This window comes from Bos javanicus, chromosome 12 (genome assembly GCF_032452875.1).
Source record: "Bos javanicus breed banteng chromosome 12, ARS-OSU_banteng_1.0, whole genome shotgun sequence".
Lineage (NCBI taxonomy): Eukaryota > Metazoa > Chordata > Mammalia > Artiodactyla > Bovidae > Bos > Bos javanicus.
Window position 1 is genome coordinate 50121550 of NC_083879.1, and position 574478 is coordinate 50696027.

General features: G+C 39.6%; 3 protein-coding genes, 2 long non-coding RNA genes, 4 other non-coding genes and 2 pseudogenes across 15 annotated transcripts; 7 read left to right on the forward strand and 4 right to left on the reverse strand.

Annotated features, from left to right (window-relative positions):
* Nucleotides 1-6744: 6744 nt before the first annotated feature.
* On the reverse strand, nt 6745-6816 carry TRNAW-CCA (transfer RNA tryptophan (anticodon CCA)). Its single transcript has one exon. It is a non-coding gene; the product is annotated as a tRNA-Trp (tRNA).
* Nucleotides 6817-60557: 53741 nt separating this feature from the next.
* LOC133258471 (tubulin beta chain-like) lies at nt 60558-62232 on the forward strand (annotated as a pseudogene).
* Nucleotides 62233-86271: 24039 nt separating this feature from the next.
* Nucleotides 86272-86343, forward strand: TRNAY-AUA (transfer RNA tyrosine (anticodon AUA)). The gene has a single exon. It is a non-coding gene; the product is annotated as a tRNA-Tyr (tRNA).
* A 42582-nt stretch (nt 86344-128925) lies between these two features.
* TRNAG-CCC (transfer RNA glycine (anticodon CCC)) lies at nt 128926-128997 on the forward strand. Its single transcript has one exon. It is a non-coding gene; the product is annotated as a tRNA-Gly (tRNA).
* Nucleotides 128998-227987: 98990 nt separating this feature from the next.
* TBC1D4 (TBC1 domain family member 4) lies at nt 227988-438107 on the reverse strand. 6 transcript variants are annotated; one of them, XM_061435092.1, is made up of 20 exons: nt 436727-438107; nt 311838-312425; nt 309421-309510; nt 305894-305998; nt 295474-295606; nt 289795-289886; nt 289418-289528; nt 285186-285305; nt 274843-274917; nt 271922-272148; nt 269998-270162; nt 260938-261095; nt 258473-258682; nt 254826-254984; nt 250443-250601; nt 247430-247674; nt 241643-241802; nt 238833-239002; nt 233995-234171; nt 227988-230454 (listed from the first exon to the last, which is right to left on the reverse strand). In XM_061435092.1, the coding sequence occupies exons 1-20, from the start codon at nt 437222-437224 to the stop codon at nt 230221-230223; spliced, it is 3876 nt and encodes a 1291-aa protein (XP_061291076.1). In that variant the 5' UTR covers nt 437225-438107; the 3' UTR covers nt 227988-230220. The 6 variants fall into 6 exon arrangements, with proteins under 6 accessions (XP_061291076.1, XP_061291079.1, XP_061291081.1 ...); XM_061435095.1 differs by lacking the exon at nt 436727-438107 and adding an exon at nt 436345-436663; XM_061435097.1 differs by lacking the exon at nt 436727-438107 and adding an exon at nt 387425-387559.
* On the forward strand, nt 362812-371639 carry LOC133258477 (uncharacterized). Its single transcript, XR_009740038.1, has 2 exons — nt 362812-363116; nt 363158-371639. It is a non-coding gene; the product is annotated as an uncharacterized LOC133258477 (long non-coding RNA).
* Nucleotides 421170-421242, forward strand: TRNAG-UCC (transfer RNA glycine (anticodon UCC)). Its single transcript has one exon. It is a non-coding gene; the product is annotated as a tRNA-Gly (tRNA).
* A 22341-nt stretch (nt 438108-460448) lies between the features above and the next one.
* LOC133258476 (uncharacterized) lies at nt 460449-469869 on the forward strand. The gene is made up of 2 exons (XR_009740037.1): nt 460449-464978; nt 465097-469869. It is a non-coding gene; the product is annotated as an uncharacterized LOC133258476 (long non-coding RNA).
* A 1651-nt stretch (nt 469870-471520) lies between these two features.
* Nucleotides 471521-491602, reverse strand: COMMD6 (COMM domain containing 6). Its single transcript, XM_061435100.1, has 3 exons — nt 491403-491602; nt 478162-478314; nt 471521-471723 (listed from the first exon to the last, which is right to left on the reverse strand). Exons 2-3 carry the CDS (start codon nt 478285-478287, stop codon nt 471673-471675), a joined length of 177 nt encoding a protein of 58 aa, XP_061291084.1. The 5' UTR covers nt 478288-478314; nt 491403-491602; the 3' UTR covers nt 471521-471672.
* A 14236-nt stretch (nt 491603-505838) lies between these two features.
* On the forward strand, nt 505839-546931 carry UCHL3 (ubiquitin C-terminal hydrolase L3). Of its 2 annotated transcripts, XM_061435098.1 has the most exons (9): nt 505839-505935; nt 509612-509740; nt 512233-512389; nt 512741-512826; nt 514631-514678; nt 535700-535891; nt 540969-541044; nt 546055-546113; nt 546721-546931. In XM_061435098.1, the coding sequence occupies exons 2-9, from the start codon at nt 509666-509668 to the stop codon at nt 546802-546804; spliced, it is 777 nt and encodes a 258-aa protein (XP_061291082.1). In that variant the 5' UTR covers nt 505839-505935; nt 509612-509665; the 3' UTR covers nt 546805-546931. The 2 variants fall into 2 exon arrangements, with proteins under 2 accessions (XP_061291082.1, XP_061291083.1); XM_061435099.1 differs by lacking the exons at nt 505839-505935; nt 535700-535891.
* A 7949-nt stretch (nt 546932-554880) lies between these two features.
* Nucleotides 554881-555623, reverse strand: LOC133258029 (large ribosomal subunit protein uL11-like; annotated as a pseudogene).
* Nucleotides 555624-574478: the final 18855 nt, after the last annotated feature.

The window sequence follows — 574478 nt, forward strand, 5'->3', positions numbered from 1 at the left end:
GAAGAATGAATTTTATCTATTAAAATTTTTCCAGATTTAGCCCTGACATATGTGATATAATGTCGTGTCAGAAAAATTCTGTCAATGTGTTTTATATAAAAGTGAACACATGGAAGTTGGAATCTTGGCTCATAAATACTACTGAATACCTAATAGTATAATTTTAAACAATGCATGCACACATGTAGGGGCAACTCAAGAAAAAAGAAACTGCCTAGTAACACAAAAATGTCTTTTGAAATTGTACAGTAAAAAAAAAAAAAAAAAAGCAAGTACTGAACCAGATGTAAGTTTGAGATTTGGGGCCAAACCTGTCTTCCCTAGTTCTATTAATCTTCCAGTCAAGAAAACTCAGAAGGAGCAAAGATAGTACAAATATTCCTATTCATCCACCCTTCATATATTCACTGAGTATATATACTCAGTAGATTCACTGAGTCTGTGCCTCAACTTCTCTCTGTCTCAAATGTCCCCTCTTTCCATTTCCACTTATCCAGTTCAGAGTCTCAGTACTTCTCACCTAGATTATTTCAATAACCACTTAATTCTTCATAGATCTAGTCAAGGACATCTTATACCTAATGCCATATAATTTTTTCTTATCACATCAAGCCTCTATCCATAAGGCAATCATTTGCCTTAAGTATAAACCTGGCCTGGCAATCAAACTTTCATGACTTAGACCCAACCCCATTTTCCAGTGTTTCACTGAACTTGATATTTTTACATTCCTCTCACCCTAGCCATATTGAACAATGACTTCTAGCAAATTTTGTGCTCTCATTCTTCTGTGTTGTAGCCCGCATTATATCTCTTTAAATAATAAAAAAAATAGTGTTTTATTATTTATAAAACAATATCACAAGGATAATCTCAATTTATCCCCCAAACATTAGAGCTGTAAAGTAGACATTTTCCTTTCCATGTAACAGAAGAGTAAATATAGAATTAGAGAGATTATATATTGATAGAAACAGCCCAGGAGAGCTACCATTACAATAATTCTAAAACAAAATCAAACCACACATACATACACACTTGGGGATCATTCCAGACTTGGACAATCTCATCTTGCAGATCATAATAAAGAAAGAAGTTGCAAGATCTATACATCAAAAGGATTCATCTGAGAATGTGTCTTGATAGAATGATAGAATGTGAATCAATTCAATGATAATTACATTTAAGGCAGGCTGATGTAGAATGAATCCCAATTGCCTGAAAATATGGATCTTCTATGGAGCAACCATGTAGTCTTATTGACAAGACCATAACTAGTGGATATGTATTCATTTCAAACTTAGGGAGTTTTGCACCCCCAGAAAACAGAATCTTCTCTCTTCTTCCTCTCCTAGGTTTCTACTCTTTGCCTTCTATATCTTCTTACCCCTCAAAAAAGGAATTGGAAAGTCTGTGATAATGCTAGCCATCTTCTTGCTGTTTCATGTTGTTGTCAATAAAAAGTAAATTTATTTTATCACAAGGGAATAGGTATATAGGAGTTTTCAACCTATACACTCTAAAAAAATACAGGATTTGACTGCAGAACCAAAATTATGCCAAAATTATCTAGATCCTTGTTGAAAATGCAGATATAAATCAGACTCTTGAGAAACGGGGCCCAGAACTATGTTTTTCAAACACTTCAAAAGATTCTCATGCTCACTAATCTTTAAGAAATAAGGTATCTTCTACTTATATCAACAATGGAATAGCTTGTATGAAATCAAACTTTCTGCATGGACAACCATAAAAGATGCATAAGACACAAAACATTAGACAGCTGTACAAAGGCATATGTACAGCAAAAGCAAAAGCGACCAAACAATGTTGGCTTAAAGAATTAACATCCAGGAGAGAAGAGAGGGACGTTGAGGTAAACCCCACATTCACTACCCTTTTTAGTTTTGGTAAATAAACCAAACAAAAAACTACAGCTTCAAGTTTATGGCAGTCACACTGGGCTTGCAGATGAATTCTCAAGGCAACCTGGACTTGGGAAGTCAAAATCCAGGAGAAAGGAGAACTATAGAGAAGTAAACCAATGTTCGGCTTGACTTTTGACCTTTTAGATATTGGCAGAAGAGAGAGCAACAGGTAGAAAAAGCCAGCATAAAGCTGCTAAGATCTTTAAAAACTAAGTGGAATTCCACATCCTCACAGAGCTTGGAAGCCAAATTATGAATTTAGAGACCTCCGAAGTACCAGGGTTATGGTAAATTTCCCAGGCTTTCAGGTAAGATCTCAGAAAGATAACACATTAGTAGTAGGAACAAATCAGAAAGAGACCTGTCTGAAAATCACCCCCCAGTTCATCTCATCATTGATGGGATGTAGATGATTGGCCTTTACTTTAACTGCCTTCTGGAAAAAAAATAAATTATCTCAGAAAATATTATTTTATTTTATACTTTACATAATAGTATTAATATCTTCAATTTAGATGCATAGTATCAAGCATGTAATCCAAAACTTCCAAATATGACTGGAAGTAGGGTCAAATGAGACAAAGAAAAAACAGATAATTATAACAGACCCACAGTGATACAGGTATTAGAGTGACCATGAGAAGACATTAGAATGACCGATTTGTACATTAAAGAAAAAGTATAAAATATAGAAAACTTCAACAAGAACTGAATCTATAAAAATAGTTATCTAGAACTAAAATTAAGAAGTTAAGAAATGAGTTTAATAACTAATTAGACACAGTATAGGGGAAGTTCAGCTCAGCGGTAAAGGATCTCCTGCAATGCAGAAGACACAGAAGATGTGGGTTTGATCCCTGGGTCAGGAAGATTCCATGAAAGAGAAAATGGTGACCCACTCTAATATTCTTGCCCGAAAAATCCCATGGACAGAGGAGCCTGGTGGCCTACAGTCCAATAGGTCCGCAAAGAGTTGGACCCGAATGAGCAACTGAGCATGCAAGGGGATATTAATGAACTGGAAGACAGATCAGTATAAAATATCAAAACTAAATCACAGCTGGATTCTAAAAAGAAAAGAAGTGTGTAAAGAACATATGGGACTAGGTAAAATTACCTGTGCTGTGCTTAGTCACTCAGTCGTGTCTAGCTCTTGGTGACCCCATGGACTATACACACCAGGCTCTTCTGTCCATGGGGATTCTCCAAGCAAGAATACTTGAGTGGGTTGCCATGCCCTCCTCCAGGGGAGCTTCCCAACTCAGGTATCAAAGCCAGGTCTCCTGCATTGCAGGCAGATTCTTTACCATCTGAGCCACCAGAGAAGCAAGAGAAGAGAAAAAATGTGACATAAGAAGTATTCAAAGAGGTAATGACCTGAAGAAAAACAGATCCAGCAGGGAAAAAAAATTTAAAAAAGAAGATGCATTCCCTTCAGAGGAGCAGCAATAAGGTCTAAAGCTAACCTGTCAACAGAAATGACAGAAGGCAGGAGACAAGGGAAAGAAATATGTAAAGTGTTGAAAGAAAATAACTATAAATCAAGAATTCTTTATCCAGTGAAATACCCTTAAATAGTAAAGACTAAGTAAATAGAAATACTTTAGACAAAGAGAAAAATTATTACCAGCAGGTGTGCCCCAAAATAAATCCTAAAAGAAGTTCTTCAGGCAAAAGATAGCAGTTAGAAACATGGTAATAAAAACAACAAAAATCTTTGGAAAAAATTAAAATGTTGGTAAATATAAATGAATACTTAGTATGTAAAAAGCAATGATAATTTTTTCTGGGGTTGAAAAACACATGTTGGTTAAAATAAATGACAACAATTGCACAAAGTTTATGAAGAACAAAAGTACCTATTACATACTGGGTCAAGTGTACAAGTTGCAGTTTCTAGGGTAACAAGAAATTGGATCGTAAATGAATATACACCTAACAGGCTATGGGTCAAATAGGAAAAATAATAAATATGTGGGTTTAAGTGCACTGATTATATTAATTGTAAATGAACTAAATGCCACAATTTAAAAACTTATTAGACCAGATAAAATAAAATATATGCTGCTTATTAGAGATATTTTAAATATAAAGATACTGAAAAGTTAAAAATAAAATGATGGAAAAACATCTTCCATACAAACACTAACCAAACAAAATAAAACTGATATTACTATAATAATATTAGACAAAATAGTCTTTAAGATAACAGGTGAACCAGTGGTACATTTCATACCAATAAAATTATTGATTCTACAGGGAAAAATGATAATCTTCAGTGTGTAAATGTCTATCAGCACATTCTCAACATATATAAAGCAAAAATTGCTGGACATAAAGGAGAAATTGACATACCTACAATCACAGTTGGAGAATTTCATTCAGCAACTGGAGAAAAGCCAATAAAAATTAGTAGCAATAATTAAGATAAATGACACGCTGAGGGACTAAGCACACAGCACAATATGATTAACAAATTTGACTTAATTGGCATACACAGAATATTATACCTAACAGCTGAGGAATGCACATTCTTTTCAAACACAGATCAATTACCAAAACTGACCATGTGCTGTGCTGTGCTTAGTCATGTCCAACTCTTTACCACCCCATGGACAGTAGCCTGCCAGGCTCCTCTGTCCATGGGGATTCTCCAGGCAAGAATACTGAGTGGGTTGCCATGCCTTCCTCAGGGGATCCAGCTAACCCAGGGATTGAACCCAAGTCTCCTGCATTGTGGGTGGATTCTTTACCAGCTGAACTACCAGGGAAGCCTGACCACGTATGGGCCATAAACTAATACTTAAAAAATTTAAAGGCTTGAATTCAAATAGAGCACGTTTTCTTTTTTTTTTTTTTTAATTAAATTTATTCATTTTAATTGGAGGCTAATTACTTTACAATATTGTATTGGTTTTGCCATACATCAACATAAATCTGCCACGGGTATACACATGCTCCCCATCCTGAACCCTCCTCCCACCTCCCTCCCTGTACCATCCCTCTGGGTCATCCCAGTGCACCAGCCCCAAGCAACCTGTATTCTGCATCGAACCTGGACTGGCAATTTGTTTCTTGTATGATATTATACATATTTCAATGCCATTCTCCCAAATCATCCCACCCTCTCCCTCTCCCACAGAGTCCAAAAGACTGTTCTATACATCTATGTCTCTTTTGCTGTCTCACATACAGGGTTATCGTTACCATCTTTCTAAATTCATATATATGCGTTAGTATACTGTACTGGTGTTTTTCGTTCTGGCTTACTTCACTCTGTATAATAGGCTCCAGTTTCATCCACCTCATTAGAACTGATTCAAATGTATTCTTTTTAATGGCTGAGTAATACTCCATTGTGTATATGTACCACTGCTTTCTTATCCATTCATCTGCTGATGGACATCTAGGTTGCTTCCATGTCCTGGCTATTATACACAGTGCTGCGATGAACATTGGGGTACACATGTCTCTTTCAATTCTGGTTTCCTCGGTGTGTACGCCCAGCAGTGGGATTGCTGGGTCATAAGGCAGTTCTATTTCCAGTTTTTTAAGGAATCTCAGCACGAAGACAGAAATATAAATCAATGGAACAAAATAGAAAGCCCAGAGATAAATCCACACACCTATGGACACCTTATCTTTGACAAAGGAGGCAAGAATATACAATGGAGAAAAGACAATCTGTTTAACAAGTGGTGCTGGGAAAATTGGCCAACCACTTGTAAAAGAATGAAACTAGAACACTTTCTAACACCATACACAAAAATAAAGTCAAAATGAATTAAAGATCTAAACGTTAAGACCAGAAACTATAAAACTCCTAGAGGAGAACATAGAGAAAACAGTCTCCGACATACATCACAGCAGGATCCTCTATGACCCACTTCCCAGAATACTGGAAATAAAAGCAAAAATAAACAAATGGGACCTAATTAAAATTAAAAGCTTCTGCACAACAAAGGAAACTATAAGCAAGGTGAAAAGACAGCCTTCAGAATGGGAGAAAATAATAGCAAATGAAGCAACTGACAAAGAACTAATCTCAAAAATATACAAGCAACTCCTGCAGCTCAATTCCAGAAAAATAAATGACCCAATCAAAAAATGGGCCAAAGAACTAAATAGACATTTCTCCGAAGAAGACATACAGATGGCTAACAAACACATGAAAAGATGCTCAACATCACCCATTATCAGAGAAATGCAAATCAAAACCACAATGAGGTACCATTTCACGCCAGTCAGAATGACTGCGATCCAAAAGTCTACAAGCAATAAATGCTGGAGAGGGTGTGGAGAAAAGGGAACCTTCTTACACTGTTGGTGGGAATGCAAACTAGTACAGCCACTATGGAGAACAGTGTGGAGATTCCTTAGAGAACGTTTTCTAAACACAGTGGAATTAAGCTAGAAATCAATATTTTTAAAAAGACAGAAGATCTAGAGATATCTAGAAAATAAGCAATAGACTTCTAATTAACCCATGAGTAAAAAAAGAAATCATGATGAAAGTTATTAAGTCCTTTGAACTAAATGAAATTGAAGATATGATATAACAAGAATTACAGGATATAGCTAAACTCATAGTTAGAGGGGAATATATAGACTTAAATGACTATATTACAAAGGAAAAAAATGCTTAAAACTAATGATTTAAGTATTCATCAATAGATGCTAAAAGAAAGTGAAAGTGAAATCGCTCTGTTGTGTCCAACTCTTTGAGACCCCATAGACTGCAGCCTACCAGTTTCCTCCATGGAATTTTCCAGTCAAGAGTACTGGAGTGGGGTGCCATATCCTTCTCCAGGGGATCTTCCCGACCCAGGGATTGAACCTGGGTCTCCCGCATTGGAGGCAGATGCTTTACCATCTGAGCCACCAGGGAAGCCCCAGGGAAGCACCCAGGGAAGCTAGAAAAGAACAGTATATTAAATCTGGGGAAAGTTGGGAGGAAATAATAAAGATCAGAATTTAATGAAATAAAAATCAAATGTACAATAGGGAGAATTTTTAAAGTTTCTTTAAAAAGATTAATAAAATTAATAAATGACTAATTACCAAGCCTGATAGAGAAGGAGGGATGGAGAAAGCAGGGAAGGAGGGGAAAAAAACAAATTACCATTATCAAGTGTTTTAAAAAAAAGGATTCTTACTCTAAGAATATCAAAACAATATAGTGGATAAACAACTTTAAGACAATAAATCTGAAAATTTAGTTGAAATGATCATAAAATACAACCTAAACTGAAAGAGCAAAAAGAAAATCTGAATAACTCTTTGTTTAAGAAATAAATCTGTAATTAACATTTTCACAAGGAAAATATTAGGGTGACATAACAGCAATCTTAGGAAATCTAATCAGTGAAATTACCACATTAACAGAATAAAGAAAAAAAAATGTTATATGGTCATCTTAACAGATGCAAAAAAAAAAAAAAAGCTTTAATTAAAATCCACTCTACTTCATGACAAAAATCCTTCAAAAACTAGGCATAGAAATGATCTTCCTTAATGTATAAAAAGTATTTACAAAAAAATATAGAAAAGACACACTTATGTTAACATATTAGAAGATTTCCCCTTGCAATCAAGAATGAAACAAAGGTGTTCCTCTGCATTATTCCTTTTGTCATTATATAGAAGTCCTTGCTAATGAAATAGATCAAAAAATATTAAAATTACAAGGACTGGAAAGCAAGAAATAAAAGTATCATTATTCACAGACAAGATGAAGAAAATTCTAAACTATCTACAGAAAAAGTATGAGAATTAGGTAATGAATTTAACAATGTGAGATGCACAATCAATATATAGCAAGAGCAGTATATTTCTAAGAATATCAAAAACAAAATATATAAGAATAAATGTAATTACACTTCTCAAGTTTTTACACACACACACAACTTTGAGAGAAATTAAAGACAAAAAATAGAAGTGATATGTATCATACTCATAAATCGGAAAACACAATATATAAACGTAACTCTCCAGCAATATGACTGATTGATGCAAAGCAATCCCAATAAAAATCCTAGCAGTATTAAAGCATCTATTTTCTAGACCAACTGCCATTACCAATAGTTGTCAGTAAGGATTCCTGGAAAATAGAAACTTAGATTCTTAAAGATTTGCATGCAGTAAACTTTTGGGCAGTGCTCTCAGGAACAACTCTGAGGAATAAATGCCACAATATGGGGCACAGGAATGGGTTCAAATGCAATGCAATAGCACCAGACTCCGTCAATCTTGTGATTGTGGTTTCAGTCTGTTTGCCCTCTGATGCCCTCTCTCGGTGCCCATGGTCTTACTGGGGCTTCTCTTACCTTGGATGTGGGGTATCTCTTCACCACTGCTCTAGCAAAGCGCAGCTGCTGCTCCTTACCTTGGACATGGGGTATCTCCTCTCTGCTGCTCGCCGCTCCAGCGCCTTCACGCTGGTTTTAGAAAAGGCAGAGGAACCAGAGATCAAATTCCCAACATCCGATGGATCATGAAAAAAGGAAGAGAGTACCAGAAAAACATCTATGTCTGCTTTATTGACCATGCCAGAGCCTTTGACTGTGTGGATCACAAAAAACTGTGGAAAATTCTGAACAAGATGGGAATACCATGCCACCTGACCTGCTTCTTGAGAAATCTGTATGCAATTCAGGAAGCAACACTTAGAATTGGACATGAAACAACAGACTGGTTCCAAATAGGAAAAGGAGTCTGTCAAGGCGGTATATTGTCACCCTGCTTATTTAACTTGTATCCAGAGTACATCATGAGAAACGCTAGGGTGGATGAAGCACAAGCTGGAATCAAGATTGCTGGGAAAAATATCAATAACCTCAGATATGCAGATGACACCACCCTTATGCCAGAAAGTGAAGAACTAAAGAGCCTCTTGATGAAAGTGAAAGAGGAGAGTGAAAAAGTTGGCTTAAAGCTCAACATTCAGGAAACCAAGATCACGGCATCTGGTCCCTCAAGTCATGGCAAATAGATGGGGAAACAGTGGCTGGCTATTTTGGGGGGCTCCAAAATCACTGCAGATGGCAACAGCAGCCATGAAATTAAAAGATGATTACTCCTTGGAAGGAAAGTTATGACCAGTCTAGATAGCATATCAAAAAGCAGAGACATTACTTTGCCAACAAAGGTCCATCTAGTCAAAGCTATGATTTTTTCAGTAGTCAGTATGGATGTGAGAGTTGGACTGTGAAGAAGGCTGAGCACCAAAGAATTGATGCTTTTGAACTGTGGTGTTGGAGAAGACTCTTGAGAGTCCCTTGGACTACAAGGAGATCCAATCAGTCCATCCTAAAGGAAATTAGTCCTGAGTCTTCATTGGAAGGACTGATGTTGAAGCTGAAACTCCAATACTTTGGACACCTGATTTGAAAAGACCCTGATGCTGGGAAAGATTGAAGGCAGGAGAAGAAGGGGACAACAGAGGATGAGATGGTTGGATGGCATCACTGACTCAATGGAGTTGAGTTTGAGTAAACTCTGGGAGTTGGTGATGGACAGGGTGGCCTGGCGTGCTGCAGTCCATGGGGTCGCGAAGAGTCAGACACGACTGAGGGATTGAACTGAACTGAACTCAGTCAACCCTAAAGGGAGTTCTGGAGCTGGGATGCCCACTCATAATCCCTCCAACTGTGGCAGGATGGCTAGATCTTTTACTCCTGCTAGGACCCGTCACTAGATACAAGCTGCCCCTAAGGAAGGGGGTGTATTCTTGGGTTAGACAGCTTTCTTCATTCCAGAGAAATTCTTGAGATCTTCAGCTGTAAGCCCTCAGCAGCCAACATTCCAGGCATGTGGGGGAATAAGTGCCTCAGTCCTGAAAGAGGAACACGCAGGGACATACCACAGCATCCAATACAGTACATTACACGCACAATTTCATGTATTTCTTACAACAACTCTACAAGAAAAGCAGTTTTATTTTCAAATGGCCAGTGCAGAAAATAAACAGCAGTTAAACAACTTATCCAGAATTGTACCTGTACAATAAAATAAAACCTGTACTATTTACCCCTCATTATGACTAAGGTAAAATTGATGAATGCATACATCCTGTTAATCATACTTCAGTTCAGTCGCTCAGTCGTGTCCCACTCTTTGCGACCCCATGGACTGCAGCACGCCAGGCCACCCTGTCCTTCACCAACTCTGGAGTTTACCCAAACTCATCTCCATTGAGTTGGTGATGCCATCCAACCATCTCATCCTCTGTCGTCTCCTTCTCCTCCTGCCCTCAAAATTTCCCAGCATCAGGGTCTGAATGAGTCAGTTCTTCGCATCAGGTGGCCAAAGTATTGGAGTTTCAGCTTCAACATCAGTCCTTCCAATGAATATTCAGCACTGATTCCCTTTGGAATTGACTGGTTTGATCTCCTTGCTGTCCAAGGGACTCTCAGGAGTCTTCTCCAACACCACAATTCAAAAGCATCAATTCTTCAGTGCTCAGCTTTCTTTATAGTCCAACTCTCAGATCCATACATGAGTACTGGAAAAACCATAGCTTTGACTAGACAGAACTTACTAAAGAAAAAAATTGTCCTCACATCTGGAGAGTTAAATTTATCAAGAAGAAACTGCTATTTATCTGAAGTCTAAAAATACTTAGATAGTCTGTTACTTTGAATGTCTTCTACCTAATGCTTTTAAATTATTCTATACCCATAGAAGGGTTTTCTCCATCAACAGATATTTTAATAAGCAACTGAGAGTACATTGTTCAGGCCTTTTAATTATACATTAAGTCAAGGCATTTATTAAACATCCGCTATCATCATGGCCTTATTGTTCTAAGCACTGAGGGTATGGAGGCTGGGCAGGGGAATTAAAAGCTAAAACCGCACAAAATTGAGGGAAATGATTCTTGCCTCTTAGTTTTGTTTATTCTCCTCAGCCAAGCAAGCAATAAAACTAAAATTGCAGTAGTTCTCATAGCATGAGGCCTCCTGACATACGAGATTATTTGTGAAAAACAGCATTTAAAGTCCATTTAAATTTCGTTATTACAGGGATTCTAATGAATGTTAGTTACCCTAAAACAATATAGGAAATTGGATTACTTGCTTTTCTTTGAATGATAACCAGTCATCACATTTTACAGTTTTCAGGCATCACAGCCTTTTCTGTATATTGTTTTATTAGTGCTATTGAGATATAATTTATATTCAGTAAGCTACACGCATTTGAAGTGTACAATTTGATAAGTTTTCACATATATGTACACCTGTGAAACCATCCTAAAAATAAAGACAATGAAAAAATAATCACCCATAAAATTTTCCTCTTGTTGCTTCATAGTCTCTCTTCCCAAGTTCATAGCCTACACTCCACGCCAACATGAGATTTATCCATGTTGGGGGACTATCATTCCTTCTGTCACTGAGTGGTATTCTATTGATATTTTCAAAATATATCACAATTTGTTTATCCATTCACATGTTGACAGACATTTGGGTTGTTGTCAGTTTGGGACTGACAGAAGCCAAGCTGTCCAAATCTTTATTTGGACATAGACTTTCCGTTGTTTGGGATAATTATTATTATTTGGGAGGGGAATGACAGCATCATATGGTAGGTATATGTTTAACTACTTAAGAAATTGACAAACGTTTCCCAAAGTGATTGTACCATTCTATATTCTCTCTAACAATAAGGGAGAGAGTTTACTCTTTCCATCCAATTGAGAGAGGCAGGCAACAGTACAGATATTCACCGTGGAAAGATTCTTCTTCCTTCACGAAGATTTCTGACCCCTGACCAGACTGCTTCAAGCCAGTATGGTTTGTCTGTATGATTTCCCACTCAGCCCTGCCTCCTCCACAGAGAAATACTTCATGTTCCAAGCCTCATGCCCACAGGTTCTGTACTTACTTTTCTGCAAACAGGGAAAGGTCCTCTCACCTTGAAAAAGTGTGCTTTACTGGTCTGTTTAGAATCAAATACATATCTATAAAATATTTTCAGTAGTTCTAGAAATAAATGCCTTGGATTTTGACATCCTTCTCCAAACCGATAGATATGTGTCCTTGCTTATGTGACAAAATATTTAGTAAGACATGATCCCTAAAACTACACATAGCTCTTCAGTAGACTCTGGTCCACACCCAACTGAGTAGGATCACAACTCCACTAGCCTTAAACACTTCACATTGTTAAAGTAGCCTAAAAAACCACTAGCATTCTTGATAACCACGTCATATCACTGGTCAGCTGTAAACACTTTAGGCAGTTGCTCTGAGAATTTTCCACACAAATAACTGCCAGGCAAAGTCCCTCTGTGTACTTCCAGAGTGCTTTTTCAACTTTAGGCCCAACTTGATATTTATTCTACTAAATTTAATCCTTTTTCTCATTACTCATCCATCAAAATACCATTTGAATCCCTATTGTCAAAAATGTTAGCTATTCCTATCAGTTCTTATTGCTCATGACTTGCCTTCTATCTCATCAGCACTGCTGACAACATTTTTGAACAAAGCATATTCACAGATGGGACCCAACAACGCACTATTAGAGACTTCAGTCCAGGTTGACCCTAACCAGTTATTTAACACCATAATCCAGGGATCAGCGAACCACAGCCTATCGGCCAAATTGGACTGGCAATCTTTCCATAGAGAAAGATTTATTGGAACCTCTGCCACTCATGTGTGTCTACCTATGGCTGATTTCATGCTACAATGGCAGAGTGGAGCAGTTGCAACTGTGACCATGGACTACAAAACCAAAAATAGTCTCTGGCTCTTACTTGCTGTATAGCAGAAACAAACTCAACACTGTAAAGCAACTATACTCCAAATTTTAAAAAATGATGAACTTAATATGAAAATATGACAAAAATTGCCAGGATGGAAATTATAGCAATGGCTTAATAAATATCTAAATGGTTTAATGGTTTAATTAGATAGTTTAATAGATATCTAAATAATAAACTTTTAAGTGGTTTAATAAATGTTTTTTTATTAAACATTTATAAAAGTTAAGCTTACCCTACTTCTCTGGAAAGTCTACCATTCTCCATGGTAATATACAGGGGTTCCACAATCAGATAGGAAAGTCATTGCATTTAGCTATTGTAATACTAGAGCAAAATAGCTACTGTGCTATTTCTACATTTAATACCAAAGTACTGATAACAATATCAGTGTTTTACCTTTCAAAATTATTTAATGTTATGAAATTTAACCAATCAACTGAATTGTGCATTTATAAAATATAAAATTTTTTTAATGTTATGAAACAAGAAGACATAAATATATAAATGTGTATATTACACAAACGTTATTCTTTTAACATAAATTATTATCTCCTGGCTCTGATGCCTCTCTATCCTTACCCCCCTCTAAGAGGGGGCTCTTGGGTTGTCATAATTCATGTAGGTCTGAATGGGTTTCAAAAGCTTTGAGCTGAGCTGACTCCCTCACAGAGGTCTGAGGACTGCTACCTTCCAGCAGAATTCTGCTCTGCAAAACGGGGACTTGTTGATGTAATTATTATTCATCTACCCATCAGCCTATGAGTTCTATTATTGGTTTAGTCTACATTTTCCCCCAAAAGAAACATCTACCCATATTAGAGGATTTCTTCCACCAGTTCCATGCTTACTCTTCCCCATATTTTTAAAATGTTTTTATTGGAGTATAGTTGCTTTACAATGTTCTGTTAGTTTCTACTGTACAGCAAAGTGAATCAGCTATATGTATACATATATATCCCCTCTTTTGTATTTTCTTCACACAGAGCATTGAGTTGAGTTCCATGTGCTATACAATAGATTCTCCTTAGTTGCCTATTTTATAGGTGTGTTAATCACTCAGTCATGTCCAACTCTTTGTGACCCCCAAGGACTGTAGCCCACCAGGCTCCTCTGTCCATGGAATTCTCTAGTCAAGAATACCAGAGTGGGTTGCCATTCCCTTCTCCAGGGGGTCTTCCCAACCCAGGAATTGAACCTGAGCCTCCCACATTGCAGGCAGATTCTTTACCATTGAGTGATTACAAAGACTCCTCATTTTATAAACAGTAGTGTCTATATGTTAATCCCAAACTCCCAAATCATCCCACCCCCACCATTCCCTCTTGGTATTCATATATCTGTTTTCTATGTCTGTGTCTCTATTTCTGCTTTATAATAAGATTGTCTATATCAATTTTTTTCAGATTCCACATATATGCATTAATATATGATATTTGTGGTACATATATACAATGGAATATGACTCCACCCCATAACAAGGAATGGAATTGGGTCATTCATAGAAACACGGATGGACCTAGAGACTATCATACAGAATGAAGTAAGTTAGAAAGAGAAAAACAAATATATTCCTCCTATTTTTGAGTCAGGGATTGGGCTGGGGAAAGGTGAGGGCCTGGAGTTGTTGCCAGAGCTGAGGGAGAGAAAGAATATGAATTTGTGACAAGAAAGGGAGAGGAGAGGATGACTCAAAAAAAGAAATCAAAGAGTGGAGGAAACTGCTGACCAGTGGTTGGAAAAATGGTATCACACCAAGCAAATTCTTTCATTTGGGTCCTTAAAAACAGTAAGTTAAAAGTATATGGAGACTTTTACTTAGGTACTTTAAAATAGCAAGCCATACTGGAACTTTAAAAAACAATCATGAGAGGCTTCCCTGGTGCTCCAGTAGCTAAGACTCTGCAGTCCCAATGCAGGGGGCCAGGGTTCAATTCCCGGTCAGGGAACTAGATCCCACGTGCCACAACTAAGAGTTCACGGGCTGAAACTAAAGAACATCCAGGCCACAACTTAAAAAAGATTCCACATGCTGCAACTAAGGCCTGGTGCAGCTAAATAAATAAATAAAATTTTAAAACAATCATGAAATAGTTGAAGACCGAACTATTCTGGGCCTCCTCCATTCTGCTACCTTACTTCATGCCTTCATCTCTCACCTACACTAACACAGTGACCTCTGAAGCACGTGTTTCTGCCATACTACCCTAGGAAGCTCTTTCTCGGTGCTTCAGATCCTCTCCAGGTTCCTCACCACCCACAAGTACAATCCCAAACATTCTAAGTGATAATCTATCACTTCTCCCCACAGGCCCAACACTCCAATCATAACACACCATATCTCCTTGAGCAGAGGCTGTCCCTGTGTCTTTTACTTACTTCTTTCCAGAATGACCCTCACCCACTTTTCAATCAGAATCACTGCTACTGATCCTCCAAGAAGATGATCATTTAATTTTTTAAGCAGTCCTTCATTGTTTTTCAAGGCTACATGAAGTGTTTCTATTCTGTATCCCAAGGCTTTTTAGTGGGACTTTTAGTGTCATATTATAGTCACTCATTTATACATGTTTCCTCGAACTCCTTGAGGAAAAAAGCCTTTCTTTCTTCAGTTTTGTGTCTCTAACTGCTATCACAGTGCCTCCCACATGGCCAGTGCTGAGCAGTACTTAATGAATGAGGAAATGGATGGATAAGTTCATTCAAAACAGCCTGGTCCTTTCTCATAACCTCTCTATCCATGTTAAACTCCAATTATGCTTTAATCATATTTATTTGATCCTTTCCATAGTTGGATGTGGTCAGATCATCTGCAATTTCTATACCTTCAATTTGAAGCTTCTTTAATTTCATAATTTGAAATCCATTTTAAATAGATCTCTTCTCCTAGTTTACCTCAAGTCAAATAAATGGTAAATTAAGCCACAAGATGGCTCTGCTCACTTTCACACCCATCAACACCTCCCTTCCCACTGGGGCTGGTTCCGCTTCATGGCCATTCCCCTGCACATGTGACTGCATCCTCCCGAGGGGCCCTTCTTGATCAGCCATGTACCCATCATTACAAGTGTGCCTGTCATTGCTGACTGCTCCCACTCTCTCCCCTTTGCTCTTCCTCCTCTGCCTGTTTTTTTTGTCTGCCCCACAAGGCCCTTCTCTCTGTATCACATGGCAACATGAAGAGGAGGTGGGAATCAGAAAACCTAGATTACAGACCCAGGCCCACAGTAACCAACAGAATGTGTGCTTAGCCCCATCCAACACTTTGCAACCCCATGGACTACAGCCTTCCAGGCTCCTCTGTCTATGAGGATACTACAGGCAAGAATACTAGAGAGGGATGCCATGCCCTCTTCGAGGGGATCTTCTCAACCCAGGGATTGAACCCAGGTCTGCCGCATTGCCGGCAGATTCTTTGCCATCTGAGACACCAGGGAAGCCCATGAATACTGGAGTGAGTAGCCTATCCCTTCTCCAGGGGATCTTCCCCACCCAGGTATCAAACCAGAGTCTCCTGCATTGCAGGCAGATTCTTTACCAGCTAAGCTACCAGGGAAACCCAACCAACAGAATAACTTGGAGTAACAAGAGGACCCATCACTGATGTTGAAACAGCTAACGTCATCGTATTAGCTGTTTCCCTTGTGTTCTGATTTAATGGTCAAAACACCCTGCAAGGTACGTATGAATATATCCATTTTAAAGATAAGGAGGAATTTCCCTGATGATCCAGTGGTTAATAATCTGCCTTGTAATGCAGGGAATGCAGGTTTGATCCTGGTCAGGGAACTAAGATCCCACACGCTGCAACTACTGAGCCTATGCAACATAACTAAAGCATCCCCTGCATTGAAAAGAAAGATCCAATGATGCAATGAGGATCCTGCATGCCACAATTAATTCCCAATGCAGCCAAATAAACAACTAAATATTTTTTAAAAGATAAGAGACTGAAACTGAATGTCCCATGCTTACCTGGCATGGAAGCTGTGAACTCTGATAGGGTAGCATGGAGAAAGCCAGGCAGACAGGGGTTCAACTCCTGACTCTGTCATCTATTAGCTGGCCCATTGCTAGCCAATTCCTCATTATAAATAGCAGTTTAGTACTTATTAAAATGTGGATAATACTACCAGCCTTGCAGCACTGTGTATGATTGATAGGTGAGAATTTATGTTAACAGCATGGTAACTGGCTCAGAGTACATGCTCAATAAATGGTAACTCAAGATGACATGATGACACCAGGATTCAAGCCTGCTTATAAAGTCTGTGTCCCCATGATGTCCTGCCTCTTGGGTGGTTAATTTCTCCATTTAGGAAGGAACTAAAGAAGATGGCTGTAAGAATTACAAAGGCCTTAGCCACTTGCTAAGACAGGCTTGTCATTTAACCTTTGAATTTCAGTTTCTTCATCTATAAAATAAGAAGTTTGGAGGATCTTCCTTTACAAATTCCTCGGGGTTTCTGAAGGTATGATTACATAAAGCAGAATATTTTCGAAAGGCTCACATATAAAGGAATCTCTCCATGGGGATTAACTGGTAAGGACTTCCTCATACCACTACCTCAGAAATGTTTAGTTTAATAGAATAAATAAGAAACGAAAACTAGAAAGAAAAAAGTATAAATTTCAGACCCTAGATATCAACACGTAGTGTAAGAAGACAGCCAAATGGAGGTGAAGCCCTCAGATAATCCCATGTCAGTATATCTGTTTCCCAATTCATGTAACCAGACCTAAGAGTGCATCTGTTCCTATGGTCTGGAAACTAGTGGGTTCCTTTTCTTGCCTAAAGAGTAGATCTCAATTAACTAGAGGAAAATGGTTCCCTACCAAAATATAAAAAATTATAAATGAACTGCAGTATGCTGGAAATAGGGCCCAACATAAATTATGTGCTGCTAACACTGACTACATTGACCGCTGAAGAAGGCGTTCTTATCTCTTCTTGCTATTCTTTGGAACTCTGCAATGGGAAAGACTAGGGATCTCTTCAAGAAAATTAGAGATACAAAAGGAACATTTCATGCAAAGATGAGCTCGATAAAGGACAGAAATGGTATGGACCTAACAGAAGAAAAAGATATTAAGAACAGATGGCAAGAATACACAGAAGAACTGTACAAAAAGATCTTCACAACCCAGATAATCACAATGGTGTGATCACTGCCCTAGAGCCAGACATCCTGGAATGTGAAGTCAAGTGGGCCTTAGAAAGCATCACTAAGAACAAAGCTAGTGGAGGTGATGGAATTCCAGTTGAACTATTCCAAATCCTGAAACATGATGCTGTGAAAGTGCTGTGCTCAATATGCCAGGAAATTTGGAAAACTCAGCAGTGGCCACAGGACTGGAAAAGGTCAGTTTTCATTCCTATCCCAAAGAAAGGCAATGCCAAAGAATGCTCAAACTACCGCACAATTGCACTCATCTCACACGCTAGTAAAGGAATGCTCAAAATTCTCCAAGCCAGGCTTCAGCAATATGTGAACCGTGAGCTTCCAGATGTTCAAGCTGGTTTTAGAAAAGGCAGAGGAACCAGAGATCAAATTGCCAACATCCGCTGGATCATAGAAAAAGCAAGAGAGTTCCAGAAAAACATCTATTTCTGCTTTATTGACTATGCCAAAGCCTTTGACTGTGTGGATCACAGTAAACTGTGGAAAATTCTGAAAGAGATGGGAATACCAGACCACCTGATCTGCCTCTTGAGAAATTTGTATGCAGGTCAGGAAGCAATAGTTAGAACTGGACATAGAACAACAGACTGGTTCCAAATAGGAAAAGGAGTACGTCAAGGCTGTATATTGTCACCCTGTTTATTTAACTTATATGTAGAGTACATCATGAGAAACGCTGGACTGGAAGAAACACAAACTGAAATCAAGATTGCCGGGAGAAATATCAATAACTCAGATATGCAGATGACACCACCCTTATGGCAGAAAGTGAAGAGGAACTAAAAAGCCTCTTGATGAAAGTGAAAGTGGAGAGTGAAAAAGTTGGCTTAAAGCTCAACATTCAGAAAACGAAGATCATGGCATCCGGTCCCATCACTTCATGGGAAATAGATGGGGAAACAGTGGAAACAGTGTCAGACTTTATTTTTCTGGGCTCCAAAATCACTGCAGATGGTGACTGCAGCTATGAAATTAAAAGATGCTTACTCCTTGGAAGGAAAGTTATGACCAACCTAGATAGCATATTCAAAAGCAGAGACATTAGTTTGCCAACAAAGCTTCGTCTAGTCAAGGCTATGGTTTTTCCAGTGGTCATGTATGGATGTGAGAGTTGGACTGTGAAGAAGGCCAAGCGCTGAAGAATTGATGTTTTTGAACTGTGGTGTTGGAGAAGACTCTTGGAGAGTCCCTTGGACTGCAAGGAGATCCAACTAGTCCATTCTGAAGATCAGCCCTGGGATTTCTTTGGAAGGAATGATGCTAAAGCTGAAACTCCAGTACTTTGGCCACCTCGTGCAAAGAGTTGACTCATTGGAAAAGACTTTGATGCTGGGAGGGATTGGGGTCAGGAGGAGAAGGGGACGACAGAGGATGAGATGGCTGGATGGCATTGCTGACTTGATGGACGTGAGTCTCCAGTGAACTCCAGGAGTTGGTGATGGACAGGGAGGCCTGGCATGCTGCGATTCATAGGGTCACAAAGAGTTGGACACGACTGAGCGACTGATCTGATCTGATCTGATCTGAACACTGACTTCAGTGTGACTATGCTTAGGTAGAATTCTGTGCTCCTAAGAAATCTTATACTCCAGAAAGAGTGTGGAATAATTGCTTAAACAGCTTATTATGATTGGTGTTATGATGATAGGATTCACTGAGGAAGATTTGCCTGAGGATGGGTGAGAAGGTGGGGTTGCGATGTACGTAAGGCCCTGCATCATCTCTGTTTCATTCTCTGCTCTCTTGCTCATGCTGGATTAAGATACAAATAAAGCTGACCTGTAGAAACAGGTCATGTTTTTACATTACTCTGAAATGTTCCTAAGTTCAGAAAAGCCACAGCTATTTTATAAAGTAGTCCTGGAACTACTGATTGTGGCCAAATACTGGGAACGAGCTCAGGACCTACAGGTGCATGGTGGCATGATCCCAGTGATCCAGTGATCAGGTCTGACTTATTTACCTCTACCAAAATAGGGATGCATGTATGGTACCAAACAGTAGACAAAACTTCAATGCAGTGTCAGATCAACATGGAAGCCCTCCCTCCACTTCTGCCTAGCAGTGGGCTCCCTCCCTCCCAAGGCCCCCTAGTTTTTGGAGCTCATCCCCTCCCACCAGCTTTCCTGCATCAGGGATGTTTTATCTCCAGTAGACCAATCCTGCTGTCTTTATTATTCCTCTCCATTTGTCTATAAGAAGATTCTCGGGTCCTGTTGACCCCTCCAGTTAGTCCCCCATTTGCTTCCTTCAAGGCCCATTAATCCTCAAGAGCAGCTAGTTCTCTGCAGCTTCTACCTTCTCATCAACATTCACTGATGCCTCCTCTAATATCATTTCTATTTCCATTATTCTACTGAAAATGCTGTCCCCAAATGCAAACCATGATCACTAAAATGTTAGCTCCTACTCCCTCTTCTCAGCCATAAGACTATTGAAATTTGGTCCTTTGCCACAGCCACCTTCTTGGAACATTTCTCCTCTGCTTTGGGATATGATTTCTGCTGATTCTCAACTTACTTGTGACCATTTATATTTTATTATTCTCTGTCTCTGCCTAGCCTTTAGTGTCAGTATTTACCAGCATTCTATCCTCAGCCTTCTTCGAATTATTTACCTTGACTATAATTATGAACATAGTCACAATAGTTGCAGCAATCAAGATAATTGCCCAATACCTGGCATGTGTGCATGTGCTCAGTTGCTCAGATCAGATCAGAGCAGATCAGATCAGATCAGTCGCTCAGTCGTGTCTGACTCTTTGCGACCCCATGAATCACAGCACACCAGGCCTCCCTGTCCCTCACCAACTCCCTGAGTTTACTCAGACTCACGTCCATCGAGTCAGTGATGCCATCCAGCCATCTCATCCTCTGTCGACCCCTTCTCCTCTTGCTCCCAATCCCTCCCAGCATCAGAGTCTTTTCCAATGAGTCAACTCTTCACACGAGGTGGCCAAAGTACTGGAGTTTCAGCTTTAGCTCATTCCTTCCAAAGAACACCCAGGACTGATCTCCTTCAGAATGGACTGGTTGGATCTCCTTGCAGTCCAAGGGACTCTCAAGAGTCTTCTCCAACACCACAGTTCAAAAGCATCAATTCTTCGGCACTCAGCCTTCTTCACAGTCCAACTCTCATATCCATACATGACCACAGGAAAAACCATAGCCTTGACTAGACAAACCTCTGTTGGCAAAGTAATGTCTCTGCTTTTGAATATGCTATCTAGGTTGGTCATAACTTTCCTTCCAAGGAGTAAGTGTCTTTTAATTTCATGGCTGCAGTCACCATCTGCAGTGATTTTGGAGCCCCCCAAAATAAAGTCTCTCACTGTTTCCCCATCTATTTCCCATGAAATGATGGGACCAAATGCCATGATCTTCGTTTTCTGAATGTTGAGCTTTTAGCCAACTTTTTCACTCTCCATTTTCACTTTCATCAAGAGGCTTTTAGTTCCTCTTCAATTTCTGCCATAAGGGTGGTATCATCTGCATATCGGAGGTTATTGATATTTCTCCCAGCAATCTTGATTCCAGCTTGTGTTTCTTCCACTACAGCGTTTCTCATGATGTACTCTGCATATAAGTTAAATAAACAGGGTGACAATATACAGCCTTGACGTACTCCTTTTCCTATTTGGAACCAGTCTGTTGTTCCATGTCCAGTTCTAACTGTTGCTTCCTGACCTACATACAAATTTCTCAAGAGGCAGATCAGGTAGTCTGGTATTCCCTTCTCTTTCAGAAATTTCCACAGTTTATTGTGATCCACACAGTCAAAGGCTTTGGCATAGTCAATAAAGCAGAAATAGATGTTTTTCTGGAACTCTCTTGCTTTTTCTATGATCCAGCGGATGTTGGCAATTTGATCTCTGGTTCCTCTGCCTTTTCTAAAACCAGCTTGAACATCTGGAAGCTCACGGTTCACATATTGCTGAAGCCTGGCTTGGAGAATTTTGAGCATTACTTTACTAGCGTGTGAGATGAGTGCAACTGTGCGGTAGTTTGAGCATTCTTTGGCATTGCCTTTCTTTGGGATTGGAATGAAAACTGACCTTTTCCAGTGTCCAACTCTTTGTAACCCCATAGACTGCAGCCCGTAAGGCTCCTCTGTCCATGGGATTCTCCAGACAAGAATACTGGAGTGGGTTGCCTTTTCTTCTCCAGGGCATCTTCCAGACCCAGGAATCAAACCGCAATGGGTCCTGACAATCCTGCATTGGCAGGCAAATTCTTTACCACTGAGCCACCTGGGAAGCCCACGATATCTGACACTAAGCATTCAATAAACGGCATTCGTCTTAACAAATCTCTCCCACTTAGGTTCCTGCTGTACTTGGTCATAAAATCTATCTTCCAATACACAGATTTTATACTTTCCAACAAAAAAACCTGGTGTTTCCTAAGACATTATTTTCCTCATGATATGTCTTGCCTCCTCACACAAGGACTTCTTACAGCCTTCAAAAATCTGCTTAAATATTACCCTCTTCTTTCTGAATATCCCAATAAAAGTTTACTTTGGACCCATAGAGCATGTTGTTACCTCCATTAACTAATTGCTGTATATCTCTACCTGTTAAATAGCCAGAGTTCCATGTGAAGTACATTCAAAGGGTAATCCAACAAAAAAAATATTTAAAATATAATCCTAATTTGTATTTTCATTTCTCCATTTGTACTTGCTATCCAATTTATAACCCACAATAAATCTTCTCAAGTTCTTTTGCCACTTCTAAGTTCTTTCCCATTATCTCCCAACTTCTCTGCTGCTGCTGCTAAGTCGCTTCAGTCGTGTCTGACTCTGTGCGACCCCATAGACGGCAGCCCACCAGGCTCCTCCATCCATGGGATTTTCTAGGCAAGAGTACTGGAGTGGCTTGCCACTGCCTTCTCCACCCAACTTCTCTAGAACAATTCAAATGCTAAACCTTCCAAAATTCTCCCATTCAACCTGTGAGTTTCCCATAGAATTTCTTGCTTTATCTTCTAAATTAGCCTCTTATTTATTTGTGAGTTTTTTTGTGTGTGCCAGTCTTCAGATACTCCTGAGAATATATATCCCAAAGCTTGGAAATTCCCTGGAAAAGGTAGATGTGGATGATACAAATGTAGGACAAAGAGAAAACTGATAACACCCACATATGAAGAAATTACAACATCCCAATTTTAATTCTAAGTTTTATTCTCCTTAATTTAAAACAACACTTAAAGGTTTTGCATTCTTGTAACACCAAAGCACCCAAAATTTATGCATTTATTTGTAGAACACATAGTATATGTCATACAGTGATAGAAACTGAGATATCAGAAGTAGACAAAGGAGAAGGAGGAGGAGGTGGGGAGAAAAAGTGGAGATAGAAAGAACAGGATCAAGAAGGATATTGCTCCTGCAGAGCTTATGATAAGTTATCAAGATCAATATACTCAGCACATTAGAGATGCTCAATAGTTATTTGCTGAATTGATTGCGCTCCCCCAGCTACTCATTTACATATAGAAACTATTCTTTATTTTGTACCAAATTGGCATATAAAATTCCACAAGTAACTTATTGAAGATGTCCTCAACCCAAATAACATAATTGGTTATGAGAGTTCTGAAAAGTAATTTATAATAATAACAGTCAAATGTTCAAGGATTTTTAAGATAAATTAAATACATTATTTTCATAACAAGATCACTTTTACCTGTTTGCTTATAATATACCTTCTTTGTGAAAGAGAAAGGAGCAGAATTAAAATTAGTGTGTTGGAAATTTCTCATAAACCTGGGAACATCCATGAGAGTGTGCCTTGCATATGACCACCATTCCCACAAGGGTTCACAGTGAAAAAAAAAAAAATAAGAAGAAGAACTAATAGTCAAATAAAGATCCCATATTTTCAACTCCTCATAACAAACCAGCAAAAAAAGCAATCTCAAAACGACTAAGAGACTCTCTGGCATTCTCATCCTTCCTATTCATGTTTTCCCTCATCCTTTCCTCTCCCTCCAATATCATTTTAAACCTTTCACAAACTCCATTTCTTTCCAAATTTCCCTTTCCATTTGAACTCTTTTGTGTGTGTTTGTGTGTGTTCCTCTTCCACCCTTTTATAGCTTCCTTTTCTTTCCCATGTTTTTTGTGCTTCCTGCTCACCCCACTCTCCAACCCCCACTAGGGAGTGGAGGCAGCAGAAAGTAGCAGTTGTGGCTGAGAGGCTGGGCAGGAAGGGGCAGAATGAAACAAAGCTGATGAGCTGTATGAATATGTCATTCAAGAGAGCTTGTTAGCTTGAGCTTACAACACAGGCAGTGTTGGGGGAGACGACATGAAGAAATTTAATCCAAGAAGAGATTAAGCACACACTGGCTAACTGGTCAAGGCCCATCTTGATCTTATTTCTCTTGGAAAGACATTTGGATGTTGAGAATTAAAACTCATGCTTCTAGGATGGTGGTGGTGCAATGGCTAATACTCCATGCTCCCAATGCAGGGGACCTGGGTTCAATCCCCAGTCAGGAAACTAGATCTCACAGGCTGCAATTAAAGATCCTACCTGCCATAGGATTGAAAGATTCGAAAGATTGAAGACCAACATGCCACAACTAAGACCTGGCGCAGTCAAGCAAATAAATAAATATTCAGAAAAAATATGATTCTCTTCATCCAATCTCAGCCAGTTTTTCCTATACAATTATTGGAGTACTCTCTTCACTCCACCATCTCAAAACTTCTTCCTTTGTCATCCTTCAAACTTTCCTGAAATCTGCACATTTTCTTAAGAAAGTCTGCCTCAACTTTGAAGCAATAGAGGTCATATGTCCTGATATTCAACTTTCAATACATTATTCCCCATTCTTAATATGTTTATACCTTTTCCTTATAGGTAATACAATTACTCAAATAAAAACCAAACATACTTACAACAAATCTCAAATGGACTGGGCAAGCAAGTTGTTTCATTGACTAAAAGTTTACATCTCAACTTTTTTTTTTACTAGCAAGCTTCTAAAATCTTTTATCTAAAATTTTTCTTCAAGCTCGTGGATATGAGAAATGAAATATTTCCTGCCATATCAGTAAACAAAGGATGTCACAGTCCATCAGCAACCACAGCCACCATGGATGGTGAGCTGGGGAGTCCTGAGGGATCTCAGGAAAGAATACCTGCCATCCCGCAGCCATCAGACAGCAACCACTCCCCACTGTGAGCCCTGAGGAAACTCAGCATATGAAAATTCAGGATACTCATCATAAAGAGGTGATGTCAAAAGAAATTATTTCAGTGAAACCAGACTCTTGCATCTTCCCATACATAGAGGAGCACTAAATTCTTTAACTTGAGATATCTAGTTTTCCTTTAATTCACAATAATCTTTTGGCTTTCAGACTATCTGCCCTTTATTGCAAAAATTCTATATAACCTGGCTCCCCCTCTAGCCTCCTCAGAGCATTCGCTCAGGGTTACTTGAGATGCTATCTCTTGGGCTGGAAGTCTCAAAAATTCCCACCAAATAAAACGTAACATTCAACTTTTAGGTTGTGAATATTTTTAAGTCCACAGATACTATGAGCCTCTTGAACATTTCATTTTCTAGATGTCATCCCCTTGCCCCTCCAGGCATAGCCAATTGGGTTTAACTCTTTCTAATACCTACTATGGGGTCCTTTCATCTGAATCAATTCTAAACTCCTCAACCCTCATCTGAGCTAATCATCCCTCTTCTTCACTCCCCTATAGTGCTACTGTTCTGTTCAGGATGGGAGATCACCTGATGGTAACGGTGGGATATCACTGGGCTCTTCAGCACCACTTGTTAACTTGATACATGTCAATACTAACTTCTAAACCCTCAAGATGCTATTCCAAACCTTCACCTTTCTCCTCAAGAATCATTCAACACATTTCATAGATGATGACCCTGTCTCATTCTCAGCTTAGAGGTTGATCAGAAAGAAGGAAAATCCTCATCCTCTCATCTCTCTTCATAAAAACCTACTTACATTCCCATTCTTATAGCCCTCCTTCCAGGCTCAGAGAATGAACCATCTTTTCAGAGCACTCAGGCTTTATTCCCTCAAATTTTCTTATCATTTTTTGTTCTCTCAGCTTACATACACTAAAGTTTTTCTAAAAATAAATATTGGGTAAATGACTTGGTCCAATCACTAATCCAACATTGCTCCTACCCTCTATTTTTCTTCTCCCTTCTCAGTCAACTTCCTTGAAAATTTCCTAGAAAATGTGTTATACTGATTTCAGTTGAGTTCAGTTCAGTCACTCAGTCGTGTCTGACTCTTTGTGACCCCATGAACTGCAGCTCGCCAGGCCTCTCTGTCCATCACCAACTCCTGGAGTTCACCCAAATTCACGTCCATTGAGTCAGTGATGCCATCCAGCCATCTCATCCTCTGTCGTCCCCTTCTCCTCCTGCCCCCAATCCCTCCCAGCATCAGAGTCTTTTCCAATGAGTCAACCCTTCACATGAGGTGGCCAAAGTACTGGAGTTTCAGCTTCAGCATCATTCCTTCCAAAGAACACTCAGGACCAATCTCCTTTAGAATGGACTGGTTGGATCTCCTTGCAGTCCAAGGGACTCTCAAGAGTCTTCTCCAGCACAGCAGTTCAAAACCATCAATTCTTCGGCACTCAGCTTTCTTCACAGTCCAACTTTCACATCCATACACGACTACTGGAAAAACCATAGCCTTGATTAGATGGATCTTTGTTGGCAAAGTAATGTCTCTGCTTTTTGAATATGCCATCTAGGTTGGTCATAACTTTCCTTCCAAGGAGTAAGCGTCTTTTAATTTCATGGCTGCAATCACCATCTGCAGTGATTTTGGAGCCCAGAAAAATAAAGTCTGACACTGTTTCCACTGTTTCCCCATCTATTTCCCATGAAGTGACTGGACCAGATGCCATGATCTTTGTTTTCTGAATGTTGAGCTTTAAGCCAACTTTTTCACTCTCCATTTCACTTTCATCAAGAGGCTTTTTAGTTCCTCTTCACTTTCTGCCATAAGGGTGGTGTCATCTGCATATTTGAGGTTATTGATATTTCTCCTGGCAATCTTGACTCCAGCTTGTGCTTCTTCCAGCTCAGCATTTCTCATGATATACTCTGCATAGAAGTTAAATAAGCAGGGTGACAATATACAGCCTTGACAGACTCCTTTTCCTATTTGGAACCAGTCTGTTGTTCCATGTCCAGTTCTAACTGTTGCTTCCTGACCTGCATATAGGTTTCTCAAGAGGCAGGTCAGGTGGTCTGGTATTCCCATCTCTTTCAGAATTTTCCACAGTTTATTGTGATCCACACAGTCAAACGCTTTGGCATAGTCAATAAAGCAGAAATAAATGTTATACTGACTTACACTTCTTCAATTTCCAGCCTCATATTTAAAACACTTCTTTAAAACTAGGCTTAAAGTTGTTAATGTTTACCTTCATCTAGTATAAACAGGGGAGAAGGCAATGGCACCCCACTCCAGTACTCTTGCCTGGAAAATCCAATGGACAGAGGAGCCTGGTAGGCTGCAGTCCGTGGGGTTGCTAAGAGTTTGACATGACTGAGCAACTTCACTTTCACTTTTCACTTTCATGCACTGGAAAAGGAAGTGGCAACCCACTTCAGTGTTCTTGCCTGGAGAATCCCAGGGACGGGGAAGCCTGGTGGGCTGCCATCTGTATGGGGTTGCACAGAGTCGGACACGACTGAAGCGACTTAGCAGCAGCAGCAGCAGTATAAACAGGTATAGTTGAAAACACAAACAGCATTATAACACACACATGCCATCTGTCTTCTTTATCTTCCAAAGGGCAACTATCTTCAAATTTTACTTTTGGAATTTTAGTTCAAAAGTCCTAAATAATAGGCCCATGGTGTCATCGCTTTATCAGACAGTATTTGTTAAATTGTTATTAAGAGAATTTACACTCTTCACCTTATCTTGTTACACAGTTATAACACAAATTTTGGTTATTTTCATTTCAGCATTTATATTTCTACAGCTCTACCAGCTGTTATTTCATACTGAGCCATGTAACAAACTAAAACTAGATCTCTTTTCTTGAACAACTTTTGTTTTGTTTTGTTTTTACTTCAATTTTAAAAATCCCAATGTTTTCATTTGCTCATTTTCTCTGAATTTTGGATAACATCTCAACGTTACTATTGCTGTAAGAAGCCTCTTCTAACAGACTTTCTCATCGTAAAACTTTACATTTTTTCATAAGTTCTTATTTCTTCTGAGAAATTCCTCTTAGAGCACTCAGTCCTTGTCCTCCAACCTGGACTAGTTATTCCACAATAGATTAGTTCATTATATAGCAGTTGATCTGCAACTTCTCATAGAATTGTCTCTTTCCAGCATTTCATGTCAGTCTTTTTCTTGGTTTGTTCTCTCATTTTCACAAAGTATATATTCCAATATATGAGAATATACTTGAGAAAGGTTACTTAGGATGTAAATTTTAAGATGTTACATATCTGAAATGTCTTTATAATTTGATTTTGTGCAAAATTCTTAGTGCTCAGTATTTCGAAGACATTGCTTCTTACTTGTTTTAATCAAATGATATATTGAAAAAACCAGTGACATTTCAAGTCCTCACCCAATCCAAAGGAATTTTTTTTTTCTTATGGAAACTGGGAATGAAGGATTAAAGACTTCTAAAAACACATTCTTCCATAAGGGCAATGAAAACACTGGCAAAATTGTCGAAACCAACTTTCCAGCAGTCTGAAAACTAACCAAAGGCTAGTAACAATATGAGTGTTCAAGAAAAATGATTGAATCTCAGTAATAACAATGATCTTTATAGCATTTTAATGTATTCTAATCTTATCCCCCCTTCCCAGCTCTATGATATCCTTCAAAATCAACCACTCCACAATCATAGTAAAGCAAGCAGCAGTCACTTGTGAGTAGAATAGGTTTAGAGACCGTCCAAATACCATATTTAGAGAACTGCCATTATTTGACATGTCTGTCATTTAAGGGAAAAACCCATTCTCAGAATTTGTTTTTATTTGACCTGACTCATATCTCATTCAGTGCCTGCAGCATTTTCTATGGAGCATTTGTCAAAAATAATCAGCAGCAGTTGTTTAACATCACAGCTGCCTGAGGCAGCATTACCAGTTGGGGTAAATAAGAGACTTAAAGGAAAAATTTAGGGAATGAGATGTTCAAACTTTGAACATTTTATTACTGGAAATCTAGAAAGCCATGGGTATGCGTAGGACTAGACATGGTCACAGAGTCATGCATATATCCAGGGAAGAACTTGAGAAGGTCCTAAATTGATCTTGACACACTGCAAAAGCAATGAAAACAGAAATGTAGACTGCCTAACTGAGCATTGAATGAATGTTCCAGAACACAATCAGAGCCTGTTGCAAAGGTTGTGTGTCTTATTGAACTAAGACATTTAAGAAAATCTTTATTCAATCATTAGTTTACTACAGAATTAGCTGAGGAGGATTACTAAATAAAGAAATAGCAACAATAAATCTTCGTAGAGAGGAAGAATTTGATTTCCCAAGCTGTTAAATTATATTATTTTAAAAGTCTAATTTTCAACAAAAAATGATGAGACACACAAAAATACAAAAAAATATGCCCCATACACAGAAGAAGTAGCAATAGAAACTACCCTTAAGGATCTGCAGATGATTATAGTAGACAAAGACATTAAATCAACTATTTTAAACATATTCAAAGAATTAAAAGAAACCATATCTTTTTTAAAAATAAAAGCTAAAGGAAAATAAATAAAATTTGAACCTAGTTCAAAATTTAGAAAAGAGTATGTCAAGGCTGTATACTGTCACCCTGCTTATTTAACTTACATGCAGAATACATATGCAAAATGCCAGGCTGGATGAAGCACAATCTAGAATCAAAATTGTCAGGAGAAAAATCAATAACCTCAGATATGCAAATGACACCACCCTTATGGCAGAAAGCAAAGAGGAACTAAAGAGCCTCTTGATGAAGTTGAAACAGGAGAGTGAAAAAGCTGGTTTAAAACTCAACATTCAAAAAACGAAGGTCATGGCATCCAGTCCCATCACTTCATAGCAAATAGATGGGGAAACAATGGAAACAGTCATCGGCTTTATTTTCTTGGTCTCCAAAATCACTTTGGGTGGTGACTGCAGCCATGAAATTAAGACACTTGCTCCTTTGAAGAAAAGCTATGAGAAGCCTAGATAGCATGTTAAAAATTCCAAAATATACAAGCAGCTCATACAACTCAATGCCAGAAAAACAAACAGCTCAATCAAAAAGTGGATAGAAGACCTAAACAGACATTTCTCCAAAGAAGACATACAAATGGCTAACAAACACATGAAAAGATGTTCAACATCACTCATTATTAGGGAAATGCAAATCAAAACTACAATGAGATATTACCTCACACAAGCAGAGTGGCCATCAAAAAGTCTACAAACAATAAATTTTGGAGAGGGTGTGGAGAAAAGGGAACCCTCTTGCACTGTTGGTGAGAATGTAAACTGATACAGCCACTATGGAAGACAGTATGGAGACTTTAAAAAACTAGGAATAAAACCGCCATATGATCCAGTAATCCCACTCCTACACATATACCCTGAGGTAACCAAAATTGAAAAAGATACACGTACCCCAGGGTTCATTGCAGCACTATTCATAATAGCTAGAACATGGAAGCAACCTAGATGTCCATCAACAGGTGAATCAATAAAGAAGTTGTGGTACATATACACAAAGGAACATTCAGTTCAGTTCACTTCAGTTCAGTGGCTCCGTCGTGTCAGACTCTTTGCAACCCCATGAATCACAGCATGCCAGGCCTCCCTGTCCATCACCAACTCCTGGAGTTCACTCAAACTCATGTCCATCGAGTCGGTGATGCCATCCAGCCATCTCATCCTGTGTCATCCCCTTCTCCTCCTGCCCCCAATCCCTCCCAGCATCAGGATCTTTTCCAATGAGTCAACTCTTCGCATGAGGTGGCCAAAGTATTGGAGTTTCAGCTTTAGCATCATTACTCAGCCATAAAAAAGGAACACATTTGAATTAGTTCTAATGAGGTGAATGAACCTAGAGATTATTATACAGAGTAAAGTAAGTTGGAAAGAGAAAGATAAATATCATAAACTAACACATATGTATGGAATCTAGAAAGATGGTACCAAGGAATTTATCTGCAGGGCAGCAATGGAGAAACAGACACAGAGAACAGACTTATGGGCACAGGGAGAGGGGAGGAAAGGATGAGACGTATGGAGAGAGTTACATGGAAACTTATATTACCATATGTAAAATAGATAGCCAATGGGAATTTCCTGTATGTCTCAGGTAACTCAAACAGGGGCTCTATATCAACCTAGAGGGGTGGGATGGGAAAGGAGATGGGAGGAAGTTTCAAGAGGGAGGGGACATATGTATACCTATGGCTGATTCATGTTGAGGTTTGACAGAAAACAATAAAATTCTGTAAAGCAATTATCCTTCAAATAAAAAAAAAAAAAGCAGAGACATTGCTTTTTTTTGCCAACAAAAAAGCAGAGACATTGCCTTTGCCAATAAACGTCCATTTAGTCAAAGCTATGGCTTTTCCAGAAGTCATATATGGATGTGAGAATTGAACCACAAAGAAGACTGAGCACCAAAGAATTGATGCTTTTGACCTGTAGTATTGGAGAAGACTCTTGAGAGTCCCTGGGGCTGCAAGGAGTTCAAACCAGCCAATCCTAAAGGAAATCAATCCTGAATATTCATTGGAGGGACTGATGCTGAGGCTAAAGTTCCAATACTTTGGCCACCTGATGTGAAGAGCCAACTCATTGGAAAAGACCCTGATGCTGGGAAAGATTGAAGGCAGGAGGAGAAGGGGATGACAGAGGATGAGATGGTTGGATGTTATCATTGATTCAATGGACATGAGGTTGAGCAAGCTCCGGGAGATGATGAAGGACAGGGAAGCCTGGCCTGCTGCAGTCCATGAGTTCACAAAGACTTGGACAAAACTGAGCAACTGAACAACAGCAACAAAAGGAAAATAAAGTATGAGAACAATATCTTAGCAAATATAGAATGCTAATAAAGAGATAGAAATTATTAAAAGAACCAAACAGAAATTCTGAAATACAAAATAGGATAAATTCACTAGAGGTACCCAATACCATATTTGAGCCAGCAGAAGGAAGAATTAGCAAACTTGGATTGGGATTGTCTAGCCTTAGGAACAGGAAAAAAATAAGAGTGAAAAAAAAATGAACAAATCTTCAGAAACATGTGGAATACTATTCTAGCATACCAGCATATGCATAATGGGATACCCAGGGGACAGGAGAAAAAAGGCAGAAAGAATATTTAAGAAAATAAGGGTCAAAAACTTCCCAAATTTGATAAAGGACCTTTACCTACACATTCTAGAAGCTCAATACAATTCAAATTGGATACATTCCAAGAGAGTCACAGTTTAAAACAGCATAATCATAGTAACACAAAGAATGGGAAAGGGAACCAAGCTAAACAGAGAATAAAATTATACACTATTGAAATTAAGTTGAGCATAATCAACTTCATTTAAATGGCAGTTTCGCAATCTCTGTTTAACAGAACGTCCTGATTTGCCTCAAGCCCTCCAGTGCATCCACCTCATTGCTCTTGGTGTGAACTAGCAACACAACTATCTCCCTCTCCCACTCAAAATTCCTGAAAAGGCCACAAGGTATAATGTGTTACTTTGTGTGCTGTATGAAGTTTATCAAGATGTGGTCTCTACCAAGTTCCTCTTCTCCTTTAGCACAAATCCCATCTTATTTATACTCCAGTCAGATTAATACACATACAGTCAGAGAACTGCAAATACCTGCACAACTTTTATGCTTTTGCACATGCACATTCTCTGTAAAATATCCTTCCTCTTTGTGCCCTCCTGGAAAACAGCCACTTAACCTTCAAAATTCATTTTAAATCAGATGTCCAGTCTGATGTGATGGGACACGCATATACACACCCTTCTCCTCTGCTGTCTATTCCTGGTATCTGAGGTCATCACATGCCACAGTAATTATTTCCTTATGTAAAATTCTCACTCCTTTAAAAGTCTATGTCATGTGTTCATCAGAAAGTCTTTCAACTCATTTATTCTTTCAAACATTTACCAAGCAACAGTTCTGTTTTAGGTATGAAGTACTAAACAACAAAATACCCCATGCCTTTAAGAAAAAACAAGACCACATATTTTTAATTTTAGATTTTATGCCATATATCTCTAAGTATACTCTATACCTTGGATGCAAGAACCATGTCATACACATTATTCTAGAATTGTCAGCACTTAACAGAGAATCTTACATGTTGTGGTCATTTGATTTTGCCATAGTCTATGAACTGGTCTTCTGTCTTCAGTTTTGCTCTGATTCCCACCCCAAGCTGTTCTTCATTAGAAACTCAAAATAATATTTCTAAACTATAGGGCTATATAAGTCATGCCCTGGTTTAAAATATTTAATTATTCCCCTTTGCTTTTAGAACAAAATTTGTCTCCCTCATTTGACTATAAACTCATTAACAAAGCTTCATCTTCCTTTTGTAACCTCAGTAAAGAGCTTGGGACCCACATATTTGATAAAGACATATTGGTTGGATTTGTTTAAATATTGGTTGAAATTAATGGATGAATCTTAGGATTTGACTGTATGTTTTATTCAAAGATGTTATAATTTCCTTGGATTTGGAGCAATTAGAACATGACTTGTATAACATCTGTCTTCTTCATTTTTATGTCACCAGTATCCTGGGCGCATCAGTCTCACCTGACCTAGTGGAAAGGAACCAGGACTTATCTACAGTGTGTCAGATCAAGCACAGTCACGTGTTCAAATACATAGCAACTGATCACAGTTTTGTTACACTTAGGTTAACTGCCTGGTGTTTGAAAAGTAGACAATAACAAAAAATAGATTTTCTAATGCCACATTTTTTGCTTAAGAATCTTTGCAGTTTTACAGTTCCCTGGATTCTGATAAATATCTTACAAATAAGGACACACATCTTTCTCTAAAGAACTTAAAAGTAACTGTCATTCTTCTTCATCAAAGGAGGATATTGAGACAGAGAGGGTGAGCTATATAACCAAGGGCACAAATATAATCATGAGAGCAGTTGGTAATGACATAAACAGAGTCAGATAACGATTCACAGAACACAGCGAGGAAGGCCAGGAATACTAAGCAGGGGAAATGATGGGGCTGTTAGACAGATAATTCTACAAACCAACACACCTCATCCTAAACAATAAAACCCCTGACCACACAAGCAGAGACACCAAATCAGGAATAAGAGAAGTCAAATCTGAAACCACATCTGAAGTCACTGTCTTCTCACCGAGGTTATAAAATAAGAAGAATCCTATGGACAAAAATCAAAGATGCTGTTCCTAACAGATTCTTCCCCACAGACCATGCTCATCAGGAATCGATATCTATATTTTCTTAGACAACCAATATAACCTAGTCCATTTAGCACTTTCTAATATGCAAACTCTTCTCATTTTTCATTCTGAAGCTATGGCCTGGTAGCCAATCTCATGGTTGATGAACAAAGTTTCAGATTTAAAATTCTTTTTAAAAGGGCACAACCTCACCCCACTTTGGGAGCCAATCTGTATTCCTTTATTTTCCTCCAATGGTTTTGGTTTCCCAAGTCTCTTTATCCTCTGCTCTTCAAGGTCCTAATCAGCTGTATGACTCTTGTGGTTGAAGTCACAGCCTTGACAATTCTGACCTGGGGAGAAGCTACACTTTCTTATAGGCTCTGAAACTTCAAGGAAATCTACATTGTATTAGGGCTTATGTTGAATTTATGAGAAAAATCAAGCAGAGTTAAAGATCACTGACCTTTGAAAAATGTTTCTCTCTGACCTGGTAACTAAGAAAATCATCCTTTACATAGAACAAGTATAAAGAAACAACCCCTACAGATAGAGTTCAAGTCAGGAAAAAGGAAGAGGGGGAGGGTAAATTCTGTTCAGCTATACTGACTCTTCTTACTAAAAGATGATATGTGAGAAGAAGCTCTGGACTCCCTCTTTCCTGCTAACTCACTCTATTGGCTATATCAGTGGTCAATATGCAAGTCCCTGGAAATATGTGAACCTCTAAGTGCCACTTGAGAGTTGAGTCTTCAAGAAGGGAGAATAGCCTGTTTCATACTGTGACTAACAATGATTCTAGCAACAATACTCATGATACTACAAGAGATCCCATTCTGTGTACATTTCAGGACTTAAGCTAAGTACTCTTAAGTACTCTCACTTTCAGCACCTCTTATCTTCAGAAGATAATCCCTACCATAGTGTGTGTGTGTGTGTGTGTGTGTGTGTGTGTGTAGGCTCACAATGGAATGTTACTCAATCATAAAGAAAAATGAAATAATGCTATTTACAGAAACATGGATGGACCTAGAGATTGTCATACTAAGAGAGGTCAGAAAGAGAAACACAGACACCATATGATATCACTTACATGTGGAATCTAAAATACAACACAAATATAATATAAATGAACATATCTATGAAACAGAAACAGACTCACAGGTACAGAGAACGAACGTGTGGTTTCCATGAGGGAGGGGGAGTAGGCGAGTGAAGGATTGGGAGTTTGGGATTAGCAGATGCAAACTATTTATATAGAGAATGGATAAACAGCAAAGTCCTACTATATAGCACAAGGAACTATATTCAATACCCTGTGATAAACCATAACGGAAAAGAAAGTGAAAAAGAATATATGCTGCTGCTGCTGCTAAGTCACTTCAGTTGTGTCTGACTCTGTGTGACCCCATAGACGGCAGCCCACTAGGCTCCTCTGTCCCTGGGATTCTCCAGACAAGAATACTGGAGTGGGTTGCCATTTCCTTCTCCAATGCATGAAAGTGAAAAGTGAAAGTGAAGTCGCTCCGTCGTGTCCGACTCTCAGCGACCCCATGGACTTCGGCCCACCAGGCTCCTACTTCCATGGGATTTTCCAGGCAAGAGTACTGGAGTGGGGTGCCAGTGCCTTCTCCGAAAAAGAATATATATGTAGAACTAAATCACTTTGCTGTACAGCAGAAATTGACACATTATAAATCAACTATGTTGGTTGGTTGTTCAGTCGCTAAGTCAAGTCTGACTCTTTTGTAACCCCAAGGACTGTAGTTCGCCAGGCTCTTCCGATCATTGGATTTCCCAGGTAAGAATACTCGAGTGGGTTGCCATTTCAACACTTCTTCTGAAACTCTCTATTAACCATTTGAGTTTTTCTCTTTCATCACATCTATGCATCTCAACCAGCAAAGCATGATTATAATTGTTGAATCGAATGCAGAGTACAACGCTCTGTGTACTCTAACAAACTATAAACTCTACCAAGTGTGCCTCTAAGGTGGGAACAGTCAGCCTTTGACACTGTCAAGCCAGCATATCTTTACACCCTCTTGTTCCCACTTTGGAGCAGGAAGTGTTTCTGCTTGCAAGAGGGCCTTCAGATTGAGAGCAGTGTACAAATATGCTGGAGGTCAGTCCTCTCTAGCAGAAAAGACTATGGCTAATACAATTTGGTTTGAAAAGGCTTACCAAAAATGTCTCTCCTACTCTACCTAACATCCTTTCACATTGTCACACAGCTTGAGAGTCTGCAAACTAGATTTGTTTGGGTTACTAGCACTTGCTTTCAAGATGCCAACACTCCCAGGAGGCTCATTCAATTGCTTTATTCCTAAACTCAAGCTGAGATCAACCTTCACACATAAAACATGAATATGGATGCAGGAAGAAAAGAACAGATTTTGCAGTAAACAAGACCACATCATAGAATGTTAAAAATAAATAAATACATAAAAATAAGGAATTTAGACAATCAGTGGTCAACAACAGGGCAATAGGAACAGGCGTGGGAGGGGAGCAAGAGAAAGACTGAGCATATTATGTGCCAGAATTAGCTCATCTTGTCCCCAGTCAACACTACAATGTGTTATATTCCTATAAACCTTTTTTTTCACAAATGGAAAAATGGAGCTCAGAAAAGTTGTGGCCTGTCCAAAATCTCCTAGTGACAGATCTCCACCCAGGACGAGGATTTAGGTGTGTCTGACTCCAGAATCCATGCTCTTAACTAGAGTGAGTATTACCTGGAACTGACTAGTGGAAAGAGGCAGCAGGGCTCCTGAGTGAGAATGGGAGTAAGGACCACCAAGACCAGGCTGTCTCTCATGTGTTCCCCAGTTGCCTTAGATAGCTCAATTCTAACTCAGCAACATTGTCTTTAATTGCTTCCTAGGGGTTCAGTGGTAAAGAATCCTCTGCCAATGCAGGAGACACAGGTTTGATCCCTGCGTTGGGAAGATGCCCTGGAGAAAGAAATGGCAACCCACTTCAGGACGCTTGCTTGGGAAATCTCATGGACAGAGGAGTCTGGCAGGCTACAGTACATGGGGTCACAAAAAAGTCAGACACGATTTAGCGACCAAACAAGGATCAACAGGTCAGTGAACTTAGGGAAATGACAATTTTTCCTTCTATGATCTTACTCTGATAGAGTATATCAATTTAGCATAAGCAGAATAACAGCATTTTTGAAGATTCTGGGTTCTACTTCTTTTTTCTGGTCCCTCAGGCATCCACTACCCAAGGGTTAAGAGCATGGACCATAGAATCAGAAGAGTTCTAATCCCTGCTCCATCATTTACCAGTTCCTTCCCTCATGGCTCAGACGGTAAAGAATCCACCTGCAATGTGGGAGACCCAGGTTCAAGCTACCCATTCCAGTATGCTTGCTGGAAAATTCCATGGACAGAGGAGACTAGGGAGCCACAATCTATGGCATGAGCTTGCAAAGAGTCAGACACGACTGAGTGACTAACACTTTTCAGCTTCTCTAGGCCTCAGCTTCCCTATTTGAAAAATGGGGTCAATGAAAATGTCTGTCTCTTAGGATGAAGGTGATGATTCAGTGAGATGGTACACTGGACATCTTGGGCACACTGGGCAGACAGCCCTTGATAAATAAATGTCAGTTATAGATTGCTTTACTTGAAAACCATTTTTAGTTCTGGATGCATAAACATGTGCCTACTCAGTTGCTCAGTTGTGTCTGACCCTTTGCAACCCCATGGACTCCCCACCAGGCTCCTCTGTCCAGGGGATTTTTCAGGCAAGAATACTGGAGTGGGTTGCCATTTCCTTCTCCAGGGGATCTTCCCAACCCAGGGACTGAACCCATGTCTCTTGAGTCTCCTGCATTGGCAGGTGGATTCTTTACCATTGGGCCACCTGGGAAGCCCTGTTTTTATTTCTTGTGGTATTTTTAGATTCCAAAAATTTAGAATTATTTCTATATGGATACAAGACATATTTTTTCAATTTTGCAAAACTATTTTAACTGTTCATTTAACATAACAATATATAAGCCAGAATTTTAGAGACAAAGGGAAATTATGTCTTTTAACAAAGTTTTTTTTTTTTTTCCTTCCTCAATGGATTGAAAATTAAGCAGTGAAAGCTGTAGCTATTTTCTCAAATTTAGAAATATTCTTAGGATTATGGGGACCTGTGGTATAAGAGACTAAGTATTGCAGTTTGGCTTATACTGTTCAAGTTCAGTAAAATCTAGACATCATAAATAATGCTATATAAATTAATCTTGATTGACCTACAAAAGTATTTCTGCAACTTACGTCTTCTCAAATTCAGTTCCATTCTTTAACACCATTCCATTAAGCTTTAACGTGTAGTTTAATGCTTTTTTCTCCCAAGTGTAAAATATAAGCTAAGAAATAACATGCTTAAAGCAGCATTTTTGATCTGGCAGTCTTCAATTTTGCAGTCAGGAATGTGTTCAACAGGCCAGAGATGTACAATTCCCTAAGCAGGTGAAAAAAACGTGATTGTGAGATGACAGTTTTCATACCATTTTCAATGCACATTTTGTGCATCATTTTTATGCATGGGAGTTTGTTTTTATATATTTTTTGGAGAAATTTAAATAAGCATTTCTATGTTTAGCTTCCAGTTATTGTAAGATATATGAAATAAAATATGGAAATTAAAGGCCAAGGAGATACTTATCTAAGTGAAAAGCATTAAGATTTCAAGGCTGATTATGACCTTCACGAACTTTTGTCAGTCTTATGAGTGTCTGTCTAGTGATGAACTCACTCTCCACAATGGGTCCTGAATAGGACTTTGTGTTTATGTGTAAAGTGAATAAGTTCATTCATCAACAGCTTGTTGCTCATATTGTTTACAAATATTTTCTTCCATTCCATAGGCTGTCTTTTGTTGATGGAGAGAAATGTAAAAACCTTAGGAGGATGATGTGAGTGTTAAATGACAGAATACATTACTAACGTACTTTCAACAATTTTAGACACCCAGCCATCGCTAAAAACACACAAGTGACCGTTCCAGTTTTTCTTGTTTACAGAGGACAATGCAATGAGTAGGGAATCAGTCATCTAGCCAGGTTTGAAACCCAGGATCCCATTTCACAGTAATTTTCAATCACAGGATGCTGAGATATCAGGTACCCCTAAAAGTGTAATACATGTGATTCATGTAATATCAACACATCCATACAGCATAGACCTAGTACCTAAGCCCTCAGATTACATTTAGATGTGGCTCTAAGCATTCAGTTCCACAAAGTAAAGAGTAACTATTGTATTTGCTCCTAAGATGATGGTCTAAGGGGCTTCCCTGTGGCTCAGTGGTAAAGAATGAGAATTCACCATGGGATTCTGGAGAACCCATGGACAGTGGAGCCTGGTGGGCTACAGTCCATAGGGTTGCATAGAGTTGGGCACAACTGAAGCGACTTGGCATGCACGCACACATGATGGTCTAAAACACAAAAAGAGCTAGAGATTTATTTTAAATAGACTAGATACATCCTTGGTATTCTGAATGCACAGATCTGGTACACAGTTTCCTCTGTATTGAGACCTCAAATGAATTTGCAAACATCTGTCTATAAACTTTAACAATTGGTAACCAAAAAACTGCAATTATTTTGCAAACCCGAAGTCAGACTTTCAGCCAATGTCCATGTACAACCATGGATGGTCACCGCACCATCCCCACAGCCTGAGTGCAAGCCATAAACTGAAATGCCAGGCACTATCCTGGGACCAGCAGTGATGTCATCAGGAGCCCTGGCCCTGGGTAGATTTTTAGCCTTAATATTCTAAGTTTGTTGCAAAAACAACAGAAAGAAATTTGTCACTGGGATGTTCTAGGTCAGGCTCTGCTAAAAGGGTGATGATTAATGTAAATACGTCAGTCAAAGGAGACAAGTGTTTTCTTCTGGCATTGTTTCTGAAATACCTGGTGAGAGACTCCACAGAAATATGGAGAGAAAACATGGAAACTAAAAGAACTTTTAATTTCTTCCTGGAAGAGGGGCCAAAGGATGTTGCTTATCAGATATCAAACCAGAGAAACTTTCACCTTGATAAAGTCAGTCACCATCTGGCTACCTTGGGCCCACAGCTCAGCCAAGCCTCAAGACAATGCCATGATCTACCAAACTTGGCCATAATCCTGACAAACCTCAGTAACTAAGGACACGTGTTCTCCTTAACACCACAGAAGTCAAAGCCTAGGGCTTAGGAACAATTTAATCAGCCACAGTCATCAAGACTGTATGATACTGGCACAAAGACAGAAATATAGATCAATGGAACAAAATAGAAAGCCCAGAGATAAATCCACGCACCTATGGACACCTTATCTTTGACAACGGAGGCAAGAATATACAATGGAGAAAAGACAATCTCTTTAACAAGTAGTGCTGGGAAAACTGGTCAACCACTTGTAAAAGAATGAAATTAGAACACTTTCTAACACCATACACAAAAATAAACTCAAAATGGATTAAAGATCTAAATGTAAGACCAGAAACTATAAAACTCCTAGAGGAGAACATAGGCAAAACACTCTCTGACATAAATCACAGCAGGATACTCTATGACCCACCTCCCAGAATATTGGAAATAAAAGCAAAAATAAACAAATGGGACCTAATTAAACTTAAAAGCTTCTGCACAACAAAGGAAACTATAAGCAAGGTGAAAAGACAGCCTTCACAATGGGAGAAAATAATAGCAAATGAAGCAACTGACAAAGAACTAATCTCAAAAATATACAAGCAACTCCTGCAGCTCAATTCCAGAAAAATAAACAGCCCAATCAAAAAATGGGCCAAAGATCTAAATAGACATTTCTCCAAAGAAGACATACAGATGGCTAACAAACACATGAAAAGATGCTCAACATCACTCATTATCAGAGAAATGCAAATCAAAACCACAATGAGGTACCATTTCACGCCAGTCAGAATGGCTGCGATCCAAAAGTCTACAAGCAATAAATGCTGGAGAGGGTGTGGAGAAAAGGGAACCCTCTTACACTGTTGGTGGGAATGCAAAGTAGTACAGCCACTATTGAGAACAGTGTGGAGATTCCTTAAAAAACTGGAAATAGGACTGCCTTATGACCCAGCAATCCCACTGCTGGGCATACACACCGAGGAAACCAGAATTGAAAGAGACATGTGTACCCCAATGTTCATTGCAGCACTGTTTATAATAGCCAGGACATGGAAGCAACCTAGATGTCCATCAGCAGACGAATGAATAAGTAAGCTGTGGTACATATACATGATGGACTATTACTCAGCCGTTAAAAATAATACATTTGAATCAGTTCTAATGAGGTGGATGAAACTGGAGCCTATTACACAGAGTGAAGTAAGCCAGAAAGAAAAACACCAATACAGTATACTAATGCATATATATTGAATTCAGAAAGATGGTAATGATAACCCTGTATGCGAAACAGAAGAGAGACACAGATGTATAGAACAGTCTTTTGGACTCTGTGGAAGAGGGAGAGGGGGGGATGATTTGGGAGAATGGCACTGAAACATGTATAATACCATATAAGAAACGAATCGCCAGTCCAGGTTCGATGCAGAATACAGGATGCTTGGGGCTGGTGCACTGGGATGACCCAGAGGGATGGTACGGGGAGGGAGGAGGAAGGGGGTTTCGGGATGGGGAGCACATGTACACACGTAGCAGATTCATGTTGATGTATGGCAAAACCAATACAATATTGTAAAGTAATTAGCCTCCAATTAAAACAAATTTAAATTTAAAAAAAGAAATAATTTAATCAGTGTCTTCTGTGCTATCTATAACAAGTGGCACCAAGATGATAGGGACAAAGTAGGTGATTAAATAGTTAATCCCACCAGGGTATTATAAGTAGAAAAAATATGGCAGACCCCTGTAAATTCATGATTACTCAAAAAAGCAGGTGGAGAAGGCAATGGCACCCCACTCCAGTACACTTGCCTGGAGAATCCCATGGATGGAGGAGCCTGGTAGGCTGCAGTCCATGGGGTCGAGAAGAGCTGGACACGACTGAGCGACTTCACTTTCACTTTTCACTTTCATGCATTGGAGAAGAATATGGCAACCCACTCCAGTATTCTTGCCTAGAAAATCCCAGGGATGGGGGATACTGGTGGGCTGCCATCTCTGGGGTCGCACAGAATCGGACACGACTGAAGCGACTTAGCAGCAGCAGCAGCAAAAAAGCAGGTTCGCTTAACCACAAAAGCAAGCAGGCTTGCTTAGCAACAAAAGCACGTAACTCTAGAAGTATGAGACATGCCCCAAAACAGTAAAACAATGGTGGCGTGAGACTCACATACTGCCCAGTGAGCTCAGAAAGTTAATGATCCCTTAGACATGGTCTCTGCACACATAAAATGCAATAATTTGTGGACCTAGCTTGGCACACAAGGACAAGAAAACTCCCCTGGTCAACCTGGAAGAGGAGCTGATGATGGAAACATGACATTTACTCAAGAGAGATAAAGAAGGTCTTCTCCACCTCGCCGGTTATCCTTTGATTATAAACCTGTAGCCCAGTAAGTTCTCATGGCACAGCATTTCTCACGTGCCTGCTTGTAAGCCTATACCAATAAATCATTTCTTAGCTACCACTTTGCTCTCCCTAAATTTTTCTCTGCACTGAGACATAAAGGGTTACATACCAGAGATCTTTGGAGCCCCTACATGACACCAAATGGTTTCAGAGATGGACTTTGAGCATTATCCAATTATAGCAAAAGAGGACAAAACCAACTCTGACTTCTCTGGAGTAATCAATCGATTTTGGAAATAATTCAACATAGATCAATATTAAATGATGACATGATCATCATTTAATGATACCATGGTATATTTTATTCAGTATTTTATTATTCTCTTCTATGGTTTTATTATTCTATTTAGTAAACACTTATGTCTAAACAGTTACTTTGCCAGGCATACTTCTAAGCATTTTACAAATATTATTTCATTTCCTCCTCATAATAACCTCATGAAATAGACGCAATTGTCATCTTCATTTTGCAGCTTGTGAATGCTGGCAGTTACGTGCCTTGAGTTTCTAAAAGAGTTTAAAATGTGTGAAATAAAGATATTCAAAAAGACTCTAGATTTCTCTAAAAGTGACATTTTAAAACACAAATAAGTAAACAGTAGTCCTATCAGCATAAAACAGGCTCAGGAATCTGGAGACAAAAGTATAAAATAGCCCCCCCAAAAATTCTCTAAAAGGCCAATCCCTAATTATTTTAATGTTACAGACTGCAACTAAAATATAGGTGTGTATGCATGCGTGTTAAGTCACTTCAGTCATGTCCGACTCTTTGAGACCCTGTGGACTGTAGCCCACCAGGCTCCTCTGTCCATGAGATTCTCCAGGCAAGAATACTGGAGTGGGTTGCCACGCCCTTGTCCAGGGGAATCTTCCTGACCCAGGGAGTTAGATTCAAATGCCAGTGGCTTTCAGGCTCACATTCCAGTTCTCGCCACCTTCTGGAGTTCTTACTCTCTCACTCTCTCCTTGTCTTTGTTATCTCCTTCTCTGTCTCACTTCTCTCTGACTCCCTCAAAGAAGTAATTACCAGAGGACTCTCCTCCCTCTGATAAACTGCAGGGGCTAATGATGAGATTGCAGGATAGGGGTGCCCACTCCGCAAGGATTTACTTCAAAGGCACAGCACATCAAAGGGACTTGCCAGGAAGCCCTGAGATCTTGCTGAGCTGGGCTGGCCCCTTCTCCTCTCACCTCCTTGCTCAAACTTCCACTTAGGGACTACAGTGGAAGGTATTTCATAGCTAGCTCCAGACGGCTGCCTTGCTCTGCACCATCCGGGGAGAGTGAGAGATTCATACCACGTGTCCCATTTTTTGTTTTGATTAGGTAAATGCTCTCAAAAGATATCACTGAATAATATTTATTAGCACCTAATTCTCCTGGAGTTTCTTTGTCCTTGGGGTATTAGACAGTAGATTTTAAATTAGGTAGCGTAAATGCAATGAGGATTAGTGCCAGGGTGGCCTGATGCACTGAGTGATAGAAGACACCAGGGTGCTGCCTCTATGACATCATCAAAAGTATATTACAGGAGCAGCTGCAACACATGTTACAGGGAAAGAAACAAAAGAACTTGAAAGCATCTATCACACTACAAAACCAAATGAAGACTTTCTCTTTCAAACTGGGCCCTGTTGACAATACAACAAATATCCAGATGGAAACTGAAAGGTTCTGATTGTCACGCTGATTATTTCAAACGTATGGGTTGATGTTGTCACATCAATGAAGCATTTGGAGGCTTTTCTTTGTCACTTTCATCCACATCTTGGCTGTGCTTTAGTTTCAACCTCAGAGTTGTTTATGAGTCTCTCTTCCTCGTCAATATCAAAGCCCACTGCACAGTTCCCTCCACATTCTTTCCACTTCCCAGCCCAAGCCCCGCCCGGAAGGACCAGTGAATGTTGCCTGAATGAACGATGATGAATAACACAGAATGTAAATGAAGTCCTTTCTATGCAACTTTTTCAAGACCTGAAGTTGATCTGGAAGATACTTTCTCTAGCATGCATTGCCTAATTCCAGCACAAATGGACCCCAAAAGTCCATTTTATGTCAGGCTGTGGAGAATTTTTGCTAACCATTTGTTTTATGTCTTATTGTCTTATCTTCCTAAGAATGTGAACTTGGATTATAAACAGTTGACAATAAAAATCTAGATTACTTTCTACACAGCCTACCCATTATGTGATTCTACAGTACAAACAGGGTAATAGAAAAGACCTTGGATACAAAATACCTTTTTCTTTTCTCTAAAGATTGAAACATATGATTGACTCATGCCCAATGTCATGTTTAAGGGAGTTAGAAAAATTCAACATTAGACTTATAGTGCTGTCATCATTGTTACACATGCTGCTAAAACCCATCTTTTTCTAAACCTCCTACAGCTTTGGATTTGCAGGGCTATCTACAATAGAGATTTACTTTCTAACGTGTTCAGACTGCAATTGCAATAAACCACTGTTATTTCCAGCTGAAACACACAGAACCCAATGCAGACTCTGATTCTTTTCCTTTCCCTCTGAAGACAAAAAAAAAAAAAAAAAAAACTAATCAAATTATATGGTCATGTTATTTGATGTAGAAAAAGCATTGGACAAAATCCAAGACCATTCATGATAGAAACTCTCAACAAGTTGGGAACAGAGAGGTATTAGCCTCCACTTTCGAAGAAGGCACTAGTGACCCACTCCAGTACTCTTGCCTGGAAACTCCCTGGTGGGCTGCAGGGAGGAGCCTGGTGGGCAGCAGTCCATGGGGTCGCTAAGAGTCGGACACAACTGAGCGACTTCACTTTCACTTTCCACTTTCATGCATTGGAGAAGGAAATGGCAACCCACTCCAGTGTTCTTGCCTGGAGAATCCCAGGGACAGAGGAGCCTGGTGGGCTGCCGTCTCTGGGGTCGCACAGGGTTGGACCCGACTGACGTGACTTAGCAGCAGCAGCAGCAGCCTCCACTTCAGGCTTCCCAGATGGCTCAGTGGTAAAGAATCCACCTGCCAATTCAGGAGATGTGAGTTTGATCCCTGGGTCAGGAAGATCCCCTGGAGAAGGAAATGGCAACCACTCCAGCATTCTTGCCTGGAAAATACCATGGTGAGCTACTGTCCATGGGGTGGCAAAAAGTAAGACATGACTTAGTGACTAAACAACAACAGCAGCAAAGCCTCCACTTGATAAAAAGCATCTACAAAAAGCCTATACCTAACATTATACTTCACAGTGAAAGACTGAATAACATCAGAAACGAGGCAAGGAGGTCTGACGTCTACTTTTACCACTCTTACTCAGTGCACTACTGGAAATTCTGGTCACTGGTATAAGGTCAAATAAATAAATAAAAGGCACAAAACTGGAAAGGAAGAAATAAAACTGTCTGTCTTTACATATGACATGATTATCTACATAGAGTGCCCCAAATATTAATAGTTTATGGAAGTCATCCTAGAACAAGTAAGTTCAGCAAGATCAAAGAACAACAAATCAACACAAAATCAATCACATTTCCACATACCAAGAATAAACATGCAGAACCACAATTAAAGTCACAAATGCCATTTACAATTTCCCCCCAAAGTAAATAATATACTTAGGTATATTCAAGCCATTGTAAGTGCAGAAATGATATGCTTAAAATTACAAAACACCGATGAAAGAAAACAGTGCCACGAAGAAATACAAATCAAATACTACAACATCAGAGTCTAAAAGAGTTCAAAGCTAAGAGGAAAAAGATTTAAGGCAAAGAACAAAATGTAGACTTGTAATCTCAATTTCCCAGTAATCATCTCAGTAAACTGACCTTTAACGCAAGCAAATATTTGAGCAAAAAGAACACTAGTGTTAGAGTTTAATAATATTTGGATATTAATCTTGGCCCTGGGAATGCCAGTTAAATGCTTGGTGATTCTGGACAGGAGTTATACACATTCAGCTTCCTCCTCTGTAAGTACGAAATAACTGCACCTCCCTCACAAGTATATTGGAAGATTGAATTACGAAGTAAACAGAAGAGCAGCTGGCCCAGAGCCACTTAGGAAGAATGTAGTAGGTTCAGTCCCCTGGTAGATATCGTTTTATTGGTGCTAATTGAGGCACCAAGCTGTGGTCAATCTCCAAGTGATGGGGGAACATCTTATTTTCACTACCAGAAGGTATGAGGAGTGAAGATGGTCATTTACTGAACACCTACTACTGGGTTTCCCTGGTGGCTCAGATGGTAAAGAATCCACCTGTAATGTAGGAGACCTGGGTTCAATCCCTGGGTTTGGAAGATCCCCTGGAGGAGGGCATGGCAACCTACTCTGGTATTCTTGCCTGGAGAATCCCATGGACAGAGGAGCCTATGGCTACAGTCCATGGGGTTGTAAAGAGTCAGACATGACTGAGCAACTGAGCACAAGCATCGTCCAGTACCAGGGCTTCCTAGGTGGCTAGTTAGTGGTAAATAACCCACCTGTCAATACAGATAGACTTAAGAGACTTGGGTTCGATCCCTGGGTTGAGAAGATCCCCTGGAGAAGGAAATGGCAAGCCACTCCAGTATTCTTGCCTGGAGAATGCCATGGACAGAGGAGCCTGGCGGGCTGCAGTCCATAGCGTTGCCCAGAGTCAGACACAAGTGAAGCAACTTAGCACACACGCACGCACACACGTCCAGTACCAACAGTTTTACGGTATTCAAACATTCCATCCCCAGGCAATACAGAGAGGAAGGCACAATTAACTGCATTTTACAGACAAGAAAACTGCAGTCATACAGGGTGAGGGCCTATCTCTGAGGGCTCCCTTATCCACATGCCTTTACCCCAGTCCGCCCAAAGCAAGAACAACTGCCCACACCCCTTCTCCCTGGTTTAACGATTTAACCTAAAAGCTGGCCTGCAATCTCTCCCTCCAACTCCTCTTTTAGTTGCAGGGGCCTGTAGAGTACACAGCCCATTTTCAGAGAACTGAAAGTTGGTGCCTTTGAGCTCTAATGAATTTTTAATGCTTCCTTGAGCAAATTCCTTCTTTTATTTTGTAAAATTTGAATTAGCTTCTGGGTTAGCAGAAGTGACTAAAAAGTTCTGAGTTTTATGATATGGAAACCTTTGTGGTTTGTGTATATATTGTAAGAATAATACATTAAAAAGGTGACTGCCATGGGATTAACCTTAAATCTTGTCACTAAAACTCAGTAAAGACTGTTGAACTCCAGTGGGCATTTCACAGATGAAGGGAATAGAGAAATAGAGAAAAGCAGAGGAACAGGTCAGAAAAGATGAAAGGAAAATTTTGCAGGATTCCAAACTGAAACCGGGCCTGCCAATGATAATTCATTTTTTAATATTTATTTTTCTGGCTCTGTCGGGCCTTAGTTGCAGCATAGGGGATGTTTCGTTGTGGCACACGGGCTCTCTAGTTGGGGTGCACAGGTTTAGTTGCCCCACAGCATGTGGGATCTTAGTTCCCCGACAAGGGATTACACCCTCATGCCCTGCATTGGAAGGTGGATTCTCAACCACTGGACCACCAGGGAAGTCCCAACCAATGATAATTCTTGTTCCATGTGATACATCATGTTTACCATCATCCCACTACTCAGAGCTCTCCTCTATGTTCTCACCTGTTGTACATCAGCCATTATAAATGCATACAAGGTTTAAATTGTCCACACTTCCTTTATATTTGCAATTTTTAAACTTTTTCTGAGATGGTTGGAGGATAGATAACAGATCATACTGATGAAGGGTGTAGGCTCTGAGTCTCTATCCCAGTTACGTTTCTTATTAAATAGATAACTTTGTGGGGAGTTATTTAACCTCTCTGAGCTTCCAGTTCCTCAACTATAAAAGGGATTCTAATAATAGCATCTACTTCATTAGACTGTTACAAGGGTCAAATGAGATAATGAAACACCTCCAAAGGACAGAGCCCAGGATTCTGGGCACTCCTGGTACCTAACATGCATCATCAACATTGGCATCAGCATCAAATTGCGAGTTCAAAATTGTGATGATGCAATTACACTTTATACAGAACAGAATTTTATGTGATGTTTGCTGGTATTAATGATACAAGATGATAACACTCCAAGAACCAAGCAGATGGAGAAAATGTCTCAAGAGAAATTGTTTAAATTGTAATTGGAAGACAATTCTCAATAGCCCACTGTATATAATGGGAGTTAAGAGCAAAGCCTTGCCCTTACACTTTCTATTTTTGTATATTGTACCTTTTCTATTTTCTTTTTTTTTAATTGTCTCAATTGATAAAATATTCCATCTTATTAAATAGCCAGCATTCCCCAGTTACCCCATGAGAAATAAGAATACTAGAGGAAGAAATAAGACAAGGTGACAGTAACACATTCTTTCATATTTTTACTTCATTTGGTATCTTATTTTTCCCCCAAATGTGATATAATTATATGTCTGAAAAGATGTATTCTTCATGATTTCAGACAAGAGCATGAAAAAAACTTTCCCATTAATTTATGGCAGTTTATTTTACATACATATGAGAAAGTTCATTTGGCTTGAGCTTTTTTTCAGACCCCAAGGAGGCTGCTATTGATTTAGTACTCTACTAGAATACAATCCTGCAAAACACATAACATGGGAAAACCTAATTATGGTAATAAGAATCAAGCATGCATAATTCCATTAAAAACAGTCACTGCTCCTCATACATCATGATATTCTTTTTACCACTCTTACGTTCATTAGGAGAAAATTATCTGTTAGTGTTAAGTGGACTATAAATGCACTGTTTACATTGAAAGTGGAAAAAAGCTAATGTCACGTTTCATGTCAAAACAATTACTGCTATTGCTGTTTCCTTACTGTATTATTTCAAAAAAATGTGTAATGAAAGGCAAACTTTGCCCACGCTGAGTCATTATCTGAGTTTCCACTGAGGAAGAATCTTCCCCTCGCTATTCTTTGTGGGTAGATATTTGAGTTCAGGCTTACATAAGTTATCAAAAGTTACTGGTCCTTACTATCTATAATGGGTGGCTGTCTTCTACCTGTAATCAACTATGAAGACAATTTTTTTTTTAAATTTCTGCAGAGAACATACAAGAACCATAATACGAAATGCTTTAAACAAAAGTTCAAAGGGATCCCACAGTTTCAGAGGCAGAACAGATAACTGAGTTCTATTCCAAACTTCCAGCAACCAAAAGAATCTCCAAAGAGAGGTGTTTCCAATAAGGAGCCCACTGCCTCAAAAGATAACCTATTCTACTTACGAATAATTTTTTGAGAAAGTTCTTTGCTGGTTTGAACAGCTTTGTCACTCTTATCTGTTGGACAAGTTCTTCTATGTAAACATAGATTAGGACCAGGTAGACACAGATGAACGACGTGAGAGAGATGGAAAAGTTAAACAAATTGAACAAATACTATGAGTAGGAAATATTTATGTACCATAAAATATGAAAAATTGTCTCCCTTTCTATTATCGAAGAGACATAAATGGATACAATAAATTGCAATTTTTATCTATCAAGCTGATAGATATTTCTGAAACATAACACATGTTGGAGAGTTGGATGAAGAATAAGGAGTGGGGAATAGGATCATTTATACAATAACAGTGGAGTGTAAACTGTTATAAGTTTTCATATGTGCATTTTTGCAATGTGTCAAGAGCTGCAAACATATGTTTACCTTTGACCTTAAAGTCCCATTCCTATTAATGGACTCTCAGGAAAAAAGTACATGATAATGTTCATTATAGCATTATTTCAATATAAAATTAGAAATTATATAAATATTAGTGATATTTTTGTGACCCTGTCTAATGCAAAAGAGTTCAAGGGGTTCTCAGGATCAAGGCAGGTTTATACTGGATGCCTAAAACTCTCCTGTCAGCTTGTTTAAAAGTCACTTTTATGGAATTAGTCAAAGCAGGTCCAGAAACACACAAAAAAAAGGAAGAAGTTTTGAATTGTCATCCTGCATTACCTTCCTTCACACTGTGATCTTCATGAAATTCCCAGTCTTTGCTAACCTGATGTCCCCTTACTCACAAGAACCATCATCATTTGAGCCTTTTCATGAAGAGTTTCAAAATTAGTTTCCAATAAAATAATTAAGAAATCTTACATGTCATTATTACCTAAGCAGCTGAGATTCCCTTTTAACATTTTAATGTGGACTGCACTACAATTTCAATAGGGGCATTCTACTAAAGGTAATTATGTTGCCATTACTTTAAATTACATTAATGTTCTTGAATACTATATATTTTGCTTTTTCTTTATTCAGAACTTAACTTTTCCAAAAATGATTTAAGGAAAAAAGTGTGACATTAACTGTGATTTCATTTGAATACATTAACCAAGAAGTAAATGTCCACTGAATTGAATGTAGGTCCCAGACATGTGGGAATAAAGTTTATATGGTTGAATGTAGGTTACCTTAATTGACAGTCCATAAATCCTCTTTATTTTACTTTGCTCATGGTAAATGATAGTAATCATGGTAGAAGTCATACAATAATAAAATTTCTTATAGGAAGCACCTACTACTTAAATCACAGCACTACTTAATTAAAACTAGGGCTCTCAAATGAGAAAAATTACTTGCTGAGTACAAAGAGCACACTGTTCCTTCATCAAGTCACCTGTATGAATGAAAATTCCCACATATTACATTAGAAGCAATGTAAATAAAATTGAGCTAAAAATCAATACAGGCAAAACTGAAGGGACTAGAAAATTGTGCTTCTGTAATAGTGACAAGATTTGTAATAACCTGGGGGAGGAAAAAATAGGCATTTCTTTATAGGAGGCAAGGGAGAAATATGACATGAAAGCCAGAGGCTATGCTGAGCCAGTGAAACTGTCCATTATTTAAACTGCATGTGGTGACACTCACATAAACTGGTGTAGCAAGACGCATCTAAAAGGAAATGGTGTGAGGGATTTAGCGTGAAATACACTGTGGGATCCTGCGCTTGATGGGAGGCACAGATGTGTTCTGCCTTAGGAGAATGTGGCGCTGGAAATGCAAACCTTGAAAGAAGGCAAATCAAAGGCTGAGTGCACTGGATCTATAATTCCAACCCTGTTTAAGACTATTAACAACTAGAAGAAAATGTGGGACTAAAGATTCTTATAGTAGAAAGAGAAAGCAGGGCAAAGGAAAAGAAAAAAAGGAGACAAGAAGATGAGAGGAAAGCAGTCCAGCGTAAAGGGACGACAAAAAATGAAAAAGCAGAGGAAAACAATGAAGACTATGGCAAGGAGACATATCTAGGAGACAGGTAAAATAAACCAGGTCCAGCACGTCCAAAATGTTGAAACTGTATTAAGCAAACTGGAGTGGGAATTGGCAACCCACTCCAGTATTCTTGCCTGGAAAATCCCATGGACAGAGGAGCCTAGAGGGTTACAGTCCATGGGATCACGAAAGAGTCAGACACAACTTAGTGACTAAACAACGACAATATTAAACAAAATCTCCAAAAAAGTTTTCCTGCTTCCAGACAAAATTGTAAAATCAATGATGATGGTCTTCATCATGCCTACTCTAAGCCTGTATTTCATGGATCACAAGTATTTTCTTAAAGGGACTGAAAATAAATGCTCTTGGCTTTAGGAACTACTCAACTCTATCCTTCTGGCATAAAATCAGACATCGACAGTGTGTAAACAAATAGGTATGGCTGTGTTCCAATAAAACTTTATTTACAAAAACAGGCAGGAGGACAGATTTGTCTAATCAGCCCATAGTGTTCCAATCTTACTATATTGTATTGCTCCCTTTAACACTTCCGGCTAAGCTTTGCCCCATCACTCAATGCCCCACTGACCACAATTTTTACAATTTTGCTCCCTGTCTTCAAAACCTATCTTCAAATTTCTCCTTGCATTATAGTAAGTCTTTCTGTATCTTTCAGTTTGCAACTAACCACCATGATAAAAATTTCCTGCTTAGAAACTCAGGCAAGGAAGAGCATCACAGCCTAGCAGGCACCACAAGATCCATCTATCACTAGATAGACATATCCCAGTTGAACTGTGCTTGGCTCCTGTCCAATATCTATACTGTTATTTGTTCAGTTATTCAAGAATTGGTACCTGTTATGCACTTTAACTGGAGAAGGCAATGGCACCCCACTCCAGTACTCTTGCCTGGAAAATCCCATGGATGGAGGAGCCTGGTGGGCTGCAGTCCATGGGGTCACGAAGAGTCAGACACGACTGAGCGACTTCACTTTCACTTTTCACTTTCATGCATTGGAGAAGGAAATGGCAACCCACTGCAGTGTTCTTGCCTGGAGAATCCTAGGGACGGGAGAGCCTGGTGGGCTGCCATCTATGGGGTCGCACAGAGTCGGACATGACTGAAGTGACTTAGCATAGCATGCACTTTAACCTATACACATGGTTAATTATAAAAAAGAATTCTTGACTTTAGGTGATTCAACCTAAAGTTGGGTAGAGATTACTTCCATGCCCATTACCTTCCTATCTTTTCTCACCCATCAAGTCATTAGGTAGCCATGAGTAACCTCAATAGTGAGAAAATCAATCTGAAATAGGGGAGGGGGGTGCGGTGCAAAAACTGGGAAAGACTAAGAGAGAAGTTATTTGAGGGCCAAAGACTTGGTAACTGAGCAGTTACTTCTCCTCACTGGAGTTTCATTTCTGGTGGTCCTTCACTTCTAGGCCATGTTGGGTAGTAGGCACCAAGGAGCTCTGCCCCAGTAAGAGAGAGTTCTGCCCCAGTAAAACCAATTTATCAGAAGAAAGACTGTCTTTACTCTTTCTTCTTTAAATTTATGTCATTTTGCAAAGAACTTCTAAACAGAAATGGTTCATGACTGCCAACCCTTGTTACCAAACTATAGTAAAATTTTTGTTAAAACAAGTAAGATTCAAGAGTCTGCTTAAGGCTATGAAACATCAGAGTACAGCAAGTTAATCTTCCTATCAGGAAGCTATATAAGGATAAAATAGAAGAACATCTGCTTGAAGGCAACAAATGGCTCCCATGGCAACAAGGACAGCCATGGTGTAGGCACTCCAATCTGCCTTCAAGAGAGAAAAGAAACAACCTAAATGTCCATCAACAAATGAATGGTAAAGAAGATATGGAACACTGAAATATTATTCAGCCATAAAAAAAGAATAAAATAATGCTATTTGCGGCAACATGGATGGACCTAGAGATTATCATACTGGGAGAAGTAAGTCAGAAAGAGTAAGACAAAAACACGTGATATTACTTATATGTGGGATCTAAACTACGAAACAAATGAACATACCTATGAAACAAAATCAGACTCACAGATTTAAAGAAAAGACCTATGGTTGCCAAGGGAGAGGTGGGTGGGGAGGAGAAGAATTGGGAATTTGGGATCAGCAGATACAGAATATTATAGATAGACAGGATAGACATCAAGGTTCTACTTTATGGCACAGAGAACTATATTCATTATCCTGTGGTACACCATAATAGAAAAGAATATGAAAATTTCTCCGATTCTTTTGCTATCCCATGGACCATATGTAGCCTGCCAGACTCCTCTGTCCATGGGATTTCAAGAATACTGGAGTGGGTTGCCATTTCCTTCTCCAGGGAGTCTTCCCAACCCAGAGATCAAACCCGTATCTCCTGCATCTCCTGCATTAGCTGGTGGATTCTTTACCACTGAGTCACCAAAACAGCCCACTTTGAGTCACGTTGCATACAGCAGAAAGTACACACAATGTTGTAAATCAGCTATCGTTTGCACGTGTGTGTGCATGCTCAGTTGTGTCTGACCCTTGGCAATCCCATGGACTGCAGTCTACCAGGCTCCTCTCTCCATGGAATTTTCCAGACAAATACTGGTGTATTCTCTACTCCAGTAGAGAATTTCTGGAGTAAAGGGCAACTCTTCAAGATCCTACTCTACAAGATCTCCCCAATCCTGGCATCAAACTGGCCTCTCCTCGGTCTCCTGCATTGGCAGTGGGATTCTTTACCACTGAGCCACCTGTGAAGCCTGTAAATCAGCTATACTTCAATATAACTTTTTTTTAATGAAAATAAAATCTACTGGGGAAAAAGAGAACAAGGTGCAAAAATTTCAGTTAGCCAACAGCCACCACATCACAATGTGGAATCTAGTAAAGCACTCATGCCCGGGCCATATCCTCTCCTGGCTACTCTTGTCCAACATGGAAATCTCCTAGTGAGCATGCTCCATACCCTGAAGCTCCTTAGCAGCCTAGTTGAGCCTATCTGGAAGCTGTTCTTGTCTGAGACACTTCCTACCTAATCTTTCCTTCCTCCTCTGCTCTCATAGGCATCAGACCCGCCTCATGGTCTGTCCATCTACTCCTGCTCTCTCCACCATATGATGCACATTTACCAACCTCACAAATGATGACACTTCCACAGTAGTGCAGCCACATTCCACAGGAGCCTAAGAAATAGTTTTTTATCAAATACTTCACTATGCCTGTCACCAACAACTTGTATAAGATGGAGAACTGCTTCCCACCATGTGAACCTTTGGTGTGTTTTGCCAGCAAAATGGCTGCAGTTTTCTATTAGTGGACATGTTTTTCCTGAATGGAAATGCATAATTTAGGTTTAATAAGACTTTTCAACATAAGCTGTACATACAAATGTGTATTTTCTCCTTTCCTTGTGTTTACAGCATGAGATAAGCTGTAGACCAATTTTATGTAGCTATTTTATATGCAAATAGGAAGTTATTTTTGCATGTTTTTGGTTTTATAGGAGACAGGCAAGAGAATTTCAAGTAATGCAGTTTTCCACTCTAGTCAGAGAATTGACTTTTCTATTTTCTGCTTTCTGCAGGCAGCTTTATCTCTTGACAGCTGATGAAAAATATTTAAACATTAAAGTCTTGAGAAATCAATACAATTTGGTAAATGATTTCATTATTTCAAAGTGAAATGAGCTCATTTTGGCATTTTGAGCATGAGCTGAGATGGTCAGTTGATCTCTTCCTCTATTCTAAGACAAGAGGCTGGATAATTCCTAGGGTCCCCACATGGACAGATGGGAAGACGCTCTATGGTAATGGTAACTCAGGTCAATGATGGCACCTGCCTCTGTCCTCATAGAGTGGGAATGGGGATATCATTTATTGGCTGGCATTAATGACCATGAAAAGAGTTGAGAAGTGGATTCTGACATGAACAGACTACAAATTCAAGGCTGGAGCTTTGTTTTTGGCAAAAGGAACAGATTTGGAAGAACCCACAGGCCTAACAGAGCTAATAGAGAAAGCATGCTGTTGATCCAATGATTCTCCGGCAGGAACCAAATCTGCCTTGGCCAGTGGCACATTGAAGGAGCCAACACACCATTAGGCAGAGGCTCAAGTAAGCAGGTGGTTTCTGTCAATGGATGGCCTACAAGTGGACAAAACAGAGTGCAGGGGGAGGAAAAGAAGATGATAGGGGCACAAAAGGTAGAGGTTTAAGGCAGTCTCTATGGATGTCTTACGGCAAAAGGAGGCAGAAATTGGGAGTTCGGCAATTCTCCCGTCCTAAGACAACTGAATGAAGGCAGTATTCCAACTGAGAGGAAAAGAAGTTCTAAGCTCAATCACCAAGACTAAGCAAAATCTACTTACAGAATGCAATAAAGGGCCATAGCAAAACACCAGCAATTCTTAAAGACCACTTACTCGGGATTCTTCAAATCCCTGCTGAAGAGTAGTACCTGGTCCTTTGTGGGTGAGTGGTTAAGAAGGTTGCTGGAATTTAGCCCCGTGAATTCTAGGGGATTCTGTAACAGAAAAGCAGACAGAAGGTGTAGGTGAAGGGACTGTGCGGGATTGGGAAAGAATGGGTCCTGATGAACCTCATTGCCATCATCTGAAAATTAGGATATAATATCAACTCCCAGAATTGTTAAAATGACTGAATGCAAAATGGTTAGCTCGGAGTTAGAGCTCCAAGGATATGGGTAAACCAGCCCTATCAGCTACTGATAGAATTATACTATGACCAAAACCATTCTCTAAATTTGGGAGCTTTCAAAATGTTGTGAACATTGTGACAATAGCTGACATTCACTGTGTACTTATCATGGGCCAATGACTGTCTTGGTTCTTTACAAGCATTATCCCGTTTCATCCTCTCAACCCTAGGAGGTGCATAGTAGTACCAACTCTATTTTGCTGCTGCTTAGTCACTCAGTCATGTCCAACTCTTTGCAACCCCATGGACTGTAGTCGGTCAGGTTCCACTGTCCATGGGATTCTCCAGGCAAATGTGCTGGAGTGGGTTTCCATGCCCTCCTCCAGGGAATCTTCCCAATCCAGTGATCAAACCCAGGTCTCCCACATTGCAGGTGGATTCTTTACCAGTTGAGACACCAGGGAAAAATAGGGAAGTTAACTGACTTACCCAAGATCATACGTTAGTGAGTAGCACAGTGGGATTTTAATATAGGTTCAGGAGCTCTGCTAATAGTTTAGCTACTCGTAACAGCATACTTCCACCATGGGGGGTGGGGGGGTGGCGGGCACGGAATAGAGAAAACTATACAAGAGCAAGAACTGGTCCATTCAATCTCTATTTGGAATACTGGTGGTAAACCACAATGAGACACCAGTGAAAGTAGTCAAACCACGGCAGCTCATTTTCACATAAGTTTTTCCAGTAATCGTTTTCCTGGCTCTGCTCCTCATGGCGCTCTTTCAGCACAGCCATGGCAGGAGCAGGGAGTTCATGGCCAGGGACTTTTTATTACCCAGCATGAACAATGACAGTGTTTGGCCAGCATCATTTCTGGGTGGTGGTCCTCTGTGGTACACACATACAAGCAGCAGCTGCATCATTTTTCCCCTGATCTGTAAATTCCACATATTAGATCATCATATAACCTGTCAACAGACACTTTAAATATCAGCTTATGCCCCTCCCCAAGCATCTGAAAGATTTCATAAGATTTCCAAAGGAATCCACTTAAAAGGACTTTTGATGGTATTCACTAAAATAAAATAAAAATGAAAGAATATTTTAAGCAGCAGCGTGACACTCTTTATATATCTGGGATGTATTTTATACACTTTGATGTAATTCTTTGTACTTCTACATGAGTAATTCATGCTCATTTTAGACAAATTAGATCATCTAAAATCAGCTAAAATATTACCAACCAGAGTTGATTATTATACTTTATGTTTTTGCTTTCTAAAGTTTTGTCCTAATCATTTAACATTTAGTAAAAATAGAAATATATTTATCATATTTCTTTTGTGTAACTAACTGCCTCTCTTATTTAACTATATTCTGAATATCTTCCCATGTTCTATATGAAATTATATTTTTATGACTACATATTTTTATTTTGCTTTATGGATGCCCATAACCTATTTCATCAGTCCCCGTGGTTGGGTACTTAGGTTTCCAATTTCCCTTATTTCTTTCTAAAAATACATCATACATTTAGCAAATTAACATTTAATTGTTATGCAAAAATGTTTTTCCAGTTTCTAGTTTGCCTTTTAACTTTATTGTGGGCTTTCATTCAGAAGTTTGTTTTTAATTTTGATTTAGTTGCAATGCATGAACATTTCAATTGTGAATTCTGCCTTTTTGCACCATGCTGAGAAAACCTTTCAAAAACAACACTCCTCCTTACCCTCGATTATATAAACATACATGGCTGTTTTCCTCCAACATCTTCATGACTTCAATTTTTTCAGTTAATATATTTCTGAAGGAGTAGATACTATTGATAATATAACTGTGGAAAATCACATATTAAAAACTGCTAGATTGCTTTCTTTCTAAGAAAAATACAAAGATGAATCTGCCTTGTGGGAGAAAAGGGCCCTTTTATATTATGAAACTCAAAGTAGAAGACATTGGAGCTTCTTCTGCAAAACGAAGAATTTAGACTACATTGCCATAAAAGTTGATAAAACTGTGGGAATCCTTTATCATGTTATCCTAGAGACATGGACTATTATGTCCAGTATAGATGTGTCTGGATCACCCGTGATTAACAGGTATACCCATTCCCTTCATCAGTTGGAAAAACTGGCTTGAAGTCATCCCTTCTCTTCTCCACATCTAAGGTGTCTCTGTGGATGCTTTGCCTTCCCACTGCTGCTGCTGCTGCAGCTAGGTAGCTTCAGTCCTGTCCAACTCTGTGCGACCCCATAGACGACAGCCCACCAGGCTCCCCCGTCCCTGGGATTCTCCAGGCAAGAATACTGGAGTGGGTTGCCATTTCCTTCTCCAATGCATGAAAGTGAAAAGTGAAAGTGAAGTCTCTCAGTTGTGTCCAGCTCTTAGCAACCCCACAGACTCCAGCCTACCAGGCTCCTCCACCTATGGTATTTTCCAGGCAAGAGTACTGGAGTGGGTTGCCATTGCCTTCTCCGTTGCCTTCCCACTAGCTTATTATAATTCAGAGTTGACTACCTCCACAGCTTCATCTATTTCTTTAGAGGATGGGAAAGATATTTTTAATCAGAGGGTACACTGGTCAAAAGAGAAAATAAGTGCCGTGGTACTAATAATAGCACTATATTTCCAAAACATGTAATTTGACTACAGAGATTTTTTTAAGTAGCAGCTAAGAAACCAACATGTAATGTGCAAATTACAAAGCCTTGACAAGATATTACATGCTTTTTCTTTCACTTATTTCATTTCTAAAGCAAATTTTTTGAGGTCCTACAATGCCTCTACAGTAAAACTTGAATAAGTTTAAAATCTATTCATTATTCCATGGCCACCTTTACGCCATCAGTCAGGGATATCACCAACTTCCCCAGGTAAGAGGTTTTCCCCCTTGGAAGAATCTGTTCATTACAGTAGTTAACAACTAGTCAGTTAGCAGGGAGCCCTAACACAAGGCATGAGACAAGTTAATGGTGTAACGAATCAGTCGTTAAGCTAAATGGTCAGTTTGTACAGTATAGTATTATTGCTTTATTGAATCCAACTTGAAGATTTACAGCAGTTACATTTTATTTCAGGTACAAGATGTACAAATGGAACACAGAGGGGTGAAGTTTTGTTTTATGCTGCTTTCATTAACAACACAATTGCATGGTGAAATCAGTTAGTATAGATCTTGTTCCATGGGACAGCCAATTTTCCACTGAGATTGGAAACTCTTGGAGCTGTTTAATCCTAAATCTTACTCTGGGAGCACAAGGTGTGGGAGTTACAGCACGTTTTGAAATTGTTTAAAGTAAAGCATCGGTGGTAACAGGTATGAATCCCTTCCTCCTGAGCAATGGACCATCTCTTGATGGATGGCACATAGTCTTGAATCTACATCTACTTTGATAATCAAATCTGTCTGGGTTTTTTGGCCCCAAATGCTAAGGTATTTTTTTCTTCCAGTGAATATCTTTTCAGAGAAAATACGTAGCATTATAAACATAGCTGTCACCAAATAACCTGTGACACAATCAACTTTACCACCTAAAGGCCCAAAGCTAAAGACATCATGATTTATGTCATAAATTTTTTTTCCATCCATATTGTATGTCAAATACTTTCCAAGATCTAAGAATAAAGCTGGTACCAGTCTTCATGGAGTTTATATTCTTATGGAGAAGAAAGATTTTTAAAAAGATAAATATATTAAGATAATTTTACATGTAATAAGGATTATAAAGAAAATAAAATTTACTTAGAAGGAGTTCTGGGTGAAAGATAATTACCAGTGTTAACAGTGTAAACTAGTTCTCAGAACCTTCCTGCTGCCACGTTCGGACCTCACTGCTTCAGCCTCCGGGTCCCGTTCTATCTTTCCACCCTGCGACCAGCAGCAGAGAAAAACTAATTCCATATTATGTTTTTGCCCCATACACACTTTGAGGTGAGCAAAAGGATTAGAATAAATTTTAACAATGAGGGAAATCGTGCACATCCAGGCCGGTCAGTGTGGCAATCAGATCAGTGCCAAGTTCTGGGAGGTGATCAGTGATGAACATGGCATCGACCCCACCGGCACCTATCATGGGGACAGCAACCTGCAGCCGGACTGCATCTCCGTGTAATACAATGAAGCCACAGGTGGCAAATATGTCCCTTGTGCTATCTTGGTGATCTAGAACCCGGAACCATGGACTCTGTTCGCTCAGGTCCTTTTGGTCAGATCTTCAGACCAGACACTTTGTTTTTGGTCAGTCCGGGGCAGGCAACAACTGGGCCAAGGGCCACTATACAGAGGGAGCCAAGCTGGTTGACTCGGTCCTGGATGTGGTTCGGAAGGAGGCCAAGAGCTGTGACTGCCTGCAGGGCTTCCAGCTGACCCACTCGCTGGGTGGGGGCACTGGCTCTGGAATGGGCACCTTGCTCATCAGCAAGATCCGTGAAGAGTCATGATCCTGACTGCATCATGAACACCTTCAGCGTGGTGCCCTCACCCAAAGTGTCCAACACTGTGGTTGAGCCCTACAACGCCACCTTCTCTGTCCATCAGCTGGTGGAGAACACTGATGAAACCTACTGCATTGAGAACGAGGCCCTTTACAACATATGTTTCCACACCCTCAGGCTGACCGTGCCAACCTACGGAGACCTGAACCACCTCGTCTTGGCCACCATGAGTGGAGTCACCACTTGCCTCCGCTTCCGTGGCCAGCTCAATGCTAACCTCCGCAAGCTGGCCTTCAACATGGTGCCCTTCCCACGCCTCCACTTCTTCGTGCCTGGCTTTGCCCCTCTAACCAGCCATGGCAGCCAGCAGTATCGGGCCCTCACTGTCCCTGAGCTCACCCAGCAGGTCTTCGATGCCAAGAACATGATGGCTGCCTGTGACCCCCACCATGGCCGGTACCTCAGCGTGGCTGCTGTGTTCTGTGAGCAGATGTCCATGAAGGAGGTGGATGAGCAAATGCTCAACGTGCAGAACAAGAACAGGAGCTACTTTATGGAATGGATCCCCAACGGCGCCAAGACAGCTGTTTGCGACATCCCACCCCGTGGTCTCAAGATGGCAGTCACCTTCATTGGCAACAGCATGGCCATTCAGGAGCTGTTCAAGTGTATTTCAGAGCAGTTCACGGCCATTTTCTGCTGGAAGGCCTTCCTCCACGGGTACACAGGTGAGGGCATGGACGAGATGGAGTTCACCGAGGCTGAGAGCAACATGAACGACCTCGTCTCCAAGTACCAGCAGTACCAGGATGCCACCGCAGAAGAGGAAGAGGATTTCAGTGAGGAGGCCGAAGAGAAGGCCTAAGGCCAAGTCCCTGTCACCTTAGGCTTCTTAATCCCCTCAGCCTTCTTCCTCAACGACCCCTTTCCTCTCCCTCAGAATTTGCATTTTCTGCCTCTATCTTGTTTTTCTTTGGGGGGAGAGGATTCTAGAACAGTGCCTGGCACATAATAGGCGCTCAATAAATATTTGTTGTTTGTTGAATGTCTCTTCTCTCTTTACACTCTTGGGGAGCCTAGATTTCTGCCATTCTGGGTAACCCTGTCATTTTCCTTCTGGTGCCCACTCCTCCCATCTGTCCAGTTAACATTTCCCTCTCTGTTTTCGAGATAGCTCTCCAAGAGGCTGGGTTTCCTCAAATCTCATTTAGAACCGGGTGCTGAAAACCTGCATCAGTGACTGCCATCCTAGGCCAGTGTGCTGGCCCAGGGGAAGGAAACTGAGCAGTGGGTAGAAGTCCCTACCAGAAAGGGTTCGGTTTGGAGAGGGGCATCCAGGGTACCGAAGTCCTAGGTGCCAAGTATCTCCCCGCTCCTCTCAGCTTCTGCAGAGGTGTTGACAGTATTATCTTCATTTTCAGACTCCTTCCAAGCTCTGTCCTGAGCTATTACCTTTGCAAGTTTCTGGCCCCCACCCTGTCAAGTGGGAATCCCTTCCTCTTCCACTTTATCTCCTTCATAATAACATTGGATTCCCTCCTTTCCCCTGTTTGAGAAAGGGGATCAAGAGAAGCAAGAGATAGCCTTGGTCTCTAAGCCTCCAGAAAACCCCTTCCCACCCCATCTTTTCTTACCAAAAAAAAAAAAAAAAAATATATATATATATATATATATATACAGCCCCTTCTGTACCTATATGGAAAGGTATGTGCTGCCACCTAAACGTCATTCCCCAGACAGGGGACAGAACACCTTCCATCTTTTGGCAAACATCTCATCTCTTCTGCTACTGCTTCCCCCTCTCTTGATTTTGTCCTATTCTACACTTCAGATTCTATTGTGATGAATTTGCTGCTTTTTTTCATATTGAAAAGATGACATTGCCCCAAGAGCCAAAAATAAATGGGAACTGAAAAGAAAAGAAAAAAAAAAAAAAGAGTGTAAACTTTATTATTTGGAGAACTGGAAGAAATTAATCAATCAAGAGTCCCATAAGTAAAAAGAAAGATAAATAAGTATTTCACTGAAGACTTAGAAAACATCCTTTTATATATCTTCAAAGTCCTGCCTGCTGCTTTTAGTTTCTCTGAGCAAACCTTTCTCTTCAGAACAGAAAAGCTACGGCAAAAGATTAAAGCTTAAGAATTTAGGGGTAGTGTGTGCTTAAGATTCCTGGTCAGTACCTGGTACTATGTACAAAATGATTTTTATAGTAGGAAAAACAATTATAAGAAAGGTCAGAATAGCTGGGGTTTGGGAATAATTGCTTGGTTGAGATCTATAAAAAGCTATTAAATCAATGCACTAGAGGATGACACATTTTTGTTATTCTATATGAGCATGAGCATAATAGTTCAACTCTGGGAGATAGTGAAAGACATGGAAGCTTGGCATGCCACAGTCCATGGGGTCGCAGAGTCGGACATGACAGAGCAACTGAACAGTAAGTATGCAGACTGATTCTGGGCTTCAGCATATTATCACTTAATATATTTCTGTTCTAGAGTTGCAAATCCACTAACTAAATTTTAATGTATTTGTTGTTGAGTTGCCAAATTGTGTCCAGTTCTTCGTGACTGCAGCACACTGAGCTTCCCTGTCCTTCACTATCTCCATACAATAAACTACTAGAGTATGTGTGTGAAATAATATTAAAAATCCTTACTTTCAAGGCTGGGTACTCATGAACCAGCAATGAAAAAGAAAAGATTTTTTAAAAGCCTGTGTTCAAAAAGCACACCTGCTACTTGAAACATTTTAAGAATTAATTCTTCCAGTATGGGTTATTTCATTCTCATATTGTGATCAGCAAGGTAAAACTTGGCTTTGATAATATACAAACAATTTACATAAGACACGTATAGCTCAGACCCTATGATATGTTTGCATAAATGTAAATATCATTTTAAGATCCCTTCTTCCTTGCTTCACTGATAATTTTCCCGAAGACAGACCAACAATGTTCCTACATTAATTAATCCATTTATAAAAACAGACGGAGCAAAACAAAGCCCATTGTCCTTGCCCTCATGGAACTCATTGAAAATTAAATAAGAATATCCTGCCATAGTTCTCCTGCCCTTAGCAGAGGAAGAGAGGTGTATCAATCAGGGACCCAGTAGGAAACAATTGACAAGTTCTAAAAGGTGGTTGAACAGAGTGTGAAGAAGGAAACACCTTGCAAAGATTAGAGGCAGTTAACGGAGACCGCTGAGGAGTGATGAAGAAATCTGAAGGCCAGGAATCAACTTATCTGTGTCGGGGACTGAATTAATGTCATTTCTAGGCTAAAATCTCTGCAGAGAATTTAATCCATGCTCCCAAAAGTTTTGAATTTCAGGAGAACTTGCCTTGGCTCTTGGTATTTCACTGATCACAATATTTAGACCCCAAATAACCTTTTGAGCAAAGCCCAAGGAGCAAACATATTACAATAAAAATGTATGTCATAAGTGAATTAATACTTACAGAAGAATAATAATCATTGCATTTCATTGTGGGTAGTAGGAATTCTAAAGACTACCTTACCTCATTCCCATTTAAAAGTTAATGAAAAAAAATTTTTTTGAATAAATGAGCAGAGAAATGTAATGTAAATAAAGCTCCCCCAAAAGAAGATGGTTGTGACCAAATGTTTTGGTCTATAGGCACAAAAGTTAAGCTATTTAATCAGGAGAGTTTCAAATGACCTTGATTTCTTTTCTTTCCAAATTGATTATAGAGTAACTCTTACACAGAGAACCATAACCACAGAGGGACCCTTTTAACCCAAAGCCTACATGAAGAAAATTGCTGCTATGGCTGCCAGAGGCCCAAGAATCATGGGCAGGAATAGGATGCTCAGCTGACTGCACAGTAAGACTCTTCTCTCACCTTCTTCTGCCAGACCTGATGGTCTTGTTTGCTTCCCTCTTGCATGGAGAGGGGTCTGGAAACTCATGACCAGTGGCTGAAGATCTGAGAATGGATGAAGAACAAGGGAAAGATTCAATAATGAAAATGAAGAAACTGAAGTCTCACCAAGGGCAGAGACATCTATCTGAATTATAAAGAAGATAATAAAAAGGCACTGTGACATTCGTGATAGACACAAAGAAATTTTGCTGTTAACAAGATGCCTCATTTCAATATCCTCAGGAGCATTAGTTTTATACCCAGAATATCACAACTTTTCATATCTATACTGAAAGGCCACTCCAGGCATAGGCAAACTGTGGTTTCCCTTTCATCCCTCTTTTTGAGCTCATGGGTGGGTGTCCTTGTGATCTAGTCATGAGTCTAAATTCAGTGATTTGAATGGCAATGCACTGTATTTTAAGATGCTATTTTCAAACAGTTACAAGGATGGGTTAGATGAAGACATGATCTTTACAGGTGTTTATTGCTGATTTTGTTACCCCTTATCAACTACTACTGGTTGCTGTACTTTATCAATTTGTAAAAACTAGAAATGAAAAGAGATCCATATAGAAAATAGAAATGTATGCCTCACACCAGAGGGACGCTAATGTGGACTCATTCATCACAAAATTTTCAATCAGGCTGATAAAGATTCAAGCAGAAGTTTTCCCAGAAAACAGGCACAGCAGAGATCAAGGGGATCTGATGTAAAAACTCCTATGGGCAACAACTCAGTCTTTACTTACCTGTCCCAGTATTTTTCATTTTGAAGGGAATTAAGCCTCTGACTGTGTGGATCACAATAAACTATGGAAAATTCTGAAAGAGATGGGAATACCAGACCACCTGACCTGCCTCTTGAGAAACCTATATGCAGGTCAGGAAGCAACAGTTAGAACTGGACATGGAACAACAGACTGGTTCCAAATAGGAAAAGGAGTATGTCAAGACAGTATATTGTCACCCTGCTTATTTAACCTATATGCAGAGTACATCATGAGAAACGCTGGACTGGAAGAAGCACAAGCTTTAATTAAGATTGCTGGGAAAAATATCAATAACCTCAGATAAGCAGATGACACCACCCTTATGGCAGAAAGTGAAGAGGAACTAAAAAGCCTCTTGATGAAAGTGAAAGTGGAGAGTGAAAAAGTTGGCTTAAAGCTCAACATTCAGAAAACGAAGATCATGGCATCTGGTCCCATCACTTCATGAGAAATAGATGAGGAAACAGTGGAAACAGTGTCAGACTTTATTTTGGGGGCTCCAAAATGACTGCAGATGGTGACTGCAGCCATGAAATTAAAAGACGCTTACTCCTTGGAAGAAAAGTTATGACCAACCTAGATAGCATATTGAAAAACAGAGACATTCCTTTGCCAACAAAGGTCCATCTAGTCAAGGCTATGGTTTTTCCACTGGTCATGTATGGATGTGAAATTTGGACTGTGAAGAAAGCTGAGCACCGAAGAATTGATGCTTTTGAACTGTGGTGTTGGAGAAGACTCTTGAGAGTCCCTTGGACTGCAAGGAGATCCAACCAGTCCATTCTAAAGATCAGCCATGGGTGTACTTTAGAAGGAATGATGCTAAAGCTGAAACTCCAATATTTTGGCCACCTCATGCGAAGAGTTGACTCATTGGAAAAGACTCTGATGCTGGGAGGGATTGGGGGCAAGAGGAAAAGGGGATGAGATGGCTGGATGGCATCACCGACTCGATCAGTGTGAATTTGAGTGAACTCCGGGAGTTGGTGATGGACAGGGAGGCCTGGCATGCTGCGATTCATGGGGTCGCAAAGAGTTGGACACGACTGAGCGACTGAACTGAATGCAGAGAAGCACCATTGCCATAGAAGGCAACTGCAACAGACATGAGGACTGAGCAATCAAAATCAGTGAAAATAACACCCAAAATATATCACATTCATTTCTGTAAAGTCACAAATTTGCTTCTTCTAAAACCACTAGAATCAGTATGTGTGTGTAAGCTGTGTGTAAACAATTGGTTTCATCAGTATCAAACTACCTGAAGAATGCCTTCAAATACTAAATATCTTGAGTGCCTGTGTCTCTTCTGATTGACAATTTCTGATAGTTCTTTCCCAAAACACAATGTATATATTTTCCCAACATGACAGCAGATTTCACACCTAGAACTGCATGACAGAAAACTCTCTGTGTCTTCATCCAAATAGTTCCAAGTTCACAGGGAGAACAGAGATTAACCTGCTGTCATTTTCTTTTATAAATAGTATTCTAAAGACACAAGGTAGAGTAGCTATTTTTTAGCTATAAGAAATGCTTCTTGTTTTTTCTTGCTCCTTAATCTGCATGTTGAGAAATCTTCCCAAGGGTTCAAAAAAATTGGGGGACCCTTCCCACAGCAAAACTGTGAAGCATGAAAACTTTGGCTGACTTTGCCATATGAACCTCATCTTTATTTTTTAATTTTATTTTATTTTTAAACTTTACATAATTGTATTAGTTTTGCCAAATATCAAAATGAATCTGCCACAGGTATACATGTGTTCCCCATCCTGAACCCTCCTCCATCCTCCCTCCCCATACCATCCCTCTGGGTCGTCCCAGTGCACTAGCCCCAAGCATCCAGTATCGTGCATCGAACCTGGACTGGCATCTCGTTTCATACATGATATTTTACATGTTTCAATGCCATTCTCCCATATCTTCCCATCCTCTCCCTCTCCCATAGAGTCCATAAGACTGTTCTATACATCAATGTCTCTTTTGCTGTCTCGTACACAGGGTTATTGTTACCATCTTTCTAAATTCCATAAATATGCATTATTATACTGTATTGATGCTTTTCCTTCTGGCTTACTTCACTCTGTATAATAGGCTCCAGTTTCATCCACCTCATTAGAACTGATTCACATGTTTTCTTTTTAATGGCTGAGTAATACTCCATTGTGTATATGTACCACAGCTTTCTTATCCATTCATCTGCTGATGGACATCTAGGTTGCTTCCATGTCCTGGCTATTGTAAACAGTGCTGCGATGAACATTGGGGTACACGTGTCTCTTTCCCTTCTGGTTTCCTCAGTGTGTATGCCCAGCAGTGGGATTGCTGGATCATAAGGCAGTTCTATTTCCAGTTTGTTAAGGAATCTCCACACTGTTCTCCATAGTGGCTGTACTAGTTTGCATTCCCACCAACAGTGTAAGAGGGTTCCCTTTTCTCCACACCCTCTCCAGCATTTATTATTTGTAGACTCTTGGATCACAGCCATTCTGACTGGCGTGAAATGGTACCTTATTGTGATTTTGATTTGCATTTCTCTGATAATGAGTGATGTTGAGCATCTTTTCATGTGTTTGTTAACCATCTGTATGTCTTCTTTGGAGAAATGTCTATTTAGTTCTTTGGCCCATTTTTTGATTGGGCTGTTTATTTTTCTGGAATTGAGCTGCAGGAGTTGCTTGTATATTTTTGAGATTAGTTCTTTGTCAGTTGCTTCATTTGCTATTATTTTCTCCCATTCTGAAGGCTGCCTTTTCACCTTGCTAATAGTTTCCTTTGATGTGCAGAAGCTTTTAAGGTTAATTAGGTCCCATTTGTTTATTTTCACTTTTATTTCCAATATTCTGGGAGGTGGGTCATAGAGGATCCTGCTGTGATGTATGTCAGAGAGTGTTTTGCCTATGTTCTCCTCTAGGAGTTTTATAGTTTCTGGTCTTACGTTTAGATCTTTAATCCTTTTTGAGTTTATTTTTGTGTATGGTGTTAGAAAGTGTTCTAGTTTCATTCTTTTACAGGTGGTTGACCAGATTTCCCAGCACCACTTGTTAAAGAGATTGTCTTTTCTCCATTGTATATTCTTGCCTCCTTTGTCAAAGATAAGGTGTCCATATGTGCGTGGATTTATCTCTGGGCTTTCTATTTTGTTCCATTGATCTATATTTCTGTCTTTGTGCCAGTACCATACTGTCTTGATAACTGTGGCTTTGTAGTAGAGCCTGAAGTCAGGTAAGTTGATTCCTCCAGTTCCATTCTTCTTTCTCAAGATCGCTTTGGCTATTCGAGGTTTTTTGTATTTCCATACAAATTGTGAAATTATTTGTTCTAGCTCTGTGAAGAATACTGTTGGTATCTTGATAGGGATTGCATTGAATCTATAAATTGCTTTGGGTAGTACACTCATTTTCACTATATTGATTCTTCCAATCCATGAACATGGTATATTTCTCCATCTATTAGTGTCCTCTTTGATTTCTTTCACCAGAGTTTTATAGTTTTCTATATATAGGTCTTTAGTTTCTTTAGGTAGATATATTCCTAAGTATTTTATTCTTTCCGTTGCAATGGTGAATGGAATTGTTTCCTTAATTTCTCTTTCTGTTTTCTCATTAGTAGTGTATAGGAATGCAAGGGATTTCTGTGTGTTGATTTTATATCCTGCAACTTTACTATAGTCATTGATTAGTTCTAGTAATTTTCCGGTGGAGTCTTTAGGGTTTTCTATGTAGAGGATTATGTCATCTGCAAATAGTGAGAGTTTTACTTCTTCTTTTCCAATTTGGATTCCTTTTATTTCTTTTTCTGCTCTGATTGCTGTGGCCAAAACTTCCAAAACTATGTTGAATAGTAATGGTGAAAGTGGGCACCCTTGTCTTGTTCCTGACTTTAGAGGAAATGCTTTCAATTTTTCACCATTGAAGATAATGTTTGCTGTGGGTTTGTCATATATAGCTTTTATTATGTTGAGGTATGTTCCTTCTATTCCTGCTTTCTGGAGAGTTTTTATCATAAATGTGTGTTGAATTTTGTCAAAGGCTTTCTCTGAATCTATTGAGATAATCATATGGTTTTTATTTTTCAATTTGTTAATGTGGTGTATTATATTGATTGATTTGAGGATATTGAAGAATCCTCGCATCCCTGGGATAAAGCCCACTTGGTCATGGTGTATGATCTTTTTAATGTGTTGTTGGATTCTGATTGCTAGAATTTTGTTAAGGATGTTTGCATCTATGTTCATCAGTGATATTGGCCTGTAGTTTTCTTTTTTTGTGTGATCTTTGTCAGGTTTTGGTATTAGGGTGATGGTGGCCTCATAGAATGACTTTGGAAGTTTACCTTCCTCTGCAATTTTCTGGAAGAGTTTGAGCAGGATAAGTGTTAGCTCTTCTCTAAATTTTTGGTAGAATTCAGCTGTGAAGCCGTCTGGACCGGGGCTTTTGTTTGCTGGAAGATTTTTGATTACAGTTTCAATTTCCATGCTTGTGATGGGTCATCTTTATTTTTTAACAAGAGAATAGTACCAAACATACACACACACACACACACACACACACACACACACACACTCTTGATTAAGTTGAAAACATTGACTTAGGTAAGACTAATTTATAAAAGGCTTATGATTAAACCAACATTGACTAGTAAACATTTGTTACAAAAAGTACTCACTACTTTTTGTAAATTCTCAAATATATAATAAATTATATGTTATAGTATCTAGTGTAAAAGCTAAACTGATAATTAGGTAACTTCACGGAAAAAAAAAAAGACTCAGGGACATATATTAAAATTAAAATCTACCCTTTCCCTCTCCAAATGTTCCCCCAAGTACAATTACATGCATCTTATTGTGCAGACAGAAGGAACCAAGTGTGTCCATGAAAAGTCATCTTAAAGACATTTGGTTCAAGATAGCCATCTGAATTCACATCTCTAATTCCACTTTCTCTACAGATTCCCATTCAAATATCTAAAGAAATATAATCAGCAACCACTGCTGGAAATTAGGTAGGAGCGCAATCCACTTACTAGAAAGTTTCAACGGCTTTCCAAAAGAACAAGATTGAGGCATAGGCCTACCAAACTAAAATTGCTAGAAGTGATGAAAAAAGCTGTGTAGGGAGTAGTTGAGAGAATCCCATCATAACTTAATTAACCCCTTCTTCACCCCTCCCCAGTAGCTCAGCTAGTAAACTATCTGCCTGCAATGCAGGAGACCCCAGTTCAGTTCGTGGGTCAGGAAGACCTGCTAGAGAAGGGATAGGCTACCCACTCCAGTATTGTTGAGCTTTTCTTGTGGCTTAGCTAGTAAAGAATCTGCCTGCAATGCTGAAGACTTGGATTTGATCCCTGGGTTGGGAAGATGCCCTGGAGAAGGGAATGGCTACCCACTCCAGTATTCTGGCCTGGGGAATTCCAAGGACTGTATACGCCATGGGGTGGCAAAGAGTCAGACACGATTTAGAGACTTTCACTTTCACCCTTCAAAACAGAAGTGGAAGAGGATTATTAGCCCCTAGAAGGCAGTGATAATCTAATCAATCAGACAAAATGTCAGGAAGTGGCCAGACTCCAGAACCCTCATAGATCCACTTAAGCATCTCTGGCTTCTACCTGGCACTGAGCAAAATGGTAAGTTGAGCAGTTGGGGACATTACTGTTCCCAATATGGGTCCATTTCCCTGTTGGGGCAGTTACCTTCAGGAGACTGTGGAAGTATCCTCAGCCAATGAAAGAAGGGGAGAATTTTGCCCTTCTGATTCCACCTTCATAGGTGATATGACTATTCTGCTTAAATACTAATGTGTTTCATATTTATCTTTATTAATAAAGATTAAAAGCTGAACAAAATTAGAAAATAGAAAGTCAATAAAATCAACTAATCAAAGAGCTATTATTTTGAAGCAAACAAACAATACAGTGAATAAAGCCTTGATAAGGCTAACTGATCAAAAGGAAGAAAAACAGAAATATAACCAGAATTATCTTATTTCTGAAATATAATTATTTAAAATTTATCTCAATATATTTAAAAATAAAGGATCTTCCAGGAAAATATGATATAGCAAAACTATGGTTTTGACTTGACTAATATAGTTTGATATGACTAATAGATAGTAATTAATATTGGTCCAATAATCACAGATTTTAAGTTGCCAAAGAAATACCACCTTCCTCACCTCTGTTCATCTAACCTAGATATTATAGAACAGTCTTATGGACTCTGTGGGAGAGGGAGAGGGTGGGAAGATTTGGGAGAATGACATTGAAACATGTAAAATATCATGTAGGAAACGAGTTGCCAGTCCAGGTTCGATGCACGATACTGGATGCTTGGGGCTGGTGCACTGGGACAACCCAGAGGGATGGTATGGGGAGGGAGGAGGGAGGAGGGTTCAGGATGGGGAACACATGTATACTTGTGGCGGATTCATTTTGATATTTGGCAAAACTAATACAATTATGTAAAGTTTAAAAATAAAATAAAATAAAATAAAAATCTGATCATTTCTGTAGTATTACTGTTCTGGAGCACAGAAAAACAAAACAGAGATAATTACAATTGTTTTTATTTAGTTAACTGGCTGAGCCTACTACCAAAAACCAAAATAAATAAATAAATAAAACTACAGAGCAACTTCATTTGTGGATACATATTAAATATTTCCAAACTATTATCAATGGTGTCTAGCAGCGAAGTAGGTATAGATTGATAGGTAGGTAGATTGATAAGTAGTTTTACTGTTAGTAAAAAAAGATATACATTCTCCTTATAGAAACCAAACAACTCAAAAAAAACAAAACAAAACAAAAATCACTTGAATTTCCATTATCAAGGTACAACCACTGCTAACATTTGGATAAACATTCTTCCCTTTTCTCTCTATATATACATATATATAGTTGAGTGTAAACAATTTTGTGTGAAGGGAATCATTATATATGTACATAATATATGAAAACTGATAATTTTACTCAACAATATGTCATGGACATTCATCCATGTCAATAAATATAGATCTACACCATTTGTAATGGTCACCTATTATTCAATTGTTTTTATGCACCATAATTTATTTAACCATTTTAATGGATATATGGGTTGTTTCCAATTTGGTGCCACTATGAATAGCTCTATGATACACTCCTTGGGCATAAATCTCTGCTCATTTTGTGATTACTCTTTAAAAATAAGGTTGCTGCAGGGAATTCTACTCAATACTCTGTAATGAGCTATATGGGAAAAGAATCAGTTATATATATTTAACTGATTCACTTTGCTGTACACCTAAGTTTAACACATTGTAAATCAACTATATGCCAATAAAATTAATTAAAAATAAAATTAAATTTAAAAGTAAAAGGTTGCTGAATCATATAGCATATATGTCTAATACTTTTCTACGACTAGATTGCCTTCTGGAAAAGCTAGGAAAGTGAAAGTGTTAGTTGCTCAGTCTTGTCTGACTCTTTGCAACCCCATGGACTGTAACCTGCCAGGCTCCTCTGTCTATGGCATTCTCCAGGCCAGAATACTGGAGTGGGTCGCCATTCCCTTCTCTAGGGGATCTTGCTGTCCCAGGGATCAAACCCAGGTCTCCTGCATTGAAGCTCGATTCTTTCCATCTGAGCCACCAGGGTTTATACCTATTTATAGTTCTATCAACTGTGCTTGAGAAAACAATCGCCTCACACCCTCACCAGCCCACGGTATTTTCAATTGTCTGGTAGCAGACAATGACTTGAGAAAGGTTAAGACCAACTGTGTAGTAACTTAACTCATCATTTCTAACATTTATTTATTCAAGAAATAATATATTAAATGCCCATAGGTACCAGAAGTTGGGCCAGGCCTAACCAGTGCTTATTGTCAATAATCAACGAGAGAGGTGTGGTCACTGGCCTCAAAAAAAAACATTTCCTGAGAGGGGTGTGAAGACACTAAATTAACAAATGAATAACAAGAAAATAATCTCAAGTTGAGATTAGTGGTTGGCAGGAAACTAAGGTATTCTAAGAACAACAGGAGAAGGACCTACTTTGGACAGGAGAATTGGAAATTGCATTTCTGAAGAAGTGATGCTTCACCAGAAATAAGAAATATGGAGCAAAATAGGCCCTAAAGCAGAGGGAACCACCCAAAATGGATCTAAGGCCAGAAAAGATTCTAAGGCAAGAAAGAAAGTATATTCAAGGAAAGTAGGGAGGTCAGCATAGCTAGAGAATAGCAGAATAAAGAGAGATTTGAGGGGGAGGCAGGAACCAGGCCAGGCACAGCCTTGAAGACCATAGTGAAGACGCTGAGCTATCTTCTAAGTACTGTGGGAAGATGCTGAAGGACTTTAAGTATGATAGAATTAGATGTACCTTGTACAAAGTCTCATTATCAACTCTCTGAAGATTAGTTGAGTGGTTCTTGGCTTAGAGAGGTGAATAAAGAGTGATACTACTCACTGAAATGGGGAGGCTCGGGTGAGAATAGGTGTGAGGGTAGATAAATGGCCATTTTACATGTGTGCAGGCAGCTTCCCCCGTGGCACGAGTGGTAACGCACCCACCTGCCAATGCAAGAGACCCAAGAGAAATGGGTTCGATCCCTGGTTTGGGAAGATCCCCTGGAGGAGGACACAGCAACCCACTTCAGTATCCTTGCCTGGAGAATCCTATGGACAGAGGAGCCTGGCAGGCTACAGTTAATAGGGTTGCAAAGAGTCGGTCAAGACTGAAGTGACTTGGCATGCACGCATGGACGTATGAAGGTAGAAATGTTCGTGAATCATCCAAGTGAAGACGCAACATGTATAGCACTGGCATGCATAAGTTTAGGGCTCAGATTTTTAAAAAGCTGATATCTATTTGGGAGTTTTCACCATAGGGTTGGTATTTAAACCATGTAATTGGATAGGTTTATCTAGGGAAAGAGTAAACATTGAGAAGAGATTAGGGGGAAAAAAATAATTAAAAATAAGAGGCACACCAGAGTGTAAAATTACGGTCAAAGAGAAAAGACTAGAAGGAGATAGGAGTAATGTCAATAATAATGTCAGAGATGTCAGTAATTGACAACTTTTTAACTAAAAAAATATTTTAAGCTGTATAAACCAGGAATACAAGGATTTTAGGACTCAGAAAATACCCATGCCATTTTTCACACTAGAAAAATAAGGACAAATCATGTGGTCAGTTTTTTGACCTTTTAGATTTCACTACTTCAGACTTTGTGCAAAATAGTGTTGAGTCCTCTGAGGTCACCTTGGACCAAGGAGAAGATGAGAAAGCTGTCCACTCCCTGATGTAAGTGGCTGAGAGCTCCTCAGTGCGGGGCAGAGAGGAGATAGAAAGAAGCTGGAATGTGCCAGGGATGGGAGACTGGCTCCCATCTCCTCCCACCAAGAAAAGCATGCAAATGTTCTCCATAACCATGATCTCCAGTACCAGTGGTATGAGAAGAATCCATGCTTCCTACTGGGGATCAAAGAATCTTTCCTTCCTTGGGAAAAACATAAAGCACTGGGCATCTTACCACAGGATCTGGCCTATTCACTCCTGTAAGTTTCTGATAGAAAATACCAGCCTCTGGCAAACAATAGTCTTCACACATGTAGCCTCTGGTAAGTCAGGAAAATTTCCGTTATTGGTTTTCTTGTTCTTCAACATATAACTGGGAAAAGAGAACTCCAGGGGGATTCCTGATCAGAAGCATGAGTCTTTATGATAAAAAGATGCAATCACAGAGGATGGTACCTGTACAAGCAACACTTTAGACATTGTAATACAGCAAATTACAACGTTCTAGCCAAAACAACATTTAGATAATGATCAATTCCTATTACACTGGGTCAAATACAAGCCCCAAAGAATGGGAGACACATTTATCTTTCAGTGGCCTGTGCAAATCCCTTGGTGGAGGGTGGGGAGGGGATGCGAAAGATCACTTTTAAAAAATCAATATCTTTATTGATTAATCAAGCTACTGTGATTTATCGGGCACTCATTCATTTGTTTGTTACAGTCATCTCATGCATTGCCTCTGACTGTGATAAATGGTCTGGACTCTACTTTCGGAAAGAGAGAAGATTTTTAGCTGCTGTTCTTGCAGCGTGGGCCTTTTAGATGCCTGCATATCTGGTTCCACGGCAAGTTCAAACTTGCAGACTGCTGTGGAGTGTGGCCTTGAAAATATCAGACTCTCCCAATGTAAAGAGATCAAAAAGCAGCACACGCGGACATCACCTCTGGATTCTTCCAAAAGGAAAACAGGAAGCTGAACCAGAAGTATGCTTGATAGCCAGGACATATGATACTAACCTGGTGAGGAGTTACCATCACAGAACAAGCCTGGCTTTTGGGGGGTTATTTTCTGTGTGTTCTCATTATGTTGTGTGTGCTCAGTCATGTTCAACTCTTTGTCGCCCCATGGATTGTAGCCCTCCAGTCTCCTCTGTCTGTGGAATTTTCCAGGCAAGAATATTGGAGTGGTTGCCTTCTCCTCCAGGGCATCTTCCTGAGCCAGGAATCAAACACAAGTTTCTTGCATTCGCAGACAGATTCTTTACCACTGTACCACCTGGGAAGCCCCTCTCCTTTTGTTACCAATAGACTGATTTCTATAACTGCATTGTTTTACAAATGTTACATATCTTTATTTTTGTCTCCAAGGTCCCTTTTAACTGCATTCAGTAAATATGATCCTTCTTTGCCTCTGGATGAAAAGTCTATTGTAAGGTATTATTATTGCTTATTCTCTTTTCTTTAGTTGCTTATTCTTGGGTAATCGGTTCACTCTGATCATTTTAAGACAATGCAGTGGCACATGCAGTCATAAGAATGTCCAGTTCAAGATATCCAAATTCCAGACTTGGAAGTTCCCTGCTGGTCTAGTGGTTGGGATTCGGCACTTTCACTGCCATGGCCCAGGTTCAATCCGTGGTGGTTGGGAAACTGAGATCCCATGGTGCAACCAAAAATACTCCAGACCTGCCTTAGTGTTCTAGCTGCTCTCTTTTATGTAAGGGAAGGGAGCAAGGTACTTTCTGTAATCTCATCCCACAAGCTTCTGCCCCTACTTAACTCCCAGGTGCTGGGTCACAAGTTGAAGCAGGAGGGGTGAGAGTGGACCAGTTCTTCCCCAGGTAGGAGGCTTCGCACGCTCTGGTCCAGCCACATGGTGAAATCTGCATCCCCAAGACGCTGATGCTGGGAAAGATTGAGGGCAGGAGGAAAAGAGGGTGACAGAGGATAAGATGGTTGGATGGCGTCACCAACTCAATCAACATGAGTTTGAGCAAACTCCAGAAGATGGTGAAGGACAGGGAAGCCTAGCATGCTGCAGTCCATGGGGCTGCAAAGAGTCAGACAAGACTGAGCGACTGAACACGTGGTATTCAGCAGACAAATAGAGGTGACATCTTCTCTCCAGGGATACTTGCACTGGCTCCTCAGAAATTCCCTGCTAGACTTGCTGGCCTATAGGTACTCTGTCCCTGGCCACGTAAATATCCATTCCAAGAGGCCTCTTGGAATCCTTTTCAGGCCTCGGCTATGCTTCAGAAGGGTTTCTGCTCACATTCCCCCTCCTCTTCCTGCTGGCCTACTGGACCCTCAGTGAGCTTCTGGCTGATCTCTGTTCCTGATGGCCCACATCTAGACCTCCCTTCCCTTACAATCAGGAATTACAGATTAATTTCAATGGGACATCAAAGATGACCCAGCATCCTAGATTGCCCAAGTCAAGCCTGTTTTTACTACTGAAAGTACCATGAATCAGGAAACCTCGCAGTCCTGGGCAAACTGAGACCCTAGCATCAGGTTTTCCTGGCTGCACCTCTACTTCTCACCCTCTGATGGCTTCCAACAGTCAAACCCACACAAGGCCGTCATGTACTTGAGCTTTCTTGGTCCTAAGCCTGGTACTAGTTCTGTGTGTCTCCTAACCACAAAGCCTGGCTTTGAAAACTCAAGGAAATCCTCTTGAAGACCTTCTTGTTTGAGAATAGAAGGTAGCACCCCTCTCTGCTAAATCAAAGGGCACATCTCACACACCCACAACAAAAAGCTACCAGGGTTCCAGGGAGGCTCTAGGTTTCTAAGATTACCCTCACTGGTGAACTGATGTGTTGAAAGCATCTTCTTGAGAATTTATTTCCAATTAAGTTCAATTAAGTGGAAAGCTTACATCTTGTTTAAGTTATATGACACAGATTCACTCTTTCAAATGCAGGAAGCTGTAAGCAATATACCCATTCCAGTGGGCTTCCCTACTGGCTCAGATGGTAAAGAATTCACCTGCAGCACAAGAGACTCAGGTTCGATCCCTGGGTGGGGAAGATCCCCTGGAGAAGTGCATGGTTACCCACTCCAATATTCTTGACTGGAGAATCCCATAAACAGAGCAGCCTGGTGCGCTACAGTCCATGAGATCACAAGAGTCAGACACGACTGAGCAACTAATACTGCTACTGCTACTATAAGCAACATACACCTCTGGGCCTCACCCACGATCCCTTCCTGAAAAAACGTTGCCTACTCTCCAAAGCTGTATGTCTCCTTTCCAGCTATATATCAGTGAAAATGACAATGCTTGAGGACCTAGGTGGATCACGAAGTGCCCATCCAAAGTGCCTCCTTGGGTGGCACAGAACAACTCAACAGACCCCAGCAAGTCAACTTGGCACCAGGCTCACTATGGCAAGTGACTGGACTTGGTGCTGGAGATGAAACATAGTGCAAGAACATAACAGAAACTCTATTTGTATGGATAACAGTTCAGTGCCAGCATCTAGAGTTTCACAAATAATTTTTTCTCCACAGACTAAGGATTCCCAGGTCTTTCCATTTCATATCATTACTAAGCTTAGCTGAAGTGGGGAAAAAAAAATATGCCTCATTCAGCTACTTTTTTTGTCATGCAGCTAGTAAAATAGCTCTGCTAGAACTGTAGTTGACACTTGGGTCTCTGGGACTAACTTGCAAATTTCCTTAAAATTCCACTATCAGTCAAAGGCTGCACTATTTCTCACTGCCATTTTCATTCTAAAAACTTGAGGCCTTTTGCTACCCGGGCCCAGATTCACACTAGAGATTCCAAGCGCCCAAACTGCAGTGTTCCCTGGACACTCCTCATGAAGTTCTTCTACCTCTCTTATCCTGGGCTCCTAGCCAAATTCCCACATCTCATGACTTTGTCCCTTCAACCCTGCACATCTGTTCCTGCTTTACGATTTTTTTTCCTAGTAGGCTGATTGCTCAGATCCTGCCAACCAGAAACAACTCTTCCTGATTCTTCCCAAGTTCTGTTTGTTTCTGCATGCAGAGAAAAACCTTCATGTGTTCCAGTTACCTACCTCAGCATCATTCTCATTATCAATGGTTCCCACTGACCTCTCCAAAATGATCATACCCCGGCTCAGGATGCCAGTACTCCAGGAGTTGTATTTGAGCATGCAGGTCTGCCTAGGCAGTACTAACATAAAACCACAAAATATCAGTAATCAAAAAAAACTTCGGTTCATTGGGTTGCAGCCAGATGAAGATAATCTCAATTTCACACAAGACTTTATGAAGGCTGTAATATGCAAAAGAGCTGATGCCAGAGCTCACATGCATAGCGGGCAGTATAATGATGCCTTTTCTTCAATCATCCTTAATACAAGCTGATGCCATAGTGACCCAACCTCCTCCTCTATGAGGACAGAAAGAGAACAAGAATATCAAGGTCATGGCGCAACATATACAAATGTGAAATCACTACATTGTACACAGGAAGCTAATATAATATTGCATGTCAAATATACTTCAATAAATTGTTTTAAAATAAAAACCAGCAAAATAAAATTTTAAAAAAAGAATCTCAAGGTGTCTGTCTGATGAGTGCCACACATTCCAATATGTGTAATAATAAGGAAAATGAACTCTGGTACAAAGACTCTAAGTTAAAGAATGGGAGGTTATAGAAGTTTGGTCCACAGGTAGTTCACTGACGACCTCTGAGGAGAAATGCCTCCAGTGCCATTTTTCAGGAAGTATACAGACCCCAGGGTTGGGGTGGAAATTAAGACAGACGTGGCCTCAATGCTCACAGGCCATACCAGAGTAGGTAAACTAGTATTAAACAAGCAGTTATTATAACGCACAATCACTCCCGTAATAAGACGAGTAGGGTTTTATAGGAACATATAAGAAGAAATACGTAAGGAATGAAACAGGGATGGTGGCTGGTCAAGGAACCCCTCTCTAGGGAAATAATAGCCTGGACTAAATAGACTGGCAGGCACAAGTGCCATACTATTGGATGGAGGGACGGATGGATGAATGAATGAATGAAACTACAAATGAGCTAAATACCATCACAGATGCTCAGGGTGCTTGAACTAAATTTTTGCTTCACTATGATCATTTGATTTTGAGACTATGTAAGTAAATAATATGTCACTGAATTGATATAAGCATCCCTCATACACTGATCCTTCAAAATTACCCATCCCATTAGGGGAAATAAGTATAACATGCTTATTTAATTATTGTGATGAATATATCTTAACACTTATGAATACCTTAAAAATATTCATTTTGCTCTATATTAACTTAGTAGTTTGTAGGTGAATTTAGATGGAGATTGTTCTCTTTCACCTGAAATTTCCACTTACTTAACTTTAAAAATACATTCCATTAGAACCATAAGACTCAGTTGCAATGACTCAGTATATCCTTCACGAGAGCTGATTCTCCAACATTTTATTACATCTCTGGAAATTTTCAACTAGTAAGGCTTTGTTTCAAAAAGTTTAGAAAAGCAAAAACGAATACTGGCAGCCCCATGAAAATGGAAAGAGGAGAGTCCTCCAACAAAAGTACAAAATCCTTTTAGATTCACAACGTGTCACAGTCCCTGGCTACGTGCCTCCAGTGTGCGGGGTAGCTGGAAACACGGCCCATGCTCACTGCCAGCGTCACTCCACCTACCAACAGGACAAAAATGTTCCCGGAGACCGAACACGTTTCAGAACGGGTAAGCATTCTTCATCAGTAGTTTCTAGTGTCTTTTTCCACCTAACCTCTCTCCCTAGTCTTTCAGGGGAGCAGAGGAAAATAGGTCTCTGAGGCATTTGCGTGTTTGTTCCTTCCAGATACTGTCAAAGTGACAGGAGCAGCCAGCAATCATTTGAACTGTTCTCGTGAAAACGTATCTCCTCCCTGCTTTTGGCTTAGCACGGCACTATTTTCCTTTAGTGGATGATGATGTGTTAAATAACCTATAGCAGATGGTGTAAAAATATTAGCCTCACTAGAATTCTGGACGTGTTGAAAAAGTCACCCTAAAGGCATTTGCTCTCAAGTTTCCTCTCCATTTACTCCAGCCAAGGGCTCATAGGGTCTTCTTAGGGCTCTGAAGTCAGTGGCGACTAACATTGCTCAGACAGCCTAAACATCACCCATGGTTGGAATGAACACTGTATTTAAAGATATAAAACATGAAGTTCACCTTCCAGAAGAAAGATGTTACTGACAGTTGTTTCTGCATTTAATTCTCCCCTCAGGTCTAAGAGTGCTCTCAAAATGTTCTTCCCATGACTCTTGTCAGTGCCCAAAGGAATGGCCTAAAGAACCATCCAGTCTTCATCTGAAGGAACTTCCAATATGTGGCAGGGAAGTGATGAAAAATTTGCATCAGAGACATGGCTTAAGGACATGAATCAATGAGTATGTATGGGGGCTTCCCTGCTGGCTCAGTGGTAAAGAAGCTTCCTGACAATGCAGGAGACATGTATTCGATCCCTGGTCTGGGAAGATCCCACATGCTGTGAAGCAACTAAGCCTGTGCACCACAATTATTGAGCCTGTGCTGTATAGTCTGTCCTCCATGACAAGAGAAGCCACTGCTAAAAGGAGCCTTCACACCACAACTAGAGTGCAACCCCCACCCCACCGCAACAAGAGATAAAGGCTGAGCAGCGACAATGACCCAGCACAACCAAAAAGCAAAAAATAAATATTTTCAAAAATTGAGTACGTATGACTTGGAGAATTGTACCTACAAATACACCCCCTTGGGATGGCAGAATTCATTTTCATTATTAACTGTAATAATTATCTCTAGTCAAAGCTTCATGAAATTAGTAAAAGTTAAGTTGTATTTAGTGGATATCTTATGATTTAGTAATTTTTTTACTAAAAAAAACTTTTTTAACTTTTATTAATTTAATTTGCATTCATTATTCAGAGAGCCACAAAGCAGCCAGCTTGTACCAAAATCATTAGGTCAGCAGAATGGACTTTCATCTCAATCTCAATCTAATGGGAAATGATACCGTGTGTAATGTGCCAATGTGATGTCCAGTGGGAGTCTGTGCACTGAATGTAACCCATGTGCCTGACAGCCTCCAGTTTCTCCATGATCATGACGGACACTCTGAACCCTGGGAAACTCTCATGGTCAACACTCACAGCCTGGCCACAATTAAGACACCTGGACACCATGAACTGACCATAGGATCATCACATGATATCAGTTTCAGAATCCCAGGCCATCCCTCCTTCACAAGACCCTCATCACTAGATGGATCTTTCCTGCACTGTCTTCTCCTCAAAGTTCCCACATCTTTTCCCTGTCCTCATTCTCTGCAATCACCTGGCTTCCAACTTCACTGTTAGTTGAAACAATTTGAAGAGAACTCCATAGCTCCCATAATCACATCCAAACACCTTCCTGTATTGGGGTCCAGATCCTCTGTTCTTGTTTCTGTCTTCTGTGCTCTTTCCGTACCCCTAAAGTTGTGGCTCAGTTGGTAAATAATCTGCCTGCAATGTGGGAGACCTGTGTTTGATCCCTGGGTTGGGAAGATCCCTTGGAGAAGATATAGGCTACCCACCCCAGTATTCTGGCCTGGAGAATTCCATGGACTGTATAGTTCATGGGGTCTCAAGGAATCGGACACAACTAAGCGACTTTAATTTTCAAAGTCAGACAGCCAACATATATGCTGAACGGCATTCTCATTTATCCAACATTATCACTCTAGCATTTCTCTTTCTCTTGCATCATCAATTCATCACTCTCACTGATTTTTCCCATTAGCCTGGGGAATACTCTTATTTCTCCCATTGTAAACTAAAAACAACCCTCTCACAATCCCATTTCACCCTTCAGCCACTACCCATGTCTTTCCTCCTCCCTTTGCAGCAGAATTCCTTCAATTAGTTGCCGACCTCATGACCTGCAATTCTTCTGTTTGCTCTTAGCCTATGTCATCAACCTTTTGCTCCCACAACTGCACACCAAAAAATGTACTTACTATTGTCACCTTTATGTTCTACTACACTTTTCACTTTCCTGCACTGGAGAAGGAAATGGCAACCCACTCCAGTGTTCTTGCCTGGAGAATCTCAGGGATGGGGGAGCCTGGTGGGCTGCTGTCTATGGGGTCGCACAGAGTTGGACACAACTGAAGTGACTTAGCAGCAGCAGCAAATTGCCCAAATCTTTGGGGATCATCCTTATCAATACATAAGCCAGCTCTGGGAATTGAGAAACAATGAAAGAATCCATCATCCGTCTTGATAAATTGAAGATTAGGTCTCTGGGTCCTCTGCTCAGCCTATGATGCAAGATCTTTTTTCAACTGCAATTTCCTGAACAAACATATTACACAAATTAGCAGGTATATAGGTCAATGAATACCACCCTGAATAACACAAAATTGAATTTACTCCATTCCCTGCCTCTTGTGTACATACACAGTGAAGGGATTGGTGGGGCATGTCAGTTGGCATCTAAACCTCTTCCTGCCATATGGGGCAGTCGTCAAAAAGGCAACATTAATTTATTTGAACAGATTTGTGTCATTGTCTCTCTTAGGAAAAAGGGTCAGAAGAAAACTACTGCTTTTGTTCAAAAATATTCCCCTCCACTAGCCAGGCCTATAACTGACTACATTTGTTAAGTATTCATCTTTAAGGGTTAAAACATTGCTGTCCAATAAATTTATCAGTTACCTAGCCATCACATTAACAGATTTTTTAGGTACTTAATAAGTGACTGACATTCATTAATACATATCAGAGAGTAGGGCCCTGAGGAGGGAAAAGAGTTTGGGAGAGAGGAAAAACCCTAGTGGCATGAGGTCCTGGAGAGGAGTGAGGGGGAAACTGTCGCTTGGAGAGAGGGTTCCCTGGCCATGGCATCTAAGGAGCCAACACCAAAGGATGTGAAGACAAGACATAGAAAGAAGGGGCAGAAGAATATGGACACGCTCAGCTTTCTAAACACTTTTGCCCAAGAGTAATCCTGCCTTTAAGATGCTTGACCTTCATTCTTGCCTCTCAAGGCTACTGTCTTATTTTTAAGCTTGTAAGAGATTACATTCTGATAGAAATGATAACCCCCAGAACCTTATAATACCTATTTTGAGTAAAGGAACAATAAAGTAGGTTATATTTGTTGACTTGAATTGGCTTTGCATCATCTTTTTCCCATTTAAATGTATATTCCTTACATTTTATTTTATTTATTTATTTTTTATTCCTTACATTTTAAATGCATCCTTCCTCCCCTTTTTTGGTCTTTGTGTCTAGTATCCATTTTTTTGCTCAAATGTTGCCTTTCTGTACAGGATGATGAAAGTTCCCCACCTTCCAACTTATTATTCTCTAGTTCAACATTTTCCATTCATATGTATATTATTTTCCCCAAATTACCTGATTATCTGTACTGCTTAAGCAAATATGGCTGTTTTGTTTGCTTGGGGTTTTCTTTACTTTTTTTTTTTTTTTTGGCCTCACCAGTAAGCATGTGGATTTTAGTTCCCTGACCTTCAATCGAACCCACACCTCCTACATTGGAAGGATGGAATCTTAACCACTGGATCAGCAAGGACATTCCATGCAAATGGTTCTAATAAAGCCAATGTATTCTTAATTTCTGGTATATCAATTACCCTCATCTCAACTGGTAATAGAAATAATTCCTTAAAAAATCAGGTGGAGGGATTGAGGCCAACCTTGGAACAGGACAGAAATTAATCTTCTCAGGACTGCAGTTCCCAACCTTAAGCTCAATAGAAGGGTTAGAGCTGGGATCTTAGGATGTTAAAATCAGAGTGAAATTTAGAAAGGACTGTCACACACCAACACTTCAGCATGCTGATAACAAGATGGATGGGCAGAAAAGTTGGAGAGATTTTTGTCCACAGTTTTAAAGCTGCTACTGCTAAGTCGCTTCAGTCATGTCCAACTCTGTGCAACCCCATAGACAGTAGCCCACCAGGCTCCCCTGTCCCTGGGATTCTCCAGGCAAGAACACTGGAGTGGGTTGCCATTTCCTTCTCCAATGCATGCAACTGAAAAGTGAAAGTGAAGTCACTCAGTCGTGTCTGACTCTTCGTGACCCCATGGACTGCAGCCCACCAGGCTCCTCCATCCATGGGATTTTCCAGGCAAGAGTACTGGAGTGGGGTGCCATTGCCTTCTCTGAGCTTTAAAGCTAAACTCTCACGAAAGTTTTTACTAGGTAATATTTTTTGGTCAGAGACCCCAAAGATTCTGGGAAAAGGATTTATACGCAAACAATAAAGTAATGTGAAGCGGTGAGGTCAGTAACTAAGGTCTGGCTGGTGAGGGGGTAGGGAGTATTGAAATCTCCCAGGGCATCTGACTCTCTCCGCGAGTGTGGGCAAAGCAGTCCAGAAGCCCACAGACAACAGGCTGAAAGCAACCAGCAGGAACAGTCCATTATGAGCAAAAGCTCATCTGTACCATTTTTCATAGAGAATTGACTCATGGACACAGCAGGGGAAGAGGAGAGTGGGACAAAATGTGAGAGTAGCATCGACATATATACACGACCATGTGTAAAACAGATAGCTAGTGGGAAGCTGTTGTATAGCACAGGGAGCTCAGCTAGGTTCCCTGGAGGGGTGGAATGGGGGTGGGTTGGGAAGGAGGCTCAAGAGGGAGGCGTTATACGTATACTTAACGCTGATTTGTGTTGTTGCACAGTTGTACAACGGAAACTCCCTGGAGGAGGGCATGGCAATCCACTCCAGTATTCTTGTCTGGAGAATCCCCATGGACAGAGGAGCCTGGGGTTACAGTCCATGGGGTCACAAAGAGACATACCCAGCAGAGTGACAAAGCAAAGCACAGCAGAAACTAACACAACATCGTTAAGCATTTATACTCCAATAATATTTTTTTTTTAATTTCAAAAGACAAAGAAGCAAAAGCTCATAGGAGCTGAGGTTGCTGCACTCAGAAGGAAAAGAGATCCCAAGCAAAGCATCAACAGTGTCTGCTCCAGGCATTGTCTCCAGCTCCACAAGTGTCACTTCATCCTATCACAGCAGGATGGGAGAAGGATATTTTCCCCTTTGGTCCCCTCCTAGGGCTTGTGCAATTAACTTCTAGTATTCTACACCAGGGCTTCCCTGGTGGCTCAGGGGTTAAAGCGTCTGCCTATAATGCAGGAGACCCGGGTTCGATCCCTGGGTCGGGAAGATCCCCTGGAGAAGGAAATGGTAACCCACTCCAGTATTCTTGCCTGGAGAATCCCATGGACAGAGAAGCCTGGTAGGCTACAGTCCAGGGGGTCCCAAAGAGTCGGACACAACTGAGCGACTTCACTTTCACTTTCACTATTCTACATTTAAAATATCATATTCAGATTTCACCTTAATCATGTTACTTGCCTGCTGTGGCTCCCTGTGGTTTAGAGGTTCAAGTCCAAACACTTCAGCTTGACAGTCAAGGTTTTCAAAGACATCATCCTAAACTCTACTTAGAGGCTAGGTTCCAAAAATGAGGAAAGATGTTGTGTTTGAAGCAAAGTGTTAGCTGTTTCTCTTACATCTGACACCTTTCTACCTCCATCCTTTACTGAAGCCAACCAACCTCCCAGCACTGCCTAATCAGCAAATCTCCATCCAAGTCAACCTTGCAAAATCTCACTCTCAGTGTGTTATTTGGTACAATCCTTTCTGATCACATTTACTTAAAAGAATACCTTGTCCTCTGAGATACCATTACTAGTTTTATCTCAACTATGCATTTGGCAATATTTATCCTGTGAAATCTTTCCTTTGAAGTTCTTTACTGATTTTAATTAACAGACTTCATTTTTTTTAGGCTAGTTTTTAAGTTTATAGAAAAACAGAGCAGAAAAGTAGGAAGCTCCCATATACTCCCTGTCTCCTCTGCCTTTAATTTCCATTATAATCATCTTGTATTTGTGTGGTACCCTTGTCACAACTGTGGAACCAATACTGAGCCAAACTAATCTATTAGTTCACATTAGATTTCACTCTCTGTGTTGTCCAGTTCTCTTAATTTTGACAACTGCACAAGGTCATGTGTCCCCCATTATATTCTCATACAGAAGAGTTTCACTGCCTAAAAATTCCCCTGTGCTTCACCTGTTTACCCCTCCCGACTCTCCATCTGAACCCTTGACAACCACTGATATTTTTACTGTTTCCATAGTTTTGCCTTTCCAGGAATGCCTTATTCAGCTATTTTTAAATCTCACTACTGTTCAAAAGTTCATGCACTTGTTTCCTACTTCCTCAAACAGATGGAAAACTTCTCATTACATATTAGCATTTGCTAGAGAAAGAGCCATGTGCCTGTAGACTTTAGTAAATATGCACTGATTTTATTTGAATGAACTTGGAATCATCTTTCTTTTCTCTCTAGGAAAATTACTAAAATACCTATATTTTGAAGTGGAGAATTGCCTTTCCAGTATGAGACAGATAAAGGTTCTTAAAGATAAAGAAAAGAAATCTTACCAAACAAAATGAACAACAAAAAAAATGTCGACAGATGAAGATAAAATACACTAAAACCAATAGGTGACAGAAACAAATTGATTAAAAATACAGCAGGGAAACCTGTGAATAATATTAACAAGAAATTTCAATATCTTAAGAAAATTGGAACTGATAATTTATGGGGAGACATGAGAAAAAGGGACTTCCTTTGTGACTCAGCTGGTAAAGAATCTGCCTGCAATGAGGGAGACTTGGTTTGGATCCCTGGGTTGGGAAGATCCCCTGGAGAAGAGATAGGCTACCCACTCCAGTATTCTGGCCTGGAGAATTCCATGAACTGTATAGTTCATGGGGTCACAAAGAGTCGGTCACAACTGAATGACTTTCACTTTCATGTATGGATGTGAGAGCTGGACCATAAAGAAGGCTCAGTGCGAAGAATTGATGCTTTGGGCTTCCCTGATAGCTCAGTTGGTAAAGAATCTGCCTGCAATGCAGGAGACCCTGGTTCAATTCCTGGGTCAGGAAGATCCCCTAGAGAAGGGAAAGGCTACCCACTCCAGTATTCTGGCATGGAGAATTCCATGGACTGTATAGTCCACGGGGTCACAAAGAGTTGGACACAACTGAGTGCTTTCACGTTCTTTCTTTTCTAATGAAAAACAGATTTGAATAATGATGAGTAAGCCATATTAATGGATGGAAAGATTCAGCAATATAAAAAGTCAATAATTCAAAAACTAGGCTATGGCTTATTTTTAAGTACTCGACAACATATTTCTCATGCTCATCTGAAGAAAATAAATGATATGAATACCCAAAAGAGACTGTTAAAGAAAAACAAGGAGGAGCTTCCCTAACAGATATGAAAACATACTAATGATAAAGGTAAAAAGTTTAGATTCTAAAATGACTATGATCTTTGTTTTCTAAAACATGTCAAAAGCCAAAATAAGTTTCATAATTTTTAAATATAAGGGCAATTAAGACAGAGCTTAAAGAGAAGAAATAGGATCTATAAAATAGAAATTTTTAAAAATCATAAAGTGAATAAAGGATTGTTGTTGTTGCTGTACGGTTGCTAAGTTGTGTCCAACCCTGCGACCTCATGGACTGCAGCACACCAGGCTCCTCTGTCCTCCACTATCTACCAGAGTTTGCTCAAAGTCATGTCCATTGAACATCATCTCATCCTCTGCCACCCTCTTCTCCTTTTGCCTTCAATTTTTCCCAGCATTAGGGTCTATTCCAATGAGTTGGATCTTCACATCTGGTGCCCAAAGTATTGGAGCTTCAGCTTCAGCATCAGTCCTTCCAATGAATATTCAGGGTTGATGCCCTGATTTACTTTTTTTGATCTCCTTGCTGACCAAGGAACTCTCAAGAGTCTTCTCTAACACCACAATTCAAAAGCATTAATTCTATGGTCCTCAGCCTTCTTTATGGACCAACTCTTACATCTGTAATTGCCCTCAATAGCATATTGGACACCTTTCAACCTGAGGGTGCTCATCTTCTGGAGTCATATCTTTTTGCATTTTCTTGCCATCCATGGGGCAAGAATACTGGGGTGGGTTGCCATTTCCTTCTCCAGTGGACCATGTTTTCCCAGAACTCTTCACTATGACCCAACTGTCTTGGGTAGCCCTGCACAGTATGGCTCATAGCTTCACTGAGTTACGCAAGCCCCTTCCACACTACAAGACTGTGATCCTTGTGTGTGCCCTCAGTCTGACTCTTTGTGACCCCATGGAAGGGGAAAATAAAGGATACTAATAGATATATCAATACTAAGACTAGGGTATATTAACTAAAAACTCTCTATGAAGAGGGCTATTAAATACTTTTCATTTTTTGCATTGCTATGCAAAAAATGTCACTAAAAGTCCTCAGTAAAATGTGTACATAGACCCATACAATAATGCCACAAGGAAAGAATCCTGAAGACTTGAGGAATAGATGATGTATCAGCCATGCTTCCATACAGTAAACAGTACCCACTTTGTATCTTTCTAAAAGAAGGGAATTTAAGAGAGAATATTATATACCTTCAAAATCTTTGGAATGGCTGAAGAAAAGGAAATCAGAGAGCCACAATAAGGCTTTCTCCTTGAAGATCATACATACTAGTGCGGCCAGGACCCAAATTCTGCTCTGCTGAGACCTTCGCTGCTAACATCATAAGCACCCTGCATCCATGAAACTGGTGACTAGACCGTGAAATGTGCATGAGTGCGTACTCAGTCATGTGCAACTCTTTGCAACCCCATTGGCTGTAGCCTGCCAGGCTCTTCTGACTATGGCATGTGGAATCCGGACATTCCCAACACCCACATGCTGGAGGTCACTTTCCACCGGCCACCACAGAAACGCTGCATCGACTCTCATTTTCACCTTTAAAAACTCATTCTTGTTTATCTAACTGGCACAACCCACTCCACATTTAGGAACAAGGGGCACAATGGATTTTACCTTCCCAACCACTCTGAACAGAATGAGGATAAAATGCAGCCTTTGGAAGCATGCAAGACTTTTAAGCTAGAGAAGAAATATGAATGGTACATTTTTATGGAAAAAGGAAGTTCCATTTTGCTTCTCATTAAAGAAATAGAAATTAAACCAAAATAAGTATGATTTTTCTTCTAACATTTTAATGATAAATCCTGAGACAAGTACAGTGAGATGAAAATTCACTTGCACTACAAATGAAGAGGAAGTAGATACAATCTATCTGCATAGCAATTTGGCAATAGGAATCTAGATCCTTGGCCTTCCCAGATGGCACTAGTGGGACCTGTCTGCCAATGCAGGAGATATGGGTCCGATCCCTTGGTTGGGAAGATTCCCTGGAGGAAGGCATGGCCACCCATTACAGTATTCTTGCCTGGAGAATCCAGTCCCATGGAGAGAGGACCCTGGTGGGCTAAAGTCCATAGGATGGCAAACAGTTGGACACGACTGAAGCAACTTAGCACAGCACAGCATATATCCAGATCCTTGAACATGATTCCACCCTTTCGCACAGTAATCTACTTTCAGGAATCTATCAGGAAATAATATGGTCTCCAATTTATAATCAGGAATATTGGCAATCAAAGAAAATAGGAAGCTATATTTATAAATGTGAAATATTAAAATTAACTAGTGCCCAACAGAAAGGAAAATACTTAGATAAGTTGTATTACCTCTATGCAATGGATTTTTACAATGCTTTGTAATGATGTTGGAAAGTCCTCATATGAAGTAAAATCAAGTAGGGCACAAAAATATTTAGACGATATGGAGCTAACTTTTCTAACTATTCACAAACTTGATGTAACAGAGATAAGAGCCTATGGGAAAGCACATAAATATGCTAACACTCTATCTCTGATGGAGGAAGGATGGTGATGACTAAACTTAATTTTCATCTTGTCAGTGCTATGCATTTTCCAAATACTCTCGAGTAAAACTACACTTTCTATAGCACTACTAAAAACCAAAAATTATCATTAAAAAATAAACTTTTGAGAAATTAACTCTTCTCTTCCTTTCTCTCTAGTTTGAAAATGTTTAAGTATATTTTAGTAACTAAGGATCTCATCACAATTTACAATTAAGTTATAACATGCCCTTAACTGGGGGGGAAAGGAGAAGAAGGCGGAAGAGGATGAGATGGTTGGATGGCATCACTGATTCAATGGACATGAACTTGGGCAAACTTCAGGAGATGGTGAGAGACAGGAAGGCCTGGCATGCCGGAGTCCATAGAGTCTCAAAGAGCTGGACGTGACTTAGCAACTGAACAACAATTTGGGGAAGCTGTATTTTTAAAAGTCATGGAGGGGAAGATAGGGCAAGATTGGACTGAAAGTGGGCAAAGATACTGCGTCAAGTTCACAGACTTCTTAGCCTCCTCACCTATGACTAACCAGCAAACGCATCGGACACGTTTGTTTTCACATCTATTTCACCAGTTTAAATTCTGCAGAGCATTGAGAATCTCAGAAGAAAGACAAACTAATGAGATCTCTCCTTTTGTAAGATAATATTTGCTTCTTGGGCTTTCCTGGTAGCTCAGATAGTAAAGAATCTGCTTGCAATCTAGGAGATCTGGGTTCAATCACTGGGTGGGGAAGACCCCCTGGAGAAGGGAACAGCCACTCCAGTATTCTTGCCTGGAGGATTTCATGGACAGAGGAGCCTGGCGGGCTACAGTTCATGTGGTTGCAAGGAGAGGGACACATTTGCCTCTTACAGCGAAACTTCCGGAGAAGGCAACGGCACCCCACTCCAGTACTCTTGCCTGGAAAATCCCATGGACGGAGGAGCCTGGTGGGCTGCCCTCTATGGGGTCGCACAGAGTCGGACACGACTGAAGCGACTTAGCAGCAGCGAAACTTCATGAACATATAAATCTCTCAGATGTCAAGATTTTGTGTTACCTCCTTAAGAAACAAGTTTTAGAAAACAGTAAATACTAATCCTTTCATCTTCAGAGACAATTTCATGAGAACTGAGTGGATCCAGGGTGGTCAAATGAGAACCGTGAACAAAAGTGAATCAAGAGCATTGCTTTATGCAAGAAGATCTCAACACTAGAGGCCTTGAAGCCGACCCCGCCCCTCCATGGGTATCCAGGGCCACTTCCTTCTTCCCTTCCCCCTAGCCCTCTCCCCTCTTCACGTGTCCACAGCGCCCTCTGCTGTTCTGGACCTCCCCTGCACCGCACCAACGAGTTCAGTTCAGTTCAGTCGCTCAGGTGTGTAGGACTCTTTGCGACCCCATGAATCGCAGCACGCCAGGCCTCCCTGTCCATCACCAACTCCCAGAGTTCATCCAAACTCATGTCCATCGAGTCGGTGATGCCATCCAGCCATCTCATCCTCTGTCGTCCCCTTCTCCTCCTGCTCCCAATCCCTCCCAGCATCAGAGTCTTTTCCAATGAGTCAACTCTTCGCATGAGGTGGCCAAAATATTGGAGTTTCAGCTTCAGCATCAGTCCTTCCAAAGAACACCCAGGACTGATCTTCTTTAGAAAGGACTGGTTGGATCTCCTTGCAGTCCAAGGGACTCTCAAGAGTCTTCTCCAACACCACAGTTCAAAAGCATCAGTTCTTCAGCGCTCACCTTTCTTCACAGTCCAACTCTCACATCCATACATGATCACTGGAAAAACCATAGCCTTGACTAGATGGACCTTTGTTGGCAAAGTAATGTCTCTGCTTTTGAATATGCTATCTAGGTTGGTCATAACTTTCCTTCCAAGGAGTAAGTGTCTTTTAATTTCATGGCTGCAGTCACCATCTGCAGTGATTTTGGAGCCCAGAAAATAACCCCACAGAAAGGAAAGTGAAAATGTTGAGTCAGTGTCCAACTCTGCAACCCATGGACTGTAGCCTGCCAGGCTCTTCTGTCTGTGGAATTTTCCAGGCAAGAATACTGGAGTGGGTTGTCATTCCCTTCTCCAGGGTATCTTCCCGACCTGAACTCAACCATATCTTTGTCTAAACCAAGGTCTTGATTGCCTTTTCCAGACTATTTCTAGGTCTCTGGCCTCCTTTTGTTACTTACATGGCAATTAATTCGCATAACCAAAAGCTATATCCTATTAGTCTCGTTTATTGCCATTATGTTAAGCTTATTTTAAGAACAGCCTGTGTTACATATTCCAGAGAATCCTGGCTTTGGCTGAGGCAAAGTTCCAACAAACACACAGACTAGACTTTGTTACCAACCTGGGAACAAGATGTTTGAGCGTTTGCGCTAATGTTGACCCCTTTGTAGAGGTTCTGCTGTGAGGCTGAGGAATGAGTGTAGTCTGGCTGATGGTTTTGTCTCTCATAAAAAACTGAGATGATTATTTCCATGTATAGTCCTACAACTATAAAGACAAAATGCCATTTTCCAAAACTCCATTTTTCTCATTTTCTAACATACTCTTAAATTAAACCATCATAGTTTATCGATCAAAATCACTCTCCCTGCTTATGTACAATTGTAACTATATATTGCTACACTAATGGAACCTAAAACCATGGTGTAGTCTTATTGGAATAAAAGAATCTTCGTTGTGTGAATTTTACCTCAATAATAAGCCTCTGTGCACCAAATTGATTAGATTTCTTATAAAAGACTAGCTGCCGTTGCAAATCCAAAATATTAGATGGTTGACATGTGACACTAATAGTAGCCAATAAAACAGCTTCAGGAAAATTTTCCCAAATGCTTTGTAAATTGATTATCTATAATACCCTATGATAAATTGCCCCATAATGTCATCTGATGGCTATTTATTTAGGCAGAAATTCAGTCTAGGGAATTTGAGAAACAAAATCCCAGCTCTGCAATGATGATGGTAATACAATTTACAGTCTTCTGGAATAGCCAATATTTAGTGTAGCTTACTAATCTTTGTCTTTGCCCATTTGCCTGAAAACAAGACTCCTACTAATATAAGTTTGGTCAGGAGATAGTTATTCTAAGTAGTAATTTGATAGACTCTCTAGCAGAGCCTCAAAAAAAATCAACTTTTTGATTGCCCTATTTCACTAACAGGACTAGCCATTAGCCTGGGCTTCCAGGGTCAGAATGTGTTATCTTCGAGTTGTCCTTTTCAAGTAACAGACACTTCAGTTCTCACTAAGAGAACTGTTCCTTCCTTTCAATGTCTCTCTCACACAGCCCATCCTTTGACACCTCACAACCCAAAGACAATTTGTCATCCCTCATTCTCATTCTTGCAGCTGCTCCTTCACTTGGCCTCTCTGCCTGTAGATTACTCCTCCATTCTGCTTTATGAATTCCCACATGAATCTTTCGTGAGGGGTTACTCCTCTATTCATAATGCTCCAGTGAGCCTTATTTACCCAAAACAGCAATTTTGCCATTGCTTTTTCACATGACATACATATGTGCCATACAAGCTAGAATGTAAGATAAGTAGTCTGGCTCCAGCAGTCAAGTCTTTACGCCCCATCTTCATTCTGTGCCTCCAGCCAGAATTAGTTCCTCACCCTTGTGCATTCCTATTTTTCTTTATTCCCTTGAAATGCATCATTCGTTGCTCTGTATCAAACATATTTATATATGTATCATATATAGAAGGCAGATTTAGAAAGTGACCTCCAATGATTCCCATTTTTCGATATTCATGATCTTGTTTAATTCCCTTTCCTTGAGTGTGGGCTAGACATAGCGACTTGCTTCTAGCAACAGAATATGAGGTAACAAGCGATGTGGTATCATTTCTTGGTTATACAAGAGTGAGACCACAGTTTTGCTGGCAGGCTCTCTCGATTGCCTTCTCAGACTGCACACTATGATCAAGTGGGATGTCCCATTGATAAGGACCACGTGGCAGGCATTGTGGGTAGCCTAAGGCTAAACTCCAACTAGGAACTGAAGCCTTCAATCCAAAAGCTTTGAAAGAACCGAATTCTGCTGGCAACCATGTGAGTAAGCCTGGACATGGAACTTTCTTCCCAATCAAACTTTCAGATGCCACCAAGCTTTGGCTGATGCCTGATTTCAGCCTTGTGAGGGACCCTGAAACTTAGGACCCAGCTAAACCATGCCTGGGTTCCTGACCCACAAAAACAGAGATAAGCATTTTAAGCTGCTAAATTTTAGGTAAATTGTTGCACAGAAATAAATAAAATACACGCATCTTACTTCATCTGCTTAACTGTAGCCTTCCCTAGGCAGAAACTGAATGGTAAAGCTAGGCGTGAGCAGAGTACCCAAAGTAAATGTTTATGCAGAGTAAATGCTAATGTGTGTTAAATGCTAATTAACAAGATGACTGAACAAAGGACTTTTTCAAAACAAGCCCAATTTTCCCAATTGTAGAAAGTAAATATCATTTAACTCTCTCTAAACATGTGGATTACATTTAAAGTTTATACTATCCTTTAATGTCAGACTCTCTATTTTGATTTTTGCCTATTTCTCTACTCCCTCCGATTTTCCTTTTTAGCAGAGATGTGTTCAGGTCATCTTACCATCTACTTAACCAAGGGAATGCATAGTTCATAGAATGATAAACACTAGCAAACTTAAATTTATTTTTGAAAGATTATACCAAGCAAATATAAGTTTCTCTAATAAAATAAATCCCTTCAATGATAAAAGGAATAGAGATGTCCTCAATACCAGTTAGGAGGCTTTGAGCTGCAAATAACAACAAAAAAAAAGGAAAGATTCACAGCCGGAATGTATTTATTTCATACATTATAACTCTGTTGACTTTCAAGATTGAAAATTTAGTAGGACATCAAGGACCCAATATTTTCCCGTCTTTCTACCCAGCTCTTCTCAGAATAGCTCACTTATGGTTGCAAAGAGGCTGCAACTATTCCAGTAATCACATCCAGACACAAGAGTATCCAGTGAAGGAAAAGCATCTCTTCTTATGTGTCTCTCTTTTAACAGCAAAGAAACCATCCCCAGAAGCCTCGGACTACTTCCCTCTGCATCTCAGTGATCAAAATTGGTCATAAAACATGTCCTAAATTAAACTCTGATGAGGAAACTAAGATGATGCTAGGGAAGGGATGGACACCTGAAGAAAACTGGGATTTCAATCAGCAATCAAAAGGGAGGTGTCTGTTTACACCCACAGGAGATGACACAAAGTAATGTATAATTTGTCACAAAAATGTGCTTATATGAATTCAGCAAAAGAAACAACTATTATCACCTTGAGTGGTTTGGTATTATGATAAAAGACTTACAAATTAGGATTAAAGTCATTACCCATCCATAAAAGTTGTCTACCTTTTAATAACTGTATTAAACTTTGCGACTACAGTAATGGTACCATCAGTTGTCTTTTTAGTCATTTAGTTCTTATTTATGAACAATATTATGGTCTTAATTTTTTTTCCAATCGCTATACTAATGGATTTATAAAAATTCATAAGGCTGTAATCAATTTTGAAACTTTTCTTTTCCTAGTAACCCTGGGTGACAGATAAATTACTTTCCCATTGATTTCATATGCTCTTAATTACCTAGGTTTATACCTGGTTCAAACAAAAGAACAGAGGGGCTTCCAGAAACCAATAGTGCAGCTAAAAGACTTCTAGAAGAGGAAATACACTCTGGAATCAGATAAGTAGTCAAGTTCATTGACTTGTCTAGTTGCTACTTGAGAGACAGTACGTCATTGTTGTTAAGAACGCAGAATTTGGAATCAGATCTAGATTTAAATCTCTACCCCATATTGTATTAAAGATACATGTTTCTAACCTCTGTAAGCCCAAATTTCTCCATCTTAAAAAGGATCATCAAACCAACCTCATAGGGTTGCTATGAAAGTTAAATTAAATGATATCTGTAAAACACTTAACAGTAAACAGTAAATGTTAGCTATCATTATTACTTAAGCTGTTTTAATAAATATTTCCCAACCACAGCCCATAAACTAGTCTCCTCCCACTATCTTCCAGAACTGGGCTGTAGGAGAAGATTGGGAGCTAAACTCCCTAGGCATGGGAAGGATGCAGAGGCGCTTTTCATACTGGGTTCCAACAGGTCACATCTCTCTCCTGCTGGCTGAGAACAGAGGCAGAAAGAAACATGAAAAAAAAAAAAAAAGTGAAAGTGTTATTCACTCAGTTGTGTCAGACTCTTTGCAACCCCATGGACTATAGCCGGCCAGGCTCCTCTGCCCATGGGATTCTCCAGGCAAGAATATTGGAATGGGTAGCCATGCCCTCCTCCAGGGATCTTCTCAGTCCCAGGGATGGAACCTGCACTGCAAGCAGATTCTTTACCATCTTAGCCATCAGGGAAGCAACCTAGATGGCCTCAAACACTTGTCGTCATGAGACATTGCTCATGTATTTGCTTCTTCACCCCTCGCCAAAAGGCTCAGATCTCCTCTTGGACTTCCCTGACTGACCTTCTGAATGTTGGGGTTTGCTCTTCCAACCTAGGTTCCTTATCTTCTCAAGTGGTTCACTGGCCTTGGACATGAGAAATGTAATGTGCATATGCCTTCTCCTACCTTCTGGAGCGGGCAAATCTAAAAGCATCTTTAAACCTCCGTAGGTATTTAATTCTATGATGTCTTAACCAGAGTCACTAACACCCTCAGGGAACACTGAATAGGGCCAAGAGACAAAGGATTTGAAAAGACGCTTCTTTCTTTAGTTTTTATTCGGATTGACAATTGAGTTTTTGTAAGTGAATCGCTTCTTTCTTTAGTTTTTATTCGGATTGACAATTGAGTTTTTGTAAGTGAATCACGTTTACTCCACTTTAAAGGAATCTGAATCCATTCGAGGTCACTTAATTTCAAATTCAAGCAGTTAAATTGATTTTACCCACCACAATCATGGAGTTCTGCTCTTAGATCTTATTTCATAGGCTGTAAAGAGCACTCAATTCTGCTCTGGTTATTTGTGTTATTTATAGCCCCCAGACTGGTTGTACAAGGTGACAACATTCCCTGATATGCTCTTGCTATTTATGTTCTAGTCTATTTTTTTTTCGCTCCAACAGCTTTTTCCCAAATATCTTATATTAAAGCAACATTAGCATATTTGGGTATGAAAGAATCATCACTACCCATTTTCTAAATTATAAGAAATTTCAACTGTCAATACAAAAGTTGAAGTCAGCATCTTGGGATGCTATTACTTCAATAATTATCTTCTTTGCCCTGTCATATCAGATCAAAAGACAATCTTTTTTAGGCATCACCCCCTGAATTAGAAGAGTATCCCATTTTAAAAGAATCAGAAACATTAACATACAAAAGTTCTTTAAGAACTTTTTGATAAAGAGCATAATAAAAAATTGAAAGTGTTACATTAACTCAGTAAAATATACAAACATATGCTGATATTTCAGTCTTAACTAGATGGATGAGTTGTACACCAAGAATTTTTTTGGAAAACTTGGTGACTAAATTACAACCTGGATAATGTAGATGGATAATGTTATCCCACACATGGTATCATTCCAATATGAATGAAACATATTTTGTAAAAATGTGTTGATGTAGACTTTGAAAAATTATGTTGCTGGAAGACAAATCAACTTTTTAAGGGTGAAAACAGGATCTTCTCTAGGGAAAAGAAGCCTACTGCCAGTCTTCCTGGGAAGAGGTCTATCTGGACAGAATGAAAAGTCAGTGGAATGTGATTAGATTAATGGAATTCCATGCCCCTTTATCTGGATGTGGAAGTCAGTAAGGCTGGAATTCCAAGTTATGAAGACACCTGGCATACTTCTGGTAGAAGGAAAGGTCACAGAAATGGAGTGCAGTGCTGGCCTCTACTACATAGATCCAGGCAGGCAGCAGCCAGATGGTGTCTAAAGCTGTGTAATTGTGATAAGTTATTCTCTGTCTAGATTTTCTCTTTCCAGGTCCCTGCAACTTTGGGGGTTGGGTAAAGTTACAGCCTGACCTCTACTGCCCACTAGAGGATAAAGAAGAGCTCAGCTGATGCCAAGAACTGACTCGATGGAAAAGACCCTGATGCTAGCAAAGATGGAAGGCAGGAGGAGAAGGGGACGACAGAGGATAAAATAGTTGGATGGCATCCCCAACTCAATGGACATGAGTCTGAGCAAGCTCCAGGATTTGGTGATGACAGGAAGCCTGGTGTGCTGCAGTCCATGGGGTCACAAAGAGTTGGACACCACAAAGCAACTGAACTGACTGACCCACTGAACTGACTGACTTTACACTTTGGGCGCAGCTTTCTTACAGAAGGGCAAGCACACGCGCGCGCGTGCACACACGCACACACACACAGAGCCAGAGTGATCGCAGCCGCACTGGTCCTCCTCAGAGGAGAAGCAGCTGCAGTAAGCAAGCAAGCTATGTGGGTTGAAGTCAAGGAACCCCAGGTATCCACTGGTGAACTCGTAAGAAATTAAACAACTTAACTGCTGTTTTAACCAATTTTTCCAGATGACTCAATTTAGTCAAGCTACAGTTTAGTCTTTCTTTTCCTATCGAGCTGGCCTGTTGTTTGTTTAAACTTTTTGTATTAACTGGTTCTCTTACAGTTTGCAGATTTAGCCTATCAGAATGAAGAAGTGTAAGGGGAGAAACCTTTTAGGCTTCTTAATGTTCCTCAGACTTTTTCAAGTTCCTCACACTCCAGGGCAAGATATTTTTCCCCTGAGCTCTTAAGTCTTTCTGCTGCCACACTTCTCCCTGTATTAATTGAGATAAATTTAAAGAAAATTGTTGAAATGGTTATCCTTGAGTTCCCAACAAGTCAGTGACAAAGACAGAGGTCTGAACTTGTTCTAAGGAAACTGTTCTAGTTAAGGTCAAGTGAAACGTTAGTATTTCACTCAGTGTTTTCACCTTTATTACTCCATTGGGCTTCCCTGGAGGCTCAGATGGTAAAGAATCTGCCTGCAGTATGGGAGACCGGGTTCGATCCCTGGGTTGGGAAGATTCCCTGGAGAAGGGAAGGGCTACCAACTCCAGTATTCTGTCCCAGAGAATTCCACGGACTGTATAGTCCATGAGGTCACAAAGAGTCAGCCACGACTGAGCCACTAACGCTTTACTTCTCAACATAAAATGCATTTAAAGACAACAAAATAAATATATTCAACTTATGTCCTTATTTTATCACCTCAAGAAACCTATTTTGGGAACACAAGTGCTTCCTTAAGCATAGTTTATTTTCATAAAATAAGACATGTATTTCAGCTTGCTTGTGAACCTAATTTGGATTAGTAAAAGCTTATAACCAACACAAGAGTGATAGAAGTTGAGTTAAATATCTCACCTGGAGTGTTTCCACATACTGGTTTAATATATTGCATGTATGTTTTATTCTATTTTTTAACCTCTTTGCTGAAAAAAAGCTTTAAAATGCATAGGCAAAACTGGATATAATGTAAACCAAAGATTTTGATGACACACCTTATTAATTCTATGTATATATATATAGCTTAGTCTTCAAAACATAATTCTTTTAAATATATATAACAAAATAAAACAAGTGATAGCAAAATAAAACAAGTGCACCACAGAAATCTTGATGAGATTAGAAGAAGGGACAAGCTGATTCTGTACATCAACAACTAAATAGAGTCAACTGTTTACCTGTTTGGGACGAATAGGAGAAATGCCAACGAACAAGTTGTGCACCTTTAAATTGTTTTCTTCCTTTAGGTGCTGTATGTTTCCACCTTAATTGTTTTGTATTTTCTGTCTAGAAGGAACAGCCATCAAACAGAGACAAGCCTCTGTTAATGTTTTCAGTAGGATCAACTGCATTCCCTGCATTCAAGAAAAAAATAAAATAAAAGGAATAATTGGCCAGGGAATGGCACCTGTGGGCTAGAACTCTTCCTTGTATAGTATAAAGCTTGCTGCAGAATTTAAATCATCTTAAATCTTAGTGTGGCAGTATCTCTGATCTTAAGAAAAGTTTCATTTTCTTAAATCTTAACTTTAGAAATTAATTCCTTCTTGTTGTCCCAGATAACAGCCAAAGCAGGAGAAATTGTGTAGCACACAAATTGAGCATAATGCTTGACGTTTCAGAAAATGCAGAATCCCTAAGGGGTAACTCAAGTCTTCACTGCTTGCATGTTGTATGTCAGTAACCAGGTTAAATCTCAAACAGGAACCTTGTTTTGGTGTAAATGATCGCCTCGGTATCTGTTACATTTGTGGCAAAGCTACTTTTCATTTTGTTTTTGAGACAATCTGAAATTTCTGTATTGGCTTCCATCATTGAACAAATAATTTAGAGAGCCTAGAATGTGACAAGCAATATTGTAGGAGCAGAAGAAACACGCCAGAGAAGGCCCTTGTTCTTACACAGATCATATCCTACCGAGAGGAAGACAGACAGTAAACAAGCAAATAAATTAGGAAGCCAATTTCCGGAGACGGTAAAAGTGCCATGCAGAGAACAAAACAGCACAGTGACAGAAGGGAGCTTTTGGTTGGGCTGCAGATTTAAGACTTTGATGATAAAGGAGCTGGCCCCTCAAAGAACAAGAGGAGGAGTGTCTCATGGAATTGGGAGGGCCCAAGGTAGGAATGGGGTGTCTGCTGGAGGAAAGATGGAAGAAAGCCAGTGTGCCTAAAGCATGGTGTGAAAGCTAGGGAAAGAGATGGGAAAGGTCCTCAAGTTTCATTATCTTCAATCCCCAGCTCCACTGAAATCAGAGTTCCAACAGCATTTTTTTGTACTGCTGTGGTAGCACTCACTGAATGCAGTTGGTGACTACTATAGATTGAGTTGTGCCCCTGCAAAATTCACATATTGAAGTCCTAATCCCCAGAATGAGTATTTGGGAGATAGGGCCTCTAAAGTTAAATGAGGTCCTAATTCAACAGGACTGGTATCCTTTTAAAAAGAGGAAGAGGGACTTCCCTGGTGGTCCAGGGGTTAAGAATCCGCTTTGCAATGCAGATGAGGTGGGTTCAATCCCTGGTCCAGAACTGAGATCCCACATGCCGAGGAGCAACTAAGCCCATGCGCTACAACTACTGAAGCCCTAAGCACTCTGGAGCTTATGCACGGCAACTAAAGAGTCCGTGTGCTGAGCCAAAGATCCAGCATAGTGCAACAAAGCTCCTGTGTGCCGCTACTAAGACTCGACGCAGCCAAATAAATGAATAAATTTTTTTTAAATAAATAAAAACAAAAAGAGGGAGAGACAACAAAGAGCTCTCTCACTCACTCTTGCTGTCTGCAAGCATATAGAGAAAAGACCATGTGAGGAGATAGAAAAGAAGCACCTGTCTGCAAGCCAGAAGGATACACCTCATCAAAACCTACCCTGCTGGCACCTTGGTCTTGAACATCCAGCCTCCGAACTGTGAAAATATAAATTTGTGTTGTATAAGCCGTACAGTCTGTGGTATTTTGTTGTGGCAGCTCAAGAAGACTAACACAGTTACCCTACTTGAAACACATTTTACAAAAGGGAAAAGAAAGTGTTGGTCGCTCAGTCATGCCCGACTTTTTGCGACCCCATGGACTGCAGCATGCCAGGCTTCCCTGTCCCTCACTATCTCCCGGAGCTTGCTCAAACTCATGCCCACTAAATCTTTCTTCAACGTACAGAAAATATAAATGTATAGAAAGTAGAAAAATTTCAAACATTATAGGAGGAAAAAATATTACAGATATTCAAATACAAAAAGAAAAAACATACATATGACAAGATATTTCTCCAAAATGAAGAAATTAAAATTAAAACAAATTCAAGAAATTACTTATGCTGATAACAATAGTAACAATTTTAGAACATGCTGATGTGATTTTGGTTAATTGATACAATGAATCAATGCTAGTGAAATGAATCAAAACAGTCCCTTTGTGGAAAACAAAATTACAACATGTAGCAGGAGCCCTAATGATGCTTAATCACCTGAGTTAGATTATTATTCCTTAGAATTTCAATAGAAGCAAAATGATAAAAGCATACAACTCATCACAGAACTATCTGTTTAATTAAACAGAAAGAAACTTACCTACATCCTTAATATTATAGAAATAGTTTAAGGAAATTATATATCAGGATGATAAAATATTATATGTTGTTCATGCTCAGACACTTCCAACTCTTTTTAATCCATGGATTGTAGCCCACCAGGCTCCTCAGTCCATGAGATTCTACAGGCAAGATTCCAGGCAAGAATACTGGAGTGAGTTGCCCTTTCCTCCTCCAGGGGATCTTCCTGTCCCATGGATCAAACATGTGTCTCTTGCATCTCTATCACCACTTGGGAAGCCATTATATGGTCACAAAAGGTTATAACTTTAAAGATTATTGAGAGACTTGGAAACAGTATAGCACAATGGTTGAAAACACAAGTGTTGAAATTAGATGAACTCCAGCAAGAATTGAATACTATCTTTGAGACACACAAATATGTGAACTAAATTTACTCAACTGTAAAATGGAAAAAAGAGGGGCACAGTGCACAGTATTGAACACATGGTGTGCCAAGTAATGTTCTAAATGGATCACAGTAGACCTTCATTATGCATGAGATTTTATATTTATAATCTTCCTACTCCACAACATTCGTGACCCCCCAAATTAATATTCCTGGTGCTTTCAAGATTATTGGCAGACATGGGCAGAGCAAAGCAAATGTCCCTGAAAATTGCTGCTTAGCCTTCCTATTCGGCTCTAATAGGAGGCAAGCAGAGGGTAGAGATAGTAAGGGGGCAGTGCAGGCTGGGCAAGGAGCTTGAGATCTGAGGCCAGTGGGAGGGGATTTGAGTCTCACTTGTAGCAGCTGTTAATGGGGTGGCCTGGGGTAAGTCCAGGCAAGTCATATGAATCTGTAATATTTTCTCTCTTGAAAACTTAAAAAAATTGCATCTTCCATGATGAGCTGTTTTTAGGATTTAAGATTACAATCTTTGTGAGAGAAGTGTGGCATATGTGTGGGTGTGTATGTGTTTCCCCCAGGGATGATGGTTCAGTATTCATCCACGTAGTGTTCCAGGAACTTTACAGGATCTAATTACCACAGATGACAGGAGTCGGATGTTTGTGTATTGACTCTTGTAATCCTCAAACAAATCCTCTGAAACAATACAGAGATAAAAACGGGGGGAAACAGCTACCTCCCCCAAGGCCGTGGGAAGGGAAAGGAAGGGATGCGTGACTGCAGGGGCCACCTAGGAACTGGAGGAGAGCTCCTAGTGGCAGAAGGAGCTGCCACCCAGGCACACTGCCTCTCCTCACCTAAGGCAGGTATGAGGTGAAAGAAATGTTAGTTGGTCGGTCATGGCCGATTCCTTGTGACCCCACGGATTGTAGTCTGCCAGGCTCCTCTGTCCATGCAATTCTCCAGACAAGAATACTGGAGTAGGTAGCCATTCCCTTCTTGAGGAAATCTTCCCGATTCAGGGATCAAACCCAGGTCTCCAGCATTGCAGGCAGATTCTTCACCACCTGAGCCACCAGGGAAGCCCAAGTAGGTATAGGAGATGGCAATAGGTGGAGGCTGGGGTCTTTAACCACTGCTGGAATTAACTGTCCCTGCTGTGGCTATACTGTCAACCATAACAACAAAAATAAGAAGAAAGCCCTTCTTCCTGCTTCTTCTTTTTCTGTTGCAACTGCCCTCCTATTTTCCTATGGGCAGAACCTATAAACAAACTGGCAAAGGAATCTGGGAAATGCAACCTGCAGAGTCCCTGCTCCAGGATCTCAGAGGAGAGTAAAAAGGTAGATGTAGAGCTGAAAGATCTGTGAGAACATTTATTAGCACAGGTTCCTCAGAAACCAGAGCCTAAAGCAAAATCTTATGTGCTGCTATGTTCTTACAACATTCAGTCCTAGGAAAACACAGGGGATAAAGCACAGGATAAGGCAGGACAAAAGAGAGAGGAAACAGCAGCGTGTCTGCAGGTTGCCCACCACTTGGGATCACATCCAACAGGTCACTTCATCTCCTGGAACTATCTTCCAAGAAGCCTATGAGCTGTTGGGTCTCAGGAGGAGAAAAGGAGTAAAGTTTATCTGCTTTCTCCTCTCTTGCATTGGTCAAGTCTTGGCCACATGAGCATAAACTCCCCACATGATGCCACATTGCCCAAGCACAGGGGCAGAGTGGGTTTTGCAGAATCTCTTGCCTCAAGGGTGCTAAAAAGTTAATAAACAGAAATCGAAATTAAACAGAATTGGGGGACTTCCCTGGTGGTCCAGTGGAAAAGACTACGCGTTCCCAAGGCAGGAGGGCCTAGGTTCCATACCTGGTCTGGGAACTAGATTCCACATGCTAGTGTGGAAGACCCAGAGCAGCCAGAAATAAAGAAAAAGATTCGGGAGGCCAGAAGGGGGCGCTCTCGTGCCTTGTGAATGTAGCCCAGCAAAGGAAGAAAAGAGATTCCTCTTACCTCCTGGCAACAATGCAGCCAATGGAAAGCCATGGACTCTTTGTTGACTAGAGCCCTCCCAACTTTCTTCCCCTTGTTATAAAAGGATGTTTCTTCCCTTGCCATGAGGGATTTGTACATTGCTCACTATGGCTGCAAACCCTAAATGGCAATTCTCTACTGATCCCAAATAAACCCATTTTTTTGCTGGATAAACAACCTGCAATTTATTTGTTTTCAATCAACAAGGGCAACAGAGGAAAACAAGGCTGGAGGTGACATGTTGAAAAGGCAGGCAAGAGACAGGCACCACTGGGTTGTACTCAAGCAAAATCTTCTGCTTCAGATGTGGTTATGAAGAGATACACACTTGGCCTTAACTGTAGCTGCTGTAAACCAAGCGGCCAGAGGCTCCAAGACAGCTGGAGAACCAAGGTGGTGCAGAAGCATCTAATGTAGTCAGTGGTGAGCAGAGGCATTCACCCAGGTGTATGTGCTTCAGTATTTGGGTATATCCAACATCAGGCAGGGGGAGAGGAACACATACAATTCACAGGCCAAACCAGACATTGAGCTAAGCTGGCCAGGGCTCTGGGATAAATGCTATAATCCGTGGCTGCTCCAGACACACTGGACAGTCTGATTTCTTTAGGTATAGCTAGCATGACTGAGCGACTTCACTTTCACTTTTCACTTTCATGCATTGGAGAAGGAAATGGCAACCCACTCCAGTATTCTTGCCTAGAGAATCCCAGGGATGGGGGAGCCTGGTGGGCTGCCGTCTATGGGGTCACACAGAGTCAGACATAACTGAAGTGACTTAGCAGCAGCAGCAGAATGTAAAAACTGAATTTTTGTTTAGATGAGGCAGAGCAAAGGTTTTTAAATAGGTTATATATATATATATATTTTTTTACTTTAACATTAATTTTGTAAAATTGTCATTATGCAGATAAAATTATGGAGATGATAGGCCATATTTATACTATTCTGTATTTATTGACATCCTTGGCCCTTATATTAGGAACAATACAGATGTTTTCTGACTATGAATATAATTCACCTCTCACCTTCTCATGATCCTGCCTCCTAATTCTTAGGGCTTCCCTGGTAGCTCAGCTGGTAAAGAATCCACATACAATGCAGGAGACCCCGCTTTGATCCCTGGGTCGGGAAGATCCCTTGGAGAAGGGAACAACTACCCACTCCAGTATTCTGGCCTGGAGAATCCCATGGACAGAGGAACCTGGCAGGCTACAGTCCACAGGGGTCAAAGAGAGTTGGACACGACTCAGGAACTTTCGCTAAAGACTAGCTGTTTCTGAATCATCCAAAGAGAAGACTAGCACCTCTGTGGTTACCTTCTAAAAACATTCTTTTTTTTTTTTTTTTAAACTTTTGCTAATTACCACCCTGGTGGCTCAGTTGTAAAGAATCCGCTGCCAAGGCAGGAGGTTCAGGTTCAATCCCTGGGTCAGGAAGATTCCCCTGGAGAAGGAAATGGCAACCCACTTCAGTATTCTTGCCTTGGAAATCCATGGACAGAGGAGCCTGGTGGGGCTCCAGTCCATGAGGTCACAAAAGAATCGGACACAACTTAGTAACTAAGCAGCAACTAAGCACAAATGATCCCAAGCAGAGAGCCCACAGTAGAAAAGGCATGTTTAATGTTAAAGGACAAAAAGCATTCTGACACCTGTTAAGATGGTCAGGAAGCCTTTCTCAGGACTACTGCAATGGGGTTACCGCCATGGAAGAGACAGATGGGGCTCAACACCAACTACGACAAGGACAAGTGGAGATTCATAGCCAAGGAGCAGAGTGAAGGGGTCGGTGGATGGAAAATTACAAAGAAAAGACATCAAAAGTAGGGAGAGTTTTGCTAAATCTACTTAACAGGGTCCTTGCTGAGAGCAGACCAGCGTGACCAGATATCAAAGGTGATCAGAAAGCAAGAGTAGGGATATTTTCTCCAAACTGACTCGGCAGGGTTCCTGCTAAGACTGGTCTTGGAAAGGACAAGATGTAGAAACCTGAGATGAAGATCCAGTCAAGAACACTTGCATGCATGTGTGTGTGCTAAGTCACTTCAGTCGTGTCTGACTCTTTGCCACCCTATAGACCATAGCCCCGGAGAAGGCAATGGCAACCCACTCCAGTACTCTTGCCTGGAAAATCCCAGGGACGGCAGAGCCTGGTGGGCCGCCGTCTATGGGGTCTCACAGAGTCGGATACAACTAAAACAACTTAGCAGCAGCAGCAGCAGACCATAGCCCACCAGGCTTCTGTCTGTGGAATTCTCCAGGCAAGAATACTAGAATGGGTTGTCATGCCCTCTTCCAGGGGATCTTTCTGCCCCAGAGATCAAAGGCATGTCCCTTACAACTCCTGCATTGGCAAGTGGGTTCTCTACCACTAGCACCACCTGGGAAGCCCTGAAGAAAGCTTAAAGGAGCCTAACTAAAGTTTTGGAGAAGGCAATGGCACCCCACTCCAGTACTCTTGCCTGGAAAATCCCATGGATGGAGGAGCCTGGTAGGCTGCAGTCCATGGGGTCGCTAAGAGTCGGACACGACTGAGCGACTTCACTTTCACTTTTCACTTTCCTGCATTGGAGAAGGAAATGGCAACCCACTCCAGTGTTCTTGCCTGGAGAATCCCAGGGAGAGAGGAGCCTAGTGGGCTGCCATCTATGGGGTCACACAGAGTCGAACACGACTGAAGTGACTTAGCAGCAGCAGCAGCAACTAAAGTTTCATCAAGGAGAGATATGTTTTGGTCAGAAGGTAATTAATGGAGAGAAACAACATGGAAAACCCCCCTTTCCAAATACTACATACTAATATACTGATACTGGCTCCTACTACCAGCTTTCATTACATAGGTGACCCCATCTTTATCGACAGTATTCCATCCTTATATTAGTCATTTTAAAGGCTACAATTTGCCTTGCACATATTCATGGGCAGGTATTTCTGATATGATTTCAAGGAGAACAAGTCCCTTTTTAAGGAAAGAAGAATAGGCTGTGCTGGGGCACTAATGGATTGCAGTGGGAAGCCCACTGCTGAGCATTCTGTCTGCAGGGTGCTCAGCTGGGCAGTGCTCAGGAGCCCAGATGCAAGCTTCAGACAGTCGTCTACAGGCAGCACCATCTGCTTCCGTGGGAATCTCCCCAGGCACTGGGTTGGCAGCTTCAGGGTGGTGGTGAGATTGGCCCTGTGGGGAGCATGTTGCTGGGAGGCTGTCGAAACTTTTCTCAACACTTGAGAGCTCATTTCCTATCATCTACCAGAGTCAGCATTTGACTAGACTTCTTTCAGGACAATAGCAGACTGTTGAGTTCTCCTTAGCAGGAACTTAGCAGAAAGTAAAACTGAGCTCAGTTATCTCTCCTTACTATTGGGAGAATCATGTTTCTCCCTTTGGGGCTTCCCTAGTGGCTCAGGCAGTAAAGAATCTGTCTGCAGTGTGAGACACCAGGGTTTGATGCCTGGGTCAGGAAGATACCCTGGAGAAGGGAATGGCAACCCACTCCAGTATTCTTGCCTGGGAAATCCCATGGACAGAGGTGCCTGGTGGGCTACAGTCCATGAGGTCACAAAGAGTCAGACATGACTGAGCAACTACTTAGACTTCAATTTGACTCCTGGAAGATTCATATTTCTTCCTTAGGAAAGTCAAATGCAATGTGCCTCTAAGGATGTTCCACAGACCTCAAGTTTTCGCAAAATGCTCCAAGAAAAAAAAGGGTCCAAAAGCCTAATAAGCTTGAAAATGCTGCCTATCACATCTCCTTCTTAGAGATTCACCATGCATGTTCAGTAGTAATGCCCCTACAGTTAAAAACAATCCCTTTAGGGACTTCGGTGTCCCAGTGGTTAGGAATCTGCCTCCCAATGCAGGGGATAGGAGTTCGATCCCCGGTTCAGGAGGATCCCACATGCTGTGAGGCAACTAGACCCACATTCCTCAACTAAAGAAAAACCTGCATGCCATATTGAAGAGCCTGTGCTCCACTCAGAAGTATCCCGTGAGCTGCAACTTAGACTCAACACAGCCAAAAAATCAAATACATATTTTTTAAATGTCTTTAACGTGGTTTAATCCAATTTTTCCCAAATTTAGAAGGACACAGAATTTCAACTTAATTAAGCTACATGGCAACATGTAAAGAGTGTAGCTTGCTCCCAGAAAAACGATTATCAGAATACAGCCAGGCACAATCAATCATCAAAAGGCCTTGGTAGCCTTGGGGCAGCCAGTGAGAGTCGCACAAAAAAGGACAAATGTCTTCCGTTTCTTTTATTTTTTGTGGTTGTCAGAATATGGTGTGTATTTTATGAGATGGGGAGAATTCATTTACTCTTCTTTTCTTCATTTCAAGAAATACTCACCATGGCCCTGCTGACCCCACCACGGGGCCAGGTACAAGCCATCCAAGTCACATGGCCATAGATTTTACTCAAACCAGAAAGACACACATGAAAGAGGTATTTATAATGAAATGCAATGAGGGTTACCCTGGAGTCAGCATTTGCCTGTGGGTGTTGTCTTTAGAAGTCTTCCTGATTAGTGAGAGCTCACCTCGTCTGGAGACCGGGTAAGGCCTCTCACCAGGAAGACTTCTTCCAGCACAATGAGGCAGCGACAGCAAATACATCCATTGGATGTTGGCTCAGAACAAGGGGAAAGGCACTGCAAGCAAAGATAAAAAATGAAGAACCGATCGTGAGTGCTTCTGTGGACTCGAAACACAAAAGGCATGACAGCCCACCACTGCGTTTAGCAACTCAACAAAACTCTGCAAAAGGAGCGTAGACAATCTTAAAGACAGAGACCATTTCAAATAATTTGGTATTCTCTTCATCACTTAACTATGCCAGGCATATCATAGACACATTATGAATTTTAAACAAAACATAAAACTGTAATTCACAGAGGTACTAGTAATAAAGCTATCACACAATAGGCATTCAATAACTATTTTTAGGAATGCACAAAACTCCATTTGTTTAATTTTACAGATTATTACCAAGCCAGATAGCTATAGGAGCAATGGCTCTGCTATATCCAAGACACTCCCCAGCACCCAGCTACAGTAAAATCCTTGATATATAAAATTCAAAGTCATTTCCTGTGTCATTTAGAATCTTTCACTTCATAAAAGAAACATTTCATTTCCATACATCAGGATCATTTGCAGCTTTACAATTTTAAAAAGTTATTTTTAAAAGATCAGATCAGATCAGTCGCTCAGTCGTATCCGACTCTTTGTGACCCCATGAATCGCAGCACGCCAGGCCTCCCTGTCCATCACCAACTCCCAGAGTTCACTCAAACTCACATCCATCGAGTCGGTGATGCCATCCAGCCATCTCATCCTCTGTCGTCCCCTTCTCCTCCTGCCCCCAATCCCTCCCAGCATCAGAGTCTTTTCCAATGAGTCAACTCTTCACATGAGGTGGCCAAAGTACTGGAGTTTCAGCTTTAGCATCATTCCTTCCAAAGAAATCCCAAGGCTGATCTCCTTCAGAATGGGCTGGTTGGATCTCCTTGCAGTCCAAGGGACTCTCAAGAGTCTTCTCCAACACCACAGTTCAAAAGCATCAATTCTTCGGCGCTCAGCTTTCTTCACAGTCCAACTCTCACATCCATACATGACCACTGGAAAAATCATAGCCTTGACTAGACGGACCTTTGTTGGCAAAGTAATGTCTCTGCTTTTCAATATGCTATCTAGGTTGGTCATAACTTTCCTTCCAAGGAGTAAGCATCTTTTAATTTCATAGCTGCAGTCACAGTCTGTAGTGATTTAGGAGCCCAGAAAAATAAAGTCTGACACTGTTTCCCCATCTATTTCCCATGAAGTGGTGGGACCGGATGCCATGATCTTCGTTTTCTGAATGTTGAGCTTCAAGCCAACTTTTTCACTCTCCACTTTCACTTTCATCAAGAGGCTTTTGAGTTCCTCTTCACTTTCTGCCATAAGGGTGGTGTCATCTGCTTATCTGAGGTTATTGATATTTCTCCCGGCAATCTTGATTCCAGCTTGTGTTTCTTCCAGTCCAGCGTTTCTCATGATGTATTCTGCATATAAGTTAAATAAACAGGGTGACAATATACAGCCTTGACGAACTCCTTTTCCTATTTGGAACCAGTCTGTTGTTCCATGTCCAGTTCTAACTGTTGCTTCCTGACCTGCATACAAATTTCTCAAGAGGCAGATCAGGTGGTCTGGTATTCCCATCTCTTTCAGAATTTTCCACAGTTTATTGTGATCCACACAGTCAAAGGCTTTGGCATAGTCAATAAGGCAGAAATAGATGTTTTTCTGGAGCTCTCTTGCTTTTTCTATGATCCAGCGGATGTTGGCAATTTGATCTCTGGTTCCTCTGCCTTTTCTAAACCAGCTTGAACATCAGGAAGTTCACGATTCACATATAGCTGAAGCCTGGCTTGGAGAATTTTGAGCATTACTTTACTAGCGTGTGAGATGAGTGCAATTGTGCGGTAATTTGAGCATTCTTTGGCATTGCCCTTCTTTGGGACTGGAATGAAAATTGACCTTTTCCTGTCCTGTGGCCACTGCTGAGATAGCTCAGATTATAAAAATTGAGAACGTAACAGAAAATCGTATTTGTTGAGCCTCTTACACGCCAAGCAATTTGCTCAGATCTATACGTTTAATCTGTGCATCCCTTGAGGGTGATGGTAAAGTTTACTCAAATTGCTTCCTGTAACCCTAGTACCTGGTGCTATGCTGGTCCTAGTAGGGGCAGGGTAAAAATTTGTAGAATGGAGGAAAAGGAGAATAAATGAATTTTTCCCATTTCACAACACAATGCTCAAGATAAACCTGTGAATGAGATACCACACTCTCAGACACTTTCAGGAAGATATTGTCTTGAATCCGTCTCAAGATTGCCCAGTGTTGGAGCTAGAGGTGTTCCGTGAAACTTCTTAATTGCCTCCTGGGTAATGGTTTACTTCATACTGCTATTCTACATGAAAGAAGCATTAATAAGCATATCTACTTCACCTTGTCAATTGTAGTTTCAAATTTCTAGGTAACTATGTATTTAAGCTCTTGGTAAAGATTTGTAGCAGTCATGGTTCAATACATGCAGGATATTATCCTCCATAACCATAAAAATGTATCTCCTCCTACTCCACACCTTAACTACTATCTCTCCTTTTCTTACCTTGCATTGGGTCAGCTGCTCTGACTCTCCTTATACACATAAATGCACACATGTGCACACACACTGCTTCCCAGTGCTTTATCTAAGGCAAGTTCCCTGGATACTTTGATTCTAAATCTTAAATTTGACTATGGGGAATTATAAAGCTCAGAAACAAACAAACAAACAAAAAAACAGCAATTGAGCAGGGTAGGTCTCCTGCCATACTGCTAGTTAACTTTCCCAGTTTTACTTAAATCTTCTCCTTATTTTACTAATTAAAATTAAAGGCCTCCTCACCTTATTTATGCAACAGGATACCTCCTTCCTAGTACCTCAGATACGAGGTTACTTATCCTGCATAGCCAATGGGATCGTCCCTTGACTATCACATCCTTTGTTTTGAGAGATGCCTGACACGGCAATCACTGCAGCCATTAGAAGGTTTAACCCTTTAGCCAAGAAAGGTGGACTTTTCTTCCTAGAAACTGAAGTTTTGCATCGCAAGCTTCAGGGTTTTTTGAATGCCTCCATTAGGGATGGATTATTTAGCAGGTACATTAGAATTCTTCTAATAATGTACACCAATGAATTCTGTTGAGTACTGAATAAAAGAAAACCCGATTTGACTTTCTTAAAATTCTATTCAAACAACCATAGGTGAGAAATTAAATGAACATCTCATATCTGTGCATATATCAACTCTCTCAAAACACAGAGTCGAATTGCCTGGATCGAGTACAATCTATTTTCTCTCTTCTGTATGAAAGAGAAGTGTTAATGAGTACAGAAATGTCTCTCAAAGTCAGGCAGCCAAAAGGAGGAGGGAAAAATTAAGATGAGGAAAATTCTCATCAAGACTTTTGCTCCCTGAAAAATTAAGGAGTGACATTCAGCATGAAAGGCAGGCTTTGCAAAGAATGGATTTCTTTGCCCACACATCTTTACATGACTGCTCAAGACTGAGATGTGGTCTTTCCTCCCCTCAGAGGGACAAACGAACAGGTGAGTGGGAGTCTCCCAGACTCCCCCTTCGGGAATGGGCAGTAATTCCCCTCTTTGAAAGAGATTTAGTTCTGGGAAATCTATACATCAAGGAAGACAAGGCAAAAATCCCAGTTGTTTCCTGCAAACTCAGAGCGTTCTGTGCCCTTTGTTAAAAGATACTGATGGAGTAGAGGCTGCAGTCATCTGTGGCCACCTCCTGTCGGGTGATTGATGTCACGGCGGCGTGTGTGGCCTGGTGGGCTGGCAGGCTGGGGAGGAGCCCGTGGCTCCCGCCCTGCAGCGCCTTGGAACAGGATGGATGTGTGGGTAGAAAAAATCGACAGCTATAGAAAACAGACTGATGGTGGAAATAAATCGATAATGATTTTAAGAAAATTAAACCTGGGTTGAAAAGGGGTGAAAAGCACCTTTGAAAGCCCTAAGGCTCTAAGTAGCAGAGAAGGGGGCTAAATTTAGGACCCCTTGGTGTTTTGAGTTTTTTTTTCCCAGTAACCAGCGCTTTGATTCCATGTGGACTTTCTCTAACTCCTTATCTGCTCATTATCTCAGATGACAGGGTTCTGGGCCTTCACCATAGAAACAATTGCTCAGAGAAGAGAAGTAAATGGAGGTGGACCTGGGTTATCTTTTATTTGTATCTGTGGGCTTTAAAGAATTACTAAATGAAAGTCGTAGGGTTCTGTCAGGGACACACACACACACAGAGCAGCCCAGAGACATTTTTACAAAAGAAGGAAGGACACAAACACTGTAATCATTGAAGATTTCCTCTTCCATGTCTGTGGCCACCCAGTCATCACGTGTTACCCTACTGGCCCCCCAAATAACTATTTTCAAGACATGCATGTAAGTGAATGAAGAACAAATTCTGAGGAACACTCAACATTGAAATCCCTCCCCAAATGACACAGAAAAGCCCCTTAATAACATTTTAACTAGATTTACATGCTTTGTAAACCCAGCCCCACAAATTAAGGCCTTTATTTTTATTAGCACATTGATGATCCTCAGAGATATAAATATCTTTTGGCTGGAAAAATCTCTCCAGTGTTCCATACAATTCCTCAGAACAGGAAATGATGTGACTCCCAAAGGCAGTCCTGCCTGCTCACAGAAACCCACAGAAAGGTTCAAATTTGTCCTAGCCCCTGTTCACAGCTCTGCCTGCTCCATCTGGCGGTGAGTGCGGGGGGCCTGGGGTCTGGCACCATGAGGAGAGCTCTTTAAAAGACAGTGTGTTGGCCTCGCTGTGTCTGGTCTGCCCCAGACACATGCCCAGGTGCCATGCATGCATACTAAGTCTCTTCAGTCGTGTCAGACTCTTTGCAAACCTATGGACTGTATCAGTTCAGTTCAGTTCAGTTTAGTCGCTCAGTCGTGTCCAACTCTTTGTGACCCCATGAATCGCAGCACGCCAGGCCTCCCTGTCCATCACCAACTCCCGGAGTTCACTCAGACTCACGCCCATCGAGTCAGTGATGCCATCCAGCCATCTCATCCTCTGTCGTCCCCTTCTCCTCCTGCCCCCAATCCCTCCCAGCATCAGAGTCTTTTCCAATGAGTCAACTCTTCACACGAGGTGGCCAAAGTACTGAAGTTTCAGCTTTAGCATCATTCCTTCCAAAGAAATCCCAGGGCTTATCTCCTTCAGAATGGAATGATTGGATCTCCTTGCAGTCCAAGGGACTCTCAAGAGTCTTCTCCAACACCACAGTTCAAAAGCATCAATTCTTCGGCTCTCAGCTTTCTTCACAGTCCAACTCTCACATCCATACATGACCACTGGAAAAACCATAGCCTTGACTAGACGGACCTTTGTTGGCAAAGTAATGTCTCTGCTTTTCAATATGCTATCTAGGTTGGTCATAACTTTTCTTCCAAGGTGGTAAACCCCTCAAACAGCATGTGCTGATTACCAATGGCATCTCTGGTTTGGCTCCAGGCATCTTACAAAGCTTGTCTTTTCCTACTATCCAACTAATGAACAAAGCAATCCTACAAGGTAGGCAGGGCAGGTATATTTGCTGACCACATAATTTACATACTCCTTAAAATGCTAAGTGATTTCCCTAAGGCACCACAGCTGAGGCAGAGTTTGTATGAGAACTCAGGCTCTGATTCTTGGTCCAGTGTTGTTTTGGCTACAGGCTTGCCCTGATAGCTCAGTTGGTAAAGAATCTGCCTGCAGTGCAGGAGACTCCGATTTGATTCCTGGGTGGGGAAAATTCAATGGAGAAGGGATAGGCTACCACCTCCAGGATTCTTGGGCTTCCCTGGTAGCTCAGCTGGTAAAGAATCCACTTGCAATGTGGGAGACTTGGGTTCGATCTCTGGGTTGGGAAGATTCCCTGGAGAAGGGAAAGGCTACCCACTCCAGTCTTCTGGCCTAGAGAATTCCATGGACTAGTCCATGGGGTCCCAAAGAGTTGAACACAAGTGAATGACCTTATTTTCACTTTTGCTTCCCACACTCTACAAGAGGAGGCTTGAACTATTCTCAGGACACAGAAAGAACAAGCTCTCCCCTAGGACAGCGAGGCAGATAGACTGAATTTTGTCTCTCTTCCTGATAAAGCTCAGTGGCCATAACAAAAAAGAGTGAAAGTATTAGTTGTTCAGTTGTGTCCAGCTCTGTGCATCCTGTGAACTGTAGCCTGCCAGACTCCTCTGTCCATGAGATTTTCTAGGCAAGAATACTGGAGTGGGTTGCCATTTCCTCCTCCAGGGGATCTTCCTGACCCAGGGATAGAATTCCGGTCTCTTGCATCTCCTGCATTGGCAGGCAGAATCTTTACTGCGCCACCCAGGAAGCCCCATGTTAATGAATACTGGAAAGTACTCACAAGGGTCCTTTAAGAGAGAAGCACAAAGATCAGAGGAGGCCATGTAACCAAGGAAGCAGACCCTGGAAAGATATGAGAGAAAAAGAGACTGGAAGATGCTAGCTCTGAAGACGGAGGAAGGAAGGGGGCCATGAGCCAAGAAACCCAGGCAGCCTCAAGATGACAGAAAAGGCAAGAAAATGGATTTTCCTCCACAGCCTCCAGAACAAATGTACCCCCACCAACATGTTGACTTTAGTCCATCAATATCTCTGTCAAACTTGTGATCTGCAGAACTGTAATATCATAAATTGGTGGTGGTGGTTTAGTCACTACGTCATGTCCGACTCTTATGACCCCAGGGACTGTAGCCTGCCAGCCTCCTCTGTCCATGGGGATTCTCTAGGCAAGAATACTGGAGTGGGTTGCCAGTTCCTTCTCCAGGGGATCTTCCCCACCCATGAATTGAACTCAGGTCTCCTGCATTGCAGGCAGACTCTTTACCAACTGAGCTACGAGGGAAGCCCCTAATATCATAAATTCAGATCAGATCAGTCGCTCAGTCGTGTCCAACTACTTAGTATTGTACTAATTCATGAAATTTGAGGTAATTTGTGGCCAAAGCAACAGGAAACTGATATACACCATGTGCCAGTGTTCCCTCTCAGTATAAACAAAATGTGTTTCCATGAGCGAAGTGAAAGTCACTCAGTCATGTACAACTCTTTGCAACCCCATGAACTATACAGTCCATGGAATTCTCTAGGCTAGAATACTGGAGCTGGTAGTGTTAGGTAGTTAGAATAGGAAAAAGGAGTCCAGAATGGCAGTGGCTAAAAGACAAGGAAGGGAAAAGCCCTAGAAAATAGAATAAAGGAAGGTCCGAGGACCAGAGTGAGGACCTTGGGTAAAACAAACAGCCTTCCTGGCTAGCCCAATTTACATAGGGTAGGCTCAGGGGGAGGAGAAAAAACATATAAAAAGAGGAGGCAAAATTGGGTGGGAGGCCTCTCTTCTCTTTGCGTCTTTTGGGTTGGCATGCCCTCACACCACGAGGATGTAATTTCCTTTACTTTCAAAATAAAATGGAGCTGTAACATGGAGTTGTACCACTGGTCCATCCAAGGGCTGTAACACTGGTCTGTCGCCTCAAATTTTTGTTGCAATGAGACAGAACCGAGGAAATTACAAACTTCCCATACAGTGCCTTCTCCAGGGGATCTTCCCAACCCAGGCATCAAACCCAGGTCTCCCACATTGCAGGTGGATTCTTTTACCAACTAAGCCACAAGGGAAGCCCTTCTGTTTCTGTGAAACTGGAACTAAGCCCACCACTTGCCATCTTGACCCACTGACATTTGAAAACAACTGCAAAAGGTAATGATTTTTACTTACAAGAAATAACAGGGAATATTTACTGCTTCAGTTCAGTTGATCAGTGGTGTCCAACTCTTTGAGACCCAATGGACTGCAGTATGCCAGGCTTCCCTGTCCATCACCAACTCCCAGAGCTTACTCAAACTCATGTACAGCAAGTTGGTGATGCCATCCAATCATCTCATCCTCTGTTGTCCCCTTCTCCTCCAATTTCAGTCATTCCCAGCATCAGGGTCTTTTCCAATGAGTCAGTTCTTCACATCAGGTGGCCAAAGTATTGGAGTTTCAGCTTCAGCATCAGTCCTCCCAATGAATATTCAAGACTGATTTCCTTTAGGATGGACTGGTTGGATTTATTGCTTAGTATGAACCATATGGTCCATCTAGTCAAAGCTATGGCTTTTCCAGTAGTCACGTATGGATGTGAGAGCTGGAGCATAAAGACTGAGTGCCAAAAAGTTGATGGTTTTGAACTGTGGTGTTGGAGAAGACTCTTTGAGAGTCCCTTGGACTTCAAGGAGAGTCCCTTGGACTGCAAGGATCCAGTCCATCCTAAAGGAAATCAGTTCTGAATGTTCATTGGAAGGACTGATGCTGAAGCAGAAACTCCAATACTTTGGCCACCTGATGCAAAGAACTGACTCACTGGAAAAGACCATGATGCTGAGAAAGATCGAAGGTGGGAGGAGAAGGGGATAAAAGAGGATGAGATGGTTGGATGGCATCACTGATGCGATGGACATGAGTTTCAGTAGGCTCCAGGAGTTGGTGATGGACAGGGAAGCCTGGCGTGCTGCAGTCCATGGGGTCACAAAGAGTTGGACACGACTGAGTGGCTGAACTGAACTGATGGGCCATTTTATGTTCTAGAATCTGTGTGTGTGCGTCATCTCACTGAATCCTCACCATAAACCAAGTTACTGTGCCTCACGTCCCCCCGATATAAAATAGGTACAACAAAAGCACCTTTTCATATTGTCTGTCATGGTGATCAGCCTCCCAACCCGGCCCCCAGAGATCACAGTGATACTTTGATTCATAATATGAAATACATATTTGATCTTTGACCCCTTCCCTGGCACAGAGCTCCCAAAACACTCAGAATTTCCTAATTGATTGGAGCAATAAGGTAATCTTTTTTTGCATAATACTTGGGTTTGTCCTCGGTTCCTTTAATAACTTGAGGGTGAAAAAAAAAAGACTTTTGTTCATCATAGCAAGCCCCTCACAATCACATCTGAGTTTATGTTAATGGGGTGACTTTTGGAAAGCCTTTAAGGATGGGAGGTGGTTGCCAGGGAAACCGTATGGATTAGAGGGTTGAAAATTTCACACCTTCTCGAATTCCTTCCCACCTGCAGAGAGGATGCTTGAAGTGGAAGAGATCATCCATGACCAATGATTTTATCACTGTGCCTATATAATAAAGCCTCCAGAAATATCCAAAAGGGCAGGGTTCAGACAGCTTCCAGATCAGTGAGCATGTGGCAGTGTTGGGGAGGGTGATGCCCAGAGAGGGCCTAGGAGCTCTGCACCCTTTGCCACATTCCTTGCTCTATGCATCTCCTCCAGCTGACTGCTCCTGAGTTTCAGCCCTTTATTCAATCACTAAATCTAGTAAGAAACTGCTTTCCTGAGTTCTAGCAAATGAATGGAACTGGAGAAGGGGATGGTGGAAACCTCCAATTTTTAGCCAATCAGAAGCACAGGTAACCACATGAACCTAAAAATAGTATGGTCAGAACTGAGGCCTCCAGCCAACAACCAGCACTAACTCATCCAGTGTGTGAATGAACCACCTTGGAAGTTGATCCTTCAGCCCTGGTTAGGCCCTTGGATGACTGTCGCCCCAGGCAAGATCTTGACTATCACCTCATGAGAGAACTCGAGACCAGAACCACCAGGCTAAGTTCTCCCAAAGTCCTGACCCTCAGAAACTGGGAAAGACAGTCAGTATCTGTGATAACTTTAAGCTGACAGTCATTAATTACACAGCAACAGATAACTAACACACTTGTTATGGAATAAAATTAGTTAATATTTTAACCAATATAAAGGGTACTTAAAGTAGTACATGCATATGGTAGGCATTATTTAAGGGTTCGTTAAAAACTATGGATGCTATGAGCTGGCTTTCTAGGTGGCATGGTGATAAACAATCCACCTGCCAATGCAGGGAAGATCCCCTGGACAAGGAAATGACAACCCACTCCAGTATTCTTGCCTGGAGAATCCCATGGACAGAGGAACCTGGTGGACTACAGTCCATGGGGCTGCCAAGAGTCAGACATGACTGAGCATGCATGTCACATCACATCATGAACTGGATCCTCATAGGTGACGAGATTACAAAGATGACAAACACATAATCCCTGCCCACAAGTAGCTCACATTGAGGGGGCAGGGGAAATTAACATATGCACAACTGATGTGTTTTGCACAGCACAGCTGCAAATGAATTTGAGAAACAGTCAAATGTATGGAAGATTTAATAAGCCATTAAAATGTACATATTTCAGTAAATTTATATCAGCATAAAATGTTTCAACAATTAAAATGAATGTGCCAAGTAGTTTAATTTTCCTGTAATTGTTTTTCTCTCACTTCTACTCACTTGTCCCCTTAAATTATACACCAAATAAATTAAGACTAGGTCATATCTCCATGTATTAATAACTTGCAATTGGTATTTTCAAGGAGCTTTGAATATTAAAATTGCCATTGTTAATTTAGACTATTAATTTCTGCACTCTCTATCTTTAAGCCACGTGTTGAAGTCTTTTAAAAAACATTCAAAGCACTCAAAAGGTAAAATGAGGAATACTTTTAAAGGAAGCTTATTGTGTTCTTTATTTTCTCCATCTCATGAGTCATTTGAAAATTACTCTACCATACCAGGCTTTACCAAAGTGATATTGTAAAACAGGACTATTTTTTTGTGAAACATAAATCAAAATTATCCAGATGAGTCAATGAGAAACACCACATCCATATATAACTCTGATATTTTTGAGCCAAGGTATCCAGCAATTAAGAACACTGATCAGTACAATAAGTTTCTGCAGGTTTTTTTTTTTTTTTTTTAGCACCTACCACTGAGGTTCTCACTACTTTTTTGCAAAGTCTGTCACTGACAGAGACAAAGTCAAAATATTCTTTTCGCTGCTAAAGAGTATATACTGAACATTTATTTTAGCATGTAGAAATGCTCCAAGAAAAGGGAGGGTAAAAAAAGAACACCTGTGACTCTACAAGGACAATCTCCAGTTTCATGGAACACTGACATTGTCGGAGCTGTCGCCTCTTATAATACCTGCCTGCAGTTAATTTGATTTCTCCATTCAAGTTAAAATGAATTGCATAACTGAACAGCGGAATACTTTCCATCTTATTAAGCCAATGAGTACGTTATCCACTGTGCCCTTCCAGTCATCCTAACTGAGCTCTCCACTCACGGCCCAGAGGTTTTAATTGCACAACCAGCTGTTATTGTCACTTGAGGCCCTGTGTGGAGTAATTAGTAAGAAGACACTAAGTCAACCCAAGAGAACTCTGGTAGAATTACATTCTGCCCACAGATGTGCAAATCATTGGTGTGTGTGTGTGTGTGTTTGTGTGTGTATACATGGAGATAGAGACAATTTTAGCCTTCAAAACTGGCTATATTCCTTCACAGCTGTGTTTTGGAATGGGGACAATAAATTCCTGGCCAGAAAAAGTTGACCCACTCAAGTGAATGCTCCAAGTGATGGAGCAGTTCACATGTGTGTGTAGACACGAGGACGAGAGAATTGTGGAAAGATCAGAGGTATGTGAGAACAGCAGGAAATGGAGTCTGGTTAGAGGGAGGCAGGAACTGAATCTAGAGTGGTTCCAGTAGGACTGTGATGAGCTTATATGTGAAGTCAAGGAGGCTGGATTCCAACTTGAATATCACAGCATGAATGTGTGTGTGTTATATGTGTGGTGTGCTTTGGTGTGGGGTTGGGGGGGGAGGTGTATGTGTGTTGGTGAGCAGATCAGATTTGTCTCTTAGAAAGATAACACTGGCAATGAGAAGAGATGAGGATGTACCATGAGAAGTAACGAGCCAAATAAATAATTGGAAATGTTAAGTAGACAAAAAGACTTTACTTAAACCCATTTTTGAGTAATGAAAACATTTCTCATTAAACTAAATAATCTGGAACAATTGGGAATAATTAGGAAGGGTGGGAGGGAGGAAAGACAATAGGGGAAGGAAGAGGAAGGAAAGGAAGAGTATTAATGGGGAAAAGGAACAGAATGGGGAGATTTCTGAAATTTAAAATCAAATATATCTGGTAGTCAACTTTTTTGAGAATGAGTGAAAAGATAGAAAAATGATATCTTGATAATTAGTCTAAGAGAATGGTGAAGGTATCTTAAGGAGATGTAGTTGGATATATGTAATCTGCAATTGAAAATGCAATTCTGGGGCTTAGGGGAGGTCAGGGTTAAAGAGGAAAGATTTAGTCATCATCAGAAAACAGAAAGCTCCTTGTAGTAAGCATTTATTGGGAGGAAAAGATTTTCTCTACCTTTCTAGGTTCTTCCGGCTGCTCTAATAACTAAATTGACACAAGACAAATTAACAGGAAAAATCAAATTTTAATTTTGGCCATAGGGGAATTGCAGCACTTGGAGGATCAGAGAAGTGACCAAAGCAGGCAACTTCTATACCTTTCAGACAAAGAAACAACACATTTGTGAAGAACCATCAAGACAAAGAAGTTTCCACCTGGGAGTAGAAAATTAGGGACCAAGTAATATGAATGTTCGTGCAGACTTCTCAGCCCTAATCTCTCTAACTTCTGTGATAAGGGTGCCTTCTATCCCAGCACAGAGGGTACCTTCACATGAGAAATTTATTTCCTGATTTCGGTAGGACAGAGAGGGAACAGAGTGTCCCTCTTGAACCAGCTGTTTCTTAAGTAACTTTAATTCAAAATAATCACTATACTACTTTGGCATATTTGGGGAACACCTGCCCTCAGTCTTAATACACTCATCCCCTTCTAGGACCTCTGCTATCTTCTTTCTATACATGGTCTCTTTTAATTAAAAAAAAAAACAAAACTTATTAATGAAAAATTACCTTTCACAAATGAACGACCAAGATTCAGGAAGATAAGTAACTTTCTCAAAATCATTAGGTTAGCAAGTGATTACGCTAGAATACCAAATCAGTGGATATTCAGCTTAATTTCTGCTGAATCCATCTTAATTTCTGCTGAGTTAATTTTTCTAAGTATGTTAGAAGACCTCATTCTTTCAGGAGGACTAGCTTCTAGTTAAATCAGAATTGTTTTTTTAAATGTTGCTGTATGATGCAAGGAGCTCAAATCCAGTGCTCTATGACAACCTAGAGGGGTAAAATGGGGTGGGAGGGAGGGTCAAGAGGAAGGGGACATATGTATACTTATGACTCATTCGTGTTGCTATATGGCAGAAATCAATAAAATATTGTAAAACAATTATCCTCCAATTAAAAATAAAATTTTAAAAATAAATAATGTATGGTAAAAAAAATGTTTCACATAAACCTTAAACAGTTCATTTTAACTTGAAGTATTTATGTATATACAGACTTCATACTTTATATCTGTATATATAAAGGTAATTTTATACATATATGCTCTTCATACATATATGAAAAGAAGGGAAAGTGTTAGTCACTCAGTTCAGTTCAGTTGTTCAGTCATGTCTGACTCTTTACAACCCAATGGACTGTAGCACCCCAGGCTTCCCTGTCCATCACCAACTCCCAGAGCCTACTCAAACTCATGTGCTTCATGCCTTCAATTTTTCCAGCATCAGCATCTTTTCCAATGAGTCAGTTTTTCACATCAGGTGGCCAAACTTTTGGAGTTTCAACTTCAGCATCAGGCTTTCCAATGAATATTCAGGACTGATTTCCTTTAGAATGGACTGGTTGGATCTCCTTGCAGTCCAAGGGACTCTCAAGAGTCTTCTCCAACACCGCAGTTCAAAAGCATCAATTCTTCGGCGTTCAGCTTTCTTTATAGTCCAACTCTCATATCCATACATGACTACTGGAAAAACCATAGCTTTGACTAGATAGACCTTTGTTGGCAAAGTAATGTCTCTGCTTTTTAATATGCTGTCTAGGTTGGTCATAACTTTCCTCCCAAGGAGCAAGCATCTTTTAATTTCATGGCTGCAGTCACCATCTGAAGCGATTTTGGAGCCCCCCAAAAATAAAATCTGTCACTATTTCCATTGTTTCCCCATCTATTTGCCATAAAGTGATGGGACCAGATGCCATGATCTTAGTTTTCTGAATGTTGAGCTTTAAGCCAACTTTTTCACTCTCCTCTTTCACTTTCATCAAGAGGCTCTTTAGTTCTTCACTTTCTGGCATAAGGGTGGTGTCATTTGCATATCTGAGGTTATTGATATTTCTCCCAGCAATCTTGATTCCAGCTTGTGCTTCAACCAGCCCAGCATTTCTCATGATGTACTCTGCATATAAGTTAAATAAGCAGGGTGACAATATACAGTCTTGACGTACTCCTCGCTTGTAGCTCAGCTGGTAAATACTCCTCCTGCAATGTGAGAGACCTGGTTTCAATCCCTGGGTTGGGAAAATCCCCTGGAGAAGGGAAAGGCTACCCACTCTAGTATTCTGGCCTGGAGAATCCCATGGACTGTAGCCCAACAGGCTCCACTGTCTATGGGATTCCCCAGGCCAGAATACTGAAATGGGTTGCCATGCCTTCCTCCAGGGGATCTTCCCTCCTCCAAGGGATTTAACTCATGTCTCCCACATTGCAGGCAGATTCTTTACCATCTGAACCACCAGGAAAGCCCGATGAAGAAACACACCTCCATAAATCATACCCATTAATCACATCCATCCTCATTGTCTGTGATTTCCAGTTTGTATTTCTTAAAGAAGAAAGAGAATCTAAAGACATTTGTGAAGCAAAATGAGTACAGATGGTTTTCCCAATATACTTCTGTTACATTTCCCACACCTATTTTGACAGCAGTTTTTAGGAACTCAGGTTTATCAAATCTTTCCAAACATTCAACTTAATTTTCATAAGAAAATAAGAACTTTTCATAAGAAAATTTTCAGAACTTTTCTGTACTCAAAGTTTAACAGTTTATTCAGTATTTAAATAAATATGTCACATAGCAAGTACAATACAATCAGAATTAACTGGTCTGGAAATAAACACAATTTGCAAGTAAGAAGACAAATCAACTATTAGAAGCATATATGTGTTGACATGCATGAAAATTGTGGCCTGCAGTGTACAAGGGGTGCCCAATATTACCTGCACAGCAGGACTTATATACCATAAGAGAATGAGAGCACAGTCAAGCTGGTGAGGCAGTTCAGCAAAAATCTGCTAAGAGTGCTCCTACTCTAGCCTTATGGCATAAGAATTAATATTTGGAATGATAATCCTAAATTATAAACATTTTCAGTACATAAATGACTGTATGCTAAAAAAGAAAAAAAACCAAGAATACCCCATGGGGAATTTAAAATCTAGTCCTTGGCCTAAAAGACCCTTAATCATAAAAGTACGCAAACTAATATCTATTGAATATCCCAGGCACTATTCTAAGTGTTGTTGTTATTGTTTAGCTCTAAGTCATGGCCTACTCTTTGTGACCCCATGGACTGTAGCCCACCAGGCTTCTCTGTCCATGGGATTTCTCCAGGCAAGAATATTGGAGTGGGTTGTCATTTCCTAGTCCAGGGTCTCCTCCGGACCCAAGGATCAAACATATCTCCTGCCTTGGCAGGTGGATTCTTTACCACTGAGCCACCAGGGAAGCCTATTCTAAGTGTTACGCATCTATTATTTCATAAGTACTAGTAAGATCTTCACTTGTCATGCAAAAAAAAAAAAAAATGAAGCACAGAGAGGTAAAACAATTTCCAGAAGGTGACCCATTGAGTAAGTGATGGATAAAACTCAAATCCAGGCTGTACCAGGCTATTAACTCAAGCTATTAGCCACCATCATATATCAACAACTTATCATGTGCTAGGAACTGGACTGTGCCATTCATATAGTGTATCTAATTTTGATCCTCAGATAATACTTAAATATATATATATATATATATATATTAATAGCCTCATTTTACACTGTATGTCATGTCACAGAGATATGAAGTGGAAATTCAAATACAGATTATTTAACTTAAGTTTTCATGTTTTTATGCATCACTATCTCACAGTATTATCTATAAATTAGCATGTACTAATCTGTATGGAAAATCCCTGAAATCAGCAGAGAAGCTAATAATACATATTATATTGCAAACATATACATATTTAAATATATATATATATAAAACTCAAAAATCAGTTGGTATGCTTCAAAGAATCACAGGGTACCATAACACTCAGATTAACTACCCCTGTTCTAAATAATAGAAAACTACTTTCCTCACAAAGAAAATAATTAAGATAAATTTAGACAATTTTATATGATTATAGAAAAATTCAAAATTTATGAAAGTGAAATGAAAATAGGAAAAATTATATCTGTTAGTAGATACAATCTCTGCTAACATTCTTATATAATATCTTCCAAATTTTGAGTGTGTGCATAGAAGAATTTCTCCTACAGATAATGTTTTTAATGTGAATTGGCAATAATGTAATCAAATAATTAGGGTACTTCATGATATTATGAGGAGGAGTGTTTTTGTGACTTTGTGCTTTGTTTATCATCCTTATGGGTGACTAATGTGATGAGAATTTGAAATAAATTCTTACAGAGATGGGAAACATATCTTGGCTTTGTTCCTATCTCTCTCTGGCTGCTGCCTCTGATTTTCTTTGGCACATTCCTCCTCCTCTAACAATTAAATGCTGGTTTGCCTCAGGGCTCTGCATTGAGCACTCAACTCTTTTTACTCTGTATTTTCTCCAAGGTGACCTGATTCACTCATGCAGTTTCCATATTACCTATGATCTGATATTTCCCTCATTTGTATTTCTAGTCCATTCCTCTCCTCTGAGCTCAAGCTCTGATATCTGCAAACATCTCCTTGACATCTCTAGCTGGCGATGTAAAGTCCATCTCAAAGCCAGCTCTTACAGTGCCCCTTACCTCCATTCTCCTTCTTGTCTTTCCTCACTCATGCAGTTCATTAAGCCTGAGCTTTAAGACTCATTTGTGGCATGGCCCTTTCATTCCTATTCCATAGCCAAGCATTCCTACGGTCTATACCTAATTCCTTCAAAATCTGTCTTGAATCTGTCTACATCTCTCCAGGTCTATCTTTGATCAAGTAACCATCTTATCTCAGTCTAGGAGGCAACAGCTTTTAAAAAATTATTCAATTATTAGTTTGGCTGTGCCAGGCCTTAGTTGCGGCATGCAGAATCTTTAGTTGTGGGATCTAGTTCCCTGACCAGTGATCGAACCCTTGGGAGCACTGAGTCTTAGCTACTGGACCACCAGGGAAGTCGCTAGAAAGCAATAGCTTTATGTCATATATTTTTCCAAATAGAAACTGAAAGAATCTTTCTAAAATGAAAATAGATCAAGTCATTCCATTGCTTAAAACCTTACCATAGTTTCCCATTGCACCCAGACTAAACTCCAAACCCCTTAACACAATCCATGTTGTCTTATATGATGAGCTCCTCCTACTTCTCCAACCTCAACCTCATTTCACTCCATATTCAGTTTGCTCCTCTTAAGATACCTTCTTCCAGTTCCTCAGACACAGTGGACCCTCTCCAAAAAAAGAAAAACAATTCTCTATTATCAAAAATTGAACAGTGGCTTCCAGTCTGGACAAGAAGGCACAAACCTGTTTCTCTCTCTTCCTTCCCAAGAGACAATATAAACCTCGAAATAAGGCTGAGAGAACTCTGAACGGTGGTAAGAAGAAAATCTTGTTTGGAACCCCAAGACTGGAAGAACAACACAGAGGCATGATGCCGTGTGCCTCTCCCTGAACAGCACAATTTGTAAGTCACCCAGACCCAGGATGTTTTGACCTTCCATTGTTGTTGTTGTTCAGCCGCTCAGTCGTGTCTGACGCTTTGCAACCCCATGAACTATAGCATGCCAGACCTCCCTATCTCTCACCATCTCCTGCGGTTTGCCCAAGTTCATGCTCATTGCATTAGGGATGCCATCCAGCCATCTCATCCTCTGACACCCTCTTCTCCTTCTGCCCTCAATCATTCCCAGCATCAGGCACTTTTCCAATGAGTTGTCTGTTCATACTAGATGAGCAAAATACTAGAACTTCAACTTCAGAGCATCAGTCCTTCCAGTGAGTAGTCAGGGTTGATCTCTCTTAAGATTGACTGGTCTGACCTCCTTGCTGACCAAGGGACTTTCAGGAGTCTTCTCCAGCACAACAGTTCGAAGGCATCAATTTTTGGCATTCTGCCTTCTTTACAGTCCAGTTCTCACAACCATATATGACCACTGGGAAGACCATAGCCTTGACTATACAGACATTTGTAGGCAGAGTAATGTCTCTGCTTTACAACACACTGTCCACATTTGTCATCACCTTCCTGCCAAGAAGCAATCATCTTCTGATTTAAAGGCTACAGTCACCATCCACGGTGATTTTGAAGCCCACAAGGAGGAAATCTGTCACTACTTCCACCTTTTCCCCTTCTATTTGCCATGCAGTAATGGGGTCAGATGCCATGATCTTAGTTTTTTTAATATTTAGTCTTAAGCCAGCTCTTTCACCTCATGAGAAATGCCAGGCTGGATGACTTACAAGCTGGAATCAAGATAGGCAGGAGAAATATCAACAACCTCAGATATGCAGATGAAACCACTCTAATGGCAGAAAGCCAAGAGGAACTAAAGAGTCTCTTGATGAGGATGAAGGAGGAGAGCGAAAGAGGCAACTTTGACCTCTTATCCAGCACCAAAAGCCAGGTAGTCTCCTTCCTCCCCCTGAAGCAAAGGGAGTCCCTCTGACAATATCAAGCAAAACCAGAAGAATAGGCAAGAGAGATCCATCAGGAGCTCAAGTAACAATAAATGGCCTGAGAAGCCATTCTCCTTTTCCACTGAGCCTAAACCTCACCTTTTTGGGACTTCCCTGGTGGTCCAGTGGATAAGACTCCATACTCCCAATGCAGAGGCCCAGGTTCAATCCCTGGTCAGGGAACTAGACCCCACAAGCCACAAGTAAGTGTTCACATGCCACAACTAAAGAACCTGCATGCCACAACAAAGATCAAAGATTCTGCATGCTGCAACTAAGACCCAGCACTGCCAAATAAATACATAAATAATTTAAAAATAATAACATAATAAAAATAAAACTCCCCTTCCCCACTGAAAGATACCAGCTACCTAGGGGTACTGAAAGATACCCAGGGGTGCTGAAGATGCCAGACACCGAGGGGTGCTGAAAGAGGAAGCCAGGCACAGTAGGTGGCATGGTCCAGGATGCCCCCTTGACCCCAGAGGCCTGAGACCCCTCCCCCAGCTAGAATATACCTGGCATCCCAGCCTGGGGAACCCTCTCCATCCCCTCAGCAAGCACCAGCAGGTACCAGCCCCTGCAGCAAAAGATAAGTCAAGCTGATCGAAATAACAGTGCAACAACTCTGAAAATTAAGCTCTGATTATAACAACAGCTCCCCTAAAAGCAGGCTGGGATCTGCATGCTAAACAGCAGGACAGTCTGCCACTAAAGAAAAAATTTCCAAGGTACAACTGCATTCCTTGGCTCATGGAAGATGGCTTCTTCCATCTTTAAAGAAAGCAGCATTGCGTCTTCAAAACTCTCTGACTCTCCAGCTGCTTCTGTTATCACATCTCTTTATATAATTCTCTGCCTCCTTCAGTAAGAACTTTTGTTTTTATATTGGACCCACTGGTTAATGCATGATGTTCTTGCCATCTCAAGAGCCTTAACCTAATCACATCTTCAAAATCCCTTACTTACTCACAGGTCTCAAGGATTTGAACATGGATATCTCTGGAGGGTGGGGTGTGAGGAACATTCTGCTTTCCATACCAACAGATTGTGATAAACCATTCTGTATATCATAATACTCAAAGCAACCACTATAAAAACCCTATAAAGAAATACATTGAGAACCACAATAAACAGACATAAAAAGATATACTTGGAAACACTATAAGTAACCAAGATGCTATCATAAAAAATAGTCAAGTAATCTACAAGAAAACAAAACAGAGAAACAGAATAAAAACAAGAAGGAAAGAAATGGAAAAAAAAAAACATTAAAAAAGCAGACAAACACTAACATATCAATATTACCTTATATATAAATAGCCTAAATGCACCAATTGAAAGACAGCAATTGGCAGAGTAGATTTTTCAAAATGACCCAACAAGTGCTGTTTCAAAGAAACTTACTTCAAATTCAATGACAGGTATACTGAAAGTAAAGGGATGAAGAAAGTTACGTAAAAGATACAGAATCATATAAACATTACATTTAAAAGGAGTGGCTATATTAACATTTGATAAAGTAGATTTTAGAGCAAAAAAAAAAAAAAAAATGACCTAGAGACAGAGAAGGACATAATGATACAAGTATCAATACACCAGAAAGACACAGTAATCCTAACTGTATACTCAGCAAATAGTAGAGTCTCAAAATACTTGAACCAAAATCTGACAGACTCACTAGACAGATAATTGGCAAAGATATAGGAAATCTGAACACAGTCAACCAACTAAACCTAATCAACGTACATGGAAAGGAAGTGGCAACTCACTCCAGTATCCTTGCCTGGGAAATCCCATGGACAGAGGAGGCTGGTGGGCTATAATCCATGGGGTTGCAAAAGAGTCAGACAGAACTTAGCGACTAAACAACAACTACTCAAAAACAGCAGAATATATATATATATATATATATATATATATATATATATATATATATTTTCATCTAAACCATATCCTAGGTAAGAAAACAAACTTAAGCAAAAATTTAATTAAACAACATACTTCTAAATAAGCTATGAATAAGAGAGGAAGTCTCAAAATTTTAAATACATATAGAATTTAATGAAAACAAAAATGCAACATATAGTTTCTAAAGTGATGCTAAGGAGATTTATGGTATTAAATGCTTATATTAGAAATGAAGAGAGGTCTTAAATTAGTAATCTAACTTCCTACCTAAAAGAAACAAACACAAAGAGCAAAAAACCTAAAACAAGTAGAAGGAAGGAAATAACAGAGAAAGATATTAATAAAATTAGAAACAGAAAAACAACAAATAAAACCAATGAAATAGCAAGCTAGTTCCCAAAATATCAATAAAATTGGTAATACACTAGGAGGACAAAAATAAAAAGAGAAATTACATAAATCACTAAATATCAGAATATTATTACAGATTCTGCAGTCAGTAGAAAGATAATAAGGGAATATTGTGAATAACTTAATGCACATAACTTCAATAACTTCAAATAAAGGGACCAATTTCTTAAAAAAAAAAAAAAACTATCAAACTTCAACCAAGATAAAATAGATAACAAAAACAAAGACAGAAAGAATAAAGAAAATGTAGGCCAATAGATCTCATAAACATAGATACAGAAATCCTTAAAAAACAACAGTCTGAATCCAACTATGTATAAAATTGTACACCATGTCCAAATGGAATTTGTTCTAGATATGCTAGGCTGGTTCAACTTTTGAAAATCAGTCAATGTCATCTACATCAACAACCTAATGAAACAAAATCATAAGGTCATATCAATCAATACTGGAAAAGCATTTGACAAAATCTAATACCTTTCAATGATAAAATATTCAGCAACTAACGAATACAGTGCTAATATTTCAACTATCTACAAAAAAAGTAAAGGTGGAAAATTCTGAAAGAGATGGGAATGCCAGACCACCTGACCTGCCTCTTGAGAAACCTATATGCAGGTCAGGAAGCAACAGTTAGAACTGGACATGGAACAACAGACAGGTTCCAAATAGGAAAAGGAGTACGTCAAGGCTGTATATTGTCACCCTGCTTATTTAACTTATATGCAGAGTACATCATGAGAAACGCTGGGCTGGAAGAGGCACAAGCTGGAATCAAGATTTCTGGGAGAAATATCAATAACCTCAGATATGCAGATGACACAACCCTTATGGCAGAAAGTGAAGAGGAACTAAAAACCCTCTTGATGAAAGTGAAAGTGGAGAGTGAAAAAGTTGGCTTAAAGCTCAACATTCAGAAGACGAAGATCATGGCATCTGGTCCCATCACTTCATGGGAAATAGATGGGGAAACAGTGGAAACAGTGTCAGACTTTATTTTTTGGGGCTCCAAAATGACTGCAGATGGTGACTGCAGCCATGAAATTAAAAGATGCTTACTCCTTGGAAGGAAAGTTATGACCAACCTAGAGAGCATATTCAAAAGCAGAGACATTACTTTGCCAACAAAGATCCGTTTGGTCAAGGCTTGGTTTTTCCTGTGGTCATGTATGGATGTGAGAGTTGGACTGTAAAGAAGGCTGAGCGCCGAAGAATTGATGCTTTTGAACTGTGGTGTTGGAGAAGATTCTTGAGAGTCCCTTGGACTGCAAGGAGATCCAACCAGTCCATTCTCAAGATCAGCCCTGTGTTTTTTGGAAGGAATGATGCTAAAGCTGAAACTCCAGTACTTTGGCCACCTCATGCGAAGAGTTGACTCATTGGAAAAGACTCTGATGCTGGGAGGGATTGGGGGCAGGAGGAGAGGGGGACAACAGAGGATGAGATGGCTGGATGGCATCACTGACTCGATGGACGTGAGTCTGAGTGAACTCCAGGAGTTGGTGATGGACAGGGAGGCCTGGGGTGCTGCGATTCATGTGGTCACAAAGAGTCGGACACAACTGAGCGACTGAACTGAACTGAACTGAATAGCATACTTATTAGTGAAGGACTGAATGCTTTCCCAACAGATTTGGGAGCAAAGCAAGAATGTTTACTCCCACTACTCTTATTCTATGTAATACTGAAAGTTCCAGTCATTGCAATAAAACAAGGGAAAGAAATAAAAGGCATGCAGATGAGAAAGGAAGAAATAGGACTGATTCCATTTGCAGATGATATGACTGTTTATGTAGAAAACTCCAAAAATACTACATAAAAGAAAAATTCAAAAAAAGAAAAATTCCCAGAACTAATAAATGATTACAGCAGGTTCATGGTAAACAAGACCAACACACAGTGAGTCGCTGTGTGAACTATCCCTGAACATGTAGAAATAAAATTAAAACACAATACCATTTACTATCTTTCTAAAGATTATGAAATACTTAGATATACACTTAACTGTACAGACTGAAAGTAGCTCAGTCATGTTTGACTCTTTGGGACCCCATGGACTATACAGTCCATGGAATTCTCCAGGCCACAGTACTGGAGTGGGTAGCCTTTTGCTTCTCTAGAGGATCTTCCCAACCCAGGGATTGAACCTAGGTCTCCTGCATTGCAGGCGGATTCTTTATCAGCTTAGCCACCAGGGAAACCCAGCTGTACAGCTTAACATATTACAAAATGGGAATGAAAGAAATTTTAAAAGATCTAAGTAAATGGAGAGATATACCAAGTTCATGGGTTGGAAAACTTAGCAAAGTTGTCAATTCTTCCAAAATAGATCTATAGGCTTAATATAATGCTTACCACAATTCCTACAAGGCTTTTTGTAGTCATAGATGAGCTTATTCTAAAATTGATATGAAAAGCCACAAGCCCCAGACAAGCTCAACAATCTACAGTCATGATAGAGAAGTATCAAGTAGGAGGACTTACTCTACCTAATTTTACTGGGCAGATTATTAGCTCCCAAACTACTGAATATCTGTCCATGTCCCTGAAGATACTATATGGAGAAACAGCAATTATTTTACATTTCAGAAGATGTGATGAAGTTAGAAATCTTGAAAGAAAGAGCTCAACTTGGAGCATATGCATGCATTTGTGCATACTCAGCCGTTTCCAATTCTGTAACCCCACAGACTGTAGCCTGCCAGGTTCCTCTGTCCATGGAATTTTTCAGGCAAAGAATACTGGAGTGGGTTGCCATATCCTCCTCCAAGGGATATTCCCAACCCAGGGATCGAATCCTGGCAGGCAAATTCTTTACCCCTGAGCCACCAGGGAAGCCCTGGTTTATATGAATGGGCTCTAATTACAATTACACATATCCTTATAAGAGAGAAGAAGGGGAATTTGGGGATAGACGCAGAGAGGAGAAGACATATTCAGAGGAAACGTGATGTGAAGACAGATTGAAGTGATGCAGCTATGGTACAAGGAAGCCAAGAACTGCCAATAACCACCAGAAGCTGAAAGAGGCTAGGAATAATTCTTGCCTAGAACCTGCAGAAGGAGCAGACACTACCGACCTACACTATGATTTCAGACTCTGGCCTCCAGGACTGTGAAAGAACACTTTCCTATTGTTTTAAGCCACTAAGTGTGGCCCCAGGAAACTAATACATGACATGAAGACTTATTAATATGGCTACAGTAATCAAAAAAGTGTGATGTAGACAGAAGGACAGAACTATAGACCAGTGGAATATAGAGAATCCATGAATAGATTTATACAAATATGCTCAACCGATTTTGGACAAAGGTGCAAAAACAATTTAATGGAGCAAGAAGAGCCTTTTTAAGAAATGCTGCCAAAGTAACTGGACATTTAGAGACAAAACAGGAACCTTGGCTTAAACTTCACATCATAGACAAAAATTAACTCACAATGGATTATGGGATTAAATGTAAACTATAAAACTTTTAGACAAATGAGTAAGAGAAAATCTTTGGGATTTAGAGCTAAGTAACAAATTTTTTTCGTACTGTTCATGGGGTTCTCAAGGCAAGAATACTGGTTTTCCATTGCCTTCTCCAGTGGACCACGTTTTGTCAGGCTCTGACTAGCAGGGATATACCTTTCAACTGTTCCATGTAGCCAGAGGACACACCTGGCACCCTGGCTGTCCCACTGGTGGCCCTCTTGAGTGTGTAAACCTTCACCAGCGCTGGGTGTTGGTCAATGTGCCGACCAATGTCCAGACCAGGGCCTGGGCAAAGACCCTGCTGTAGTCGTTGGCTGGAACCGAGTGATGTTGGAGGACACCCAGGAGAGAAGGGCTCCCCGGCCCCTCTGCTGCTGCTGGCCACCCTGGGGCTGGTCCGCCACCCAGGAGTCATGTGGAAGAGAGAGGTCTCCACCCTGACCATTGCCACTGGCTGCCCTGGGGAGATAGTGAAGGACAGGAGAGCCTGGTGTGCTGTGGTCCATGGGGTCACAAAGAGTTGAACATGACTGAGTGATTGAACAACAGTAACAAGTTTTTAGACATGATATCAAAAACACTATCCATAAAAGAGTATTTTCTAATCATGCGTGTGTGTTAGTCACTCAGTCATGTCCAACTCTTTGTGACCCCATGGACTGTAGCCTGTCAGGCTCCTTTGTCCATGGGATTCTCCAGGCAAGAACACTGGAGTGGGTACCCATTCCCTTCTCCAGGGGATCTTCCTGACCCAAGGATCGAACCCAGTTCTCCTGCATTGCAGGCTGATTCTTTACTGTCTGAGCCACCAGGAAAGCCCCTTTCTAATCATAAAATTGATAAATTGAATCTTATTAAAATTAAAAACTTTTTATCTACAAATACCCATGTAAAGAGAATGAAAAAATAAGCTACAGGTTCACAGAATATATGTGTAAACCACATATTCAACAAAAAACTAGTATCTAGAAAAGAAAGGATTCTAAAAGTTCAATCATTCTTAAAAACCCAATTAGAAAATGGGTCAAAGTCACAGGCATTAAACCAAAGAGAACGTATAGATGACAAATAAGCACATGAAAGTATTTCAATATCATTAGCAAATGGGGAAATACAAATTAAGAGAGACCGCTACACATCTATCAGAAAGGCTAAAATAAAGAATAGTGTTAGTACCACATGCTTTTGAGGATGAGGAGAATCTAGATCATTCATACATTGCAAGTAGAAGTGTAAAATGATACAGTTGCTCTAGAAAACAGTCAGCGAGCGGTTTCTTACCAATCTAAACATGCGATTACCATATGGCCCAGCAACTGGACCCCTCGACTTTTATTCATAAAAAATGAAAATCTGTACTGCACCAAAAGCAACACATGAATGTTTGTAGAAGCTTTCTTCATAACAGCCAAAATCTGGAAATAACCCAGATGTCCTTCAAAGGATGAATGTTTAAACCGTGGTACATGGTTTCCAAGGTGTAGTCCTCAGCAGGAAAAAAAAAAAAAAAAAGAACTATTGATTTATGCAACAATCTTGATGACTCTCCAGGGGTTAGGCTGCAGTGAAAAAAGCCAATTCCAGAAAGTTACATACTGTGTGGTTCTATTGATATAACACTTTAAAACGATCATATTTTAGAAGTGGAGAACAGACTAATGACTGCCAAGGCTTAAGGTAGGAGAGAGGGTGACCCCCAGGGGACAGGAGGGAGGGAGATACGGTGATAAAAATGCAACACTTGGAACTTCCAAATAAAAATACTTTACAATAAATAGAAATTGTTTAAAAAAGAAGCAACCTGGATAATGTAACTCTGGTGAGTATTCTGAAGTGATTCATGAATCTACACAGATAAATTTTATTAGACTGTGAGAGTCACCCATCATTTTGCTTTGTAAAGAGTGAATTTACATCAATTAAACTCCTTCTAATAGATGTCTGCTGTCAAATAAAATAAATCTTTTGAAGGATTTTTTGAAACACTCATAGCACTTACTATTTGAATATTAATACTATACATGCACTCTGCTACATGATTTTTTTTTTAATTTTTATTTAGAATCAAATCTAAGAAAATGTCTTTCATTTTTGCTCCTCCAACCTACGCAGTTGTCTGTCTTGCAGATCTGAGAACACTTTTAACTGTTGGGAACCTATTTCTTCTCACACTTGACATAGGGAATACTTGTTCACACATCCCCTTATGTGTTTTTAAAATTGCTAAATGAACATCAATTATGTCTATCTCTTGAGTTATATCAATCTGAACAAAAATGCACTGCTTTTATTGACATCATTACTGCAGAGTTGTTAATTAATCTGCCACTACTGTCACAACTTCATATATAGATGAGTGCCAGTTGAGAAATCAGTTATTTAACCATGCATTCCCCTAAAATGGTAGAATGTTAAGTCTTTTACTAAATGAAATTTTTGCTTTCAAGTACAAAAGCAGTAAATTCTCATTACAGGAAACACAAGTAAAAAATTAAAGTGCAAAGAAATCCAGAAATTTTTCTACCCATAGAAAGTTACCACTGGTGCATTGGTCTCTATAATTCAAGATTATTTGTATGCCTGTGTGTACATGTATCCATCATTATTTTAAAAACAATTTAATAATGTCTTGTATACCATTTGATAATTTGTTTCAAGTAGCAATACATTATAAAACATACTTCCATGCAAAGAGAAGTATTTATGTACCATCTCAACTATTTATATAGTATTCTGTTAGATAATACATCTTTAATTTAACCAATTCCCAATGATTGGACATTTAGGCTTTTTCATTAGTCTGCTATGATCAACAGAACTAGAGCTAAATATTTTACACATTATTATTTATTTCCTTAGGATAAATTGCTAAAAATGGAATTACTTTATAACTTTGTGACAAAATAACTAGCAGAAAGAGTACAGCAATTTGTAATAACACCAGTGACTTTTCAAAAGGCCAGAGATGGAGAATAATTCTGTCCTTACCTTCACTGGTAAGGACACTGGTAAGGAGATAGTATCCTTACATATATATATTTATGTATATTTATGGCTGCCAATATAAAGGCTAGAAATACCATATTGTTTTTATTTTCTTTAATTATTAATAAAGTTGAACATTATGTTCCCTTGTGCACTGGACTTTTCAATACTTTTTTGACTGTATTCTTAAACAACATCTTAAAGATTTTAAGTGTTTCATATAATGAAGACATTAATACTTTGTCATATGTTATGCATAGTTAACATTTCATTTTTATTTCTACCATTTGGATATTTATTGGATATACAGATGTTTTTCTGTTTTGTGCTATCAAGTCTATCATATTTCTCTTTGGATTTCTTCTTCAGATGAGGCAAGTTCTTCCTTGTTTCTAGATTATATAAATGCTCTCCTATAGAAAATCAGGAATTGGAAGCCGCACTGAGACGCTTTATAGTTCAACCCCATCATTTTACAGTTAAGGAAAATATAATCCTTTCATGAATGTCCTAAGGCAATGTCTTTAATTTCTGCTACTGTCAGGACTAGAATCCAAGTCTTTGTCCCTCTGATTGTTGGAGAACAAAGCAGATGAATGGTCTACTTCCTTCTGAAAGAGCTAGAGTGAGATGCTTTGGCTGTTGACAACAGGGTGGGGTCAAGTTGGGAGGCAGTCTCCTTGCTCACCTCCCACACTCTCTACCCCAACTCAGGCTCTGCTTTCAAATCCTCTGAAAGGTGATTGATTCAGAGACCCAAGAAGACCATGAAACAGTTCATGGGTAAAGAAAGATACAGTCTTCTAACGGCCACTGAATGGTGCAGAATGCTGAGAGATGTGAACAATGTGGAGTTTTGCAGATGTCCACTGCAGCTTCCTCAATTAAAAAAAAAAAAAGATGATTTTTTTTTTTTTGAGATGATCACAGGGTATTTACTTTAACATCTGTTAGACGTGGTCCATGTCTTCTAGATTGGGCAATAGGAAGAGGGCGATTTACAATAACAAATTGCAGTGATTCTTGGTGACTGGAAGAACTCTGATGTGTTTCCTTGGCCAACACATGCCCATTTGGGTCTGGCAAGCTACTTCTTCCCTGGTGGCTCACACAGTAAAGAATCTGCCTGCAATGTGGGAGACCGGGATTTGATCCCTAGGTCAGGAAGAATCCCTGGAGGAGGGAATGGCAACCCACTCCAGTATTCTTGCCTGGAGAATCCCATGGACAGAGGAACCTGGCAAGCTACAGTCCATGGTGTCACAGAGTCAGACATGACTGAGCAACTAACACATACACACAAGCTACTTCTCTCAGACCCAAAACCTCTGAATTTCCTTAAGTTTGGCCTATAAAGAAATGTTTCCAAGTCTTCATGCTTTCCATCAGGCTGATAATACTAAAACTGCAGTTCTTTCCTTAGGATTTGGGGATTAGCAGAGGCCAACCATCCTCTGTTGCCCTTGCCAACCAGCTACAGGGTGCGTGCCGAGTGAAGATTATGTGGTATTTTAGAAGTAAGACACACATTAAATGCCAAGAACAGCCCTATTTTTCAACCAACACCTGTCTACCTCATCAGACAGCAGTGGTGATTAAGATTGATTTAATCTGCATTGGAGCAACTCTTTCAGTGAAGGCGGAGGGTGTCTGCAGATAAACCTGGCACCAACAGTAACTGCCGCATCCTCTGCTCACTGAAATCTTCTAATGAGGACTGCATCGCTATCTCCACGCTGTGCTGAGAAGAAAGCTCGGGAGGTCAGGGCAGTCACCACCTGCTTATCAGGATTAGCGACCACTGTCCAAGAACTTGACTTTAAAGTGCTCCATTATCCAGCCGGAGCAAGAAATTCTCCAAGAGATTATGGAGAGGGAAAGTGGTTTTGCTGTGACCCGGTTAAAAACTGAGGCAGAATGAAAAGCAGACATGGGGAGGAGAGAAAGGGCTGATCCTGCCATGAGTTACTGGAAAGAAAGGAGGAGCCAGACACCAACTGATATTTTCAGATGAAACAGGATAAACCTGAAACTTTCATATTCATTCACCTGATTTGCTATGGGTATGAGGTCTTTTGAAACAACTCCATCTCTGAACCAAACTAAAATTATTTTCCCTCTTCCCCTCCCCGTAAAAAAAAAAAAAAAATGATCTTGGGAAAAAAAATCCTTCTCTGAACCATTCTTGCACATCTAATTATGGCACACACCACTTAGTGCTGTGATCGGAACCATTTTAAGGAGATGAAGATTCTTTTTGCTCAGTAGGGGAGGGATGGAAAGGTCTGGCTTTTCAGGAAAATATAGATGGCCAAATGAATGTGACTTGAAATAAAATCAGCTTTGGCTCTGCTGGAAACTGACCCTCTGACCCTTTGCTTCCCAGTCCTCCACCACCACACCCACAGGCCTCCATTTCATGTTTCACCCTGGCGGGTCCCCAGGATACCCGGCTACAGATCTCCCTCCCATTAGCTGCAGGAATCCAGAATATCCATGGCAACCGGTCTCTAACCCCAGGGAGAAGGCAACAGAATTGAAAGGCTCCATTCTGTTTCTACATCTACAGCTCAGCGAATTGACAGCTTGGTGGTTCCCTCAGTTCCATTAGACTAGGAGACCCTTTTCTCCCTTCCTTTGTGTCATCTTTTTACCTGGGTAGGTCTTGGCCAAGGTTAAGGGATTTTTCATATGGGTATCTGCCCCCGCTTCCAGCTACTTTTGCCCCTACCCTGAAGCCAGCTCCTTAAACCATCCTGGCTTGGCAGCATTTTTCTAAATAAAACACAGCATCATCCTGCTATGGGTCTTTTTTACCTTCCTACAAAAACGTCCCTCATTTGATGCGCACATTGTGCAAATGACAACAGATATCTGATTTTGAGCAAACCAAGTCCTTTGTGAAACAAGATCTTATAAAAACCAGCAGAGATAATAATTTTGTCATGAAATTAAGTTGTAGCATCAAATAACTATAATCATGTCTATGTGATTGTTTGTGCCACAGACACTTAGATGGGGTAGCAGATTGTGTAGTACTCTCGTTGTTTGCCAATGGAGCCTGAATAACTAATGTGCACTCCATGCCCTGTGGAATGGCAGCTGAGTCCCCACTGGATATGGGGAGACTTGACAGAAGCAAACCACTAGGTCTGCAGAATCAAAATGAGACAGTAATACTACGTACAGGACACAATCTAGAGTCTCATGTTGCATCCATAGTTGCCCAGGAGGATTATAAAATGAAGGCAATCTGCCAGTCAGCATTTCTCAACCCTTTGGAGTAAAGGAGACACCTTATGAGACCAATAATAGCTATAGAGTCTCCTCCCAGGAGGACGTGTATACGTGTGAAATGGGAAGTGGCATTTCCTGTTGTTCAGCGTTTGGGCAGAAACCTCAAAGGATGAGTATACAGTTCGCATCAAGAACTTGGCATGTGGATGTGAGAGCGATCTGGTTGGGACATCTGTCACCCCATTGATCGCCAGGGTTGATTCAGCTGATCTGGCTGGCTAGGCAGGTGTCCCTTTCCTCCCTCACCGCTCCATGTGCATCCCTCCCGAAGCTGCACGCTCAGTCGAAGAGGACGACCATCCCCGATAGAGGAGGACCGGTCTTCGGTCAAGGGTATACGGGTAGCTGCGCTCCCCTGCTAGAACCTCCAAACAAGCTCTCAAAAACTTGGCATGTTCTCTGTGATGACCTAGAGAGGTAGGATGGCAGAGCAGGGAGGTTCAAGAGAGAGGGGATATATGTATACTTATAGCTGATTCGCTTTTTGTACAGCAGAAACTAACACAACATTGTAAAGCAATTATACTCCAATAAAAAAATAAAAAAATAGAACGTTCTTTCAGTTTAGATAAATTATGTATACATTCTAACTATAAATAGATAAACAATAGTATGTTTCCCAAATTATAAAGTATATGTTGTGTGTGTGTGTGTGTATGTGAGGCTTGATAGACTGGATAGAGAATATTCTTTCCTGTTAATACTAAAATAGAAATTATTGCATTTATTTTGAATATATACTTAATAATATGCTCTTTACTCTTTCATACTTGCTAAATAAAAAGGAAAAAAAGAACTTAGCACATCCTAAATAGGGAAATCATTCCCTAAAATAGTAACTCCTAAAGTACAGGAACACACAGAAGTACACCAAAACTTCTAAAGAAACACACGGCCACAGGTGGCTTTAGGAAATTAAGTTCTAGATTTTATATAGAGAGATATATTTTCTTTCCACACTATCCCTTCACTACTGTTTCATGAGAAAGGTAAATGTCTCGCCCATCTCTAGCTCAACTTTGGTGTTCTGTCTGGGCTGTGAGCAACTCCAAGATCCCAAAGAGACAATATATATATATTTATATCTGTTAAGCTGCCCTTCACTATGCCCCAGGTTTGGATCTCAGCAGCATATTTTACATGATTTTAAGAATGAAAAAGTGGAAAATTACAAGTTTACTGCTAATAGATGAATATTATATTTTTGCATTAAAAGAATTGAGAGTATTGTGTTTTCTTGAACATGTATTCAGATTGCTGATATTTTTAACTGTGCCAAATATCTGTTCAATTTTTTATTGCTTTCTGTCATTCTGTCTCTTCTCAATTACTCACTACTACCCTGTACTTTTTTCTGGATTTACTTAATGGGAAGGCATTGTCCATTTCAGTGCAATAATGCAATTAAGAGTTGAAATGAATCTTGTGTAACCCCACACTTACTTAGGGTCCCATACTTTCTTTTATTGTTGTTGCTGATTTCCACTAAATCCTTGTTCATCCTCAAAAAAGACAGAAGAAAGTGGAGAAGGTGGTGGAGGAAGAGGAGAAGAAAAAGAAGAAAGGCCTCATCTTTTTTTAGAAAGCACATGTTTGATAAAAGTTTATTGTTATGGTTAGGATGCATTTATAAGAATGTGTAATATTTTTATGCTTTTATCAAGTGAGTACTAATAATTGTTGTGATAACACATTTTAGAAGAAATCTTCTAAAAATATCTTATGATTACAGGAATTTAAAATTTTAAACTTAAATATGCATTTGTATTGAAGAAAATGATGAGAATAATGGACTGGAAAGCTTCAAAACATATTACAAAAGGAAAATTCTTCAGGTGAAGTGAAATTGAAAAAAAAAAGACTTCCAGGGGGAAAATAGAACAATGTAAAATCTCTATTCAAAAAACAAAGAGTTATCCATTTTATTTGTGGGAGGTATTTTATTTATTGAGATGGGAATGGGTCATTGTGAGTTATCTAAAAGATGGCAGAGGGCATCAAATTACTATGTATCCACTAGTTACTTTAAAAAAACAATGTAGTGGCCTTATTATAAAATATTCATATTCATAATAAGTAAAAAATTACATCCTTTGATATGATTTAAATTTATGACTAAAAAGTTTAGATAGCAACATAAAAGAAGGAGCACACAGTTGAATTTTCAAAATAAGTTTCAGTGGTCTGTCAGTCAAAGAGCTGGCAGATCAGTGACCTAAGATGGGAGAACAGTGGTACCAAGTCCACCCATGAACACCCACCAGGCTACTGAGAGGAAGTGAAGAGACTGAGGTTTCCTTGGAGAGATTTCAGTGTGATGGGCTTCATTCTCACCCTTGCAGGGGAGAGTAGAGGACTTTCCTCACCTGAGCAAGAAAGAACTTGTGGCTCCAACTACAGTGAAGAGAAGATGAAGGGCAGTGTTGGAACAGCCACGCTTCCAGAATTTGACATGGCAAATGCTGTATGATTTCTCAAACGGGCCAAATACCTCATGTGAGAGCTGAGCTGGATCATGTTGAGAGAAATTCTCCCAAGAAACTGTTGGAAGAACAACACAGAGGGGCCAGTCTCAGGAACCAGGGGACCTGGGGAAATAGAGGGTAACAGTGATGATCAGATGTGGCCACCAGAGCAGGCAAGCTTGAAGACAAGCAAAATGCAACTTGGCAACCAGCCATGGGGAGGTCTCTAAAAACACACAAAAGGGCCCCATGAGAAAAGGGCCAGCTTCTGATCTCTATCACAGCTGGAGGACATCAACACCAAATAAAAAATGAATCCAAGGTAAAATCTCTTTTCTTTTTCTTACCTCTTTCCTTCCCTGAAGACCCTTTAGAAACAGCTGGCCAATAATGAAAAAAATAAAGAAGTAACCAATCCTTCCTCCCACTGGAAGACCTAAATGTAAGACCAGAAACTATAAAACTCCTAGAGGAAAACATAGGCAGAACACTCTCCAACATAAATCACAGCAAGATCTTCCATAACCCACCTCCCAGAGTAATGGAAATAAAAGCAAAAATAAACAAATGGGACCTAATTAAACTTAAGAGCTTTTGCACAACAAAGAAAAGTACAAGCAAGGTGATAAGAAAGCCCTCAGAATGTGAGAAAATAACAGCAAATGAAACTGACAAAGAATTAATCTCCAAAATATATAAGCAGCTCATGCAGCTCAATACCAGAAAAATGAACAACACAATCAAAAAGTGAGCAGAAGATCTAAACAGAACTTTCTCCAAAGAACACACACAGATGGCTAATAAATACATGAAAAGATGCTCAACATCACTTACTATTAAAGAGATGCAAATCAAAACCACAATGAGGTACCATCTCACACCGGTCAGAATGACCATCATCAAAAAGTCTACAAACAAATGTTTGAGAGGGCGTGGAGAAAAGGGAACCTTCTTACACTGTTGATGGGAATGCAAACTGGTACAGCCAATATGGAGAACAGTGTGAAGATTCCTTTTAAAACTGGGAACAGAACTGCCATACAACCAGCAATCCCACTACTAGGCATACACCCCAAGGAAAACAGAATTGAAAGAAACACATGTACCCCAATGTTCATTTCAGCATTACTTACAACAGAGAGGACATGGAAGCAACCTAGATGTATGTCCATTGGCAGAGAAATGGATAAGGAAGTTGTGGTATATATACACCATGGAATATTACTCAACTATAAAAACGAATGCATTTGAGTCAGTTCTAATGAGATGCTTGAAACTGGAGCTGATTAAACAGAGTGAAGTAAGTCAGAAAGAGAAAGACAAATGCTGTATATTAACACATACATATGGAATTTAGAAATAAGGTACCGATGATCCTACATGCAGGGCAGCAAAGGAGACACAGACATAAAAAACAGACTTTTGGACTCAGTGGGAGACGGTGAGGGTGGGATGATTTGAGAGAATAGCAATGAAATACGTACATTACCATGTGTAAAATAGATGACTGGTGCAAGTTCGATGCATGAAGCAGGGCACCCAAAGCCAGTGCTCTGGGACAACCCAGTGGGAAAGTGGGGGAGTGGAGGTGGGAGGAGTGTTCAGGATGGGGGGACACATGTATACCTGTGGCCAATTCATGCTGATGTATGGCAAAAAACATCACAATATTGTAATTATCCTCCAATTAAATAAATTAATTTTAAAAAAGAAAAAGAAAAAATTCAATAAAAAGATTTGAAAAGGTTCCAGCTCTTATTCTCATTTTACCTTCCTTATTATATTTAATCGGAGAAGGCGATGGCACCCCACTCCAGTACTCTTGCCTGGAAAATCCCATGGACGGAGGGGCCTGGTGGGCTGCAGTCCATGGGATCACAAAGAGTCAGACACGACTGAGCGACTTCACTTTCACTTTCTACTTTCATTAATATGCAAAAATACATATTAAAATTTATTTTTTATGTCTTGCGATCATAAGGTACTTTGTATTTAGAAAATTTCTTCTGAAGTGTGTTATAATTCTCAAGAATCACTGATCAAAGCATAACCACTAGGAGTGGAGAGAAACAAATTGGATTGGAGTTTGGTGTTAATATGATTAAAAAACTAGACTGGACATTTTATTATCTAAGCATGACCAGAAAACACCTTGAGTCCTTACCAAATTTCTTTCAGTGAATAGAGAATAATTAGAAGAAACAGTCCAAATGAATAAGGCAGTGATGAGAAAGTTTCCTCTTCTACCCTATTGTATCTAATATATCCTTGTTCAATACATTGTTATATGCTTCCATCAGCAGGAAAAGACTTACAGTCACCCACTACATCTGGACTCACTCATGAGGCAAGCAGTGAAGAGGAGGGAAGGCTCTTTGCAAGGGAAAAGCCAGTATTAAAAGGAAACTGAGCTTAAAAAAAAAACGGGAAGTGACTTGACTTATTTATCTGAAAGAGACATCAGAACTGGAAGAGAATGAGTTCACTGAATGAGCTAGTTTAATTTTCTAGCTAGGAGGATCGGCAGAAAGAAGATGGAGAACAATTGTATCACTAGAAATAAGGAAAGCTACACTTTTGTACATTGAGGTTGCACCCCTAAGTTACTACAAGCATGTGGAGCATGACTGGAGAATTGAAAGTGATGAGGTCATTGAGGAAGGTGTATTTACACCTTCTCCATTTGGAGAAAGGGATGAACAGGAGACACAACAGCACTAACATCTAAGGGGCTGCCCCCCAGAAAGAGCCCACTTGGAAGAGTGAGATTAAGCAGCTATCAGATAGGAGAAAAAGTAAAGGCATGGATGCCAAGAAAAGAATTTCTCAATGAGAGTGGTCCTCATCCTCAAATGCTGGCCAAAGTCCAAGCACTGTATGAACTGAAAAATGTCCTCTCAGTTTAGCAATAGAAACTAGAGTCAGTGGCTTTGGCAAGAACAATTTGACTAGTGTGGCCCAGGCAGAAACTCTATCTAAGGGACTGATTTTTAAAAATGTTTAGCAGTAGAGATACTTAAGAGTAGACCACTTTTTCAAAAAGTCTGGCAATAAAGAGGATGTGGTAGATTGTATTTGGAATTATTCACTTCCCTTATTAGAGGATGACTGTGCATCCCTACCGATTAACTTGTAACTTACAGTGTTTCCCTATAGGAGGCGGGTATCTCTCCATCCTATCGATCCTGTGCCCAGTCAAATAGTTGGCTTTGGGAAACCGAGTGTGAGTACAGCAGGAGGGAATAGTTAGAATAGGAAATTTTCCCACAAAGACTTTTCTTTTTCCTATGATGGGAAAGTGTAAGGCATGTTTAAATGCAAATAGAAAGGGACTTCCCTGGTTGTCCAGTGGTTACATGGTTACCTTCCAACACAGGGGACGTGAGTTCCATCCCTGGTCCAGGGACTAAGATACGACATAGTGAAAGTTGTTCAGTTGTGTCCGACTCTTTGCAACCCCATAGACTCTACAGTCCATGGAATTCTCCTGGCCAGAATACTGGAGTGGGTAGCCGCCGTTCCCTTCTCTGGGGAATCTTCCCAACCCCGGGATCAAACCCAGGTCTCCTGCATTGCAGGTGGATTCTCTACCAGTTGAGCCACCAGGGGAAGCCCCCATGTCATGGGGCAACTAAGCCCGTGCACCACAACTACTGAGCCCTCGCGCCCTGGAGCCCTCACGCCACAACTGGACAGCCTGCACATCACGACTAAAGAGAAGCCCTCCGGCCACAAGGAAAGATCCCACATGCTGCATCTAAGACCTAACACAGACAAATAAATGCGTGAGTGCCTTCCACGTCATTTCAGTCATGTCCGACTCTGTGATTCTACAGACTGTAGCTCATCAGGCTCCTCTGTCCATGGGATTCTCCAGGCAAGGATGGTGGAGTGGGTTGCCATGCTCTCCTCCAGGGGATCTTCTCAACCCAGGTATCGAACCCACATTTCCCACATTACAGGCGGATTCTTTACCATCTGAGCCACCAGGGACGCCCCAGCCAAATAAATAAATATTTTTTAAAATGCATGCCTAAAGATACAGAAGAGATGGGATCATCAATGTAGCAAGAATCTTGAGAAGACAGAAAGAGATTGACCTCCAGTAAGAATGAAGATGACTTGCCCATTGGAGGAAACTCAGCTCTCCCATTCACAAGAAATAAGGAGGAAAGGATGGGTGTGAAACAAGGTAAGTCTGCAGATTAAGAGCTGGCACAGAGTCAAAATGATATCTAATGTCTCCTCAAATTCATTTGATGAGGCATAGGGTAAAGACAGATCAGGATGGGAAAAGGGAAGTGGTATTTGGGGAGAATGGTGGACAAATGTATTTTGCTATTTTTGCTATTTTTTTTCTTTTAAAGACACCCTAGAAAACCAGAATGGTGGACAAATGTTTTTTTGCTATTTTTTTTTAAGATACCCTAGAAAACCAGAAAAACAGATAACTTTAGTCTTAAACTGAGGGGTGTTATCGAGACAGAAGGAAGAAAGGAAAAAGAAAGGAGAAATAACAGTGCTGTGGTGGGAAAAAATCTACTGAACTTGGAATCATACAACAAGGGAAATTGAGGTTGGTGATCATAACATTTTGTGGCTACAATATTTACTGTCTGGTGATTTTTCCCAGCTCCACTCAGCACAGAGACATAGGAATGGTCGAGGCAAAGATTAGGCTCCATGAGGCACATCGGATGGAGGTTAACTGGAGAGGGACTGAGGATATTGGTAAGGAAGTACTGAACCAGCTAGCAGCTAAGTTGCTGCAGTCGTGTCCGACTCTGTGCGACCCCGTAGACGGCAGCCCACCAGGCTCCTGTGTTCATGGGATTCTCCAGGCAAGAGTACTGGAGTGGGTTGCCATTGCCTTCTCCATATGAGGATATTGGTAAGGAAGTACTGAATCAGGTTATCACAAATGTCAGATTTTTACACTAGCCCTTCAATTTTCCTATTATATCAGCTGTCTTAGTGTACATTATACACTGAATCCTTTATTCTTTGCAACAACCTTGGGATTATTACTTTATTATACTTCACATAGATAAGGAAATGGATACTCAGAGATACTGCACAATTTGGCTAAGATTACCCAGCAAGCCACAGCATTGGAATTTAAACCCATGTTGTATGATTCCAAGTTCGGCAGACACTTTTTCCCACCACAGCATTGTCATTTCTCCTTTCTTTCTCCTTCCTTCCTTCCAAGTCTCTGTAACATCCCTCAGTTTAACACTAAAGTTACCTGTAATAAAGACTTTTGTAAGAGATCCAAGTTGCTGATGAAAAATGTGAAGCTTTCAGCTATGATTTCTAATTTCTCCCCTAAACTGTACGAAGCTAATCTATAAAGACCTCTAGCCATGTAGACTCAAAACAGAAGCCTAGTTGTCGTTCTATTCCCTAGAATGAATTCATTCCTCTCATTCCTCTTTTTCACTCTTGTAAGTTCCCTTGCTGAAGAAACAGGATACAATGAACTAAACCCTTAGAAGCTCAAGAATAGCGCCAGATCACAGTGTTAGAAACCCCAGGTGACAGCAGGCAGGGCTGTTGTGTGTTGGTTTCAAGAGCATCACTCATAGGTATATTCTACATGAATGGTGTTCCCTGGAAGGATGGAGCATGCAACCGCCCTACCAACCTCCCTTGCTGTGAACTTGTCACATGGCCAATGCTCAATTGTCGACATAATAGATGGGAGATTTTCCAGATGAGTCAAATTTGAAAATATTCTAACCCACAAATCCTGAAATCCCTGTGTCTTTTTTTTTTTTTTCCTTCTCACTGTACAAATTTCTCTTTCACAACATTCATGGGACACAAAGTCTGGTACCTCTCTCCTGCTTTGCTAGCAATGAAGCTTTGGACATAACCATAATTAAGTTATTCCAAGAGGGGAATAGAGACTGCTTGTTGCCTTCCAATATTTAGTCCTTTCTTTCTCAATAATAAGGTTGGATTCCACCCTATTAATTATAGAATGCCAATATTTTAGCTGAGCACAATGCCTCCAAGGACAAAATATCATATTCCTCAGGGTTTCTTTTGCAGATACAACATGTGGTCACATAACTAAATTCTGGCCAATGAGATAAAAGTAGAAGTACTGTGGGTAACTTTCAAGAAGTATACTTAAAGGAAGTGCTTCAGAATATCCTCATTTTCCCTCCTGCCTGGAATGTGAAGAGGATACTTACATCTCCAGCAGCCACCTCAGACCCTGAGGTAAACTCAAGGATGGAAGCCATTTTCTCAATACGGTGGTGCCCAAAAGAGTCTGAGTCCTTGGATATTTCATGAAACTGCCTACAAAGAATTCCTGCAAAAGAAAAAACTCCTTGAGTGTTGAGCCTATTGTATTTTTAAATCTCTATAACTTGCAGTCGAACACAATTTCTAAGTGGTACAGAAGACAGATGAATTTAAAGGTAGATTCTCATTTTTAACTAAACAGAACTTTTTTCTACAGTTATTTTATAAATGACTCAATTTTTTAAATACAGAACAACAACAACAACAAGAGCATATCCAAAGGGGAAAGCATTTTCAGGTCATCTTATCCAGTAACATGCTCTCCACACAAATACCCTGACATTTCTTGGGTTGTTTCATCCTTCCTCTGACTCCACCCAGTCTTACATTTTACATTTCAATTTGACCATTGTTTCATTTATCGGAATTTTCCATGGACAATTCAATGTCCAAAATAAACTGAGATGGAAAATATTTCTCTACACAGTTTGGCCATCCTTTCCGTTCATTCTGGACATTTTATTTTTCTTTGTCTCTGAGAAAGGCACTCAACCCACTTGCTTATCTCCTTAACCATGTATAAAGAAAATATGTTTTCCAAGTTACAGAGTGGGTTTGTCATGGACATCAGCGATAAAAATAATAAACAAAGTAAATAGTCCCAGTATTAAATGATGAATTTCCCAAAGCATATTTATGTCAGGGCTCTCATAGACATAATGTCCAGGAAACAAATGAGCAAAACATAACAAATGCATATAACATTTCCATGATCTGACCCCAAGCCACACCAGCCTCCCATTTTTCCTGCAAGCCTAGGATGGTACAGGGTCCTCTTCTTCAGATCCCTCTACTCTTCCCTCTCCAGCCAAAAACATTCACTGGAGCCCATATAATTGCTGAAAAGTCCTCAGAGAACATTTGAAAGTCCTCCCCTTCCCCAAGAAACACACCAGATGTTCTGCTCTAGAACAGCAGAGGCTCTCATGATGAGCATCACACTGCCCGCCAACCCCAGCTTTCCTTCCTAAGAGCTCACACATCACGTCAACCAGTGACCACTTCCCCTCTCATTGTCAATATTCCAGGCCTCAAGGTTTCTGCCTCGCCATCTGATTACCAAAATACCGTGTTCAGAAGTCATTTTTCTAGGTGTAAACTTAAAAAGGATTCCTGTGGTCTACCTCCAAACACTTTAATCTGCCATTAAAAATTCTTCATGGTTTGATACCCACGTCTCCAAACTTACCTCCTCCATTCTGTGAGATACAGTGAGGCTTTGGTCAAATTGACCTCTTTCCTCCAAACTATTTTGTCACAGTCCTCTGTGACTGAAGTCATGATTTTCCCTTGATCTTTCATTTTATTTACTTACTTTGTTGACAACATTTCCTACACTGAGGAAGCTACATAAATAAAAGAAAGGTTTTACTTTGTTTTGTTTGGGATATATTGTAGTCTAGCAGGAAAAGCATGAACCTTCCCAACCTACCACATCGGAGATCACAAGCTCTCCTTAGTTGCTTGTTTTATTGCACGGCTGCTCAATGAGGCTACAGTTGCCAGTCTAGTTGAGGGCATGGATTCTGACTACCTATGTATTGTTGAATTCCTACCACCTGACAGGGTGTTTGACAGAGCAGGTGAATGAATAAATGCTGCATGTCTGTAACTGCCAAGGAAGTTGTAGGAGCACAATTCAACCTAAATCTTGGACATAGTTTCCTTGGGTCTGTTTTTTTCTCTGTAGAATAGGAAACTCTTCATGCAACAAATAAAACTTCTCCACCCAACCTGTACGTTCTCCCTAAGATTTCCTAATATAATAAAGTATCTTTGTTCTCCAGATAAATGAGGGTGATGCAGAATAAAATACTGAGGTTATAAAATGTTTAATGCAGTCCCTGGTGTACACTCAGCACTAAATAATATTGGGGGAATGAATGAAGGTAAGGAAGAAACAAGTAAAAATAGGAAGATGAGATCAATTAAGGCAGAAAGGAAGATGTAACAAAGACAACTCATTGTTCCCAATACTTATTCTTCCCTTAATCTGCAAGAATAAAATTTTTAGCTGAGTAAACATGGCTGGCTAGAGTAAAGACTTATTTTCTGACTTCTTGCAGTTGGATATAACCATGCATTTACATAGTGGCTGATATGTAAAAACAAGTTTTTGTGGACCATCTTCCTGGATTATTTTCCAAAAAACAACAGCAACAAAAAAACTGCTAGACCATATCCTTTTCTAAACCTCTATGGCTTCCCAAGTGAATCAGTAGTAAAGAATCTACCTGCCAATGCAGGAGACATGGGAAGGTGCCCTGGAGAAGGAAATGGCAACCCATTCCAGTGTTTTTGCCTGGGAAATCCCATAGACAGAGGAGCCTGGCAGGCTACTGTCCACAGGGTCATAGAGTCAGACTTGAATTGGTGACTAAACAACAACAATCCTTCCATACCTCGGCCCTCATCCTCCCTAGGGACTTTGTGAAGCAAAGCCGCTGTAGCAGACCTAGATAACTTACCATTGGCTTCTTGCATGAAAGGAAAAGTAACTTCGACCTTGTTTGAGAGTAACAGTTAAACCTTCATTCTAACTAATAGACTCAACAAGATAGGGAGAAGGGCAGAAACAAGAGAAGGAAAATAGGCCCCGAGACAAATTACGATCCTACCTTCAAGAAACGTATGCTCTGGAGGCATAAATACTTGAGACAAGTCTTTTGGTTACATTCTGGGTCAAAGAGACAAAGTAGCTACCAACATACTGCTTGCTTCCTGTCTCAAAATTAATCCTAGCAAAAGTCTTAGAGAGGAAGGGAATTATTCAACTACCAAGATCAAAAACCGTGACAAGTAAGGAAGAAGCTGAAAACTGAATTGGAGGAGGAGGGCTGGGTGACTAGAGGGTAAGCTCTTAAATTCTGCTTTTATCTCTCCCAAGCCTTGCTCAGGGACAGTCTTTGCCTGATACTTTACTGCAGAAATTGGTCCCAGCACAGGCCTCCTGGTAACATCACCTTAAAGCAAACACCGCGTATGCCTGGAATGTTAATGAAGGTACCTGGGAGCCGATCAGTTGATCTGGAGCTTTTCTCACTCCTGAGTCCTCTCATCTAAGGCAATGCCTATCTGCCTCCTACCATGGCTGCTCCTCTGAGGGTTTAAAGATGAAAACTTAATCCAAGACTTAGGTAAAATGCCATCATTGGTGACTGGGTGGAATCAAGGGCTGCGACATGAGCTCATAAGGCACAATAACTAGACATCTGAGGAGCACAATTACTATACAGACAACAGAAGGAACAATATCTGATGCAGAATGTGGGAGTGACAAAGAATTTAAAAATAAGCATGGCTTTCAATATCTTTGAGAAGATAAGAGAAGACATTGGTAATCTGAAACATCAACAGGAAGTCATAAGAAAAGGAATCCATTGGAAATACTAGGTATGAATAAAATGTAAGAGTTGGATTTTTAAACAGAGCAACAGGCTAAACAATAGGATGGAACGTGCTGAAGTACAAATTTGTGATTAAACCGAGACACTCCCAGGAGGCAACAAGGTAAGAAAATATGTACCCAAAGAAAGTTGGCTCACCATCTTCATTATCTAACACAACATTTATCAATTTGGTCCACCAGGTCTATTCTCTGAACCTCTGTCTACGTTATAAGCTCCTTTGCATAAGACTTCCAAAAGCAGGTAAACAGAAGAAGAATAAACATAGCTCTTCCATGTGCCTTGTTTCTTCTGAACTTTCAGGCAAAAATCTCAGTGTATTGTCAGACATCAGGATAGCTCAGTAGAAGCAGGTTGGTAACACGAACTCCCAGTAATTTCAGGATCCTACTGCCTAAACAGACTTCCCAGGTGGCACATTGGAAAACAATCAGCCTGCTAATGCAGGAAACTCAAGAGATGCAGGTTTAACTCCTAGGTCTGTAAGAACCCCTGGAGTAGGAAACAGTAATCACCCCAGTATTCTTGCCTGAGAAATCCTATGGATAGAGGAGCCTGGTGGGCTAAAGTCTATGGGGTTGTAAAGGACTTGGATACAACTTAGTGACTAAGCACTCATACACTGCCTAAACATCCGTTTTGGCAATATCTCAAAAAATACCATTAGGCAATGTCGTCTTAGCTATCTGTCTGATGAAAATAAGGAGGATGAGTGAGGGAGTGTCTTTCTTTCCTCTCCAGTTATTGTGCATACAGATCCGCCCTTCCAGAGGGATGCTATACATGATGATATGCAAGACTAGACAGTGAGCTATCCAAGGTTATGGACAAAGCCTGTCTCCAAGAAAGCAGTCAATACTGAGAGTTAAATTCAGCTACAGGGCACACAGAGAAGTCATTATGTCTCCAAGCACTGTTGGGATGTGAAATATACCATATGTCTCAATAAAAATCAAGTATAAAAGAGAAATTGACTCAAATATTAAAAAAAAAAGCACTGTTGCAGTTAATGTGATAGAAATATACTTGATACGTTACTGTGAACACAGAGGATATAATTTGATTCAAGTATAGTTGTAGCCTACTACATGGTTTTCATGACAAGCACTTTTTTTTTCAAATTGAACCAAAAATTCAACTTTAGTTATAAATCAACAAGCATTTTGGAACTTCAACTTTCAAATATACTGTAATTTTCAGACCTCATAAACATGAGAAAATATTTTTGCTCACTTTTCAAAAACTGGTCAAATAGTAACTAAGGAAAATCTACTTTTAAAAAATCACCACTTAAAATTTCCAATATACACACAGGTTTCAACAGCTGGGCATCTGTTTTCAAAAACATCAACCGTTTGACTAACATCTTTCAAATGTACCTGCCACTTGGGCACGACTGACGGAAACATTTGTATGATGGGTTTGGGGACCTTTTCCTACACTAGCAATAATAATCTGTGTTTTCCTCTGCTGTCATCAAAGCAATTTGGGTCTGAAAAAGAGCTTCTCCTGCATAGAACCTGGTTTCTTCTTCTGCTGAATCCTGCAATGAAGTCATCCCACTCTTGTGTTTACAACGCCACAGTCTGTTACCATGAAAATGATTGCAATGTCATAAATTCAGCATTTCAACTTTTCAGCAGGATCAAGGAGGAAAAGATGATGAGGTTGTTTGAAAGGAATGGTACAAGTGCTTCTGGTAATTAGCTGGAGGGACATGGGAAAAGCACATTTTACAGGGAGAATGAAAGCTTTCATATTGGTCCAAGTCCTTTAATTTAAGCCAGAAAACTGCCTAGCATGCTACCCATGAAGGTTCTAACCTATGACCTGTGGCTTCTTTTACCAGTAATCACTGTGTGACCATGACAAAACCAGTGGACTTCCATGCCCTTCATGAGCGAAAATTTCTGTTCTTTCAAGTCAACATGAATACCTTGGACCAGAGTTTGAATTTTCAAGTTATGGTCTCCAAACTTTTGAGAAGAGAATGGCTTGAAGTGTTGCCTTTGGAGTTTTTTCCTACCTAATTGTTTTTAATCTCATTTTTAGTAGAAATTCAATATTACTTTTTTTTTTTTTTTGCCATACCACACAACCTGTGGAATGTTAGTTCCCCTACCAGGGATTGAACCCGGGGCCTTGGCAGTAAAAGCATGGAGTCTTAACCACTGGACCGCCAAGGAATTCCCTTTATATCACTTTTGGGCAGGAATTTTATATTACTTTGGAAAAATGGAAAATAATTGGTGATTGAATTCAAAAATACAATTTTGAAGATAAAAAGAAAAACATTACTCTCAGATTCATGAATCCTCAGAAGTAATCTTTCTGTATTTTGCTGTTTCTGGTGCACGGCACCAAGTCCCCCTTGTGTGGCATAATCATTTTGATTCTTATCTATTTGTATAAAACATGCTTCACAGGGACTGTGGCAGAGACAAGAGTTAACCTAAGACCCTGGCACATAATACAAGGACAGGAACCATAAGTACCTTCCTGACTCCTGACCTTCAATCTAATCCTCCTTAAGCCACAACACGGTCTAGTGTCTGAAGTGCTCTGTAATGGCTTCATTGTTTATTCTGGTTTGGCCTTCACCCTAAGGTCAGTAACCTCTTGAACTTTCACTACCACACTTTCCTAGTTCTTCTCCATGTCTTCTTTTTTCAGATTCATCATTCCTGACTTGATCATTAAACACTGGAGTTCCCCAAGCCTCTTCAGTGTTCATCAAAGCCCTCATCTCTTCTCTGTACAATTCCTCCCCCCGAATCTCATCCAAAGCCACAGCTTCAAGTACCAGCTCTATATTGTAACTCATATCTGTATTCCTAGCCCTGACTTCTCCTGGTGGGCTATATAGTCACAAAGAGTTGGACACGACTGGGTGACTGAGCACAAATGCACCATGAACACGACCACAGCTCATGCCGGCATCACCGCAAGGGTCTCAGAACTGCCTTCCACATCCATTCTAATCTCCAATAATCTTTTGTCTATGCTGCAGCCAGGGTAGTCTTTCCAAAATCCAAATCGGAATATATTATCTTCCTGCTTAAAACACTTCCACATTCTCTTGTAATAAGTCTAGTTGTGATGTATAATATAGGTAACTAATGAGAACTTACTTTATAGCACTGGTAATTATACTCAATGCTCTATATGGGTGACCTAAATGGGAAGGAAATGCAAAAAGAAGAGGAGACGTACAGCTGATTCGCTTTGATGTACAGCAGAAATGAACACATCGTAAAGCAACTATACTCTAATAAAAATTAATAAAAATAACTTGAAGCTTGTGAGGACTCCGCCACTGACTAGTAAATTTCATTCCTGTTGCATAAAATAAGGAGTCATTAGTTTTGACCCCAAGTGGTTTATCATCAATTTTGAAGAATTATATTCTGATGCCTTTGTTTTTCTGAAATCTGTAGCTGCAGGTACAGTTTCCTTATCTGTTTGGTCTTCACTGCATTTGCGGCCCTTTTTAATACACTGAGAATAATAAATTTGTTTTAGCTTCATTAAAGATGAAATCTATGGAATTGAGCTGTAGGAGTTGCTTGTATATTTTTGAGATTAGTTGTTTGTCAGTTTCTTCATTTGTTATTATTTTCTCCCATTCTGAAGGCTGTCTTTTCACCTTGCTTACAGTTTCCTTTGTTGTGCAGAAGCTTTTAAGTTTAATTAGGTCCCATTTGTTTATTTTTGCTTTTATTTCCAATATTCTGGGAGGTGTGTCATAGAAGATCCTGCTGTCATGTATGTCGGAGAGTGTTTTGTCTATGTTCTCCTCTAGGAGTTTTATAGTTTCTGGTCTTACGTTTAGATCTTTAATCCTTTTTGAGTTTATTTTTGTATATGGTGTTAGAAAGTGCTCTAGTTTCATTCTTTTACAAGTGGTTGACCAGTTTTCCCAGCACCACTTGTTAAAGAGATTGTCTTTAATCCATTGTATATTCTTTCCTCCTTTGTCAAAGATAAGGTGCCCATATGTGCATGGATTTATCTCTGGGTTTTCTATTTTGTTCCATTGATCTATATTTCTGTCTTTGTGCCAGTACCATACTGTCTTGATGACTGTGGCTTTGTAGTAAAGCCTGAAGTCAGGTAGGTTGATTCCTCCAGTTCCATTCTTCTTTCTCAAGATAGCTTTGGCTATTCGAGGTTTTTTGTATTTCCATACAAATTGTGAAATTATTTGTTCTAGCTCTGTGAAGAATACCATTGGTAGCTTGATAGGGATTGCATTGAATCTATAAATTGCTTTGGGTAGTATACTCATTTTCACTATATTGATTCTTCCAATCCATGAACATGGTATATTTCTCCATCTATTAGTGTCCTCTTTGATTTCTTTCACCAGTGTTTTATAGTTTTCTATATATAGGTCTTTAGTTTCTTTAGGTAGATATATTCCTAAGTATTTTATTCTTTCCATTGCAATGGTGAATGGAATTGTTTCCTTAATTTCTCTTTCTGTTTTCTCATTAGTAGTGTATAGGAATGCAAGGGATTTCTGTGTTGATTTTATATCCTGCAACTTTACTATAATCATTGATTAGTTCTAGTAATTTTCTGGTGAAGTCGTTAGGGTTTTCTATGTAGAGGATTATGTCATCTGCAAACAGTGAGAGTTTTACTTCTTCTTTTCCATTTGGATTCCTTTTATTTCTTTTTCTGCTCTGATTGCTGTGGCCAAAACTTCCAAAACTATGTTGAATAGTAATGGTGAAAGTGGGCACCCTTGTCTTGTTCCTGACTTTAGAGGAAATACTTTCAATTTTTCACTATTGAGGATAATGTTTGCTGTGGGTTTGTCATATATAGCTTTTATTATGTTGAGGTATGTTCCTTCTATTCCTGCTTTCTGGAGAGTTTTTATCATAAATGGATGTTGAATTTTGTCAAAGGCTTTCTCTGCATCTATTGAGATAATCATATGGCTTTTATTTTTCAATTTGTTAATGTAGGGTATTACATTGATTGATTTGCAGATATTGAAGAATCCTTGCATCCCTGGGAGAAAGCCCACTTGGTCATGGTGTATGATCTTTTTAATGTGTTGTTGGATTCTGATTGCTAAAATTTTGTTAAGGATTTTTGCATCTATGGTCATCAGTGATATTGGCCTGTAGTTTTCTTTTTTTGTGGGATCTTTGTCAGGTTTTGGTATTAGGGTGATGGTGGCCTCATAGAATGAGTTTGGAAGTTTACCTCCCTCTGCAATTTTCTGGAAGAGTTTGAGTAGGGTAGGTGTTAGCTCTTCTCTAAATTTTTGGTAGAACTCAGCTGTAAAGCCGTCTGAACCTGGGCTTTTGTTTGCTGGAAGATTTTTGATTAGAGTTTCCCTTTCCGTGCTTGTGAAGGGTCTGTTAAGATTTTCTATTTCTTCCTTGCCCAGTTTTGGAAAGTTGTACTTTTCTAAGAATTTGTCCATTTCTTCCACGTTGTCCATTTTATTGGCATATAATTGCTGATAGTAGTCTCTTATGATCCTTTGTATTTCTGTGTTGTCTGTTGTGATCTCTCCATTTTTATTTCTAATTTTATTGATTTGATTTTTCTCCCTTTGTTTCTTGATGAGTCTGGCTAATGGTTTGTCAATTTTATTTATCCTTTCAAAGAACCAGCTTTTGGCTTTGTTGATTTTTGCTATGGTCTCTTTTGTTTCTTTTGCATTTATTTCTGCCCTAATTTTTTAAAAAATTTTAAAAATAAATGACCCAATCAAAAAACGGGCCAAAGAACTAAAAGACATTTCTCCAAAGAAGACATACAGATGGCTAACAAACACATGAAAAGATGCTCAACATCACTTATTATCAGAGAAATGCAAATCAAAACCACTATGAGGTACCATTTCATGCCAGTCAGAATGGCTGTGATCCAAAAGTCTACAAGCAATAAATGCTGGAGAGGGTGTGGGGAAAAGGGAACCCTCTTACACGGTTGGTGGGAATGCAAACTAGTGCAGCCACTATGGAGAACAGTGTGGAGATTCCTTAAAAAACTGGAAATAGATCTGCCTTATGATCCAGCAATCCCACTGCTGGGCATACACACTGAGGAAACCAGAATTGAAAGAGACACATGTACCCCAATGTTCATCGCAGCACTGTTTATAATAGCCAGGACATGGAAGCAACCTAGATGTCCATCAGCAGATGAATGGATAAGAAAGCTGTGGTACATATATACACAATGGAGTATTACTCAGCCATTAAAAAGAATATATTTGAATCAGTTCTAATGAGGTGGATGAAACTGGAGCCTATTACACAGAGTGAAGTAAGCCAGAAAGAAAAACACCAATACAGTATACTAACGCATATATATGGAATTTAGAAAGATGGTAACAATAACCGTGTATACGAGACAGCAAAAGAGACACTGATGTATAGAACAGTCTTTTGGACTCTGTGGGAGAGGGAGAGGGTGGGATGATTTGGGAGAATGCCATTGAAATACATATAATATCATATATGGAATGAGTCGCCAGTCCAGGTTCAATGCACGATACTGGATGCTTGGGGCTGGTGCACTGGGACGACCCAGAGGGATGGTATGGGGAGGGAGGAGGGTGGAGGGTTCAGGATGGGAAACACATGTATACCTGTGGCAGATTCATTTTGGTATTTGGCAAAACCAATACAATATTGTAAAATTTAAAAATAAAATAAAATTAAAAAAAAAACACATGTACACCTGTGGCAGATTCATTTCGATATTTGGCAAAACCAATACAATATTGTAAAGTTTAAAAATAAAATAAAATTTTAAAAAAAAAGATGAAATCTCAATTTAAAAAAAAAATTTTTTTTTTTAAACTCCCCAGACTTTGCCTCTATCTCGTATTCCAGCCACTCAGACTTTTTTGGGTTTCCACCTGTTTCCTTTCACCTCAGGGACTTTTCCTATGCTGTTCCCACTTTCTGAAACATTCTTCCACCCTCTGTACCCTCCACCCTTTTCCTAGTTTATATCCTCATTCATCCTCAGGTGTCACTTCCCCTGGGAAGCCTTCCCTGACTCCAGGTTTAGAAGCCAGCTAATTACCCTATTACAATCCTTCACAGAATCACATTCCTTCCCTTCAAAGCACGTATGTCAAAGTACAAGTATACAATTATTATAATAGCCATGTAACTAAGTATAGTTATTGACATAACTCTGAGCTACATGGAAACATACAAGATATCTACTTTTGTTTCCAGTATCTCCTGAGCTCTTGGCACAGCACCCAGCACAGACTATGTGCTCAAGACAGTTTTTTAATTTATGATTGACATTCTAATCACAAATCATTGAAATGTAATCACAAGTGGCATTGCAAAAACTATTTTTACTTTTTAAAAATGGTAAACATACACCTACCAGCCAGGCTTCCCTGGTGGCTCAGTGGTAAAGAATCTGCCTGCTAATGCAGATGTGGATTCAATCCCTAGGTTGAAAAGACACCTGCTGGAGAAGGAAATGGCTACCAACTTCAGTATTCTTCCCTGGGAAACCCCATGGACAGAGGAACCTGGTGGGCTACAGTTCACGGGATCACAAAAATGTCAGACACAGCTTAGTAACTAACCAACAATAACAACATCTACCACCATTCCACACCATCTCACCCTCCCACTGCTAGGCAATTTTTCATAGCAGCTTTATTCCCAATAGCCAAAGAAAAAAGAAAAAAGAACTAGGAACAATCCATTGCATAACAGTAGAATAAACAAAATGTGAATTATATAATAAAATACTAATTCCACAACAATATACACTTGAAGATATCGTTTATGCTCAAAAGAGGTCTTTTTAAGAAAAATGAACTACTGATACACATAAGAGCATAATGAATCTCAAAATCTTTATGCTGACTTAAAGAAGACAGGCACAAAAAGTATGTGTATTCTGTATGATTCCATTTTTACAAAGTTCTAGAAAATACAAACTAAACTATAAGGACAAAAATATAGGTAATGGTTGCCGGGGGACAGTGGGGAGGGAAGGACGGTTACAAAGCAACAGGAGAGGATGTTGGGGGACTTTGGTGGATTAAACAAAATGTTTGGTATCTCGATTGTGGTGGCCCTTTCATGTATGTACACATATGTCAAAAACCATCAGTAGTACACTGGTCAGACTTCAATCTTAATATAAGACTTCAATCTTACATAAAAGATTTACATAAACTTATAAGGATATAAATTTATAATAGCAAAGGAAAGATGTGGGGATAAAAAAGGTATCTAAATTCCAGGAGTTTACTATTACTTCATTATTTAATTATTCAACAAATATGTAAGATTTCTAACAGGAATCAAGAAAATAAAACTATGAAATCCTAGAATATATAACTAGAAAGCAACTCTAAAAATATTATGTCCTCCCATAAGCTTTGGGTAAATTCAGGATAGGGCTTCCCTAGTGGCTCAGACGGTAAAGGGTCTGCCCATAATGCAGGTAGACCTGGGTTCGATCCCTGGGTTGAGAAGCTCCTCTGGAGAAGGAAATGGCAACCCACTCCAGTACCCTTGCCTGGAGAAGCCGATGGACAGAGGAGCCTGGTAGACTACAGTCCATGGGGTTGCAAAGAGTCGGATATGGCTGAGCGACTTCACTTCACTTCAAATTCAGGACGGCAAACAAAATATTTCTACTTAGATATTTATTTGCTGGGAGTTATTGGAGAATATCATGACTTTAGTCCCAGAATCTTTGAGAATATATTATACATAATGACTTTGAAAGCTGCCATGACCAGAAATTAAAATAAATCAGAAGAAGCATAATTGCTTTAAAGGCAGTTAGTTCTAACAATAACATTAGTAAACAACTCTCCCACTCTTTAACTTCCTTTCTGTGTAGTTTTCACTGGAGTTTAGCAATCTGTGTGTAGGTAAAGGCTCTAAATATTTTTGCTATAGTCAAAATTTTATATCCTCTTAGTTCTGCAATATGGAGGAGTCAGCCATTTCAAATTTTTGCAGACTTAATAGAATATTAATGGCCCTAATGATTTTTAAATACTAGTTGCAAGGTTGTTTAAAATGACTGTGTCATAGAAGCGATCAATAAGATAATGAATGTGAAACTACTCTGTACATAGCAAAGGGCTACCTGAGCATAAGGGAAGAGATAAAAATATTTCAAAGCTATCTGTCATTTGAAAGAATAGAATGGATGGTAAACAATCATCACTTACTCAAATACAGGAAGCATTAAAAATCAAAATTAGATTGGCCTAGGTCATTTAAGAAAAGGGAAGGCCAGAGTCTTAAAATAGGGTGAGATGATTTCCCAAGTAGGAAAATAAATCTTTCTGAAAGTATTTCATTTTTTTAAAGGGCCAGAACAAAATGTTCCCTCAGTATCTTCAATGCAAGACTCTAATATCTAGAACAAAATGTTTTCATAGACGATTCACAGGAACAAATAGTATCTGTGTCAAGTAAGTCTCGGTCACTCTGAGTTAAATTTAAAAGGCTATTCCAGTGATTTTTATAAACTCTAATATGATAACAATATGAAAGAGAGGATAATAGGAACAGAGAAAAAATATGTAGTGTTTTCAAACTTACTTGACAATAATTATTTTTGTCTCAAGGCCTGTTCTGGGTCTGTAAAAGCATTTTAATCTCAAGTGGATAAGGTGAGGGATAAGAAATGGAGAATTGTAGGCACGTGGCCTCAAGAAAAGGAAATGAAGGCTGAGTGAATGCGCGATTTACAAAAGATGGGAACATCTTCCCACCAATGAGCAGCCGCCAAGAATCTCTCTCCACCTTGGAGCCAATGAACTCACTGGGTGGACCGCAAGGGGGCGTTTCTTTTTTCTGCACTCCAGTAGGGTAAAAACCCCCTGCCCCAGTGCCTCATGGGACTCCAAGCCACTTGTTGAAGTCTGCCTGTTTCCAATTAATTGGGATTCCTCTGCTATCCTCAAATAACGCATATTTCTGGTTTACCTCAAGCTTGATTCCACTAACATGGTCAGTCCTTACTAGAAACAGCATGAATGAACCGATACAGGTGATTTAGGAATTCAGGAACCCTGATGAACATCATAGTATATCAGTCTGGCAAAAACACAGCAGTAACTTTGACCATGTTGGTGTGAGTGACTAAGATTACTGATTACCAATGCATTGCATAACGAGCACTGCAGAAAGAGAGTCTGGTTACAGAGAAACAAAGGAGAAGCGTGTGTCTAAATGGCAGAGCAAATTGTGGGAGTAAGAACTGCTATTAAGTTGGCCAAATAACATCTTTTTCGTGAAATCCACCTTTTGAACTGTGGTGTTGGACAAGACTCTTGAGAGTTCCTTGGACTGCAAGGAGATCCAACCAGTCCATCCTAAATCAGTCCTGAATATTCATAGGAAGGACTGATGCTGAAGCTGAAACTCCAATACTTTGGCCACCTGATGTGAAGAGCTGACTCATTTGAAAAGACCCTGATGCTGGGAAAGATTGAGGGCAGGAGGAGGAGGGGATGACAGAGGATGAGATGGTTGGATGGCATCACCGACTCAATGGACATGGGTTTGGGTGGACTCCAGGAGTTAGTGATGGACAGGGAGGCCTGGCGTGCTGTGATTCATGGGGTCACAAAGAGTCGGACACAACTGAGCGACTGAACTGAAACTGAAACCTTGTGTGAAAATGGAGAGTTGCAATGAAAGCAAATTTCAAAGGGGAGGAAATTATGAGAATTCAAGAACCCAGTGAGAGCTACAGGTAAGTGCTCCTCAAACACATATTCCTGGAGCCCTGACCACCTACATGAGTTCTCTGTGAAAGCTGTCTTGCCCAGTCCCTGGGTGCCTGTTCAGAGTGGCAGGTTCCTATACTGTTCCACCACATCCCTGAGCATGCCTCACCTTCTTCAGTGGCCTAAGAAATCAAAGTCACTTTCTAAATACCGTGCTGGAATGTGGAGACCCTGGGAAGTAATTCCTGGGCACAGGGCTTCTGTGTACAGCTGAGCAATGGGACCCAAAATCCAGTCTGTGTTATGCTCACCAAACCATGGGTCCTGGCACTGTGCTGTCTGTCTGGATGAAAACAGTCTTTGACTTCAGCAAAACAAACAAAAATGGTCTTTTGACTTTTACTGGTGGACTGGCCAAGTCTGTTTCTCCTTCTTTCCCTCCATGCACGGAAGACGTCTTTCTCTACTTCTCACACAGCCACCCTGTCAGATTCTCCTACCCTGCTCAGGATCATCAGCCTGGACACCTTGCCCAGTTTCTTCCACTCGACTTGCCAGAAAGGGCTTTGTGGATCTGCTGACATAAAGAAAGGGCTTCTCTTCAGCATACTTGAGCCTGAACCTGTTAGCCTGGAGAGGCTAGCAAGGCTTTTCCTCTCTCCTCCTCTTTCCTTGGCATAAAGTAGCAGAAGGGTTTCAGAAAAGGAAACAGGACTGCTGAAAAGTGGAAACATAGCCAGGTATATTTCAAAAATAAAATTCCTGTTACAGAATAGATTGGCATAATCCAGTCTCTGGGTAGAACATTCTTGGGCCAAAAGTCATTCTTTTTGATCGCTCAACACAGCCAGGGAGAGGAGGGTGGGGTTACAGGATGCACAAGGGGCTGACCGCTGGCTGTGGGCAGAGGAGGTTATCTGTTCTTAAAGGAAGAGAACTCGGTCTGGGTAGACCCACCCTGAGAAATCTGCTATGGCTCTCTAGTCTTGAGGATAATAATTTTTACGTGATTTAAAGAAACCCTCCCTCTTTAACTGTTCACATTGGATTTTATATCCCAACTCTTTGGACTACAATAATTTCATCTGTACCTTGTTTGAGTTTAAAGTCTCCTTTTAGGTGTGAAACTGAGAGGCTTTATAAGCATTTTGGTAAAGACACAGTGAGGGAAATGACAGTGACTTGGCGTGGTCTGCCTGTTTTCAGCTCCTAATAGCAAGCACAACTTTTAGGATGTTGCCACACTGATAGCCATGTGGCCTCCCCCTCATAGGAATCCATAAAGGAAAAACTAAGTAAATCTATCAAAAGGAGGCTAGCTTGACAGAGAAGTGATTCCTTCCCCCACTTCCTTCCCCAATTTCTCTACCAGTCATTATGCTCACCTATACCAGGAAATGATCTGGTCAAACCTGTGACTCTCACAATAATATTCAGGAAGGGAAAAACAAAAACAAAAGATTTAGTTAGATACTGACAAAGTAATCAGCTTTTTCCCAGGAGAATTAAAGGTCTACGGTGCTATATGTCCCTTTTTTATGATGCTTATATCCTTAGTGTGCATGGTGGTAGTAGCTTTCAGACAGAAAGCTTTGACTGAGAGTAAGGACTTCCCTGGTGGTCCAGTCATTAAGATTTCACCTTCCAGGGCAGGGAGTGTGGGTTCAATCCTGGTCAGCCAGCTAAGATCCCACATGTCTGGTGGCTAAAAAAAAAAAACAAAAAACATAAGACCGAAGCAGTACTGTGACAAATTCAATAAAGTCTTTTTTAAAAATGGTTCATATCAAAAAATTTTTTTAATTTAAAAAAGAAGGCTTTGACTGAAGGATGGTGAGAGATTGGAATGGCTAGAAAAAGTGAGAGATAAAACATCTTCTGCCCTCATCAAGAACCCCATACACCAAGGCCAGCAGTGAACTCCCCCAGCCTTCTGAAAAAAATGTGATTTGGGAACAAACACCGAAGAAAAGTGAGACTTTACAAGGTGTGATGGCGAAGCTCAGACAACACAAATTAAATCAGACTGGCTCCTTTGGAATTTCACTTCCCGTTCGTTCCAAGAGAATTCCCAATGCTGATTTCTTCCATGTTAGGATGTATTTAGCCCTAATTTCTAAGGTCTACTCTGCCTGCCAGGACAATTTTCATTCATCTCCGGGTCATCCGGCTATTCAGTGGTTTCATTCTAGGAAAAGAAAGCACACACAGTAACCTGTGTAGGAGCAGGGCACTGCTGACCTCCTCCTGGAATTCTCAGTAGATTTCTTCCCAGCTCTCTGTATAAACTGTTTGCAGCTGGGTATTTTCCTTCTTGTGAAACAAGACTGTCTTCCCAGCAGAACAAGACCTATTTGATGAATGGTGGCAGAGGGCTAAGGTGGAAGCAGGTTTTGATTGCCTTGATTGCAAGAATCCGGGCATTTAAAAATGACCTAGAAGGCTTAACCCCTTCTTATCTGTGCTACAGTAAATGATAGAACAACAAAAATAATATGTTTATACTCTGACACAGGGTAAAAGACAAAAATAGGTGTTTTTCTCAGTGTGTTTGAAGCACTGTTACCATATTTAGAATCTTTCTTTAAAAACAATTTTATTACAGAAATAAATCATTGATATATCAGAGCAAAAAAGATTCAAGCAATGCAGAAGCGTAGAGTACAAGATACAAGTCCATTTTTCACCCCTCACCCACTCCTGTTTTCTCCTCAAAGGTAACCAGATTTACAGTTTGCTGTAGATGCTTCTGCTTAAATAACACGTTTTTCCTGAACAGTCTTTCCCGCCTGTTGCTTTTTTCACAGAACAGTATATCTTTTAGGCCCTTCCATGTGAGTGTCTACAGGTCTGCCTCATGGTCTTTAATGGCTGCAGAGTTGTGGTAGTTTGATACAGAAGAAAAGTCTAATTGTGTCTCCATGGCTAAAAAGAATTTTGAAAAACAAGTGTTTGATTTGCCTGGATTTACAGTAACTTTTTGAAAAATTAAGTGGGAACTTGCAGAGGTATGCTCAAATTGCTCGTCACTGAAAAAACATTCAGCAAAATGAACCACAGAACTCACTGCCCTGGGAAGGCAGCCTGGCATGGACCCTGCCCTGCATCTTCTTGGGTCTGGAAGGAGGGAGCTCTTTGGCAGCACTTCTCTGCTATTCCTTCTCCAAACATATTGAGTTCAAGTAACTTCCAATCTTGACACTGCTTTCCATAGAACCTGTATTATCCTGTAACCCTGTGAGTCCTTAACCCAAAGAGAAGGTTGTTGGTGGGAAAAATCAAAGTGAGAAATGGAAGAAGAGCAATGGTGATGTGTTACATTGATTCTTCTCACAGTGCTTACTTGCTTTCCATAAATCTTGGAATGACTGGACAATCTTTCTAGGGATTGGACCCAGGCCCTCAGCAGTGAACACACAGAGTCCTAACCACCGGACCACCGGGGAATTCCCAAATCAGGTGTTCTCAATTGAGTAACTCATCTCCTGATAACACTGGTCTCTCTTTTCCCCATGAATGATTACTCTCCTGCTCTGAGCAAGTGAAAGATTCCTTAACCTTTTTGGTAACCAAGTTTCAGTTCTGGCAGCAGACTTGTACCTTCAGGAGTTTTCTAGCGAAAAGTTCCTTTTTCAGAAAAGCAACATGAGGACTGAAGTTTAAGGGAAAAGAGAGAAAAAAAAAAAACAACTAATTGCATCCTGTAACACACTAGGATCCTACACTTTTAAGAGCAAGTGTATTTTAGCTTCTCCCCGGGAGCTAAGAACACGGTCATTTCATGACAGCTTGTAATGAATTAGCACAATCCTTTGATCAATGGCATCAAAGGCCTTTGATAGCACCAATAATATAGACGTTAGAAAATTTTGCATTGATTTAATGCCTGAAATCAATCAAACTTTCACCATTCTGTTTCCCTTCCGTTGCTCTTGCAGCCTTGGAGAACTTTTAGCTCCCCAATCTCCAGGACGGGAGTGGGACCCACTGGAGAGTCTAGTTTTCTATAGCTACTGGATTTGAAGTCACTGAAAGTTACAAGGGATAAACTTTACAGTAAAAAAAAAAAATCTTTCTGCAAGAAAATGTCAAAATTCAAGTGCTCATTGCCTTTGAAATGGACATATTTACAGAACTTTTCAGCTTCGTCTCTCTTGCAAACTGCTTTGGTTACTCCAGGCTAATGGCCGAGGTTGGCAGCCAGGTCTCCCAGCCAAGACTGAGTCCGAATGCAACTCAGGCTCCCTCCACATTCCTTTTGTTCAAGTAACTTTTCCAGGGCTATGCAGTCAGGCCAATTATCTTAGAAACAGGCAATTATAACCAGATTCACAGCTCCCTAAAAGGGTAAGTGCATTCCAGTAACAATTTCTCATGAAAGAAAACAGTAATTGAAGGATTGGCAAGGCTATTGCAACAGACCAAGACCTCTGGAAAGACATTTAATAGCACACACACACACACGCCTACACACACACACACAGTCTACTTGCTTTCCCACTGGAGGAATTTTTCCTTTCCATCCAGATCTACTAACTATTTTCTGGGAGAAAAATACAGGCACTAGAAAGCAAAATAAATGATGATATGGCTGGTCTTCCAGGTTCTGGTCATGCATTGTTCCTTATGTCTGTATCTGTTCTTCTCTTGCTCACATATTGTTGAACATAAGTCACAACATACAATACTTGCCAAGTACTACTCCTGAAATAATACATGGGTGAAAGTACTTTAGAAAAGGTAAGTTGTTCTATGTACTGAAGTAAACATAGACTCTTTTGGAGCCCAAGTCACATCTTCATCAATAGAACTTGAGTACCTGCTCACCCTAGGCATGAGGCAATCAAATCTACTTATCTAGATATTTTGCTCTAAGTCAGTAATAACCCTAGACCTCAATCTTGACGGAATACAACACATGCTTGAACATGCACACACAGCTTGTGTGCACATATTCAAATCCATACACACAATACTTTGGCTTCCTTGTCCAAAGGCTTTTTCACCCAGGTTGTTGTTTAGTTGCTAAGTTGTTTCTGACTCTTTTGCAACCCCCTGGACTGCAGCCTTCCAAGCTCCTCTGTCCATGGAATTTTCCAGGCAAAAATACTGGTGTGAGTTGCCATTTCCTTCTCCAGGGGATCTTCCCGACACAGAGATTAAACTCGCATATCCTGCATTGGCAGGCGGATTCTTTACCACTGAGCCGCCAGGGAAGCCCTTTTTTCCAGAACTAGATGATAAATTGTTTGAGCATAAACAACTTGCTCGTCTAAGTATTCCCAACAACACAGACTATACAACTTTGCACATCACTGCCGTCAGTACCTGGTTGTGGAAGTGATTAACCATCAGATACTCATGATAGTTTTTCAGATATTGGACCTCTGAAGCACGTTATAAGCATATGCTTTGAGAAGAGTGGTAAATACATCGCCCACAAACATTTGTTTCTGCCGGAAGGAAAAAATTTATATAATTTTCTGCATGTATGTATTTCTTCCTTTTGGGCAAAAGTAAACGTTTGTGGAATATATTCACCTAGAGTCACTCACATAGCCTGTGTCTGTGTGTCTGTCCTTTGGGTCTTCTTCCCAAGGATATCTGGAGAAAGAGAGCTAGGGAAGGAATGGAAAGGGTGTGCACTTTTTCCTGTGGGTGGTAGGGCCACTCACGCCATTTGGTTCTGGAAAATAAGAAAGACAAACCATTCTGGGTGAGAAATGGGGATGTCTGACCTTGCTGCTTTGTCCCCCACCCCCACCCCCGCATTCAACCGGAGTATTAGGACAGCAGGGAGACAAAAGGTAATTGAGCTGGGATTCTGGGGGAAGCATTTTGTAAGTGAATAAAAGGCCACAGTGATGAGCTCAGTGGCAGAGGGGGTTTCCAAACACATCTCCAGAGAATATGGAGTGAACCCAAACAGAAAGGCTTTCTTTCTCAACATGCATAAAATACTGGGTTTAATATCTGCTTCCTGCCTGCACGGGTTAACACTGGCTTTAGTCTTGGACGCAGAGCCCCACGCGGTGCCGCGGCTCCTGGGCGGCTGAGAAGGGACCGAGCGCCACCTAATGGCGGCAGGTGCAAGGCACGCCCCGCATCCTTTTGTCAAGAGGACTTTTGGAACCCGCTGCTCCAAAGTTAGGAGCCAAAGAGAAAGGAGGAAGTGCACCCTCTTTCCATCCCTTCCCTAGCTCTCCTTCTCCAGATATCCTTGGGAAGAAGCAAAGGAAAGAAACAGACACGTTTCCTTGGAGAAGCAAGGCAGGGCGGGCTTTAGTTTCTCTTGGGGAGAGGATAAAAGAGGGCGGATTCCTGTCTCTGTAAAAGAGGCTTAAATCTCCACCCCAGGATGGAGGAGCCTGGTGGGCTGCAGTTCATGGGGTCGCTGAGGGTTGGACATGACTGAGTGACTTCCCTTTCACTTTTCCCTTTCATGCATTGGAGAAGGAAATGGCAACCCACTCCAGTATTCTTGCCTGGAGAATCCCAGGGACATGGGAGCCTGGTAGGCTGCCGTCTATGGGGTCGCACAGAGTCGGACACGACTGAAGTGACTTAGCAGCAGCAGCCAGTCTCATCTCAGAGAGCTAGTGAGGTTGCTGGTTAACTGAGAGAGGGCTCAGGGGTGACCTGGAGCAAAGAGACAGTGGGACAGGGCTGCAGGCAGATGGACAGGGGGGCTGCATCATGAGCCTTGTCAAACCCTGGACCAGAGGAGTTTTCACTCCCAAGCGGAACAAAAGCCCCACCTTCCTGAGTGTTCGAGATTTCTGCTGGATCAAAGGACAACTTCAGTGTCTCCCCTAGACTACCAGGAGCTCACCTGACCCCCAAAGCGTGTATCTCCACAGAGGGACCTATTTTCAGACCTTAAAATAGTTTGACCTTCAGAGCATTCCTTGATTCCTTTTCTAATTTTTTTCCAGTATTTATTTATTTACTTATTTTTGGCTGTGCCAGGTCTTCCTTGCTGCCTGTGGCCTTTCTCTAGCTGCAGTGATGGGCTACTCTCTAGTTGCATTGCACAGGCTTCTCATTGCAGTGGCTTCTCTTGTTTCAGAGGACGGGGCTCTAGAGCAAGCGGGCTCAGAAGTTGCAGCCCACAGGCTTAGTTGCCCTGTAGCTCGTGGAATCTTCCCCACCCAGGGGTTGAATCCATATCTCCTGCGCTGGCAGGTAGATTCCTAACCACTGGACCACTGGGGAAGTCCCAGCTCCAGGAGTGGCTGCTCCACCACAAGCAGCCACCTCCCCACCCCACCCCACCCACCCCCGTCCTCTGCTCACCCACCAGCCAGCACAGGAGAAATGGATTCAGTCCTTAGTTGGGGAAGATTCCACGAGCTACAGGGCAATATTTAAGACCCTTTTTTAGGAAACAACTACGCTACTTGTAGTAGTGTTGTTGTTCAGTCGCTCAACTGCGGTATGCCAGGCTTTCCTGTCCTTCACTGTCTCCTGGAGTTTGCTCAAACTTATGTCCATTGAGTCAATGATGCAAGCAGGTTCCCTTAGTGAAGCAACATGCCACTCCCCCACCCCACCCCCACCCACCAGCTATGACTTGCTCCCATCAGCCCAGCCTATTCACTTCTAAGCAAGTCCATACTTCAGGGGAAGGCATGAAAACCACCCTGCTGGCTCACGGAGGCACTTAAGTGACCATCTCAGGCTCAGAATCAGGTGGCTCATGGCAAGAACAACTGCATTCTTTTAGCTCCTCTTTAGGACCTGGATCGTCAAGCAGTTCTTTCCTGTGGCCCCAGTGCCCCTCTACCACCGCCACCTCCCCACGGTGACCATCGATGCATTCCTGCTCTGGGTCTTCTCCTACGTTCTGACTGGTAACTGCAGCCTGAATCTCTATCACTCCTGAGCATGGAGTTTCATCTTGCACTCCAGGATCACTGAGCTCCATTCTTGAATGCTGATCAGCCATCTGCGTACCTGGACCGCTAAACACTAAATGCCCTTCTCTCTCTGATTGGGACCCCTGGCCACTTTCATCTCATCTTGATCTCCATGTGTGTAAATGACTTGTTGGTTTTAACTGATAATGCTATGGTTCTTTATACAGTGTGCCCAAGTGCCTGGCACACACAAGAGATACATGTACAGGAAATATGGAAAAACAAATGTACAAATTAATAAATAGATGATAGTGGTATGACCCAACTGACATCACCCCATGGGCAGCTCTCCAGAACCAATTCATTCCAATAGGTTCATAGTGTGCCCGGACCTGGGGTCCCCAGCCCCTGCCTTCCTCGTGTAGATATTGAATTGAATCTAAGTCAGTGTTCTAGGTCTTCCTCCCCAGAGCCTGTGGCAGATGGTGATCCAAGTTCTGGGTCTTTCAGAAACATCATTCAGTTACAAGAAGGCGGCCATATCCCTGGTGAGTTCCCAACTTGTGGCAAATGTGGTGAGAGACAGGTTCAGACCCTGCATCCCTAAAGACCACCATTGTATTTAGCTACCATAGAGAACTTACTCCTTTGTGCAAGTGAATGGTGAAAGTGTTAGTCACTCAGTCGTGTCCGACTCTTTGCAACCCCATGGACTGTAGCCTGCCAGGCTCCTCTGTCCATGGAGTTCTCCAGACAAGAATACTGGAATGGATAGACATGCCCTCCTCCAGGGGATCTTCCCAATCCAGGGATCAAACCCAAGTCTCCCGCATTGCAGGCACATTCTTTATGGTTTAAGCCACCTAGGAAGTCTCCTTTGTGCAAGACCTTCATTGAATCCTAATAATAAGACTATGGTTATCATCTCATTTGACCCAGGTGAAAACTGAGACACATCGATATGATTACCTGTCCAAGGCCACACAGTGTCAAGGTTAGGCACTGAACTTTTGCAGACTGACTCCAGAGCCCATGTTTTTATTTTCTGTGCTACCCTGGCTCTCCATTCTGTGACCACCCTATGGCTATTCTAGAAGCCCTGTCAAGAAGACAAGGATAATCTGACACAAGCCTAATTACAAGAAAACTCAAACCAAGCAACAAGCTGGTCTTTTCATCTATTCTCTGCCCCAACAAAGTACTCTTTAACTCAGAAATGGGTCTAGGCCATGACCATCTTTTTGCTGAGAGATAAGTCTAAGGTAGCGACTAAGTAGGTTAGTATAGGGACTCAGAAGAAGAGCAGATGTCCTTCAAGAAATAAAATTTTAAGGATATGATGATTTGCTTGGGGAAGGAGTTAAGAGAGAGAAAGCAAAGCCTAGAATGTCTCCAACATTCCTAGTACTGTGGACTGTGTACATGATAGCACTTTTAATAAAGATTAGGAATACAGTGAAAAGAGTGGGTTTTGACAGAGCAGGAGTGGAAGTAATGACTTACTTTTATATATTCTGAGAAACACATAGAGAATTAAGACATGCTTTTCCCCAAAATCACAAAGACTGTAAAAATAGAGGCTTTACAGAACTGCAAAACAATCTGAAAACACCTCAGACCCACAGAAATGTCCATTTACCTAAAATTTCATTATGTTCTGCTCACAGTCTCAACCCAATTTATCTCTGAACGCACTCATTTGCACACAGTTTCACATGTGACTTCACAATTTCAAACTTCCACATGGACCTGATTACCCCTCCAAAGTCAAGGCCATGCTTCTGGCCAGGGTGGCCCAGGGGGCACGGTCCCATCTGCCCTCCAGATTCTGCTCTTCTCCCCAGGAGGCCTCTGGGAAACAGGCTGTGGCTGGGGAATGCCTGGCAGGCAGGCCCCAGGTGTGGAAAGTAAGCACAGATGCTGTCTGAACCTCGCCCAGGACGGGGAGGGCCAGCTGGGCCCTGATCACAGCGACTCAGGAGATCAAAAAATTGATTTAAAGTATGAGGAAAGAATTTGGAGTAAAGGCATCACAAGGTCTAATATTAGATGCCTGTGAATCTCCCCTAAGACTTCAGTTGGTAGTCAGCGAAAGCGACAAATGGTACAGAAGCACTCTGTGCAACCCCATGGGCTGCAAGCCTCCAGGCTCCTCTGTCCGTGGAATTCTCCAGGCAAGAATACTGTAGTGGATTGCCATTCCCTTCTCTAGGAGAATCTTCCAGACTCAAGGATCAAACCCCCATCTGCTGCATTGCAGGCAGATTCTTTACTGTCTGAGCCACCAGGGAAACCCAGAAAAATATTAGGATGGAACAACTCAGAAATCCCCTTCTTGAAGAGAGATTTCATTGTAGAGTAGATGATACACAACAGACTTACTTCCATGGTTGGTATCATGCAATCACATTTAGCCAGTTTTCCATAGACTCACACTCAACTCTCTGCTGTTCATGGCCCCCCATCCCTTGCTTTCCAACTCCAGCGTCACTGGAAGCTCACGTGAAGTCTAGACCCACACTTCCTGTTACCGACAACCTGCGGCCATTCCAGTGTGCTATCAGCAGGAGCTACACTGAGTTTACTCTAATTTCAGTGCAGCCAATCAAAGGTATTTCCATAATAAGTACATAGGAGGACAGGGTTGCCAAAAATAAAAATACAGGGAGCCCAGTTAAATCTGAATTTCAAATAAACCGTGAATTCTTTTTAGTCTAAAAAGATCTTCTGCAATCATTGGATATATGTATACTGAGAAATTATTTGTTGTTCATCTTAAATTCAAACTAATTGGACATTCTATTTTTATCTGGGAACCCAGTGGATCTCCAAATAGTGTGGATTTTGACAGCTTTAGGGCTGGGGAAAAAAATCCCCTACAATGTATAAGAGTCCACAGGAAAAGCAAAAAATAAAATAATAATAAGCTACTGCTAAATATAATTTTATAAAGGACTGGGAATCATCTCCTCTCAAACTCTGCCAGAATCTCCTCCTCTTTCTGTTTTCCTCATCTTAATGAAAGGCACTATCAATCACCCAGTCTGAAATTCTGGGAGCCATCCTAGACTCGGCCCTTGCTGTTAACTCTGACTCTCACTAGACTAAAAATCCACCTCCTAACTAGCTTTTGAATTCACCCCTTCCTTCTGTTGCACTGTTCAAGTCTCTTAGACAAAATATTGCCACTTCTAAGTGGATCTCCACCTCCATGTGACCCTATTAAAGTGAGCCTGGAGACAGATTCATCTAAAATCCAAATCTAATTGAGTCGCTTTGCTTAAAGATCTTTGACGACTCCTTGCTCCAACGATGTGCCTCAGCACTCTGCAGGAGCCAGCTCACATGGCTCTGTTTGTCTCAACTCTGCCTTCTGTGACATCAGTTGGTAGCTTGTAACTGATCCAGGTGGGAATATTCACACCACAGGAAGCTGACCAGCACTACAAATCGAGGGCTTTTTCTTTTTTTTTTAACTTGGAGAGCCAGTTGTTAAATATTTACATCCCAGTCCTGCCTAGGTCAGTTAGGATATACTTGGCTACAAGAAATAGAAAACATGACCGATGACAGATAAACCACCAGTACATCTCAAAACACGGTCCCAGACTAGAAGCATGAACAGCATCTGGGAACGTGTTAAAAGTAAAAATTCTCAGGACTTACCTTAGTTAGACCCTTTGAATCTGAAGTGGAAAAGCAGGGGTTGGGCCCAGCATGAATACACGAATACATGTTCATGCATTGGGTTGGCCAAAAAGATCATTTGGATTTTTCTACACCATCTTGTGGAAACCCAAATGAACTTTTTGGCTAACCCAGTGCGTTAATGGGAGAGCTTATGGAAGTGCAGAGTCTGATTCATTAGGTCCAGAATGAAGCCGGAGATTCCACATTTTTAACAAGCTGCCTGGCGATGCCAGTACTGCTGGTTCGCCAACCACATTTTTAAGTAGCAAGGGCTTAACCACAAAAACATTAGTCATTTATCTAACGAGCAGACTAGAAGCAGGCCATGCAGGACTGGGTCAGTGGCTCAGAGATACCACCGTGCCCCCTTCCTCTCAATTCATTCAAGTGGTAGGCTGATAAATGTTAGCAACTAGCTGGGCTGGGGGCACCTGCTGATTTGCAGCATTTTGATTGTAGTATTAGCCACTTTCCACAGTATAAATACTTCCATATTAGTTCATTTCAATCTACTCAATGTGATGTTAACTAGTTTGTAAAGTTGTTGAAAATTTAACAATCAGATCTCATAAGCCAGTGTGAGCTGGCTCTGGTACACCACTGGATGTAGAGCTGTGACCCAGAGTAAACGGATGGGCACTGCTCAACTCATGGGGATAAAAGTGCTCTGAGCATGGTGGGTCCATGGCTTTCCAGATACATGGCAAGTCAGCAATATTTTATCAAAGGCCTGTGGATGAACAGCAAGCCTTATTACTGGTTGAACTCATCCTATACAGATGAGGGGGCTTCCCAGTTGTCACTGGTGGTAAATCACCTGCCAATGCAGGAGACAAGGGTTTGATTGCTAGGTCAGGAAGATCCCCTGGAGAAGGGCATGGCAACCCACTCCAGTATTCTTGCCTGGAGAATCCCATGGACAGAGGAGCTTGGCAGGCTACAGTCCATGGGGTCACCAAGAGTTAGACATGCCTGAAGCGACTGAGCACACACAGAGACAGATGAGGACTGTCTGACACAGTAAGTCCCCCACATACGAAACTTCAAGTAGCAAACTTTCAAAGACATAAATGAGTGTTTACATGTCAAATCACGTACATTAGCTCACATGTCTGGCATACACTGTCACATGGGCGCATCCTATACAAGTGGGTGTCCTTTCATGGACTTTACTATAGAGTACTATAGATAGTACTGTCGTGCAGTATCTTCATTTCAAGCTCAGGATGTATGCAGACATCACTGGATCATTTTTCAAGAGGGTGGGTAGAATTGAATGCAGCAAGGAACCAGAACCTGTGCCATCAGTATCAGGCATCAGTGAAATTTCAGCTTGCCCTCCATCTCCTATTGCTGATGATCCTTCAGCTACACCATCTCCCACCCCTTCTCCCTCCTCCAGACAGTAACTCTTCTTTCCTGTCCACTCGATGCCAGCCCCTGTATGCCAGCTCTTGTACTGTCCTATTGTACTTTTCAAGGTACTATCCTGTAAGATTCAAACGTTTTCCTTATTATGTGTGTTTATTTTTTATGTATTATTTGTGTGAAAAGTATTATAAACCTATTACAGTACAGTACTATATAGCCAATTGTGTTGGTTGGGTACCTTGGCCAACTTTGTTGCATTTACAAACAAATTGAACTCATGAACGTGCTCTAGGAACAGAACTCGTTTGTCTGTAAGGGAGTTTGTATTTAGAAATACTGGATTAATACATGAAGAGTGAGGTATAGAAAACCTATAGAAGGTGAATATTGTTGACGGGGCTTGGGGCCGGCCACCCCTCAAAATGTGTACACAGACAGACAGACACACACACACATGTATCTCATAGCTTTTTAGCTGATCTTCATATATTATGGTGAAAGGCTGAACACTTTCCCCCTAAGTTCTGGAAAAGACAAAGATGTTCACTCTCTCCATTTAATTCTTCTACTCAACATTTTTACTGAAAGTTCCAGTCAGGGTAATTAGGCAAAATGGGGGGGAAAAAAGCATCCAGATTGTAAAGGAAGAAGTAAAACTATCTCTATTCACAAATGACATGATCTTATACATAAAAATTCCTAAGGAGTCCATGAAATGCTATTAGAGCCAATAAACAATTTCAGCAAGGCTATAGGATACAAAAATCAATTATCTTTTAAACACTGGCAATTAATTATCCAAAAATGAAGTTAAGAAAAATATTCTATTCACAATAGCATAAAACAGAATAAAATACTTAGATCAGATCAGATCAGTCACTCAGTCGTGTCCAACTCTTTGCGACCCCATCAATCGCAGCACGCCAGGCCTCCCTGTCCATCACCAACACCCGGAGTTCACTCAGACTCACATCCATCGAGTCAGTGATGCCATCCAGCCATCTCATCCTCTGTCGTCCCCTTCTCCTCCTGCCCCCAATCCCTCCCAGCATCAGAGTCTTTTCCAGTGAGTCAACTCTTCCCATGAGGTGGCCAAAGTACTGGAGTTTCAGCTTTAGCATCATTCCTTCCAAAGAAATCCCAGGGCTGATCTCCTTCAGAATGGACTGGTTGGATCTCCTTGCAGTCCAAGGGACTCTCAAAAATCTTCTCCAACACCACAGTTCAAAAGCATCAATTCTTTGGCCCTCAGCCTTCTTCACAGTCCAACTCTCACATCCATACATGACCACTGGAAAAACCATAGCCTTGACTAGACGAACCTCTGTCGGCAAAGTAATGTCTCTGCTTTTGAATATGCTATCTAGGTTGGTCATAACTTTCCTTCCAAGGAGTAAGCGTCTTTTAATTTCATGGCTGCAGTCACCATCTGTACTGATTTTGGAGCCCAGAAAAATAAAGTCTGACACTGTTTCCACTGTTTCCCCATCCATTTCCCATGAAGTGGTGGGACCGGATGCCATGATCTTCGCTTTCTGAATGTTGAGCTTTAAGCCAACTTTTTCACTCTCATCAAGAGCCTTTTGAGTTCCTCTTCACTTTCTGCCATAAGGGTGGTGTCATCTGCATATCTGAGGTTATTGATATTTCTCCCGGCAATCTTGATTCCAGTTTGTGTTTCTTCCAGTCCAGCGTTTCTCATGATGTACTCTGCATGTAAGTTAAATAAACAGGGTGACAATATACAATTCAAAAAAGAAATGCCAGACTTGCACACTGAAAACCAAAACAGGGGGATGGGGAATGACTGTTAATAGGTAAGGAGTTTCTTTTGGAGCTTATGAAAATGTTCTGCAATTTGATACTCTGATAATTGCACAACTTTGTGAATGTACTATAAAAACAACCAAAGTGTATACTTAAAAGCTTTAATTTATGGGATGTGAATTATATCTCAATAAAGTGTAATTTTTTTAATGGGGAAAAGAAAGCAATAAGACCTATACTCATTCTACATACATTAAGAGCACCTGTTAGATGACAAGGGTGTTCTACATAAGAATATCCCAAGTGTCTGGTAAACATGTAAAGTCCAAAGAAAACAGATACAAAGAGAGACTAGAATCTACATTTTTAATAGACATGCAAATTTTACATACACTGCTATTAGAGAACAATTCATATATTAAAAATCTATAAAATGTAAAAGACACTGTCCTTACCCTCAGGGAGGTTATCAAATGATATTGGAGAATCTGTCCCCAGTCCTGAGATTCTCTGTCATTAGTCATGGCCTTTGGAGTCACCAGGGGTAATTTAAGCAAAGATCAAGCTGAGAGTATAGACATTTAATTATACTCAAGATGCTTCACAAGAAAAGAAAGCCTAGCTCATAGAGTACATTACTGACCAAAATGTACTTAGGTCATAAGGAACCCTATCCCCCAGCAGAATATTTCACACTTGTCTACCAGTTTCTGGCCTCTCTGCATAATTATAATTATTGGAAGAATAGGTTATTATCAGAAAAGCTGGAGGATTCAAAAACTTCACAAGTTCAAAAACAATTGTCTTCTGCAGTCCTTGACTATCTTCTCTCTATAAGTGTTTGGAATCTCATGACCTTTAGTATAAAACACTGAACATCTTAGCTCCAAAGTCATGAACACAAGCTCCTTCTTAAGTTACAGGATCAGTGTGCAAGCAGAAATTTAACTTTCTAGCATCTACATATATACAAGTGTAAGGAATGTAGGAGTTTCCCTGGTGGCCCAGTGGTCCACCTGCAATGCAGGAGATGTGAGTTTGATCTCTGGGTTGGGAAGATCCCCTGAAGAAGGAAATGGCAACCAACTCCAGTATTCTTGCCTGGGAAATCACATGGACAGAGGAGCCTGGCGAGCTAGAGTCCATGTAGTCACAAGAGAGTCAGACATGACTTAGTGACTGAACAACAGTAAGGAATGTAGTTTTTTTTTTAATTGGAGCATAATTGCTTTACAATGCTGTGTTGGTTTCTGCTGTACAACAAAGTGAATCAGCTATATGTATACATATATCCCCTCCCTCTTGAACCTCCCTCTCACCCATCCCCATCACACCCCTCTAGGATATCACAGAGCACCAAGCTGAGCTCCCTGTAGATCTTTATCTCACATAAAACTACAGTAAAGGCATACATTCTATGAAAACGGCTGCCTCTGAATGACACAGTTTAACAGAAACAGAGAATTATAACATTGCTTAATGTAAAGTCACAAGAAACTTACTGAATGCCTAATTTTTGAAGCTAAAGAAAGGGAACTTTTCCTCCAACATCTCTTAAGTGGAAAGTCTGTTATATTTCCCCATTTCAAGAAGATATTTCCTCTGTTCCCTTCTCCCCCACAGATACAGCTCAAGCATAAATTAACGAACAAATAACAGTGCCACCAGAATGCAGAAGTGAAAGTGACTCACTCAGTTGTGTCCGACTCTGTGCAACTTCTTGGGTGATTCAGTCCATGGAATTCTCCCACCAGAATACTGGAGTGGGCAGCCGTTCCCTTCTCCAGGGGATCTTCCCCACCCAGGGATCAAACCCAGGTCTCCCACATTGCAGGCAGATTCTTTACAAGCTGAGCCACCAGAGAAGCCCCAGAATGCAAAGTCCCTGTCTATCTGCAGGAGCCAAGTCTGTGAGGGAGAATTTGGCTTGTGGTTACAGGAGAGATGGGCCAAGCCATGCGGATTGTGAAGTCCTGAACTGGAATTCTAAGTATTATGGTTTGCTGGGTATTTAATGATCATGTAAAAAGTGCAAAATTCCCCTAAGGGCCCTGAGCTCCATTTCCTTACCTGTGAAATGGAGCTCCTCTATGGGTTCTTCTGAGGATCAGAGGACTGAGCGGATGCTGAGGTGCACTGCCCCTATCTGCCCCCTTTCCCTCAAGATGAAAGCACTTAATAGTTTCCTCAGGTGCTAAGAGTGTAGGACTGACTTCTCACCCAGAGACTGTCCTGGGATGAAGACAGCTGCTCTGGGACACACCTGGGGTGGGGAGGCAGGGGGATTGAGGCCGAGGGACTAAGCAACGTGTATCCGTTAAGAAGAGACTGTGCATATGTATGTGTGTGTGTATGTGTGCTGAGTGCTAAGGTGCTTCAGTCATGCCCGGCTCTTTGCAACCCTATGGACTGTAGCCCACCAGGCTTTGCTGTCCATAGCATTCTCCAGGCAAGAATACTGGAGGGATCTTCCCCACCTAGGGATCGAACCCACATCTCTTACATCTCTTGCATGGGCAGTGGCGTTATTTACCACTGAGCCACCTGGGAAATATTCAAGTCCAAATTCCTGCCCCAACTTCCTGCAGCTCTGCAGAACCATCCCAGCACCAGAGCTGGGTGGGGAGCGAGGTACCAGGTCCTAACTGCACTGCTGCCAGGCTCCTCTTGGCTCCAGCTTCCTTCCTCACTCTCTGAATTCCCTGCCTGCCTGCCAACCTCAGAGTCTACTTCCAGAAATGCTGCAAAAAAGGAGAAACAGTAAGTCCTCTACAAACAACTTGCATTGTGAGATCACGTTTGTTAAGCCAATTTGTTCATAAGTCTAACAAAGTTAGCCTAGCTACCCAACCAACACAATCTGGCTACATAGTACTGTAATATAATAGGTTTGTAATACTTTTCATGCAAAAAATCAAACACAAAGAGGGGCCGGGGGTGTGGGAGGAAGGTTCAACAGGGAGAGGACATATATAAATATGTATGGTTGGTTCATTTTGATATATGGCAGAAACCAACACAATATTGTAAAGCAATTAACTTCCAAATAAAAATAAATTTTAAAAATAAAGACAACATTTTTAATCTTACAGTAGAGTACCCTGAAGGGTACATTAGTAAAGCATGCCAGCTTGAATACTGGGGCTGGCATGGAGTGAACAGGCAAGAAGCAGTACTGACTGCAGGAAAGAGAGGAGGGGGGAGATGGTAGAGCTGAAAGATCGTCAGCAATAGGAGACAGAGGGCAAGATGCAATTTCACCCATGCGTGACACTGATGAAATGCATATTCGCATCTTTGAAAGTTTGCAACTTGAAGCAGATTTACTATAAAGTAAATGAGTTATATTTTGCAAACCAGAGGTTACTACTTAAATGTTTGACATGGTAACCCCACCCTCTGGGTGCATTACAGTAAATCAGTCCCAAAATGGCTGCCCTGCACCCCCAAGAGCTAAGAGGATCCAATGCCCACTCTTCACCATCCGGGGCTGCTGCTGCGACTGCTGCCTTTTCATTTACCGACACTTGGAAAACCCCCGCCTGGCTCTGCAATCTGGTCCCACCATTTCTGCAGGAAAAGACTTGAGATCTGCCTATAGACCAATAGCTAGGGCTTCCCTGGTGGCTCAGTGGTAAAAAAAAATCTGCCTGCAATGCAGGAGGCTTTAGATTCAATCCCTGGGTCAGGAAGATCCCCTGGAGGAGGAAATGGCAACGCATTCCAGTACTTTTGCCTGGAGAATCCCACAAACAGAGGAGCTTGGCATGCTATAGTCCATGAGGTTGCAAAAGAGTCGAACATGACTGGGTGACTAAACATCACCATCGGAGTAGCTAGCCTGCTCTCCTCCCACAACCATGAAGTTGATTTTCAGCTCCTTCGTTCCCCTGGGCGCTTGGCAAAGGACTCTCCCAGAAAGCCAAGGTGCCTGGGTCTTGGGTATGAACCTGGGCATTGCATGCACAGGGCTTTTTTTCTTTTCTCCATTCCCAGGCTCAACAGTAACCTTTTTTCTAATCTCCCTCATCTTTGACAAGGAAGGGGGCTTCCAAGTTATTCATGATACCAGCCTCTGTGCATTCCACAAAGCTGCTTTCCCATTCCTCTCTTAGTCAGCCATATCCCCATAGAACAGCAAGAACAAGATCAACTCTTTCTTTTTTTTTTCCAACTCTTTCTTTTCTTTCCTTTTGGGTTTGTGTAGTTCCCTTTAATGATGAGCAGACTCAAGAAGGTGAGGCAGAATGGGTGCTCTGGAAAAAAAGAAATCCTGAAAAGATATGGAGACAGAAAGTGCATAATTTTTTTCATTACAGGAATGTAATCTAGTGCAGAGGAGGCTTTCCAGGTGGCGCTAGTGATAAAGAACCCGCCTACCAATGTAGGAGACATAAGAGACAGGTTCAATCCCTGGGTCCGGAAGATCCCCTGGAGGAGGGCATGGCCACCCACTCGAGTATTCCTGCCTGGAGAATCCCATGGACAGAAGAGCCTGGCTGGGCTACAGTCCATGGGGTTGCAAAGAGTCAGACACGACTGAAGTGACTTAGTATGCACACACGCAATCTAGTGCACAGGATATACTCTAATGGGCTGGGTTGTTCTCTGATGGGCAGATCCTAATCTAGCAGGTCAGATGTAGTCTAGAGTACAAATTTGGTTGCTTGGGAGACAGGCAATGTATCCCACAGATGGAAGGACACTCATGAAGGAGTATAGAGAGGAAAGGCTGGAAAAGGACATGGTGGTTGGATTGTTGAGGGACTTAAAGGCCAGTCCAAGGGGTTAGATTTACACCACAGGCCAGTTGCTCTCAAACTGATACCCCACAGAACTTATCCCGTGAGACCACTGGGGAGAGAAACCTCTAGAGGTGCGGCAGGAGTGTCCTATGGCCAAATAAAGTATGGGAAACAGAACCAGCAAAACCAACATCTCCTTGAGCATGTTTGAGGCTCACAGAAACTACCAACCCCAAAACTAACCTGTTTGACTTGTTTTCCCCACATCTTGCTTTCACATCTGTGAAACCTTTATATTAGTTAAAGGCTATTACCACATTCTGTGGGAGCATGCTTTGGGAAATGTTGGCCTACGTTAGGCATTAGTAACCGAAGAAGACTGAGAGAGGAAACTGACATAACTAATCCAACTGGGAAATTAATTTGAAGTTCAAGAGAAGAGAAGGGAGAGAGAGATCCTTAAAGAGGTTTAGGCAAAAGTCACGATCAAGGGGTACAGATCCAGGCCAAGGGGGCTCTAGTAAGAATGGAAAAGAGTAAAAATTAATAGAAACTATTGGCTGGAGTTAGCAGAAATTTTTTACTGACTGAATTTATGAATATGCCAAGGGAAAAGGTAGGAGGTATGGTTTAGTGCCTGGTTTCTGGTGAAAAGTTTCATGGCTGAGAGAAACAGGCAGAGCAGAGACAGAAAGGTAACGGATTGGATATCAGATATGCTGCTGCTGCTGCTGCTAAGTCGCCTCAGTCGTGTCTGACTCTGTGCGACCCCATAGACGGCAGCCCACTAGGCTCCCTCGTCCCTGGGATTCTCCAGGCAAGAACACTGGAGTGGGTTGCCATTTCCTTCTCCAATGCATGAAAGTGAAAAGTGAAAGTGAAGTCGCTCAGTGGTATCCGACCCTCAGTGACCCCATGGACTGCAGCCCTCCAGGCTCCTCCATCCATGGGATTTAGCAGGCAAGAGTACTGGAGTGGGGTGCCATTGCCTTTTCCGATATCAGATATGGATTCCATGTTCGCTGGAAACTTGTTTCTCTTCTTTTATTCTGTATTCCCCAAGCCTGAGCCATGATAAGCTCTCAATTAATATGACTGAGTGAGAAGGACTGCAACAGGGAATATTAGTAAAATATGTAAGGAAAAAAAAAAACAAAACATGGGACTTCTGTGCCCAAGAATAGTACTGAGTCAGTGAAAAAAGGCTGCAGATAAAACAAAACTGAGTCATCTTAGTCATGCACGTCATTTAACTCTAAATCCACATGTAAAATAGGAAATGAGGGATCCTGAGAGCCATAAAAAGCAATGATGGAGAATAGAGTGTATCTTTTCAAGCACTAAATGAGTTATATTTTAAAGAAGACAAATGGGAAAATAGATACATCAAAGAGGATAAAAACAATCATCAGTAGGGTGTAGGAAGGAATAGAAAAAGCTAAGATAGTGACTGAAATTATGTCCAAGAAAAAAGAAAAGAAGTGATTACAGCAAAACCCCTAAATGTAGATTGGATTTTAAAATATATTTGATATGTTTATATGCTTAAAGCTTATTATTTTGTGTGTGAAAAATACTAACTTCAAGAAAGAGGAGGAGAAAAGGGGAGCTTTAAAAATTGCATGCTTCAGGCTCGTGGAAATCTATTGTCTGCCAGCATCAGACATGGTATTTACTTCAAGCCATACTCGGCCATGTACAGTATTTCAAAAGTGCCACCTAGTAATTTAAAATGACAAGAAAAATAATATAATGGATGCATGCCTGATTTCTCCTTCTCCCGTCCCACAATAAGGGTGAGGGGTCTGAAGGCTCTTGATTATTCCCTCAACAGAAGCCGCAAAGACTCTGAAAAGAGCAAAGTTGGATTTGATTTCTACTTGGATATTTCCTTTGATGACCTGGAACTCACTGGTTCATTCCTCGAGAAGGGAAGGAACAGGTTCTGAGGGCATGAATATGGGGCAGGCCAATGGCCTGGTGGGGCTTCTGTTTTACACTCTGTGTGGAGTCCTTTCGTTTCAGGAATGTCATAGGAACTTGCAGAATACTGTAATCAAATCCAACCTAGTCACTTATTGAAAGAGGAAGCCTAGGAGAAAGTGAGCCCAAGAATATCTTTTTTAAACTCAGGGCTCATCTTTTATTTTTTTAAAAAATCAATCTAGGTAATGATATGCATCTGTGCTCAGCTGTATCTGACTCTTTGTGACGCCATGGACTATAGCCCACTGGGTTCCTTTGACCATGGAATTTTTTCACGCAAGAATACTGGAGTGGATTGCTCTGTCCATGGAATTTTTCCAGGCAAGAGCACTGGAATGGGTTGCCAGTTCCTCCTTCAAGGGATCCTCCCAACCCAGGGATTGAACCCACATCTCCCGCATTGGCAGGCAGATTCCTTATCACTAACACTCCGTGGGAAGCCCCTAGGAAGTGATAACCAATGACTAACAGTATCACAAAAACTGAGTCAACCAGATTTTGGTAGAAGTACCCAGCACCACCTTCATAAGGATTCTTGCCAAAAAATTTCAACCCTTGTCTGATCAATCCCTTAGATCGAAAGCCTATGTTATAGGAAACACAGCCAACAACAGCATGAGGATGTAATCAACAAAAGTCAAGTTATGGGAGAGTCTACAAAACGAAGGATCACATTTTGTCAACAATGTAATAACGAAGAAATTAAGAGACATGGTGGGAATGTTTTAGATTAAAAGAGACCTAAAAGACATCTAAACCAATTGCAATGTATGGACTTGATTTGGAAATTCAAACAAACTGTTTAAAGATATGTAAAACATCAGGAATCTGTGAATATTGGATATTTGTTGATATTAAGCAATTGTTATTCATTTTTAAGGGGTGAGTATTGGCGTTATGAGTTTCCTTGTTGGTTCAGCAGTAAAGAATCCACTTGCCAATGCAGTAGACTGGAGTTTGATCCGGGTACAGAAGATCCCCTAGAGAAGGAAATGGCAATCCACTTCAATATTCTTGCCTGGAAAATCCCATGGACAGAGGAGACTGGAATGCTACAGGCCATCAGGTCACAAAGAGTTGGACGACTTAGCAACTAAACAACAACACATGTTGTTATGGCTATGTTTAAAAAAAGGATGCTTAGGGTCTCATTTGACTCCTCATTCCACTAAACTCATGCCATCCCAACAGTGAGGCCCCACAGCTTACGGATATCAATGTAGAACCCAAGAAAAAAGCAATAAGTTCTTGACTTCTAAAATCAAAAGGCACAATCCTAGTGTAAGATAGCAAATATTTGAAAGTGGATACAAAAACGCTGTTAAAGGACCGTTCTCAAAATTATTTAAAATATGACACAAATCAACATGTGTCAAATATTTTATTCAACTAATTCATTAGTGAGGGAAACACAAAGATGTTAAAACCAGTTCTAAACAGAATCTGAAGAACAATTATATGTCTGCTGCTGCTGCTGCTAAGTCGCTTCAGTCGTGTCCGACTCTGTGCGACCCCAGAGACGGCAGTCCACCAGGCTCCCCGTCCCTGGGATTCTCCAGGCAAGAACACTGGAGTGGGTTGCCATTTCCTTCTCCAATGCATGAAAGTGAAAAGTGAAAGTGAAGTCGCCCAGTCATGTCTGACTCTTAGCAACCCCATGGACTGCAGCCTACCAGGCTCCTCCATCCATGGGATTTTCCAGGCAAGAGTACTGGAGCGGGGTGCCATTGCCTTCTCCAAATATATGTATATTTATACATATATGTGGGCTTCCCCACCGCCTGATAGGCAGGAGACACAGAAAATGATGGTTTGATCCCTGGGTTGTGAAGATCCCCTGGAGAAGGAAATGGCAACCCGCTCCAGTATCCTTGCCTGGGAAATCCATGGACAGAAGAGCCTGGCAGGCTACAGTTGGTGGGGTCGCAAAAGAGTTGAACACGACTGAGCAACTAAACAACAAGAGTACATATATGTATATGTACACAAACACAATCAGGAATGCTAAAATCAATTTGCTCACAGATACAAAACTATTATCTTATAGAGCCATAAAATACATTTGGGGTCATATTTCCATAAGCGAAGACTAGCAGCTGCTCTAGGTTTGTCTAGTGATACAAATCCATTTGTATTGCCTTGGACAACAATAATTTGCATTACTAATAGCTTTCTAACAAGTTAACTTCTTCCCTACAGTGACGTAAAAGAGATAAATCAATAGAAAGGCAATCAAGAATCACACCCTTATACATCATGCAGTCCCCATAGGGTCCACCAGACCACAATTTCTCAAACTTGGCGCCATGAATACTTTGGCCCAGGCAACTCTTTGTTGTGAGAATCTGTCCTGTGCCTTGTATGATGTTTGGCAGGCTGCCTGGCCTCTACCACTGGATGCCAGTAGCACATGCCATGCCCAGCTGTGACCATCAAAAATGTCTCCAGGGACAGTATGCGCATTCTTAAAGAACTAGGCACAAATTACCATATGATGCAGCAATACCACTACTGGGCACATACCCTGAAGAAACGTAGCAGCACTATTTGCAGTAGCTAGGATACGGAAGTAACCTAGATGTCCATTGACAGATGAATGGATAAAGAAGTTGTGGTACATACATACAGTGAAACATTATTCAGCCATAAAAATGGAAGGAATTTGAGGTAGATAAATCTAGAGCCTGTTATACAGAGTGAAGCAAGTTTGAAAGAGAAAAGCAAATATCATATAGTAACACAAATACATATGGCATCTAGGAAAATTTATCTAGGATACTGATGAATCTCTCTGCAGGGCAGGAATAGCGACTGAGACATAGAGAACAGACTGTGGACACAGCAGGGGCAGGAGAGGGTGGGACAAATTGAGAAAGTAGCATTGAAATATATATATTACCATATATAAAACAGATTAATGGAAAGTTGCTATATAACACAAGGAGCTCAACATGGTGCTCTGCGACAACCTAGAGGGGTGGGATGACGTAGGAAGTGGCAGGGAGATTCAAGAGGGAGAGAATATGTGTATACCTATGGCTGATTCACCTTGATGTATGGCAGAGACCAACACAACATTGTAAAGCAATCATCCTCCAATTAAAAATAAATAAATTTTTAAAAATGTCTCCAGGTAGATCCTAAGAGTTCTCATCACAAAGAAAAATGCTTTTTTCTTTCTTTTTTTCTGTGTGTGTGTTTGTGTGTGTGTGTAAGACAGTGGATGTTAAAACTTATTGTGGTAATCATTTCACTATACATACAAAAAGTAAGTCCTTATTCTGCACACATTGAACTTAATGCTGTATGTCAATTATATCTCAGTAAAACTGAGGGGGAAAATATCTCCAGACATCACCAAATGAGAACCCTTCTTTTAGACAATGCTCCATACTCCATGTAAAATACATGTAGTAGTCTCTTTTGCCAATTCCAAGTCCTAGACAATGTTTCCTGACAAGTCAAAACCAAATTTTCCCCTGTCTTTTGTACTCACTATCTACCCTAGAAGCTACTTTCTAAAGTAGAGAGAGTCCTCAAAGAAAGCCAGAAATATTCTGAATTCCCACTCTCTTGTGTTAAGAACCAAGACTGGAACAAGGGAAAGTGCAATGACCTTTAAGTAAAAGGACTCAGTGCTATATTTAAGTCTTTAATCCATTTTGAGTTTATTTTTGTATATGATATTAAAGAATGTTCTAGTTTCAACAGTTTCAAAACTATCTCCAGTTTTCCCACAGCACCGTTTATTGAATAGACTGTCTTTTCTCCATTGCATGTTCTTGCCTCCTTTGCTGGAAATTAATTGACCATAGATGCATGGGTTCGTTTCTGGGCTTCCTACCCTATTCCACTGACCTTTATGTCTGTTTCTGTGGCAGTACCACATTGTTCTGATGACAGTAACTTTATAGTATAGTCTGAAGTCAGGGACCCTATTCACTCCAGCTCCATTTTTCTTTCTCAAGATTTCTTTGGCTATTCAGGGTCCTTTGTGTCTCCATACAAATTTTAAGATTTTTTGTTCTAATCCTGTGAAAAAAATGCCATAAAGACCTAAATGTAAGACCGGATACTATAAAGCTCTAAGAAGAAAACACAAGCAGAACACCCTTTGGCATAAATAGCAGCAATATCTTTTTCTATCCTTCTCCCGGAGTAATGGAAATAAAAACAAAAATAAACAAATGGACCTAATTAAACTCAAAAGCTTTTGCATAGAAAGGAAACAGTTTTAAAAAATGAAAAGATAACCCACAGAGTGGGAGAAAAATATTTGTAAACAATGTGACCAACAAGGGAATTATCTCCAAAACTTACAAACAGTTCATGCAGCTCAATATCAAAAAAATAAAAGTAAAACACTATCAAAAAATGTGCAGAAGACCCAAACAGACATCTCTCCAAAGAAGACATACAGATGGACTAGATGCACATGAAAAGATGTTCAGCATCACTAATTATTGAAAGTGAAGTGAAAGTGAAGTCGCTCAGTTGTGTCCGACTCTTTGCGACCCCATGGACTGTAGCCTATCAGGCTCCTCCATCCATGGGGTTTTCCAGGCAAGAGTGTGCTGGAGTGGATTGCCATTTCCTTCTCCAGGGGATCTTCCCGACCCAGGGATCGAACCCGGGTCTCCCGCATTGCAGGCAGACGCTTTACCATCTGAGCCATCACTAATTATTAGAGAAATGCAAATCAAAACTATGAGATACCACCTCACACCAGTCAGATTAGTCATCAAAAATTTTACAAACAATTAAAGCTGGAGAGGGTGCACAAAAAAGGGAACCCTCCTACACTGTTGGTGGGAATGTAAATCAGCTACTATGAAGAACAGTGTTGACAGTCCTGAAAAAACTAAAACTAGAGTTACCATATGGTCCAGCAATCCCTCTCTGGAGCTTATGGAGAAAAACATGGCTTGAAAGAATACATGCACCCCATGTTCACCGCAGCACTGTCCACAATAGTCAAGACATGAAAGCAATTTAAATGTCCATTGGCAGATGAATGGATAAAGAAGATGTGGAACATAGATGCAACAGAATATTACTCAGCCATTAAAAAGAACGAAATGCCATTTACAGCAACATGGACGGACCGGGAGATTATCATACTAAGTAAAGTAAGTCAGACAGAGAAAGACAAATATCATATGATATGACTTATATGTGAAATCTAAAAAAAATGATGCAAATGAATGTATTTATAAAACACAAACAGACTCACAGATTTAGAGAATGAACTTACAGTTACCAGTAGGGGAAGGGTATTTGGGATTGACATGCACACACTTCTACATTTAAAACAGATAACCAATAGGACCTACTGTATAGCACAGAGAACTCTGCTCAGTACTCTGTAATAATCTAAATGGGAAAAGAATTTGAAAAAGAATAGATGCATGTCTATGTATAACTGAATCATTTTGCTGTACACTTGAACACAGCATTATTAGTTAATTATACTCCAAAATAAAAATTTCAAAAAAATTTAAAGGATTTTGGAGGAGAAAGAACCTGAAGGTTTTCTCACAGGTATAGTTCAGGGAAAGAGCCCACCTCTGAGAAAAGTTTCCTACCTGTGCCATGAAGAGTAGAAATACCAGAGGATTCACCTAGGCAAGGGAGAATTGGAGACAACCCCTTGAGTCTGATAAGATCTAAGAGTTCAAACACAATTTGGGACCTAGCTTTGGTTGACAGAGACTGAGTCAGAAAGCATAAGTTGAAGTGTTTACCATAGAGTGTAGCCTGAAGTTCATGGGGAAAGAGAAACAATCCCCAAAATGCCCTGAGTCTGGGTCAAGTCTGAACAGACTGAAAAATCACTAAATGTGACTGAAATTCCCAGGGGAATCTGGATTGAGTTCCACTCCACATTCAGACTGGGAGTTCAGGGCACCAAAATAAAATTTTATAGACAACAACATTTTATTTTTGCACACTCAGGTTGGTGACTATAAAATCTGTACCAGTACAGGCACAGGAAAGCTAGTCCCTGGACTGATGAGAAACCTGAGGTTTTTCCTCAGATAGACGTGAAACTTGCTCAGGTAAGACTGAACAATAACCAGCAGAAAAATCTGGCCCCTCTGGGAACTGAACCATCCCCTGAAACTGTAGGAGCCATTGGCTAATGCTCATTGCATGGTTGTGAACTCTCACAAAATGCCGGCAGCATAGAATGTAAATAACAGCTGGTTATTTTTCTAGATTATTTCTTCCTCATCCTTCTTGGTCACCATATCACAAACAAATGAGTTATTTTCGGAAAATAGGAACATCCAGAAAACAGAAATTCCAAGAGTCCAATCTGCTGATGGAGTTCCAATAAGAACTGTAAATCATACATAGAGAAGCACTAACATATACACACTACCATGTGTAAGACAGATAGCGAACAGGAAGCTGCTGACTAGCCCACGAAGCTCAGTTCTGTGCCATGTGATGACCCAGAGGGGTGGGATGGGGGCAGGGCAGGATAGGAGGTGGGGTAGGAGGGAGACTCAAGAAGGAGGGCATTTATGTATACTTAGAGCTGATTCCCACTGTTGTATAGCAGAACCTAATGCAACACTGTTGGAGAAGGCAATGGCACCCCACTCCAGTACTCTTGCCTGGAAACTCCCATGGATGGAAGAGCCTGGTAGGCTGCAGTCCATGGGGTCGCTATAAGTCGGACACGACTAAGCGACTTCACTTTCACTTTTCACTTTCATGCATTGGCGAAGGAAATGGCAACCCACTCCAGTGTTCTTGCCTGGAGAATCCCAGGGACGGGGGAGCCTGGTAGGCTGCTGTCTCTGGGGTCGCACAGAGTCAGACACTACTGAAGCGACTTAGCAGCAGCAGCAGCAGCAACGCAACACTGTGACGCAATTATACTTCAAATAATAAATAAATAAATCATACGTGAACTCAATGACTGTTCACTGAGCATTTCATGTGCTAGATGCTGATCTAGGCACCAGAGACAGAGAAGTGACAAGTGGGTTAATATCTTGCTTTCCTGATGTTTATGGTCTAGAAAGAGAGACAGACATAACTCCCCCCAAAATAAATGAATATGTAATATGATAGGTACTAAAGAAAGATAGAGAAGGTAAAGGGACATAGAGTAACATATGTTAGGTGAGAATTCTGGGAAAAATTTGAACAGAGTCATGAATAAAACAAAGCAACAATTTACTGGCTATCAGGGAAAGAGTGTGCTAGATGGAGGGAAGAATGAGTTGGAAAACCCAAAATGCTCTTGGTCTATTTGAAGAGCAGAAAGGAAGCCACTGGGAGAGGAACAAATGAGCAAGAGCAGAGTGTGAAAGGAGTTGAGGACAGAGAGGTAGATGGCAGCAAGTTTAGGCAGGTCATGGTAAAGACTTTTGGACTTTACTCTGTGTGTTTTAGTCGCTCCGTCCTGTCCAACTTTTGGCGAGCCCATAGATTATACTCTTTGCCAGCCCATAGATTATAACCCTCCAGGCTATGGAGTTCTCCATGCAAGAGAACTTCCATGGAGTTCTCCAGGCAAGAATACTGGAGTGGGTTGCCATTGCCTTCTCCAGGGTAACTTCCTGACCCAGGGATCAAACCTGGGCCTCCTGCACTGCAATTCTAATGAGATGGAATCTTGTTGGAGAGAAGCACAGAATGATATGACTTACGGCTGATTGAAAACAAACCACAAAAGTCACAAATGGAAGCAAAGACACTGCTGAGGAGTTTTTGCAGGTGATCATATGAAATTAGTGTGGTAACAAGTGGAGTTGGAGAGAAATGGTCATATTTAGGATATATCCAAAAGGTAGAGCTGACGAAATTTGCTGATGGATTGAACATAGGGTGTGATGAAAACAGAGAAGTCAAAGTAACTCCCAAATTTTTGGCCTGGAGTTGTCGTTTATTAAAGATTAAGAAAAATGTAGTTTTGGAGGAGAGTCAAGAATTTGGAAATGTTAGATAGACATTGGATATTTGAGTCTAGAATTTAGGAAAGAGGTTAGAGCTGAACATATTATATTTGTGAAAGTCATCACCATATGAATGGTATTTAAAATCATATTCTTTGATGAGTTCCCCAAGAATACTTTTGTCTTGAAGGATTTCCAAATGTATGAAGAAAACATCATCAATTTGCAGACTAAAATTCAAATTCATAGAATACTTTTTAATCTTTAACATCTGCTAAAGAAGAATCTCAACTAGATATGAAAAAAAAAAAGTTTTTATCATGACAGATGGTGCTCCAGTTAGTTTAGGTCAAAAATCTGTATTTATTAAAATTTTAAAATAATAGACTAACATTTCTCATTTTATTACTTTGTTCCATTGTATGATACATATTGAAAATAATTGTGCTGGGTTTTCTGAAGCAGACTGTACAAGGTGCCACAAATACAGTTGTTAAAAATCATTCAGTAAATACATGCAGATTATTAATCATTGTTAGTGAATAGAATTGTTAAAATAAACAGCAGGCAAAAGAGTAAATGATCTTGTGTTCTTGGCCAACACTCTTTGAATCATGAAAGCACTTCACAAAAATTACTGTATTCTTAACTCCTATTCAAGATTTTCCTGTTCAAGGAAACACTTGTCAAATATTCAGTAATCAAAAACAAAGAGATAATGTGACTTATGGCTACTCATAGATATCACACTGCATATGAATGAGCTAAATTTGAGGCACCAAGGAAAGGTAAATCTTGTTTGTAACCTAATCTAGCTATACAAGTGCCAAATTTTATGGTAAAGTTGAAATGTTTCATACTATATATAAGTAATAATTCTACATATTTTAACATGAATCAATATGCAGAAGGTTTTAATTGTGATTAGCAGTGTTATGTAAATTTGCTGTGAAAAATACAAGGAAAATTTAGAGAACAGTTTGTTGATATTGATAAATTTAGAGTTGCTTATCAATTTATATAATTTCCTCTTTGAATTCAATGTTAATAATATTACACTGATACAAGAGTTAATGAATTTATGTAACCTGCACAGATGTTACTTCAAAACTCCTATTTGACTTCAAAGTTAAATTGACGCTTCTCTGAACTGGGAACCACATGAATGATGTAGGCTCGAGTAAACAGTGGTTGCTGAGACCATCTGCATGGTGATGGTGCTGGAGACAACCCCGTTAAGGCCTCAAATGCAACTCTGAAGATACTGTGAATGCTAGTAGAGATCTTTGCCTTGTGGCTGCCTAGGACAAGCCTGGCACGTATGTTCCCTTGCTTATTAAACATGCCACCTACTAACCAGAAGTGGGTTTTCTGCCTCTGTTTCCATCTCTCCTTGCCCTCTGTACAGAATACAGTTTCAAATTTCACCCAGAACTCCTGAGGTGGTTGTTATTGTTCACTCACTAAGGCATGTCTGACTCTTCGCAACCCCATGGACTGCAGAATGCCAGGCTTCCCTGTCCTTCACTATCTCCTGGAGTTTGCTCAAACTCATGTCCATTGAGTCAGTGATGCCATCTCATCCTCTGTCGTCCCCCTCTCCTCCTGCCTTCAATCTTTCCCATCACCAGGGTCTTTTCCAACGAGTTGGTTCTTCACATCAGGTGGCCAAAGTATTAGAACTTTAGATTCAGCATCAGTCCTTCCAATGAATATTCAGGACTGATTTCCTTTAGGATGGATTGGCTGGATCTCCTTGCAGTCCAAAGGATTCTCAAGAGTCTTCTCCAACACCACAGTTCAAAAGCATCAATTCTTCAGTGGTCAGCTTTCTTTATGGTCCAATTCTCACATCCATACATGACTACTGGAAAAGCATAGCTTGTAAATGGACTATCCTCAATAGATTTTAAAGGAAAAAGGGCCTGAGAATCAGGTACGAGCCATCTATCATGGATGGATGTTATTTGACCTCTCTTTCTTTCTTTTCTTTTCTCATATTATGAAAGCAATGGTTCTCCGCCTGAGGATCCTGTCAGAATCCCCTAAGAAATTTTGCTAAATGCACATTCCCATCTTTGGGGGATTCTTGCCCTCCATGGCCGGGGAGAGACTGAGGGTGATGAGGAAGAGGTACTGTGTGGTTCACAAGTGTCACAAAAAATGATTTTGAGAAGCACTTCCTGGCTGAGTCCCATAGGCTCCACCACTTAAGTGCCCCACCCCTCACCATACTCCCCAGCCAACTAAAACAATTCCTGATTCCATGGCTTATTGAATCATAAAAGAATCTAACAGATATGGCATAATACAAAGCACCTCTTGCCCACTGAACTCAGTGACATATGACTGCAGGTAACCTGTGGAGGTCAGTGAAGTCCCTGTGACCACACACTCCCACTACCCCCCTCCCTTAAAATATCCTTAACACCCTCCCCTTAACTTATTCAAATGAGTTTCACATGCAAACCAGAGCCAAATTAGAAAATTAAACCTAGCAGACAGAAATGTGCTAAACATTTGCAGAATAAGCACATAGGAAAGTACAAAAATCAGTTTTTATTATGAAATTTGTAAAAGCAGCTTGCTTCCAATTTGGACTCTTCTTGCTAATGAAATCATTTTTCTCATCCTCCCAGCTGTGCGGGAGAGTGAGTTGTCACAGTCCCCGCTGTCAAGCTCCAGTCCCACTGAACCCAGAGCAGTCACTGAGGCCTCTCCCCCCCATATTGAATTCAGGGGGTCTGGAATTTTCATCAGCCAGAGCACATTCTGCATGTGTTGTCTGTCTCAAATGTTTGGACACCAGTCAGAATATATGACAGGGTGACTGACAAATGGCAGTTCAACCAATAAAGGGTTTAAAGTGTTCCTCTCTTCCACTTAGCATTTATAGAGTCAAGTGTTGCTCCAGGATTATTTTGTTTTGAGGATACATTCTGAGATTACATCTCCAGCTAAAAATTGCATTTCTAAATAATAATGTGTGAAAGAGATTGCCTGAAAGATTTTGCCAGCCTTTCTGAAAAGATGCCAGTGGATGAGCCATCTATCTCAGAAAATTTTAGATTGACAGTAAAATGATATGTACACACAAATGGTGACACTTTTGTTCACTTTCTGCAATAGAAGTTTTGAAATCGCTTTTTCATGTATATGCTTTATAAAACAAATAAACTCCAAAATGGAGGACAAAATATAATTAAAATTTATATTCAGAGTACCATAACAAAAACAATATATAATCCAGTGGCACTAAATTGAATGCATGGCTTGTCACCAGCACCTGCATTTCAGAAAGTAAGCAAGTACTGCAGTTGACTAGAGCATGCACACTCAGTCGTGTCTGCTCTTTGCGACCCCGTGGACTGTAGCCCTCCATGCTCCTCTGTACATGGAATTTTTGCAGGCAAGAATACTGGAGTGGGTTGCCATTTCCTTCTCCAGGGGATCTTCCCAACCCAGGGATCAAACCTGCATCTCTGGTGTCTCCTGCAATGGCAGGTGGATTCTTTGCACTGAACCACCTGAATAGATCTTTCTGTAAAGTTACCTGTTATTGAGTTTGAAGTGAAACAGAGGATAAAAGACAAAAAGAGGATATAGACAAGTCACACTGTTTTTTCAAACATGTTCTAGTTCTGGCATACCTGGTTTATATTTTTTTTCTAAAGTTATAGATTTATCTTCTTTATACATTTTTATATTTCTAGTTTAATATTTTATTGGGTTTCCTTGATGGCTCAGTGGTAAAGAATCCGCCTGCAATGCAGGGGGCATGCGTCCAATCCCTAGTCTGGAACGAAGATCCTGTGGGGGAGTGGGGTGCTGGGGCTCAGGGCGGGAGGCAGGGGTGTAGGCTTCCCTGGCGGCTCAACTGTAACTAATTCATCTGTCAATGCAAGAGATGTGGGTTCAATCCAAATGTGAGTTCAATCTCCAGATCCCCTGGAGAAGGAAATGGCAACCCACTCCAGTATTCTTGCCTGGGAAATCCCATGGACAGAGGAGTCTGGCGGGCCACAGTCCATGGGGTCGCAAAGAGTTGGACACGACTTAGCAACTAAAAAACAACAATGAATTACATGTATTTTTTGAGGAAAATAAAAAAAAAATAAAGTCATGCTTTGAAATCTTATTATCTAGAGAGAGTTCTTGGTAACACTCTCTAAAGTGGACTTTAAGAGTATGGACATGTGGACACACATGTATGTGTGTTGAGAAGAAATTTTAAAACAGTATTTATTCCAAAAATTCTTGCATCTATAGATGAGCATAACAAAGTATCTTGGAGTAAATTTTCCTTTTTCAGGAAAGAGTCACTAGACTGACTTCTCATAACTACTCAAAAGTAAAGGGTAGCAATCACCTACTGCCTGATGGAGAGATATAGCAGAACCTTCTGGAATCTGACAGTCTTGCCCTCCCCATATCCTTTGATGTGCAGGGTCATCATCTATGCAGAAGGTAGACAAATCTGCATACAAGTCTAGGAGCCTTCTGGGAGGGAAAGAATGTGAGCATGGTATTTTCCTGTTTGAAGTTCAAACGTTAGAATATTTGGGATGATCCTGACAATGGCCTGATGATAGGAAAAGACCACAGGGTTCCAAATGGAGTTCTCCAGGCTGGTAGGAAAATTGTGGGGCAACCCATTCTCTCCAAATGAGAGCCTGAGGTCCAGGGGAAAAGCTTTACTTTCCGGGGGAAAAGCTTGTCCTTGGCATGGCGTGTGGTTGAACTTAGAAGAGCCAGGAGACTCAACAAGATTCTGAGCTTAGAACCCCATGTGACCTATGGAGATATCTGAAGCTACAAACACATGTTGCCTCCCAGGGGACAGAGGCATACAGGAGAGTACAGAGATGTGTGACCTAGAGATGGAACTCAAGAAAGGATCAGGGAGGAAGGCAGGCACATGGACCCAGTCAACCAAACCAATGACTGCTAAGATGAAACCCAACACGGAACCAATCAGACTGTGCACAGACTGTTTTAGACCAAATAAGCCACTGAGGTTCTTGAACAATTTCAGGTGAAATAATCCTCAAGTAACTATGAAACTTCTATCGTATCTCTGGACTCCCAAACTGTCTTAGAAATGAGAAGGATGTGACTCCATCTGTAACCCAAGCTGACAAAGTGACCATACCAGTAACGTGAATGCATTTGTGTGTGTGTGTGTGTGTGTTTTGAAATAGAGCATCACATGAAACATAAATCCTTATAAATTACTGATTTTCTGTTAGGCTTATTGTACATTGACTCAAATATCCATTCAACAAGCATTTATAAAACATTTATGATATACCAGGCACTGCGTATATTGTGTTGAATAAGGCACTGTCTAGTCAGAGTTTCATAGTCAAGAAAATAAATTATAGCACAATTTGATAAGTGTGCTTTCATTGAGAAATAAACAAAGCATCGTGGAAGGCCAGATTAATAGTATATACAAGTGATTTATATTCCTTTTTCTCTGACTACTGCCTAATCTCCCTTCTTTTCTGATTTGCCCATAAGCAGGGAAGCCAAAGAAGGAATGAAAGCTGAGTAGCATAATTTGCATGTCAAATGGTCAAGTCAGATGAAGACTGATGACTTGATGATATCAATGGATTTGGTACTTAGAAGGTCAAAAAAACCCTTTTTTTGAATACTGCAATCTTTGCATCTCAGTGAGTTAGGACCTAGAATAAAGGTGTCTTTTGGTAGAATTTTATAAAGAAATGTTGCTAATTCTAGCGGAGAAGGCAATGGCATCCCACTCCAGTACTCTTGCCTGGAAACTCCCATGGATGGAAGAGCCTGGTAGGCTGCAGTCCATGGGGTCCCTAAGAGTCGGACACGACTGAGCGACTTCACTTTCACTTTTCACGTTCATGCATTGGAGAAGGAAATGGCAACCCACTCCAGTATTCTTGCCTGGAGAATCCCAGGGACGGGGGAGCCTGGTGGACTGCCATCTATGGGATCTCACAGAGTCAGACACGACTGAAGCGACTTAGCAGCAGCAGCAGCAGCTAATTCTAGGGATTTACACAAATAGTAGTTTTTATTAGTCTACTTCTATATCTCTTCCACCTTCCCTCTCCATCAGAGCAAAGGTAATCATCTACTTTCTCCTTTTGGAAGGGCTTCCCTGGTGGCTCAGACAGTAAAGAATCTGCCTGCAATGCAGGAAGACCTGGGTTCGATCCCTGGGTTGAGAAGATGCCCTGGAGAAGGGAATGGTAACCTACCCCAGTATTCTGGCCCAGAGAATCCCATGGACAAAGGAAGCCTAGTAGGCTGACAAAGAGTTGGACAGAACTGAGCAACTAACACTTTCACTTTATTCACTGCTTTTGGAAACCTCCTTTGTCTCCCAGGGCAAAGGAAGGGATGGTCTTGCCTCACTCAGAGGACCTCACTCCCCTCTTTCTGGGCAGCCACGGCCCCTCCTCTCTAGTTGATATAGTTTGCATATGTGAAGAAGGTTTTGTCTAAGGAGTTTAAGGGGTTAGAGTTCAGCCTTGAAAAAAACAAAGGGAATTTTTTCTTTTTTCAGTCAGTAATCATTACTCCTTTCTGTCAATCAACCCCTCTAGACTGTGTTCCTCTAACTTTCCAGATTCAATATGGTACCTGTGTACTGAGGACGAGGAAGAGAGAAAAGGATTTACAGTTCTCCCAACTCCACCCTTAGAATTATTCCTTCAGCTTCCCTTAGTGATTTTCCACCTCTTCGAAGGATACATTATACAAATTTTAAAATGGGAAACTGGCTTCAGGAACTTGGAGCTCTACAAGCTGTTGATATTTCTTTTTTTTTTTTAATTGGAGGCTAATTACAATATTGTTGTGGTTTTTGCCATACATTGACATGAATCAGCCATGGATGTACATGTCCCCCCACCCCACCGCCCCCCCTGCCGTCCTGAGCCCTCCTCCCACCTCCCTCCCCATCCCATCCCTCTGGGTTGTCCCAGTGCATCGGTTTTGAGTACCCTGTTTCATGCATCAAACTTGGACTGGTCATCTCTTTCACATATGGTAATATACATGTTTCGATGTCATTCTCTCAAATCATCTCACCCTCTTCTCCCACAGAGGAGAAGGAGGATATTTCTTTTAAAAAATTACTTGATGGATATGTTCATTTATTTAACTCTACCTGGTTGAAATGGCAGCTGCCCACTCAATTTCTCTTTAAAAATCCACAAATATGTGTGGCAATAATTGTAGGTCCACTGGAAGCTGATCTGTTTTTACAAAGTGAAGGAGTCGCCATCTAAAACCTATGAACTGTCACAGCCTGTCATCATTGCAGTTGCGGTCATTATTTAAATTAGACTGTGAATGACTTTTTTTTTCCTCTGTGATGGCCTTTCAGATGGTGATGCACCATAAGCCAGTCACAATAAACTGGCACTAAGCCTTCTCAATCCATTAGTCCTGCCCATAACTTGATGCTTTCAGGAAAGCCTATAGATGATATAAAAAAGATTCCATCCCTGTTTATGCCTGTTAGGGAAAAAAATCCAAGAAAATATTCTTGACATAACTACCTGAATATGAGCTAGACATTAGGGCTGCTGCAGGTGGGAAAAAAAAATCAAAACCCTCACTTATTACCAGCTGTGATACATCCTTGGTGAGAAATCTCTCTTTGAATAGGGCAAAAGTTATCTGTCACTTTTGTTTAGTATTCAACAGTTCATAAAGCCTTAAAGAGAAATAATGTCATTTAATTTTTATAATATTATGATGCCTTGGTAGACCACGTAGTCACATCCTTATTTTCATTTTACATATGAGAAAAGGGAGATTAGGACATGTTTGGTGACTTACCCAAAGTTACAAGAGTTGGTAAATAACAGAACAACCTAACCCCAGCTTGTATCTTCAAAGCTCCTCTCTACTAAAGACTGCTCTTGAGTCTTCTCTTGCCTTAACATCTTTTGCATAATAAATTCATTTGGTTCAAAAAGATGAGTAGTCAAGTTCAAGAGGCAGAATCTCAGTGCAGCGCTTCACACACTTCTCAAGCTGCATATTAGAATTACCTGGGGAGCTTCTGACAATCCCGATTCCCAAGCCACATCCTATCTCAAATACATCAGAATATCTGGGGGTGGAACCAGATGTCAGTACTCTTTTAAACTCCCAAGAGATTACAATGGGCAGCCAATTACACTATTTCCAAAAATCACTGAGCTCTGGAAATCTCCCGAGAAGTGTTTCAAGCAATAGATAGCCCATCCTAGCCCAGAAGATGTGACTTCATTAGATAGAGGTAGAACTCAACTCAAAATTTAAAACTTGAAATTTTTAAAAAGCTCTTCCAGGGATCCTGACACATGCAAAGTTTAAGAACAACTGCTTTAGTGCTTAGGAAGGTCAGCTTTGGAGTTAGAACACATGTTTTGACAATTCTTGTGCTCAGTTGCTCAGTGGGGCCCAGTTCTTTTCAACCACATGGACTGTAGCCCATCAGGCTCCTCTGTCTGCGAAATTTTTCAGGCAAGAATACTAGAGCAGGTTGCCATTTCCTCCTCCAGGGGATCTTCCCTACCCAGGGATCAAACATATGTCTCTTATACCTCTTGCATTGGAGGTAGAATTCTTTATTACTGTGCCACCTGGTACAGTATACACAAGTTAGTGAATCTACAACTACAGATACATTAGTGAATCTCTCAAAGCTTCAGTTCCCTCATCTATATCCCCTGGAGGAGGGCATGACAACCCACACCAGTATTCTTACCTGGAAAATTCCATGGACAGAGGGGCCTGGTGGGCTACAGTCCATGGGGTGACAAAGAATAGGACATAACTGAGCACAAAAAGGATGTGATAGCACCACTTTTCTTTTATAGTCTTCTTGATGATTAAATGAAATAATGCAGCAATTGTCCAAGTGTGGTGCCTGGACTAGCAACATCAGCATAATTGAGGATGTTGTCAGAAACACAAAAGTCATCATTACACCCACACCTATTGAATCAGAAACTCTGAGAGTAAGGTTTTATCAGCCTTTAACAAGAACCACTCCCCTCCTACCCAGGTGACTATTATGCATGCTAAAGTCTGCTCATTGACATAATGTTTATAATGTGACTAGCCCAGTGTCCTGTACACAGGATGTGCTAATACTAGACATTATGTTGTTATTGTCAACATCATGGATGTCATCGTGATGTGTAAAAGGCTTCCAAACCATGGTAAAATAACTTCCAAAATAACGGCTGGAAATGAAATTACAACCAGCCAGAAAGAGCAAGTTCAATGTCAAGATTACTACTACAATTATCAGGACAAATGGTCTTTGTCCTCATGAACCATTCAACATTCCAAATAAATTGCAACCACCTGACTGTATCATTTCTCTTTTTAAAAACATATCAATTGTTTTAATTACCCATAGTACAGAGTTTGAAATCAGGCTTTTCCTTTCTCACCAAACTGTTATGTACAGCCTTCTCCCTCCCCATCTATGTCCCTGTTTTCTTGTCCAAGTGTTGAATAAGCCATGTTTCTGTCTACCTGCTGCCCTTCTAAGAGTGATTGTATCTTTGGAAAAAAAAGAATGCAAAATAAGTCAGAAATCAGTCTACTAATCAAAATAGGCCTGTTGAGCTCCTATCACGTGCCTACCGTGTCCCCAGGAAATGGCTGGGGCTTGTGGGTTAAAAAAAAAAGACCTTACCTTAACTAATAAGAGGTAGAAAAAAAGTAAAGACCCCAAACAAATGGTCGCAAATAATTAGATTATTATGTGGGTGCAAAATTCTACAAGAGAGAAGTGCAAGGTGCTAAGGAGATGAATCTGGGATCCACCACACGGTCGGCAGGAGCAGCAGATGCTGGCAGGGACAGAGCAAGACTGCTGAGAAATGATGTTTAACTTGAGATTGAAGATGTGACGAGAGCATGGGGTGGGGATGTCGCAGTCATCTCACGTAGAGGGAATAACAAGGTCCAAAAGTGGAAAGGACTGCGGTGGATTCGCAGATAGTCTGGCCAGGATGAATCAAAGACGGAGACCCAAGACCACTAGTCTCTATCAGCAACAGAATGAAATAGGGTGACGTAGGTGGCACTGGTGGTAAAGAGCCCACCTGCCAGTGCAGGAGACCTAAGAGACACGGGCTCGCTCCCTGGGTAGGGAAGTCCCCTGGAGGAGGAAATGGCAACCCATTTCAGTATTCTTGACTGGAGAATTCCACGGACAGAGGAGCCCGGCAGGCCACAGTCCACTGGGTCGCAAAGAGTTGGACATGACTAAAGCAACTTAGCACTTAAACTAAAATTAGCTTATTCTCTAAGAACCCAAGGAAATATTTTTAGCTCATACTGCTGAAGCTTTGGGAAGCTAACAAGTGATTCAGCCATGAACACAAGTGCAAAGCCCTTGGAGTATTTTGGATCCCATTCGGATTCCAAATCTCATCAAAAATTTAGGTAGAACAAATGACAAAGAAATGCAATAAAAATTTTTAAAAAATTATTTTTGCCTTAAGGAAAGAAAGATGAAAGCCAATATTTTTTTCTCCCGCAATGTTTGTGGGATCTTAGTTCCCCAACCAGGGATTGAACCCACGCCCTGGCAGTGAAAGCAGAATCTTAACCATTGGATGACTAGGCAATTCCTCAAAACCAATGTTATATTGGTCTTCTATATTTGAAAGGCTTTTGTATATATGAAGGTAATCTGTTTTTCTTCATCTCCATTGAGAACAGAGAAAGAAGAAATGTATTTAAAGAGCAATCTTCAAAACACAGGTCTGGGGTCTTTCCTGATGACCTAGTAGCTAATACTCTGTGCTCCCAATGCAGGGAGCATCCTGCATTGGGAGCACAGTTCCATCCCCAGGTTCCATCCCTGATCAGGGAACCAGATCCCACATGCCACAAGTAAGAGTTCAAATGTCACAACTAAAGAACCCTCATGCTGCAGCTAAGGCCGGGTACTGCCAAATAAATAAATATTTTTAAAAATTCAAAAAATATATAGGTCTAATAGAAAAGAAAACTAGGTTCTTTAGCTTTCTTTAGGGAGACTTAAGTGGTGTCCCTGAAGACATTTCTAAATAAGCTAGATTTCCCTATACTGAAGATATTTTACCTGGAAGCAGAAACTACATAAGCAGCTTGCCATAAAGTTCATTCCAAAGGAAGTTAAGATCAATGCAAGTAAAATTGAAACAACAGTGTCATCTAGCGGAAAGCTCAGTAATAGCACTCAATATATTCAATACCAATCTATGATAGAAAAATTCCCTATATACTCTAAACTTTCAAACTAATTAATTTTTTAAACCTAGATGCAAATCTGTTTCAAGATCATATTTTCCAATTCATGCCTCAGCCACATATGCTTAAGGGGAAAACAAGCCCCAGATCCTCAGGCCAATGGATGTGTAAACCCTCCAGAGGGGCTCACAGACAGTAACATAAGTAGTTTGAGAGTTACAGTTTAAAGGCTAAACCCAACACAAAAAGGAATGTTTTAATTAAATTCTTAATAGCTACACTCCTCATGTATGTCTTGGGTTTTCCAGATTTCAAGACAAGTACAAATCTCTGTTGCTGAGATAAAGGGTGACTGCTGATGAGAAGGATCAGAGGCCAAAATGACTGACAAGACCTTTTGGAGGCCCTTGTCTTTTCCAATGAGTCAACTCTTCGCATGAGGTGGCCAAAGTATTGGAGTTTTAGCTTTAGCATCAGTCCTTCCAGTGAATACCCAGGACTGATCTCCTTTAGGATGGACTGGTTGGATCACTTTGCAGTCCAAGGGACTCTTAAGAGTCTTCTCCAACACCACAGTTCAAAAAAAGCATCAATTCTTCAGTGCTCAGCTTTCTTCACAGTCCAACTCTCACATCCATACATGACCACTGGAAAAGCCATAGCCTTGACTAGATGGACCTTTGTTGGCAAAGTAATGTCTCTGCTTTTCAATATGCTATCTAGGTTGGTCATAACTTTCCTTCCAAGGAGTAAGAGTCTTTTAATTTCATGGCTGCAATCACCATCTGCAGTGATTTTGGAGCCCCCAAAAATAAAATCTGACACTGTTTCCACTGTTTCCCCATCTATTTCCCATGAAGTGATGGGACCAGATGCCATGATCTTCATTTTCTGAATGTTGAGCTTTAAGCCAACTTTTTCACTCTCCACTTTCACTTTCATCAAGAGGCTTTTTAGTTCCCCTTCACTTTCTGTCATAAGGGTGGTGTCCTCTGCATATAAGGGGACGACAGAGGATGAGATGGCTGAATGGCATCACCAACTTGATGGACATGAGTTTGGGTGAACTCCGGGAGATGGTGATGGACAGGGAGGCCTGGCGTGCTGCAATTCATGGGGTCACAAAAAGTCGGACAGGACTGAGTGACCAACTGAACTGTTAGTCTCTTCCATGTGCCTCTCTCAGTAAACCTTCTGGGAAATGCCGCATTGTTTTTGGTGGTTTTCCTCACCCCTGCTTTGTTGTCAGTCAGAAAGCTTAGGTTCACAAGATACTACAGATTGAATGTGTGCTGCCAAAATTCCAAGATTGCAACCTAATCCCTAATGTGATGGTATTTGGACATGGAGCCCTGGGGATGTGATGAGATCATAGGCGCAGCTCTCAGAAATAAGACTGTCATTGCTGTTCACTCGCTGAGTCGTGTCTTGACTCTTTGCCACCCCACAGACTGTAGCACACCAAGCTTCCCTGTCGTTCACCAACTCCGGAAGTTTTCTCAGATTCATGTCCACTGAGTCAGTAATGCTATCTAAACCATCTCATCCTCTGCCGCCCTCTTCTTCTTTTCCCTTCAATCTTACCCAGCATCAGGGTCTTTTCCAATGAGTTGGCTCTTTGCATCAAATGGCCAAAGTATTGGAGCTTCCGCCTTATGCCTTCCAGTGAATATTCAGGATTGATTTCCTTTAAGGTTGACTAGAAATAAGATCACTACCTTATAAAAGAGACCCCAGGGAATTCCCTGATGGTCCAGTGGTTAGAACTCTGGGCTTTCACTGCTGAAGTATCAGTTCAATCCCTGATCAGGGAACTAAGATTCCACACGTTGAGCCAAATTAACTAAAATGATTAATTTGAAAAATTTTTTTAAAAGAAGAGACCACAGAGCTCCTTTCCCCTCCTGCCATTGAGGACATAGTACAGCTCATCTCTGAACCTGGAGGTGGGTTCTCACCAGACACTGAATCTGCCAACGCTTTGATCTTGGGCTTCCCAGCCTCCAGAACTGTGAGAAGTAAATGCTGTTTATATTCCACTCTGTCTGTGATATTTCTGTTACAGCAGCCCAGACTAAGACACAAGCAGTGCCTCATGCCAGTAAAACATATGTGGGACATACAATATCTTGTTGAAAGTGAACGAGTTCAGGTATATTAAGTCGCTCAATCACATCTGACTCTCTGTGATCCTATGTAGTCTTCCAGGCTCCACTGTCCATGGGATTTCCCAGGCAAGAATACTGGAGTGGGATGCCATCCCCTTCTCCAGGGGATCTTCTCAACTTAGGGATCGAACCCAGGTCTCCTGCATGGCAGGCAGATTCTTTACCTTCTGAGCCACCAGGAAAGCCCTGAGCCACCTTGTTAACACAGGCAGAAAGGTGCCAGTTGTCAGTGGATTGCTTTTGAGATTTAAATGTACTCTGTATTTGCTTTGCAATAATCAAACTGGACCTTATACTCTACCTTTGCAGCTTGCATGATGATAAAATTTTAACTTTGTCACAGAGGGTGCTGGGAGGACACTAGGGTAGGAAGGGGTTCTTCCTCCTGGTTGCAGGTACCCCTCTGGGTCTGCTCCTGCAGCAGACGAAGTTTTCACAGGCCCCCCTTCTGCAGCACTAGCTGGCCACCAGTACATGGTGCCTTCCAAGCATGGTCTTCCCCCCACTCCCTAGGAGCGCTTCTCTGTGGATGGCCACTGGCTTGGCACTTTCCCATAAGAGTCTTCCCTGGAACCCCCTTGGGGAGCTTTGCAGAGAGCTCGCCCAGGAAGCCTCAGCTATGCCTTCTCCAACGAAGTTGGATTTCAGTTCTGAGATGAGGAGGTAATGGCTGCAACAGCTTTTCCTGATTTGTTCCTTCCCTGGTGCTCTCCCTTAGCCTTCAGTGGGTGCCCCCTATATCTGCCCTTCTTTTATTCTCAACAGTTCTTTTTACCCTTTACTAGTCAATTCCCATTACTCTAATTCCCTGTTCCAGTTAATAAATGTCTATATTGCAAGCATGCATGCTCAGTCCCTTCAGTCATGTCTGACTCTTTTTGATCCCATGGACCATAGCCCGCCAGGTTCCTCTGTCCTTGGGATTCTCCAGGCAAGAATACTGGAGTGGTTTGCCATGCCCTCCTCCAGGGTATCTTCTGGACCCGGGGATCGAACTGATGTCTGCCTGTGTCTCCTGCGTGGCAGGAAGATTCTTTACTCACTGAGTCACCTGGGAAGCCCCAAATGTTTGTATTACATGGTCCCTATTCAAATTACTTGTGGTTTGTGTCTCCTGACTGGACCCTGATGGATACACTATTCAATAAATGGTAGCTAGGGACTTATCAGTTTTGTGTGATCTGGAGTTTCTATAACATGGGATTCCCCTTCAAAAGAAATAATATGAAATCACTAATACAAAATTAAGTGTCTGACAAAATAAGTGTCCGATTCTGTGCAACCCCAGAGACGGCAGCCCACCAGGCTCCCACATCCCTGGGATTCTCCAGGCAAGAACACTGAGTGGGTTGCCATTTCTTTCTCCAATGCATGAAAGTGAAAAGTGAAAGGGAAGTCGCTCAGTTATGTCCAACTCTTAGCGACCCCACGGACTGCAGCTTACCGGGCTCCTCCGTTCGTGGGATTTTCCAGGCAAAAGTACTGGAGTTGGGTGCCATTGCCTTCTCCACAATATGGGGGCGATCTCATGCAAATAAGGAACTCTGAAACACGGGCTTCACAGTAAGGACTGTAGCCCACCAGTCTCCTCTGTCCATGGGGATTCTCCAGGCAAGAATACTGGAGTGGGTTGCCGTTCCCTTCTCCAGGGGATCTTCCTGACCCAAGGATCAAACCGGGGTCTCCTGCATTGCAGGCAGATTCTTTACCATCTGAGCCACCAGGGAAGTCCCGGTAAGTCCACCACTGAGCGGCGATTGTCTTCTTAAAGGAAACGTGTGGGATACATGTGTCTCAAGTTACCTTCTTCCTCAGCATCACAATGTTGAAGAAGCAGAATTAGTTACCTCTACACTTCACGTGTAGAGTCAGCCCCCTGGTGGCTCAGATAGTAAAGCGTCTGCTTGCAAGGCAGGAGCCCCAGGTTCGATCCCTGGGTCAGGAAGATCCCCTGGAGAAGGAAATGGCAACCCACTCCAGTATTCTTGTCGGGAAAATTCCATGGATGGAGGAGCCTGGTGGGCTACAGTCCATGGGGTTGAAAAGAGTTGGGCACGACTGAGCGACTTCACATGTAGTGTGTTTTGAGGAATTGCTCATCAAGAAATACCAAGGCCTGCCCAACAGTCTGTCTTCATGCTTTCACATGTCTTCCCCCCACCACCCCAAACTGTCTCTGTTGCTCCTTTTCTGACTCTTCAAGGTTTTTCCATTCAACTGCTTTTCTGCCTGCCCTCCCAGGCTCAAGTAATTCTTTCCTCACTTTTGCACAAATAAATCTTAAAACATATCTTATTGTGGAACTCACCAAAATGAAATGTAAGTATTTTCTCTGTCTCTCTCTCCAAGTAGTGCACACATTAGATATTCCCTAAATGCAAGCTGAATTAAATGATGCCAATTTCAGATGTTAAAAAAAACACCTGAGATTAGTCATCGCTCTTTAAATCAAACCTTGTGGGTGACGATTCCTCCTATTCAAAGTTCTAACAATGAGATTATTAATATGAAGTGAGGTACTGTTTTCCAATTTCAATTTTATAGACATTAATTCTACATTGCACAATGCATGTATTAATCTAACAAAATAAATTCCCCCAAAGATGATTTGAAGACAAACTGGGTATCAAAGAATCAAACACATCAACACAGTGTTTTGAAATGACTTTCATTTAATGATATTAACACAGAAGTTACAGCCACAGTCAGTCATTTTCCATCTTGTATTCTCCTAATAAAAAGGAAGCCAATTTTGTAGAAAGTTTAGATCATTCTGTTGAGGGAAAATGACCCAATATTTTCTTTTCTTTTCCCCAGCATTTCCTAATAATACTGCTTAATTACCTAATCAAACACCAGTGAGGCAAAACATTGCCATTTCTTCCATCCACTCAACAAGTCATCTAGCCAGTCAGCTAACAGCACAATGCCAAGCACAGGTCTAATCTCAGAAATCCCACATCTGATCTAATTGGCCCCTTCTTTTTCCACATTGTTTCTTGAAGTAAAGCAAAATTTATTTACTACCTCACACATCCATGTCCCTAGAAATCCCTAAATAGATTCAGATTCGATCAAGTCAGACAAGTTTCTTTTCAGTCATACACATAAAATCTGGAATAACGACAGATAAATTTGATTTATGGCCCATCTTGAGTCTATGTATTCAGAATGTTTCCACAGTTTCATTTCCCATCCATAAGCTCATTAGAACAAAACACTGGAACTCTGATTCCTTCCTACAATGACCATCTTTTCAAGTCAGAGTCAGAGGGCAAAACTAGAGAAAGAGATGAGGAGCAGAGCTAGAGAACATGAAGATAGTTCCTCTTCTTGTCCTTCCCCCCAAATCCCCAAAGTGGACCACCATATGGGCTTTTGAGTGGGGATGGCACTTGGGGGATACAGATTCCTACCCAGGGATTTTCTTAACATTTAAGAGAAATCCATTAGAACGGAGGTGGATATTTCTTTAATTAACTGTGTAGCTACAAGGAAAAAACAATCCCTAAGGGTTGTAAGCTAATTCAGATATAGGAATCCTGTAAGAAGTCAAGAGGAGTTCACAGTCCCTCTCTGGCTTTCTTTAAGGTCCTCTTCACATAACTTTTGAACACTAAGGTCAGAGACCAGAAAAATTAATTATCTCTCCCTTCTTTCCTATTCACCCCCCACAACTTGACCCCACCCTCAACCTTTAAATATCCTTTGTTTTAAAGGCACCACGTGGGTTCATCCCTGCCTTGCGGGCATGAGTGCTAAGTCTTTCAGTTATCCTGTCCATCTCTTTGAGACACTGTGGACTACAGCCCGCCAGGCTCCTTTGTCCATGGGATTCTCCAGGCAAGAATACTGGAGTGGGTTGCTATGCCCTTTTCCAGGGATCTTCTCAACCCAAGGATCAAACCCACATTTCTTATGTCTCCTGCATTAACAGATGGGTACTTTACCCCTAACGCCACCTGGGAAGCCCGTCTTTATTCTATGGCTCATTCCTAAATTGATTACCTCAGTAAACCAATATAAGAAGCATTCTCGACTTGAACAAGAAACCCCGCACTGCAAGATTTTCTGAGACTTGAAGATAATGTAATATAAATAAACCTGCAAAGACTGCTAGCTGACCCACGGAGGTCTACAGTAGATTGCCAAAAAATTGACAGGAAAAATTCTGCAATCAGGACATGTAGCATTTGAGCCCCAACTCCATCACTTACTAGATGTGTAATTTTATGTTTTTTCTTCTGTAAAATAAAGATAAAATTATACTTTACTTCATAGAAATATCACAAAAATTAAATGAGATAATGTATATGAAGTGCATTGATATGGTTACTTATCAACAGTGACAGTTAATCTTGCTAATGTGCTTGTTGTTCTGTCAGAAGCTTTTTATTCCAGGGAGATGCTCCAAGGTGAGTTTAACTATGATTTTTTTCTTATTTTCACATGGTACTTTTTCACAGTATAATTGTTCACGGATCAGAGCATCCTTCAGTGTTCTCTCACAGCTGTTCAATGGTCATCTGCTACAAGGGCCAACTGTTTCAGCAGTGGCAGAGACATCCCTTTGTAGAGACAGGATGAACTAGAAACATCACATATTTCACAACTGCATTTAATAAAGCTGCTTCCATTGTGGCTCAGCTGGTAAAGAATCCGCCTGAAATGAGGGAGACCTGGGTTCAATCCCTGGGTTGGGAAGACCCCCTGGAGAAGGGAAAGGCTACCCCCTCCAGTAGAGTCCGACAGGACTGAGCAACTTTCACTTTCACTCTTTAATAAAGCTGCATTTACAGATCATGAATCTCTTCTCTTTCTGTGGTCTACGTTACAAAAAGACTATATTTACAGATTTTACTTTTGGTGCCTATGAATATTAATTATTTAAGACAGCACAGTGGGTGGTGAGGGAGTTGGTGATTAGGGAAGCCGGGGTCCCAAGTAGAAAACACAGCTTCCTAATTTGCAGGTGACATGGCTCCTTAGATACAACAACAAACACCTTCATGATTCCTAACTTTTATGCCTTCGGAGTGGCAAGCAACAGCTGCTTGGCGTTGGAGCTGCTGAGAGGAGATACCCCATGTTCAAGGTCAGGAGCAGCGGCTGTGAGGAGATACCCCACATCCAAGGTCAGGAGCAGAGGCTGCATTTCACTGGATCAGCCATGAGGAGATACCCCACATCCACGGTCAGAGAAACCCCAGTAAGACGGTAGGTGCTGGAGCAACTGTGAGGAGATACCCTGCGTCCAAGGGCAAAGGAGAAGCCCTAGCAAGATGGCGGGAGCGGCAAGTTTGCACTTAGAATCAAACCCCATTCCCGCCAGACATGCTAAGAGGGCTTATGCACACCAGGACCCGGGGACTCCACAGAGACTGAGAGAGAAACGTGTTTGAGCGCCTCCTGTGGAGGTACGGGTCAGCAGTGGACTGCCACAGGGACCGGGGCTCTGGGTACAGCAGACGTGGATATGGCATAAGCCCTCTTGGAGGAGGTCGCCATTAACCCCATCATAGAGCTGCCAGAACTTAGAACTGGGGAAAAGACTCCTGGAGGGCACAAACAGAAACTTGTGCACCAGGACCCAGGGGAAGGAAGCAGTGACCCCACAGGAGACTGATCCAGACTTGCCTGTGAGTATCCAGGAGTCTCCAGCAGAGGTGTGGGTTGGTGGTGGCCTGATGCAGGGTTGGGGGCAGTGAGTGTAGCAGTACAGGCATGGGATCCTTTGAAGGAGGTCGCCATTATCTTCATTACCTCCACCACAGTTTAAAGAGAAAAGTGAAAGTGAAGTCGCTCAGTCGTGTCCGATTCTTTGCGGCCCCATGTACTGTAGCCTACCAGGCTCCTCAGTCTATGGAATTTTCCAGGCAAGAGTACTGGAGTGGGTTGCTATTTCCTTCTCCAGGGGATCTTCCCAACCCAGGTCTCCCACACTGCAGACAGACGCTTTACCATCTGAGCCACCAGGGAAGCCCATAGTTTGGCCCCAGGTAAATAGCAGGGAGTGAACACAGCTCCACCCATCAACAGAAAATTGGATTAAAGATTTACTGAGCATGGCCCCGCCCATCAGAACAAAACCCAGTTTCCCCCTCAGTCATTCTTTCCCAACAGGAAGCTTCCATAAGCCTCTTATCCTTCTCCATCAGAGGGCAGACAGACTGAAAACCACAATCACAGGAAACTAACCAATCTAATCACATGGACCACAGCCTTGTCTAACTCAATGAAACTATGAGCCATGCCGTGTAGGGCCACCCAAGATGGACAGTTCATGGTGGAGAGTTCTGACAAAATGTGGTCCACTGGAGAAGGAAATGGCAAACCACTTCAGTATTCTTGCCTTGAGAACCCCATGAATAGTATGAAAAGGCAAAAAGATAGGACACTGAAAGATGAACTCCCCAGGTTGGTAGGTGCCCAAAATGCTACTGGAGATCAATGGAGAAATAACGCCAAAAAGAATGAAGAGATGGAGTCAAAGCAAAAACAACACCCCGTCATGGATGTAAGGTCCAATGCTGTAAAGAGCAATACTGCATAGCAACCTGGAATGTTAGGTCCATGAATCAAGGCAAATTGGAAGTGGTCAAACAGGAGATGGCAAGAGTGAACATCAACATTTTAGGAATCAGCAAACTGAAATTAACTGGAATGGGCGAATTTAACTCAGATGACCATTATATCTACTACTGTGGGCAACGATCCCTTAGAAGAAATGGAGTAGCCATCATAGTCAACAAAAGAATCTGAAATGCAGTACTTGGATGCAGTCTCAAAAATGAAAGAATGATCTCTGTTCATTTCCAAGGCAAACCATTCAATATCACAGTAATCCAAGTCTATGCCCCAACCAGTAACACTGAAGAAGCTGAAGTTGAACGGTTCTATGAAGACCTACAAGACCTTCTAGAATTAACTCCCCCAAAAGATGTCCTTTTCATTATAGGGGACTGGAAAGCAAAAGTAGGAAGTCAAGAAACACCTGGAGTAACAGGCAAATTTGGCCTTGGGGTACAGAATGAAGCAGAACAAAGGCTAATAGAGTTTTGCCAAGAGAACACACTGGTCATAGCAAACACCCACTTCCAGCAACACGAGAGAAGACTCTACACATGGACATCACCAGATGGTCAACACCAAAATCAGATTGATTATATTCTTTGCAGCCAAAGATGGAGAAGCTCTATACAGTCAGCAAAAATAAGACCAGGAGCTGACTATGGCTCAGATCACGAACTCCTTATTGCCAAATTCAGACTTAAATTGAAGAAAGTGGGGAAAACCACTAGACCATTCAGGTATGACCTAAATCAAATCCCTTACAATTATACAGTGTAAGTGAGAAATAGGTTTAAGGGACTAGATATGATAGACAGAGTGCCTGATGAACTATGGATGGAGGTTTGTGACATTGTACAGGAGATGGGGATCAAGACCATCCCCAAGAAAAAGAAATGCAAAAAATAAAAATGACTGTCTGAGGAGACCTTACAAATAGCTGTGAAAAGAAGAGAAGCAAAAAGCAAAGGAGAAAAGAAAAGATATACCCATTTGAATGTAGAGTTCCAAAGAATAGCAAGGAGAGATGAGAAACCCTCAGTGATCAGTGCAAAGAAAGAGAAGAAAACAATACAATGGGAAAGACTAGAGATCTTTTCAAGAAAATTAGAGATACCAAGGGAACATTTCATGCAAAGATGGGCTCAATAAAGGACAGAAATGGTAGGGACCTAACAGAAGCAGAAGATTTTAAGAGGTGCCAAGAATACACAGAAGAACTGTACAAAAAAACATCTTCATGACCCAGATAATCATGATGGTGTGATCACTCACCTAGAGCCAGACATCCTGAAATGTGAAGTCAAGTGGGCCTTAGAAAGCATCACTATGAACAAAGCTAGTGGAGGTGATGGAATTCCAGTTGAGCTATTTCAAATCCTAAAATATGATGCTACCAAAGTGTTGCACTCAAGATGCCAGCAAATTTGGAAAACTCAGCAGTGGCCACAGGACTGGAAAAAGTCAGTTTTCATTCCAATCCCAAAGAAAGGCAATGCCAAAGAATGGTCAAACTACCGCACAATTGCACTCACCTCACACACTAGTTAAGTAATGCTCAAAATTCTCCATGCCAGGCTTCAACAATACATGAACCATGAAATTCCAGATGTTCAAGCTGGTTATAGAAAAGGCAGAGGAACCAGAGATCAAATTGCCAACACTTGCTGGATCATCGAAAAAGCAAGCGAGTTCCAGAAAAACATCTACATCTGCTTTATTGACTATGCCAAAGCCTTTGACTTGTGGATCACAATAAACTGTGGAAAATTCTGAAAGAGATAGAATACCAGACCACCTGATCTGCCCCTTGAGAAATCTGTATGCAGGTCAGGAAGCAACAGTTAGAACTGAACATGGAACAACAGACTGGTTCCAAATAAGAAAAGGAGTATGCATCATGAGAAATGCTGGGCTGGATGAAGCACAAGCTGGAATCAAGATTGCCGGGAGAAATATCAATAACCTCAGATATGCAGATGACACCACCCTTATGGCAGAAAATGAAGAGGAACTAAAGAGCCTCTTGATGAAAGTGAAAGAGGAGAACGAAAATGTTGGTTTAAAGCTCAACATTCAGAAAACTAAGATCATGTCATCCAGTCCCATCAATTCATGGCAAATAGATGGTGAAACAGTAGAAACAGTGGCAGACTTTATTTTCGGGGGTTCCAAAATCACTGCAGATGGTGATTGCAGCCATGGAATTAAAAGACGCTTACTCCTTGGCAGGAAAGTTATGACCAGCCTAGACAGCATATTAAAAAGCAGAGACATTACTTTGCCAACAAAGGTCTGTCTAGTTAAGGCTATGGTTTTTCCAGTAGTCATGTATGGGTGTGAGAGTTGGACTATAAGAAAGCTGAGGGCTGAAGAATTGATGCTTTTGAAATGTGGTGTTGGAGAAGACTGTTGTGAGTCCCTAGGACTGCAAGGAGACCAAACCAGTCAATTCTAAAGGAAATCAGTCCTGAATATTCATTGGAAGAACTGATGCTGAAGCTAAAACTCCAAAACTTTGGCCACCTGATGGGAAGAGCTGATTCATTTGAAAAGACCCTGATGCTGGGAAAGACTGAAGGCAGGAGGAGAAGGGGACGACAGAGGATGAGATGGTTGAATGGCATCACTGACTCAAAGAACATGAGTCTGTGTAAACTCTGGGAGTTAGTTACGGACAGGGAGGCCTGTCATGCTGCAGTCCATGGGGTCTCAAAGAGTCAGACAGGACTGAGCGACTGAACTGAACTGAATGCGTTATGGTTAGCATATAGACTTAATTTTTACCAAATCTGTATAATCCTTTATATTAACACATCTTTTCTGTCCTTGGGGACTGAAGCGACTTAGAATAGCATAGCATAGCATCTGTCTTTTGACTGGAACAACTAAACTAGTTGACTGTCAACTGAATGAGAGGCAGAGTTAAGAATAGGTTCAAACTTCTTGAGAACATCAGGCATGCTGACCCTTGGCCCTTTGAATGATGTCCTATTACATTCGTTAATCTGAATGAAAGTAAAGGGAAAGGGAAGTCGCTCAGTCGTGTCTGACTCTGTGCGACCCCATGGACTGCCGCCTACCAGGCTCCTCCGTCCATGGGATTTTCCATGCAAGAGTACTGGAGTGGGGTGCCATCGCCTTCTCCTTTCACTTTGAATGAAGTAAGGTTCTCTCCAATTATCCATGAGTCACCAGCCACATAACAGACACACACACAGACACACAACTACATAACAGAACCAACCATACTCAAATATCCTTCTCTTCCTTCTCCTTGGGCTTCTGGAGGGAAAGATTCTTGCTTACTGGATGAAGATAGGGAAAAACTGAAAGAAGTAGAGAGGCCGGAGTGATCTCTAAAATAGAAAACTGGAAAGCTCAGGATGAGTGTTGGGGAGAGTTTGGGTAGACAGCTGAGAGTGAACAATTCCAGCTGTGGGAGAGTCAAGAGAATTTAAGAAGTAGAGCTGTGGTTTATAAACTGGGTCTTTTTTTTTCCCCCAAGAAATTTATTTCAGTGTGAAATTTGAAAGCTACAGCAAGGTAAGAATGGATTACACAGGGCTCTGGCAAAAATTTAGGTTATACTGCCCAAAATGGAAAATGATTACAGTTTCAATAGAAGTATGACCTTGTATATATTCAGCAAATTTTATTATTTTACCCATGGTACATAAATTCTCTAGTCTTTTCAGGGAGACACTGAACTAGATTAAAAATTATTTTCCAGATGTTGTCTTATGATCTAGTGGCCAAACTGCATCTAAAATGCATGGAACACTGAAATTCTGTTTAAAAAAAAAATGATTTAATTTACATTGCTCTACCTAGATAACCGATGTGTGTGCATGCCAAGTCACTTCAGTCTGACTCTTCGAGATCCTCTGGACTCTAGTCCGCCAGGCTCCTCTGTCCCTGGGATTCTCCAGGCAAGAACGCTGGAGAGGATTGCCATGCCCTCCTCCAGGGGATCTTCCCAACCCAGGGATCAAACCCATGTCTCTTGCGTCTCCTGCATTGGCAGGTGTGTTCTTTACCACTAGTGCCACCTGGAAAGCCTGAGATAACCTACAGATAAGCTTAATTTACTGTATACTACTAGGAGGTGCAGTCTAAGCATTGTTTTACTTAATAATGAAGGAAATCCCAAATACAATATAATCTCTAAGGCACAGATTTTAGGAAATAGGAAACAGTTGGTTATTTTTAATTCATTGTAGGTAGCTGAAAGACTAAAATCACATGATTCTATCTGAAGAATGTATGAAACTATGTAAGTATGGAAAATGTTAGTAAAATTTGGTTAATTTTAGTAGCCATTTAAATATTAAACTTATAGATTTTAGAGATTTCTAAAGACATGTGTACATTATAATATTAACAATACCAGGTATAGAATTGTGTTTATGACTATATGTTATAATGCACAGAAATGATGACAAAAGAAATATTAATATATCAATGTACTAATAGTTATTTGTAGTCGTGAAGTAAGTTTTCTTAAAATTTTCAGGGTTTTGCAATTCCCTATACCAACTAAGGTCTTCCCTGGTGGTTCAGACAGTAAAAAATCTGCCTGCAATGCAGGAGGCCTGGGTTTGATCCCAGTTGGCAGCTGAGTCAGGAAGATCCCCTGGAAAAGGAAATGACAACCCACTCCAGTATTCTTGCCTGGGAAATCCCATGGACAGAGGAGTCTAGCAGGCTGCAGTTCATGGTATCTCCCAGTACAGGTGACAGAGTGGAACCTGCCATTGTTGTGTTAAATGGGTAGAGACTTACAGGACTGAAGCCTTAGCCTGGAGAATCAAATACTAACTCCAAGTAAATTGTGTCCGAATGGAATTAAATCATAGGATTCTCAGCTGGTGTCACAGAATTGATTACTGAATTTGTAGAAAACCCACAAATCTGGCATTAGAAGTGTTAGGAGTTTGGAAATGTTGTGGGTAAAGGAGAAACACAGGAATGCTTTCCTTATACAAATGGGCCTTTCTCTATCTGCCAAGCTTATTCATTCACAGAATGATCATCATCCACAAGACAGAAGCTGAGTATAGATTCATGAGGGCAACAGTTAAGAGGTAAGCATTTGTAGAAATACACTTGAAGATACAGCATTTATCTGTTCAGATTATAGACTTTTAAAAAATAAACGAGAATTTTCAAATGAAATTTATTTTCTTGGTTAAACTAGAAGAAAATATGTAGCATTCTTCTACTTCCACCATTCCAATGAAAAAAGGCAAGACTATAAAGAAAATGAAGTCCCTATATGCCAATACCAAGAATAAAGAGGGGAAAATAACTTATTCATCTTTTTTAAAAAACAAAGCTAACCATACAGTTTCAACTACTTCACTTGTAATATTAATCAAAACAAAATTTTACTAGGGGCATTAGTTTTGCAGTATTTTTTTAGAAAGCCATCTACAAGATGAAGATGGATTATGACAGACTAAATAGCAAAACTGGAATTCACTTTCCATGTGCCTTAATTTAGCTGGAGTTTTGGAAAATCGATTACCAAAGAAATCACACAATTGAGCAGACCATTAAGCTCTAGTTTGTTGCCGTCTTGTTGCTAAGTCGTGTCCAACTCTTTGTGACCCCATGGACTGTAGCACGCCAGGCTCCTCTGTCAATGGGATTTTCCTGGCAAGAATATGGAGTGGGTTGCTATTCCCTTCTCTAGGGGATCTTCCTGACCTAGGGATAGAACCCACAACTCTTACCACATCTGCACTGCGGGCAGATTCTGTACTGCTGAGCCACTGTGGAAGCCGATTAAGCTCCAGTTGAAATCCATCCTTCTACAAATGAGAAAACTCAGCTCTAGTGAGTTTGCTCACTGGCCTCAGGTCAACAAATACTCAGTGGAGGAGCCAGAACTCAGCCAGGCTTACATGTTGACAAATCCATACTCCTGACATTGGGTAATTCATCGTTTTTGTTTAGTCCACACTCCTCCTGAACAGTCAAGGCAGGTTTAAGATTCTGAGAAGCCCTGTGGTAGAGAATTCTGGTAATGCTGCTCAATTTCTTGTCTCCCAAACTTACTTGGCCATAGAACCTGTTTAGCTTTTAGCAGCTATAAATGTTCTCCGGGAATAAATTTCAGGGAATCCTGAGATAGCCCAAGGATCCCAGCTACGGAACCACAGGGGCTAGATCTCACAGATGCTCCAGCAGTTCATGTTTTTACTGATCCCAAAATGCACCGGGGGAACCATTTCTTCTATGTGACTTGCCATGGACACGTGTACATTTGGACTGGTGACAACTCAGCTCAATAAAATACCTATGAAAGCATAACGTGGACTGGGGCTACCAGACTGTGCCAGACACAAGAAAAGGCACCCCGCACAATGAAATGGTGCACAGCTGTCATGCCTTCCAACAATCCTTCTGAGCATTGGTGCCCTCTCTCAGGAAGTGGTGTTTTGCTTGTGACAAAGACTTTCTAAGCAGAGGACTCTGCTCTTAATAAGTCTTGCCCACTTCCTCCAGGTTTAGGAAGAGCAGAGGAACAGAAAAATACAACTGTAAGCAAGTATATTTTCCAAATTTGTGCTTGTCTTCTGGTCTGCAATCCTTTTATAGAAACAGCATACACAGTGTATTAATTTGTTTTTTTTCATATCTAGGACAGTTTATTCGGAGGCATACATGCTTGATAATAAACTTAGCTTCAGAAGAAATGGGAAGAAAAACCAAGCATATTAACTGATTCATGTCACTGGTACATCCCTTCCTGCCTTGCCCTGTGACTTTAAAATAAGTGCTATTAAAGTACTAATGAATGCCCTAATTACATAGTTTTAATAGACTTATTAAACAGTAAATGGTGATTTCTTCTCATAAGTACCCAATTTACTACAGAAAAACTAATTAATTTGAGGCCAAAGAGGACTCAGACGGAGTGATTATTGGCCAGACAAAATAGAATATAAATGTGTAAGGAAAACTGAATATGCCCAAGTAATTCCCACATTTCATTTTGTAAAGTCCCTGAGATGTTCCTGAGCTTAGACTGTAAGATGTGTATTTAAGTGAAATGGTTATTTCTAAATAATATCATGTGGTATTGAAAATAACATTTGTGAATGTACAAATTAACTCAGATTGAGAAGGGAAACAATATAAGACTACATAAAAATTTTACTTTGCAAAAGACAACTTGAATGTTAACAATATTTCGGTATCTCTTAGAAAAAATAATCTTTCCTTGTGTTTTATAAAGCAATAGAATTTTTAAGAAAACCAATCTGCTCAACATCCAAGCTACACATTCTAGGTTCTTTTTGTATAATGAAAACAATCATCTAAAACAGGTGGGAAGGGGAGGGTGGGATGAACTGGGAGATTAGGATTGGCAGTCAGTTCAGTCACTCAGTCATGTCCGACTCTTTGGGACCCCATGGACTACAGCACACCAGGCCTCCCTGTCCATCACCAACTCCTGGAGTTTACTCAAACTCATGTCCATTGAGTTGGTGATACCATCCAACCTCTCATCCTCTGTTGTCCCCTACTGATCTTTCCCAGCCTCAGGGTCTTTTCCAAGGAGTCGCTTCTTCACATTAGGTGGCCAAAGTATTGGAGTTTCAGCTTCAACATCAGTCCTTCCAATGAATATTCAGGACTGATTACCTTTAGAATGGACTGGTTGAATCTCCTTGCAGTCCACGGGACTCTCAAGGGTCTTCTCCAACACCACATTCAAAAGCATCAATTCACTGGTGCTCAGCTTTCTTTATAGTCCAACTCTCACATCCATACATGACTACTGGAAAAACCATAGCTTTGACTAGACAGACCTTTATTGGTAATGTCTCTGCTTTTTAATATGCTGTCTAGGTTGGTTATAGCTTTTCTTTCAAGGAGCAAGCATCTTTTAATTTCATGGCTGCAGTCACCATCTACAGTGATTTTGGAGCCCAAGAAAATAAAGTGAACTGTTTCCATTGTTTCCCCATCTACTTGCCAGGAAGTGATGGGACCGGATGCCATGATCTTAGTTTTTAGATATATACACTTCATTTGTAGATATATACACTACCATGTGTAAAACTAATAGCTAGTATGAACCTGCTGTATACCACAGGGAGCTTAGCTTGGTGTTCTCTGATGACCTAGATGGGTGGGATGGAGGTGGGGTGGAATGGGGGGTTGGGAGGACTGTCCAAGAGGGACGAGATACATGTATACATATAGCTGATTCACTTCATTGTACAGCAGTAACTAACAACATTGTAAAACAATAATACTCCAATATAAAAAAAAATTTAATGGTTAAAATATATCACTTACCTTAATGAGTTCAGGGCCCTGAAGGTTCAGCAATTGATTTCTTTAGTACACAAACCACAGATTCACCTCTCATGGATGGACTTCCAAATACTCAGTCCTGAGACTGATGCTTAAAATCAGAAACCTGAAGAGAGATTTATACACCCATGTTCCTAGGACCATTTCTCACAATAGCCAAAGGTAGAAGCAACTCAGATTGCAATCCAACGACAGGTAAATGGGTAAACAAAATGTAGTGCACGCATACAATGCAATATTAGCCTTAGAAAGGAAGGCGATTCTGATGTATACTACATATGAAAGATCCTTGGAGACTTGCTGACTAAAATTAGCCAGTAACGAACAAGCAAGAAAAATACATTGAATCCACTGAAATGAGGTACTAGAGTAGTTGAAATCATACAGTCTGAAAGCACAATGGTTGCCCAGTGGCTGGGAGGAGGGATGTGAAATTACCATTTCAAAGGTACAGAGTTTCAGATTTGCAAGATGAAAAGATGGATGGATGGATGGTGGTGATGGTGGCAGGAAGTGAATACTTCATGCCACTGAACTATACACTTAAAAATTATTGATGCTAAGTTTTATGTTATGTGTCTTTTATAATTTTAAAAATTCCTGTTTTTAACTTACATGAAAAATACAGACTCTGGCAGGGGCTCCAGTATCTGTGTTTGTGTAACTAGCCTGGCTTCTATAACACAGTGAATCTCTAAATCATAAATGAAAGACTGCTCTCAGGACATATATTCAACCAAGGGGAGTACAATGAACTGTACGTTTGGGGCCTCTGTCCAACACAGACACATCATTCTCTCGTTGGGAACAGACTTGTGAGAGCCGGCCAGAACACTAGGATTCTGGAGGTCGGGACTTGCTGCGTCCATTTTAACAACAAGGACTTGGCTTTGCCAGGGGTCTTGGCTAAGGTTCTCTCCTCTGGACTGCCTAAACCTGCCTGGTTTTCTTTCTTCTGTCTTTCCAAGACTAATTAGTCCTCTTCTGATTAACCCTATCATTCCTTAGCTCTAAGTGTGTGTGTGCTTAGTCAGTCAGTCACATCCAACTCTTTGCAACCCCAAAGACTGTAGCCCTCCAGGCTTCTCTGTCCATGGGGATTCTTCAGACAAGAATACTGGTGTGGGTTGCCATGCCCTCCTCCAGGGGATCTTCCCAACCCAGGGATCGAACTCAGGTCTCCCACATTGCAGGTGGATTCTTTACTGTTTGAACCACCAGGAAAGCCCTCTTTAGCTCTATAAATTATATTCAATTAGATCATAGTTGAAGTTTTCAGACTCAAGTGCTATTCAGTCTAAAGTAACCTTACAGGTGAGAGCAAAAACTGTTGATTTCACTTTAAAAGATCTCATGTTTCCTTACATGAGGTTTCAGGGGATATTTCCTTGGAATGCCCAGGTATTGACATTTATCTATTTTACCCATGGTAGTAAACGAAATGTTTAGTTCAAAGCAAACTTTTTCCTCTGTTTTATACTATTGGTACTGAAGGTCAACACTGAAGTTCTGTTCTCAGGAGCCACCAATTATGGTATGAAATGTTGGTGGGAATTACCAGGAAATCTGAGACAAAACACAGCTTAGGGAAAGGGGGACCAGCATAAGAAAACAGAAATGAAGCATGATATACAACACAAAAGGATAGAGAGAAAATAAAAGTGTGTGTGTTATGGAGTATGTGTGTATAGAACAGATAATATCACCAAATCTCACCAGCACAACCTGTAGATAAATAGAGCTGAGCTTATTATCACAGTAAGGGAGAACACCAACTCTATAGAGCTTGGTTTGTATCTCAGAAGCCAAGTTTAGTTTCAGGTAAGTATTTCAATGTAGAACTTGATTAAGACTGATAAAGATCAGGATATAATAGTTTAAGACTGGTGAAAGAGCAAGGTGAGAATTTTGAAGCGAGGAATTCAAAGTGTTTCGGGGTATAAATTTTCTATTGAAATGCTGAAGGGTCTTTTGGGAAGTTCCTGTAATGAAAAATAAATTAATTTGCCTGAATAAGAGTCTCCCAGAATAGTAAAAGTATGCCAGTGAAAACAATGCAATAGTAAAATCATGTTCTTGTAGCCCATTAGCTTTGCAGGGTATATGATCTCAGTTCTCAGTATAATACATTCATGTGTAAATATTTAATATGTAATATACTTTATCAACTGCTATATTACATAGCTCCAGGGACCACTGTCCATATCACAGTCTGGTAAATAATATTCCTGAATTAGGCAACGTGAGAGCCCTATTATAGCTGTAGCATGTATTAAAATAAGTTTAAGGTAGAGTCTAATACACTGCATATGACATAAATTATTTATAGCACATACCATTTAGTACATATTTATGATAAACGTAAAGCACCAGAGTCCCCTTACAACTTAATGAAATATCACTCCATATATTCTGATTTTTTTTTTCCCATAGGACCTGTGAATTTGTCAGGTAAGAAATTACTCAAAGAAGACACTTTTGAGGTTCCAACATCTACCAAAGTACGTGACCCATACTACGCTATCAAGGAACACAAACGCTAAATAATATTAAGCCTACCTCTCAATTGACCTAAAATCCATTAACATATTGAAATGGCAACCCACTCCAGTATTCTTGTCTGGAGAATCCCAGGGACGGGGGAGCCTGGTGGGCTGCCATCTATGGGGTCGCACAGAGTCGGACACGACTGAAGCGACTTAGCAGCAGCAATAGCAATGACGATGTTAACTTTTTAAATATATATATACATAATCCCTTCTGGGGGCACTGAGTCCTGTGTGAAGGTCAGCAGGACCCTCGGGGTAACCAATGACCTTACACCCTGGGCTATAGCGGGGGAGTTCAGTTCCTCCCACAATACAGTACAGACGGAAACATGTCCTGAAGGAGTGAGCCGGACAGAGTACAGGGAGAAAGGAGCCCTTCGGGACCGCCCAGGACAAGAAGTGGCCAGTGCAAAGCTAAAGGGCGGCTGGTTCAGGAAATGAGATGGAGCTTAACCATTTGACTAGGGCAGAGGACAAGCTAGACAGGTGACAGGGACACACTCATGGAAGGGCAAGCGTGTCACCTCAAAGACTGGATGATCCTGGGAAGAAGGAGGAGCCTTGGAAGGGTTTTAAACTGAGGATAAACTTGAGTCACGTTTTAGGAAGGTCCCTCTGCCCAAGGTGAGCGCAGTTTGGGTACGTGGTAACAACCCGTATCTGGACAGACTCCCTTTGCCATGCCCTCCACGTAGGATTTGTGGCAAATCTGGTTCCTCATGGATCAAACAAACACCAAGTAGCTCAATATCTGTGACTTTGGAGCCCCTCGAAATGGGTGCTGGTCTCAGTTTAAACTCTAGCAAGGATATGAATAAGGCACCTACCTGCAAGAGCGATGGGGTTGTCAAGGAACCACGTTCCTGGATGCACAGCGAGCCAAATGCTGAAACGCCGAGGTTTGCACCAGAGAAAGGGCTTGCCCCTGAGACAGCCAAAAGAGGAGATGGCAGAATAGACCTCAAACGTGCCTCACAGGTGAGGGGCTCGCAATGAAGCTGAGACACGGGGAGCGTGGAAAGCCAAATGGAGAGAAGGAAAACGTGCGGTAATTATCATTCTGCGCAGGTGCAGCTAAGCTGCACGCTTCTTAACAGGGGACCAGTGCTCTGTGGGTGGAGGTTTTGGCCCTCTGAAACGTCACCCATCTGATACTGCTGGTGGTGCTGCTGCTAAGTTGCTTCAGTCGTGTCCGACTCTGTGCGACCCCAGAGACGGCAGCCCACCAGGCTCCCCCATTCCTGGGATTCTCCAGGCAAGAACACTGGAGTGGGTTGACATTTCCTTCTCCAATGCACGAAAGTGAAAAGTGAAAGTGAAGTTGCTCGGTCCTGTCGGACTCTTTGCAACCCCATGGACTGCAGCCTACCAGGCTCCTCCATCCATGGGATTTGCCAGGCAAGAGTACTGGAGTGGTCTGCCATTGCCTTCTCCCTATCTGATACTAGCACATGCCCAGTTGGAGGAGCACTGATCCAAGCAAGTCCTAAGCAGCTGGAGCTCTAACTGGACACAGCTGATTTGAAGTTCCTGAAAACGAGTTTGCACAAATGTCATTTTGTTTAGGCTACCTGATGCTTGGAGGACATGCAAGTTTTTCTAAAAACAATTAAATTTACCTTGATTAGTGTAGGCAGGTTAAATTTGTTATAAAGTAAGTTGTTTAACCAATCAGGCTTCCCAGATGGCGCTAGTGGTAAAGAACCCACCTACCAAAGCAGGAGACGTAAGAGATACGGTGGATCCCTGGGTGGGGAATATCCCCTGGAGGAGGGCATGGCAACCCACTCCAGTATTCTTGCCTGGAGAATCCCATGGACAAAGGAGCCTGGTGGGCTACAGTCCTTGGGGTCACAAAGAGTCAGACACCACTGAAGCAACTCAGCAGACAGTCACAGTGTAACAGATCTGTCTGGTGACTACCCTTGGTTTCAGGGATTTCAGGGGGAAATGGACGAATATTTAGCGGACAAAGCTAGCAGATTTCAGCGACCAACTATATCAAAGAGGGAGAGAAGTCTAGGCTGACTTTCTTTCCCAAAGTCACTGCCACAGACCAGGCTTTTACTCTTTTTTGGCCTAGATTTTGAATGCATTCACTTAACTGCAGTTTCCCAGTCCCCAGCTTCTGTCCAAACATACTAGGTGGATTGGAGCAAATCAAAGCATGTCACTTGCCAGGTTACTGGCCTTAATGGCTCCCATTTCTCAATAGGTGAAGTTCAAACTCTTTTAAATATCTATTAGCTATCTAATAGCTACAACCTTCATGATGAGAGACTTGTCTCCCACCACCACCCTGCCCCACCTCCATGGGAACACTACCTGTACTTTGGGATTAAGGAATGAGTTGTGATCTCAGAAATATGCCATCCTTTCTCATTCATCTATTGTTCAACAGAGGCCACTCCACTTCTACTGGCTCTTCCAGGCTCAGGGAAGGCATCACCTCCTTTGAGGACTTGCCACCCACTCCAAAGCACTATGAGCCCCTCCTGGTAGCTTGCGTGTATCGAGTCTGGTGTGGATTGCCCAGCATACCTGTTATAGTGTAAATTCTCTTGTTTTCTAATTAACTCCTTGCAACTACACCACAAGCTCATGGAGGTCAAGGACTGTATCTTCTCCACCTCTGAATACTCAGCATCTAGCTTGGCTTACAAAAACTATTTGTTGAATGAAAAAATAAAAGGGGTAGAGCCAAGACTCAATCCCCACCTTAAATCTAGTGCTTTTCTCAACATATCACAGCAAATAAGAGTGATACATCATGGTAGAGTACTAAATAATTCAGATGGCAGATTTCCTTTCTATAATCTAGCAGAGTAAAATGGTGACATGGTAATAAAATGGGTAAATTAATCTGGATATTAAGAGACCATTCTATTAATACTTAGGCCTACACTGAGTCCTCAAAATGCTTAATTACATGTAGTACAAAATATTTCAAAGTTTTAGTCCTAAAGTTAGGAAGAAGATACAGTATCCATTTATTGAATTACAAATACACTTGAAAATATTCTGATGATACCTATTTTATGTAAACACATTTATATCATATCTATCAACAAATGCCCTTAATCTTTTTATTGAGGAGTTAACTCAATTTTAGTTTTGTATTTTCTTATCCTCTTTCTCTCACTTACTATCTATGTGGGTAAACAGAAAACAAAAGGGGTAAATGCAGATCTGTCCATATGGTTATCTTTTGCCTTTTTATACCTATCAGCAAAAGGTTCCATTGGGAAAGCAGCTGAAAATTAGTAACAGACAATGTACTTTCATTGCAGCCATGAAATTAAAAGACGCTTGCTCATTGGAAGAAAAGCTATAACCAACTAGACAGCATTGGTAAAGACATTACTTTACCAACAAAGGTCTGTCTAGTCAAAGCTATGGTTTTTCCAATAGTCATGTATGGATGTGAGAGTTGGACTATAAAGAAAGATGAGCACCAAAGAATTGATGCTTTTGAACTGTGGTGTTGGAGAAGACTCTTGATAGTCCCTTGGACTGCAAGGAGATCAAACCAGTCAATTCTAAAAAAAATCAGTGCTGAATATTCATTGGAAGGACTAATGTTGAAGCTGAAACTCCAATACTTTGGCCACCTGATGTGAAGAACTGACTCATTGGAAAAGACCCTGATGCTGAGAAAGATTGAAGGTAGGAGGAGAAGGGGACAACAGAGGATGAGATGGCTGGATGGTGTTACCTACTCGATGGACATGAGTTTGAGTAAACTCCAGGAGTTGGTGATGGACAGGGAGGCCTGGTGTGCCGCAGTCCATGGGGTCCGAAAGAGTCGGACACAACTGAGCGACTGAACTGAACTGAATGTACTTTCATAAATGTTTCTAAAAATTATCTTTTGTTGTCTCATTCAAAGAATTATCAGTGAACAAATTTTAAGTAGCAACAATCCAACCCATGCAGATTTTGTAAAGGACTCTAACCAAGGTCTTCTCTCTTATTAAAAAGGCAAAACCAATAAGCCAAGGAAACAGGCAGCAATGTATTTATTGGAAATGAACTAGACATTACATTAACCAAATGAAGATGTAACAATGCATGAAGCATAATTGATGCAACATTTAAAAGATCACAAAATAAAAAGAAAATTCATTTTCAAAAGAAACATTGTATCCAAGGCAAGCCCTGAACACCAGAATACAACTGATAACATTGACTGTGAAGATCCAGAATAAAATTTAAACCAAACAACTGAAAGAAAAAGTTTCTTTTCCCAACTTGAAGGCTCCCTGGCTACCACCTGTGTTTCATACACACCAGATAATTTTCATCACCAGACAGTAATCAGATGATATTTATCATATTCCTTGTAAGAAAATACCTCTCCTACAAATAGAGAAATCTGAGGGAAATCCAAGCAACAAAATGGTCGGTGGCCCCAACTGATTAGGTCAGCATTTTCTAGAATCTAGAAATTACATTAACTTTACTAGTAAGACTTCATTTTCTTCTGAGAAACTGCCTGGATGAGAGGGCGTGCTGATTGTAACATTACATTTACTACACGGCACTGAGTCACTACATTCCACTGAGTAACTGGGTGGTCGGGGGGTGGGAGGGGGTGTTCAGATGCTTATCCATTCATCAAATGTTTCTGAAACCTTTAGAGCTTTACTTTTCTACTCTGTAGCTTGTGTATAACAAACTCCCTTTGAAGAAAATTATCCCAGATAATCCATCTGTGATAATACAAGTACTGCAAAAAGCAGTGATGAAAAATATTGTTTGGAAAGGCAAAATTGCCACATCCACTTTCCGAGGCACTGTCATAGAATCATCTCTGAAATGGAGAAATTCCATGTGTAAGTTAAAAATTGCTTTCCTTCCATTCACCCAGCATGCATGAATGTCTTGTTATAATCTCTCTGTAGACTGAGAAAGTCAGGAGTCCAAATGCAGAACTGTAGGTTTTAGAAAGGCTTTCTCCTTCCCTTCCCATAGATTTCAAGTTTGTTTTAAACACTCCACAGTTCTCATAAACACTCATGTGAAAAGGGGAGGATGATTACAATCTTATCAGACCTGTCAATTGACAAAAAAAATATCTCAACATAGTATCTCATTTTTAGAAAACCAATCATAATTGCATTTCCTTACCCTCCATTTAAGGTAGAGAGAACTAAGACAAGAGTTCCCACATTTTAGTGGGAAATGGCAAATCCTTGTCACTAACTATGGCACCAAGTAGTTCATTCAGGAGAAATTTCAATAAAAAGGTAGAAAGGTAATCGAGACAATTTATGTATGCTCAGTCGCTCAGCCATGTCCAACTCTTTGTGACCCCATGGACTGAGGTCGGCCAGGCTCCTCAGTCCATGAGATTTTGCAGGCAAGAATACTGGAGTGGGTTGCCATTTCCTTCTCCAGGGCTAGATAATTTAGGTCCTAAATTAATTTTTAAGGACTGATATGTTTAGTTTAACAAAACGCTGGTCTAATTTACTAGAAAATTAGTAATGTTCTCTTTCACCTTGAGCTGGATGGGCAGACTCAGCCACTGTCTTGTTTCCTCCTTACACACAACTAAAGTAATGCCTGACCAGACTCAAAATGCATGTAGATGCGACATGCTCATTGGCACAAAGCAGGCAGCAGGGGAAGGCCCCTACTTTCCTGAAAAACTCAGAGGAGCTTTACTGGCAATCAGTCATTTTCCTCATATATATATAATGTCAGTAGATTTTAAGACAGATGCACATAAAGTTACACAAATGTTTCCACCTCTCCACCACTGAGTGAAACATGCCATTCTTTGGAGAAAAAAATACATTCATTTTTTTCAAGTATATTTCAATATACAAAGATGTTCTAGCTTTGTTTCACTGCAAAGACAAACTGATGTCACACGTGTCCAAGGGGAACTTCACTTTAACTTCCCTTTGGTGTGGATTTCATGAAGTTTTGATTTCTTTTTTTAAAAAATTGCTCTAAATATGCATCTACTTTTATCTGAAAGCATCAACTCTTTATGTCCATTTTATATATATGTACATAGTCAACAAGGACAGCAAAAAACAGTCTACATATGTACAATGGTTTAGAAGTGGCACGCTCTGAGGAGAGCAAGGGCCACTGGCTCCGACGGGCTCACAACCAATTCAGTGATTGTCAGCTCTGGTGTCCAGCACTGGGCCAGCAGCATGCAGACTCCTCCAGACTGTAGCATCCTTGAATGGTCACGTCCTGCTGAGGTGGCAGGTCTTCACGGCTTGTTTCCTGTCTTGGCTTTGTTGTTAGGGTTGCAGTTTAAGTCTCTCAGCAGTGGTTCGCAGTTGGCTAGAATATCTGCAGGCAGCAGCTTCCAGATCTGCTCCACTGCCTTCTGATAAGCCGTCTTCTCCTGTTCCAGGGTCCGGATCAAAGACTTCATTTTGGTCTCTCTGGTTAAAAGATTTTCCAGGTTGGACTCCAAGGTCTGAATTTTAGCATGAGCTATCTGTTTGGAGCAAAAACAAAAACACACAAAATCCGCCAAATCAACAATCTGAAGGTTTTGGTTCATCATCACAGCAGCAGTCAGAACTTACATATATTAGCTAATCATATCATATTACTTAGTACAATAGTATAGGAAGCAAATACTCTGAAACCGTCCACGACATGGCGATTTTTTATGGTTCTCAAAAATATAACTAGAGTTCTAACAAAATACATCTCATTTCACTGAATACACCAAAAATGCAATATTAAATCATCATCCCTCAGTAGTGAGGGTACTCACTCCACACACAGGCCTTCTCCAAGAGTGACTGGGATCTGACAGGGAAAAACAGGAGATTCCTGACACTGCCCTAAGGTGTTAAAAGAGGTTTTTTTGCCCTCTGAAAGGAAATACAGGGTTTGCTCAACACATACATGGGATCTTATCAGTTTTTACAGGCGTTGGATGTGCCCATATAACTTGGGAACCCAGAGGTGATGACAGCATTGAACTGTGAATGAAAAAATTTGTAACCATTAATAAAAATCATTATAACATAAAGTAGGTGCAAACCCACTTTCCCTAAATAAAGAAATGTTCAACTAATCATCACTGAAACATCCTAGTAATAAAGGACAATAGCCTGTTTATTTTTCTTTCTGAAAACAGACACTGTTGTCTCTTTTTAAAAAATTTTTATTGGAGTATAGTTGCTTTACAATGTTATGTAAGTTTCTGCTGTAAAGTGAATCAGTTACACATATACATATATCCCCTCTTTTTTAGATTTCCTTCCCATTTAGGTCACCACAGAGCACTGAGTAGAGTTCCCTGTGCTATACAGTAGGTTCTCATTACTTATCTATTTTGTACACAGTACCCATAATGTATACATGTCAATCCCAATCTCCCAGTTCATCCCCCTCCTCCTCCTCCACCTTGGCATCCATCACACACACACATAACACACACACACACACACACAAAATCTACAAACAATAAGTGCTGGAGGGCTTCCCTGGCAGCTAAGCTGGTAAAGAATCCGCCTGCAATGCAGGAGACTCTGGTTCAATTCCTGGGTCTGGAAGATCCCCTGGAGAAGGGACAGGTTACCCACTGCAGTATTCTTGCCTAGGGAATTCTATGGACAGAGGAGCCTGTCAGGCTACAGTCCATGGGGTCGCAGAGTCAGACACAACTGAGCAACTTTCACTTTCATATAATTAACACCTCAAACAAAGACATAATTTGCTAAATAAATGCTGGAGAGGATGTGGAGAAAATGGAACCCTCCCACACTGTTGATGGGAATGTAAATTGGCACAGGCATTATGGAAAACAGTATACAGGTTCCTTAAAACACTGAAAAATAGAGCCTCCATATGATCCATCAATCCGACTCCTGGGCATATATCCAGCGAAAACCATAATTCAAAGATACATACAGCCCAATGTTCATTGCAGCACTATTCGGAATAGCCAGAACACGGAAGCAACCCAGATGTCCATCAGCAGAGGAATGGGTAAAGATGTGGCACCTGTACACAGGGCCATGAAAAGTAACTAAATAGTACCATTTGCAGAGATGTGGATGGACCTCGAGACTGTCATACAGAGTGAAGTCAGTTCGAAAGAGAAAACACAAGTATCACATAATATCGCTTATACGTGGAATGTAGAAAAATGGTATGGATGAATTTGCAGATCTTGTTTAAAAAAATGATCTTTAGCAATGCACTAACACAACATTTTGGCATTGTTTTGAATAGAAAAAGGCATAAAATGTTGTATGGGCCAGAGCTAATATAGATGAAATGAAGGAGGCCAGTGTTTCTTCTTGGGGAGCAATTACTCTAGGAACCCCTCATATCTAAGCTATTACTCTCCCAGCTATCCTTCAGAGGAGTTACCACACATCAAAGCAGGGTTTTAGTGTTCCCTAGTTTGGAGACGTGTGTTGACGAAGTGATAGGTAAGCAGAAACCAAGGAGCCATTGGGTACTTAAGTTCTAACTCAGAATCCCTCTCCCCACACTCCCTACCCCCAAGCCCTCGGCTCCCTGGAAGCTTTACTTTCTCCCCTCCCCCTCCTCTGATCACGGAAACCCCATTCCTTGAGGCTTGGATACACAGCACACTTAATATAGGTTACAGATGTGCAATATTACTTTACACTAAATCACTTATGGCATTTGTAAGAGTGCACTGATAAATAAATACATAATTTGTATTATGAAATAACTATGAGAGAGCCCATCCTTAGGTAGGTTGATAAGGAATCCAGGGCCCTTGAGGAAGAAGGGGTCCAAGGCCTTAGGGAAGGAGAAAGGGGTCTGAGGTTCTCAAGAGGAGAAAAGCAGAGACCTTTTTTTTCTACATTGCTTTGTCTTAGTCAATATAACAATGTATCTTGCTCAAAGACATGTTTCTCCTTAACAAGAGCCTTCTGACTAATCTTGTTATTTTAAGATGTATATTATGGGAGTGGGTCTGGTAAGACCTTTCTTTCTATTGTTAGCTCCAATCCTGTTATCTTAAAATGTAAATTGTGGGAGTGGGTCTGGTAAGACCTTTAGAACCTTGAGACATTCTTTTGATTTACTATAATAATCAATTGAAAAAGTATATAACTCTTGCTGAGACTAATAAGGGGGGCATTCTCAGTCCCCCTTCTGATGTCCATGTCAGAAGCTTTCTCTGTCCCTTTTTCACTTTAATAAAACTCTGCTACACAAAAGCTCTTGAGCAATCAAGCCTGGGCCCTGGCTAAATCTTCTTTGGAGATCACCACATTAAAGCTATAAGCTGCAAATTCCTTCATGGCAAGGATTACATGTTACCTGTTTTCATTCAATTTTCTCCTTTCCATTTCTGTGAGTTTTAGTCTAGACAGGTCTCATCTTCCCCAATCAGATTTCTACAAATAATTGCTAGCTGGTCTCCCTACCTTCTCTCCCCATTCTAATCTGTCCTCGTCAAGGTTTTTCCAGATTGATCTCCCTAAAGTATGGTTCAAAATTTTTGAGATTTCTCTCTCAACGTGATTAAAGCTGTGTTCTTCTTCTTAACCTTGAAAGTTATTTATAAATCTGCCTCCATCATGTTTACCCCACTTCTCCCCAATGTAAATCTTAAATGGATATGTTTCCTCTAAGTTCTGCCATATCATCCAGCTTTCAACACTCCTCTCTTATTCCCACCAAGCCTCTAGAGTCCAGCTCAAGCCGCAAGACACCCAGAGCTTTCCCAGTTTCCTCTAGTCAATCCCTCCCAACCTGAACTTAAACCAAACACGTGCAATACCCAGTAAGTTTTGAATCAGATTCTGCTCTGAACTGCCATTTAATTATTTTGTGAGAGGAGATTTTCTCTCCCAACTGACACTTACATCAGCATGTGCATTTGCAGCCCCCAGGGCACTTGGACACAATCTGATACACAGGTCAACAGTCAGCAATGGCTCAATCTATACCACAGCTCTATCCTTCCTGGGATGGTTCTATGAAGGAGAGGAGGCACTCAACAGCTTTTATGGTCAAATCACTATCTCTTTACCTGTAATTTTTCTAGAAGGTCCATGTTTTGTCTTTTCAGTTGGCTGTTGGCCCTCTCCAGCTTCTCTATGGGCTCACTGTCCTCGCAAGCATAGGAAGATTCTTGGAGTTCATCCTGTAGCACGTGATACTCCACCTCATAGGCATGTAACTGTTTAGAAATATCCATCTCAAAAACCTGCAGTGAAAACAGGGGTCAGTCTGACTTTCAGGATGTACACAAAGATACATCTGTGTATCTAAGGTGCATTTCCCAATACTTCTTAATGAGGAACAGCGTGACATACCAAACAAAGGGAATTGTAACAAATGTGACTATCAAATAAAGACAAACAGATCATTTCTATACAATTGACACATTCTCAGGAGGAGGCCAAGACACTAGAGAAAGTTAATGTCCAAAGATATTTTGCAACCAAAATATACATAATCTAGGAATGGTCTCCCAAAGTGTAGCCTACCAGATAAACATGAGTAACTGAGTAACTCTTATACAAGTTGGAGATCATCTCTGCTGGTTAATAAGCAAAACTGCATACTGCTGCTGCTGCTAAGGTGCTTCAGTCGTGTCCGACTCTGTGCGACCCCATAGACGGCAGCCCACCAGGCTCCACCATCCCTGGGATTCTCCAGGCAAGAACACTGGAATGGGTTGCCATTTCCTTCTCCAATGCATAAAAGTGAAAAGTGAAAGTGAAGTCGCTCAGTTGTGTCCGACTCTCAGCGACCCCATGGACTGCAGCCTACCAGGCTCCTCCATCCATGGGATTTTCCAGGCAAGAGTACTGGAGTGGGTTGCCATTGCCTTCTCCAAAAACTGCATAGGGTATTTCTATAATAATAAGATCAAAAGCCCTTCTAATTATTTGTCAAGGAGGTAGAAAGGGCTTGTACTAAATATTTTCATCCATTTTCTAATCCATGCAAGTCTCTTAGAATTCACTAACATATCCTACCAGAGAGAGAATCTTTAAAATTGCACACCCTGGAACCTGTACATACGTATTCAATCTCTCAGTCATGTCCAACTCTGTGACACTATGAACTGTAGCCTGCCAGGTTCCTCTGTCCATGGGATTTTCCAGGCAGCAGTACTGGAGCGGGTTGCCATTTCCTTCTCCAGGGGATGTTCCTGACCCAGGGATCAAACCCACGTCTCCTGCATTGGCAGGTGGATTCTGTAGCACCGAGCCACTTGGGAACTGGGCACTATATAGAGCTGTTTAATTGCAGCTGCCTCTGCTCTCCCGTATTGTCACCCATTAGGAAGACAGTTTGCTTCAAAGTTAGAGAACAAGTAACTCCTCCTTAGTCTAAACTTGCAAGAGAAGGTGAGCTGCCATTTAAGCATTGGTATCCACACTAACACTCTTGGGAGAGAAGAAACCACAAAAAATCTCACTGACTTACTTGCACTACTACTATTAGAGATACTCAAATCTTAGAATTGAAATGGTATTTTGTGACAATATGGTTATTCTTTTTAAATAAGCATCTTTTTTCCCCCTACCCAGTGAGTATGAACACACTGGACTACTATACAACCATTAAAAATGAGAGCATGAATATATTTATTGGCATGCAAAAATGTCTGATACTCTACAACTATTTTAATAAAAAATCATTATACAACAGCATGTACAGTATAATTAGAGATTTTAAGAGGATGTTTAAGATGTTTTAAATCTCAAGCTATTGAGATTTGTAACTTCACTTTCTTCTTTGTGCTGTTCTACATTATTTGCATTTTTACAGTAAATAAAACTCATCAAAGTCTCCTTTAATATTAACAGTTCATTTTTGTTCAATTGCTAAGTTGTGTCCTACTCTTTGAAACCTACTCTTTGCAGTATGCTAGGTGCCCCTGTCCTTTACTATCTCCCAGATTTTGCTCAAATTCATGTCCATTGAGTTGGTGATGCTATTTAACTATCTCATCCTCTGCTGCCCCTTCCTCCTTTGGCCTTCAATCTTTCCCAGCATCAGGGTCTTTTCCAATGAATCAGCTCTTCACATCAGCTGGCCAAACTATTATTCCATAGTTAATCAATTCTACTGGCTAGAAAGTTATCTTTAATATCAAGTCCAAATCTACCAGCCTATAACTTCTATCAAATAACCACAGTAATAATCTCCAAAGCTAGGCAATCCCCGCATTAATCTTAGAAAAGAAAGGTGATCTAATTTCAAATCAAACTTCATCTCTCTCCAAAACCACAATCTCTGACTACTTGCCAGTCCCAAAAGATATTTCTGAAGAAATGGGGAATAAGTGAATATGTAAATAAAATTTATATTTTTCTATTTCCAGAGCATCTTAACAAACAAAAAATATTCACAGGTATTTACAGAATAATCTGCTTGTTTCAATTCCACACATGTGGTAGAAAGAAAGTTTTACATGCTATAAAATGAGTTCTTGTGATAGACTTGTATAGAATGATACAAAATTCTTCAACTGAGTTGGTTATGTTTACCCCTAAAAACAATGTTATTTCCATTCTGTAGAGAAGGAAGCTGGGACTCAGAGAGGTTGCCCTCACTTGCCCGAAGTCACACAGCTAGTAGATAGCTGAACACTAGCACAAGATCTCAGACTCCCTTTCTCTTGCTCTAAACTCTGTCTTTTATCTGCTATCCCAAGGGCCTCTTGGAAAGTGGTAAATTTTATCAGTACTCATAAGGCATGATTGCTTTATTTACAAATCTGGTCTTAAGTATATTCATGTCATCTGAACAACAGAATATAACTACCACTTACCTGGTCCCTATGAAGAATCAGGGACTAGGTACACGATATACTGATTACCCTCCGTTTGCTTCCATTCTCTGCCCTCATCCATTCTCGGTACCCTAGGAGGCAGACCCCTCTGACCTGCATTCCCCACACTTTTCTTCCTGCTGATTTCTGGTTCAGTTCAGTGCAGTTCAGTTGCTCAGTTATGTCTGACTTTTTGTGACCCCATGGACTGCAGCACACCAGGCCTCCCTGTCCATCAGCAACTCCCGGAGCTTACTCAAACTCATGTCCATTGAGTTGGTGATGCCATCCAACCATTGAATCCTCTGTCGTCCCCTTCTCCTCCTGCCTTCAATCCGTCTCAGCATCAGGGTCTTTCCAGTGAGTCAGTCCTTCACATCAGTTGGCCAAAGTTTTGGAGTTTCAGCTTCAGCATCAGTCCTTCCAATGAATATTCAGGACTGATTTCCTTTATGATGGACTGGTTGGATCTCCTTGCAGTCAACGGGACTCTCAAGAGTCTTCTCCAAACCACAGTTCAAAAGCATCAATTCATTGGCACTCAGCTTTCTTTATAGTCCAACTCTCACATCCATACATGACTATTGGAAAAACCATGGCTTTGACTATATGGACCTTTGTTGGCAAAGGAATGTCTCTGCTTTTTAATATGCTGTCTAGGTTGGTCATAAGTTTTCTTCCAAGGAGCAAGCGTCTTTTAATTTCATGGCTGCAGTCACCATCTACAGTGATTTTGGAGCCTCCCAAAATAAAGTCTGTCACTGTTTCCACTGTTTCCCCATCTATCTTCCATGAAGTGATGGGACCAGATGCCATGATCTTAGTTTTCTGAATGTTGAGCTTTAAGCCAATTTTTTCACTCTCCTCTTTCATCCTCATCAAGAGGCCCTTTAGTTCCTCTTTACTTTCTGTCATAAGGGTTGTGTCATCTGCATATCTGAGGTTATTGATATTTCTCCCAGTAATCTTGATTCCAGCTTGTGCTTCATCCAGCCCAGCATTTCTCATGACTTCTGGTTGGGTACAGCCAATGGCAAAGGTCATCAGGAGATCAAAAGGGGCAGAAGAAATAGGTTGGTAACTTCTTCCCTGCTCCTTCCCTGTCTTGCTCACCAAGAGCACAGCAACCTCCAGAGAGCCTGCCTCCAGACTTCGGCACTCACTGGGCCTGGCAGCACTGTCATATCCTCCTTCTCCAGATGCAGCACCAGGGATATGAACAGTTCCCTCTGTCACTGGTTCCTAAGCACCTGGACATCGTATCTTGTTCCCTTAACCTTGCCCGCACTCCTGTAAATCATACCCTCCCTTGAGCTGCTGGAGGTAGATTGTGTTTCCTGCAAGGGACCCTGACTAATAAAGCAAGTCTCATTTAAGCCTCACAAAACCTCTTGGGTCAGAACTGTCCCATTTTGCAGGGGAGAACATTAGAGTGATGTGTACAAGACAGACAACTAATAAAAGATCTGGAAGCTGATGGGGAATCCAAAACTGTCTGATTCCAGTCTTCATTCCTGTCATGTGTACTCCTCATATATTTTAAAACAGAATTGGTGGTTCAGACGGCAAAGGATCTGCCTGCCAATGAAGGAGACTCAGGTTCGATCCCTGTGTGGGGAAGATCCCCTGGAGAAGGGAATGGCAACTCACTCCAGTACTCTTACCTGGGAAACCCCACGGATAGAGAAGCCTAGTGGGCTGCAGTCCATGGAGTCATAAAGAGTCAGACACAACTAAGTGACCAATACACACAACGATATTACAAAGCTAAGTGCGTCTCAGCTTATTCATTTATCAGGTCTTCCTAACTCTCTTAGTTCTATCTTCAGTCTTATCACCGATCTAAATGGAAAAACTCATGAATCATCACAGGCAAGGACTGAACACCTTGCCTGGGCACAGCCACACAATGTCACAAGGAGAAATTAAACAATAGTTTCATTTCTAGATAAAATGTATCTGATCAAATTTAAAAATGGTCAAGCAAAACACAGGTTTATGCTAAAACATTTAATAATATAATTAGTAGAGAAACTGCTATATAATCTTATACCTTATTATTACCAATTAAATCATACCTGGGTGATTATTTTTTCCATTTCAGATGAATTCATATCGGGGAGAGTGATTTTAAGGAATTCAACAATATTTTCAAAGTTTTCACATTCCATTATGAGTGTCTCTTGGTTGCTCAACAGGCTTAGGGCAACCTTAAATATAACTTCAGTTCCCTGAAGAAAAATAATATCTGAAAAAAAAAAGATATATAATTTTCATGATCAAAATTATGCCTCTACTATTGTAAAACGTGACCTCTGTGTGTTAATGGGGTTTTTTGCATGGTTTTGTGTGTGTGTGTGTGTGTATGTGTGTGTGTATGGTGGTTGTTTTAATTACTGCAACAGAACCACAGAATATTTTGCAAAATAAAACTGGTCAAAATAACCTAGATTTGAAATAAATAATAATATGACCAAAACAAATAAACAGTTGTTTAACTATTCTTTTTACTTATTTAGGAACCTCAGATAAGGTCAGGGTAAAAAGAAAAAGATAAATTATATATTTGTTTGTCCACATATTTATAATTTTTAGTGCAGCAGCAGCAGTTGCAAATTTAATGGAGACTTACATTTAGATTTTCTTCATGAGGAGAATACAAAAACAAATCAACATAATCAATAGCTTAGGATTAAACTCTCATTACCATAATAAAAAACTACAAGAACCAGTTAATATGTAATGAAACCTGTACTAGAGAAAAAACTTTAAGGAAAAAAAAAACTTTAAAAGAAAAATCAAAATCAGGGTATAACCTAAATCAGAAGAGAAAAAGAAAGGCTACCCTAACTCTGAAAGTGAAAGTGAAGGTGCTCTGTCCTGTCCAACTCTTTGCGATCCCATGGACCGTAGCCTACCAGGCTCCTCTGTCCTTGGGATTTTCCCAGGCAAGAGTACTGGAGTGGGTTGCCACGACCTTCTCCAGGGGATCTGCCTAACCCAGGGATCAAACCGGGGTCTCCTGCATTGCAGGCAAACGCTTTACGTTTGAGCCACCAGAGTTTCACCCTGACTCTGAACTTTGCTCCAAACAAATGTAAACCAATAGTTTTGAAAAGTACTAAATACTTTTGTATGAGCATTCCTCTTAATCCATGCCATTCTGTAGTCAGTAATAAACAAGAGGGGGTTGTTAAAAATGAGGGAACCATAAAACAATCACTTCAAACATGGTCATTCTTCTTGTTCACACATCTTTCCCTTTGCTGACAGTTTCTGTTCTTCACTCAATTCTAAGAATGGTGTGGCTATTGTAGAGCTGACAGCATCATTCATATTCTCTTAGCAAAAAACAGATGACTGGGGAAATATGTTTCCTGAATTCAGATATCAAGCTTCCTAGGGTAAGTCAGAGAGAGATACCCTAAATATCATTTTAGATTTGATAAGCTATTTCCTGATAAGAAAATATATAAATGAAAGGATTTATAGAAGACCTATAAATAGAAACCCAAGCTCCAAAGAAAACTTCCCTGGAGAAAAAGCAATCGTGTATGCTCAATATAAAAATGGATATTTGGTAAATATTTGATTCTGGGCATCCTTGTTTTACTCTTTTGCTGCACTTAGCCTACAAATTGTATCAGCACTAATGCAGTGTCTAATTTTTAAAACCACAGCCCCTAGTAAGAAGGACACAGTACACTGTAATCTGGTGATATATATATACATATTACATGTATTAATATATCTTTGGGCTTCCCTGGTGGCTCAGATGGTAAAGAATCTGGCCACAATTCAGGAGACCTGGGTTCAATCCTTGAGTTGGGAAAATCCCCTGGAGGAGGATATATCTTCAAATTTGAAGTTTCTCCAAATAACATTTTTTTCCCTGTAACTGATGTATTCTCTTTATTCTATTTTAGTTCATGTTTTTCAATCCTGGTAATGACCTACAATCAGGCCAATACTTCCAATTTGACCAAAAGCTCAAATTTAGCAAAAGCATAGATATAAATACTGTCTATTTGCACTACAGGTGCCAGATAGATGAGTGGAACATAAAAACTGGAAGCCTCTTCTGAGGTCATCAAGCTCTTAACATTAGAATAAACCTCTGCTAAAGAGTCGTTTTTTAAAAAGATGGTTTGCTTTTTAAATAACAGATTTAGACAAAGCTAACTAAAGAGGTATGATAGATGTAAAAGCCTCATAAGGTAACATAAGCTGTGTCACACTCTCTTTTTGCTACACTGTGGAGCAAAACAGCATCTCAACAACTTGCCCTGGGTCCAACCAGCTGTGCACCCAGTGTTAGAGATGGGCATCACCTCTGTACTGGCATGACAGGAGGGCACTTAAAGCAATAAAACAGGAATTCCAATTACCTTGTTAACAATAAAAAGTCACATTAACAAGTGCCATTAAAAACAACATTGAAAGAGGTGCTTCCATTAACCCAGTCAGAGAACATGTTGTTTCTCTGTGTTTTGAATCCAGGTTGAAGAGGACAATGGGGAAGGAAAAACAAAAGAGATAGGAAAGATGTGTATAAAAATATGAAAAAAATTATACAGTAGAAATCCTTAGTTCATATTTTTTAAAAATTATACTGTGACTTTTTTAGGTATAAATGAAAATAAGAATTCCATTATAGTTTACTCAAATACAGGAGCTCAGCACTTCTTCTTTCCCTTTGCGTTTCAATTTAAGACGAAGATGGTTTCAAATTACTCTCAGAATGGAGCCAGGCATATTTATTAAATTCCATTAGCAATTTGTGATTCTGTGATACAATGCTAGATAAAACAATTGAAGCACCTTATGGCTAGAAGTATACCCCTTGGAAGAGATAACACTGTTCCAACTGATCATTGGTATCTCTTACCAAACACTCTGGCTACAAATCCTAATGGAAATTGAGAGGCAAACAACGTGAGGAACCAGGGGGCAGCATAAAGACTGGGGCTGATTTCATTTTCTTCAAGATGATTGTAGAGATCTCTGTGATAATCATGAAGGAGCCTGGACAGCTGGTACATTTGAATCTAAAGTTAATTTGGAAAAGAAAAATAACATATTATGCACTTATCTGAGTACACATAAAACAAATACTGTTTAATGTCATTACTCTAATATTTAAGAACTAATTCATGTATATTAGAGAAACAAAAGCAATATTGTTTTATTATTATGTTAAAGTTGACAGATCCAAGTTCATTTAACTGAGATCATACAGCAAGTCACTGTAAGTCCATCTATGACTAGAGAGCACATTTCTCTATCACGTGTGTTTTGGTATAGCCATGTATACATGGAAATGGTAATTATTCTTCCTGTAGGAAGGTATGGCTTTTGGAATTTAGTCAGAACCGTCCTGGCTCAGGACTCTCATGGAAGGGCCATTCTAATTTCAGACCAGTTCCAGAAAAGCTTCCATTCAAAAGAATCGACCACATCTGGTTCAAAAGCAAGACCCTGTCTGTCTTTGCTGGGGCCAGCATTGGATTTACGACAGAACCCACCAGGCAATCTGCGCGCTAGGACACTGTCAGGCTTAGAAGGTAAAGGAGCCAGAAACCTGAACTGTGATTTCTAATATCTAAGATATTCCAGCAGCATATTTTCTCTTGACAAAGGAGATTCAAGCAAAAAGTGCAGTCTGAATGTTTATAGTACTGAAAGAAATTATTTCATTTAGCTACTGAGCTGATTACTCATATTTAAAAAAATATTATAAAGACAGCTTATAGTAACTTTTAAAGTCTTACATGTGGGTAGTTAAAAGTAAAGCAGTAGCAAATAATAAACAAATCCATGATTTGTGCTTTAATTTAAATTTTTATCTACACAGTAACAGATTGAGTCATGAGTCCTTGATCAGTTATATCAGCTTAACTTCTTGGTGTGAAATACATTCAACATTTTCCTAAATCTAGCAGAACTTCCTTCTCTAGATAGCATCAAAATATCATTCTTAAGTAGTATAAAAATGGCTAAAAATAACCAACTATATTATGAATTCAACTGTTTTTCAGAGCACAAAACTAAAAAATCAAAGTACTATACATAAATATAGCAAATGTTTGATCTCTATCTGTGGAAACTAAGGATCCACACAAGCTGTAAAAGGAAAGAATTAAAGAGCCACTGGCAGTCATAAATATAAAATAAGACGTTTAGCAGCAGTCAAGCAAAGAGGTTTTAAAAAATGAGATTATAATCTCATTAAGTCATGTTGAAAAAACATCATATATTTATTTCCATTAGGCCACTTACAGTTTAGAAACTAGACATACTGGGCTCTAAGTATTGCTGTTGTTGGTAGTACAAAAATCAAAGACATCTAATTAGCAGAATAAAAAGAAAGCCTATCATCAAAAACATTCTGTCCTTGTTCATCCACTGTCTTAACACAGAAGCAATATATATATATATATATATATATATATATATATTTTTTTTTTTTTGGTAGAACCTTATTTTTTCCCTACATTCTAAACTGGGGGTTAAGAACATTTCTTCCATGAAGGTATATTTACATTAAATTTCTTTTGACAAATAAAATATAACTCAGTCTTCCTTCCAAGGAAACTTTCATAACAAGATGCCATTTGCTAATAATACATAATTTTTCAATTCTACCTTAGAGATAACATGAAAATCTTCCAATGGAAGAGACAGAACTGGAGGAAGGGAGATGCAGAGAGTGGGGGAGAAAAAGCAGAGACCAAAGACTTCAAATAAAAAGATGCTTTACACTTAACATAGAAAACAGCAGACACAAATATGATGGGCTGTCCATAGTTAAAAGAGCCCTGAACCTCCTTGTTTTACAGATAAAATGAGTGCCTGCTGGAGAGAAGGAAAGATATATGCATTTGAATGCAGAGTTTCAAAGAATAGCAAGGAGAGATAAGAAAGACTTCCTCAGTGATAAACGCAAAGAAATAGAAGAAAACAATACAATGGGAAAGACCAGAGATCTCAAGAAAATTAGAGATACCAAGGGAACACTTCATGCAAAGATGGGCTCAATAAAGGACAGAAATGGTATGACAGAAGCAGAAGACATTAAGAAGAGGTGACAAGAATACGCAGAAGAAATATACAAAAAAGATCTTCATGACCCAGATAATCACAATGGTGTGATCACTCACCTAGAGCCAGACATCCTGGAATGAGAGGTCAAGTGGGCCTTAGGAAGCAACACTATGAACAAAGTTACTGGAGGTGATGGAATTCCAATTGAGCTATTTCAAATCCTAAAAGATGATACTGTGAAAGTGCTGCCCTTAATATGCCAGCAAATTTGGAAAACGCAGCAGTGGCCACAGGACTGGAAAAGGTCAGTTTTCATTCCAATCCCAAAGAAAGGCAATGCCAAAGAATGCTCAAACTACCACACAATTGCACTCATCTCACATGCGAGCAAAATAATTCTCAAAATTCTCCATGCCAGGCTTCAACAGTATGTGAACCATGAACTTCCAGATGTTCAAGCTGGATTTAGAAAAGGCAGGAACCAGAGATCAAACTGCCAACATCCGTTGGATCACTGAAAAAACTAGAGTTCCAGAAAAACCTCTCCTTCTGCTTTATTGACTATGCCAAAGCCTTTGACTATGTGGATCACAACAAACTGGAAAATTCTTCAAGAGATGGGACTACCAGACCACCTGACCTGCCTCCTGAGAAATCTGTATGCAGGTCAAGAAGCAACAGTTAGAACTGGACATTGAACAACAGACTGGTTCCAAATCGGGAAAGGAGTACATCCAGGCTGTATATTGTCACTCTGCTTATTTAACTTATATGCAGAGTACATCATGAGAAATGCTGGACTGAATGAAGCACAAGCTGGAATCAAGACTGCCAGGAGAAATATCAATAACCTCAGATATGCAGATGACACCAATCTTATGGCAGAAAGTGAAGAACTAAAGAGCCTCTTTATGAAAGTGAAAGAGAGTGAAAAAGTTGGCTTAAAACTCAACATTCAGAAAACTAAGATCATGGTATCTGGTCCCATCATTTCATGGAAAATAGATGGGGAAACAATGGAACCAGTGAGAGACTTTATTTTGGGGGACTCTAAAATCACTGCAGATGGTGATTGCAGCCATGAAATTAAAAGACGCTTGCTCCTTGGAAGAAAAGTTATGACCAACCTAGACAGCATATTAAAAAGCAGAGACATTCCTTTGCCAACAAAGGTCTGTCTAGTCAAAGCTTTGGTTTTTCCAGTAGTCATGTATGGACGTGAGAGTTGGACTATAAAGAAAGCTGAACAGCGAAGAATTGATGCTTTTGAACTGTGGTGTTGGAGAACATTCTTGAGAGTCCCTTGGACTGCAAGGAGATCCAACCAGTCCATCATAAAGGAAATCAGTCCTGAATATTCATTGGAAGGATTGGTGCTGAAGCTGAAACTCCAAAACCTTGGCCACCTGAATGTGAAGAACTGACTCATTGGAAAAGACCCTGATGTTGGGAATGATTGAAGGCAGGAAGAAAAGGGGACAACAGAGGATGAGATGGTTGGATAGTATCACCGACTCAGTGGACATGAGTTTGAGTAAGCTCCGGGAGTTGGTGATGGACAGGGAAGCCTGGCGTACTGCAGTCCATGGGGTTGCAAAGAGTCAGACATGACTGAGTGACTGAACTGAACTGAACTGCAGTGCCCAAGCTCACACCATGCAGGTAATCAGAAATCCTATCAAGTGATCCTAAGCCTGTTGCCACTTCCAGTTCTGAATATCATGTTGATTGAAAAAGAAACACTTTCTGTTCTAGAAAGTAGAAAAGTGTTGCATCTCACTTTACAGATCAAAAGGCTCTATTTTCCAGTTAAGATTCCCAGTCTCATGGCCTCTAAGAACACTGTCCCCACAGATTCTTAAACATCTTCATTTTCATAACTATGGACAGGAAATATTTCTTGGTAATTGTGGGTCATATTAAATCAACATATAAATCCAGTGTATATGAATTTTTATAATGCCAAATTGATGAGGAATTTCTTCAAATTGGAAAAAGGTTGCATTTTTAAAGTGATATCTGTATCTACCCTTTTAATTTATGAATCAAGACCATGTGACACCTTTCTTTGAAATTTTAATGGCAGATTCCAAACTGTTACTTCTGAAAATACAAGGGTACCAAATGCTTCCTATATATGGCACAATAAACTGTTTAGAAATAAAGTAAAAAATAAAACCTTCCATATTTATTACTATTTCACTTGCAGAATGTTTATAGACCTACGAATAGTCATCAACTAGGAATCAACTGTCAGATGATAAAGAGTCCACCTGCAATGTGGGAAACCTGGGTTCGATCCCTGGGTTGGGAAGGTCCCCTGGAAAAGGGAAAGGCTACCAACTCCAGTATCCTGGCCTGGAGAATTCCATGGACTGTGTAAGTCCATGGGGTCGCAGAGTTGGACACAACTGAGAGACATTCACTTTCATGAATCACTGTATTTGATTTCTCTACCCTGAAATCAGGATTTCTGTACACCCTTCATAAGAACTCACAGCTGAAACCCAACATTGAGAGCAAAGCCTTATCTCCCCGCCAAAAATTCCATCTTGAAGAAGTATTAATAATAAAAAATGGAGCACTCCCTCTCCACTCATCCTCTCAAGAAAACGCCACTTACCATAACATTCATAGAGTGAAAATAAAGTATCATTTTGCACAAGGATTGGTAAGATTGAAATACTACATGCAAATACTGATCACTGGGAACCAGTACAAAGTATATTTAAAAGTATATTTTTGTAATTATAAAAATATTTTATATTTTAAAATATTTTAGTTCTTATCTAAAGCATAATATTATGACGAACTCGGCATCATGTCTACCTCATTTCACGGGAGGAGAACCCTGACACATTTTTCTCTTTAAAGCCTTCCCTTATATTTTTATGTCTGAAAGCTTTAAATTGCAAGGTAGTGGTTGTTTAAGATATCGTATCTACAGTGAAAATTTGAACTTTTTGTTAGAAAACAGCATGTTAAGGAAAGTGAAGTTTAAACTAGAGAGGAGAAATGTATAAACAGAAAGTTTGAAATATAATAATGGCAGTGAATACAGTACTTAACTGAAAAATCTTAATGTTCTTCTTCAGAACATAAGAAAAGCAGACTGAAAAAGCGCCACCGACGCTGAACACGTTTTCCTCTATAAAGGCCTGTCTACTATTAAGATAAGGCGGGGTGGGGGGGAGATAGAAAGTTTGAGAAGAAACACAATATAGATATTTGCCAATGATGCACTCAAAGTAAAAGAATAAGGCATTATAATTTTAGATTTTAAATAAAATATCTATGATTCTTTTCAACTGATAAGATGAGGGAAAGTGAGCAAAGATGATACTTTCTCCAGGCAACTGGTAGACTTAAGAAATAGGGACTTGAGGACACACTCGAATGGCTTATTTATCTGCTTCAGAAACTATGGAAAAGTTACTCTGCATATGGGTGTCATACACTTACCGGTTTAGCAAAATCGCAAATCCCACAGTAAAACCATGAACTAAAACATGCCTCTGCATTTATCCAAGTTCCAAGACAATGGGCCCAAATTTCTTTAAATTTTCACTATAAATCAGAAGAGGGCTCCACTAAGATTTTTACCCGTTTCTTGTGAAGACCCACCACTCACCTGCAGCGACATCATGTCAGGTCGGTACTGCTTGCGGAAGCCCAGGTCATACATGAGGAATTTCAGCATTTCAAAGGCTTGCTCTTCACTCATGTGCAGAAGCAAGACTCCAGCCACAAAGCTGATCCCCTGACAGTAACCCACTTCTTTGTCCAGTAATGAGTAGGCTTTCAAGAGATTAAAGAGCGACAGCTGCCCTGCCCCAAGCTGTGCTGAAAAGTAAGGATGAGTAGGAAACGTTCTCCCTGCAGGAGAAAAAAGAAAAATATTTTTGAGATGTCCTGATGCTTTGGAGTCCAGAGTGAAACTGCAATTCAGCAATTTCGAGGAATAAATCAACGCTCTTTTCCAGTACTGAATATCACCTGGAGTACCTACCCCTCTAACTGAGTCTTTCTCCCTCTAGAGAGTCTCAAGTCCTACCTGCCAGACCATCACCCCATCTCCATGTATGTGATAGAGGAGCAAATAACTAATGCTAATAAGCACTTATTTTTAGGGGGAAAAAAGTTCATAAACAAATCAAAGACATATTCAGAAAAGATCTAGGGAATAGAATGTAAAACTTATTCTGATTGTAAATCAAGGCTAATTCTAAGTTCACATAGAAACCACCCACTAACTGAAATCAAACCAGTCAATCCTAAAGGAAATCAATCCTGAATATTCAGTGGAAGGACTGAGGTTGAAGCTCCAGTACTTTAGCCAGCTGATGCAAAGAGCTGACTCATTGGAAAAGACCCTGATGCTGGGAAAGATTGAAGACAAAAGGAGAAGGGGAAGACGGAGGATGAGATGATTTGATAGCATCCCCGACTTAATGGACATGAATTTGAGCAAACTCCGGGAGATACTGGAAGACAGAGGAGTCTGGTGTGTCACAGTCCACGGGGTCACAAAAAACAGAACACAACTTAGCGACTGAACAACAACTGAAATCAGAATTCTACAGATGGTATCATGTAATTTAAGAAGAAATCTTAGTAGTCCATAGCAGATTCCTTTCTGCTTTTCTTACATTATGACAGTAGAGGGACTTTTGGGGGTTGTTTTCTTTTATAGTCAGTCTATCATTCAGGAAATACCCCAGTTTTTGTTTGTTTGTTTGTTTTCAAGTATTCTTGGCCTCCTGTTTCTTAAACTACCTCCATCCATGAGTCGGACACGACTGAGTGACTGAACTGAACTGAACTGATCTATGAGCCATGCAGACCTCTTTTATTTTCAGTATAATCCAAGAAGGTCAAGGATAATGAAGGGCCAAGCTGATTTAAAATAAATTCCCCTCTAAAATTCACTTCTGTGTACAAAAATACCACAGAGACACTTCAGCAAGCAAGTTAGTCCTGGATCACTAAAAAGTTGGTACTGAACACTGAAACAAACCCATCTTCACCCTAAAGCTGTATACAGTGGTTTGGGACTTTCCTTGCATCATGAAAATGAAGGGAGTGTTAGCTTCCTTGTGCAATGATTACTCATGAGGGTTAGAACTTATAAGAAGGCCAGATTTTTTAATGTTTTCCACCAGATTTGCTTAAAAGTGATTCGCCCACACACACACCCAGGAACTGATAAGATTATTTCTGCAGAGCAAATAAAGGGAAAGATATGAGAAATTAACAAGAACGTGCTGAGGAAACACAGATGACTATGAGCAAAGTCAAATAAGCAATTTTTAAAATTATCATTTTACTTTTTCACTTAAAATGCTTGCTACAGAAAACTATAAATATACTGTCCATTCAAGACATTAATTCTGGTTCCACTTTTTTCTGACCAGGCTTTTTTTTCCCCCTGTAATGTGATCTCATCATCTCCTTATCTTTTAGGGTATCTTGACTAGCTCTAAATTCGACATCCCAATTTCTAGACTCATTATCCATTTCCGGTCACAGAACCACACATCTGCGGGGATTCACAGTGATTGACTGGCTCATTGTCCTCATTTAAGAGAGAGGATTGAAACTCAGAAGCAAAGTAATTTCCCTAAAACTACTGTTCAGTGGTAGCATCAGGACAAAAACCGAAGTTTTCAGTTTCTCAGTAAAATTCTCCTTTTCAATTCTACTGGGCTCAAAAAATATTAACTTAATTGGCCTTTTCCCAACAGAAGTTGTTTGTCATCCAAAGGAGCAGAGGTCAGTGTTGCCCTGTGATTTTTATACAGCCTGAAATGAAGTGACCTCTCAATGTAAAGCAATCCCTTGTTTTCCCATATGGGCTGAAATAACATATCTGGCCACCTTAAATAAATCAACTTTTAGGGATATATATAAGATAATTCAAATGTCATTGTCAATTTAATTCAGTAAGTTACATATTTTTAAATAACAATATAACATTAATTTAGAGAAAAATTAGAGACAACATTATTTTTTAAATTATTACACCATTTTGCTTTCCATAAGTTATTTGAAACTCAGCTTTTAAAAGGGTGACTTTATAATGCTGCCATAAATGCTGGAAATTCACATAGCAGTAGGACAGTTAATTCTTATTTCATCCTCCAAAGATGTATTCATGATTTTCCACAACCTAACCACATACTGTATTGCTTTTTAAAGGCTTATTCAAAAGCTTGTTTTCAGCAATATGTCCAGAATATTTAGTAGACCTTGTTAAATTTTCTGGTGCCCCTTTAAACCTGCTCTAGCCTATTTCAAGACCAGTGCTGACTAAAATAATAATTGTCTATCCCCCAAAAAAGTCAGTTGTTCAAAAAACAAGAACTGAGAGCACCCAAGAACATGACCTTTATAACGATTCAAATACAAGATGACTCTTTTCAGAGTACAAGTCTGAGGATAAAGACTTCACTCCACATGCAGGCATTAAGGGTATTTTCAACCAGACATAAGGCTGATATGCCCACAGGAAAGAACAAAGTCAGCAACTCTGCAGACCAACAGATCATCTTTATCAACACCAAAAACCAAATTAAAAAAAAAAAAACTCAACAAAAGGACCTATTGTTTACTTTTGTAAATTAGAATCAATACGGCAGACATACCTAAATCCACGAGGATAGCATGCTGCTGAGCCGTGAGCTGTTTTAAAAGCTCTTTATAGGATATGTCGGGAGGTTGTTGTTTATTAGGCAATCTGTGTCTCAGACGATATTGCAAAGCTAGGAACTGCCAGATTTCTCCTCGTCGACTTTTGGGAACACCTGCAATCAAAGAGATAAGAAAGCAAGGCCTTGAAGACTGGAATGATGTTGCTAAATCACAACTGATTAACTATAATGCAGCCATACTACCACATACACACAGCCATACATACACGTGTCCTGTGTGCCAGGCTACAACCACACAGTGTGCAAGCATATTTTGCCAAGTTTAATCCTCTAGCTGCTGCCTTACAAAAGAAAACCCTCAAATAATGAGGAAATAATGGCAATATTAACAAGAATACCAGCCACTACTGATTGAGAACCTAATACAACATGTATTGAGGAGGTGTAGCTTTTGAGTCTGAGAAGGCAATGGCACCCCACTCCAGTACTCTTGCCTGGAAAATCCCATGGATGGAGGAGCCTGGAGGGCTGCAGTCCATGGGGTCTCTAAGAGTCAGACACGACTGAGAGACTTCACTTTCACTTTTCACTTTCATGCATTGGAGAAGGAAATGGCAACCCACTCCAGTGTTCTTGCCTGGAGAATCCCAGGGACGGGGGAGCCTGGTGGGCTGCCGTCTATGGGGTCACAGAGTCGGACACGACTGAAGCCACTTAGCAGCAGCAGCAGCTTTTGAGCATTGCAATTACAGAAACTGCACCTCAACTATTCACAGGTGCTCAGAAAATAACTTAAGGAGACAGGTAATTACTACTATCTATACTTTACAGGTGGCAAAGCTGAGGCGGAAAGAGGCTACGTCACTTCCCAGGTCTTCATAGCTAGTGCAGTTGAGAATCCAAACTCTAGTTTCAGAGGCCAAATTGTAAAATACTGAAATGTATGACTGCTTATTTTCACCTTTTATTTGGTTTAAAGCTAGTAACAAATGCTAATATTCATACTCTGATTTCTAAATATCTGTCATTAAAAAGTAACTTTGTAAAAGAGAATTAAATAGCATTTTTACGGTCCACAAAAAAATGAAATAAAAATGGTAAATACAATACAAAGGGAGTGCTCCAGAATGTCACTCAGCCTTTGAGAAGAAAGGAGCTAGGCTATATAATGCTTCATTCATGTATAATGAAATAGTAACTCCAGTGTGCTTGAAAACCAAAACAAGCAATTCACAGTATGTTAAAACTATGTTTTTTATGCTAAGGGACATGAAGTAAAGCACTGGGAAGGACATAATTCAATTCTCTGCAGGAAAGGTAATTTTATTTCACTGCTTTCAGTCCAAAAAGACTAGATATGGGATAGGTTCCTGAGATCTAGCTGGGTAGAGGAAGGTTTAATGGCACTAATCTTTTTGGAATGCAATGTCACAGTCTGCAGAAGCTGAAAGTATTCTTGTCCAAAAACTACACCACAGGCTCCTGAACATGAATTATAAGGTCCTCCACAGGGTATGCCTTGAAACTACTATTTTTAGTTCCATTACCTCCCACTCCCTGCCATATTAAGTATACACTAAGTATTCACATACTCAAGAAGCTTATGGTTATTTCCAGACCTCCAGTTTCTTGTTTCTACTGTTACCTTTATGGAATTCCAAGCTTCTCCAGTTGATCGCCTACTATATCTCCATTTGTCTTTAAGGAATGAGCCTGTATGTCATTCTTCTGCAGAAACTCTCCCTAACATCTCTAGGAGTAAGACTCCCTTCTCACATACTATGTGACTCGGACTGTAACATTAGCATATTGGATTAGAGTTAGTGCTATACTGTATGTCTGTCTAGTTTCCTCACTTAGATGGTGAACTCCCTGAGAATAATCAGCATATTTTCATCTCTGAATGATGAAATCCAAGAATATACCTTGCTACTTAGATATTTGTTGAATGAATGAATGATCTTACATAAAAAGTCATTTTTAGAGGGTAACTTTCATTAGCCCATTAAATGGATCACTGTTAAGGAGAGGGCTGTTATGTTAACCATCCAATAACAATTTCAAAAAGGAAATTCACCTTATTTATTTTTGGCTGTGTCGGCTCTTCACTGCTGCATGCAGGCTTTCTCTAGCTGCAGCGAGAAAACAGTTGTTTTCTCTTTGTTGCACTGTGTCCACTTCTCACTGTGGCAGCTACTCTTGCTGCAGAGCACTGGCTCTAAAGCGTGGGCTCAGTAGTTGTGGTGCCTGGGCTTAGTCGCCCCACAGAATGTAAAATCTTCCCAGACTAGGGAACACATCTGTGCTCCTGCACTGGCAGGCAGATTCTTAACCACCGGACCACCAGAGAAGTCTGGTAATTCACCTTAGTTAAATATGTATTGAGCATCTAACATATAGCAGAGAATAGAGCATAGCATTGAAGAAACCTCATCATTGCGAGTTGAATAAATCCATTCTCAGGAAAATTAGTCTCACTCATTCATTTAGTAAATAACATGTAAGATGCTGTCTTGGGTGCTAGGAGTGTAGGGGGGCAGTGAGAAAACGTTTAACAGATAAACACGTAGATACAAAATTATAAACTATGGTAAGCACAATTAAAGGGAAAAAATCATGAGAAAGAATAACAAAGCAAAACTATTTTATTTGGGGTTGGGGGGTGGGACATTCTGAGGAAATGGTATTTAAACTGACTGCTGAGGGAGAACAGGATTCTCCAGGCTGGGAGTGTAGGCAGCAATCACTCTGGCAAGAAGAATGTATGGAGGCCCTGAGAGGGGCAGAGAAAGGGGGCACAGAGGAGGAGTGAGAAGAAGATGTGATGGAAAGAAGGGGAGCCGGGAAATGGGGAGAAGGTAGAGAGGACAGAAGAGGGAGGGAAGGGAGCATCTAATCAAGAAAGAGCTGGGGAGATCTCCCTGGTGGTCCAGTGTTAAGAATCCGCCTGCCAATGCAGGAGACGTGGGTTGGATCCCTGGTCCGGGAAGACCCCACATGCTGAGAGGTAACCAAGTCCGTGTGCCACAACTACTGATGCCCAGGACCCTGGAGCCCATGCTCTCCAACGGGAAGCCGTAGCAATGAGAAACCCACGCACTGCAATTAAAGAACAGTCCCTGCTCACCACAACTAGAGAAAGCCCGTGCACAGCAATGAAGACCCCAGTGCAACCAAAACTAAATAAAGAAAAATTATTTTTTGAAAAGACTAAGGGTTAATATGAAAAGCAAAAACTTAAAGCTTTAAAAAATATAGAATATCTTTATTTTAAAAAAAAGGAAGAAATAAAGAAATGGCCTGTGTCATACCAGGATGCAGATTAGTTAGCATCTTCAAAGCACAGGCTACAAGGTAGGGAAAGGTAGAAAGTGAGGTGAGAAATGAAAGGAGAGATCAAGGAGAGCTGTGGGCACAGTGCTAAGAAGCTTCAACTCTGTTTTATACGAAATGGGAAGATGAGCACCTCTAAAACATCTCTGCAAGTCATACCGAAGAACAGTGTGATCTACATCTCACACACATTTGATTAGCCACTATTTTGTCTCCCAAACAGTGCATTCAGTAGAAATCTTTGGGATGTCCATATCTTCAAGGAAAAAGAACATGTACCAGGTTTGCAAACACAGCATCTTACAAAATTAACCTTAATTTTAACTTAATTATGTAACAGTTTCACATTATCATAGGCTTTTAAGATTCATGATCAAGTTAACTTGGGATCTTTATTTTATGCCCAGCAGGTCATAGAGATTCTCATTTTAATATATTGAATCTAAGTCACAGAAACCACAAGTAAGCAATTCACACATTAGTTTTAACTTTAAATTTAAGAAGTTTAAATGTCAGTCATTTTATATGACAAAGCGGCAGTGTAATATAAGGCTGAATAAAAGCAATGTTTCAAAAATAAATAAAAGAAAAAATAGATGGTAGGACAACTGATTGCTAGCTAATAATATAGATTTGTTTAAACACATACATGTAGGTGAACATATATATATATATATAAATACTTCTGAGCAAATAATGGGAACGAGTCAAGTTTATAAGTTCGAGATATTTTTATGGATACGATTAAAGATTTGTACTAACGCACATGCTCTTTCCTTAGTAAGTGATAACTCTTCAGTTGAAAACAGCTGACTGAAGAGGCAGGAAACTGTAGAAAACGTGCCTGCTATCTCCTCAGGGATAGGACTTCCGTTAGCACCATGTTCCTACCAACATAGTCACTAACTACAGGAGGAAACAAACTACTTTCCTTTTTTTATAGGAAACGACAAAGAGAAAATTATGCTTAAGCTGGATGAGTCAAAACAATCTCTGAAACTTTTCAAAAAAAAAAAAAAAGATGATTAAGATGATCCAGAATACCTTCTTTAAGAGAAGTATGAATATCTTCCATATCGCATCTGATTTTAGCTCTGCAGTTTAACAACTTCTTATCCCAGATTGTTAAGACCTCCTTCTGACATGCACCAACTTCTTCATAATCCAATTTAACTTTTCTGGACTGCAGTTCATCTCTGCTTGCTAAGAAAGAAAGAGTTTCCGTTAAGACTATTACGTTTTAAAACACAGAATTTGTAATGTTTTATTGCCTTTGTAAAACCTCAGCATATGACTTTTAGGAATCAACCACTAACATTTTCTCAAAATGAAAATTTTTGTAAAAAATGAAAGATACATGAAAAGTTCTCAAATTTTGAGTCATTTCATGTATTAAAAAAAAAAGACACAGGAATAACTTCTAAGGAGGTCATCTTACAGATGACAAATTTCCTAGACATAAAAAACAAACCATGTTTTCCAGGCTAGAAATTTCAAATATTTGACAAATGTGATAGGTAACTACAAAAGTGACAGTTTGTTAATACCATTAAAATGTTAATATTTTATATCCTATATCTATGAGAAAATAATGCCTCAGGCTAACCCTGATTTGATAAATATTTGATCATGATAGCCTGATACATTTTTATAATTATTTCCAGAGTTACCCACACTGTCTTCAGCCACGCAGACACTAGGTTACATATTCCTGTGTCCATTTTTAATCATCTTTAAGAGGAAAGTCCATTTCACTGAAGTTAACATTTTCATTTTTCAAAATAATACAAAATTTTCTCTGACTTGATTGTCTAAAATCTAAGCCCAGAGTTCATTAAAAGAAATGTTTATAAAAGCAACCAGTATCTACACCTCAGCTTTATCTTGAAGAATTGATTCCAAAAGGGGAGAAGGGTGAAAAGACATGGAAGCATATTTCTTCTCTCTCATTAGGACCACATGGAACAGAAGCTCTAAGTGTAATCTGTAATCACTGAAGCTCCAGGGCTCAGCCAGCTTACCTCCTGCAACACAAATCTCTGTCAGGCATCCAAAGTCCTCGACAGCACAAAAATAGCAGAATGAGTATTACTCTTTACTTAGTGTTGAAGCCATTTCAAAATAATTAAACCATCTTATAATAGACTACTATTCTGGCAGGGCAGTAAAAATTCCTGCTTAAAAGTCCACACATAATCAAAAGATAAATCAAACTATCAAAAATTCCTCCTAGATACCACTAGATGGCTTTCTAGCATAGTTTAGTTTTGCTTTTCAGTATCTGCCAAAAAACTGATGCTTTTGAACTCTGATACTGAAGAAGACTTTTGAGAGTCCCTTGGATAGCAAGGAGATCAAACCAGTCAATCCTAAAGGAAATCAACCCTGAATATTCATTGGAAGGACTGATGCTGAAGCTGAAGCTCCAATACTTTGGCCACCTGATGCAAACAGCTGACTCATTGGAAAAGACATTGATGCTAGGAAAGACTGAAGGCAGAAGGAGAAGAGGGCAACAGAGGATGAGATGGTTAGATGGCACCACCGATTCAATGAACATGAACTTGGGCAAATTCTGGGAGATAGTGAGGGACAGGGAAGCCTGGGGTGCTGCAAAGAGTTAGACATGACTTGGCAACTGAACTGCAACAATTTGTTTTATATTTCTCTAGGATTATCACAGAGAAAGCTAATAATTAACATAATCCTATATATAACTTTACTAATTATATTTTTCATAATGGATGAAGCATATTTCCTCAGATTTTTTTTCTCCAACCTTCTCTGGATCATTATTCATTTAAAATAATAATAACCATCATCTACACCCTGTGTAAGAATAGTAAGTAGGAATAGCTAAGTAAGACTAGTTAATATCTGCCCTGGTTAACGAGGTAAGAACAAAAGAACTATGAAAAAATGCTTATCCATTGGCTAACATTTATAATACGTTAAGCTGCTTTTTTTCGTCTTTGTTACTTAAGTACAGAAATAAAAACAGAACTGACAAAGGTTTCTGATCATATATTCTAAATGTCACCTCTTCTTTTATTCTGTCAACTTATACAGCCATATATAATACACAGAATATGCAGTCATTTATAGTAAAACATTCCATTTCTTTATATTAACTATATATTTGAGAAATACAATATGGTGTACTGGGAAAAAGCCTAAAAACTGTGGTAAATAAACTGGAATTTTCATACTTGTTTGCCAGTATAACACTGTTTGACCTTAGGTTAATTTTCTTAGCATCCCCAAGCCAGTCACTAACTCAGCTGCAGAATGAAAAATGGAACTAAGTAATCTCTAAGGCCATTTCCAGTTCAAACAGTCTATGATTCTAAAATTATCCATTAATATTTAATATAATACTCTACTGCACATACTCCTGTTAATGAAATCCAATTTCATGCTTTAAATGTTTTAAGAAAATGATAACCATCTTTTTTCAACCTCTTCTTCTGTTTATGAGTTAGTTCAAGATATAATCAACTACAAAAAACATAAATTCCTTTCAAAATCTATGGAAGCTTGAGTGGGCATATCATTTATCACATCAAACTTTTAAAAGCTATGTTAATAACAATTAATTGCTTTTTTAATTTGAAAGAAAAGATTTGTTTCCTAAAGATATTTAAAAGTCTTATAAACTTTTCATTCTGCTAAGAATATAGTGTTAAGCAAAAATAAATTGTGCCCTAGCAAAGTAAAAAGTAAAAAATTTAGTTGAACAATAGATATAGTAAGAGGAATCTTTAGATGGTGAACACAGAAATGTGAATACCTGCCTATACTAAAAGAAGCTTCATTGACAGACAACATAATAAAAGCAAGTCAGAGAAAAACCTAGATTATAATTTTCCAATAATCTTAAAAGTCAAAGGCCTACATAAGCTAAGCCATTCATTTTATAAATGTGAAAAAAGGCCCTTTATATTAAGTGATTTGCCCAAGATAAGGGCTTTAATACATGTTTCAGATTTTGGTACTGTCTACACATCTCCCTGTGTGTGATTCTATCAGCACTGGGGTAAATGACATCATTATTTCAGAGTCTGGAAAACACATTCTAATGCATTTGGTATTCATAAATTTAATAGTCAAGCACTATGAATAGTACAATAGCTGCTATAAACTGTCCAATTAAAATTTTAATGACTTCAATATGGTTTTTAAATAGAAAATTCATAAAATAGTAACAAAACATAGCACTTTTGATTTGTTAATAGATAATTAGTTGTACTGGATACAATATACTTTATTTGAAATAGGAATGTTTCTCATATTATGAATACAATTGATCTGAAGTTTGAAAATCATATTTGAAGAGAATTTACTTTTTCATGTTTAAGTCTTTTTTAAATTACACACAAAGATGTTAAACTTCCAGTCATATTAAAGCCACTGACTTCATATTATATACATTCTATTACCTTCTATCACACAAATATACTCAAAAGGCATCTGATGTTTTAAATCTATCAAACAGAAATACAGATTTCTTAGGCTAACCTTTCCCCTGTCATGACCACCTCAAGAACTAGAAAGTAACAATTTTCATCAGTAGCTATTCTAGTAAAAGTGTGTATACAGATGGAGAATGAGTGTGGGGTGGAGTATTAACAAACTACACCTTTAAATTACAGTATCATATCATGCCCTTTGGCCCCGTTTGAATAGCTAACCTTCAAGTTTCTGGTTTTCTTTTTCCATTCGAAGCAACAGGATCTGCTGGTGTATAGCTTTTCTCCACAAACACCTCAGTTCCTCCGACTTGTTTCTCTCTTCACCCTTTTCTGGGTCATCTTCATCAGACATGAATATCATCAGAGGTTCCTCCTCCATGGTTGGAGCGAGAGGGGACAGCGGCAGCAGCTCACTCCTGTCCAGGCCATCTGCAGAGAAGAAAACAGTGAGAGGCATTCCAAAGTCAGAAGCCAGGCCACACGAGTCCTCTCTGGACTTGACGCTCTCTCCTCCTGTGTTGCGCCTTTAAAGCCGTACACAAAGCTGCCCTCCCAGTAAACTGTCAGTTTCTGGAACTAATGATGTGAGTCAATTCACTAGACTGAATTCCCCTTTCAGATTTCCCTCTCTGCTGAAATGAAAGCATGGATGATGTCACTACTTCTTCTTTCTGCACAAAATGACCTATAAGATAGGTGCTCCAAAATGACCTGGCCTTTCCCCAGGGTTCAACACTTCTGCAATTGACATCTATGTATATTCTCTGAGTGTGCAAAACAAAACAAAACAAAACAAAAAACAACTGAGTGACTCTGGGCACAGCCTGGCTCAGAACTCTCTGCTCACTCCTGAAACAAGGGACTCAGTCGTGTCCGACTCTTTGCAACTTCATGGACTGTAGCCCTCCAGGCTCCTCTGTCCATGAGATTTTCCAGGCAAGAATACTGGAGTGGGTTGCTATTCCCTTCTCCAGGGGATCTTCCTGACCCAGGGACTGAACCCATGTCTCCTGAGTTGGCAGGTGGATTCTTTATCCCTGAGCCACCCAGGAAGCCCCTGTAACACTATTCCCCAATTTTCAGAGTTCATTCTCACCCTCCATTCCAGGCCATCATTTGCACTGTTGGCCAATTTATTTTCCTATTAACAAACATGATTCTGTGTCTTAAAACATTTCAGTGGTTGCATATATCCCAAAGTCCAAACTCCCGGGAATAGCACATTGATCGCTTTAGACTTTAGCCTCAATCTTTCCAACCTCTTGTCTCCATCCTCCATCCTCTGCCCTCACGATGCTGATTTTCTCATGACTCCCTGACCCACAAAGTCCTCTGCAATGACTCTAGTGCTTTTCTGGTCCCTTTTCTCAAAAGATGTTTCTCCCAGCAATGAGTTTAAATTAAATACTTAACTTTTTGTGAAAAACATTCTCTGACCACCCCAGCAGAGTTAATTTTGCCTCTAGAAACGTTGTTTTCTTTATTAATTGACCTCTTCCCTAAATGGCAGCCCACTCCAGTACTCTTGCCTGGAAAATCCAATGACAGAGGAGCCTGGTAGGCTATAGCCCGTGGGGTCGCAAAGAGTCGGACACAACTGAGCAACATCACTTCACTACTTTTATTATTTACTTCCTTAATAATTTTTAAAAAATCTTACTGTATGAATTTAAAACTTTTTGCTTTCTTGGTTTTAGAACTGCCCTCTAAATACCACTCAATTTTGACACAGAGGGATCCAATCATATTTTCTTCCTTCTTGTTTCTAGGAAAACAGTTTTCCGTTTCTAAACACATGAAATTTTTTAGTTATCCTCTAATTCTTCCTCTTCCTTTCCTCCTTTCCTTCCTTTCTTCCTTCTGCAGTGTGATCAGAGGATATAGTATGAATAATCAAGATTATCTAGAATTCATTTAAAAATCTTTACAGCCAATTACATAAATAATTTTTACAACTATTCCATGTGTGCTGAAAATAAATAAATTTTCTCTATAGGTGACAAGGTTCTATACAAATATCAGATCAAGCTTGTTCAATTGTGTTTCTCAAATATTATCTATGTTTAATTTCTTTAGATTTAATTTTCAGAGAGGAGTATGTTAAAATCTCCCATGAAAGTTATTTATTCCTTTCTCTCTCAAATTCTCTTTAGTGTTATTTTAGTATTCTCATCATTGTTAAATCTTTCTGTTCCTTGTTACACTTACTTCGCCCCCTTGTATATTTTGCTTTAATTTCTTATAGGTCTAATATGGAAAGAGAGCTGCAGGAGCTCTCTGCTGGCTGATGTCTACGGAGCGTACCTACATCCACTTCTTTATCGTTCAGTGTTTCTATGTGACTTTATGTGTGACTCGTAAAAAATGCTGCTTTTCCAAAAATAAAAAGATCTCTGACTTCTTTTCTATCACTACTCTAGTTCCCTCTGCATGATGAAGTAAGCCCCCAAACAGGTTTTGGAAATTCATTCATTCCTTCCTTCCTTCCTTCCTTCATTCAACAGCATTCACTGTGTGTCTAACAGGTTCTAATGATACGTGACTATCTCGATATCCACTAGCTCGGATGTAAAATAGAGACGTTACTTCTCTACCGTAATCACTTAATTCTCTTTGTACAAAAAGCACCCCTTCCATTTCTGAGTCTACGATAGTAGTGAGGGGTAAGTGACTGGCGAACGAACCCTGCTGCATCGCTGAGGGAGATTTCCTCATGGGCGAAGCAACCCTGAGGAAGATGCGCTGCCGCCAGGAAACTCGGCGAGGAGTGACGGGGGTTCCTCCAGCGTTTAGGGATTCATTGCTGCAGGTGGACGAGGTCCTTTTTCTCCCCTCTCCATCACTGTGGAAAGCACAGAAATAGATAACTTGTAAAGGAAACCGCATAACGTGATCTTTCATAACAAAATGGTAGCACAAGCCATTCACAAGTTCTACCAGGGGCAAGCACAAGCCACAGGCAACATGGAGCGATGCATCGCGAGGCACACGGATCACCCAGGCCACGACATCCCGGGACAGGTGCAGTCCAGGCACAGCCCACCTATCAGAAGCTCACCTGTTTCTACTCTTTCCATAGGAGCCAACCATTCCAAGTTCTATCCTGAGCAATAGGAGCGCTTATACAGAGGAGCAAAGGCTGCTTAACTAATGACCTCATCATTTGCTGAAAGAATTTTAATAAGTAGTATATTCTAAACATTGTAAATACTTTATTAAAAGATCATAAAGAGCTTTTCTTATAGCTTTTATAGAACGGACTGATAAAATAGCTTCTAGTTGCCTGTAACTATTACAATTCATCTCTAAGTATTAACCACCAATAGTTGGATCATGATAGAAAGTAACCTGAAGACAGACAGGACAGTCAAACTTGGGATTACTGCTAAGTGATACTAAAGAAAAAAGTGTGGCCAAATCAACTGGATAGGTTGCATTTTAAAATACTAAACAGATTTCTTTAGAGCAGGACTTCTTAGAGACCATAATATGCAGGCATGCACTGTGACTCACCAAAGGCAAACAGTATACAGAAATTCCCTAACTTGCTTTAATTATTTGACCCCAGAATCACCTTCCTTAACTTTCTTAGGGGAGCAGGGGTGAGGTAGGCAGTTGGGGATGTCACATCTTTCTACCTTAATGCTTGGTAATATGAACATACAGTAATGCTGGTCTGCTCTAAGAATTTCATTTTCTAGAAAAGAGTACTCTAAATTCTGCTGGGGCTATCTGCAGGAAAAGGTCATTTTTTTTTTTAGAAGGTCATTATGACTCAAACTTAACTTTTGAGACCAATTATGTTAGCAGCTGAAACACCATGCAATAACTGTTGCCACTCATGGTGGTGGGAATATTTTGCTGTTTTACATTTTAAAGTCTCTGAGCTTCCTAAGAGAATGATGAACAATATTTGCATGTGGTGATTCCAACAAGTGAAGGTGCGATATTTCTGATGGAACCAAGCAGTGTTACTGCAGAAATGAAACTCAGCTAGAAAAGCCACCACCTCACTAACATACTCAGAGGAACTCCCTAAGGCTGAGACAATCAGAATTCAGAAAACCCAGTCAGCCCTTGTCTGTAGTATTTGTATTTACTTTGCATATCCATACTCACAGTTATCGGGTCATTCAGTTGTTTCTAATCTTGATCTATCTTTCTAGATTAGGTAAATTAAGGTTAGGAAAAAGACATACTTTTGAGCTACTTCACAGACAGCAAGTGACATGCAAGTGACATGATACTTCAGAAAGTAGCTGACGCACATCCCAGTAGAGTCAAGCCCATTTTGTTATGTATCCTGGATAATGTTATAACCTTAATTTGTGTCCACAGTTCACCACTCTCTGTAATACCGACTGGATATGACCACCTTTACTTCCCCTTTGGAAAGCCTTAATTCAATATTTTCCTTTTGGGAACTATAATTCATTCTTTATAATAGCTATATCCTAAAAAACATTCTTAACCGACCCTGTATCTTCATTTGTATAACACTATTTGTATAACTGTTTGGCAGTTATGTGTTAAATGCCCAACTCAAGGATGTATTTCTAGCTCCTAGTATAGCAACTGGTAATTAATGGTAAGCACTCAACCAAAGGGGTTTCCCTGGTGGCTCAGTGGTAAAGAACCCACCTGCCAATCAAGAGACACGGGTTCAATGTCTGGGGCAGGAAGACCCCGTGGAGAAGGAAATGGCAAACCACTCCTGTATTCTTGCCTGGTAATTTTATGGACAGAGGAGCTTGGCGTGCCATGGTCCACAAGGTCACAAAGAATTGGACACGACTTAGCAACTGAACAACAAACTCAACAAATATCTGTGGAATACATTGATATTGCTGTTGTTGTTCAGTTACTCGGTAGTCTCCAGCTCTTTGTGACCCCATGGACTGGTCTTCACTATCTCCCGGAGTTTAATCAAACTCATGTTGGCTTGGCTTGTCAGGAATAAATTCCTTGACAGGTCAGGAATAAATAAAAGATCTACCTTCTTAAAATCTTTTGTTGATAGTCATGATTTTCAAGTTTTTCTGGCAAAAAGTTCTAATAGGTACTAACAATGACAATACATAATAAAAAACATAAGGCATTTTTTTTCCAGATAGTAACACATTGACCTAAGAGTATCCAATTTATAAGTTAATCCTAGGAAGCTAAGTGACTTATGTAAAAGCAACAATTTCAATGCCTCACGGGATAAGTGTTCAATAAATAGTAATTTCTTTTAATGCTTAGTATATATAATAACAAAATTAGAATAAACCAAAGCAAAGGGATTCTGAAACTTTTGTATTTTAATGCTGGAATTAAAAAGATCTTTTCAAATTCAGTGTTAATAACATAGCAAGTGTCTGGGTAGTACTAAAAGTACAATTGAGAAGAACTCATGTCATTTTCATTATTGACTGTAAAATATACAATTTTGGGGGAATAGGTTATAAAACTGGTGCATAATGTACCCTTATATCAGCTCACTTATTTGAAAATTTCATAATATCTAAAACTTAAAATCCTAAAAACTTAAAATGTGTCAGGCACTCTTCAAGGCATTTCATAAGTATGAACTCATTTCAACCTCACAGCAACTTTATGGGGTAGATGGTATTACAATTCCTGTTTTTAGTGAGAAAACTGAGGCAGAAAGAAGCTAAGTCATTTGCCCACAGTCTCAGGGATATAGTGGGGGAGTCAGGATTCAAACCCGGGCAATCCAGAATCCAGGCACTTAGGCTTTGTAGTTTACTATGTCAAGGTAAACACCCTTTGCATTAGTTCAGACAAAGCCGTATTGGTTCATAAAGATAAAGCTGTCGGGACTCCCAGGTTCCCCTGTATTTCTAGGGTAAAAAATCAGTTTGTAATTAGCATTAAGTCTTCAGGTCAGTACTTCTCTTTCCTTTTTTTTTTAATGGAATAATGTCATTTTACATTATTACAGAGTATTATTATATTATGTGTTCATTTATGTAAAATGTCTCACTTCGTTTTCTTTTGAAACCACTGGATTTCAAAATGTAAACACTTTTTTATTTTAAAATAGGAGGATCAAATAGAAAACACATTAATATATATACCAACATATATTCGAGAAGGAAATGGCAACCTACTCCAGTATTCTTGCCTGAGAAATCCCATAGACAGAGGATCCCGGTAGGTCATGGGGTCGCAAAAGAGTTGGACACAACTAATCCACTAAACAATAACAACAAAAAGAAAACCACTTAACAGAAATCTGAAAAGGCTTTCTCTTTGTAAATGCCTCAAGAAAGGCTGCATGGAATAACACAGTGTTGCAATTTGAGAGTTTTTCCCACAAGGCTCATAGTACAATTTAATTCATAATTACTTTAGGTGGACTAATAGCTTATGTAAGCCCTGGTTTCAACTGGGTACCCATCTATTATCCTATGGAATATCTTTACTAATTAAATAAAACTAAGAATAAGCTAATCAAGTGGAAATCAATTAAGCTGAATCAAATGAGATAGATTCATCAATGTGTAAAACAAAAAAAGAACAAGAACAAAGAATTTTATTTCCTAAACTCTATACTAAATGAAAAAAATTTTTTAATTATGTTCTTTGCACTGGAATTTAAAATATCTCTAGGGAGCTCATTTGCTTACTCACATTCTTATAACTTAATGTTATATAAATTATATCAAGCAAGATAGTAAACATTTCTGGGGTTCAGTCTAACCATATATAAAATAATAGGCCAGATGACCACTAAGGTAAAACACAGACCTAGTTCCATGCCTATAGTAGAACCTTCTAGAAGGACACAGAAAATCTTAACATTTCTGTTAGGCTTTTGGAAGTAGATAAGAAATATTACTGAAATGGTCTTACATGCAACCATTAAAAAATGTAGGTCAATTACAAGTCTCAGTCACTTTTTATCTTATCAATGTGGCCCCAAATAATTTTTTTTCTTTGAACATCTCATGCTAGCCCAATCTTTTATACTGGATTTTAACTCCCATTAGGAAGAAATCTAAATGTCAGTGACCCCAACAGGAAGATAGGAACATCTGTTTTCCACTGGGCTTGTGACATGAGCAAAGCATAGAAACTAGGAAAGAATAATCATTTTCAGTGAAGCTGTTCAGCAGTGATTCTGGACATTTACCACAAAAAGCGTGTGTGTCAGGAGGAAGAAATGTCATCACAGATGTGGTCAGACTTCCATAAAAAGGAAGTAGGTGTTTTCCTGTGTCCAGCCCAGGGGGAGGTCTGGAAGGCCACAGCAGTGTCTCAAAGTAACCCATGTGTCAGCAATTAAGACGAACAGAAACAGACTAAGAATATTTTTCAGTGAAAATCAGATTTGATTTCTTTTAGGATTCTTATTTCTGCATCTACTTGGGATTTGAAATAGACTCCTTAAATGTACATATGTACCTCCAAACTAGCAAATTCATTTACTTCCATTAGTTTCAAATTTGAATTAATCTCTACTGAGGGCCACAGCAGAGTCCTAAGGAAATGTCAATGTGGAATAGAGTAGAAACAGGATTTGTTTACAATCAATCTTTTATATGATCATTCATAATCTTTGATTACACCAGGAGTCATTTTTCCCCTACTATATACCCTTCACATCACTGGAAGGATGCCATGCATGGAGAAGACAGCCAAAACTGATTGTTTAAGTGAATGGTAATAATCAGTTGGAAGAATTAATAAATTAGTAAATGAAAATATTTAGACCTCTAATCACCTTGATTCTGAAGCAGTGTCTTGTCTAGTACCACAGGAAAACAAGGAACGGAATTAGCACAGGAAAAGAGTGATGTCCAAAACCAGGATTTAGAATAAAAAGGCATTCCCATAAGACATCAATAAAGTACAAATAATTTCAATATTGTACCATGAGTAATTACACTATTTTCTTATCAGATAATATGAGAAAACTATAGAACCAAACTACACCACAAAGTACTTGTCAGCAAAAACCTATTTTGTCGCTGAAAAGTTTTAGAAGCAGATGTAATGACTATCATTTGACCAGTGAATTTCAATACAAATTTTTCAAATATAGGCACAAAAGCTGAGAAGCAACAATAAGAGGAAACAGATGTTTGTTTATAAAAGGATATATTATATTTGCTAAATGGATGTTATGTAAATGTACCATCAGATTATGCATAATTATATGTCAGCTACTACACAATGAAATAACATCGAATTTTTAAGAATTAACTTGAAGTAAGGTAAAACGAAACATATATGTACTCCCTTTCCTTTAGCATTTCACTGTTATACAAATGAACCTACTACTAAGTAAACCATGATATTAAAAGCATCTTGGTTTCTTTTTCTCAGCCTGCTTAACAATAATCTACATGTTTTTAATAATTCAAAATAGTGGTCCTGGAGAAGGATGCCTATCTGAATTTCAAATTTCAAATGATCATGCTCTTTAACTAGTATTTGCTAACTAACCTACTCTATACTTTACTTAAATATGAATATTTACAGATCCACACTATGCCTCTAATAATACCCAAATGAAAATTATATTACATAGTTTTATGGACCTCTTTCTTTCTATTTTGAATAGTTGCAGATATCATGGTAATTGTGAGCATATGATGTTTTCTCTGAAACCAGTGATAATGAGAGATGTAGAGTTCAGAAATTCCTGGCTTAAAGCCACACTCTTGAATATCTTCATTCTTAGCAAACACACACTGAAGGATTCAGAGTAAAGGGACATGTTATCTGCAATCTACTCACAAATGGCTTAGAATAACAAAATATATATGCATATACATATGCATGTATACATGGAAACAGACAGAATGATAAAGCAAATGTGGCAAATGTTAAAAATGGATGAATCTGGATAAAGGTTTAACAGTTCTCCCTAATAGTTTTGCATTTTCCTATAAATCTAAGCTATTTTATAATACTAATTAAAAAAAATCTCTCTCCAAGGCTGTAGTAAATTTATGTCAAAGTGACTGACTAATTGAAATAAACCTATTAAGAGTGAATTCTGTCCAACAATTTTGCTACTGTGTAGATAGCTACTAACAATGCACAAGTATGTACCAATGTAGACATGGATAATATCCAGGGAGTGTGCATGCATGCTCAGTCACTCAGTGGTGTCCAACACTCTGTGATCCCATGGATGGTAGCCCACCGGGATCCCGTGTCCGTGAAATTCTCCAGGCACAAATACTGGAATGGGTTGCCATTTCCTCCTCCAGGATATCTTTTTGACCCAGGGACAGAATCCATGTCTCCTGCATCTCCTGCATTTGCAGGCGGATTTTTTACCACTGAGTCACCTGGGAAACCCCTATCCAGGGAGAGTACTCTATAAAAAACAAAAAACTAGAAATAACCTCCATGTCCACCGGAAAAGGAATGAATTGTATTCAGCAATACAAATGAATAAACTGAAGTACACATAAAAGAATACAGCTCATAAACCATTATTCAGTGGAAAAAGCCAGATATAAAAGAATTTATGCTGTATCATTCCATTTATAGAAAGTTCAAAACCAGGCAAAACTAAACTATAGTATCTGAGGTCAGGATGAGGGGTAGAGATTGAGTGGGAAAATGGGAGGAGCTGCCAGGGTGCTGGCAGCATTCCATGTGTTGACTGAGTGGGGGTGATGTGGGATGTTCATTGTGATAATCCATGGAGCCAGATGCTTACAACTGGCATCATCTTTCATGAAATTTTAAGTGTCTTTTTGGTCTATTGATTCTAAGCTGTCAAATTACAAAACACTGTACAAAAAGGAAACAAAAACATACCAGAAAGTGCTCTCTGATTTTTTAGAATTCCTCAGAACAAAGAAAACACTACATATTTCAGAAGATAGGATGTTTTTAATGATCCCATAAACTTAAAAGTTCTCCACATGTCTAAATATAGCATTTAAAAGAAGATCACCACAAAGAGGTACATTTTTTTCAATGCAAAATTAAATATTTGCCCTCTGACTTCAATACGCTCCTATTAGAATGAGGTGTAGTGGGCTAAGGGAAGTTTGGCACAAGAATAATACATATACCTCAGCCGAAATTAACAACTATGATAATCTTTTATAGTCACTGCTTTTGTACTCTATAACCTATTCACAGCTAATCCTTGACCTTCTTGGTGGCTGTCCCTAACTGTCACCTTCAGACATGGTTCTGTTTCTGGAAGAAAACAGGAATTCTCTAGATGTTCTCTTTAATATAACAGCAGGAACCTGAAAACGGGTGTCACTGAAAGTGCTGTATTCTTATCAATAGGTAGAACTATACAGCTGAGGTAGACTGAAATTTTTAATGTTAACATGTGTAAAATGTTTTATTGGTTCTCAATTATCTAAACTATCAGTTCTCTAAATTCATTGCATATTCCATATACATAATGCAATTTTTATGGTTTTATTCTTCTCACATAAGGTTGAGCCTGTAAAAACCTTTTGAAATCAATTCTTTGTCAACTTTCTTCAATAGAAATTCAATATTTTGGCATAATTTTGTACTAACTCAAAGGACAGTTCAGATTCAAAATTTTATTAATCCAATATTAATTGCCTGCCTTGGGGTGAAAAGAGCTTAACATACATGGACAAAAGACATTCAGAGATAATTCAAAGGTTATTATAGTTTAACAAGTTAATGCACATTGCCTAATTATACTAACTTTTTGAATTCCCTATGTCTAAAAGAAAGGAGGCCAAAAGAACACCCAAGAAGATTTTAGTGGCACGCCGGCTGGTTGACAGCATGTATCCCTCTCCTTGACTGCAAGAATTATCAATTATCAAAAAATAGAAACAACCCAAATATCCATTAGCAAGAGAATGGATAAATTGTGATGTATTAAATGGAATATTATACAGTAATTAAAAAAGGATGGCTTAAGCTACACGTAAAAATAAAAATGAATCTCAGAAAATTCTAAGCCAACAACAACCCCTTGAGAATTTCCAGCTTAATCCACTGCTTTCCAAAGGTTAAAATATCCTATTGAGAATCTGCAAGATCAGTAAGAATTCAGAATTTCAAAAATTATCTAATGGTAATTCTCAAAAAATCACCACACTTAATTTTGTGTAGTTATAACAGTAAGGAACAAGATTTAATAGGTTACGCATTTTCAATACTGGGGACAAAAACAAAACTGAACATCTACATAATTCAAGAGATCCCTCATGCTGCCAGAAGGAGTTGTTATCAATATGATCCTGTAGCCATTATGTGACTTATGCTCAGATTCAGAAAAGTCTATGTCATTGAAAAACCAGTGAAACACCTAGGAAATATTCTATATATTTAATAATAAAAATATATAATATCCATTACTTTAGTACAGCTGTTTAAATAAGTGGCTTTATATGTCCAGAGAAGCTAAAAATGAAAAAAAGAGAGAAACATGATCGGGGAGGTTTGCTTAGTATATATTTGCATAGGTCTTACCCCAAACAAAATAAAGCTCAGACTGTGGGGCCCAAGGCAAAGAAACACACAAACAGTACAAAAATATAGTCCCCAAAGTAAGATAATCATGTCATCAAAAAGCTTTGAAACACTTGTTTGTAAAGGTTTTCTTCAAATTAATTGGAACTGGAGCCAATATATTAGAAACTGGTTAGAACAGGCACAACACACAGATGCATTCATGTCACTCAAATCAATTAGCCACTTTTTAGTAACATATCAGTATATCACTGCAGAAAGGTTGCTTTGCAAACAGAGGACACTGATCTCACCTGATTTCATTCTCATACTGTGGGGATAGTCTACCTGAATTCTGGTAAAAGCTTTTCAAGAAAGGGGGGGCAGTGAAGGAAGGGGCAGAGAAGGAAGTGTGAAGACTTGGAAGACTGGAGGAAGAATTACACTCCTTGTGCATGCGCCGAGCTGGTGGAAGGATGCTGAGTACAGAAAATACAGCAAATTCGTCTTAAGTTATATTCTGGAACAATCTTCATTCACTATGAAATAGCATATACACAGGTTCTTGCTATTAATGTAATCAAAGTTGAATTTATATGGAAAAAATTTATATGCATGCAGTTCTCTATTAGATGATGATGACCCGGTTCATTGTTTCACAAACTGAATTCCTCATCTATGCAGTGTTTCTCAGCAAATGTGTTTGTCTCTAAAATGCTCTTAACAATTTTAGGACAGAAAGTGTTTATTTTGACTTGCAAAAGATACTTCAAGGGGAAAAAGTAGGAAAGCACAAATAATTACAGGAAACAAGCTCCAGAAGGAAAAACTGGTTATCAGTAGTTCAAAGACTTAATTATTTTAAAGATATAAACGCTTCTAAAAATTTAAGAACAACATGTTTGGTTGTTGGGAGTCATCATAATACCTTTGGCTTAATGAATGTTAATGTCCATGTTCTTTCTTGCAGCCTGTAGAATTGTGCAGCCATGGTTTTATCTGAATCCTTAAGTCGCCTACAAAGATTTTTTTCCAGAAGATTCTTTTCATAGCAAATTTTTACCATGATATAAATAGCATCTTCTCATATTGACAGAAATTCTTTGAGTATATACATTACAAAATGTGGAAAACATAAGAAAATATAGACATCATTTATCCTTTAATATTTTAAATTATTGAAAATAACTTTTCCTGGAAAAAGATACTTAATGCCTTGGGTAAATATAAATGATCATAAAAAATGCTTGCTATATACATGAATACTTAGTTCTTTTTCATAAAAGAAAAATCTGAGGATAATTAGTTCTACTATTTTTATATATCTTAAATATCTTATTTATAATATGAAATTATTTTAAAAAATTAGGATTCAATTATATTTTTAAAAGATATGCTGGTAAATTTAATAGCAATTAATTTAAAAATCAATCTTCTTTTTTACTTAAGAGTTCTGATTTTATTTTTTCCCCTCTGACTGGAATCCCCATCAAACTATTTCCTAAACCAAACTCACAGGTAAAGAAGAGAAACAAAATTAGTCCTAGGATATAAATTCTGACTTGTACTACACAGTAAGAAGTATAATCATTCTATAATTGCAAATTTTATTATCTGTTATCAAATGCTAAATTATTTTGTTAAAGTATTTCCTAAACATCATGTGAGATAATTTCTAATAGATGCTCATGTCAATTACAGTATATGCATTTTTCTCTATAAACATCATTTTATTCTAGATACAATTTTAACACTGTTCACATTTGGTGATAATTTTTTATGAAATTAAATAACAGCCAAATTTGACCTCATGTAGAAAGGTAATGAGTGCTTCTTTTCAACCCTTGTGTTTTTCATTGTAAGCTTACAGGAAGCTCAGCTATGTTATTTTCGAATTTGCTGCTTCATGAACACCTTCATCAAGGAGACACTGAGGAACATGTATTGTCAGCAGGTTTTTCAGATAAAACAATGGCATGATATCTTGTTTTCTCCATTTTTTCTAGGAAAAAAAATACTTGCATCCAAAATGTCTGAACCCTGCTCTTTTGGAGATGCCTTAAAGCTTGCCTGCTTCCCTTGGTGATGAAGGTTTTGATAATTTAATTTATTTTTCTGGTCTCCCTGAAAACTAAATACTGGCTAGAGCAGGAAGTCACAAAAGCTCTCGACTCCACAGTGGTCAGAACAGGGACAGGAGAATTTGGTTCCAGTTTCTGGAGAGAGGTTTGGACTTACCTGCACTGCTCACTGGAGCTCTGCCTCAGAAGAGGGGAGCGAACCCCATGGGCCTTCCCATCCTGCAAATTCAGCTTCCTCTTCGTGCTTGAAGGTGGGTGGCTGAATGTGTGGGCCCGTCTTCGAAACTGCGGGGAGTCGGAATCCTCCTCAGGGAACGTCTGCCAAGCTGAGGACAGGGGGGAAGCTGGCGGGGTCCCTGGCGGAGAGTCTCCTGGCGAGTAGTCCTGAAACGCAAGAAGTCAGGCCTTTCTTTCCTACATGGATCATGGCAGACCTGTTCAGACACAGCTCAAAAGGGACAGAGTGTCTCTTCTGCCTCCTGAGTCATGAGAAACTGTTGTGTTTTTTTTTTTTTTTTACTCAATCCATGCTGAAGCCTAATCACTATCACCACAGCCCATTTCTTCTGATAAGCAGCTGTAAGACAGCATCCGTAAAGATAGGCCAAAAAGTGAAAGGGATGATAAGAAAAGGTATTCTTCCCTCTCACCCCTTATGGTAAAATGCTACAAAGCTACTATACTCTTCTTGTTACCAGAAAGATGAAAAGAGATCCTGACCAAAAGAGGGTGGAGTCTGTATTCATATATCTACTGATTTCCGTGACATCTCAGTTGCACGCTTCCTGTACTGTCAAACAATATAACAACGCTTAAGGGTCCAAGTCTCATGGCAAAGACGTCAGGAAAATAAAATAAAGCCTGTTAAGTATCCTCCCTCACAGTGGATGTTTCTATCTAACTACGTGGTCCCTGAGGTAAAAAAATTTTTAAAGACATGAAAAACAGGAAATGAATGAAAAGTGAGCTATGCCGGAATGCCTCTCATACTGCATGGGTGGACAACATAAATCTTTCAATTTAGACAAGTATGCTGTTTATACTCTCCAGAACGGGCTCTGCTGTAGAAATCTGTAGCTTGATAAACATGGGTTAGGGCTCATGGACTCATAACTGTCCTCAATTCTACCCACAAAAAGTTTAGTGAAAATATTTTAGTATTTTTCCATTAAAAACAAATAGGTTGCATCTGCCTCAGGTTACATGTTACAGGAAACAGGAAACCAAACCTAGTGAGAATTGCCTATGAGATAAAGAAGAGCCTAATGTTGCAGAGGGTTAAACATAGGGGAGGGGGAAGTAATATGAGGAGAGAACAAAAGATCGCTCTATAAGTACAGTAATTATAGGGTTCCTTTTTCTATGGCTTTGGATCAATAGTTGTTCAAATACTGTTCCCCAAAATATACTATCTCCAAACAGTCAAAAGCCTGAGAAAACAGAGTTAGTCAGCCAAAACTGTGTTCTGTCCCACCAAGAGAAAGCTTCAGTTGAACAGATAGAAATGTCGACTAAAAAAATATGTACAACTTGAGAGTTGTGAATTAAGTTTTATTTGGGGCAAAATGAGGACTGCAGCCCAGGAGGCAGCATCTCAGATGTATGACCTTAAATTCATGGTTAATACCAGGCTATGGTCATTTAAGTTTAAAGGCTCCTCTATGTTGGGAATGGTTAAATCATACTAAAAATGATCAATCTAGTAATTATGAGACAAGGCTGGGTACTTTATGAACTATGCCTGTTATTACCCTTAGAGAGAGTGATTGGTACGGAACTCAGTGGATTTGTGGTACTAATTTATGGCCTTGACATCTACTGGGATGGATATGAAGGTGTAACCAGGGATTCCCATGAATTTAAGGTCATACATGTTAACAAATTAGAGGTAACCCCAACCAACCTATCACTGGTATGACCCCAGTGGGTCAAAGATCTGTATTCTACTAGTATGACCATTTAGCAGCTTTTGTGTGTGTGTGTGTGCGTGCATGTGCCTTCAATGGGGTTGGAGGATGTAATTGACCATATCTAAGCCTTAACATCACTGCAGATAGTGACTGCAGCCATGAAACTAAAGGATGCTTACTCCTTGGAAGGAAAGTTATGACCAACCTAGATAGCATATTCAAAAGCAGAGATATTACTTTGCCAACAAAGGTCCATCTGGTCAAGGCCATGGTTTTTCCTGTGGTCATGTATGGATGTGAGAGTTGGACTGTGAAGAAAGCTGAGCACTGAAGAATTGATACTTTTGAACTGTGGTGTAGGAGAAGACTCTTTAGAGTCCCTTGTACTGCAAGGAGATCCAACCAGTCCATTCTAAAGGAGATTAGTACTAGGTGTTCATTGGAAGGACTGATGCTAAAGCTGAAACTCCAGTATTTTGGCCACCTCATGCGAAGAGTTGACTCATTGGAAAAGACCCTGATGCTTGGGAGGGATTGGGGGCAGGAGGAGAAGGGGACAACAGAGGGAGATTGAACCCCATGCTGCTACAGCTGTTGACCTTCAACAGCCCCTGAGGGAGTCCATAGTGGAGTGAGGCACTCTGTGCTCCAGGGAATCTGGTGGGACAGGTCTTTAGATAACTGGATGTTTTTAGGAACAGATTTTATTATCTCAATCCTTGCATCTCTTCATATCTAGAGGAGGACTAAACTCCTTCATGGTGACATCAGATGCTCCTGACTAACAAAAACCCTTTTGTAAAACCCTTTTGTGGCTCAGTGCTTATGGTATTGAACTCCCCCTTCACCAAAACCTTATATTGTCTTTCCCCCACTGCTGCTTTGGAGCAGTCTCTCACAGCTATCTGAGATGCTGCCTCCCAGGCTGCAATTCTCATTTTGCCCCAAATAAAACTTAACTCACAACTCTCAAGTTGTAGATCCTTTTTTAGTTGACAGAAAGGAGCTAATATACAGAATCTTCTTTGAAATAACAAAGGCTCATGAGTTATTTTTTAGAAGTCATGAAGGACTCATAACAAAATAACTAACCAGGCAAAATACTATATTAGTGTTTGTTTTTGCCAAGTTGAAACAGCAGAAAAAAAGGAGAACTCCACGTGCATACCTTCTCTGAAGCAACACTGTTGGATCGTTCAAAGCTGTCCACACTTCCAAGACGACCTCTCATTCTGTTAGCTCCCTGTGTGAAGAGTAAAATTAAATCATTCACACGGTTTGAATTTTTACTTTGAAATTATAAAAGGCAGCTGTCTGTTTGTGTTAGTATGAAATTCATCTTTTGGGGTTCACTCAAATTTGTTGGCAGCACTGGTCATAGCAAACACCCTCTTCCAACAACACAGGAGAAGACTCTACACATGGACATCACCAGATGGTCAATACTGAAATCAGATTAATTATATGCTTTGCAGCCAAAGATGGAGAGGCTCTATACAGTTAGCAGAAACAAAACTGGGAGCTGACTGTGGCTCAGATCATGAACTCCTTATTGCCAAATTTAGACTGAAATTGAAGAAAGTAAGGAAAACCACTAGACCATTCAGGTATGATCTGAATCAAATCCCTTACGATTATACAGTGGAAGTGACAGATAGATTCAAGGGATTAGATCTGATAGAGTGCTGAAGAACTACGGACTGAGGTTCCTGACACTGTACAGGAGGCAGGGATCAAGACCATCCCCAAGAAAAAGAAATGCCAAAAGGCAAAATGGTTGTCTAAGGAAGCCTTACAAATAGCTGAGAAAAGAAGAGAAGTGAAAGGCAAAGGAGAAAAGGAAAAATATACCCATTTGAATTCAGAGTTCCAAAGAATAGCAAGGAGAGAGAGATAAGAAAGCCTTCCTCAGTAATTAATGCAAAGAAATAGAGGAAAACAATAGAATGGAAAAAACCAGAGATCTCTTCAAGAAAATTAGAGATACCAGGGAAACATTTCATGCAAAAATGGGCACAATAAAGGACAGAAATGATATGGATCTAACAGAAGCAGAAAATATTAAGAAGAGGTGACAAGAATACACAAAAGAACTATATAGAAAAAATCTTCATGACCCAGATAATCATGATGGTGTGATCACTCACCTAGAGCCAGACATTCTGGAATGAGAGGTCAAGTGGGCCTTAGAAAGCATCACTATCAACAAAGCTAGTGGAGGTGATGGAATTCCAGTTGAGCTATTTCAAATTCTAAAAGATGATGCTGTGAAAGTGCTGCACTCAATATGCCAGCAAATTTGGAAATGCAGTAGTGGCCACAGGACTGGAAAAGGTCAGTTTTTGTTTCAATCCCAAAGGCAATGCCAAAGAATGCTCAAACTACTGACAATTTCACTCATCTCACACGCTAGCAAAGTAATGCTCAAAATTCTCCAAGCCAGGCTTCAACAGTATGTGAACCATGAACTTCCAGATGTTCAAGCTGGATTTAGAAAAGGCAGAGGAACCAGCGATCAAATTGCCAATATCCGCTGGATCATTGGAAAAGCAAGAGAGTTACAGAAAAACATCTACTTCTTCCTTATTGACTATGCCAAAGCCTTTGACTGTGTGGATCACAACAAACTGTAGAAAATTCTTAAAAGAGATGGGAATACCAGACCACCTGACCTGCCTCCTGAGAAATCTGTATAGCAAGTTAAGAAGCAACAGTTAGAACGGGACATGGAACAACAGACTGGTTCCAAATTGGGAAAGGAGTTCGACAAGGCTGTATACTGTCACCCTTCTTATTTAACTTACATACAGAGTACATCATGAGAAATGCCAGACTGGATGAAGCACAAGCTGGAATCAAGACTGCTGGGAGAAATATCAATAACCTCAGATATGCAGATGACACCACCCTTATGGCAGAAAGCAAGGAAGAACTAAAGAGCCTCTTGATGAAAGTGAAAAGAGGAGAGTGAAAAAGTTGGCTTAAAGCTCAACATTCAGAAAACTAAGATCATGGCATCTGGTCCCATCACTTCATGGAAAATAGATGGGGAAACAATGGAAACAGTGAGAGACTTTATTTTGGGGGGCTCCAAAATCACTGCAGATGGTGACTGCAGCCAGGAAATTAAAAGGCGCTTGCTCCTTGGAAGAAAAGTTATGACCAACCTAGACACCATATTAAAAAGCAGAGACATTCCTTTGCCAACAAAGGTCCGTCTAGTCAAAGCTTTGGTTTTTCCAGTAGTCATATGGATGTGAGAGTTGGACTATAAAGAACGCTGAGTGCTGAAGAACTGATGCTTTTGAACTGTGGTGTTGGAGAAGACTCTTGAGAGTCCCGTTGACTGCAAGGAGATCCAACCAGTCAATCCTAAAGGGAGATCAGTCCTGGGTGTTCAATGGAAGAACTGATGCTGAAGCTGAAACTCCAATATTTTGGCCACCTGATGCAAAGCACTGACTCATTGGCAAAGATCCTGATGCTGGGAAAGTATGAAGGTGGGAGAAGAAGGGGACAACAGAGGATGAGACGGTTGGATGGCATCACTGACTCAGACATGAGTTTGAATAAGCTCTGGGAGCTGGTGATAGACAGGAAAGACGGGTATGCTGCAGTCCATGGGGTCGCAAAAGAGTTGGACATGACTGACAACTGAGCTGAACTGAACTGAACTGATTAACAGCCATTCCAGCATGGTAAACAGAACTGTTCACCATCTATTTCCATTATTTATAAATCAGCCATCAGATAACCAAATACTCAGACCAAGCTACTGAAGTGGCTTTGGTTACAGGGTTAAACTTATTCACATATAAGATGAGAGAGTTCCATGAACGTGATGTCACAAAGAGGTAAACACACGTGGAAAGTAAAACACAGCAAACCACAACAGTTATAAAGAAAATGGCTTATTACATACAGCTCCCCATAAGCTAGATCATAACTTACATTATAGGATGATAATAAGCACAGGTTAAAAAAAAATGCATCCTAAAATGTATGAATTTATCTTCATTCATTATTCCATAAAACAAAACTACTTCAGGAAAGCACTTCTCTCCAGAAGACCAGATAAAAGTCTGCTTCGGTATTGGTGGATTGGTTCTTTACTTTCTTTTTACACAGTCCCTTCATATGGATTTCACAGATGATCTAAGAAAAGAACCAAAGAGATCATCTCATCTATTTCCCTCACTTTACATAGGAAGAAACTGAAGCCAAGTATTGAAGGAAAGAAGACGGAAAGGCTGGTTGGGAACCACATCACATAGAAGGTCTTAGGAGACAAAATAGCAGACTAAGAAGTTCTACATAACTCTAAAATACATGGGAAAGTTCTGAAAAGAGTAACTAGAAATACATCAAGTCGGTGTGACAGTGACTCTGCACAATGAAAAAACACCCAATATTTTTATAGTGCTCTACAACATTAAAGACTGTCTCCAAACATTCTTGGGTTTCATTTGGTGGGGAGGGAAAAGGCATTAAGCTTCACTTTAATTTTTAATCAAAGTAATACCTACACAAAGCTTCAGAAGTCAAACTAGGGACTTCCCTGGTGGTTTAGTGGTTAAGAATTCACCTTCCAATGCCAGGGACACAAGTTTGATACCCAGTTGGGGAACCAAGATCCACAATGCCAAGGGGCATCTAAACCCACGTGCCACAATTGTAGAAGCCTCCATGTGCTTCAGCGAAGACCCGGCACAACCAAAAAAAAAGTCAAACTGTACTACAAAACTTATAACGATAAATGACAATCACCAGATCCGTCTCTCATACACTGAATCCCATTCTTCAAAAGTAAGCACTTGAAATTAAATTTATGTTAATGCTTCTGTTGTTCATTTTAATACTTTTGTTGTTCAGTCGTCAAGTTGTGTCCAACTCTTTGCAACCCCATGGACTTGCAACCCCCAAGCACACCAGGCTTCTCTATCCCTCACCATTGAGTTGGTGGTACCTTCCAACAATCTCATCCTCTGTTGTCCCCTTCTCCTCCTGTCTTCAATCTTTCCCAGCATCAGGGTTTTTTCCGGTGAGTCAGCTGTTCGCATCAGGTGGCCAAAGTATTGGAGCTTCAGGCACTATCTATTGACCTCCTACTCTGGAAGATGAGACTTTAGTTCTAACTTCATTCAGTCAGTCAGTTCAGTTGCTCAGTCACGTCCAACTCTTTGCAACTGCATGAACCGCAGCATGCCAGGCCTCCCTGTCCATCGCCAACTCCCGGAGCTTACCCAAACTCATGTCCATTGAGTCAGTGATGCCATCTAACCATCTCATCCTCTGTAGTCCCCTTCTCCTCCTGCCTTCAATCTTTCCCAGCATCAGGGTTTTTTCAAATGAGTCAGCTCGTCACATCAGGTGGCCAAAATACTGGAGTTTCAGCTTCAACATCACTCCTTCATTACCCATCACCATACACAATTCTCTCTTCCCTTCTTTTCCCAGTAAACTTAGATCACAAGTTTCAGTTAAACTAACACTTGGTTCTTAGATTTTTAGACCTTGTAAATATTGTCTGCACCTGAGCTACATACATATTTCACTATTAATACAACTAACATCTTGTACAATTTGTTTTTCAGGGAATCACCTGAAAGGAGTGAAAGTGTTAGTCATTCAGTCGTGTCCGACTCTTTGCAATGCCATTGACTGTAGTCCACCAGGCTCCTCTGTCCATGGAATTCTCCAGGCAAGAATACTGGAGTGCGTAGCCATTCCCTTCTCCAGGGGATCTTCCCGACCCAGGGACTGAACCCAGGTCTCCTGCATCACAGGCAGATTCTTTACCATCTGAGCCACCAGGTAAGTCCCATAACTACCTGAGTAATCACTAACTTATTACTACTAATTTATTTGTTTATCATTTATTTATCACCATCAGGGCTTCCCAGGTGGTGCTGGTCGTAAGTAACTCGGCTGCCAGTGTAGGAGATGCAAAGGACATGGGTTCAATCCCTGGGTCGGAAAGATCCCCTGGAGGAGGGAATGGCTACCACTCTAGTATTCTTGCCTGGAGAATCCACGGACAGAGGAGCCTGGAGAGCTACCGTCCATAAGGTCGCAGGGAGCCGGACACAACTGAGGCAGCAGCACCAACAAACCACATTATGGGCGTCCATCACATAATGCGTCAATCACATTTTTTCTTTTTCTTTGAGCAAGCCATTTTTGAGACTTCTGTCTTCCTGTCCCAGTCTGGACTGGTAGAAATTCAGGTTTGCCAAATAGATGTTTCCAGTATTCTCCTTCACTATCAACCTAGAAATTTCCTTTGATGCTATCCTATGTTGAAAATTCTGTTTCCCTGGGCCATGTCTTCCTCTTTTTCAGCTTACTTCTTCATTTTAGCAGAACATAGATTCCAGGTGCTTTCTGAGAAAGGGAGACTGGGAAGTATTTTTTTAAATGTATCAATATATGTCTGTAAATGCCTTTGTTCTTTATTTATACTACACTAATAGTTGTGCTGAATATACAGTTCTGCTTGGAAACATTCCTTCAGGCTATGTCAGCAGTGCTCAAGTGTCTTCTGGTACAGAGGTCTAATGTCATTGTGACCTGACCCGTACGACCCTGTTATTTCTCTATGGAGCAGAATCTAAGCTTACCCTTGGGCATTATGAAATTTCACAATGAGTTGCCTTGGCATGGCTTTGTTCAGTCTTTCCATTGTGTATTTCCTGAGTCCATTAAAGTTTGAAACATGTCCATTAGCTCTGAGAAATTTTTTCAATGATTTCTATGAAAATTTCTGCATGTATTTTCTTTCTGGAACTCCTACCCCTTGGCTTTTGAACCTCCAGACAGATTCTTTAACTGTTTACATTGTTCTCTTATTTTCCATTTCTTTCTCATTTTGCTTTACTTTCTGGAAGATTTTTTTCAACTTAGTTTCATTGTCTTCTATTGAATTTCTCTTTTTATGTTCACTATCAGAAAGTTATAAAAGTTCTATCCTGTTCTTAACTGACTCTTTGTATTTATGGTAGCCCATCTTGTTTCACAGAAGCAATACTTATTCTCATATGTATATATATCACATATATACGTGTGTGTATATATCAATTATAGTTTTCTATCTCTGGTGGCTCTGTCAATACCAGCTATATCAATCATAAAACTAATAGCTGCATCTAATATTACCAAATGCTTACCATGTGCCAGGTATTATGTAAAGTATTCTATCAGGCATTACCTCATTAATCCCCACAACAGTTCTAATGAGGTAGATACTTAATTTGGCTCAACTTTATAGATAAGGAGACTGAAGTTCTGGTAGCTGAAGTAGCCAACATTTACACAGTTTAAAGACTGAGGAGCAATTTGAATTCAGGGAGGACAACTTTAAAGTGAGGCTCTTGAGCTCAATACTATTTCCTAAAGATAGAGCTTTGTGGAAAGTAAAATTACAAATAAAACCAATTAGCCTACATTAGCTGTGTGATTTTATAAATGTCCTAGAATTTGATCAAGGCTCTTTCAGTTCTTCGGTTCTATACTATAACATGATAAACTATACATGTGGCTGATAAATCATGGGGTTTGAGTTTGTGGGCAAGGAAAATGGGCCATGTCGCTTTCTGCTATTTTTTTAGCTGCTACTTATATGTCAACTGGCCTGGTTATTTTAGGCTATTTGCTCACGATAGAGAAAGCATTCAGATGGACATCAAACCATTTCCGTTGTTAAAAAAACACTGTCACACATATTACTTGTAGGAGTGTTTCATCCACAAATTTTTCTTAAACACAAAGAAAAATAAACTTACTTTACAATTTACCACAATTGTTAACTCACACATTTTAACAAATAAGGACAATGGCTATTACTCTGAAGAAAACATAAAATAAGGACTTTTTCCCAACTCACACTTTATATTAATAGCTCTCTTTTAGAATAATAATATACTAGTAAATATTCCTCTTTTGAAAAACTTCAATTTGAGAAAAAGCAACAGACAAACAACAAGAATACAAGACTCCATCATCTCATTTTTGAACAGATAGCTTTTTCAGTTTTACTACATTATGATTTAGTAACGCATGTGTCAAGCCTTTTCCTTTGGACTCACTTTTTAATTGTTTATGAACTGAGCTTTAAAGCATTTTGAAAATGTATCCTATTTCATAAACAGCTATCGTTCATTAAATGAGATATTCCAGCATTTAAAAATAGCAGCAATTATGAGCCGAACTATGACTGGAGGGTCAACTTTCTACTGTATCACTCAGAGAGAAAAAAAGTAAACTGACAAGTTTTAGAAGTAGGCAAAACCCATTTTCTATGTAACCTCTGAAACAACATGGTTAGCTGCCAGCCTTTCCAAGAAGTCCATTCTTCTGCATATGTTGCAAGTAAGACCTTGTTAGGTCACATAATTTATGGCATTTGGCAGCACTTTGGGACACAAAAGCTACAGTATCCACCTTGACCAGAATAGACTGGCAGTGCCCTTGCTGGAAATTCATTACAGCTGATCAAGGCTATGGAGCGGCACTTCAAAGTCCGTCACGTAAGTACTGTGCGGAATGCCAAGGTACTCGGTAGGATAATACCCTTGTGTCATTTGCCAATGACAGGTTCCAGGGCTGCCCACTGCTGTATGTACCACCTCATATCCACAGTGTGACATTTTCCCAACATTCTGACATTTCATCCTCACGGCAATGGGCTCAATCAGAATGGATGGGAAATGTTTTCCCATTTCACAAGTGGAGAAAAAACTGTTTAGAAAGGTAAATAATTTGTCCAAGGTCATAAATATAAAACGTGCTTGGGCAAGATCTTGAATTCAGATCCCTGACCACCCCATAAATGATCAGTCTACTAAAATTCTCACTAAACACATGGGAGAGAGGGAGAAGAGAGAGGGAAGGACTGAGAGAGAAAGAAAGAACCTAACTGATTTATAAATGTTGAAGACAAGGAGATAAGGAAGTTTTATGAGAAGTTACATTAACACACTTCTGATAAATCTTCTAGAGGCTTTTTCCTAGGTTCTGTTTTCTGCTCATAAAATAACAGCATTGTCAGATGACCATGATTGCTGTAGGACTTTTGTTAAAATTAGAAGACTCTCCATCATTAATAGAAATACCCATAAAGGATTTTGAGTTCTAGCAGAGAAATAAAAATAAGAATACCAGACATCAGAAGTCACTGTCCAATGTACTACTGCGTTGACTTTCCTGCCCTTAACACTTTGGAAGATAACAGGTAGTTATTTTGTAGACTGTATCTCAAAGTGGGTTTGTTGATGTTTCCTTATGATTAGATTCAAGCATTGCCCCTCTGGCAGGAATACCACAGAAGTGCTTCTGTATTCTTTGTAGCACAGGATTTTAATTTTGTCCATTGTTGATGACGTTCCATTTGTCAAGGTGCCTGTCAGCCTTTTTCATCATAAAGTCACTATTTTCCCCTTTGTAATTACTAAGTATTCATTCTATCCAGTAAATATCCTGATAACGATCAAGTTGTCAATTTATTTTTCACATCCGAATAGACTCAGTTTCCTTTCATACAGGAAATGGATACCCACTCTAGCATTCTTGCCTGAAGAATTCCATGGACAGAGGGGCCTGGCAGGCTGCAGGCCATGCAGTCACTGAGAGTCGGACACAAGTGGGCGACTAAGCGCCTTAGTACCTTCCTGTTATACAACAGGCTACTGTCTGTCGCCGTCAACTATTCTGACGCTTAAATTGTCTCAGATGTCACCACTGGAATCCTTCAAGGTGTTTATGTCTTTGTGACATCCTGCCATCTCTCTTTGACAACTTCTTTATTATCTAGAATGCCAAGGTGCTCTGGACTTATCTCGTAATTTCCATATAGTCCTGGAACTAGCCATTTCTGCCAGGATCCTGGTTCCCTCTTTGTTTCTGTACAGAAACCGAAATCCGAGTCCTAAATCAAAAATCTGGTCACCCAAACAGACTTTAACCTGGTCACCCAACCAGGCTTAATGTATTATCTGACATATATAGAAAAGCTGTCCCCAGTGCCTATCAGTGGACCATATATACACATTTATACACATACACATATATTAATACACATATTACATACATATTATATGTATATGTATAATATATGTATATATTATTCTATTGCTCAAAACAGAAAAACCAAGATTCCATACCGCTACCTCTGAGTTGAATTCAACAGCAGCAGAATTCATTCTAATTCCCTCTCCCCTTTTAACTTTGTAATTCCCTTCTCCCAGAATCCCACTATCCTTCAACATTTACATATTTGGTCAGTTCCCTGTATGTAACCAATCTGCACAATTGGCACCTCACCCTCTCCTCACCCCACCCAGCTCCAGCAGCCCCACACAAGGCACCATCCTTGTACTGGGCACCTGGAATGCTTTCTCCCCTCCACTCTGCCTCTGACACCCTGCACTGAGCCATCCTGCTTCGGGGCACCCTCTTCACCTGCTCATGCTCCACTTGTAGAAACCAGACTGCCCCCACAGGCTGACAGCCTCCTCACCACACTCTGGTTTCTGCACGCTGCATTGGGACACCCACCCCTGCCACCACATACAGCACCCATTCAGGCTGTCTCCCTGCCCTGGGCCACTGTGTCTCCTCTGCCTTACAGACCCAAGACATATACCTTGCTATGTCTTGTCTAGTAGCTTCAGGAGTGAACTGTTTAGGAAGATGAAAATGAAGAGGAAAAGAAATCACTATGCTATTTTTTTTAATTTAAATTTATTTATTTTAATTAGAGGCTAATTACTTTATAATATTGCATTGGTTTTGCCATACATCAACACTATGCTATTTTTAAACAGAATAAATAAATTCACTGAAGAATACACACATTTCTGTTAAACTACAGCTAAATTTTTTTCATTTTATTTTTAAGTGGAGGATAATTATAATATTGCGATGGTTTCCTTCCATGGAAGCAATCTAAATGTCCATCGAAAAAGGAAGGATAAAGAAGTTGTGGTAGATATACACAATGGAGTATTACTCAGCTATAAAGTGAAATGCATTTAAGTCAGTTCTAATGAGGTAGATGAACCTAGAGCTTATCATACAGAGTGAAGTAGGTCAGAAAAAGGAAGACAAATATAATGTTTAATGCATACATATGGAATCTAGAAATGCTTAAAGTTTCCAGCATTCCCTCTCAGCTCCTAAGAATCAGTAAAAGAAAGACCTCCATTATAACTTTAAATGGTAAATGATAAAAAGTCATACAGGATTGGACATCAATATTCTATTTCCCCTCTTTATACATATATCTCAACTACTAAATGACTACTGTTCAAATTCAGACAGAAGACACATAAGAATAAATCTAGATCTGAGAATAAAACTTATTTTGAGAGATTATTTTAAATAAGCATTAACTAACTTAAAGTTATCTTAGTAGTTTTTTTTTTTTTTTAAGGAAATCTTCTGTAAGCCAGTTGAGAATGAAGCAGAGTAATTAGACAACACATAATATCTTGAAGAGCCTCAGTTTAATCTTACCCTTGAGAAGATATTTTCCAGGGAGCTAGTTAAGGATCTCTTAGCTTTATTTTTCAGAATGTCAAGTTTGAACCTTCCACTGCTTGTCGCATTTTCCGGGATTGTACTATTTGAAATAGTCTATGGAAAGAAAAACATTAATTTTGGTTTGGAAAAACTCAAGGTTAAATGAAGCTTTAAAAACAGGCTTATGATTAAACCATTAAAAAGCACAAGAATTCTTCTGGAGCTCTATTAAAGAAGTAATAATTTAGGTTCCACATCATAAGCACACAGATTATAAGCAAATGGGTTTAATTTTTAATATTATAAGTAATAAAAAGATAGAAATAAGATCTTTGATTTATGCCTTTCCTCTCTGCTAATATATTCCTGCTGCATTTAACAAAAACTAAAGATGTCACTTTTTACTGCTGTTATTTTGATTAATAACTATAATCATGCCTTTCCAAATTGCATACTTTATATCCAAATTACCAAGGAAAACACAAGAAACAGTTTTCAAAGAACAAAGAATCTTTTAGTAAAGCTGGATTCTGCTAATGCCTTTGTTATAATTCACTTTTCATTTGCGAGTGGGTCATCTATCTTTTTGATCAGCAAGTACTCCCTGACAGTACTAAACTGTATGAGAACCTACAATATGTTCACTATATAAATTGAGATTCTCTAAATATTTTATCCTATACAGACATAAAAAACTACTATGTATATCACATGGTTCTTCGTGCCAGAAAACTTCCAAAAGAGAACACTTATCCTTTGCTTGTGGAGGAAATATTCTCACATTTAACAGTGAAAAGAAGCAACACATAAGTATCAAACATGGAACCATGAGCTGTGGCTCTCAATGGTTAGGAAGAAAAAGATACACAGGATTTATTGCGGGCAGGGAAAAAAAAAAAAAGGGTGAAGACTTTCCCAACACTGGGAATGATGTTGGCAAAATCATAAAGGCTGGGATGCTCACAGGATGGGATGTCAGTACAGATAGTTGACTAAAACAGAAGGAAGTGAGTGGAAAGTGGGAAAGTGAAGCTGGAGATAAAACCTTGATCTTAAATGCTGGGTAATTAGGAAGAATCACTGATTACAATTTATAAGCTGAAGAACATCACTGTGAAAGTAATGTTTGGGGAAAATTTATGTGAAAAGAGTGTTCAAAAGTCATCCAAAGGACTGGGAAATCAGAGACTGGAAGATCAGATAGGAGGCTTCAGCACAGTCTACACAGGAGACAACAAAGGTCTGTAGTGGAGTTGGCGCCACAGGATCTTCTAAGGAGTTACTGATAAAAGAAACACGGCTGCCACCCAAAAGGAAGGAAAACAATGGATCGGAATGTGGGCTGGACTGGGTTCTGGCTGTGTATAAGGACTAGGATGACTCATTATTCTAAGGCTTCGGGGTGAATGACACGACTGAGATGGGGAAATCGTGTTGTCACCGAGCACAATGCCTGACAGAGCAGCTCCTCAGTGAATCTGCTGTTGTTTAGTCTCTAATCCACGTCCCACTCTTTGCTACCCCATGGACTGTAGCCCGCCAGGCTCCTCTGTCCATGGGATTCTCCAGGCAAGAATACTGGAGTGGGTTGTTATTTCCTTCTCCAGGGGATCTTCCCAACCCAGGAATCAAACATACATCTCCTATACTGCAGGCAAGTTCTTTACCACTGAACCACCTGGGAACCCACTCAGTGAATACTAGTGGAAAGAAGAAAGGAAAAGAAAGAACAAAGGACAGCAAGAGGAAGGAATTTAAGTATACTGGCAGGAAAACATACACAAATTGTTAAAATCTCCTCTGTGACCTTGAATTCTCTCCATCATATAGAAAATTTGTATCACTACTCACATACTGCCTTTGGCCTTCTGGTCAACATGACTATTATCATCAATGACTGATTTAAGCAAACCCATTAACAGATTTTACTCTTTAAATTTCTTGACCTTCTTGTGTCATTGGACATCGTTGATCTTCTTACTTGAACTTTTCTCCTACCTTGGTCATACCATAATAAATCTTTCTACCTCATTATTCCCTTTCAGTCCTTTTTTACTGGCTCCATTTTAGTTTACTCATTGCCTAAAATGTGGGTATCCCTCAGAACACCCGCCTTTGACTTCAAACCTGTGCCAAAGCTCACTGTCTTCTGTATTTATAATGTCAACTCATATTCTATGAGCACCAAATCCATTTTCTAATTATATCTCAAACACACTTGCAAAATTGAATTCTTCTTTCTTATTTCCATCTTCTGCCCTACTCTTGTCTTCTTTGTGTATTTCTTAGCTATTGCACCCAGTTCTTTTAAATCTGAAACCTTAAAGTCTCTCTCAGCAAGACCCTCTCCCATCCTAAACATATCTATCCTAAGGATCATGCTTCCCAAATAGCTCTTGACTCAGTGCCTCCCTTACATCTCCAGGGCTCTAGTTTAGCCTCTCTCTAAGACAAAATAAAATTTTCAAGATAGAATTATTCAATCTATTTATGTCCCAGTGCTATCTCTGTCTAAAACATTCTTATATATCATGGTACAAACCACACTGTACTTCCATTTTCACTTCATTTGATTACATGTTGGTTTTTCCTTCTAAACAGTTAGAGGTCAGAAAAGAGCTGTCATTATTCATCTCTATTGCCTAGTACATAGTATGCACTTGATAAATGAATCACTTCTAACACAGTCTATTACCAGAGTCTCCCAATTCGAAAATGTGACTTCAGTCCTGGCACTGTCAACCCCCTCACTCACCAACCAGCCCCACAAACCGACCATCACTATGACAGAAGAATTATCTCTTTAAAGTACAAATCTGATTTTCTCTTGCTCTTACCTGAAATCCTTCAATGACAAAGTCAGGCATAGCACTTAAGGCTCTTTATCATCTCACCACTGCTTAGCCTCCAGCCTTATCCCTCATCAATTCCCAGTTCAGTTCAGTTCAGTCGCTCAGTCGTGTCCGACTCTGTAACCCCATGAATCGCAGCACGCCAAGCCTCCCTGTCCATCACCAACTCCCGGAGTTCACTCAAACTCGCATCCATCGAGTCGGTGATGCCATCCAGCCATCTCATCCTCTGTTGTCCCCTTCTCCTCCTGACCCCCAAGCAAACCCTAAAAAGCCAGTATGTCCTTGGAAAGCCTGCAAGGAGTATGTTCACTCATGGTGACAAAGTTACCACTTAACTGCTCAGTGTTCCTTCTTAAAACACAAATCCTCAACTGTTCTGATTAGAAAATTTTATCTCCCCTAAAATTCCAGCCCCACCCTCCCCCCAAAATCTCTTCCTCTCCAATTCTTTCATGCTTTCCTCTTCCCTCACTCTCTGCTCTGGTTCCAAAGCAAACACATAGCCACTTCGTGTTCACTGCACATTCTTTTAAAAAGCTATCTCGTTGCCTGTACTACATGTATCTATTAATATTTATGGTCACAAAGAGTCAGAAAGGACTGAGCAACTAACACTTTTCACTTTTAATATTTAGGCTTGCATTCCCTTTTGGATTATTTGAGGTCCTCTCTGCAGGCTGCATCATCATTGATGTCTTTTTTGTCACATTAACATATAGCTTGGCTCATAGAAAGTCCTCTAGAAGTACTTGTACAATAAATAATTAAGGAATCACTTATCACATGGTATGTGATTTGTTCTGAATAAAATGAAATAAAAATATAACCTGAATTAGTGTTATTGAGGTAAATATGTCATAATTTCCTTAGATGTCATTGCCACTGGTCTTGCTTTATCTACATGCAGCTGAGAACACATTCTAAACCACGTGCACAGAAACATCATCCCTTAGTTTGCAGTCAGGAGAGCTGTTTCCATGACATTACTTCTTCTTTGCATGTTTGCCTTCTACCGCTCAAGGCTGTCTAAGTTTTTAATGAAATAAGATGTTCATATGGATTTGAAATAAAATAATGGATTAGTATTACTAAAATACGTACATTCGTTCTAAATCATGAGCATTTGCTCACTGGTTTTCTATCAAAATTCACAATTTTTTTACATTTTAAAAGCATCACAATTTTATCTCCATGTGCCAATGCTCGCTAAAATTTACTATAAAATTTCTGAGATGCTAGGAGGAAAAGGATGATTAGGGCTTAACCCTAAAGATGAGAACACAAAGCAAAGAAACTCCTTTTACAACTTCTATGAAATTTTGATTGAATATATGAAAAAAACAAAAATCAGTCAGGGAGCAAACGTCTCACCAATGGGCCTTCCCCAATATGAACATGCGTCTTCTGCTTGGCTTCGCATAGCTGCCTCAGATGTAAAATCACAAGTTCATTCTCCTCCTGGTCATTGACTGCCTTCATTTTCTGTTGAAGACAGACCAACAGCACATTATGGGAAGACAACGTCCACTGTTTTATTCTCACTTAATTTTATCTGTCTGGTAGACAAACATAAATAAAGCTAAGCACGTAGCTGCTCTTAGGAACAAAAGGGATTCTAGTAACCATCAGAGAATATAGTGGGATACCTATCTTTCGTTTCATATAGAGAAATGGAAAAAGGAACTCAAAAAACAGGATCCAATTCTCATTCTTTATATCTTATTTGTGAGGACTATAAATCATGTTACCTGAACGCGTTCAAAGATGTCAGCTTGCTCGTTATCTGTCAGGGATGAGAGATGCCTCTGTATTACCAGCTTGGCTCTTGGTGGGTAGAGACCTAAGGGAATGATCGGGATTCGTGTTAAACAGCTTCTAGCCACAGAGATATATATGTTAGTCACTCAGTTGTGTCTGATTCTTTGTGACCCCATGGACTGTAGCCTTCCAGGCCTCTCTGTCCATGGGATTTTCCTGGCAAGAATACTGGAATGGGTTGCCATTTCCTTCTCCTGGAGATCTTCCCAACCCAGGGACTGACCCAGGGAACTAGAAAGAAGAAAAGCTTCTAGAAACTTCTCAGCTCTACATTTCTTTGTGCAATATACAACAAAATGCTGGGGAAATCTGTGATCATGTTCAGAAACACTAACCCTGGGGACTGAACCCTGCACTGCTAGGCAGATTCTTTACCACTCAAATATAAATATAAGTATATAAAACACACTGCCGCTTGTCCCTTCACCAGCAGGCTCTGAAGTTAAACCTTCTCAAGGAGTTATGTCCCTGCCTACAACAAACCTTGGAACACTGCAAAGAAATAATTAAATGGAAAATCTCCTCACCAAAAGCAACGAGCCCTATGAGTGATCTTGAAGTCAGACTTATTAACAAAAAATGTCTCAGTTCAGTTCAGTTCAGTCGCTCAGTTGCGTCCGACTCTTTGCGACCCCATGAACTGCAGCACGCCAGGCTTCCCTGTCCATCACCAATTCCTGGAGTCTACCCAAACCCATGTCCATTGAGTCAGTGATGCCATCCAACCATCTCATCCTCTGTCATCCCCTTCTCCTCTTGCCCCCAATCCCTCCCAGCATCAGGGTCTTTTCCAATGAGCCGGCTCTTCGTATCAGGTGGCCAAAGTATTGGAGTTTCAGCTTCAGCATCAGTCCTTCCAATGAACACCCAGGACTGATCTCCTTTAGGATGGACTGGTTGGATCTCCTTGCTGTCCAAGGGACTCTCAAGTCTTCTCCAACACCACAGTTCAAAAGCATCAATTCTTTGGCGCTCAGTTTTCTTTATAGTCCAACTCTCACATCCATACATGACCACTGGAAAAACCATAGCCTTCACTAGATGGACCTTTGTTGGCAAAGTAATGTCTCCGCTTTTTAATATGCTGTCTAGGTTGGTCATAACTTTCCTTCCAAGGAGTAAGCGTCTTTTAATTTCATGGCTGCAATCACCATCTGCAGTGATTTTGGAGCCCAGAAAAATAAAGTCACTGTTTCCACTGTTTCCCCATCTATTTGCCATGAAAAATAGCTTCCATGGTTAGCTGTTGATTTGGTATCATGTGTCTACACCATGAAGGTACTTCAGACACCGCTGAAGGTACTAACAAACTCAGCCATCGTAGAAACTCTTAGGTGACTATTAGCCTTGGCCAAAATCTCTAAGCTTAAAACTGGACATTCAAAAAAGAAAAAAATAACTACTAATATTAAAAAGCAGACCTGGACCTTATTAGCTAAGAAGCTCTCCCCTTTATGCAGGTCTTGGTAATGAAACTTCAAGGACATCATTACTACTTAGGGACATTTTTTAGTATTACAATTTTCCCAACAAACTGTTTATATTCTTATATCATGTTATTCATATATCTGTTGCACTTCTACACATAATTTAGGTTAAATCCTCAGGCAAACATCTTTTCCATAAAAACATTTTTAATTTTTTAAAAGGGGAAGTGAAATTCATATTAATAATGATTTGCCTGACCATCCATTTTTAAGAAACAGATCTACATAGTTAGGGGTCACTTATAACATTGCTACTGTACTGTGATTAGAAAGAGGATATCCAGCTATTCATATTTAATGACTCTTAAATGTAGACTGCACTTTAAAATCCCTAGGAGAGATGTGCCTCAAAATATGCATTGTTTAAAAAAAAACAAAACAACTAGAATTCCTATCCTGGTGTGTAGAACATGTATAGGGCCACCACTGGACCTGTTTTAAACCACTGTGTAGTATATGATGGGAACTGGAAAGAAGAAAAGCTTCTAGAAACTTCTCAGCTCTACACTTCTTTGTGCAATATACAACAAAATGCTGTGAAAATCTGTGATCACGTTCAGAAACACTAAAATTCATTTTGATGGTGTGATGTCACACACTACCACAGCTTATTATTTGCTGGCAAAGTCTCCTCAGGCAGTATATTAAGAAACTGATTCACATGAGTGGGGTTTTTTTGTTTGTTTATGTTGTTTATTATTCCAGTATGTTATTAGCATGTGTAGGAGGACAAAAGATTAAAAAGGAGAAAAGTAAACAGGGTATTTACTTGAAGTATGTAACTAAATCTATAGCCCAGGAAGTTTCCTCAGTCTTTCATTTCAAAGGAAGAATTGCAAACAGCTGTATATTATTTATTTTCAAACTATGCATGCCCCCTACACTGCCTTGAATTTGATTTGGCTTCCAATTTGGAATCACTGATTAGTGAATTAACCAGTCCTGAGAGGTAAGTATATTATTTAGCCCTCACACAAGTTATTGTAGGAAAACAAGATTGAGGATAATTGTTCCATCTCCACAATGCTCAGCATCACTTTAGTTTCACATGCTGAGGATGGTCCTCGAGAGATGGTGCCCTCAGACACTGCTTCCTGGATTCACTCTGGTCCACCAACATGACTGTGCCACTCTTCCCGGTCTATGCCCTTAACATAGGCATAGATTATGCTGGCATATGTATCCACTCCCTTTCTTTCTTTCTTTTTCAGTACAAAAAGAACTCCATGTTAATGCAGCCAAATGTATTGACAGGACTCTATAATTCTGAGTAAGCTATATGAAATACTAATACCTGCTGGTGCTGCTGCTAAGTTGCTTCAGTCGTGTCCGACTATGTGCGACCCCATAGATGGCAGCCCACCAGGCTCCCCCGTCCCTGGGATTCTCCAGGCAAGAACACTGGAGTGGGTTGCCATTTCCTTCTCCAATGCATAAAAGTGAAAAGTGAAAGTGAAGTTGCTCAGTTGTCTCCGACTCTTAGCGACCCCAGGGACTGCAGCCTACCAGGCTCCTCCGTCCATGGGATTTTCCAGGCAAGAGTACTGGAGTGGGGTGCCATTGCCTTCTCTGATACTAATATCTAGATACTTCTAAATACTTGTATATACTCCTATCTTTCTCACTTTCTACTCATATAAATTTGTGTTGAATCTCAATACAGTCCTTTTTCCAGCTTTATACTTTGTACATAACATAAGTTCAGAATCCACAGTTATCCTGCCCCAATGAAAACAGCCTTGGGGGAAACACACTGATGCCACGGCTTCAGGACAGTGTGATCCTGAAAATCCTTGCTTTCTGATATTCTTCCAGAAAGAAACATCAAGTTGCTGTGGAATCATATTGAACAAGTTCAAATCCTGATTCTGCCCCTCCTCAGCAGTGAGGATGTGATAGTTATTACCCACTATGCATCTCAGTGCCTGTTCCTTATGAGTAAAATGAGGATTAAAAAATAGCACCTATCTTGTGGGATTTCTATATGGATGAAGTGATCCATTGGAAAAGACTCTGATGCTGGGAGGGATTGGGGGCAGGAGGAAAAGGGGATGACAGAGGATAAGATGGCTGGATGGTATCACCAACTCGATGGACGTGAGTTTTAGTGAACTCCGGGAGTTGGTGATGGACAGGGAGGCCTGGTGTGCTGCAATTCATGGGGTCACAAAGAATCGGACACGACTGAGCAACTGAACTGAACTGAACTGAACTGAAGTGGTCCAAGACATGGAAACCACAGTAGTGCTGAGGCACAGTAACTCTTATGAGAGTATCTGTCTTAAGTTATTCCTTTCATTTTTACTACCAGAGCACTGCCCTATCTTATGTTCTCTTAGCCTAATGCCAAAGACAAGGGTAAAAAATCGAATCAGAAGGTGTTAGCCAAAGCCTTGGGAAAAGAATCTGTGTGAATCTTTCTCAGTCAATATGAACCCTTCCTTTGCTCCGTTCAGATACATACATACCTTGAAGGTTGGGGACCTTAAATTTCAGTCCATTCAAGATCTTGGGAGGGCCCTACTAATTCTGGATGTATAGTTGGCATTCTCTTTCTTTTCAAAGGTCTCTAAAACTAAAATTTTTAAAGGAGCTTTTTTTTAATATGATTTGCATAATTTCCTACTGGTGGTTTTATCTTTTTCTTATAGATAATAACAGTCCTCACAAATTCTGAACAGCAATCTGCTATCTCCTCATTTGTTGCTTATCATTTAACTTCCAAGTAAGCAGTTGTTGTTTTGTAAAAATGTTAAGATTTTATGAAATCAAATCTGTCAATGTCTTCTTTTGGTAGTTTCTGCATTTCTGTGTCTTAATAAAGGCTTTCTTGTTTAGGGACAAAATAACATTTTTATTTTAATGATTTTAGTATTTTTCTTGTTTACATTGAAGACTTTGATCCCTCTAGAATGTATTTTCAGTAGATACATAGAAGGAATCTTTGGATGGCAAACTGATTCAACACCATCTCTTGAATCACTCAGCCTTTTCTCCCCAGATTTATATTCCCTTTACCATACACCAAAAACTGTTCCATTTTTGTAAAGGTTATATATATGTTTGAAAACAAGGCATGTTCTGTAAAATATTATAAATTTTTAAATTTGACTACTACATTTAAATAGTCCTTATTCACACAGTTGAGTGGAAATTCAATAAATTTTGCCATGTGCCTTTGATTTTCCTGCCTACTTAACAGATATCACAAGTTACACTTATTATGGCTCATACATTCTCTGCTTTATTCTACAGCTCAACCTCTCCCCATCAACGCTAACATCTATCATACTGAATCACATTTACTTGCTCCCAAGCCTGCCTTCCCTTCAGACTATAAGCTTCCTGAAGGCACAGTCCGCATCTCAATCATCTCTGCATCCCCAGTGCTGAGCACGCTACCCAGAACGTGATTTTGGGTAGGCCAAAAAGTTCGTTTGGGTTTTTCCATAAGCAGATTTAGAAAAAATTGAATGAACTTCTTGGCCAACCCAACAGATGCTTAACAAGTATCTATTAAATTGTGTATCCTCTCGGGTGCAGTAGCTTTCAACCTTTTTTATTAGAGGACAAGGAGAAGAGAGGAAAACTGAGTCAGAGTCACCTCTTCCTCATGTCCCTCCCCCTCTTCAAAACACATTTTTTTTTTCAACTTGCTTTATGACATCATGTCTATTATCTGGGTGATTTTCAAATGTCCCTCAAAAGTTAGGAAAGTTTCATTCCTGTTCTAAACCTTTAGGGAAAAAAGAACACATCATCAAGTGAGAAGAGAAAAAAATCTACAGTCAACATTCTGGGAGGGTTTGCCTCTCTTCATTCATTCAACAAATATTTGGTCAGTTCCCACTGTGCACACAGTAGAGTCTTAAGAACTGTGGGAAATGCAAGTTCCTCCCTGGAGTCTGCCTCTGGAAAAAAAAGTTAAAAAATAAACAAAAAAGGAAAATGAGCCCAGCACCTAGGAGAGACTGACTGCACAAATTTGACTGGATGTGAGAAATAATTCTTAGGGCTCTTGGTTTACCTCGAAACAAAGAAGCATTCAACAACAGTAGCAACTTTCTCACTTCCTCAACGCCAAAGCAAACTCCTCTCTGCCAAGGCCAACTTATACTGTACCTTCGATCCTTTCACAGAGCTTATGCAAAGAGTGCATGGGGCAGGCCTCACACAGCTTAATCTGGGTCTTGGCACTCTGCAGGGCAGCGGCCGTGCTGAAAGCCTGTTTCAGAGTCAGCATTACCTCATCAACCTACAAGAAAAACAGAGGCCAGGTCTGCAAACGTTTGCCTTCAGGGTAACATATTAAAAGCCCAATAGCAATGCGAGGCTTCGTTGATGCCTACTAAATCTTAATAATGTAATTTTGATGATAGAGAGAAAACATTGTCTTGAAGTTAGACCTTCAATTAATTATACATAAAATTGGAAACTGGATGAAATAAGACTATTTTAATGTGTATAATACAACAATACTGACCTGTTACTTGAATGCTGTTTTTGAATCCCACTGAGTACTATGCTATCAGTTAAATGATAGTCAATCAGAACTTTGTTTTCTTTTTTTAAATTTTATAGAATTATAGTTGATTTAGTTTTGTTTCAGGTAGACAGCAAAGTGATTCAGTTATACATATATATATTCATTCTTTATCAGATTCTTTTCTCATATAGATTATCACAGAATATTGAGTAGAGTTCCCTGTCCTATACAGTAGGTCATTGTTGGTTATCTAAGGTCTTTATTAAAGTAGTTTATCAGATAAAGATCTCTTTGGAAGTTTTGCCTGCAATACATAGGGAGCAACAAAATAAGTCTAACATTAACTTGTGTTAATAAGTATCTTATTGATTTTATCCTTTTGGATCATTTTTAGTACAACAAGTGAACATGTGTTTAACCAAAGTTCTGGGGAGAAACGAGCTCAATAAATAACATGGTAAGTGGGAGGGAGGTTCAAGAGGGAGAAAACATATTTTTACCTATGGCTAATTCATGTTGACGTATGGCAGAAACCAAAATAATATTGTAAAACAATCATCCTCCAATTAAAAATAAATATATTTTTTAAAAATTAAAAAAATAATAATCTTGGGGAAATTCTATGAAGGCTGCTGAAGTTTCTTTTCCTAGAGTTCTACTGAGATATAATCGATATACAGCACTGTATAAGTCTGAGGTGTACAGTATGATTTGACTTACATGCATCATGAAATAGTTATCACAATAAGTTTAGTGAACATCATCATCTCACATAGATGCAAGATTAAATAAACAGAATTTTTTTTGTCCTTGTGATGAGAACTCCTGTCTTTTCTCTATGGCTTCTATTTATTAATATTAACATTTTGCTTCTGATTTGTGACACTAAGAACTTCTGACATCTTCCTGTCTAACAGTGGGGTCTCACCACTAGGTCAAGAGCTTGAAAACTGCCAGCCTGTTTCTTCCTTGCTCTTCCAATGACTTAGTCAAGAAGTTGGACTCTAGCATTCTCATTTCCTGGTTGTTTCTTCAAGGTCAACCAACAGCTCATCCTCCAGGCATTGTTAAGCCAACTTCAGGCCAGGTTTCCTCCTCTGTGGCACAATCATCAGAGTAAAGTGTAGTTTTCTCACCCACTGTAGAACTAAGGTCAAAGTCTAAAACCTGCATGGGGAGCTGTAAAGTACCAGCGCCTCATCCAAACTCTCTCTGATATTCAAAACCATTCACACGCTTTATAAACTATGCTTTGTTTTGTTCTGTTTTTATTGAGGTAACATTTGTTTATAACATTATATAAGTTTCTTGGTACAAATTTAATTCAACTTCTGTATACACAGTGTGCTTAGCACCCAAGTCTCACTTCCATCTGTCACCATACAATTGACCCCTTTACCATTCTGCTCTCTCTCCCACCCCTGATCCCTCTGGTAACCACCAATCTGTTCTTTGAGTGTGTGTGTTTGTTTGTTTTATTTTTTATACTCTGCATATGAGGGAATCATACTTATTTCTCATGGCGTAATACCCTCAAGGTCTAGGTCCATCATGTTGTCATTAATGGCAATATTTCATACTTTTACATGGCTGAATAATAATCCATTATATATATATATATATTCCCTGGTGGCTCAGATGGTAAAGAATCTACCTGCAATGCAGGAGACCTGGATTCAATCTCTGCATTGGGAAGATCCCCTGGAGAAGGAAATGGCAGAATTCTTGCCTGGGAAATCTCATGGAGAGAGGAACCTAGCAGGCTACAGTCCATGGGGTCACAAAGAGTCAGACATGACTGAGCAACTAAGCACAGAACATACATGTGCATATATATACACATCACATCTTCTTTATCCATTCGTCCATTGATGGGCACTTCCACAGATACCATATCTTGGCTCTTGTAAACCACAATGAACAGAGCGGTGCATATCTTTTCAAATTAGTGTTTTTAGTTTTTTCAGATAAATACCCAGAAATGGAATTGCTAGACCACATGATAATTCTATTCTTAATTTTTTGAGGAATCTCCATTTTGTTTTCCATAGTGGCAGCACCAGTTTATATTTCTACCAAAACAAAAGGCCACAGGCACATGAAAAGATGCTTAACATCACTAATTTTTAGGGAAATGCAAATTAAAACCACAATTGAGATATCACCTCACACACTATTACCCAAAAGACAAGAAATATTTAATAACAAGTGTTGGAGAGGATGTGGAGGAAGAAGAACCCTCATACACATAAGCCCTTTTTAAAGACCTTTTTCTCCCTTCCCTTATGGGCTGGTTTAAGAAAAAGTTATTACTTAATGAAGTTACTCCACTGTTGCATCTGAGTGTATGAAGAGCCTGGAATAAAAAGAAACTTCATCCACAAGTCCATTCTCTGTGTCTCTATTTCTGCCCTGCAAATGGGTTCATCAGCACCATTTTCCTAGAGTCCATATATATGCATTAATATAAAATATCTGTTTTTCTCTTACTTCACTCTGTATAACAGGCTCTAGGTTGTCCACCTCAGTTCAACTAACTCAGATTTGTTCCTTTTTATGACTGAGTAATATTCCAGTGTATATATGTACCACAACCTCTCTATCCATTCACCTGGACACAGTGGGGGAAGGAGAGGGTAGGACAAACTGAGAGAGCAGCACTGAAATATAATGCATGCATGCATGCTAAGTTGCTACAGTCATGTCTGACTCTGTGTGACCCTACGTACTGTAGCCTGCCAGGATCCTCTGTCCATGGGATTCTCTAGGCAAGAGTGCTGGAGTGGGTTGCCTTGCTCTCCTCCAGGGGAATCTGCCTGACCCAGGGATCAAACACAAGCCTCTTACCTCCTGCACTAGAGGTGGGTTCTTTATCACTAGCGCCACCTGATGTAATACCATGGGTAAAATAGAAATCTAGTGGGAAATTGCTACATAACATGGGGAGCTCAGCCTGGTGCTCTGTGACAACCTAGAGGGGTGGGATGGGGGTGAGATTCAAGAGGGAGAGGATATATGTATATATATAGTTGAGTTACATTATTGTATGACAGAAATCAGTAAAACATTGTAAAGCAATTATTCTCCAATAAAAAATTTAAAAAGACACTTTATTCTTCTGATATTGCTTAAAGGACCAAGTAGCCAGTGATTAGTCAGCTATGTTTTACTATAACTTTTTAAAAGGCTCATCAATAATTTCATATCATTCTATGTACAAAAAATGGAGTATCCATAATCTGCTCTTTTATACTATAATTTAAAAAAATAAAGAGTTCTAACGCTCAAAAATAAAAGCACTACATGCTTTAGTAACTTTGCATTTTCATTTCATTTGCCTTGTTATGTATTCAAAAGCAATTTCAATGACTTACATTGATATTTACTATTGTTTTCTTGTTTCTCATTAATTTAAGGCAGTGAAGGGGTTAGTCACCTGTTTAACTTTCAGGTAGTTTATTATTTGTTATTTGGTAAGAATGTGATGTAAAAGGCCTCCAATGAAAATACTGAACTTTCATGATTTTTTAATCCATTTCTAGATGAAACGAGATCATTTCAATGGTGACTGAAATGTGGCTACTGATTTCTCCCAGCCATAAATATTACTAAAATTTTACTTCTAAAATTTTCAGTGTTTTACTTTGCTTTAATCTACCATTTTATAGATGGTTTATAAATTCTATGATGGTATCAGAGCAACTAAAAGTTAAATTAATACTATGAAGTTAAATTCAGTTCAGTCGCTCAGTCGTGTCCAACTCTTGGCGACCCCACGGACTGCAGCATGTCAGGTTTCCCTGTCCATCACCAGCTCCCTGAGTTTGCTCAAACTCCGGGAAGGTAAATCAGTATTATGAATAACTTAATTGTTTTAGTTTAGATCAGCAACAACAAAAAATCCTAGAAATGTTAAAAGTTTAACACTAAAGGAATGAGTAAAGAGAAATCAACCATATGGAACAAAAAGAAAGTATTCTTAGTGTGACCATCAGGAAAAATTAAATTTCCAGAGAAAATTATGTGATGGAACAAAGAAAGCTAATTTATGAAATTAAGGGGAAATTCCATGATGAAAATAATGCTCATAAACATTTCCCTACCAAACTTAAGTTCTGTATGGCATTTAAGAATGAGAATCACAGAATATATAAGGACTTCAAAAGATTATCTAGCCTCATTCTCTGGGAAAATCTACACTCTTAACCCCACACAAAGCCTGGGTCTTGGTAATGTGGATTTTGGGGGGGGTTTCTTTGTTTTACTAGTTTTACTTTCCTGGGATACTATTGTGGGGATCTGTGGATCTGAGGAGTTCTACTTTTTCTGTCTATGAACAGTAGTCAGTTCCATTTTTTTTTCATACCTTTTAAACCACTTTTGGAGAAAGCAGAAATGATATTTTCCAGAAATCTCAAATGTGGTTAAACAAGATTAAGCCACTTGCTTTGCATTACTTTACAAAAGAAGGAAGGGAGGGAAGGAGGAAGCAAGGGAAGGAGGGAAGGAGGAGCACTGAGCATCTAAACTTCTGGAGTAACCCTCCAGGGCCCATCTGAACGCTATACAGTAAGGCCCCTATCCAGGAACCCTTCAAGTTGGGAACTTTCAAAGACATGAACATGCGTTCACATGTCAAATCACGTTAAGTTAGCACACATGCCTGGCGTACATTGTCACATGCGTCCGTCCTCTACAAGCGGTTGTGCTTTTGTGTACTTTACTGCACAGGACTGTTGTGAGCAACAAGAGGAGCTTACTAATGAAGACCTGATAGAACTGGAGGCCCAGAAAAAAGACAAAGACGAAAGGAAGAAGAAGTAACTGAAGAACCGAAGAGATTCATGACACAGGAAACGGCAAGGGTATTTTATCTGAGCAGGCACTGTTATGGTTATGAGACCCAGGACCCAAATGTAGACCCGTACATAAAGATTGCAGCAGCTGTTCAGAATGCAATCCAGTGTTACTGTGTTATCTATGGTGGGAAAAAAAAGAGCTAATACCCAGACATCACTGGATTGTTTTTTCAAGAGGGTAGATGGAATTGAATTCAGCAAGGAAGCAGAACCTGTGCCATCAGCATGAGGCATGAGTGAAATTTGAGATTGCCCTCCATCTCCTATTGCTGATGCTCCTTCAGCTCTACCATCTCCCACCTCCTCTCCCTCCTCCAGTCAGTAACTCTTCTTGCCTGTCCACTCGATGCCAGCCCCAGTGTGCCAGCTGTTGTACTGTGCTACTACACTTTTCAAGGTACTGCACTATAAGATAAAAAGTGTTTTCTTTATTGTTTTTGTCTGTTTTTTATGTATTGTTTGTGTGAAAAGTATTAGAAACCTATCACAGTACAGTACTATATAACCGATTGTGTTAGCTGGGTACATAGGTTAACTTTGTTGGACTTAGGAACAAATTGGACTTACAAACAAGTTCTCAAAATGAAACTCGTATGTGTGGGACTTACTGCACTGTTTATCATTCATAACAATCTCTACAAAGAAACAAGAGAAAAAGCTAGTTGCATATTCTCTGTGCTCAGAGTAGATAAGTCAGCATGTGTAGTTTTGCAATATTTTGTCTTTCACAACTACCAAGCCACATCAAACATAACACTGCTTAGACCTATATAATATTTGACTGTTTTATTCTATATGTCAGCTGCTTGAACCATCCTCCTTTATACAGGAGATTTACATTTAATTTTTCCTGTAGCTTGCAATTCTGATGCCTCACCATTCAGTTAAGATGGTTACTGATAAAAAAAAGTGAACAGGATTTCAAAGATTCCAGCACAGGCCCCTCCTTAAGAATAATGATACCAGCACTAATATTCTGATGCAACTTCAATGTAACAGGAAGACATTCTCAGCCAGTCTTGGCTGTTGCCTGAGCCACAGAACTTCTCAAGATGGAAAAATGCAGCATGTTCCTAGACTCTCAACTCTGACTTCCTGTTCTGAAAACTCATCCTATGTACATGAGGGAAAAATAAAAATACTAAAAAATACAAACAAAACAAAACTTGTAAAAGAGGTTGGAAATCAGAAGGTTTTACAGTTTTCTTCTTGGTGGAGGTTATCCAGTAATCAGAAATTTGTTACTGTTCTTTTTGTTAGTCACTCAGTCATGACCAACTCTTTGTGACCCCACAGACTGTAGCCTAGCAGGCTCCTCTGTCCATGGAATTCTCTAGGCAAGAATACTGGAGTGGGTTTCCATGCCCTCCTCCAGGGGATCTTCCCGACCCAGGGATCAAACCCGGGTCTCCTGCCTGCAATGCAGGCAATTCTTTACCATCTGAGCCATGAGGGAAGCCCTAATCAGAGATTAACCAGCACATGTAAAAAGATTACCTGAAGTTAAGAGTAACACACTCTATCACTCAAAAATACACTTACCAACCCCTGCTCTTCTAGAAACTACTGGGGGATACAACAGTAAGGACAGCCTGACCTTGTAGGAGTCACCACCCAGTGGGGTGGAAAGTTATGTGAACAAACACACAAGATAATGGATTTGCAGGAACTGTTAGAGATCTATGACCAAGGCACAGCAAGAGCAATTACAACAAAGCAGGGAAAGGGGTCAATTCCTGGAAAACGGTGTCAGGAAAGGGGTTACTGGGAGTTTATCTTTAAACAGGGTCCTAAAAAGTACACAGTAGAAAAGAAGGGCAAAGGGATTCGAGTCAGAGCAGAGCAAAGGAGGCCTGCTTCCCAGAAAAGAATGTGAAAACAGATACAGAAAGAGAATATACACAGTCTCCTTGTATAGCAGCCGGGTGGACCCTCAAGGCTGGCACAGTCGCATTCCCCACCCGATGGTATGAAAGCAGTGAGCCCTGGCTCTGCCCTTCTCTGACAGGCAGACCCCTCACTCAATGCAGCTCAGAATTTCAGCGGCATTTCTGTGAGCCACACCACCCACGTATCTCCTTGATCTCACGTGTCCTATGCATGAATCATTTGTTGCTTCAGTAGGAAGCCAAATAAACGCAGCCTCACATCAGGCGTCACAGCAGCCTCTGGAGTCTGGCCTAGAGACAGCTGAGCGCAGGGGACAGCATGTGGGAGGACACAGCGGAGAGAGGGAGAGCTTTCGGGGGGACGGAGAAGCATGAGGTAGGCCCTTCTGCCACGCTAGACCATGTAGATTTTGTCTCTTAGTAAGGAGCCATAAACTGGTCCTTCGTGAGAAAAAAACTACAACGTAAGGTAGGCTATAGACAGATGACAGATTAAAGCAGTGGCAGGAAGACTAGTTAGGACACGAAGGCGATTGTCTTTCTAAAGAAGGCCCAGACTTAGATACCAGACAGAGAGAAAAAGGAAAGCGAGATGGACATATGGGACATTCTACCTTCGAGTTTATAGCAAGGGTCCCCAACTGTGGGACCACAGACCGATACCGGTCCATGGCCTATTAGGAACTGGGCCTCACAGCAGCAGGTGAATGGTGGGCAAGTGAGCGAAACTTCATCTGTATTTACAGCTGCTCCCCATCACTCACATTACCACCTAAGCTCTGCCACCTGTCAGATCAGTGGTGGCATTAGATTCTCATAGAAGCACAAACCCTACTGTGAACTGCACATGAGGGATCTAGATTGCATGCTCCTTCCTTTTTTTTAGTTGGATGAAAATTGCTTTACAATGTTGTGTTGGTTTCTGCCATGCAACAGTGAAAATCAGTCATAATTATACATATATCTCCCAGTTACAAGGTCCTTAAAGAATTATCCCAAAACCAATTCCAGCCCCCATCCATGAAAAACTGTCTCCCATGAAACTAGTCGGAGAAGGCAATGGCACCCCACTCCAGTACTCTTGCCTGGAAAATCCCATGGATGGAGGAGCCTGGTAGGCTGCAGTCCATGGGGTTGCTAGGAGTCGGACACAACTGAGCAACTTCACTTTCACTTTTCACTTTCATGCATTGGAGAAGGAAATGGCAACCCACTCCAGTGTTCTTGGCTGGAGGATCCCAGGGACGGGGGAGCCTGTTGGGCTGCCGTCTATGGGGTTGCACAGAGTCGGACACGACTGAAGCGACTTAGCAGCAGCAGGACCATGAAACCAGAGCCTGGTGCCAAAAAGGTTGGGGACTGCTGGTTTGTAGGATTTCGTAAACAGGTGGATATAGATGGTACAAAAGGATGCATTATGATTTCTAAATATGGAAGTTGTGTAAATGGAACAGTCAAAACAAAATACGGCAGGTTTTGGAAGGGTAGGAGAGCAAGGATCTGCAGTGCAGGAAGAATCAGTCTTCGGAGGAGGGACTGAGGAAGGAAGGAAGAGGGGCGAGTCGGGCAGTGGATGGGTGGGGAATGGGGCAAGATTACCCTACATTCTCACTTTCTACCTAAGTCTTATTCAGTTGGCATTTTCCAGGATTGTATCCTTGGCTCTCTTTAGCCTTCTCTCTTTTTCTTGCCCCTGCGTGCTCATCAACCCCCACACCTTCAATCATTCTTTACCCAGTGACCCTTAAATTTCTATCCCAAGCCCTAAACTTAAACCTATATAATACAGTGTCCACTTGGCTATCAACATGTGGTTTTCATTGGTATGGCTAACTGCCTAAAGTGAGAGCAAAACTTTAAAAGGACCCCTCTTGCGTAAAAACCGTTGAATGCTACATTCCCTAGTCAGAAAGTGTCTTGGCACCAATTCATCTCCATTTCTTCATTATCCCTCAACTCAGTGTCCACGCTGGGAACACGGAAGGCAGTGACTCCCAAGGAGTTACTAGGGAGGATTTAAAATGGATGACCAACAAGGTCCTACTGTATAGGAGAGGGAACTCTGCTCAATGTTATATGGCAGCCTGGATGGGAGGGGAGTTTGGGAGAGCATGGATACACGTGTACGTATAGCTGGGTCCCTTCGCTGCTCACCTGAAACTAACACCACGTTGTTAATCGGCTATATCCCGATACAAAACAAAAAGTTTTAAAAATGAGTTAGCAAAGAGGATGGCAACATGCATTAAGGAATTGAGGAGAATGCAGCCTGGCTTACTCTGTTCTAAGTGGTGGTATTTCCCTGGGGAAAATCAAGGGGGAAGATGTATGTCTAATAAATGCCGTGCTTCCAAGAATGGTAATGTATACATCTAAAGATTTGTGCTAAAATGGTTAGGAGAGGTAACTCAGGAAGGATATGTAAAAAGGAAGAATATGTAAAAAAAAATTTAGGGGAAAACACTGACATATTTTTAGTCACTCAGAACCATTTCCAACTTCGTCTTACATATTTCTTCGAAAATTCTAACTGTTCCCATTAAAGAGGGAGTGAGAACACTGGAGAGAAAAATTGGCTTCCAAATTCCAAAGAAAGAAAATCAAGGCTAAAAAAAGACCATAAAGAAAGTGTTTTTAAAAGGAGGACAGGGGCTGATGAAATACAGAGAAAAAAACAAAATCACTGTCTACCCTGTTGAAATAAGCATTATCTACCCTGAAATGTTAGAGCAACTGAGAGAATAAAAGGTCTTCTTTATCTTCTTACATGAGCAATGGAAAAAGTAACCACTCTTCTTCCATGATCAAGCTTTTCCTACCTTTTAAAAAAAACAGCCAACTCATTGGAAAAGACCCTGATGCTGAGAAGGATTGAAGGCAAAAGGAGAAGAGGGTGGCAGAGGATGAAATGATTGGATGGCATCATCGATTCAATGGACATGAACTTGGGCAAACTCTGGGAGATGGTGAGAGACAGGGAGGCCTAGCATGCTACAGTCAATGGGGTCTCAAAGAGTCAGACACGCCTTAGCGACTGAACAACAACAAGCACCACCTTTGAAAAATACTCCCAGTAATATTTCTGGATTTGTTAAACTCAAGAAAATTATCTAGGCTAAAAAATTACCAAGACAATCTGGTTTTGTTTTTCTATTGTGGTTCTGCCTCAAAGGGCAGAAACTCATCTCTGGTTGCCCTCCTCTTTTTCCACTGATGGCCATTCTGTGAGGCTTGGGTCTGTCAGAGACAAGTCTCCCAGGAGTCAGAGGTTTGGGGAGGAGCCTGTGGACAGCAGTCACCCCACTTACCAGAGATTCACTGGCACACTGGAACACGTAGCAGATATACTGGCTCAGTCCAGGCTCCGAGGACTCCCGACAAATAAAGCCGAAGTGATCAACATGCTTTATACCCTAGAGAGAGAAGAAGTGGGGAGTTTATAAGATTATGTCCATTTAACCAACACTATGCAAACAGTTCTGTGCTTTCACACTTTCATGAATTTCTCCTTCACGGCACTGTGATAGGGGACATAATGTCAGAGCAAACTTTTATGGCAGGCTTTTGATACATAAAATAAAGAAAACCAGCTCAGATTGCTTTGTTTCTGGCAAACACTCTGTGACTCGGGGCCACAGAAGGAAAAGCAGGATGGCACAATCCACTGTCTCTTGTAATAAAACCACTACCCAGTGTTTGGCAGTACCAGAGTTTTCAATTTATTGGTCGTCATTGAGCAAGCAGTCTGATGATTCATCATAAACCCTGTTCTTATTTACTTGAGATTAAGAATCATAAAACTGACAATGCTCTACTGAAATGACATGCAATTCCCTAAAGCCTGCATTAGAACTACTAGAACATTTGTCTATTTATAGACATTCAAGGAGTCACAACTGTTAGAAGATGAATACATTAAAGAAATTACTGCAGATGTCAATGATCCAAATTCACAAATCTGTACTTTCTGAACACAAGCTAAATAACCTCAGCTACACTTTATAAAAAAATTCTGAATCATTTGAGAACTTCAATCAGCCTGAATATATACACACCAATTAGCAGCCAGTAGCACCTTGTGGTCTGGCGTATTGCAGTCCATGGGGTCGCAAAGAGTCGGACACGACTGAGCAACTGAACTGAACTGAGCACCTTGTTGCTTTAACAGAAAGCACGGTACTTTGAAAAGTCATGAAAACCAAAACTTTAAAGTTGTCCTGCAATCACTTGAATTCCAGGGAAAAGGAAACAGGCTTTGGAGTCAGATTTGTGCTTCCACCTTAATTCAAGCAATTTACTAGGTATGAGATATTGTGATGTGTTGATAAAAAGTATCTCAGAAGTTCCACTTCTCATTATAAAATAGTAGTCATGGCACCTATTCCCCAAAATTTTTCAGATTCAGAACTAAGAAATATCTTAGTTCTTTGCATGTTTGATAAATAGTAACCACAATTCTTCTATTAATAAGCCTCACCTATCCAGTGGATATGGAAAAAGGAAATCAACTCTATAAAAAGAAAAAGTTAATAGGAAGAATAAAGTTATACAGTCCATGAGGTAAAAGTAAATTCCATCTGATACAACTCATTCATGATTATATAATTTCTTTGACTTGGGACTTCCCAGGAGATCCAGGTTAAGAATCTGTGCTTCTGCTGCATGGGGAATGAGTTCAATCCCTGATCGGGGAACTAAGATCCCACATGCCTGCAAAGTGCGGCCAAAATAAAATAAGTAAATAAAATAAAATGGAGAAATAGCATCATCTTAAAAAAAATCTTTGACTAACTTGGCATTAAATAGGAAAAATGCATAGTACCTCACCAGCTCACCAAGTTTTCAGGCAGTGGCAATGTTCCAGTAAAGAAAACCACTCCCTTATTCCTCACGCTTGCCAAAAATCCAGTCCTACTGATTTTGAAGAAAGAAACATACATAGGGGTACATGTGAGGAGCCTGGTGGGCTACAGAACATGGGGTCGCAAAGAGTCACATCACGTCGTATGTTTAAAAGTATGCCTGTTCCCAAATGCAGCCACCCTCCATCAGTGCAATTCTGTGGAAAAGTAATAGGAGCTGGCCACGCAGTGAGGGGCAGAGATTAACCTGACAATTATTCTGATCAAAGGCCTTTACACAAAGCTTCCTCATATTTCAGTCAATTCTTTTTCTTAATTCTTAATGTCACTACAAAGCTTGTTTAAAAAAAAAAAGAAAAGGAAAGGAAAAATCTTGTTTGAACTGCAAGTTTACATATTTGGTTTGGCTGGTTCTTTTTTTCTTCTTTTTCAATTTTTTTTTTCCCTTAAATGGTCAATGAGCATTGCTAGTTTTCTTCCTGCAAGACTTGGGGTGGGGCTAGGGAGAGGCACAGTCTTTTCCAATGGTGACTCTTGCTCTGGGAAACAGGAAATACACAGCTTTGCACACAACTCTCTCCTCAACACTGGGCATGAGGCCCAATATACAGAAATATTCATTCAACATTTATTGAACACCTAAGCATTAAGCTCTGTCTTAACACATCTTATTCTCTGAGGCTCTACAGCATAAGACACCCACCCTCACAGACCTTATGATCATGCAAAGACCCCAAGGAAACATGTTGTTACGAGAATGCTTAGTAAATACTATTTTTCAGTTAAAGTGAATCATCTTTCTACCAAATTTTTTGTCCCTTAAATAGGAATTTAGAAATTTTCAATATATTCACCCTAGAGTCAGATGCTGCCTTTCTCAATTATTAGAGTAGAAAGCTTTTATCTTCAGAACATAATTCTAGGTCTCCATATAACAGAACAAATATTAAAATAAAACACTGGAAGTGAAACTACATTAGCTGAGTCTGAGGAGAGTAATTAACAAGATGTACTAAAAGTTGTCATTTTCCAACAGAAGAATATCTGAACATCCTACCTATGGCAGTGCTAACTCCAAAATTCAAAAAAAAATTTTTTTAATAAGCAGCCTTGATTTTCAACATTAAAATATAGGAAAGGGCCTTGGCAAGATCCAAGACCCTGAAGGTACCTCTAAGGTACACCTATTAGGAAATAAGTTATTGCTTCTCTATTCCAGGGACCTCCTCAGAGGCATCCTTGCATTTTTAGCTTTCCCATATTCAGATTTAGATATTCCCTCCATTCCAACATCTTCAGAAACTCTTCCTAGGTTTGCCATATAATTAGGCAGCTCTAATTTTTGGATAGCTGTACTAAATTATTATATTACTATGGTACTTAGAATACTACTTTATGCCTGATATGACCTCAACCACATATAATTGTATTGATTATTTTTAAAACTTTTATATACACAATATAAGAATTAACAACAAGTAAAAGGCCAACGATACATACACAAACCTTCTTTTCAAACTTTAACATTTACAACAATAAACTTGAAAGTACTGGTTCTCCTTTTATTACCTATTATGGTATAAAGAGCAAACATGACTCAGTGATGCCAAAACCCACTGCCCAAGATTCTGAGGAAAACTAATCAAGAAGATATTTCCAAAAGAACTCACCAGCGCAAAAATTCCACTCAGCCCTTTGATGAAGGGGTGCTACAAGGAGACAGGGCTGATGACAGTGAGCGAAAAATACTAGGATACTGAGGACCTGGACCCAAACACACGAACACTCTGAAGATAAATCCACTTGGCAAAAACCACCCCAATATTGTAAAGTAATTAGCTTCCAATTAAAATAAATACGTTTTTAAAAAATAAATAAAATTTGAAGGGATTCAATCCCAGTTATTTTCTGGTTAATTGAGAAACAAGCCTTAATTGGTTTCCTCAAATACTATAATCTACTTCAATACATACCTGGGAACAAGAAGAGATATCTTTAAAATTCTTCTCAAGCACAACTGATTTAGTGTCCGGACTGATAAGGTTAATCTCAAACCGCCCAACCTTAAAAATAAAGCATTCCAATTAATTTCAACTTACCAAGAAGCTAATATCTTAGTTTACAATTAAATATTTGACTAATAATACAGATTCAAATACTCTATACAAGATATATGGGCTTCCCTGGTAGCTCAGCTGGTAAAGAATCCGCCTACAATGCAGGAGACCCTGGTTTGATTCCTGTGTCAGGAAGATCCAGTGGAGAAGGGATAGGCTACCCACTCCAGTATTTTGGGGCTTCCCTTGTGGCTCAGTTGGTAAAGCATCCACCCGCAATGCAGGAGACCTGGGTTGGATCCCTGGATTGGGAAGAGCCCCTGGAGAAGGGAAAGACTACCCACTCCAGTATTCTGGCCTGGAGAATACCATGGACTGTATAGGAATATACAGTGTCAATACCTAACCCCATCAAATTTACAACCTCAGTTATCAATCGTCTGAAAACAATTCTTCCTTTCATCTAGAAATCATGAAATAAGCTGCTCTTAATTTAAAAGAAACCATTTTTTTCCAAATTAGAAATTATTGTCTTTTCAAAAAAAAAAGCAACCTTTATAATTTAAAATCTTACTTTCTCACAAAGGATCAACAGAAAGATATACTTTCAATTGGGCAGATAAATTTTTTTTAGTTTTTTAAATAAATAACCATTTAGAAAAAAATTAACAACATGGACTCTGGCTAGCTAAGAAAAAGAACAAATCAAGAGAGGAAACTCAGGGGACTTTCCCGGTGGTCCAATGGTTAAGACTTCAACTTCTAAGGCAGAGGATGCTGGTTTGCTCCCTGTTTGGGGAACTAAGATACCACACGCCTTGCGGCCAGAAAGCCAAAACATAAAACAGAAGGAATACTGTAACAAATTCAATAAAAACTTTAAAAATCATTCACATAAAAAAAATCTTAAAAAAAAAAAGAGAAGAAACTCAGTTAATGTATTACCAAAGAAAAGACTATAGACACTTTAATCACATGCCTCAAGTTATCAAGAACAAAACAGAACAAAACAACCATGAACTTCTGATAAAGCAAATATTACATCCTGGGACTATTTACCAAGGTACACAGTGCAATTTCCTTCTTAAGGACTCTGCAATGGGACAAAAGGACCGTCACTCCTTTTTTCAAGAAAACTCAAATCTGAGGAAAACTCTAATCCTCAAAGCTGAGGATTAATTAAAGAATCTCTACAGGGCATTGTTAGGAATTCAGTTCTTTCAAGTGGAATTGGACACTTTCTATACCCTGTACAACTTCAAAAACTACTTTTTAGAATTAAAAATCGTGTTTTACACCTATAATACAACCTGCACCCAATGATTTTAACAACTGATCCAATAAATTATCAGGCCTACGATGTTTCCTAAACCTCTCCTTTGTATGAGAGTAAATTGGTGTATCCTCATCTGAAGATACAACCATGAGTCTCTGGACTTTTCTTCTCTCTAGAAACTTCTCTCTCCTTCAAGAAGATTCACACTCTCCCAGACTCACATCTTTAAACCCTTCTGACTTTCTGCAGTCATTAAAAAATAATAATAATAAATAGCAACATTTACTGAAGAATCACGTGTGTGCTGAGTCATGTCCAACTCTTTGCCACACCATGGACTGTAGCCTGCCAGGCTCCTCTGTCCATGGGATTTCCAGGCATGAATACTGGAGGGGGTTGCCATTTTCTACTCCAGGGAATCTTCCCACCCAAGGATTGAACCTGCATCTCCTGTGTTTCCTGCACTGACAGGAGGATTCTTTACCACTGAGCACCCTGGGAGGCCCTAGTGAAGAATCAACCTAAGGCAAACGCTGGTGATGCTAAGATGGCATGCGTGCTAAATTGCTTCAGTAGTTACCAACTCTTTGAGACCCTATGGACCGTAGCCTGCCAGGCTCCTCTGTCCATGGGATTCTCCAGGCAAAAATCCCGGAGTGGGTTGCCATGTGCTCCTCCAGGAGATCTACCCCACTCGGGGATGGTACCCCGTCTCTTAGGTCTCCTGCACTGGCAGGCGGGTTGGGTTTTTTTGTTTTGTTTTTTACCACTAGCGCCATCTGGGTAATCTCTGCTAATTTCCCCAACCAACTTTCCCTGATGCTCCTTAAAGTGCTTCTCTCTCTTTCCCTCCCTGCCCTGCTCCCTTTTCTCTTACATTCCCCTTCACTACTGTCCTTCGCTCTTTCTCCAACCTGCCTTCTCTGCTGCCTGGGGGACATGACAGAAAAGTTGGATGCTTCCAGATTAAGGACCAGGGAGAAGCTGGCCGCTGGGCTGCTTCCGGCTATAGCAAAGGATGGGGAAACACCGGGAGAGCCGCCGGCCAGGACAGCACCTGAAACAGCATGGTTCTGTTCTTCTCCGAGTCCGAGGGCTGCACGTGGCTGGGCGCGCTGGCATGCCTCCGCCGCGGCTGCGGCTTCTGGCTGTTCTCGTGAACTTTCCTTTGCAGGACCCCCGTGACGCTGCTGCACCGAGACCGGAACTCCTGCTGTTCATCGAAGCCCGAATCTTCCAAAATCCTCTCAGGGAAGCAGACTCGCGAGCTAGATGGCCCAGGCTGGCTGGGCGCGGCAGGGAAGACCGGGTGGGTGTCGGCGACGCCATCCCCTTCCTCCGACAGAACGTCGACGGGGCAGGCCGGCGTTCGGGCCTCGGATCCCGCCTGGTCTTCGCCCGAGTCCCCTGCGCGCGGTTCGCTCTGGAGCCGCAAGCGCTGCTGCTCGTGCAGGCTGAACTTCTCGATGCAGTCGTCGATGAGGCTGGACGGCGCCTTCTTGTGGGTCACGGTCACCCTGCCACAGTACAGGACCTCGAACTTCTGAGAGTTGTAAAAGGCGTCCTCGTTGTCTTTGCTGGGTTTTGCATCCTCTTTCATGGCAGCTTTCGATAACTGCCTTATGCTGCTGATAACATCAGGAACCTGGAAGAGAATTCAGAACAATTATTATTATTATCACACGCAATGCATTCTCATGGTAAGTGATAAAATACTGAAAGTAATAGACCCTATATAAGATAAAGTATGGGCTTCCCTGGTGGCTCAGTCAGTAAAGAATCCGCCTGCAATGCGGGACACCTGGGTTTGATTCCTGGGTTGGGAAGATCCCCTGGAGGAGGAAATGGCAACCCACTCCAGTATTCTTGCCTGGAGAATCCCCATGGAGAAAGGAGCCTGATGGGCTACAGTTCATGGGGTCACAAAGAGTCGGTCATGACTGATCGACTAAGCACACAAGACAAAGCATAAACTTAAATTACACTATCGGATATAAGTAATATAAAGATGAGACTGAAAATTTTTATCACTTTTATAATTTCCCCTTTTAAATGTATTCATTTCCCCAAAACAAAGCCATGAGACTCTACAAGCGGCTAAACCTTTAATAAATTACTACAATGTACCCTTTGAGTACTTCTAAAAGGTATTATTATCACTGTTTCAATGGACATGAACTTGGGCAAACTGCAGGAGATGGTGAGGGACAGACAGGCCTGGCTTGCTGCAGTACATGGGCTTGCAGTGTCAGACACGACTTGGCGACTGAACAACAACATAAAGGTATTATAAGGAAACAAAAAGTTAAAATTAAATTTAAAAAATAAAGTGTAACATGGTTAAAGTACCAACCACCACTGAGATAAACTAATTATTATGAGCTTCAGCTGAAAGGAATGGAAGTTTCAACAATAAGACTAAAATTAACTTTCTGAATGAAGAGATTAAAATGCAGACACCCCTCACCAGCATTAGCCATCAGAGAAAATGCACATTTAAACCATAGAAAGATACTATCTATTACACACCTATTAGAATGGCTAAAATCAAAAAGACCAAGTACCAACTAGAATATGGAGCAATTGGAACACCCGTACGTTGTGTGCAGGAATGTAAAATGGCACGAGCACCTCGGGAATTTGGCAGTTGCTTAGAAATTAGACAGATCGATCTCACACTCCTAGATATTTAGGTGAAAGCCCTGAAAATATATGTTCATAGAAAGCCTTGTTCACAAATATTAACAGATGCCTTTGTCACAACATTCCCAAACTCAAAATGACTCAAATATTCATCAACAAATGAATGATCACTAATTGTTAAGGAAATGTAAAGCAAAACACAATGAAATATCAGCTTATACCTGATAGAAAGATAATTGCCAAAAAGATAAATGATACCAAGTGCTGGGGAGTACATGGAAAAAAGGAAACCCTTGAGCACTGTTGGTAGGAATGTAAATCAGTGCAGTCACAATGGAAAACAGTACAGAGATTCCTAAAATATTAAAAATGGAACTATCATATGATCCAGCAATTCCACTTCTGTGTATATATTCAAAAGAAACAAAATTACTCTCTCAAAAAGATATCTACACCTTCATGTTCATCACAGAATTATTCACAACAGTAAAGACATGGAAACAACCTAAGTTAACCTAGTGAAAGTGAGTGAAAGTCGCTCAGTTGTGTCTGACTCCTTGTGACCCCATGGACTATACAGGCCATGGAATTCTCCAGGCCAGAATACTGGAGTGGGTAGCCGTTCCCTTCTCCAAGGGATCATCCCAACCCAGGGATCAAACCCAGGTCTTCTGCATTGCAGGCGAATTCTTTACCAGCTGAGCCACAAGGGAAGCCCAAGAATACTAGAGTGGGTAGCCTTTAAATAAATAAATAAATAAATAAATATATATATATATATATATATATATATATATATTACTATATGACTTGAACAAGAAGCTAAGTCACTCATCAAATATTGTTTAAATAGCTATGATTTTTTAAAGATAAGATGAACAAAATATTTGGGGATATGAAAACAAATAGAAAGCTCAATAGAAACTTGAAAATATAAAGTACAAACTTCCAGTGACAAGAAAAGTAAGTTCTTGGCATATTCTGTACAGCACGGTGACTAGAGTTAATAATACCATATTGTATATTGAAAGTTGCTAAGCGAGTAGATTTTAAAAGTTCTTCTCACAAGAAAAATAAATCTGTAACCATTTGAGGTGAGTGGTGTTAACTTATGTTAATCATTTTGTAATATATACTGTATCAAATCATTATGTTGTACCCCTTGACCTAAATACAATGCTATATGTCAATTATATCGCAATAAAACTGAAAGGAAAACAGTGAACAGATAAACTAAAGGTGGTACCGTTGCTGATAGTCACTCTGTCATGTCTGACTTTTTTTCGACCCCATCGACTGTAGCCCACCAGGTTCCTCTGTCCATGGACTTCTCAAGCAGGAATACTGGGATGGATTGCCATTTCCTTCTCCAGAGGATCTTCCCAACCCAAGGATCGAATCTGCTTCTCCTGTATTGACAGGCCAATTCTTTATCACTGAGCTAATTGAATTGAACTGAATTGAAAGTCGTTCAGTCAGACTCTTTGTGACCCCATGAACTGACTACATAGTCCATGGAATTCTCCAGGCCAGAATACTGAAGCAGGTAGCCTTCCCCTTCTCCAGGGGATCTTCCCAATCCAGGGATCGAACCCAGGTCGATCCACATTGCAGGTGGATTCTTTACCAGCTGAGCCACCAGGGAAGCCCAAAAGTGGTACATTCACATAAAATGGAATACAACTCATTATCTCCCGTCTGGTTTTCTGCAACAGTCTTTTAACTGGTATCCCTTGCCCCCTTTAACGTACTCTCAAAAGTAAAAAGAATCCTTCTTAAACTTGTCATGGTGCTCATCTGCAAATCTTCCAAGCTCCCCATTTCTTGAGTAAAAGACAAAATCCTTACATTGTCCTACAGGGCCCTCACTCTCTGCACATGAGAAACAAACAGATTAAATGTGCACTGTGGCTACACATCCTCCGTGTGACCTTGAGATGCTCAACTTGCATTTCATCTTTTCATCCTCACCCCGTTTCCTCTGACCGTACTCCTCCCAGCTCTCTCCCTCACTGGAGTCCTGGCTACTCTTTGGACATGCCAGGCACACTCTTCCCTGAAGGTCTCTGAACTCCAAGCTCCTCCCTTAGATAACTGGACAGTTCACTCCTCACCTCCTTTAAATCCATGCTCTAGTGTCACCTCGAGGTGGCATCTGTCCCCTACCCCAAAAGACACACATACATGCTCTGACAGCCAGCATTCCCCTGGAATTCCACCCCCTCTCCCACATTTTATTACTCTCTATAGCACTTGCCCCTTTGAACATTCTATGTAATTGATTTGCTAGAATGTAAGCCCTTAGGTTTCAGTGTGTCTGCCCTCTGATGTCCTCTTGCAACACCTACCGTCTTACTTGGGTTTCTCTTACCTTGGACGGAACTAAAAAGCCTCTTGATGAAGGTGAAAGAGGAAAGTGAAAAAGTTGGCTTAAAACTCAACATTCAGAAAACAAAGATCATGACATCTGGTCCCATCACTTCATGGGAAATAGATGGGGAAACAGTGGAAATAGTGTCAGACTTTATTTTGGGGGGCTCCAAAATCACTGCAGATGGTGACTGCAGCCATGAAATTAAAAGACGCTTAATCCTTGGAAGGAAAGTTATGGCCAACCTAGATAGCATATTCAAAAGCAGAGACATTACTTTGCCAACAAAGGTTGGTCTAGTCAAGGCTATGGTTTTTCCTGTGGTCACGTATGGATGTGAGAGTTGGACTGTGAAGAAAGCCGAGTGCTGAACAATTGATGCTTTTGAACTGTGGTGTTGGAGAAGACTCTTGAGAGTCCCTTGGACTGCAAGGAGATCCAACCAGTCCATTCTGAAGGAGATCAGCCCTGGGATTTCTTTGGAAGGAATGATGCTAAAGCTGAAACTCCAGTACTTTGGCCACCTCATGCGAAGAGTTGACTCACTGGAAAAGACTCTGATGCTGGGAGGGATTGGGGGCAAGAGGAGAAGGGGACAACAGAGGATGAGATGACTGGATGGCATCACTGACTCGATAGACGTGAGTCTGAGTGAACTCCGGGAGTTGGTGATGGACAGGGAGGCCTGGCACGCTATGATTCATGGGGTCGCAAAGAGTCAGACACGACTAAGCGACTGAACTGAACTGAACTGAAGCCCTTAGGAGGGTGGTGATTTCTGGGGTTTTTCCCACATTTTTCCTTGTATCCCCATAGCCTAGAATAAGTTCGAGTATAAAGTAGATCCTCAGTATGTGGACTTGGGAAAGGGGAAACCTTTTCTGGTAATTTTTACCTTTGGGAAACAGATCATTTTATATGCAGGGTTGCTTCACCTTCAGACATATATGGTATTTATTTAAATCTACCAGCAACCATTCTAAAACCAGAATTTCTTCTTTTTCACATAATTATTCGGGATATATGGCTAGAGTTTTCACAGTTTAAAATTACAAGACTTTCCATTTGCTAGCAGAATATTTCCTGGGAAAGAATAAAGTCCAAATGCTATAGTTTCAGTGACTCACCCTGAACAACTGACATATCTCCAGGGAAGTCAGATGCTTTGTACTAACATATGATCAGCAACCTTAGCCCTCTCTCATTTTCTTTTTGTTTTAGTATCTGACAAGGGCCGGAGACTGACCTAGACATTCAACCCTGTAGAATGTCTATACAGTGACTCTAGTGGGTTAGGCAAAACCCCTCCTTCCTCACTAACCATAGTTTATCTAATACTTTTCATCCGATTTTGCAACTCTAGTGCAATTAAATTTCCAAAGTCTCTCTATGGAGTGCAGAATAAGAAAAATATTATCTGTAGGATGTTTTTGAACCTGCAGAATTTTTATCTTGTGACAAATATTTTACTGATGATTAGAGTTATATCCTGTCACTGAGACTGAAAATATAGTCAGTTCAACATTAGTTGTATCAGTTCCTCAATATTATATGTTTGTACTTTTTCTCTACTATTATATTGAGAGATATTATGTGAAGAACTGATTAGTGCTTGAATTTCTATAGTCCCACAGGACACTTCCCCGTGACCGCAAGTAAAAGCTCAACATCTAAATATAATCCAGTTAATAACTCAGTTGATAGAAGCAAAGCTTATCACTTTGACTAAGCTAAGTAATTTAATCCTCCAATAATTTGAATTATTAATTGCACCATAAGACATAGATTCTAATATCCTTTAATATCCTCTCTGAGGTCAGGACTAAATGCAGCTTTCAATGACCTGGGCTGCAAAGAGGCTCCAGCTATGAAACTGATCTAACAGCATTCCACTCTATTTTTTCTTCTAAGTGTAATCACACATGTAAGTTAATATTATACAGCCCCTGCCTACACAATTGAGCTTCTCTAGTGGCTCAGAGGGTAAAGTGTCTGCCTGCAGTGCAGGTAAACCGGGGTTCAATCCCTGGGTCAGGAAGACCCTCTGGAGATTGTGCCTACACAATCAGCACCCATACCAAAGGGACACACTGATAAAGCAAGGACAGTAAAATGTCCTTGGTGAGAAAAAGAGTTATTAGAGGACCACAAAAACTTTCTGCTGAGACATTTATTTAAGAGATCAATCAGAAGCAACACGAGAGAAAAAAATCTCTATCCAGTACTTGCACATACACAAGGCATTTTGGGAAAACAGTATTATTCTATGTTGCATGAGTGCTCAGTCATGTCCAACTCTTTGTGACTCTGTGGACTGTAGCCTGCCAGGCTCCTCTGTCCATGGACTTTTTCAGGCAAGAATACTGGAGTAGGTTGCCATTTCCTTCTCCAAGGGATCTTCCTGACCCAGGGATTGAACTGGTGTCTCCTGCATTAGCAGGAAGATTTTTTACCACTGGGTGTTAACTGACATATATTTAGATTTATATGTGCTTTTGAATGAATTTGACTCCTTGCATGTATTGCATCTTACAACATCTCTTTTTCTCTCTAATATTATACTGTAAGCCCTTAAGTGAAAGACTGAGTTGGGATGACTTTGTGTCTTAACTAGAGTTTTTTTCCATGTGACCACTGGGAGAGAATTTCGTGCTCAGAAGAAACTGATTGACAGCTGTCAGCAAACAGAAGTATACAAATAGTGAACAACTACCAAGAACCCTGATGAAAGTTCTCCAGGACTGAGATAGGTTTAGCAAATTCCTGTTGCTAATTCACGAGAAACCTGGCACTCCCCAAAATGAAGAGCTGACGCCTTCTACTCTCCTCAGTGCTCGCTCCAGCTAGGAAGTGAATGTGTGTGGCAGGAATGTCTCCAGATGCTGAGACTTTGTTAAAAAAATAACTCTAGTTATTCTTACTCTTGTCATGGACACACCACTGCTCAGAATCTGCCTACATGTCACAGAGTCTGATGCAGATTCAATGCCAATTCAAGATGAAAGTTTTATTCTATGGCAGCACATAATTTTAACACACAAATACAATATTAAAAAGGGAATTAATAATCCCTGTACTCAGGAATTAAAAGATTTATGGGCTTCCCTGGTGGTTCAGATGATAAAGAATCTGCCTGTAATGCAAAAGACCCAGGTTCAATCCCAGGGTCAGGAAGATCCCTTAGAGAAGGGAATGGCTACCCACTCTGGTATTCTTACCCTGAGAATTCTATGATCAGAGGAGCCTGTCAGGCTACTGTCCACAAGGTTGCAAAGAGTCTGATGCAGATTCAGTGCCAATTCAAGGCAAAAGTTTTATTGTATGGCAGCGCACAATAACAATATTTTTAAAAGAATGAATAATCGCTCTACCCAGGAATTAAGAGATTTATACTCTACCCCAGATCTGCCAGGAATTTGTGTCATTCTGCACCTGAATTTCCTCCCTAGTAAAATGGAAGACTAGATAGATGCTCATTAAGATCTCATCTAAATCCAGGTTTCTACGAGCTCATTTCTACATTGATGCCAATATAGGAACAAAATAATATACATTAAAAGGAGATGGAAAATCATCTCTGTCATTAAGCCAGAAATATTGCAAGTTATTGACATTATTCATTTCCATTAACATACAATAACCAATTCAACAGATGATAAAATAAATTGGGCTTTATTCAAATGCCTCATGACATTTAGAAAAAGCACGGTGCCACCTTTAGCCAGTGTTTTGTCCTTACACTTTCAGGGATCTCATTTTGATGTGTGGCAAAACCATCACAATACTGTAATTATCCTCAATTAAAATAAATTAAGTAAAAAAAGAAAATAGAAATTTATTAAAAATATAATTTCTAAGAGAAAAAAAAGGATATAAGCTCAAATATCAAAATTCAGACATTAAAGCGATTCCTCACTCTGGAGAAAAAAAATTGCCCCTAGGTCCCTGGATGTCAGACTGTTGTTTCTCATTAATTAATTACCATAATTAGTTATTACACTCCAAGAAATCCAATGGTATTGTAAAAATAACTCTCCACTTAATTTCAAAATAAAATAAATTCTACAGCCACCCCATGCTGATGTCTAAAGGCCTAAGCAAACCCAGGGGTGGAAAAATTATCAGGATGCTGAAAAACACAAAGGAAAAGATACCTTTGGTCAGGAAGCCAGCAGAAAATTGGAGCAGTTCTCCAAGAGCTGTGAATACGCCAAACTGATATAATCCTCAGTAGTAGCACTCTGTCACACTTAAGAAGTTCTCTTTCATTCTAGATAAGCCAGCAGTAATTTTGCTGTATTTGTTCAAGTCCACGTTATCACTGTGCAGCCAATTATAAAACTTCCCAGGAATAACCGTTATTGCTTCAAAAGTAAAGTATTTCCTGACTGTACAGTCAGGAAACACACTGATTGTTCAGGGCTAAAGAATAGACTCTCTTAGCTTTCTTTAAAAAGAAGCATTTTAAATTTGAAAACCATTGTCTTTCTTATGCTATTTAAATAAGCGTTAAGTGTCCAAGGCTTTTTAATTATGAAAGTAGGAGAAAATTAATCTACAATGTCTTCTTTCCTCATAGAACTCACTGATAAACAGATGAACTTCAGCAAACATTTAAAAAGTGGATACAAATATGAAATGAAAATAAGCTTCTTAAAGTAAAAAAATATTCAAAGTAAAGAAAATAACTGGGTAAATTCTTTCACAACTAAAATGATCTTTGCTGCTTGATTCATTATTAATCTTTTTATAATAATTATAGTAGGCACAGCAAGATTTCGGTCAGCACAAAAAAGAGGTGTGTGCTAAGTTTCTTCAGTCATATCTGACTCTTTACGACCCCATGGACTGTAGCCCACCAGACTCCTCTGTCCATGAAATTCTGCAGGCAAGACTACTAGAGTGGGTTACCATTCCCCTCCTCAGGGGATCTGCCCGATCCAGGGATCGAACCCATGTCTCTCCTGTATTGGCAGGCGGGTTCTTTACCTTGAGCACCACATGGGAAGCCCTCACAAAAAATAGGGGAAGGGTATTTAAGAAAAGATGAGGAAGAATACTAGGAAGCATTTCAAGTAAACTGCAAAAACCTGACAAATGAGAAGAACTGATCATTTAAACTAGTCCCAGTCAAAGAGAGACAGTAAGGAAAAGAAAATGTATTTGCTTTGAAACTAGTATATGCCATTAGGAAACAGGTAGATTTCCTTTCTAATTCTGTTTTACTTAAGAAACTATTAAGATTAGTTCAGCATTTTAAGAAAAGACTAATTTGGTCATTAAATATTATAATTTCTGTTTGGCTTTTAAAACTTCATCTTCGACCAATGGAAAGTAATTTTGGAAGCTATATATGTGCCCTGAAATAGCTTACTTACATCAAGGGGAAAAAAATCACCATTATTGAAGAACCCATGAAGATGTTCCAGCTCCAGTTACTTGGGAAGCTTTCTCAGTCTGTGTTATCATTCTTAAGGTGAGGGTGTCTGATAATCTCACTAAGAAATAAAATTGATTTTTAAACCATTTTAACTTTTACCCAAAAGTATTTCAGTGATTCTTTGTATTTGGTTAAATATATGTTATTATTCTATGGTAAATTTGGCACAGTAAAAAAAGTATCTGATTATCACTAGGTCTAGAATCAAAATTGAATAGAAAAATGCAGTGATTTTAAAATCACAGAATTTTAAACTTAAAGGGTCCCTTATGGGATCACCAGTCCCTACTATCTTGTTTTACAGATGTGGAAACAAACGGTTTACATTAAAAGTTAAACCAAGAAAGAAGAAAATAATGAGATTACAAGTAGAGAGACTCTTTGGAGCCAAAGAAAGCAAGAATATCTCTACCATTTACACAGCAGTCAGACAAGTTGCTTGAATTGGAATCTTGGGCTTCAGCCAAGGCAGTTTCCTCTCAGACTAGACTTTGGTTCTTAGATATTCTCAGTTCCTTTGCTCCAAATGAATTTTTGGCTCACCTCTTCTCTGCTTCTTTCCTGGCGGCCTCTGCATTAGCGCAAGCGTCAGAGACAGAAAGTCCTTAAACTTCCTACCAAGGGCTGCCCTTCCATTCTGCCTCACTGCATATCTTTGATTCCTTCCCCAAAAGATATGACTTATGCCTCTATGACCATTCAAAATTTGAAAAAGTGATCAGATGTAAAATAAATAAGAGTAACTTACGGGAAATCCAAGGACTCATGTTTTATATAGATATATTTTAAATTTATTTTTAATTGAAGGATAATTAACAATATTGTGTTGGTTTCTGCCGTACACCAACATGAATTAGCCATGCTGCTGCTGCTGCTAAGTCGCTTTAGTCATGTCCGACTCTGTGCGACCCCATAGATGGCAGCCCACCAGGCTCCGCCGTCCCTGGGATTCTCCAGGCAAGAATACTGGAGTGGGTTGCCATTTCCTTCTCCATGAATCAGCCATAGGTGTATATATATATATGTCCCCTCCCTCTTGAACCTCCCTCCTACCTCCCACCCCATCCCACCACTCTAGGTTGTCACAGAGCACCAGTTTGAGCTCCCTGCAGGGACTCATGATTTTTATTAAGAGAATGGAATATCCTTAGTAGTGGCTGACTTTAGGGAAATAAGACAGGGAATAAATAAACAGGGAAATAAGACAGAAGATGGGATGGGTGAGAAGTTAGATGGCAAAGGATAGATAAGGACAGTCCTTTTCAAATTCCATTTCAAAAACATCACTCTTTTAAAAGTAGATTAGTCTGTAGCACAGCATATTAGAAAAGCACATAACACGCAGTTAAGAGGTCTAGTGTTTAAAGCTCATTGCAGTAGCTATGACTGTCTGTAGAAAAGATGCCATATCTTTCGTAGTCTCTTGGTTTTTCATCTGCAAAATGAGAATCGCAATGTTTATTTCAAAGGTAAACTAGGGAAATTAAACTAAATGTGCAAAGTGCCTGACACAGTGCTGAGACAATGAAAGCATTCAACAATGTTTAATTAAATCTAACCTGTAAGTCTGACATGTGCTGTGCAAGGAGATGGAGGAAGTGAGAAGCTGTTGATTAAAAAAAAAAAAAAATCCCTTTATGAAAGTTAAATTGTAGTAGCGGGTATAGAATGAATTAATGAATCATAAAGGATCTGAGATAGTGAAAATTGCCAATGAGAAAAATAATGCAAGGAAAAGGGTACAGAAAATTTGGAGGAGACATCAGAATAGTTGCAATTTTAAAGAAAAGAATCTATATAACACATTTGAGTAAAAAGCTGAAGTCAGCAAGAAGGTGAGCCTTACAGGTATCTGGGGGAGGAATATTCCAGGCAGATAGAACACCAGGTACGAAGGCCATGAAGCAGAGATTCGTCTGGTGTGTTCAGGGAAGAGTGAGGAGTCAATGTGGCTGGATGTGAGTGAGAGAGCAGAAGATTATTGGCGGCCCTTGTGGGGAGCAGGGGGCATCTACATCCTGCAGGGCCTTGAAAGGACTTTGGCTTTGACCCCTTGGTGAGACAGAAAGCCATTGCAGAGTGCTGAGTTACATGTTTAAAGAATCCCTTTGCCTGACTCAGATGATAAAGAATCCACCTGCCAATGCAGGAGACCGGGGTATGATCCCTGGGTCAGAAAGATCCCCTGGAGAAAAGAATGGCAACCATCTCCAGTATTCTTGCTTGGAGAATTTCACGGACAGAGGAGCCTGGTGGGCTACAGAGTCAGACATGACTGAGAGATTAACACTTTTTTATTTTTTTGCCTGTTGTATGGAGAATAGATGGCAAGGATGCAGGGGGTGCAGAAGCCTACCATTCTCAGGGTGAGCCAGGGGTGGTTCACACAAGAGCAACAACAAGGGAAGGTGTAAGAAGGTACAGGCTTCTAAAGATCATTTTAAAGCCATGGTCTACATGATCTGTTGATGGATCTAAGATGGACTATAAAAGAAGAGGAGGCATGAATTAACTTTATGGGTTTTGGCCAGAGGACTTTGAAAAATGGAGCTGCCGTGAAACAGGATGAGGGATGGGGGTGGCTTAAGAAGTAGGAGCTTCATTTTGGATTGTTAATTTTGGAAAAGCTTACAGACATCCAAGGGGTGACGTCAGTAGGCAGTTAAGTATACATGTCTAGAGCTCAGGGCTGTGGACAGAACTGAGAAAGAAAAACTGGAATGCATATCAATGGCATTTGAAGCCATGAGATTAGAGGAGTTAATCAAAAAAGTGAGCACAGATGACACAGAGAGACAGAGCAAGAGGGAGAGATTAGAGATGAGCTAGACACAAAGAGAAATATCTCCAGGAACCAAGCCGTTTGATGCACAATGCCTATAGTTTGGGAGATGGAGAAACATACTGCTGCTACTGCTAAGTCACTTCAGTCGTGTCCAACTCTGTGTGACCCCATAGACGGAAGCCCACCAGGCTCCACCATCCCTGGGATTCTCCAGGCAAGAACACTAGAGTGGGTTGCCATTTCCTTCTCCAGTGCATGAAAGTGAAAAGTGAAAGTGAAGTCGCTCAGTCGTGCCCAACTCTTAGCGACCCCATGGACTGCAGCCTACCAGGCTCCTCTGTCCATGGGATTTTCCAGGCTAGAGTACTGGAGTGGGGTGCCATGAGGAAAATACAGCAAGAGCCTAGGGTAAAACCAGAAAAGAATGGTAATCAGAAGCCAAGTAGAAGTTTCCCAGAAAGAAGTAGTAAGCACTAGATCATTGGTGATTTTGACAAGAAAAGTTTTGGTGAGGCTTAGGGCAAAAGCCTTCCTGGAGTAGGTTCAAAAGAAAATTTCAGGAACAAAATCCAAACATTAGGTACAGGCAACCTTTTAGGGATGTAGCTGGAGGTACAAGTGAGTCAAAAGAGGGTTCTCTTATAGATGGGAGAAATGACAATTTTTAATACAGAATTTCCAGTGTGTGTTAGTTACTCAGTCACATCTAACTCTTTGAGATCCCATGAACTGTAGCCCACCAGGCCCCTCTGTCCATGGGACTCTCCAGGCAAGAATACTGGAGTGATTAGCCATTCCCTTCTCCAGGGGATCTTCCCGACCCAGGGACTGAACTTGGGTCTCTTGCATTGGCAGGCAGATTCTTTAGTGTCTGAGCCACGAGGGAAGCCTTTAGTTTTCAATAGTGAAGGAGAAATGGATAATGTGGAGAATGAGAGTAGAATTGCTAGCAACATCTTTAAGTAGGCAAGAGGGGACTGAATCTAGGGAATCAGTGGAAGAATTTGAACTGACCCAAGGAATGGATAGTTCATCTCAAAAGGTGCAGATAGAGGAAGATATAGAGGTCAGAGTTTGGAGAATTTCACCTCTGAATGCTTTAATTTCTTAGGAAAATTGAAAGCATGATCATCAGCTGAGGTACGGAGGGGAAGAAGATCAAATAAGTATTGATCAGTAATCATTTAATTCAAGGCTTACTGTGGGCAAAACTGTGAAGTGATGTTATCTTTAGAACTCTCAGGCTACACTTTCTGTATTGTGATGAGGTAGAAACGTGACTCGTACAACTCTTTCATGGAGAAATTTGCATTTAACTGAAGGTTTAACTTGAGAACTCAAGTATCTTAGATGAAATTCAGGAATCAACCAGAAATTAGAAGACAGGGTTTTGCACCCTGAAGTGAAATAATACAGGTAAACTATTTTTTCTGCCCAGGATGAGATGGGGAGCTAACCCATATAAGTAATAGTTATATAAAAACAGGGGGCTTCCCAGGTGACTCAGCGCTAAAGAATTCACCTGCCAGTGCAGGAGATGCATATTTGATCCCCGGGTTGGGAAGATCCCCTGGAGGAGGAAATAGCAACCCGTTCCAAAATTCTTGCCTGGAAAACCCCAGGACAGAGGATCCCAGCGGGCTACAGTCCGTGTCTGACTCCAAAGAGTTAGACATGACTGAAGCAGCTGAGCAGGCATGTATGCATGTATAAGAAATAAATTTTGGAAAAGGTTTGCATGTGGTAGGGGAAAAAAGTGTCCTGTACCTTACCAAAATAAGAATAACACAGTGTGAATCTAGAATATTTGTATCACTTGTGAAAAGTAAGTTTATATTTCTTTTTTCCAGATATGGATATTTATACAGATACAACCAAAACAGGTGAAGTAAGCACAGGCATCAATGCAAGAAAATCAACCTTATTGCAGCCATGTCATCAAGAAAGTTAATCTTTCATTTTAAACTGTAGAAAAACAGAATGAGGCATCTAAGAAACAATCCTGAAAAGCTGCTATTTATTTACTTATGCCGGCATTATGAAACCCACTTTCAAATGCAGCATAACCTTCCACCCAATCACAAAACATTTTCAAGGTAAGATCGACCCCCTATGTGTTTATTCAACAGAAGGTTTTCTATTCATCAAATCAGTCCTATTATTTGCTTAATGCTGACACTTTTAAAAATATACAGCTCATAATCAATCAGTCTCTAGCAAGGCTAAGAGATAAGAGAGAGGACACAAATTACTAAGATTAGAAATGAAAGAGGGAACAGCACTACAGATCCTATGGAAAATAAAAGCATAATAAGAGAATACTATGAACCACTCCATGACCAGAAATTTGATACCCTAGATGAAAGGGAAGATTTCTTTAAATGACATAATCTGCTAAAACACAGACAAGAATAAATAATCTGAATAGGCCTAAATGGAATAACTAGTTACTAATCTTCTAAAACAGAAAGCACATGGCCCAGATGGATACACTGGTGAATCCTGTCAAACCCTTAAGAAAAAAAAGTGATACCAATTCTCCATAATCTCTTTCAGAAGATAGAAGCAGAGAAAATACTTTCTAACTCATTACCCTAATATCAAAACCAGGCACAGACATCATAAGAAAATTACAAACAATATCTCTCATGAATATAGATGCAAAAATTAACAAAATACTAGCGTAACAAATCCAAAAAAATGTATAATAAGAATTATATACCAAGTATGTAGGTGGTGCAACATTAAAAAATCAATTAATGTCACATCACATCAACAGACTGAAAAAGAAAATCACATGATCATATCAATAGAAGCAGAAAAAGCATTTGATAAAATCCATCACCCACTCATGGTAAAAACTCTCAGCAAATAAAGAATAGAAGGAAATTTCTTCAACGATCTAGGAAAAAAAACTACAGCTAAGATCATACTTAATGGTAAGAAATTCAAGGCATTTCCATTGAGATCAAGTACATGCAAGGGTGTTCCTCTCACCATTCTTTTCAACATCATATTAGAAGTCCTTGCTAATAGTCAAGAAAAGGAAACTAAAAGTATACAGATTGGAAAGGAAGAAATAATACTGTTCTGAGATGACATGATTGTCTGCAGAATATATGAAATAAAAATTTACCAAAAAAACCCCTCCTAGAACTAATAAGTGATTATAGCAAGGATACACAAGGGACTTCCCTGGCATCCAGTGATTGAGACTCAGCAGTTCCACCTTAGGGATGCAAGTTCTATCCCTGGCTGGGGAACTAGGATCCCACAGGCCAGGTGGTACTGTCAAAAAAAAACTTGCATGATACACGGTTAATATAAAAAAGTCAACTGCTTTTCTATATGTGAGCAATGAGCAAGTGAATTTTGAAATTAAAAGCCCAATGTCATTTATATTAACAACCCAACAATGAATACTTAGGTATAAATCTAACAAAATATGTATAAGATCTATACTAGATTTACAAAACTCTGATGAACATGATCAATGAAAAACTACATAAATGGAGAAATACTCCATATTCATGAGTAGGAAGACTCTCTGTTGCCCAGATATCAACTTGATCTATAAATTCAATGCAATCACAATCAAATCCCAGCAGGTTGGAAAACTTATTTTAAGTTTATATGTAGAGGCAAGCAACTCCGAATAGCTAACACAAAGCGGAAGGAAAAGAACAGAGCAGGAGGACTGGTGCTATCTGGCTTCAAGACTTACTGTAAAGCTATGATAATCAAGACAGTGTGGAACTGGCCAAAGAATAGAAAAACAGATTCATGAAACAGACAGCCCAGAAATAGGTTCACATAAATATAGTCAACTGAACCTTGACAGAGGAGAGAACAACAGAGCAAAGATAGTCTCTTCATCAAATGGTTCTGCAACAACTGGACATCTACATGCCAGAAAAAATTAATCTAGACACAGACCTTACACTGTTTATAAAATTAACTCAAATCTAGAAAACTCAAATGACCTTGGGTAGAGTCATGCTTTTTTAGATACAAAACCAAAGATGCAATCTATGATAAAATTGATAAGGTAGATGTCATTCAAATTAAAACTTCTGCTGTATAAAAGACAGTATCAAGAGAATTGGAAGACAAGACACAGGTTGAGAGAAAACATTTTGCCAAAGACACAGCTGATAAAGTCTTGTTATCCACAATACACAGTTCAGTTCAGTTCGGTCACTCAGTTGTGTCCGACTCTTTGTGACCCTAAACCGCAGCACGCCAGGCCTCCACGTCCATCACCAACTCCCGGAGTTTACCCAAACTTATGTCCATTGAGTCGGTGATGCCATCCAACCATCTCATCTTCTGTCATCCCCTTCTCCTCCCCACCCTCAATCTTTCCCAGCATCAGGGTCTTTTCAAATGAGTCAGCTCTTCGCATCAGGCGGCCAAAGTATTGGAGTTTCAGCTTCAACATCAGTCCCTCCAATGAACACCCAGGACTGATCTCCTTTAGGATGGACTGGTTGGATCTCCTTGCAGTCCAAGGGACTCTCAAGAGCCTTCTCCAACGCCACAGTTCAAAAGCATCAATTCTTTGGTGCTCAGCTTTCTTCATAGTCCAACTCTCACATCCACACATGACTACTGGAAAAACCATAGCCTTGACTAGACGGACCTTTGTTGACAATACACAAAGGACTCTTAAAACTCAGCAATAAAAGAAGACCTTAAAACATAAACTAAAGACCTTGACAGACACCTCCCCTCAAAAGATATTCAGATGTCAAATAACCATTATGAAAAGATACTCCATAGCATATGTCATCAGAGAAATACAAATGAAAACGAGATACCACTACACACCTAACTGAATGGCCAAAATCTGGAACACTAACAACACCAAATGCTATGAGGATATGGAGCAAAAGGAACTTTCCATACACTGGTGGTGGGAGTGAAAAATGGTTCACTCACTTTGGAAGATAGTTTGGTGATTTCTTGCAAGACTAAACATACTTTAAAAAAAAATAATTTTACTTATTTATTGGCTGTGCTGGGTCTTTGTTGCTGTGCAGGCTTTTCTGTAGCTGCAGCATGCAGGGGCTACTCTCCAGTTGCAAAGTGCTGGCTTCTCGGTGCTGCGGCTTCTCTTGTTGTGGAGCACAGGTTCTAGGCGGGGCGCGGACATCAGGAGTTACAGGTCCTCAGCTCTAGAGCACAGGCTTGATAACTGCGGCACGTGGGCTTAGTTGCTCCAGGGCATGTTGGATCTTCACGGACCAGGGATCGAACCCATATGTCCTGCATTGGCAGGCAGATTCTTTACCATTGAGCCACCAGGGAAATCCAATATATTGGGTTTCTTTTTACAAGACTAAACATACTCTTACTATACAATCCAGCAACCTTGCTCCTTGGTATTTAGGAATTGAAAACTTATACCAACACAAAAACTGGCACACTGATGTTTTAAGCAAGTGTATTCAAAATTACCAGAACTTGGAAGCAACCAAGATGTCCTTAAGTAGGTGAATGAATAAATAAACTGTTATACATTCAGACAATGGAATGTTATTCAGGGCTAAAAAGAAATGAGCCATCAGGCTATGAAAAGACATGGAAGAAACTTAAAAGCATGTTACTAAGTGAAAGAAGCCAATCTGAAAAGGCTACCTGTTGCATGATTCCAATTATATGATGTTTTAGAAAAGGCAAAGACTATTACTTTGCCAACAAAGGTCCGTCTAGTCAAGGCTATGGTTTTTCCTGTTGTCATGTATGGATGTGAGAGTTGGACTGTGAAGAAAGCCGAGCGCTGAACAATTGATGCTTTTGAACTGTGGTGTTGGAGAAGACTCTTGAGAGTCCCTTGGACTGCAAGGAGATCCAACCAGTCCATTCTGAAGGAGATCAGCCCTGGGTATTCTTTGGAAGGAATGATGCTAAAGCTGAAACTCCAGTACTTGGGCCACCTCATGCGAAGAGTTGACTCATTGGAAAAGACTCTGATGCTGGGAGGGATTGGGGGCAGGAGGAGAAGGGGACGACAGAGGATGAGATGGCTGGATGGCATCACTGACTCGATGGATGTGAGTTTGAGTGAACTCCGGGAGATGGTGATGGACAGGGAGGCCTGGAGTGCTGTGATTCATGGGTTTCCAAAGAGTCGGACACGAGTGAGCGACTGAAATGAACTGAACTGAACTGATGGGGACAATAAAAAGTTTCAATGGTTGCAGGAATGGAGATAGTGGAGACAAAGCACAGAGAATTTTACAACAGTGAAAATACCCTGTGTGAGACTGTAATGGTGGGTGTGTGTCATTATAAATGTGTCGAAACCCAAAATGTACAACACCAAGAGGAGGCCTAAGGTAAACTAGGGACTTGGGTGACGATGATGTGTCAGTGTAGGCGCAAATGGACAGTTCTGATAAGTGATGCTGACAGTGAGGAGCCTGTGAATGTGGGGAGGCAGGGGCGTACAGGAAATCTCTGGACCTTACATTGCAAATCTTTAAACTGCCCTACAGAAATAAAATCTGTTTTCAAAAAATATAGTTCAACAACATTTGTATTTACTACAACAAACACTAGAGGGAGCTTTCCCACATGAACTAGTTTACTTAAGCAAAAAAAAAAAGAAAAAATTTTAAGTTTTTATAATACTGAAAAATACCACTGTTTATGAAATACCATTTATTACCACTGCTCCCATTTTAGTCTTAGAATATTAACCATCGGCTAGTAAATTAACTGGAATTTTAACTGATTAGATAAATTAATAAGTTAATAAACTGAAAAAATTAGAGTATGTCAATATCAACCCTTCAAAACATTTAATCTGTTAGATATTTTCAAAAAGGACATAATAAACCTAATAAAAAAGATATGTCTTGGTTCTTTATCATAACATATGAAAGAACAGTCACCTAAACAAAACGCTAAAACTGGACACTTGATAAGTAGTTTTAACTTATGAAATGTCTGAACTCTTGAGAAGTGAGCTTTTCTGAGCAATGCTGGGTTGTGAAACAGAACGAACTCTGGAAAAGAGGCCAAAGACAAGAGGTTAAACCCAGAGGGACCTGGACAGGACCAGCTCCAGCTGAGATTAGACGATAAAGCTGTAATGTTATCAAAAAGCAAAAAGTGTCATGAGTTTCTCAGAAACCTATTTTTGTCCTGGCCTTCCTTATTACCTCAGATATTTATACCCTACAGCAGTGATGAATGAGCATCTTGCGAAGGAAAATAATCCAACATTCTTGAACTTGTGTTCAGAGGCATCGGTGACTTGTAGACCTTACCGTTAACCCCTAAATGTGCGAATTTCTTCCTTACACAAAGAAGAAAAAGTCCTAGCTGCCTGCTATTCAAGGACAAAAAGGAAAATGTACATTTGCTACTCTCCAAAATTAGGCTGGAAGGAAAGGCGATCACAGGCATCCAGGGGACTTCCCTGGTGGCCCAGTGATTAAGGTTCCCTGCTCCCCATGCAGAGGGCCCAGGTTCCATCCCTGGTCGGGAAACTATGATCCTACATGCTGCACCTGAGTTCACAGACTGCAGCTAAGCCTGTGCACAGCACTGAAGACCCAGCACAGTCAAAAACAGCAAGCAACCAGATGCTGGATCTCTGATCTGACTTGTCCTCTCCGTGGATGAAAGGAAAAGAGTGTCTCCACATAGGGACTGTGTCTCCGCACAGCGACTATACACCTTGGAATGCTCTCTGTGCTCTCCAGCCCTTCCAGTGGAGGTAACTCCTGAAAACAGTGTGTCATAAGGCACTCAGAGAAATGAAAAATTAGTACAATAAAATCTTGTATCAAGACTTGCCTTTGGGACCATCATTCCTTCTTTCTCTGTTAAAGACGTGGTGATTGTACCTAGAAAAGTTTCTCACCAGAAAAACAATTTTTTTCAGAGCTGATATAAGCTGTTTAAAGATATGCTTCTTTGTTCAGTAAATATCAAAGATCTCCCCCTTGCCCTTTGTGTGATCTGGCTAAATGATACCAAAGGAAACCATATAATGATTGCTGTTGTTCTGTCACTAAGTCATGTCTGACTTTTTGTGACCCCCATGGACTGCAGCAGGCCAGGCTTCCCTGTCCTTCACCATCTCCCCACGTTTGCTCAAATTCATGTAATGATTAAGGGGATCCAAACCACTCCAGGTTCCTGTCATCTTTGCAGAAAACAATGAAAACATTGAGTCTTTCAGACCTAGAGAAGGAACACTTTCTGGCTGTGCACCTTACAGGCATCTGACTTAAAATCAGATTAATAAATATAGTACTCTCCAAGCAATAAACCTTAACCTTTGAGGTCTCTGAAATGTCACCAGATCACTTGAAACCACCTGGATGAGCGTACTGTGACATGACTAGCCTTTACCCAGCAGAAGCACAGTCCTATCCACCCTTGGACATGACCTGTGGACAGACATCTCCTCTCCCCTTCAGAAATCAATCATATGACACTGTTACTTTTCAATTAATTGATCTTTCATAAATTTGTTAAGATTTCAAGTAAACATTGGTAACTCAAAGCCTCTACCCCCCAAATTATTTTTACTTACCAGATTTCATGTATGTAAAACTTTTAACTGGTAAATTTTAATTCTTTGAAGGAAACCCTCATTTGAGAATTCTAAATAGAACGTTTGGCACTGAAATATTCTTCATGTTGTAAAGTCTTAGTTTTTTAATACCCCAAATGCATTTTCATATCTATTTCAAAAAGATTAATAGTTACAGCAATGCTTCATGGCTGACATTTTAATCAACTTGACTGCAGATAAAAGAAATTAAAGAAATCTGTTTGGTGGCAACTAATAATTAGCCTGTATACTGTGATAAGTGGCCAGAATTGTTTTTCATTAAAATTTTCCATGGGATCTACCTGTGTTATATCTTGCAAAAATTCACAACGTCAAAGTCAGAAAGCAAACTCAAAGCAAACTAGCAGTCCTCATACTAGCAGTCCTCATTTTTCATACATGTGACGGCTTTTAAGAAAGAATAAGATGATTCTTATCACTTATCAGCTGAAATAGGCACTGTTTTATCTAAATAGCACCCACCTCAATTTAGAACAAATGGTTCTAGTAGATGCTGTCAATGTTTGCACCCTTCCAGAGCCCAATCTCCCCACCCCCCCACCCCCCACAAAGCAGACCACAGTGGAAAGCATGTAATCTCAGTGGATCCAGTGACAGATATAGGGGTGGGCACGTGACCCAAGCCAGGTCAATCTGAGTAACTCCCTAGTATTTTTCAAACAGGAGGTGAGATTTTCATACAACTGTTTTCCATGTGAGTTCTCAAGCTGTTGAGGAAGTTAGTCTGGTAAAACAGGTGGCCATATCACTTCACTGGAGAAAACTAGTCTAGAGTAACACAAAATGAAACCTAAAGAAAGACAGAATTAAAGCCAAGACTTAGAGAAAGAGAGTCCTGGGGTCTCAGGCTGTAGACATCCTTGGAGATGTGACTAAAGTGTTGTTGCATGCATGCCAAGTCGCTTTGCTCATGTCCGACTCTTTGGAACGCTATGGATGGTAGCCTACCAGGCTCCTCTGTCCAGGGGATTCTCCAGGCAAGAATACTGGAGTGGGTTGCCATGCCCTCCTCCAGGAGATCTGCCTGACCCAGGGATTGAATCCATGTCTCTTACATCTCCTGCACTGGTGGGTTCTTTACCACTTAGCGCCACCTGGGAAAGTGAAAAGCAGAAGTCACTCAGTTGTGTCTGTATATTGTCTATATATATATACAGTCTGTATATTATATACATACAGACTGTATAGTCTGGGGAATTCTCCAGGCCAGAATACTGGAGTGGGTAGCCTTTCCCTTCTCCAGAGGATCTTCCCAACCCAGGGATCAAACCCAGGTGTCCCACATTGCAGGGGGATTCTTTACCAGCTGGGCCACCAGGGAAGCCTAAATGTGCTCTTGTTCTCCTCCAGTTCTGGGGCCACTCAGGATCTTTCCATAGGGTGGAGGGTTTTCACCCTTGCCTCTAGGAGTCCTGACTAGTATATAAGTCTATGAGAATATACATTAACATAGATGTTAAAAAGCTGTTAATATTACATATAACCTGTTGAACCCAATTGTTGGGATGGGGTTCATCTGCTATGACTGAAACACAAAACAACATTTGATTACACAAAACAGAAGTTTTTTTCTGTCTCATAAAAAAAGTCAGTTGACAGTCCAAGGCTGTTTTGTTTTGACATTGTGTCATTAAATATCAAAGACTCAGGTTGCTTTTATCTTCTCACTACGCCCTGGGGGACTCAACCCCATTGTCCCAAACAGTGGCAACTGTACTGCAAGCAGCAGGAGTAAGGAGCAAATAACAGAAAAAGAGAGCAAGAGGTATGTACACACACACACACACACACACACACACACACACACACAAATATAATGGACACTCTTAAGGTTTCTTAAGGAAGTTGCCCCCTCAAAACAATCTACTTACACCCGCCCTGGCCAAAACTATGGAAAGTTGTAGCAGTAAGGAAAGCTAAGAAATGTAGTCCTGCTTCTGGATGGCCACATACCTAGTTTAAAATTTTATTTATTAAAAAAGAAGAGAGAACAGAAATCAGGAACAATCTGCATTCTTGTCATAATCGTCGATGATTCATCAGGAAAAAAGGCATCAGTCAGAGCTAATCAAAAAAGAAAAATGGAGGTTAGCTAGGTCAGAGTGTTTAAATCATGGAACAGTTCTAAAAAGAAGGATTTTATGTCAAAACTGAAGAAATACATCCTTAAGAGTGGACGAGGTGTTTCAACATCTTTCCCAAAGGGAAGAAGCAGAAAATCTTCTGACCAACCTTCCAAGACAATCATGAGATTACAGCTTTTCACTCAAAGACAACAGAGCACTTCTGATGGCCATGACAGTAAATCCCATTCAAAGCCAACACTGAAATTTATAAATATTTTTTCCAAATAGAACCATGTTGGCTGGTGGTTTCAAAGTCAACTTTTACAGTTCTTAAGAGGTAGCAATGGGGCACCAATGCACAAAATAACCATAAATCTTATTTCAACCTGAACCTACCCCTTTCATATTATTCTGGTACAGTCACATAGCAGATTTCAAGCACATAGTATAAAAATGTAATAGAACTCATTAATAATTTTTATACTGATTATATGCTGAAATTACAATATTTTAGATATACTTAAGTATACTATTAAAACTAACTTCACCTATTTCTTTTTACTTCTTTTTTTAAATCCTTTGACTCAGCAAAATTTTATTGAACAAATGTTATGAGCAAGGAGGTATTGATATATTAACATATTAGTTTCAGGTATATAACCTCAGATATGCAGATGACACCACCCTTATGGCAGAAAGTGAAGAAGAATTAAAGAGCCTCTTGATGAAAATGAAAGAGGAGAGTGAAAAAGTTGGCTTAAAGCTCAACATTCAGAAAACTAAGATCATGGCATCCAGTCCCATCACTTCATGGCAAATAGATGGGGAAACAGTGGAAAACAGTGGCTAACTTTATTTTTCTGGGCTCCAAAATCACTGCAGATGGTGACTGCAGCCATGAAATTTAAAGACGCTTGCTCCTTAGAAGGAAAGTTATGACCAACCTAGACAGCATATTAAAAAGCAGAGACATTACTTTGTCAACAAAGGTCCTTCTAGTCAAGGTTATGGTTTTTCCAGTAGTCATGTATGGATATGAGAGTTGGACTATAAAGAAAGCTGAGCACCAAAGAATTGATGCTTTTGAACCGTGGTGTTGGAGAAGACTCTTGAGAGTCCCTTGGGCTGCAAGTAGATCCGACCAGTCCATCCTAAAGGAGATCAGTCCTGGGTGTTCATTGGAGGGACTGATCCTGAAGCTGAAACTCCAATACTTTGGCCACATGATGCGAAGAGCTGATTCATTTGAAAAGACCCTGATGCTGGGAAAGATTGAAGGCAGGAGGAGAAGGGGACAACAGAGAATGAGATGTCTGGATGGCATCACCAACTCAATGGACATGAGTTTGGGTAAACTCTGGGAGTTGGTGATGGACAGGGAGGCCTGGTGTGCTGCGGTTCATGGGGTCGCAAAGAGTCGGACACGACTGAGTGATTGAACTGAACTGATAAAACATAATGATTCAATATTTACGTATATTGTGAAGTGATCCCAACAAAAGCCTAGTTAACATCCATCACCATAAATTACAAAATGTCTTTCTCTAGTGATGAAAACTTTTCAGATCTACTCGTAAAGCAACTTTCAATAATACAGTATTACTAACTACAATGTCCATGCCATATATCACATCCACACAACATTTATCTTATAGCTGCAAGTTTGTACTTTTTAAACTCCTTTTTTCTTTTTGTAAAGTGGTTACTAGAACTTTTATAATGACATATGTGGCTTACATTTTATTTCAATTGAACAGCACTGCCTTAGAATTCTGTCCTCTGTATACCATTCATGGGCAAGTTAAATTTTATGAACTCTATCAAAAGCCTATCCTGAATTCTTCAAATAGAAATTATCTCCCTCCCACTCATGGCATACTGTAGGCACTCAATAAATACCTACTGAATAAGCTGCATGAACACTTTGTTTTTAGCCTCATGGTACTTAATTCTGACTCGTATGTAATCTGACTTCTTCCATGTGTCTCCTACAAGATTCTGAAATTCCTTGCTTAAAACTCTCTCTTTTCTCATAATCTATTTCCTGGACACACCATCTGTCCACTTCCCTGAACTGTTCTTTCTCGTCTCCTGCTGTCCAGCTCTTAAGTCACTTCTAAACTTATCTCCAGTGAGTTATATTCCTTCCTGGACACCCATGCAGCACTGCTTCAAATCAACTTAGCAGGAAGTTTCCAGTTTCTTGAAAATTCTACTTCAGTTTGTCAACGTGAAAAGATGAAGGGGCCAAAAAAAAAAAAACCAGTAAAAAGACATACAATTGCGAAAGATAAGAATATGAGCCCACGTTTATGAAAATTCAATTATAATAAAAAAATATTTTCTTATACTAATGTCAGTTGAATGGTTTTCTTGTGATTCATCTATGAGTTTGTGGACTGATTCAGGGAAAAAAGTATTTTAAGAGAGGCATTTCTTCAACATTTCTGAAATAAAATTAATCTCTAAATTATATATATTTTTAAAAACCCCTCAAGTTATGGTATGATTAAAAGAACCTAAAGGAAAAATCTTTCAGAAACCTCCTTGCCTTTCTGAAATACTCCTAAAGATTTTGATGACCTATAAATATTGGATAAACACAAATGCTGTCTTTTAGCCCAGTGAACAGAACGTGAAGAACACAGCAGTATCACAAATAAATCTTCCCTGCATACTGCCTCTAGGGCATAACTGCCATATCAGCAAAGATAAGATGTCCTCAGAGAACTGGAACAAGTGAGACCAAGAACAAAGCTATACCGCGCTTCAGCCCGGGAGGTCCTTTGCCTACACTGACCTCTGACTAACACAATTCCCCTGGAGAAAAGTTCCCTTCAGAGCCCTTTCCAATGGGTGCCTGGCTCAAGAACCCAGTAGCTATAACACAGCCCTTCAAATCAAATCGCCCACAGCATCCACTGCGTCCCCCCCAAAAGACACTTAATGTATCGTTTTTAGTTACCAATGGCTTCTGCCCAGATGTGTCTCATGCCTTTTTCTCCGTCTCTAGCACAAACCCTAGCACATATGGGTCACATTCAATGTATGTCTGCAAAAGTGAGTGTACAAATGAATGAACAAACAAAGGAAAATTGGTGGTTGTGCCTGCCTTCCTAGATCAGAATACTAAATAAGTTCTTGCTCAAAACCAGAGCGTCTTCACTTAGGGAAACAGTACTAATCAAATCATGAATGCCACCTACTCTAAAAGCAGGTGCCCACTCTAAAAGGAAAAGCTGATAAGAGGTTTTGCATAGCCATCACTAAAATAAATACAGGAACAACTTGCAAATAAATATTGGGAGAAGTCAGCTCTTTGTAAGTACTATTTGCTTCCTACTTACTTTGTGCACTTTCTAGAAAACAGTAGCTTTTATCAAGTACTTGTTATGTGCCAGGCACTGTTCTAAATGCTTTACATATTTTATCCCTTAAATCCTCACATCTTGGAGGTAATTCTATTATTATCCTCATTTTACAGATAAGAAACTGTCCTAGATTTTGTAGATTTATATAACCCACACTCTAAATCATGCTAACTGGATCAAGACAGTGAAGATAACAATTTCCAACCTTGACAGAAGGATAAGATCAAAGGTGATTTCATGATAACAGTAAGTTGATATCAAACACTGGGTTTCTTATGATTAACTGTGTACACTACAAAGTCGCTGCAACCTGCTATGATCTTAAACAATCTGCAGTGTTTTTATAAACATCATCAGTTTAATTCCTTCTTACAAGGATTATCCACAAATACTAGACAGAAAACAAAAAGGTTCATAAAGTTGCTAACGTACAGTCACATTACCAAATATCCAATATCAGTATCTACTAGGTCAAGCTACCAATAATATCACCTTAATTAAACATGTAATTCAAATGACTACATTAAAGTTTAGGGCAATAAATTTGGACCACAAACCTCAACTACCGTTTAGCATGTCTAAAAAGAATGCACTATAAGAACAGTTTTTGCGAACACACTATACATGCTTTATATGGTTTTCCTATTGGGCTTCCCTGGTGGCTCAGATGGTAAAGAATCATCCTGCAATGTAGAAGACCCAGGGTTGATAATAAATAATAATAATAAATAATAAAATGCGGGTTTATATAGCTTTGTTGTTTTTTGAATGATATGTGCTCACTGTAAAATAATAAAGTAATAAAGATAAGTACAAATGAGAAAAAAACTCATCCAAAAATGAATGAAATTTTAGTGAACATCCTCCAGATCTCTTTTATGCACATATAATTAAGGAATAATATTTTGAATAAATAGGATGGTTCTAAGCATCGGTTTTGTGACCTCCTTTGTGTTTGAAAACATGCCCTAAGCATTTTCCATGTCAATAATTATACATCTTTATCATCCTTTTTCAAGGGCTCTCTAGAACAGCAATTCTCATTCTTTAAAATGAAAGACTTCAAAGAACTTTTGTGCTTGTGGTTATGTTAATATTTGTCATTTTAGAAATTACAGTTGAGAAAATTTTAAATATTTTTAATTCCTTTAAAATACATTTAAATAAAATACATTTAAAATTACATTTAAATTAAGTACATTTAAATAAAGTACATTTAACAACAAATTATTTGCACATGAACTTAAATGATGTAATTTCACTAAAAATAATGAATAATCCCACTCCTTGGCTTGTGGCTCCTTCCTCCACCTACAAAGCCAACAACAGGGATCCAGTCCCTCTTATATCACATCTTTGTAAGCTGTTCTTCTGCCTTCCTCATCTGCTTTTAGGGACACATGTGATTACACTGGGCCCACCTGTATAATTCAGGATAAGCTCCCCATCTCAAGATCCTTAACCTTAACCACATCTGCAAAATCAGTTTTTCAACCTAAGGTGATATATTCAGAGGTCCCGAGGAATAGGGCACCAAAATATTTGGGGTCATTATTCTGCCCACCATACAACCCATACAAATGCACAAATGCTTTTCCTCTAGACAACCACTGTATTTGTGTATGCAGTTCTCATTGTGTCACGTATGTTAAAAAGATGTGCTCTCAATGGACAAAATTCAATAAATTGAGTAATTTCTACTGATCCATCAAGGATATTCTCAAATGAACCTGGCCTTTTTGTTAACTGTGAATTCTTGGTGGTGACAAATATAATGACTACTAGTAAAGTTTGGCGCCACTACACTGATTCGTGCTAAGTCATCAGTAGTTTTATCTACCACTGCTTCCAGACAAGCGGTACAAATGCTAACATAGTGAAAAGGACACATTACATTTTAACATTATGATGAAAGTAGTTTTGCTGACCCACTGAAAGCATCTCAGGGAACCCAGAGATACACAACCATATTTGAGAATCACGGTTAATAGAGTATTTTACCATGCCCACAGCAATAAAGTATAAAAACATTAACCTAAGTTATCTCCACTGAATTCAATTATCTGTTAAACTTAAGGACATATAGGTTATAATCAAATTTTAATACCTTCCAAAATTGTTCAAACAGGCTCCAATACCAGCTCTCCAATTTATGGCTCTGTGGTCTTATACAAATGTATTCTTAACTTCTCTAAAACTTTAATCTTTTTTTCATGTATAAAATGGCTTAATGAGACCTGCTTCAAATGATTACTGTAAGGATTAAATGAGAGAATATATATGGTTGGCACATAAGTGCTCACTAAATGGTAGCCATTGTTTCTCATCATCTATCCTGGGTTCAAATATTTTGGTTTTTTAATGGACAGATTCCAATATTACAGATTCTTTTTCTCATACTTAAAACAGGAAAGCAATATGCCTACTTGAATCCTGTCTTTCTCACAGCTGAAACCATAAGATGTATTTCCAGGGTTGTAGATATTCTTCAAGGATGTCAAGGCTTGGAATGAAAGTTTAAGGATACTGCATGTGAACATCAAAGAGATTTACAAAGAGATCAGAAAATTACAGCAGATCTTACAGTATTAATATATGAGTCAGCAGTTATCAAAAGACAAAGCCTCATCTTTCTCTATAACTTGTTTTGTCGGAATCATTGTATATGTGTATGTGAGTGTGTGTGTGTATGTGTGTGTGTGTGTGTGTGTCGATAGATGGATAGATAGACAAAAGACATATTATTTTTGTATATATACCCAAAAAAAGCTCTCACCAGTTCCTCTTTCCACGTCTAATCGCCTATCTGCATGTTTGTGCCTTTATATTCTGCCTTGCCACCCATACTATGAATGAACACATTGCTGGTGAAGGCAGAAACACACATATACACACACACCTTGGACATCAGGGGCCATCACCTCTTGCTTACCCCTGAAACCTGTGCCTTCTGAGTTTTTGACCCTCATCCTACTAAGTTGGTCTCTGGAATGCTACACTTACCAACCCGTTAACTACAGCAATTAAGGTTTTCTTGGTTTTCAATATTTATATAATAAAAAGTATATAAGGCTTATAGTGTGCCAGGCCCTGTTTCAAACATTTTGACAAATACCAACTGATGGACAGGCTTAGCTTATCAGATCCACCAGATAATATAATGCCCACTACCACCCATTTGGTTGCTATGAACAGGCCAAGTCTACAAAATGTAGACATTCCAGTACCTTATAAAGTGCTTTTCAATTAATTCTAGGTTGACTTGTAAAATTACCTTATAAGGACAACACGTTATAGTTAACTTTCAGAAGCAAACACAAGTTTACTATCATCTCAGACCAACTTATTTTGAGCTCGAATTCATACCACCATATTATTTTCTTACTTATTAACCTAGCTTTAGCAGAATCATCATCTAGATCACACAGATTTTAGATCTTGCTATGGTCTTTATCAACTCTGAAAAATAAACATCATCATCAAACACAGAAGGTCATCAAAACCATTGACATTCATGAAAAGAACAATGGTACATTTGGCTGTTTATGAAATCCATTTGTTAGATGTTTCAAGTGAAACAAAAAAGAAAATTTAAAAAAATCAAAAAAGAAAAAATGAGTGCTCAGCGAGAATCACCTATATGTCAAATACTTGCTAGAGTATTACTAAATAATGCAAATAATTGTTTCATATTTCAAATACAATAGAAGCCAGATTTGCCAGCCAATCTTTTTAAGAAAATTAAAGAGTGTAGCTAGCTGTTTTGTCTAGTTCCTATTTTATTTCTCAGTATAAGTCAAATCAAATGTTTTTTGCCGGTGACTCTGAACTCTGGAAGCAACACTGCTGTGCTTTTACTACACAAACATAATGTGGACTTTGAATTGAAGAGAAACAACAATAGAAGCAGGACTATATCTAATTAATTTCATTCAACAAACAGTATCAAGCAGTTGCTATGTGCAAAACTCTTGTTAGATTTGGCAAAGTGTACAGTGGGTGGAAATATCACCATATTCAAAAAGATTGCATCCAGTTATAAACGAATGTTAACTCAATTTTAAAGAATCAGTTTTAAAAGACGATTATCTCAAGAGGAAAAAAAAAGATTGCGTTATTAGATTCAGTATAAAGCTTGCCAAGTACACAAAAAGCCATTTACACAGGAGAGGCACTAAACATGGAGATTTTGCACACAGAAGTGTGTGAATTAAAAAATGAATTTATCAAATTTTAATATATTTTCTGAAAAAATATTGTCATTCCTTTAAGTATTAAAGTAGTCTTGTGAGGGAAGTTAAAGGACAAAGTATAAATTTTCTAAAATCCAAAGAGAGCTTCCTTGGGGCTTAGTGGTAAAGAATCTGCCTGCCAATGCAGGAGACACGGGTTCAATCCCTGATCCGGGAAGATCCCACAAGCAATGAAGAAACTAAGCCCGTGCGCCACAGCTCTTGAGCCTGTGCTCTGCAACAAGAGAAGTCACCGCAATGAGAAGCCCGCGCAGTGCAACTAGCCCTCACTCGCCACAAAGAGAGAAATGCCTGCACAGCAACGAAGACCCACACAGTCAAAAATAAATAAATACAAATTTTAAAATAAATGAATACAGTCCAAAGAGATGGGAACCCAGGAGGTACATGTACCAGTTTGTGTCAACCAGGCAGTGGGTAAGGTTAGGCCAGAAAGGGATTCATCTACTGCTGTTTCTCCCCAGTGACTGCTTCCCATAGAGGCTGTGGCTCTTATCTCTGCAGAATATCTAACCAGGAATGATGTGTAAAATGCTAACTCTTCACTATAAAGCACTTCCCAGGTAGATCAGCCAGTAAAGAATCTGCCTGTAATGCAGGAGACCCGGGTTGGAGTGGGTCAGGCAGTTCCCCTGGAGAAGGGATAGATTACCCACTCCAGTATTCTTGGGATTCCCTAGTGGCTCAGATCGTAAAGAAACCGCATGTAATGCCAGAGATCTGGGTTTGATCCCTGATTTGGGAAGATCCCCTAGAGAAGGGCATGGCAACCCACTCCATTACTCTTGCCTGGAGAATTCCCATGGACAGAAGAGCCCAGCAGGCTACAATCCATGGGGTCTCAAAGAGTTGGACACAACTGAGCAATTAAGCATAGCACACTATGCAAATGCTAAGTCACTTCAGTCGTGTCCGACTCTGTGCGGCCCCATAGATGGCAGCCCACCAGGCTCCCCCATCCCTGGGATTCTCCAGGCAAGAACACTGGAGTGGCTTGCCATTTCCTTCTCCAATGCATGAAAGTGAAAAGTGAAAGTGAAGTCACTCAGTCGTGTCCAACTCTTAGCGACCCCATGGATTGCAGCCTAACAGGCTCCTCCGTCCATGGGATTTTCCAAGCAAGAGTACTGGAGTGGGGTGCCATTGCCTTCTCCGAGTTCAGAAGTTCAGAAGTCATAATATGAAATGCATTCCTCCAACATTATAATAAAAATAGCTTTATCCTATCAAGTGTTAGCTGCTCAGTCCCGTCCAACTCTGCGACCCCAGGGACTGTAACCCACCAGGCTCTTTTGTTCACGAGATTCTCCAGGCAAGAATACTGAAGTGGGTAGCCATTCCCTTCTCCAGGGGGTCTTCCTGACTCAGGGACCAAACCTGGATCTACTGCCTTGCAGGCAGTTTCTTTACCATCTGAGCCACCAGGGAAGCCCCTTATCCTATTAAAGGCTATGTATATAATGAGTCTTTGTATTATATGATGAGTTACTAGAAATAGCGAACCTACAAACAGTTAAAGCAGTTCACAATCCACTAAAGAAAAAAAAAAAAAAAAATAGCACCTTGGTATGTATCCTGGATCGCTCCAGATCCAATTAATTTTTGTGTTACTTCCATTTTCATTGGTTGGCCTCTTTAAGTTTCCTCATTTGTGTACAGGATCAGATTGTTTTTGCAATGCACTGGCTCTGCACTTTCCGACGGGGCACCTTGTTTGTCTCATGACCTGCTATTAATGTAGTTCCTGCTTTCAGGCAATGTTTTCCACAGGGTTATTTCCCATGCTGATAACCTAGGTAAAGGGTAAATGCTTAATCCAGTCTCCTTCATTATAAATCACAAGGTTCAAATCTCACACCTGCACAGGTGCAGAAAAAAATTCAGTACAGACTCACAGACAGTTCTAGTCACTATACTAAAACAATAAAATGCATTTTTCTTGCAGGCATGAATGCTGTTAATGGAGTTTATATCTCAACCTTTTACCATCTGAACAGCTGTTTTCAAAGGGGGGATAATAGAATTGACCCAAGAGCAGCACCACTACCATCGCTCAGAAACCTTTTCAGATCTTGTTAACTATGTTTTAAAAAGATAAAGTTCAAGTTCATCTACAGAGACAAACTGTTTTGAAACAAGCTCTGAACAATGTGCCTTTGTCTCATCAGGGAAAAAAGTAAAGAGATTCTTAAATAAAGACTGAAAAAGGATACTTCAAACCTTTTGGCATTTTTCCCCCCTAAAGGAGGCTTATCTATTTGCTTCACGAGAATGATTTCCATACAGGAAAAATTTTTACAAGTTTGTCATCTAACAGAATTAATTATCAATAAATAAACACAACAATGAATGTCCGAATGCAATTCCTACAATTCAAAAATATGAACACCAAAAAGAAAAATTAAACTGATGAAATAGACAAACAATTCTAACATAGATTTTGGGGGGAAAAACACAAACCAAGTAGCACATCCTTTACATTTATTAAGAGCGTAACTGCAAGGCATTTAGAGCATAGAGTGTTCTGAGTACTTGGGTATTTCTTCTTCTACAGTGTTGAAAAAATATTCTTGTCAAAGAATAGACACATTTTCAGATGAGAAAAGACTTGGGTTTTCAGCAACTGTGAATCTGGAAAGATCCCAGCTTTGGAGCACATCGGATCTCATTGTCTTCCCGGTCCTTCAACCCTCCCCCAAAGCCCCTCAATCATATGTCTTGATCTCCACCCACCCAAAAAAGATTCAGAAGGTTCACCCATACAAATGTTTTGGAGAAGCTATTTTAAAATATGCTTGAACAAAACAACACAGTAAAATAAGAGACAGGAAGTCACAGGATGAAGGAAACAGTGACTCCAATCTCAAGGGCTGTGCCACAGGCACGGGTGCCATCAGTCCCGTACCTAGGAAAGGAAGGGCTTTCAGGCTGGCTAGTAGGCTTGAAATGTTAGAAGAATTTAAGGATATAATTACAGCAGAGAGGGCAAGAAAACATTGGTAGAGATTCCGGGAAAACAAAAAGCAAACCAAAAAAAGCTGTAAAACAAAAGACATATAATCATGGCACACTGATGCTTTGGTGAATGTTTACAGAGTTACAACAGCATGACCTATGACTAATGATTAAATCTTAGAATCAATCTAAAAACAAAGCATGAAATTAAATATGGGCACATCATGCTGTAACGATATCAATTTTATCAATATAAAAAAGTACAGACACCAGAAACTAGAAAGTGGAAGTAGAAGAGAGATTTTTAAAAGGCAAAGGTTGTAGAATTGACATGGAAATTTTAATAAATACCATTAAAGAAACACTAATTTGGAAAGATACACGTACCCCAATGCACATAGAACATTATTTACAAATGCAAAGATATGGAAGCAACCTGAGTCCATCAACAGATGAATGGATAAAGAAGTGCTTTAAAAAGATAAAGTTCACAGCTTTCTTATCCATTCATCTGCTGATAGACATCTAGGTTGCTTCCATGTCCTGGCTAATGTAAACTGTGCTGCGATGAACATTGGGGTACACGTGTCTCTTTCAATTCTGGTTTCCTCAGTGTGTATGCCCAGCAGTGGCATTGCTGGGCCGTATGACAGTTCCATTTCCAGTTTTTTAAGAATCTCCACACTGTTCTCCATAGTTAGCATTCATACACCAACAGTATAAGAGGGTTCCCTTCTCTCTGCACCCTCTCCAATGGAATATTACTCAGCTATTAAAAAGAATGCATTTGAATCAGTTCTAATGAGGTGGATGAAACTGGAGCCTGTTACACAGAGTTAAGTAAGTCAGAAAGAAAAACACCAATACAGTATATTAACATATATATGGAATTTAGAAAGATGGCAATGATGACCCTATATGCAAGACAGCAAAAGGGACACAGATGTAAAGAAAAGACTTTTGGACTCTGTGGGAGAAGGCAAGGATGGGATGATTTGAGAGAATAGCATTGAAACATGTATATTATCATATGTGAAACAGATCTCCAGTCCAGGTTCGATGCATGAAACAGCGTGCTCAGGGCTGGTGCACTGGGATGACCCTGAGGGATGGGATGAGGAGGGAGGTTGGAGGGGGGTTCAGGATGGGGAACACATTGACACCCATGGCTGATTCATGTCAATGTATGGCAAAAACCACTACCATACTGTAAAGTAATTAGCCTCCAATTAAAATAAATAAATTAATTTTTTTTAAAAAGATAAAGTTCAGAGACAAAGTGTCTTGAAACAAGCTATGAACACTTACCCTTTATCTCACCAGGGTAAAAAACAAAGAGATTCTTAAAGACAAAGGGGATACTTCAAACATTTTTGCATTTTATTTCCTATAAGTGTAACATATAATATATATAAAAAAGAATGAATGAATATATTAAAAAAGAATAAAATTTTCCCATTTGCAATGACATGGGTAGACTTGGAAGGTTTCATGCTAAGTGAAATAAGACTTACAAAGAAAGACGAATACTGTATGATACCACTTATAAGTGAAATTCATTTTATATTGGAGAGGAAGACCAGGTAACTTCTCTTAGTTCACAGCTTTCTGCATCTGAGAAATCATACCCAACACACTTCATCTGCACCTAGACGTGATTTAGCAAATGAGATTCTGCTATTTGAGTCTGAATCACAACATTCTATCTGTTGTGATAGAATGAGACTGCTGGGCATCTTAGAAATGGGTGAGTATATTTTTCATGTCAAAGGATGTAAATAATTTGTGGACAGAATTCAGACTTTGGTGGATTAAATAAATAAATATAAATTATTTCATGGGAATAAATTATTCCCATGTCTTAAATCTCGCCTGGACCTGTGACTGCTCTGACCAATAGAATGCAGTAGAAATGACGTCCTGAGATTTCTAAACCCATGCATTAAGAAAGCCTTCAGCTTCTATTTTTGTACGCTGATGAAAAAATAGTTGCCATATAAGAAGTCAGACTACCATGAGGCTGACGCGCTATGAGGAAGCTAAAACTGGCCATGTGGAGACACCAGAGAGATTCCGGCCAACTCCGAGTTGACAGTGACCTCAGCCGAGGCACCAGACAGGGAAGAAGACATGCTGAAAATTCCAACTATGTCAGATGCCACATGGAGCAGAGAGAGCTATCTTTACGAAGTCCTGCCCAAACTGCGTGATAGTGACAACTAAATAATAGGTATCGGCTTAGGCCAATTTTAACGTGACCTGTTATGCACCCAAGAAAGTAAAAAACGTCTAATTTCTCCCTCTCCCTTCACTCTGCAGTTTGTGGGGTTGCAAAATTGGACACGACTTAGTGACCGAACGACAACCACCAACAATATACAAAATCTCACTAATTTCTCTCTCTCTACCTCCCCAATACTGCTCTAACAAGTTCACCCTTCTCTTTACTCCCACTGTTTATATTCAGTCTAAGCACTTTTTGAATGAATTACTCCAGTAACTTTCTAATATCCCTTTACCACTCACCACTACCCTGGACATTAATCGTTCTCCAAATTACAGTCAAAGTTGCCTTTCTAGACGCAAATCTAATGTCACACCCATGCATAAAATCATCACTAGCTCTCCCACACACATAAGAGACATCTCAGCATGCATACAAAACCTTCCACAATTTGGATTCAGACCACCTCTTCAGCTCTACAGCCCATTGTCTCCTACGGGCAATGAGCACTCCAGAAAAAGAATGTCAAGTGTGAAAAATCCAAGCATACGTTCTGGAATCTAGAGGCATATATGTTGTTGTCGTTCAGTCACTAAGTCATCTCCGACTCTGCAACCCCATGGACTGTAGCCCACCAGGTTCCCCTGTCCGTGGGTTGCCATGTCCCTCTCCAGGGGATCTTCTTGACCCAGGGATTGAACCCATGTCTCCTGGATTGGACGGTGGATTCTTTATCGCTGAGCCAGCCAGGGAAGCCACAGGTATTATATAGGCTGCCACCAATTAACCCTATGAACTTGGCAATCACTTGAGATAGACTTTAGCTTCCTTTACATACACATTAAAGTGAAAAAGGAGAGGGAAAAAGTTGGCTTAAAACTCAACATTCAAAAAACTAAGATCATGCCTTATGGTCCCATCACTTCATGGCAAATAGATGGGAAAACAATGGAAACAGTGAGAGACTTTATTTTCTTGGGCTCCAAAATCACTGCAGATGGTGACTGCAGCCATAAAATTAAAAGACACTTGCTCCTTGGAAGAAAAGCTATGACCAACCTAGACAGCATATTAAAAAGTAGAGACATTACTTTGCCAACAAAGGTCCATCTAGTCAAAGCTATGGTTTTTCCAGTAGCTATATATGGAGTGAGACTTGGACTATAAAGAAAGCTGAGCACAGAAGAATTGATGCTTTTGAACTGTGGTACTGGAGAAGACTCTTGAGAGTCACTTGGACTGCAAGGAGATCAAACCAGTCAATCCTAAAGGAAATCAGGCCTGAATATTCACTGGAAGGCCTGATGCTGAAGCTGAAACTCCAATACTTTGGCCACCTGATGCAAAGAACTCACTCATTAGAAAAGACTTGATGCTGGGAAGATTGAAGGCAGGAGGACAAGGGGACAACAGAGGATAAGATGGTTGGATGGCATCACCAAATCGATGAACATGAGTTTCAGCAAGTTCCAGGAGTTGGTGCTGGACAGAGAAGCCTGGTATGCTTCAGTCCATGGGGTCACAAAGAGTCAGACACAAATTAGTGTTAGACAAGAACTAGATGATTTCTCCTTCACTTTCCATCTCTGTATGCTGTAATTCCCACAATTTTTTGCTGTCGTTGCTATTCAGTCGCTCAGTTGTGTCCAACTCTTTACAACCCCATGGACTTGCATTTTGGAAATTAGAAAGAAAGAAGATGTGTTTCAAAGGGAACTTATACATACCATCCTTCTCCTTGGCCCCAAGCCCTACCCTCCTGCCTGCTTGTCTCCAGGATCAGCTCTCCTTATCTGTTCTTAATTCCTCTTTTACTTTGTCCTGTTATCTTCACAAAGCCCAAGCTTCCTTCTCATGGTCACCCTCATGATGATGGGGTGAGCAGAGAGGGGGAGGGTACCTGCTGGAATTTGTACGCATGACTGTTTATGAGTCACGTACCTCACAGGCAAGAATCACCTCTAGAAATATTTCCAAGTCAGTACATGACACTGAGTGATCTTGACATTAGGCAGTATTTCAATAGCTGAAAGTAAAGTACAATCAGAAAGAACACAATATTCTAACTTCAGAGACATAATCAATTCTTTTCTATCAAGAGTTATGTATAAAGTTTAAAAATATAATACTCTGGCAAGGAGACATTTCCTTCTTAAAAATAGTTAGTAGCATTTGCAGATTAATCTACAATTTGTCACCCACAGAATGTAGCATATTTATTGGCCAGATTAAGGAAGATGTTTTTATACATTACTTTTTTTAAACTCCTAGAAAGTAAAGGCAACAAATTCAAACTACTTTCAGAATGTGTCTGTAAAACTTGAAGTCGTAAATAAAACTACATTGTAAGCTCCATGAAGATGGATGCTTTTTCAGTCCTGGAAACTAGACTATTTGTGAAACTAATGAATGAGTTAATGAAAGGGAATATGAAGCAATGAGGTGTTACTCAAATTATGAGAACCTGTGGACTTTTGCTCAAAAGGACATTTCACATAAAAATTCAGACTAGCACCTCTGAAAACATGTAGATCTTGAACTGTTCTTCTATCTCTTATAAAGTTACTTAAACAAAGCTATGTGTATTCTGTAGGATGTCTAACAATGTCAGTCAGTTCAGTTCAGTCACTCAGTCGTGTCTGACTCTTTGCGACCCCATGAACCGCAGCACGCCAGGCCTCCCTGTTCATCACCAACTCCCAGAGTTTACCCAAACTCATGTCCATCGAGTCAGTGATGCTATACAGCCATCTCATCCTCAGTCGTCCCCTTCTGCTCCTGCCCCCAATCCCTCCCAGCATCAGGGTCTTTTCCAGTGAGTCAACTCTTTGCATGAGGTGGCCAAAGTATTGGAGTTTCAGCTTCAACATCAGTCCTTCCAATGAACACCCAGGACTGATCTCCTTTAGGATGGACGATGTCAGTCAAGTGTGCCCAAAGTCAAGGATATACATGACATGAATTCTAGCAGAATCTTTCCTACTTATAGATTGGAGGGAAGGGGTTGAATAATTTTATTAGCAAGCAATTTAAAACATTTTTATATGAAAATAAACAGGATGTATTAAAAAATAGACTAAAATCTGCATTAATTCTTAACATAAGCAAAACTTCAAAGAAATTTAGAGCTTGTAGCAGACCGCACAATTGTCACCCCCATTCTCTCCACATGTACAGCTTCACTTTCCTCTGACCTAAAGCTTTGGTTGAAAAGTTCAAAAAGACTGAATAGAACATTTCAGCATTCTTTCAATGTAAGAAAGATCCATTACATAATGATGACTCTGCTCTAATAAAATGCTTCCATTCTCAGGTAATGGCAGCAAAGAAAAGGATAAAATACTTAAAGGTAAATTTCTATCATTGGAGAAGGAAATGGAAACCCACTCCTGCACTCTTGCCTGGAAAATCCCATGGGCAGAGGAGCCTGGTAGGCTATAGTTCATGGGGTCGCAAAGAGTTGGACACAACTTCACTTCACTTTTCTCATCATGTTCTCTATTTTAAAGGTCATCTGCCTACCTGATTCTATATATTTTATTTGGTACCTAAAACTTTAAAAAACATTTTCCATGCAGTCTTCCACTCTTTTGTAAATGCATGCATGTGTGTTCAGTCGCTTCAGTCGTGTCCAACTCTTTTTAACTCTATGGACTGTAGCCTGCCAAGCTCCTCTGTCCATGGGATTCTACAGGCAAGAATACTGGAGTGGGTTGCCATGCCCTCCTCTAGGAGTAAACATATACTCACACACAAAATATTATAATCTGTGATAAAAAGATTTCTGTAAGTCATTTTACATAGCAATTTTAATTCAGACGAGCACAGAATAAAGGTACCCCAATAAACTGACCCAAAAAATGTAAAAGTGAGATACAGGACGCTTTTATACCTAAAAACATACACTGCCTAAGAACAAAAAAGAAAAATAGAACTCACAGAGAGGTAAAGTTATATACACAAGGTGTCTGAACTTCTGTCTCCAGTCAGAAGCAGAGGAAGTGTGAAGCAAGCCAGCCCTTGGGCCTTGGGTGAATGAAATGCACAGTCCAGTGTCACAGAATTTCTGGCATTTGCAGTCATGAGGAAAGAGCATGCAGCTCCCATGCTCCAGGGCCCCTCTCTTAAGGGCTGCTCCAGGAATGCAGGTCCAAAATAAACCAAACCAGAACACTGAACTGCCTTTCACCCATGGATGACGACCTACTCCTGTACCTGGCCAGGTATCATAGATCCAAAATCAACAGTTTTAATTCCTCCCTGTCCACCACATCCTCAGCTTCACATCATCACTATTTTTCAGAGAAAAATGTGTGGATTCTTTTGGTGGGAAAACAGCATGAAAATAATTATTAGTTCTAATTTCACAGATAGTAATAAAAATGTTCACTAACAACTAGCTTTTATCATTGCTAAACAAAATGTTTTTATTATGATATCCATTTACTTATATTGCTTAAAATACATTCTGAAATACTGTGGGGGTTGTGTAGGTTTTTTTTGGGGGGGGGGACATTAACATGTTCACAATTTATTAAGTTTTTACTAATTTTGATCTGGTAGATACCTTAATGGATAAAGACAAGTGTAAATAATTTTGCTAAATATACCAACATTTTCAAAATTCACATGTTGTTGCAAAATAATTAATACATATATATACAAAGAAAGTAATTTACTACTGATTATTATTAGCTTTTTACCTAGGTTTGTTGAGATATAATTGATATACAACACAGTTTTAGATTTACAACATGATTTGGTTACTATCATTTCTATATCTCTTATGATACAAATTTCAATTGCATTAGATTTTATCATGGGAACTTATACTTTTCCCTCGTCCTAGGTGTACTATGACATTATTATAAAAGAACCCAATACTTCATCTTTCTGTGTTTCCTGTTAAATTTGTTGTGTTTACCATTTAAAGAACTCAAACAAATTGAGAAGAAAAACACATATTCAAGTAGGACAAAGGATATGAATGTATAATCCTTTTTTTACTGAAGTATCGTTGATTTACTTTATATCAGTTTCAGGTGTATAACATTGTGATTCAATATTTTTATAGATCATACTCCATTTAAATTGTTATAAAATATTGACTACATTTCCCTGTGTTGTACAGTATATCCCTGTAGCTCATTTTTTTATACCTAGTAGTTTGTGCCTCTTTACCTCTATGCCTATCTTGCCTCTTCCCCTTTCTCTCTTCCATCTGCTAACCACTAGTTTGTTCTTTGTGAGTCTGCTTTGGTTTTGTTATATTAATTCATTTGCTTTATGTTTTAGATTCCACATCTAAGTGATAACAAACAGTATTTGTCTTTCTCTGCATGACTTACTTCACTAACCTTAACACCCTCTAGGTCTATCCATGTTGCTGCAAATGGCATAATTTCATTCTCCTTTACAACTGAGTCATATTCCACTATGTCTATATCACCATATTTTCTTTATCCATTCATCTGTTGACAGACATTCAGGTTGTTTCCATATCTTAGCTATTGTAAACAAATGCTGCTATGAACATTGGGGTGCATGTATCTTTTTGAAGTAATGTTTTCATTTTCTTCAGACATACCCAATCACAGAATTGTTAGACCATATAGTTGCTCTATTTTTAATTTTTTGAGAAACATCCATAATGTTTTCCAGAGTGATGGCACCAATTTACAGTCTCACCAACAGAATACTAAGGTTCCCTTTCCACACAACCTTGCCAATATTTGTTATTTGTGGTCTTTTGAATGATAGACATTCTGACAGGTGCAAGGCGCTATCTTATTGTGGTTTTGATTTGCATTTCTCTGATGATTAGTGATGTTGAGCATCTTTTCACGTGCCTGTTGGCCATCTGATGTCTTCTTTGAAAAAATGTCTATTCAGGTCTTCTGCCAATTTTCTAATCATGAGCAGATTATTCTTAGGAGAAGTGGTAAAATAAAGATAATTGAAAAATAAAGAAATATAGATTAAATCAAGAAGATGTTAGTTTTGGAAAAGATTATTTAAAAAAATTATACACAGTGCTGGAGAAGATCCAGTAAAATGAGCCCTTGATGGTATAACTGTAATTAAGAATAGGCTTTCATAAAATAATTGGGCAAAATATTTAATACCTTCATACAACTTGACTTTTTAACTTTTTAACTCCACTTTTAGGAATCTAGCCACCACCACCTCAAATTAAATATAGAAATATTTCTGAAAATTATTAAATTTGTCTTAAAAATAAATTATTTTTCAAAAATCCTTTTAGAACAAGATATAAACAAATGATACAGCCATTCTTCAGAGCATTACTATTAGAAATAATTTATATGATATATATATATCCCACATGAAAGAAATAGGTGAATTACAGTGTATTCATTCTGAGTAATAAAAACAATCATTAGTTTTTGAAAAGATGACACAGTAAGAAAAAGTAGAATACAAAACTGTATACATGGTATCATTACAACATAATTCTTTTTTTGTTTTATTCTAGAATAGTTTTAGATTTACAAAAAAAAATGTCAAGGTAATATGAAGGCTTTCCATATAATTTAAAACTAATTTCTCCTGTGGTTAACATCTTCCTCTAGCATGGTGAACTTATCACTATTAATCAGCCCATAATGATACTTTTTTTTAACCAAAGTCCATGCTTTATTCAGGGACTTTCCTGCTGGCTCAGATGGTAAAGAATCTGCCTGCAATGTGGGACACCCGGGTATAATCCCTGGGTTGAGATGATCCCATGGAGGAGGGCATGGCAGCCCACTCTAGTATTCTTGCCTGGAGAATCCCATGGACAGAGGAGTCTGGCGGACTACAGTCCATGGGACTGCAAAGAGTTGGACACAACTGAGCACTAACTCTACATGCTTTATTCAGATGTCCTTAGCTTTTCCCAAATGTCCTTTTCTGTTCCAGGATCTCACATCACATTTAGTAGTCATATTTTCTTAAGCACCCCTTGGTTGTGACAGTATCTCATATTTTCCTTGTTATTTATAGCTTTAAGACATACAAGGCATTTTGTAAAATATTCCTTAATTGGGACTTCCCTTATTTTTTTCTCATGGTTATGATGGGTTTTGAGGAGAAAGGTCACAGAAGGAAAGTACTGTTTCCAACAACATATTTAAGAGATAACATGGGAAAAAAGAAATTTAACAAAATGTTAACCAGAATGTTAACAATAATTAAGTTGAATAATGAGGGTCTATGAGTAATTTTTTTCTTCTGTCATTGACCTAAATCACTTTTTTAAATGCTTCACTAAAATCATTTTTATTATTATAAAAGGAAACACCTAAAAGGAAATCATATAGTTAAAAATGGAACAATAGCAGAAATATGTCATCTGCTGTCCCTCCTCCCATGCTCAGAAATGGGGTGGCTACACTTGTCTACCAGCTGCTGCTTCTCCTCTTGTCACCAGAAGCCGTGTAATTGATTTGACAGCTGTTGAATGACTTCTAGGTACTGGTGCATCTATTCAGGCTAGAGACAGAGAAGGGCAAACTGTTTGGGTAGGGCTGTCATTCTTTCTGACATCCTTCTTATATATAGGGCAACAAGCAATATACCATTATGTATATGAAAAGGGAGAATTCAGCCCATTACATTCTAATCTATGTGGAGAAAAGATCATGAACTATTAGGTGAAAAAAAAATCAAGTTGCAGAACAGTGTAAATGGTAGGCACAATTTTTATAAATAGAATATATAAATGTCAAATCAATTTCATATATGTATTTTTTAAGCCTAGAAGGGTGTGCATCAGTCTGCAACTTCCTGAAGGAAAAGAGAATTAAAAGGGAAGTTGATTTTTGGCTTTCTTACTGCTTATACACTGATATATTATACAACCTTCACCATAAAGCTCCTCTATATTTTAAAATGCTCTTTAAAAATGATAAAAGATGCTTATGGAAAGTTTATATAATATGAAAAAATGAAATGATTAACACTTTCATTTCATTTTTTCATATTACATCAACTTTGCCATAAGCATCTTTTATCATTTTAAAAAGCACTTTAAAATATAGGGAAGCTTTAAGCCAAAAATTCATCAATTTAAAGAGTTAAACTAACCACCATATACAAAATTGGGCAGAGTTGCAAAGAGTAAACCAAAAGAAGGAAGTTTCAAAAAGTTTCAGAAATGGCATACCAAGATTACAATTCTTCACTCAACTTTCAAGAATGTAAATGGCATTTTTGTGTGTTTAGTTCCTTTTTCAAATTGAAAATAAATGCAGCTGTCTGTATTCTTTGCACATCTTTCTCTCCCCAACCACCAGTATTTTAAGAAGGTGTTCATGGCAAGTACTAGTTAACGTCAGAGAGAGGGGCTTTTCAACCATAATTTAATTAGTTCACTCAGGCCTTTCCAACAGCTGCAGTGTCTAAAGGCAGCCAACTGTTAAGGCAATATGCCCATATTTTTTAATAAGCTGATTTGATACACATATCTCAAGAGAATCTGTGAAGAAACCTATTCAAGAGTCCAACCCAGAGATGTAACAGTAATCATCTTCACAGCTACTCACAGTGAATGCTGTGCTCCTTGTAATTGTATTTTTTATTTTTTTTTATGTCAAAGATCATCAGACATCATCTGGACTTGAAAAATGGCAAAGGTATCCGTTTCTACTCAACTCAACTTCTCCGAGTTAAAGCATTGCAAGTCTTTGTAAAAACACAAATAACAGACAGCACATTTTATTGAAACTCCATTTCTGTCTCAGCACAATTTCATCAAACTAAATGGAACCCTGGGAAGTCAGTGGTGATGAGGCTAAGAGACTCAGGAAAGACATGGCATGGCCAGCCCAAGGCAACTCAGAAATTTCAGAAGAATGATGAGACCTGAGGAAATTCCTCTTTTTAAGATATATAGCTCTATTTACTAAGTTTTCAGAGTTCCTAGGAGAATAGAAAAAATAAAAGTGATTTATTAGAGAAGCAGAGAGCTCAGGAAAGATCAGGCAGTTTTCCCCTGTATCAGATTGAAAAGATCCTGCATGGCAAGATACTATCCCATACATGTGGTTTATTTACCCACAAGAAAGGTTAGTTAGCGTAGTTTAGGGTTAGAAAATGAATCTAAGGTTATGAAGGACCTAAGGGAATCTAAGACTTCTGGGACAGAGACCCAACACCTCGGGGACAATGAAGGATCTAACACCGTCATTCAGGTACTTCTAGAATTCAGGCAACCTAGATCATCAACACCCTAAGAATACTGAAAACTTACAATTCTTATCATTTCTCAATAGTTCTTGATAAACTGAAGCAGGTAATGCAGTTGAATAGCTGCCCAAAGCTTCAGACATGTTTCTGATCTACATGTGTAAGAAGAGGAAGCCATCTAGACAGGCCCCCATTTGTCAACACTGGTAAGAGGGTGCTGGCTACAAATTCTAGCGTGCTCTCCTTCAAGAAGTCGTTCATCGCTCTGCACTTCTATTCACTCAACACATGTTTATCTGGGTGTTATCCTATGCCATGGCCTGTGCTAGGTGCTGGATTTAGAAGGCCAATGAGCCACAGACTCTTCTTTCAAGGATATTTAAATCTCCAGGAGGATGTCCTGTTTTTGCCAGACTCTTTCCAAACCTATTCCTCAAGGAGTCAGAAAGGTTACATTTCTGAATTCTAGAAAAATGGTAGTCATAGCAATGGAAGCATAGCTTTGAATCTTCCCAAATCTCCACATGAAAACAGAACAACTAATACCAAAACCAAAACCCTGGACAACATCCACAGCAAAACCAGGTGAGAGAGTATCTTCTTGAATCCCAAAAAATACAAATCATTTGGTAGAAATCACATGCAACTACAAGACTTGCACAGTCCCTGAATCTCTAAAGAAAGGAAGAAAGTGAAGCAGTAAGGTGACTAAGGAGCCTGAGAACCAGAGTAACCAACAGGTACTTACTACAAAGCCTTGCTGGCCAACATCAGAGCAGCAACTGAAACTGGAAGGCTTTTGGCTACTCCAAAAACAGATGAATGATAAAGCCAATGGCCAAGTCTAAGGGGCTAAACTCTGGAAACTGCTCCCCTCAGCACTCACACTCAAGATGGGAACTCAGACTGACAAGAAACTGCTAGACATAAAATCAAACTTGAGTAGAACAGGAAAAGGAAAGAGAAGGTCCAGAGAAAAGAAGAAAAGAATAAGCCAGGAAATCTCACAAAATAAGCTACTGCATTTTTAAACAGTCTTATGAATATATAATTTACATATCCCAAATTTTGCCTTTTTAGGGCATACAATTCATTCATTTTTAGTGTATTTACAAAGTTATGCAGCCACCAGGTCAGTTCAGTTCAGTGGCTCAGTCGTGTCTGACTCTCTGCAACCCCAGGGACTACAGCATGCCGGACTTCCCAGTCTATCACCAACTCCAGGACCCTGCTCAAACTCATGTCCATCGAGTTGCTGATGCCATCCAACCATCTCATCCTCTGTCGTCCCCTTCTCCTCCTCCTTTCCCAGCATCAGGGTCTTTTCCAATGAGTCAGTTCTTTGCATTAGGTGGCCAAAGTATTAGAGCCTCAGCTTTAGCATCAGTCCTTCCGATGAATATTCAGGACTAATTTCCTTTAGGATTGACTGGTTGGATCTCCTTGCAGTCCAAGGGACTCTCAAGAGTCTTCTCCTATACCACAGTTCAAAAGCATCAATTCTTTTTGATGCTCAAAAAGAACTGAGGATCAATTTTTTTTCTTTTTGGCGCTCAGCTTTCTTTATGGTCAAACTCTCACATCCATACATGACTACTGGAAAAACCATTGCTTTGACTAGATGGACCTTTTTCAGCAAAGTAATGTCTCTGGTTTTTTACATGCTGTCTAGGTTAGTCACAGCTTTTCTTCCAAGGAGTAAGCATCTTTTAATTTCATGGCTGCAGTCACCATCTGCAGTGATTTTGGAGCCCAAGAAAATACAGTCTGTCACTGTTTCCATTGTTTCCCCATCTATTTGCCATGAAGTGATGGGACTGGATGCCATGATCTTAGTTTTTTGAATATTGAGTTTTAAACCAGCTTCTTCACTCTCCTCTTTCACTGCAGTCATCACCATTACCCAATTTTAGGACATTTTCAACACCCCAGAAACAAACCTTGTACCTGTTACCAGTCACACTTCCAAATCCTCAGCCTTCCCCCTCTCACCCAACTCCTAAAAACCACTAATTTATTTTCTCTATTCACAGTTTTTATTATTTTACATAAATGGTTGTTACACAATATGGTCTTTTATGACTGGTTCCTTTCACTTAGCACTTTTTGAGATCCATCTATGTTGTAGCATGTATTGCTATGCTAAGTCACTTCAGTCGTGTCCGACTCTGTGCGACCACATAGACGGCAGCCCACCAAGCTCCCCCATCCCTGGGATTCTCCAGGCAAGAACACTGGAGTGGGTTGCCATTTTCTTCTCCAATGCATGAAAGTGAAAAGTGAAAGTGAAGTCGCTCAGTCGTGTCCGACTCTTAGCGACCCCATGGATTGCGGCCTAACAGGCTCTTCGGTCCATGGGATTTTCCAAGCAAGAGTACTGGAGTGGGGTGCCATTGCCTTCTCCGTAGCATGTATTAGTAATTCATAAACTTCATTCCTTTTTATTGCCAAATGATATTCCATTGTATAAGCATAACACTTTTGTTTCTCTATTCATCACTTAAAGGGCATTTGAGTGGTTTACACTTTTTGGCTTCTATGAACAATGCTGTTATGAACATTCATCTATAAGTTTTGCATACACTATGTTTTCATTTCTCTTGGAACTGTTGAGTAATATGGTAACTCTATGTTTAAACTTTTGAGCAATTCCAGACTATTTCCCATAGTGGCTGTATGATTAATGTTTTACTTTCCTGTCAACAATGTGTGAAGGTTCCAATGACTCTACTTCTTTGTCAACACTTGTTACTGTCTGTCTTTTTTGTCATTGCTGTTTGGGTAGGTGTCAAGTAATAATTTGTGGGTTTGATTTGCATTTCAATATGGCAAAAGACACTGAGCATTTGAACATTTGCATATCTCCTTGGAGAAAATGCCATTGAAATACTTTGCCCATTTTTAATTGGATGATGTGTCTTTATTATTGAGTGGTAATAGTTCTTTATATATTCTGGTTATAAGTCCCTTTAGACATATGATTTGCAAATATTTTCTCTCATATTACGCATTGTCCTTTCATTTTCTTGAAGGTAAACGTGCACAACCTTTTAATTTTGATAAAGTCCAGCTTAGTCTTCTCTTTTGACCTTTATATTTTGGAGGCCATATCTAAAAAAACATTGACTAAATCCAAGGTCATGAAGATTTGCTCCCACATTTATTCTAGGAGTTTTATAGTTTTACCTCTTACATTTAGATCTATGATCCACTTTAAGTTAGTTTTTGGATAGTATGTGAAGTAGGCTGCAAGTTCATCCTCGTGGCTACAGTCCATGGGGTCACTAAGGAGTTGGACATGACTTAGCAACTAAAACAACAACAATACAGCTTTCCCAGCACCACTCGCTGGAAGGATCATTTATTTCCCCACTGAACTGTTTTAGCACTCAGGCCAAAAGTTAATTTACAATAAATGTAAGAGTTTATTTCTCATCTTGGAATTCTGTTCTATAGATCCATGTCTATCTTGATGTGAGTACCACACTGTCTTGATTACTATAACTTTGTATTCTGAAACTGATAAATGTGAGTCCTCCAACTTTGTAATTTTTTTTAATGCTTTGAGTATCCTAGGTCTCCTGAATTTCAGGATAAGTTTGCCAATTTCTGAAAAAAAAAAAACAAAAACAAAAAAACAAGCCCTTGGGATTCCAAAAGTGATTGCACTGAATATCTTGATCAACTTGAGGATGCCATTTTAGCCATATTAATTTTTCCAATCCATGAACAAAGATGAATTGCCATTTAGTAGATTTCATTGTTTTTCAATAACATTTTGTAGTTTTTAATGAACAAGTCTTGTACTTCTTTTCCTAAATTTATTTCTGTTTTGTTCTTTTTCATGCTAGTGTAAATGTAATTGGTTTTTTAACATCGTTTTTGGCTTGTTTATTGCTAGATGGAAATTTCTGGTCTTAATCATTTCACCTAGAGCAAACTCTAGATTCTCTCTCTCCATTTCTCACTCCCTTGCTTCCAAACATATTAAAATTCCAGTTTTTCAGAAAGAGCTACTGGTAAGTTATCAGTCTTACCCTCAAGAAAACTTTTATTAGATGTTTTAGTTTGAATATATGCATGTGTGTATATAATTATACACATCTGTGTTTTTTTTTTTACAGTTAATGAATCTACAAACAGAATCTTACCAACATTCATATTACAATGATGGTAGGTTATGGGCAATTTTTTTCATCATTGCTAAATTTGTTTTCAAATTTTTTCTATAATTAATATGTACAATTTGTTTCTATTTTTTTTAATTCAATTTTTAAAGTGTTTTTTCACTTCTGTCAAGTAAGTTTGTGAACTGCTTCAATTTAAGACTAAGAAAATGACTATAATTTCAGTTAGTATAAATTCATTTCCGTAGTCTTAGAAAACATTTGATACTTTTCCAGTGTGAATTCATTCAAAATTACTCATTAGACTTTTTTTTCCTTCAAAATACTCTAGTTGATAGATAATTTAAAGTATTTGAGCCCTTCTTGAATTTTTACAAGTTGATTAGTTCACTTCAGCTTGAGGTGCACAGTTTGATTCAGACTAATCCTTGGTGAAGTTTCACAGTAAAATAAACAAACTCCTAAATATAGCTTTAAGGGACAAAACCATAAATCTCTTTAACAAACTAATATTCTGCTGCCTAGAAACATCTTCAAAAAGGGCATAAATGTTCCCTGTAATCCATCTTTTAGATATCTGTAAAAAGCCCCTTCTAATCTTAGGATGTTAAGACACTGCTATCAGTTTATCCTTATCCTGTTCTGTCGCCTCTGGGGGAAATGAATCTGATGCAAACCTTTTAAATGTTCCGATCTTAAAAAAAAAAAAATGTTCTGATCTACTTCACAGAATTTATAAAAAATGTCCTTAGTTTCAGGATTTTAATATTTGTTCCCCAAATTCATTCTTGTTTACTTTATCCCTATTTGCCACAGACCTAAACTTCAGTTGCCTATTTTGTTCAAAGGAAATCAAAGTCCTCTGGGAATACTGTTGTGAGCTCTAAATAAGCTGATATACATAAAGCTCTTAACACAGCATATGCTGGTGATAATCACTCAATAAATGGTAGCTCCAATTAGCTCTATTTAATACATTTTCAAAACTTTACTATATTATCTCCCCCTTTCATACTCAAAGTTGTTCAGTCTGTCTTCCTCTACAGTCTGCTGAAACCACACCCTCCCTTAACGTGTATAGTAATCTGAGGGTGGGCACACCTCAGTGTTATACACAGTAGGACAATGTGCCTTCTGTCTCCTTCTCCTCAGCTGACTCCTTAACAATTGCAACCTATAGCCCTAGTGAATTATGCCCCAAATAAACTAGGTGCCAATGAAGACTAGAGGTCAAAACTATAAATAAACTCCGCACGTGCTATATTTGCTTAAGAAGATGGGTCATGGCACACCGCAAAGAATACTATTACATGATGTGCAGTCAAAAAATTAAACACCTGTTTTGTTTCAGAACAACCACGTGGAAATTAATAGTGAAATCAACTGCCTTAAAAAGAGGAAGTTCACAACCTATATTTCAAGCATAGATATAAAATATTTTCACCAATCTCAAATGCCAGACACTTCACACAGACCATGACTCCAAGTGGCAAAGGCTATATAAGTCCACAGAGATAAAGAGGCCAAAAGTACCCTAATGCTGTGCAATGTATTTTGCAAGTGATATAAATCTTCTTCTTCAAAGCTGTTCTTTACTTTTCTTTACTGAGCCCAAAAAGGAAGCAGATGGTAAACATGACAACAACTCAAATTTTAATGCAGATAGAGTAAATAAAATACACACTATCATTCTTCTCACCTTTACAATGTAATGTAACAAAATGAAACTAGTTACCACTTGGTAGGAAATGTGAGGTCTTCTGTAAAACCCAATTAATGTTATCAGTGTTATAGCGGATATAATTATATATCAATATATGATATACCGACAAAAGCCTTTGCCCCGTGAGGCCTTTAGGATCCCTCTCAAGCTTACAAACATTTGAGGGAAAGGACTTTTCTAAAAATGCTTCAGAGGCTGGGACATTTTGAACAAAGAAAGTATTTAGAAAGAACAATGCTGGAATTGTTGTATAATACTGTAGTAATAGCCCCAAGCACAGGATGCTAACAGTGTCTCTTAAGACCCTAGGGCTCAAAAAGTATTACCTCTACTTGCAATACCAACTTTACTTAATCCTAAAAATTTTCAGAAGACTAAGGATGGTTTCCCAGATAGCTCAGTGGATAAAGAATCTGCATGAAATGCTGGAGACAAAGAGACCTGTGTTCAGTCCCTGTGTCAGGAAGATCCTCTGGAGAAGGGCATGGCAACCCACTCCGGTATTCTTGCCTGGAGAATCCTGTGGACAGAGGAGCCTGGAGGGCTACAGTTGGGATTGCAAAGAGTCAGGCAGAACTGAAGTGACTGAAGTGACTGAAGTCACTGAAGTGACTCCACTGAAGTGACTAAGCACAGCACAGCAAGGATAAATGAGTCAGCTTGCCTGAGTATATTCTCAGTTTTTTATGTGAGACAAGGAGGATTGTACACCTAAGCCGGTGGACAATTCCAACTGAGTCCTGGATGATGCTGTTAAAAGAGTTGACTTTATTAAACAAACACTAGTTCATTGCAGAAAGTCTCAATAAAGAGCACTGAAATCTCCTTCTACATATGGAAAAAACTCAGGGGCATGGCAAAAGAAGAGTTCTCAATAAAGTCTACTAAGAGGTGAACTGCCTACAAAATCAGACTGAGAAGCCTATATCACATTCTAGAAGAAGGAAGAACCATCCACTGAAAGATTTTTAGTATGTTGAAATGATAGAAGTACTTAGAGAAAATAGACACAATTAGACTAGTTAGGATGCCATCTCAATAATCCAGATATGAGGTAATCCAGCTGTGGACTAAGGATTTGGAAGTAGAAAGGAAGAAATGCATACAAAGACTATTCAAAGTCAAAATGTGAAGAATGTTTGAATGCAAGGGTAGAAAGAAAGAAAATCATGGTAAAGTATGAGGTTTGAGGAGAGGTCACTGAATTCAGTTCAGTTCAGTTCAGTCTCTCAGTCATGTTCGACTGTTTGTGACCCCATGAATCGCAGCACGCCAGGCCTCCCTGTCCATCACCAACTCCCGGAGTTCACTCAGACTAACATCTATCGAGTCAGTGATGCCATCCAGCCATCTCATCCTCTGTCGTCCCCTTCTCCTCCTGCCCCCAATCCCTCCCAGCATCAGAGTCTTTTCCAATGAGTCAACTCTTCGCAGGAGGTGGCCAAAGTACTGGAGTTTCAGCTTTAGCATCATTCCTTCCAAAGAAATCCCAGGGCTGATCTCCTTCAGAATGGGCTGGTTGGATCTCCTTGCAGTCCAAGGGACTCTCAAGAGTCTTCTCCAACACCACAGTTCAAAAGCATCAATTCTTCAGGGCTCAGCTTTCTTCACAGTCCAACTCTCACATCCATACGTGACCACTGGAAAATCCATAGCCTTGACTAGACAGACCTTTGTTGGCAAAGTAATGTCTCTGCTTTTGAATATGCTATCTAGGTTGGTCATAACTTTCCTTCCAAGGAGTAAGCGTCTTTTAATTTCATGGCTGCAGTCACCATCTGCAGTGATTTTGGAGCCCCCAAAAATAAAGTCTGACACTATTTCCACTGTTTCCCCATCTATTTCCCATGAAGTGATGGGACCAGATGCCATGATCTTCGTTTTCTCAATGTTGAGCTTTAAGCCAACTTTTTCACCCTCCACTTTCACTTTCATCAAGAGGCTTTTTAGTTTCTCTTCACTTTCTTCCATAAGGGTGGTTACTACCATAGATTAAAGAGGGATGTCAGAAGAAATAATCAAGACTTTAAAAGATGAATTCATTTTAGACACATTGAGTTTGGAGAGGCGTAAGATATTCAATTGCAGTCAGTCACCAGCACTGGTAGCAGTTATGATGTAAGAGACCCGGTGACTACCACACTGCTGAGAATGGCTAACACTAGAAAAGTATTAGATGGATGAAATTTCCCTCAGGGTCATTACATTCTGCAAAAACAAGTTTATCAAGCCATTTTTACACAGACATACCATTTGAAAGTACTTCTAACCTTGGCACTCTTTACCTTAATGCTTTAAACTGTGTTTGTGAACACAAAAATATTAAATAACAGATCACCAAATGTAGTTCTGGCAAACAGCAAAGTGTGCATCACATTATGAATATAAAATTCATTCTGTTGCTTGAATTTATTTTAGACTTTGGTTTTTCAAATATTTTTCTTACATTAAATGACTTTTTGTTTCCAATTATCTTGTGAGAAAGCACACAATTTGTTTGGATCAAAAATATTAAGGCTGGTATACAAGGAGGAAAATTTCTTAGGTTAAAGAGTTTTACTTGATCATCTCCTGATATTTTTGGTTTGGTATACAACCACCTGAACCAAAAATAATCTTAACTTTTAATTCGTATTATTTCTGGCAGCAACAGGAAACAATCCATCATGGAATAAAGAAAATGACAGCTCACATAAATATCAAGTTCCTCCTTAACCATTTAAAAAAAAAGCATAACTACTTTGTGAAATTCAAGGGTCAAGGAACTGAGTGATATGACTTGCTAGGAATTTTGCAATATATTTTGATTTATAACTGAAATTAGGAAGCACATTACTTATGTAAAGCAAACTCATGAAGAAGTTTAACAAATACTTGGTATAAACCCTTGATCCACAAATCAAAATGACTACTCTTTGCAATAAATACTATGGCATGTTTTCCTTTATTTCCTCCTACTGTAAGAAGTAGAATTTGCACATATAAAAAGCAATCACTCATTCATCAGTAGTGACAAATATACCATACTAAAATCATAAAATGTTAACAAAAGGAGAAGCTGACCATGAGGAATGGAGGAACTCTATGTGCTATCTCTGTAATTTTTCTGTAAATCTAAAATGACTCTAAAATTTAAAATTCTATTTAAAAAAATCACTGTACTTTTATGCTTTTTAAAGGTCATGTTTTGCTTTAGTCTCACAACCAAATATTCATTCGATACATACATATTGAACAAATGGGTATATTAAGCTATACACAATACACAAAGATGACTAAGACCTGAGGACTAAGACATCAGGACATGCATGCTCAGTCACTCAGTTGTGTTCAACTCTTTTGTGACCCCACGGACTGCAGCCTGCCAGGCTCCTCTGTCCTTGGGATTTTCCAGGCAAGAATACTGGAGTGGGTTGCCATTTCCTTCTCCAGAAAGACATCAACTCCCTCTAATTTCCAAGGTCTCACCCTCAAGGACTTTAATGTCAGGAGAAGAGATAAGACTGAGGACACAAAGTACAATACACAAAAGTCATAAAGCAACTTTTCCTCCCTTTTGGTGGTTCAGTGATAAAGAATCCACCTGCCAATGCAGGAGCCAAAGGAGACGTGGGTTCAGTCCCTGGACTGGGAGGATCTCCTGGAGAAGGAAACGCAACCCACTCCAGCATTCTTGCCTGGAGAGTCCCATGGACAGAGGAGCCCTGCAAATCCATTGAGGCAGGCTGAATCTTCCTCTGGACTTAAATCTAAGGCCTCACAGTTGGGTGCCAGGTGTTGTTGGATAACGAAAAGTCTCTAAAAGAGTCTCAATTCCGGAATTAAATACCCAGTTCACATAGAAACCAAATTCCGTACTTCATGCAAAAGTAGAGTGTTGCCCTCCCCTGGCTCAGACCTGCAGTTTTCTCTTCCCTTGGCTAGCAGCTTTCCTTGGCACATCCTACTGGCTCCTGTGCAGTTGCCTGCGACCCCCTTGGGGAGGCAGAGAAAGTCTTAATGTGTTGGTCATTCAGTCGTGTCTGATTATCTGCGATCGCATAGACTGTACCTTGCCAGGCTCCTTTGTCCACAGAGAAAGTCCAGCCATTCACTTCTTCAGGGATCTTCCTGACCCAGGGATCAAGCCCGGGTCTCCTGCATTGCAGGAAGATTCTTCACCATCTGAGCCACCAGAGAAATTCTTAACTGCCCTACAAATACCTATATTGCTTTGCCATTCAGATGCCCAGAGATGTCTGCTCCACCCACATATGGGCTCCCTGACCCATCTGTGACCAACGCCAGCATACCTTCTTGGGATGGTCACTTACAATTCCATGGAATATCTCCAGCCCATTGTCAGTGGGAAAACAGACTCCCCACCCACCGTTCTCTACTCTCTGCCACTGTCTCCATCAGCCAGCTTCTTCCCTTGAGATTCCTCTGGCATAAATGTTACATGGTTCTCTCTGTTCCCCAAGCTCCAGAGAACACGATCAGGCTCGCTTTTCATTCTTTCTCTCTCCCTTCCTTCCTCCCACCCTGACTCTTGCTCATAAGCACAAATGGACATAATAAATATAAATAACTCAAGGCACTTTTACAGTAATTCAAATTTGAATATGAACCTTACCCAAGGAACCCCTTTACTATGCAACTGACTTTATAATTCCCTCAGATAATTGCTTCAGAAAGTTTGGATGGAGCTTATTCTGCTAGTCAAGTTCTGTTGCAATCTGAGAGGTGTTTTTAAGCAATCATCTGGCCTCTTTACAGTTCTGACCTCTTCCAATTCCAGTGCTGGATTAAAAAAAAAAGTTGTTGAAGATGTTGCAACATTCTTACCCCCCTAATTCCTTGGACTGCTACCTAAAAATGCATCTATCTAGTTAAGATCACAGATTCTACCAACTTTGTAGTCTTATAGCCTATTACCAGCTTTAAGAAAAAACAGACCAGATGAAATATCTTAGTTCAGATTAAGCACCCCCTGGTGTTGGTGATGGATAGGGAGGCCTGGCGTGCTGTGATTCATGGGGTCGCAAAGAGTCAGACACGACTGAGCAACTGAACTGAACTAAACTGAACTGATGTTATATAGGAAAAGCTATTTAAAATAATATTAAATGAGGAAAAGTACTCTTCCAAATACTCTAACAGATGTTGTTTCTTACATTACAGAAGGAAATGAGCGGGACTTCCCACTGGTCCAGTGGTTAAGAATCTGCCTGCCAATGTAGGGGACACGGGTTTGATCCCTGGTCTGAGAGGATCCCACATGCCGCTGGGCAACTAAGCCCGTGCACCCTAGAGCCCGCGCTCCCCAACCAGAGAAGCCACTGCAGGGAGAAGCCCATGCACCGCGACTAGAGTAGCCCCTGCTGGCTGCAACTAGAGAAGGCCCACATGCAGCAACGCAGACCCAGCACAGCCAAAAATAAATTTAAAACTTTTTTAAAAAGGAAATGAGGGACTTCCTGGTGGTCCAGTGGCAGAAACTCCCCACTCCCAGTGAAGGGGGCTTGGTATCGATCCCTGGTCAGGAAGCTAGATCCCACGTGCTGCAACTAAAGAACTGGCATGCCCATTGAAGATCAAAGATCCGTGTGCTGAAACTAAGACCCAGTGCAGTCAAATAAACAAATGAAGGAAATGAATGAGAAGCACATGGTGGTAAATGAGTGAATAACAATCTGCTGAAGGATAAGACTGAAGCAGGCATCATATATTAACTGTGGCCTCCCAGTCATCACTACTTTACGGGTGGTGGTACATTTGGGATTCACAAATTGCATTAAATTCAAAAATCTTTACTGAGTGCTTACCATGTGCATGATACCAGGCTATATGCTATAAAGAATATTTTAAAAATTATATGATACAGTGGCTATCCTCAGGGGTGGTGAGATATATACAAATAACCACAGAATACCACAAACAATAAGCACTAAAAGAATATGCCACTACGAGATTACATTTTCTGATAGGATTAGAAGACCTCATACAGGAAGAGGCTTTTTGCTAGATTTTAAAGGAAAGAGCAGGATTTCATGGGGCAGAAATGGGAAGAAGATTGCATTAACAAATACGAAGAGGGGGAAAATAAAGAATGGCTTGTAACATGTTTTAGAGGAAAGGATAGCACCAGAGAATGACAAAGAGCTTGGATCTGGAGAATTCCTCCAAAAAGAGTGAGAGATGAGTTCTGGGTGGAGCAGCAGAAAACAAAAAGGAAAAGGGACTCCTCTTATTTCAAAAACATTTGATCCCAGAGAAGGAAGTTCCACTGACTGACGGCTCCCAGCCACTCCTCACCAGCTGCAGCCAGCCCTGCAACTACAAGGCCCTATCTATAATATGTAAATCCTAAGCATGGAGTTTGGGATTTTAAATTTTTGGTTTTGAGCATAAGTTGTGAATTTTAAAAGGTTTGAATTTCTTTTCAGAGTGCTGCTGCAGTACATACACAGTCACACAATCTACATGTGCAGCCTTCCTTCTGTAGTTTGAAACTACCCAAGTCTCAAGGGGGATTTGATGAGGTAAGTAAATGAGAAATTTACAAGTGCTAAAAACAATCTGAAATGCAGATCTCTCTATTTGCAAGAAGATAAGCCGGAATCTTAATCAGACGGCTATTAAAGCTCCCTGGAACATAATCAGAAATAACAAAAGTTTCAAATAACCCCATACAATTTTGCCTTGTGAGAGCCTTGTGAATTCTATCCAATAAGAATGTAACAAGTTACACCTAAAAGACTGAAGTACCCAGATGCCATGGGAACAAGGAAGAGAGCAAGAAAACATAAAAGCAGGAAATCGTTCAGGAAGGAGTGAACAACTTCTAGCGAAGAAACACAGCACATGCAGGGGCTGAACAAGGCCATTAGTTATTAATAGAACACGGAACTTGAGTGAATAGAAAACGCCAAGAAGTTAATAAAAGTAGGAATGATTTAAGCAGGCTTACACACTTGGCTATTATTAAGAGCCCAACCTCAGGTATTCAGACAGTCAACAAATAAAACTCTTCATTCAAAATTTAGATGTTTACCTCTCAACAGAAACCCTACCCACTTACCCCAAATGAGGCACTAAGAACATCTTGGCAGCCATGTCACAATGGCTTTCCAAGTTTCTTTCAGAGAAATGATGAGCTACAGGAACAGCTGGGCACCACAGCACAGCTGCAAATCTTTCAAGGGCACAAATGATGCCTCAGAACACTGACAATAAAACAAACCCTTGACCTCACAAAGTCTTTTCTGGCCATTTTATTTGGCCACATTACAATCTCTCCATCCTTGAATTCATCATTGGTTCTGGTCTGTGACTGTCATTGGTTTTGGTCTCTCTGACCCTATTTTCAGTTTCCCTAACTGTGGGGTCTTATCCCGAAATAACTTGACCAAAGTCCTTGAGGACAGGCATTGAGTTCCACTCATGTTTGCAACCCCCAAGGGTCTGGTATAGAGTCTTCAGGGATTTCTTGTAGAATTGAAAGCCCTGTTGCTAAATATTTCTTTGGAGTATATTTATACATACTCTCCCATTACAAAATGTTCTATAACAAGGATTGCAGAATAACTGTTTTTGCTAGGAACAATTACACTTCAAAGGAGCACAGCTATTCCATTGGTTGTGTGTAGTGTCTTGGAAGAAAAACATGATATAAATCAGCATATCATAGACTAGACAAATAGAACTTCTCTAATAAATCTTGTTTTCAACGCAGCAATTGTGGGCTTTAGAAATGTGCCTCATTTCCTTTATTATTAAAAACAAGTAAAAATTTTTTAAAAATGAAAACAAGTAAGGAAGTATTTCGACAACATTTTTAGCAAAAGAGAAGATGAAAGTATCAGTGGCTCAGTTGTGTCCGACTCGTTGCGAACCCACAAACTGTAGCCCACCAGGCTCCTCTGTCCACGGGATTTCCCAGGCAAGAATACTAGAGTGGGTTGCCTTTTCCTGCTCCGGGGAATCTCCCTGTCTCAGAGATTAAACCCCCATCTCCTGCATTGGCAGGTGGATGCTTTACCACTAGGCCACTAGGGAAGCCCCCAGCATAGGCTCATGGGTTATAAAGACTGTGCACTAAAATGCACAGTTAGTAAACAAAGGACTATTTTTTTTTAACTTTTTGTTTTGAGTTGGGGTATAGCTGATTAACAATCGTTATGATAGCTTCAGGTGAACAGTGAAGGGACCCAGCCACACATATATTTGTATACTAAGGGCTGTTTTTAATGACACCTTCTGTGCTTCCCTGGTGCCTCAGCTGGTAGAGAATCCATCCTCAATGTGGGAGGCCTGGATTCCATCCCTGGGTTGGGAAGATCCTCTGGAGAAGGGAATAGCTACCCTCTCCAGTATTCTGGCCTGGAGAATTCCATGGACTGTACAGTCCATGGGGTCGCAAAGAATCGGACACGACTGAGCAACTTCCACCTTACTTCCCTGGTGGCTCAGATAGTGAACAATCTGCCTATAATGCAGGAGCGTGGGTGCGTACTAAGTCTGACTCTTTGCAACTCACTGGACTGCAGCCCACCAGGCTCCTATGTCCATGGGGATTCTCCAGGCAAGAATACTTAGCGAGTTGCTGGGCCCTCCTCCAGGGAATTTTCTCAATCCAGGGATCGAACCAGTGTCACTGACAGGCGGGTTCTTTACCACTAGTGCCCCCTGGGAAGTCCGTAATACAGGAGATCTAAGTTCAATCCCTGGGTCAGGGAGATACCCTGGAGAAGGGAATGGCAACCCACTCCAGCATTCTTGCTGGAGAATTCCGTGGACAGAGAAGCCTGGTGGGCTACAGTTGGTGGGGTTGCAAAGAGTCGGACACAACTGAGCCACTAAAACACATTGTAATACACAAAGACCTTATTAACACTTAGGGGGTTAATATTGCTGATCTACATCCATTGTGAACTGCTGAGCAAAGATGAGTCCATCTGTCCCCTGACCTCAAGGAGTTCCTTGGGATGCTGTCTGAAAAATACAGTATTAAGGGAAAAAAAGTCAAAATAATTCAGGCCTGAAATCAGAAAGCCACTGCTTCTGGGACAACTACAGGATAATATTAGAGCATCCTTTTTTTTTTTCATAACCAAGATGAGAAGCTGTAACAAACAACACCAGATAACGATTTCCTTTATTTCCATCTTAAAATACCCTTTGATAGCATGTTTTCTATCATCTATTTATAAAGCCATGATCCATTAATCATTTCAAGTGGAAAATTAATTACTTTTGGATCAGAAGAAAAATCAGAAGTTCCTTTGAAAACATTGAAAATTTCTACTGTATATTTTTCATTATCAAAGAAAATTCTTTCAAAAGTTCAATCCTTTCCAATATTTAAATCCATCTTTTAAAAATTGCTATACTTCTATTACACATTTATCCAGTTATCTTTTATAACTGTCCAGGAAGACAGTGAAAAGGACCTTTTCTGGGCATTTATGTTAAAGGTAACATCAATGTAATGTGTCTTCTAAGAAAAATAGTCTTTTCTAATAAAAATAAGGATGGAGGGATCTTCAATGCATTTCTAAATGTCACAGAATAGGAGATATTTAATGTGATACTTTGTCTATAAAGGAAAATACAGAATTCGGTCAACTATTTTCAGGTTTTAAAATAATTTTTGGTTTAGTGTTCCATCAGTTTGTAGGTCTAACCACCATCTGTTTACCAGTTTTCCTTTAATTTACCTTATAGTTTTAACTCAAATTATATTTTCAAAAAGTCAGGCCAATTTTAGAGCTGCAATCCCTACTAGTTAGACTAAATGACCTAATTGACAGAGAAAATGTATTATAATGAAATTATACCATAGCTAATCTTGGGAGGGAAAGTTTCAAAAACCAATAACACTCTAAATTAGAAACTAAAAACATTAGTTCCAAGTAATAATCACAAACTAGATCTACACAGGCAGCTGGTATTTGTCCTCAGTCAAGAGAAAGTTGCTACCATTTTATTGTAATTTTACCTATATTAACGCTTAATTTATATGGAAATCTATATATTTAAGGGTCTCTTCTCTGTTTAAAGCTAACTGGTAAGTTTTAGGGAAATATCTCAGTAAATCTCCATATAATTGATTTCCAAAAGAAAGGGACACAATAACATGTATATTTTCCCCCTGGTTAATACAGCAGTAAGAACACAAGGAAGCACTTAAACAAGAGGGGATTTGTTAGGACTAGTAACTTGCTACAATTTATGAAAGAGAGAGGGTTTTCTTTTCAAATTGAAAAAATAAATATATAAAAAGGCAATAAAACTGTAAAAAAGAAAGGAAATTGAATAACCAAGTTGGAGGGGGAATAAACCCAAGCAGGTGAAGACATCAATCAATTCCAGACACTATTTACTCTACAATTCTAGGTACTAAAGGCTGGGGAAGGAAGGTTTCTCTGTGAGACCATAAACAAAAACTTACATGATCTAGTAACGCCATAGCTACTTCTGCTCAGTCTCCATTTTAAGACTTTTCTAGTATAATTCCTTTGGGAGCAGGTCTTTACTTAATTTTTATACCACAGGTTTTATTCTCTCTCAATATAAATTAATTTTTTTTTAATTACAAAACATTGATCCAAGAACACAGTCATTTAATAAATTTGAAATCTTTTAGTTATATTGGCTTTTTTGCAATGACCTTTTAAAAATTATTTTAGATAATGCTTAAGGCAAGTCATTTTTTCAAAACTAACACAGTGATTGATTCCTGTCACTACATGATTTCACAAGAAGCATCAGGCATACAGCTAACAACTGAGTGGAGGTTAAGCTTTTTGTTTGTTATGTTTGGCTACTGCTAACCCTGTGATTCTAGACATATTAGAATAAACACATATAAATCAAATAATGCTTTTCTTTGTCACCTCAAATTCAAATCCATTTCTGAGCAACACTAGTTGAGATTCTAGGAACTACTCAGCCACTGGCTCAAGTTCTTACCTCATGGAACAAATGCCTACACAGGCTTGAAAGCAGTCTTGCTCAACCCCATGGCTGGTAATAACCACAAAAGGCTTTTGATTGTCCAAAAACTACATCAAAGGGGAAACATCCCCAAATCAAAAGTCTTTAAACAAAAGGAGAAAGAGTGAACATCGGCAAAACACTAACTTTGAAGTACCATGTACATCAACATTATTAAGACAAATCTTTCAAAGTAGCCCATCAACCTCACACTGCTGTCACCCACTCTTGAGGCTTGAGCCTGGCCCCTGCTGCATAGAGACCTCATGGGCACTTGCCCTTACTCCCACATTCACCTTCTCAAATTACTCACAAACATCACTCTCCTCCAGACTTGATGATCACGTAAGGGGTGGGACCACTGGTCTCATTCATCTTTGCATCCACTACAGCATTTATAACAGTACTTTATTCACAATTTAAATAACTTTCTGTTGCTTAGAAGAGCAAAAAGAAATGCTAAATTATGTTTCTCCTAATAATTCATTTTGTGAGCTGTTCATCAATTGCTGATGCACTTTGGTAAACACCCCCCTAATAGTTTTGAAGTAACTTAGAATGCACTCCTAATAGTGTGTGTGTGTGTGTGTTAATCACTTAGTCGTGTCTGACTCTTTGTGATCACATGGACTGTAGCCCACCAGGCTCCCCCATCCTTGGGATTTTCCAGGCAAGAATAATGGAGTGGGTTGCCATTTCCTTCTTTAGCAATAGGAAAAAGAGCTGAACAAAAGTATGAACCACAAAAATAAAGTCAGGAAGCAAATAATATAAAACTTGGTTTTTAATACTTGGTATTCTCTATAGGTATAAAAACCAAAGATTGCTAAAATGCAGCCTTTATTAAAGGAGTACCTCAGTACTGTTTATTATAGTTTGGGAGGGTTTATATTGTCACCCTGCTTATTTAACTTCTATGCAGAGTACATCATGAGAAACGCTGGGCTGGATGAAGCACAAGCTGGAATCAAGATTTCCGGGAGAAATACCAATAACCTCAGATATGCAGATGACACCACCCTTATGGCAGAAAGTGAAGAGGAACTCAAAAGCCTCTTGATGAAAGTGAAAGTGGAGAGTGAAAAAGTTGGCTTAAAGCTCAACATTCAGAAAACGAAGATCATGGCATCTGGTCCCATCACTTCATGGGAAATAGATGGGGAAACAGTGGAAATAGTGTCAGACTTTATTTTTGGGGGCTCCAAAATCACTGCAGATGGTGACTGCAGCCATGAAATTAAAAGACGCTTACTCCTTGGAAGGAAAGTTATGACCAACCTAGATAGCATATTCAAAAGCAGAGACATTACTTTGCCAACAAAGGTCTGTCTAGTCAAGGCTATGGATTTTCCAGTGGTCATGTATGGATGTGAGAGTTGGACTGTGAAGAAAGCTGAGCCCTGAAGAATTGATGCTTTTGAACTGTGGTGTTGGAGAAGACTCTTGAGAGTCCCTTGGACTGCAAGGAGATCCAACCAGCCCATTCTGAAGGAGATCAGCCCTGGGATTTCTTTGGAAGGAATGATGCTAAAGCTGAAACTCCAGTACTTTGGCCACCTCCTGCGAAGAGTTGACTCATTGGAAAAGACTCTGATGCTGGGAGGGATTGGGGGCAGGAGGAGAAGGGGACGACAGAGGATGAGATGTCTGGATGGCAACACCGACTCGATGGACGTGAGTCTGAGTGAACTTCGGGAGTTGGTGATGGACAGGGAGGCCTGGCTTGCTGCAATTCATGGGGTCGCACAGAGTCGGACACGACTGAGCGACTGAACTGAATTGAACTGAACTGGGAGGGTTTTGCGGGGTGTGGGGTGGGGGGAGGGGAGGACAAGGAGGAAAACAAGCAAAGCTCACACTTTACAGTGTAAAAGCTTCTCCCAAGAGACAGATCTGAAACATACATCTGTTTTGTAGCATTCTACACTAAGGTCTGATGTTAACTACCAAATCAGACTTTTTAAGGAGGAAAATTTGAGAATTTACCTAGGAATCTGTCATGTGTTTTGTATATCCGTCCAGCACGTTTCTGCTCTATCCTTACTTTTTAAAATCATATATATAATAACAACTATTGGAAAACCGGAATGCTGTTTACTGATCTGAATCTATAAGAGAGTTTCCTTAAAAAAAAAAAAGTCAGGAATTAATGTATAACCATTGCATTTAACTCTTATAAAGAAAACTAATATTCTTAGTAAGTCACTCTGTGTATAGAATCAAAGACTGAACAGCACAGGAACAAAAACATAATAGGCAAATGAGAAACAATTTTATTCCAAAGTAATTTTGGAGACACAGTTCCCTGAATGAGTTCATTGGTTCACTCTGAAATGGAATCATACAGCACAGGAGGCAGTATTACAACGCCTTTGCCTTCTTGGAACAGAGCCTGTCACAAACATCCACAGGGCAGATGGAGAGAGAAGTAAATAGGAGAACACAAGTTGTCACTGAGACCCTTTTCATCACACATTTCCTAGGGCTCCCATATTTCCAACCATTACAACTTTGGTCTTTAGTGGCTAACTTTAAGAAAAATAATGATAATCGGTGGCCCACTAGCTAAAAACCTAAGCGTCCTAAAGATAAGAATACATTAACTGTGGAAACTGCCACTGCTGAATCACCTATCACCAAATCTCTCATACTACATGTCCAGATTACCATTCAGTTCAGTTCAGTCACTCAGTCGTGTCCGACTCTTTGCTACCCCATGAACTGCAGCATGCCACGCCTCCCTGTCCATCACCAACTCCCGAAGTTCACTCAGACTCATGTCCATCGAGTCGGTGTTGCCATCCAGACATCTCATCCTCTGTCGTCCCCTTCTCCTCCTGCCCCCAATCCCTCCCAGCATGAGTCTTTTCCAATGAGTCAACTCTTCGCATGAGGTGGCCAAAGTACTGGAGTTTCAGCTTTAGCATCATTCCTTCCAAAGAAATCCCAGGGCTGATCTCCTTCAGAATGGACTGGTTGGATCTCCTTGCATGGAGTCAAAGTGGTGTCAATCCTAGCTTTGCGTGAGAAAGTTTTTGGTGTTTCATTCTTAAGCATCAATGAGAAAGTAAAACTACCACACCATGCCTTCATATCATAAAATCACCCACTAGAAAAAGGAACTCAAGGAAGGTTAAGGAGGTTGAAGTCTTTTTCCTGCAAATAAGAAGGGGGACACAGAAAGGATTTGTACCTGAAGAGTCCCACAAGATCTCACTCTGTTTCATTTCCACCCCGATTCTCAGAGCTTTGGGGAGAACTGGCAGAAAGAAAAGGGTGAAGTCATATTCTGAGGGGTTTGCACAATTTGCTTGCCAGTGGAAAGACGAAGAGGAGGCCAGGTATCTTCTCCTGCAAGAACTCTGAAATTACAACTCACTGCTGAACAACCATCAACAGGAGAATGTTGGATTCCCACCAAAAAAAAAAGATACCCCACATCCAAGGGCACAGGAGAAACCCCAGCAAGACAGTAGAAGGGGCAAAATCATGTTTAGAATCAAACCCCATACTTGCCAGAGACGCTCGGAGGGCTCAAACAAAACCTTGTGCACACAGGAGACCCAACAGAGACTGATCCAGACCTGTCTTTGAGTGCTTGAGTGTCTCTTGTGGAGGTACGGGTCAGCAGTGGCCTGCCGCAAGGGCAGGGACTCTGGGTGCAGCAGTCCTGGGTGTGGCATAAGCCCTCATGGAGGAGGTCACCATTAATCCCACCACAGAACTGCCGAGCAGATGACACACCAACTACAGAACAATTATACCAAACAAATTCTTGCACTGTTAAGAAAGTTCTAGGACCCACAACAGATTTCCCAACCTGGGGGTCTGGCAAAGGGACTGAGAACCCCCAGGGAATTTGACTTTGGAGGCCAGTGGGATTTGATTACAGAACTTCCACGGGACTGGGAAACAGAATCTTGGAGGGCACAAACCTTGTGCACACCAGGACCCAGGAGAAAAGAGAAGTGACCCCACAAGAGACTGACCCAGACTTGCCCATGAGTGTCCCAGAGTCTCCGGTGGAGGCATGGGTCTGCGGTGGCCTGCTACAGGGTCGCAGGCACTGAGTGTGACAGTGCACACATAGGACCTTTTGAAGGAGGTCGCCACTATCTTCATTACCTCCACCATACTTTGGTCTCTGGCCAAACAGCAGGGAGGGAACACAGCCCCGCCCATCAACAGAAAATTGGATTAAAGATTTACTGAGCATGGCCCTGCCCATCAGAACAAGACCCAGTTTCCCCCTCGGTCAGTCTCTCCCATCAGGAAGCTTCCATTAGCCCCTTATCCTTATCCCTGAGAGGGCAGGCATAATGAAAACTACAATCACAGAAAACTAATCAAAGTGAACACATGGACCACAGCATTATCTAATTCGATGAAACTACGAGCCATGCCGTGTGGGGCCACCCAAGATGGACAGATCATGGTGGAGAGGTCTGACAGAATGTGGTCCATTGGAGAAGGGAATGGCAAACCACTTCAGTATTCTTGCCTTGAGAACCCCATGAACAGAATGAAAAGGCAAAAAGAGATGACACTGAAAGATGAACACTCCAGGCCAGTAGGTGCCCAATATGCTACTGGAGAAGAGTGGAGAAATAACACCAGAAAGAATGAAGAGATGGAGCCAAAGCAAAAACAACGCCTAGTTGTGGATGTGACTGGTGATGGAAGTAAAGCCCAATGCTGTAAAGAGCAATATTGCATAGGAACCTAGAATGTTAGGTCCATGAATCAAGGCAAATTGGAAGTGGTCAAACAGGAGATGACAAGAGTGAACATCAACATTTTAGGAACTAAAATGGACTGGAATGGGTGAATTTAACTCAGATGACCATGATATCTACTACTGGGGGAAGAATCCCTTAGAAGAAATGGAGTAGCCATCATAGTCAACAAAAGAGTTCAAAATGCAGTACTTGGGTGCAATCTCAAAAATGACAGACTGATCTCTGTTTGTTTCCAAGGCAAACCATTCTATATGCCCCAACCAGGAATGCTGAAGAAGCTGAAGTTGAATGGTTCTATGAAGACCTACAAGACCTTCTAGAACTAACATGCAAAAAAGATGTCCTCTTCATTATAGGGGACTGAAATGCAAAAGTAGGAAGTTAAGAGCTACCTAGAGTAACAGGCAAATTTGGCCTTGGAGTACAAAACGAAGTAGGTCAGAAACTAACAGAGTTTTGCCAAGAGAACACACTGGTTATAGTAAACACTCTCTTCCAACAACACAAGAGAAGACTCTACACATGAACATCACCAGATGGTCAATACTGAAATCAGACTGATTATATTCTTTGCAGCCAAAGATGGAAAAGCTCTATAAAGTCAGCAGAAACAAGACTGGGAGCTGACTGTAGCTCAGATCATGAACTACTTACTGCAAAATTCAGACTTAAATTGAAGAACGTGGGGAAAACCACCATACCATTCAGGTATGACCTAAATCAAATGTATAATCTTATGATTATACAGAGGAAGTGACAAATAGATTCAAGGGATTAGATCTGACAGACAGAGTGCCTGAAGAACTATGGATGGAGGTTCCTGACACTGTACAGGAGGCAGTGATCAAGGCCATCCCCAGAAAAAGAAATGCAAAAAGGCAAAATGATCATCTGAGGAGGCCTTACAAATAGCTGAGAAAAGAAGAGAAGCGAAAAGCAAAGGAGAAAAGGAAAGATATAGCCATTTGAATGCAGAATCCAAAAGAACGGCAAGGAGAGATAAGAAAGCCTTCCTTAGTGATCGATGCAGAGAAATAGAGGAAAACAACAGAATGGGAAAGATCGGAGATCTCTTCAAGAAAATTAGTGATAACAAGGGAACATTTCATGCAAAGATGAGCACAATAAAGGGCAGAAATGGTATGGACCTCACAGAAGTAAAAGATATTAAGAAGAGGTGGCAAGAATACACAGAAGAACTGTACAAAAGAGATCTTTACGACCCAGATAACCACAATAGCGTGATCACTCACCTAGAGCCAGGCATCCTGGAATGCAAAATCATTTGGGCCTTAGGAAGCATCACTATGAACCAAGCTAGTGGAGGTGATGGAATTCCAGTTGAGCTATTTCAAATCCTAAAAGACGATGCTGTGAAAGTGCTGCACTCAATATGCCAGCAAATTTGGAAAACTCAGCAGTGGCCATAGGACTGGAAAAGGTCAGTTTTCACTCCAATCCCAAAGAAAGGCAATGCCAAAGAATGTTCAAACTCCCACACAATTGCACTCATCTCACGCACTAGCAAAATAATGCTCAAATTTCTCCAAGCCAGACTTCAACAGTATGTGAACTGTGAAATTCCAGATGTTCAAGCTGGATTTAGAAAAGGCAGAGGAACCAGAAATCAAATTGCCAACATCCTTTGGATCATTGAAAAAGTGAGAGAGTTCCAAAAAAACATCTACTTCTGCTTTATTGACTACGCCAAAGCCTTTGACTACGTGGATCACAACAAACGGTGGAAATTACTTAAAGAGATGGGAATATGAGACCACCTGACCTGCCTCCTGAGAAATCTGTATGCAGGTCAAGAAGCAACAGTTAGAACTGGACATGGAATAGCAAACTGGTTCCAAATCAGGAAAAGAGTACATCAAGGTTGTATATTGTCACCCTTCTTATTTAAGTTATATGCAGAGTATATCATGCAAAATGCCAGGCTGGATGAACCACAAGCTGGAATCAAGATTGCTGGGAGAAATATCAACGAGCTCAGATATGCAGATGATACGACCCTTATTCAGAAAGCGAAGAAGAATTAAAAAGTCTCTTGATGAAAGGGAAAGAGGAGAGCAAAAAAGTTGGCTTAAAACTCAACTTTCAGAACTAAGATCATGGCATCAAGTCCCATCACTTCATGGCAAATAGATGGGAAAACAATGGAAACAGTGAAAGACTTCATTTTGGGGGAGGCTCCAAAATCACTGTAGATGGTGACTGCAGCCATGAAATTAAAAGACACTTGCTTCTTGGAAGAAAAGCTATGACCAACCTAGACAGCATATTAAAAAGTAGAGACATTACTTTGCCAACAAAGGTACATCTAGTCAAAGCTATGGTTTTTCCAGTAGTCATGTATGGATGTGAGAGTTGGACCATAAAGAAAGCTGAGAGCCAAAGAATAGATGCCTTTGAACTGTGGTGTTGGAGAAGACTCTTGAGAGTCCCTTGGACTGAAAGGAGACCAAATCAGTCAATCCTAAAGGAAATCAGTTCTGAATATTCATCGGAAGGACTGATGCTGAAGCTGAAACTCCAATACTTTGGCCACCTGATGCAAAGACATGACTCATTGAAAAAGACCCTGATGCTGGAAAAGATTGAAGGCAGGAGGAGAAGGGGATGACAGAGGATGAGATGGTTGGATGGCATCACCGACTCAATGGACATGAGTTTAAGCAAGCTCTGGGAGTTGGTGATGGACAGAGAAGCCTGGCGTGCTGCAGTCCATTGGGTCACAAAGAGTCACGATGAGCGACTGAACTGAACTGAGAAAAAGGATCAAGCCTATAACAGACATCAAGTCCCTATTCATAGTTTGTGAATATCAAAAATATCACAGCAGTAATTTGCTCAAACTTGGCATTTTGTGTGCCTTTGCATGTGTGTGGATGCATGCTTAGGGATAGGAATGCACATATAAATGCATAAACATAGAGGAAAACAGTGCAAAGAGGCAGAAGACATTTATTCATATTATAATGTCCATTATCAAAGGTCATGGATGGAAAAGAGCAAATATGCATACATCTTTATATCATTTCACCATTTCATCATGTACCATCACATGGAATAAAGAACACAAATAGCAAATGTTGGTCAGGATGCGGAGAATTGAAAACCCTCCTACATTGTTGGTGGGAATGTAAACTGGTACAACCGCTGTGTCTAACAGCATGGAGGCTTCTCAAAAAACTAAAAACAGAAGTACCATATGATCCAGCAATTCCACTCCTGCGCATATATCCGTAAAAAACAAAAATACTATTTCAAAAATAGTTCATAGAAGCCAATGTAGAAAAGCAACCTAAGTGTCAATCAACAGATGAATGGATAAAGATTAAGTACATATATGCAGTGGAATATTACCAGTCATAAAACAGAATGAAATATTGCCATTTGCAGTAACATGGATGGAACTGATGGTATTATTCTAAGTGAAATAAATCAGACAGAGAAAGATAAATATTTATGATATCACTTATATGTGGAATATAAAAAAAAAAAACAATAAACTAGTGGCTAGAACTAAAAACAAGCAAACTCAGAGATACTAGTGGGGAGAGGGAAGAGAGGAGGGGCAAAATAGGTGTAAGAGATTAAGAAGTACTATGCATAAACAAAACTACTATGCATAAATAAAACAAGCTACAGGATATATTGTACAGCAATGGGAATATAGCCAACATTTTATAATAACTATAAATGGAGTATAACCTTTAAAAAGTGCAAATCACTATATTGCATTCCTATAATCTATATAATGCTGTGCTGTGCTAAGTCGCTTCAGTTACGTTGGACTCTTTGTGACCCTACGGACTGGAGCCCACCAGGCTCCTCTGTCTATGACATTCTCCAGGCAAGAATACTAGAGTGGGTTCCCATGCCCTCCTCCAGGGGATCTTTCACACCCAGGGATCAAACCCATGCCTCTTATGTCTCCTGCACTTGCTGGCAGATTCTTTACCATTAGTGCCACCAAGTAAGCTAGAGCCACCAGCGTCCCTATAAATTAGGAAGCCAATTTATATAATATTTATTATCAATTAGGGCTTCCCTAGTGGTTCAGATGGTAAAGAATCCTCCTGCAATGTGGGAGACCTGGATTTGATTCCAGACAGCTGAATGAAGATGTGTCCTCTTCAAATGCCAGCTCTCCACTGGCAGGTTCCCTTTTGCTACTGGCTGTAAATGTCTTTTTTTTTGTTTTTTCACCTTTTGACCAATGAAGAATTGGTTCCATTTCACTGTGCCCAAGAATTTAGACTGGTTTCTACAAAAACTGTACACAAGACATAAAATCTAATCATTCTTATTCTGTTCAATGGCCAATGCTCATTTTCTAATACCATTTTCATCTTAATAAAATATATATAGAATATATCAGAAACTATAACAGTGCAAAATTAAAGCAAACTACAATGTTTGAGGACAATAAAATTTTGATACATATTCTTAAGTATTACTTTTGTTTAAATTATCTGTCTGCTGATAAAAATTCAATTCTTGAAACTGAGGTATTTTGTGACTTTTCCAGGAGGGCTCACTAACCATAAGTATGACATTCATGGCTGTAAATTTTAATTAATAGTAATCTAAGAGTATTCTGAGCAACCTAAAATATTAATTATTGTTTTATATACTCTGAAGAGGAACTCTATGATAACTAGAAAGGATAGTCTCAAGAGAAAATTACCATACTAAAGAAGAAACTGAGATTATCATATTAAGCGAAGTAAGTCAGAAAGAGAAAGACAAATACCACATGACAGCATTTCTATGGGGAACCTAAAACATGCCACAACTGAACTCATCTAGGAGACAGACTCACTGACATAGAGAACAGACTTGCAGTTGCCAAGGGAAGTGGGGTGGGGAAGGGATGGATTGGGAGCTTGAGATTAGCAGACACAAACTATTATATATAGAATGGATAAACAACAAGGTCTTACTGTATCGCACAGGGAGCTGTATTCAATATCCTGTGATGAACCATAATGGAAAAGAATATGAAAAAGAATATATATATATATGTGTGTGTGTGTGTGTATACACACACACATATGTATAACTGAACCCCTCCGCTATACAGCAGAAATGAACACAACATTGTAAATCAACGATACCCAAATAATATAAAAATTTTAAAAAGAAACTAAGAAAGTTCCCTTTTTTTTTTTTTTACAAATAAGCCTAAGAGAAAATACAAAATTGACTGGAGGAATTACCAGATTAAAAAAATTAAATGTCTTTTAAAGTGATCAATAAATGAACAAATGAGGTGGTCAAGGGACAGGTTTCAGAGACAACTCTTTTAAGGTGGAACAATGCAATTCTAAAGCTATACGGCAATTACAGATGCCACACCAGAATTCCACCATCCTGCATCAGGATTCCTACCACTATCCCCTGGTCACTTCATTCATTAGGTAAAATTCTTAAAAGCATATTGAGTGGGGAGGTCCTACTTAAGAAAGGGTACACATTTTCACTACAAACCTCAAGACTGATCATGCCATCAACACTGCCTTTAAAACTCCAATGTGAAAATAATTCCATCACCCTGTTAATCAAACATCAATAAATCAAGTTATCAATGTTTATGGAAATTGGTTATTTAAAGAAATCCTGTATAGCAATTTACAGTGACCTTGAATATCTTTCTATAAAATGAATAGTCTCCATTGTAGAGGGGACATCAGTGATTGAAAGAAAAAAATCAAGCCAAGCAAGAATTCTGTGTTCTAATCTCAACCCTGTCACTGAAGCTGCTGTGTGATCTCCAGCATGAAATTTAACTCTCAGACAAAATCTATTTTCCTATCTATAAAACTGAGATAAAGACATTCATCATGACTACTTACCTGGCAGTTGAAAGATTCATATGACATGACTTATAAAAAGGTGCTTTAAAAATCATATCCAAATATATTAGCTACTACTTTCATTTCTTTCTAGAGTTAAAGCAGATTAAGATAGACTGTCAAAGAGAAATACTCCAATTTTGATGCCTGAGCAACTACTAAATTGTTATCCCATGCCAATGTCTAAAGAAAATTGTATAAGAGTAGAGCAAATAGATTCAGGGAAACCACACTGCGGAGTAAGAATCTATAAAGTCAGTGAAGTATCATAATAAAAAGAATCAATATCTTTTAACATTTTATATGGGATTTCTAAGTCATCATTACTTACTATTTCTTACTTACTTACTTACTATTTCTTCTATTACTATTTCTTGTCTATGATATCCTTAGGTTTGATGATGTTTTCTTTCAAGTAACATAGCACACAAAGTTACAAGTTTATAAATGTCTTACCCTACTCTTTAAAGTAAGTCAGTATGGAAATCAACAGCCTAGAGAAGATAAAGGAAACCTCCCCTTCCATAAGGTATCTTATCTTATGGAAGATATCTTCCATAAGAAGATAAAGCAAACCTCCCTTTCCATCACTGAAAGCAAACCTTACTTCCACCTGATCACAAAAAAGAATCCAGTTGCACAGCTCAGTTAGTAAACCCAAGGTCCTACCATGGGACAGAACTTCTGGGCTGTGTTTATAAAACAATGATCCAGGCTTAACCCAGCACTTTCAGGATCTTCTGGTCTGACCTTGCACATCCAAAGCTTCAAGGCGAAACAACTGTGGTGCAATGTGTCAGGACTTCCATGCGCAGGAGTTTATAGTTCTGTCAGATAAGAAAGTCTAGACAATTTTTCTTCAAAAGAAATCCCTGGTAAAGTAAAAGTTATCAATTTAAATGATCCCCAAATCTATTTATGGTTAACTGCTCTCAAAATGAAAAAAGAAAATCTCTGGGCCAAACCAGAAAAAATGGGGGTGGGGGGGAACCTTAATATACTTGCTATAAAACTGAATGCTGGTGACCTCTCTAAATTCTTATGTTGAAACCTACTCCTTCAACATGATAGTATCTGGGAAGTGATTAGGCCTCATGAGGCTCTGCCCTCATGTGTGAAGATACCCCAGGGAGGTTATAGTAAGAAGACAGCCACCTATGAGTTCCCACCTGGCGGAAATGGCAACAATGAATCTGTCACCACCTTGATCTTGGACTTAACAGGGACCAGATTGCAAGAAAAAGGTTTGTTATTTCTAAGCTACCCAGTCTATGAAATTTTTGTTAAAGCATCCTGAATGGACTAAGACAACTGTGAAATGCAAAGACAATCCCTGAAAAACCACAGGTTGAGAACCCAGAGAATGGAGTAGTCCTGAAGAACTTGTAATCTATACAATAAACTTCCCCCAGATGGGGCTTTCCTGGCAGCTGAGATGGTAATACCAGAATCTGCCTGCAGTAATGCAGGAGACCCACGTTCAATCCCTGGGTGAGGAAGATCCCCTGGAGAAGGGAATGGCAACCCACTCCAGTATTCTTGCTTGGACAATCCCATGGACAGAGGAGCCTGGTGGGCTACAGTTTTGGGGTCACAAAAAGTTGGACATGACTAAGTGAGTAACACATTCACTTTCACTCTCCCAAAATACCCTTATGGAGAAGGAGGAGAACTAAAATTAGTCTTAGTTCATACAGAATGATCAATATTGGCTAAAGGTACTTCACTCTAAATCTCCAAAGATTGAGCAGAACAGTTTATTCATTATTCTATGAGTGAGCACCCTGGTGAAAATAAAATTAGAACAAATGAATGTGACAGTGGAGAATCTGAGTTTACAGGGAACATTCTCAGAGTATCTGTAGCTATATCTTATCACGGATTTACTCTGTAACTGGAAATTACAACACTTTATTATCTGGATGAAGAGATGACAAAAATTACACTTTAAGTTGGAAGACATTCCTTTCTCACTGTGAAACACACATGTCTTTAAAGGCTGAACACTTCCTAGTCTGCAAATGGAGTTTAATTTAGCGTGGTTTCATTGCTTCAAAATGAAATAAATGGGATTTTGTGAATTCTAAACTAAAGAAGCCATTTCTCTACTTTGTTCCCTCACCTCACCTAAGCACACACTTCACATCTCTTTTATTTCTTATAGCCCCATCTTTTTTCCAGGTAGAATCAAAGAGTCACCATGTGAATTTAGGAAAGAGGTCATTACAAGGGCTTTTCTTGTGAAGTATTGTTTTCTCTGCACCAGCCTAGTACCCCAGCTCATCAGGAGGCAGATGGAGAAATCACAACTTACCAAATGTTTATCATACACACAGATGGCTGTTTCTGTTTCGAATCTTGCATTCCTGTATGATCCCATTTGATCTGAGTGGATGTGAACACATGCTCCCCCAAGGCATAGCAACCCCATCTCTGTCCACCCACGCCTCCCTTTAATATGGCCAACTGGGTTCCTTCCCTGGGTGTGTTTGCTCAAACTTGTCTTCTCACACTACTCCCCACAATTCTGTTGATGTAACTGAGAAAATCCTTGCTGGTTCTCATTCAAAAACAAGGTGAAGCAAAGTCTTGTGGCTTAAAATGGGCTGGACTCAAAATCAGGTCCTGGGGAACACTGGCAAGCAAACACCCATGGCAAGCTTAAGCTGAGCTAATTCTGGGGGTGTTCCAGAGAGAATAAAAGGGAAATGAGGTTGCAGTGGGCTTTGAACAGCTTTCCTAAACACTTCTAAACAATCAATTATAAAAGACAGCCTAGAAATTATAACTGATAGAATTTTCTAGTTGATTTGTAGAAGCAAGTAATATGTACTAATTATTATGAGCAATCTGGATGTTGGTTTTGTTATGCAATTTTCAGCCTTGAGAACTCTGAGGAAACACATGTCATAAGACTATCAAGCATACGGGTGGTAGGATTATAGGAAGATTTTTGGTACATTTTCTAAATGATCATCATTACTTTAATGCTCAGTGTTAGGCAACAACTGGAATGATAAAAACAAAAGGCATTTTAAGTTTCATTCTTGTTACCAAAGATCTTTCTTAAGGAATTATCTGCATATAATCCAATTGTCTGCTGATGAGTGGGGCTGTGCTCCCTCCTGGTTAGTTGTTTGGCCTGAAGTAACCCAGTCCAAGAGTCTATAAGCTCTAAGGTAGGGCTACTGGCGATCTCCAAATAGGACTTATGACCACACACGATGCCCAGAACCACTGCTGGCTGTGCCCCCGTCTCCATGGCAGGCCACTGCCGACCCATGCCTCCGCAGAAGACCCTCAAACACTCACGGGCAGGTCTGGCACAGTCTCTCGTGGGGTCACTGCTTCTTTCCCCTGGGTCCTGGTGCACACCAGATTTTGTTTGTTCCCTCCAAGAGTCTCTGTTTCCCCCAGTCCTGTGGGAGTTCTGCAATCAAATCCCACATATAATTACCAGTCAGCAAATCCTTCCCTTGTCATTCAGTGAATTAAAAAAAAAAAAAAAAAAATTAAGAATTTACAGCGTACCTGAATCTGAATCGGTACTAAAGGTTTCAGACTATATTCCAGGAACAGAATACAGAGGAAAACATAAACTTGTGCACATATAAATTTCAAAATAATATGCGAAACATTAAGAAAGCAGTACTGAGAGGAACTATGAAAAGAGAAAGGCAACTTGGTTCAGTCTCAGGGTTAAGAGTGGACTTTTTCAAAGAACTGAATTAGCCTGAAGTGAGCCTACTGCATGAGTAAAATGTAGTCAACTGGAGTGGGAGAGAAAAAGATTCCAGGCAAACATTCTCTGGTGAAAAGTGGCAGAAACCCAACTTAAACTGGCTTAAGCAAATAAAGAGAACTCATTTTCTTTGTTTAACCAGAAAGGGTCAGTGAAGAACTGGCTTTATAGACAGCTGAAACCAGGGATCCTCCATTCTCTTGCCACCCTTGGCTTCCTTCCCTCTTGGCTGCAGGAGCCCCTTCCAGTCCTGTCACAGAAAAGCATGGACTCACACATGAAGTATCCAGAGAAGAGTTCTATCTGGTCTGGCCCATGCCCAGAGCTAGAGCTGTGGGCAAGATGTAAGTGAGCCATCTGCACAGAAGAGGCGCTCCAGCCTGGGAGCCAGGAGAAACCATGACTGCAAGTTTCACTAAAACCACATGTTCTGAGGCATGGGTTTCTGTAGTGGACTGCAGCCCTGTACAGACAAAACAATGCCCATGACACAACAAGAATGTCAACAACCACCCACTGAAATGGAACATCATGGACGAGGCAGAGAAGAGCATTAAGGAGTACAAAGAAGACAGAGGTACCAGCACTCAGTTAGCACTATATGGGAAGCTGAACTTTGGACTGAGGAGGTGTGGGCATTTACAGCCACTTTCAGATAAAAACGAAAATGGCACAGAGAAAACAATTCAAAAGGTGACACTAATATATAAACTGTTTAAGAGGGTAACTGATGCTTTTGAGTTGGACATACTTTCTATCTCCTCATAAACATAGCATATGGTTGGTATTATCATCTTCCATTTACGGATGAGTAAACTGAGATGGGTTATCCATAAGTGGAAAATGATAATACCAACCATATGCTAGGTAAACTGAGATTGTGGAGAAGGAAATGGCAATCCACTCCAGTATTCTTGCCTGGGAAATCCCATGGACAGAGTAGTCTGGCAGGCTACAGTCCATGGGACAGCAGAGTCTACACGACTGAGCAACTAAACAACAACAAAACTGAGATTGAAGATTTAACCTGTAACAGGAGTCCCCAACCTCTGGGCCACAGACCGGTACCTCCTGTCAGGTCAGTGGAGACATTAGACAAGAAATAAAGTGCAAAATAGAATTTTTAAAGAACTTATAGATTTTGTGCACAATCTGTTCCCACTTCTGTGTTAATATTTTTATCATCGCATGCACACACAGTATGTCATAAAATAAAAACAATCAACTTTCCTTGTTAAGAAATGAAAATGCCAAGATTTTTTCCTCTTTTACAAACATTGAGGTATATGAGTGTAACATAAAGGCAAAGGACGTTGCCATAAAGGCAAAGTAAATAAATTAAGAGAGATAGATTTTTCCTAATATATTTGACTCATTTGTATACCATATATAATACTATCTTACACAGACTCATACTAAAAGGTAAAAAAGACTCACTGGCAAGTTATAAAGCTTCGAACAGATAACTAAAAGATATTTGACATATAAGATTTCAAAACACTTTAATAATGCAGATTCAGTCTAAGAAAGGATATGAGACACTGTATATTTTTTAATCAGTAGAATGAAAAAGTTCAGAGAACTTCACAGACCTATAAATGGTTACTTTCAATACTTCTAATTACATTTACCACATAAAGAGGAGAGAGAAAACATACACAATTGCAACACCTAAAAAAAAAATAGCCTGATATCACTGATATAATCAAAACCTCTTCAAATACAGACATGATTCCTTCATGTTAACTTCAAAAGAAGATTTCATCAATAAAAACTCTAACAGACGTTTCTAATTTGATCTTTTCAACCTTCAAATATGAAATTAAAATGTTAAGGCAAGCAATAAATCATATCACAAGGGTATCATGTTGTTATTGCTTACTTTTAAAACATGAGATTAAGTTTCTCAATGCAACAAGTTTAAACCTGCCACAGAAAACAGAGATAATACCTTATTCCTGATGCATTTGCCTATTCATGTGAAGTTGCCAGGATGATCAGCTACTTGGCTGGCATATCTGACATGTTCATTGAGGCTGAAGCTTCAGCCGGTCTGGTTGTGGCCAAAGAGGTATTACATGTGATCAGGGGACTACATGGTAAAGATGAAGAAAGCAGCCAACTCAATTGGAAGGTTTGTTACATACAGGGAGATTAAGCAAATATGTAAATATTTGAGAATATTAACAGTTGAGGATAAGGAAAGACAAGTTTCCCACTGATGAAAAAGGGAGTAAAAAATTAAAGTGGGAGTATAGAATAATCTGCAGTGTTGGGTTGGAATTGGAAGTATTTGTGTGACTACATGGTTTTAAAATTAGTAAATATCTTTAATAATATTAAAAACTCAAAGTTTTTAACAGATAAAAAATATGTAGCCACAGAAATTCTTGCTTAGTCGCTAAGTCGTGTCCAACTCTTTGAGATCCCATGGACTGTAGTATGCCAGGCTTCTCCGTCCATGGGATTTTCCAGGTAAGAATACTGGAATGGGTTGCCATTTCCTTCTCCAAGAGATCTTCCCAACTTAGGGGTTGAACTCGCATCTCCTGCATTGGCAGAAGGATTCTTTGCCACTGCGCCACGAGGGAAGTCCAGTCACAGAAACAGATGTATATAAATGTATATGTATGTTATGGACTGAATTGCATCTCCTGAAACTTCCTATGTTGACACCCTAATCTCCAAAGTGATGGTATTTGGAGATATGACCTTCAGAAGGTTAAGCGCAGATAAGGTCAAGAGGGTAGAGTCCTCATGATGGGATCTGTGCCCTTAAAAGAAAAGAGAAAGCCCTCCCTTGTGCTCCCTCTCTCTCCTCATCCACCACATGAGGATATAACAAGCCAGAAAGAGGGCTCTCACCAGACACCAAATCTACCAGCCCCTGGGATCCTGGACTTCCCAGCCTCCAGAACTCTGAGAGACAAATGCTTGTTGTTTAAGCCATCCAGTCAGTAGTATTTTGTCATAATAGCCCAACTGAACTAAGACAACACATACATATATATAACTTGTAAGTCTGTAGGCTGAGAGATCCTAGAAGCTAAGACGCCCAGGAGCAATGAGCACACCAAGTGTCCAGGTCTTGATTTCTGAACACCATCCTCCACTACAGGAATCTGGGGCTGCTTGAATAAATGGCTGATTCTCAGACCGGGGCAGGGTAAATGAGCCTGAAATGTGCTTCCGTACCGGAATAAAACGTTCAAAGAATGATGAGGGCATCGAAAACGAGATAGAAGTCAGTGTGAAGGAGCTGTAATGGCCAAATCTGAGACAAGTTGATCTCCAAAACAATAATGTCAGTAACAGATTATAGCCCCTTGCCCAAAATAGGAATCCATGAATTTCTGCCAGTAGAAAAATAAAAAGATTGAAAGATACAGATAGATAGACAGACAGACAGACAAACAGACAGAGTATAGCTCAACTTGATACAGAATGCCAACTAATTTCAGAAGACAGAATAATGGAATTAAAAAAAAAATACCATTTCTCAACCATCATAGTAATGATGGATTCAGGTGAGAATCATCAATAAAAATTAATTTAAGTTTAAAAAAGAGTTATCAATGAAAGCTAATGCATAAGAACCTGGAAAGTATCTCCTCACAAAATTTGTTGTTGTTCAGTTGCTCAGTCATGTCCAACTCTTTGCAACTCCATAGACTGCAGCCCACTAGGTTTCCCTGTCCTTCACCATCTCCCAGAGTTTGCTCTAACTCATGTCCTCACAAAATACTAACGATTAAATGACAAGGACAAATTCTTAACAAAATTCTCTTTCTGGAGATATCTGGCAGGCACTATCTTGACCAAGTGATAAAAGCTATCATCACCAAATCTATGGGACAAACCAACATCCTGTGTCTCCAGGTATGATGAAGGACACACCTATGTGGTATTCCTTCCAAAAATGCATAAATTGAATCTAATCAGGAGGAAATATCGAGTCAAAATTGAGGGACATCCTACAAAATAACTGGCCTCTTCAAGAAGTAAGCAATGCTGTGTAAAAATGTCAAGAGAAGAAAAGATTAAGGAACTACTTCAGATTGAAGGAAACTAGAGAGACATTAGATCTGGATCCTGGACCTATGAAGGGTATTATGGAGATCATTGATGAAATCTGAATGAAGTCTGTGGATTAAATGGTAATAATAGATCAATGGTTTTTCCTGAGAGTGATGCTAGCACTTCTGTTATATCAGGGTGTCTGTTTTTAGGAAAAACACACAAGTATTAACTGGGTAGGGCAACTTGCTCTCAAATAGTTCAAAAAGTCATAAAAAAAAATGTTAAAATATATAAAGAGAGAATTATAAGGCAAACTTGGCAAAAAGTTAATAAGTGGAAAATCTGAGCGAGAGGAAAGTTCTTTGCAATTTTTTAATGTTTCCATGAGTTTGAAATTATTTCAGAACAAACAAAAAAACTTTTTAAAAGTAGTTTTAAAAAAATTCTACTTCAGTTGGCTGAGGTATACACATTCCTTAAGTCCACAGGAATATTACTCCCTTCAAGTAAACTCCTTGAAGTTATACTCTCATTAGAGTCAATACAAAATGTGGAGTTATTTCTAACTCTTCCACAAAACATCAATATGCAACTTTTCAGACTTGATACACTAAAAAGTAGCTGGTGTCTTTAAAAGTTCTCCAGTGGATAACAGAAGCCCAGAAAATAGCTAATTCACCAGTAGCAGCTAATTCCTCTACAAACCAAGCAGGCTGTCATGTGTCCTGACCTAATCACTGAGAAATCACTATTATTCCCTGTGAACTATTGGAAGATACCATAACTTTGGTTGCAGGCAGAGGTCTGCCTAAAGAGTCTCTACTGGTGCTACAGATCATTTATAAACCTGATTTTTAAAATCTTTTCTAAATCATTTTAGAGAAAATATATTTGCAGTTTTTACAAATTGTGGGAAATGGTGTTAGCCTGGAAGATACTCAAAAAAACTAAACTAATATGCAAAAGGCTTCCCCAGTGGCTCAGTGGTAAAGAATCCGCCTGCAATGCAGAATACACAGGAGATGTGGGTTCAATCCCTGGCTTGGGAAGATCCCTTGAAGAATGAAATGGCAGCCCACTTCAGTATTCTTGCCTGGAAAACCCCACGGACAGAGGAGCCTGACGGGCTACAGACCAAAGGGTTGCAGAGTCAGACACAGCTGAACACAGCACAGCATGGCAAAAAGAAAATCTGTAGACTTTCCCATCACATTCCAATTTACCATCATAAACTTTTTGTCACTCTGCTTTATCCAATAGTTAAAATGATGGTGAACTGCTCTTTAAAAAGATAACTTCCCCCTTCTAAATTTTCATAGTCAGACTTTTCTCTTGAAGTTGTATATATTCCGTTCATTAAAATTTCCTGGGAACTACTGGAAACTTACAACTGATAAAGAATAAAGCAGATAAGCACCTCTATTAATTTGACCATTAAAGAAAAACACATTCCAATTTATTTGAGCAATGCTTACATTCTGTTTTCTCTAGAAACATGTCTTTGAATATTAGCTGCTCCTAAAATACCCACCTTAAGAAAGCCTCGTCACTTGTAACTGCCTAAAGATGGGGAAATGAAAGCACCCCCGCCCAGTGTATAAAATGGGGCAAACCCAACAACATCCTCCATGGACCTAAAGTTTTAGGAAGCACAGCCATCAAACTTGTAACTGAATTCTATAACAATGGTAGATCTAAAAGGCAAGCACATGGAAAGCCACATAACACTCAATATCCAAGTTATAAACAGTAAAATATTCTGGAACATTTTTACAATGTTAAGATTTTCATCCAAAAGCATGCAAGTCTCTTCACTTACTCTTTGTAGCAGTTTAATACTGACTTCGTCTACTATAGATAAACAGTGGCTAATCCAATTGCCTTAGATTCATATTTTAGAAAACATAGAAATAGTTTCCTACAGTTATGTGCCTATCTAGTAAAGAAGGGCATAGGATGAGATAAAAATATTTATGGTTTGAGGTAATTTAGGTGGAGAGCTACATTTTTAGTACCAAATATTTAACACGCTGTAGCATTCTGTGCACCATACATTTTGAGAGCAAAGAGTTTAGCTGCTGCCGCTATAGATAAGCTAAAGCAACATAACAATCAATGCTTCTCTTTGAACATTCTATAAATATATTTCCCAAAGAGAAAATCTCTAGAAAAATTGTCTTGTTTCTCACCCAAGAGCTAATTCCAGTTTCTTGATGGAAACTTCAAATGAAATTTGCCATCTTCATGCTAAACTTACACATAAATTTTAGCTCTTAGAGTATCTTATGCTGATTTGTATTCATTTAAGGCCAAGTATTGTGATAAAATTCATGTTTTTTACTTTTAACAGTTCATATTTAATACTGTGTCATCAGCCTGAATATGCTACTTGGAACTCTGAAAACCAATATGCTTGATTGTTTGCCCTTGTGTTCTGTCTCCAATAAACAAATTATACTACTTACTCACTCAAAGATAACATATATACAAAATAATAAGGGTGTTTAACATGGAGAATGTTTAACAGAAATTATAAACCGCTGACTATATCTAAATCTCAGCATAGATAAAGACTTCACTTGTGGTTGCTTAGAATCCACCTCTGAATCTAGTCTTCTTTCTGTCAATTACTATTTCTGCTTTATTGCCTGTTTAGGAAAACTAGTTTTTAAGAGAATTTAACCAGTGATAGATAGAATAATGCCAACTATAAAAGACGTTCATGTTGTAATCCCCATTAACTTACAAAGCAAAAGGGACTTTGCAGGTGTGATTAAATTAAGGATCTTGAGATAGATTATCCTGGATTATCCCAGTGAGACTAATGTAACCACAAGCGTCCTTATAAGGGAAGGAGACAGGCAAGGGAGGCAGAGAAGAGACAGAAGGATGGAAACAGATGTGGAAATGATGCAATGGCTGGAAGGGAGCCACAAGCCAAGGAATGCAGGCGGCCTCCAGAAGCTGGAAAAGGCAAGGGACAGATACTTCCTTCCAGATTCTTCTACCTCCAGAAGGAAAGCAGCCCTGTCAACGCTTTAGTCTCTTAGACCTATTTCAGACTTCTGACTTCCAGAACTATATTCAATAAATTTGTGCTGTTTTAAGCCTCTATGTTTTCATTAATTGGTAACAGTAGCAATAGGAAACTAACAGAATCATTTTTTTAAATTACCTACAAACGGTCAGTATGAAATAAACTTGTATGTATACAATATTCAAAACTACTTAGAAAATAATATGCTAAATGTTAAAATTAATATCTTATTTTATGAGGAATTCTGAGGACAGTTCACTATCTTTAGACAAGCATTTTTTGATCCACTATTTACCAAACTCTGGTATTTAAAAGATGTACAATATAAATATATCAAGGTAGAAAGTCTCACCTTCAAGTACTTCCAGAAAGTCACACAAGTGAATGAACATTTACAATAAGATAATAAGCACTTTGGAAACAAGAGAAGGACATTTCCATTGAGGGTGGGGAGTATACAAATGAAATGGCTAAATCTCCAAGAAGGAGTAGGTCCCTTGAGAAAGTCTGAGGCTACGCTGAGCCAGGTCCCATGTGAAGTGGGCTGTAAGCCATGCATAAACTTGGACTTCACCTTTCAGGTAATGAGAAACCAGACAGGGGGGTTGAGTAGCAGAGTTACTGACAGAATTAAGTTTTAGAAGGAAAAAAAATACAAAACAACGTGTGCTCTGAAAGTGTAAAGTCTAGCCTAAAAGCAAGAAATATACAATGAAGCCTGAACCTATGTTTGCAACCACCATACTTTAATATTCATTCACAAACATTCAGTGATCAAATGATTACCTTCTATTAACCAGGTGCTTTGCTAAGTGCTAGGTGATAAAAAAAAAAGAGACTAGGACATAATCAGTGGTTTTAAGAAAAAAAAAAAACTATACCTCTGTATACACAACAATATACAAAATGGATACAGCGGAAGTATCTCTGGGGACTCATCTAGAAATCATATTTTCAAGAGTAGGCACCAAATTCATTCCACAGGAGCCACAAATTAATATGAAGAAATGATTATAATGTGCTTACTTTTCAAAAATCAAAAGCTAATCAGTCTCAAGGTGCTTCCCAGTATTCTTTCCTAGGAAACCCCATGGACAAAGAAGCCTGGCAGGCTACCACCCATAGGGTTGCAAAGAGTAGGACAATGACTGAAGTGACTTCACTCACACACACAATCAATCTCAAAAATAAAAATGGAGGTAACTGCTTTCTCATAAAAAAAATTTAAATAGCCCCCCCCACACACACACAGAGGTACCTTAAAAGCATTATATTTTTTAATCTCTCTGAGGAGATTAAAAATATACCTTCTTCTTTGCCATAACTCAAGAAGGCCTGTGTGACACAGGGCACAGATAGCATTCAACATTGACCTTGCTGGAAAATTACAGTCGTGACAATTTGAACTAATTTAAAATCACAAGCTTTAACAAGATCAGTTAATTACAGAGACAGACTCTACAGCCTTCCCCCATCCTGCCAGTAAAAATCAATTGTCACATTCTCTCTGTTCCCACCGCAATTTCCACACAACCCCCCAAACTACAGCAACCATCACAACGTGATCTGTGATACAGTTTATGTGTGTGTTCCGCTCATAAAAAGACAAACAAGACTCATTACACACCGTGTACCTAACGCTGCAGTGTAGCTACACTCAGTCTTTAAGCTCAGTCAACGTGACAAGGAGAACAGAACTAAATATAGCGAATAATTATTGAAATTTCCATTTTAAGGCTACCCAAATAATGATTCAGAAAACATTTGAATACTTTATAAACATCACAATATACACTATACCTGGATACTTTTCCAACTTCCTCAATGATATAATCAGTAACCTCAAAACAAAAATGTCAGGTCTCGAAGAAGAGGAAGTGGTATTTGGCTTTTATCAAATGCCATTTCACATTTAACCTCTTAAAACCTCAGTTTTTTCATCTGTGAAACAGTGCTAATAATAAAACCCATCCACAGAATAGTCTTAGAATGAAATAAAATGTTTAGTAGAGAATCTAGCATGTAATCAATGTTAATAAATGTTAGTCATTGTGGTTGTTAGAACTAATGTTTTTATAATGAAAATCCTAATGTAATGTTACTATAATGAAGAGTCTAATGATCATCAGTAACAAAATACAGCAATACCAGAATACCTCAAAATAGAAAACAACTGTAAAATCACTTATTTTTGGTTTGAGAATATAATGTATAACTAACATTTAGATTTAAGTATGACTGATTTGGGAGAGGGGTGGAAATGAAGAGAAGGCAGTGAAAGGTGACAGAAAAAGAAAAACAGAAAACAGTGCAGACTCCCTATTCTGCCAATGCTGACAACTGTTTCCTGGGGTCCTGTACAAGCGTTAGTCTCTCAGTCGTGTCCGACTCTTTGCAACCCTATGAACTGCAGCCCACCAGGCTCCTCAGTCCATGGGATTCTCCAAGCAAGAATACTGGAGTGAGTGGATAGCCATTCCCTTCTCTAGGGGATCTTCCCGACCCAGAGATTGAACCCGGGTCTCCTGCACTGCAGGCAGATTCTTTATCATCTGAGCCACCAGGGAGGCAGGCCCCTTTGCTGGTGTCCTGATCTCTCCTAAAAACAGCAGCAACACTCAGCCTGATAGAGAGCACCTTTGCAGATAAACTGCTACAGGTAATTACTTCTCTGTTTATTTTATAAATATCATCATAACTTCTCTGGGGTTATGTAAATAACTAGTTACTTAGGCTTAGAGGCCCCTAGTTGAACGTGGGCAGATGAAAAAGAGAATACAGTGGTCACAATTTGTCACTTACAAATAACTTTGTAAACGGCTTTGTTTCCTGTTAAGTTTAACCATCAAGAAATTAAAAGGCAAGTTCTGCCACATAGTTTCTAAAGTTTACTAAAAAAAACCATGAAAATTAGAATTACAGACACAAAGGCAGTTAGATTTTTGTCAGATGTCTGGTTTTTAACAAGATAATGTTTGCACTTCCATATGAATTCACAAAATGTTTCAGTACTTTGGTTAGAATCATTTGAAAGTAGTAACATGAAACAAAAACATAATTATATACAAATCAAAGCACATTGCCAAGTGTAGGCAAGATCAAGGAAATGGTTGGAAAAGTTCTCATCACAGCATTTCCAGATTATGGGGGAGCTGGGTTTCCCTGTTAGAGGTCAACCAAGCACTTATGAAGCTCTGCCTTTCAGCCACCATTCTAGAGCTGAAGCCATAACTGAAGCAGCAGAAGCACTTGTCGCTCTTTCTTTTTTCTACATCGGTGATTCTCATCTAAGGGGAAAGAAAGAAAGCTCATCAGAAGCCCCAGGGAGGCTCCATCCTCACAGAGCAGAGAGATGCCTTCTTCTTCTACCTCATCCCTAAAACTACGCTGTATTTGCCAGGAAGTCTTGCCCTATCAGAACAAGACCCAATTTCCCCCAAAGTCAGTCTCTCCCAAAAGATATTAAGAAGAGGTAACAAGAATACAGCGAAGAACTATATAAAAAAGATCTTCACAACCCAGATAATCATGATGGTATGATCACTCACCTAGAGCCAGAAATATTGGAGTACGAAGTCAAGTGGGCCTTAGAAAGCATCACTATGAACAAAGCTAGTGGAGATGATGGAATTCCAGTTGAGCTATTTCAAATGCTAAAAGATGATGCTGTGAAGTGTTGCACTCAATATACCAGCAAATTTGAAAAACTCAGCAGTGGCCACAGGACTGGAAAAGGTCAGTTTTCATTCCAATCCCAAAGAAAGGCAATGCCAAAGAATGTGCAAACTACCACACAGTTGAACTTACCTCATGCACTAGCAAAGTAATGCTCAAAATTCTCCAAGCCAGGCTTCAACAGTACCTCAACCATGAACTTCCAGATGTTCAAGCTGGATTTAGAAAGGCAGAGAAACCACAGATCAAATTGCCAACATCCGCTGGATCATCAAAAAAGCAAGAGTTCCAGAAAAACATCTACTTCTGCTTTATTGACTATGTCTAAAGCCTTTGACTATGTGGATCACAACAAAGTGGAAAATTCTTAAAGAGATGAGAATACCACACCACCTTATCTGTCTCCTGAGAAATCTGTATGCAGGTAAAGAAGCAACAGTTAGAACTGGACATGGACTGGTTCCAATCGGGAAAGGAGTTCGTCAAGGCTGAATACTGTCACCCTGCTTATTTAACTTATATGCGGAGTACATCATGCGAAATGCCGGGATGGATGAAGCACAAGCTGGAATCAAGACTGCAAGGAGAAATATCTATAACCTCAGATACCCAGATGACCCTATCCTTATGGCAAAAAAGTGAAGAAGAAATAAAGAGCCTCTTGATGAAAGTGAAAGAGGAGAGTGAAAAAGCTGGTTTAAAACTCAACATTCATAAAACCAAGATCATGTCATCCAGTCCCATCACTTCATGACAAACAGATGGAAAAACAATGGAAACAGTGAGAGACTTTATTTTTTCTGGGCTCCAAAATCACTGCAGATGGTGACTGCAGCCATGAAATTAAAAGACACTTGCTCCTTGGAAGAAAAGCTATGATCAACCTAGACAACATATTATAAAGCAGAGACATTGCTTTGCCCCATCTAGTCAAAGCTATGGTTTTTCCAGTAGTCATGCATGGATGTGAGAGTTTGACTATAAAGAAGGCTGAGCACCAAAGAATTGATGCTTTTGAACTGTGGTATTAGAGAAGACTCTTGAGAGTTCCTTGGACTGCAAGGAGATCCAACCAGTCCATCCTAAAGGAAATCAGTCCTGAATATTCATTGGAAGGACTGATGCTGAAGCTGAAACTCCAATATTTGGCCACCTGTTGTGAGGAGCCGACTCGTTGGAAAAGACCCTGATGCTGGGAAAGATTGAAGGCGGGTGGAGAAGGGGATGACAGAGGATGAGATGGTTGGATGGCATCACCAAGTCAATGAACATAAGTTTGAGTAAACTCCAGGAGCTGGTGAGGGACAGAGAGGCCTGGCATGCTGCAGTCCATGGGGTCACAAAGTGTTGGACACGACTGAGCAACTGAACTGAGCTGAACTTGCCCTACTTAGAATCATGTGTGTGAAAGTGTTACTTTCTCAATCATGTGTGACTCTTTGTGACCATGGACTATAGCCCACCAGGCTTCTCTGCCCATGGGATTCTCCAGGCAAGAGTACTGGAGTGGGTTGCCATTTCCTCCTCCAGGGTATCTTCCTGACTCAGGGATCAAACCCAGGTCTCCTGTATTGCATAGCCATCAGCAATCACAGAGACCAAGAAAAATGAATCTAAAGGTAAGACATATCTTCACCTGGTGTGTTAAGCACTTCAGGCCACCAACTCTGAAATCCCAGTGGAGGGAATTAGGACAAGGGGCATGACAGGGCAGCGCTGGTGGCTTAAAAAAAAAAAAAAAAAAAAACGCCTGCCATTTCAGGGAGACCTGAGACTCGGATTCAATACCTGGGTCAAGAAGATCCCCCGGAGGAGGGCATGGCAACCGACACCACTATTCTTGCCTGGAGAATCCCATGGACAGAGGAGCCTGGTGGGCTACAGTCCATAAGGTCACACAGAGTCAAACACAACTGAAGTGACTTAGCACACACATAGAGGCATGAAGGGGTAACTTCTGAAGTTTGTGTAAAGCATTTATAAGCAGATAAACTAGGAAAAAAACAAACACCTGAAAAAAGCACTAGCTGTTAGAGTAACAGAGAAAAAAGGCAAAGTAATCACAGATTTTAGGCACTCCCAAATGCTCAAGGAAGTAAAATAATATTTAGTTGCTAATAAAATAATATTTAGCTGCTATATCAATGGTTCTCCTTAGTAAATAAAGAAACACTGTGATCATCAATTTATAAGAGAATATAAAGTGCAAAAGAATAGGAGAAAAGGCTTCAAAAGTTTAATAATTTCACACTGTAAATAAGAAGTCAAGTTTTGTGCATGTTTCATTTATTTTATTGAATACCTTGATGGAACATGGAATCTTGGGCTTAAAAAAAAAAAAACTATAGTGTATTCCACAGCTTTTCTATAAGCCTTCTAAAGACCTGTAACACAACTCAAAGGAGAAAAAAATAAAATAAAATGTATCTGGTTCTAGGGTTGATCATTTTATCCCTGCAGTATGTTTGTTTATAAACCTAATTTTAAGTTTTGTGTTAGTATTGTGTTAATATATTAATTTATAATGTGAATTAATTATGAGTTCTAATATTTCATTACTGGAAGGAAATTATATTAATGACAACCACTTACTGATTCCTTCCTATGAAATGAACCAGAAAATTTTCCAGTTCCTTTTTGTACATGATCTCATTTAATCCTCACAAAATCTGTAAATAGATACAATCTTCTCTATTTTTCAAACAACACTCAGAAAAAAGTCACTTGCTCAAGGTCAGAGACATTTAACCAATGAAAGAGCTAAATGTTGGCAACAAAGTTCTGTGAATCCATGCTTTTTCCTCATACTCTATTGAAGCTAGAATTTTTGAATGATATTTCTTTGATGTAACCACACAGATAATGCTATTTCTCACTTTTATGTCTTTACAGAATTTGAAAGAATCTTCAGGTATATGCTGTAGTTCTCTGTGTCCCATACAGCACATAGAACACACCACTGTTCTGGAAAATGTTCAAGTTGTTACTGAATAACTTTATTTTTACTCAAAATGGCAACAATCTTAATTTTTATTACCTTTTTTATTAATTTTCATTGGAGTACAGTTGCTTTACAATATTGTGCTAGGTTTCTGTGGTAGACTGATACAGAATACTTAACATCTTGAAATGTGCAGAACAGACCACTTCCTGGTCCACGTGGCCCAGTGGACTTCTTGTGGAGACGTATGAACTAGATATGGACCTTGACCATGTTATTGCCTCATTTGTGCCAAAAGGCATAATAACATCTAGTCATCTATTGTATTTTTCCCAGACACCACTGCAAGCATCCAATGACATAATATATGCATAATGCTTTCTAAACTGTTAAACCATCAATGAACATAAGCACTAAAACCAGCAGGTTCACAGCAGCTACTCACCCAGAGTAATATCCAGTACTGCCAATACTCACTTCATCTAATTTTGGATTTACGATTGGTACAAAAACAAAGAAAAAAGTCTGGATTGGCAAATTTACAATTTATTAACACGCAACATGCAAGGGCACATCGATTGATGGCACAAAAGTTTTCAAGCGTCAAAAAAGTGCCATCAAGTGGTAAGTGGAACTTACCACTGCTTCCCGGAAAGTTCTCAAATGTTGCTGCCGTCTTACTTTCATACTTGCAGTTTAGTTCAATGACTGCTCATTCAATAAGCTTGACTGAAAGTCTAGAAACTTCCATTTTTGAAGAGTTATTTCAGGTAATCCTGAGTCATGGTTGCTTTGAAAACCATTTCAGTAATCTCACCTTCCTATAATTATTATCCTTAATAATAAGCCTGTCCTTAACCAGGCTTCTCTGGTGGCTCAGATGGTAAAGAATCTGCCTGCAATGTTAGAGACCCAGGTTCAATCCCTGGGTTGGGAAGATCTCCTGGAGAAGTGAATGGCTACCCACTCTAGTATTCTTGCCTAGAGAACTCCATGGACAGAGGAGACTGGCAGGCTACAGTCCATGGGGTCTCAAGGAGTCGGACACAACTGAGCGACTAACACATACAATCAAACCTAAGATGCCATAGACAGTAAGACACATCCAGATTGCAGAGATATTAAAGTGGGGAGAACATAGGTATCTTAGAATTAATGAAATATACTTGTCAAAGACTAGCATCTTTATTTTAGAACAAACCAGAACACTAAAGGTCGTCCAGTGTAGTAGCACCATGGCCATACTTGTATAATCTGAACAGTGACAGGGCATTACTATATCACCAGCCATTTCATTAAAATTACAAATTATTTATGATATATGCTGCTGCTGCTACTGCTAAGTCGCTTCAGTCGTGTTCGACTCTGTGCGACCACATAGACGGCAGCCCATCAGGCTCCCCCATCCCTGGGATTCTCCAGGCAAGAACACTGGAGTGGGTTGCCATTTCCTTCTCCAATGCATGAAAGTGAAAAGTGAAAGTGAAGTCGCTCAGTCATGTCTGACTCTTAGCGACCCCATGGACTGCAGCCTACCAGGCTCCTCTGTCCATGGATTTTCTAGGCAAGAGTACTGGAGTGGGGTGCCATTGCCTTCTCCGTTATAATATATATATATATATATATATATATATATATATATATATATTAATATCAGGGCTTCTCTCGTGGCTCAGACAGTAAAGAATCTACCTGCAATGCAGGAGACCCAGATTTGATCCCTGGATTGGGAAGATCCCCTGGAGACGGGAATGGCTATCTACTCCAGTATTCTGGCCTGGAGAATTCCACGGACAGAGGAGCCTGGCAGGCTATGGTCCATGGGGTTAAAATTAAAAATTATTTATGATATATAGGTTAATATTATATGTGTTAATGCTATATAATATCAATGAACTGGTACCTAATTATAATCAGAGAGTATATATAATTATATGCATTTAGTTCAAATATGTCAATGCATATGCAAAATTCTTATGAAAGATAGGAATTTCACAAGCTGTGATATGAGTGACATTTTCACATTTTAGGAGTCATAATTGGAGCAACTTATACTAAAATTTACATATGTTACATCTTTAAAGACTGGTTTAGTTTGTTTTTAAAAGATGAGGGGGTAGTTTGATAAAGTTTATTAGTTACTAATCATGACCTGGGAAAGTGTTTTAGCTCACTGGAGAAAACTGCCTGTTTATTATCTTATTTTCTCATTACCAAAACACTTGGTTTCTCTACAAAAAGCCTACTCATTTCACATGCTTTATGATTTACATTTTAGCACTTCATCTATTTAGCCAAGAAGCATAAATCAAATACTTATTTTAATTAATATGTCCAATATAAAGTAAAAAATGTTTTTTAAAAACTAAGAAATCAAACTAATAAATGAATTCAGTAAAGTTTCCAGAAATAAAAATCGGGTGTATGTACATATACTAACAAACTATCTGGAAGAAAAACTAAGAAAAAAACCTCATTTACAACTGCATCTGTAAATGATCTGGCAATACTACCTAACTTAGTTATCTAATGCAGCATTACCAAAAACAGAACAAAAGACACTGAATGTCTCTTTGGTGTGATGACATGGAAAGAACACAGTCTCACTTATACAACATTCTAGTCATAATGTTTAATCTAACAGGAAATACAATCTGACGAAACCAAACTGGAGGCATTCTATGTAAAAACCAGCCTGTACTCTTCAACACCATCAATATTATGAAAGATAAAAGGCAGCAGGGGAGTTTCTAGATTAAAGGGGACTAAAAAGGCATGACAACTACATGCCAGGTATGCTCCTTACTTGAATTTGGACTCGGGAAAACTGGAAAAGGACATTTCTGGGACAACTGAAAAAATTAGAAGACAAACTGTATACAGTTAACTTTATGATATTAGTGTTAAATGTCTTAGCTATGATGACAAGAGGGTGGTTGTGCAATGACTAAAAATGTCTTTGTTTTTAAAAGATACACGCTGACATATCTACATTTTACTTTCAAATGGGTCAGTATTTAGTAAAGGAAGTAATATAAAGGTCCCTAAATGTTAAAAACTGGTGACTTTACATGAAGGGATGCTGTGTCCATGGTATTGTTTTTTCCACATTTTATAGACTTTTTTTTAAATAAAATTGAAGTAAAAAATATATAGCTTATGTCTGATGTCACTATGTTACCATGGCCTTTAGTTCCCTCCTCTAAATCTTTTTTTTTTTTTTTTGTATTAAATTAGAAAAAAGTGTTAATGATCATACTTGGTACTTACAAAAACATTCAATGAAACTGGATTCAAACTCCTAGTTGCACTATAAATTAGCAAAACTTTAGGAAAAGCAACTTAAAAGTAGGTGTGTAGAACCAATCAAAACTATTCTAATTCTTAAATTTACCAAATATACATAAGGAAATTTTTGCCTGTAATATCTCCCAGTTACTTCTAGGTTTGCCACCCACAACATCCATTGGCTGAAACAAGTAACCTCTGGAACCATGTGCAGTAGTAGTATAAATTTGTGCACAGCATGGTTTATACTTTATATCATCTATGCCTCATTAAAAAAAAAAAAAAGACTTTAGCTTTGAAACTGTATTTTATTACTCACTTAAAACCTACCTCTGGGCTTCCCTGGTGGTCTAGTGGTTAAGAATCTGCCTGCCAATGCAGAGGACATGGATTCGATGCCTGATATAGGAAGATTCCACATGCTGCGGGGAAACTAAGCCCGGGGGGCGCAACTACTGAGCCAGCATCCTAGAGCCCTGGAGCCTGGACTAGTGAAGCCCACGCCTCCAGAGCCAGTGCTCCTCAACAAGAGAAGCTGGGCAGTGAGAAGCCCACGCACTGCAACCGAGAGTGGCCCCCACTCGCCACAACGAGAGAGAGTCTCACATAGCAACAAAGACCCAGGGCAACTTCCTGGAGAAGGAAATGGCAACCCACTCCAGTACTCCTGCCTGGAAAATCCCATGGACAGAGAAGCCTGGTAGGTTACAGTCCACCGGGTCGCAAAGAGTCGAACACGACTGAGCAAAACTAAAAATAGATAAATAAATACATCTTTAAAAAAGAAAACAACAAAAATACTCCTGGCCCAACCAGGCTCCCATCACCTCTGGACCTACTGACAGAGGTCTTCTTAAGGCCTCACATTCGGCCTTTTTCTAGTGTTTTAAAAAAAAAAAAAAAGTATCTGAACTAATTGGAGATCAAGCAAGTAGAAGCCAAATACGTGTGATTCTGCTATACCTAAATTCCTACCATCATCTCACAGAATAACAATGTGCCCTTAGCTTTTATTGAAGGTTATTTCACAAAAAGTCATATTTAAAATGCTTCCGTATCCACTGTAAAACTGCAGTCACTCCAATGTCACATGAAGTCTCAAATGACAAATTTCATTTAGAACCCAGTGTTGAGAAAAACTGTTTCCACTGAGAAGCTGTCATTTTTCTCTGCTTTTAGGTTACTTATCAGATGTACCTTATTGCTCTGCTGCTGGGAAGCCTAAGAATCAACCCTGACACTGAATAAACATGACATTAACATCTGTAAAATATTAGCCTCCGTCTCCTTTCCTTGGTTCCAATTGTCCACTTCTGTTTTAGTAACAGTCTTTACTGGATGCCATCTCCTAGCGCTTTTAAGAAAGAAAGTACAAGTTACTCAGTCATGTCCAACTCTGCGACCCCATGAACTACACGGTCCATGGAATTCTCTAGGCCAGAATACTGGAGAGGGTAGCCTTTCCTTTCTCCATGGAATCTTCCCAACCCAGGGATCGAACCCAGGTCTCCTGCATTGCAGGTGGATCCTTTACCAGCTGAGCCACCAGGGATGCCCAGTAAGAAAGAAGAAAGTTTTAAGAAAGAAGGTCAGTATAAATAAAATTTTAATATACAACATAGTGATGAAAACAGAGGTGATAGTTGCACCACATTATGAATGTACTAAATGCTACTGAATTATACATTTTACTTAAAATAGTTCACTTTATTTTCTGCAAATTTTATCTCAACTAAAAAAGAGTACAGCATAATCCCAGCAAGTAGCATATGGTTGGCTGCCAGATAATCACACTACCTTCTTCCCATTTTCACTGTGGTGTGTGGAGAGAAAACTAATCTGTTCTCTGCCCTGAGTATTGTTTCTCCCTCCCTCTACTCCGTTATGCTCCACTACAATTCTCAGTTGCTCAGCTTATGTTAAGCCTTAAACATTCTCTTGGACCAGCAATTTCTGAACGAGCCTGCTTTGGGGGCTCAAAGGAACTCTTTTTTCCAAAGATTTTTTCATAGAATCCCAGTACATAAATCAAATAAAACCAGCTGTTCCAGTTGAAGATAATTAGTGAGGGGTCTAAGACCTCCAGACAGTATAGCCCTGGGGGTCCCCCTCAAGTTAAAACCACAGACCACATAGAAAGCTTGAAGCAGACACTTTATGAGCAGAAAAAGGACTTTCATATGACATTTCTAGAAAACCACAACTAAAATGTTATCTCCTGTGATCCAGATAATTACTTCTGTCCACCTTACACACATATGAAGGACTGAAGTGTTTTAAGATATAGTTTAACCTCCATCAGTTTCGCTGGTGAAAATTACTTGTTGGCAATTTGCAACAACTTTTATAGACAGGTTAGGCAATGGAATGTAGATTAATATTTAATCAGAAAAAATTAATAATCGTTTTTCAGTTCAGCTCAGTCACTCAGTCATGTCCAGCTCTTTGCAATCTCATGGACTGCAGCACACCCGGCCTCCCTGTCTATCACCAACTCCTGGAGCTTGCTCAAACTCATGTCCATCGAGTTGGTGATGCCATCCAACCATCTCAACCTCTGCGGTCCCCTTCTCCTCCTGCCTTCCATCTTTCCGAGCATCAGGGTCTTTTCCAAGGAGTCAGTTTCTTCGCATCAAGTGGCCAAAGTATTGGAGCTTCAGCTTCAGCATCAGTCCTTCCGATAAATATTTAGGACTGATTTCCAAATAGTTCTTAGAAAAATATGAAACAAAGATGATTTTTCTATAAATCACCAATTGTTATTATTTTTACTGCTACAAATAATAAAGATTTGTAATGATAGTTCATTTTTAAATTGGTGCTTTAATTCAGCTTTGCCAATCAATGTGACAAGTTTTAGAAAGGTATGCCCATAGTTTCCTAAATATATGCTCATATCATGTGCTCATAGTTTGAACATGTGGAGCTTTCCTATATTAATTTGGGTATTTTGGTCATAAACTCCAAATATTCTACAAAGGAAGTACAAAAGGTAATCAGGTCACCCACTTCTGAGCAGACAACAGTACATTCTGAGTAACTCCAGACATTATAAGTTGCATTCTAGTATATATTCCTTGGTGGCTCTGATGGTAAAGAAACCACCTGCAATGCAGGACACCCAAGTTCGATCCCTGGGTCGGCAAGATCCCCTGAAGAAGGGAATGGCAACCCACCCGGTATTCTTGCCTGGAGAATTCCATGGACAGAGGAGCCTGGCGGGCTACAGTCCATGGGGTCACAGACACGACTGAGTGACAAACACTTTCACTTCACTTCCATATGTATTTCTAACTATATGTTTACATTATAATATAAAACATGCTGCATAAATATTAATATATTTACATATTTAATATAACATGTAAAATATATAATAACATAGGTTTTATATATATATATATATATTATAAATGGGAAACAAATTACACAAAGACAGACCTAGCTGTATGTTTACACGTAGCAATTAAAAATTATCTATTGATTCTTAAAAAGAGCACTTGATTACAGTGCAAATGTGCACATAATAATGATTATTATTTTATAGAGTATCTTTTGTTTGTAGACACTGTAAGGCAATTTGCTTCTTCTCTAATAATAGTCCTATTACCTCCATTATACAGACAAGAAAACTGAGACTCAAACAAGTTAAGTGATTTACTCATATACTTTCAGGGGGAATCAAAAAGTCTGTAATAAGAATTTGTCTGGCTTCTAAATCCCTGGAGTTTCCCAAGTGAAAGGAGTATCCTTGTTATTCACAGTGGGTCCTTGAGCCCTTACTCAATAGTTTACAATTCTAAGGTGATGGGTGGTAAACCCAACAAGAAGACTCCTGAGAAGGACCAGTCACATAATTAGAGGGTGGGGCTTTGTGATAACCTGAGAGGGGAGAGGGCTGGAGACTGAGTTCAATTATTCATGCCTATGTAGTGAAGACTCAAGTAAAACTCTAGACAACTGGGAAAGCTTCCCTGGCTCACCTTAATACACAATCCTCTGTGCATTGCCACATAATTATGTTTCAGGATGTAAATCAGAGCTCTGAACACATATCAGAAGAAGGTAAATTTACCAATATTATCTTTTTCATTTGTAATTTCCCAGGAGGAAAAAATATAACATACATACATTCATATATATATATATATGTATATGTTAAAAATGAAAGAAATATCCAAGGTGTTATCAAAACGTTTTGCACTAAAGGGCTTGACAATTCTTTCTGAAATTATAAGGTAAAGGAAGGAGTAATATTAAAATATGATACATGCAGAGTCTTAGGATCATTGTTATTGCATTAAATGAAGTACACCTCTAGAGCTAAGATGGCAAATCTGACAGCACAAACCAATGAAGAAAAAACAAGGGCAAAAGGCACAAGAAATGAATGGCAACTGTGACCACTATGATGTAAAAGTAGCAATTCAGTACACACAGGTTTAATGAACACATAAAATGAGAATTATGAAAATACTGGTACTAGTAAATTACAGTCTTCTCTATTAAAAAAAGCAAAATTTCAAGAAAATTATTTTCTTTTTTTTTTTAAGAAAATTATTTTCAAATGTATTAAAACTCTTACCAGCTTGCACAAGTTTTATTATTCACATCTCCAATGCATCTGCCAAAAATTAGTCACAGTGAAAGACTTCTGAATTAATTAAATCTGATATTACACTTCTTTATGAATAATATAAATAAGATTTTTAGGTAGACCAGTTTTTGTTTCCAAGTATCCTTAAGCATAGAGAGGCATACTTAGAGTTAAGCTGGCTACAAGATTTTGTTGGTTATTCAAATCCAAATTCCCTAAGAATCTCTAATAAGCAATACATTTCATATATCATAACTTTTGTTTTCAACACAATAAATTATACAATTAAAACTCAGATTTGGATTGTGCACCAATTCCTATTTTCCCGCCCAACTACTGCCAAATAATTGAGTTCCACTTAGACATATTTAAACCAAGTTATTTAATTTTCTTGCAGCAATATTAATTATAAATATAGTAATGCCTATGCTTCCACTAGGAAGAAAAAATTTTTTCTGTTTTAAAAGATGCTCATTTAATGATGTGAACAAGAAAAAAATCAAAAAAAAAAGAAAGAAAAATCATAAGGGGATTCTGATACTTGGAATTGCCAGCAATAAATAATGCAAAAACAAAAACAAAAGGAATATTTTGTGAAATACAGTTATTTCTAAAAGTGCATCATAAAATAAATCTCAATTGTGATTAAGTATATAATCTACTATTCCAAAGTGTAGCTTAAACTATCTACTTATATTATTTAATATGGTACTTTCTAGTTTTTAAAATTGATACCAATGTTAGCATAGATATTCCATTTTAAGTTTTTATAAGACTTCTACAATATACAAAAACATTGTTCATGTGGACTTAAAACTTCATGCAAAAATTGCTTCCAACTTTTAACTGAAGAATTTTAAGTAAAAGATACTATCATTTACAAAATTAAACACAGACTTTTATCTTGGTATATGTATTCAGCTTCTACAGAAAACATATAGAAAGAAGCTGCTAGACTTTATTAAGCAACAAGCAGCTTCAAATTGGCAGACCACTTTTCAATAGAATTTATGGGTGGAATCTGGCATGTTGGTACAAGGCTAACTCCAAATACAGACAAGCAAGACCTGACAAGAGGCTGCAAGTCCCTGGTCCTTTTTCCCAGGGTTTACAACGATTTGACCTAAAGGTACACACCTTTAAAAGATATATTTTGCTTTTGAAATATATCTGCAAGGTACTTTACATAATTACATTGAAAACGTACTCAAATATAGTCTTTTACATTTGTCAGATTCATCTATCTAATCCCAAACTATTCCTTCTACTTTGAAAATTAAGTACTATCTAGGAAAAATGCAAACATGAACACCTGTTTTTCCTAATTAAATATACAGTTACTTTTTTAATCTACTTCTGATTCTTTTCAGAAAATATGAACTGGCGAAAAATCCAAATTTAAATTTTCATTGTCTAATTTAGAGAAGTTAGAGAAAGTAAAGACGGTTTCTATGTAGTGAATCAAAAAGATTAGAATATCTGGTTTTCTCTCCCTCCATCCACCCATGACTCACTGAAAACTGAAGGACCTTTCTCAATCAACCTTCCCGTAAATAAGTTAATGACTTAACCCTTACCTTCAGTGCCTCTGTAAAACATGCAAGTCCCATGTGCCCACAGCCCCAGCCAACTAGTATTTAGGGGCCCATCTTCCATGCAGGGAAGCTTCTCTGTGCCCCTAGTTAAATCTTTAAGTCTGTTGTGTTTGTCCCCAGTCCTGTTTGTACTCACTATACAGCTATTCAATAGCTGCTACTGTAATCATATTCAAGTAATTACAATATAAACTGATAAAAATTTCCTAAAAAAAAAATGTCTTACAGGACTGAGGCAAGTCACTGAAACAAAAAACTGCTATCAAATCAAGTACAGAAGAAACAGCCATAAAGGCAAATGAGAAAAATTGCAAAACTTTAGGATGACTTGACAGTCAAACCAATTCATAAGTGCTTTTACATTCTGATTCCATTTTAAAGGAATCTTTGAAGTATGATTTAGTAAGAAAAAAAAAAATAGAAAAAAGACTCCATTATCACTAACATGAAAGTGAAGTCGCTCAGTCGTGTCCCACTCTTTGCAACCCCATGGACTCAGCCTACCAGGCTCCTCCATCCATGGGATTTTCCAAGCAAGAGTGTTGGAGTGGATTGCCATTTCCTTCTCCAGGGGATCTTCCCGACCCAGGAATCAAACCCAGGTCTCCCGCAGTGCAGGCAGACACTTTACCGTCTGAGCCACCAGGGAAAGGCTTTGAGGTGGACCTACCTCAAAGTCTAGCAAGTGTTCGGCTTTACTTTTACTTGACCTACTCTTTTATGGAGAAATGTTCTACATCTTAATATGGATGGTGATCAAAGAAGATATATATTATACCCCAACTTAAGCCTTAATTGACTTTAATTAAATTAAGTTTAATTTAATTTAATTAATACAGACAGACCTTAAGGGTTAACCAGAGAGTCTCGACCTTAGCACTATGGATATTTTCAACGAGACAATTCTTTGTGGGAGGAGGTTTTGTTCACTGTAGATTGTGGGTGCCTAGAGAATCCCATGGATAGAGGAGCCTGGTGGGCTACAATCCAAGGGGTCAAAAAGAGTCAGATACAACTGAAGTGACGTAACACACACAGATAGCACCCACAGCCCCAGTATAACACCCCAAAATGCCTCTGTGCCATGCGTGCTCATTTGTGTCTAACTGTTTGCAACCCCGTGGATTATAGCCCGGGCTCCTCTGTCTACGGAATTTTCCAGGCAAGAATACTGGAGAGAGTTGCCATTTCCTCCTCCAAAGGATCTTCCCGACTCAGAGCTCGAACCTGCGTCTCCCACATTGGCGGGTGGATTTTTTATCACTAAGCTACCTGCCTCCAGACATCACCAAATGCTGCCTGGGGAATAAAAATCCACTACCCTTCCCAGCTGAGAACCACTATGTTTAATTCCTCATCTAACTAGAAGAATATAGTAAACCTTTCTTATGACTTCTCAAAGCCTGAATCAGAGCACAATCAGACTATGACTTAAAAATGAAAACTAGAATCCCTGACCTACAAGGACAGGGGAATTTAAAAGACTTCCATTTGTCACAAGCGATATTTATCCAAGTTGCCTGATCAGAAGAAATATTTGGGATGCTTATAAACACGCATTCCAAGATGCTTTCACTAGAAATAAAGTAGGTCTAGGGTGAGGCTTAGAAATCAAATTGAGTAACAAGCACCTCGGGTGATTTTTTATAAACACACAAGTTGGAAATATACTCTGACTCCTGTATACACCTTAGGTAGAAAATGTTTGGTTATACTGCATGACAAAAATTCTCAACATTTCCACAAGGATAATAAACAAGGCTTTCTCTTTTTTAGCTCATACTTAAAAATATAAAGTAAAATAAAATAAAGATCTACTAAAGCTGAAAAGAATCTGCATGCAATGCAAGAGACCTGGGTTTGATTCCTGGGTTGGGAAGATCCCCTGGAGAAGGAAATGGCAACCCACTCCAGTATTCTTGCTTGGAGAATCCCATGGACAAAGAGAGGAGCCTGGCAGGCTTCAGCTCATGGGGTCACAAGAGTTGGACACGACTTAGCGACTAAAGCGCCACCGCAAAGCTGAAACACCAGACATAGGAGCTGTCTAATATTTTGAGAAAGACCAAACAAATGGCTGAGGACTCCCCTGGGGCCCAGGAGACAGACGGCATCTCTGGACTGCAAGACCTTGCCTTTCAAACCTAGGGCAGCAGAAAGAGAAAGCCCTGGGTTGTTGTTCAGTCGCTCAGTCACGTCTCTTTGCAATCCCATGAACGTAGCCCACCAGGCTCCTCTGTCCATGGGATTTTCTAGGCAAGAACACTGGAGTAGGTTGCCATTTCTTTCTCCAGGAGGGTCTTTCCGACCCAGGGATCAAACCTGCATCTCTTGCATTGGCAGGCAGATTCTTTACCACTGAGCAACCAGAGAAGCTCTAGAGAAAGCCCTATGTAAACTTAAACTGGGATCCTGTTTCCAATAAACCTTTTGGCCAATCTTTTGTCTCAACAAGCCACGCCCTATCTCTTGTCACAATCTGCCCTTACAGCAACTCCCACTGTCCACAAGTGCCCCTAATGACCTGCTCACTCCTTTGGGACACTTGCTCCTACTAGCAGGCCCTCTGGCTGGGCACGCTCAGAGATGGGCTCCCGTCCCAGCAGGAAGTAGATCTTTTTTTATTTTAACCAGCCTGGGGCAAGCACTGCTTAGCTTCAAGGTCATCTTCTTTTCACCAGTTGTTTGTGTTCCCTTCTCATCTGCCCTTCACATTTCTCTGCCTTCCCTTCCCCACAACACTGACCAGTGTGTTCATTCCCGCTTGCATCTGATCCCTGACCTGTTATCTTGCCTTTATTTCTCTAACTGCATTTCTGACAGATTGTCTGGCTTAGATTTCTAAGGTTCCCTCATAAAGAGGTGTTTTTATGCCTGGCCGCTCCAAAATAATCATCACAACTATAATCACAATCATAATAATGGATTACTATCATGAGAACCCTTCCTCTGTAGCAAGCATTTTGCTGCATGCTTTACATGAATCATCTTATTTCTTTTTCATAATTCTGAGAGACAGGTACAAATATTATTCCTACTTTATAGAAAGGGAAAAGACTTGAAAGAATTTGCTAGCTCTCCTCATTCCATGTGGTCTCTGATCTCTGCCACTGCCTTTTTTCCTTGCTTTTCTTCCTCCAAAATATATGCACATACTCTATTTCACTTCCCCACACCTTTCCTCTTCTGTATAAAATATAACATCTTTTACCCAGTTCTCTATGGAGGACCTATATGCTTTCTTTGTGTAAAATAAAAGTAGTACTATTTGCTGTCTTTAATTATTTAATGTTTTTCCTTTGTGTCTTTTCTCATCCAATTACAACATAAACCCCTAAGGCCCTGGTCAACTGTCACACTTCTTAGACACACAGTCACATAGCACAGTCCTACTCAGGAAAGAACCACTCCAAACAACAACAAAAAGTATATATGTTGTTAAAATCATTTCAACAAAGCATACAATGAATGCAAAATACATATGAGTCATTGTGTCAGATGCAAAAGGTAGAAAAATGGCATTGTCTCCACCTTCAATGCCTTTACAAACTAGCAGTGGAGAAGGGCTTGCAAATGAACACTAAGGATGTAAGATAACTTTCATCATACAGAAGGGTGGGAGCCAGAGAAGGAGAAGAAACCTTGACCTGGGGGCTGGGGGTTGACCACAAAGATTTCATAGCAGAAATGAGTTGAGTAGCATTGGTGATGATTAGGACACCACACTACCAGGAGAGTGGATAAGAGGACATTCCCAAGAAAAAGACCAGTCTGTGAACATAGAGATGTGAAAGGGCAGCTGGGCGTGAGGAATGGTAAAAAATTTCAAGAGGCTGGAAGACAGAGCTGGGGTACAGGATGGGAGCCGGGGGAAGGGGCAGAAGTGAAGCCACGTTAAGGAGTGTGGGTGTTCTCAGAGTAACTGGGTTAGGCATCAAAAAGGAGAGAAACAAGGACTGAAGTCAACAGTCAGACCAAATCTACCCCATCCATGACTAGAGTCTTAGGGCCTAGACGCTAGCATTCTAGAAGATGAAGCCACACCCATTCGGAGTGTTTCCATGAGTAATCAACATGACTCTTCATCATCACCTTCAATACCATCAGTGATTTCTTAAGTCACTAGCTCACAAAAGAGTCCATCTAAAATTCTGCTGTATGGGAATTCCCTGGCAGTCCAGTGGTTAAGACTGAGCTTCCACTGCCAGGAGACCAGGTTCAATCCCTGGTTGGGGAACTAAGATTCCACAAAAATAAAACTCTGCTCTATGTTTGGGGGCCAATGAGTGTCTGTGCCACAAAAAGTAAGCAGTAAAGCAATAAGGAGCTCGTTATCACCTTACTACTACTTTTTTTGTTTAATGTTTTTTACACCTCTTGGAATCTACAATACATTATAGCCTAAAAGAAATGCAAGTGATAGCTCAAAAGAAAAAAGACTTAAAGACAATGGTTATTTGTTCCTCACCACATTCCAGAAAGGACTCCAAGTGAAGGACTGTCTGTGGATTTCTGTTACCATACAGTCTTGAGCTCCCATTTCCATATATAATGAGGCTATCAATCTCTTCAATACTACAGCTTCAAAAAGTATGAGGTGCGATACACTTTGTAGCTGTGTTTTCAAAGTGGCGTGATTACATTTCTGAGCATGTAAATGCTCTTGGAAATCACCATGAAGCCATTTAAACAAATTTTTTACTTGATTAAACCCATAAATGCCACCTTCTTTATAGAAATTTAAGAATAACAAAAAAAAAAAAACACTGTCCTTAAAATGTCTTAATCACTGAGTTATTCATTGCTACATCTACATAGAGGTACTGACTTTAAAAAGTCTCAAATTAACAGTCACATTTCATTAGGAACATAAATGCATCAAAAAACAAACAAACAAAAAAAAACACCTCTCTCTTATTATTTGCCATTTTTTAAATTCTAGAACCAGGGCCTGTAATCCCCTGCATATCAGGGGATACAGAGAGGCCCAACAAGTGTGTATTCTCTGAGGAGCTTTCCCAGGTAATCAACACAAGCTTACACTACTATATCTGTTTATCTCTTTCTGCAGAAATCACAAACCTTTTATCCCCAGTGGCTAACTCACTAACCTTACACTTGATTAGCCTCAACCAATATTTGTAAATGGCCTTGCTGGAGCTGATAACAATGGTGGTGACAAGGAAACTAAAACTCTGACAACTATGAAACGTTCATGGCTTCCACTGTCTAACACATAACCCCAAATCATGCTCTAAAAATCCTTCATGGACACCATTATCGTTTTTGCTCTTCTCCAATGGACAAATGCTTAAATATAAAAGCCAGCTCAATCAGGGAGAGCAAATTGAAGCCAGAGGAACAAACATGTATGTGTCCAATGTTCTAAAGCTTAATATGACACTTAAGACAATTACCAACATCTCAAATAAGCAAAGGAAAGATTATTGTATTTACAACCTGTTTTCCTTCTGGGGAAGTTAAAGTAGAAATCTATCTTAGGAGGTAAAAGAGTTAATATGCTGCCTCCTTCCAGGATTAAATGTTCTCCTTATGCCACTCATAATCCTGTGACAGTAGATGTTGGAGGGGAAAAAGAAAAAGATGTGGCAAAGTAGAGCTGAATCGCCCCCAAAAGGCCTGAAGCATCGTGTTCCAAAGCTGAGAGAATCATTACTGCCTTGGGCAAACTGCCTGGCTGCAGTGCAGCCCCAAATGACCATAAATAAAGCTTTAATTACATTAATTAGAGAAACTGCTTCCTGCAGAGCATCTCTGCATTTGGGGGCCCTGTCTCAGCTCTGGAGCCAGTACCCTCCCCATGGGCTCACCCACTCCCAGACATCTCATCCCCCCACTGCTTATAACACAGCACCTAATTGTGCTTCAGTGCGTCCTTGACTCATTTCTTCTCCAAGCCCCCCTCTCATTGTTGATGACAGGCATCATCCATTGCTATTCTATCTTCTAACTTGGCCGAGCATGGGTAATAATGTCCACACAGTGACTACAGAGCACAGCCTGTGGACTGGAGGTTGATCTGCCACCTGATTTCTCATGGAATTGCCCAGCTACTGATACGTGAAGTGATACTGTAACTGCTGTTCAAGTATCAGATGCTCTAATAACCATCAATCAAACACCTAGGCATCTGGCAACTGTTAATATACTCACAACATCACCAGCAGTCAGACACGGTGTTTTGACTCTCACTCTAGACAGAAACAATGATAACAATTTGACTAAAGGTAGTATCAAGAAGCCATAGTGTCCTGATGGCAGCTGAGGCATTTTGGGCTGCAGCCACCCCTATGGTACATGCTATTTCCTGGGCTTAAGCTAACTGAAGTTGGTTCCTGGAGTTGTCATCAAAAACCCTGGATAGACTTGTGAACACAGTGGGAGAAGAAGATGGGATGAACTGAGAGAGTAGCACTGAAACATATACACGACCATATATAAAATAGATAACCCGTGGGAATTTGCTGTACAACACTGGGAGCTCAAACTTGGTGCTCTGTGACAACCTAGAGGAGTGGAATGGGGTGGAAGGTGGAAGGGAGGTCCAAGAGGGAGGGGACATATGTATACATATGGCTTATTCATGTTGATGTACGGCAGAAACCAACATAACATCGTAAAGCAATTATCTTCCAATTAAAATTTAATTAATTTAAAAATAAAACCCAGTACAGCAATAGTCCCCAATCTTTTTGGCACCAGGTGCAGGTTTCATGGAAAACAATTTTTCCCAGGACCAAGGGGAGAAGGGAGAGTTTCAGGATGATTCAAGGGCATTACATGTATTATGTTGCCGCTGGTCTGACAGGAGGCAGAGCTGTAATACGAGCAATGGGGAGCAGCTGTAAATACAGATGAAGCTTCAGGCATTAGCCCAGCACCCACCTCCTGCTGTGCAGTCCACTTTCTGGTTTGGGACCCCTACTGTACAGGAAGGGACCTGGCACCCCCTAAAGCAGAGGCTCCCCAAACCCAAGCTGCATGTAAGTGCCAAGCTGGCTGCACCCCAGTCCCAGTTTTGAAATAGCTTTCCAGGTCTCACCCTAGAGATTCTGATGCAGTGTGTCTGGAGAGGGGCCCAAGAATCTAGTAGACTGTATACTTCCCTTAAACTCCCCACAAGGTTCTCATGTGCAACTGGGTTGGAAAACATCCTCAGATCACCCTTTATAACCCCTGCTGAGATTCTGATCAGACCAATGTTGGTCAAAATAGTTGCCAATGGTCTAGAAATCACAAATACTGATGGAAAGATGTCATCTCTCTTAGGAATCTTTGGTCAGAAAAAGAAAAGGTGTGCAAATCACTGCTAACATTCCAGCCCTCTCATTTTACAAATAAGATTTCTGACCTAAAACCTATTTCTCCCCAATTCCTCCAACCAACCTTCTTCTTATCTGTAAATGGTAACAAACTCACCCATTAGTTTAAAAAAAAGTCAGGGGACAACCCTGGTGGCCCAAGGGTTAAGACTCTGCCTTCCAATGCAGGAGGCATAGGTTTGATCCCTGGTCAGAGAACTAAAGTCCCACATGCCATGGGGTAAAGCCAAAAAATAGAGTCAGAAAACTTGGAAATCATCCTTAATTATCATCTCCACAATAAGCCTTCCTTGACTCAGCTCTTACTTTTGACCACAAGTAGAAGAAAACATGGGCTTCCCTGCTGGCTCAGTCAGTAAAGAATCCATCTGCAATGCAGGAGATATGGATTTGATCCCTGGGTCAGGAAGATCCCCTGGAGAAGGAAATGACAACGCACTCCAGTATTCTTGCCTGGAGAATCCCATGGACAAAGGAGCCTGGTGGGCTACAGTCCATGGGGGTCTCAAAAGAATCAGAACAACTTAGTGAGTAAACCACCACCACCATCAAAAACACAACTCAATGCACCCAAACTGCAAAAGTCTGCAAGTCGGTGGTTATCAGGCTTGTTCCTATCAGAGTTCAGGGACAGTTTTTCCCAGATGTCTCCAGAGCACTTTCCTCTGTATCACCATCACTCTGGCAGTGAAACAGCAGTTACAGTTCCAGGCTTTAACTCTGCACACAACAACTAAGGGAAAACTTCTCTCATCTTGCCCTGGCACAAATGGGTGCATTCCCTGGGACCACTAGGTCTCCAGTTATAAGCTTATAAATTGGCTTTGGACCAGCGTTAGTTGCTTAGTCATGTCCGACTCTTTGTGACCCCATGGACTGTCGCCCACCAGGCTCCTCTGTCCATGGAATTCTCCAGGCAAGAATACTGGAGTGGATAGCCATTCCCTTCTCCAGGGACCAGATTACTGGGCAAATCCTAGAGCTGCAGAGACCAGCCTTCTGTAGCACATGGGCTGAGTGGCAGAGGGAGAGAGAGCTTAAGAGAATTATAAGATTTGATTAGGAAAAGAGAGCTGGAGAATCTACTTCACAACCCAGTCTAAAGTTTCCTCCTTTTATTCCCTCATAGCACCACAGTCTTTGCCTTCATAGACTCTATCACCTTCGAAACTGGACACTGGTGGACACATACCTAACATTTACAGAGTACTTTGAGGTGGCAGTATTTTAAACAGTTTATATCAATGGACTCATTTAACTTTCACAACAATGCTACGCTTTCCATATGAAAGATGAGCAGACCAAGATACAGAGAGAGGCAGGAACTTCCCCAGAGCATGGAGCCCAGTGATGGTAGAGCTTTGAGTCTCAGAGATCAGACTCCAGAGGCCAGGCACTCAGCTACTACGATGTGCTATTCTCTTTATTCACAGTTTTGTCTGACTCCTCCACAAAAGTCTAAGAAACATGAAGCAGGGAATTCGTTTATTTTATATAGATCAGTCTCAATGGAGTGCCAGGCACACAGGAAACATTCAGTTCCCCTGAGAACTGAATAAATGAAAAGATGTTGAGAGAATAAGTAAATGAGTGACTGCGGTGATGAACAAAAGAGCAAGTGGTAAAGCCATGATCCAGATTAACAGAGGGCTTCCCTGCTGGCTCAGATGGTAAAGAATCTGCCTACAATGCAGGAGACCTGGGTTCGATCCTTGGGTTGAGAAGATCCTCTGGAGAAGGGAATGGCAACCCACTCTAGTATTCTTGCCTGGAGAATTCCATGGACAGAGGAGCCTGGCGGGCTACAGTCCGTGGGGTCACAAAGAGTCAGACACGACTGAGTGACTAACACTAACTAACTAACTAGATTAACAGAGTGTTCGTGTTACATGATTAATCACAGAAGAGTGGAGCCCAGAGCTTTAATTTCCTGGGTCCAGTCTGCCTTCTCTAGTTGAAGGTTTGTTATCTCTGTTCCACATGGTCACACCTGCAGAGTCAATAATCCTTCCTTCTTTGCAAAGTCACCAAACAGCAAATGAAAACTCCAGTAGGAGACAGTCACTTCTTTTGAGAGAGATCAGATGTGAACATGTCCAAAATAGAGAATGATTTGAGTAAAGGATGGGATTTTTCCCATGGTTAGCCCGCCCACATTAGACAAACACTTTGTTCATTAAGAGTAAGACCTCCACACTGAAAACATATACAAAGTCCTTTGTAGTATCAGGTACTGAGGACATTTAAACATTTTTTTAAGTGAATAATTTTAGTAAGCTAATCAAAGTCTCCATTTGATTAAGGGATCTCTGAGTATCTGCAGACCATTTGTTTTAACTCCTTTTCATGGTGACAGCATGACATTTAAAAATAATTCATCTGGAAATGTAAACAGGTAAGAAAAAATTGCAGGGCATACATATGTCAGTTCCCACTGTCAATGTCTGGAAATGATTCCACTCTCAAAAAAAAAAAAAATCACTGCCTGATCACAGCAAACAAGGTCTCCAGAGAGACAATAAATTGGTGCAACCACATCCACCCAGAAGCTGTCCATCTTCCTGGTTCCTAAGTCAATGGGGGTAATGTGAACAGGGTTAGGGAATCCACTGCCAACAAGCACCAGCCTTCAAGCTTAGTGTGTACATGACAGCCTCTCCTTCCTCAGAACAGGCTTGTGAGTTTTTCTTCCACTCTGGGAGCAAAGAAAAACAACAAGCTAAATAGGCAAACCTGCTATTAAACTATTTACATATTTGCCTTTTGCCATAATAAGCAGCTACATGTGCTAGCTTGAAAAAAAGGCACCATCAGCAGCTTCCCTGGTGGTCCAGTGGTTAAGACACTGCACTTCCACTGCAGGGGGCATGGTTTCAATCCCCGGTCAGGGAACTAAGATCCCACAGCTAAAAAAAAATAGAAAAAGAAAAGAAAAATGTACCATCAGCAATATCTACATCTTCAAGCCAAGCCTACTAATGTAGAGTTGGCTTTCAAAGATCATTTCCATCACTTAAAAATACGGGAAATGACAAAACAGAGATGCTCATTCAGTAAATACACAGGGCTCCATCAATGAAGCAGAGGCAGCTCCTACCCCATACAAGGGACCAAACGTTCAAAAAACTGCAGAGATGCTCATGGGTGGACAGATTATGCCTGAAGGCAAAGAAGGAATGAGGAGAATATGCCCTTCCTAAGGAAGAGAAGAGATGGGCGTCTCTATAAAGGTAAATAACTTTGGCACTTATTTTTCCTGGAAAAATAAGATCATCTTTCCTTGTGTCATTTTTTTCTTTCTTTAAAGCTGACCTCCAGTCTATGGAGATACAGCTGCCAAGCATGAATACTATCTTATGTGTGGCTTGGTACATGCCTCAGTGGGCACTGAAAACTAAAACTAACTTATCAACTGCTCTTATTACAAACATTAGATAAAAAGAATACAAAGGAAGTATACAGACAAACAAGCCAAAAAACACTCTGTCACAAGGGTATGCTATTTAAGCAAATAAAGAAATCCAGGATACAAATCATACATTTTATTACTGGTCAACAGTTCACCGTGGACATGGGCCATATCTTTTTTCTTTCCCATCCCTGGTTACCCTGGTGTCTTCTCACCATTCATTCACTTAACTTTTTTTGACTTAAAAAAAAAAAATTTTTTTTGAGACACCTCTTAAGCACTTCCCTGCCCCTTTAAGGATAAGGTTTAAAAGGTCTATTTTAGATTTGGGAGTAAAACACAGAAGCCATTCAAAGTATTTTGAAAATAAATAGCCTTCCAAATGAGACCTTATTTCCATGGAGAAGCCTAAATAACATCTAAGCTGAAACTAAAATATATCCAAATCTTGCAAGGGTGTATTCACAACACTGCTCTTACTGATCATCTTCCAGGTGCCTGAATGTTTGATTCACGTTATTCAAACATTCACGTTTTCACGTTGGCAGCCTCACTAAAATTCTTGTGTTTTGATATGGGAGGGGAAAGGTCCATCTCAAATGAGTTTATAATTTTGTTTTCAGAAACTGCATAACTTTACTTATTTTTAAAATATCTGCTTATTTAAAAAATATCTGCTTAAACCACATTTAATACTGTAAGCAGTAGATGTCTTTAAAATTATAAGTATTCATAAGAAAAAATAATATTGCACAACCAATAAAATCAACACTTCTTAAACTTAAGGAAAAGCAACAAGTATGAGAGCACATGCATATTACTGCCAGGAGACTTTAAGTTCTCACCAGTGGATTTAAATTCCTTGAGGGTAGGGGCCAACTCTTATTTTGTTTAATTTCAACTTGTTAGCAAGAACTTTTACTATAGGACTAGATCCGAGGATCGGTGAAGGCAATGGCACCCCACTCCAGTACCCTTGCCTGGAAAATCCCATGGATGGAGGAGCCTGGTAGGCTGCAGTCCATGGGGTCGCTAGGAGTCAGACCCGACTGAGGGATTTCACTTTTCACTTTCATGCATTGGAGAAGGAAATGGCAACCCACTCTAGTGTTCTTGCCTAGAGAATCCCAGGGATAGGGGAGCCTGGTGGGCTGCTGTCTCTGGGGTCGCACAGAGTCGGACATGACTGAAGTGACTTAGCAGCAGCAGCAGCAGATCTGAGGATACAACCATGACCAGACAAGACTGCTGTCTCTTTGGAGCTTACATTCTAGAGGTGGTGACAATATTCAGAGAAAATGTTTTTTTAATTAATTTTAAATGTGTGAATGCCAAAAGGAAAACAAATAAAGGGCTGAGATAGAAGTGAAAAATTGAGATATCTACCGACTTTATTAGATAGACCGTTGTCAGATGCCAATCTGAGGATGTGTTATTTGTGAGTCAAGCAAAGAACTGAAACCTAAGAATGGCTAAGAATGGAAACCACACTTATGAAGACTCTGCAGTGATCTGAGTTGGACTTGGCTAAGGATGACTGAAATGTAGGGAGCATGTGGAGAGGAGCAGTCCAAGAGGAGACTGAGGGGGGCGGCCAGGGAAGGGGGAGATGAAGGGGCGGAGCCATGCAGGGTTTCGTGAGAAGAATTTGGATATTACTCTCAGCACAAAGGGAATCTGGTCTGGTTTGTGCTTCCACTGAAGAAGGGACTGATAAGAGAGCAAAAGTAGAGCAGGGAGAATAGTTGAGAGGAGTCTAATAGTCCCAGAAAGACCTGACCAGAATTAGACCCAGGTGGTGGCAGTGGTCTTAGAGAGACATGGACATACTAAAAACTAAGTTTTGGACTTCCCACAGTCCAGTGGTTGGCTCTGGGCTTCCACTGCAGAGGACACAGTTCCATCCTTGGTCAGGGAACTAAGATCCCACGTGCCCAGTGCAGCCAAAAATTTTAAAAAAGTCAGTGTTGAAAGCAGAATCAACATGATGACTTCCTTCAATGAGGACTGTTCTTCATCAGGACTGTACTTGGGAAGTGAAAACTAGGACTCAAATATAATTCCCAGGTTATAAGTATCAGCAACTACATATTCACATGCAGATGTCAAGTAAGCATGTAAATGCTGAAAGAAGCTGGCACTCTGAGAAGAGGGCTGGGCTATACAGACACATTTAAGGGCCATCGATAAAAAATTTACAAAGTGGGCTTCAGAAAAGGCATGAGGTTCGGAAACCCAGATCTGCTGCTACTACTGGCTTGCATCCTTAGGAAAATTACTGACTTAGTTTTCTCATCTATTAAATGGAGATAAAAATACCTATTTTTAACAGGATTGCTAGAGAAGGGGTCAGCAAACATTTCCTATAAAATGCCAGGTAATAAAAACCTGGGGCTTGGTGGCCATAGGGTCTCTGTCAAAAACACTCAGTCCTGTCATTGCAGAATGAAAGCAGCCATAGACAATATGTAAATAGATGAGTGGGGGGTTGTGTTCACAGAAAACTGTGTGTAGAAAAACAAAGGGAAGAGTGTGTCAGCCCCCAGGCTAGAGCTGTGGTTGTCAGAGTGTGGTTCTGCACCAGCAGCATCAGTAACACCTGGGGATTGCTAGAAATGCAAATTCTGGCCCCACCCCACACTTACTGAATCAGAAACTCTGGGGATGGAGGTCCAGCAATCAGCATGAAAATGAACCCTCCAGGTGATGCATGCTAAAGTTGAGACCCAGAGATCAAATTGCCAACATCCGCTGGATCATGGAAAAAGCAAGAGAGTTCCAGAAAAGCATCTATTTCTGCTTTCTTGACTATGCCAAAGCCTTTGACTGTGTGGATCACAATAAACTGTGGAAAATTCTGAAAGAGATGGGAATACCAGACCACCTGATCTGCCTCTTGAGAAATTTGTATGCAGATCAGGAAGCAACAGTTAGAACTGGACATGGAACAACAGACTGGTTCCAAATAGGAAAAGGAGTTCATCAAGGCTGTATATTGTCACCCTGCTTATTTAACTTCTATGCAGAGTACATCATGAGAAACGCTGGGCTGGAAGAAGCACAAGCTGGAATCAAGATTGCCGGGAAAGTTTCAATAACCTCAAATATGCAGATGACACCACCCTTATGACAGAAAGTGAAGAGGAACTCAAAAGCCTCTTGATGAAAGTGAAAGTGGAGAGTGAAAAAATTGGCTTAAAGCTCAACATTCAGAAAACGAAGATCATGGCATCTGGTCCCATCACTTCATGGGAAATAGATGGGGAAACAGTGGAAACAGTGTCAGACTTTATTGTTTTGGGCTCCAAAATCACTGCAGATGGTGACTGCAGCCATGAAATTAAAAGACGCTTACTCCTTGGAAGGAAAGTTATGACCAACCTAGATAGCATATTAAAAAGCAGAGACATTACTTTGCCAACAAAGGTCCGTCTAGTCAAGGCTATGGTTTTTCCTGTGGTCATGTATGGATGTGAGAGTTGGACTATGAAGAAGGCTGAGCGCCAAAGAATTGATGCTTTTGAACTGTGGTGTTGGAGAAGACTCTTGAGAGTCCCTTGGACTGCAAGGAGATCCAACCAGTCCATTCTGAAGATCAGCCCTGGGTGTTCTTTGGAAGGAATGATGCTAAAGCTGAAACTCCAGTACTTTGGCCACCTCATGCGAAGAGTTGACTCATTTGGAAAAGACTCTGATGCTGGGAGGGATTGGGGGCAGGAGGAGTAGGGGACGACAGAGAATGAGATGGCTGGATGGCATCACTGACTCGATGGACATGAGTCTGAGTGAACTCCGGGAGTTGGTGATGGATAGGGAGGCCTGGCGTGCTGCGATTCATGGGGCCGCAAAGAGTTGGACACGACTGAGTGACTGATCTGATCTGATCTGATCTGAGTCAAGAAAACAAACATATTTGTATCCTGCTGAAGGAAATGGCAACCCACTCTAGTGTTCTTGCCTGGAGAATCCCAGGGACCGGAGAGCCTGATGGGCTGCCGTCTATGGAGTCGCACAGAGTCAGACACGACTGGAGTGACTTAGCAGTTGTGTGAAAACTGTATTCATCTTACTTAGGTTGAATTGGTTCACAGTGCTTTTCAGGTCTACTATACCTTCTACTTTTCTGTCTGTTCATTCCATTAATTTTTGAGTTTGATATTGAAACTCCAACTAAAAAAATCTTAATTTGTCTACTTAAAAAAATAATTGTATTATATAGTGGAACTATATGTAACTTTGCTCTGTATTTTCCAAGTCTCCCATTAAATGTGCTATCATACTTTGACAATTTAAAAAATAAAAAGAAAGGAAAAAAAAGAAGTCAAAGGTTTAAAAAGAAACTAAACATATATATACTGCTTAGAGCTAATATTATCATGAATATATATCTATTATTTTTTAACATGGTTCCTAGAAGTTTAGAGCGTACTTTCTAAAGATAGAATCAAACGCTGGATAATTGTGGTGGATCAAGCAAAAGAGAGATAACAAACTCTGTTAAACTACAAGATGGGCTTAGGTAAGAATAGTTGAGAAATTGAAGATTTTTTTAAATATACTTTTATTCCAAAGAATTTCAATACTACCTCATATATTAATTAAGCTAGATTTAATTTGGTCATGTTCATACTCCATGAACATATATATTTCATACTCCATGAACATATGAACAAAATGAACAATATAATTTCAACATATCTTCACCCTAACTTCCAACAGAAATGAAGGTTTAATATCGATTAACTTCCAGATCCTACATGTCATATTAGTTATTGGTTAGTGGTATTGGTTAGTTATATTAATTATTAGTTATTGCTATAACTAACACTTTTTTTTTAAGGAATATAGAGCAGGCAATTTTATCAAATGCCATTATTATTTTAACAGAACAATATGGCCATTTGAATTGAGGATCAATGGGGGAAGTTAAAATATAAAGGGCTGTCGAAAAATAAAATATAACACCACCCACTTTCATATTGCTTTATCAGTACTATTAGAAACTAGACAGAAATCTAGTTTCCTAAATTCAGCCTACTGAATCTTCCTCAAATTAGATATAGAATTATGGGTGAATATAGAAGAATCGTGCCTACTACCTATCACTACTAGGCTATGTTCCTGCCAATAGATCTTAGCAAAATTCCATATGAAAGCCAAAATAAAATCAGTAAATAATGGCTAACAGCTTTGGAGGGAACCAACAGGAAGGGGTAAGGACCAGACAACCAGATCATCCCTCAGAAGGGGGAACTCCAGCTTCCAAAAGTGGAAAGAAATTCAATCAAGCAGGCAGTGCACAATATTTAAGAGTCCGACAGTAGACACTGGGTAGTCTCCAAAGTGGAGGATGCAGCGCATGCAACACAGAGTAATGGGGTATCCCACCAGGTATAAAGAAACGTGCGTGCGTGCTAAGTTGCTTAAGTCCTGTCCGACTCTTTGGCTCTTCTGTCCATGGGAGTCTCCAGGCAAGAGACGTTGCCTTGCCTGGAGTGGGTTGCCATGCCCTCCTCCATGAGATCTTCCCAACCCAGGGATCAAACCCACATCTCTTAAATCTCCTGCATTAGCAGGCAGGTTGTTTACCACTAGCACAACTTAGGAAGCCCGGTATTAAGACACTGGAAATCTAAGGAACAGAAATACTTGCAGAACCAAGAAGGAAAGCCATCAGTTTAATTTCAGGTAAACTCAAGAAAATCCCTCGAGCTGCTGAGCTAATGAGAATTAAATGGCTGAAGTCAGGGCAAGAGGTGAATTGAAAAAACTGGGAGCTGTCTGAGGCCAGAAGACAGATTTGCTTATTGCTTTGTAAAACCCTAAGCCATAAATATACCTGTCCACATTGTATAACCTATTATGGAAAATGTGAATGAAGATACAATTGTGAGACATAAAATATTACTTGATTTGCTCAACCAGAAACACTGTTTGACTTGCAATCTGAAATTGATTTCAAACTACTCAGAAGTTATATAATACTGACAGTACAAAGTTCTATGTTCTAACTTTGACAATTATAGAAATTCCTGTAAAAATTCTCAAGAGTTTGAAAGTGAGGACTATCCAACTAGTTAAGTTCAGTTCAGTTTAGTCACTCAGTCGTGTCCAACTCTTTGCGACCCCATGAATCGCAGCACGCCAGGCCTCCCTGTCCATCACCAGCTCCCGGAGTTCACTTAACTCACGTCCAGGGCATCCACAAAATAAAAGATCTGAAGCAGCAAATTTAGGCTTCTATATTTAACCAGGAAGATCACATTACTAGGAGATCCTCTTTCCAACCCAACCTCTTACAAGAAATAAAACTCGGAAGGGATCAGTAATTTGGAGAATACCTCTGTATCTTTTTCATAGAGCTGCAAATACCTGTGTTAAGATTATCTGAAATTAAACCCATCAAAATTTTAATCTCATACTTTTTTCTCTCTCTGTCATAGGATCATAGATGATGGGAGTCATATTAAATAACACCTGAAAGTTTAAGCCAGGAGTTTTCTGAACTTACCTTTGGTTGTTAGAATACTTTTGAAGATAAATTAAGATGTTAACATGATTATTTTACTGTTACTTTAAATATGGTCACAAAAATCTAGACATAAACTTTAGATACTTACAGCTCTAGCTTTTAAACAATTTTCAAACCAAAGCCAACTTACAAAATACCCACAAGCACAAGTATAAAACCAGTAACAATTACACTAATGAGCTAAATTCAATGTGATGAACGATGTTATTTTCCCAAACACATGCCTATGGCACTGGCTGCCACAGCGTGGGTTCAGCAGGCTGAAGTTATTGTGAACCTATGAATGCTGTTTTGAACCACCTTTCCCTACTTGAACTCCTGCAAAATCATATATCAGCCCATCAGGTCACTGGGATAACCTTAAAATTTACGTATTCTTTCCCTTTAACCCAAGGTAATTAAAATAGCACAACTTGATACCAATATTTTTTGCTTTATTGTATATGTTTTATAATGATGGTAAGATGCACTACTTTTATATTTTATAATTTCACACTTTATAATTATATACTTTGATATTACATTTTTATAATTTATACTTTCTACTTTGTTATACTTTACAATATTTATATCCTTTAAGGGTCAATAAAACAAATGCATGGTTGTACCCATTCTTAATACATATCCTAAAGAATTTTTATTCTAAACTAAAGTAGTTATCAGGGCTTCCCTGGTGGCTAAGACAGCAAAGAATCTGCCTGCAGTGCAGGAGACCCAGATTCAATTCCTGGGTTGGAAAGATCCCCTGGAGAAGGAAATGGTAACCCACTCCAGTATTCTTGCCTATAAAATTCTAAGGACAGAGGAGCCTGGTGGGCTACAGTCCATGGGGGTCGCAAAGAGTAGGACATGACTGAGCGGCAACACTTCCCCTCAAAGTAGCTACAAAGGTTGCAAACAAGACTCTCACAGTTTACTTCCCTGCCACTCCTAAAGACACAATGTAAAAGACTAGAGGTCAGCTTCACCAGTCTAACAGATCATGCAGACTTTTCTCTTTCCAGTGAAACAAAAATACACACTGGCAAAACTATATCCAAGCATGCATTCAGCATTTCATTATTATTTTATAAATTCAGTGAATACATTTAAATGTGGAGATTTTTAATTAAAAAGTGGGGCGGGGGGGGGTGGGGGATGGACAAACACTGCATGATCTCACTTATACATGGAATTTAAAAAGTCAGACTCATAAATGCAAAGAGTAAAAGTGGTTGCCAGAGGCTGGGGGATGGGAGACATAGGGAGATGTTGGTCAAAGGAAACACACTTCAATTATGCAGGATGAGAAAGTTCTGAAGATCTAATAGAGAGTATGGTGACTATAATTAATAATACTATATTGTATACTTGAAATTTGCCAAAAGAGTAGATCTTAAGTTTTCTCACCATACACACACAGAGAAAACAATACCTGTCTGAGTTGATGGGTATGTTAATTAGCTTGATGTGGTAATCCTTCCATTTGATATGTATATGAAAACACTACATTATACCTTTAAATATGTACAATTTTTGATGGTAAATAATCTGCCTCCAGTGCAGAAGACCAGAGAAGGCAATGGCACCCCACTCCAGTACTCTTGCCTGGAAAATCCCATGGACGGAGAAGCCTGGTAGGCTGCAGTCCATGGGGTCACTGAGTCAGACATGACTGAGCGACTTCACTTTTACTTTTCACTTTCATGCATTGGAGAAGGAAATGGCAACCCACTCCAGTATTCTTGCTTGGACAATCTCAGGGACAGGGGAGCCTGGTGGGCTGCCGTCCATGGGGTCACACAGAGTTGGACATGACTGAAGTGACTTAGCAGCAGCAATGCAGAAGACTCAGTTTGAGTCTTCTCAGGGACAATCTCAGGGACAGGGGAGCCTGGAAGGCTACAGTCCATGGGATCACAAAGAGCTGGACACAACTAAGCGACTAACACACTTTCACTTGTTAATTATACTTCAGTAAAACTGGAAAACAAAATAAAACAACTATATTTTTTTTTAAATGGGGAAAAAGTGATAGCATAAAGCTTCCTATCACTAACAATTAAAATCATATTTTTAGAGTAACAGATAAGAGATCTATTCACACAGATTGAAAACTATTTCTACCATTACAAGCTTTGTGCTTTAGGGAAATATTTAAACTTTCTTTAGCTCAGTTTTCTCATCTGTAAAATGGGAGGAAGACTTATACATACTTTACACTGTTACTGTGAGGATAAAATGTGATTACCTAGGACAAGCACTAAAGGCAGTAATATCATCCAGCAAGAGCTCAACAAAGGTTAGCTTTTAAGCATTAAAAAGCTATTTAGATAGACGTACTATTGTGTATGTTTGTAATCACATTACACCCTTAAAGTAACAAGCCAATGGCATGCTTAGTTGATGCCTCCCAATGAATTACTAAATTTGTGTTAATATTTTATATAGACCACAATTCAAACAAAATCCTTTATCTGGTCAATAATTCTGAATGTACTACAAAATTAGTTTATAATTGATCTGTCCCTCATTTTACAGGGGGATATCTCTAACTAAAAACATGGCATGTGGTGGTGCATAGTAAGTCGCTGCAGTCGTGTCCAACTCTGTGCGACTGCATGGACTCTAGCCCACCAGGCTCCTCTGTCCATGGGGATTCTCCAGGCAAGAATACTGGAGTGGGGTGCCATGCCCTTCCCCAGGGGATCTTCCCAACCCAGGGATTGAACCTGTGTCTCTTCTGTCTCCTACATTGGCTGGCAGGTTCTTTACCACTAGCGCTACCTGGGGAGCCACAACAACACGGCAACACAGCCCAAAAGAAATGGGCATCTAAAATCACCATCCAGATGATTTTAACAAAACAAACAAAAGCCGTGAGATTTTAAAAAGAAAAAGGAGGAGGAAGAAGGGGAAGGAGAGAAAAGTTTGCAATAATCACTCAGAGTAGTCATAATCCTTTTCACCAAATTATCAATTCTGTTTCTTCTTGCCTGATTTTTTTCTTACTAGACAGTATATTACACATACTGATGTTTTACATGTTAGTTCTGCAAATTCAATAAATAAAGCTTTGATTTTTGCAAAACTGTATCATAACTGAACATTAGAATATATTCCTTATAAATTGATTATGCCATCTGAAGAACCTAAAACGTTGGCTTGAAAGGTAATGTTTTCATTAAACATAGGGCTAGTCTCAGCATGTCTGGCAGAATAATGTCTATCTAGCAAAGAAAATAGGCAAAGCTTATTAAGCTATAAAATGAAGAGTTTCTTAAAAATCTTCTGTAGATATTATTCCTCCCCACACTCACCCTGAGCTTTCAAGTTTGAGAACAGCTGCAACAATAACCAAGAGAATAGAAAGGATTATATAGCCAACCAGATGAACAGAATCACTGAAGGCAGTGAGTCTCAAACCGTGGTCCCCAGACCAGAGTCTGAACATCATCAGAGAACTTGATAACATCAGAAACTGAGGGTGGGGGCCACCGGTCTGTTCGAACAAGCTTACCAGGTGATTCTGACACACACTCAAGTTTGAGAAGCTCTGGTTTATGATAAACAAGCCTTGATACCAAACACCACCATCTTCACTATAACACGCCAATTCACAAGTGGGAGTCTCTGGGTATACATTTTTACCCTTCCCCTAGATAAGGTAGTCAGGATCCTACCACAAAGCCAAAGCAGATTAGATCCACCTCAGATTAGAAAGGGAGAGAACAAAAAAAGTGACCAGAGCAAACACGAGGGAAGAGAGCTACCTGTCTAGAATAGCACAAAGTACTTGGAAAGCATAGAGAGAGATGTGAAAATTTCCAGGTTTCTATTTCTCTGGTTTCCTTGTTTGTATATTCCCAGATCCACTGATCCTCAACTCTGACAACACTAAAAATGATCTTTTGAAAATATATGGGTGAAAATTGGTTATCTGAGCAAAGTTCAGAAAATACTATTTTAAAAGAAGCAAAAAACCCACAGGCTTAGAGAACTTAGAGTTGAAAATAAACCATGTCGAGTTCACTTTTTAATTTTAAGAACACAATTTGTAAAATCTCTTTGAAAGTACATTCTTGTGAGCTTCAAGGAATATATACACAAACGAAATCAATGAAAATTACAGCAATCATGTTTTTGTGTTTTAAATGACTACTCATTCTGTAATCTGAAACATATGCTGTTGAGTCTTATGCAAATACATGTAATCTCTAACAAGCGTTACAAACACTAACAATTCTTATTTTTAATATAAAAATATATATATAACATAAAACAAGTTCTGCTTTTTAATGGGGAAATGGAGATAATGCTGCTGCTGCTAAGTTGCTTCAGTCGTGTCCGACTCTGTGCGACCCCATAGACGGCAGCCCACCAGGCTCCCCCATCCCTGGGATTCTCCAGGCAAGAACACTGGAGTGGGTTGTCATTTCCTTCTCCAACGCATGAAAGTGAAAAGTGAAAGTGAAGTCGCTCAGTATGTAGTATTTTCTGAATGTAACATTCAGGCTCTTTCTGAAAGTAGATAAAGGTAAGTACTTTGAAGAATATTAGTGACCTTCCCAAGATTTTCGGTATAGATTCAGAGATTCTTGGTTTCTCCAACCAGTTTTAAGTCTACAACTCAATTTATGCCAGTGTAATTGTTTTTTAAGTTATGCAGAGTTAAGCACTTTTCAAATATCCAACCTTGGCTGATGTGTGCTGACTGACATTCCTCCCATGCAAGACTACACAGGCTTGAATAAATGGGAAGCAATCTGTATTGGCATATATTTGAACTGGAACTAGTTCACTTGCTCCCAACCCACACCTCTCTTTGCACCTGGGAGAAATAGCTCTGCATCAGAGCATTATGGCAGAGCTCTCCTCCAGGCTGACTAAGGTTTAGCATCCTCAGGCTGACTCTTACCCACCAGGAAGGTGTGGAGCCAAAGGGCACATCACTATGGCAACTCCCCACAACAGACCCAAGCTACTCGCATACACACAGCACTCTCATCTTTGACGTCACACAGAGATCCACCCCACAAAAGATGTGTGAGTAGATATGCTGCAAAACATCATCATTTTATATACAGAAACCACTATCCTCCATTTCAGTGACTTGGCAGAAACACAAACTTTTCCATTTATCTATGGTCATTTATGTTCCTGTTTGCCCTAAATGGTCCAGTTTTATAGTTGTTATACCGGTGTGAGTTTAACGACGCCTCCTTTCTCATAAAAATTGTCCTGCATTAAACAATAAGTTACATGGTCAACCAACAGACAAGTCTATTTCAGAAAAGGGACAGGCAAGAGAGACAAAGCAGAGGCTAGTTTACTTAGGGATGTTTGCAGGACTTCTGCTCCAGGCTACCTTCCATATTTTGTTCAGGAACTGTAGAAAATACTTAGGAGATTTAGCCATAATCTTAAAGTCCAACTAAATAATTCTCTGGGGTTTCCCGATGGCTTAGTGGTAAAGAACCTGCCTGCCAATGCAGGAGATGCAGATTCAATCCCTGTGTTGGGAAGATCCCCTGGAGAAAGAAATGGCAACCCACTCCATTAGTCTTGCCTGGTAAATCCCATGGACAGAGGAGCCTGGCGGGCTACAGTCCATGGGGTCGCAAGAGTCAGATATGATTTAGCGACTAAACAAGAACAAATAAGTCTCTACTTCAAATGTAGAATTGCAAACAGCAAATTTTCTTCCTTCTCATTTCATAGGTGCTCAGAAAAATCCAGAGATTTTACGCTATATGAGGTATACTGCTGGATGGAAATAATGTGAATTCATCCTCAAACAAGTTCAACTGCGGAATCATCACTACTGGGAATCTGACTTATAAATTCTGCCTTCCAAATCATTCTAACTCTCCTCACTATTTCAAAAGGAAATGTGACAAAGAGCGCACAGTATCTAATGACTGCACTTGGCCACTCAACAAATATTTATGCGCAAGATCAAAAGTGGCCGTCCTTAGATCTCTGAAGCCAAACTTCAGATGTGTTTTGTTTAGCCCAGATAGGATTCTTAAATGTTTAAAATACTTGCTAATACTTTAAAATGTGGACTCATATGTAAAAATCCAAATTTCCATTTTCTCTTGAGAAATCAGAAGTTTGGTCAACACTGAGCTTATATTCTGTTAACGTAATTTCCATCTGGAGCTGAGCAGCACCTTGAGAAAGAATTTCCCTATTTAGTTCTCCATGGACCTCACTCAACCATCCTCCCAGCTGTGGAGGTTTGTAACCCTTGATTTATGGCTGGAGATAATTCTTAAGTAGACAACATCTGGCCTTTCAAATTAATGATCCTCTGCCAGGGGCTCTCTAGGTTTGGGGCAAATAGGAATCTACATCTTTAGATCAAAGACTCAACTAGGAAATGACAATAAACAGGAAAATTTGTTTCTTCTTTTATCAAAAAGCCATTTGGCTTCCACTGCTCCTACATAGCGGGTACATAAGCTTACACATGCTATTATTTGTAAAGTGACCGCACATTCAGGCTCTCAAATCTAAACACAAAAAGGAAGGTAAATAAAATGGGATGTTTTAATTAAACTTCAATGAGTCCAGGGAAAACTCAATAGCTACTGTTGAGAATTTAAGGTGCTATAATCCAGAGACAAACCTTGACCATCAGTGAAATTAGCAATGATGTGTCATGCTTCAGACCTGAAGGAAAGAACTATCAAGAATCTTGAAATATTCCTTAAAGTCCTAGAAAAATGCCACTACTTCCATCTTACTCACAGAACCCCAAAACCTTAAAACAATAAAGATAGTGATAAATACAATACTACAACAGTGGAAATAAAGAACATGCTGCCCTCCAACTTCAACATAGCTGACAGCTAAAAATAAATTTTGAACAGATAAGTATGAAATGAAATTCATTTTAATCATGGTTAGGATTCTGAGATCATCTGTAATAAGGTATTTTACCATAATGTAACAGAGGTCCCATAAATCAAAATTGCTCTCTTCACACTGGGAGTTCTGAGCATATTAAACTAGCTTACAAAGTAACTGATGGAATCAGAAGATATTGAACTTTGATTTTCTTCAGCTGAACTATAGGCCTTTTGTGGAAAGCTATTAAACAGACAGTCTTTCTGTTACAGATACTGCTGTTGTTGCTGCTAAGTTGCTTGAGTGGTGTCTGACTCTGTGCAACCCCACAGAGGGCAGCCCAGGAGGCTCCTCTGTCCCTGGGATTCTCCAGGCAAGAACACTGGAGTGAGTTGCCATTTCCTTCTCCGTTACAGATACTAGATGCTTTAATTTTTGAAAATGTATATATTCTAGTATCATATGAATTTTCAAAAATTAAAGACTTCCTTATAGAATGTTTTTCTCATCTGACTGTTAACTGGCCAGCTGCTAAAGAACCTGGCCACAAAGTACAACTGAGACTATTGATTTACATTTAGACATCACTATTTTCCCAAAGAATCTAAGTACTTTGCCCAAACAAATAAATAACTAAAAAATGACAGCATCTCAGGGACTTTTGACACGGTAAAAAAAAAAAAAAAAACTCCTTACACATTTTTTTAAAAAGGGGGGGAGGGGGTGTTGTTTTTCAAGACACAACCAAAATGTGGTAAAGACTGTTTAAATCTCTCTCTCCAGAAGAAAAAAGGACTGTGTCCGTTTCTTAAGGAAGTAAAAATGTACTGTTTGGTAACAGGCACCTCGATTTCGTAAACTCGAGAGAAATGATATTAGAAAAGAGATTTTTTGCCTCTTCTAAGACACTGATTTTTAAATCACGCAAGTGGGTATTGATTCTGTCTCCAATTAGTGTGTAAAAAACGGCACACACAAAAAAGTCTTTCCGCTCAACATATAAACGCGGGTTCGTATTTTGCTGACAATCTGACAGTGTCTAGTAACTTCTCCCTAAGCCCGGCTCTGAAACATCTTCCCACATCGGAGACCTGCAGGTGTTATTGTGACGAAGATGCGACCATCCAAGAGGCTAAGGAACAGGACTCGACCAAGACCCAGGGTGAGTGCGGGGGCCTTTAGGAACCCAACCCTCTCCCGCGTTCACTCAAACACACACCTGCACGCACTCACACCCTCGACCAAGGCCGGGCATGCCATCTCTCCAGTCACACCCCAAGACGTCGGGATCCTGCCAGGACGTGCGCTGCTCCCCGCATCGTCCTAGCTCCTCTGCCGTCTCGAAGCCACTCAGCGTCCCTCTCTCTTCCTCGTTCCTGCGGGTCATCTGCTCCCGCCGCCCCATCCGCCCCCAAAAGCCAGCTCCCGAACTCGGGGTCCGAGGAGCCGGACCAGCTGCGCTCAAGTGCGCCACGTGGAGGGCGCGCGCCAGCAGCCGGACCAGAGCCGGTCCTTAACGGGTGGTACCGGAGCCCGCAGCCCCGCCACTCCTCCCGGGTGTGTCGGACCCTCCCCGGGGCCTCGGAGCGGCGCGGTCTTGCCTGATTGGGGTCTGCAGCGCGGAAAACATGGCAGGCCATCTGTGACTCCGGGTCGTCGGGCTGAGCCTTGATCAGGTAAGCAAAGTAGGTGAGGTCCTGGCTGTTGTGGATGAAGCGCGAGATGTGTTGCGCCTTGTGCTCGAAAATGAACACGGCCGGGTTGGGCTGCGCGGCCGTCGAGCCGGAGCCCCCAGTGGCCCCGGCGCCCGGCGCAGGGATGCAACGCAGGAAGGGCGCGCTGAGCACCAGAAGCACCTCGCGGGCCGCCGGCGCCCCGCAGCCGCCCGCCTCGGGCTTCTGGCTGCGCCGGCGGATCTCGGCCATGAGCCAGGGCAGCATGGGTAGCGTGGTCCTGCGGTCCAGGCACGACCCCCCTACGTACCACAGCCGGAACCTTTTGTCGCTCGGCTTCCCCGGGCCAGGCTGCGCCGGGGTGCCAGGCTCGGGCTCCAGTGGGTGCGGGAACGGCTCATCCTGAATGCAGCTGGGGGGCTCCATAACTCACTCCTCCCGAGGAGGGCACGGAGGCGGGGGGAAAGGCCCGCCGCGCCCCCCACCCCCCCAGTTCTCGCGTTGAAGGCGCCGCCGAAACTGTGCCAACTGCTGCGCTGGGCCGTGCGCCCTACTCGGCGCGACCCCGAACTCCGCGCCCTAACGGCCCTGCCCCATGCAGCACTTCTCCGGGCGCGGCTCCCGGGCTTTGGCGGCGGGCACCCGGGCAGCGCCGGCCAGCAGGACTGGCTGAAGAGGGCGAGTTAAATCGCCATTCTCCTTTCTCGGGCTCGCGCGTGGGGTCAGACCTCGCGTTCCTCGTCCGCGGCTCCGCGGGGTCCGAGGGCCCTCGCCGCCCTCTCCGGCGCTGCAGAGCCGCTGCGGCCGCCGCTCGCCGCGGGCGGGCACAGGGAGGCTGGGCGGGGAACCGGCTGTGGGCGGGCGGGAGGGGTGACTTGGGGCGGAGCTGATTCCTACCAGGGTGACCGGCTGTCACCTGGAAGGTCGGGGTCCCTGGGCTTCGGCGCGATCGGTACCCCCGGAGGGCCTGCGAAAACTACTTCGGTGGAAAATAACAAAAACGAAACGCGGCCTCGCGGGGGCCGCTCCTCCTCCGGTCGCTGCAGCCCAGCTCGCTGCTCCTCCTCCTACTGTTCCCGTCCCTCCCTCGCTTCTTCCTTCCTTCCAGGCTGGCTGCTTCTTTAATCGGGCTGCCACCCCGCCTCCGGACGGGCGGGCGGGCGGAGACCGTCGTCTCTGAAAGCTTATCTGAGAAGTCACCTCTTTGCCTCTTTTTCCGGCCGCGGTCCCCGACCGCTCCTCCAACCCGCCCCTTGGGCAGCAGTCCTGCGCCCAGCGCCGGCCCTGCCCCGACCAACTCGTCCTCTCTCGGGTCGCCGAGATCTCCGTTTTCTTTTGGGTGTCTCTGCTGCCCTCTGGAGAGGGGACCATTCTCAATGGGACCCTAAGACTTTTTTTTTTAAGTAATCGTATTTGCTTGGTTTCAGTTCCTTCTAAAGTCTACATGATTTCTGAATCTTATTTACTAATAATCTCAAAAAATACTCATGTTTTAAATCACGAAATTATGATGAATTTTTTTCCATTTCAAAAGAAATTTATGATTCTTTCATTAACACACACAGGGGCTTTGGTCATCTGAACAAAGAATATTTTTTTTTAAGGAAGGTTTTTTAGGTCTTTGTTTTTCAAGGGAAATGAACACTTGTTACACGTTTGATTTTGACCTCAAGTCCTAATCAGATCTACTACCCTGGTGACCTAGAAGGAACTTTGTTGGCTCTGATATGCTTTTCCCTTTCTCAAGGCTCTCAAGGCTCTTGGTAGACTGTCTCTTTGATGCTGTTCTCTTAAACCTCTCTATTGTGTGAGAATATTACAATAGTAAAGTGTACTCCATCATTCCCTGTTCAAACTGCTTTGTCCTTTAGGGTCAGAGTTGCGCTTAGTCACTCAGTCACATCCGACTCTTCCCAAACCCAACAGTAGCCCGCCTGGCTCCTCTGTCCGTGAGGATTCTTCAGGCAAGAAGAATGAAGTGGGTTGCTATGTCCTCCTCCAGGGAATCTTCCCAACCCAGGGATCGAACCTAGGTCTCCTGTATTGTAGGCAGATTCTTTATTGTCTGAGCCACCAGGGAAGGAGCTAAGAGAGGGTTATTGTAAGATTATATCTTACAATATAATCAACCCACTTCCTTCCACTGCTTCCTCAACCCACTTCCCCTCACTTGAAATGCTTAAATATTACCACCCTGTATCTGTTTGGAATGGGTTTTCTAAATAAACACACCTGACAGGTTATACAGTGTGCACAAGACAATATGCCACAAAACACCACTCTCTTCCTTTCTCTCACAGAGGTATTCAAGTTCCAAAATATATTCCCACCATGTTCCATGTCCATCTGTCTTTTGGTTTTTCCCAGTCTTATCCAAAGCAGTCTCATTCCTACATTCTTCACCCACTACATCAAAGTAGTGCCTTCCACTGCACCTCTAAAGTTGGAAGATTGTGATCCCATGTCTCCAAAATTCCAGAAAACAATCCGGTCACATGGTAACAGCAAAATACAAGGCCTTGCCCAACATTTCAAAACACCGCAAACTAACAAAAATAAACTGAAAAAAGTTTTGATTAAGTCCTATTTCCCTTGTGAGAGCATTTCCCAAACAAAAGTTATTTTTTATGAACCAAATACATCTGACAATCTACACCCATATCAAGGTCACCAATCACTGACCCTAGGGCAGATTGTGCTTGTGCTTAGTTGCTCAGTCCTGACCAACTCTTTGGGACCCCATGGACTGTAGCCAGGATCCTCTGTCCATGGAATTTTCCAGGCAAGAATATTGGAGTGGGTTACTCCAGGGGATCTTTCCAACCCAAGGAGGGAACCCAGGTCTCCCACATTGTGGATGAATTCTTTACCATCTCAACCGCCAGGGAAGCCCAAGGGAGACTGTTACATGAGCGAAAGAAAAATACATGTAAAAACAGAATAGAGAAAATGAGGAGCTGTTTCAGTTTCCTCCAGGTGTCAACCCATTCTTACTGAGTGCAATCCAACAGCTGTAAATGTCAACCCTCCTTCAGGACAGTTTGCTTTTCTCTACCTGCCAGACTAGCTCCACCAACATTCCCTTGGCTTTCTCCTCTGACTTCTGGCACAACCCACACTCTCATCACACTCTCATCAGCTTCCCCACTAGGATGCTGAAGGTGATTCAAGACTTTCTCCTCCGAGGTCTCCCCCCACATCATGGCATCCGGTCCCATGACTTCATGGGAAATAGATGGGGAAACAGTGGAAACAGTGTCAGACTTTATTGTTTTGGGCTCCAAAATCACTGCAGATGGTGACTGCAGCCATGAAATTAAGACGCTTATTCCTTGGAAGGAAAGTTATGACCAACCTAGATAGCATATTCAAAAGCAGAGACGTTACTTTGCCAACAAAGGTCCATCTAGTCAAGGCTATGGTTTTTCCTGTGGTCATGTATGGATGTGAGAGTTGGACTGTGAAGAAAGCTGAGCGTGACAGAATTGATGCTTTTGAACTGTGGTGTTGGAGAAGACTCTTGAGAGTCCCTTGGACTGCAAGGAGATCCAACCAGTCCATTCTGAAGGAGATCAGCCCTGGGATTTCTTTGGAAGGAATGATGCTAAAGCTGAAACTCCAGTACTTTGGCCACCTCCTGCGAAGAGTTGACTCATTGGAAAAGACTCTGATGCTGGGAGGGATTGGGGGCAGGAGGGGAAGGGGACCACAGAGGATGAGATGGCTGGATGGCATCACTGACTCGATGGACGTGAGTCTGAGTGAACTCCAGGAGTTGGTGATGGACAGAGAAGCCTGATGTACTGCGATTCATGGGGTCACAAAGAGTCGGACATGACTGAGCGACTGAACTTTACTTAACTGATTGTCCATCTGGTGGCTCAGATGGTAAAGAATATGCAGGATACCCGGGTTCAATCCCTGGGTCAGGAAGATCCCCTGGAGAAGGAAATGGGAACCCTCTCCAGTATTCTTGAGAATCCTATGGAGAGAGGAGCCTTGTGGGCTACAGTCCATGGGATTGCAAAGAGTTGGACGTGACTGAGCCACTAACACGCACACTTTATTGTCCATCTTGCAGCTTCCCAGGGGGCTCAGACAGTAAAGAATCTGCCTGCAATGCAGGAGACCCAGTTTTGATCCACCAGAACTTGGTTCTGGTCTTCAGATATGCTCTCACGTGCTCTCAGGTGAAAGCCATGACATCCTCCAGCAGCCTGTTGATGACAAAGCAGAAAATGCTCCAAATCTTCCTACAGGGCCAGCACTGCCACTTCCGCCTGTGCTTCTACGTAGCCCATGTCCAGGGTGAGCATATTTCCTGCCTTCTCTTCAGAACTGCACCCCCCGCCCCACCTGCCCTAGGATGGCTGATCAACAGTTACTGCTCAAGTCAGAGCCACCTGCACTACTTGTCAATAGTATTTTAGAATTATCTTTTAAAAAATCTCCCTCTACTTATTTTGCTTTACAACTTCTCTGAAAGGAAACAGAGTTGCATGCAAACTGCGTGCAAACACAATCACGATAAAGTATTTTTAATTCCAATTTCACTTTAAGATATGACATGGTATGACAAACATGCATCTTCGTAGCTTTTGGTGCAGCCAATTTCTTAAAATATGGAAAAATTCCATTTTATTCATTGTATCTACACAGTTCAGAGCTAGTACAGAGATTTCTCACCCTTTTATATGCAGTAATATGTCAATATATTTCCAAGAAACACAAAAAACATTCTAGGGAAAATCTAACCATTCTAATTTTTAAAAAGAAAGAAGTTACTTTTTTTTTTTTAAACAGAAAGTCTGGCTATCTTTTTTTTTTTTTAATTTTTTAAATATAAGTTTATTTAACTGGAGGCTAATTACTTTACAATATTGTATTGGTTTTGCCATACATTGACATGAATCCACCACGGGTGTACATGTGTTGCCCATGCTGAACCCCCCTCCTACCTCCCTCCCCATCCCATCCTCTGGGTCATCCCAGTGCACCAGCCCCGAGCATCCTGTATCATGCATCGAACCTGGACTGGCGATTCGTTTCACATATGATATTATACATGTTTTAATGCCATTCTCCCAAATCATCCCACCCTCGCCCTCTCCCACAGAGTCCAAAAGACTGTTCTATACATCTGTGTCTCTTTTGCTGTCTCACATACAGGATTATCGTTACCATCTTTCTAAATTCCATATATATGAAGGTTCTTTTTTTAAAAGCAAATTGGACTTTTGTTCTTTTCACTCATTGAATTATAATTAAGAGGTAAAAAGTAAACAAAAGAAGTGGGAAAAAAACTGAAAGTTCTTAATTTTCTCCAAAGAACTTACAGGAAAAATGAAAATCTAGGTTTCTCTCTCACTGTCTTATTATTTTTTTCAGTTTAATGGTATTCTTTCTATAAATACACTTTCTATAAAGTTCTGGGACTATTTTTATCCTTTATGTAGGATCACAATGATCAATTATTATTCCTATGCTGAATTTCTGGATGCACCCTGATAGCTCTCATAAATAGAATTTAAGCTCCAAGATAAAGACATTATTAATGGGTTAGATTTACTCAGCTGGTTTACTCACACCACCATGCGTTTGTGCAAAGTAGAACCTTGTCTCAAGAAGCAGAGACAAGTTCTTGGAATGTGATTAAAACATTCTAGAACCTTATCAGAAACTCTTATACAGATCCATTTCCCTAGGCCACATATTTGAGATCTATAAAAGACAAAGAAAAGAACAGAGATCTGGGGAAAGCACAGACGTCTTGTGGGTTCTATCACATCAACAAGCTTGGAAGCTAGGATTGAATTTGGAGCCCTGGCACGCCATTTCCTACTGGTGAAAGAACACGATGCAATAAACAACATCTACTTATTGACAGAAACACAGAAGAACTGTCTTTTATTACATAACATCCTAAGCGTGATTGCTTCCTTCTCTGGCAGGCCCTCAGCCATTTCTTTGTGACTTTTTTGTGTGATGTTTATCTTATCAGGCATTAATGAGCATTATTACTTTTACCAATATCTGATCCTCTCTGTATCCTGACACATGGGAAGATAGACAAAATCATAAGACTTGTTTTGGCAGGAAAATGTGACCAGAAGTGGCCTGGGTCACATCTTGAGTAGAAGCATTTAAGGCCAGTAGTCCAGGCCCCAGCTCACTCTTGCTGTCCAGCCCGACTCTTCCCCTTCAGTGATCATGGTGGAAACGTCCACCATGAAGGCTTCTTGTGATCATAGCATCAGCACATGGAGGACAGCTGTCTTGGAGAACCTCCCAGGCACACAGCACACTTCCTATGAGTGGGAAATAAACTTTTTTCACTTTGTTAAGCCACTGGGATTGTGCAGTTGTTTGTTGCTGCTGCTGCTAAGTTGCTTTAATCATGTCCGACTCTGTGCAACCCCAGAGACGGCAGCCCACCAGGCTCCCAAGTCCCTGGGATTCTCCAGGCAAGAACACTGGAGTGGGTTGCCATTTCCTTCTCCAATGCATGAAAGTGAAAAGTGAAAGTGAAGTCGCTCAGTCATGTCCAACTCCTAGCGACCCCATAGATTGCAGCCCACCAGGTTCCTCCATCCATGGGATTTTCCAGGCAAGAGTACTGGAGTGGGGTGCCACTGCCTTCTCCAGGAGTTGTTTGTTACCTTGCTGTAAATCTATTCTATCCTGTTCAGTAAGGTTATTATACTATGGTATATAAGATATCTTATATAACTTGCCTTATTATCATTTATGGGCTCCCAGGTGGCGCTAGTGGTAAACAACCCATCTGCCATAAGAGACTCCAGTTCCATCCCTGGGTCAGGAAGACCCCCTGGAGGAGGGCATGGCTTCCCACTCCAGTGTTTTTGCCTGGAGAATCCCCGTGGACAGATGAGCCTGGCAGGCTACAGTTCATGGGGTCGCACAGAGTCGGGCACAGTGAAGTGATGTAAGACACACACACATTATCATTTATACATTTGGTTTATTGCATGAATGAACCACATGGTAAACTATTACTTTCTTACTAACATTGTATCACCTGCAGAAACTTAGAGAATTGTATGCACATTAAAAAGTATACAGTTATAGTTTGACCACTTGAATTTAGAAAAGGACAAGAGGATGAAGATACAATTTAAAATGTTTGGTGGCTATTATACCAAAAATCTGCAGGTATATGATGTTTACTAAATGGTGGGGTAATAAATCATCCTCTGACACCCCCAAACCTTCCACTTCCACTGCTACCCCTCAAAAAGGCCAAAGCATATGTTCATGAGACACATCTCTGACAATCTGAAGAAGTATCTACTAAACAGCCCTGTAGGCACTGCTACCAATGTATCCGAAAGTGTACCTTATATATTTTTTTAAAGTGCTCCTTTAATATCCCAATATTATAATGTTTTCAGCATTGACTAGGAGCTGTAACATTCAGTCAAATCCTAGTTTAAAAATTGTACTACATGAGAATTATAAGAGCCCAAGCTAGCACATAAGATTGGAAAGATTCATTGCAACCTCTTAGCTTGTTTCCTTTCTTCCAGGCACGCTCTCTTTTTTTTCTCTCTGTCTCTCTCTTGCATTCTGTGTCCTCCCTAGACATCTACTTTTCCTTCCCTGCTCAAAAATCTCTAACTGAAGATACATATTTCCTAAAGCTCAAAGCACAAATCTTTCTAGTCTTATAATTGCTGCCCATGGTCCCCCCATTCCCTCAGCCAAATAATCCTTCGATTCTCAATGTATTATATGCTCAGTTCTTCATGGGGCTTCATAAGCTTCTTTTTCTCCCCAATTGCCCTTGCTTCCTGCAGCCAACAACTTGAATTTCCGTCATCTTTCACAACAGAAATACTCATCTATTGTTCATGACCCAAGTCAAGAGTCATGTCTTCTGTGAAGTTATTTCTTACTTCCCCAGTCAGAGTTAGTGGCCCTGTTTTCTTTGGTCTTTTTTTTTTCTTACTACATTTACTACTGTAGCTCTTATTACATTTATAATTACTGGGTGATTTGTCTATGCCCACCCCGCACCATGAAGAGAGCATCTTGAGAGAAAGGATTATTGGTTTTGTGCTGTATTTTATTCCAGCTGAAACTACAGTAGATGACACTTATTAGGGTCTTTATAAATTCATTCCAATCCCAAAGAAAGGCAATGCCAAAGAATGCTCAAACTACCTCACAATTGCACTCATCTCACACGCTAGTAAAGTAATGCTCAAAATTCTCCAAGCCAATCTTCAGCAATATGTGAACCATGAACTTCTAGATGTTCAAACTGGTCTTAGAAAAGGCAGAGGAAACAGAGATCAAATTGCCAACATCTGCTGGATCATTGAAAAAGCAAGAGAGTTCCAGAAAAACATACATTCCTGCTTTACTGACTATGCCAAAGCCTTTGACTGTGTGGATCACAATAAACTGTGGAAAATTCTGAAAGAGGTGGGAATATCAGGCCACCTGACCTGCCTTTTGAGAAACCTGTGTGCAGGTCAGGAAGCAACAGTTAGAACTGGACATGAAACAACAGACTGGTTCGAAATAGGAAAAGGAGTATGTCAAGGCTGTATATTGTCACCCTGCTTATTTAACTTATATGCAGAGTATACCATGAGAAACACTGGGCTGGATGAAGCACAAGCTGGAATCAAGATTTCCGGGAGAAATACCAATAACCTCAGATATGCAGATGACACCACTCTTATGGCAGAAAGTGAAGAAGAACCAAAGAGCCTCTTGATGAAAGTGAAAGAGGAGAGTGAAAAAGTTGGCTTAAAGCTCAACATTCAGAAAATTAAGATCATGGCATTTGGTCCCATCACTTCATGGCAAATAGATGGGGAAGCAGTGGAAACAGTGTCAGACTTTATTTTTCTGGGCTCCAAAATCACTGCAGATGGTGACTGCAGCCATGAAATGAAAAGACACTTACTCCTTGGAAGGAAAGTTATGACCAAGACTACATATTAAAAAGCAGAGACATTACTCTGTCAACAAAGGTCCATCTAGTCAAGGCTATGGTTTTTCCAGTAGTCATGTATGGATGTGAGAGTTGGACTATAAAGAAAGCTGAGCACAGAAGAATTGATGCTTTTGAACTATGGTGTTGGAGAAGACTCTTGAGAGTCCCTTGGACTGCAAGGAGATCCAACCAGTCCATCCTAAAGAAGATGAATCCTGAGTGTTCATTGGAAGGACTGATGTTGAAGCTGAAACTCCAATACTTTGGCCACATGATGCGAAGAGCTGACTCATTTGAAAAGACCCTCATGCTGGGAAAGATTGAGGGTGGGAGGAGAAGGGGATGACAGAGGATGAGATTGGATGGCATCACCAACTCAATGGACATGAGTTTGGGTAAACTCCGGGAGTTGGTGATGGACAGGGAGGCCTGGCATGTTGCGGTTCATGGGGTCACAAAGAGTTGGACACAACTGAGGAACTGACCTGAACTGAACTGACATATTGAGTGAATAAATGAATAAATGGCAGATGAGAATTTAAGAATCTAAAGTTGAAGAGAGGATTTTTAACATCACAGAGGCAATATGCCAAAATGATTTAATTAGCTAATTTCAGGTAAATGTACTAACTATATCCATCAGCTAATTAAAAATACTAGAAAATAACAGAATTCCTCTCCAAAATTGTGGTAGAGTTCTGACTGGAGATCGTAAGCAGAGCACAAGTGTTTATGACTGAATAACAATTTCAGATCCTATCAGGACTTTCCCCTATTGTTCCCTGTGACTTTTCCCAACCCAGGCAACCTAAGTATTGCTTATTCAGGAAAACGATGACACAGCAGAACACAGATAAGAACCTGGCAAAGGCAAAGGATTTTGAATACTATGTGCTCTCAGAGTCAGTTTCTATTGCTCTTCATACTGAAAAAAAAAAAAAAGTTTTCCCAAATTTGGGAGATAGAGATGAAGAGAGAGGAAATAAATAAAGGACAGTTATTAGAAAACTAGATATAAAAAGTATGATTTTCAAGTCAGTAGAATATTGATCTATCTAGTAGGAAAGGAAAGGGAATAAAAAGAGAAAAAGATGAGAAAGGAAACAAAATTAAAGTGTGGTAATTAGGAAACTTAAAATAGTATGGCAACAGTAACTCCATACAGTAACTATAGTAAATGTTAGTTAGTTACTCTAATAGATCAAAAGATAAAGACTTAAAGATCCAGAAATATGTTGTCTACAGAATCACTTTTAAAACAAAAGGATATACAAAAAATTGAAAACAAATAGAAGAAAATATATTAGGCATACATGAATGAAAAGAAAATCAGGGTTGTGGTTTCAATGTCAGATTAAATAGAATTTAATGTAATGAAGGGGGTCATGAAGAAATATTTGCCAGTATAAGTATTAAGAAGATGATATTATACTTAAACATTTACACCCTAAATTGTTGTCAGATACAAAAAACAGCAACAAAAATAATAACAGAAAAAAAAATAGTGATTTTAACAAATCATTCTCAGATACTATAAGATTAAATAAGCTAAATATAATCAAATTTCTAAATTTAATAGTATGATTTACAGTTTAAATATATGTAATGAATAAATGAATAGATAATACAAATTTTTTTATAGAACACCTGTGAAGGTGGCTAAAAAATGACTATGAACCACATCACCCAGGAAGCCCATAAATTCCAAAGGATTGCTATTATATACAATATGTTTTCTGATTAGTATTCAAGTTAATTAGAAATTGAGAACATAGGCTTACAAATCCATATATCTGGAAAGTAAGAAATATGGCATTGAATAATCCTGATTAAAAAGAAAATTTTAAATGTATAGAATTAAGTTTAAAAAATTTTTCAAAACTTATAGAATACAGATAAATGCATTGATTAAAGTATATTTATCAAAATAAAATATAAACAATGAATGAAAATAAATGAACTAAGAATTCAACTTAGAAAAAAAAAAACAAGAAAAATGTTATGGAAAAACCCAAGGAAATAATAAGTAAAGAAGGAATAAAGTCTAGAAATCGGGAAAATAAAGAATGGGAAAACAATAGAAAGGAATAGCAAGGAAGAATGTTAACATATCTATTGAGCATCTATGTTGTTTTAGAAGATTTGGTGATCATATTTTTTGCCTATTTTTAAAATTAGGGCCAAATCATAGAATCTCCCCATATTAGGAAGCACAAAATTTTGTTCAACATACATTTTCTATATTTCTCCCAGTTTATCATTATCTTTTTGGAACATAACAAAAAGAATACAGTTGGTTTTTTTTCCAAACACTCATGGAATAGTCAAAGAAATTAACTGTACCTTGTCTTTTAACATAGTTTAAGATGTCTTCACAAAAATTGAGATAATTATTCATTTACTTCAGCCTACACCCCAAATACTAGTGCTACTTCTTAATGCTCTTGATAGATAAATGGATGGCAAGAATTATAAAAGCAACATTTTTTAATTAGGTAATTGAGGCATCAAATAAGTGAGTAATGAGAATAATGTTGTAGAAAATGAACACAATGCATAGCAAAAGATTGCTAATCAAATGCACAGTGCTTGGCACACAGAAGGTGATTAATGAAGTCTGGTGAATGAACATGTTTAGAGCTCTCTTGAATGCCAAAGAACAGAATCAGTTTCAGAAGTTAAAATTTTCTGCAGAGGAAACAGTTTTTTCTTCTACCATAAGGCAGGGATAATTTTACAATACCCATTTTTTGTCTTACTGCATAATTCAGAAGTGCCTCAAATGGTCTGAAAAACATTGTTATCATAAAAACCATTTGAGGGATGAAAAGAAAGAAATGTAGGGTTAAAATGAACAAATGTTTTTTTGTTAAAAAAACATATGTACATTTGTTTTAATGCACATTTTCAGACCAAACAGCTCCACACCAGCCAAACATATGAAGTCAAGCACAAGTTACAAAATACTATTTGAATAAGGATATTAGTATGGAGAGATTAATCACTTCCTGCACTATGTACTCTTTTATTATTGAGTGAAATTTCACATTTATGTTCTTCAGAATTACGTGGATTTACACTGATGTTATTGATGCTGCAGTAAAATTGTCCCCTGTAAAAGTGCTTCCTGTTTAATTAGTATTTCTAATGGTCCCTAAAAAGCTTAAAAATAAATCTATTTTAAATCTATCATGGGAAATTATTCCACATTTTCGTCTGATTTTAAAATGCATCACTCAAGCCACTAATATAATAGAGATTAAAATGAATAAATATACATGTAATAGTTTTAAAACCAATCTTTATTTTGAATTAGTAATGTATATAGAGGGTAGAGAGTTTGAAAAGTATAAAAAGATAAATACACCAAAATGTAAGTCTCCCTTCCACTCCCTTCCCCAGATACCCATTTCTTTCTGGAAACAACCATTGTTACAAGTTTATTATGCATGGATCTAAAAATGAAATAATAATAATAGCCATCATCTGTTGAATATTCAATTCTGCACCCAGGTTCCTCACAAAAATCATATGAGATAACTATTATTAACCTCACTTTACAAATAAGAAAACTGAGTCATACAAACATTGAGTTTTTTTTTTAGGGTCATGCTTTGTAAGTAGGAGAATTTTGGTTCAAACAGGGTCATTACTCATTTTTGTACAGGTTCTACTCAAACAGATACTATACTAGAGAAAACAGCTAAGAAGAAGCTCGCTGAACAAGAGGGCTTCCCTGATGGTCTAGAGGTTAGGATTCTGCCTGTCCATGCAGGGGACGTGGGTTGGATCCCCGGTTCAGGAAGACCCCGCATGCTGTGGAGCTACTAAATCCGTGCACCACAGCTACTGAACCCTCAATCTAGAGCCTGTGCTTCACAAGCAGAGAAGCCACCACAATGAGAAGCCTGCACGCCGCAAGGAAGAGTAGCCCACTGCAGCAAAGATCCAGCACAGTCAAAAACAAATTAGACAATTAAATAAATCTTAAAAAAAAAAAAATAAAGAAACTAGCTGAACTGATAGTGAAGGACAGGGAAGCCTAGCATACTGCAGTCCATGGGGTCGCAAAGAGTCAGACACGATTCAGCAACTGAACAATTAGGGTAATTGAGATTTGATAAAATGTAAAGATGCCTTTAAAATGCCTTTAACAGTTAAGAATACTTTATTTACTTCTTAAGTAATATTTATGGAAAACTTCCTATGGTCCAGGCACTGGAAACATGGTTGCCATCCTCTCGTGCGGAAGGCAGGCAAAGGAAAAGCAACTACAATATTATGAGTATACAGAAGTTGAGATCATGCCATAACAAAACTCTTAAAACATGTGACACTCAGTTATCAAGACAGTATGGTACTGGCACAAAGACAGAAATATAGATCAATGGAATAAAATAGAAAGCCCAGAGATAAATCCACGTACATATGGACACCTTATCTTTGACAAAGGAGGCAAGAATATACAATGGATTAAAGACAATCTCTTTAACAAGTGGTGCTGGGAAATCTGGTCAACCACTTGTAAAAGAATGAAACTAGACCACTTTCTAACACCATACACAAAAATAAAATCAAAATGGATTAAAGATCTAAATGTAAGACCAGAAACTATAAAACTCCTAGAGGAGAACATAGGCAAAACACTCTCTGACATACATCACAGCAGGATCCTCTATGACCCACCTCCCAGAATATTGGAAATAAAAGCAAAAATAAACAAATGGGACCTAATTAACCTTAAAAGCTTCTGCACATCAAAGGAAACTATTAGCAAGGTGAAAAGACAGCCTTCAGAATGGGAGAAAATAATAGCAAATGAAGCAACTGACAAACTAATCTCAAAAATATACAAGCAACTCCTACAGCTCAACTCCAGAAAAATAAACGACCCAATCAAAAAATGGGCCAAAGAACTAAATAGACATTTCTCCAAAGAAGACATACAGATGGCTAACAAACACATGAAAAGATGCTCAACATCACTCATTATCAGAGAAATGCAAATCAAAACCACTATGAGGTACCATTTCACACCAGTCAGAATGGCTGCGATCCAAAAGTCTACAAATAATAAATGCTGGAGAGGGTGTGGAGAAAAGGGAACCCTCTTACACTGTTGGTGGGAATGCAAACTAGTACAGCCACTATGGAGAACAGTGTGGAGATTCCTTAAAAAACGGGAAATAGAACTGCCTTATGATCCAGCAATCCCACTGCTGGGCATACACACTGAGGAAACCAGAAGGGAAAGAGACACGTGTACCCCAATGTTCATCGCAGCACTGTTTATAATAGCCAGGACATGGAAGCAACCTAGATGTCCATCAGCAGATGAATGGATAAGCAAGCTGTGGTACATATACACAATGGAGTATTACTCAGCCATTAAAAAGAATACATTTGAATCAGTTCTAATGAGGTGGATGAAACTGGAGCCTATTATACAGAGTGAAGTAAGCCAGAAGGAAAAACATAAATACAGTATACTAACACATATATATGGAATTTAGAAAGATGGTAACAATAACCCAGTGTACGAGACAGCAAAAGAGACACTGATGTATAGAACAGTCTTATGGACTCTGTGGGAGAGAGAGAGGGTGGGAAGATTTGGGAGAATGACATTGACACATGTAAAATATCATGTAAGAAACGAGTTGCCAGTCCAGGTTCGATACACGATACTGGATGCTTGGGGCTAGTGCACTGGGACGACCCAGAGGGATGGTACGGGGAGGGAGGAGGGAGGAGAGTTCAGGATGGGGAACACATGTATACCTGTGGCAGATTCATTTTGATATTTGGCAAAACTAATACAATTATGTAAAGTTTAAAAATAAAATAAAATAAAAAAAAAAAACATGTGACACTGATTCTAGGGCCACGTGGCAGATGGGAAGGAAACTGTTAGTGGAGGCAGGAAAAATAGCAAGAAAACAATTTCAGGAGACTAGGGGGGGAAAAAGGAAGAAACTGCTATAGAAGCTTAAAAACCAGTGACCTATGTTATGTAATGCTAAAAGTATCGCTTGCAGTAACTTGGTGCACCCAGTAACATGGTGGACTTCTGGATTTGAGCAGGTTTCAAAGAGGAAAACAGAGTGTTCGTACTAGCGGAAGTAGGAGCTTCAAGAAAGACAAAGGCTTGGAAAACAACTGGCCCCTTTGTAAGCAGAATTTAAATAGATTGTGGGGGGGGGCTAGAATTAGTCAAGAGTATAAACTCTTATTTTCAGCTTCTGGAGCAAATAAAAGATTTTCAAATTAAAACATGACCTAAGGATAAAATCAAAGTTATAAGACTTTTTTATAAGACTTCTAAGCAATCCTAAATTGGTGCTTTCTTGGGCTGAATAAAATGGCTTCTCAAAAGCTTAAAGATGTAGGTCACAAAAGCCTGATCCCAAAGTAAATTAGTCTAAAGTATAGAAGACTGTCTTGAAAACAAGTGTGTTTTTGGCTTCTAGAGCATGGAGTGGATTTTCACCTGGTATATAGGAAACTCCCAATATTCTTAAGGGAACTGTACTAGCAAAAGTACTGCCAACCTGGGCTAACAGGAACCATGACTATTCAGATCATAAAGAAGTTTCTGGGTTCCTAACTTTATACATACAGGAACAGGCTGAGAAAGTTGCTTAAAGGGGATACAGGGAGATGAACTGCAATTGGGCATTTGGAATTTTAAACGTCTGTGGGTTATCAGAACAGAGAAATCAGAGGAGTTGAACGTCTGGTTCTGAAATTTAGGAGACAGATCTGGGCTAGAGATATAAATTTGAGAATCATCAGCACATATGAAATAACAAATCACAAATCCATGCCACCTTTTGTTGAAATACAGGCTAAATCTTGGAACCCCCGCATCACAAATGTTATTCAGTGAGAATCTTTAACAGAAGCAGAATATCGCTGACACAAGTGCTTTTGAGGACACAGAGCACTGGGCTACTTTTACAACACTATCCTATCAGTCAGGTCCTAGAAAGAAAAAAACTCACCCTTGATGGATTCAAATAAGATTTTGGTGAAAGGAGTAACAAGGTGTGGGCAAAATGAGGAGAACAGGGAATACTGAGGCACTGAGAGACTTAGAGCAGTGGGGAACCCATACTACACCTATGACTGAAAAATCAAGAGTAGGAAATGGTGTTAATGGAACTTGAAGGGAGCACTGCCCAGCAGAACCTATACAGTAAATCTACATACAAATGAGTTCCACTCCAAGAACAGGTTCATAAGTCCAATTTGTTCATAAGTCAAGCACAGTTAGCCTAGGTACCCAACTAACACTATCAGCTATAGAGTACTGTATTGTAATGGGTTTATAATATTTTCACACAAATAATGCATAAAAAAAAAAGCAAAAATTAAAAAAAAAATTTTTTTAATCTTACAATACAGTACCTTGAGAGTACAGCTGGCAACCCACTCCTGTATTCTTGTCTGGGAAATCCATGGACAGAGGAGCCTGGTGGGCTACAGTCCATAGGATCATAAAAGAGTGTCAGACAAGACTTAGCAACTAAACGACAACAACAGTACAACAGCTGGTATACAGGGACTGGCACTGAGTGAACTGACAAGAAGAGTTACTGACTGGGAGGTGGCAGAGCTGGAAGACCATCAGCAACAGGAGATGGAGGGCAAGCTGCAATTTCACTCACCTTTGACATGGCTTTGGACATGTAAATGCATGTTTGAGTCTTTGAAATTTCACAGCTTGAAGGTTCACATGTAGGGGACTTACTGGGGGTGGGGAGAGCAGCTACTGCCAAAGATACGGCACAGAGAAGGGAGCGAGCAGAGAAGAAATGCCCTGATCTTGCTGTCCTCTTGTATGACATCTCCTGCTGGTATACATGCCACTGGACAAGCCAAAGGGGCACGAGTGATACAGTCCTCACAGAGGACAATTTTTCAAAGCAGAACACAAGCGGTTATAATTCAAATGTAAAAAATGCAAGAGTATGTAGCACTAGCCAAGTAGGGAGAAGGCCATGTCCAATTTATATATGTAGGTTCTGTATCATAAATATGAATCACTGGGCAGTTTGCTCAGGACAAAAAGAACCTTTTTGTGATATGCTATTTTTAATTACAAAAGGATTACTATCGTCATCTTCTCCTTCAGAATGTAACATTAACTCAAAACAATAGATACTACAGTTTATGTTTCATGTTTGTTATGATAATACCTTTATCAATTACATCAGTATTGCATGAAATTGTATCTGTTAGAATATTTGTTGTAAGAACTGACTCTCCACACCTACTTCATAATATGTACCCAGCATTGTGATGCCTAAGATACTAACAATAAACCTAATAACTTCTCTGTCACTTCACTGGTATTTAATTGGCATGAAATAGATTGCTAATTGGGATTCATTAAAACATTTATTTTGGCTTTCTCCTCACAGACCTATTTACACAAAACAGGCTTTGTGATCCCAACAACTTCATGTCTAAACACATGTCAAAGCATTTTTCTCACATGATGTGGATGATAATTTCAGTCTGAAGAGCTGATGACATCAAACACAGAGGGCTGACAATGAGAAGGAAAGATGTATAGGAAACCCTGAAGAACATCAACATTTAAGGGAAATACAGACCAAAATGTAGCATGCAAAAAGGCTAAGAAGGATGAACCAGAGACATAGGAAGAATGTGGTTTCCCATGGAAACCCAAGAAAAAAAGAAGTGGTCCACATTTTTAAAAGGTGCATACAGATCAAATAAGGTGAAGACTGCATTGGTTCCCCTCCATATTTAGCCACATGCCATGTTATTGGTGACTACAGAGAATGTACTTTTATTACATTCATTCAGGAGAATGAATGAGAGAAGCAGACATTAAAATGCTAAGTATAGACAAAATTTTAGAGGTTGCTTGTCTGTGCAGAGAAGAATAAAGGCTAGTAGCTGAAGAGGGGGGTAGGGAGACAGGAGATGATTTTCAATCATTTTTAGCTAAAAAAATCAACTATTTGACTGAGACTATTGAGCACAGTTAAAAACTACTGGGAAGAAGCAAATGGAGTGAGAGAAGTTGAATATACAGAAGAGAAAACAGTTACTCAAAAAATGGAACAAAGCATCTGTTACAAAGTACATGCTTGGTAGGTATCTGTTAAATAAATGAGTGAATTCCTTTACAAGTAGGGATGTATTTAAGACAGCAACCAAGTGAAGGAATTATTTGTAGACTTGAGGCATGAGATCTCTTCCATCAAAAAGGCAGAAAAGGAGGACACAGTTGTAGATGCACATCATTTGGTAGATGTGAGGTCAAGAATTTGAGAAAGTTCTATTAGATGATTTCTATTTTCTCTCTGAAATTAATGATGAATCATCTGAGAGATAAAATATGAGGGTGGCAGATTGGAAGGACTGAGAAGAAAGAAAAAGGTTTCTGAATAGTATTCTGAAAGGATGCTTCAGGGAGAAGCCCCTTTCAGCAGCTGCCAGCCTCTGCAGCGTTCATGGTGGCTGGTGAAAGGGGTTGCCCAGTGCATGCTCCCAGTACAGAGCCTTAGGGCCCCCTCAAGTGAACTCACCATTACCTGGCATCCTTCCCTGCTCCTCCCTCACTTGAAATTCTTGGCCACAGTCTTCAGTATTTTTTCTCTCCTTTGTTCCTGTCACTGTTCCACCAGATTTGGTAGATACTGATAGCACCCTGGGGGCTTCCCTGGGGGATCAGACAGTAAAGAATCTGCCTAAAATGCAGGAGACTCAGGTTTGATCCTTGGATCAGGAAGATCCCCCTAGAGGAGGGCATGGCAACCCACTCCAGTATTCCTACCAGGAAAATCGCATGGACAGAGGACGCTGGTGGGCTACAGTCCATGGGGTAGCAAAGACTTGGACACAATTGAGTGACCCTGAGCACATACACACACACATACACACATACACACACACATACACACACACACACACACACACACACACACAGAGCTAGTTCATGACCTTGGACCATTCTGCCTCCTAACCTGGGCAATGTCTCATGGTTCCACTGGAGGACATTTTTAATAGCTCATTACAATTCTGAGACCTGCTGAGCCAGATATGACCCTATCAACAAAGTACCCGCCAGTCTTCAAAGGATCAAACTGGGCACAAGATCTAAGAAGGCAGGGAAAAACGTGAAAGTGAAATTCGCTCAGTCACATCTAACTCTTTGCGAACCCATGAACTATACAGTCCACAGAATTCTCCAGGCCAGAATATTGGAGTGGGTTAGCCTTTCCCTTCTCCAGGGGATCTTTCCAACCCAGGGATCGAACCAGGTCTCCCACATTGCAGGCAGATTCTTTACCAGCTGAGCCACAAGGGAAGCCCAAGAATACTGGATTGGGTAACCTATCCCTTCTCCAGCAGATCTTCCCAACCCAGGAATCGAACCAGAATATGCACTGCAGGCATATTCTTTACCAACTGAGCTATCAGGGAAACCTGATAAGAAGGCACGGAAGCCTACTTCATTGTCTACTGAGTCTCTACACAGAACCTGAGTCATCTGTGCACTAACACCCTTGCTCATCTAACATGCTTAAGTCCTAAGGGCTTCAATCCCTCCACTCTCCCAGGTACCTGACAGTGGAAAGAACTTGTCCCTTTGAGAGGAGATGCTGCTTGAAATCTACATCAATATGACCTTAGCAAACAGCCTCAACAAGGAAACTTTATTAGGATATAACATAGAAAGCCTAACATGCCCCCAAAAGAGAAAACAGTCATAAGATAAGCAGTTTTGTTACAACAGTCAGAGGAACTCCTAAATCTGTATACAGCTGAATATTACAGTCCAACACAAGAGTTGAACAAACAAACTACATGCCAATTGTAGTTATGAAGAGGTGGCAAGAATACACAGAACTGCAAAAAAAGATCTTCATGGCCCAGATAATCACAGTGGTGTGATCACTCACCTAGAACCAGACATCCTGGAATGTGAAGTCAAGTGGGCCTTAGGAAGCATCATTATGAACAAAGCTAGTGAAGGTGATGGAATTCCAGTTGAGCTCTTTCAAATCCTAAAAGATGATGCTGCACTCAATATGCCAGCAAATGTGGAAAATCCAACAGGACTGGAAAAGGTCAGTTTTCATTTCAATCCCAAAGAAAGGAAATGCCAAAGAAGGCTCAAACTACTGCACAACTGCACTCATCTCATACGCTAGGAAAGTAATGCTCAAAATTCTCCAAGTCAGGCTTCAGCAATATGTGAACTGTGAACTTACAGATGTTCAAGCTGGTTTTAGAAAAGGCAGAGGAACCAGAGATCAAATTGCCAACGTCCGCAGGATCATCAAAAAAGCAAAAGAGTTCCAGAAAAACATCTACTTCTGTTATATTGACTATGCCAAAGCCTTTGATTGTATGGATCACAACAAACTGTGGAAAATTCTTCAAGAGATGGGAATACCAGACCACCTTACCTGCCTCCTGAGAAATCTGTATGCAGGTCAAGAAGCAACAGGTAGAACTGGACATGGAACAACAGACTGGTTCCAAGTTGGGAAAAGAGTACATCAAGACTGTATATTGTCACCCTGCTTATTTAACATATATGCAGAATACGTCATGCAGAATGCTGGGCTGGATGAAGCACAAGCTGGAATCAAGATTTCCGGGAGAAATATCAATAACCTCAGATACCTAGATGACATCACCCTTATGGCAGAAAGTGAAAAAGAACTATAGAGCCTCTTGATGAAAGTGAAAGAGGAGAGTGAAAAAGTTGGCTTAAAGCTCAACATTCAGAAAACTAATATCATAGCACCTGGTCCCATCACTTCATGGCAAATAATGGGGAAACAATGGAAACAGTGACAGACTTTATTTTGGGGGGCTCCCAAATCACTGCAGATGATGACTGCAGCCATGAAATTAAAAGACGCTTACTCCTTGGAAGAAAAGTTATGACCAACCTAGATAGCATATTCAAAAGCAGAGACATTACTTTGCCAACAAAGGCTCATCTAGTCAAAGCTATGGTTTTTCCAATAGTCATATATGGATGTGAGAGTTGGACTATAAAATAAGCTGAGCGCCGAGGAACTGATGCTTTCGAACTGTGGTATTGGAGATGACTCTTGTGAGTCCCTTGGACTGCAAGGAGATCCAACCAGTCCATCATAAAGTAAATCAGTCTTGAATATTCATTGATACTGAAGCTGAAACTCCAACACTGTGGCTACCTGATGCGAAGAACTCACTCATTGGAAAAGACCCTGATGCTGAGAAAGATTGAAGATGGGAGGAGGAAGGGGACGACAGACAATGAGATGGTTGGATGGCCTCACCGACTCAATGGACATAAGTTTGAGTAAGCTCCGGAGTTGGTGATGGACAGGGAAGCCTGGCATGCTGCAGTCCGTGGGGTCACAAAAAGTCAGACACAGCGACTGAACTGAACTGAACTAATTAACAATGTGTATATAAAGTATTTTTTAGAAACTAGGTAATTTTAAGTCAGTTCTCAACAAAATTTCAGAGAATGCAACACAAATTCTTGGATAATATATATAGCTTCATGAAAAACTTTACCAAATAACTGACAATCTAGTGTTGAGATTATGAAAGAGAAAACACTGGTGAACGTGGCTTAGGAAATTTATTTTAAGCAAAAGTGGAGGGAGGAGGTGGAAGAAAGAAAAAATGACGTCTGAAAAGTTAAAAACATTCCGAGAAGGAGTGAGACCACCTCTGGATTATATAGTTACAAAATTTTTCCTTCACTTTGCTCTAATGTATATGAAAAAGTTATTCAGACCATGCAGTATTTTTTACAGTTATGGCTATAACTCTAGAGGAGAACTAGTCATCTGTTTTGGATCATTAAACTCAGTTGTACCTTTGATTAAAATTCCACTCTTCTCTCAGCTACTCATTGTGATACTCCCTGTTTTAAAGTAATTCTCCCTTGTTAAATGATGCATTGCTTCCTTATTTTAAAAAAAAAAGCAATGAGAGGCAGATCGCTGAAAGAGGCTATTATTTTCTTATTACTTTGCAAAAACAATAGAAGAAGTCCTGGAACAGGGAAGCTAGAAAATCTGTCTCGTTGGATGTCTCTTATAAAAGAAGGAAAAACTTATTTTCAAAATAAGCAAAGAAAAAAACTGGACAAATTTCATGCAGCATTTTCATCAGAAAAAAGAGAAAGCGCAGAATAAAGTCCTCACAAACCATGACAAAAACACTTCAAAAAGACATGCTGACCAAATGTGAAACTGTAAAATCTAATATTTCAAAACAAGCTAAAAGAAATTAAGAAAAGTATAGAAGCTACGAAAGAATAACATAAATTAGCATTAGAGAAACTCAAAAATAGCAAATGCAGAATCCAGAATTATAAAGCAAGGAAGCTGAGACCTTTGTTGAGTTTCTGTCTGCCCTTTCTTTCATCTGGCCCATCAAATTAGCCCATTATTTCCTAGGCTAATTCTGTGTTTGCCACAAGCCTGTGCGGTGCTGATAGAAACAGCAAATGAAGCACATGGTAGCTTTCATTGAGCAAGAAGCCAAAAGCAGAAAAACAGCAGCGAAGGCAAAGAAAAGGTAAAAGCTGAGAAAAGTTATCTTGAGCAAACAAAGGGGTAGTTTCATTCAGCTCTAGTCAATCACTGGCATGGGAGAATGTACATGTAGTATTTTGGGGCCTGTACTGTTTTAAAAGACTCTCAAATTGAAAAAAATTTATGGAGTTCAAAAGTGCATTTCTGCTGGACAATTAGATGTGTGACTCTTAAACTGAGGCTGAAGACAAAACACCTATTTGTTTAGCCATTCATTCATTCAATATTCAGTTTTGTTGTTTGACGTTTTAATGATTACATAATTTACAATAAGGCACTTTAAAGGATGATCATTTTATTTTATTGTTTTATAATCTTATTCATGTTTCACATATATTAGAGTTATGATTCCTGTCTTCAAATGTTTACCATGACTTGGGAGAGTTTTAATGTTTAGATTATTTATTCTGTTCATCTTAAGATATCCCTCAGTCTTATGGTCAGTTTCTTTTAAAATGTTTTAAATAGTTTTAGTCAAATTAGTTTTTCCGAATGATTTGTATGTAAAACAACTTTTAGAAATTTCTTAGCATAAAACAAGCATCTTTTACTGCCTATTATGGAACAAGCTGCTTACCAATTCATGTATCACTAATCAGAATATAAAAACACATTATCTGGCTGAAAGTATACTTTAATTATGGTAGTATGTATGATTTACGCCAGCTGTATGATAAAAATTGCTCTATGGTGTATCCTGGTCTCCCATCTTGAAGTAAGAACAAATATATTTATAGACAAAATGCTAATGTTTTATAATTTTTTAATAAAACAAGGTAAATTATCAGGATAGTAAAAAACCCAACTTACCTATTGTACAGCACAGGGAACTCTACACCATATTATGTAATAACATATATGGGAAAAGAATCTGAAAAAGGATGGAGATATATATATATATATATATATATATATATACACATACACACACACACACACACACATACCTGAATCACTTTGCTGTACATCTGAAACTAACATTGTAAATCAACTATACTCCAATATAAAATAAAAATTAAATTAAATTTAAAGTAAAAATTTTTAAATACAATTTTTAAAATATGATTTTAAAATATAATACAATTATAAATTATTTATAATTTTATAAAATTTAAAAATTTAAAACATAATTTTTAAAATAAAATATAAGTCTATATGGAAATTTTCACACAAATAAAAAGGACAATGGCATAATGAACCCAAATATACACATCATCCAACTCCAACAATCATTAATAAATGGCTAATCTTTCACTTACACTCCAATATCTAAATGTTTATGGGTAGAAACGAACTCCTCAGCTGGTTTTTACTCACCCTGTAATTTCAAAATCACTGCCACAGGAAATCTTATCTCCTCAAGGGCATGACCAATGTCATTCTCCTCAGTATCCTTGACTCTTGGTATGTGTGCTCCAGAGACACCAAATATATGAATGATGAATGGTTAGATGTCTACCCTAAAAGCAAGGGGTTTTTCACACCCATCTATGAGTGGCATTTTTAGCAAGAAATAAAAAATACCCTCTTTTCTCATCCCCCAAACTAAGTCACTGCTTCTACAGTGTGAAGGGGTTTGCACGTGTTGGGAGAAGGCAGTCTGCTTCTCCAGGGTTTCCCACATGCCCTGCCATTTCTTTGTAAATTCCTATGGGCCAGAATGTTAATATCTGTCTGAAATCATCAAACCTGTTGCTTAGTCATCATGGGTCAGAATCTGAAATCAACCTACATCCTGCAATTATGACCTTAATAATAACAGTTCTTTAGTAGCACATCTTAAATATTTCTTTGCCCTTTCCCTTGGCACAGAAATGTGAAACACAATGAGATATGTAAGTGCTTTTCTTTAACAAACGTTCTTCATATGCCGAAACAGTAACTAGCTGAAGATTAATAGCTACATTCTCCTGGGGTACTTGGAACTCAAAAGAGAATAAATCAGGATCAAGTTCATCAAGCTATGCAATCCATAATATTCAGTATTTCTGTGTGCTATGAAATGGTTACATCAATGGCTGGAATATCCCCCTTATCAAATACAGGACTAGTCAAATCGGCACCCTTCATTGGAAAATAACACGTAAAACAGTAAAATTCCATTTAAATGATGGCAAATAAGTTCTTATTCAAATTTGAAAACCTTAATACTTAAATTCTGAAATTCTTGATAAATATAGTAGAATGAGGTCTTCCCAGGTGACACTGGTGGTAAAGAACTCTCCTGCCAATTCAGGAAACCTAATAGATGAGAGTTCAGTCCCTGGGTGGGAAAGATCCCCTGGGTGAGGGCATGGTAACCTACTCCAGTATTCTTACCTGGAGAATCCCATGGACAGAGCATTCTGGTGGGCTACAGTCCATAGGGTCACAAAGCGTCAGACACAACTGAAGCAATTTAACATGCATAGTAATAGCAGAATGAATAGGCTAAATTTATACTAGCATCATTCATTTTGGGAGAATTAATACTAATATTAATGAATGATCACAAAAGTTAGATTATTTCTTTAGGCAATATATAAGAAGTTATTTAGTAAGTTACCTCTAGAATTTTTAGAAGGGTTGACTTATGCCTGTGCAGAAAAGAGTTAACATAGCACTCCTGACTGCTTATACTTAGAGCTGGCAAGGTTGGCCCTTCATTGGCATCTGGGAACTTGGATTCCAGGAGAATTCCCACCATTGACTGATATGAGCGGTTCACTGTGTCTCAACTGTTTTTACAAACAATATAATTACGCAACCCTCTGCATTACTTCTGGGAGTTTGAAATTTGGGTACATGCCAGGCAGGGGTGCCCATATGATAAGCTCTCAGAAAAAAAAAAAAATCTAGGTATTGAGTCTCTAATGAGCTTCCCTGGTTGGCAACGTTTCACACAGTTAGACACAACTTGTTGGGTTAGGGATTAAGCACATCCTGTGTGACTCCACTGGGGAAGGAATCTTGGAAGCTTGCAACACTAGCCTCACATGCCTTTTCACTTTGCTGGTTTGCTGGTATGATTATATGCTGGGTCCTGTGATTACTCCTAGTAAATTACTAAAACTGAAGGTAGTCTTGAGTACCCCCCCCAACAATCCCCTAATCTACTTTGGAAAGAACCACTTAATCTGAGAATTAGTAATCTGCACCCCAATATGAGAAATAGCTTCTAAATGCATTACCAATGAATATTTAAGTATTTCCCAAGCATTGTAAATCAAGACATACGTAACAATTGTAATTATAATTTGTTCTGCTTTTGGTTACAACGTTGGAAGCCATTAACAAGGATTTTTTTCTAGTTATTGTCAGCACAAGTCACCCATGACTACTGCTCTCTGCATCAGGCAGGACCCAAGGACAAAATTCAGATCTCTTTTAAGTATTTAGGCTTATCTTGAACTTTGTGTTTTACTTTTATCTAACCACGTCTCTCATGAATGCTTGGGGTTTTTTTGTTCGGTTTTTAACTTTGAAAACTAATGGTTAACTGCAACCTAATCTAAACCATTGTACAGGATAGTACCCTGTATATATGCTTCTCTGAACTGAACTCAGCTATACCGCCTTCCCGCGTTTAAGTGTGCGCGCGCTCTGCCACTCAGTTGTGCCGAACTCTTTGTGACCTCATGGGCTGTAACCCACCAGGCTTCTTTGCCCAAGGAATTTCCCAGGCAATACTGGTGTGAGTTACCATTTCCTACTTCAGGAGATCTTCCCAGCCCAGGGATGGAACCCGTGTCTCCTGCACTGACAAGCAGATTGTTTACCGCTGTGCCGCCGTTTTCCTACTCCTCTTTTATGTGTCCTAACTTCCACAGTTTCTCTCTCTCTCTCTCTAATTGCAAGTATAATTGCCAGACATTTCAAAACAGTTTAGATAAACCATACAGGAAGGAAGGGAGTACTGAATGGGCAATATATCCAAAGAAAAAATAGTGGGAAAAAAAGGGTAAGCTCTTAATATCGGTAAATGAAAATTAGTCAATATACAACTAATTTTGTATGTGTCCATAATATCCATGTGGGTCTTCCTCTCCTTTCTTTTTTAGTTCTTATAATCTCTAGTAGCGCAGCCTCTTGTGAACAACGTTGAATTTGAAGCCATGGGTAACTAGCTTACTAAAGGATCGTTGTGAAGACTAAGATACAGTGAAAATGGGGAATTTCAAATTTAGAATTTCTTTTCTTTCCATGGACTTTTTGACATGGAAGTTCAATCTCAAATGCTGTCTCCTTCTGGTTACCACAGAAGACACTGAAGGCCAACAGTTTCTTTTCAGTCATTTCTTAATTTCATGAATAAACCAAAGAACATGCGTGCGCACTAATTCACTTCAGTGGTGAGCCCACCAGGCTTCTCTGTCCATAGGATTTTCCAGGCAAGAATACTGGAGTGGGTTGCCATGCCCTCCTCCATACCCAACCCAGGGATTCAACCCACATCTTTAAAGTCTCTTGCATTTCCAGGCAGGTTATTTACCAGTAGCACCACCTCAGTTCAGTTCAGTCGCTCAGTCGTGTCCGACTCTTTGCGACCCCATGAATCGCAGCATGTCAGGCCTCCCTGTCCATCACCAACTCCCAGAGTTCACTCAAACTCACATCCATCGATTTGGTGATGCCATCCAGCCATCCCATCCTCTGTCGTCCCCTTTTCCTCCTGCCCCCAATCCCTCCCAGCATCAGAGTCTTTTCCAATGAGTCAAGTCTTTGCATGAGGTGGCCAAAGTACTGGAGTTTCAGCTTTAGCATCATTCCTTCCAAAGAACACCCAGGGCTGATCTCCTTCAGAATGGACTGGCTGGATCTCCTTGCAGTCCAAGGGACTCTCAAGAGTCTTCTCCAACACCACAGTTCAAAAGCATCAATTCTTCGGCACTCAGCTTTCTTCACAGTCCAACTCTCACATCCATACATGACCACAGGAAAAACCATAGCCTTGACTAGACAGACCTTTGTTGGCAAAGTAATGTCTCTGCTTTTTAATATGCTATCTAGGTTGGTCATAACTTTCCTTCCAAGGAGTAAGCGTCTTTTAATTTCATGGCTGCAGTCACCATCTGTAGTGATTTTGGAGCCCAGAAAAATAAAGTCTGACACTGTTTCCACTGTTTCCCCATCTATTTCCTATGAAGTTATGGGACCAGATGCCATGATCTTCGTTTTCTGAATGTTGAGCTTTAAGCCAACTTTTTCACTCTCCTCTTTCACTTTCATCAAGAGGCTTTTTAGTTCCTCTTCACTTTCTGCCATAAGGATGGTGTCATCTGCATATCTGAGGTTATTGATATTTCTCCCGGCAATCTTAATTCCAGCTTGTGCGTCTTCCAGCCAGTGTTTCTCATGATGTACTCTGCATAGAAGTTAAATAAGCAGGGTGACAATATACAGCCTTGACGTACTCCTTTTCCTATTTGGAACCAGTCTGTTGTTCTATGTCCGGTTCTAACTATTGCTTCCTGACCTGCATACAGGTTTCTCAAGAGGCAGGTCAGGTGGTCTGGTATTCCTACCTGGAAAGCCCCATAAAGAACATAGTAACCATGATTAATAAACAAGAGAGAAGTACCAGCACTCAACCAGATGAAGTCATCTGAGGAGGCTCATCTCTTCAACAACTCTCCAGGTAGTGAGAGAATCACCATTTGGTTTTAATTTGGCTTTTAGCTGGGGAAGGAACTTTATCTTGTAAAGGAGCTCTGTTTCTATAAGACCAATAGTCTATTTTCCTATCTCCCTTTCAGGAACACGCATGCTCACTGCAGCCACTACAATCCCAACAGCAGCAGCCAGCTGAAAGCCAGCAATTTTCAGTGTGAAATATAAATCCTGCCACTTACTGCCCATATAAGGGCAAATAAAGCAGAAAATTGACAAAAAAAAAAAAAAAACCCCACAAAACTTTATCCCAGTGCAGATTTGCTACAGCTGCAAAGTTGTCTCCATCATATCCAAATACAGACCCATGTAGGAACCAAAAGCCAATATATCTGCCCAGCCCCATCCACACCCAACACACACTGGTGGGACAGAGACAGGAAAACATAAGGAACAAACTCCCTCTTACTTGCTTGCCTACTTACTTATTTGAAAGATGAATGGGAGATACAGCTCTCCTTATCCACAGCAGTGATGAAATCCTGCCAGGAAGGAATTATGAAGACCTCCTGCCCAAGGTCACAAAACTATCTCAGTTTCTTCAGTTTTAAAGAACAGATAATAAATTCTCCACTCTACCACACTGTGTTAAGAGGCTGACCCATTAATGTTTGTTATTAGTTATTAACTATCTGACTCCCCCAATAGATTATAAACTTCGTGAAAATTGTCTGTGTACCACTATACGCCAAGTGATTAGCAAAGTGTGAGTTTGCTAATATTCAAGCAACGTTTGTTGAATGAGGACTTCCCTGGTGGTAAAGTGGAAAGGAATCCACCTGCCAGTGCAGGGGACACAAGTTCAGTCCCTGGTCCTGGATGATTCCATGTGCTGAAGAGCAACTAAGCCCGTGTGCCACCACTACTGAACCTGCACACTTACAGCCCATGATCCACAAAAAGGCACCGCGATGAGAAGCCTGTGCACCATAGTGCAAGAGGAGTCCCTGCTCTCCACTAGAGAAATCTCGCATGCAGCAGCAAAGACCCAGTACAACCAAAGAGAAATAAATAATTTAAAAAATTTGGTGAATGAATATTACAGACTACTTCGCCATTATATTTTCAGTGTAAATTAATAAATATTTTGAGTTATATGCCCATCTTCACTGAATTTGGTCAGCATGAATCATCCTCCTAAGGCAAGATTATTGAATTGATTTTCTTGAGATGTTGGGCTAATAGACCCACCTATATTATCTAGAAAATGCTGTGTATCATGTTTACTTCTTGTTTGTTTGCTTGCTATTACTTCAGAAGCAGACTTGAATACTGGATTAATCATTTAATTGCAGTTCTTGCTTTGTGGCACACTTTCATCATTGTTCTAAATGTAGCTCTCTTTTTAAAAAATTTTAACTTTTGTATTTACTTAATGACATAATAAAGACCATGAACTTACTTCCCAACCTGAACAACTAGACATGACCAGTTTACATCTACTTTGGTTCCTCGTCTGCTGTTGCTGCTAAGTCACTTCAGTCGTGTCCGACTCTGTGTGACCCCATAGACCGCAGCCCACCAGGCTCACCCGTCCCTGGGATTCTCCAGGCAAGAACACTGGAGTGGGTTGCCATTTCCTTCTCCCCTGCCTCTATCTTCTAGCTTGAAAACTAGAGGGAATCACTGACCCTGCTTTTGGTTTTCATTCCCTTTGTTTTTATGTTGTAAACATAAACACATGTTGTTGTTTAGTCACTAAGTCGTGTCCAACTTTTTGTGACCCTATGGACTGTAGCCTGCCAGGCTCCTCTGTCCATTGGTTTTCCCAGGCAAGAATACTAGAGTAGGTTGCCATTTCCTTCTCCAGGGGATCTTCCTGACCCAGGGATCGAATTCATGTCTCCTGCACTGGAAGGTAGGTTCATTACCACTGAACCACCAGGGAAGCCCTGACCAGGTTGAGTACTCTTCAAAACTGCCAAGGTCAACAAAAACAAGGGAAATCTGAAACACTGTTACCGACAAGCTTAAGGAGAAGTGATGACTAAATGTAATATCCTGTCCTATACAGGATCCTGGAGTAGAAAAATATATTAGGTATAAACCAAGGAAACCTAATGAATCAACACTGGTTCATCAATTGTAACAAATGTACCACACTAATATAAGATATTAGGGCTTCCTTTGGACTGCAAGGCGATCAAACCAGTCAATCCTAAAAGAAATCAGTCCTGAATATTCATTGGAAGGACTGATGCTGAAGCTGAAGCTCCAGTACTTTGGCCACCTGATGCAAAGTACTAACTCATTGGAAAAGATCCTGATGCAGAGAAAGACTGAAGGCAGAAGGGGACAACAGAGGACGATACGGTTGGATGGCATCATTGACTCGATGAACATGAGTTTGGCAAGCTCCAGGAGTTGGTAATGGACAGGAAAGCCTGGAGTGCTGCAGTCCGTGGGGTCGCAGAGTCTAATGAGCTACTGAACTGAACTGAATATAAGATATTAAGGGAAATGGTGTGAAGTATATGGGAACTCTCTGTACTATCTTTGCAATTTTTCTAAAATTTAATAAAAAAATAAAATTTAAAAATTATTTGAAAAGATAATTCTGCTTAAGCACCTTTAAAAACAAAGCACAAGCATGTTGGAAGTTTCAACTATCTTGTCTTCTGCTCACATAAATCTGGTGTGTATGTTAACCTGTCTCAGTAGAAATGAAAGACGAAATGAAAATATTTGGGTTTTACTTAATGAGCTTGGGGATAATCTGTTTCTCTTTGGAAACTAAATGATCATTTATACATTTTCTAACTGGAGAATGAGGGATTTTCCAAAAGTTTACATTTAAGTCAAGTGTTTGAAACTTGAAACCCATTTTCCCACAGAAATGTTGTTACAAACAGTGGTTAATTCCCAGGCTAACCACTGAAGCTCCTTAAAATCATAATAAGCAAAATGGATGTTTTCAATGAAAAGTGTAAAAACTGTACTATGGGAAAAAAAAAAACCAAAAACTTGCCTTTGAAATTCAGTAGATAAATTTAAACATGCAATTTAAATTTATTCTCATCAAATTCATCACCCAGTGTTTGGATTAGAGGCCTACTCTGGGTCTCTTTGCACATAACTTGAAACACCAAGAATGAGGGTGGGAGAGAAGAGTGAAGATGTTAAACTCGAGTTGGTGGGCGATGGAAAGATTCTAAGCACAGTCTGGGAATTCAGGTGTATGGTTTTAACTCAGATTGGGCAGGCAGGTTTCTATTCTGATTTTGGGGGAGCAGGGGGCAGGCGGGTACAGTGAAGTTGCTTGTATATTCATTGGAAGGACTGATGCTGCAGCTGAAGCTACAACCCTTTAGCCACCTGTTGCGAAGAGCCAACTCGTTGGAAAAGACCCTGATGCTGAGAAAGACTGAGGGCAGCAGAAGGGGGTAACAGAGGATGAGATGGTTGGATGGCATCATGACTCAATGGACGTGAGTTTGAACAAACTCCAGTAGATAGTAAAGGACAGAGAAGCCTAGTGCACTGCAGTTGCAAGGGGTCACAAGGCTGGACACAACTGAGCAACTGAACAACAAAATGAAGTTGGTACCCGAAAGGACAGTAGGGACAGAAAAGGGCTTTGCCTTCTCGTAATCCTACAATTTTTAGTGTGCTACTTCGCAAAGGGTGGGTAACGGAGTACATCTGTGGGCAGCTGGTAAGCCACGAAAGACCAGTCAGCTAACCCTTCATGCTGGTGGGGTCTGAGTACAAGGGTGGGCAGCCGCAGGCAGTAGACCTGGGCTCCTCACACTAGTGTGCTACCAAGCAGAGGACCAAGAAAGTGGATTCACGTTACACACCTGCGGGTATGCTGACAGGGTGTGAAGTGGACTGAAAACTCCCAGCAGGGAGGGTCAGAAGAGGAAACAAAGGTAAGAGGCAGAAATGAAGTTTCCTGCAGTGGTGCCAGCCAAAATGTCAGACCCCAGCTGGGGTCACCATTTCTATAGGAAGGCCTGTTTGATGTATTTCAGGTTTGTCTATCCTGGTTTGGGGATGCACTACACATTTGTTAAAGATACATTATACCATAAAAAGAACTGTAAGGACTTTTCAGAAGCATACATAAAAACCAACATTTTTATCGAGTATTTTAACAATTTTTTTCAGTCTTTATTTTTTGGCCACACCATGTAGCATGCTGGATCTTAGGTCCTCAACCAGGGATGGAACTTACACCCTATGCATGGGGAGTGTGGAGTCTTAACCACTGGACTGCCAGGGAAGTCTTTTTTATAAAATGGTATTTTTTAATAATACAATATGAACTTAAAAATAATTTTTTAATTGCTCTTCCTCTCCCTCTTCATATACTCTCTCCATCAATGCTTACAATCCGGTAAACATCTTTCCTTGATTTTCCTAATTTTCCATTAAGAATTCAAATATATATTGAGTACATTTTACATGGTTTTATGAAATAACTGTTATGTGTTAACACCAGGTGTATTGTCAACACATACTGATAATGACGAGTGATATGCTATAGCAGAGATACAGTGAACTTATTCAACCATTTATTCAATTCTTTATTATAGACAGCCGCTGCTTCCTTTACTTTGCTTTGTACTGCTTGAGGAAATGTTACAATAAAAATCTTCATACAAATATCTTGTTATTCAAGTTTATGCTCACTTGCTATTGTAACAAACACTCTAAAAATCTCACCAGCTTACCACAACAAGAGTTTGTTTCTAGCTGCCATCCCTGCCTGGTGCAAGTCAGGCTGTTACCATGACGAGTGTGCCTCCAGTCATGATTCAGGGGATCCATCTTATGGGTTCACTATCTCAGATCTCTTAGTTTCCAGCCGTCAACATGAGAGAAAGCTTGGAAGACAAGGAAAGGTTTATGACAAAGACTGGATGTGGTTTGGGACACGTCTGCCCCAGATTCCACTGGCTACAACCCAATCAGAGGCCCCAACCTAACTGCAAGGGAGGCTGGAAGATGCAGCCTTCCTGTGTGCCCAAACTGGAACTGGGTGAACATTTAGCCAAATTTGCAAATGTTTTTATATAGATTAGTGGCTTTATTCCAAAGGATGTATTTCTCAACTGCAATTTCTGAGTTGCAAAATTTCTACATAACATGTGTGTCTATATCGCTTTGCAAAAAAGATCATAACTCCTGTCAGCAGAGTACGAATACTCAGCACCATTTTTGCTTTTCTAAACCTCCCTTCCAAAGGTGCTGAAAGACTAGAAACTCAGTTGACCAGATTCCTGTGTCAACAGGATCCTGGTTTAACTTCCAGCAATCAGAGGCACTCTCACTGAAACTAGAAGAGTGAAGAAAGCAGGTAGCCTTTATTTCATTTGAACATGCTGACAGATGGCAGAAATGGCCTGTATAGTGGCTTCCAGGTGACATCCTGCATTGTGCAGAGATTACTGGCAGGGGCTTTCCCTGAAATTCCTGCACTACTGGATTTTCTAAAAGCCAGCAATAATTTCTCCTCATTCCCTCAGTCATTCTGACAGTTAAGTGAACATCTCATTTCTTGTATAAAAACCTCTTCTTACTTCAAATACTTAAAGAAATTTGTTTGTAGACTATGAGCTAACTTACACATCAACATAGCAAGTCTTTTATTTTTGTTTAGGACCCATTTTTTTCTCACATATGATTTTTAAATTCTTATATTTCAAATATATTTGTTTTATATTACAGTTGTGGAATTGCTGTCTTCCCAAGCCTTAGTTAACATAAATATTCTGTAACACTTCTAATTTTTATATTTTATAGTTAAATCATTAACTCATCTGAAATTTACTTTTGTATGTGCTGTAACTGCTACTATTATTTATTAAATTGTTTTCTCATCCAACTGAAATACCATCTTTGTCTCAAATATCCTTATCTGTTTCTAGGCCACGTAGTCTATTCCAGTGATCTGTTTAACTGAGCAAGCCATATAATATTGCCTGTTGTGGTTTTATAAAATATTTTAACTGTTTTACAAATCTAAATTCAAGAGATTACCCAACACAATAATCTGTGTTACCAGGTTAACTCGGTTATATATAAATTCTTAATAAAACGTATCTTTCTATGTCTGCATATACTTGAACTTTCTATAATATTAATAACAGAAACATCTGAATGCTTGGCTAATATAAGGGAGCAATGGCCAATCCTAAGCTGATTCCAAATTTTTGAGAAGCAGCAGCCTCATTCTTCTCACGAACTGCTTTCATAGCAAATGAATGTTATAAAACTGAATTTGTAAAGTAACATTATCCTAATCAAATACTACTTTTGCCATTTATATATAAGACTGTACTATAAAGGCATCTATGTAAGAGCTTGTTTATAAAATGGGTAACACTACCAGTAATTTTTAAAACTGTTGGTTTAATACATAAACTTGTGTTGCTTTTACTATTATTCAACTGTTTATTTTTTATTAAGATATAATTCACATACCACAGAATTTACCCTTTAAACTATCCAAATCAGTGGTTCTTGGTACATTCACAAAGCTGTGCATTGATCACCACTTTGTAATTCCTGTTTGTCTGATTTTTTTATTATTATTTTAAAAAGTGGAAAACCAAAAGTATAATTTTCATTCAATAAATATCATTTGATCCTTAAGCAGCTTTGTTGCAGAAAGTGAAGTCCGTGATTTTAGATTATTTTCGGTTTAGAATCAGTTTTCACACAGTTTCAATAATTGCAGCAATTTCCTTGAATTGTCTGTAGAAATTCTGAGGAGAAAGGGGGAAACAATATTAATTTTGCTTTTAGAGGATTCCTTAGTTCTTTTAATTATATCTGTCCAGCGGAGGGTCTATAACTTATTAAATCTACATTTTAATGTTAAATCCTCAACTATTATTATTCGAAGGTTACTATAAGAAGCAAAAGGTGTAATCTGGTGCAAGCAAAACTACTACTGTAGGGTTGAATAATCAGCTCATAAATAAACTTTCTGAAAGCATCCAACAAAGTTCTTTGAGACCACACCAGAAAGATTTATTAAATGTCCAGCGCTGTCACAGACAATAAAGACTTTTAAAAAATGACACATTGGGTCCCAGGCTTTGAACCAGTTTTATTTAGTGAAAGACTGCATTTCAAGGTGATTGATAGAGGCTGTCTTGTCAATTACAATAAGAGAGACCCAACACTAATAGCAGCTTATATGCGTGTGTGCTCAGTCGTGTCTTGACTCTTTGCAATCCTATGGACTAGGGCCTGCCAGGCTCCTCTGTCCACGGGATCTTCCAGACAAGGTTACTGGAGTGGATTGCTGTTTCCTCCTCCAGGGGATCTTTCTGACTCAGGGATCGAACCAGCATCTCTTGCATCTCCTGCATTAGCAGGATTCTTTACCACTAGCACCACCTGGATTTATATCCTCATATTTTCCCTCTTCTTTGGACTTAATTCTCTATTTTGCTTCTTAAAAGAGTATCTGTATTTTGTTTTAATTCATGTGTAAATTTATTATTTTTAATAATAAATTTTATTATTTATTAAAATAATAAATTTTAATAGGAGGAAGTAAACATTTGTTCAAAAACATATACTGATGATCATAATTTCAGCTACTAAAGATATTAGTCAAAAGCTCAAAGAATGTTCCTTCATCCTCAGTTTTGTAATGGGACTAACAGGCTCTGACTGCCTGGTTAGCTGTCAGCCATATAAGAACTAACTTTAAAACAGCTGTCCCATTTGTGATCTTTTTCCTGAGAAAATTTTAAGAGGTAGAATCTGGGAGCAAAAATGCAGCAAAGAAAAATAAGAATTAGGCCAGTATTATAAATTACAAAAGGACTGAGACCTGTATTATTTTTTGAAGTGGATTTGGTCTTTATATTCAGCTGAAGGCTACTCATATCACATACACTGCATTTATTTCTTTTCAACCTTGTCTTAACTGCTTCCAAGACACCACTTCACACTAATAGTGTTGAGGCATGACCCTTTTTTGTTCTAAAGTGGACATATCAGTTCTAAGAGAAAGAAATTAAAAGGAAAGAAAATCCTTAAAATCACTACCTCAAAAAGATATCTGCACTCTCAGATTCAATGCAGCATTACTCACAATAGCCAAGGTGTGGAAACAACCCAGATGTCTACTGACAGATGAATGGGTAAAGAAAATGTGGTGTGTATATATACACAGTACTATCCATCCTTTGAAGAGAAGGCAGTTGTGCTATTTTTGACAATATGGGTGAACCTGGAGGACAATATGCTAAGTAAAATAAGCCAGCACAGAAAGACAAATACTGCATGATCTTACTTATACGTGGAATCTAAAAAAAGTGAGATTCATGGTAACAGAGAATAGACAGCAGTTACCAAGGCTGGGAAGGTAGAGGACATGAGGAAATGCTGGTCAAGAACTTTTCAGTTACAAGGTAAGTAAGCTCTGGAGATCTAAGGCATAGGTGATGGCCACAGTTAATAATATAATAATGTATTACATATTTGAAATCTGCTAGAGAAGAGATTTCAAGTTTTTACCACACACACACAAAATGTTAACTATGTGAGATGATGGATATATTAATTAGTTTGACAGTAGGAATCTTTTCATAATGTAAACATACACCCAAACATCACATAGTATGCCTTGCAAGTATACAATTTCTGTCAATTTTACCCCAGTAAAGCTGGGGGGAAATACAGTTTGTAAAAGAAATCAAAAGTATCCCAGAGGGCTTTCCCTTGTGGCTCAGTGATAAAGAATCTGCCTGCCAATGCAGGAGACATGGGTTCAATCCCTGGTCCAGGGAGATCCCACATGCCTTGGAGCAACTAAGTCCGTGTGTCATAACCACTGAAGCCCACATGCCTGTCCTCCATAACAAGAGAAGCCCATGTACTGCATCTAGCCCCTGCTTGCTGCAAATAGAGAAAAGCCTGAGCAACAACGAAAATAAATAAATTACAAAAAAGCACCCTTGACTGGTATATGAGGAGCTTTTCTTAAAAAAGAAGTCTGGGGTTCCAGTTCAAGATGGTGGAGTAGAAGGATGTGCACTCATCTCCTCTTGCAAGAGCACCAAAATTGCAACCAGCTGTTCACTATCAACAGGAGGATGTTGGAACACACCAAAAAACAATACCCACATCCAAAGACAAAGAAGCCACGGCAGAGGGAGGGGCACAATCCCAAGAAAATCAATCCCATATCCACCAGGTAGGCAACCCAGAAACTGGAGAACAATAATACCAAAGAGGTTCTCCCACTTATGGAGGTTCTGAGCCCCATATCAGGCTTTCCAGCCTGGGGAATCTGACAAAGGGACTAGGAATTCCCAGGGAATCTGACCCTGAAGGCCAGCGGGATTTAATTATAGGACTTCCATAAGACTGGGGGAAACAGAGACTCCAGTCTTGGAGGGCACAAACAAAATCTTTTATACACCAAGACCCAGAGTAAAGGAGCAGCAAACCCACAGGAGACTGAACCAAAACTACCCACAAGTGTCAGGGAGTCTTCTGTGGATGCATGGGTTGGCAACGGTTCACCACAGGCATGGAGGCACTGGTAGCAGCAGTCCTGGACGGTCCCCCTTGGCATAAGCCCTCTTGGAGGCTGTCATTAACCCTACCATAGAGCCCACAGACCCCGGGGCTGGGTCGCCTCAGGCCAAATGACTAACAGGGAGGGAGTGCAACTCCACCCATCAGCAGATAATTGGATTAAAGATTTACTGAGCAAGGCCCTGCCCACCAGAGCAAGACCTAGATTTTTCCCACCTTCTCCCTCCCATCAGGAAGCTTACAGATGCCTCTTAGCCTCATCCACCAGAGGGCAGACAGATGAAGCAACAAGAACCACAGTCCCACGGTGACTAAGACAAAAACCACATTACAGACAGTTAATCAGGATGAAAAAGTAGAGAGTTATAACCCAGATGAAGGGACATGATAAAAAACCCCCAAAACAATTAAATGAAGTAGAGATAGGCAACTTTCTAGAAAAAGAATTCAGAATAATGATATTGAAGATGATCCAGGATCTCAAAAACAGAACAGAGAAAATGCAAGAAATGTTTACCAAAGATCTAGAAGAACTAAAGAACAAACAAACAGAGATGAACAATACACTAGAAGGAATCGATAGCAGAATAATGGAGGCAGAAGAACGGCTAAATGACCTGAAGGACAGAATGGTAGAAATCACTACCGCAGAACAGAATACAGAAAAAAAAAATGAAAAAAAAAAAAAAAAATGAAGACAGCCTAAGAGACCTCTGGGACAACATTAAAGCACCAACATTCGCATTACAGTGGTCTCAGGAGGAGGAATGGAGAAGGCAATGGCACCCCACTCCAGTACTCTTGCCTGGACAATCCCATGGATGGAGGAGCCTGATAGGCTGCAGTCCATGGGGTCACTAAGAGTCGAACACGACTGAGCGACTTCCCTTTCGATTTTCACTTTCATGCATTGGAGAAGGCAATGGCAACCCACTCCAGTGTTCTTGCCTGGAGAATCCCAGGGACGGGGGAGCCTGGTGGGCTGCCGTCTATGGGGTCGTGCAGAGTCGGACACGACTGAAGCGACTTAGCAGTAGGAGGAGGAGAGATAAAGGACTTGAGAAAATATTTGAAGAAATAATAGCTGAAAACTTCCCTAAGATGGGAAAGGAAATAATCAACCAAGTCCAGGAAAAGCAGAAGAGTCCCAGGCAGGACGAACCCAAGGAGGAATACCCCAAGATACAGTTCTTAAACTGACAAAGATAAAATATTAAAAGCAACAAGGGAAAAAAGACACACAACATACAAGGGAACTCCCATCAGGTTGCCAGGTGATTTCTCAACAGAAACTCTACAAGCCCGAAGAGAAAGGCACGACGTATTTAAAGTGATGGAAGGGAAGAACCTACAACGAGGAATACTCTACCCAGAAAGACTCTCCTTCAGATACGATGGAGAAGTCAAGAAGTCAAAAGCTTTCCAGATAAGCAAAAGTTAACAGGTTCAGCACCACCAAACCATCTGTACATGCTAAAGGAACTTCTCCAGACAGGAAACACAAGAGAAGGAAAAGACCTACAGAAAATACACTTAAAAGAAAATGGAAATAGGATTGTACATATCGATAATCACCTTAAATGTAAATGGATTGAATGTGCCAACCAAAAGACACAGACTGGCCAGGCAGATGAAAACATATGCATGTATGCACTTCGACTTACCACATCACTCTGCTTGACCCCCCAAAGTGCATGTAATTATTTTATACTCTTAAGTTAATCATGTTCCCATTATGGCTTGCAACTGTAATTATCTTTTCTTTTTTGTCTGGCTATTGATTGTGAAAACTGATAAACATCTTTTACTACTGTGATTATATAACTATTACTCACTTAATACCATTGTATCATGACTGGTCAACAGAAAAATAATAGAATTCTGTATCACCAAAATTGCTATTTAATAGAAAAACTTGTAATCACTTTTTAAAATCCAGATGCATATGAGAATTATCTTGGTTTGGTAAAAAATACAAATGCCCAGGTATTACTTTTTTTCTTCAAAACCCCAGATATGTTTCTAATGAGCAGCCATGTTTAAAAACAACTGGACTATATGATGATCTTTTATTTTTATCTAGTTTGTTCCATTTTTTCTATTCCATATTCAGTGCTCCCATTTCACTTAGTTTATACTTTCCAATGTCTCCAACTTTTCTCTCTCTCTTTTTTAAGTTCCTTCTCAGGTCTTTATCAAGTATGGTAGAAAAGCTTTTGTATACATATATATGTGTGTGTGTATATATATTATATATATATATAGTATGTGTAATATATATATATTTTAGAAAACATAAATTTTGTCTAAAAAAATTATGACATTTTGATTCCACTTGATTTTGTATGAATAGAATGCTAGATTTCTAATCTAAAAGAAACAGCAGATCTACAACAAGCAACAAAGGTATACTGTATAGCACAGGGAACAACAGTCAATATCTTGTAATAACCTATAATGGAAAATAATCTCAAAAATAATATATGTATATGTATAACTGAATCACCCTGCTGTGTACCTGAAACACTGTAAGTCAGCCATACTTCAATACAATATATATATCAAGAAGAAAAAAGAAAGAAGTCTGGGACCAATATATTTTCAGTTTTATAAAGAATTCTCATTACATTTCCATTTCATTCATCTTGGTGGCCTTTCTTAGATTATTTGACTTTTTTAGAGTAGGAAGAGTTGTAATTAAGAATTCATATCTATTCACTCACCATAGGCATCAAAATGAACAAACCAAGACAAAACTCTAAGGTCAGTTAAATTAGCCAAAGACAAAGCATTTCCCTGTATGTACATTGAAAAGGAAATCTGATTTCTCATCTACCTTCTTTCCCCCTTTCTTGCTTACAGAAAAGAGGTGAAATAACAGTATATACAACGGGGCTTCCCAGGTGGTGCAGTGATTAAGAGAATCCGCCTGCCAATGCAAGAGACTCGACAGTTACAGGTTTGACCCCTTGGTCAGGAAGATCCCCTGGGGGATGAAATGGCAGTCCACTCCACTATTCTTGCCTGGAGAATTCCACAGACACAGGAGCCTGGTGGGCTTTACTCCATGGGCCCACAGAGAATTGGACACATCGAGCAACTGAGTGTGCGTGTGCACACACACACACTAAAAATAATAATATATATAACATGATTCTAAATATAAGCTACTAAGTTACTCAAAACCCTAGCAGATAAAATTAGCTATCAAGTACTAGTATTTGTGGTCTGATCTGCATTTAGTAAACATTATTAGTCAGAAAATTCAAGGTCAATACTGTTCAAAGGTAAGATTCATTCAGCTTTGTCATTCTTAAATATTAAGCCTATGAAGAATAAAACAGTTAAATACAAAGTAAATACCCTGCTAGAAAAGATGCAAATTTCTTAAATATACTCACAGATGAGTACTACGGAAGTGATGGAGTGTCAAAATATACAAATTCAACATATTATATTAAAAATAATATATTAATAATTCCAAAATAAAACAAATTGAGATCTTTTGTATGTGTTAAATGTAAAGCACTCAAAAGAATTGCAAATAAAGTTACAATTTTCTCTTAAAAATGATTTTATGTATCTTTTTTGGGCAGCAATTATAGAATAACAGCTAAAACTGAATGAGTTATATCACAAACCTGAAACTGTGGGATTGTCATTTCAAAGGACTTGTTCTTCACTTGGCCTGAATGATCTGCCACTTTGAGCATCACTGCAACATAAGGATACTTAAGAGATCTGCAACTGTCGGAGCTCACAGCCATACCCAGCTTCCACTCAAAATCTATGAGCTGTAATAAAAGAGTTCACAATAATACACAAGTTATAACATTGCCCTGAATGCAGATATTTATTCAAATTTACTGCTCTCAAATTCAAGTTTTAACTTCAAGTCCAATCATAATAAAAGAAAATGTCTTCAACGTAATATTGTTAGGGGGATAATAATCAAATGAACATGGAGAGAGGCAAAGGGACACAAACAGGGCTGGAAAACAACAACACTGTCATAATTACAAAAATTTTCCACCAGATGTGTAAGGGAGGCAGATGTGTCAATATCATTTTCCTTTGTTTTTTTCAGTTTGCTTCTGTCCTTAAGGGGACTTTTGAATCATCTCTTATCTCATTTTCCTGTTCCACTTATGTCCTTCCCGCATTTCACAACCTGAAAGTCCTAAAGTGGAACGTGAGTTATACACCATCTTCATATTGACTGAGGCACACATGAGAACAATTCGTTTCCTTCCTCATCTCAGGCCTTGACCTGAAACCTGACACTAGCATGAATGCTGGGGGAGGTGGTTTTAGATTTCATCACTGCTGATGGATACTCGTCAGGTGATGTGCTAGGCAGTTTACATGCATTAAATGCCACACTGAATCATCATAACATTATAGACTATTATTTCCATTTTGCAGATGATAAAACTGAATTTCAGAGAGCAGATATAAAATGCACAAGGTCACACATTTCTGGACTCAGCTAAAACCAAAGTCTTTTTGACTCCAAAGATTACATGCTTTGGAGTATGTAATACTTTCTATCAATACTTTCTAGCTAATTCTTTTCAATGATTGCTCAGTGTTTCCATGACATAAAACAGGACTGGATAAATGCAGCCCTTAATACAGAGCTCAAACCTTAAGATAGTATACGGAAGAAAATTTTGTATCTTGTACCCAAAGCTTAGGCAGATAGGTAGGACACAGTAGGCACTTATCAAAAATACCTACTGACCAATACCTTCTGCGACCAAATGAATGCTTACTGGGCAAACAGCTTTACTTATTAATAAAATTTTATAAAAGGTGGGTTTAATATAAGGACAAAGCTTTCCTCCCATCTTCAGACTGGCTTTAGACAAAATCAGCTATAGTATGAAGGCCAGGCTGGTCCTGATAAAATGTTAACATCTTTGATAAGTAAAAAGACTGTACAGGTCCTTTTTAAATAAAAGTTTCCCATACAAAAATAGAGAAAGGATAATGGGTAAACAAGAAAAGAACTACAAGCTGATAAATATATGAAAGGAAATAGGAAAATGGACATTTAAACCACAGAGTTATCACTACACACCCACCAAAATAGCACAATTTTAAGTTTGACAGTTCTAAAACTGGCATGGAAGGATGTGTCACAGTGCACTGATGGTAGTCTAAACTGGGCCAGTCTTTCAGAAAATTAGCTTCATTTCAGCAAAACGGCTGTCTGGGGAGGCCTTACAAATAGCTGTGAAAAGAAGAGAAGTGAAAAGCAAAGGAGAAAAGGAAAGATACAAGCATCTGAATGCAGAGTTTCAAAGAATAGCAAGAAGAGATAAGAAAGCGTTCCTCAGCGATCAATGCAAAGAAATAGAGGAAAACAATAGAATGGGAAAGACTAGAGATATCTTCAAGAAAATTAGAGATACCAAGGGAACATTTCATGCAAAGATGGGCTCAATAAAGGACAGAAATGGTATGGACCTAACAGAAGCAGAAGATATTAAGAAGAGGTGGCAAGAATACACAGAAGAACTGTACAAAAAACATCTTCACGACCCAGATAACCACGATGGTGTGATCACTGACCTAGAGCCAGACATCCTGGAATGTGAAATCAAGTGGGCCTTAGAAAGCATCATTACGAACAAAGCTAGTGGAGGTGATAGAATTCCAGTTGAGCTCTTTCAAATCCTAAAAGATGATGCTGTGAAAGTGCTGCACTCAATATGCCGGCAAATTTGGAAAACTCAGCAGCGGCCACAAGCCTGGAAAAGGTCAGTTTTCATTCCAATCCCAAAGAAAGGCAATGCCAAAGAATGCTCAAACTACCACACAATTGCACTCATCTCACATGCTAGTAAAGTAATGCTCAAAATTCTCCAATCCAGGCTTCAGCAATACGTGAACAGTGAACTTCCAGATGTTCAAGCTGGTTTTAGAAAAGGCAGAGGAACCAGAGATCAAATTGCCAACATCCGCTGGATCATCGAAAAAGCAACAGAGTTCCAGAAAAACATCTATTTCTGCTTTATTGACTATGCCAAAGCCTTTGACTGTGTGGATCACAATAAACTGTAGAAAATTCTGAAAGAGATGGAATACCAGACCACCCGACCTGCCTCTTGAGAAACCTATATGCAGGTCAGGCAGAGCATTTATCTGTCTTCAAGTGAAAGGTTCTTATAAGAAAGTATGGAAAATAAAGCTGACAGAAGTTCAAGAATCAAGAAGCCATAACTTTTTGCAAAACTGTACAAATTTTCAAAATACTCTCATTTAGAGTTGACTCTTTAAAAATGTGGGTTTGAATGCAGGGATCCACTTACACACAGATGCTTTTTAATAGTAAATAGCAGAGTACTACACAGTCTGCAGTTGGTTGAATCCACCTATAGGCAGAGGAACCCAGGATATGGAGGACCAACTATAATTACATATTGATTAATCCCTATACTGTTCAAGGGTCAACTGTATTTTATCTTATTATGAAAAACATTATCATGTCAGTTATTTAAACTTTTCCAATTGGCAACGGGTACTCACTAAAAGTTTCTGAGTACAGAGAACAGCATGGAAGTATTGATTTAAAAATATTCATCTGATGGCAGGAGAACACAGTAATCCAGGTTCAAGGTTTTCTGTACTGGAACTACAGTGGTGACAAGCAGGATTAGGCTTATTGATAAAAGAATGACTTGACAGGTCTTGATGATTGTCTGCAGGGTTAAGGGAGGTATCAAACACAACTATAAGAGTTTGAGCCCGAATGACTATCATATAGGAACCAGGACTTTTTATATTTTAAGTCTAAAAGTATCATCAAAAAGTGATAATCTATTTGAGAAAAGAATCTAAAAAACAATTAATATATGTATATGTATATATAACTTAATCACTTTGCTGTACACCCAAAACACAATATTGTAAATCAACCATACTCCAATAAAATTAACAAAAAGAAAAGGGATAAGGAATATCTAAATAGGAATGTTCACTAAGCTGCTAGAAATTTCAGAACAGACTTCAAGGGAGTTCATGATTAGAGATATCACTTTACACCAGTTAGATGGTGAAATTCAGAAACCTAACCAATCATTTTTTAAATGTATTCAACTCATTGATGCAAGAAGTTATATTTTTAGTGTCTACAATAAAATGATAGAGTAAAATATTGAAAAGTCTGAAATAAAACTCTGGATTATCCAGAACATTTCAAGAAGAACAGCAATTAAAGATCATAATGTTGCAAGTCACTGACCATTATGATGGTGGAACTGGCAGATGGGAAAATAGGGAGAGCTGTCATTTATTGTGGGGAAAAGAGCTTTTTACATGGGGAGAACAGCTGGGATTAAGTTTATGGGATGAGAATTTCCCAATTCTAAACTGAATATTTACATGCAAATTAAAAACAAGACTTCTAATAAGTGTGTTGAGCCTTAAATAGGAATTAGCTGCAGAAAAGATTTTCAAAAGAAAAAAAAACAAAACCAGGGCTATGGAGAATATTAAAAATAAAGCAATATAGTTCGAATTTCTTATAGAATGAAGGAAACGATTTTAAAAGAAAAAATACAGAAAAACCCAGTAGTAAAAAAAAAAAAGAGAAAGAGAATATCCATAAGTAAAATGAATACAAAGAAAAAAAAAATCAAGATGCACAAAGAAAAAAAAAATCAAGATGCAAGTATAGATAAAAAGGTAAACAAAGAAATTAGCTGTAGTCTGTCACACTAAAATTAGTTGACAAGCTTGCTTATATCTCAACATTCAAAAATAAAGATTGTGGCATCTGGTCCCATGACTTCATGGTAAATAGGTTGGGAAAAATGGAAACAGTGGCAATTTTCTTTTCTTGGGCTCCAAAATCACTGCAGATGGTGACCTCAGCCATGAAATTCAGAGACACTTGCTCCTTGGAAGAAAAGCAATGACAAACTTAGACAGTATATTCATATATTCAAAATCAGAGATATCACTTTGCCTACAAAGGACCATATAATCAAAGCTATGGTTTTTCCAGTAGTCATGTATGGATGTGAGAGTTGGACAATAAAGAAGGCTGAGCACTGAAGAATTGATGCTTTCGAATTGAGGTGCTGGAGAAGATGCTTGAGAGCCCCTTGGACAGCAAGGAAATCAAACCAGTCAATCCTAAAGGAAATCAACCCTGAATATTCATTGGAAGGACTGATGCTGAAGGTCCAGAGCTTTGGCCACCTTACACAAAGAGCCAACTCACTGGAAGACCCTCATGCTGGGAAAAGACTGAGGGCAAGAGGAGAAGGGGCTGACACAGGATGAGACGGTTGGATGCCATCACCAACTCAGTGGACATGAGTCTGAGTAAACTCCAGGAGATAATGAAGGACAGGGAGGCCCGGCATGCCACAATACACAGGGTCGCAAAGAGTTGGCCACAACTTAGCAACTGAACAATAACAAGAAATTATGGCTGAAGTTATCAGTAACATAAAAACATCACAATAAAAACTGTGTACAAAGAAAAAAAATTTAAGACCATTTCAGTTTAAATTTATTTTTCAAAATACAACTAGGAGAAAATTTAAAAAATAATCATGCAAAACTCTGCTATCTGAAAAACTATTGTCATATTCCTATGTCCTCATTCCTAGTTTTTGTATGCAAGTTTTATAGCCAGAATCACAAAATACACAGTTATATGTTCTCTCCTTTTTTAAATGAAAGTTTTCAAATGCAAAGTATTCTGTACACATTAACTGCTCTCTAAAGTACTATAAGGAAAAGATTTGTTAAGCAACTCATCCAAGGATACAAAACTAATAGAGCTGGTATTTAAATCCAAATTTGTCTGATTCCATATCCCAGCCCTTTTCATTATATCAATACTTAGCTGCAACAAGACAATGATTCCGAATTACAGGAAATTCTAATAGGTAAAGAAAAGCAGACAGGTCTGGGATGGGGCAAAAATGTTTAGCATCTTCTAAATGCTAGACCTGCATTGTCCAATACAGTAGCCACTAGCCACTTGTGAATATTATTAGCTCTAGCCTAAGTGGACAATGTTTGCTAAGCCTTTCTCATCTTGCTCAGCAGCACCTTCATTCATGCTTTGATTTTCTTCATAGGACTTAGTGATTTTATTTAGTTGCTAAATCGTGTCCAACTCTTTGTGACCCCATGGACTGTTAGCACGCCAGGCTCCTCTGTCCATGGGATTTCTCAGGCAAGAATATTGGAGTGGGTTGCCATTTCCTTCTCCTGGGGATCTTCCTGACCCAGGCATTGAACCTGGGTCTCCTACATTGGCAGGCGGATACCTTACTGCTGAGCACCAGGGAAGCCTTTAGAACAGTTTCTAAAATCATGTTAATTATGGTTCATCCCCTATGTCGCTATAGGGGGAAATGGCCTTATCAATCTAGTTACTACTGAATCTACTATAACATTATCTGATCTGATACAAACTGAATGTTCCAATAAGTTATCTGTTGAACTAATATGTTTAGAAATTCAGGGGTATATGGTAAGTGATCTCCAAAGACAGTTTCCAACAACTAATTCCACTCCTCTCTGTAAGTACACGTCACTCCTCACATCAAGAAGGGGGCCTTATTTTCTCCCTGCACAAATCTGAGCTGTACCTGTGCTTGTTTTGACAAGTAAAATATGGCAGAAAAGGTGCTCTGGAACCTGTGAGCCTGAGCCTTAGGAGAACTGGAAGCGTGTGCTTCCTTCTTCATGGAATGCTGGATCTTGGGACCTACCCACTTGGAACCCAGCCACCATGACGTGAGCAGCCACATGAGGAAGAACCAAGTCACGCCTATTATCAGCTCCAACTGAGCTCTCAGGCCAGGTCGTGACTAGCATATGAGACCTCTTCACTTCCGGCCCAATTAGGCTCCTAGATGACTGAGGTCACAGCTGACCTGAGAGGGCGTAGAAACCACCACCCAGCTAAGCCCAGTTGACCCACAGACTCATGAGAAACAATTAAACAGCTGTTTTAAGTCACAAAGTTTGGGGTGGTTTGTCATGTGGTGACAGATAACTCAAACAGAGCAAACACAACTAGCTGAAAATAGCTTTGTTAATAAACTTACTACAATACATGATGATTTATCAAAAATGAAATCTCAAAACTAGCTAATCTTAACTCCATTTATAGAAACTGTAGCAAACACAAATAATTAAAACAATGTTTTAATGACCTATTTTCCAAGTGGCTCAGGTTTGAAACTTCAGTTAATTTTGATTTTTCTCTCTCTGCAACACAAAACACTTACAAATTCCTAGGTACTCAAGATCTGATTTCAGTCAATGCCACTGACATTTACTCCCTCCTTCCCAATCTCACCATTACAAAGTCTTTTAAAAAGCCTACCTTCAGACTTCCCTGGTGGTCCAGTGGTTAAGAAACCACCTGCCAATGCAGGGGACACAGCTTCAATCCCTGGACAGAGATGATCCCACAAGCCATGGGGCAACCGAGCCCGTGCACCACAACTACTGAAGCCCACACTCTAAAGACCACGAGCCACAACTACTGAAATCTGTGCTAGAGTCCGTGCTCCATCACAAGAGAGGCCGCCGCAATGAGAAGCCTGTGCACCGCAAGGAAGAGCAGCCCCCACTCACGACTTGAGGAAGCCTGCATACAGCAATGAAGACTCAAGAGCAGCCAAAGATGAGATAAACAAATGACTTAAAACAAAAGGCTTGCCTTCAATTTTACTGCGGCTCCCTAATTAAGTTTCTTGCCTTTGGTCTTTCTCAGCTCCAATCCAGAGGAGACTCTAAACACTACTTATAAAGGAACCAAATCTAGCATCGTGGGTCAAAACCCTACTGCCTCAAGAACTAGTTACAACCCTTCCCTTGGCAGTTAAGTCCCCTCAGAGCACAGTCCCAAATCACTTTCGTGCTCAAGCTGGACCGCATCCTTTCTTTACATTATCTTTCAATCTTCACACTTTTGTTCATGCTGCTCATTCCTCTAGAATACAACTCTCAAAGGTCTATCTAAAATTCAAAATGCCTCCCAGTTTTCCCTGCCATGAAGTCCTTCGTGGTTTACTCAACCTTTCCATGAATATTCATGTTACTTTTTACACCGTGGCACTTAGAACATTCTGCCTTGAACAGTACTCATCTGTGGATCTGTCTCCCTCCCCCACCCTCTGCCGCCGCTGCTGCTGCTAAGTCGCTTCAGTTGTGTCTGACTCTGTGCGACCCCATAGACGGCAGCCCACCAGGCTCCCCTGTCCCTGGGATTCTCCAGGCAAGAACACTGGAGTGGGTTGCCATTTCCTTCTCCAATGCATGAAAGTGAAAAGTGAAAGTGAAGTTGTGGACTGCAGCCCACCAGGCTCCTCCATCCATGGGATTTTCCAGGCAAGAGTACTGGAGTGGGTTGCCATTGCCTTCTCCGCCCCGACCCTCTACTAGACTGTAAAGTCTCTGAAGGGAGTTCATACATCCTCATGTGACTTGTAGCTCCCAATACAACACACAGGAGAACAGTCATGCATTTTATAAATTATTACACAAACTGTACAAAAATTTAAGTCACTGTCTCATATATATCATGTTAGGTGACCATAGTGGTAAAGAACCCACTTGCCAATGCAGGAGATTCAAGCGATACAGGTTCAGTCCCTGGGTTGGAAAGATCCCCTGGAGAAGGGAATGGTAACCCACTCCAGTATTCTTGCCTGGAGCATCCCATGGACAGAGGAGCCTGGTGGGCTAGAATCCATGGCGTCACAAAGAGTTAGACACGACTTTAGCGACTTAGCTCGCACACGTATCTCATAAATAGCAAGAGGGAAAATGGCACTAGATGTCATGTGTCAATACCATCCTTCTGTTGATTTATACTATAAAACTAGCAAGAAGGAAAGCAATAAAATGTGGCAACGATCATTCATCTACGATAAGGAGTTCTAATTAGACATCTATAAAAGGGAACCACGAATTAGTTCAAAACAATGACTGTAAGAATCGGAATGTGAAGCAATGAGTAACCTTAGACCTTCTGGTGCTGGATAAGATGGGATGGTTTGTTAAATTTAACAAGTTCAGACCCAAGTCGACAGACCTGAGTTTGAAGTTCACCTCTGCATCCTTCTACCCATGTGGCTTTGGACAAGTTACTATGTCTCTATGCCCCAATATTCAGTGAAGTATTTAGGAAACAATAGCAATACTATGTTCTAGGCACTGGGACTATTAAAAAAATTAAAGTTCCTGACCTCAGAAACTTACATTCTATTTGGGAAGACAGACAATAAGCAAATACATATACAATATGGTTGCAGTAAGTATGAAAAACAATAATTTTTTTGGCCACATCTCCTGGCATATGGTCTCTTAGTGCCCCAACCAGAGATGGAAACTGCACCCCTTGCAGTGGGAGCTCAGTCTTAATCACTAGAAGTCCCAAAAGAGGTTTTAAAAATGCACATAAGGGGACAGAGTGACCAGGAAGGCTATTTAGTTACAGCCTGGGGCAGATCTCTATGAGGAGATGATTTCTGAATGCACAGACACCTGAGTCAAGTGAAGGAAAAAGCCACATGGATACCTGGAGAATGAGGCTGGAGTGGCATGAGCTAGAAGAGTGTGGCAGAAACAAAGGGTCATCGTTTGAAGAGCCTTTAGGATCAGATCAGATCAGCCGCTCAGTCATGTCCGACTCTTTGCGTCCCCATGAATCACAGCATGCCAGCCCTCCCTGTCCATCACCAACTCCCGGAGTTCACTCAGACTCACGTCCATCGAGTCAGTGATGCCATCCAGCCATCTCATCCTCTGTCGTCCCCTTCTCCTCCTGCCCCCAATCCCTCCCAGCATCAGAGTCTTTTCCAATGAGTCAACTCTTCGCATGAGGTGGCCAAAGTACTGGAGTTTCAGCTTTAGCATCATTCCTTCCAAAGAAACACATAAGACTTTTTTCTAGTGAGACAGAAATTCTCTCTTATAATTGGCTTCAAGAGGGAAAAGACCTGGTCTAGATGGCAAAAGTCCCTCCAGATTGACGAACAGCACATGGAAGTTTTAAGAAGGAAAACAAAAAGACCAAACTGTGAGCCAAATGTAGTATCTAGGGGTTTCCCTGGTGGCTCAGTGGTACAGAATCTGCCTGCAATACAGGAGACATGGGTTCAATCTCTAGGTCATGAAGATCCCCTGGAGGAAGACATGGAAACCCACTCTAGTATTTTTGCCTGGGAAAAATTTGCCCATGGACAGAGGAGCTGGCAGGCTACAGTCCACAGGGATGCAAAGGGCTGGACATGACTTGTGACTAAACAACAACAGTATCTACACAAGAAGATGATGGCAGCAAGGGGAGATAAATTTAGAGAATGTAAGAGGGAATGCCTGCTGACAGACTGTATGTGAGGTGTGAACTCTCACTGGATGTGTGGTCCCAAATAATCTTGCTGATTCTTATACTGGTGAGAAATATTTAAAGACAGAAGGTATTACAGCTCAAAGAATTTAAACTAGCTTTAGTCCTAAAAATGAGCTATATCTGGTACATTGAAAAAGCACATACTACAAATAGAAATGACATCGCTATGTCAACGATTTTTTCCCCTTACAATACTACTAAATACAAATAACCATTTTGTATTTTAAAACATATCAAAAAGCACATCATGAACTTTGAATAAAAATATTCCATTTGAGTTACTGGAGGTAAAACAGAAGTGTGAGGTCCCCCTAACAACTGGGGGTAAGGGGTGGGGTAACTGAGATTTTATCTCACACCTGTCTACACCTGACCTGCCTCTTGAGAAACCTATATGCAGGTCAGGAAGCAACAGTTAGAACTGGACATGGAACAACAGACTGGTTCCAAATAGGAAAAGGAGTATGTCAAGGCTGTATATTGTCACCCTGCTTATTTAACTTGTATGTAGAGTACATCATGACAAACACCGGACTGGAAGAAGCACAAGTTGGAATCAAGATTGCCGGGAGAAATATCAATCACCTCAGATATGCAGATGACACCCCCCTTATGACAGAAAGTGAAAAGGAACTAAAAAGCCTCTCGATGAAAGTGAAAGAGGAGAATGAAAAAGTTGGCTTAAAGCTCAACATTCAGAAAATGAAGATCATGCCATCTGGTCCCATCACTTCATGGGAAATAGATGGGGAAACAGTGGAAACAGTGTCAGACTTTATTTTTTGGAGCTCCAAAATCACTGCAGATGGTATTTGCAGCTATGAAATTAAAAGACGCTTACTCCTTGGAAGGAAAGTTATGACCAACCTAGATAGCATATTCAAAAGCAGAGACATTACTTTGCCAACAAAGGTCCGTCTAGTCAAGGCTATGGTTTTTCCAGCGGTCATGTATGGATGTGAGAGTAGGACTGTGAAGAAAGCTGAGTGCCAAAGAATTGATGCTTTTGAACTCTGGTGTTGGAGAAGACTCTTTAAAGTCCCTTGGGCTGCAAGGAGATCCAACCAGTCCATCCTAAAGGAGATCAGTCCTGGGTGTTCACTGGAAGGACTGATGCTGAAGCTGAAACTCCAGTACTTTGGCCACCTCATGCGAAGAGTTGACTCACTGGAAAAGACCCTGATGCTAGGAGGGATCGGGGTCAGGAGAAGGGGATGGAAGAGGATGAGATGGCTGGATGGCATTATCGACTCAATGGACATGAGTTTGAGTAAACTGCGGGAGTTGGTGATGGACAGGGAGGCCTGGCGTACTGTGATTCATGGGGTCGCAGAGTCGGACACAACTGAGCGACTGAACTGAATGTCTACTCTGAGCCTCCCAAGAATTCATCAATTACAGTTTGGGTTTTCCTACCCTGGCACTGGATTTTATGGCGGTTTGTGTTGTGGCAAGTTGTGATTCTTTGTATTCACCTGTCTCTCCAATTCAGGGGACAGCAGTTTGCCCTGTGACCTCACTTCTCTGACAAATCCAAGAAGAACTGTTCATTTTTCAGTCTGTTCAGCTTTTCACTTATTTGAAGGCAGAGTGATGACTTCCAAACTCCTTACACACTGGACCAGAAACCAGAAGTCAGTCACTTTTTATAATTTTATTCATAAAAGTTCAAACATCTTTTGTTAGATTTATTGCAAGGCACTTACGACCGACCTACTAATGTTAAAAATGACATCTTTTCAAAAATATTTTTCAACTCTCTGTGTTTGAACTACAGAAAAACACTGAATCATCTTCCTAAACTCTAATATCATTTCTAATAGTCTACTTGTAAATTATCTTGGCTTTTTCTATGCACAATCATATAACATGTGAACGAGTGTGTGATGGGATGTGGAGCACACTGAGCAACAATCCCCAAAGATGTCCACATTGCAATCCCCAGAAACCTGTGAATATGGTACTTTACATGACAAAACAGACTCTGTAGATGTGTCTAAATTAAGGATCTTGATGTGGGGAGGTTTTTCTGGATTATCCAGCTGGGCTTTAGAAGAAAGTGGAGAAGGGTCAACATCAAAAAAGGCAACATGGTGATGAAAGCAGGAAAGACAGGTGATGACAGAAGCAGAGGCCGGAAGGATGCACTTTGAAGATGGAAGAAGAGGCCACAGGGAAGGAATGCAGGAAGCTGAAACAGACAAGGAAGCAGATTCTCCCCTAAAACTTCCAGAAGAAACACAGCCTGCTGGTACCTTGACTTTAGTTCCACAAGACTAATTTTGGGCTTTTTCTTAAATTTATTTTTTAATTGGAGGAAAATTGCTTTACAATGTTGTGTTGGTTTCTGCCATACAATGCAAATCAGTCATAATTATACATATATCCCCTCCCTCTTGATAATTTTGAACTTCTCATCTCCAGCACTGTAAGAATAAATGTGTTGTTTCAAACACACCTTCCCCTTCACCCTCCCCCATCAAAAAAAGGTTCAATGTTTAAAACTCTGGAATCCAGTATACTTCAGTCTCAGGATACCTTACTCAAATAAACATAGGACTTAACGTAAGAAAATGGTTGAGATGATTTATGACAGACTGAATTCAAGTTATTAAGCAGTAACTCTGAGCAAAGCCAGACAGGGGGTTGATTACTATCTGCTTTTCCCCCAATCTCTCAGGAATCCTCAAAAACAGCAGCAAGGTCAGCTGGAGCGATGTCAGAGGGCAGTCAATGGACATCTCTCAGTCCCTGTGTTCTCCTTATTTATCTCAGCCCTTATATTTTTGTGGTCGTGGGTAACTTCTGTGTTTAAAATACTCTTTTAATACTCTTCTGGGTAGTGTTACAGGTTATTTGCTGCTGCTGCTGCTAAGTCACTTCAGTCGTTTCCGACTCTGTGCTGCCCCACAGACGGCAGCCCACCAGGCTCCCCCGTCCCTGAGATTCTCCAGGCAAGAACACTGGAGTGGGTTGCCATTTCCTTCTCCAATGCATGAAAGCGAAAAGTGAAAGTGAAGTCGCTCAGTCATGTCCGACTCTGTGCGACCCCACAGGCGGCAGCCCACCAGGCTCTCCGTCCATGGGATTTTCCAGGCAAGAGTGCTGGAGTGGGGTGCCATTGCCTTCTCCCAGGTTACTTGCTAAAAACAGTTCATTAGTTGAAAAAAGACAGGAACTCTTGCAACAAAGAAACCGTCCTAAGATATACTTAAAAATTCAAATTCTTATCCCAAGCATAAAAAATACAAACACTGAAAGGTTGAAGAGGTAAACTCTTCATCTTCAACAAACTGCTTTTTAAGGGCCAAGAAAATGTTTGCGGTGCTATCTTCGCAAATTTTAACAATTTCTTCTCTGTATATATTACATGCCCAAATACTGTGCACCTAGTATCGAAACAACGGCGCTTAATCAAGGAAGATTAACATCTGGTCTGTACTCTTTGGGCTGGAGTGGTTGGGGGAAATTAGTGGCTACAACCTCAGGAGCAAAGTGGAAGGAGGAATCAGGAAGGCGGGACGAAACTCAGGGGCTCGCGGACACAGGCCTTGGTAGAAGGGCGTGCTAGGAAAGGCTCACGGTGGCATCATCCCGCAGCTGCCGGGGGCGGGCGAAGGGCCAGGTTCAGTCGCCCATCCCTTGCCCAGCAGAGCCGGGCGGGGGACGGGACTGGATGGCCACTCACTCACCTGGCTGGTGACCTGAAATGGAAGCAGAAAACACAATTCAGGGAACAGTCTTGCTTCGGAGCCCGCTGCCCCAGTTCCTTTCAAACCAGGCCTTACCTTGGACTTAGCATCCAACTGGGGCTCACTGGACGCCTCCATAGCACGGTTCAGGGCTCCCACCATCCACTCTGGCGGACGCTCCCAGGAGCCACAAACACTTCCGCTTCCTCTTCCCGCCCCTCGAGGCCCGGCCCATGCAGGGTACGTGGGGGGAGGATAGAAACATCTTTGTATTATTCTCCTTAGTCTCAATAAGACATCAGTTTTATGGAGCCTAACAGTAATAAAGAAAATACTGTAAAGGAAAAGGTTTTAATATTTGGCATATAACCTGTGCAGGGAAAGAGCGACTATCTTTAGGATGCCGCCACCCCCTACCTATCCCATAGACATGGACTCATCCTGTCTGCCGCCCACAGCGCCCTCTGCGCAAGCGCAACTTGTGGCGGCGCAGACTGGTTAGAAATCAATGAACTCAGTTCAGTCTCTCAGTCGTATTCGACTGTTTGCGACCCCATGGACTGCAGCACGCCAGTCATTCCTGTCCATCACCAGCTCCCGGAGTTTACTCAGACTCATGTCCATTAAGTCGGTGATGCCATCCAACCATCTCATCCTCTGTCGTCCCCTTCTCCCGCCTTCGGTCTTTCCCAGCATCAGGGTCTTTTCAAATGAGTTAGTTCTTCACATCAAGTGGCCAAAAGTATTGGAGTTTCGGCTTCAGCATCAGCCCTTACAGAGTCTCATTTTTAAAAGGAGACCTGATAGATTAAATGCCTGGCTTATAGAAACATGATAATATTACGCTAGTCATGATTTCTTATTGGGGGTACACTTTTTTATCCATACTGCCGACAAATGAGGCCAAATTATATTAGGTTATGATATGTTCTTAAGTATTGCAAAAAGGCTATGTTTTAGGATGGTTGCTTGGCAATGAAACGCAGGCTAAAGGCAGATGACACGGTCTCTACACATAAAGAAAGCTGGACACATTCCTACTGGGATAAATAATATAAGACAGTAATCATAGTGGTGTGCCATGAATAAGTTACAGGCGTGCAGAGAAACACCCTCTCCAATAGCTACAGGGAAAGACGGGTGGAGCCTTGTCTTGGAAGATTCCCTGGGCTAGTTATGACTGCTTTGCCAACCTTATTTGATTAAGTCAGATGTTGAAATCCCGGATTTCATCAATTGTTAGCTGCATATTTTTTCTCATTTGACTCCTCAGAAATCATACTGCACGTTGCATCAGATGGCTCCTTACAATGGCAGATAGTCAGGCGGCAGGTGTGACTCAGCTGTTTTTGTAGGTGTGTGCGTGAACTTCGTTATAGCCGTTCAACACTTCTACTGAATTATGGGAATTGTTGGCTGTGTACATACTATGTTCAAATGCCATGTGAATGTCTTTTAAAAGATTATGCTGTGATTTGGCATAACAGAAAGCTACCAGGAATGGAACCAGGCAGGAAAGAGAATAGTGGGTTGGTTGTAAACTTATACCAGTAAGGCAAATATGGGGTATTGGAAGAAGGACCAAAATTCCACGTCTTCTTACAAATCAGCTGAATTACAATTTCCAAAAACGTGAGTAGACTTAAGTAAATAAAACAAAAAGGTTGGGAACGTCCCTGGTGGTCCTTGCTCCCAATGCAGGGGCCCTGGGTTCGATCTCTTGTCAGGGAACTAGATCCCACACACTGCAACTAAAAAAATAATTAAAAAACAAAAACAAAAAGGTTGCTTATTTCAGTTCAAGGTTGGAGAAGCTGCCAGGTCCCTCAGAATACAAGAAAGAACTTGATAAAAATAAGAGCAGTTTTTTTCGCTTTCATGCATTGGAGAAGGAAATGGCAACCCACTCCAGTGTTCTTGCCTGGAGAATCCCAGGGATGGGGGAGCCTGGTGGGCTGCCGTCTATGGGGTGGCACAGAGTCAGACACGACTGAAGTGACTTAGCAGCTTAGCAGGGTCTCAAATACTTTTATTAAGACATCAAACATCAATTTTTCAAAAACTTCCTGATGTGTTTGAATAGAAGCTGCCGAATTTGTAATAGTTGCTGGAAAAAATGAGACTATGAGTTTAGTCGTGTAGGAAATAACATTTTTGGAGGTAACAACTACATGTTTTTATTTGGTTATTTGAATTTGGGGCAGCTGTATCAGCTGACACCTGGTTACTCCTCTGAATTTGAGTATGAAAATTTGGGGCAGATCTAGCAATTAGGTGTTGTTGTATAAACCCTGCCACCACCACCACCACCACAAATTCCCAGTGTCATATTACAAGCAAACATTTATTTAGCTTACATGTCTTGAGGGTTAGCAGTGGGTTGGCCAATGGAGGCTGGGCTCAGCTGAAGTGCTTCTGCTGTGTTCCAAATGTCTATTACTCTCTTCCTGGAACCAGCAGGCTGGCCCAAGCTCATTCTGCTCCAGGTGATGATACAAGTACAAACAGCAAGCAGAAGCTTATTTAGGCCTGGACTTGGAACTGGAATACCATTATTTCTTCTCCATTGACTGTAACAGATCACATGGCTGAACTCAAAGTCAAGAAGTAGGGAGATATACAGTTGATTCTCATTATAAAGCAACCACGAACACTGAGTTAGTAAATGCCGAACCATTGCTCCTCACGGGAACAGGTTAAGTTCTTGCGAGCCTCTGGTCACATTTTAATCAACCGATCGATACATTTTTATGTATATTTTTGTTTAAAGTCACCACATTTAATCTATATTATTGATTCATTAACACTGATCCCAGGGCTAACAACACTATAACTCATGCCTGAAGGAACTTACCTAATATATGTATTTTCTCTACAAGGCATGTCACAGTCTTCCTGTGTGTGGGAATACAAAACAGCACATGAGCACAATGCTTGGGGCCATTCTATACAGTCAAATCATCAACAAAAAGCACAGCATTGCAAATATACATATATATGGCATGAAATAGACTGCAGAAAGCATACATTTCCAATACAAGACTTCAAAGAAGATGGCAGAGCACAGACTTGCTTGACCTCAGCTGGGAACTCAATATTTTTGCTACTCCAGGCATGTCTGTAAATGACCTTGAAAGTGACATGCGTAGCGATTTGGTGGTTACAAATACATGTAGACAAATAGATAAACCAAAACACAGAATCTATGAATAATGAGAATTGACACTACTTTGCTCTAGTGGAAAACACTTCAATGTTATATGGCAAAGGATATAGATAAAGGAAGAATTTAAAAATGGGGGCCTTACATATATGTATAACTGAATGACTTTGCTGTACACCAGAACAGAACACAACATTGTAAATCAAGTCTACTTCCATTAAAAAAAAAAAAAAAACCCAAACATGGGGGCCAATAATGCATCATGGGCCCCATCTTAGACTTACTAAATCAAAGTTTGCATTTCATATTCCCCAGGTATTTGTACGCACATTCAAGTTTAAAAAGTATTGGCCTTATGGATACATGCATGCATGCCAGAGGCTGGGAGTTAAACCCTACAAACTTCAGAGGCTATTACATGAAGTTTTTATGGGTCCAAAGGCCTAGGGCATAAGAGGACAACCTCTCCATGGTGAAGGACTGGCTATTGTACCCTGCAATTTCTCTTAACAGGCAAAAATGGAGCACTTGGTGGGTTTCTAGCTTTTGGAGGCAGCAAATGCCTAATTTGGGAATACAGGTGTAACACAGTTACGGGTGATATGGCTGGCTGCCAGTTGGAATAGGTCCCTAAGCAAGACAATGCTCTGGAGCAAGGCCATGCTGGAATGCAAGCTGCCTTCTGTTTGACCCTATGTCTCAGCAGAGCCAATGGCACTAGAGAGGTCCATGCTGCTGGGAGTCCTAGGCAAGCCATAAAAGGAGAGTCAGAGTGCAGGACCTCACGATTTCGGAGCAACATCATTCCCCTGACAGCAAGTCATTTGAAAAACAGCCCCTGGCATGCCACTAAGAGCCTGGCTGTGCAACTGAAGTGATGATGCAACTGTGGCTGCTCACCATGAGCTAGGCATCACGGATTTAACAACTCACAGCTGGGTGAATACAGCAACAGTCTCTCAGATAGATAAGGAGAATGGGGACTCTTGTAAACTCTTGGAAGTTGAAGAATGGTGGCCAGAAGAACATAAGTGGGAGAGCTGGAAGTTCCCCAAGCAAGGCAAACTCAATGCGATAATCTTTTCCCCACTCCCTAACTGCTCATCTTCCTGCTTTCCATCTCTTGGGTGCAGCAGTAATACACTCTATCCCAGGTCAGATCTCTGGTGTCATTAATGACAACCACGGCTCAACAGAAGGATACCCCCTTCCAAGAGAATTTCTTTAATCTGTGTCTGTCCCTCTATCTCCATGGCTACTGCCTTAGTTAAGTCTCTCATCATTTTACTCTGGCAAATTTCCCACCCTGCTTATTTAACTTCTATGCAGAGTACATCATGAGAAACGCTGGGCTGGAAGAAGCACAAGCTGGAATCAAGATTGCTGGGGGAAATATCAATAACCTCAGATATGCAGATGACACCACCCTTATGGCAGAAAGTGAAAAGGAACTCAAAAGCCTCTTGATGAAAATGAAAGAGGAGAGTGAAAAAGTTGGCTTAAAGCTCAACATTAAATGAAGATCATGGCATCTAGTCCCATCACTTCATGGAAAATAGCTGGGGAACCAGTGGAAATAGTGTCAGACTTTATTTTGGGGGGCTCCAAAATCACTGCAGATGGTGATTGCAGCCATGAAATTAAAAGACCCTTACTCCTTGGAAGGAAAGTTATGACCAACCTAGATAGCATATTCAAAAGCAGAGACATTACTTTGCTAACAAAGGTCTGTCTAGTCAAGGCTATGGTTTTTCTAGTGGTCATGTATGGATGTGAGAGTTGGACTGTGAAGAAAGCTGAGCCCTGAAGAATTGATGCTTTTGAACTGTGGTGTTGGAGAAGACTATTGAGAGTCCTTTGGACTGCAAAGAGATCTAGCCAGTCCTTTCTCAAGGAGATAAGTCCTGGGTGTTCTTTGGAAAGAATGATGCTAAAGCTGAAACTCCAGTACTTTGGCCACCTCATGCGAAGTCATGAGAAGAGTTGACTCATTGGAAAAGACTCTGATGCTGGGAGGGATTGAGGGCAGGAGGAGAAGGGGACGACAGAGGATGAGATGGCTGGATGGCATCACCGACTCGTTGGATATGAGTCTGAGTGAACTCCGGGAGTTGGTGATGGACAGGGAGGCCGCGAGGTGTGCTGTGATTCATGGGGTTGCAAAGAGTCGGACACAACTGAGCGAGTAAACTGAACTGAACTGAAATTTCCCACATTACTGAAAATAGTGTTTCTGCATATCTGATTATTCCATTCATTTCTCAAATATTTATTCGGCATCTACTGTATATCAGGCATTGGGTTAGGCTTTGGGGAAAACAATGTGAAGAATAAAAAAAAAAAAAGACAATACTTCAGGCCTTACGGAACTAAAAGCCTGAAAAGAGAGATGAAAATCCTTCTTAAAATCCTTCAGAGGTTCCCCCTTGTTTTCAGGATGAAGCCCTGATGTTTGGACCAGCTGAAAGTGAACGTGTTAGTCACTTAGCCCTGTCCCACTCTTTTGTGACTCCATGGACTGTAGCCTGCCAAGCTCCTCTGTCCATGGAATTCTCCAGGCAAGAATACTGGAGTGGGTTGCCATTTCCTTCCCCAGGGATCTTCTAGACTAGGGATCCAACCCTGGTCTTCTGCATTGCAGGCGGATTCTTTACCATCTAAGCCATCAGGGAAGTCCCTGCCTATCTCTCCAGCATCACTTCTAACCACTGCCCTTCAGTCTTGCAGGCTCTGTAGTCACCGTGCACACTCTCCCTTCTTCAGAGCACCCTCCTCTCTGAATGGCTAACATCTACTTTTTTAAGGGCTCACTCTAGCTGTCCACTTCCTCCAGGAAGCCTTCTGGACAATCCCTTCCCCCTTTAGCTGTCTTTTTCTGTAGTTTCACCCACCTCATGCTAACATTATCACACACGTATCACATGTACTGTGATTCTTCGTTCTTTTGCCCACTTCTTTCACACTATGGTAATCTCAGCTTATTGTATCCAACACTTAGTTACGGCGTCTGATTCATAATAGGTACTTGACATTTTTTTGTCAAAAGGAACTTTATAGGTACATACAAATATCCCCCACTCTGTAACAGCAGGCAAGGCCAAGACATCAATTCTGTACCGTGGTAATGGAGCTTCTTGGCATGACTCCGTCACTCTCTGGCTGTGGGGCCTCCTGGTGGGCAGTGCGCGGTTCCTTCCTCGATGAATAAGACTCAGAGGCACGCCCCCTAGCGCCTCGGGCTGACTCTGCAGGAATGGGAGGGAGCCGGCAAGCACGCGGTCCTAGACTCGCGCTTCGCGCATGCGTGGCACGCGAGCGGACCCTTGGGCTCGGAAGAGTCCAAGCATGAGGGGAGCGAGCTGTGGAGCGAGCTAAGATTCTTTTCCCTTCTGCAATAGGAAGCTGGCTCGTGTTTTTTAATCTCTCATCGTATCTTAACTTAAAGTTTAAGCCTTGAATTATGGTGCTATGTGGAGCGAGAAATAACCTAGTGTGTCATTAAACTTTTCTTAGTCTTCGGACACCCCTCCCGGGGGGCGCAGGTTGGACAGTGCCAGGTCAGGGCCGCGGGGGCGGAAGCGGCGGCGGCGACTGCGGCGGCTGTCAGAGCTGGAGAGGGGCCGGGCGGAGCGGCCATGGAGGGTCAACGCTGGCTGCCGCTGGAGGCCAATCCCGAGGTGAGCGCGCCTCCAGTCTCGGCCTAAGGCCGCGGGCAGGGGCGGGGGGAACCGGGCTGTTGCAGCTCGTCCCGGGCAGTTTGTCGCTAAATCGTGTTCTCTGTTTCGTTTTCAGGTCACCAACCAGGTGAGTGAGGTGTCTTGACGCTTGGGACCTGGGAGCCCCCACTGGCTGCCTACAGCCCCGCACTCCCTTGGAGTCTGGGATTTAACTTCGTGCGGGTCCCTCTTGCTCAGCTTTAGGTGTGCCTTTTTTTTTTTTTTTTATGGCCGCCTCCATCCCACCTGGTTCCTGGAAAGATGCTCCCAGCTGTCTCTGGTCCTATTCCCCGTCATCACGTTTCCTGGGATTTCGGGGTCAGAGGTTTGAGGGACATTCACCGTATATTCCTATTTCTCTTCCCTCTAAGTCTTGCCTCCTGCTAGTGCCGAATCCATAATTGTCCCACCCCTATACCTTCCAGGTGACTAATTTCCCTACAGTACCTGGCTCTAAGCTTTGTAAACTCGCCCACCCAGTCCTTGTAATTTCCTGAGCCACCTGCGCCGTGAAACCATCAGTCATCTCCTGCCCCATCAAGTCAACTTCTCTTTCCTACCACACCCCCTTTCTCTTCCAGTTCCTTAAAAGTGGAATTCAATTTTTTATGCCATAGGAAAGCTCAGTTCCCACGTCATCCTTTGCCACCTTCAACTCTTTAAATTCGTTTGGGTGTTGGATGGGGAGGGAAGAGTGAACCTTTCCCAGGCACTCGATTAAAAGGACAATAAGTACTACCAGATATAAACTTTTTCTTTGCTCAGGTGTATTTTGTCTTATCCTCTTTTTCATTCTCAACGGCAGGTTTACTTTTAACTGCTTCCTTATTTTATCATATGCTACAGTTTTCCACCTCCTTAACTTTCCTATTCATCACCAAGGAATAATGATTCATTATTTTTGGTACTTTGTTAGTTTTTGGTTTTGAAAGGTTGTAGAAAATTCCTTATATAAAGAAAGCAGATAGAATGCTTTATCCCAGGGTGGTCAACAAACCCTTTATTTTTTAATTCAGCTTTATTTTGCATTTTTGAAATGATCATTCGTCCCTCAACTTTTGTTTATTTACTAATCTAGAAATGTACAAAGCTTGGAACACAGCATATATCTTTTGTTATTATTAAGGTGGCGTTTCCAATAAGTGTTAATTTTCTTTTGTTTTACCCGCTTTGGCGTTTGTTGTTCATTTCCCCCCTACAACATTTTGATGCTTTTGTTAAGAAAAATCTTGAGGCCAAAGAAGTTAGTATTTCCAACTTCTGATTTAGTGCCATAGGAAAGAAGCATATTTCTTTCAGACCTAATCCCTCAATTTTTCTGTAGCTTTAGTGAAAAATAAATTTGCCATATATCTGGACCCTGTTCTGTTCTATTGATCTATGTGTCTGTTTGCATTATTGTAGTTTTATAGTAAGTCTTGAAAATACATAGTATGAATTCTCAAACTTCACTCCTTTTCAAAATTGTTTAGGATGTTTTAGCTTCTTTGTCTTTCAATATAAATTTTAGAATCAGCTGAAAAGCTGATGGAAAGATTTGTGTAAATTAAGAAATTTATACAAAAAATTCTGCTGTGATTTTGATGGTGAATGTTTAAGTCTGTAGGTACATTTTGGAGAAAATTAACATCTTAACAGTATCGAGTCTTGCATTTCATGAAGATAGTGCATCGCATCATTTGTTTGAGTCTTTGATTTCTTTCAAAAGTAGTCTGTTGTTTTAGCATGTTGGTCTTGCACTTTTTGTTTGTTTATACCTAAGTATTTAATGACTTTTTGACACTACTGTAAATGATACTGTTTTAAAATTTTATTTTCCGGTTGTCTATTGCTGTATAGAGAAATAGAATTTATTTTTGCATATTCGCTTTGTAGCCTACTGCTGTGCTAAATTCACTTACTTTAGTGGCTGTTTTTGGTAGATGCTTTGGGATTTTCTAAATAGACAGTCATATTCTCTGTGATTAGACTGTTTTATTTTTCCCTTTTCAGTCTGAATGCCTTTTATTCATTCTTATTGCACTGTTTAGGACCTTCAGTACAAAATTGAGTAGAATGGAGAGAGAGAGGACACCCTTGTCTTGTTCAGGATCTTAGAGCAAAAGCATTTGATCTTTTGTCTTTAGGTATGTTAGTTGTAGGGGTTTAGTAGATATTTTTTTTATCATGTTAAGGAATTTCCCTTCTGTTCTGAGTTTGCTGAGATTTTTTATCATGGATCAATGTTGAATTTTCTCAAATGGCTTTTCTGTGTCTTTTGAGATTATCGTTTAAGGAAGAAATAATACCAGTCCTACAAAAACATAGAAGAGGGGGGCCACTTCCCAACTCATTTTGTGGCCAGCATTCCCAGGCAAGCTATAATAAGAAAAACTGCAGACTAATATCCCTCATGAGCATGGATGTAGAAATCCTCTACCAAATATTTGCAAAGAGAATGCAGCAATATATAAAAAGGATAGTATATCCTAAGAACTGTTTATTCTGGTATTGTAAAGCTGGCTCACTATTAACTATCAACAGACTTAAAAACAATCATTTTTAGACAATATTGTTACCTTAATAAGATGGAAGCTTTTATAATTGGAAACTTAGAACTTGGTAGACTATGAAACCCATTCACTTATTCACATCAATTAAATAATATTTGGGGGACACCTTTTGGAATACCAGGTATCTGAGCAGGAGCTGGTTATATTTGGTGATGAAAACATTTATGGTTTTCTGCTTTTCAGTCCTTTGGGAAGACAGACAATAAACAAGTAATTAAAAAGAAAAAAGAAAGAAAACAGCGATTGTTATAAGTGCAGTGGAGAAAATTAATGGTACTGTGATGAAGACCATCAGGGAAAACATTTTCCCTGAATGGTGACAGGAGGCCATTCTGAGTGACATAAACAGAGAAAGATATTATTAGTATATGATAGTACAATTTCTGGCATGCTTTGGTGTGATTACGTTTGTTTTAAATTTATTATTTAAAGAAGTAATGCACATTTAGTGGGAGAATGGATAAGTATCTAAAAATTGATTAGTTTTAACCAAAATTTTTGTAGTTGTTTCTTTATTCTCTTTGTGTTAGTGGCAGAACTGAGAATCTAAAAATGAATAGAAATTGAATTAGCTCACAGCCACAGATTAATCCCAACAACCATATCCATCCCCACCTTTTCTTATTTCCTCAGTTTAATGGAACCCTAGCCTTTTACTTACCTTGGTTTCACTCTGTTACCATTTGGTGGTTGCATTGTACTCAGTGTCAGCAGACACTGTTTAATGTTGACTAGTTTGTATAAGAATGATTAACACATGTCAACTATATGAAGATCATTATTAACTGTTGCACATTAATTGGTAACCACATGTCTTGGTAGGTGTGGTAAGTAGTAATTTCTTTTATTGCTTACTGTGCTGTCAATCTCTTCTCAGGATATTTTGTCTTACTCTAGGTAGAACTTACCTAGAATAAAATCAGTTCAATGACAGAAAGAAAATCATTTAAAAAACGTAAGCTCTATTCTGTTTATATATGCATTTACAGAACTGATAGCTTGAGGCCAGTGTAAAGTTACAAGTAATTAAACATCAGGAATTATAACATTTTTTACAAAGACAATTCTGTGCTATGGACAATCATAGCATTTATTTTTTTGATCACACTAGATTTTTATCTTGATTATGTTTTGTGATTTGAGTATTACATGGCCACAGTTTATAATTTTGAATATTGTTGTGTTTTAGACCCATTGATTTCTGATAGGACAATTTCCTAGAAATATTCCTAATTGTGGATTTTATTGAAGAGGCCAAAAGTGAAAGAAAGTGAAAGTCATTCAGTTGTGTCTGACTCTTTGCAACCCCATGGATTATACAGTCTATGGAATTCTCCAGGCCAGAATACTGGAGTGAGTAGCCTTTCCCTTCTCCAGGGGATCTTCCAAACCCAGGGATCGAACCCAGGTTTCCTGCATTGCAGGCAGATTGTTTACCAGCTGAACCCCCAAGGAAGCCCAATAAGAGGTTGAAGGAAAAGAAATTTACTTTATTATTGTATTTAGTTTAGTTGCTTAGTGTTGGAAAGAGAATTAGAAGTCATGTGCCGGATAGTTGCCATGAACGTGCAAACATTTGTTAGTTGGGGTTTCCCTTCTTGGGAAAAACATACTTGTTACCCTGTCCTCCTCTAGCTACTATCTCCTTTCTGTTTCCCTTCTTTGTAAAATTTCCACAAAAAAATTGTCCACAGATGCTCTTGCTGCTTTTATCTGCATATTTTTCCTGTATTCACTCCTATCTTCACCATTTCACAATAACTACTTTTCTCAAGTTTACTGATCACCACTTTGTCAGATCCAGCATTCACTTTTCTCTCACCACTTTCTCGATCTCTCAGCAACACTTGGTAGAGTACCCACTCCATTGGCTTCTGTGATAATTCTGCTTGCCTCCTATTTCTCTGACTGCTTCCTAGATTTGCCATTGCTGGATCATCTCCCTTCCAATTCCTCAGAGCCTTGTCTAGATTGCTAATCTTTTCTGTTGTAGAGCATTAATATCATCAGCTGTCACATGTTTGATCCCGTGTTCCTCCCAAGTCCTGACTTCTGTACAGAATTGGAAACTAATATATTCAGCCACCACTTTGATATCTCCATTTAGATATAGGTATCGGAAGGAATGATGCTAAAGCTGAAACTCCAGTACTTTGGCCACCTCATGCAAAGAGTTGACTCGTTGGAAAAGACTCTGATACTGGAAGGGATTGGGGGCAGGAGGAAAAGGGGACGACAGAGAATGAGATGGCTGGATGTCATCACTGACTTGATGGACGTGAGTTTGAGTGAACTCTGAGAGATGGTGATGGACAGGGAGGCCTCGCGTGCTGCGATTCATGGGGTCGCAGAGTCGGACATGACTGAGCAACTGAACTGAACTGAACTGATCTCAACATGGCTGAAAAAGAAATCTGGATTTACATTCTCTCATCTCTCCTCCAAATCTGCTTCCCCAGTCTTTTCAGGGTAGTGCCATTTATCCAGTGCTCAAGTCAATGTCATCGATTGTTCTTCACCGCTATACTAATTTAGAGAGGCCATTCATGTATTGATTTTAATTTCTTTGGTTTGAATCTCTGCTCTAAGATCATGAGGAGTTATCTAACCTCTTTGTACCTCAGTTTCTTAGATTCTCATGGGTGCTAAATCGCTTCAGTCGTGTCCAGTTCTTTGCAACCCTGTGGACTGTAGCCAGGCTCCTCTGTGCATGGAGTTCTCCAGGCAAGAATACTGGAGTGGGTTGCCATGCCCTCCTCCAGGGGATCTTCCCAAACCGGAGATCGAACCCAGGTCTCCAGCATTGCAGGTGGATTCTTTACGATCTGAGCCACCAGGGAAGCCCAAGAATACTGGGGTGGGTAGTCTTTATGTCTTCTCCAGGGGAACTTCCTGACCTGGGGATGGAGCCTGGGTCTCTCCTGCACTGGCAGGTGGGTGTTTCACCACTGGCGCCACCTGGGAAGCCCTAGTTTATCACCACCTCTCCTGATCTTGCAAAATTGTAAGGATTAAATGAATTTTTCTTTTTTCATAATCTTTCAGATCCAATGATCTGCAGTTCTGGTAGACTTTTTTCAGAATCTATCCCAAATCTGCCCATTCTGTTCATTTCTACTGCTGCATCCCAAGCCACTGTGATCCTTAGTCTGAACAATGCAATATCTTCCTAACTAGTTTTTCTGCTTCTCCATATGCCACCCTAAAATCTGTTCCCAGTGTTTACCCAAGGAGATTTTATAAAAATGCAAGTCACAACTTGTGTTTCCCTACCTAAAACACTCAAAACACAAAACAGCCTTCCACTGCTTGTCCTTAGAATACATTCAGGCTGCTTACTCTGACTTGATGGGGAGGTATTATCCACCTGTCTCCCACTTTTGCTGGGCTGCAGCCTTTGAGTGCTGAGCCTGTTACTGCTTCAGTCTTTGTATAGCTCATCCTTTGCTTGAATCATTACGATCTTAGTTATTTCATGGCTGATTCTTTCTTGTTGTTTGTATATTAAAGTTACCTCCTCAATAAGTCTTTCCTGATTATTCAGGTTATGTCCCTTCCTCCTCCCACCATCCACCCTGAGTCTCCACTGATGTCATCTCTTGTTTTATTTTCTTCATAATACTTAATCACCTTGTGAAATTATCTTGTTTTTGTGTCTGCTTGTTTATTGTATGTATCCCACCCCTAGCATGTAAATTCTGTGAGAGAAAGGACATGTCTGAAGAACTGAGAGTGGTGTGTGGCCCATAAAGGGCTCTCAACAAATAGTTATTGGGTGGAAGAATGACTAAATCTTATATAGCTGCTTTTGTGCTCCAGAAAATCTTTCTTAAGATTACCTTTAATGTGGTCATGAATCTTTTGCTTGAATATTTCAGTGACAGTATTCTATCTCTTAAAGTGGTTTAGTCTTTTTTATTATAATGAGAATAATGTATAATACATAACTAGGAGAATTATATTTATATTTCTTTATATTGAAACAAAATCTGCTCTTCTGTAACTTCCTCCAGTTGTCTGTCATCCTCCCATTGAAATCATGCAGAGTAAATCTAATTGCTCCTTTGTGATATTACTGAAAATATTTGGGGAAAAGGATTATTATAAGTCTTCTCAGAACATGCCCAGATTCTCTAGCTGTGATGTCTTCCAAAAACTTATTATTCCTGGTCACCTTTCCTTGAGCCTGCTTCCTGTTTGTCGTCATCCTTCATAAAATAGGCCTCTCAGAGCTGATTCATATTTCACTCTGCATAGTCTGTGTTGAAATAGTGGATTACTACATTATCCTGAGTAATCCAACTTTTAAAGCAGATCAGCATTGCATCATTATTTTGACAGTTGTGTAGTCACTCTGTATTGAGCCTGCAGTGACGTAAACTTAAACCCCCCTTTTTTCGAGTCCCTACATAAAATGTTTTTACTCTTTCCCCAGTCCGTACTTAAATAATTTTATTATTCTTTGTTTATTGAATACCTATTAAAATTCATTTTACTCATTTCCAGACTTTAGGAACCATTGTTTTCTCATTTAACTCTTGGTTATTTTCCTAGTCCTAGTAACATCCAGCAGTTACTACTAGTATATTTTTACTAGTGGTGGTATCACACAATTACTGGATAAGTATAATTTCTGTCATAACCCAAAGGATTAGTAAATTAGTAGTGAGGCAGAATATATTGCTGTTCTGAACTGCCCATTAGAGATCAGAGCAAGTGGCTTTAGAACAGATTTTAAAGGAAGGTAGATTTAATTTTTCTCTCTTTTTTACATATATGTAATCAGAGTTTTTGCTAACCTGTCACCTAAAGAATAAGGAGGAATTCATTAAAAATGACAAGGAGAGGCTAACAGTTTTTCCGATAGAAGTCCAGTTCACGTGCAAAAACAAGGTAAGCGGTGGTTGTCAACCCTTTGAGAACTGGAGGAGAGTTCATTTTGGCTGTGGTTAGAGAACCAAGTACAAAAAGATACTTCAAGGCGTGAGAGACGGGTAAATAAGTACCAGAGCGTCCAGAGCTGTGTGTGGCAGTCCTGGCAACATGACCTTGCAAAGTCACAGAATCTCCCAGGCTCAGTTTTCTCATTGGTGAAAGGATGTAATGAAACTTCTTTTGCCAGTTGCGGTAAAAGTGAAGTGCATTAAAGCTCCTAGCATAGTTTCTGTTACAGGATACTCTCTAAAAATGTTGACACATAATTTAAAGAACTCTGCATCTAGTGGAAATACTCTCTTTGGCCCAAAGACTAAAAAGAATGAGTTAACCAAGATCTTTTGGGGGCACATAATCTATGTTATTAATTATTTTTCTTGATAAGCCAAACATTAGTGGCATTATGAAGATTTAGTGAGCTAATCAGTCAGAATTTTAGTTATTTTATTATCCAGTGTTTAAACATTAGTTTAAACATAATAACATTAGTCCAGAAGACTGTTAGCGGTTATAAATCCCTTTATTATACTTGATACAAACAGGATGTTTTCTATTAATAATTGTGTACAGAGGTCTGTGCAAGTGCCTGTAGCTTGTGGAATACTTTGTGAGTAGTCTGAAGAGAGTTTTTTGGAGTAGTTTTACTACTGGTATTTTGTTTTCTCTCAGTTTTGTAAATTTAAAGAAGATACATGTGTATCAGTTCTGTAGATTTTATCTTAGAAACTACATCCAACTAGTTTGGAAAACTAGTCATTGGAAAAATGACATTTTTTGAAAATACTGGAAAATAAAAAGTTGCGTTCATCTTATTCATCTTTTTAATCTCATACCACAGACACTCAAGTTATATTTATGGAACCAGCAACAAATTTGTTGAATCTGTCCACACTAGTTGCTGTTAATATTTACTAATTTAGAGAATTTCTTTTTAATCTTTCTCTGTTTTTGATTATCACACTGCAGGTAGGTTCTTTTTTTTCTTTTGATAATAAAAGTAGAATACCTCTGTTATTTAAAAAGTGAGAGGTTAAAGTTGAAAGCCTTTTTCCTCACTTTTTTTCCACTGCCCAGAGGTAGTTACTGTAAACAGCTGCTTTTATTCTTTTTGTTGGGCTTTCCTGGTGGCTCAGACGTTGAAGAATCTGCCTGCAGTGCGGGAGACCTGGGTTCCATCCCTGGGTTGGGACGATCCCCTGGAGGAGGGCATAGCAGCCCGCTCCAGTATTCTTGGGTTGGCTACAGCCCATGGGGTTGCAAAGAGTCGGACACGACTGAGCGACTAAGGACAGCACAGCATTCTTTCTGTGCTTGTGATGACTTCCTGGGCGAGTCTGACTCATAACAGTATCTGCAACAAAGGTTGCATTGATGTACTTCATGTATATTAATTAAATTGAACTTCTGTTTATCAATCTTATTTGATTAACTATGAGTAAAAAGTTAAGGAGAAGTATGATTCCAGTTAAATTTTAATCATTTTCATATATTTAATTTAATCATTAATGTGTCCTCAGTCCAGTACTTAGCATTCTCACTACAACCTGCCGCCTTTGGAGCTTGGTAATATTTATACTCTTTAGCTTTGGCTGGCATGGAATAAGTTTACAACTTCAAGGTAATTTGCCAGTTTTGTCCAGGTTTTTTTCACTAAAATGTTTAACTGTTACTTTCTGTTTACAGCACAGATGTGAAAATTTACTGTCTTACATGTACATTTTGTTTTATAACTTTGTAGCAATATGACTTGGGGTTACATAAAATTAACCAATAAATTTAAATTATCTTATGAGGGTTTACGATACTTTTCCTTGACAGTGTGCTTTTTAGAGCTGTCAGTTCTGTGCAGGCAGTATTTGGTATCTGGAGTGTGTGGCGCTGATAAAATAAATGCCTGGTTTCAGATTAGAAGCCAAATGTATCTTTCCTACCTCTTTAACTTGGCACAAATGAAACCAAATATATGTTAAATATTCATTATTAACACAGCTTAACAGACATATGCAGACATAGAAATGACTAGATTAAAATGGAGATAGAGTTTTCAACAAATTCAGCAAATTTGTTGCTGGTTCCATAAATATAACTTGAGTGTCTGTGGTATGAGATTAAAAAGATGAATAAGACATAGTTCATTCTCTGGGCTCTGCAGTCAATTTTAGTCCTTTTTTGGTTTCTCGATAGAATGGAATATTGAGGAGAGCAAAGACTAAGAATTTCAGAGACAGTGGAGAAGGGAGAGGAAGTAGTTTGGAATACTTTGTTGAACTTTATTAAAGTCTGGAATCATGAATAAGAATCAGATGAAGAATTAGCTAGAGGAGTCTGTTGATTTTTCTGGCCCCAGACTGTTGCAGAGCATGTTAATGAATCCATGGATGTTGAGCACATTCTGCCAAGAGAAGTTTTTAAATTCAGTATGTTTCTTATTAAACGTATCAAGGACATTATTTTTGACCAACCATGTTATCATTAATGTGGTTAGTGTTTCTAATTAGTGTTTCTTCTACAAGCCAAGAGATGGAGGGATGTGGACAGTGGTCATCCTTTCATCAGGAAAGTCGTTTCTTGGAGAACCTGACTGTGAGATGACTAACACTGTTCATGTAATAATGCATGGCTTCCATTGGTTTTGCAAAGTCTCATTATCATCTAAGTACCTGTGATTGTTCTTCAAGGAGAAATACCCAAGGCACTTTTTTATTTTTAAATTTCACATAATGTTAAACCAGTAGATACTATAATGTATTCTTGAGGTAAGGTGTAATGATGCATTTTTAATACATTTCTTATTTCCTCTGCTCCTTTATTTCTGTCATGTAAAATTTATTTTGTGATGGTGCACTTTTTAAAATCACCAATTTCATTCCATACAGACATATGAGTTTATTGTGAAATTGACTTTGTTCTCATTATTATGTTCTTTTTCTCTATGCAGTAGATTAGGGTCTGATATTTTATTTCCCTGTGAATTCTCCAAGAGTCAAGAAACCACTCCTCTTTTGTTACAGTTGTTTTATCAAATGTAAGCGAGACGGTGAAGTTGAGTAGGTGTCATTGTGTACTGGGAGTCAGAGAGCCAGTAGGTGACTTTATATCAAGCACTTTCTGGTATTCACACAATTCACTTGGACTTTTTTGGCTTTATATACTCTTTTGCTCACTGATAAAACTTATGATATCGATCTAACATTTGTCTTTAAAACTCAGGCATAATTTTTTATAATTAGAATAAACTATGCTGATTTACTACTAAAATAAGTCTTTATATACTAGAACTTAGACGCATTTCCTTAAAAATCAAATGTTGAGAATGAGTTTTAAGATATCAGCCAAGCCACGTTGTATATGTTTGGTGAAGTCCTGGCTGTTCAGTCCCAAAGTAATGGATTTTGTGGGTGGGGGCAAGGAGTTTTGCTTAATATGTTATAAATTTTAAATGTTTGTTAAGTGAATGAATAAATTGCTCTCTTCTCACATAATTCATGAAGAATCTGCTTACTTTATTCTTATTGAACATCAGTAATATTTGTACCTTCCATTCCCTTTTGTATATCAGATACATAGTATATACACATTGGTTATTTCCCTGTTTTTTAAAAAAACTTTCCCTATTTTTTTCCTCTTTTCCCAGTTTCTCAAACAATTAGGTCTGCATCCTAACTGGCAGTTTGTTGATGTATATGGAATGGATCCTGAACTCCTCAGCATGGTTCCAAGACCAGTGTGTGCAGTGTTACTTCTCTTCCCTATTACAGAAAAGGTAATTGTTAAGTAAGAGAGTTTCTGGGAAATGCAGAGTTCTTTTTCAATGTTGAGTTAAATCTGTGTTCTTCTTTAAGAACAAATAACTCTATTCTTGCATAAAATGAGGAAATCTAGGAGTGGGAACATCTTAAAAATCTAATTTCATTAAAGAGATGTATTTAGATTTTGATTTGTAGATTGACAGAGAAGCCCTGGGTCAGTCTTTTAAACTTGGATAGTTTTTTTTGTTTTTTTTTTAATATGGTTAATATGCCTCACCTGTTTTGATGTGACATTTAATCACATTTTGATGTATATACTTTAGAAATGGATAATCTTAAATCTGTCTTAGAAAATATATGAATACAGAATATCTATTCAAATTAGTGAAAATTTGTATATAAAATATGTAAAATTTTTAAACACACACATACATATAAACAAATCTTTGTTTTAAGGAAGTAAGTATAACTAATGACATGGGTTACATTATTTTCAGAAAAAACTTGATTTGGGTGGAAATCTTTAAGCTTAAAATACAGTTTAATCGGCAGATTTAGAATGTTTTGGGAATTCTAAATAGCTATTCTTAGATCTCTGTATCCAAATTCAGATCTCTCTATTTCAGCCTTTGTTCTAGAATGATAATCATGTAGATGTTGGTATTATGGAGCCAGGAATTTTAAGCTCATTTTAAAATGACTTTGAGACTATAGCCTTCTGATTTTTCTTTTTAAACTTCGAGATAATAGGATGAGCTCAGCATTGTAAAAAATGAAGTAAATGCTTGGGAAGATGTGAGAGAAATGAGTAAGTATTTATACTTACTTATATAAGTAGAGAATATAGTGGCATCTGCCACTTTTTGGTCTCTCTTACAATTTGGTAGATCCCTCTTTCAGCTCATAATAAGTGACATAATAAAGTCACAGAGGATATCTATGGATATTTTAGGAGCTATAAAGTGTTTTAATTTAGAAACTGATTATGTAGTTGTGAATGGCTTCAGCATACTAATAGAAAAGGAACTGTCATGGGTACCTCATTTTGCTTTAAATAAAGTCAGTTACAGTGTTTTAAATATGCTTCATTGTAGTGCTTACCAGCCAATGAATCACAGGCGAAGAAGCTATAAATTCATTTCTCTCTCATATTAATATTTTTGTTGTCTCTTGACTCTGTGTTTTCATTGTAGTCTGCCATAATTGCTTTTCCTTTTCTCCTATACCTGCTCTGTGTCATTTCAGGATTTTTTTTTAAACATTAAATCTTAAGAAGTTATCAAATCTCATTTTGCTTTGTCACCAAGGAGAATTGATATTAGACAACAACAACAACAGACTAAACTGAAGGATTGTATAAACATTTCAGCACAAGACCTTACTATTTTGAACCTTTCAGATTTTATCAGTTGGACTATATGCCTGAATTAATGGTTCAGAATTTATTCAGAAAATATTATTTTAAAATTTGATTTAGAAGCACATTGACAGAAATTATTTTTTAAGGCATAGGTGCATTTGTTGTTAAAAGCAGTTCCTTAATTATGGGTTTTTAATAGACATCATTTATTTCTGTTATTGCAGGAGTCAGCAAACTTTTTCTGGGAAGGGTCAGCTAGTAAATATTTTTAACTTTGCAGGCCTAATAATCTCTGCTATAACTATTTAACTTTGCCTTTTAGTATAAAGACAGCCATAGACAATACAAAGCTAAAACTTCATCTGTGAAACCAGGCAGTGGGCCAGATGTGGCCTGTTGCTTGTGGGCTATAGTAAGCCTCCCTACGCTATTGGAATCTGAAAATTACAGGAAAACATCAAAGCAATAAATTATCTTTCTTCTCTCTTCCTTCTCTTCACTCAGTTTTTAAAAATTCATTTTCTTCAGGTATAATTGATTTACAACGTTTTATTCTGTCCCCACTCATTTTTTAACCTCATTATTTTTAATGCTTTTTACAATTGAAAAAATAACTTGCTGGAGTTGCACAGCTTACAATGGTGGTAGGTTCAGGCAGTCAGATGTAGAGCACACACTTTTGACCTAATTGTACCATATTGTTTTTACTGTCAGTTGTTATCGATAATGGTTAATGTTATGAATATCATATGCTTATAAATATAGTATGAATTTTGTTAATATGATGTAACAATACAGAAATGTGAAAAATAGAAAATAAAAATTCTCCAGTAATATCTTAGCCCAGAGATAACCTCTGTTACATTTTTTATATCCTTTATCACTTTTCAATGCATATATAAATATTTTAAAAACATAATTGAGAATCATATTAATATATACTGACCTAAAACCACTCTATAATAATGGGCAGATTTCTGAGTCAGAATATGTAAATCCATTGTATTCTTTTTAAAATGCTTTATAGTGTTGCATTAAGATATGCCATGTTAACTGTATCTCCACTGATGTGTAGAGTTTTTCCAAATTTACATTTGAGTCCTTAATGTATTATTTTTCACATGTAGACCTTTTTTTTTTTAATAGTATGAAGTATTCAGAACAGAAGAAGAGGAAAAGATAAAATCTCAGGGACAAGATGTTACATCGTCAGTATATTTCATGAAGCAAACAATCAGCAATGCCTGTGGGACGATTGGACTAATCCATGCTATTGCCAACAATAAAGACAAGATGCACTTTGGTAAGCAGATTTTCATTACTGCTGTCTTCCTGCTCCGTAAGTTGTAAGTTAACTTACTGAGCAGTAGGTGGTGCTCTAGTTCTTTCTTCAAAGTAGTAAATAAAGCTTTCCTCCCTTCTTTCTTTTATAATGGGAGTGTACATATTTCCTATTAGGGAAAATATTAATCCTTCTGATTCTGCTGTATTGTTGATAAACAGAGGTGTAAGCCCTGTCATTTACCTTACATTCCTTATTTACCAATGAAAGGGTTTTAACCTGAAAAATAGTTAGCTTGCTTCTAGTATTTTCATGTCTCAGTCTCTTTGAGATACCTGGCCTTTTCAGTTTTATCATCTTTAATATTCTCAGAATCTGGATCAACCTTGAAAAAATTCCTGGAGGAGTCTGCATCAATGAGCCCTGAAGAACGAGCCAGATACCTGGAGAACTATGACGTCGGTACCTTTTTCTGCCTTGCTCTCATTTGTGGGCAAAGTTCTGTGGAATTATAGATTCTGTTTGGGAGTTTGTCTTGAAACTACAGTTTTGAGCAATTAAGGATTTGGTCGTATCCATTAAAAAAGGCCTTTTGTACTTTTCAGGTAACATTATCTGAAATAACCATAAATGTTGATAAATTGTCACTTCTCTTCTATGTGCAGAGCTGAATGAGAGAAAAAAGGCAGTTTGATTTACAAATTTATAAAATATCTTATAGTTGACCATTCCTTACCATTCTCTTCCTGTGGTAAATATGTGTTTGGCAATACCCTGTGTGTCTTTCACTGGGAATTTGGAACAGGGCTGAAGACCAATGAATGGAAAAAACAAAGGTTAAATGGCAGATGTCAGAACATTCCTAGCTATTTTATCAGTATAGTAATATTTTTTCATGTGTGAAGACACAGGCCACATAGTCTAGTTTAAAATGATTATACCATATCATAGAATTATTTTAGAGTGGTATTTACATTTATTATATTTGAAATCTATTTTGCTTTTGAAGGCTTTTTACTGACATTATTAAGTGGATTATACATTCTTTGAAACTGTAAACAGTATTGTGTACAAATTACTTGGCTAAAACAATCTGTTATGCAGAGTTTGAGCCCAGTAAATCTATTGATTTGATTATGTTGTTTTAGCATTCTCATATACATTGATTAAGTTACTTTTCTTTAAAAAACCTGCAGATCTTGTGAAACATCTTTATTTTACATAAAAATAAACAACATAAAAGTCACCAGTAATCCCACCAGTGAGAGGTAGCCACCATTAATACTTTTTATAGGGAATATATAAGTATATACACAAAGTTTGATCACACTGTAATACTGTTTTATAACTTGCTTTTTTCACTTATCACAAACGTATTACATACCAGTAAGTATATATTTGACATCATCATTTAATGGCTGCCTAGCTTTCCATTTTGTAGTATTTTATTTAACTAATAAATTATTGAAGTTTAATATTTTCCCCTCTTTTTTCACCATTTAAAAAATACTGCAAGGTATATCATTGTAGCTAAATCTTTGCAAATATTAGTTATATAGTAGAGTTATAATTAAATATATAAACTAGAAAAGAAATTGATAGATCAAACAGATTGCATGTTTTTTTAAAGCTTTGATATTATTGCCAAATTGCCACTCATAAAGGTTGTACTTTCACCTGTAATTTACTTCTTTGTCCATTTCTCTTCATCTTTGCTAATAGTGGATATTATAAGAGCATTTTTTTTTCAAGTTCAGGAACCTGAAATCTCTAGCTTCTGATAAATGCATGCTTTTTGCTCCACATTTCTAAAGTGCTGACTGAAGCTGCATGATTAAGCGTAAATAGAGCTAGAGCTGCAGAATAGCATGTAACCTGGAGAAAAAGATGAGCTAAGCTTTTTCAGTCTCTATCTGTGAGATGCTTACTTTATTCTAGTCTCAGTTGAATAAAGTGTTAAATGTTAGTTCTAACAGTTAAACAATGTAAATAACCCCCACTTACCACTGGCAATTGCAAATAAGCAGATACTCAGTTTCCTGAGGCTTTGGAGATTTGTGGGTTGGAAAGCAAAGCAATTCATTTGGTTACTCAGAAGTCATTCTTAAATATTTAGTGTTAAACTGTTCCAGAAATCTCCTCCAGTCTGTTGTTTCTTAACAAAACTTTAGATGTTAAAATTTAGCATTGTTGTTTTCATCCAAAAAGTATAATCAAAATATAATCATTTTTTCCTATTAATACCTTATATTCTTATTACAGGCCATTCGAGTTACTCATGAAACCAGTGCCCATGAAGGTCAGACTGAGGTATCTCACATTTTTCAAAACTTTTATTGCCACGTGTGAATTTAATCACAGTATTGTTGTATGACACGTAGTTTTGGAAAATTGCTTGGACTTTTTTTTTCCTTTGAGGGCATTTGCTTATGTAAAAGTAGTCACGAAGTAGCCCAAGAATATGTGTTGACCAACCATGAACATGAACTTCAGTTAAGTCGCTCAGTCATGTCTGACTCTTTGCGACCCCATGAACTGTAGCACGCCAGGCCTCCCTGTCCATCACCAATTCCCAGAATCCACCCAAACCCATGTCCGTTGTGTCGGTGATGCCATCCAACCATCTCATCCTCTGTTGTCCCCCTCTCCTCCTGCCTTCAATCTTTCCCAGCATCAGGGTCTTTTCAAATGAGTCAGCTCTCTGGATCAGGTGGCCAAAGTATTGGAGTTTCAGCTTCAACATCAGTCCCTCCAATGAACACCCAGGACTGATCTCCTTTAGGATGGACAGGTTGGATCTCCTTGCAGTCCAAGGGACTCTCAACAGTCTTCTCCAACACCACAGTTCAAAGCATCAATTCTGCGGCACTCAGCCGTCTTTATAGTCCAACTCTCACATCTGTACATGAGTACTGAAAAAACCATAGCTTTGATAAGATGGACCTTTGTCAGCAAAGTAATGTCTCTGTTTTTTAATATGCTGTCTAGGTTGGTCATAGCTTTTCTTCCAAGGAGCAAGCATCTTTTAATTTCATGGCTTCAATCACCATCTGCAGTGATTTTGGAGCCCAAAGAAATAAAGTCTGTCACTGTTGCCATTGTTTCCCCATCTGTTTGCCATGAAGTGATGGAACTAGATGCCATGATCTTAGGTTTCTGAATGTTGAGTTTTAAGCCAACTTTTTCACTCTTTTCTTTCACTTTCATCAAGAGGCTCTTTAGTTCTTCTTCACTTTCTGCCATAAGGATGGTGTCATCTGCATATCTGAGGTTATTGACATTTCTCCCAGCAATCTTGATTCCAGCCTGTGCTTCATCCAGCCCGGCATTTCTCATAATGTACTCTGCATCATCATGGCTCAGTTTCTGGCATCAGGCTCAGTTTCTAGCAAAAAACTGCAATATTCTCTTTACTTGGGAAGTCTGTTCTGGGCAGTGTAATGAACTTTACCATCTCTACTCTGTTAGCTAGTCATTTATTGAGCTAGGTCACCTTTCTGCTTCTTCTCTTGCCCCTTTTTTCACAAGGGTCTCTTTTTCCTGAGGGTTTCCCTCATTCTCTCCTTCCAAACTTCATTCTCCCACTCTTGGGGGAGGTTTATCAGAAGGTTTTTCAGTCAAAATGAATAAAATTTACTTAAAATCATGTAGTGTATTTATAAAACATTTAAGTGTTAACACCAGAGAATTATAGACTTTCTTCTTTCTTACCCCATGTGTGACTTGGAACCATGCTTTTTCATTTACAAAGATAACATTGCCTCTATACTTTAAAAATACTTTAAAATTACTGATTTAAGAGTATTGAACATACATATTCCCACCATCTTCAAAAAAAATTTTTTTGAAGGAGAAAACAATTTGATACTATGATATGACTTCAGTTTTTTATAGCTCTGTTAACTGTGAATGTTTATAATAACATAAATAAACATAAACCTAGGAATTTATGTCCCTATAATTATATAATACCTTTTTGGTTGCTCTCAGGTTCTGCTTTCAAAGGTGTGAACCGTTGCTTTTTATTTTTTTAATTTTATTTATTTTTGGCTGTGCCGGGTCTTCATGGCTGTGCGGGCTTTTCTCTAGTTGCAGCAAGTGGGGGAACTGAGCCACCAGGAGGCCCCTGACCCATTGTCTTTGTGACTGAGTTTGTGCACACACCCAAAGGGCATGTCCAGGTGATTTCAGCACCAGGTTGGAAATGAATGGAACGCTCTGCTTTTTGTATTGCTTTATATGATCTCATGCTGCAGCCCATGGTGTTGCAAAGACTCAGACATGACTGGATGACTGGAGAACAACAACGATAGTATGTTGAACACGTTCTTAATCTTCACTGTGCTTTGCCTTTTTGTTTGTAAATTTGTAGTGTTAAAATTAGCAATGTGATGAAGATCAGCATGAGATTATCATAAAATATGAAAACCATTATTTGTAATAAAGCAATTAAATACTTTAATACATGTTTACTTTAAAAGTTGTCTTTACAGTACCCTTTCTTGCCTTCTTTTTGGCCTTTATCCAAATTACGACTTCTAACACCTCCTTTTAGATGATGTTCACATTTTTTTCTCCAGACTGAAACTTCTTGCCTTCTATGGGCTTTTTAATATGACTCTTACTATTTGCATTTTAGCTATTTTCATATTCTTTTTCATTTATTTAAGATGTGTATTTTCTCATATTTCAGTGGCTCTAAAATTATGGTGTATCTTACCATTGATGTCATAATTTACTTGGTGATATTACCTTCTTTAGTGGTACATAAATTGATACATCTTCAAGCCAGTGGTGCCTTATATGCTCTGAAATGTGGTGTCATATCTCTTGACTCTGGCCCTTAGACCTAGAATTGTTGTTGGATTCCTTTGAGTATGCTCCAGAGTACCCAACACCATTCCTGGTGCATAGGCACAACACATATTTATTAATTCTCCAGAATTAACTCAAAACTATCCTTAGTGGTGTAAGAACTACCAAAAAAGGCTAAATCTTGGTCTTCTGTAGTCCCTAAGAAAACCGAACATACTATTAGCCACTATTCCTCAACAGGGCACTGTTAACATTTTGTGAAGAGTTCAGTTCTTTATTGTAGGGGTTCTTTTGTGCATTCCAAGGTGGAATATAGATTATTATATTCTAGTCATTATATGTCAGTGATTCCCAGTCACTGAGAGAACAAAACCCCATACCATACATTTCTGAATTTTAGTATCAGCCAGCTTAAAACGCCTGCACCAGGGACAGCTTTTATGATCTTTTATTTCTGGTTCATCTACCATCTGTGGATGTAAGAGTCTTTGACATCTCATTATCTCCATTGCTCTCTATATTCCAGTACGCTGTTTTTTTTTGTCAGTTCCTACAAAGCACCTCTGTCTTTCCCATTTGTATTTGTTTGATTGGACTGCTGTAACAAAATACCATAGACTTGGATGACTTAGCAAGCTTATTTTCTTTCTTTTTTTAAAATTAGTAAATTAAAATAAAATAAAATAAAATAAAATTAGTAAATTATTGTGTTTTAAATTTTTGGTTGCACTGGATCTTCGTTGCTGCCAGAGGGCTTTCTCTAGTTGCAGCTAGCTGTGGCTTCTCTTGCTGTGAAGCACAGGCTCTAGGCACATGGGCTTCAGTAGTTGCAGCTCTCGGGCTTAGTTGCTCTGCGGCTTAGTGGCTCTGTAATCTTGTCCCCTACGTTGGCAGGTGTATTCTTATCCACTGTACCACCAGGGAAGTCCCGGAAATTTATTTGCTCACTGTTCCGTAGGCTGGAACTCGATGTCAGGGTGCCATCAAGGTTGGTTTCTGGTGGGACCTCTCTTCCTGCCTTGTGGACGGTACCTTTTCACTGAGTCCATAAGTGGCTTTTCTTTTTTGTGCACTTGGAGAGAGAAGTCTCTAATGTCTTTTCCTCTTTTCATAAGGATACCAGCTCTATAGGCTTAGGATCTCATCCTTATGACCTCATTTAACCTTAATCACTCCTTAAAAGCCCTGTCTCCAAGCAAAATCATGGTGGGGATTAGGGCTTCAGCATATGAATTTCGGGAGAATACCATTCAGTCCCTAACACTATTTTTGTGCTTTGTAAGGGCCCAGTCTTTGTCTGGATATACCTTCCTGTTTGCATAGTTGACACTCTCTCATCCTTTAGGTCTCACCTTAAAAGTCATTGTTCAGAGAGGCTTTCTTTCATTACTGTTAAGTAGGGCCATCTCAGTGAATTTTCTGTCATAAAATCCTTTTGATTTTCTTCTTGGGATTTTAAAGTCTACAATACTTTTTTGTTTATTTGTTTATTCCATATATTTACTAGAATATGAGTCCCATAAGAATATGGATCATCTTTGTCATATTTACCTTGAATCTCCAGGATAATGCTTGGTGTATAGAGGAATTTATGAAAAATTGCACAGTATTAAAGGAGCACAGGATGTAGATAGCTTAGGCAAGATACTTTCCTCAACATAAAATGAAAATAATAGCATCTACCTTATGGAATTGCTGTGCAGATTCATAAACTAATCATATAAAGTACTTAGAATAGTATCTGGTATTTAATGGGCCTTCAATAAATACTAGGTAGTAATTTTATTTTACTAGGCTTTCAGAAAAACAAATATGGATGGCAAAGGATGAAGCTAAACAGTAGAGTGAAGCCAGATCAAGGGGTGGTTTGAATTTTATAAACAATGGGGAGTCACCAAAAGTGGTGTGTTTTGTGTTCAGCATATTGAGTTTAAAGTGATTTAACAGGTCACCTATGTAGAAGTTGAATGTGGAATCTAAAGCTCCAGGGAGATACCTGGTGTCTTGTATTGGGTTGGCCAAAAAATTCATTCAGGTTTTTCTGTAACAGCTTATGGAAGAACCTGAACAAACTTTTTGACCAACGCAATATCTTGTCTGGAAGTGTTTAGAACCGTGAGAGTTCTACCAAGGGAGAATAGTGTGAACCATAATAAACCCCTAGGGCACCTGAATGTTAAAGGAGTGGGTAGAAGAAGAGCTGGTAATAGCAGTGTAATAACAATTGACATCACTGATACTCTCTTTCAGAACATTTTCATGGGAGTGGAGTAGGTAGGAACCTTATTGCATGCGGAGATTTATGGAGTAATCGAGACTTCAGTAAAGATGAGCCACCTAAACACAGCGGTCCTTTCAGAAGATAGCCCATAGCATGCAGCCACAGAGTAGTTGCTCACTTGTGTGTTTTCCCACCCCATCATGATTGTCCAGCAGACTTTGGCTAAGCCAGAAATTCGGACAGTAGCCCCACCTCATATACGCTTCATTAGCTTATATTGAAAGTTACTGCTTTCATGTTTCACTTGAGATTGGGAAAATAAAAGAACAATAACAGTGGGATATGAGGAGATTAAAGTGTTTTTTAAATTGTGAAGAAATATCAGTGGTGCTATAATGGAAACAACTTGCAAGTCAAATGTAAAGGAAAGAAAATAAAAATCCAAAAGAGTATTTTATTTGCCTTCAAACTGGGGTAAAGCAATTTCTAATGTTTGTGGTTTGTCCATATTAATTTAGGAGCCAGCCCAGGTATGAGTAGACATCTCCTGATAATTTACTGTTTGTTTAACTTTTCAAAAAAAAACAAACAAACAAATTTACTGTATTACCCCGGAACCTCCATACAAATATATAGGATTTTTTTCTTAATATTTTATCATGAGTATTTTCTTATTTCATCAAAACCCTCTTTATAAATAATTCCTCATGGCAGTGTACTCTCATGTGAATGAATCATAATTTACTTTCTAGTTTCCTTAACTTTTGATATTTAGATTATTTTCAATTTTTTAAGCTAAAAATATAACTTCACTGAATATCTTTGTTTGTTGTTGTATTCATTCTAGGTCCTCTGTTTAAGGTTATTTCTTGTAAGTAGAATTACCTTGAATCAAAGGGATGAATGTTTTTAAAGTTCTTGTTACATAATATGAAATTACTGTCTTTCTTTCATTTGATTGACCAAGTGATTTGTTTGCCAAGTATGGTACTAGAAACTATATATACAGAGATAAGTAAGATGCAGTTTGTGTTTTCAAGGATCTCTTATTTCAGTGGAGATAGTCTCAAAATTAGCTGTTGCCCATGTTGAATTCTGTTAAGTTTTGGCTTGTTGAATAGAGGGAAATAATATGGTTGATTGCTAAATTCATCTGAAGATGTGTTGTTTTAAAAGTTTCTGAAATGAATTTCCACCATGAAATTAAATTGTAAATGTAATTTATTTTGGTTAGTGTTGTCTTAGGTTATTTTGACTGTTGGGTAAGCAGTGGGTAAATCCTGATTTCAGGTGTATGTACACACAATTTAAGATACATTGTGTGTGTCTGTGTTTGTAGTTGGCTTTTCTGGCCCAGTCAGTGCAGACTGTGCAATGCAGGGAGAGACTGTGTCAAGTTTTATCTTCATTAGATGTTTAAGAATTCTTTGCCTGACTTTTCATTATTTTGATTATGTTAGAGTTACAAAGAGTCAAAATGTTTACATTTATTTTCCTTTTTTAGGGATTTATTTTCTTTGCTTTGAAAAAAACTGAAAGTATTAGGAAAAAATTGAGTTCTTACATAATGTACAATTTAAATACCTGGTTGTCTTGGGAGAATCAGATAGGAACAGTAAATGAAATTCTGATGAAAAGTATCCTGCATTTTAAGCTGGATAGTTTTGTCAAGAAATCTGAAATTGCATCTTTTTGATCTCTCTTTCCCCCATTTATTTCCCATATCCTATTTTCTTTATTCCATTCAAACATGAACAACTTTATGTCATTCTTAAAATTGAGAAATGCTCTGGAACTTGTAATTTCATACTCTTTTGCCTTTTTCTCTGTTTCTGTTATCATTTTTTCGGTACATCATTCCTGAATAGAAGCCAGTTTAGATTATGTATGGAGTTGAGTGGGAGAGCTAAATTTGAAGGTGGAAGTACAAATTAAAATTAGTCATAGTCGGGGGAAATATTGAAATGGTTCTTTTTTCTGGTCTTTTGTTACACAGTGATATTGTGCCTCCATACATGTAATCAGTTCTTTATCTAATATCACTTGAAAATAGATGATGGTTAAGTAAATTAAATTTGTTATGAAAAGGGTCAGAATGTAGTTACTACTCTGTCCTGTTTACACTTTTTTCCCCTTTCTTTTAGGTTGTCAAGTATTTTGTTCAAATGAGTTAAAGTAGTCTGTTTTTCTTTTTTATGCTTTCTGCATCATCATCATTTTTTCTCCAGTATCAAGGCTTTGGAAATGGAGATATATTACTATTATTACTTTAAAGTAAGTTGTTACATGGAGTAGGAAATGGCAAGCCACGCCAGTATTCTTGCCTAGAAATTTCCATAGACAGAGGAGCTTGGTGAGCTACGGTCCATGGGGTTGCAAAGAATCAGACACGATTATTCGAGCACAAGTTCTTGTATTGAACTTATATTGAACTTGGTCACTTTATTCTTCCAGACCTGACTAGAAGTAACTCTTCTATTTGAAAATGTCTTCAACAATAAAAATAGAGTTGAAGTTGTATTTGAGGATGGGTTTGTATTTCTGTTTGTTTGATTTTAAACCTCAGCTTTCCAAAGCAAATGGTTATTTTGAGATTTATTGGTTTTTGTTTGTAGTCAGTGAGAGTCTTATTTGGAGCTACTCTCAAATTGTAAAAAAAAAAAAAAAAAAAACGAATTTCTGGGACTTGTCTGGTCAACTTAAGCTTGAGTTTAATGTAATATATATAGGTCATTATATTGATAGGGATTTCTGACATGGAGAATTGTAAATGGAAGTGAGAAAATACAGTTGTTGAACCAGTAAGAGAAACAAATCTCTAAAGAATGTCCAGAAATCTGTGGGTATTTTGATTTATCAGGTGAGCAAAATGAAGACATTTGCCCTTTTCCGTGGAACAGGTAGTCATATTTTGTATATTTTGGTATCTAGCCCATGTTTCACTTTGACTTCTTTGACAACTGAACATGGATACTTTGTAGGAAATTTGCATTTTCTGCATGAATCTGGTTAATCCTATTTTAAATTTGTACTTCAAATTTAGTGTGATTTAATATATTACACTGAAATTTATTCAAGTCTACAGGAATCCCTTTGGAATTAATTTATAATTTTGATTCTAAACTTTTAAAGTTTTATATATATGTATATACTCTTATATACATATGGCCACCTTTATAATTTTACTTATTTTCATGGCATTTGGCAGCCCTAGAGAAGTTCTTAATTTTTTTTCCTTTCCATGTGCCATTTTTTAGACTCAGTGGTGTCTTGAAAGTTTGAAAGGACATGTCCTATTCTGGAAGTAACTTAAATTTAATTTCACGATTAAGTACATATTTTATCAACAAGTCAATTAAAAGAGTGATTTAGTAGGTAGGTATTCAGCCAAAAGATTCTCACCATGAGATACCTAGGGTTGCTGGAAACACTGGGAATCACTTTGGGATGTTACAGTATCAGTCATGACTATTCTTGTGTCATTTATGGGTGAATGCAATTAAAATTGACTGCTGACATACATATAATTTTCCACGTATTCTCGTCAATCTCATTGCTTTTAAAAGTATGTCTGTCTCCTTATAACCATGGTTGCCATTTATTAAATACATCTTAAGTGGTGGGCATTATACTCGGCACTGTGTGTATCCTATTCTAATCTTCTCAGTTCTGAAAGTTAGATACTACCCCATTTTACAGACTGGAAGACTAAAAAATTATTAACTTACCAAAGTCACGCAGCTTGTAAGTACTACCCATGCTCTTAAGGCAACAAAATGTATTGGTGAATCAAAATTGCTCAAAGAAACAAAAACAAAGTGAAGTTTTTAAAATTTTTAGTTTGTCCTAAAAGCAAGGTTAGATACAGCAAATAATTTAATACCACTATGTAATGAATTATAAATGACTTTTGGGCATTGTGCTGAATACTTTGTTCTTTGTTGCCCTTATAGCTAAGTTAGCTCTTAGTCAGTACTAGATTCTTCCCTATGTTAAACCTAAAAACTTACCCATAAAACACAACCAGTCTTTTGGTAATTATGTTATGTATATTTTGGAAAATAGTCATTAAAGTGTCTACCAACCAACGATCCCTTTATATTTAGGAAATTACATGGTTATAATGATATTTTTCTTAATAACGGGTTGCCCTTTTAAATGGGAAAACATTTTGGGTGTAAGCCAAAAATCTACTTACTTTATTTTAACATTTTAGAATAATTTAGATTTAAGCACTTAAGATAAACTATCAGTTGATTTCTTAATAGAGAATTAATATTAGTCCAACCTTCTGCCCCCTTTGTTAAAAGGTCCATATCATTTCTTTTTAGCATTTATTGCATTTCTAAATCTTTAGTTATTATTAAGTACTTTAAAGAGTAATCTCTTAATTTTTCATACTCACAGAGACATGTATACTAACTGAAGGAAAAGTAATTTGACTTTTTAAATCACACACTCAAAATAAAGTCTTTTTATTAAAGGCTTGAAATATTTTTTAAGTCTCCATGGCATTTCTAATTTTGCGGTTATTAAACAGTTTATAGAATAATTGACTCATTTTTTTCATATACAAAATGACATATGCATTAACTGTGAAAGGAAAGTAATCTGACCTTTTAAGACCCAGATTTTGTTTTTTTCTGAACTAATTATAAGTCTGAACTCCTTATTGCAAAATTCAGACTTAAATTGAAGAAAGTAGGGCAAACCACTAGACCATTCAGGTATGACCTAAATCAAATTCCTTGCTATTACACAGTGGGAGTGACAAAGAGATTTAAGGGATTAGATCTGATAGATAGAGTGTATGAAGAACTATGGACAGAGGTTTGTAACATTGTACAGGAGGCAGTTATCAAGACCATCTCCAAGGAAAAGAAATGCAAAAAGGCATAATGGTTGTCTGAGGAGGGCTTACAAATAGTTGAGAAAAGAAGAGAAGCTAAAGGCAAAGGAGAAAAGGAAAGATATACCCATCTGAATGCAGATTTCCAGAGAATAGCACAGAGAGATAAGAAAGCCTTCCTCAGTGATCAATGCAAGGAAATAGAGGAAAACAATAGAATGGAAAAGACTAGAAGTCTCTTCAAGAAAATTAGAGGTACCAGGGAACATTTTATGCACAAATGGGCACAATAAAGGACAGAAATGGTGTAGACCAAAGAAGCAGAAGATGTTAAGAGGTGGCAAGAATACACAGAACAACTATACAAAAACCTTCAGGACCCAGATAACCACAACGGTGTGATCACTCACCTAGAGCGAGACATCCTGGAATGTGAACTCAAGTGGGCCTTAGGAAACATCACTGTGAACAAAGCTAGTGGAGGTGATGGAGTTCCAGTTGAGCTATTTCAAATCCTAAAAGATGATGCTGTGAAAGTGCTGCACTCAATATGCCAGCAAATTTGGAAAACTCAGCAGTGGCTACAGGACTGGAAAAGGATTGGATTTCGTTCCAACCCCAAAGAAAGGCAATGCCAAAGAATGTTCAGACTACTGCACAATTGCACTCATCTCATATGCTAGCAAAGTAATGCTCAAAAATTCTCCAAGCCAGGCTTCAACAATATGTGAACTGTGAACTTCCAGATGTTCAATCTGGATTTAGAAAAGGCAGAGGAACCAGAGATCAAATTGCCAACATCCACTGGATCATAGAAAGAGTAAGAAAGTTCCAGAAAAACCTCTACTTCTGCTTTATTGACTACCCCAAAGACTTTGACTGTGTGGACCACAACAAACTATGGAAAATTCTTCAAAAGATGGAAATACCAGACCACCTGATCTGCCTCCTGAGAAATCTGTATGCAGGTCAGGAAACAACAGTTACAACTGGACATGGAACAACAGACTGGTGCCAAATTGGGAAAGGAGTACGTCAAGGCTGTATATTGTCACCCTGCTAATTTAACTTCTATGCAAAGTACATTGTGCGAAATGTTGGGCTGGATGAAGCACAAGCTGGAATCAAGATTGCCGGGAGAAATATCAGTAACCTCAGATACAACAATAACACCACCCTAATAGCAGAAAGCGAAGAGGAACTAAAGAGCCTCTTGATGAAAGTGAAAGAGGAGAGTGAAAAAGTTGGCATAAAACTCAACATTCAGAAACCTAAGATCATGGCATCCGGTCCCATCACTTCATGGGAAATAGATGGGGAAACAGTGGAAACAGTGACAGACTTTATTTTCTTGGGTTCCAAAATTACTGCAGTTGGTGATTGCAGCCATGAAATTAAAAGATGCTTACTCCTTGGAAGAAAAGCTGTGACCAACCCAGACAGCATATTCAAAAGCAGAGACATTACTTTGCCAACAAAGGTCCATCTTGTCAAAGCTATGGTTTTTTCCAGTAGTCATGTATGGATGTTAAGAGTTGGACTATAAAGAAAGCTGAGTGCCGAGGAATTGATGCTTTTGAACTGTGGTGTTGAAGAAGACTCTTGAGAGTCCCTTGGACTGCAAGGAGATCCAACCAGTCCATCCTAAAGGAAATCAGTCCTGAATATTCATTGGAAGGACTGATGCTGAAGCTGAAACTCCAGTACTTTGGCCACCTGATGTGAAGAGCTGACTCATTTGAAAAGACCCTGATGGTGGGAAAGATTGAAGGCAGGAGAAGAAGGGGGCAACAGAGGATGAGATGGTTGGATGGCATCACTGGCTCGATGGACATGAGTTTGAGCAGGCTCTGGCAGTTGGTGATGGACAGAGAAGCCTTGCATGCTGCAGTCCATGGGGTCCCAAAGAGTAGGACACGACTGAGCCACTGAACTGAACCATAAGTTTGAAAATAGAAAGATTTGAGCCATTGATTGGGAATACAGATAGAGATAGTAATAGATTTGCCTCTACGAATAAGGTAGTTGGCAGTTGACGGGTGGATTTGTATGTGATGAAAACACTGAAATATGAGTCAAGAGTCATGGGTTCTGCCTCTGCCTTTGGTCTCTACTTACATGCTTTGGGCAAGTCAGCTGAGCCCTTGTGCCTCTGAAAAGTGCTAACACGGTCATGATGCTTATGGACTGTATCCAACCTGATTTATGTTTATTGATATTTGCTTTGATCACCTATGTTTTCTTAATCTGAAAAGTCTGAACATATGTAAGGAGTAAAAATATAGCCTATGCCAAATGTGAATAGTTCTAGTAGAATATGTTCTTTCTCTAGAAAAATATGAATAGTCAAGGGCACTTAAAATTCACCTTAAAATGTCAGTTTATGAAACTAGCTCAAAATTTTACTGTAATACATTATATACAATTCAGTTCCTCGAAAGAATGAGATTATTCGATATTTAGTTTGGTCACTTAAATAGTATTTCTGTTGCTTTAAAATGTTTTGAGTTAATATTTTTTATTATTTTTATGATCCATTTCAGGGCATATTTAGACTCTACATACTAATATATTGGTAATTCAGTACTCAGTTGGAAAAGAGACCAGGGAATGCCTTTTATTATATTTGTCGGCTAATATAATCACAGGAGAGCTTGAATTTTCCAAATGCTGCAATCAACATGAAATTCTAGGGAAATACTTGATGAGAAGTCAGTTTAATAATGGGACTAATAAATTAAATGAGGAGAGGTTTCCATATATGTGATTTTTTTTTTCTCTTTATGAACATGGATTATGTCCCCTTAGCTCTAGATTGTTTTGTTTTCATCCTTAAATACTCAGTTGGGGTTTCAGGGTGGCACCTTTCCCAGAGCCAGGACTAAGTCTGTCTTGGTTAAGATCATATCTCTTTTCCCATCATAATACTGGATCCAGTAGGGTTCAAAAATGCTTAGGGAATGGATAAATGAAATAATAAATTATATTAATACTAAAAAAAAAAATAGCTAACTGTAATTTTTTTAAAACTCAGAGTATTTAAGTCATAATCAGAATGGTTAAATTAAAATCTTGAAAGTCTATACCTAATTCATTTGTGCAGAAATGGTTTGTTAAACTCAGAGTTCTTTATGCAGAACAAAGCATTTAATTCCTAGGGTTTCTGAAAAGGCTATTCTGGGATTTTCCAAACTGTAATGAAGAGATAGGTTTATATTGCATGGGCAGTGGTATGTATGAAGTCACTGTACTGTTGCAAACCCCCACAGTAAGCAGAGGGGCATGGGTTCAGTGTTAATGTTCTGGCAGATATTGATATTATTAATAATTCTAATGAAGTACATAATTTTTAACAATTTCAGATTCCTCTACCAGAGCTGAAAAACTGAGGAAGTGAGTTCTTTATTCAGATGCTCCAAAAGTGAGCTCTTAATTAAAATCTTCTGAAAGACTCAAGAATAAATTGTCAGTGTCTGATCTTTTCCAATTAGTATGGAAAGGAAATTGGATATTTATTCTGAAGATTCTACTCACAGTTTAAATTTTCATATTTGAAAGCAAAGCTGACTTAGCTGTCAATGCAATTGCTTAAGTAACTAATCAGATCAGATCAGATCAGATCAGTCGCTCAGTTGTGTCCAACTCTTTGCGACCCCATGAACCACAGCACACCAGGCCTCCCTGTCCATCACCAACTCCCGTAGTTCACCCAGACTCACGTCCATCGAGTCAGTGATGCCATCCAGCCATCTCATCCTCTGTCGTCCCCTTCTCCTCCTGCCCCCAATCCCTCCCAGCATCAGAGTCTTTTCCAATGAGTCAACTCTTCACATGAGGTGGCCAAAGTACTGGAGTTTCAGCTTTAGCATCATTCCTTCCAAAGAAATCCCAGGGCTGATCTCCTTCAGAACGGACTGGTTGGATCTCCTTGCAGTCCAAGGGACTCTCAAGAGTCTTCTCCAACACCACAGTTCAAAAGCATCAATTCTTCAGTGCTCAGCCTTCTTCACAGTCCAACTCTCACATCCATACATGACCACTGGAAAAACCATAGCCTTGACTAGATGAACCTTTGTTGGCAAAGTAATGTCTCTGCTTTTGAATATGCTATCTAGGTTGGTCATAACTTTCCTTCCAAGGAGTAAGGGTCTTTTAATTTCATGGCTGCAGTCACCATCTGTAGTGATTTTGGAGCCCAGAAAAATAAAGTCTGACACTGTTTCCACTGTTTCCCCATCTATGTCCCATGAAGTGATGGGACCAGATGCCATGATCTTTGTTTTCTGAATGTTGAGCTTTAAGCCAACTTTTTCACTCTCCACTTTCACTTTCATCAAGAGGCTTTTGAGTTCCTCTTCACTTTCTGCCATAAGGGCGGTGTCATCTGCATATCTAAGGTTATTGATATTTCTCTCAGAAATCTTGATTCCAGCTTGTGTTTCTTCCAGTCCCGTGTTTCTCATTATGTACTCTGCATATAAGTTAAATAAACAGGGTGACAATATACAGCCTTGACGAACTCCTTTTCCTATTTGGAACCAGTCTGTTGTTCTATGTCCAGTTCTAACTGTTGCTTCCTGACCTGCATACAAATTTCTCAAGAGGCAGATCATACTACAATGTAAAAGTTGGTGAATATGTCTTTGATCTTTGTAATTCTAAGAGAGAGCCTATGAAGTTTAAGATGCCATAATAGCATTCTTCATATCAAAGTCTTTTCATCTCTTAAAATAATATTACTTGAAAGTCCTTTCTGAATTATAAACTTTTCATTGGAATTGAAAATATTTATGATGTACACTATTATGTCTGATTACGAGTTAAATTATCTTTATAAATTGTACAGTTGGAGAAAATTTGTATATATTGTATTCCTATAGCTTTAAGCAATAGAAATAAGCAGAAGTAAAAATTTAAAATTATTGGTTCTCATGCTTAACATCTGAACCTAGTCATTTACTGACAAAAACAATACTTAGTATGCTAGCAATATGATAGTAGATAAAAGATTTTCTTAAGTGCATCACAAAGCAGTTATAAGTAAGAGAGTCATAATATAGTAATGTATTTGATACTGTAGAATACTTGCCAAGTAGAAATACCTGCATACACTCATGAGCTTTCGTGCATGAAACTCATTCATGTGCTTTTGAACATATCCTATCTTTCTTTCATTCCTTTCTCTTGTATATGGAAAACATGATGAACAAAAAGGGCTAAAATTACCCATAGATAATCTGATCGTGTTTGGGAAAAAATAGTATCTTCATCTTTATTGTTTTTTAACAGTTTTTCTTTAAAAAAAAAAAAAAAGGCATTGTTTAACACTGGCTCTTAGCTGCGACATGTGGGATCTAGTTCCTTGACCAGGGATTGAATCTGAGCCCCCTGCATTAGGAGCACGGAGTCTTACCCAGACTGGACCACCAAGGACGTTCCCCTTAACAGTTTTTTGGGTTTTTGTTTTTTAAAGATAATTTTCTTTCTTTGTTTATTTTTGGCTGTCCTGGGTCTTCGTTGCAGCATGGACTTTTCTCTATTTGCAGCGAGCAGGGGCTACTCTTCAGTTGCAGTGTGCGGGCTTCTCATTCCAGTGGCTTCTCTGGTTGTGGATCCAGGCTCTGGGGCACACAGGCTTCAGTAGTTGCAGCTCCCAGGCTCTAGAGCGCAGGCTCAGTAGTTGTGGTATACAAGTTTAGTTGCTCCATGGCTTGGGGGATATTCCTGGGTCAGGGATCGAATCCATGTCCCTTGCTTTGGCAGGCAGATTATTTACCATTGAGCCACCAGGGAAGCACATATCTTCATCTTTAAATAGAAATGATTGTAAGTTCTACCTTAGTGGGATCATTGTAAGAATCTGTATAGAACATTTGGTATGCAATGGTAAGCACTCAGTGTTAGCTGTTAATATTGTTGACTAATGAACATCTGAACTAGTGTGACTGTTTACTACTGCGTGTGCTTTATCACTCAATCGTGTCCAACTCTCTGCAGCCTCATGGACTGTAGCCTGCGAAGCTCCTCTGTCCACAGGATTTTCCAGGCAATAATACTGGACGGGGTTGCCATTTCCTACTCCAGGGATCTTCCTGACCCAGGGATCAAACCTGTGTCTGTTGTGTCTGCTGCATTGGCACATGGATTCTTTATGATTAGTGCCACCTGGGAAGCAGTTTATTTTAATATGTTAAAGGCTCAGGTAGAAAAGGTAGACAATATGTACCAACAGATAGGGAATATCAACAGAGTTGGACACTATAAGAAAGAATCAAGTGGAAATCTAGAAATTAAAAGCACAATACCAGAGACAAAGAATGCCTTTAATGGGTTTGCCAATAGACTCAACAAAGCAGAAGAAAATATGTGAAGTAAATGTGAAAATAAATTGTGAAATTTCTGCTTTATTGACTATGCCAAAGCGTTTGACTGTGTGGATCACGACAAACTGTGGAAAATTCTGAAAGAGATGGGAATACTAGACCACCTGACCTGCCTCTTAAGAAATCTATATGCAGGTCAGGAAGCAACAGTTAGAAGTGGACATGGAAAAACAGACTGGTATCAAATAGGGAAAGGAGTACGGCAAGGCTGTATGTTGTCACCCTGTTTATTTAACTTATATGCGGAGTACATCATGAGAAACGCTGGGCTGGAAGAAGCACAAGTTGGAATCAAGATTGCTGGGAGAAATATTAAGAAGCTCAGATATACAGATGACACCACTTTTACGGGAGAAAGCGAAGAAGAATTAAAGAACCTTTTGACTAAAGTGAAAGAAGAGAGTAAAAAAGGTGGCTTAAAGCTCAACATTCAGAAAACTAAGATCGTGGCATCCCGTCCCATCACTTTATGACAAATAGATGGGGAAACAGTGGAAACAGTGAGAAGACTTTATTTTTTGGGCTCCAAAATCACTGCAGATGGTGATTGCAGCCATGAAATTAAAAGACTCTTACTCCTTGGAAGGAAAGTTATAACCAACCTAGACAGCATATTAAAAAGCAGAGATACTACTTTGCTAACAAAGGTCTGTTTAGTCAAGGCTATGGTTTTTCCAATAATCATGTATGGATTTCAGAGTTGCTATAAAGAAAGCTGAGTGCCGAAGAATTGATGCTTTTGAACTGTGGTGTTGGAGAAGACTCTTGAGAGTCCCTTGGACTGCAAGGAGATCCAACCAGTCCATTCTAAAGATCAGTCCTGGGTGTTCATTGGAAGGACTGATGTTGAAGCTGAAGCTCCAATAGTTTGGCCACCTGATGCAAAGAGCTGACTCATTTGAAAAAACCCTGATGCTGGGAAAGATTGAAGGCAGAAAGAGAAGGGGATGACAGAGGATGAGATGATTGGATGGCATCACTGACTCAATGGACATGAGTTTGGGTAAACTCCAGGATTTGGTGAGGGACAGGGAAGCCTGGTGTGCTGCAGTCCATGGGGTCGCAAAGAGTTGTATACAACTGAATGACTGAACTGAACTGAACCCAAAGTGAATCATGAAAATAAAAAATCATGGGGGAAAAAAAAACCTCCCAGATTATCCAAAAGCCGTGGGTCAGTTTCAGATGATCTAATATGTGTAAGTAGAATCAGAAGCAAAAGAGAACGGTGGGTGTGAGGAGTGGGCATATAACAGACGAAAAGTATGTTAATAGTCAACTATTTTACAAAAATTAATTAAACACATCAAACCACAACTTCAAGATTTTCAAGAGAGCAGTAGATAGGGTAAATACCTCTACCCACCAAAACACACACATACACATATACACCAAGATACATAATATTCACATACACACACATCCTGAGATGCATATTATTCAAACTGCTTGAAACCACAGATAAGTAGAAAATGCTCATTGTGGCCAGAGAAAAAAGATATATTAGATACAAAGTAACAAAGTTAAGAATTACAGCAGGCTTGTCTTCAGAAATTATGCAAGCCAATGAAATTATTTTTAAAGTTCTAAAAGAAGTATTTGAAACAAAAATATTTTTCAAAAATAAAGGAGAAAGTCTTTTATACAAACAAAAACTGAGAGAATTCATTACAAGCTTACCTGCACTACATATTGGAGGCACACATGAGAGCATCAGCAATGGAACAAGTGAAGGTAAATATAAAATATATTGTGTTTTTTAAGTTGTTCTAAAAGATGACTAAAAGTGCACATGGATAGACCATATTCTGGATCAGAAAATCTTGGCAAATTTTTTTTTAATTTAAATTATACAAAGAACGTTTTCTAACTACAGTGGAGTTAAATTAGAGATTAATAGCAATAAAAAGTATCAGAAATTTCCAAATATTTAGAAATTAAGCAGCACATTTCCAAGTAGCTCATAGATCAAAGAGGAAGTCACCAAGAAAAATAGAAAACATATTAAAAATATTACTTTAATTGAATATTAGTTGATTTATGATGCTGTGTCGGAGAAGGCAATGGCACCCCACTCCAGTACTCTTGCCTGGAAAATCCATGGACAGAGGAGCCTGGTAGGCTGCAGTCCATGGGGTTGCTAAGAGTCGGACACGACTGAGCGACTTCACTTTCACTTTTCTCTTTCATGCATTGGAGAAGGAAATGGCAACCCACTCCAGTATTCTTGCCTGGAGAATCCCAGGGACAGTGGAGCCTGGTAGGCTGCCGTCTATGGGGTCACACAGAGTCGGACACGACTGAAGAGACTTAGCACGATGCTGTGTTAATTTGTGTACATCAAAGTGGTTCAGTTAAACATATATATTTTTTCAAACTATTTTCCATTATGGTTTATTACAGAATACTGAATAGAGTTCCCTGGGCTCTACAGTAGGATCTTGCTGTTTCTTTTTTATATGTACTATCTGTATTTATATGTAGTATTTTACAGTTTGTGTCTGCCAATTCCAAACTCCTGATTTATCCTGATTTATCCCTCCCCTCTTTGGTAACCATAAATTTATTTTCTAGAAAATATTTTGAGTGAAAACAATTTAAATATATTAATTTACAAGTTACGGCTAAAGCAAATTTATAACATTAAGTTATATAAGTGCTTATAGTAGGAAAGAAAAGGCAGGGGTTAGAGAAAAAAAAAGAAAAAAAGCAAGTTAAACAACTTAAGCAACTTAAACCTAAAGCATGCAGAAGGAAGAAATAATTGAAAGTGAAAATAAGTGGAATTCATTATTCTAGAGGTCCTATAGCCGATGCAGTAAGGCAAGAAAAGGAAATAAAGGGCGTATGGATTGGAAAGGAAGAAATAGATGTCTGTATTCACAGAGAGCATGAATTTTTATGTAAAAAATGGGGGAAGGGTTTGTGTGTAAACATCATAAAAGATCAAGGCTATTGGAGCTACCTCCTTAAAGGATACTAACAAGACATGAGAAATTCAGTACCTGCTCCCAGATTAGATCCTGAAGAAAAATGCTGCAAAGGATATGAATGGATCAACTGACAAAATTAAAATATGGATGAAAGGTTAGACTAAAGTCTAATGTGACACCGAACTTACATCCATCCTAACATAGCTCATATCTATATGAAATTTTGCAGATGATAACTGCTGTTACATAAAAGTATTTGAGGGTAAAAGACCATGATATATGTCACTTACCCTCAAATGGTGCAGGAAAGAAAAAGGTCTGTGTAGAGAGACAGGAAGAGAGAGTGTAGGTACAGATGGTAAAGGAAATTAGGATAAAATGTCATAGGTAGATCTAGGTGTTTCCTGTATACTCTTTTTATTTCTATGAAACTGAAAGTGTTAGTTGCTCAGTTGTGTCCAACTCTTTGCGACCCCATGGACTGTAGCCTGCCAGGCTAATCTGTCCATGGGATTCTCCAGGCAAGAATACTGGAGTGGGTTCCTGTGCCTTCCTCCAGGGGATCTTCCCGACCCAGGGCTTGAACCTGGGTCTCCCACACTGCAGACAGATTCTTTTCTGTCTGAGTGACCACAGTAAGCACTCAATAAATACTAGTAATGCAGCCCATTGTGTGTGCAGCCTGTCTGGGCCTTCTGTGTTGCCCTCAGACTATGTTTGTGAGAGCAGACACTGTATTATATACACTTTGTTCCCATGAAGAGCCAAGCAAAGCATTCATTTGTGTATTTCTAACTGATTGATTATGATGAGCAGCTAAAGTGTTCACAAACAAGTTTAAAACCCTCATCACAATGATAGCTTTAAGTTGTTGTATTGTTTACAGAGATCAAAAGTGCTAAGTAGGATCATAGAATTTTCAGGGTTGAAAGAATCTTAGAAATCATTCAGGGAAAATCCCTTCATTTTCCTTAAGAGAATAAGTCTTGGTTAGTGAAACCCATTATCACTAGTGAAGTCGCTTGACTCTTTGCCACCCTATGGGCTGTAGCCTTATAGCCTTATATACACCCTATGGGCTGTAGTCTTATAAATTAGTATTAAAATCTTTTTCTTGGCCACTTAGGCTATACACCCTGGTGATTAAGATCATTGGATTCTAGAACCAGATTTCCTGTGTTTGAATCCCAGCCCTGCTACTTCCTGGCAGTGTGACCTGGGTTATGTTACTTCACCTCTTTGTCCTGATTCCTCTTTTGTAAAATGAAAATAATTACAACAACTATCTCATGGGTTACTGGAAGATTAAATGAATTAATTCATGTAAAGTGCTTAAAAGGATGCCTGGCACAAAATAAACAATGCATATTTTAACTAATACTAAAGTGAAGTTGCTCAGTCGTGTCCGACTCTGTGCGACCCCATGGACTGTAGCCTACCAGGCTCCTCCGTCCATGGGATTTTTCAGGCAAGAGTACTGGAGTGGGTTGCCATTTCCTTCTCCAGGGGATCTTCCTAACCCAGGGATCGAACCCAGGTCTCCCACATTGTAGGCAGATGCTTTACCATCTGAGCCACCAGGGAAGTCCTCCTAACTAAAAGATGGCTAATAAGCCATGATAGTTTCCATTTAACTTGTCAGCATAAGAGGATAATTTATGCATGGCATCCTGTTTCTGACAGATTTTGAAGTGGCATTTTTTTATCACTTATTCCTTCTAAGAAAATCTTTTTACCAATGCCTATCACCATGCAGTTTTCTTTTACATGTAAATCTCTGTATGTGTTACATGTTTTGTGTGTGTGTTCTTTTTTTAAAAGAATTTGCTGTAATAATTCCTATTAGTGGCTTTTAAGTAATTCCATGAATCTGTGCTATACAAAGGAGGATATGTAAATATTTTAGATGTGCATTGAATAGAAGCTGTGGAATATAACCTGATACCGTGGTTATGTATTTCCACTTTATATGCCTTTACCTAATGTTCATTTACAATCCTTTTCTAGATTATGACTGGTTAAAAGGTACTAGACCATATAAATCGAAGTCTGACCATACGTTGCTTTTAAGAATAACTGACCTACCAGTGACGTGGTCTAAGTAAAATGTTCTCTTTTTCAATTGTGTAGTCCTCCTCGCCATCCTCATCACAGCCTCATTCTAGCCACTGCAGAACGAAGGCCTCATCATTGTGTCACCATGCATCCCTGCCCTGGGTCAAACGTAACCATGTAGGCCCTGCAAAGGCTACCAGTCCATCTCTCCGTCTTCGTCGCTGGCGACCCTTCTTACGTCTGCCATCTTTGGGTCTCCATTCTGTTGTAAGTGTAGTCAATCTTCCATCTCTTCTTCCAGTGACAGGGGTAGTCCATTTTTTCCCTTAAATTTCTTCAGTCTTCAGAGTGCTTTTCTCTTGGTTCATCAGCCATGAGCTTTTTCTCCCCTGATAAGATTGCAAGCATACCTCTATGCTTTGCAGTTCAGCTTGACTTTCACCAGCGCCTTGGTGAACATCCATCTTTCCACTCCATATCCTGCCAACATAAAGGTGCTTGTCTTTTGATGAGTGCTGATCGACATTCATGATAATGTTTAAGTTCCGGTCAGTTGTTCAAGTGAATATGTATTCTCTTACCCTTCATCTTTCCAGTTTCATTTAGTTGACTCAGGTCAACAAATGCTGTGTGCCTTCTGAGTTCTTTGCCATCTCTTACTTTATTTTTTTTTCATGTTTCTGAACATGACTTTAGTCTCTTTGTCATGCTCTGGGGTTACTTTTACTTACTCTGTCCTTAATCTAATCCTTCATGGTGTAGGGTGTTCATCTAAACTATTTTATTCCCTGAGGTGGCTCAGGTACTTGGTTTAATCTTGATCCAATCTTTCCTGCCTATTCAATTTCTGAAGATCTTTTCTCAAGCAGGAGGTGAAGATTTTCTTGTGAATTGATATAGAATTCCCACAAATTTCACAATTTCTCCTCCTTAAGTTGGTAATGTTAGCAAACTGCTAAAAAGTACATTTGTTCTTGTAATTGTGCTAATTATCTTAAATGTTGAGGTTGATGATGGAATTCTAATAATTCTCATAATTGAAATAAAATGCAGGATTAGGCAACTATAGCTCTTGTCTTTCTGATGTTTTAGAAAATGGTAATGAGCAGAGCCTACCTAGAAATGCTACATCTGAAAGATTTGGTGTATGCCATACATTTATAAGAAACTTAACACTTGAGGAAATCATTGTGACTTTTGAAGCCAGAGGAAGTCTGATTATACATACTTTAATGCTTAAAAAAATTAAAAATTGGTGTCAAACATTCTTTCCTTCTGCTTATTTACTGTTTTAGAGCTATTCCTCTAAAGTGGAGTCTTGGCACTTTTCCTTAAACATCTTCCATCAGATACCAGTGTGGTCACCAAAATAGCCTTTCATCAACAGACTGGTGTCTCTCTGTTTCATTATCCTCATCGGGTCACAAACATGTATTTGTCATTTTTATTTATTTATCCACCTGACGTTTATTGCTTTCCTACCGTGCCATACACTGGCACAGTAGGAAGACATGCAAGTGAATCAGATGATCAGAGTAAAACCCTAATTTATAAATTCTTACTTGGGCATAATTGATTCTAAATAGGAATAAATTCCTTTGTACTTAAAAATATTCTAAATATAAGTGAACATGTCATAAAAATTGACATTTTCAGTTTTATATTTTTACGTAATATTAATGTTTGCTCCATATTAATCATTGCTTTGTAACTTCATAAGTGTTTTCATCACCTAGTGACTAAGAATGTGTATTGTAGAATGGCATGGCCTGGACTTGAAACCAGATTCTGTCACTTACTAGCTTTGTGACCTAGAGCATGTTACTTAATGCTTCTGTGAGTCAATTGAGAGTACAGTGGATGTAACTATATTACCTACCTCATAGGGCCTATATGACAATGAGTACAGTGGATGTAACTATATTACCTACCTCATAGGGCCTATATGACAGTGAGTACAGTGGATGTAACTATATTATTTACCTCATAGGGTCCATATGACTATTAATTGGTCAGTTCTTATAAAGTGCTTAGAACAATATCTGGTATATATTTAGTGCCAAAATTATAAATTAAATTTAAGCTATTTCTTATAATTTGAAATGTCTGTTTAGTTTTTTAAATTTCTATTTAGTATTTAATTTTCTATCTAATTCATTTGTCACATCACTTTTTGATTCTTCATGGTAGTAAGAAGTGTGTTCTAAATTAAGAAACTTTGTAAAAATAATATATTAAAATGTAGGCAAAGATTATCAAATCTGAAATTTATTTTTTACTGATTGTTCTTGCTTCTAGTGGAGTACTGCTTAAGCAATTGGATAAGTATAGATTTCAGACCCTGGTTAATTGAAGCTGACCAAAGGAAAAGGCTTGTAATAGGTACTGAGGTTTTGTGGAAAGGGTAGAAGTTTTGAACATTTTTTTATCTTTTATAATGGTTTGAAGACTTTTCATACCTTCTTTAGCAGTTCGGATTTTTAGTGTGCACTTTTGGATAAAAGGTTCAATGACTCACAATTTTGAGTCACTTAGATTTAGTGACTTCTTAGATTTGTGATAATGTAGTGTTAATATTATAGTAATATATAATATTTATATGGCATGTAACAGTTAAAATACTTTCATGAATTTCATTTAAACCTGAAAACGGGTAAGAATCCCAGTGCTCAGGGGGGTTGAGTACATAGTCGGGTCTCTGATTCCAGTTGTATTACGTTTATCTCTAGCACAGTTGTATTTACTGACAAAATGTGAAAAACAGAAGCTATTATATAAGAGATATTATTCTTAAGAGATGGGGTAAAAATAAGTGATAATTTTAAAAAACATAATAGCTTAAAGGTTTAAAATACTTGATGTCATATTGGAGAATTGTGTATTAAAAGGAGTAAATCAAGCCCCTTTCCTGGGGCTTGATTGTGTAAGGAATTCTTTCTAGTGTTTTTGTACAGAATTGAATTTATAGTTTGTAGAATTGCCTAGATTTAGCCTTGAAAAATTGGGTTCTCTCTGGTCATTGCTGAAATGGGCATTACTAGGTTTGAGGGATCACTAACATTTTTGATTCTCTGACCAGTAAAATAAGGGAACTCATTATTACTATCTAACTGTTTGAAGAAATACCATGTTCAACAGGGATTAGTCTTTTTTAAGATGGTGGAAAATACTAGGAAACATTTTTTGCCTCAGTAGATGGGATAATTCTAACAAAACTGTCCAGTTGGAATGGACTACCTGAAAACCTAGTTCCCTGTTGTTGGCGGGGCTGCCACAGATGGGGCTGCAGTCAAGAGCAGTCTAGTATCAGAACAACAGTAATCCTACGTAACTGTGATTCCTACCAACTGTGGAATTCTTTAGATCTAAGTCAAATTTAAGAAGAGCTAGTTTGCCGCAGCAGTGTATGTTGTGCTGCACCCATTCGCAATTTGAGGGAAGTAATCTCCGGGTGTTCTTTGGACGGAATGATGCTAAAGCTGAAACTCCAGTACTTTGGCCACCTCATGTGAAGAGTTGACTCACTGGAAAAGGCCCTGATGCTGGGAGGGATTGGGGGCAGGAGGAGAAGGGGACGGCAGAGGATGAGATGGCTGGATGGCATCACCGACTTGATGGACATGAGTTTGAGTGAACTCCGGGAGTTGGTGATGGACGGGAGGCCTGGCGTGCTGCGATTCATGGGGTCACAAAGAGTCGGACATGACTGAGCTACTGAACTGAACTGAATCTCTGAAGAATAATGTGAGCTTAGATGAGTCACTATCTGTAAATATTTTTAAAAGTGAAGTGAAGTCGCTCAGTCATATCTGACTCTTTGTGACTCCATGGATTGCAGCCTACCAGGCTCCTCCATCCATGGGATTTTCCAGGCAAGAGTACTGGAGTGAGTTGCTATTTCCTTCTCCAGGGTATCTTCCCAACCCAGGAATCGAACCCAGGTCTCCCGCACTATAGGCAGACGCTTTACCGTATGAGCCACCAGGGAAGTCTCAAATATTTTTAGAAGCATCCAGCAAATCCAAGGTGGCTTACCAGATGACTCAGTGGTAAAGAATCCACCTGTCACTTCAAGAGTCACAGGAGATGTGGGTTAAGTCCCTGGGTTTGGAAAATTCCCTGGAGGAGAAATTGGCAACCGCACTCCAGTATTCTTCCCTGGGAAATCTCATGGACAGAGGAGGAGCCTGGCCAGTTACAGTCCATGGAGTCACAAAGTTAGACACGACTAAGAACCCACCCAGTAAATCCAGGTTAGCAATGTTTATTCTGTACCTTCCAATTTCTGTACCTGAAAACCTTGTATTACTTAAAACTTAAAATTGTATAATTATTTGAGGGTGAAAAATTAAAATTTGAGTTAACAAAGTTAGCGAAAGTTAATTTTGCCGTGTTGTTCAGTCATTGTGTCCAACTCTGCAACCCTATGGACTGCAGCACACCAGACTTCCCTGTCCTTCACTGTCTCCTGGAGTTTGCTCAAACTCATGTCCGTTGAGTTGGTGATACCATCCAACCATCTCATCATTTCTCGTCCCCTTCTCCTCCTGTCCTCAATCTTTCCAGGTATCAGGGTATTTCCAGTGAGTCGACTCTTCACATCAGGTGGCCAGAGTATTGGAGCCTCAGCTTCAGCTTCAGTACTATACTTTGTGTTACTTACTGGATAGTACATGATATGAGATATAATTTGATTTCTGCCTCTTTAAAACTTTTACCTCTAAAATTTGTACTTGCATTTAGCAGTGATTATATTACATTTCAAACCAGTTAGATTTTTGAATCTAGGAAGAATACACTTTTTGAAATCTAGGATGAATAAAAAATATTCTAAGTCTATATTGCATTATTCAAAAAATGAGATTATTAAGGTTAAATCATTAAGGGAAAAAACTCTCTTGATGTCTTCAAATTTAACTTGAAAAGAGTTTCTTTAACTCATTTTATGCTATTTAACTTCTAAAAAGTTTATTCAAATTTCAAAAATTAGACAAATTAGCTCATGAATTCATTTCGTTTAGCAAACATACATTGTACGTCTACCATGTAGCAGGCATTGTGCAAGGGCTGAGGCTTCCAAAGTGAACAGAACCTTAGGTTTTTAGGTCAGTTGAGATTAAGAGAGATGTACTTTGAGTCAGTGTTTTTCTTGTTGATGGGTGAACACATTTGTTATAAATGCAGGCATGTTCACTCTCTGTCCACCATACTAAAGACTAAGCCTTGAATCATATTGTTATAAATGTTTTTTCATGTAATTTAATATTATCTATATGTGTTTACATGTAAGTTGATTGATCTGTTTTGACTACTAACATACATACTATGTATTTTCCCCTCCTAGGCACCAAATATAGATGAAAAAGTAGATCTTCATTTTATTGCATTAGTTCATGTAGATGGGCATCTCTATGAATTAGGTAAGAACTATTTTAATTTATCCTGGGGAGAAAAATAGTAAATGGGAAAATTTGTATTTATGAAAACATGACTGTTGATATTTATTGTGTTCACTTAAGTTGATTACCTTTCAGCACTGAGTTGGCATAATAACAGTTTTCTGCTTAAGATTTCTTACTAGAAAAAGTAAAAATGTTTTGTTGTTCAAGTGACTTATTAAGATAGTTCAAGAATGCTTGCAACCACCTTTGCAAAACAGGCAAGTAAAAATTATTATAGGAAACTCCTATAATCACTTCAGAATTCTTTACTAAATTTTTGAATTGGTATCAGCAACATCTTGGATGACCATTTAAAACTAGTTTCTTGATCCTGAAACTAGTTTTAAAACATAGTTTATTATTCATAATGATTAGTGTTTGTATTCAGCAATTGGTATCACTAGTTTTTAAGCTTTTGTAACGTCCTTTTGTATCACATCTGATTTTTCAAAAGACTTTACAGGAGTCTATGTTTTCTGGCAACAGTTCCTTCAGGCGTGTGTCAAAGTCCCTATGATTAATTACTTGGTATTGGCCTATAACTGCATTTATCTTTTAAAAGTTTAACTATCAATGGACTACTTCAGGGACTATTTGGAGATTCTTCTAATTTTAATAGGGTCACGCAAGCAGAATAAGCTTGTTATGATTCTTTCATAATACTTACAGTACTTATGAGCCCTCTATGAAAACTTCTTAGATTAGAAAAAAGACCAAATAAAACAAAAGAGTGAAGTCCTTTTCAGTTTCTAGATACCATGATTTTTAGTTCTCTTCTCATTTGCTGTTAAATATTAACTTTACACTTTCACGCTTTCCTTTTCCTTAACTTATTTAAAGACAGAAAAGTTCAGAAAGGACTCTGAGTGTGACTGTAGACGTGATCCATAAAATTTAGATGGATTCTATATTTGGAATACAGCAACAGAATCATATAATTTATTTAAAAGAAGGGGCTCTGTTAAAGGGGACAAGGAAAGGAAAGAAGTGTACAACCCTGTGGATCATCTACAGTAGTAGAGTGATTTGAGTAGGAAATCAAGCTAAAATGAAGTCATTGTCACGGGAGTATATAACAGACCTGCGGGGCAATTTAGAAGATATGCTTTCTTAATTCAGTCTTTGGAACTTACATAGAGATAAGATTTAATAGGAATTGGGGATTTCAAATGTCTGATTGCTGGAAGCTAGTTTCCACTCTTAAAGAATAACTAGTAGGGCTTCCCTGGTGTCTCAGTGGTAAAGAATGCACCTGCCAATGCAGAAGACACAGGTTCCGCTCCTCCTCTGGGAAGATACACATGACGCAGATCAGCTAAGCCTGTGCACCCCAGCTGTTGAGCCTGTGCTCTTAAGCTCGGGAGCCACAACTGTTGGCGCCCATGTGCTGCAACTACTGAAGTCCTAGTATCCTAGAGCCTCTGCTCTTCAACAACAGAAACCTTTGTACTGCAACTAGAGAGGAGCCCTCGCTTGCCACTAGAGGAACACAGCAATGAAGACCCAGCACAGCCAAAAGAAATAATAAAGATAAATATATATATTTATATATATATATATATTTTTTTAAAAAAGAATAACTGGTAGAAGTGGAGGTCTAAAGAGAGTGCTGAGACTGATCAGACACATTCTCATAGATTTAGGAAAGGCCAGAGGAGTGATAAATATGACCCATAACCAGAGATTATAAAAATGTAATGGTGACTTTCAGAATGGGAGGCTGAATAATAGAACAAACAACAGTGAAGATACTTAAAAGAAAAAAAATCTGATTATCTCAGTGGGAAGGAATACATTGTCTGAAAACCCAGTTTGACTGATGAGCTGGCTCTCTGAGCTCAGAGGCTAAAGGGCAGTGGAAGGAAAGACATATATCAAGGGTTGGCTACATATGCAGGAATGGTTCTCTTTTGTAGCACGCCAAGATCAACATGAAAGGATCTTAAAATTGGCTTGAAGTAAGAACATCAGAAAAGAAAGGCAGAACTACTAAGGTCTTGTTTGGTTCAAGTGTTCTTTAGCAGGAAGAATGATCAATGTGGCTGATAGAGAATTAGAGCCCTTTGGGAATTACATTCTTTAAATGAGTTTAAAAGAATTTCCGAGTTCTAAAGAATAGCGGGAATCTTTGAGATGTCATAGAGGATAGGGATAAATATTAATACAAGAAAAATTAAGATGGACAGTTACTGACTCATTGCAAGGGGAATTGGTGGTAGCCCTGATGCAAATTCCTAATTTAAAAGGAATGTTGAACAAGAGAAGTATTGAGTTAGTTCATAGAAAATAGTGGTTAAGAGAACAGCATATGGTTTTTAAGGAAAAAGTGATTTCTGAATACCTTTAATTTTTAAAATCAGGCTGTATGATTATAGACATGGGACAGGTAAATCTCTGCAGGACCATTATATAACAGAGGGTAGTGATAGCCTTTAATATGTCCATTCTGTACCTAATTGTAGGGTTAACTAATGGAAGGGACTGAGTATTCATGTTTCTTTTATCATCCCGTCCTTGTCCTTAGGGCTTCAAGTAGTTCCCGGCATATGTCCTTTTAATTTGTCCCTGTCATTCTTTGAGCTCTTTCTAACTTTCTAGTAGAACAGCATTTCCTGGCTCATCTTTTATTTTCCATGCCTAAGCCTTCTCCAAGGAGCCCTGGTTTTTTCTATTGGAAGATGATGATTAGAACCAAGATCTGGGTGCTCATTGTTATTAAGATGCTGTCACTTTTAGGCTTTCTCAGAGGACACAGCTAGGAAATACTTGTATGTATTATATAAATAGACACCTGTGTGTGAATAAGAATATACATGGACACACAATCAATTAGTTATATGTTTCGCTATATTAAAGAGCATTTATTTACATCTACATTTCTAATTCTAAACTAATATTATACATTTTGTGCTAGTGTTACCATATTTATGACTTCCTTTCCTGAACAGGGGAAATCTAGCTCTCATTGTCCTTTATGTATTTTCTGACTTACGCCTTCCCTGATATATAAACAAGCTCTTGGCTGCTCAGCCTAAAGCTCCGTTCCAGACACACTGCTTTCCGCCCCCACCTGGCCCCCTGATCCTGGCCTGGCGCAGACAAATAGCCGGAGCTCTCCCAAGTGTGTAGCTGCCTTCTTCCTGGCATTGTGCAGATTCCAACTGCCTCGGCCTCCTTGAACTCTGCTCCCCTCAAACTCTGCCCTCTTTTGCTTTGGTCTCCTAATTAAAGTGGCTGTAGGCTGCTTGGGTCTCCCTCTCATGCACTGGAAGAGAGCTAGTATTACTGTTGGGCTTACCTAACAGTTCTGAGTTACCTATTTCCCAGTCTATAAAACAACCATTTCAGGTATTTTGTCCAGGTCTTTAGTTGTTTTCAGTGGAAAGCCTAGTCCAGTACATTATTTCATCCTGGCTGGAGAGGCGGGGTATCTGTTATTCCTGGGCCTCCCACAATGAAGATAAGAATCTGTTTCCTTTGTCAGTCTTTACCTACTTCTGTCTCCCAGTCACAAAGTACATACTTACTTTTCCCTGTTGTTACAGTTGTTTAGATTCTTTTTTAAAATATATATATACTTTATTGAAGTATAGCTGACTTAGAGTGTTTCAGGTGCACAGCAAGGTGACTCAGTTATACATATACACATGTATTATTTTTCAGAGTATTTTTCATTGTAGGTTATTACCAGATATTGACCATAGATCCCTGTGTTATACAATATATAGTTGTTTAGATTTTTATGACTACAGAAATGTTATTCTCAGATGTGCCATAGTTAATGTACTTTTCTTTTTCACTTTTTTATTTCTCTGTATTTAATAACTGTCCTGTTTTGCTTTTTTGGTTTGCTTGGTTCGTTTTCACTCATATTTTTCTTTAAAAGTAGTGTCTTTTAGTCCAGGCCTATCAGTATGTATGCATATTGATTCAAAAATTATTATTATGTTTCGAAGCCATGAAATTATAGAGGAGATTGTGTTTTATGGCTTGAAGTGCCATTTATAAAACATCTGAAATTATAGACTTGGATATAGACTATCAGTTAACTTTGGGTTTGCATGAGTTTATGTAATTCTGAACTTTTTCATTTTTTCATAGTGTTAAAAAAGTACTACTTTATTCAAGGTGATAATACTCTTGGTGTTGAATAATATAATCCTAGGTTATTTAGATTGTTGTTCTGTGTTCCTGCCTTGGTACATGGTTACTAGTAGTAATATGTAAACGTTGCAGTAGTTCCCTTTCATTGGCATAAATGTCAGTTTTACTTAGGACCCCTTATCAGAAGGCTTTAAAGTGAAGAAAGAAATTTTGTATATTTCCTTTTTAAAAAAATGTTTATTTGGCTATGCCAGATCTTTAGTTGCAGCATATGAACTCCTAGTTGCAACTTGTGGGATCTAGTTCCCTTACCAGGGATCGAACCCAGGCCTCCTGAACTGGGAATGTGAAGAGTTAGCCACTGGACCACCAGGGAAGTCCTGAAATTTCTTATATTTCTGATGGTTGTAATTTTTAAAAAGCTGACATTAGTCTTGCATATTCTTTTTAGGAAATTAAAGCCAATAGTGTTTATTTCTAACAGCATGTGTTTATGAAGTTAGACATTCAAACGTGTAAGCAAGGTTCTAAATAACCGTTAGTGTTAAAAATATTCATATGTAGCACATTTAAAGGGTTTGTTCTAGGATATTACTTTATCTTTTAACTTTTGCCTCACTATGGGAAGAGGAAAATGGAAGTTGAAAGTATTAGTACATTATCCTGTCATTCTTAATTAATGGAGACTAAAGAGATAGGACAACTGAATAAAATATGTGATTCTTGATTAGATCCCACATAGAACAAAACAGCATGGATAAAGGATATTTCTGGGTCAGCTGGAAAAATTTCTAAATGAAATAAATGTCATTAATTGTTTATATTATTAAGAAGCATAGTATCCTCTACAAACAACTAGCCATTCACCTGTTTATTTTTCCACAGATGGACGGAAACCATTTCCAATTAACCACGGGGAAACTAGTGATGAAACTTTATTAGAGGTAACAGTAAAACCTGTTGGCCCACCTTCAGTTCATTAATATTCTTGTCATCTTTAAAACATCTCTAAAGAGAACTGGTGTAACTTTTCTCTGTATATCTTCTTGTCCTGGCTTTCTGGAAAAAAATCCAAAAAGAAAAATTTGAACTAGTGTTAAAAATCTACAGCCAGTGAAAGAGGTTTGGAAAACTCTTGGTGTAAACAAGTATCAAATGTGAAAAAAAACAAGAGTAGTATTGAAAGCATTACACATCGTATCCCATGTTTCATTAAATCCAAGGTACCATCATTTGTTTCTCGATTTTAAAGATTTTAAAATTTATGAACAAATTGTATGGCTTAGAATCAATGAAACATGTAGTTCTCAGGTTAAAAGCTTCTTAAAAGCCTTTTAAGAAAGAACACTTCCATATCTCGTACTTTTGTACTAAGCAAATTAGGCCACCCCGCTATTCACTTTTCTGGTGTCCTCTGAGTTATTTTGCATTTGAGAGAAGTAGTCTGTGGTATAAAATTACTATGAATTAGGAAGCTATGAAGCATTTTTATGTATAATCTGTAAGTAAAACTGTTTTTAAACTGAAAGAGTATGTCTTTTTCCCCTCTAGGATGCCATAGAAGTTTGCAAGAAGTTTATGGAACGTGACCCTGATGAACTGAGATTCAATGCCATTGCTCTTTCTGCAGCATAGCCCATCCAGAATGGAAACACCAAATACTGTATTATTTGCAACAAAATTAAATTTCCTCTGCCAGACACTAACTCACAAATTTTGATATTTTCATTAACTTGACTGATTAAACTTTATGTGAACTAAACTTTGACTTAATCTGTGTTTTATATTATTTTTTGCCCCAAATTAAAGCTGCAATTCTTTTCTTCCCTTTCTTTCTTGTGAAGGGTTTGCCTTTTTGGATGACTAGCAATATCTTTCTTATTCTCTTTGAATTTCATAGGAGAGTCTGTATTGGTACGCAGGCACAATTTCCATATGCACAGTATGAACATACATATTTATTTAACAGACATTATCTATTTGTAATGAGCTGGATACTGTTCTGGGGGCTGGAGGTAACAGTGAACATTATAGCAAGTTCCATAGTCATGAAGCTTATGTTCCTGTGAGAACAGACAAATGATAAGCACATTAATGGAGCTTCCTAGGTGGCTCAAATGGTGAAGAACCCACCTGCTAACACAGGAGATGCAGGCAAGAGATGCGGATTCAATCCCTGTGTTGGAAGGATCCACTGGAGGAGGAAATGGCAGCCCACTCCGGTATTCTTGCCTGGAAAATCCCGTGGACAGAGGAGCCTGGCAGGCTACAGTTCATCAGGTTGTCAAGAGTCAGACAGTACTTGGCGACTGAACCTACACACACATACACACAAGCACATTAATAAGATACATACCAATAATAACAGCTATACAGAAAAAGTTGGATTTGTGTTAGTGACTGAGTGGATCTTTTAGGTTATTGTGGTTAGAGAAGGCTTCTGTGGGAGGTAACTTTGAGATCTGAGCAGCTAAACATAGCTAGTCATAGAAAGGTGGTGGGGAAGAGAAGAGGGACTATTTCTTGCAGAGTTCCTAAAGTAGGCAAGTCTTGCTGGGTTTTAGGACCAGGATAAAAAAAAAAAAAGGTTCATATAACCAGAGCATTGAAAGTAAGGGGGAAAATCCAAGCGATGAGGTCAGAGTTGGAGAGCTTAGTGATACAGGAATACAGGAAAAGGCATTTGGACTTAGCACAGGTGTGAAGGTAAGCCATTGGAGAGTTTTACACAGGAAAGTGACCTGATTTGGTTTATAATTTTAGGTCATTGATTACTTTGTGGATAATAAATTGGGGGGAGGGGGTAAGAAAAGGAAGAGAGACGTGTGAGAAGCCCACTGCTTTAGTTCAGTGACAGATGATGATGGCTAGGGTCTTAAAATTAGTAGTAATTTAGATTGAGATATCTGGGTAAATTTGGGTGTGTTTTTTAATAAGGAACTTAAAAGGATGGGGGAAGGTGGAAAGGTATTTGTAGAGTTAGATCAACACACAGGGTTGGTGTAATGGTCCATCTTTTTAGAAGAATATTGGTTACACTGGTGTATATACATTTAGCAAAACTCATTGAATTGTTACTTCACTGTATATATATTTTACCCTAAAAAACAAAAACAGGGCAGAAATGAACTGGAATGAGAATAGCAGTTAGGAAACAGATCAAATTGATCCAGAATGAAGTTCTGAACTCAAACAGTTGAATGTAGATGTTTATACATGCTTCACTGAGTTGGGGTGGATTCCTGAGGCTATAACATGAGATAAGTGGTGTTTTAAAACTATGAAACAGAGGGGTTTCCCTGATGGTCCACTGGTTAAGACTTTGCCCTCCCAAGGCAGGGTTCGGTCCCTGGTCTGGGAAACTAAGATCTTGGATGCTGCACAGCGCAGCCAAAAAAAGGGCTAAAAAAGGATATACGTATGCGTATAATTGGTTCACTTTGCTGTACAGCAAAGCCAATACAACATTGTAAACCAACTATACACCAATTAAAATTAATTTTAAAGGAAATGTTAAGTAACTTGATGCAGGTGTTAGCTAACACTATGGTAGTAGTGATTTTGCAATACATACGTTAAATAAATGGTACAACTTAGAAAAGTAATAGGGGCTTCTCTGGTGGTCCAGTGGTTAAGAATCCACCTTGCAATGGAGGAGACACGGGTTCAATCCCTGTTCAGGGAACTATGATCCCACATGGCACAAGGCAGCTAAACCCAGGTGCCCAACTCCCGAGCCTGCGTGCCATGATTAGAAGCCGGTGGGCTGCGGTAAAAGATCCTGCCTGCTGCAACTCAGACCAGACACAACCAAAAAAAAGACCCTTTTTTTTTTGAAGTAATAGGTTTGTTGAGTACATGAAATCTTTGTTGTTCAAAGTGTGGTTACATCAATGTTATCTGGGGAACTTGTGAGACTGAATCAGAACCAGTGTTTTAAGATCCCTGAGTGAGTCATAATAAGTTTGGGAAGCACGAGATTAGAAAAAAAATAGACTAAAAGTCATTTTGGACCTGTCTATTAAATGTACTACCCATGTATGTTGAAGAGGGCCTGAATGAAATGTTGGCAGTAAGGATGAAGAAAAAATCGGAAACAGTTCTATAAATGGATAGTATATAGAGATGATGCTTTGTCATGCCAATAACAACCACCAAGTGTTCTGTTTTTTTTGTTATACTGTTTGCATTTTGTACTCACATTTGTCTTGTATATCATCTTAAATATTTTAAATATTCCTAAGCAGTGTTCTGCCTGTTGCCTTGCTGGGTTTCTCCTATATAATTTCTTAGTTCTTAATGACATATTAGCAAGAATTTATGTAGTTTCTCGAAGTTTTTTAGGTTGAACACTAACTTTAAAAAATCTTAATGTTTTTTATTGTTATATTTGATTTACAGTATGTTTTAAGTGTATGGAGCTTCTCAAGTGGCTCAGTGGTAAAGATCCTGCCAATGCAGGAGATGCAAGAAACATGAGTTTGATCCTTGAGTTGGGAAGATGCCCTGGAGTTGGAAATGGCACCCTACTCTAGTTCTCTTGCCTGGGAAATCCCATGGACAGAGGAGCCTGGTGGGCTACAGTCCATGGTGTTGCAAAGAGTCGGACACAACTGAGCAACTGAGCATGCACGCATGTTTTAGGTGTACAACATGATTTGAAATCAGAGATTACACTCCATTTAAAGTTATCCTAAAATAGTTGTCATATTTCATGTGCTGTACAGTATATCCTTAGAGCTTATTTTATACATGATAGTTTGTATCTTTTAATACCTTATTCCTATCCCACCCCTCCTCCCTTCCCTCTCCTACTCCCCACTGATAACCACTAGTTTGTCTTGTGAATCTATTTCTGTTTTGTTATATTCATTCCTTTATTTTTTTAAATTCCACATATAAGTTATAACATAGAGTATTTGTTTTTCTCTGTCCAACATTTCACTAAACATAGTACCTTCTAGGTCCATCCATGCTGTTGCGGATGGGAAAATCTCATTCTTTTTGGCTGAATAGTATTCTGTTGTATAGATACCACATCTTCTTTATCCATTCATCTGTTGATATGCACTTTGGTTGTTTCCATATCTTGGCAACTGTAAGTAAAGCTGCTATGGATATTGGGGTGCATTTATCTTTTGAATGAGTGCTTTTGTTTTCTACATTCGGGAGTGGAGTTGCTGGATCGCATGGCAGTTCTATTTTTAGTTGTTTGGGGAACCTCCATACTGTTTTCCATATGCGCATTCCAGACTGCACCAATTTACATTCCCACCAACAGTGTGTGAGGGTGTCCTTTTCTCCACATCCTCACCAACACTGGTCATTTGGGTTCTTTTGATGGCAGCCACTCTTACAGACATGAGGTGATATCTCATGGTGGTTTTGATTTGTGTTTCCCTGTGCTTCCAGGTGGCCCAGTGGTGAAGAATCAGCCTGCCAGTGCAGGAGATGCAAAAGACACGAGCTCAATCCCTGGGTCAGGAAGACCCCCTGGAGAAGGAAATAGCTACCCACTCCAGTACTTTTGCTTGGAAATTCCCATGGACAGAGGAGCCTGGGCTAAAGTCCCTTGGGTCGCAAAGAGTAAGGTATGACTGAGCACAGCAGTACAAGCAAGGTGAGCACCTCTTCATGCGTCTGTTGACTGTATGTCTAGTTATGAGTCATTTCTGCATATTGCTGTTAAGGACCATAATATGTTTTGGGGAAGTAAGATTAAAATGAAACTTTAAATGTTTTTCTCGGTGGACTTTTTAAGAGCTGACTAAACATCACCTTTCACTAGGCGTAGTGATTTGCTTTAAATTACTGAATCAGAGGAAATTTATGAACTCTACAAGGTTTAACTCCTAATATTTTGTGTTCATCTGTGACTAAAACAAAAGTTATCTGTATTCTATGGTGAATCAAACTTTGCATGTGTGAATGCTCATTTGCTTCAGTCATGTCTGACTCTTTGTGACCCTATGGACTGTAGCCCGCCAGGCTCCTCTGTGCATAGGATTCTCCAGACAAGAATACTGCAGTGGGTTGCCATGCCCCGTTCCAGGGGATCTTCCCGACGACAAGGATCGAAACTGCTTATCCTGCATCTCCTGCATTGCAGGTGGATTCTTTACCGCTGAGCCACAGGGGAAGCCCTTATATCTTAAATGAAAACCTTATATGTAATTAAATTATATCTTTAATTCAGTGTAAAAATTATTTAAACAAATCTGATTTGCATTTAATTTCCATCTTAGATTTGTGTACAGACAGTGCTTGTTAGGTAAGCATTATAGCTGGGCTGTGTCCAACAAACCTGCTTATTTCATTTAATGAAAATAATATAGTTTAAAAGAGATTTTTAGCCATTAATGTTTAACTACTACTGTAGTTTTCAAAAGAAGCATCTATAGGCTTAAGAGACATATATTGATGCTTGTAGAAAATTGCAAATAGACATAGTTTAATTACTTTTTAAAATACTTTTAATTACTTTAAAAAATACTTTTATATTTATAGAAATTATTTCTTCTAGGGAAAGTGTATATATATATATGTGTGTGTGTGTGTGTGTATTTGCATGAGTGTATATAAATTATCTGGGAATTAACAAGTATATATGTGTATATATGTACATACACATTCATATCTTGAATAGGAAACTAACTTTGGTCTAAAATTCTCTGCACATTATGAAAATCCCTGACTGGAGTTAAAGTAAAACCACTCTGACAAGTGTATAATCATTGTAAAGGTTGTTAGAGCTAATTTAGATGGACTTGTACACATGTAAATGTTAGTAATGTTTTAATCTTATGAAATTCTCTAGTAAAATCTTAGATTCCTTATGCTCTCAACAAGATTACTACCAAAAACCAAATGTGAAATATACTGAGTTTTCAGACAGCAGAAAATAAGTTTTGTCATTTCCATTGTTTCTTTTGACTTCAAATTTTGACCCCTTACACGCATTGCATGTGTACGTTCTAGGTTGCTCAGTCACGTCTGACTCTTTGTGACCCTATGGACCATAGACTGCCAGGCTCCTCTGTTCATGGGATTCTCCAGGCAAGAGTACTGGAGTGGGTTGCCACGCCCTCCTCCAAGAGGTCTTCCATGCCCAGATATTATACAGGAGGCTTTGTAGACAACAAATGCTATAAGTTTTGAGCATTAATTTCCTGTCTAATTGATACCATGGTTGGGAATCCTTGATTTAGAGGCACTGAATGTGCATAATCAATAATAAAAGCTATTTTGCAAAATGAATGATTTAATATTATGATTTTAATATGCATAGAAATATATAGTAAAGCCATTCTAATCTATAAAACAGATATGAGTGTAATTGAATTAAAATAAAAATCCACATCTTCAAGAATAAGTCCCAAATGATATGAATGATACATTTTAGTTCATTCAAAATTATGCCTTTATGACATATAAACATAGTTGGTATTTAAATAACAATTACAGTCAATAGTCTATTCTTTAAGAGCTAAAGGATAGGAGCTCTGTCCTGCACATGTTCAGTGAGGACAAGATGAAAACAAATTGCCTGAAGTTTTATTTGTGTCTTAAACATAAAAGAGATCAAACTGCCAACATTCATTGGACCGTAGAAGAATTCTGAAAAAATTCTGCTTCCTTGACTACGCTAAAGCCTTTGACTGTGTCTATCACAACAAACTGTGGAAAATTCTTAAAGAGATGGAAATACCAGCCCACCTTACCTGCCTCCTAAGAAATCTGTATGCAGGTCAAGAAGCAACAGTTAGAACTGGACATGGAATAACAGACTGGTTCCAAATAGGAAAAGGAGTACGTCAAGGCTGTATATTGTCACCCTGCTTATTTAACTTCTATGCAGAGTATATCATGAGAAACACTGGGCTGGAAGAAGCACAAGCTGGAATCAAGATTGCCGGGAGAAATATCAACAACCTCAGAAATGTAGATGACACCACCCTTATGGGAGAAAGAGAACTAAAGAGCCTCTTGATGAAAGTGAAAGAGGAGAGTGAAAAAGCTAGCTTAAAATTCAATGTTCAAAAACAAAGATCATGGCATTTGGTCCCATCACTTCACGGCAAATAGATGGGGAAACAATGGAGACAGTGACAGACTTTCTTTTCTTGGGCTCCAAAATCACTGTTGATGGTGCCTACAGCCATGAAATTAAGACACCTGCTCCTTGGAAGAAAAGCTATGACCAACCTAGCCATCACATTAAAAAGCAGAGACATCTCTTTGCTGACAAAGGTCTGTATAGTCAAAGTTATGGTTTTTCCAGTAGTTATGTATGGATGTGAGAGTTGGACCATAAAGAAGGCTGAGCACTGAACAATGGCTTTCAAACTGTGGTATTGGAGAAGACTCTTGAGAGTCCCTTGTACTTAAAGGAGATCAAACCAGTCAATCCTAAAGGAAATCAATTCTGACTATTCATTGGAGGGACTGATGCTGAAGCTGAAGCTCCAATACTTTGCCCAACTGATGCAAAGAGCCAACTATTGGAAAAGACCTATCCGCTGGGAAAGATTGAAGGCAGGAGGAGAAGGGGACGACAGAGGATGAGATGGTTGGATGGCATCAATGAATCAATGGACATGAGTTTGAGCAAACTCCAGGAGATGGTGAAGGACAGGGAAGCCTGGTGTGCTGCAGTCCATGGGTTCACAAAGAGTCGAATAAGACTGAACGATTGAGCATCAACAAAACATGAAAGACTTGAAGCACATGCAAAAGTTGTAAATTTAGACTATTATTTTAAAATGTTGTAAAACCTATCTGCTGAAGTTGCATTGTGTATTGAGAGTTTACCTATATTAGAAGATGAACAAAAAACTGCATTTGAATTTTCCTTAGGGTTCAATAGTAGAAAGTTATTTTTCTTTATTCTGCCCTGCATACTAAGTATTTGAAGGCAGAGATTCCTCCCATCCTCCGTCACCGCTATACAAGTATACACATTTGATAATAGTGTATACAGTTAATGGGAATGTCACATTGTTCATCTCTTTTTTTTTTTTTAACCACTGAGACCAGAGAATATTTTGTGGTCTGGGTATAATTTAAAAGATGCATTCTTATGAAGAACTGATTTCTTTTATAAACAAAATACACATGCCTTAAATATTTCTTCATTTTAAAATGTGAATATTTGCTCTCACAGCTACATTCTGGTGTGACTTAATAATCAGCTACATATGAAGTATTCAAGATAAGAGTACAGCAGTGCTGATTTAAGAATTTTACAAAGTATGACTTGTGGGCAAAATCAACATAGAATGTTTAAAGCCACTCACCTTACTGTTTTTGTTTTTACCTTGCTTTCTTCCATTTTCAGAATCCATGTATCTCATTTGATACAAGGATTCCAGTGGAGGCTCTTAGTTTCCCAAGGCTAGTAGTCATCTAGTGTTTCCTTACTGTGCATGGAATGCCTTGAGAAAGTGACTTCTTTAGCTAAATTAATAAAAATAGGAGGGAAAATGCTTAGGCCAGCTTATTCATGCCCCTCCAATATAGTTCTATAGTTGATAGCTATGTAGATATTAATGATTTTTTGAGCAACTAACCTGGTTCTAAAATGGGATCCAGTTACTCTCAAACATTTCCATCTTAGAAGCCTTAACTCTTAAAAATTTTGAAGCACCCAGAGGACATTTTTTTAATCCACTGGTTGTAAACTCTTTATTATTTTTCCTTTCTTTGTAGTTCTTAACCAGATGCACATTCCACCACACCACTGTTGATGTCATCTATGACATTGTGAGGGTGGCAACTATCAGCATTGCAGCCCACAGACTGACCAGTCGCCAGGATCTCTTTAATGGTTCCAGAGAGTTCTCTGGGTAGAGATTGATGCCATATCTGCTGGGCAATGTTGATAATCTCATCAAAAGTGATGTTTCCACTGTGCTTAATGTTTTTCTGCTTCTGCCTCTTGGTGGTTCCTTGAGGGCTTTGAGGATAAGGGCAGAAGCAGAAGGTATCACCTCAGCCTTGGCCTGTCTGTTCTGAGTCTTCATTTTCATTTTAATCCTCAGACCCTTCCAATCACCAGTTGCCTTGGTGGTGTCACCATCAACCTCTTTTGGAAACAGACCCAGGGGGCCGATCTTGGGGAGCAGGGCAGACACGACACCAACTTCCCCACCGGTACACCACAGATACACGACTTTGCTTCGTTGGGCTTGGTGGCTCAGTTGGTAAAAAATGTGCACGCAATGCAGGAGACCTAAGTTCAAAGCCTGGGTCGGTGTTTGAACTTCCCCTGGGTCAGGAAGATGCCCTGGAGAAGGGAATGACAACTCACTCTGGTATTCTTGCTTGGAGAATTCCATGGTTAGAGGAGCCTGGCAGGCTACTGTCCATGGGGTTGCAAAGAGTTGGACATGACTGAGTGACTAACACATGCTTAGGCAGTATGGTGGAGGCGGCTGGTGTCAGGTGAACCCAGATTCTGGACTACTGAAGAAATTTACACCTTTGCCTCCTCTGAGCTGAAAGTTGAAAGCCCAGAGGAAATTTGTAAGTTATATCTGTTGATTTGTAAGTTATAAATTTAAGTAATAATTTTAAGAATATTAATGTATTTTAAAATAAAAATAAACACCTTACAAGTTAACAGATAACGTTTCGATTAAAATAGCTATTTCCTTTAAAAAAGTTAGAAGAGTAGTATTGTTTTGCATTTAATAAAATGCAAAATCTGTTTGATGTCTGACCTAGGAAGACAACTGGAGTCTCCTAAATAATGAAAGGAAAGTGCTTACTGAAATTGGCAATTTAGGAAGTCGGTGGTGATCTATGTCAAAACAATTTTGAAGATACTCATTTGAAGGCAAAGACAGTGTTTCTTGCACATCATTTTATCCCGAGTCTGGTTCAGTGCTTTGCATGTAGTAGACGCCAGATGATATCCAGGAGGTAACTGAACCATCCTGCAGTGGGTTGGGATATGAACAGAGGGTGAAAATACGGATTCAGGGGGCACAGACACCACCTTCAAGGCACTTGGTTGAGAAAAGGAGCAAAACAAGGTCATAGATGGATTCAGGGCAGGATCAGAGAGGGCTGTTTTTTGTTGCTATTGTTTATAAGAGTGTTGCTATGTGAGGAAACAAAAACAGCAGAGAGAAACTGACAACACAGCAAAGAAATGGGATGACTGGGGGACCGATGAGGGGTGGGGGAGGATAAGATATGTATTATCCAGCAGAGCGTTTCATACTTTAATGAGTATATGAGAACCTAGATCTTCTTAAAGTGCAGATTCTGAAACTGTCTGTTTCTAACGAGCACCTGGGCTGCTGGTCTGAGGACCTCACTTTGAGAAGGGAGATTCTAGAGCCCAGATGCAGAGCTGAACCTTGGAGGAGGAGCAGAGAGATCTGAACATCCCGGCTGATGGAACTTTTTTAAGAGAGATTTTTTTCCCCTCTAATATCCAGTTAGTACCCTTTTCCTTTCTAAATTCCCTTTCTAATAATTTCAAATTTCAGTGTTCTCACAATGTTTGATGGACAGCAAGATACTGAGGTTATGGCATAAAATGCAATGGTTCTACTATTTTTAAAATGAGACGTTATTAGGATCACTAACAATTATCTAAATATCATTGCTTCATAAACAGAGCTCAGACTTTGGTGTCAGACATGGTTTGATTCTTGGCTCTGATTCTGAGTGGTTTTGGGCAAACTATTAACATCTTAAGTAGGAGTACTTTCGTGCAATTTTTTTTCTTTTGTCTGTGAGAATTACATATGTATCAATAATACATAAAGACCAGCACACAAGAAGTGGTGGCTATTATTATCACATCACTCCACAAGTGCATTAGGCTGCATCGAATATAATTTCAAAGTTGGTTTCATAAATTATCAGATTCATCTAATTTTTCAAAGAATTTAAATAACAAGGTGGAATGAACAGATCAGGCTTTGTTTCTATGCACAAGAGAACTGTGCATATTTCTTCTGTAACTCGGACATGGTTTAGCTTTTAAAAAAATCTCAAAATAGCTCAAGTTAGCAGGCATGCAATTTTAGCAAGGTTGATTGGAATTTTGGCCTTTCCTGTAAGTAAGACTAAGCATACTGCTCATTAGAAAACATTTTTATCTGAATCTTTTATTCTTAGGGGCCAAGAATGCTGTTTTTCTTTGATAGCTAGGTTTACAGAAGGTGAAGAAGTGAAGTGAAGTCACTCAGTCGTGTTCAACTCTTTGTGACCCGGTGGACTGTAGCCTACCAGGCTCCTCCATCCATGGGATTCTCCAGGCAAGAATATTGGAGTGGGTTCCATTTTAATCACCTTAATTAATTATTTCAACATTTCAAGTTATTATTATTATTCATTCTTCATTTACAACTATTTGAATTTTGACAAATTTCAATATAGTGACAAAACAATATATATTCAATATAAGGTTATAATATAAGCCTATTTTAATTTTAATTACAACTGCTATGAAGAAAGGGCTTCCTTGGTGGCTCAGACAGGAAAGAATCTTCCTGCAACGAAGGAGACTTGGGTTTGATCTCTGGGTGGGGAAGATCCGCTAGAGAAGGGAATGGCAACCCACTCCAATATTCTTGCCTGGGAAATCCCAGGGACAGAGGAACCTGGTGGGCCATAGTCCATGGGGTCACAAAGAGTCGGATGTGACTGAGTGACTAACACTTCTTCACTTTCTTATGAAGAAAATGTGGATAGACAATATTTCCACTTTTCACACTTGGACTTCCTGTGCTGAGAACACAGTTCTGAGCTCCAGGAATTTGAAGGTGACTGATCATTGCCCCGGGGCCAGGTCTATGTGGGCTGGCTAGATCTCAGGGAGGGAGCCGGACGCACAGAAAGTAATAGTTTCTTTCTCTGTTGCTTTGAAAACATCAAGAAGGAATGTCTCCATTTTTTTTTTTTGTTATATTTTTAATGCTCAGTACTAGGCCTTAAAAAAATTTTTTTTTTTAATTATTTACTTAGCTGCACTGAGTCTTAGTTGCGGCTTGCGTGATCTTTGTTGCGTCATGCTGGATCTTTCATTGTGGTGCACATGGTCTCAGCTGCCTTGTGGCTTGTGGGATCTTAGATCCCTCAGTTCAGTTCAGTAGCTCAGTCATGTCCGACTCTTTGCGACCCCATGAATCGCAGCACGCCAGGCCTCCCTGTCCATCACCATCTCCCGGAGTTCACTCAAACTCACGTCCATGGAGTCAGTGATGCCATTCAGCTGTCTCATCCTCTGTCGTCCCCTTCTCCTCCTGCCCCCAATCCCTCCCAGCATCAGAGTCTTTTCCAATGAGTCAACTCTTTGCAGGAGGTGGCCCAAGTACTGGAGTTTCCACTTCAGCATCATTCCTTCCAAAGAACACCCAGGGCTGATCTCCTCTAGAATGGACTGGTTGGATCTCCTTACAGTCCAAGGGACTCTCAACAGTCTTCTCCAACACCACAGTTCAAAAGCATCAATTCTTCGGCGCTCGGCCTTCTTCACAGTCCAACTCTCACATCCATACATGACTACTGGAAAAACCATAGCCTTGACTAGATGGACCTTTGTTGGCAAAGTAATGTCTCTGCTTTTGAATATGCTATCTAGGTTGGTCATAACTTTCCTTCCAAGGAGTAAGTGTCTTTTAATTTCATGGCTGCAATCACCATCTGCAGTGATTTTGGAGCCTAAAAATATAAAGTCTGACACTGTTTCCACTGTTTCCCCATCTATTTCCCATGAAGTGATGGGACCAGATGCCATGATCTTCGTTTTCTGAATGTTGAGCTTTAAGCCAACTTTTTCACTCTCCACTTTCACTTTCATCAAGAGGCTTTTGAGTTCCTCTTCACTTTCTGCCGTAAGGGTGGTGTCATCTGCATATCTGAGGTGATTGATATTTCTCCCGGCAATCTTGATTCCAGCTTGTGTTTCTTCCAGCCCAGTGTTTCTCATGATGTACTCTGCCTCTAAGTTAAATAAGCAGGGTGACAATATACAGCCTTGACATACTCCTTTTCCTATTTGGAACCAGTCTGTTGTTCCATGTCCAGTTCTAACTGTTGCTTCCTGACCTGCATATAGGTTTCTCAAGAGGCAGATCAAGTGGTCTGGTATTGCCATCTCTTTCAGAATTTTCCACAGTTTCTTGTGATCCACACAGTCAAAGGCTTTGGCATAGTCAATAAAGCAGAAATAGATGTTTTTCTCTTGCTTTTTCCATGATCCAGAGGATGTTGGCAATTTGATCTCTGGTTCCTCTGCCTTTTCTAAAACCAGGTTCCCTCACCAGGGATCAAACCTGCATCCCCTGGATTCTTAACCACTGGACCTCCTGGAAAGTTCCTTCATTTGGTTTTCTTTATGAAACACATGCAGAGGGCAAAGAGGAGGTTCATAGAAGGTTAAAAAAAGAATAAATTGAGATTTATTGAGATAAATTTAAGTCAATTTTCCAGACTATCCCCAGGCACATTTTACTGGAACTTTTATTCTTAGTATTCACAATATTGCAAATATTTAGCTCTCCCTTATCAATCTTATAATCATCGTTGATCTCTTGCATTGGTAGAATATGCCAGGATGGTGGGAGATATTAATGTAGTACAATGAGTATTGACGTTGGTAGCATGTTTTCATGTACGAGGTGATGAGGAGATGCAGAAATGTCAGCCAAGCTACTTGACACCAATTTTAGTTGAGGTCTGTGGGCCCAGTGCTATTAAGACCCTGCTTGACTTTACTTTGAAAAGTTTTTCTCCTTCTTTTTCTAAATCTTGTAATTGTATGTCAAGTACCAACTTCATAATTCATGCTCCTACTCTAATCATGCTTTTAAGAACTTTAAGAATTATAAGCCCAGGGATCTTTTCAAAAGGATCAGACTAGAAATGGATGTTTATGGTGGGTGTCATGTTAATTTACAACCACTGTCCTAACCTGACATTAGATGTATCCAAAGATATGGCAATAAACATGCAGGATAGTGATGTCTGATTCTGAAAAACTTACTTATTCACAAGAATTTATTTTCTCCACTGTGTGTTGGCCAGATATGTCAGGATAGCAATTAAAAGTAGATCTGAAAATTTATAGCTCCTGATCTTTTAATTTAGCATCCAGTAAACTTTTCTGTCAGTGAGGGCTTAAAGAACAAAACACTTCATTGGCAAAGAATTTTTCTTGCGGGATTACATTGCAATTATTTTGCAAATGATGTGAAATTTCTACAAGCCACTAGAAGAGCATAAATAATCTTATCTCTAAAATTTGAATTTAAGTCAAAATACTCCTAGTATTTTATCAGGTTCATATTTGTGTTTGACTTTTGAAGGACCAGCATTTATGTGTCTTGGTATCTCTGCTAGCTAGCAACTCAATAAATATTTTTTGTTGCTCAATAAATATATGCTGATTAATTAATTTTATTTTTTCACCCATATTAATGTTTTAACTTTCCTAGTCATGAATTTTTGTGCAGTTGTAAATTTGGAGATTAAAAGAAATTCTGGAAGGACAAATCCTATTAAGGTAAAATTTTTCTCTAATTTCTAAGGCAGAATCAGAAAAAGTTAACTCGTTAACATAATTAAATTGGTAATTTATTGCATGTGTTGTCAAATAAAACTTTTATTTCAAAATGGTGAAAAGTTTGGCTCTTGGAATTTATCAATTTAGATTTGTTTTTATATATGTTACAGGAAAATAAAAGTTATTGAAAATTTGGCCATGGCATAATGACTAATAAGATTTTAGAAAGTGAAGTGATAGGTAAATAACATTCTTCTGGCCTATTCTACCACTAGGAGAGTAAAATCAGTTCATAAATGCATATGATGCCCAGATATCTCTTGAGTACTCCTAAATCTTTGATCTTTTGGAGTTACAGCTCTTTTAATTTTCAAATACAATGCCTTGAACGACCATCTCAGCTTCCGCAAATATCTCCAAGAATTCTTTTCAAAAACTAAAAAATAAAAGTTTATTTGGTTGTGTTGGGTCTTGGTTACGGCATAGGAACTCTTAATTGCAGCGTGTGGGACCTGGTTTCCTGACCAGGGGTCAAACCTGGGCCCCCTGCATTGGGAGCAAGGAGTCATAGCCACTAGACAAGCAGGGAAATCCTCCAAGGATTCTCAAGAGTGAACATATCTCCAGATTTCTCTGGTTCAGCTGTGTACTTCTGCAGAATTCTCACTGCCTGTTTCAGTCTCTCAACTACGCCAGACACTCACCTTTCCCAGGTAGCACATGGCCTCATGCAGAGCATTGCCATACCCTCAAGATACCACTAACAAAGCTGTGTATCCAACTTTGCTGAAGGTCTCCACACTTCAGAAAAGAATTAGAATATAAAAATATTCGCCACTGCCTTAAACCTATACTTTGAATACAACTATTTCTGGAACCTAAACGCTTCTGGAAATTAAACACTTTATAGGTTTATTCAGCTTCCCAGCCTTTCTGCCTTACCTCAAAGTCCACCCTGTTCTCATTTGTTGGAGAAATACTTTTCATAAATGTTAATATTTCCCAAGGCCAAATTCATGCCAGCTTAAGAATATTCCACTATTATTATCTATGGGTACTATTAGAATATTCCACTAATATTACCTATGGGAGTTGGTTTCTCACTAGGACTCACTAGACATCCTTAGACACAAGAAGACACACGGAAATACATCTTCTAAGGTTTGGTTTGTAGTGAAAGTGGTGGGGGTGGTAATAAATAATTCTAACAGAGCAATACAGGATGGCTGTTGGCATAACGAATTCTGTTTCTACTGCGGTTTCTGGGCTAGTAGGAAGTAAGCTAACTCCTCCTGATGTCTTTTGATCTCCTTTGGGTCCCTTTTGGGTAAAACACACACTCACGCAAGATCTCCCAAGTTTGAACAATTATTCTCAGAGACTAGACCATCTAAGTGTATATTATAGAAAGGAAATACATCTCTAAAGCCATTACTTTGCTGACAAAGGTCCATCTAGTCAAAGCTATGGTTTTTCTAGTAGTCATGTATGGATGTGAGAGTTGGACTATAAAGAAAGATGCACGCTGAAGAATTGATGTTTTGAACTGTGGTGTTGCAGAAGACTCTTGAGAGTCCCTTGGACTGCAAGGAGATCAAACCAGTCCATCCTAAAGCAGATCAGTCCTGGTTGTTCATTGGAAGGACTGATGTTGAGGCTGAAGCTCCAATACTTTGGCCACCTGATGTGAAGAACTGACTCATTGGAAAAGACCCTGATGCTGGGAAAGATTGATGGCAGGAGGAGAAGGGGACAACAGAGGATGAGATGGTTGGATGGTATCACTGACTCAATGGACATGAGTTTGAGCAAGCTCAGGGAAGCCTGGCATGCTGCTGTCATGGGGTTGCAAAGAGCTGGACGCGACTGAGAGACTGAACTGAACTGAAAGCCAGTACATCTCATGAAGAATTTTTCCTGATGGTAGAAAACAGCATTCTACATTTTACACAGCAAAGTTTCAGACCCTTTCCCCGCTCTGTTTTCCTTACCTAGATCATGACCAGAGGTCTATCTCTGAAAAAATAAAATGGCACCTATTATAATACTTTTTCAAATAACAGAGCCATAGACCCCTGATCACTACCTCTATTTATCCAAAGATCCAACAGAAAATATCTGATGTGTGTAATCTATGGGGATATGGGTGTGTCTGTGTTTGTGTGTGTATATATGTAAAGTTCTGTGTGTGCTAGGTCTCTCAATCATGTCCGACTCTCTTTGGCCCCATGGACTGTAGCCCACCAGGCTCCTCTGTCCATGAGATTTCCCAGGCAAGAATACTGGAGCAGGTTGCCATTTCCTACTCCAGAGGATCTTTCCGCCCAGGGATGGAATCTGCATCTCTTGTGTCTCCTGCATGCATATGTGTGTGTGTGTGTGTGTGTGTGTATGAAAGCTTCAGTTACATAGGATTGAAATAGTTTGGCCTGACTGGTATATTTCTGTCCACAAGTGTCCATGGTAGAGTCATGGATGGATCATTCTTAGTCCAAGAACTCCTGGTAGACCAACGATTTACCTCAGAGACCCTTGTGAGCATTCTAAACTGATGTTTACATTCAAGGAAATCCCTTTGCCTTCTTTCACAAAGGACCTTCTGAAGGAGCTGAGCCAAGGCTGGCCTCTTCCATGGCTATTTCCAACCCTTGAGGGGACACCTGACTCTCCTCTGTGTAGACTGAGATTTCATGGCTGTGCTGGAACTCTGAGAATAGCCAACGGCTTCATTTCATAGCTGTTTGTAACATCTCTTCACTCTGCATGGAGGTGAGTGTGAGGTGTGCTGGAGATCACCTTTCTCCCACCACTGCCTCTGATGACTATTAAGGGAGAATCTGGGAGCACAACCTGGGTCTCTTTTTCCCCAGGCCAGTCTATTTTATAGTTTTGAAATCCTTTCCTTTTGAAGCTAACATATTAATTGATATCTATGCACTATTCACAGAAATAGGAAGAATGAAAAATTTGGGGGGACTTCCCTGGTGGTACAGCGGGTGAGAATCTGCTTGCCAATGCAGGGTACCTGGGTTGGATCACTGGTCCAGGAAGATTCCACATGCCACAGAGCAACTAAGCCCATGCACCACAGCCACTGAGTCCATGCTCTAGAGCCTGTGCTCTGCAACTAGAGAAGCCATCGCAGTGAGAAGCCTGCACCCCGCCATGAGAAGCCTGCACGCTGCAATGAAGAGTAGCCCCACTCACTGCAGCTAGAGACAGTCCATATGCAACAACAGACTCAGTGCAGACAAAATAAACCCAACAAAGACCTCTAAACATTTCTAAACAATTAAAGACACTTTTTAAAATATAGTTTGAATTCTTAGCAGTTTCCTATAATAGAGGGCTGTTCCCTCCTGCAAAGATAAAATGAAATATTTTATATTTCAAAATATAAATGCAAATAGTTATTACAATTCTAAGTTAATAGTACAGTAAATGTCGTGCTTAATTTTTTCCTGCTTTTTAGCAGAACAAGCTGAACAAACAAAAAGGCTGTTGCTCTGATCAAGAAAACTTAATGAGAGGTCAGGTAGAACTTTCGTACTGAAACATAAAAACAAAAAGGGAAAAAAATGTTTTAGAGAAAACAGGGCTTGACTATTTTTATCTTTGACTATCACTACTAAATATATCCATTTAGGGAAAAACACAGAGTTCATTTTACTCATTCCACTAGGTTGCAGGAAAAGAAGTTTAGTAAACAGACATTCTCTTCTTCTTTTTTCCCAGAAACCCCAATAGTTTATTTTAAAGCTAATTCTAGGGTAAGTCCTTTTGATCTTACTGCTATCACTTAGAGAATTATAGTGTGGTTTTGCAAATCTGGCTAGAATGCAGGACCTTAACAACAACAAAAAAAGAAGTCTTAGATTCTATGTTAAATACTTTGAGTTCAATGATAGGAAACTTTTGTAGATGCTGGAAAAAAGAAAAAAAAAAAAAAAACCCAAAGCCTTAAGATCTTTACAGTAGGAAGAAAATAACCAGCTACTCTTCAAATTATGGGGTTGGCCCCAAGTTTTGAAAGCTACCATCTCTGCCGGTCTCCTAATGAGCTGTCTGTGCACACAGGGGAAAGTCAGTAAGTACCAAGGGCTTCTCTCTAGTCTGGCCATCTCATCTAGCAGATTCAAAAGACACTTTTAGGATCCCTGCCTTCATCCACTGGGCAGAACACTCATCATCATCAACATCTTATGTGACGAGTGTCCAGCTCAGTCACCTTGGTACTCTGTGATGACCTACGTGGAGGAGTGGGGGAGACTTAAGAGGGAGGAGATATATATATATATTCACATAGAGCTGATTTACTTTGTTCTATAGTAGAAACTAACACAGCATTGTAAAGCAATTACACTCCAATTAAAATAAAAACTGTACTGAAGCCTTCCTCAATGTTCGTCTGCCTTATGGAGGAGTGATATGTGATTCACTTAGGGTTTTTTCCCTTTCTGCTGCCTGCACATCTGTATTCCTCCCTCTTACTTTCATTTCTTAAATATTGTCTGTACCACTGTGTCTACTTTTTTCTCACTGGCTCCCATTTCCAAATATAGAATGAAACCTACCTTTCTGAATACCATTATGGAAGTACTGACATTTGTAATCCTTTAATTACTGACACTGAAGGATGTATTTTTATAGGTAAAGATGGGATACTGAGAACTTTATCATTATATATGTATATTTTTTCTCTTTACATGAACTTAATTTTTTCCCAGGTTTAGTGAGATATAATTGACATATAATATTGTGTAAGCTTAAGGTGTACAACATAACGATTTGATACACATGTAATCACGAAATGATTACCACCGTAAGGTTAGTTAACACTTCCATCACTTTATGTAATTACCATTTCTTCCTTTTTTGTGGTTACAACACTTAAGTTTTATCTTTGTAACTTTCAGGCATATAATATTGCTAACTATAGTCAGCATGTGAAAGTGTTAGTTGCTCAGTCCTGTCCGACTTTTTGCAACCCCATGGGTTGTAACCCACCAGGCTCCTCTGTCTAGGGAATTCTCCAGGCAAGAATGCTGGAGTGTGTAGCCATTTCCTTCTCCAAGGGATCTTCCCAACCCAGGGATCGAATCTAGGTCTATTGCATTGTAGGCAGATTCTTTACTGTCTGAACCACCAGGGAAGCCCCATGCTGTACATCAAATCCCCAGAACTCATTCATCTTAAATCTGGAAATCTTTATCCTTTGACCAATATCTGCCCATTTCCATCAGCCTCTGCCCTGGCAGTCACCATTCTAGTCTCTATTTCTATGAGTTTGGCTTTTTAAGATTATATGTTTATTTTTTCTTCACCCACTTAACTGCCAATAGACACTTCAGTTGTCTCCATGTCTTGGCCATTGTGAATGATGCTGCCAGGAACATGGGGTTACCCTTCAAGAGAGTGATTTCATTTCCTGAAAATACACAGTCAGAAGTGGAATTACTGGACTGTATGGTAGTTCTGTTTTGAATTTTTTGAGGAACCACCATACTATTTCCCACATGTAGCTGTATCAATTTACATTCCCACCAACAGTGTACAGGGTTCCCTTTCCCCCACATTCTTGCCAACGCTTGTCTCATCTTTTTGATAATGGCCATTTTAACAGGTGTAATGTCACTGTGATTTTGATATGCATTTCCTGATGGTTAGTGATTATGAGTATCTTTTTGTGTGTCTGTTGGCCATTTGTCTTCTTCAGAAAACTGTTTTTTCTTTAAATCAGATTTGTGTGTGTGTGCTATATGAATTCCTTATATATTTTGGATATTAACCCCTTATCAAATAGATGGTTTGTCACTGTTTTCCCTATTCTATATCTTAACTTTTAATTTTGCTGATGGTTTCCTTTGCCGTGCAGAAACTCTTTAGTTTGATGTTGTCCCATTTGCTTATTTTCACTTTTGTTGCCTGTACTTTTGGTGTCATCCAAAAATCATTGCCAAGACCACTGTCAGGCAGCTTTCTCTCTATTTATTCTTCTAGGCGTTTATGGCTTCTGGTATTACAATTCATTTATTTCCTGTTAATTTTTGTGAATGGTATAGAATAGGGGTCCAATTTCATTCTTTAACATGTGAATATCTAGTTTTTCTGACACAGTTTATTGAAGTGAGTCTACCTTCCCAATGAGTATTCTTGGCTCCCTTGTCAAATATTCAGATCAGATCAGATCAGTCGCTCAGTCGTGTCCGACTCTTTGCGACCCCATGAATCGCAGCACACCAGGCCTCCCTGTCCATCACCAACTCCCGGAGTTCACCCAGACTCACGTCCATCGAATCAGTGATGCCATCCAGCCATCTCATCCTCTGTCGTCCCCTTCTCCTCCTGCCCCCAATCCCTCCCAGCATCCGAGTCTTTTCCAGTGAGTCAACTCTTCGCATGAGGTGGCCAAAGTACTGGAGTTTCAGCTTTAGCATCATTCCTTCCAAAGAACACCCAGGGCTGATCTCCTTCAGAATGGACTGGTTGGATCTCCTTGCAGTCCAAGGGACTCAAGAGTCTTCTCCAACACCACAGTTCAAAAGCATCAGTTCTTCGGCGATCAGCCTTCTTCACAGTCCAACTCTCACATCCATACATGACCACAGGAAAAACCATAGCCTTGACTAGATATTTGTGAGTTTATTTCAGGGCTATTGATTCTCTTCCATTGGCCTATGTGTCTGTTTCTATGCTAGTATCATTCTATTTTAATGACTATAGCTTTGTAATAAAATTTGAAATCAGGAAGTATGATACCTCCAGCTTTGCTCTTCTTTCTTGAGACTGCTTTGACTATGAAGGATCTTTTGTGGTTCTGTAAAAATTTTAGGATTGTTTTTTCTATTGCTGTGGAAAATGCCATTGGGATTTTAATAGGGATTGCACTGAATCTATATAGGTCACTTTGACTAGTATTAACACTTAACAATATTAATTCTCTAATCAATGACAAAGGCTATCCACTCCAATATTCTGGCCTAGAGAATTCTATGGACTGCATAGTCCATGGGGTCGCAAAGAGTCGGACATGACTGAGAGACTTTCACTTCAATCCATGATCATTGGATATCTTTTCATTTAGAATTTGTGTCTTCTCTAATTCCTTTCATCAGTCTCTTGTAAATTTCAGTACAGAGATTTTACCTCCTTGGCTAAATCTAAGTATTTTATTGTTTTATAAATAGGATTGTTTTCTTTCTTTTTCAGATAGTTTGTGGTTAGTGTATAGAAATGTAAATGCTTTTTGTATGTTGATTTTGCATCCAAAGATTTACTGAATTATTTTATTAGTTATAAGCTTTTTTAGTGGATTTTTTAGAATCGTCTCTGTGTAAGAACGTATCATCTGCAAACAGAGAAGATTTCATCATACTTAATATGTTTTTTTCATCTACCTTCCAGGAGTGATTCTTCCTGTTAATAAAAGTTTTATAAGCATGAGAAATATACCTGCAATTCAGATGTTGGCTATCTGAACCTGTAAGGGCTGACATCTTTATGAACCTTATCCATCCAGGATATAAAGCTCAGTTATTTTATAAGTGTTTCCACTGTACCTGTCTCTTCTTGCAATAATTTCAAGCCACAAGGTCCCTTCATTCTTATGATTTTTGCCCCAGGCATTGTTCAGCCCAGTGCTCCCCTGCCTCTTCCTCTTCCATAGCTCAGAATAACTCCTTTTTCTCCAGTTCATCTAAATCCTCTCTACTCTACCCCACCCACTTGCTTCAAAACACCTGGACCTGAGTTACCCATCTACTGAACCAAAGCATTAACTGACAAAGTCAGTCTCTCCCTGAGGAGCCGTGGTTCTCAGCTGGTGGTGGTTTCTCCCCAGGAGACATTTGACAGTGTCTGGAGATGTTTTTGATGGTCACATCTACAGAGGTACTACTAGCACCTCGTGGGTGGAGGCCAGGGGTGGTGCTAATATATTACATATACACGACAATCCCTTACGACAAAGAATTATCCAGCCCAGCTTCTCAGTAGTACACCTGTTGAGAAATCCTACTGAAAAAAAAAAAAAACTTAGATAAGCTTTAGTAATCATTGGTATTTTCTACTCTGCTCCTATTAATGTTTGATTACTTCTGTGCATTGAGTTACATATTTTATACCCTCCTCCCCGACACACCAGTCAACAAACAATTGTTGAAAACCAGATACATGTCAGGCAGGGTCAGGCATTCCTAAGTTACTTATGGTTTTATGAGGAAAACAGGTGACATTTTTATGAAACATACCCAGCTGGAATACAAAGCTCAGTTATTTTGTTAGAAGAGTTTCCACTGTACCTGTCTCTTCTTGCAAGAATTTCCAGCCACAGAGTCCCTTCATTCTTACAATCTTTGCCCCAGGCATTGTTCAGCCCAGTGCTCTCCTGCTCCTCCCTTTTTCATAACACAGAGTTACTGTTCAACCTCGTGATTGAAGGGGCTATGATGACATAAAGAAGATGTACCTAATGTAGCCCAGGATGATCTGCAAGGATTTTTGGAAGGATTCTCAGAAGGAAGAGGTCTGAATTGAGCCTGGAAGAATATGTAGGAGAAAGGCAGGAAAAGGAAGGGAGAAAGGCACATTTCTCACAGAGAAAAACATGGGTCAGGACACATGATTAGAAAAGAGGGCAGTAGCAAGTCCTGAACCAGGTCGACGTGATGGCAACCATCAAGATGGCCCCTAAGTTGGCAACTGGGAGTCCTAAAGGAGGAGTTAATTGGGTGGCATGATAAGATTGAATTTTAGAAAGGTCATACAATTCCTGAAAGCTAGCTGAGAGCTAATGGACTAAAGTGGAAATGAGAATGGGGAAGAGGGGCCAGTTGGAGTGATATTGAGGAGACAGCAAGGACAGGACTGGGGATGGGGCAGACATGGAGGTGAGAGATGAGGAAGTCCAGCATGACCTCCAGATTTCAGGTGTGGTACCATTTACAAGTCAGGGAAAGCAAGGGGAAGCCTGTGGGATAAGACAGAAAATCAATTTTGGAAAATCTTTGTGTCAGACAAATATTTTCATTTATAAAAGTAGTTTACATGTCTCTACTGCTGAAGAATTGATGCTTTTGAACTGTGGTGTTGGAGAAGTCTCTTGAGAGTTCCTTGGACTGCAAGGAGATCAGACCAGTCAATCCTGAAGGAAATTAGTCCTGAATATTCATTGGAAGGACTAATACTGAAGCTGAAACTCCAATACTTTGGATGGGAAGAGTCGATTCATTAGGAAAGACCCGATGAAGGCAGGAGGAGAAGGGGATGACAGAGTATCAGACGGTTGGATGGCATCACCGACACAATGGACATGAATTTGAGCAAGCTTCAGGAGCTGGTTAAGGACAGGGATGCCTAGTGTGCCGCAGTCCACAGGGTCACAAAGAGTCAGATATGACTGAGTGAGTGAGTAACAACATACATGCCTTTTGCCAAAAAATTGTAGAAGAGAGATAAATATGAAATCTCCATTCAGAAATGCCAGCATTAAACTTTGGGTGAAGGTGGTTTTTTTTTTTTTTTTTTTGGCTGTGCTGAGTGGCTTTCTGGATCTCAGTTCACTGACCAAGGATTGAACCTGGGTCCCATCACTGAAAGCTGGCAATCCTAACCACTAGGCCATCAGGAAACTCCTATTTTTTAGGGGGTGGGGTTTCTTCCAAATTGTTCTGTGTGGAAAAATTACACACAGAATGCAATCACATAAGAAAACAGAAAATCACAAAAGCAAATGCAATCACATAAGAAAACAGACTGTTATGTGAATCATCTAAAGGTATGATTTCAATACCTTTAGACCATGAAATTTTTGCACCTGGTCTTATGTCCCTGGATATGTTCTGTTGTCTACTAGTTTACAGTATATGGGAGCTTGAATGGAATTTGTACCCTACTGTTCTGTGAAAATTGTATAAATCTTGTGTGTTAGTCATTTAGTTGTGTCCAACTCTTTGCGACCCTGTGGATTGTAGCTCACCAGGCTCCTCTGTCCATGGAATTCTCCAGGTATGAATACTGGAGTGGGTTGCCACTTCCTTCTGCTGGGGATCTTCCCAACTCAGGGATCGGACCTGGGTCTCTTGCATTGCAGGCAGATTCTTTTAATTATATTGAATTGGTTCATAATGCTTTTCTTTTCTTTTTTTTTTCATTTTCTTTTTTTTTTCATAATGCTTTTCAAGTCTACTATATCCTTCTACTTTTCTGTATATTCATTCTAATAAGTTTTGAGAGTTTGATAATGAAACTCCAACTAAAAATCTTAATTTCTCTACTTAAAAAATTGAAATTTATAGTGGAACTATATGTAATTTTGTTCTCTATTTTCCGAGTCTCCTATAAATGTGTTATCATATTTTCATAATTTAAAGAATAAAAAAGAGAAAAAAGAAAAATACAATCACAAATTTTATCACTTTATAGATGACTTTCCTTCCACTTTGTAATATATATATATATTTCATAAGCATATATTTCTATTTTACTATTTATTTTATGCTGGAGTATAACCAATTAACAATATTGTGATAGTTCTAGATGTACAGCAAAGTGACCCAGTCATACATATACATGTATCCATTGTAATATATTTTTAAACATCTCTCTGTGTCATGGACTATCCATTTACATTTTCACTGATTGCACAATATCTCATTCTATGGAAAAACCATAATTTATTCCACCATCCCTACTGTTTAGATTGCTTTGAGGATCTCATTTCTAACAAATCATGCATAATGCCATCACAGGTTGAGTCCTCCAGAGATGGACAGAAATGCCATTTGAAGCATAAGATAGTTATCAGGGACTGACGCCAGGTAAGTGAAGAGGGAAGGAACAGGAATGGGTGAGGGAGAAGTTGAACTCTGACACAGGCTGACAGCCTCAACAGTCCTCACTTATATAGAAAGAGTCCATCAGAGTTGTCCCGAATTGGGTGGAAATGACAGGACTTTTTATAACTTCAAGTCCTGGGGCCACTTTCACTGGACATGGCCTCAGGCGAGGCTGCGCTCTGCAGCTGAGGTGGACTTCTAAAGAGAGATTTGGCTAGTGCCTCTATGTGTCCACTGAGGATACTCCATTTATGCATATATCTTTACCCATATCCTTAGGATAAATTCTCAGAAGTAGAACTGCTGCAGTAGAGCAAGGGCATTTAAAAAATTTTAATATTTATTGCCAAATTACCTTCCAAAAAGATGGTCATTTTCTCCTATCAACAGTTCATTTCACCACTAATGTACAAGAACATGACAATTGTACTGTTTCATGTTTTTAAATATTGAAAGATACTTCAAATTCTTTTGGAAAATAAATAATATTTATGATGTTTTGTCATTATGAATTTTAAGTCTTTCTTTCTGCTTCTGCTGCTGCTGCTAAGTCGCTTCAGTCTGTCCGACTCTGTGCAACCCCATAGACGGCAAAGAATTGGATTTGGGTCTTCTGAGTTGCAAATTTGCAACACTAAAGAGACAGAAATAGCTGGTGCCTGAGCTGACTTGAAACAGAATTTGCAGTACCCTATAGCTCTTTCCATGTGAGTATTTGAGCAAACAAATGAAATTCCCACTTATTAGGAAAAATTCATATTTGACACATTACTGATAGAGATGAATGGGAAATAATCATCATTTACTAAGTGCCCGCTTGATGCCAAGCAATGCCCTGGGCTTCTACATAAAACATAATTTTAATTCTCACAAGAAACATTTGAAGTAGTTATTCTCATCACATTTTTCAGGTGAGCAAATTGAAGCTCAGAGAATTTGGTAACTTGGTAACCTTAGTCATCCAAATTCCCACTTCTGTGCACTTCTTGCCATCCTGGGCTGCTTCCCCCATTGCTGAAAGTCAATTGACATAGCAGTAGCTTTAAATGACATTATATATATATACACACACACACATATATTTATATACATATATATGTATAATAACTGTAGTAGTAGTAATTCTCATGAACCTTGCAGAATGTCTGTCTTTCTATTGGTTTGGAAGTCCACAGCATTCACCGTCTAAAATTTTTGTATCACTTATGATAAACAGCACATTGCATATATAAGGTGCTTGCTAAATATTTAATATTGGGTTGGCTAAGAGGTTCATTTGGGTTTTTCCATAAGATATTATGAAAAGCCCAAATGAAATTTTTGGTTAAGGTCTTAAGTAGCCAGAAAGACATTTCTTCCTAGTTTCTTTAATCCTTTCATCCTCATTGGGTTTGTTCTGATCATGGTGTCCTCAGGAGGCAAGGGGATGATCCAGCCAATGGTTTTTCACTTTAGCAGAAACAACTGGTGAGGTCTTCTAAACAGACCCACTGATTACAGACAATGCCAGTGAAAAGAAGATTGGATGAAAATAAACATAACAAACAAACACCATCCTCTAGAAGTCACCCAAATCTGGAAGGATGCTGGTGAAATCTTTATTCAGAAGAGTAAGTGAGTTTAATCCCAGCTTTAGGTCTAATGTCTAGGCAACAGGAGATACTGAGGGAAGAGAAATATTGTGAAGACATCTGAAAGAGAGCAATCAGACAAAACCAGAAGGCTAACTGGTTTCCTTAAGGCAATGGCCTTCTAAAACAGGGGGTGGATGGTAGAGTCGGAGAGAAGTAGAAAGCTATTCTAGGCTAAAAAAATAGAGGTAACCAAAGGCAATATGTGGTTATTGTTTGGGTTCTGGTCTAAAGCAGCGGTTAAAAGACACTTTGGAATCCATTGGAGGAATCTGAGTCTGGACTGGGTGTAGATTAATACTAAGTGATTATGGTTAGCTTTAGTTAAGTGTGAAAATGATAATATGCAGAAAAGTGTTCTTTAAAGAACGAGATGTCTATTATGCTATCTATGGGTGAAATATAATTCTCTCTTTAAGTAGGAAATATATCTTCAGTAGACAAGGTGATGAAGTAAATAAGGCAAAAATAGATTCTAGTTATGCTAGTCCTTATGCTAGTCTCTTTGCTCTTTGACGTCATTTTTCATCATATAGAGTAAACGATCCACCAGGAAGAAAAATAAAAGGATTGCTTCCTCTACTGGAGTAAGAACTCATCTTGATCGTCTTCCAACCACGACACCATCAGTGTGTGGCCAGGATAGGGCAAGAGCTTGAATCGAGGTTCCAGGGAGCCTAGACAGATAAGCAGGTTCCTATCCGGAGATCTGATTTGAGTATGAAAAGAATCCACACACTCCAGCCTTTGAGCCTCCTACCCTCCAGACTTGCGCACCTACCCAAGGGCCCCTGCGGATGGTGAATCACGCATCACCTTACTGCTCCAGACGTGTCCTCAAACCACGCAGGATGGCGGGTTTGACGCTCAGGGTGGGGGCTGACTTTCTTTCTCCTCGGACCCTTATTGGAGGGCCGGGACTGGAGTGGCAGGTACCTTCCTCCTTGCCCACCTGGAAGCCAAGCGGAGCGGGGCGGGCCCAGGCTGGGGGCAATGGGCTGCACGTGCCTAGGCCAGTACCCTCACCTGCCGCCAGGAGGGCCCGGGCCACGGAAGGGGGCGGAGACCTGGGAGAGGGGCTGTCCGCACCTGGCGGCGGGGCGGGTGCGCAGCGGGCTCGGCCGGAGCGGGAGCAGGTGAGGGCGGCTGGCCGGGCCGAGCTCCATCGCGGGGGACGTTCTTGGCCGGGAAAGGTGCAATTGTGTGCAGCTATTCCTGGTATGTCAGGCGGGCCGGGCGGCCGCGAGCGGTAGGGGCGCCGCTTCCCGGGGCCCGGGGAGAGGGAAGGCGGCCAGGCGGGCGGAGGCGAGAAGGATGCGG

Bases quoted from the DNA above. Each gene is read 5' to 3' on its own strand.
- TBC1D4 (XM_061435092.1), bottom strand. From the start codon at position 437,224: ATGGAGCCCCCCAGCTGCATTCAGGATGAGCCGTTCCCGCACCCACTG. The intron at 309,511-311,837 runs GTGCTGTCCTGG...TTTATTTTTAAG, and splicing joins ACAGAACCATGCTGTTTCAG to GTTGGGCGGTTTGAGATTAA. The intron at 234,172-238,832 runs GTATGATTTAAT...TTTTCACTGCAG, and splicing joins TGGAAAAAATAATCACCCAG to GTTTTTGAGATGGATATTTC.
- COMMD6 (XM_061435100.1), bottom strand. From the start codon at position 478,287: ATGGCTGTGAGCTCCGACAGTTGCAGATCTCTTAAGTATCCTTATGTT. The intron at 471,724-478,161 runs GTTTGTGATATA...CTTTCTCCTCAG, and splicing joins TGACAATCCCACAGTTTCAG to AATTTCTACAGACAATTCAA.
- UCHL3 (XM_061435098.1), top strand. From the start codon at position 509,666: ATGGATCCTGAACTCCTCAGCATGGTTCCAAGACCAGTGTGTGCAGTG. The intron at 541,045-546,054 runs GTAAGAACTATT...ATTTTTCCACAG, and splicing joins TGGGCATCTCTATGAATTAG to ATGGACGGAAACCATTTCCA. The intron at 546,114-546,720 runs GTAACAGTAAAA...TTTCCCCTCTAG, and splicing joins GTGATGAAACTTTATTAGAG to GATGCCATAGAAGTTTGCAA.